The sequence below is a fragment of the Peromyscus maniculatus genome, chromosome 1 (assembly GCF_049852395.1).
Source record: "Peromyscus maniculatus bairdii isolate BWxNUB_F1_BW_parent chromosome 1, HU_Pman_BW_mat_3.1, whole genome shotgun sequence".
Classification (NCBI taxonomy): Eukaryota; Metazoa; Chordata; class Mammalia; order Rodentia; family Cricetidae; genus Peromyscus; species Peromyscus maniculatus.
In genome coordinates this window covers 81,393,638-81,970,353 of record NC_134852.1, presented here as the reverse complement: position 1 = coordinate 81,970,353, position 576,716 = coordinate 81,393,638, and the positions used below count along the sequence as shown (strand labels likewise).

The following is a 576,716-nucleotide window of genomic DNA, read 5'->3' as shown; positions in this document are numbered from 1 at the left end:
ATCTGGTCTAGATTTTTCAGGAGAAAGACACCATGTGCAGGGTCACCAGGTGGAAGCTTCTCGGTTCTTGGAGAATCATCTATAGATTTTTCCCAGCAAACTCAGTTTCTCCTCAGAGACAGCAGGGAGCATGGGAAGAGGATGCAGTGGGTCTAGAGAGTACAGAGCTGTCAGTAGTGTTCACTGGTCCTGGACCTCTAGAATTCCCTGGTTTGATCTCGGTCTCTATACCGCAGCTACAGCATCTCTGTGGTACAACTGGCACTGGGGAAGGAGCAGGTAAGAATGATGGGGTCAGGGAGACTGGAGCTAAGTTTATCTTACTAGGATTATGTGTAAAATGTGACTCCGTTACCAACCATGGCTAGACTTCAATTGTGCCTCAGCTATAAAATAAAGATAATAGGATCAATTTTCAGAGTCATTATTAAAATTTAGAATAATATGCACAAATATCTCATATTAAATTCCTGACCTGTGTCACCTACCGATAATAAGTAGATGATGGTGTTCAATTTCCTGTTCAGAAGACACACACACACCAGAAAGACATACTCACACATACAAACACATACATAACAGAAACACAGGCACATGTACACACATACATACATATATATACATATAAACATATAAATACATACACATATACAGATGTACACACATCTACACATATACACACATGCACACAAATACACATATAAATGCATAACACATATATACTGTACATACATACATAATAAACACACACTTACAAAAACATATATGCAGATGTATATATATATCTATATATATACACACACACACACTTAAACACACATACTCATATACACACATACACATTCATTCATATGCAAACATACACTCCTAGAAATGAACGTAGGTATAAAGATTATAAATTATTTTGCTAAGGCATGTGCCTTCCAGAATGTACTGAGTCCCGCTGTCTGTGCAGCTGGCCCTAACAATAACACCGAAAAGACACTAGAAAGCAATATTCTTCCTGTACTTATCAGGGGACCCAGGTTGAATCTTTAGGTTGTCAATCTGAAAATACTGTCACTCAAAGAAGAAGTGAGTTGTTTTTAAAGTACATCCCAGGGAGTCCTTAGACATCCTTGGACATGGGGCTTAATAATACGTATGTGTTGCCTCATGCAATACAACAATCTCATGAGGCCATAACTGACATGGGCACTCTAGAGTTGAGAAAACAAAATGTAACATGAATCTTAAAGGACCCTTTAAGATTATTAATAAGAACTAACCCAGAGCCAGGTATTGGGTGAACGCTGGAAGATCAGAGAAGCAGAACAGGCCACAGATACCTCACCTTGCCAATTCCTCAGCTGATCCTGTGTGCTCAGACTGGAAGCCTCTGAGTCCTCATCCAGATGGATCTCATCTGAACTGCTGCTAAAAGCCTAAAGGCTTAACCAGCCTCTAGTTCCTGGTCCTCATGCCTTATATACCTTTCTGCTTCCTGCCATCACTCCCTGGGATTAAAGGCATGTGTCACCATGCCTGGCTGTTTCCAGTGTGGCCTTGAACTCACAGAGACCCAAATGGATCTCTGCCTCCAGAATGCTAGGATTAAAGGTGTGTGTGCCACCATTTTCTGGCCTCCTATCTAGTCACTGTTCTGTCCTCTAACCCCAGATAAGTTTATTAGGTTGCACAATATATTGGGGGATACAATATCACCACAACAAAAACACAAGGAAGTAGTTTTCGTTTTCAAAGCCCCCTAACAGCCAAACGGAGCTACAGAGGTTCTTAAACCACAGTCCAAGCACATGCTCTTAACTTCTATGACTGATGAACCCTGGAGCAAAGCAGCAGTCAAGTTGGAGATCAAGACGTGTGCTGACTCCTCAAGGGAAAAAAGAGAGTGCTACATCTCCTTCCCAGAAGTCAAGAGCCACCGAGGGGACCCAGGTAGAACCCAAAGTTACCTCCCAACTCCATGGACACTGGCATCTGGCAGTGTGTAACACATGTTTTGGGGTTAAGTGTAGCCTCTCAAATGACCAGACAGGGCTAGAAAGATGATCACACTTTATATGTAATGTGCACTGTGGAAAAAACACACACAACTTACTGGAAAATATTTTTAAACAGATAATATAAGCAGTCCACAAGCCTCTAGAAGGATGGTCACCCTCATTAACCATGAGAGAAATGCAAATCACGACCATTAGGAGAAGTTACTTCTCACATACAAAGATGACTAGCAAAAGAAATGAGTGATAATCATTGGCAAGGACTGGGAAACTGGAGCCTTAGTGCATTGCTGGTATATAACTGGATATAAAACAGTGTAGTTTTGTGATACTTGAATGAGTCCCTGGAGAATTTACCATATGACTGAGAAACTCCTCTCCACTTAAATTATGCTCCTAAAAATAAAAAGAAGAAAAAAAGTAATTAAGCCAAAAACATGCATATAAACAACAAAAAATGTCCATCAACCCATGGAAGAACTTTTATTCATGACATATCCATACAATGGAATATTACTCACCCATGTAAAGGGGTGGAGTTCTGATCAATGCAGCAATTGTATAAGCTTCCATTTTAAACATTATTGTAAGGGGGAATCAGACACAGAATGCAGATCCACATATAACTATAATTATATAACATATAAAATTCAAAGTTGTAAAGGTAGAAAGCCAAGGGCTAGAGGCCAAGAGAAGGGTAGGAAGTTCTTCAAGGCTATGGATTCCCTTTGGGTATCATGGAGACAGATGTGTTTCCCAGCCACAGCCTAGCTCAGGAAGGAGAACCTCGTTTATTGCTTCCAAAGCCCTTCAGGCATCTTCCGGCATATCTGGTTAATGAGCACATACACCAGGTGGATCAGTCGAGGGGCTGACATTTTACCTAGCTTTATGAACAGACTGGACGTCAGTGCTAGGAGTCTAGACACAAATTTTAAACCTGCTTCCGTCTTCTGGTCCCAATCACATCTTCCCCTTCACCCTTGGAACAGTTGCCTGGAATTGGTGGTGTGGACCCATAGGCTTGTACTTTAACCCAGTGATGGAGGAGATGGGTGAACTCCATTCTTCCTCCTTGAGGAGTGTATTTTCTCAAGCTGGGCTGTGTTATAATGTCATGCTGGAGCTTGTCTTCCTTGTGCCGATTGTGAGCAGGGCCAGAAAGGCACTATCCATACGTTCAATTCAGCTTCAGATACCTTTCTCTGTAGACTGAGGGTTCTTTGAGGTAGAGGATGAAAGGTCATCCTCTCCTGGGCTAGCTCTACTCAACTAATTATAAGACCTCTGCGCATCTACAAAAGGGCTCTTTGAAACCATATCAAAAGATTTTATGTGAACAATTCACAAAAATCATGGTCAAGAAAATGGAGGGACATTTAAGATTGAGGAACAGTCAGCATATTAAAATTTTAATGTAACAGCAGCTAAGGAAGGTTTTTAGAAAAGTAACAAAGAAACCATGAATTACCTGTCCTCCAATAGATTGCATGTATATATTTGTTCTGCGTACTGAAAAACATTAAGATGTGTATACTGTCATTGAAATGCCTGGGCTCCATAGCTCCATTCACAAACACATAAAGGTTGTGTTCACCGGAAAGTCATGGCTGCCTTCGACTCCCAGTAATGCATCACTATTTTCTAAGTTGGAAAATTAAAACTGTCCCCATGAAGATCAGGGTTTTTGTTTTGTTCTTCTTTGCTTCTCTGGGGGTATCGTTCCAATCACACACAATGACATGGGATTTCTCTCACCCTTAAAGGACAGCTGTCAGAGCTGAGCCTCCAGCACAGGGAGATGAGTCAGTGTGCTTCTGTGTCAAAGATTGCGGAGCTAATGGCAGCTGTGAAATGTCCTCAAGCACTGAGGAGGGGGCGTGCTCAGGAAAGCGTTGGCCATGCAAACCAGAAGACTCGAATTTCCATCTCCCGGTACCCACACAAAAGCCCATCAGGAAGGTGCATTATTGTAATCTCAGGGCTGGGGAGTCAGAGACACAAGGATAGCTGGGGTTCATTGCTCGGCCAACCTGGCTGAACTGGTGAGCTCCAGGGTCAGTGAAAAACCCCAACTCCGAAAAGAAAATGAAGAGAGAGAGAAGAAGACACTCAACGTTGACCTCTGCACATACACACACACATGCACACACACATGGGCATTTACACACATACCACAGATACATACAAATATCCATTTTTTTTAAAGAAATCCCTCTTTTGTCCTCAATTAGATCAAAAGTGTAAGTCAACGTCTGGGTCATTATGACAAAGTTCACTCAGAGTAATGCTTGGGGCTCCAAAATTCCTTTAGGATAGTATCTGTGGGTGCGTTTTTGTTATTTGAGATCTGCCCCCCACTTTCAACACAGAATTGATTTTTTTTTTCTTTTTCTTTTTTTTTTTTTTTTTTTTTTTGGCACGCAGGAAAATGTATCCTGTGAAAAGGGAAACTATTTTGGCACAGCGAATTGATTGGCTGTAGAAAATGTGTCCACCCCATCATCTTTGTTTTCTCTAAATATCCAAAACAACCCTCTTCCACAGCCCGCCCTAGCAATGCGCAGGGGACTCCAGGGAACACTGGCCATCTTATCCACTCTGTGGACGTCACTGTGCAAGTCTGGAATATCATGCTGTCGTAGTGGAGTCTACATAAGCACTCGCTTGGTTCACACGTATTCATTGCGAACTTCCTGTGACCTCAGTGGCCTCACAGGCAAGCGGAGAGTTAACAAATCAGCCTAGAAGAAACTATACTGAGCGAAGGACAGGAGGTTACAATTTTAAAAAATGGAAATTAATTTAAATTTTCACATTATTTTAAGTTATATATCCCTAAATGATCAAATTTTATAATACAACTCTATAAAATAACTCCATGGAAAATTTGCAGCATGCAGCCAGTGCACTGGCCGTCCCCAGGACTCAGAAAGACAAAGGTGGATTGGAGCTGGGATGGTCTTCTGCTTCCTTGTGAACTTAACTACTTCAATCCCTTTTTAAAAGGTGAGCTAGCTTGCTTCTGCTGGAGAAACAGCAAGAAAGCCGCCTTTTCTGAGGAAGGGTTTGCGCTGAAGACGAGAGGTAGCTAGCTCAGTCTGCTCCTCATCCAAGCCTTTGGGAGAATAGGGATGGTGGCTAGAAATGTATGTGGCTCAGTATCTGTCAGTATGAGCGTGTCTTTTATAAATGATAAAAAAAAACATAAGCAATAATGATGATTGCATTAATTCACCTTTGCATTCACAAAGTCAGTGTGTAGCTCATGCTTTATACGGTTCCAGGCCACAGACAGACAGAAACAGGACACAGGCACTTCTCCTGGAGTTTACAATCTGCTGAGGAAAGACAGACAACAGCAAACAAACAAACGCCCTTTGGTAGGTCGGATGGTAACACCCAAGGGTATCCAATGGGAAAATAAGTTAGATACTCATGAGAGTGTTGGTAATTTCACCGAAGAGCGGAGAAGAAAGGTTTTGCCAAATATGTGAGACTTGGGAATGTGGGGCGTCCGTGACAAGGTCTAGGGTAGAAAAAAGAATGAAGTAGATGCAAAGACCTCACCCTCTAACTACATGACTGCCCATCCAATCCAGTGAGTATAAGCATGGTAGATAGGCTGAGAGGGTGTGGATCAGAGCGGGGCAAGCAAGGTGGGCTCAGGGAGGTGGAAGGAAAAAACATGGAGCAGATGAAGAGTTGTCAAGACTCCTTTCTCTAACCTAGGTCTAAGACCATCGTACCCTTTAGCAGTCGAGTGACAGGACTCCCACGCTAACAAAAAAGGATGCAGGCATCCAAGGGTAAAATGGTTGTTACACATGGTGATGGCAGCCTGGACCATAAATACAGGAGAACTTCTCCAGACATGCCTGTGGCTTCCTCCTTGTCCATGAAATGCCTTTCGAGAGACCAGAAAGGGCTGCAAAGTGCTAACCAGAAAATTGCAGGCATTTGGAACTCAGCACCATCTTCATAGAACTCCAGCCAAAGGGCCCCCCTCCCCCACCTCAGCCCAGATCGATGACCCCACTCGTAACTGAGGGTGGACAACTGGCTTGGCTCCGGTTTCTCTGTGTGGGAAGATGAATATCGCATGAGTCTGCGGATCTTCGCATCTCAACTTCACCACAAATGAAAGAACTTCCTCTGCCCCCTCACAACATCTGGAAGCTGCCTGCCGGGGCTTCAGATCCAAGTGGAAACATCTGTGCCTCCATGAGCAGGCAGAGCTGGGTGGCATCTAAATATGATTGGGAAAAGTTGCTCGAATTAAAAGATTTTTTTTTTCATAAAACATTTGGCCCCAAAATGAGGATGAAGAAATACAGCTAAGTAACCAGGTAGGTCTTCCTCAGCTCACTTGACCACCAAGTCCTGAACACGAAGCATCAGCTGCCATTGTTCTTTCCACTTAGTGGAGTTAGTTTCTCCTCTGTGGCTCTGACAAGCTGGAATCCGTGGGCAGTTTGGGCTCTGGCCATTCAGAACTCCCAGCTGCATGCTTTCTGCATGACTACCTTTTACTCGGGAGGTTCGAAAAATAGCAGCAGTGTGTTGGAGTGGGAGAGTGTGTGCATTAGTCATTTCGTTCGGTGAATAGTATGCTGTCATCGCTGTCAAACATAATAAAAGTGCAAGGGAAACACTTCCCCACATATTGATCTGCTCCACACCTCCTGTGGTGAGCACAGAGTGAGTGAGCTACCTGTCTCTCACTCACCAACTGTAGGCACAGGGTTCCCACTTCCTGGAAGTGTTTATTTTGGAAACAGTTGAAAGCATCAACCCCAGACTTCCCCATCGTTCCACTTTGGCCATATAATCCCTCGTAGGAACTGAAGTATAATAAATACCCAGATGAACTTGTGTGGTGGCTTTGGCCAAGGCTCATTTATTACCAATTGGATTATTATTATTATTATTATTATTATTATTATTATTAGTGCATTTTAGCTTTTAGTCATAAGTGGTTTTTTCCCCTTAGACTCTACAGTTTGGGCCTTATTAGGAGTAAATGTTTGTTACTACAAGAAAGCACCTTGCTAGGAGTTTTCATATATGTTTCTTTAAATATATGTTGCATGCCTCTAAGGTGCATATTCCTACTAGGGTTTTGCACATAAGGAGCTGATTCACAGGTAAGAAAGGGAAGAGAAGAAGCTCGCCTACACCAGCTCAGAGAGCAACATGAACCCATGTTTGACTCAGTATGCAGTCTGTGTTATGAAACGACTTTCCTAAGTGGTGGGTCCACGTCCAGAATGAGAAAGGTGCATTCCTGCTGAATTAATGAATGAGTAAGACGCAAAGATGGGACATATACACTGGGACCCATGGCCGCCATGGAGGGAGGCAGGACTCACATTCCCAGCCTCTCTTATGTGTCCCACAATGTTGCCTGTGGTGGGATATTTGTACACTGTGAGAAGGTGTATTGGTGTAATCAAAAGCTGAATGGCCAATAGCTAGCTGGGCAGGAGCTATGGGCAGGACTTCCGAGGAGAGATAGGAAGAGAAGGAGGAATCTGGGCATGCAGGAGAAGCCGGAAGACAGAGAGAAGAAATAAGAGGTACAAGATGGATCTGAAATGTCCCCCAAAGTCCCATGTGATGGAAACTATGCCGCAGCCTGTGGTTCTGTGGGGGAGATGGTAGAGCCTTTAGGGATAGGGGTTAGGTGGAAGAAGTTAGGTCATTTGTGGGTGTGCTTATGAATGGTACTTTGGCATTCTACCCCCTTTCCCCCTAAAAGTCAGCGGCTTCGTTCAACCACACACTCTTGCCATGCTTTCCTGCCTCATAACGGGTCCTAAAGCAACTAAGACAACTGACCTCCCCCCACATACACAAACATCCCCCCACCCCCACATAGTCTAGGAAGTGCCTGAGTCCACATTGAAGGAGATGAATCAGTTCTGGGAAAACTATAGCCTACATACCAATATGGCATGGGAGCATAAAACAACATTTTGGGGCTGGAAGGAGCTTTAATATTTGAGCAAAAAGGACCTCAACTTTTTCAATGATGGCATGGTCCAGAATGAATCCAGATCTGCTCTGTAGCAGGCTGGACTGTAGCTAGAGTTTTCTGCCTTGCCCACAGTCAGGACAAATCTTTGTCACCCGCCAGTCCCACAGCCGCTCAGACCCAACCAAGTAAACACAGAGACTTATATTGCTTACAAACTGTATGGCCGTGGCAGGCTTCTTGCTAACTGTGCTTATAGCTTAAATTAGTCCATTTCCATAAATCTATATCTTGCCACGTGGCTGGTGGCTTACCGGCATCTTCACATGCTGCTGGTCATGGCGGCGGCTGGCCGTCTGGCCTTCTGCCTTCCTGTCCTTTTATTTCTCCTCTCTGTTAGTCCCGCCTATCCTTCCTGCCTAGCCACAGCCGATCAGGTTTTATTTATTGATCAATCAGAACAACTTGACATACAGACCATCCCCCAGCACAGCCAAGTGCAGACCATCTCAGACACCTGCACTCAGGCCCATGGTCCTAATCATCCTCTATGCGGACCTGCTGGGTAACGCCACAAAGAACCCAAGAAGGGCTCCCACAGGACATACAGAACATCCCACAGCACTGGACAGCATCTTTCTTCACACTAACGGCCCGTAGTCCCAGGAGGGAACACAGCTGAAGTTGTCTACAATGGTTTTCCATCTCTGGAAAGCTGTGTCTACTTCTCCCCACCGATTCAACACATTTCCAGAGAAAATCAGCCTGTGGTCTACACCATGAAAGCAAAATCTGCCCAAGTACACTGCTATCAAGGACAAAAAGTTTCCACTCCGATGTTACTTTTGTCCAACAACACAGGATTAGGCCCAGAGCTGGAGAGGTGGAACAGGCACTGACCTTGAAGAGGTCCACATGGAAGTCCAAGAGGATGCAACTCAGTGCAGCTCACATCCTGAGGCTCGGGCAGACAGTATAGAGCTTCAAGAAAAGCATCCATCAGGACAGCGAAGAGACCAGTTTGAGGGAATGGGTATGTCAGAGAAAAGACTCAGTTCAATAATGTAACTAGTAGGCCGCTTCAGCACCTCGGAAAACACATGGACAGCCCTCCCCCTCTCACGGTGGAGGAAGTCATGTTGAACACTGTCAAGCATAAAATCAAATGCCCGTGCAAATTCCTATGTCCATGCATTCAGGGAAAAGGCAGGAGAGAGGGTGAGGAGGGCCCTAGAAACTGGCTTGATCCTTTGTGTGCCACCTTTATTCCTGTAGGGCTTATCAATTCTTGCAAAGGTTTGCTATGGTGATGATCGTCTGCTCCTCCTGACCTGAATGCTGGAAACCTGGGCCTGAAGACTTGACCAACAGGAACTCTGCTGTTCCCTTAGGGCAGCTCCAGACCATCATGAGTTTGGGAGGTGCCAGCAGCAATCCCCTCTGCAGCCTTTGTTCTTCCTAAATCCAATCCACAGGAAACAAGGATTTCAGAGACAAGACCATCCAGCATAATCTTCAGCTCTTATAGACAATTTTATAAATGGGCAAACTTTATACACATTAACTAGAATCGTGACAAAATTCCAGTCATTTGGCTTTTCGGTCCTACTCTCCTCCTCCTAACTCATCCATGCTGTAGATGTGTAGTGTTCTGAAGAAAAAAAAAAAAAAAAAAAAACGAAAAATACAAAATCAAAATTATTTGCAGCGATGATATTTTCAGTGACTTGTATTTTCTTCAATAGTTATTATTATATACTTTATTTTATAATATGTACTTTCATGTATATGTATTAAATTATTATATCATAAAACAAAATGTATTCTAGCAGTGTAGAGTATGCTCAGAAATATTACGTAAGATATCAATATAGAATCAAAAAAGTTATTAAATATAACTTATACACAAAGGGAAAAAGTTAAAAATTTAAAAAAACAAAACAAAACAAAACAGCCCTAACCAGACAAAATGTTGCTACTTTGGATCAGATTCACAGAACTGATTCAGTTCTCCAATCATCAAAGGTCACACTTGCGGGAAAGTCACAGGACCAGGGGTGCAGTCCCAGGAAATGGGGGAAGTTGAGAGCTTACAGTAGAGAAGAATCTAAGAGAAAAAATAGTGTGAGATAATTTGCCTGATCTTCTGAGAGTCACTACCAGAAGGCCACAGCAACCTGTCTGCTCTCAGGAGGGCCTACTTCGGGATGAGCTGCAAATGACTCTCTGGGATTCTTGACAAGCTCAGCTCTCAGTTTTCCCCATTGCAATCTATGTCTGGTCGCTGTCTATAAGGATGTCTGTTTAGTTATGGGTCTGTCTCAATTGCTGCTGTATACTTTCTAGCACAGCTGCAACAACAACAACAAATATGAGGAACTGAGTTTTGCCATAAAGAGTATTTGCAATTGTTACTGTCCTAGAAAATCTGATACCTCTGAGGACTGTGTTCCAATAAATGTTATTTGATATGATAAAGAGAACATGGAAGGTGTTGTTGAGGATGGAGATACATGGATCAGCGTTGCTTACCTATACGATGAGGAAATACTATCTATCAGGGGAGAAGACAGTGAGGTGGTTGTAGTTAATAACGTCTGGCAATGCACAACTTTTTAAAGTTCATGCTTCATTGGGGTAGTTAGTATCTTTGTTGCACGATGTTGACAGAAAAGGAAGGAAGTAATCCCAGGACAATGGCCACTGAATTCTGGAGGGCCATCATAACAGCGTATACTTGAGCTAGACTGCTTGAGTTCAAATTTCTTCCTTGTGAAATCTCAGCCAATATATTTAATTCCACCGTGCCTCAGTTTCCCACATGTCCAGTGGCCTTGATAAAAGAGCTCTTAAAACAGCTGTTACAATGCTAATACCAAGCATTCAGGACAAGGCTGGGCAACAGTGATCACTATGTAAACCAAGGTAATGGTTCTGTCCTGACTCGCTCCACTTAACACAGATGAAATTCTGGCAAGACTGTTTGGATGCTCAAGGGGCCAGCCATCCGAGGTCCCTATTCCCACAGTAGGTGTCTTAGTTAGGGTTTCTATTGCTGTGAAGAGACACAATGACCACAGCAGCTCTTATAAGGAAAACATTTAATTGGGGTGGCCTGCTTACAGTTTCAGAGGTTCAGTCCATTATCATCATGGCAGGGAGCATGGCAGCGTTGAGATAGATGTGATGCTGGAGGAGTAACTGAGAGTCTTACATCTTGCAGTCAACAGGAAGTCAACTGAGACACTGGACAATATCCTGAACATAGGAAACCTCAAAGCCAGCCGCCACAGTGACACACTTCCTCTAACAAGGCCATACTTACTACAACAAAGTCAAACCTCCTAAATAGTGCTACTTCCTATGAAATCATTGGGGCCAATTACATTCAAACTACCACAGTGGGTCATGATGGACACATTCATCCCTTAGGTCTTTAAGCAGTCTCTGCCTTGGTGCGTCCTATCCATCCTGTTTCCCCCAAACTGAATGCTCTGGATGTCCAGACAACACTCTTCACATCTTTAGATGTCTTTAGACTACTATACTTACCATACACCTTGACAATGGCGCTTACCAGTATTCAAGTATTTGAGAGGCCCCCCACAAGATATACCCCTTAGGGAAATATCAGGAGAAAGGAAACATTTTACCTCAAGTGCTGACTTATTTTAACTAATTTACTAAAACTGATACAAAGTGGTTAGGAGTCTAGCCAGGAAAACTGGGGGCCAGTGAGATGGCTCAGTGAGTAGGGGAGCTTGACACCCCTGAGCTGAGTGGGGTGCACTGGACACACATGGTAGACTGAAAGAACAGACTCTGACAAGTTGTCTCTGACAAGTTGTCCTCTGAGCTCCACGAATAGTCGCCATGGCACACACACACACACACACACACACACACACACACACACACACACAAATGCACAATAAATAAATTTAATTTTTTAAAGGGCTATATCTCTTACTAGAATTATTTACTTTGCTTGTTTGTAAAGACATTCTCATCGCCCTGTAAGCCGCTAAGAAAGCCACAGTCCTTGGACCTCCTGCTGTGTTTTGTTGTTGGCTTTTCTTTTGTTTTTAGAAAGTTGCAGTCTCTTTGTATTCGGACTGACTGATCAGCTAACTCTCTGTGTAATAAAAACGGGTGGTCTCTAAGCCCTGATCCTCCTGCCTCTGCCTCTGGGCTCCAGAGTACTAGAACCACAAGCGTGCTGGGAAACACTCGGCCGGCAGACTTCCACAGAGAAACAGTGAGGCCCGCCTGAGATGGCTGCACCTAAGGGCCCGGGGACTAGACCCGTGAGGAGGTCATGTCCCTCTCTGGGTCCTACCTCCATGTTTGCTTAGCAATAGGGCTGCCAGCTCTTCCAGAATGTCTCATGCTGCAGCAAAGCAAGACCACGGGGGCAATTTTGCCTTATTGTGGTTAAAAAAAAAAAAAGCCAAAGGGAGAGTGACGTCATGCTGCTAATTAAATGAGTAACTGAAGTGTGTTTTGCTGGAAGTTACTAGATGGAGTTTCTAGAGATTTCTACGGCCAAGCAGTCCGTCTAAATTTTCCTAGACAACTCCAAGCGATTCTTAAAATGTTTTCAGAATGGACCTTGGCAGGCAGAGCCCCCTTGGCTCAGCAAGCCATCCCACTGCCTTCTGTATCAAAGGGAACTTCCTGCTGCGTTTGTTTACACCATTAAATTTCTTCCAAGTAAAGCCAGGAGAATGTTTCCAGGTGTTCACATTCCTAGAGGGTGGGGAAGGGGCTGAGCCCTCTACTAGATCGGTGTTACAGCCACGGAGCAACACAAAGATCCCTTTTACCGCGTGACCTCCTCTGGAGATCTCTGTTTTGGGGGCCGGCCACGGAGCTCTGCAGGACAGTCCTCCGGGCTCTGCAGGCACGCTGTCTCAGGTCACAGTGTGGATCCGGGCCATACACCATGGAAGGATGCTGGGTGCACCTCGTACTTCCAAATAACGTTCTTGTCCCACCAGGCCCGGGACCTAGGGCTGGTGGCCCGCCAGATCCCCCCAGGAGCTTCGTCTGTCGAACAGGGAAGCCGAGGCGATTCCAAGGAGAGCTCTGGTCGTTGACAGGAGAGCTAGAATCGGGTCTAGGGCAGGGCAGGTGAAGCTAGCTGGCAAGGTCACCCATTCAGTCACCAGGTGGTGCATTTAATTTAAAAGGAGTGTTAACCTTGTTTATACAAAATAACACCAATATGGAGGGAAGCCGTAAATCCGTTGTCGTTAAACAGTGGGGAGCCGCTGGCTCTGGCAGCCTGCCCACCAGCGACGTGAACTCGGCTGGCACCGAGCATGCAGGAGCACGCACAGCCCGGGCGGGCCTGCCAGCCTAGCAAGAGAAGGCCGGAGCTGCGCCCTCTCTGCCCACCAGATGACTCTTTGCATTCTTGTCAAATATATTTAGAACAAGAGGTGTCCGCTTAAAGAGAAGCATTTGTTAATCACTTAAATGCAGGCGTTTGGCCGCGAGCCAAGTTCACCTTTATAAATATGTAGGATCGGTTTCCAGCTAGGCAGACAACTCCAGGGCGAGATCTCCTTCCCTCCTCTCTGGGGCCAGCGTCTCCACCAATCGACCTAAGGTGCATGTCCCTAACACCTTATTAATTTTGTAGCCCGGCGGGGGGAGAGGGGGGGGTTCCTGAGCCCATGCCAGTCTTCTATCTGAAAGTTAAGGGAGATAAATACACGATGGCCCGGCACAGAGAGGAGAGCGGTGTTTCTTTAAGTCAGGAGCAGATTAAAGTGAAATTCCTGTTGACTGGGGCGCTGGTGTCCACATCCTTCTGTTTACCAGCAGCTGTCCCTGTTCCTGACACTCAGATAACTCTCGAGCTGCCCTGGTGGGCGGTGGGTGAAGCCGATAAAGAAACCCCTGTTAAACAGTCCAGGCCTCCACTGCTCTCTGTCACCCCGTGACTTAAGAGTCCGTGAAAAGTGTGCAGAAGAGGCAAACCCTGGGTGCCCAGGCGTTTGCTCCCCGGGATTGGGAGTTCAGATCCTAAAAGGCCTTGGGGGTTTCAGGCAGCCCACAGCAAAGCTGATGGAAATTCCAGCAGTGGAGCCTGGGAGGGGAGGGTGGGGGCAGGGAGGGAGAGCAGCTGCTGGGCCGGGTCAGAAGGTCAGCTGTAGGCATCTCGGAGAAATCTCCTCCTCCTGGTTTAGAAGCAGGCACACTTCCCTGCCCCCCAACCGGATAGCTAACTTGTCAGGGGACTCAGCCGCCACCGCAGAACCACAGCTGTCCTAGGATCGTTCACCACGGGGAAATCAGTTTTAATATTTGGAACAATCCACCTCCAAAGATTTTATTGTTGTAGGGGACTTTGCGAGACACCCCAGGTGAATACTCTTGAGTCTGTAGCCAAGAAAGCAGCCAGCCAGGAGATTAAAGAAGGTGCCTAAAGTGACTTGGAAAGGCTAGTGGCAGTATTTGAGCTAGAAGCCAGCAGCTCCCTGTCTGTCATTCTTTCCAGACAGAAAAACAGATATTTAAATGTCCCACTTGAAGCGGGCAGACAGCGGCTCCCTAGCCTCTTCTACATTGGGGAGCATGCCAAGCCCTCACCTGGCTCAGGTCCCAGCCTGCGTGATCCTTGGGCTTCCTAAGACCCACCCCCAGCCTGCTTAATTCCTGAATACAATCCTTCTCAAGATCAACAAAGGCAGAATCCCATAATCTCCTTCATGCTCTAACCAGTGAGGCAGACGTACCTCCACCAAAGCCAGGCCTGGGACAAATTTATTCCTGCTTTTTAGAAAGTGTAAATATTTTGCTTCTTTTCACCCCATTTTTGTCACCCGAAGTATATGCCCCTGATTTACTTCAGGAGATACTGAGGGGGCCAGGGGGGTGAAAGGTTAGTAAAGTAGGGGGAGCTCTTCAGAAGAGAGACGAGCCTGTTTGCAGTCCAGGTGGTTTCCTGAAGAACATCTCTGTGTATTTGCCTGAGACAAACTATTGCGATACACTTTCTAGGACACCCTACGGCTCGTGATTCCGATTTCCAAACTATCACATCTCCACAAATGTCTACACGAAGCATTGTAAAATGATTCCTTCCGCACAATTTGATTAGATTATTGTCTTTGTGTGTGTGTGTGCTTAGGTACTCGGGTGTTCCTGTGGGTGTGTGTGTGTGTGGGGGTGCATACTTGTGGAGGCCACAGGTCAACCTCCAGTTTTGAGAACGGTTTTCTCAATGGCCTGGAGCTCACCAAATGAGCAAAGTCCAGCAAACCTCAGGCATCCAACCCTCTCCACCTCCTCAGCACTAGGGAGTTATGAGCACACACACCATGGCTAGCTTTTATTGCTATATTCTGGGGATAGGATTCAGGGCATCAAGCTCACGCTGCAAACACTTTACTAAGTCGTCTCCTTAGCCCTAGATTATTAACTCTCTACGGAAGGTTTTAAATTAGCAATTGTCAATGAGTGGACTCTTGTCTCCACAGAATGTATAGCTAAAAGTGCCAAACCCTCAGTTCCTCTGAATAATGAATGCTTGGGTAGGCTCCATTTTGAGATAATCGAGTTAAAGTGAATTCATTTTGGTGAGCTCTAATCCAAAATGACTGATATCCTTGTAAAAGGGGAAATTTGCAGAGAAGCCCGAAAGAAGAGCTTCACCAGCAAGCCAAAGACACAGATTGCCCTCCCCTCAGAGCCCGCAGAGGAAATCTATGCTATAGAAACCATGAATTTAGGAGGGCCGCAAAGATGGCTCAGTGGTTCAAGGTGCCTACTGACAAGCCTGCCGATGTGAGTCCTTCTCCAGGACCTGTGTACTCGGAGGGGAAAGCTGATTCCTACGGTGGTTCCCTGGTTACATGCAGACTGTGGTACTTGTATGCCACTGTGTGTGTTTAGGATCATATGTGAGCATGCACACACACACACACACACACACACACACACACACACACACACATGTGGGCACATTCACACAAGGAATAAATAAGAAAAAAGAAAAGGAAGAAAGGAGGGACAAAGGGGAGGGAGAGAGGAAGGAAGGGAGGAAGGGAGGAAGGGAGGAAGGGAGGGAGGGAGGGAAGGAGGGAGGGAGGGAAGGGAGGGAGGGAGGAAGGGAGGAAGGGAGAGAGGGAACCACATCCAGTCTGTGGTGACTGGTTAAAAGAGCCCTAATAAGCTAATACATTGATTTTCACCATCTTGGTTATTTTCAATACCCCCCTAGAACAGTGGGTCTCAATCTTCCTGATACTGTGATCCTTTAATATAGGTCTTTACATTGTGGTGACCCCCCAACCATAAAATTATTTTTATTGATACTTCATAACTGTAATTTTGCTACTGTTATCAATCATAATGTAAATATCTGGTATGCAAGATATCTAATATGTGACCTCTGAGAAGGGGTCATTGGACTCCCAAAAAGGGGTCATGACCCACAGGTTTAGGACCACTGCTCTAGAAACAGAACTTTAAGATTTCATTTATTTGTGTTTATGGGTGTTTCACCTGCTCATATGCCTGCACACCAGAAGGGAGCATCGGACCCCTAAAGACTACAGTTATAGATGCTTTTGAGCTGCCATGGGGGTGCTGGGACTTGACCTCAGAACCTCAGGTAGAGTAGCCAATACTTTTAAATGCTGAGTCATCTCTCTGCCCACCTTACCCCCCAGAATCAAAACTTTAAAACTTATTAAATTAATATAAATGATTTAGAATTACTTTAAATGTTTCATTCAAGAGGATCTAACATTTATTATTTGTGTGGCATGAACTTATTTTGGGAAGTTTATGTATTTTTGCTCATCTCTCATGCATAAAACTACTCTTTCAACATTAAAATGTTCTCTAATCAAGAGAAGTAAATCTTGTACAGTAAAGCATATTTACAGTAAACATGGGCCATTTAAATAAGTACCAATTAAGGGGATTGTACCTTGCTTAGTGTTTTTCATCAAATTACATAGACTAGAATCGTTTCTGTCTAGTGAGCTGTGGTATGTGCCGAATTCTTCTCCATCATTTCACCCACATTTTTGATGCATAATCTAATTGATGGTTGAAAAGTGTATGGGAGGTTTTTGTCAAAGACCTGGGGTTGAACTGAGATTATAAATAATCATAGTCAGTCAGGACGCTTTGTCAAGTAGGGGCTGTGGATAAAGTACAAGGAGGGAAGAAGAATGCAGGAGCCACATATTCACCTTTGGGTTCTCAAAAATATATTTGGTGGGAAGGGAAAGAGGGAGAATTAGAATTACACTTATGGGCAATATAGCAAAAGTCCAAAAGAAAACCAACTCGAGAGAGTGATTATGGATCCCTCTGTGCTAATAGCAGTACTCATTTACAGCTACGGTCTCAGATCAATGGTGGAGCATGCTCACTTTCATGGTCTGTGACATCCAAGATGGACTGAAAGCTGCAGGTCACTTTAGCTCAGCTTTGTCCACCTTGACAATAGTCTGGGCTGGATGATTCACTGTCATACAGGCTGTCCTCTGTGTTGGAAAGTACGTGGCAGTATTCCGGGCCCCTACTTACCACACACCATTAGCCATGCCCCACTCAGTTGAGATGACCAAAAATGTCTTCAGACACTTGAAAACCACTGGACAAGAATGAGGAGAGTCGTGCAAGACCTTTGAAAATGCTAAAGTTCAGCATCTGCAGATGAGGAACCCGAGTCTGTTGAAAGAGAAGGAGATACCGTGCATATAAAAATGATAAACATGGGGCTTGAGAGATGGTTCTGTCACTAAAGTGCTTGCCGATTCAGCTAAGGACCTAAACTCCAACCCAGGACCAATGTAAAAGCCAGGAATTGTGATAAATGCTTGTAATCCCAGTGTTGGGAGGCAGAGAGAGGCAGATCCCTCGGGCTTGCTGACTAGCCAGCCTAGCCTAATGGGCTAGACCCAGATCCCATGGGGATACTCAACAAAAAAGCTCCAGAGAAATGACACCCAAGGTACACACACACACACACACACACACACACACACACACACACACACACACACACACACTGTTGAAAATAGGTGTGGGGGGGCAGCTCAGATTGAAAGTTTAATGTCAGGAGTCCTTGAAAAATCTGCAATCAGAAATATCAGCTGATGCTACATACCTTCACCTGAGGAACACTGAGAACCTGTCACTGAAATCTGACACTGGAGGTCTGTTGTCCTGTTTACATAGCTTAGCTTCTTTACTATGAATAGAGAGCAGGGCAAGACCAGGCCCTCCTTCCTTGCCTGAGAGAAAAGTCATCACGACCAGGATAAGAATGCCTGTTGTTTATTTGATTCCTCCTGAGTCCCAGGTCTCTTACATAGAGCATCTTGATTATTCCCCCTCAAGATCTTTATGAGGCCAATATTAACTTCTCTGTGTCTCAGTTTCCCTGATGTAATATGAGTGAAAGTAGAGGATGTTCTGCCTCAACTGAATGGCAGGATCACGACAACAAAGCCACGTTCAACTGCTGTTCTTCTGAGAAGGGGTGACATTCGGAACACCGCCGGTGTAACTGTGAACTACATCCTAGCAGCCCCAAGTCTCTGGGGTGACTCCTGATCCTACAGTACTGGTTCTCACAAGACCAGAAGAGAGAATTCTCCGTAAGCATAGTTTTTCTGTATACAGAGACTGAAAAGTAAGTGTGGTATCTAATACTGATGGTCAACTTGACAGAATAGAATCACTGAAGAGGCAAGTCTTGCAGTCTCTGGAAACATTTCTAGACTGGGTTACTTCAAGTGAGAAGACTCATCCAAAATGGGGTCAGCCCTATGTTGTGAGCTTAGACACTAAAATAGATTTAAACAACAACAAAAAAAAATCAAAAATGAGATGAGGAGCAGCATTCATTGCTCTCTGCCCCTGACTGTGGTTAGAGGGACAGGTTGTCTCAGGCTCCTGCCTCCACGCTTCCCTGTCGTGTGAGAGACTATCCCCTAACACTGTGAGCCAAAATCAACCCTTTCTTTCTTAAATTGCTAACACAGGAGGTGTGAGGCTAGCTTTGGTCGTTCCTCCTTCGAATGTAGCTCATTGTGGCAGGACTGCTTTATCAAAACGAAGGGCCTTTGGCTCTCTACATCCACCTTCTGGGCAATCATTTAGAATCAGGATTCTCTAGATGGATTGGAGTTTAACAGGAGGATCAAACCGTTCTACACAGCAGCCGCGGTAACTTTCCTTCTAACGTAGACGTGAACTCTTAATGATGTTTCTGACTCTCCCATGTGAGGCGGTTTGCTGTCCCCAGACAGTGTCTCTGCTCATCTTGTGCCATGCTGAGGCCTTGTCCATAGTAAACTGGCTCACACACGGGTGAAGGATGTTACTCAGCGGCGGCATGAGAGACTCGGTGAAGATATGAATGAGATGAGCCCTTGCTGCTTGTCCCTGCCCTCTGCCCCGTTCAACCTCATGAGTAAAGACAAAGGGTTTACAGTTCTAGGCTATTGGGGAGGGGCATCAATTATCCTGAGCTGAAGATGGCAGATCCCTGCAGCTCTCTGGCTAGCCCCTCTAACCAATCAGTGAGCTCCAGGTTCAGTGAGAGACCCTATCTCTAGATAGATGATAGATAGATAGATAGATAGATAGATAGATAGATAGATAGATAGATAGATAGATAGATAGATAGATAGATAATAGACAGACAGACAGATAGATAACATGGAGAGCAACCTGTCAAGGTGATTCACCAGTTGAAGGCATTTGTGGCTGAACTTGAAGTCCTGAGTGCAATTGTAGAAGAGAACCAGTTCCTGGCAGTTGCTCTTTGCCCTCCTATGGGATGTGCAGGTACACACACACACACACACACACACACACACACACACACACACACACACATCAGTCATACACAGTTAGATGTGATTGGTACTACAGAGAATTGGAGATAGATAGCTTCACGCAGACAGGGAGGGTTTCAGCTAAACTAAAAGAACGCTTTTGACTCTCTGCCATGGAGCAGTGCGTTGTTTTCTATCTCCTTCCTGCTTCACTGAGTCAGCCCTAGTGAAGGCTCAAGACAGACTCTAAGCCCTGCGATTTAGGTCAAGAAAGGGCAGACCAGGTAACCCATGACTAGTATCTCCTCGCTGGAAGACACATGGTCTGAGTTGAGATCCAGGTCTAGCTAAACCCATGTTCCATCTTTTTTTTTCCTTTTGCATGGCTAATTCATGAAAAAACAAAAACAAAAACAAAAAACAGCTCTTTAAGATAAGAAAATGGGGACTTCAAATTTTCCACCTACCCAGGAGACGACAGGGTGAAGCCTAGGTCAGAGGAGAGTTACTGAAGGCTCCGGGCCCTGCAACTCTCCGCATCAGCACCCTGCAGCGAGCTAAATGCCACCCCCTCCTAGAAGAGCAGCAATTGAACATTGCCTGGTTGTCTGAAGAACTTAATGAGCCTCCTTCTCCAACCCTCGGGATGCACACGTGGTGATCGACTGTGGCTTTCAATGATGGTTTCCAGCGTGGATGGCAGTGCAGAAGGTTCACGGAGAGGCAGGCAAGTTCACAGAGATGAGAAGAGGCGTTTCCCCTCACTTATCTGGGAGGCCATCAATAGCCCCAAACCTCTCCAGCTAGACACGCTCTTAGGCCTGGATAGGCCGCTTGTCCGTGCCCACAGCAGCCTCACGAAAGCACTCCACGGAGCAAGCTGTGAGGGCGAGAGGAGGCTGGAGGATTCACAGGCTGTGCTCACGTTGCTCATGTTTCCTGTTCATCTAGTGCTGGGTGAAGAAAGAGGAGCCACGGGCTCTTGTTCCTCCAGGAAGAAGTGAGAATGAAGGAGTACCGGGATTCCATTCAGGGAGGCTCGTGAACTCAGAACACAGGAGGCCCTGTGCTCAGGTGCCTAATTATGGGTTACTAATAACATAGGACCACACACGCGCATGCGTACACACACACACACACACACACACACACACACACACACACAGGAACACATACACATACAATCAGTATCACATGAGTACCAAATGCTCTTCTGGGAGATCAGGATACAGTTCGGAGCAAAGAAATATTCTGCCCCATCCGGCTTATATCTTTGTAGGGCAAAGAGAGTACCAGACACAAGTACAGAAGCTCTTGGGATGGTTAGGGGTAGGAAACACCACATTCTCTTGTGTTTTCACACTAGGCCTTTTTATGTGAAAGCAGAAATAAAAATAAGGCTGAAAAAAAAAATGATCCTTGGAAAGTGGTCATGAGGGAGCAAAGAATACAGAGGCCCAGTGCACACCTGGCAGATCTATGCGGCTAGTTTCCACTGCTCTGTGATAATTCTGGTAGGGATATGTCACCCTCATTCATTCATCTACTGATGTACACTTATGTGGTTCCCAGGTATTCCTCATAACCAGCTTTGTGAAATTTTCTCTTGTGCTAATATAAGGAAGTGGGGTGGCCCATGCCATGGGGGGAGCATGCCCATCATTGTTAACTGTTCTCCAGTCACTCTCCAGAATGAGGGTCCCAACTCAGCTATAGTGAGCCGTAATGCTTCTCATAGTACATAAAACGCTCTTTTCCTCATGCTTCCCACATTTGGTGTCATCAGATGCTTTTGACTAACCTGATGGATTGAGAACGAATTGACTTTATTTTAATCTGTATTTCCCAATTCCAAAGAGAGCAGCGCTGTATGTCTTGTTGCTCTTTGGGGACTCTTCTGCAATCAGCCTTCGAGAACTTGCTCGTTTTTTATACTGGCCAAGTTGTCCTTGAGTACTGTGGAATTTTAATGTATACTTGATATGATCTTTAAGTATCAAAATATATTATCTTGGAATGTAGGGTTTTAAAAAGGCCATAGGGTAAATGGAAACAAAGGGGGTTAACAAGAGAGTTTTAACTTGGTTTATTCAAAAAAGTAATATCTGACTGGCACTTTGACATGTCAAAAATATTTCTTATATGGCATTAACCTATTCTCTTCACTTTATGTGAAAGAATTTTATTATTTTTCTTCCAAATTTTAGTATCTGAACATACTTTATTGGGGTGTATGTGTGAGTGTTCATTTATGCTGGGTGCACATGTGTGTAGAGGCCAGAGGACAAATTTAGGTGTCTATCTTAAGGATGCCATCCATCTGCATAGAGACAGGGACTGTCGCTGGCCTAGAGTGTACCAACTAGGTCAGACTGTCTGGCCAGCAAGTCCCTAGGCTTGCAAGTGCTTATCACTTCACAAAGTAATTTTAGGTAGGTTTTGGGGATCATACTCTGATCACTATGTCTGTGATGAAGAAAATTTACAGACTGACCCATCACCCCAGCCCTTAGATTTTTGTATATGTATCTTTATACCTATATCGTCTTTTAAATGGCAAGTGACTCTTTCTCCCACTGACAGATGACTACATTTTTCCCAGGCTCAGCATCTATCTGGGTGTGTCCACTTCTGAGGGCCTTATCCCACCACCCATCTACCACGAAGTCTGCTTTGCATGGCGTTGCTCTATGATATCTCCATCTCCAGCTAGGCACGTGCCTCTCCTTACTCTTCCTTTACAAAATCGCCTCAGCTGTTCTGGACCCTGACTCTTCCAGACAAATTAGTTAGTTCTGAAGAAGGTCAAAACACCAGCTGTGTTAAAGTTTTAATTAAGATTTCAGATTATTTGAGGGATAATTGATCTCTTTAGGAAATGCAGCCTTCTCATTTGTGAAATAAATCCGTCTCTGTAAGTCTTTACTGTGTTCTTTCAAACAGTGACACACTAGTCTCCAACAGGTCATCTACTCCTTAGGTTTATTATCACATACCTCTGCACTGCCTCAGAGTCCTTTAAGGATTATATTTCCTCCTGTGTCACTTCTTGTGTTCAGGGACATAATCACATGAAATACAGATACATATAGACTTGTATTTTTAAAACTTCCAAAAATCATTTGACATTTTTAACTAAAATTTTGTTGTCTGTAATTAACCAAAATTTTGTTTATAATTGTGGTATTATTCTTCTAAGAGTAGCTCACATTTCTTTCTCTTGTACAGCACACTGTGTAAATCCCAGACATAGGATGAAGGGTGTGGCCAGGCTCCTCGAGTTTGGAGACTATTTTTGGCCTTTCAATATTAAATATAATTTTCAAGGTATTTACAAATAGTTTATCAAATGAAGGAAGTTCCTTTTGTTTCCAAATAGACTCTAAAATAGAGTTCGCACAAGACATGCTGGCTAATGCTTCCTCTAAACACTAACATGTGGGCTGTAGGGATGGAGGAATGTAGTATTGTCAATAAAAACAGCCTCACGTGGTTCAAAATGCTCTCTCGAGTAGTGTTGCCAGCATTTTTTTTAGCCTTACCTTCCCAGACTGATAGGATTTCATCTCCTTCTCCACAAAAGAAAAATTATGCTTCACAAAAGCTTACAATACAAAAAATTATATGTAAAAAATTCCAAAGATCTTATAAAAATAAGCAAACTAACAGACTTAGACTAAATTCAGGTTTTTGAATCTCATTTTGAACAGAATTTCAGAAACCATGTGCTGGTTAAAATGACCTGTCAGAGTGACATCCATATTTCTAGAAAATTTACTTCAAATGACTATATTTTTTCAGTAAGTTTGTTGATAGGTACAAAAATATTTTCTAGGCTTTATTTTGTTTGGGTTTTACTCTAATCACACTGATTTCTCTAAGTCTAAAGAATGTAATTTTCAAAAATTAAATGTAACTGCTAAAGAAAAAAATGTTATGTAATAACAGTTAAAGGCTTTTCATAAATGTAACATAAAGTATCGGAAGGAGATGCGAAGACAGAGAGGATAGTTAGAAAGACTGGAAAGACCCCCTGGATGATCCACATTCTCAGCAGTACTCAGGGAAATGAGGTACCACCAGTTAGAGGTGATGCTCTTCTCTCTGACCTACCCCTCTCGCCTTTCATAATCTCTCCACCTCTCATCTCTGCTTCTTTCTCCTAGCCTTCCTACAGAAAGGGAGAAGCAGAGGCCCTCCCTGTATTTCACACAGGTGGTCCCCAGGCCCATCATGGTTCACTAAGGCACTCAAAAGACTTGCGGGGCTTGAACAACACTAATTGTGTTTCTCCCAATGAAAGAAGAGGAAATCAGCAAAAGAGTGACTCGCATGGGAACAGGGTGTCCATAAGAGACTAGGCAAGAGGCCTGGCTAACTGTTCCTAATGAAATACCACGGGTCTAGTGAGCTCCGAGTCCCTAATTACTAGGCTCTGCTTGTAGGTCCACAGGAGGGTTTGGGAGCCCATGAGCTCTTCTTTCCCCACGATAGGAGTGAATCAGCCAGGACTTGTACAGTCTTCTATCAGAAGCCATGAAATCCCAAACGTAACAGCAGAGCCAGATGACAACATTGGAGCTCACTCCACTCTTTCCTCCCACTCTTACGTTCCTTCTGTCTCCTCTTTCCCCGTTTCCTGAGTCTTCTTCCCGTATGGCGAGCCACTCAGCAGTCCATTCTTCCCTTTGATCAGTTGGAAGTCACTGCAGTCACCACTGGCTGTGCACCAAAGAGCTTCTCTGACCACAGCTGGCAGGAGCATTCAGCTGTGGGCATAAACATAGGCAATCTGAGGATCACATTATGTCCATTAGTAAACAACCTCAGGAGCCTCCCCCGTGCGGGTCTATGACCTCCCCAACTACAGACTTTTGAGCCGGTTTACAGTGTCAGATGTGAATTCTCTTCTATGGAGTGAGGCTTAAGTCTGATTTTGCAACACATTTCCTCATCCAGTCATCAGGTAATGGATACTTTGGTTGTTTCCTCTTTTTTGGGTATTGTCAATGGTAACATACATGGGAAAGAATTTTATTTTTTAATGCCTTGACACCTTGTCTGTAACCCAGGCTATTTTTTTTTTTAATTTTAAAGCTCCTCAACAGACACATTTATTTGTAAAATTAATTTGTTATTATTACTGATATAGAAAGTGCTATGTAGCTTCGACAGACCTCAAACTTGCAACCTTCTCGCTTCTGACTTCCAAGGGCTGGGGTTATAAGCATGTACCATCATGACTAGCTCAGAGGAATATTTTAGACTCAACATCAAAAACAGGATGGACACAGAAGAAAGATTCACCATAAAAATAGCAGTGAAAAGAATGTAGTATATCTCCAACAACATCAAAAGCAAAGGAAATACTGTCCCATGAGCCTAGAAAGCTGGCCTGATGGATAAAGTGTTTGTTATGCAAGTACACAGACTCAGGTTCAGATCCCAAACATGCTATGTGGGCAAGGAAGCCTTTTAATCCAACATGCATGAAACAGAGACAAGGGATCCTGGAAGCCACCTGAATAGCTATACTGGCCAGATTGGCACTTTAATTTCAAAAGTGATGTCTTCCATACCCATGAACACATGTTCATACATCAGCACACACATGTACCCACTCATATCCCAAGCACTCACACATGTATAAACACCACACACATATTCAGTTTTTTTTTATATATTAAAGATTCTTCCATGAGGGGAAGGAATTTATTTTATGATCTCAGGAATAATTAAAATTATAAGTATGTAACCAAAACAGAGTTCCAAAAATACATATATCAATTGACATAATTTAAGGAAAAAAGGTAGACAAGTCAAACAATAATGAGATTTCTATGTCCTACTTTTAATAACAGATTAATTAGACAGAAGATTAATAAGGAGATAGAGACTTGAACACTATTGTATGCCATTCTAGACTTAGACATTGATTGGACATTCCATTCAGCTAAGGTGTGGCACACCTTCTCAAGTTCACAGCAAAGTTCTCTAGGTAGGTCATATGCTAAGGGATGAAACAAGCAGGCTGTTTTGAAACTTTTTATTTTTATTTTATAGTTGGTGATTTTGACTTGAGAAGTGATGATTAGTAGGGAAAACTGATATTTCAGTTTTATTATCATAAAAGTACTATGAATTTTAAGAGAGCAGGAAGTTATTAGAAACTGAAATTTTTTGTAAAAGAGGAAAATGTCTGATAATTAAAATGCTATTTTCTAATAGTCATTTAAACTACTACACTGTGGTTGCCTTTGTATGTCTAATGCTTTTGTAAAGAATAAATATTATTATGAAAAAAACTGGATGCTGGAAATTTGGATTGAACTTAAAGAAAATTTCTTTAAAACATACTCTTAAATCCATGTTCTGCAGAAAAACATGGTTCCAGGTCTTCTTTGACGTGATTGCCCAATGAAACTCTTTGTTAAGGATCATTGAAGTTTTTTGTTTTGTGGTTTGTTTGTATTTATGATTTGGAAAAATTGTCCTGGATTTAATAGGGCATCACGGGATACAAATCCAAGGCCCCTGTGATTTTAGTAGAGGTTTATTGGGAAACTACATGCTATATAAATAGTACATAAAGAAAACTCTGATCACAGTAATGGTCTTGACACTACAGACAAAAGGTAATACTAGTTAGAGGTACATCATTAAGCCTCACACAAATCTAACTGCTGAACGGAAAAGACACATGTCAAAACACAGTAGCATGTGATTGTGGAGGGATTTGAATTCAAGTCTGCCTTAATTAGCTTTAACTGTTAACACCATCTCAGTTGCCTGAGAAGGGACTCTCGGTTGAGGGATTGAACAGATCAGATTGGCCTATGGACATGTCTGAGGGGTATTGTCCTGACTGTTGATTCCAGCCCACTGTGGGTGGAACCATTCCTGAGGCATGTAAAATAGTTTGCATAAGAAAGCTAGGTAAGGAGGAGCCTGTGATTTAACTATGAGCCAATCAACAAACAGCATTCTTCCATGGTTTCTGCTTCAAGTTCCTGTCTGAATTCCTGCATCGACTTCTCTCAGAGAAGGACTGTGACTTAAAAGCTGAAATAAGCCCTTTCTGCCCGGAAGTTGCTTTTGGTCAGAGTGTTGTATTTGGTCAGAGGAACAGGGAGGGACTGGAACAATGCCAGAATGTTTTAGCTCTCAGTAGCACATCATGTTCTCTCATGAAGCCAAGGCCAACCTCCCAAATCATGACTCATCTGACCCAGCCCCTTGGTTCTGGTTCAGGACCACTCACCCTCATGAATGCTTTCACAAGTCAGATGAGCTTCCCCATGTTTTCTGGTCTCCCATGATTCTCTGTGGAGTCCTGCCTTCAGGCCTCTAAGCTTCCAGAGAGTGGCGCCGCGGAGGAGATGCACAAGAGGAAAGAATCCTCTGGATGAGGGAGCATTTGCCTCTCTGTGATGGTTCATCTTGGTTGTCAACTTGGCAGAACTGAAAGGCATCCTGAGAAGGAGCAAAGCACTCTCCCGGTGTGTTTCGGGGCAGGTGCTTCAAGAGATGATTGGCATGTAGTCAGCCAACTCACCCTGAATGCAACTGGCGTCTTTCCACAGGCTGCCTGACGACGAGGGAAGCCTACACACAGTTCACAGCTCTTCTTCTTGGGCACACCTTTTACTGCTGTCCTCACTAGGGACATGGGGCTCCAGGTTCTTACACTCACATGAGTGACTCTCCGTGGAACATCAAGGCCTAAGATGTATCACTGGTCCTTCTTGTTTTGAGATTTCCACCTCCTTAGTCTGACCAGCTACTGGCTTTCCTGGCTCTCCAGCCTCTAAACATGACTTTTGTGGAACAACATAGACTCTTATTTTGTAAGCCAACACAAGACAACCCTTTTTAAAATTATATATGCATTCTATTGGTTCTGTCCCTCTAAGGAATCCTTACTAATTTACCATCTACTCATCCCTTAAGGGTATTTTCAGATCTTACCTTCTTACGCCATCCTTATCCTCCCAGAGGATATGCTTTTGGCTTCTTGACAAAGTTCTCCCCGGTTTTAAATAGCAAAAACGTAGGGTCTCTCCATCCGCTGGGCCCAAGAGCCTTGAATGCCTAACCTCACGTACCACAGACTACACAGTGTGGCCACAGCCAGAAATAAATATGATATGCAGCCACTGCCTAACTTAGAACTTATTAATAATAAAGACATTTCTGGCGACATTTTGAAAAAAACACTATCCAGTTATTTCTTCATGAAGTTTTCTATTTGTTTTTCTTGGTCCCTTAAATTTAATTGTTCTCATTTATCTTGAAATAAGACTAAATATTTTAAAATTTAGAATGACAGAGCCGATATGGCCCAAATTCTTTGGCCTATCCAAGTTCCAGTTTTTACAAAGATAGATTTTTGCAAATTTATTTTGGAAAGGCCTGCTGCCTCAGGAAATAATTCTCAAGCAAAGTGAGCTTGTAAAGCCTGTATTATTTTTAGGATATCTAATTCTTTTTCCAAGGCCCTGACAGTTGTATGTATTTTAAAACCCAAAAAAATAAACAGGCCCAAAATATGTCAAAAATCAAATCCAAAGATTGCAGTCCTGAAACTGTCCATCTTCTCACTCATGTTTTAAAGTTTTAATTTCAGAAAGAAAAATAACTTTATCACCAGTGATCATTGAGTTCATAAACAATTTTGTCTATAAAGTACTCAAATACTTTTTCTGCTTAGCTTTAAGAACAAGCAGGTAAATTCCTCATCATCATAATATTAATAATAACAAGAATAATATTCCTCAACCATTTATAATGCATAGAACATCTTAGACATAGTATCTCATTTTATCCTCACAGGATCATCTTAATAAGCTAATTAAAATATTCAGAGTCATGGACTACGTCATTAAAATGACCTAGTGCTGATCATGGTGGGATAGCCTGGTGTGTACCTTGGAGCTAAGTCTCTGTGATTTGCTGATCACATCATAAGAGTTCTGGCAGGAGGAGGCTTCCAGATGCAGCCTGAGGACACAGCCTCAGAATCCCCTTCTACCTGACCTTGCACCTTCGAGGGCTAAAGTTCAACTGACTGAGAGATGATGAGAAGGGGCTGCTGTGGTCTTCATGGGTCTGGGGCTACTGGATATACAAGAGAGAGAGGAGGATGGCTGACCTCACGATCTCTCTCCCAGCTGTTAGAATTAAGGTTTCTCTTTTTCCAGACATTGACATGAAGCACTGCGTCTTGAGGATAAAACTGATTTACTCTTAACAAGGATGACATGGCTCGGCCATAGAATATGGAATATTCTCTTAATTTGCTCTCACAGAATCACAGAGTCTGGAGTTTCGAACCAGAGCTGTGAAACCCATAATGTACGTCCCAGGTAGTTAAAGTTTACTATTCTCTGGAGAAGGCATTTCACTCCAGATTTAAATTGAATTATACTTACCATGGTCTCTATTTATTCGGTGATATTCTGTAGGTAGGGATTCATGCATGTTCATGTGTTTGAAGGTGTGAGGAGTGCATCAACATGTACTCATGGTCATCTAAAGGCCGGAGACCATCCTCAATGGTCCAACTTTCTTTCATCAATGTTATTTGAAAAGGGGATTCTCATTGGCCTGGAGTTCACCAAGAAAGTTAGGCTAGTTAGCCAGGAAGCTCGGGGGATTTGCCCATGCTTTAAAAGGGTACACCCATGCCTGGCTGCGTGGTGTTGTTCTAACATGGGCCTTGGGGAACTGAACTCAGTTCCTCATGCACACAAGGCCAACACTTTACTGACTGAGCCATCACTCCGGGCCTCACATTTACTGTCTATCATCAGTTTTCCTCACATACCCACCACACTCAACAGTGGTGTATGCCTGTCCCAGACAAAGAAAAGTGCCATCACTTAGGTGTGCCGTAACTTAAGTATCTATGTCATGAACTCTCCCAGGCTCATGTGCGTCTCTGGCTTGCGGCAGGAGACATGTTCGGGAGCAATCTTTTCTCTCCGCTCAGTCTTGTAAACAAGTGAGGGAATTATCAGCTTCACCACTAAACACCAGTTTGCAGTTTAAGCTCCCAGACACCACCTGCTCCCTAAATACACGTTTGTTGAAAGGAGGGAAAGCCACCAGTGAATATCAAAATCTGTTGTTTCCAAAACATCTTTGGAATGTAGTATGGTTTTAGTTCAGTAGTAATCAAGTCGAGTCCTAGACTCAATACCCTGTTTTAAGAAATATTCAAGCCATGATAACAGGTATCCAAGACCCACAGCAGAGTCTCATGCCCTGATATGTTTGCTTTGATGTATCTATGTAAAGAGCCATTTAGTCATCAGGAAATCGGCTCCGTTAAATGGGGGTGGCTGTCCATAAGCTGTCTCCCTGCCTGTCCAGGTTGGCAAAGCCTTATAGCCTACTCAGTTCAAGATAAAACGAAAAAAATTTTTTTTTTGCTAAGAAGATCTTACATTCATACCAGGAAAAAAAATCTATTCACTTAGCCAGATATGGTGGTACCCTCCAGTAGTGCAGCGCTTGGGAGGTAGAGGTGAGAGGTTCAGGAGTTCAAAGCTAACAGTAACAGTTTGAAATAAAATGGGACCTGGGCTAAAGAAAGAAAGAAGGAAGAAAGGAAGGAGAGAGGGAGGGAGGGAAGAAAGAAGGGAGGAAAAAAGGGAGGGAGGGAGGGAGGGAGGAAGGAAGGAAGGAAGGAAGGAAGGAAGGAAGGAAGGAAGGAAGGAAGGAAGGAAGGAAGGAAGACCAAAATAGTTCATCTACTGTAGCCAAGGCTACATTGGCATCCACTCCCACATTCTCCAGAGCAAAGATCAAAAGACCCCAGAAGCATTGAGCTTGAACAGCTTCTTCTTTACTTGACCAGAAATAAAAATTCTGACAGCAGCTCCCCCCACTAACTATGATTCTAGGACCCTAGAATTCTTTTTCAAACTTCTGTCATTCATTTCAAAAGCCATCAAAACTGCATCCTCATGGGCCTTCAGCACACCCACCTTGAGCCGAGTAGGTATTAAGGTTAATTTTAACACTCTAAAAAGCTCAAGAAGTCCTGCGTTCTTCCTCAATAAAGCCACACGGTGAACCTAATAAACACAGTGGACAATCTACAACAAAGGGATCATAGAGTCGCAGGGGCCATAACCTTAGGTGCCTTTGATTTCAAAAGTAAATCAGAATCATGCTCCAGCATAAGCAGTGCTCTGAAGAGTCCCAGCAGAGCAGGCAGTTCCGTGCGTGTGTCTGACGTGGCTACGTTGGCAGGTGCTCTTGTGTAGGTGCCAAGGTATGAGTGTCAACAACAATTCAACCTGTAAGTCTGTGTGGCTGGAGCCACTCCCCTCAAAGGAATGTGTGTGCCTGGCTGAAGTAGAAGGCTCCAGGCTCCCCAGCAGCAGAAATGAAAAGGAAAAGAGAGATTGAGAAAGAGGAGAGACACGGAGCGGGGAGTGGAGGTGTAACATTCATTCCAGTACGTGTTCGCTTAACTTCAGCTTCATGACACCAGTTGTCTTCCGATCTAACGTAAGGAAATCTACCATGGGACTGGAGCTTTCCTGCCTGGCGAAGGCAATGAATAGGTAAATAACCATGAGGTGTAGGTGTAAAATGGAGTATTATTCAGTCGTAAACGAGAATGAAAATATAGCATTTTAGGAAAACAGAAATGAAGATCATCGCATTCAACAAAATACGACAGATTCAGAAAGACAAGTACTCTATTTCTTCTTAGGTGAACTCTAAAGATATTTTTAAAGACAAGAAATTAAAAGACTATTCGAGGGACATTAGCAAGATGGCGAAGATAGACAAGAGAGTGTGGAAGTGAATATGATGGATACACATTGTACTGCATACATGAAAATGTCCTAATAAACCCATCGTTCTATACAATCAATATACAGTGATATAGAAAGAAGAAAGCAGCTGTGCTTTTCCCAAATAGGATATAATCAAACTGTATGCCTCCCTAGTCAAACAGGTCTCTATAGAGACTTGTGGTCTCCAGAAGGGAGCTCAGTGGAGGGATGGGACCCATAATCTAGATGTCTTTGCACTCCTCTTTTATCTACCTTACCCACAAATGTGGCCACTTAAAATCAACCAGTTTTCTTGGCACAAAAGAGATCCCAGTACTGATGGCCAGCACCACTGGCTCAGCAGTGAGCCCTGTCCGGTTGTCACGGTATTCCCATATGACAGGCACGCAATCCTCTTGCCAGGAAACTAGTAGGAGAATCACACTAGCACTTTAGGGGTGGCTGGCATGGCATCCCAGAATTCCAGCTGAGAAGTGTAGATCATATACAGTTTTCAGCCTGAAAAATATATGCCTACTTCAACAATTCTCTGCTTTTAATTTTTCTAAGATTTGTTCATGGGTAGGAAGTCTCTCTCTCTCTCTCTCTCTCTCTCTCTCTCTCTCTCTCTCTCTCTCTCTCTCTCTCTGTCTCTCTCTCTCTCTCTCTCTCTCTCACACACACACACACACACACACACGGGGTGGGGAAGCACACACATACTTATGGCATGGAATTGAGAAAAATAATGGATACATAAAACTTGAATGTTTTGACCTAATTTTTCCAGATCCTTTTCTTATTTAATTAAAATCCCACATTTTATGATTTATTTTTATTTTTTAGTATGTGTATGTGTGCATGTCTTGGGTTGGGGTGGCCTTGTGTGTACATGAGGTCAGGGGAAGAAGGGATTAGGTCCTCTGGAGCTAGAGTTACTGGCTGTGGTGAGCTGCATGGTGTGAACACTGGGAATCAAACTCAAGTACACAAGAGGAAGACATGTTCTTGACTGCTGAGCTATCTCTTCAGAAACCTAAAACCCTCAAAAAAAAAAATCTAAAGTGGCAGTACCATGGAGTCTGTCTGATAGTCAAAAGGGATTTGTTCTGGGTTAATTCACAATATGTATAAGGGAGTGGGTCGCAGGATCCAGGAGGAGTGGGGTGTGGGGCAATGCGGTTCTCTGGAGAACTCTGCCTTGGTCCACAGTACCAACATCCAGCATCCAAGACCATGAGGTAGCCAAGAAAGCAAGCACGTATGCATTCCAGGTCTTAAGGGGTGCCCCCTCCACCATGCCCCAGGCCAGGGCAGGTACCTAGCAGTTACCTGCTACCTACTAAAGGCAGTGCTTTGGGGTAAAGCACAGACCACTGTTGCTGGAGAGCTTCTCTCCAGCTTCCACCAAGCCCCACAGTCCCACAATCCACGTATAAAATAATCACTCAGACGCTTATAATACTTATAAACTGAATGGCCGTGGCAGGCTTCTTGCTAACTGTTCTTTTATCTTAAATTAACCCATTTTTGTAAATCTATACCTTGCCACGTGGCTGGTGGCTTACTGGCGTCTTTACATGCTGCTTGTCCTGGCGGTGGCTGCAGTGTCTCGCCTTCCTTCTTCCTGTTTCCCCAATTCTCCTCTCTCTTTGTCCCGCCTATACTTCCTGCCTGGTCACTGGTCATCAGTGTTTTATTTATATAGAACAATATCCACAGCAGACCGCCACCTCTACAAAAGACAGAGCATCCGTGTAAGACAAACAGCTGGAAAGGTTTGCTGAGTCAGCCATGCGTGGAAGGGAGGTGTCTATCTACTATCTCGGTCACCTGATTCAGAGGCCCAGGAGAATGTCTGCAAAATGCTCCAGAAGACCCCAAGCTCTGTCAAAGTGAGAATATCTCCCAAAGGTCATTTCTATTCTTAATAAACATTGACACAGTGGAATAAGGATGTAGGCAGGGAAGCTTCTCCAGTCTATATAAACAACTGGTCCTTGAAGCTGGGTTGGGTCCTCTGGAGAAGAAGAGAAAGAGTAAAAGCAGGTAAACCCTGTTTCCCAAACACGGGGTACAGCTCACTTTTGGGTCCGAAGGCTGTGGGTGAATCTCAGTGACAGTGTGTCTGTAGTATGCAATTGAATCTCTAGTGAGTGTTTTAGTGAACTTGAGGGAGGGATGTACAGTTGAAGCCCAGAGAATCAGTGATGGACTGGTACTGTGCCTTTAGTCTATCTTAACCTAAGACTTCAGGGGCCAATGACATGAAGAGGTAAGTGACCTGTCTGGTAATTGGCCAAAGCCTGGTCTCTTTTCCACATCCTGAATAGAAAATAAAATCCAGAGAGTGTTCACAGAGCCCGAAGAGTGAGCTCAGGAATATCTTGATATCATAGGAACATGTGCATAGAAACCAGTATGTATCATGTAGATGCATTTATTCATACACCTCACATTTTTAAGATCCAGTTTTCATATTTAAAAAGCTCATACACTCTATCAACTGAAGACAATTTTTCCATATCCAATTGTAGACCAGGCCATGGCCACTCTTCAATGTCTACAAAAGGTTTGCCTAACTGAGGCAGTTACAGTAATTACCATTGCGAGGTTTAAACAAAAGTAATTTCAAAATATTCCTGGAAGATGACAAGATGGCTCTGAGGATAAAAGACAGCTTTCCCCTGAGCCTAACTGAATTCAAGCCCCTGGACCTACGTGGTGGAAAGAAAGAACCAACTTGATCAAGTTGTCCTCTGATCTCCATATGTGCACTGTGGCATAAGATCCCCCCCCCCCCAAAAATACATGAATGTAAAAAAATATAAATGAAAATATGTGTACTCCTGACATATAGTAGGGTTACAACTGTAACTAGTATTGTTCATTGGTGTTAGCAGCCAGCAGCAGCCTAAGAGTCTCCAGAGAACCTGTAGTCCACACAGTCTCAGTGCTCTACATGATCTGCATTTCTATGACAGAATACTTTTTCAATTCCACAAGTTGAACTGAGCTTTAGGAAGGGAAATGTGTGCCCCTGTAAGAGATGAAAGCAGGGACCCTGGTCACTGCCAAATTTCTCTGTAGCTCAGCTCAAGCCTAGAGAGAATGGACTTGCTAAGCAATAGACTCTGGCAGGACTTGGTACAGACGAGACATTCCCCGTAGTTACAGAGAAACTACAATAGAGTAGAAAGGCCCAGTGCTACAACCAATGACCAGACTAAACAGTGGGTGTCAAAAACAAATTCAATGTACTCAGTAAGCTACTAGGTGCTAAGAGATATTACGGGGCTGGGAAGATGGCTCCATGGGGGAAGTGTTTGCTACACACACATGAGGATATGAATTAGAATCCCTAGCACCCACGTTACAAAGATAAATACCAGGCATGACCGTGTGTGTCTGAAACCCTAGCAGTGTAGAAGCTGGAGGCCAGAGGATCCTTAGGGCTTCCTAGCTACCAGTCAAATTTCAAGTTCAGTGAGAGGTCTGTCTCAGAGGAATAGGTTGAGAGTGATAGATCAGGGCACACAGTTCTGGTCTCTGGTCTCTACGCATCCATGGGCTTGCATACACACACACACACACACACACACACACACACACACACACACACACACACGTTCACATACACAGTATACACACACACAAATTATAAAGAGTGATGTTCTCATTGCTATGAAGGACACACAGTAATGCCGTGAATGCAATGAAATGTTACCCAACCTGCATGTTTCCAACATAATCTTTGGATGTAAGCAAGGAGGAAACAAAAAGATAAATCTGAACACATAACTATTAAAGATGTGTCTGCACGTCACTGCTTTCTAAAGTCGCCCAGATTGGGCAGTAACTTACAAATGAAGTGCAGATCAATGCTCAGACACTGACATTGTCTGTGTACACATAAATAGTTACCATATTAAATATGGAAGTCGTGAGCAGTGAAAACATAAAGCTAGGCAGAGTGGTTTCCTGTGGACCCTCAGTGTTTGTTCCTAAGAAACTGAGGTGGAGTAGTGGAGCTGCCTAATTAAAGACCAAATATGAAGTGAATTTTCCTAGTATTTTTCCTGTCAGTGGCAAATTCCCCTAAAGAACCAACTGGAAGGCTGGAGGGGAAGGGCAGGGTTAGCCCTAGCTGCAGGGAAGGAGTGACGCGGTGGCGTTGACAGACACTGTGACAAAGAAGTAGGAAAGAGTTCTTAGGATCCTGTGATGTCAATTCCAATTGGATTCAACTTTGCCTCTCTTCCCCATTTCCCCTCGAGTCCAGGTAGGAAGCCTGCTGACCCCTACCCACATACCAACCACCATAACCTTCACCTCACCCAGGGGCTTGCTCTGCTGCCCTTTCTTCCTTGTCCTGAAGCACAGGGGCCGACCTGGGCCTCACAGGTGTTCAAGGGAAGTAACCCACAGTTAAAAGGCCGCTCAACTTAATGAAGCCCCAGGGAAGAACGGTTGCATCAGGAAAGCGAGCCGCCATTCTGTCCGAGCTGTCCTTCCTCTTCTGCCCTAAAAATGAGGTAAAATGGAGGGAAAGACACACCCTCAACGAGCCTCCTGGGCTGTCTTCTGCTGTGGCTCTGAAGAATTTCTCATTTTTCCCAAAAGGGTTCCTGTTTCACTGAGAAAAGTGTGTAGGAGAACTGGATTCTAATAGTGACAAGAGGTCGCTGTTTAAAAGGGATACAAGAACTTGGTTTTTTCTCCAGGTGATCCTAAGGTGTGTCAAGTTGATAGTTACATCTAATGAGGACATCTCCTGTCACCTATAGACTAAGTTTTACACACAAGACACCAAGTCTCTCTTTCTCTACACTTTTCCATTTCCAAAGCTTCCGTCTCTTGTTTTTTATCTCAGCTGTTCCTTCTACTTGAGTTTTCTTTAGGTTGGTATAATCTGCATTTTTTTTTAATCTCTGACTGACAGACAATTATTTGATAGCCCCTGCATGCTGATCCAGAATATATTTTCAACCAGGCATTTTCGTGATGGTGTGGGCAATTGGAGGTTCTTTTAAACAGCAAACAGCTGTGACTGTTACCTCAGTATTCAAGTTTAGTAATAAGTCTCAGTTGGGTAATTGTCTTTGTCAGGTTGGTCTGTAGACAAGTCTGTGAGAGATTTCTTGATTGTTTTGACTGCTGAAGAAGGACCCAGCCCACTGAGGGCAGCACCATCCCTGGGCAGGTTATATAAGGCAAGGCTAGCTGAGCACGAGAGACTGGGTGAGCCAGAGTAGAAGCCAGCACACATCATTACCCTGTGGTTTCTGCTTCAAGGTCAGCATGGCTTAGGTTCCTGTCTTGATTTAACCTAAGTGGTGAATTGTACCCTGGGAGTCGTAAGATAAAATAAACCATCTCCCTGAGTTGCTTTTGGTCTTAACGCTTGTCACAGTAACAAAATGAAACTATAGTAGGAAAGAGAAATGGAGATAAAGATCACTGCATGCAAAGAACTGGAAGAAACTGGCCTTGATGTGAAAGGGTCACTCCTCAATGTTTGCAAGTGCTTTCTGTGTCCTTCATCCCTCCGTCATCACATGATACCCTTGCCCCCCCCACACACACACCTGAGCATCATCATGCTTCCACACATGCACTGACTGTGTTGGTGACCTTAAGAGTGGGAGATGGCCCCTAGGAAAACCACACAGAACTGCTCTTGTGATTGGATCTCATGTCTTCTTATGATTGACTCTCTTGACTATGACTTATACACATAATATTTGGCTACAGTAGAATGCATGTAACACATATGAGTGTATTTTCATAACACAGGACTATGGGCAACTATAGGACTTTTTGGGTTGTTTTCTTTTTTCTTTTTTCTTACTGACAGGATTTGGGGTCAAAGTTCTAGGCATGACTGGCACTAACAGCATGGAACTCCATCTTCCACCTGTATTTAGGTCACTTTCTTATGTATAGGGACTGATTAAGTTCCTCTACCTGGCCATGAACTCATTTAGGGTGGAGCTCATGTTTAAACACACTTTGCCGTCTGACCACTGCTGCTTGTGGAGTTCCCATTGCCTGGAAACAGTCCATCAGGGTGCATCTAGGAGAGGACAAGCTAGATCTGGAAACCTCTGTCACCTTCTCTCAAAACAAAAGGGAAAACAGTAATCCTTGGAATGCTTCTCTGCTCCAAAAGTCTCAAGATGAAATTGTATAATATGAGTCTTCCAAACAGAAGGGAACTATAGACAAGTTGCAGATGAGGTAAAAATTCTTTCCAGCTATGAGGTTACCATTACTGCTGTGGTCATTCTGACCATCACTTTATACACACACACACACACACACACACACACACTGTGTGTGTGTGTGTGTGTGTGTGTGTGTGCATGTAGGTTGTCAATAATGTATGTGTTCTCTTCCATATATATCTATATGTGCATGTACATATATGTGTTTTACTGCATATATTGTGGATGGATGGAGAGGGATAATCTACATTATACATGTTCACACACAAAAATCAAATGACTGAAAGTCTGACTATATCCCTGCCAGTACAATATACACATTTTGAAGTGAGCAGAAAAGACCTGGGTGACAAACCACAGCTCTGTCATAAACGACATGTATGAAAGTACTTTGATCTGCTTGCATCTGCACTCCAGGTGTTGATTATTTACTTACCATAATGTAAATATAAATTAAGCAATATCTTTTACAATGGCCATTTTATAATTATAGAAATGGCGGGTTTTTTGTGCCTCCATGGTTATTTAATGTTATCTGCATTAAAGTTTTTAATAATACGAGAATAATGCTAATAATTTTAAATGTCTATGTTAAGCTAATATAATATATACATGGCTCCAGAAAGTATTAAATCTATTAAAACATGAATTATGTCTGCCAATGAATGGCTCTGGTGACATTTTTAACAATTAAAACATTTGTGGCCTTCAGTTTTATTCTGATTAAGGAAATAAATTTATAGAATTGGAAAGATTTTGCTTTGTCTCTTTTCTTGGTTTATTTATCTCTATAAGGTTTTTGCTTGGTGACTTAGTTATAAGTATGCACCTACTGAATGGGCAACGCTAATGCTCAGAAAGAGCAGACTTGGTTCTCCATGCTGATACCCGTGGGAAACACAATTCAAAAGTCTTCCTTGTATCATTGCCAGAAAATAAATCGCAGCTATCTATGGACAATGGCTGGTCCTGTCTTCTGGTGCCTTCACTACAATGGCAACAAGCAGGTTCCTGTAATTCTTACATGTGTTCACCTGTATTTATCAAATCAAGATGAGCGGCGATCTACTGCTAAGGCATGCAGTAATTTTTGAATTTGCTCTAAGATAAAACTTGCACTAAAGTTTTCATAAATAATTCAACAAAGAAAAGCCTTGTCTCCTTTACATAGCTAAAATTGAGAATTTAGTAGCCTTGGATGAAGTGGGCAGTTAACTTAGGTACCTATGATGCATTCTGGCTATGTCAGTATCATGGCCTTATCATTAAAAAGTAGCGTGGACTTTTACAAAATCATTTACCTTCTCTCTGAGCATCAGAAACTAACACTGAAAGCCTGCCTAAAATCACAATAATTCTATGCTGCACTTGAAAGTTTGAACTGAAGATGGAGGGGGTGGAAGAATTAAGGCTGGTCAATGAGATTAGTGTTTCAAAACTAAGAGAGAGAGAAAGAGGGAGAGACTCCAATTAGAAGTATCCTGGGGTTATTAGCGATAACAGTGCTCATATCCAATTAAGATGAAAACCATTTACCAGCTTAATGTACCACCTCTGGCAGTGTGGGTTTATTAGTTTTATCAGACTTGAGGACTGAAAGTTAAGGGATACGAATTCTGGGTACCAAAGAGAGACTGCAAAGACAGAGATAATTGGCATAACATGTGATGCCTCAAAAGTTGTTGATTAACAAGCATTGCAGATTTTGGAACGGTGAAGAAGTTGCTCATTCCAGACAATATTTGTAAAGAAAGAATTGTCAAGTTGCCCGGCGACATTCTGAAGACAACCAGCTACTGCACCTTTCTTCGATATCCAAAATGCAGTTCTCAGATGGATCCACACAGGACAAGATGACCTTCAGAGGCCCTGATGCAACTTCTCTACAAAACTCAACTAGACACAGGCTTTGTTTATGATTAGCGTGGGGCTTTTTTTGTTTGTTTGTTTGTTTTGTTTTCCCTTCCAGAATAAAAGGATAGTATGAGTAATGACTGACATTTATAATTAGTAGAAAATTTCCCGTGTTATCACTGAAGTTTACAAAACAGGCTACATAACCAATAAACATATTTGTGTTGTTTCAAGTATATTTTAAGTCATAATTTGAACTTTTAAAACTAAATGTATCATTGCCTTTTATAGGATCCATGAATAATTTTTTTAATTGCATATGTAAGCATCCCACGTGGGCAGCAGTAAAGTTACTCTTGCCCTTTTCTGAAGATGTCTTCTGGAAAATTCTGTCACTAACTTCTGAAGTGGCCACCGAAAGCCTTCACTCTACAGGAATGGTCGGCCTTCTGGAAGTTTGTCCATGGTTAAATACTCAGTCTGTGAAGAGGACTAGGTCAGGTGTCCTGATAAAGGTGATTTTCCTAGGAGGCTCAATGGACTCTTTCTTGCTGAAGAATCTGAGCTCTCATACGCAGGCTGCATCTCACAGGACTAAGGAAAAGCTCAAGGGGCTGAGACATGAGAGATTTGTTCTGGGGGTGGAAGAATGGCATGGTCCAGTCAAGAAACACGAGACAGTTTGGCTACATTGTGGGAAAGATGGCACATTCTCTGCCTCAAAAAGCAGGCTCGAAGTGAGCCTTGTGTGGGCTGATGGTTTACGGTTTCCTTGCTGATCGTGTCTGTTGGAAGTGAATCTTCACACACTGTTATTATGCTGGCAAACAGACAGACAAATCATCTTAAGGATAAAATTGGGGTTGGCATGGGTCACATGAAATTCTTCTGAAAATAAAAAGGAAGGATAGACAAAAAGACAAGAAGCTGCTTGGGAGAATATGTGTATTTCCCGGACTTTTTTTTTTGAACAATGGGTTATCAAGTCCAGAGCAACACCTTGCCACTGGTAGTTTTCAAAGGACACTCAAATGTGGTTTGTCTGATAGAATGTGCTGTCACTGTTTTTAAAGGTACAGCATCCAGATTCTGAAATCTTTAGTCTACATAATATGGTTCAATTCACTTCAAAGAAAAATGTGCCTTTAGACTTCCCCTATAAGCACACTTACATTTTCATTTCCAGAAAAATTCTTTGAGTTAGTTGTAGGTTCGACTCTAGTTGAGTTCTAGAAGACATGTTTGGTTTTTTTCAGGTCTCCACATGACAGGAAGGGTCCAGCACAGAGGACAGTGCCTACTGGCTATGCCACATCTGTTGGTACCACTGGACCACTTAAGCTGGAATGACTTATGCTTTCTGCAAATGGGAGCACAGCCCTCTGAGGTCATGGGAGACCCTGGACCTAAGGCAAGAGAGAGGTGTGGTACTTCTGTCTGCTGCCCTGCACTCAAACATGAAAACAGGGAACTAGTCACTGTCAAAGCATGAAAAAGATCATTGGTACACTGCAAACAAGTCACACAATGGCCCTTGAAGGTGGACAGATGGGCCTGGAGTTGGTATGGCTCTACACCTTAAATCTTAGAAATAGTATTCTCTGCTCCTAGCGATGGAGGCAATATGAGTGTTTCAAAAGTCTTGAAAAATCTTTCCAGGCTAGCCTGTTTCACATGGTGAATTTCAAGCCTGCCAACAAACAAACAAACAAACAAACAAACAAAAAACCTTGAAATTTTCATCCAGAGATGTGATCACTGCAGAAGACACATATATCAGATATAGTTCTTTACATTTGTCTTATTTTATTCCATCTAAAGAAGCAAATATCATCCAAATGAGCATCCTTATATATATACAAAGTTCCATATTTTAAAATAATAAGTGTAATTTCATTAACTACTTATTTTGACCATCTTTCTCAGATTCAATAATATATAAAATACATTCAGTAATACATAATGATGTCTTACTCTCTTGAGTGGCTTCTATGTATTCACACTGGACAGAAATACCAGCACTGTTATTCAATTACTCCTCACACTGTTGCAGGGACAAACAACAGTTGCTGAAAAGAAAAATTCTCACATCTTCATTAGATGATTTCCTTAGGAGGAATTCTGATCTTGTTGGCTTGATCTCGTGCCTAACCACTGCTACTCTAAGTTTGTATTGTAATGCCCTTGTCATATCCAGGAAGTAGCCTTTCAGAGGGTTCTTCCAAGCCCTCCAGGTCTTACATTTTTACCATACCTTCTTTCTCAATGTTTCCTGGGCCTCGGGGGAGGCATAAGTGTCCCATTTAGGACTGAACACCTATTCTCAGCACTTTGACCAGTGATGAGTCTCTGTAGTGACTGCTAGACACTGCAGAGAGAAGCTTCTCTGGCCAAGGTTGAGAGCTGAGCTCATCTATGTGTATAAATAAATATTTGGAAGGCAGCTGGACAAGATATCCAGTTAGCAAGAAGGCAGTAATATATCCCCACTTCCAGCCAAAGACCTGTGATCTCTAAGCTATGGACCTATGATCAGGTTTAGAGTACTGGTCATGAATTTCTTCCTCTGGAATGGGCCTCACATCCAACCTAAAAGTGGTTGGTTGTCCTCATAACCTTTGTGCCACCATCACTCCAGTGACCTGTCTTGCCTGGCATGTTGGCACTGTAGCATGCAGGCTTCAATGCTGGGTAATGAGTAACAATGGTGGCTTTTCTCCTCCAGTGACCTGGATAACATTATGAAAGCTAGCAAAGAAGTTTCAGGTCGGTTTCAGCTTGACTTTTCTACATCCTGGAACCAAATTGCCTTGTGTCCAACGCAATAGGGTCATACCATCTCGTTCTGGTGGCTAACCAAGAGCAATGGCAATAGCCTGCATTGTTTGAGCTGGGGGCAGGGAGGGCTCTGGGTCCCACCTCCCAGTAATTCATAGGACTATTCTATGCCTGAACCTGAGCTTTTCATTTAAGAACCCAGGTCTTCTGGGAGAAGCATTGCCCACCTGTGCAGGGTGCCCTTGTTCAATAATTAGATTTTAGACTAGCTTATAAAGTAGTGGGTTTGCACAAAGGTTTTGAAAGAATAATTTTATTCATTTATTTATTATTTTATGTGCATTGGTATTTTCCATGGGTGTCAGGTCCTTTGGAACTGGAATTACGGACAGCTGTGAGCCGTCATGTGGGTGCTGGGAATTGAACCCAGGTTCTCTGGGAGAATAGTCAGCACTCTTAACCACTGAGCCATCTCTCCAACCCACAAAGAGTAATTTTTTAAAAATTTATCTGGTTTGGGTATTTCAAAAATTGTGGGAAAAGTTTTTTCAACTTTGCTTGTTCTTAAAATTGTCCAGCTATCCTTGCTGCTCTTCTTGTTTAGAATTGCATTGCATTCAAAACATTCCAACGGGCAGACAGGTTTGTGTGTATACTCTTAGGCCAATCACACAGGGCATATACATTTTTTACAAGATAAAAAAGTTAACTTTACAATATGATTGTTGTGCTTCTGTTCTAATTTTGAATAGCACTATAGACATAGTGATAGTACTTATGACACATAAATGTGCAATTGTTGATAATGAGTGGTGCTGGGGGGGGAATAACCCTAACATCCATTTCAAGGGCATATTTAAAATCTATGTACAAAATATGCCTGTAAGGAAAAGGACTGACGTCAAAAGCAAAGCGTGTGGCTGATTCCTGGTGCCTATCAATGTCAGCAACTGGTTCTCACTACCTGTGCAGGGGCGTTTTCCTAGTCTGTCCATGACTTCGGTTCTCATTGCTGGAAGTCCATCTTTACTGACCTCTTGACTGCAAATTGTCCTGGAATTGGGATAATCAGGAGATTAGATGATTGGCCCAACTTGGGGGACTGTGTCCCATCTTCCGATCAGCAAGGGCTTCTTCACACGTTAGTTCTTGAGATGATGAGGACAATGCCAACTAAATGAATGAATAAATGAGTGACTTCCGGGTCTTACCCAGAGACCAAACAGTCGGAGAGTACAACGGAATGTGGTGATGAAGGAGGGATAGCTCTGCTCCATTCACTTAAGAGCAAAGTATTTATGTTCCAAATGAAGGATGGAGACCACGGAGCAGCCAGGAGAACGGACTGGGAGGGGCCAACAATGAATCTACACAGCATGATAGATTAAGCCGTGAACTGAAAATTGCTTCCTAACCTAAGAAAACCTTGAGACCCGTAGTTTTGTTTTTTTTTTTTTTTTATGTGGTCCAAAGGATTGAATTCAGTTAGTAGTTATTGGACATTTATCCAATGCAGATAATCTATGAAAATGAAAAAAAAAAAAAAAACCCACTCAGTTTCATCCTTTGACCTGTGTGTCACAAAATGCAGTTCCCCTAAACCAAGGCACTCCTCTGACGCATCACATTCTCCTGAGGCAGAAGCCAAGGCCACACATTTACAGGACACTTCATTCTATCACACACACACACACACACACACACACACACACATGCACGCACGCACGCACGCACGCACACAGTATGTGAAGATCTTTTGCTGGTTTCCTCAGCCTCAGATGGTTAATCAACTAGTAAAACTAACTCGAAGCTCTGACTGTGTAGCCAGTGGGGCAGAACAGTGATAGAAGCCAGGAGACTCCATTCATAAAGCAGCCAAAGAGGTTCCCATCCATGAGCAACTCCTGGACCCATCTGGTTCTGGAAGAATCTAGGGCAGGAACATCTCATGCCGCCTAAGGGCACATGAAGGGGACACCCAGAGCAGGAGCCTGGAGGTTCAAATTCTGGCTTTGCCTGTCTCCCTACCAGCTCCATATCCTTGAGCATATTTTTAAGTCTCTCTTCATCTATTAGGATAAAAGCTAGTAATAATATTTTACCCAAATTTCAGGAGGATTCAGTGAGGCAACAATAAACAGAAAGCAAATTGTATATAAACCCTGCTTTGTGTTCATGATGAATGTGGCTTGGTAAACATAATAATGAATGAACAGAATCCAAAGCAGAGGCAAGTTTTATCCCCGAGTTAGCAGAAGGCCTCTCTTTGAAGTTCCTTAAATTTTCCCAGAGTGAAAATAAAGAGTCTGGATTCTTCCTAAACCCAGAGGAATGAGAGGAAGAGTAAACTATCAAACATCTCCCTTTCTTAAGGCAGTGCTGGGAAGTGAATCCAGCCTCCCAGATGCTAGGCAGGTGTTCTGCAGCTGGGCCACTCTCCAAGCCCTTCACGGTCTACAGGACCCAAACATCGTCTCAAGAACAAGTGCTTACATTAATTCCCAGTGACTCGCTCTCACCAACAGCATAGAAGTAAAACAAATAAAACAAAGACGATAGGTCTATGTGAAGTAGTCTGTTATTTATTTATTTATTATTATTATTATTATTATTATTATTATTATTATTATTAAAATTCACCAAACTCTTTTGTAACAATCTCAGAACATCGGTTATCTCTTCCCTTTTAAAATAATGGAGAGATGGCTCAGTGGTTATGCCAAGAATGAGGACCAGAGTTCAGATCCCCCAAATGCACATGACCCCCAAGTTGGTGAGATGATCCACCTGGAACACCAGCTTTGGAAAGTGAAGGCTGGGGATCCACAGAGTAGACAAGCGCTTGGTTTGATTGACTTTGCCTCATGAGTCATACAAGTAGGCAAACAGAAACCAAGCCACATCCTGGTAAGCACCAAATATCTGACATCAAAGACATTTCCCCTTCCCTGGGTGTCTTGTGGAAATGAGATATTAATAAACCTCTGGTAAACTGCTGGCTTCAAGGCCTCTCCATATAATCCTTTGTCTTTGACTAGGCTCCAAGAACTTGCGTGTTCCTTACTGACTCTTCTACTCTTTCAAGTTATTTGTCTTACCAATGTCCAGATGGTGCCTTCAACCCATCCAAATCAAATCTCATCAATCTGTGCCTCTTTTTCTTCTAAACCATCCCTCTATTTCCTACAGTCAGCCATTACACTAACACATGCCCCCCAAAACCCCCACCATCACCCAAGTCTGCCCATAGTTACAACTATTGGAAAGCTAAAGTCAGAGCTCAGAATTTTGAATCCAGCTACAGAGAACTTTGTAGATGAGGGATGGAGAGCATGAGAGACAAACACCTGCCTGGGAGGCTGAGCTAATTTCTCCAAAATATACTCCTCAAAGCAAATTGCCCTACCTTCATTCAATGCCAATGAAGGTGAAGTTGCTTTAAATCATAATAATAATAAAGTGTGTGTGTGTGTTTGTGTGTGTGTGTGTGTGTGTGTGTGTGTGTGTGTGTGAGAGAGAGAGAGAGAGAGAGAGAGAGAGAGAGAGAGAGAGAGAGGGAGATGGGGGTTGGAGACACTGACCATGACAGACATGTAGAGAGTAGAGATCCAAGGAAACTTTTGTGAAGTCATTTTCTCCTTCCATTTTTAAGCAGGTTCCTGGAGTCAAACTTAGGTTGTCAGGCCTGCATAGAAAGCCCCTTTATCTGCTGAGTTTTCTTGTAGGCCCAGAATGGAGTCTCTCAAAAATAAGCATGGCTTCCCAATGAAAAATGTATTTACAATTTTTATTTAAGAATATGTTCCTGGCTGTGTGTAAGGGCATAGCCTTAAATCCCAGCACTAAGGAGGTAGAAGCCAGAAGAGTTGTGCAAATTGGAGGCCATCCTGGTCTGCACAGTGAGTCCCAAGCCAGGGGGCTATATAGTGAAAGCCTGTCTCAAAATACAAAATAAAGAAATCAACAATTAAATATTTCCAACATGTGCCATCCCATTTACCTTAGATATTGATTTATATTCAAGGTGTTTATATATTTAAAAAATTAAACCTTATAAAAATATTTTTGCAACAGTCAAGTCTTGCACATGGTAAGTTGTATGATCAATACAATGAACTATTCTAGAACAAGATTTGAAAAGAAATAACGTTTTAAAATCTGATGTTTCCAGATTAATTTGACTGTAAACAAAACAGTTGTCTGCTCCCTCATGGGAAATGGTTAAAAGTCTTTGAGAAATAAAGTCTGACCATAAAAATAAAATTTCCACCTTAGTACAGAGCGTTGGTAAAAGTTCCTGGTGAGTTTTATGTTCCTTGAATCTATGTCGAGGGAAGAATAATTCAATACTCTTTAATCAAAAGTTCCCTTCTCTATGAAATCAAGTGATTCCGCATTGTGTGACTACTGAGTCGGAGAATCATTCCTCTCTTTTTTTTGTAATCAAAAAGATTAGCAGCCCCCCCCCCGAAAAAAAAATAACTAATGAGGAGTTTTGTTAATATGGAAGATTTTCCTGCACCCTTCCTTCCTTCTGAGCATGTGACTCAGAGCCAAGTCCTCTCTTTTTCAGCTGGAGTCATAGCAGTTTCTGTTTCTAACCTGGGAAGAATGTGGTGGGGACTGAAAAGCCCATGCCCCATTGTCCCACTCCCCGGCACTGATCCTTGCTTTTAACATCATAATGAAGGATGCTCTTTAGTGGATTATCTTGAGAAGGGATTAACTCCTTCAAGTCTTCTTAGGGGGAAAGGTGTTTTGAGCCTTAAATACACACCAATTGCCTGCTTAACTTTTCATCTTATTTTGAAAACTGCCCAGCTGGAATTCAAATTCTTTTCCATAGAGCTGAATTTTATTAGTAGCAAAGTTGGAGTCGGGCGCAGCAGATGCTAAATATAAGCACTGTTCTTTTAATCTCGTGGGGCCAAATGTTTCAGATATTTCACTGAGACGGGCCCGTCAGGATAAGACTCAATCTAAACTCTGCAAGCGTTTAAATCCTCGCCCTTCTCCCAGGCACAGGACTTAAGCCTGCTGGAAGACCACGCTTTTTACCCCAACGCCTCCTTTAAACTCTGCTCGTCCGGATGGCCCCTGTACCGGGGGGACTTTTAACATTATCAGCTTTGTTTTAAGTCACACTCCAAGTAGATTCTGATGTCTAATAAACACACCCACACTCTTGAAAAGGCGAGTGGCGGCTCTATAATTTATAATCAAGTGGTTACCTCCACCTCTGCATCTTTATCTTCATAACAATTTATTTCTGTCTGCCTGCTGCATTAATGCTGAAATCTTGCCTTTGTTCCTATTTCATCCTCCAACCTGACTTCTATCAACTACACTGTTGTATTAGCGTATAATTTACCAGGAAAACAGATTGTTCTAAAGCTCATACTGTCTCCTTTTCTTTTAACTCAAACTTCTTTTTTAGTAGATTATAACTTTTATTTTGTTCAACCAAAAGATTTTTTTTTTTTGGCCAGAGAAAACATTCATTTTTTTAAGATGGCTGTTAAAAGCAGAAAATTACCTTTACACACACACACACACAGGGGGGGAGGAGAGGGAGGAAGGGAGAGAGAGGGCGAGAGGAGGGAGACAGAAAGACAGAGACAGAGGAGAGAGGAGACATTTTCTTTTTTTGGGTAAGAGAACTTTTTCTTAGAACTCTTTCAGGATCATTTATTTTAATCAAAGAGCAACATACATTACTTGCAGCTTTTGAATAAAAAAAAAGTTATATGCTGAATGCATGTTTTAAAATCCAGATACAAGAAAACTACAATTAAAAAAAAAAAAAGTCAAGACAGTGAGTTTTGGTAATTCGTTTGCACCCTGAAAGCATGCAGGTGCACTTTTCTTCTGAAGCACATGAAATGAAGCCTGCCTCTTTTGAGATCCATCCATGCCTCCTCACTCACTCTCCCAGTGTCGCTGCTTTAATGGTAATACCCCTCCACGTTCTTTCGGGGTAAACTCTTTAAGGAGTCATGAATTTTATTTATACTCCCTCTCTCTTTGAGAGTCTTTTGTTTATTTGCTGTTTCTTTCTTTGTGAAATAACACTCCCAGAAGAAAATCCCCCTCTCTGCTTAAGGAATTAGGCCAGAGACAAAAGCAGAGAATTCTTTAAGCCTTGTTTTGTGCTAAGAGAAATGTTTGACATTTCTGTGGAGAGGTGTTTAGTTTGGATTCATTAGGTCTTAGGGACTCTTTTCTCTCTTTTGGCCTTTCAGTTTCTGCCACTGGTCCCCCCCCCAACTCCACCCCACCCTGTGTTTGGTAGACTGAAGAGAATGTACCAGAGTGTAGAGTGTAATTAGGTTTCCTATGTTCCAAATGCAAGAATCCCGTTGTTTTAAATGAGGTAGACGATGTTTTAAATGAGGTAGGCCCAGAGCTGAGTTCCACTTCCTGATCCCCATCCGGGCTGGAGAAGCAGCTTGCTTTGGTGGCTATTAATACCATCCACAAGCATCTTTAAACAAAGTTACTTGCCCAGCGCTCTCACGAATTCACTGTTCAGCCAACAGTTTCAGTTCTCCTCTGCTTCATCGAGGAACTCAATAAACTTGGTTTTTACATGAATTTTTATCACAAAAGAAGACTTTAAATTATTTTTGTTTTAGATGAGTTGTCTAGCCACAGTTTCTTCCCACAGTCCTTTCATGGCCTTGACTGAGTGTTGAAGTTAGAGATCTTTAGCTTCGACTTGTAATAGAGATGCTGTACTGGATTGTTCATGTGGCTGCCTGGATTTGGACAAACAGATATTTTGTAATTTCTCAAGATCTCAAATGCTCTTCCTTTTCTAGTTGGTTGTGATAGAATCACAAATTAGGTAGGGGAAGTAGGAAATACTTGTTTACACCACACCTCATAGAGTAAAGAGGTTAGTTAATGGGGTGAGAGGAGAGAGCCATTGACCAGAGCCCTTCCCCAGGACATCCTTAAGGTGCCGCAAGCATTCTCTGCCTGGCCTGCAAACCGCTGGCAGATCTGATTGTGAGTGGAGATGTGGAGAAGGATGGGAGGAGGAGAAGGAGGAGAAAGACAAAGAAGGAGAGAAAGAAGGAAAAGGAAGAAGAAAAACAGAGAAGCGGGAGGGAAACGGGAGAAAGAGGAAGAGAAGGAAGAGAAGACAGGAGCGATGAAGAGACAGAGGGTTAGTGTCCATGATTAAACAGGGCGTGGTCAGACAATAAACCCTTCCGTTCCTGGACTGTGTCATGGTGGAGCATGCCTCCCTAGCCTACCTCCATTGTGCCAAAGCTGTGGAGAACCCATGGCCTTCTCCACCCAGCCCTGTCATCAAAGAGGAGTATGGAGATCTGGCTTCCCTGAGCCTGCCATCTCTAGGAGAAAGCTTTTGTCATATGTCCCCATGGAACTTCCTTCAGCCAGTGTTACAGTCCAATTGCCAAATACCCAACCGGATGTTGCTACAGTTCCTTCTAAACTCAACAAACCCCACCAGAATTAACCATCAAGCTACTCTCTTCCCCTTTTTCTTTCTTCCTTCCTTCCTTCCTTTCTTTCTTTCTTTTTTTCCTTTCTTTCTTTCTTTTCTTTTCCTTTTTCTTTTTTTCTTCCTTCTTTCTTTCCCTCTTTCTTTTTTTTGGGGGGTTTTTGAGACAGGGTTTCTCTGTGTAGCTTTGTGCCTTTCCTGGATCTCTCTCTGTAGCCCAGGCTGACCTCAAACTCACAGAGATCCGCCTGCCTCTGCCTCCCAAGTGCTGGGATTAAAGACATACAAGGCCTTTCTATGTAGCACTAGCCGATCTGGAACTCACTCTGGAGACCAGCCTGGCCTTGAACTCATGGCGATCCCACTGTGGCTGCCTCCTGAGTAGGAGAATTAAAGGTGTGGGCCAGCTCTCCCAGCTTCCTCCTCTTTTGAAAACCCTCAGTAGTAAATCGTAGTTGAAGTTCTGCGAGGCTGGGGGTGCACATCATAAATCACTGTTTATATTCCACATTATTTTGAGAACTTTGAGAGAAAACATGAATCAAAAAAATAACTGGTTGAAATCACTGATTTCTTAAAGGTAGTAAGAGATAAACCCACCAGACTTTTTCACTGAAGGATAAATAGGAAAGAACAGTAAGAAAAACTTTGTGGAAATGTATGAATACTAAGACATGCAAGTAATTGTTTAGGGCACACAAAGAAAGATAAGTAACCTAAATTATTAATTTAATAAACCCTAGGGTTAAATTTTTCTGCTTTTTTAATTGAGAATTTCTATTTTTATATTTAACTTACATTTTACTTATTTATTTGTGTGTATGAGTGTGTTGCCTACACGAATGTGTACAGTACCTGCGGAGGCCAAAAGAGGGCGCGAGAATCTCTGGCACTAGAGTTACAGCGCTGTGAGCCGCCACCTCGTGGGTGCAGGGAACCAAACCTGGGTCCTGGGAACCACTCTGGGTAGGGGGAAGAGCAGCAAGCGCTCTTAACTGCTGAGTCATCTCTCCAGCCCTTCTCTTAAAAAAAAAAAAAAGTCCCCGGTAGGAAAGGGGAGCCGAGGGACGGAAGGAAAGAAAGAAACGCAGTGAACTATGTGTGGAGGTCAGATGAGTAAATGGAACGGAGAACTGACCCGCTTATCAGGCCTGAGTTCACCCTCCGGGAGAACAGCCCCGGCCCCGAGGTAAGGGTGGCACACCACAGTCACAGAGCTGGGAGTCTGTGTTTCTGTCTTTCCTTCCCGCAGCACCGCTCCTAAAGGATCCCAAATAACTGTACTGGGCTTTCACCTTCTCTGCCAGGGCAGGGACGAAGGAGGAGGAGCCGCCGTCCTTACAGGAATGCTACTTCGTGCACGATCACAAATGAATAACCTTTTGTGAGAATTCAATTTAGCATTTCATTATACAGAATAAGTTTGGGTAGATTACCAAAATTTAAATACTCTTTTCTCTCTCACAATAAAACTCAGAGACAACAGAAACTCTTCTTGAAGACTCCTCCCCACCCCAAATAAAACAGTTTACTTAAAATATGATTTGACGGATTAATAATTCAGTGGTGAGTAGACTGGACTGTTTGTCACCGGAATGCCATTAAACAGAGGGCCAATAATAAGGACGTAACCATGATGGCTCTGGCTTTGCAACTCTGCATCTATTCATACCATATAAAATCAATTACTGTAAGTCCCACAGGGCTGTTTTCTGTCAATCTACCAGGCAGAATGCATCCTAATGTATGGAGACTGCTACAGAGAAAACTTCCCTCTTAAGCCGGGAAGCCCTTGACCTCACTCCTCAGTGTGAAGATTCCAGGCTTCATAAATTGCAATTATTTAGAAGCAAGCATGTTTCTGTATTTGAAATCTTTGTGTAAATACACTTCTCAAGTCCTAAACAACAACAAAAGCTCCTTTCCCTAAATAGCATCTCTATTATTTGTTCATCACTACACAGATTATAACTTTAAATAAACATGATCACTAAACTTCTTAATAAAGACACATTGCCTTCTTCGCTTCTTACAGAGACATATTTTGAGACCGCACGGGGAGGGCACGCAGTTCTGAGACATTGTGAGATTCTCTATTTCTCTTCATCCGTGGTCTACGCACATCTCACCCTCCCTCGACTTCTTGCAGAATGACTGGAAGCCTTTAGAGGTGACTGGGTCCCAAACTCTCAGATCTCCTCTTGTGCTCTGGGGTGAGGTCTCGGATGCTCAGGTCTGTCTTACAAGATAATGCAGTTGATTTCCAAAGGGAATCATTGAGCTGCATTGGTAGAGCTGTTGCTAGAAAGAAGCAAACATCCTCAGAAAATTGCTCCGAGTACATTATTGTTCTTCACGGGATGAGTTTCATTTAGATCCCTCAGCATTTTGTGTCGTCCTTTAGCAGGAGAGCATGAAGCTAATGGTGCCTTTCTAACAACTGCAGACGAGAAAGCACATTGTCCATAAAATTTTGCAAAGGTTTAAAAAGAAATTTTCTCCTAGATTGCAGCAAAATATTTAAAAACGAATGCTTCTTTATAGGCACTAACAGGAGGTTTGGGTGTAGTATTAACGAAGCGGAACCTAATTCCGGACAATTTTCCATACTGGACGTGGCTATTAAGAGTTCCTCGGCAGATGCCATTTTCGATGTGATGATCACGCTTCCTTTTTTGATTTTCCATCTTCATTGTTACGAAATGAAGACTTTTCGCATAGGTTGCCTGTCACTTTTGAAGCAGGAAGGGGTGATGAATTATGGCGCATTTGCCTCGTCGGGCTTTATCAAGCTCATTAGAGATGATGCATGATTTGAACTTCACAGACGGTAAACGGAGATGCACGAACCCCCTCTTCCTTATCTCCTCTGTTTACCTCTGGCCTCCTTGTGGATTGCTTGTTGCACAGACTGACCACCGGTTAAGGAAAAATTCTTGTCTGCAAAACACAAGGCTTGTCTCTCGAGCAGCCCTAGAGTCCAGTTGTGGATTCTCAGAGCCTGGCGTTGTCTGCAGACTCTCAGCTCTGAATGCTTCCTTCTGCTTTCTATTGCGGCACTATCCAAATAGTCCTTGTGCATATCCTCACAAAGATGTGGCCAGAACGGTTACTTTCAATTGCCCAATGAGACAGAACTGCAGTAAAAGCCCCCAGTAGGAAAACTCCAGTTTCAAATCTTACAATGTTTCAGAGTCGTGTTACATTGGATCCTCATTTTTAAAGAAAAATATTAATAGCTTTAAACTAATTTATGCTAAAGAAGCCTAAACTTAGTTTTAAAAAATCCAAAAACACAGAGTTCAAAAATGCATTTGATCATGACACAGCAAAGGTGACCAGTGTCACCTCAATTACATTTTTGTTAATAAATCTTTCATTTCTGGCACTCAGGACTGATGAGGATTCACAGTAATAGAACATGGAAGCACTCACATTAAAAAGACAACTGAACCGAGCCGGGCATTGGTGGCACACGCCTTTAATCCCAGCACTCAGGAGGCAGAGGAAGGCGGATCACCGTTAGTTTGAGACCAGCTTGGGCTACAGAGTGAGTTCCAGGATAGGCTCCAAAGCTACACAGAGAAACCCTGTCTCAAAATACAACAACAAAAAATAGACAGCCAAATTTCCAGGTGAGGGAGAATAACACATTAACATGATTCCTAAAAGACTCTCCACTACACTAGATGCTGTTTTAAGTGGTATCTACACTTTTGCTATTGTGATCAATTCACACGCATGAAATAAATGCACAAAGAACAGTTATATAGGTGTTGTAGAATATTGTTTTAAGGAGTGTTACTTTTGCATACATTGCATTTGTTTAACTCTGTGAAGCTGTGTTACTTTGCCTGTCTAAAACACCTGATGGTCTAATAAAAAAACTAAATTGCCAATAGTGAGGCAGGAGAAAGAATAGGCAGACTGGCAGGCAGAGAGAATACCTAGGAGAAATCTGGGGAGAGAGAGGAAGTAGCCAGAGAAGGAGGAGGACTCCAGGGGCCAGCCACCCAGCTACACAGCCAGCCACAGAGTAAGATTTATAGAAGTAAGAGAATGGGGAAAGCCCAGAGGCAAAAGATAAACAGGATAATTTAAAGTTAAGGAAAGCCAGCAAGAAACAAGCCAAGCTAAGGCCAGGCATTTATAATTAAGACTAAGCCTCTGTGTGTGATTTATTTGGGAGCTGAGTGATGGGCCCCCCCCCAAAGGAGTAGAAAAAACAACCAACAAATATATGTATCTGTATGCATCCAAACTCAGGATATATCCATGTATGTGTAGAGAGATTTTTTTTTGTATTTCCATCACAGATATGTGATTTACATTACTACTGTATGTGTCCAATATTATTGCAATGCTTTTCTTTCACTTTAGTTACATCTAAGGCAAAAGATATTAAGTGGTTGTAAACTAAAGTATATGAGAAAATTTATTTTCAGATGCTTCCATGTGTACCTCTTGGCTACCTAAGGACTTCTCTAGTAGTAGTAGTAGTAGTAGTAGTAGTAGTAGTAGTAGTAGTTAGTAGTAGTAGTAGTAGTAGTGTTTTTTCAAGACAGGGTTTCTCTGTGTAGTTTTGGTGCCTGTCCTGGATCTCGCTCTGTAGATCAGGCTGGCCTGGAACTCACAGAGATCCGCCTGGCTCTGCCTCCCGAATGCTGGGATTAAAGGCATGTGCCACCACCGCCCGGCTATTATTATTATTATTATTATTATTATTATTATTATTATTATTGCTACTATTACTTGGGATTTTTATTTTGCAAAATTTTATAAGCCTTTGGCTCAAACATTAGAATGGCATAAACTAACAGTAACTTTATCCATTCTAAAACAGATTCCATAATCTATTACAAACACATGCAATTGCCCATATAAAATAACTTTTTATTGCTTGCTAGGTAATTATTACAGGTAGGTTTTCCAAGATTGGAGAAGTATAAATAAGCATGAGATCTGAAGAAAAATGTAGCTTATGATATTCTGCTCAGTTTTGACAAGCCAACAAACCCCACTTGGGAGGTCTCTTAAGACCAAATACAAGTCCCTGGAAAGCAGGCATGTGTGCCCATCACGTCTCTCCCCATTTTATATATTCTCATATTGTGCTCATATGTGCTTTACACATACTTCTTTACCTTGCAACTAGGTTAGGAAATCTCTGACATCAAGAGTATAACTCAATGCTCTTCTGCCCAATGATCCTTTCAAAATAGAAGACAAGCATCAAGGACCATTAGCCTCAACCAAACTGCACCGAAGTATTCCATTACACAGATTGGCTAATCCATTTAGTTCTGTTGCCTGTGTAACCAGCCCATTTCTCAATGCAGGTGAGGGCTATCATTTCTCATTTGTGCTAGGGCAAAGGGGAGGCACCCCAGAGGCACACAAGAGACACCAAGAGATCCACGGGAGGATTCTGAAATTCAGGGTCCCAATGCAATAGAGCAGTCCAGTAAAACTGTCCTTTCCAAGACACAAGGATCAGTCACCACATGTCTGAAAATGTCCTCACAGAGGAGTGCAACCATCTTGCGTGGATAGAAAGGTGCTTTTAGCTGGGTTGATCATTCTGTAAAGCTATACTTACAAGTCTACTTCCGAATCTTGGTTAAGAGGAATCTCGAATGGCTCCCTTCTTTCAGAATCAGAGTTGTTGAAATATATGCTCCTAAGAGCAGACAAAAAAAAAAAATGAAAACTCTGCAAAGCTAAAGAAGTCTATCTCAAGGCATATAATAAGAGAAGTTGGTTATATTTGATCAGTTGGAATGATCTGGTAATACAACCTATTTTTGAAGGCATTATTCTTTAACTTAGTTGAAGAAATTTTGTTTCGGAAATAAGTACATAGATTTCTCTGATTTTACCAAATACTGAGAGAGAGTTAAATTTCATGCCAAGAACATCATATGGTATTATACCCTCTTTTTTTAAAAAAAAAATTAAATAAATGTTTCCAATTTGGAAACAGAACTTGTAAATTTTAGGAAGTTGAACATTGGTTGTGCATCCAGATTCTCACTGGGGCACCTGGTACACTTTTCTGGAGTTTATCATCCTTGGTGTATTGATGCAACTGCTTCTTGCATCAAAACACAGAAGACATGCTGTTTAAACGTGGGTGAAGCATGATTGCTAGGCTTGAAATAAAAAAGCTGAGTTTCACTTTATAAGACGAGTTTGATGGAAGCGTATTAAGCTGGACAGAGAGACGATCTCCTGTAATTGTCGGCAGATTGGCAATCTGACATATCATTCTGCCAAACTTGAACTTAATTGCTAAAATATGACATCCTAGCAACTACAAGTATGTTCTGGCAATGTCAAGTTATCCCAAACCACATGACTTGACTTCTGCCTGAGAATTCAAATTGAAGATTTATCCCAGGTTGAAGCTGGGCCTGGTGCATTCTGTGAGAACTCCATAGACAGGGAAACGGGATATCGTTAAAGCATCGCAGTGCCCCAGGGGTCAATGTCAGATACAATCTAATTTAACATCTTTATTAAGGATCTCGAAGAGGGAGTAAGCCACACATTAATGAAATGTGCAAATGATATTAAGCTGGGAGCTGGTGTAACCACCAGTAAGGACAAAGAAATAATAGAAATGCGCCAAAAGAGGTTAAAACTCCTCACAGAAAATTATTACATGAAAATCACCTTCCTGGGATGGATCATTTGGAAGATGAGCGCTGGGAGTCTGAAGTCTCAAAGTTTGGTGTGTTGCAGCCACCTGGGAACCCAGGAAGGAAAAGAGGGTAACTCTGAGTCAGGATCTAATTTAGACACAAATATTGCATGTTATGTAAATGCATTTAGCCTTAAAAAAAAAAAAACAGAAAGAGTGCCAACACTAAAAATTTACATATGACCCAGCTCAGTGTAGCAGCTTAGCCAGCACAATCCAGGTAACTATTAAGAAGGACTGCTCCATAACGCTGTTGACATAGTAATACACTGGCGTGGAGCAAAACAAAAGGCAGACTGTGAGATGTGTGCAGACTGGTAGCACTTCAGGAAAGAAAGACAGGGAAGTTTCCCCCCAGAAACCTTTTCCCAGATGTACCCTAATTTGGAGAAGCAAATGATGTATGTAAAAGCAAACGGGGTGAAATGATTTAGCAGCCCTGACTGTTTAGTCTCTTCTCTTTCCCAGCATTTCTTAATTCCACCCCTACACCCCAACCAAAACTATGGCATCAACTCGGAAAACTGATTTTGCCCATTAAGATGCCCAAAGGCAGTATCTGAGGCTCTTGCAGGCTATAGATATGAAGAGACTTGTGGCTGCTTTTAACTGCTTGAAATCATTCACTCTTCATCATGTCTATTCTTACTCCAAGGCCAACAACCTCGGCCACCTTTGGACAACCAGTAGTTTGAGGGAGCATTAAACTGGCTGGTTTCTTGCATTCTGGGACTTCTGCCTTTCTGCCTTGGGGTTGCTTAGGAACTGCCGGCAGATGAACCACACTAAGTGCTGGGTACAAAGCACAGCACTTTGAGACCTACCTACAGACAGTGTTCCTGACATGCTTGACTCTGCCCCTTTCTACAGTGACTGGTGACTGCCTAAGATAAAGTAGCTTCCCTGAAGCCAGAGAGATAGCTCAGCAGTTAAGTGCACTTGGTGCTCTTGTAGAGGGCCCAGGTTCGGTTCCCAGCAACAAATTTGGCAGCTTACAACCCTCTGTAACTCCAGTTCTACGGGTTTGAATACCCTCTTTCAGTCTCTGTGGGTACCAGGCATACACGTGGTATACATACAGACATGGAGGTGAAACATTCATACACACAAAATAAAAAGAAAAGTTTAAAGTAGATTCTAGTTACCTACTAATTCTTTTTTTGTTTTTTTGTTTGTTTGTTTGTTTGTTTGGTTTTTTGTTTTGTTTTGGTTTTGTTTTGTTTTTTGAGACAGGGTTCCTCTGTGTAGTTTTGGAGCCTGTCCTGGATCTCACTCTGTAGACCAGGCTGGCCTCGAACTCACAGAGATCCACCTGCCTCTGCCTTCCGAGTGCTGGGATTAAAGGCATGCACCACCACCGCCCGGAGGATTTTTTTTAATTGATCAACCTTTTCGTGGGTTTAGAACTTCCAAATACATTTCAAATTATAGTTCATTGGTGATTCTCAAGAAACAATGAGTTAGAGCATATTCTTCACAGAACATTAGGGTTTCTTATAGTTGGTTAACTGAAGTAAGGTGTAAAATGGAATTTCTGTGGAAATCACCCGCAACATCAAGCACAAGGAACTTCACTCCACCCTCACCCAAGTTCATCCCCAAATTAGAAAAAGCTTTCCAAAATGGCTTTTGATATTTTACTTTTTCTTAACATACAGTTTGGAAAATATACTGGAAGTCCAACTACGGAAAATTTTTAAATATTTTTTAAGTGATAAAAATAGGATTTCCCCCTCTCTTTAGAGAAAAGTAAATTCAGATTTCCTAGTTCTTTTTATGAATGTATATGATGTTAAAATTATTGGAGCAAGCCAGATGGCTTAGTAGGTAAAGGCACTGGCCGTGAAAGCTGATGATCTGAATGTTAGCCCTCAGCTTCCACATGATGGAAGGAGAGAACTGACTCCTTCAAATTGTCTTCGGACCTCCACGCACATGCACACATATGCACAATAAATAAACATATGAAAAAAGAGTGATTGACATCACAATACATGTGAACATTTTAGTACCTGCTGTGTCAGCCCTTCCGTGTGGAAATGAAGGAAGAAGAAAACCCAATTCTGGTACTTAAAAATCTTAGGGTTATGTAAAGGAATACTAGCCAACTAATACTTTCATATTGCAGAGCATATCATGTTAACAACACCAGTATGTCCTCTAGCAACACCCCAGAACACAAATGACTTGCTTTTCAAAATTAAGATGCATGTTTTAGAAGTGGCAATATGTTTTGTTTTGTTTTGTTTTAAATGTTAACTTTCAATAAGCATCATGTTTTAAAGTCTGTGCTGATTCCCCTCCTGTGGACACACAGAATGAGTGTTAATTCCCATCTCTTTAAAATCGGGCATGGATATGTGACCTGTTTGGTTGGTGAAATGTTAATAGAAACCAACAGTCATAGTTGGGGAAAACTTCCACTCGCCACCCCTTGAATTCTCTCTTACTCTATTGTAGCGAGCCATCGCTGAAGTGCATGCTGGGAAGGGGGAGCTCAGACCTGCCATGAGCTCTGCTGGAGTCAGAATTACACCTCCATCATCACAGATGCTGCTACCTAGACATGGTTCACCCGGCAGCCCAACCTTCCCTATCCCAGCTGGTACACTCATTATAAGGAAGGACAAGCAGCACACTCACTTTGTATAGGAAGCGTTGCCCAGAAAACATTAACTTTAAATAAGCCACTCGCTACATGGTCAAGCTGTGGTTCGAACACACCAAATGTACGGAAGGATCCAGTGAGGCAGAGTGTTGGGTGTTCGAGTCACCTGCTGTCAAGCCTCACAGCCTGGGTTTAATCCCTGAGACTTCCATGGCAGAGGGAGAGAGCCAACTCCCACAAGGTGTCCTTTGACCTACACACTCATGAATAAATTAATAAGCAAACAAGTAAATAAATAAATAACATGATTGGTTAAAATACAGACTTCTTTTTAAATGGCCACATGTCCGGATTTAAATTTTGTAGACTATTTTGAATTGATTTCTTTCCTAGCTCAAAAGTCAAGAGCTCCTGTCCAGACAGCTATGATTCCAACACCAAGCGTGCCTTCCTCTTCCATCCCACAAATAGCCTACTGCATTGGTATCCATTCAGACTGGAAAAACTTTTCAGAGCCTCTTACACAGCGAAATGATTCCTCTAATTTTTCCTGACAGACATTTAAAAGAACTTTTGACAAGGAAAAAGCAAAAAAGAAAAAAAGAAAAAAGAAAAAAGCAAAAGAAATACAAGTGATCAGGGACCCATTCTTAAATTTGACTTCATGGTTATAAGCTTGGGTAAAAATAAAAATAAATATGTCTAATCACAGAATGGTTAATCACAGGAAATAAAAAATCAACACTCTTTTGCATTGAAGATCATTCTCTTGTATCTAATTTGAAGAGATACTTAACAAACAGCGTAACAAAGCCTCACTTTCTACTATAATGAGTAATTGATGTAGACTCAACCACTTTGCCTGATGGATCTCAAAGCAGAAGAGTGGCACTCGCTCACTGCGCCATCATTGAAAAGCTGTGTTATAGATCATTTGATTTTAAAAAGACAGTTCTATGCTTCTTGAAATGAGAAAACACAGTAGCCATGAAAGAGCATTGTTACCGCTGTTTTCTTGACATCCCCCTGTAGCATTTCAAAACAACACTGGAGCTCTGAGCCCTAAAACCACATAGGAGAACTGGGCTTGGTGGGACAGGTCTGTAACTCTGCCTCCATAGGAGGGAGAGGCAGTAAGATTGCAAGTTCAAGACCTGCCTGAGCTACAGAGTAAGTTCAAGACCAGCCTGGGCAGCTTACTGAGACTCTGCCTCAAAATAACAAGTTGAAAAGTAGTTCACAGGTAGAACAGTCGCCAAGCATGTTCACGGCCCTGGGATGGAAACCATAGAGACACACACAAAGACGGTAAATCTTACAGAGGAGATGGCCCAGTGACTGGTTAGACTGTGTCAGGGAGCTGTCTTCTTGACATCTGGACTGGCCCCTTCCACGTACAGATTTCCTAATAATCAGCCACCGGAAGACATTTTTCCAAAGGGAATATAATACAAGGCCTGTCCTCCACTTGATGTCTGAAAGCAGGGATCATCCCAGACTCTGTGTACACTGTGTGTACTGTGACAAACATTATTTTATGGAGCAGGCATGACAAGAGATGGACAATAACAACTAAGGTACTATGATGAAGTTATACACATCTGTCTCCTCATTTCACTCTCCTTAACCTTCTGATAATGATACTTAAAGGAAGCACTCTATGGTTCTCTTTAAGGGCTGAAAATTGCCAAGGCCACTACTCTTGTGTTTGAGGCTGTATTAAATAAAAGAAGGATTACTTGAACACAAGTGAGGCAGTCTCATGATAGTTGATCTGATAACTAGGATGACCACTAAGTGATTAATGGGCAGGTAGATACTCCAGGCAAAGCAATGATAAGTGCCCCTTGTGGGACACAGTAGAATGATACACAATTGTCTCAGACTACATAGAAAGGATTCAGCTTAAAACTCACCAGTTGTTCCTGTGTGAGATTTTCCGCTTGCTGTTTTCAGGATGCGTTTGGCTCCAGGTAAGCTGAAACTGTTAAAAGTGCAACTTCAGATAAGAGAACACTCCTTGTCGAGGTGACCTCATTCCTTCTCATTGAGCAGCCTCCAATGCTACTCAGTTGCCTGGTGAATAAAGTTCGGATTGCTTAGGCTGCTTCTCTAACACTCACTTTGCTCCCACCCAGCCAGGAGCATCTCTTGGCCCATGGGGGTTTCCCATGCTCCTTCATGCTCCTGTTTGAGACATGTTTCTTTGGCTTTTTTTTTTTTTTCTGCGAGTGAGCTAGTGAACTCATATGATATCCTTTGTCCACCGGAGTTACTTATTTGGCGTTTTTTGCTTGCTTGCTTGTTTGCTTGCTTGCTTGCTTGTTTTTGTTTGCTTTTTGACTACATTGGATGCATACTGGCTTTAACTACTGTCCTTTGTGATGGACTGGCTACGTGATAATATTTATTTACTAACTCAAGGGTGCAGACTCCATCTCTTTAATAGCAGAGAATGTGTTTAGTTAATTTCCCATAATGCTCTTTGTATTCAATAACCGCAGTGTCTGACTTATAATTGTGGTCAAATATTTGGCAAAGGAATGAATCAATGGGGGAATGGACCAGATCTGTATCCCACTGTTGATTTTACCAGTGACCTGCTGGGTTACCTTAGCCATGTCACCTTACTTCCTGTGTTCCAGATCCCGATAGAAGAACGGGGGATAATAATCACTAGAGGGATGCTGTGAGGATTAATGAAACAATTTGTATCAAGCAGTTGGAGCTCCCTGGAAGAAAGGCGCTATGTAAGAACAAAGTGTGAGCGTAATTGTTGGGGAACACCTTTCATCCTAGCGTCTCAAAGCCCTTCCCCAAACATAACTCAGCAATCTTCTCAACACGCCTCCGAAACACTCCACTATCATCATTTCAGAACAAGGAAAAAAGACAGACAGCAAAAGGTTAACCGCACAGCCCATGGTGCCCTGCTTTCTAAATGCCAAATCCAGCTCGGCCAGCTCAAAGCCCTTTGAACCTGGAGGCACTTACAACTTCCCTGATACGGCCTCACAGAGGCAGCCATTGAAATGCTCCCAGCTAGCTGGCGGAGATCCAGTCGGAAGGAGGGCCCACATTAATACCTTCCACAGAAGAGAGGGTGGGGTGGTTCAGCAAGGGGATGACCACAATCCTCCCCACACTGTAACAGTAAGCAGAAAATGTAAGCAAGCCTGGCCACCCATCACTCACCTTCCTCCAAAGACTTGGGCTCAAATCGGGCTTAGATCTTCGCAGGGTCTCCTTTGAACTTGACACCTCACTGCAACAACTCTCTTCCTAGCCAGAAAATGTCTCATCACCTCTGAATACAAAGATAGCAGTTTTGCAACCAAAGAAATAATCCTAAAATACAGCATTCAGGGGGGCTTTTCCTGCCTAATACTATTTTTCCTGCTGAATCCCATGAATGTTTGCCAAGACAGGTGGTGCTAATCTGCCTTGTACGAGGCAGAGGAAGAATGTCAACTATTCTGCGCACACTCGTGGGGGTGGGGCAGTGTTTGCTTTAAGACAGGGAAACTAGTGAAAGAGGGCCATTTCTATTGATGCCTAACCAGAAAGGCAGCAGCATTGGTGCATTTTCCACAAATGTTAAGGTTATGCTTCCTAGACGTTGTGGCCAAGAGGAAAGGCCTAACGATAAGGATGAATTTGCTGCAAACATCTCCAGCATATATAGAAATAGCCAGGCTGTGGCCAGACACCAAATAAAAGCAGCAAGGGTCACTCTAGCCTCTTTCCTCCCCAAGGGCCACGTCAGAATAAGCATTCCAGTTCATCTTGATTTTAAGTCCAGAAGAGCAGTGTGTGTTCACTAAGACCAGTGTCTTGATGATAAAACCTCTGACCTTAAGAAATATGGTTCCCAACTTCCTGCATCTGTGACCTTTTCTCCACTTTGTCATTCATGAGCCCTTTGCTCTGACTTTAGTCACTCAGGTGAAGATCTTAAGCACCTGACCAATTCTTCCAGACCACAGTCCGCAATACCTTTGTAACTTCCTCATACTTTAGAAGCCATCTGGAGGTAGGGGAAAGAGTGGGATTTGGTACCAAGTCTATGTGACAGTTGAGCCTAACACCTGTCACCTTTTGTCCTGTTCCCAGAGTCCACTGAGCCCTTCTTTGAGGCCAGTAAAGTAAGAATTACAAGTCTAGAGTGAAACTGTTGAGAGGTCATGCCTACACACTGTCGTTTCCAGCAAAGACTGGGGTCCTTGACCCTCAAGGCTTCTTACACACCAAGGAGAAGAATGCAGGTCCATTCATTCTTCAAGTACTAGTAGAAACTGTAACTGTGTGTGCATTCGTGTGTGTGTGTGTGTGTGTGTGTGTGTGTGTGTGTGTGTGTGTGTGTAAGAAAACATTGAGTGTTGTTCCCGAACTCTGTTCACCTTCCTTTTTGAGACAGGGCCTCTCACTGACCTGAAACTTGACAAGTAGGGCTGGCTGGCCAGGCAACAAGCTCCAAGGAGCCTCTTGTCTCTGCCTCCCCAGCACTGAGATTCTGAGTGTCCACAAGGTCTGGCTAGTTCACATGGGTGCTGGCACTGAACTCCGATCTTCAGGCTTGTGACGTGCACTTCCAAAGAAGCTCTCCTCCCAGCCCCAGACTAGAACTTCCGTCTAGGCATTCTCTCTGGTTCTCCCACTGGGCCCAGTGTGCATCAAGTATCTGCATCTTTAGTTTTCGATCCAGCCTCCCTTTCTCTCAGGTGTTTACCTGTGAAGTCTTGCTTTCCAGTTCATTTTCTCCCTCTTACCCCCACTAGCTCAATTCTAAGTGACACTTGGAAATCCACATGGAAAATGCATTTCATCCAGCCACCCAGAGTTGTGGACCAGTCAGTATTATGGAAGCACATTCTGAAAATAGGGAGCTTTAGGGGGGCACCTCATTTCTCAACACAGACATTAGACCAACCCTGGGTGAATCTGGTCCAACCTACCCCTGGTGAGCTGGCCAACAACAGAGTGGTAATAACCACCACTTTGGCACCAATCTTCACACAAGAGGGAAGTCGATGTGGTACACCTCCCCCACCCCACCCCACCCCCCACCCCACCCCACCCCCCACCCCACCCCACCCCCCACCCCACCCCACAGTGGAGAGGTTAACCACACAATGAAGGAGAGGCAGAGCTGGGCTCTAAGAACTGGTCCATCGGCTTCCCAAATGGGGTTACCCCCACACCTATCCCCAGCAAGGGAATATTCACAGCTCCTTCTAACATAACTCCGAGAAGCAGAAAAGAAGCCACCCTTCTTGCCTGGATAGAGGAACCCCATGGAATAAAACCACTTTTAATTTTCACATCAGTATCTCAAGCACAAGTTTTACTCACTAGAATGAACACGTCACAGTAGAGAAGTCGCCACCAGCCCAAATGTGCAGACTCAAAATGTCACTGAAAATTAAGCTGTTGCTCACAGAGGTGACTCCTGTGTTAAGCTATGCCTGAACATGACCGCTGGAATTTCATACCCGACTATAGGGAGATAAAAAATGTAAATGAGTTTTGCCTGGAGGATGGTAGACTGCAGGGTTTTCTGGGGAGTGTGATAGGAAGTTGAACCAGCCATGGTTCATCCCAAGTAAATTAACCTTTCAGTAAGGGCCAAACATCTCATTAATCCAACCCCTCAACCCCCTAAAAAAAGAATGCTCCAAGATGTTCCCATGACTCAGCTCTTTTCAAACAGCATGACTATGATTTTACTTAGGGCAGGAAAAAAAAGTTCTGGAACATTCCCCCTTCAACAAACATAGATAAGTTAGCATATTCAATGTTCTTTTTCAAATAATACATTTCATTTGAAAATTGAAAAAAAGAAACAACTATTTGAACATCCAGAGCCTTTAGCTTTGGTACTAAACTCTTACTGGCCTTTGAAAGTCTCATCTGCACTTAACTGGATCCTCCTCATGCCCTATTCTCTTTCAGAAAGGAGGGTCCAAATCCAGGGGTCTGTATGAAATGGAAGGTCAGCCACCCACCACATCTATGTTTTCCATCCAGATTTCGAGTTACAGCTTTAGGGGCTGGTGAAGTATCTCAGTTGGTAAAGTGTTTGCCTAGCATGCACAATGGGTTTGATCCTCACCACCACATAAAACCAGGCATGGTGGTTCGTACAGTAATCCTGGCATCAGGGAGGTAGAGGCAGAAGAAAACAGAGTTCAATTTAATGCCCAGTAAGTTTGGGGGTAGCCTGTACAGACTGCTACCACAGCCTTTCACTGTGGCTTGCCTTGCTACACAAGGCTAGAATTATGCCAAGGGGTAAGGGCACATGACTCCCACATCAAATAAGACCAGAGAGAGAGACAGAGACAGACAGTACTAGATACAGCAAGATGTGAGGAACAGGCAATGAATTCTGTATTAACAGGAGACATCGAAAAGACAGACGACAACATCATCTGGCATACATTGATTCTGTACAAGACAGAGCCTAGAGATGCTGAGCTTTGGATTTAAGATCATCAGGTGTATGACAATTACTTATCTCTCTATATTCCCTGACAAAATCCAGCATCAGCTCACTCTTCCAGCACAACAGAGTTGTGTTGTTTTCCAACACACCAGAGTTGGCAGGACAAGTAGAATATTTTTATTGTGTGTGTGAATGTGTATGTGTATGTCCTCATGCCACTCCTGGAGAGTAAAGGTCAGAGGACATACTTTTGAGAGTCCAAGGTACTAATCCAGTGCTTAGATACACCGCAAGAACAAAGCAGAGGACTGGCATGTCCTCCTCACCATACCTTCGCAATGGCAGGTCTCTGAACTAGGTCTTTATAAGAAGTGCAGTAGGTTATTGTGAGCCACAGTCTTCTGACTGTGCGACGGAGTACAAGAACTCACTGCTGCTGTCTCACTGTAATTTGCCACCCAGTATCCAGCCTCCTGGCTTCCTTCCATCCATCCTACCATCCAGTAACCTCTATTCTACTGTCGTCTTTAAAGACAATCTTTAGCTCCCACAGATGAGTGAGAGCATGGGGACTGTCCTGTTGAACATCCGCCCCAACCCCCCTCTGTGTGTGTGTGTGTGTGTGTGTGTGTGTGTGTGTGTGTGTGTGTGTGTGTGTGTTTCTGCTCCAGCTGTACCCCTGCTGCAAAGCTTGGACCCCTCTAAGACATAGTAGAAACAAAGCCATCAAGGCAGGTGAATCTTCAGACTCAGTGAGAAGCCAACCATTTCATAATGGGTGGCACCAAAGGTTTCCTTTCTCATTCAACCACGTGGATAATTACTTGGATGTATTTACATGTGCAGATTTCCATCACTGACAAGCTACCTGAGAGAAATCAACTCAAAGGAGGCAATATTTGTGAGGGCTCGTTGGTTAAGGGTATGGGGAGCTGGCCCTATTGCTTCTGCCTTACACATTCTGGTGGAACCCACAGTGGAAGAAAAGCTGCTCCCTTCATGCTGGACAGGAAGCAGCAAGTGACAGAAAGGGGTCCAGAACAACATCCCCTTCAGATCTCTTCAGAGGCACCCTACCAATTATACACACTTACGTGTGTATACACAAATGGTATGGCCTATAGCTCAGACTTATTGCAAGCCAGCTCTTACATCTTAAATTAACCCATTTCCACCAATCTATGTTTTGTCACGTGTTCCATGGCTTTACCAGTCTGCGGGCATCTTGCTCCTTCAGGGGCGGGCTAGAATCTGCTTGGATTTCCCCCCTGCCTCTAAGCTGCTCTGCCATAAGCCAATGCAGCTTTATTTATCAACCAATCAGAGCAACACATATTCACAGCATACAGAAAGACATCCCATAGCAACAGCCTGGCAAGGACCCAACTCTTGTCTACTCAGCTATAAACTCAACACTATAACCTATTGATGCTGCTCACACCCTCCTTATCCAATCTCCTCTACTGAGCCACAGGCTAAAAGCCAAGCCATCAACACTTGAGACTTATGGGTGGAGACAATACATGTTTATTATGATCAATCCACATGAGTCCTTTAAATGGGTAACAGAATGTATTAAGATATAAATTGAGGAAATACATTGATGAGTATAGAATGGAGTAGACAGCAGAAGTTGTCCTCTGATCCGACCAGGAGCCAATCCACCTTGCAAGCAGTAGCAGAGAGAAAGGCCATGTGACCTTTCTCTAACTCCTTCTAAGAGGTCACATACAACGGCAGGAAGCACCGCCTCCTTTGGGCCATGCAGCCCAAGGTCATGGGCAGAGCAAATACCACTACACATATTTGCATGTTTTTAATGAGGTATGTTTTTGTTGTTGTTGTTTGTTTGTTTGTTTGTTTGTTTGTTTTGCAATAAACCATCCTTGAGAGTACTCACAAGCTTGATCCACTGTTTCCTGGGAAGCAGGATTCCTGTGGGAGGCATTCCCTGTGTGTCTGACAGTTTGTTGAGTTTGTGCCCAAACCACGTGTATGGTTTCCCTGTCCTGGCATTGTGAAGATTGCTGCTGTTTCCAGAGTAGCCTCCTGTTCCTCCTCACACTTCTTCCATGGAGTAGAAGTATTTCTGCCTATGACATTTTGGGACTGTCTATCAGAAAAATAGTCTAACTTCTGAGCAAGGTTAAGTCTTAAATGTGTAGCATGAATTTGGTGGTTCTACCCTCAGAATACATATTCCCACAAAAAAATATTGCCCACAATTATTTGGTTTCAAGGATTATACATACTTGGTGATTATCATTGCTCTGGTCAAAGCCTTGCATATGACTTACGTGTGCAGAGAATTGGCTTGGGCAATTGGAAATGAAGACTCATGCCTACCTTCTCTTTCTCTCCCTCTTTCTTACCTGTTTCTGACACACACTTGGGAGGGTTGTGTTCTGCTGCCTCTCAAGACATTCACCAAATAGAGCATGGTAGGGGCTTCTCGTTTGGGGGGAAAGGGGATGGACTGGGAGGAACCATGTTTAATGGAGAGTGTCACCATGAAGGGCTCAGAGGTCAAAGACTTGATGCTCCAATATTGGCTACAAGGTATTATTTTATGCTAGACCAAAACCCAGGACATCGGTTCCCCATTTGGTCCCTCAGCAGCTGAGGAAATGGAACCTTCAGTATTCTGAGGCCCACCAAGAAGTGCCCTGCATCCATCCACTGCCTGTCTCAGGTCTCCCAGCATAAACAGCACACAACTCTTTTAATTTTCTTAGGATTACTGCTCATAAAACAAGAATAATGACAACAGCCATAATGCCTATATACAGTTCTGTAGATGCTAAAGCCTTTTACAGATGTGAAATCCTTTGTCCTAGACACAGAAATGTCATCAATCTTCTCATTTTCCTTGGAGATTTTAGAAATGACACACCATGAGTGTGTGAAATACCATCTTACCGCAGTCCTCTGTGTCCCAGTGTTCGTTTCCACAGAAGCCTGCTTCAGACATGTTCTTTGATATTTTACCTGATAACAAAGCAGTTATAAGGGATGGGGAGGAGACATAAGAACATGGTCCATGGTTTTTAGGGGGGTTGGGTGTGATAGGTGAGATTAAAGAGAGGGGAGACTGGGAGCAGTCTTAATTGGAAACAAAGTCCTACAGAAAGGGATCCATGGGACCCTCTTCGGACAACAACAAGATGGCACAAATATTACGGGAGTACCCAACAACTTCGATTGGATTGAAGGCTCACTCCAGGAGATGGAACCCATATCTGACACTGCTGACATGGCAAAGAACCTGAAACTAGATAGGTCATAGGCCCAGTGGAGCTACTACTATTATTCTGCAAAAGGAATATAGCAATAAAATGACTCCTAATGTCATATTGCTAAACCATATATGGTGGTTTGAATAAGGATGTCCCCCCTAGCTGGGTGGTGGTGGTGCACACCTTTAATCCCAGCACTCGGGAGGCAGAACCAGGTAGATCTCTGTGAGTTCGAGGCCAGCCTGGTCTACAGAGTGAGTTCCAGGACAGGCACGAAAACTACGCAGAGAAACCCTGTCTCGAAAAAACAAAAAACAAAAAAACAAACAACAACAACAAAAAGAATGCCCTCCCCCACACCCCCAACTCATGGATTTAATGTTTGTTCATCAGGGAATGGTATTACTTGAAGGATTAGGTGTGGCCTTGTTAGAGCAGGTGTATCACTGGGGGTGGGCTTTGAGGTTTCAAAAGCCAAGCCTGTACTGAACTCAGAGTATCTCTCTTCCTGCTGCCTGTAGATCAAATATAAAACTCTCAGCTACTTCCCCAGCACCATGCCTACCTGTGCGCCACCATGCTCCCTGCCATGATGACGATTGACTAAACCTCTGAAACCGTAAGCAATCTCTAATTAAAAGCTTTCCTTTATAAGAGTTGCCATGGTCATGATGTCTCTTCACAGCAACAGAATACTGAGTAAGACACCATAGATCAACACATTGCTCAATTCTCATGAGAGAATTTTTTTTTTTTTTTTTGCTTCAGTATATGGATGGGACTTAACACGAAGACCCACAACTGGACAACATGCAGAGAGTATGAGATCTTGAACCACTCAGTCCTAAGTGGGATCAGGATCCATGTGGAAGAGGGCATGGACAGATTGTATGAGCCAGAGGTGGTAGATGACTCTAAGGAAGCCATGTCTTCCCGACACAATAGAACTGAGTCACACATGAATTTACAGAGACTGGCAGCACACACAGGCTCTGCACTGATTCAAGCCCATCAAAATTCCAGCAATGAGAAGGGGAAGTGCATACAAAGTCTCACCCTTGGCCAAAAAGTTCTTTGCAATTGATACCTGCCAGGAAAAGGGAAATCGGCTTCCTCCAGCTGAGTGTCACGAGACATATCAGCCACAGTCCAGGACCAACACAACAGAAACTTCTTGGTTTTCTTTTTCTTTTTGCTTCGTTTTTGTTTATTTCTTTGCTTGCTTTGTTTTGACAATGTTTTTGTCTTACCGATTTATTGTTTATTTTGATTTTTGTTTTTGTTTTCCGAGGACCAGGGTGAAAGGGAAGGGAGCACATGAGCTTGGGTAGGTAGGGAAGGAGGAAGTATCTGGGAGGAGCTGGAGGAAGGCAAAACATGATCAAATGATGTTGTGTGAAAAAACGTCTCAATAAAAAAAAAAAAAAAAAAAAAAAAAAAACTAAATAAAATCTGAGAAGGCAAAAAACACCTAAGATTTTTACAAAGTGTCCTAGACCAATATCTCAAGTTAGAGCCAGGACAGTCTGCAGGACTTGTTAGTGAGCCTTGAGCCTCATCTCAAGCTTTCTGAGTCAGAATCTCTCCAGTGAGGGAATTCAAAACCCAAATTCCTGACAAGCCTCCCCAAATAATTTGAAATGTACCTCAAACTGAAAAATATCTGGAAGAGACACCCTGTCCTCAGCAGAGACACCCCACCTTCTGCCGAGACACCTCATCCTGAGCAGAGATACCCAGTTCTCAGCAAAGAACACAGTCCTCAGCAGAGGCACCATATCCTCAGCCCAAACATCTCATCCTCTGTTGTTCATATGAAGTGTGAGATTGGAGCGGATTATTCCACAAATTATCATGGTTTACTGCTTTTATTGTTTTTTAATTCCACATCTTGAAAAGATATGTTCTTTTGAAGTCTATAATGTAATATCTTTATTCTTTATATTTTAATTATAACTAAATACTTCTATACTAAGCCAAGTGATTTCTACATATTACTATATTGTCTCACTAGGTAAATTAAAATGTGAAATTCTTGTGTACATGGATATCCTCAGCAGTATGCAATGTGTACTTAAAGTTTAAAAGGTGCCAGTATAACATGTTCATATCTAATCACAGCCCTTTAAGCTTTATTAAGAGACCACAAACTTAGACATATATATATATGTATATATTTTTTTCATACATATATATATTTTCATATATAGCTTCTCCAGTGTGTGAGTGGTGGAATAGTGTTCAGCCTTTAAAAGGGAAGGTTCTCCCTTATAACAGCATAGACAAGCCAATGAACATTGTGCTAAAAGAAATAAGCCAGCCACAGAACGCTAAGTACTGCATGTATCACTAATGTGCAGAATCTTCAAAAGCTAGGGTCATAGAAAGGGACAATGAAAAAGAAAGTTTACCAGGAGCTGGTGGGTAAGGAAATGAGGAGATGTGAGACTAATGGTTAAAAGTTTCAGTTCTTTTTTAAAGTATATGCCATACATTGTATGTATATCAATGCAATTTATATATTAAATAATAAATAGAATGATTTAACATAGACATTAAAGATTTCAGATTACTAAATCCCCCTCCTCCAGATTTTTTGAATTACTTTTTCTAAGTGGATCAATGTGACAAATTCCTACAGAGAGAGTTAGATTTAATGCCTATTGGGTTGACTCTAAGATGCATGAACTATGCAGAACCAGCACACAGCCTGTAGATAAGGCATTATCTCCTTGGACTTTGCTAAGAGGATCAACAGAAGTGTCCTCCCCACATACCGAGACAGAAACTATGTGGACTGACAGATATGTTAATTAGTTTGATTACAGTAATCATTTTACTTCACAAATGCATATAAAAACATCATGTTCTGGGCCAGGAGAGATGGCTCAGTGGTTAAGGGGGCTTGTTGCTCTTCTTGCAGAGGACCAGGATTTAGTTCTCACAACCCACATGGTGGTTCACAACCATCTGTAAATCCATTTCTGGGGAAATCTGATGCCCTCTTCTATACTCCATGGGCACAAGTCATGCACATGTTACACATACGTAAATGCAGGCAAACACACACACACACTGGATAGATAGATAGATAGATAGATAGATAGATAGATAGATAGATAGATAGATAGATGGATGGATGGATGGATGGATGGATGGATGGATGGATGGATGGATGGATGGATGGATGGATGGATGGATGGATAGGTAGGTAGGTAGATAGATAGATAGATAGATAGATAGATAGATAGATAGATAGATAGATAGATAGATAGATAGATAGATAAACAAATAATTCTTTAAAACACCATTTCAGGGATGGGGGGTTGGTGGTTCAAAACAGAGTTTCTTTGTGTAGCATTGGCTGTTCTGGAACTAGCTCTGTACACCAGGCTGGCCTCAATTCACAGAGATCCAGTTGCCTCTGCCTCCAGCATTCTGGGATTAAATGTGTGTGCCACCACAATTTTTAAAAAATAATTTTACTTCAATGTACCTGCCCCTCAAAAAAAGAGGGGTTGAATGTAAGTATACTTATTATCATCAAGAATATTGTTTATCTTTTAACTATGAGTAAAAAGAAGAGAAGAAGATTGGGCAGGGAGGAAAGAAGAGAAAGATTGTCCCTATGGTGTCAAGCTCAGAGATGCTAAAAGGCCACCAAAAGTCTTTACTGTCCAGCGGTCCTGTGGCACATTCTCCCTTGGGCTTTAGAAAACAGGGCATCAGTCTGTCATTTCCAGACAGCTCCAAACTTGGCTCCTGGCATAGTCTGTTGTTTTCTTCCATTCTTCCTGAAGGCAGAGCTCCCAAAATATAGCTTTAAAAAGTGACACTAACGATAAGACAGGATTCAAAGCAGATCGGGGCCTCTCCAGCACATCTCTAAGATCCCAATCCAGGGAATGCTGCCCTTTCTTCGCTGGCCTATTAGCCATCAACTGTGTCTTCCAGTCAGGAAGGAAGGAAGGTGAGTACTGCCCTTGTCTGCCAGTTAACAGGAGGTATGACCTTGCCTGATGAAATGTTTTGAAGGCATGGGGCTCCGTCCAGGATGCTAGAATGTTAAAGTCAGATTCTGGGTGAAAGAAAACTGTTACTTGAAAACATGACCCACATCTGACTTGCAAAAGAGCATTTCTTGACGTACTTCCTGAACGCTTGCCTCATGCCCGGCCTGACAGTGTTCTTTATAAACACTATTATTAGAAATTCTTACCATAGCTTGGTTAGTCAGACTCCAGCATGCCAACATTAGAGACCATGGAACCAAGGCCCCTGGTCTGGGGAGAGCACACTTGCGCTTACAGAGCCCGGAAGGGTAGAACCTGGCACTGAAATGTGCCTCCATTTGTCACAAAAGGTTACCAGTGCTCCTCAACAGCTCATTATTTCTTCCAAAAATATTTAGCACTGACATCCGCACCAGCCTGTATTAGCCCACCCCATCCACCCCATTGTGCGCTTGAGGTCCATTTGATCGACTTAACTGCTCATCCACCATGGCCTTTCCATGGCAGCTTCTTTTCCGTTCTTCTCTTCTCTGTTACTTTTTTCATCAACTTTTTATTAAAGCCCCCTTCATGTGCTACCCTGTCCTGCATTGTCTATTTTTTTTTTTTTTTGTCCTTAAGTAGGTTTTTAATCCACCCGGATCACCAATACACATGTTAATGAAGGTTTCTTCTTCGATGAGATATACTTATAAAAATCCAGATAAAGTGGGTGGGTTGCAGAGACAGTTGAGGGGCTGAAGTACTTCCTGTGTGAGCGAAGGGACCTGAGTTTGGCTCCCTGTTAAAATCTGGTCATGGTGGAAGGAATTTGAACCCCAGAGCTGGCTGGTGAGAGTGAGGGTGGAGGTGGGATGGACGGGTGACAGGCAGACCCAGGGAGCTCACCAGGCTGGCAGTCCAGCCACAACAGTCAAGCTCCAGCTTCAGTAAAGCACTGTGTCCCAAAAAATAAAGTGAAGATGTGACTGATGAAGACACCAGTGTGGACTTCTGAACTGACTGGGTGAGCACACCTGTACACACACACACATACACACACACACACACACACATACACAGAGAGAGAGAGAGAGAGAGAGAGAGAGAGAGAGAGAGAGAGAGAGAGAGAGAGAGAGAGAGAAGATCAGGCATAACTAGTAAGTCACTGTTTTGCACACTTGCGTCATGGCTTCCCTTTGGAGATACTAATTTCATGGTTTACAACTACTATCTATTTACTTTTTTAAGTGAAAGACAATGCAATGGAAAAAACAAAAACAAACAAACAAACAAACAAACAAAAAACAGCCTACATTTTCAGTAGTAAAAAAAGCATTGCTTTAGAGACCTTGGTCTCAGTTGTACATAAGGATTTACTTTAATGTGAAACATATTTCTCACTGTAGGCTCCAGTCAATATAGTTTGGAAACCACTTCCCTGAAGTAACAGCCCTTGAGAGTAGAGGTTATCTCTTCCATTTTTTTCTATTATGCGGAGCTGGGGATAGGGCCCAGGGCCTGGCCTGTGTTAGTCAAATGTTCTACCTTGGAGCTACATGGCAGCCCTCAATTGAGGACATTGCTACAGCCCCACAAAGTGAGTTAGTACCCCTAATTCTGAGAAGTCCATTGCTTGTTGATTCTGAATACCAACTTTGAGAATCGCAAATGATGTTCTGGCATTCTTAATGTGATTGTCTATTCCTCCATTTATCAATGCATTATCGGGCAGTAGGCTGCCTGGATAGAGTAATTCAGTGACTTTTTGTAAAGGGAAAAAAATCGTTCATTAGTAATGCACTCATTTATTCCCTTCCAAAACACTTTTCATCATGTGGACATGGTCTCGGCACCTTGAATGTTAATTATCCACTTCAATGGTACTGGATATTCCTGTGGGGAAAATATATGTGATGGGTAAGTCTAGGGTAAAAATTCAGAAATGTACCTTTTCAGTAAGATTTATGCAAGGTCAGTCTTGGAAGATCATGTGAGCTAGAAAGTCCCATTGAAATCTCAGATTTGGGGTCCTAGTTCATTTTACTTGAAGTTGTGTGAGTTTATACTTCTCAGTGGTTAAATGCTTTGTGGAACTGACTCTCTGAGTTATGCCAATTAATAACATGATGACCTAAAAACAAGGATGTGATATAAAACCTAGAAAGTACCCTCAACTTACATAATGTAGATCCAAGGCATTAATTGCTACACTCATGCAGATGTCTGGTGGAAAGCGGTGTGTGGAAATCAGAATTCAGTGGCTAGAATTGAGAATAGTAAAATAAAGATGGAAGCCACAGTTCAAAACAGAAGTCAGGCTAGCCAGCGGGACATCACTATGCCTCGGTGCTGGGGCGAGATGCTAAAGATTCCATAGAGGACAAAGAGCCACATCTCTTCGGGTTGGTGAGACAGCTCCTTGTGCTAGACAGGTTAAAACTGATCCTTGTTTTTGCTTGTTTTTGGTCTCGACTTGGCTTAGTACAGAACACAGCCAAGCAGTGTGAATGGGCAAACAGTCCAGTGGCAGAGAGGTGCTCACTTCAATCTGTTGGCCTCCCATACAGACCAGGCATGCTTAGGCTGGTTATTACCCAATGTTTACTTTTTGATTTGCACATCCTATATGTGCATGTGTACAAAATCCCCATGACACTCACCCTGGAAATGACCATGGATCTCCAAATGCTGGACCTGAATCTGTGATGGGAAAGAGAAATCTGGTTTCTGTGTTCTCGTACTTTCGTGATTATCTGCCCCATCAGATTTTCGATGCTGAGTATGACCAAATTGGTGACAGGAAGGACTTAGAAAATGCAAAGATTTGGCTCCAAATCACCCGGGAATAAATATTTAAAGCAACCTGCTCAAGCATGAAATTTTAAGGTTGAAAATAGACACCATTTTCTAAAAGTCCTGTAACTGTCATGGCTGATGCTCCCTCCACCACCTCTTGGGCATTGATTGATATGGGAAGACACAGGAGGTGGTGACCAGAAGGAGCTACAAGGGATTCTCCTCTCTCTCTTCCCACAGTCCAGATATTTCATCTTCTTAAGGATGACTCTCTTGCCTAGTCACCTGGCTCACTGTATTCCAGCGACAGGATGAGCGTCTTGTCACTTCAGTAATCTCTGAAACACTGTGTGTATTAACATTGTATGTATATTTATATGTATATAAATGCATGCATAGGTATATAGATATAGATATAGATATAGATATAGATATAGATATAGATATATACACACAAGACCTCTGCAATGCGCATGTTATCATTACAATAAGTTGGACTTGAAGAAAAATATTCTTCCTTTTATTAAAGTCCTACTGACAAGCTTCTCCCCCAGAGTACAGACACTGTCAATATTTGAAAAAAAAATGCCCTCTCATTTATTTCCATAACAACATGTTCTCTGATTCTTTACTTGATTCTGTGATCACCATACACACGAGCTCCCCTCAATCCGCCTTTGATTTCCACTGAAGCTTGTCTCACAGAGTTACACCACATCAGATAAACAGCCCCCAACCATCCACTATCCACCTGCCTTGTAGATCCCTTTTAGCCCCAGATAAGATGTCCACCAGGACCTCACATATTTGACAAATTTACTTCATAAAACATTACAAGTATTTAACTCTTTGACATCCACGGAAAAGCAATCAAGTGACTCCTGACCCCGGCTAATCAAAGGACAGTGCCATGTTGTCATGCTCCTGGCACTGACCACGTGAGGAAGGCCACATTTTATAGTCCTTTACAACCGTTTAAGGTTCAGCAGCTACCATGTGTCAACACTAGGAGATGCAGGGCAGGCAGCCTGGTTGGTGGGGTTGGGCATAAGATGAGAAGCAGTGGAGATAAATCCTTATCTAGTTGAAGATCATCGCTTTGGTTTTCAACCATCTTCAAGTTAAGAGGAAGAAACAAAACAGAGAAAAGCCGTTTCCTTGTACATTCCCCTGTGTGGCCTTAGTGTTGGGAAGTGATTGCTTTAAATGTTTGAAGTAGTAGTGAGGTGCCAACTATATGACCTAAACTCCATGTGTCCCTTGAGAAGGTGGTTTCTACTTGTTCCGAAAGCAGCGAGTTGTGAGGGTTTTCTGCTTGCTTGTTGTTTATTTGTTTTTGACCCATAATGTTTTAAAAGGGAAGGCTTTCACTTTGTTCCAGAAACAAAAGAAAAGCTTAAGTATGTTGTTAGACTAGTTTTGTGGAGAAAGGGTGTGTGTGTGTGTGTGTGTGTGTGTGTGTGTGTGTGTGTGTGTGTTACCCCAAGGCTCCCTGCTTGCCCTTGCTTTATCTAAATTGCAGGCAATAGCAACACAATATCCCCACATAATTGCTTTCTGTCTGGAGTCAGTAAGTCTGCTCTTAGTGTTGGGAGAAAACAAGTTCCTTTGGTCACTTCAGAATCACTATGTGTGAAGAGTTTTCAGATATCCTGGCTGCTGCAGAAGGATGTCTGTAGACCTTGAAATTCTACACTTCTATTCTAATTCTAAAATCTTGATTAGATTTTGATTTTTGTTCCGTTTGCACTATCATGAGGGTGAACTCATAAGCAAATTAATTTTGTGCTCCCTTTCTTTCTGTTCTTCAATAGAATAACTTCCATTTTCCTTGAGACAATGGGATGTTTGGGGCAAGCAAGGTGGTACTAGTTTTAGGGAGGGCAGTGGCACGTTGTGTACCAGGGAAGACAGACTCAAAGAGGACTTGAAGATACTCGGGAAACACTTCTACTGTTTAAACATGCATGCATGAATATAACCACTCAGGTGCAGTGTGTGATTCCTGTCCAACCAGCCTGTCAATATTAACTTCACTTTTCCCAAATTCAAAACCCTTCCTAGCTGACATGGGACTGGATAAAAAAATCCCCACACTCAAAAGTCCCCAGTCCCCCAGGTACACTTGATGAAATAATGAATTTAGTTGGGGTTACCTATGGGAGGATGGATGAGAGGTTCCCTATAGAAACAGAAAAGGCTCAAAGACAGCTACATCACCAAAAGCCCAACCAGCATGGATCACAGCTCACCAAATCTGGGACCTTACAGCTCAGTACTTGACTTCTAGACAGCTTAAGGAACTAGAGAGTATCTCTTCTAGGCAGTACAGCTGTCTGGGAGTCTAGCAGTCCTTACTGACTATATAAGCCTGGGAAAGGAGGAAGCAAGAGTATCTAGTCAGTTTCAGGGATTTCCTGAAGTTTTTTGAGTTGTTTCCTTCCTGAATCTTGAGTAGCCTCCCTTCAGAACATCTTGAATCTTAATAAGCTTCCCTCTGTGATGAAATGTTTTGTCTTAGAAAAAATTGCTACCCAGCAGCTCTGGGGCAGAGGGAAAGGAGGAACATTTCAAAACTGATATCCATAGTTTGAATTGACACTTACATGGTAGTCATTACATGGCGGACACCATTTCAAGCAGTTTACATATGGAAAGATATTTAGCCCATCCAAGGTCTTGAAAAGTAGGCACTGGTATTATCAAAGTGTAAATAATTAAACTACTTCCCTAGCTGTGTATGATATACTTAGACTAGAACTCAGGATCCTGGCTCTGAAGTTCACACTAGGACCACATCATGGCAGCTTAAAAAGAAGTGGAATCATCCAAAAGGAGCATAGAAGAAGGGTTCTACTTCATTAGCTGCTTACCTCCCACTTCTTCAATTGGCATTTTGAGATATGCGGAAGGCCCTTGGCAATTGGTCAACTGTTAAAAATACAGACTCGGGGCTGGAGAGAGAGAACAGCTGTTAAGAAAACTGACTTCTCTTCCAGATGACGTGAATTCGAGTCCCAGTACCCACATGGTGGCTAACAAACATCCATAACTCCAGTTCCAGTGGGATTCAACATCTTATTTCTTGCCTATGCTGGAACTGCAACAACATGAGGCAGACATACAGGCAAAAAAACCCCATATATATAAAATAAAAATAAATAAATCTTGGGAACTGGAAAGATGGCTCGGTGGTTAAGAGAACTGGGTGCTCTTTCAGAGCTTCTAAGTTCAATTCCCAGCAATCATACAGCAGGTCCAAACCATCTATAGCAGGATTCAATGTCCTCTTCTGGCATGCAGATATACATACAGACAGAACACTCATATACATAAAATATATAAATAAATACATATTTTAAAAACTTAAAAATAAATCTTTAAAACAATACTGATTCCCAGAACAGGATGATGAGACCCTTCAAGGTCAGCTATGAGCCAATATAAACTTGAGATCCAGAGCCTAAGGTACTTCTATTTAAACTGGATTTCCCCAAAATGGCATTCTCCAGCCATGATTTTGTCCTTCACCACACACCAGTACCTTCCTGGACAAGTATTCTGTCTGAAAAGGACAGAATCCATGACTGCCTCTCAGTTTATTTCCACCATGGTAAAGATGTCAAGGGATTGTAAAATGATCAAAACTTCAGCTCTAAAAACTTATGTAGGCAAGCAACACTGAACAGAATCATCAGATTGTATTTAAATATTTATTCATATGTATATATGGATGTATATCAATAAGAATTAAAAAATAAGAGGCCATGAATTTGAGATGGAGCAGGTGTGGAGACTGTGGGGACCTGGGAGGGCTTGGAGGTAGAAGAGAAAGGGGGGAAGTGATGTAAATATATTTTAATTAAAAACCTGGAAAAAACGTTTTAAATGTCATCAACAGAGGGAAGCAAGGCCTTTGACCTAGAAACTGACATACTAAAAAGTGTCTTCTCTATTGCCAAGAGTTGTTCATTGCCTTTTTTTTTTAAATGCAAAACAATGGAAGGAAGTGTCTCACTGACACTCTGCAGGTTCAGTCAAATGAGTAAGAACTAAACATTTGATGTTGCCATCCTTGTATTTCTTGAATGCCAACATGCAGATACCACTGCAAACACACATTTGAGAGGGCTTCCTGTAATTGATGAGCACTCTATACTGATGCCTCCTTCAAAAACACTTACCATTACAAAAAGTTTCCTTTCTTGTAACATAAGCCCTCTTTCTGTGTGTTCAAAGTACTTGGAAATGAATATTCCCCCATTATGCAGACATTATAATGATAAAAGTAATTAACATTGCTAAGTTCATTTATTCATTCAACAAATATTTATAAAGCTGACATTATGGGTTCAAGATCTTTTTTCTTTCTTCCTTTCATACTGAGGATTGAACGTATGGCCTCATGCATGGCAGGCCAACACTATACCACTGAGTTACCTCCCTATCCTTTTTTAAAAAAAAAAAAACTTTTTATTTTGAGAGACAGTCTCATTAATCTGTGCAGGTGGGGCTAGAATTTGTTCTGTGGCTCAGGTGGGATTTGATGTTCTTCTGCCTCAGCCTCCCTAGTAGCTGGGATTACAGTCTTGTGTCACCATGATAAGTGAGTCCAAACTCATATAGTGCAAGTTTAAGATGCCAAAAATCAATGGGTTTCCTAGCAACTAACAAGCTTACGGAACAGAGTGGGGAAAGGTAGAGCACAAGACCTCCATGATCTCCTGATTGGAAATAATACAATTGTTCTTTTAATAAACATTTTATCTTACCGCTGAACAACAACAGACATGGTTTATCAAATAATTTTATTGGTAACTTATAGGTACGTTCATGTTAGAGAATCAGTGAAATCCACAGGGCCAAAATAATCCTAGATTTGATTAGCACTGAAAAAGGGACAGTCTATAATGTAGCTATCTAGACATCAACATTTCTGCCTTTGAGACAGGCACCCAATTCCTAGCAAGAAATGGAAATTCTTCAACACCTGTGTTGTGTGATATTTTGCTTCTGTTCTGACAAATAAAGCTTGCCTGGAGATCAGAGGGTGGAGTTATCTACTAGTTAACCATAGAGGTCTGGAGGTCTATACAAACAGGAGACAGGAAGTGATAAGGCTGGGCAAAGACAGAATCTTGACCCTTTTGGTGGGAAGATTCAGAGAGGTAAGAAGTCTCTGTTGGCTGCTGCTCTGCGTCTCTGATCTTTCAGTTTTTACCCCATACCTGACTCCTGGTTTTGATTGATAAGCCCAATTAGGATCATGCTTCACACCTACAAAGATTCCTCATTTCTGGGTCAAAATTCTACTTTTAAAGTGTCTAGAATCTTCATGAACCCACGTAACCTTCAGTAGGTTTGTTATTTGAGTTAAAATGAGTGTGCCTCATGAGGAAGCTGAGTACCTGCCACACAAGCACAAAGTCCTACTTTCAATTCCAACCCTCCTGTAAGGATCCTGGTGTGGTGGCACATATCTGCAGCCCTCAGTCCTAGTATCTGGGGACAGAGACAAGAAGAACTCTGGAATCTCACTGACCAGCTAGCCTTGTTAAACTGGGGAACTCTGGGGTTCAGTGAGATACCTCATGTCAAAAAATAGGTGACAAGCAATTGAGGAGGTTACCGAGGTCAACTTTTGGCCTCCATATTCAGGTATCCTCACCTGCACGCACAGGTAGACACACATCTGCAGGTATGTCATACATATACACACCAAAAGTAATGTGTGGTCCTCACTGCAGGGTTAGAAGCAGAATCTATGATGACAAGATCCAGTCATACCATATCTTCAACATAACCGCCAAGCTGCTCAAATTCCCATTTCCTGTCAAGGACCAGCTAACCGGTTAAATTTTATGTTTCCCTTATGAAGCATTACCAAAAAGATTTAAGGCAAATCTCTGCTAAATTAGAGCACTTCCTGGTTTGTGTTATATCTCAAATTACTCCTTTACACGGTAAATGCAGTTTAAAAAATGTTGGGAAAGTTCAAAAAGTGTAATATAATTTCAAGATCAGTGTATTCACTTACCATGTTGGAAAGAGTCATTCTTCAAGATCTGAGTTTGTGGATTATAAAATCAAGCAAATAGAGGACAGGGCAAATGATATGGAGCCATGTAGTAGAGTAGGTCAAGCCAAATAAAACAGTCTTCCACAAGCCCTGTAGCAGAGTCAAATGCACTCATGTAACACCCAAGCGGGTGAGCAGATTCTAAGAGAGATGTTGCTATTTCAGATTTCTTGTTTCCTCTGTGTTAAAATCTTGGAACTTTGTTTTGATTTCCTTATTACAACTTGGATGAAAGAAAATACCATTTTATGAAAGGCCATATTTCCCCTACTGGGCAACTACACATATACTCCATGTATATATAGGAATATGTAGGAACTCTCTGAATATTTTTAGAATGCAAATATCTTCTCATCAAATCTTGCTCATGTCACAGATTATCTATAGTTTGCTTTCTGCTATCTCCCTCCCCTGCAGTCACCAGAAAACCACAGTTGTCTTTAAAAATCAGGCTCCTCTATAGAGTGGAAAGTAGTGATTCCATGAGTTCTCAGGTAGAAGCCTCTCTCAGTTGGGGTTTCTATCGCTGTGAAGAGACACCATGACCACAACAATTCTTATAAGGAAAATGTTTAATTGGAGTGGCTCACTTAGAGTTTCAGAAGTTCAGTCCATTCTCATCATCACAAGCAGCATGGCGTCTTGCAGGCAGACATGGTGCTGGCTACATCTTCATCAGAAGGCAACAGGAAATGGATTCAGACACTGAGAGAAGCTTAAGCATAGGAAATCTCAAAGCCCTCCCCCCACAGACAGTGACACACTTCCTCCAACAAGGCCACACCTACTCCACCAAAGCTTCGCCTCCTAATATTGTCACTCCCTGTGAGATTATGGGGGCCAATTACATTCAAACTACCACAAAGCCATCATAGAAATCTTATGCTTTTGTTAGGTTTTAGAGAGGCTGATAATGACATTCAGGCCAAAGTATGTTGCCCATGTAATGAGCTAAATTCAGCTAAGTAACCTGGTGATGCTTGAGTTGCAACAGAACTCTGATGCAACATGGGACAAGGCCACCATACTTAAGAATGGCAGAGCACAGAAATGGATAGTCCGAATTCTTAATGGTGTCATTTTGATTGACTGAAGAAATCCATTTCAGAGCTATCACCTGTCTTCCTGACTGTTCAACATATCGGATAACAATGCCTTGATCATTTAAGAGAAATCAGTCTTCCCAGTGGCTGTCAGACACACCCTCATCAACATTCCCTACCCAGTTGCACATGTTTCTGTTCTGGGAGGTTTGATTCCCACTTGTTTCTCTTCCACATTTGAATACACATTCCTAGAGAAACCTCAGCTCCCACCACCACAGTTTTTAGGACACTGTGTATATTTAATAAATGCATTTTCTCAGGACTTCTCCTAACTTAGTTTGAGCGAAACTATATTTTAGGTTATAGGTGAGATTGTCGAATATTGAACAAGTATGTCAATCACAAGGATGCCTCCTTGTAGAGGGATGCAAAACACCAGTTAGCTCAAGTCCTGTTGGACTTCAGCAGAAGCAAGTAAAGTGAGAGACTTGGGATTCACTTTCATCCTGATGCCCATTCTTACCATTTTCTGTAACATACTGTTTATTAGTTCCGATGCGTGTTTTGGATTTGATGGAGGCAATTATGAATTCTGTTAATGCAGGCTGTCCGGCAGAGATCTAGAAGAGCAGAACACCTCATAAATTATAGGAGAGTAAGCTGTCAGTCTGAAGCTTTCCCCACTGGGCTGTACTGTCTAGAAGAATGAAAAGAATCATCATTCTTTTATGTGCTTAGAGGGGTTATCATTGATAGAACATGAATTCTTAATAAATGCACTATAAAAGCCTAAAGGTGGATTTAGTTTTTTGTTTCTTGTCTGTTGAGCTCCTGTGTCCCAACAAACATGTTTTCCAATGGAAGGTAGATTGAGTAGGATGTTCTTTGATTGTAAAAATATTTGAATCTCCTGTCAGATTCAAATTCTCAATACTACATATGTAAAAGGAGAAAGGCAGGACCCATGTTAAATATAAACTGCTCACCTCCCCTGTTCTACCAGGACACACACACACACACACACACACACACACAGTCCACATCAACAGTTCTCGACCTGTACGTTGCAACCACTTTGGAGTTGACTGGCTCTTTTAGCACAGTTGCCTAAGACCACTGGAAAACATAGATATTTACATTATGATTCATAACAGTAGCAAAATTACAGTTATGAAGTAGCAATAGAATAATTTTTATGGTTGGGTATCACCAGAGCATGAGGAACAATATTAAAGGCTCAAAGCATTAGGAAGATTGAGAACCACTGATCTACAGTGTCCCTGAAGCAGTATCACACCAGGGGTTCAAGCAATTGGTTCAGGAGTCCTACCTTTAAACCAATCAACTCGTCCTGGGGGTGAGGAGTCGACTATCCAGACACATGGAACAAAACAGTGGTTGCTCAAGTGGGAATGAAGACGAAGCCTACAGAGTCATGCTTATCTTCAGTGCTGGGTTCATAAACTGTAGGACCCAGTGAGGATGGAAGTGAAGAGTCCCTGCTCCTGAAATTTCAGAATCTCAAACATCAGAGGACTGAACCAAATATAAGGCCCTTTTCTGGGCATCTTAAAGAAGCTGGCCCTTAATTCTCTCTCTCTCTCTCTCTCTCTCTCTCTCTCTCTCTCTCTCTCTCTCTCTCTCTCTCTCTCTCTCTCCTCTCTCCTCTCTGTATATGTCTGTGTTACTGAGATCAAATCAAAGGCCTGTGTGCTCTATGTATGTGTTCTATCACTGAGATACCACCAGCCACAGCACTAATACACACTAAACGAGGATCAACTATTTGCTAATTTTTTTTATGATACTATGATATGGGTATTCCCGATCTAGCAATTAATTCCAAATTCTGGTCTTTTGACTTTTGGTAAAGGATCCTACTTTTTATATTTGAGAAATATTAACTTTATCACTGACTTAAATATTAATTTTAGATTTCCACCTCTTCAATTTTTTTTTCCAAATCACTGGCAATTTAAAGAAATGACTGTACCAAATCAATGGTGGAACTGGAGAGTCATTATATAGAAGTTTTTTAGAACCATTATAATACATGAAAATATTTTTGTACTAAACACTAAGGACAAAAATATCAACGGTCTCTACCACCAGAACCAGATGTATTTAATATTATTTAACTATCATAGATTAGACCTATGTTTCAGCTTGGTCAGTTACTTTGTCCAAACTCCAGCTATATAGAGAGTTCAGAAGTTAAATATCTTCCAAAGGCCCGAGTTTTAAAAGCCTGGTCCTCAGAATGACAGGAGTATGAGACGATGGAACCTTATGGAGCTGGGGTCTAGTGATATGTCTAGTCAAGTTAACTGAGGTAATTTTGAAGACCCAGTCTCTTCCCCTTTTTTCCATTGCTTCCTGGACACGAGATAAGCAATTTTACTCAATAAAATGCTGCCCCACAAACATCACTTCCCCATAGGCCCAAAACACTGGAGGCCAATCAACCATACTAGAGCCTTCATAGCTAGCTGTCAGAGAATCAAGTGTTCCCTTGGTAAGCTGAGCAACTCAGTCTTAACTGTTTCTGTAAAGTGTCACACTGACATGACACCAGACAGACAAGCACATTAAACACTGTATTATAAAAAGCTCATTGGTGGTAGGCTAGGGTGAGAACTGAATCAGTAAAGTGTGCCACTTACCGTTATAAGGGCTAGTTGAATCTTCCAGAACCTACCTTTGAAAATCCAGCCAGGCTTAGTGGTATAACCCTGTAAAAACAATGCAGAGAAGATGGAGACAGGCAGATTCCTGGGACAGTCTAGTCTACTAGAAGTATTTCACGTCAATGAGAGCAAAGTGAAGAGTGTTCCTGAGCAATGACATCTGAGGTTACCCTCGGTCTCCACACACATGCACACACCCAAATACATGTGTGCCTGTACATGATGTTCAGTTGCCACGCCACTCGGATGACCCCCCTTTTCAATCTGTCAGAGTGCCCCACAAGACTTGGCCTCTTTCCCTGGGCACTATCTCTTGCTCTTGGATCCCTTTCTCCTACCTTGTTACAGAGAACATTCGTTCTTTGATTTATTTTGCTGGTCTGTCTTTTTCGGTGTTTTTTTTTCCAAGACAAGGTTTCTCTGTGTAGCCGTGGCTGGCTTGTAACCCACTCTGTAGGCCAGGCTGGCCTTGAACTCACAGAGACCCACCTGCCTCTGCCTCCTGAGTGCTGGGATTAAAGGTGGGACCACCCCACCCCTACCCCCCTAGCCCCACCCCCGTCCAGCTGCCGGTCTGTCTTTAGCAATCCAAGCACTCATTCTCACTGATTCCTCTGCTGAACTGTCATTGTGACTTTAACACCACAGAGGTCATTGGCCTGGGTTTTTACATTCAAGACTGTTTTCATCTCCACCTCATCTAACCATCAGCCGCGGTGTCGCCAATAGGAAGGAAATAACAAAAGACTAGATTTTCTGATATCAAACTCACTCCTCACCACAAAGCCACCACACCCCTACCCTGAACCCTGATCTCCACTTCCTGGCTCCCCACACCAACCCCCTGGTCCACAGGAACTTTCCTTTATAAAGTGGGAGGGTTCACAGACAGCTTGGGTCCTAAGCGGAAAAATTTTTACCACAGCGAACAGCCAACAAGTAAAATAAGCTCCTTTATCTGTTTCATAAAACACATTCCATGTTAGCTTATTTTAATCTCAATTTTCTTTTGTTTCTATAGAAACAAAGAAATCAAATCTTAGCATTTAGTGTTCACACATGTGAATTTCAATTTATAAGATGGTCTTTCTCTATTGTTTTAATGTCTAGCAAATTCAAAAGTGCTGTTGAAGCTAAGTTATTTATCATAAAATCCATAATAAAAAAAATAACTCCAACCCCCCCAAGAAAAGTAACAATAAAGAAAATTGAACTATGTTTTATAATGTTCCTGCAACTACTAAGTGCTGTGGACCGGGGCTGACAGTACAATGCACGATGACATTTTGCCTCAGCAACCTGGTTTTATAAGTTGTATTTTTTTTAATGCTAGCTCCTTTATGAAATAATTATTTTGATGTACCTGATGTCTTCCTTTCCAAAGCCTCTTAAAATGAAATGGAAATTACAATTGCACCACTCCCAATGGAAATGTGCTTTAGCCAAAAGCCTAGGAAAATGTTCTGAGATGGGCTGCTGTCACTGGGCACGAGAGAGAGAGAGAGAGAGAGAGAGAGAGAGAGAGAGAGAGAGAGAGAGAGAGAGAGAGAAGAGAGAGAGAGAGAGAGAGAGAGAGAGAGAGAGAGAGAGAGAGGGAGAGAGAGAGAGAGAGAGATTTCTTATAAAGTGAATGTGAAAATAAATAAATAAAAATAAACTAGGAGTGCAGAATAGATGGTTAAGGAGCAGTAGCTACCACTTCCCAGACATTTTACAAGCATGATTCCATTTGGCGCTGCAGAACAAACCTTTAACAGAGGTAATGATGTCCCCCGCTATCTGAAAACTCTGAGGGGTTAACCAACTGGAATTCAGGACGAGAGTCTCCACTTCCAACCCTTATGGTTGAAACTTCTCTCCTCTGCCGCAGCAGGACAGAGGCTCCGACATTTGAAGTTCACTTTGCTTCATTTTTGGAAAGTGGTGTTTCTCCAAACCTTCAGCTTCGCGTCAGGCAGCAAGAGCTGCCAAGCCTGGAAACTTGTTAGAAGAGCCCACTCTTGGGCAGCTCTCCAGGCCCGTGGTAGAAACCCCGAAAACAGTGTTCACATCCTCTCAGGTGATGGTGGGACAAGCTGTCACTCTATAAAGAGCACGAGAGGTGATGTGGCTTTTGGGGGAGGAGAAGAGTCTCAACGAGGCACAGACGCAAGTAACCACGCAACGGATGAAATCCTGATGAACGCAAATCAGAGAGATGGCTACGCTACATGGAGAATTAAGGGGGAGATGAATTCAGAATGAGTATTCTGGGAACTCAAAGGGGGGTTGGAAGAAGGAGTGTGATAAGCAAGAAGGGAGAATAAAATCCGAGGGGCAGGGGTGAGCGGCAAGGAAAAGAGTGTCATAGAGGCGACAGGTTGCCCAAGTGCTGGAGTGTGAGAGATGAAGAGGTTTGAGAGGCATCAGCATGAAGATTTGAGCTGGGGCCTGAGGAGACCTCGTTGCTGTGCTCCGTGAGCAAATAGGAAAGCTTTAAGGAGGCCTTGGAGAGGAAACAGCGACAGCAGTGTAGAGAAGAGTTGGTGAAGACCAGTAGAGGAATGGAGCAGAGCGGACCTCGGTGGACTTGACCTCAGTGTGTGCAAGTCAGACCTGCCAGTGGAGACAGCACTCTTAAAACCCGATGAACAGTTCCTTGGTCTCCTACTACACGGTCTGGTTTTGTTTTCCTTTCAAGATGTCTTTGCTATCCAGATAATGGAGCTCACATTTCTATAAGCAGAAGTTTATAAGATGTAGAGCACTCTAAAGATAATAGAAATCAGCCTGAGAGCACTGTTAGCATTTGAAGACTGTTTTCTTGTCCACATCATAGCCACACTACGTACTTCCTCAGGCCATCAGAACTTATTTAAAGAAACAAATTCTGATGCCTGCAAATTGCTCTAGCCTTGGATACTCTGTATTTGGTTTAATGCCTTGGTAGTAGTCCTTCTCAAGTCTTACTTACATTGTTTTATTTGTGAGATAGGGTCTTGCTACATAACCTGGGCTGGCCTCAAATTCATGGCAATCCTCCTGCCTCAACCTCCTGAACATTGGACTTTACAAGTAGGCATCATCATACTCAACACATAATTTGAACATTTTAATCATCTTCATAGTAGAGTCTTTCAAGTGTGCGTTAGGGCTGTATTGAAAAGCACATCCTGATATCTAATGTTAGGATAACAGCCAGTAAAAATGCTGCATTATATTACTCTAGAGCATGTGAACACATCAATCTTCCCATCACCTCAAAAGCATCAGGCATTATTTATCTTAATGCATGCTTTTTATAACAATGTGTTATGGTTGGGCTGACTCCTTTGCATAGGCTGATAGTGCCATGGCTGACATTTTCAGAATATAAGTAACCCTTCCAAAAAAGTACTTTCTGGTCTAGTTGCCCATCTATGAGCACCAACATATGCTGTCAGTGAGTATCAATAAATGTCCCTAACCTATGAGAAACTGCAGAGTGATGGGTCTCAGAGACCAAAGGAAAATCCCGTAAGAACCCGCAGACAACAAATAAATCTGTTCTCTAGATCTACAGCAGATTCATCTATTAGTTCATTCATTTTAGTAATATGTGAGGTGATAAATTTGAAATAACATACATAAAGGGCTCCATTGATTATGAACAGAACATTGGGTGCAGACACGATTTTCTTAATGCATGAGAGGTTAAGAATGATCGCTTTTGATGTTAATTGGAGGAATTCTCTGTAGGGTAGGCGCACTCCTGACAAATGAGTTCTCAGTTAATTTCAGGGCATGGTGATTGTATGGTACAGTCTTTAAGGCCAGTTTTCCTCTCATTTATCAGTCCTGTGACCCAGAATGTTATATTTTACCTCATTTCACTTATGATTACTTTCTTTAAAAAATTAGATTCCAGCAGAGGTTAAAGATATAACTGTTTTGTTTCTCATTCAGAATAGTTAAGAAACACAGAGAATTTATCATCTAGATGTTTAACATGGTATACTCCTATTCACATAGCTCTGCTGACATCTCCTCCTAAGTGAAGTCTTCCCAGCCATCCCCACAGTGAATTTCTCTGGGCTTGCTCTCAGATTCTATAATTCCTCTTATCCATCTCTATGGTATAGCTTAGTATGTTGCACTGGGAAGACATTCATGCCATGTTGGTCTGCACAACTCAACTAGCAAGTCTCCGAAGACAAAGGTCATGGTTATTTATTTGTGTTGAATGAATAGCTGCACGATGACTACTCATATTTCTAGGGTCCAATGTGCTAACTGGATGTGCATTTTCGATGTGCAATGATCAGATTAAAACAAAGGTCACTGTCATTCATCCATAGCATGCTGCATGGTGTCCATCATCACTGAATTTATGTTAAATAAGTGACTTAATGAACAGGACAAAGTGTAGCAGCAGACAAAGGGAACACTTGTGCCCCTAAGTAAATGGCTATGCTGTTGATGATGATGGTGGTGGTGGTGGTGGTGGTGGTGGTGGTGGTGACGTCAACAAGGATGATGATGACAACAGTGATGGGAAATTCCTCAACTCTGTAGTAGGAGTTCATTAGTTTTTAATATCTTTATATTTATTTACTTTGTGTGCACGCATGCATGTGTGAGCATATGCACGCTGCAGCACCAGAATGGAGGCCAGAGGACAGCTAGGAGTTGATTCTCTTCTTCCTGCCATGTGGGATTCAAGGATAGAACTCAGGTCATCACCAGGCATGGTGGCAGGTACTTTTACTTGCTGGGCAATGTTGCTGGTCTCAGTAAGAGTTTATGTTAAGCAAACATGGGGGAAGAAAGGCGAAGATCTCTGTGGATATTGTTGGTTGCAGATATCACTGTATCATTATTTTCTCCTGGTCACTTGAATGCTTATATTTTGGAGCAGTATTATGTTCAAATTCCTCTGACTGTTTTTCTCCGCCTCCTTGGTAGATCAGGACAGTTGCGCAACACTGCTCTGGTCACCTCTGCATAAGCAGAGGTTTCTGGGTGGAGCGTTTAGAAAAGATCTCCAGGAAGAGTTTCTGACTCAATTGGCATTTGCCAACTGATCTTCCCCCTTCTTCTTTCTTGATGCAAAGAAGCTTCTAGCAACTAACTTGAAAACATGAGATTGGGCATTGCAGTGGAAACACAGACCCTCCCATCAGCCTGGTGAGCTGTGAGGGTGGGCAGATATGTCTAGATAAAGTTAATTGAGCTTACAACGAAACCCAGAAAGGTCCTAGACCTCAGAAAAGACCCCTGCGTTAAGATAAGGCTAAAGTTTTGAGATTGTACCACCAGAAAAAAAAAATTATACTATATAAAAACAAAATGGCTACAAGAAAGAGGACAAGACAGTGGCCTGCAGAGGCCACTATGAACTTTGACTCTTTGCTGAGCCTGAGGAAATCCAGGTGGAGATAGATAAGAGCTTAGGAGAGAAATTATGGCAGCCCAGACCTTTGGGTGGAGAAGATAAGAAACACAGCAAGAATGGATGGGTTTGCTTAGAGATAAAGTATCAAACAAAGAGTGGGGGGTAGAGGGAAGAATCCCCAGAAAGGAACTTCTGGCCAGGGAAAGGGCTCCTTAAACAGGGAGGGAAGCAGTTCACCAGAAGCAGGGGAGGTTTGCAAGGTTAATGTATAATGACAGCGGAGGAAGATCTTTCAAAAGCCATCGCCCGAGGGTCCGGGAGGACTCCTTGGTATCTGGAGACAGTAGCAGCTGGAACTCAAAATCTATGAAAATATCCTTTCAAGAACTAATATGAAGGGAGGAAGAGAGAACACCATTTAACCAAGACCATAGAGAGGTCCTGGGCCAATCATTCCTACAGGGCGACATTTTTGTTTATTTGTTTTTAACTTCTTTGGAGAAACAATATGACATTTTAACATTCTATTATATCCAATGACTACTAAGTTTCCCCATATTTAATATGTATGGGAATACGAGGTAAGATACCAGTCAGTTTGAGCCACCTGGCAGTTTGCCAACAACCGTATGCCTTTAAGACAAAGGCATCCATCTCTAATAGAAGAATACATATCAGAAACAATATGTTGCTACTTTGGATATAAGAGGGCATGAGTTTAGTGTATTTGTCCCACAGAGATTTTATTTTGATCTTTACAAGTATTTGTATCTTCCTCCTTCCTCCTGTTTCTGTTAAAAACTAGATGACAGCACTTTTCAAGGCCAGCAAGACTTCCTATATCCGTCCTTCCTTCCAAGACTTCTTATGTCCGTCCTTCCTTCCTTAACATGGCAAGGGGTTCCTATATCCTCTCTTTTCTTTACATTTTCACTCATCCTGGGATCTTTCCTTTGAGCTAAACTCATATTCTGGTTCTGGCCAAGTTATCCTGGCTTTGCTCTTGTGTCCACCCATCCAAGAAGATTCTGAAGATTACATATTCCTAAATTTACAGAAGAACAGGTCTGAGGTCTCTCAGAGACCGCCTGTATTTTGACTACAAAATATCCATGCTCATGATTGCCGTCATTTTGGAGTTTATTAATAGCCAGTGATTTTCTAGTATTCCCTGTAGGTCAAATGTTTTATATGCTCTCCTGCATTGCCTTCTTCTGGCTAATTTATCTAGCCCCAGTTCACAGATCATGAAATCAAAGGGGGATGAGTTTCCTTGACACGGACAGGCCACAGAGCTAGAAAGGGTGGCAGAGAGTACAATCCAGAGGTGTTCGATGGTGACCATCAAACTACCCATCGGATTCATTCACTTTCATATGTGGGAACTAATTTTTTATACTTTTTGGTTCGTTTTATTTACACTTGTGTGTGCACACACGCACTGATGTGTGCACGCACGTACTTGCTTAGTTGCATGTGCGCCATATGCATGCAGTAGCCATGGAGACCAGAAGAGGGCTTTAGATACCCTGGAAGTGATGTTATAAGCTGCTTGGGATGAGTGCTAAAAACCAAAGGCAGGTCCTCTATAAAAACAGTCAGTGATCTTAACTGTTGGGTCATCTCTCTGGCCCCAGAAAATATAAGTTTTAAATTACTTTTGAAAATACGGGGCTCTTCATAATGACCCTGTTTGAGTATACTTGTTTTTCATTTTCCCTAGTTCACCCATATAGGAGACTGAGCCTCAGAAATACATGCTAGTCATTCAGCTAGGAATGGACCGAGCCAGTTAGGATACTAGAGAAGCAATGCACTGTGAATTTGAAGTTGCTCTTTCAAGTGCTTCACACTGTAGCCTAAAGCACGTTCATAAGGTCTAGCTTTTAGTTATAGTGATTGGATAGCTACATTGCAACTACTTCAAGAGATTGTTTGCTTGGCTTTTTATTTATCTGTTTTTAAAAATTGCTCTCCAACTATTTCTAAATTCTGGGAGCCATCGCTAGAGAGGGATCAAGCAGAGCCAGTCTTGGGTGGGTCCTTTGCAGAACCCGGACCAGAGCCCCTTTTGCTTTACCATTCCGAGGTTCTGCAAGGCTTAGCTGCATTTGTTCCCTCTGGTCTGCAGCCAGGAAAGAGGCATAAGGGCTCAAATACCAAACGAAAGGGTGTTCTCGCAGTGTTTCTAGCCAGGCCCACAGCAGAAATATCGGAACACTCACGAGCAAAGCTGTGCTGAGATTTTTAGAGCAAACCTGCAAAGGCTGTGTGTGTGTGTGTGTGTGTGTGTGTGAGTATTGGAAGCAAATTCTTGTTTAAACTCTGCCCAATCCGACTCCTGGCTTCCACTGGATCCACCCAGCCTCCCCTTGACTTCTCACCTAACCCAACACTATGCATCCACACAGGTCCATCCTCTTCTGCTCAAACGAGGAGACGATTTTCTTACAAACAGACCTCAAGCAGAAATCAAGTTTTTCTTCCCTAGGAGGATTTGCTAGGAGCCAATCTCCCACTCATTCTAAAATGACACTATCACCAATCTGTACAATTATGTTCTGTTTCCCCCTCAAAAGCTCTTAAATTATTGACTTCAGAGCAACAATAAAATTCTCCAACACCTGTTTTTATTTATTCATTTTACTGTATCTGTGTAAATTTCTGTCGAGTTTATTTCTGCCTTGTGTATGAAATTAGCTCCAAGGCTGGCTTACTGTTCTCATTGTATCCCATCAGTTTCAAGGAAGGCTGTGAATTCTCAAAATGTAATTGTATTTCCTTGACCAACTATGAATCTGTGACTTTCTATGGCTTAGTTATGAATTTCATTTCTAAATTGAGAGTTTAATTCCTTTCTAGACTACTTGTAGTCTACCATCATAAGACCGCACAGTTAAAACAGAAACTACAGTCATTAAATAGAATTGTCTATAGGAAGACAGTCTATTTAAATCAGCAGTTCAGAAAGGAACACATTTTTCAAGGTGATCATAAAGTCAGGGTGTTGGTCCAAACCAAGCAGTCAGTTCCCAAAGGGAAATTCTTGAACAGTAGACCATTAGTTAGAAATCATCAAGAGAAGTGTTTCCTAAAATGTGTGATAGTGAACAGCAATTATTAATTATGCCCCAAAGAAAATTAACGCAGTAACTTTGGGAAACACTGGGTTCCACAACTCAGCCAGTTCATTCTCTTTTAGTCCTGTCGGGGACCTTTGGGTTCTAATAATTGTATTAAGAGCCAGGAAGGGAACATAATGTGAGTAGCCCATGTGGCTACTGGTCGTTAGAAAGCACTTTAGGGAGCCCTAACCTAGAACAGCCAAAACTCACTGGAAGACAAAGCAAATGACCCTCATCTGATCATTGTGCCAATGCCAAGAGTTTGCCTTTGCATTGAATCTTCACAACAATCCTGCGCGCTGGGTAGGACATGCTCCTCTCGTTTTACAAGTGAGGGCACTGGAGCACAGTGACTTGCCAGTAGTTATTTACCTTGGCTGCTTGTGAGGACCAATCTTTGACCACCTGAACCAGAACCCCAGGAGACTGTATACAGAGAGATTATGTATGGATGCACAATCTTGATAGATGATTCTGTTGTAAATGGGAGAAGTTATTTATCCCCCCACACCATGGTCATGTGTGAATATCTGAAAGTGTGCATGCAAAATGTGTGTATGCCTACTGCCTTCAGAGACCATAAGAGACATCAAATCTCCTAGAACTGGAGCTGCAAACAGTTTTGAGCCATTTGTTGTGGGTTCTGGGAACTGAACTCAAGTTCTTTGCAAGAGTAGCAAGGCTCTTAACCACTGATCCATCTCTCCAGCATGTATGTATGTGTGTATATACATGGAAAATGGAGGCATTGCACTTTTCTTCATAGTACTCTGACTTGTGAATGTTTGGTGACTTTTCCTTCAAAAATCTAAATGAAACTACATTCTATGAGATAAAATAAGCCCTTTTCTTTGGCCTTTCTAAAAATCTAAGCAATCTTCCTCTTTCCACACACAGCAGTGAGCTCTCCAGACCTGCCTGCCTGCCCTTTCATTCCGATTGTGAATGTTCCGGTTCGGCTCCCATTTTGGCATAAAACTGATTGTCTTTAAAAAAAAAAAAAAGTAGGTAATTATTAACCTTTTCCTTCTCTCTCTGGTAACAGATAGCAACTGGACACCCTCCAAATCTAAACACGGGGTTTGTCAAACTCCAGTGCCTCAGACTTGGCTTGGTGATGGGAGGACCGGGGAGTGTTTTCTCAGGCAGTAATCCCATCCTCAAGACGTTTTTTATATTTTACATTAATCTCCTTGGGCTTTCTTTACATTGCTCTGTGAACACTGTGACTCTTGGAGGTCTTCACCAGTAGAATGACCCTCTCCTGAGCCACTCAACAAGGGACAAAGGCAGTGCTCACTTATGCCCTGAACTTTGGAAAAGAGCAAATGAATGCTTGAACCTTGAGAGAATGCGTCCCTTGGCTCTAAAGTGGCCCAAGAAAATAACTTGGCAAAAAGATCGAGGAATTCAGAGAAAAAAACTGGCTTATCCCATTGTACGCACAGGTCAAATGCCTATGTGGGGATACATTGTGCATATTTGGTAAAGCTCATAATGCTCACTGGGTTGAGCCTAATGGCTTTTTGAAAGCCATTAAGGGGCACTAAGTCAATATATTTTGGGGGGTATGTGTGCCAATTGAAAAACGCATTGTTTTACTTATAATGCATTCTTTCACCTCAGAACCCCCTAGCCCAGAAGTGGCTCACTGTTTATACTGGACAGTGTATGCAGAAGGGAAGTTTTGTGGATTTATGTCACACCTAAGGGGACCTCTGTGGAAGAGATACTGTCCGTTCCAGAAGACATGGTTCAGTGTTGGAACAGGAAATGCTTTGAAGCTACGTCTGTCACCTATGTGTGCCAAGACAGAGCTAAGAATGCTTTAAGACTTAAGAAAAAGGCCCTTTACAGCATCAATTAGCAAATGTCTCAAAAATTAGAAAGGAAAAGCTTGTGAAAATTCTGGAGAAACTTTCTGTTTAGCCTTTTCATGAATGTTTTTTTAAATTTATTTATTAATTTATTTATTTAGTCAATGCTGAACATTGACTCTTGTTTTGTTTTTTTGGTTTTTTTTTTGTTTGTTTTTTTTTGTTTTTTGAGACAGGGTTTCTCTGTGTAGTTTTGGTGCCTATTCTGGAACTCGCTCTGTGGACCAGGCTGGCCTTGAACTCACAGAGATCCACCTGGCACTGCCTCCTGAGTGCTGGGATTAAAGGCGTGAGCTACCGCCCCCGGCCAATGCTTGGCATCGAAACCAGGGTTTTTTCCATATGTGAGGAGAATGAACTACTACTGCTGTGTGTGTTCAACACTCGTGATATGATTTCTAATGAACCAAATTATTAATTGTTTAAATTAGAGATTATTTGCCAAATCTGCTTATTTTCTTAATTAGAAATGGGTAACCTGGAGAGCTGGGATTATAAACCATTATCCCAAAGCCACTGCACTGAACAAGCTTTCTGCCATTGTGACAAAATACCCAAGAAAATCAAGTTATAAAGAGCAAAGTTTCAAGGGAGCTCACAGTTCCAGAAGCTTCAGCCCATGGTTACCTGTCCTATTGCCTTTGGGTCTAGAGCACAACATATCATGATGGGAATGTGAGTTAGGGTGAAGCTCTCTACCCCAGGGAAACAGATGATAGACCAGAAGGAGTTGGGATTTCAGTATCTCTTATAGGGCAAAACTGGAATTACCTAAGCTCCTCCCACTAGGTCTCAACTCCTAAAATTCCCCTGCCTCCCAATACTGTCATGAATCAGGACACATGGCCTTTGGGGGACATTGAAGATCAAAATTATGGCAGGTAGAACACCAAGGCACAGTATGAAAGCTGAGCCATGTCTTAGATCTTCTTAGCCATCTCCAAGATCTGTCTACGGCAGGCCCTCTCCTAAAGTGAGGAATACCTCTCATATCAACAAAAAATTCACTGAGGTCTCAAGACTCACCATTATGGCCCAGTTCTTAAGGAATCCTCCATTTAGACCTAACTTCCCCTGTATCTATGGATTCCCTACCTTGAGTGGTAGCTTTACCTAAAGTATCTGCAGCCACAGCTGGGTAACATTCTGTTATCATCCCTCACTCTTAGGCCTTCTCAAGGCTACCAACTCCTGACATCTTCTACTGCTCCTCATCCCACTAACCTGGAACTAACCCTTAAGGCCCAATCATGAGCTCTTGACCTTAACACCGGTCTCCTGGTGGACTTTACCACCCAACTGCTATTCTTCATGCAGATTTATGCAGAAGCTTTTTAGCGTCTATACAAGACAACTCTTGTTCTCATGCCTAAGGCACCAGCAACTTGGCCTGTGGAAGAAACCTTGCATGCCCTGGTCCCACTTTGCCATCAGTGGTATTATTCTCATCACTATTTGTAGTTCGCTTTGGGGATTCTCTCTCTCTCTCTCTCTCTCTCTCTCTCTCTCTCTCTCTCTCTCTCTCTCTCTCTCTCTCTCTCTCTCTCTCACACACACACACACACACACACACACACACACACACACACACACACACATTGTAGGGTCTTCCTGGAATGTCATCATACCCCAAGCTCTCCCATTTAACCCACCAAGATCTTTTCTACTCCTACTCTAAGGCTTAACATGGACACCAACACCATCGCCTCTCTTGGAGATTGTTTCTTTTCCTCCCATCTCGCCTTAGGCGATGAACTTCCTAGTCCAAGCTCCAGTAAGACACTGCACCCATGTTCCAGCATATAATTCTCTGCATGGGATCTTCACCATGCACTCTGGATCTTTGTAGTTCAGAGTCACATCTAATTTAGCTTTTTCTTTAAAACACCATGCATTTACGAGGTGCTCGGTGTTTATTGAGTGGGGAAATACCACATTCAGAGCACAGATGCGTCCCTTCCTGAAAGAGAGTCACTGGATGGATTCTCATTTTCCCTGAAGTCTAAGAATTTCAACTTTATTTTTTGTTTAGTCTTTGCAAGCACGTAATTTTCACTTGATTGACACATACATATCAAAAGGCTTTAAGCTTCTTAAATGAGACTCTTCAATAATCCGGTAATGGCTCCTAGTTGTATGTTGTCTGCTCCTAATTTGAAAAGCTCCCAGAAGGGAGGGTAGCAGTGAAGGAAAGACCCTCACAGCTGAAATGTCTCCTACTCAAAAGGAACTGTGACCTCTGCTTCACACACTGATGAAATAACTTGCCTAAGGTCACAGGGCTACAGGTATGCAGTAGCCATCAGGGCTAGAGCTCAGCTCCACGCAATGGAGCCCACATCCTTCCCATAGCACCAAGCTACACAAGAATGTCAATCATATCACATGGAGAGGGGACTACATCTAGGCAGACATCTGTGAACAATATAAAAATGTGTAGTATGCATGCATTTCCCAACATCACTCATGAAGCACTGCATTGAAATGAACTTCACCTTTACAAATAGCTTGCACTTGATTTCTTTCAAGAAAAAAAGCAAATAATCAAAATAAAGATATCAAAGTTCTGGGCTTTGAGCATCACTTATCCCTTAAAGGCTATGGATCATGGCCTGTGGCTCAGAGAAAACCCAGATGAATTCTGTTATCCCATCTCCCTCATCCAACAGAGGACAACTCTGCAATCCTCCTTCTATTAACTACCCATTGTTTCTTTTACCAATGCCATCTCATTTTCAAATGCCATTTTTATGAAGGGTAATGTTACATGCTAGGAAAGTGTAAAAAAAAAATTAATGGGTAGGATTGACATGAAGAAAGGGCATTATTTCAACAGTTTTATTTTTTGCCCATTACACATTTATAGGTTTGCTAAGATGGATATGTTTTATAGATGGTTCTATGCAAACATTACTTAATACCAATCAATGAGGAACTTAAATCTACAGTCTTCCTGCTTTTCCACAGGACAGACTCTGAAAGGCTTGCTTGGATTCTTGATAATACCCTATTTGTGAAAATTCTATTAGAAGTTCTTACTGAGGATAGTGTAGAAGATGATCTTAAAGGTTGAATGAATGTCACCAGTCTATTAACTTAGTTCTAGAAATCTCACAGTGCTCGCTGGTCTGACATTTATTCACCTTAATACTTTCTTCTGTTAATCACTGATTAAGGGCTCATAATTGTAGATGGTACTAGGGCATGGTTTTCAAATTACATGTTCCCTGGGAAAATGCTCTCTGTGAATCTGAGTTTAGCTATCTGTTGATATCTTTCTTATGCTTTCATTCACTTTCTCTCCCCCTCCTCTCACCCCTCCCTCCCTCTCCCCTCTTAATGCATGTACGTGTGCGTCCGTGCGTGTGTGTTGTGTGTGTGTGTGTGTGTGTGTGTGTGTGTGTGTGTGTGTGTGTGAATGGATGTATGTAGCAGTCAGATTTTGATGTCATATTTCTCCTTTGATCCCACTACACTTTGTTTTGGGGGACATGATCGTGTTCAGTGATCCTACAGCTCACAGATTCAGCTAGAATGGCTAGGCAGTAAGCTATGGGATTCTCCAGTCTCCACCTCCTCTGCACTGGGACTACTGGTGCCTGGTACTACACCCAGTTATGTGGGGGTTAGGAGTTAAACTTCCAGCCCTCCTGCATATGTGAAAACTCTTGACCCACTGAGCCAACTCCCCAGGCCAGTGGACTTGCATGTCTCATCCACTTCTCAGTCTGCTCCCTAGGTTCTGACTAGGTGAAGCAGAAGGAGCAGGGGGATCATGGCAAGGCTGTAGAGCAGATCGTGGAGCCAAAGTGCTGGGTGCTCAGTGATTATAGGATGACTATGGGAACCAGAGTCTCCAAGCCCCAGGTAAAGACATTCAAAGTGAGCCTCCTCAAAAGACTGCTCACAGGGAGAGACAGTTCCAGACAGTTCCCGCTGTTGCCTCTCCCCCTGTCAAAACAGCTTTCCAGAAGTAAAGACCTCAAGGCAGAGCTTAGGTGCTAGCAGAGATTTGGGGAGTTTAGAGAGAAGACTTAGCAAGCACTTACATCCTGTGGACTGAGACCATCAGGGTTGGCTCCCCAAAGGAAAACTGACATACCCTTCCTGGATGCGAACATGGGTGACAACCAGAACCAACAGATGCCAACCAAGCCTCTGATGGCAAAGGAAACGGCCTCTGATTCTTTCAGTTCCAAGGGGATGGAATTCTTGCATACTAACTTTATATCATGAGGTCTCAAGTTTTATTCCTCAATGAAAAATAGTCCGTAGTAGGGCTAGAGGAACGGCTCGGCAGTTAAAAGCACTTTGCTCTTGCAGAGGACCCGTGTTTGGTTTCCAGCACCTGCACTGCGCCCCATAATGATCTGTGACTCCAGTTTCAGGAGCTCTAATGCCTTCTTCTGACCTCCTCGGGCACTAGGAGTACACATGAGGCACACATATACATGTAGGCAAAACACTCATATGTGTAAAATAAAATAAATAAATCTAAAAAAATGTAAATGGCTAGCCGTTGTATACAATATTTCTAACATGCTTCCTTTCTTGTTTTTTTTTTTCCTGTCGATTTCCATGACGAGTCAAGAAAGAAAGATGGGAGAGGAGAGAGATGTCTCGATTAAAAAAAAATCAAAGAAGGAGTCCATGATAAAGCATCTGAGAAGTTGATTTTGAATAAGCAAAACCTTAAAATTATGACATAATAACCATAAGATAGTTATCAGTCATACTCACCAGTAAATAATGGTGATAATTAGACCTTTGTTAAAATGCTTATGTCCATAAAGAGAATCCAAATAGCAGGCCAGAGGGCCATTTAAACATAAGAATGGGCAAATGGCTTAAAGAACATATAAGATGACATTAAGGGCAAGCAGAAAAACATTAAGGTATATAGGATGCAGAAAGCATCTCTCCCACAGTTTAAAATTTTGTGTAATTTCCCGCCCCCCCAAAAAAAACTCACTCACTTCCAATGGTCAGTTCAAGCGTCATCCATTTTTAAGAACTTCCCTTCAAAATATTCTACTATCTAGTCATCCAAGCCTTCTGCCCTTTACCACTGAACATGCAAGCATCACAGCTTACCTCATTGGCTTTATTTTCCTTTATAATAGTAACTGATTATATTCATACAGTGCCTATCATATACCAGATGTATGTGTATTTAATAATATTAATTAGTAGTGCAACAAGTAAAAATACTATGTTCTTATATATCTATTTTTATAAACGCTGTAAGCATCTTATAAGTACTGGATTATCTTATAGCTCACAAGTATTTTATTGTCATCCTGACGACTCTTTAGCATTGGTCTTCTGATTTTCTCTCCTTCATATATTCATTGTCCTTTGCCATTTGTTCCTATAACATTTCAGGCCACCAGGTTCAGCTAAATGTTTACCACACAGTCGAAGGCTTCAAGGGGTTGGCAGATTCCCGTGTATGAGGGGCGAAAAGGAATGAGCAAAGTTTGTTAAAGAAGGTGTGAGGGTCTGGGTATGGAGTGGGGGAAGAAACAGAGCTGTAGCAGGAAGCTGACAGGCTTGAGGGTTCTGCTCCCAGAAAACTAGATTCATCCTGACAGACAGACACCCAGCAGCAAAATGACCATCATGTCTTCATCACGGTGAAGACATCAAAGAGAAGATCAGGAACCACCTATCAAAAATGGTTCACAGTCTATTCACTAGTGTACTTCGCTCAGCCAGCCTCCCCCTTCTACACAAGTGGCTCACACAACGGCAGAGCAAGTTCATTCCTGAGGCAAAGCATGCTTGCACAGACGGGCCTCCGGAGCACGTTTTCCTAGTGTCCACTGTGATTCTAGACCTTAGGTTACCCCAGGACCCTACCTGTCATCTTGAAATCCTCAGGTTCTTCCTTCCTTGGGCACAAAGAGATGATAAAATATTTTAACAATACTATTTTTAATAATATTTTATTATTTATTTCTTTAATATGACTCTGAAATTGCAGTAATTATCAACTTTCCCAAACCATAAAAGTTTAGGCCAGGGAGATGGCTCAGAGGGGAAACGCACTCACTGCACAAGCCAGAGGGCCTGAGTTTGACTCCCGAGAACCCATGTAAACACCGGGTGCAGTCACATATCTGGAATCTCAGCACTCCCACGGTGAGGTGGGAGGTGGAGAGGGAGCTGGCTAGCCCTGCATACTCATTATCTAACAATAAAGAAAAAAAAGGGGGGATCTTGTTTCAAACAAGGTGGAAGGCAAGAACATACAATGGGGGCTGTGCTCTGACCTCACTCATGCACATGGCAAGCACACACCCACACTCACAAACCTAAACGCACATACACAAAGATGTTTTTAAAAAAATAAACTTTAACAGATGTGACATTCTAGCATCTAGCAGCTGGGAGCCACTGCCCTAGTTGAGCTTCAGAGACCAGCACTAGTCAGGCCTTACCTTGGTGGTAAGGCCCCAGGATCCTCTGTTCTTGTAGTCCTTCCGACAAAGCCATGAGGCCACGTGATATTTTGAGGAGCCAATCAGACAGCATTATTTGAAATTCAACATTTTGTTCCAGATAATGTATCAATTCCCTGGTTTTTGTTAAAATGATGAAGTCATGTGTGACACCATCATCTTCAGGGCCATTCAGATGCCTACCTCTGGCAGACTAGTAGCAACAGCCAGTAATCACCAATTTGCCCGCTTGTTCTTGGCTTTATTGAGTCCGTGATAACTGAGGTTGTATAACTTCATCTTCTTTAGACTATCACACTGTGTCATACTCCCTGTTTCCATGTGTAATCAAGGAATATACTCCATAGATTCCATGGATACAACAAATACACCCTTGAGAAAGCTCTTGAGTCATCAGTGGGATGTGTGGGTGAATAGTACTGTTATGTTTATTCGTAAAACCAGAGCCCAGCTGGGGTACAGCATCCTTCTAAAGCCCTTGCCTAGCGTGTGTGAGACTCTTGATTCAATCCTCAGCCCTGTAGAGAATAAGACATATTTAAACAAAAATAAAGCCACCACCCAAGCTTCCACCCACACAAGCAGTGGAAGGGAGGGACCGTGTTGCAGAGAGTAACCGAGGCATTGCAGATCCACTTGCTCACACACTGTCTTGCTCCCTGGGAAGGGGATAAAGCTTCATTGAGTACAATGGAGGCAGAACCGGCTGCTCTAATTACAGTTTTATATACGTATTTTAACTGGAGGTTTAGATAGGTAAGATAACTGAATTTTCTGAATGAAAGAAACCAGACACATAATCCTAGTATCTAGATAGGATCACGGATCTAACTTCCTCATAACACTTTCAGTCCTCAGTTAAATGGTTAATTCCTGTCATACTTGGAGAAATGTAAATCCCTTTCATAACAAAGTGGTCGAAATAACTAAGCATCCTACAGAGGCATTGTCTGCTCTAATAGGCTTTATTGTTTATCTCTGGCCATACCACACTGAACGTGCCCAATCTTGTCTAATAAATTTCCTTTAATCATTATGGTGTTCCAATGCAAGTTTCTTAACCCTATAAATTCCAAGCAACATGGGAAGTTATTAGAAACATAAAATTGTCCCAAACCAAGTGAAGTGTTAAGACAGAATGAGGATCAGGAATCTAGTAGGGATCAATGATGCCCACTGCATATATTACCTATGATTTTTACTTTTTTTTAAGTGGAGATTTCTGGGTTGGGGATTCAACTCAGTTGTAGAGTATCTGCCTAGCAAGCACAAGGCCCTGAGTTTGGTGCTCACACTTGAAAATTAAAATGAAATAAAATAAAATATAAAATAAAATAAAATAGAGATTTCATATTATGACTGATCCAGCCCCATCTCAGTGTTCCTCACTTAATACATGCTTAATAAATCTATGCCAGATAAAAATTAGATGGATCAGAAGTGTGCTTTCAACTTGATTGCAACTTGAATGGTGAAGTCCACTTATAATCTAGATCGATTAGCAACACATTCCATGAGATTTTTGTTTCCAGAACTGACCAATATTAAGAAGTATCTCAAAGAAGAACTTTGTATCTTAGCCTTTCACAAATGGAGCAAGAAACGTTATTGCCTATTGTAACATACTACACTCACACAAAAAACATTGAATTGTTTGATGTTACCTAACCTCTCACCACAATGACCTCCTACCTTTGCTGTGGTGACAGTGGTACTGCCACTCTCCGGTGACACCTGCTTTCCTCGGAACCAACAGCTCGGTATGTGCCATGCTGCAGCAGATGGCTTGAGGCATGATGTGTTAATGGCAGTGATTACTTTATGAATAGTGACAGCTGATCAGGGACATAATAAAACAATAGTGGCTGCCATCCTGGAAAAGGTGCTAAATAGGGGTGACATGCTTAGTGAGGACGACACTCCTGTCCTGAACCTCATTATCAAATCCGAGGGGACTCACAGCCTAGCCAGGCAGTGGCAGGCTCAAACACAGGAGAAAAAAAAACATCAAGCTCAAAGATCTCCTTCAATGTTAATTGAGGGTGTGTGTGTGTGTGTGTGTGTGTGTGTGTGTGTGTGTGTGTGTGTGTGTGTGTGTGTCTGTGTGTGTCTGTGTGTGTGAGATCTGGGTTCTATTGCAAGAGGCCTTTGGACAACTAGCTGTGAATGTGTCTTACCACTTTTCGGCCTCCAGTACTATCCCTTGAGCATGGTGCCAGGGCCCATGCATTTCTGAAATCTGGTTCCTGCCAGTCTTCATGAATCTCAGCCTCCAGCCAGGGTAGAAATCACCATGGTAAAGCATGAGGAAATCAACTTTTGTATCTAATGGATCTGAGGAGTGGCACTTTCTGAAAAAAAAAAATCTGTATCTAATTTATGTCTCTTAAAAAAAAAAAGCTGCAATGGGAATTCCTCACAGGTCGCTCTTTAGAGTGATTCATCTGCTGCTCGCACTGGATGTGGCAGAGGAAGGCAAACAGGACAATCTTTATCTGCAAGGTTCATGAGGAAGACATAACGAAACAGCCAATCACAGCCTAGGACAATGAGCTAGGGCTATCATCTGGGTGGAGCATAAGATTGGATCAGGACCTGAGAAAACAATGCCATCAATTTAATCATTTGTGTACTTAAAATTCAAATAAAATGAAGTCAATCTTCCAGTGAGTTGAACTTAACCCTCTGATTTACCTTGGATTATCAACAAACCTCCTTAATGTTTTTTTAGAAAACATGCGGTTTTCCCTAGCACGCCTGCTTTTTGAGGCTTTCGTAGCTTTTTGCTCTTGTGTGTAGCTTGTGTTCACCAATCCATGCAAAATAGGACATGCACAAACATATCTGAGTGACCCAACACAAAAAGTGCTACATACGAAATACTGTCTTCTCCCTTTGATGAGGAGAGGCAAGAAGACATATTCAAATAGAGTTCAAGGGTTCAAACCCACCCTCTCAGGGCTGGGGCTGTTGTCAGGTAGAGTGCTTGTTTAGTGTACGTAAGATCCTGGGTTTCAGCCCCAGTGCAGTGGTCATCCTTTCTCTCTCTTTCTCTGTGTGTCTGTGTCTCCCTGAGTCTGTGTGCGTGCGTGTGTGCATGCGTGTGTGTGTGTGTGTGTGTGTGTGTGTGTGTGTGTGTGTGTGTGTGTGTTTGCATCCTTCCCTCCTCCTCCTGGCTCATATAAGGATGTGTGTGTATATATGCACACACATACATAATATCTATATCCAAGTTCTAAGCAGAACAAATGAGTGTGTTACCACCACCTGGGTTCCTCTGAGCTCATGACTCAAATGTCTGCCAAGGCCAGCTAGTGTCATGCAAAATTAATAGGCATCTCTGTTGTGTTCTGTGATCTGCCACCAATATTCTTTTTATACCTCTCAGGACCCAAACTAAGAGAACAGATTATAACGAGTTCATCCCACCCATTACAGGATCTTTCCAGAGTGACTATTAGGGAATTACTGTATTATATCTGCCCCGGAGACAAGAGAAGGTCCTGATGTATTCCAGCAATTTTACTTAACCTGGTAATTAGTTTATGTGGTTTTATAGAGATTTTACTGCTCTGGAGATGACAGGTTTTCTTTGCAAAATTACTTCTGATAGCCAGTCATTTCATTTCATGGTTTACAAAAGAGCTGATATATTGGGTAAAGGTCTTCATTTAAAATTATAGAAAAAGCCCTGCTTCTCAGCATGGGAGAGCTGTTTTTGTACACTAGCTTTTTGTCAAATATATTTTGGGTCCATGTACAGAATAAAATTGTTTACAAGAAGAAGGCAATTTATATGCGGGGCAGAGTCTTAGTAAGATAGGAGCTTTGCATGCAAAATGCACAGACTTGATTCAATAGTTTCCAAGGCTTTAAAGCTGTTAACACTGGGTGTACAAAAACACAACAAAAAATACCACAGCCTTGTTAGTTTTCTGAATCAGGTATTTGTTGATCATCTTCTGCTTTCCTCTCATGGTTCTAGGTTTTGAGGGAGAACAGCAAAAATAAAATTTGATTCCCTTCCTCTTGAAAATTCACATCTAGACAAGAGGAGAGGGAAGTGGGGGGGGAGGTTAGCTAAAAACAAGTAAACAGAAATAGAAACAAGAATGGCAGACTGATAGATCAAGCTTCTGGAGTAGGGACAACTGAAAAGATTTGACCAAAAATATGTGAAAACCAGAGGAAGACTGTTCCAGAAGGCAGAATCAGCATGTTTGAGGGCACTGGGAGAGAGAGAGAGAGAGAGAGAGAGAGAGAGAGAGAGAGAGAGAGAGAGAGAGAGAGAGAGAGAGGAGAGTTCTTGATGGTGTGTTCATAGCATGGTGAACAGATAGCCCAGGATTGCCTCAGGCACTGAGTTTCACTGATTTAATGGTGTTTCATAAGGAAAGCAGTCTAACTGAGTCTCCAACTAGTTATAACTGCTTTGTCACTTCAGCTGGGTATAAAACTGCTGTTGAGACAAAAGGAAAAAGTCATGGTTAGAAAATCTTGTCTTACAACTGGAGAGGTGGCTCAGCGATTAAGAGCATTTGATGCTCTTGCAGAGGACCCAGGTTTGTCCCCAGCAACCACATGGCAACTCACAATCACCCATACCTCCAGTTTCAAGGGATCTGAGCCCTTCTTCTGGCCACCATAGGCACCAGGCAAGCATGAGGTGCACATACATTCTCACAGGCAAAAGAATCCTAGACATGATATAAAACAATTCTTAAAGAAATTTTCTTAAGATTTATCAGACACAGATAAACCAATCTATGCATTAATTACCACCACCACCACTACCACCACCACCTCCACCACCACCAGCCCCTCCCGAGTCATGGTGGGTATGACACAGTCGACTTGTAAGATCCAAGAGGGGAGAAGAGAGTTTGTTATTCAATTTCAGGTAATAAATTCATCACCATTCACTTGGGATTCCTTTTTCCATTTGTTTCTGACTTTAGAAATGGAGAATGACTATTTCCTGCAACACCACACATACATACATACACACCAGAGATAAAGATTCTCTTTGGCCTTCTTAACTACCTTTGCTCTTTTCTCAGCTCCTGAGACAAAACAATTTTGGATGTATTGTATTCCCTAATGTACAAGAAATGTTTATATACATTAACGGAAGGACTTCTTACATATACCCTGGAAAAAATACAACCTTGCAATTTTTTTTAATCAAATGATTATAATGCTTGTATTCCTAAATATGATTATTCCCCCTGTGTGAAATGGCACTAAGAGATGGCCACATTGTTACAAATAGTGGAGACTCTTTAGTTCCCATTGCCCTTCCAGGGGTCACAATATACTGCTGTACTCCCTGGTGATAAATATTAACATTACTTCCAACTTTCTACTATTGCAAAACCAGTTTGGATCATCCTAGTTGTACATGGTTCCCTGTGTACAGGGAATTACTTTTCAGGTCTACACACCTAATTTATCACTTCTTTTGCTAGAATGCCCATCACCTTGCCTTGTCATCTCTTCCACCAAGACAAAAAGGAACACAGCTGCAATAACAATGCCTTGGCTTTCTAACACCCCCTTTTCAACTCTGAGTTCAAGTTCAGTTGCTAGTTAAAAACCACTTGTTACCAGATGCATCCCAGTTTGAGAACAAGAGGGCATCTCCGCTCCACATTTTGACCCCCACTCACACTGTAGATGACTTTACCGGAGAACATCGTCCAAGTAACGTTTCTCAGGGAGCCAAGAGAAAGTTGGCCCTCAAGATGCCTTGTGAAAGGACTGTGTGAGCCATGAACAGAGCAGGATGGTTTCCAAGGAGGCATGGAATTCATAGTTGTAATAGAAAACATTTATTTGGCTACAACTAATCATCCTAACATATGTTAGCGCTTGTTGCCAATGTACTTCCTAATTAAGAACAACATAAAATCATAGGAAATCCTGTATCCTGTCTTCATGGACTCTTCATGTATCTTTAGTGCCCTGGCTTTATTTCTAAAGTTTAACTACAAAAAAAAGAGGGGGAAAAAAGGTTGATTCAAAAGTTCTGTTTTGCCAACCATGAACTGTAGTGTCATTAGCAAGATTAATGTACATTCCAGAAGACACCACCAAGCATTTTTTTCCTCCTTTAAACAAATGTTGCCATTAAAAACTAATTTTAAAAGAAAAAAAAAACTAATAAGCACCCTCCCCCAAAACTGAAAGGTCAATGCCATTTCATTGGTGAGGTATTATCCATAACCAACATAAAGCTGAAATAATTAGGAAAACACTCTTCTCTCTGGAAAAGTCCGGACTATTGGCCACCTTTGCATGTTTGGTCACATTGAGGAGATTTCAGGATGATTGGCAGGTTAGGCTCTAGTTTTCCTCTTAGGTTCTGCTGAAAGCCATGCTAGCTCACCTGAGACTGTTGGAGATGGAGCTGTGAGTCCTGAACCATTGTCCCCTCACAGACGGGCATTGCATAACTACTCCTCAAATAAAGTAGTAGCTGAGACAACTGACGGAAACTACAAGGTGGCCAGTGCAACGGTTCAGTGAGCATCTTAGGTCACTTTCTACGGCTGTGGTAGACACCATGACCAAAAGCAACTTGGGGAGACAAGGGTTTATTTCAGCTTTTGTATCACAGTCCATCACTGACAGCTGGACAGGAACTCAAACAGAGCAGGAACCTGGAGGCAGGAGCTGATGTAGAGGCCATGGAGGAGTGCTATTGACTGGCTTGCTCCTCATGGTTTGCTCATCCTGCTTTCTTATACAACTCAGGACCTCCATCCCAGGGAGTAGCACTGCCCACAGTGAGCAGTGAGCAGGACCCTCCCACATCAATTATCAATCAAAGATGCACAGTCTTGCCGACAGGCCAATCTGGCAGGGGGTGTTTTCTCAACTGAAGTTCCCTCTTCCAAACTGACTCCAGCTTGTGTGAAGTTAACATAAGAACTAGCAGCACAGTGGCTGACAGCCTGACTTTCATCCCTAGGTTGTACATGGTAAAAGGAGAGAATGCATTCCCCAAAGTTGTCCTCTGGCGGTGTGCCACAATACCATTGCAGACATGCGCGCGCGCGCGCGCACACGCGCGCGCGCACACACACACACACACACACACACACACACACACACTTTAAAACTCTAGAAATTGTAGTAAACCCCTAACTTATTGTTTGGATGCAGTTTTCTAACCACGAAGCCAAATTGATCTCTTCCTTCCCACGACCAGGCTGTAATTCCATAGAGTCACTTTATTTTCTCGGAAGAAAGCAGAAAGCAGCCACTCAGAAGTCTGACACATCAAGTTTCCGCCTCTCGTTTCGTTTGGCTTTTGTTAGGTCATGCACTGAGACACACCGACACAAGCTGGGTTTGAAGACCTCTTCAGACGTGTCTGGAGGACTCTCTAATGGCTGCAATGCTCCTGCTCTCTCTGCCCCTTTCCCGAGGAGCCCTGTTTTGCATGCCTCTTGGTCTCTCCTGCTTCCAGGTCTGTTTATTTCCTGTTGTTCTTGGCTCAATCTCACTTTCCATTTTTCACGATTGGCTCTTTATGATGGCGCATTTCCTTTTCTTCTCCCCGTGGTGGCTGCCGGCCCAGTTGTTCACTCTGGGCCCTGGCAGTTCCCCTTTGCTAAAGAAACCAAAGCCACCTCTGTGCCTGGCTGGGGCTATCCAGCTGTTTCCGCTTTAAAATGTAAACTCATCTCTATTCGGTGAAGTTTCTGGATAAACCTGCCGCATTGTCCTAAGGAGTGGGTAAGACCATCAAGAATTAAACTGTTTTCAAGAGAAAGGCGTACCTGAAAAGTTCGAAGTCAAGGAAGGATGATAAACAGAAAACGAAACATTTCTTTTTTTTAAAAAAAAAAAAAAAATAAGTCAACTCCCCAAACACATTTCTCCTGGCTGCCTTAATGCTCCTTGGCAGGTCTGGGTGACATGTTGTTCTGGAATGTTCTATCAAGAAGTCTATCCTTCCTTACAGCCCCCTTTACTTCCCACTTTGCTTGCTCAACATGTCTCGGCCTCCACAAACACAGAGCTGCTAGCTTTGCGAACATGGATGGTGTGTGATTGGGTGTGCAAAAGGTGCCAAGTCAAGGCAGAGCCTGCCCAGTCAAGTTCCCGTGATGCTTTGATGGTGGGAGCTAATGGCAACCCCTCTTTAGTCTCCGGCTGATGTCAGCAGATGAACTCTTCTTCACTCCAAGGGGGTCCCTCAAACAAAGCAACCTCTTCACTCTTAAACTTGCAAATGCCCCCCATATTTCTGGGGGGGGGGAATGAATACGCCCCACAGTTACCATCTTATTAGAACAGAAAGGCGAATTCTTCTTCAGGTATTATAACTGATAAAGCCACAGGTGAATGAGCGCTTATCTCTACCCAATCATTGTTTTAAAGATCTGGTTGATTAGACAAATGTTGGCATACTACATCTGGCAGCTGAGTTAAGTCTGAAAATAACAAAAACCTTCTTTCTCTGAAAAATATTTTCCCCCCATGAAAACTTTCCAGCAAGGGTTAGGGGTATGGCTCCGAGCTACAGTGCTTGCCTAGCATGTGCAAGGCTCTAGGTTCAAGCCCCATAACTAAGTAAATTCATAAACTTCAGCAAAATTCTTTGTCACCATGAACAAGAGAGAGTAACCAATAAAGCACTAAGGAAGCAGAAAAAGATATTTTTTTTTAAAATATAAAGTATCGGATCAAAGAATATCACTTAGAAACAATCTTAAGTAAGACAAAATTCAGTATTTCTACTAGAGAGAAATGGGTGTACAGTGGGTGTCCTTCACTAAAACACACATACAATATATACATGAATATAAATGCGTGTCCGTGAGGGAACAATGTGTAACGTTCCTTGAAATCCACAGTAGCTCATGACAGAGAATTAGGAAATCAGGAGTCTTGGAAGACAAGACTCAAAATGTTCCCAAGTGGATACATTTTCTTAGAGGTGAGCCCCGGATCCCTGGGCCTTGGAGTCTTCCCTCTGCAGAGACACAGCAGAGGATTTTCCAGTCTTAAGAGAGAGCAGAAGAAAGCCTGAGGCGGGAAGAGGGAGGCTGATTTTGCTGATTCCATTTCTTCTGCCATCCTCTCTGAAAAATCATTTCAAGGGCTCGCAAGATGGCTCAGTGGGCAAAGGCACTTGGCGCTCAGAGTGACCACGTTAAGTCAGATCCGTGGGACCCACGTGGTCAAAGGAGACTCCTGCAAGTTGTCCTCTGACCTGTGTACAAGTCCTGTGGTATGCTTGTTACACACACACACACACACACACACACACACACACACACAGTGGGGGAATAAAATCAACATAATATTAAAAATGTTATAATAGCAATAATTTTAAACTCCTCACAGTAGGGAAAGCCACACCGTCTCTTATTACAGATTTTTGAGCCAGTGTCTAGGAGAGCAAGGACGGTGTTACAGACTTGAGACCTATCAGGAAAAGAAAACAAAAACGTCTTGGTTTCTATCTGCCCCACCCTGCCTACGGCCATCAGAGCCCCTCTGTTTGCTTCGAAGCTCTGACTTACAATACGCCTGATGACAACCACTGGACTCTGAGACATTGTCCCTGAAGCAGGCCATGACCTCTGTATTCAGGTTGTCCCTCTGGCCCCCAAAGAAATAATGGTCTGAAGTTCGCCTTGGCCCTAGCTGCCCACAGGTCACTAGGCCGGGGTGGGAAAGACCCTGTTGCCAGGATCTGTGTAGTTTGGGTGGCTGTGCACAAAGATTAAGCTAAGCTTAACCTCTGTCACTACTCCCCAATTCTGTTACCTGGGTCTCCAGGGTAGCAACGTAGGACAAGAGCTCCACAGCTTTGTCGCAAGATCTCCAGCTAGGAGTCTGCAGGGGAAAGAATATTGGATATAGAGGTGTTTTTCAATTGTCTCTGTGTTACTGATGAAAAATACTTACTTTTCTGTGTTTAAGAATTACTCCTTGCCGGGCGGTGGTGGCGCACGCCTTTAATCCCAGCACTCAGGAGGCAGAGCCAGGCGGATCTCTGTGAGTTCGAGGCCAGCCTGGGCTACCAAGTGAGTCCCAGGAAAGGTGCAAAGCTACACAGAGAAAACCTGTCTCAAAAAAACAAACAAACAAAAAAAACAAAAACAAAAACAAGAATTACTCCTAGATGTACTAGCATTAGATGTACTAGCATATACTTAAAGTCATATCCTTAGAAAGAGAGATGCTCCTTTCTATGGCCAGGTTAGGTTCCTTTACTTCTAATAACAAGACAACAGAGAGGTACTTGAGCACAACGGATGTCTAAAGTTCATGAAGCTTGACGTCTAGGACTTCTGTACATAGATTCCTTCCAGGGCTTGCCAACTCTGTTCTCACCATCTTTATTTTCTTTTCATAGAAAGGACCCCCAGGCTCTGGGGAGATGGTTCAATCTGAAAAGTGTTTGCTATACAAACTTGGGGACCTGAGTTTGATCCCCAACACTTAGGTAAAGAGCCAGACACAGTGTCATGTCTTGGACTCTCAGCACTGGGGAGAATCTCTGGGGCTCACTAGTCGGCCACTCCGGCCAATGGGTAAACTTCAGGGTCAGGGAGATCAAAAACTCGAGTGGAGAGAGCCATTGAGGAAGATGCTGTATGTTGACCTCTGGCTTCCACACCACAGATGTATATAAAACCACCTGTGTGAACACACACACACACACACACACACACACACACACACACACAAAGTTAAATAATTATTACAAACCAAATTACACACTTATTAAGTACCTAAGTTATATACCAAACAAAGTTATGTGCTTATTATATTCCAAATTGTATACTTATTAAGCCCCACAAAGCTGTTTTTAGGATAGAAAATGAATTATGAATTCATATCCAGTGATGATGAGAGGATGTGCCAACAGGCTGCATGCACCAAGGCTTTGCAGTAAAGGAAAGGGTGAAAGTTGTCTGGTATATCCCAAGGGTGGCTAGGCATCGCCTTTACAATTCACATGATCTAAAGTCATGAGTGGTGACTGAATGTTAGCAACCTTTCCTGCATCACATTAAATCAACGTTATGAATTGGAATGTCGATTTTGTCATCCTATTTTCACTGAATCTCTAAATTTCTTTCAGATTTGTAGTCGTAGAAGAGCAATAAGCTTAAGAAGTGTTTGCCCACTTGGGAGTTTTCCCATATTTAGAAAACATTAGAATATGAAATCAGTTCAACTTAAAATATATTTACAGGTTTTAGGGGGCACTAAGGAATGGAGGACTGACCTCATAGAGCACTTGCTTAGCAACTAGGAAGCCCTGGGTTTGAGTCTCAGGACTGCATAAACCAGCATGGCCTGTGATCCCAGCGTTTGTGAGGTGATAGCAGGAGGCTCCAGGGCATCCTCAGCTATCTAGTGAGTTGAAGGCCAGCCTGTGCTACATGTAAGACCCTGCCTCAAAACAAAACCCAAAAGAAAATGGAAAGAGGGTTGGAAATGTCGAGAGAAAGCAGGGGTGAGTGCTATCCAGACCCCTTGATGATGCCCTCTTAAGCCTAATAATCTGACTCCTAATTCACCTCTGGCTCAAATACTTCAAAGCTAGCCTGTGCTACTGCCTCAATGCCACACAATGAGATCCCCTAAACGGTAACATTCATTGTATCCCTGACCCCTTTATTTGCAAGGGACTTGCTCTTGAATGTGAGAAATCTGGTTTATTATTTGCTGTAGTTGCAAAGATTGGTGATAACAAGGTCATAAGTACTCAAAGTAAGACTTGCACATATTTAATAACAGAAATGAAATCATTATGTGTTACTTTTTTCATTGCTGAGACTGAATACCTGACCATGAGCAGCTTAAAGGAGGGAGGGTTCCTTCCGCCTCACAGTGGAAGGAAAGGTGCAGGCCACCAAGGTGGCAGGTGGATGAAGCAGCTGGTCACATCACAGCCGCACTCTGGAAGCAGAGACCAGCAGGCAGAAAGTGACACCAGGCTTGAAAAGCTCCAGGCCTGTCCCCAGTGACCCACTTCCTCCAGTGGACTCCACCTCCTAAAGCTTCTACAACCTTCCCACAAAGCGCGAGGAGAGAGAGACCACGTCTGACCACCTGAGCCTCTGATGGAGAGCTCAAGCCTCTGAACGTCATAGACACTGAAAACCCCTCCCACGGGGCGGGAGGCTGGTGAGGTGCTCTTGACTATGCTTCTCTTTTAAGATGAAAATAACTCTGGGATAGTTTTTGCTACGCTAATGCCAGAAACTGTTTCATGTTCCACGTTCCAACTGGCATGCTCCTCAACCAACCCTCTCCTCAGTTTAACTTCCGAGCTCCTCCAGGGAAACCAACTAATTCTTAATATCGGAACAAACAAAGCGTAATTAGGAAGGCAAATTTCTAAGGGGGAAATCACACGGCAGATTCCCAAGCCAGTTTATAGGATTTTTTTTGTCACCACTTCTAGTGTTGGTTTTTTCCACCTCCTCTCTTTCTTTCACGGGTAATCACGAGTGGCCTGTAATTAAATAATCCCAGGTACCCGGCAGCCAGAGAATCCCTTGAGAATTGCTTCCCAGGTGCCTGTAATAAGCCTCGCTTTTAAAATTCACCACGGTTTTTGATGCCCCTCTTCACGTTCTTCAAAGGGCAACAGATCGAAGGACTCTCACCCTTTGATCTGAGGCACGGACTCTGGTTCCTATCCGAAGCCACATCTGGCCTCCGAAGCCCCTTTTGTGCCCTTGACGTTTACCCTGCCCCTCCAGGAACAGGGCCAGAAATGAATGTTTGAGGGTTATGATTCCTCGCGCTGTCACCGAGCCCTGAGAGATGATTTTGTCCAGCGAGGTCCAGTAAGAGTGCCAAGTACCCTTCTCTATTCCTAACAAAACCTTGGTAGGCTCTCCACATCTGCATGGTTATTTCTAAATTTTATTTACCAAATCTCTACTTCATTAAACTAGCGATCACTTCCCTTAAGAAACACACTTCTTCTGTATACACTCAGGGGCTGTTGTTTCAAATAGGATGCTTATTAATCTTCCAAAAGTTTCAAGCCTTGGTCCCAACCTGTCTCATAAAGAGGATAGGCAAGGTGTCGGACATGGTGACAGATCTTTAATCCCAGTAGAAGCAAGCAGATCTCTGTGTGTTTGGGACTAGATAGTGAGTTCCAGCCCAAACCGGGTTACATAGTAAGACCCTGCCACGAAAACAATACAATTAAGTATACAGTAAGTAAGAACAGATAAGATTGCCGTGCACCGACCTGCCCTGAGTGTCTTACATCACATTCGGAAAAGAATAGTTTTACAATTAGATTTGGTCAAATTACTTAACTTTCTGCAAATCAGCAATATCCATTTAGAATCACTGGCCATCAAGTATCTAATCGACCCAGAGTTTACATTCAAAGATGCCACACAGACCTTATTTTCGTTTTATTGTATAGAGTGGGGACCACTTAGTTCCACTCTGCCGTTCCTTTTCCTAACAGGATTGCCACCGTCTCTGTCCCTTCCCCATGCTCCCCTATCTGAAAGGCAACAAACGCAAACATCTATGGGGACCCTAACGAACAGGAGAAGGAAGGGTTTCCAGGCACGAGAATCACAAGCTACAGCTTCAGAAGATCTGGATGCAGATTAAAATGTAAATGAGGCTCTCATTCTTCCTTTTTTAAGAATACTACTCCACTTAAAATGTAGATTTATGTACGAACCTGTGTGTGTGTGTGTGTGTGTGTGTGTGTGTGTGCGCGCGCGCGCGCGCGCGCGCGCGCATGCTCACGTGTGTGGTCTCGGGCTCTTTAGTCAGAGTTCTCTCACATAGGCATTTAAAATCTTGAGGGACAGCATTCGAGGTCAGGTAGAGAAGTAGCTAAAAGCAGAGCCAGTGAACTAGAGCCTCATCTATTTCTATCACTTAGCAGCCACATACTCTGGGCCATACCCTCTCTTTACCTTCTCAGAGCATCGTTGTCCGTACCAAATATTATAACGCACGTAAAGCGCTGTGTTTGGTGTATAGTAACTACTCAATAAGAGGCAGAGAATATGTGATTGTCATTACAAATGTAGAGGGCCTGGAACACAGGTGACAGGCTGACTTGGAGTCAGCACTCAAACCCTGTATACATCACCTCAGAGTAAATGTGTGTGACTTGTGGTCAGTCCGTGGCCTGTTTCATAACATCTACAAGTCCAGGAGAGCTGGATGCAGATTAAAATGTAAATGAGCCTTTCATTCTTCCTTTTTAAGAATACTACTCCACTTCAAATTTGGATTTATGTACAAACCTGTGTGTATGGGACACACATGACGCCCACATGCGATAATTCTGAACTGTCTTGTCCTGAACAGACCTTTTTCAAGGCTTATAGTATCATCACCCACCTTGCCCTCTTCCTGTATACCAGCATTCACACACACACACACACACACACACACACACACACACACCATTTGCTATTTCATTGCCTTGATGTGTTAGTTTCCTAGAAAGATAACTAGAGAGCTTCATATAGTCTTATCCTTCCAACCAGCAGCTCTAGAAAGTACCTCAATTGCCTCGTTTTTGCTCCCTACCAAAACTTGGCTTCCAGCTTTATTTAAGAAAAACAAGAACCATGGGTACCCTATGACAGAATATTTACCAGCCATTACAACTCCTGTAGAGAAATCGGAGTCCTGTACACAAGTTCTTTATTTATTTCTGAGCCAGGCTCCTTCTAAGATAACCACTTTGAAAATTAGGAGAGCAGATTTCCATAGAGTTACCAAGCAGACAGTGTTGAAAGCGGGGGGGGGGGGGGGGGGCGGGCTGTAGTCTTCCTCTTTGGTGACAGGGTTAGGGGAAGGGATTGTGGCTGATCTTGTTAGCAAGAACATTTTGCTCATTAAGTGAATTCTAGAATGAGAACTGAGACTCCATCTTGCCCTCTCCACTATAGCACCATCTCCTTCTCCCAACGTTCTCCCAACGTCATGCCCTTCCATACAGGGGACTCTTGGCTCAGGAAATGCCTCTCAGTCATCAATCATAGAGAACTTCCATGCCAAGGAGCTTCCAGGCCAGAACACACTGCAAAGAACTCATGTCATTCTTGAAAAATCCACCAGCACACATTCATAAGCTGTTTCTCTCCTATTTCTTGGGTGACCTTTAGGGTTCCAAAGTATTCCTTTGTGTTAAAGCAAACACAAACTGCTCTGCCGGCATCATTCAAGAATTGAAAGATTCTATTAATCTCATGTCTTAATTGTTATGAAGAAGGGGAAACAGGGCTGCCTTTGTTTTCTGGATGACCACATGCTTCTCCCCAGTGGCCCACAGTGCTGGCATTTGCCTTTTGAGTTGCAGGCAACTCTGTGTGCCCCAAGACTTCAGTGTAGCTTGTTTCCAGATGTGAAAGGCACAGGATAAAATCGAAGGGTGCTGCCTGGATCCAAACTGAAGGAGTTTTCTGCTGCTGGTCTGAAGGGTTCACCCTGAAGAGCACTTTCGCATAAGCATTAATAAATATGTGTTCTTCCAAACTAAAGGAGTCAAATGGGTGGGCCCATGAGGAAACACACACACACCACAATTCTGAACACTAATATGCAACCAAAAGAGAAAGAAATATGTCTTGCAACTACAATATAGAGGAAGAGGAATAGAGGGAGAAGGGGGGAAATCAACGAAACTGAATGATAGCATTCTGTGTACCTACTGTGTGCATGGCATGAAGAGTCTAGTCATGAAGAAAGAAATTAGATTTAGCTCCTGTCTTCCAAGTGTTTACATTCTACTGGGAAAGAATGAAACCAAGTATAGAAATACCTACAGAACATGCTTAGTGAAGCAAGTACTCAAACAGGGAACTAGATGGATGGAATCAGCAATAACTCCAGGAACCAGGAAGCATTTGAGATGGGCCTTAGAGACCCAGGAAAAGTCCATTTCAGAGGACAGCTGAATAAGCGTCCTGGCTGAAGAACTGAAGGTGAGCTAAGAGCATGGACTGGAGAGGTAAAACAGATTCGGTGGGAAACAACCAATGCAGAGACTCCCAGGTAGATAAAACTGCATTCTAATAAAGCCACGGTAAGTGAAAATATAAGAAATGTATTTAGTAGAGACAGCTTGCTGAATGCCTGTTTATACTCGCCTACCTTAGATATACTACCTAAAAAGCTCCAACTAAGCAAAATAATCTAACACAGAGCCCATTTTATAATGACGCGTTGCCTGGGTCCTGTCGGTAATTTATTGAATGCCTGTATCCAAAATACACTGGCAGCACAGGATACTATAGAGTTTCTCATGGTTTCCATCCAGTAGCCTGTGGCTGGCAGAGGTGTGGCTCACTGTGGCTGCCCAGCGTTCTGAGAGAGACGATACCATAGTCCCTAGCCTGGGGGATTAAGGTTGAGAACTGAAGGCACACCATGGACTGAATGCTATGGTTTTCCCATCCTCATGATGTCAAGAATGTGTGAAGGATGCCAGACCTGGTGACGCATCCCTGGAGTCCCTGCTCCTCAAGAGGCTGAGGCAGAGGGAACAAAACTTCAGGCCTGGCTGGCACTGAAGACATGGTTCAAGGCCAGAGGGGGATCCTACCCACACCGTGTTGAGAAGGTACCGAGACCCCCTAGTGAGCTGATGGCTTTCGAATATTCCAGAAGGTGGTATGAAGGAATAAACATGAAAACATTTTGGATATTAATCATTTAAAGTGAGAATTAAAAAATAAAGCGTGGTGGCGGATACAGCTCAGCTGTCAAATGCTAAAGTCAATCCTCAGTGTAGCAAATAAATAAACAAGAACAAAAGAAAAAATGTATATTAAACCTCTAGTCAAGGACATCTATCTATACAAAGCACAGGCTAGTATTCTAGAATACAAGAAAAATAACTGTAAATTCAATGAAAAAAAAAAGAGTTCACTGGATGCAGGAGAAAACTGAATATTGGACCTTTCTGAACCTTGAAATAACACGATCATAGAAGATATCCAGGAGAGATAACACCTGAAGCAGAGACCCCAAATTACAGGGGGAGGGCACATCCTTTTTCATTTGACAGACATTGACTCATACCATGGCATGGAAGCATCATCCATCCACCGGTATATTCTAGTTCATAGGCTCAGAGGAGACGAAAAAGGAGAATGGAGAGGCCTTGGGAACTGGGGACTTACTGGATGTACAATGGAGGAAAGAAGGTGGACCCAAAGTTTTGGTACGAGAGACAGGGGCGGGGTGGGAATAGAGGGGAGAAGTTGACCACATGGAGGCAAGTAAGGCAGGATGTCCCGGAAGGGAAGGCTAACCCAAGGCAGGCTCACAATGGAGACAAAGAAAGCCAGGGTTGATACAAGTGAGCGCTCTGCCCTGTCCGTCAAAGAATATGGCTTCCAGGTGGCAAGGAATCGGGGCATCAGGGCATCTGATAAGAGGCAAAGCAGAAGGAAAGCCTGAGGTTGGAAAGATCAGATCAAAATAGGCAGGCCTTGGGGAGAGAGGGAAGGCCAACATAAAATGAGAGTTGATGTGTTTAGAATGTTCTAGACGATGTAAAGGGATAAACAATGAGAAATTTTAATGTCCAGACAATCTCTGCTAATTGTGGAAATAGTCCGAAAAGGATTCAGAGCTGGGGAGGTGGCTCAGCTGGGAGAGCACTTGTCTCACCAGTATGCGTCTGAGCCTCAGAACCCATGTGCGAAGCTTGATGTGACAGTGGACACTTGGAATGCTAGCACTGCTGAAGCAGGCATGGGCGGATCCTTGGGGCTCACTGACCACCCCGCTCAGCTTGCTAGGCAAATTCCAGAAAGAGACCTCATCTTGAAAAAAACAAAAGATAGCCCAGGAGATTGTCCTCTGAGCTTCACAAGCACACACATAGGTATGCACTCACAAAGACGTGTGTACCCCCTTACGTATGGGCACGCGCGCACGCGCGTGAGCGCGCGCGCGCGCGCGCGCACACACACACACACACACACATCTAGAAGAGCTCGCAGTGTTACATGTCTATCCGGAAGGACTCACTTCAGCTGATCAATATAAAGAAGAGGCTGGAATTGAGAAAGGGTTTTTTCTCTTTCCAAGTTAGAAGTTGCCAAACTGCAATTCCACCTTTACCCAAAGCTGCTGCAGAAACAGTGTCAGCAGCAGAGGAGGTGAGGTCACAGGGCATCAGCAGCAGAGGAGGTGAGTTCGCAGGGCATCACTTGCTGTGCAGAGGTTCCAAGACTCTCAGGACTGAGGTTGCCACTTGTTCCCTGTTCCTAGATTTGTGAATAACTCAGATTGGTGGATTCTCACTTGATGACCTGTGCGCGCGCACGCGCGCGCGCGTGCGTGTGTGTGTGTGTGTGTGTGTGTGTGTGTGTTTGAGTCTGTGTTTCTCTCTCTGTCTCTCTCCCTGTCTCTGTCTCTCTGTCTCTGTTTCTCTCTCTCTCACACACACACACCACACAAACACACACATCCCTACAATTTCTCTCTCTCTCTGTCTCTCTCTGTCTCTTTCACACACACACACACCCACACACACACACACACACACACACACACACACACCTTCCTACCACCCCCCACCCTTCCAACTGTTAGACTTTGTATCTTTTTGAGGCAGAAGTTTAAATGCGCGTTTTAGTGTGTCCATGAGGACGCACCGCTTTGCACTCACCCCTCGGGGAAGGACGAACATGAAATTCCGAGTGGAAAGAAGACTGCTAACCTGAGTTTGAAATTACAAGACTAAGTGCCCTAGGATTTGCTAAAACAGGCTGTGAGTTAAAAAATGATAACCCAGGTGCCTGGCTTTTTCTGGGCAGGTCCCTCCCCTCCTTCTGCTCCCATGCACTACCGCCTGCAAGCTTATTTACAGAGTCAATTAACAAAAGATAACCTCCCATTGTGTAACCATCAATAAATCAATCGTGTTAATACTATCTTGGAATGTCCCCCACTATTGACGTTCATATTGTTTACATTAGACACTTGAGAAAGCCAGAGCCCTTGAGTTGGCTTGTTCCAAGTTAATGGATTCTGGAGGAGCCATTACTACTTATTACTTTCTTTACAAAATATTTGAAGTTGCTCTGAGGTTCACCTGCCTTACTTACCCACGATGGCAGGGCGCCTGCCTCCCACCCAGCAGGATCCAATCCCTGCAGCAGAGAGCCTGGTGACTGCTTAGGAGGGTAAACCTTTATGAGCAGCCATATAGCAGTCACTTAGGGTACACCTCCTTCTTTGTGGTGCAAACAATGTCTTTCCACCCAGCCCAGCCCCTACTGTCAGCCACCCTCCACAATCTGGGGAATCAAATTAATCTTCAATTACGTGGAAGAATCTTAGCAGCTAGCACAGCTCCAGTTACCAAGTCACTTACAGTTGTGAGCCCTTCAGACAGAGAGCACCCCAAACACAGGGCTTTTCATAATTCCTCTCCCTCCCTGAGTCCCAGCCCCACGATCATTTCTACATGGGGGAAACCTCAAAAATGTTGACTATTAGCTTTTAAAATGAGTGCAAAATAAATCTTGGTGCATAACGCCGATGGACTGAACTTCGCCACTCCGAGCATAAAGTCGGGTCTAATGTTTTGTTTTGTGCTTAGTACTTCCACTCTAATGACACGAGAAATACTTTAGAGAACAGGTTTTTCCCTTAGCTGGGCCACTCCTCTGCTTCGAGGCCCAGGGAGTTTGCTAAGTAAAAAAAAAAAAAAAAGTGCAGGACTGAGAAGGAGGGTGGGGGAGGGAAGCCCCAGTGGTGGAGCTTGTGAAGTTTCAGATTTCAGAGCTGGCTGCAGACCTGGGCAAAGTTCACTGCTCCCTCTTCACGACAGGCTACATACTTTTCAAGTTCCCACTTGCTTCTTAGAGAGGGAAAAATGTGGCCTGGGAGTTCAGGTTGCTAAGGACGAAGGAGCGGAGACAATTTAACCATGCATTCCTTTCCTGAAAGATAGGCTGCCGTCGTGGTTGTTGTTTTTTCTCTGTAAATACCAGAAAGTCTTGATCCTCTCCACTCTAAGCAAATACTCCGGGCTGCAAACTTTGAAGCCATATTTCTTCTAACTGTGGGAAAACAGTTACTTCACTCCTTGGCGTTTTGCTGCCTAAGCCTTGACAAAACGGGATAGTATTCTACCATGTTCTACCATCTTCTTATTAGACACAGGATTCCTTTTTCTCTTGCTAATGATGGGTGGTTATAATACACATGACTACTGGATAATAAAAGAAAGCTCTCGTTGTTCCTACTTCTTTTTTTCCCCCTTTTCTTTTAATCCTCATGATATATATGTCTCCTGAAGGGTGTTTTGAAGAGGGTGAAGGAAATAGACAGGCCTTAGAAAAGAAAAACAGTTATCTAATTACTGTCTCTTCTAGACCCTTCTGTGACCCTGCATTGAAAGCTCCAGTGGACATTCATGACCTTAGGACGTGCACGCCTGTACGTTTATGCCTTCAACTTGTTTGTGCAATAGAACTGTTGAGTCTCCTCAAAAATAAAGAGGATTTTCAGATTTAAAAAAAATGAAACAAGAGGCATTAGTATTTGGGTCTTACACAATAAGGTGAAATAATTTTCCAAATTTATAGATAGAATATTTTGTATATAAATCTAGATCAGTTGAGCATCTAGTCCATATCAGCATATCCCTTTATATCATACTTTAAAAAGCACTTTTGTATGGAGAAAGTACACTTGTGCTCAAAGCAGTACTTATTAAACACAAAATTTAGAAAGTTGGTTATGAGCTCATGCTCTTTACTCAAAATGCCATTGTTTCTATGCAACCTGGGAACTCCCATTTTGGGGTCAAACTAGAAAATGGTGAAGAGTCAGTTCAGATTTGGTCCTTCAAAAAGCACATGGGACATTTGAAGTCTATAAAGTGATGAGTTGTAAAGTGGTTCCCTTACTGGGTTCCTTCGCATGGTTTCCCCCTCCACCTTAACTTCCTGGGAACTGCTGAGGCCTGCCACCACCCATGTGCCCCCCCCCCCACTTCCTCACTTGCCAACACTTGGTTTTCCTTGTATCTTGTCATTTTAGCTTTGTTCGGCTTGCATCTTGCCTCCTGACACCACTTCCATATGTCCCTTGTGATAAACACTCATCCACCATCAGCTCGTGTCTCCCTCCATGTTGCGTCATGCCAAAGCTCTTTCTGGTATCCTACGCTCACACAAACATCCAAGCATTGAAATATTTACATCAATACTGGAGGTCTTCACTCTCTCTCACCACCAGGGCTTTTGAATATAGAAAGCCTGAAACCAGTATTGTTTGAGATTCCTACAGGAAAACAAAGATATCCCAAACGTGATTTCACAAATAGGCGTGGTCTGGCTATCTGATGTTTATTTACATGGTCTGAGAGTGTGTGTCATAACAGTAATATCCCAGCTATTGTATTTGTCCATATGGGAATAGTGCTGAACCACTGCAGTTAGAGCATGAAGGCAGGACTCGTGGTCACCTGGCCCGTCGGACTTCCTTCGCAACACACCCCACATCAGATCCTGCCTCGAGACAAGGACTGGTAAAAAGAGCTCTAGACTGGAAGCATGAGGTTTTATGCCGTCTGTCCCCTTGTCCCCTCATCTGAAAGATGGAAATGATGCTATAAGAGGCCTCCCAGGTCTTCTCTGCTGTTTGGTGACTCTTGTTGCGTTTGCTGCTCCCAGGCATTGGTGCTGCGGTTCCAGCCAGATAACAGAAGGGAAGGTCACATGATCAAAATGGAAATAAAGATGAACAGGCCTGGGGAATGGATGACAGAATAAGCCAGCACAGTAATATAATATACCTGTCATAATGGAGGATTCGGAGAAATGAGAAATGGAGAGCTCCCGGTGTGGACTCTTGACTGGTCTCTTCTCGAGGCTTGGCATGAATTATAATGAGCTTAAAATGGCCATGACATTAGTCACATGACATCTGGATACAATCGCAAACCATTCCTTGGGTCAATTGTGGCCTAATAAGTGACTACAACCCATAGGGATAGTGATAACCATGGTTAGTGCATTTAACTGCACGTATTTCCCTTTACAAAGCAAAAATCACCAGGCATGTCATGTGCTCATGGAGAGACAAAAAGTTAAAGTGGAATCAAAAGCAGGCAGGGCCTGCATAGGGCCCTGTCGTTAATAACGTACCCAAGACAACAGGACAAGACCAAATAGAAACTCTTACCTTATTGCATGAGCCATGCTAATATTCATGGCTAGAAGCATGGTGCTGTTTCTTCTCAAGTTTCAACAACAGTGAGTCTCAGGACTGAAGCACCGGACAGTAACTTAAGGAGAATGAAAGTCACGAGTGAGAGGAAGCATCTAAGTCCATCTATTATTCCAGCCCATGGAAAGCAGAGACCTTTTCAGTAAAATACACATACAGTTCCAGTTTTTATGTAAAGTGTCTTCTTGCCCACAGTTCCTTAAAGGTTTGATCCCCATTTTATAATGCTACTGGGAAGGGTGGTGCCTTTAGGAGGTTGGGCCCGACAGAAAAGAAGCCAGGTCATGGAAAGTATGCCTTGGAATGGGATCCTGGGACTCCCAACTCACTGGTGTGCTCCAAATCCTTCTTACCCTCATCCTGCTCTCCAATGATTAGTCTTTCTCTCCTTCCTGGCCACCAATACATAAGCAGCTTCCTCCACCACATAGCCCTACCGTGATATCCTTCCTCACTGGAGATTATGTGTTGACCCCTCTGAGTCAAGATACATTTCCCTCAGAAGTTAATATCCTCAATTATTTTGTGACAACAGCAGACAACTGACCAACACACGTCTCCATGGCCTCTCAGGGACGAGACCAAGACCGTAATGATGATGAGAGCTGACAAAGATGTCATCGCCTGCTCTCAGGATTTTCTATATAGTCACGTACTGAATTTTGAGGATACCTCTAGATATCTGGTTCTATTGTTTTGGGATGAATTCCTGCACACACAGTGGTACTAACTAATCTGCCCGCGTTCATAGAGTAGACTGAGAGTAGCGGGGGAGGTGAGCTACACAGAGCAGGTGTGGAAACGGCCTTTAACCCTTGTGCTACTAAGGGAAGAGGAAATACAACTAATAATTCCATCGGAATTGCTCTAATGGCTAGAAGGAACTCCAGGATTTTAGTAGAAGCTGCTTCCTTGAATCTTCATATATTGCCCACTAGGCTTAAAGAGAAGAATTATTACCTTCGGGAAGGACAGTTAGTGGAGATATTTACCTCCAAGGCTTATGACGTGAGTTCAGACCCCAGTTACGAGGAGATAACCGACTCCAGCAAGCTGTCCCCAGACTGCCACATGCTTGCTATAGCAGTAGTGTGCCCTCTACTACACATAAATAAATACATAATATATACTTATATATGTGTGTGTAATAAAATTAATAATGATCACCCCTCTTCTGTTTGATAGCCCAATATACATAAAGTATTAGCAAATACAGCTTATCTCTTCATGTGAGTGGTGTGATTAGAATGAATTTCAAACTTCCAAATGGCTGGGAAAAAAAAACAAAAGAAAATACTATGTGACACTTAAAAATATGAAACTCAAGTATGAGCATCCACGAATAAAGTTTTGTTGAAATGTAATCGGACTTCATTTGCATAGTGCTTGTGGCTTGCATTCACTTAACTTCCGGAAGAATTAAGTAATCACAACACAGAATATATGGCCAGTGAAACGTAGAATATTTACCCTCTGGTACACTGTAGAAAATGTTTGCTGACACGTGCTTTAAGCAGTTGTAGGTAATTCTTACTCATCTTCCTTGCTAAAATGTTGTGTGTGTGTGTGTGTGTGTGTGTGTGTGTGTGTGTGTGTGTGTACAGCTATGTGTGTCTGGTAGTTGACAGTGCATGTATGTGCAAGTGTGTGGAAGCCAGAGCTTAAGGCCAGTGTTGTCCTCAATTGCCACCAACCTTGTTTTTTTTTTTTTTTTTTTGAATCAGTGTCTCTCACTAGTTTGGCCAAGCTTGCTGTTAGTAAGCTCTAGCAATCTACATGCCTCCTCTGCCCCAATGCTGAGATGACAAGTGTACACCAGCCATCACCACGTCCAGCTTTTTTTAAACCTGAGTTCTGGAAATTGAACTCGGGTCCTCTTACACTCATGGTAAGCATTTTACCAACTGAGCCATCTATCCATCCCTACAAAGTTCTTTTTATGGTAAAATTTTTTAAGGCATCGAGCATTTTATCATCATTGGAGTGCTCGCTCAGAATTTCCTAGTATTTCTTTTGTATCATACATACTCTATGCCTCTTAAAATGGTGGTAATTCTCAGCAGCATTATGTCTATGATAAAGCCTTACATGGGCTGTTTTTATGTTGTACTTCTAAAATTATAAAATTTCAAAACAGATAAATGAATCTATGACAAGAAAAAAAACAACAAAATTATAATAATTCAGGAAAAAATGGAACAAGGATTGTCTATGATGGGTTTCAGGGGATTCCCTGGGTTGATAGAAACATTCTAGATCCTGAAAGCTGCTTGAGTTCCTCAGTTGTATGCATTTGGCAAAAATCAGTCCAGAATGTATACCTCAGACCATCAAAATGACTCAGTTGATAATATTTGCTGCCAAAGCAGGAAACAAGTTGAGTTTGATCTTCACCCTGCACATGGTTGAAGGAGAGAATCTACCCTGCAAAGTTGTCCTTTGACCTCCACATGTGTGCAATGGGGTACACACTCAGTGTTTGTGCACACAGATGCACAAACACTGGATATGTAAATATAATGCAAGCACTAATAATAAAACTCAAAACAGACACTTACAGCTTATACATTGTACTATTGTCTTCAGGAGAAGAAACTTTGTAAATAAATGCTCTACTCTAATGAGTGATCGGCATAGGAATGTTTTGGAGGTTATCATTCCATCAAGCCTATTCTGAAACGCACCTGGAAGTCCAGATCATTGGAAGGCCTGAGGCTGAGTCAGATGGCAGAGTTTGAGAAGGAGCAAAAAGAGAAATGTTCATTATAGGAAGGGAGTGGTGAACACAAATGTTTACCATCTAAATTCTTAATAACAACTCCGGTGCTTAAATTGTGTCAAGATAAAACTTTTGTGCACATTAGTGGGAACAAGCTAATGAGGTCTATGTCAAAACTTACTAAATCACAGACATTAAATATGCACAGTTTATGTATGCCAGTCATGCCTCAATAAAAATATGTTTTAAAAGGTGAAACCAGGGCTAGAAAGATGGCTCCACAGTTAAAAGCATTGGTTGCTCTCCCAGGGGATCCAGGTTCAATTCCTAGCACCCACATGGTGGCTCACAACCATCTATAACTCCAGTCCCAAGATATCCAACACCCTCTTCCAGCCTTCAAAGGCACTGCATAAACATAATACACAGACATACATGTGGGCAAAATAAAATAAAATAAATAAATTTATTTTAAAAATAAAATAAAAAGCTAACTAGCCGGGCGGTAGTGGCGCACGTCTTTAATCCCAGCACTCGGGAGGCAGAGGCAGGCGGATCTCTGTGAGTTCAAGGCCAGCCTGGTCTCCAAAGCAAGTTCCAGGAAAGGCGCAAAGCTACACAAAGAAACCCTGTCTCGAAAAATCAAAAAAAAAAAAAAAAAAAAGCAGTCTATTTGATAGGAGCTGAGTACCTGGCCTTTTAAACTTCACCTGCAGTTGCTGCGTGTTACCAAGACTTTCATTTGCGCACAGAATACTTAACACTGTGGTAAACATTACTGTGGACTGTGTAACACATGACCAACATTTGAACACAACCCTTGAGGTATACAATGTAATCGTCAGATTAGCTGTTTCTTTAGAGGGTCTTTGCTGTCGACAATCTGCAGGCTGACACTTGCTTTCATGAAACACCAATGTTAGCAGTCATAACATAACTAGGCTTCAACCCAATTGGGAGGTCAAGCCACTAAAAGCCTTTGCCTTCTGAATGGAGGTTGAAAATCAAGAAAGCAGGCAGAAAAATAAATCCTGAGATCTGCCAAAAGGGCTGTGAAAGCATCAGGGTACCAAGCTTATCCACTTGCTCATTGCCAAAACCAACATGTAAAATCCTATGACACTTAATCAGTTGAATCCCAACAAGCCAGGATCTCCAGTTCATACACTGTGGGAGGAGGTGTCACTGTAGACAGAGTGAGAAAATCAAGAATCAAAGGAATCAGTAGCCATGACTCCAATCCACCAAAACTAGATAATTTGAGCAAATGAAATGTGAGACCAAAACATATTGGGTCTACCTATATCTAAATGCCACTGTCATGGTTTATACCCATGAGTTCCCCAAAGGCCAGAGATGATTGGTGGCCAATCTGGTGCTGCAGGGAAGTGATAGAATCTTCAGAAGGTTGGGCCCCATAGAGGGATGGAGGTTTCCCCTTGAGGGGGATGTTGAGACTGGATGCTTTCATCGAAAACACACCCATTTCCTGGCCTCTATGATGTGAACAGTTTCCTGCAATCACACAACCTCCTAGACTTATCCGTGAGGTGCACAGGGTATAGAGATCATGGATTGAAAACTGGAAGACACTGAGACAAAACAACCATTCCTCCTACTAGGAGAATTTTGCCACAAATGGAAAGCTGACTTACTCAGTGACCATTTTATAAACCGTGGTACTAAAGCCATAGTTTTATGAGATAGTACATTACGGTTCCTAAAGCCATAGGACTTGTCATCAGATATATGCAGGAGCTAGTTGCCTTAGATCTAATATGGCAACATTTACGTTGTGATTTTAGCAAGTTATAAAGAGAATACAAGCTTTTTTCTTTTTTCTGCTCTAAGTTTTGATTTGTTTTGCTTTGCTTTGACTAACCGTATAAAGAATGTTTTCTCTTCCCATCATAATGCGATCCTTCAATTGGCCCGAATCTTCTGGTCCGGGGAGTGGCTCTGGTTTTTCCCACACCCTTCTCCATGCAGATGTTTCCTGCCCCGAGCTTTATATTCTTTTTGTTTTGTACAAATTCTCAGGACAACTTCCTAACCATCCACATGCTGCTCTTCCTCCGTTTCCCTCCCCATCTCTTGCCCCATGCCTTTCCTTTTCTGTGGTTCGCTAACTCACTTTGCCTGGACTGGGCTCTGAAATCTTTCCCCTGTTCACTCCTGATGCCACGGTCTCCACAGCTTTTGTTTGCTTGGTTTTTGTTTTTTTTTTTTTTTTTTAATTTTATAATTAATTTAATTTTACATATCAGCCACAGATTCCCCTGTCCTCCACCCCTCTTGCGCCCCCCCAATCCACTGCCCATTCCCATCTCCTCCAGGTTTTTTTGTTTGTTTTGTTTTTTGAGACAGGGTTTCTCTGTGTAGCCCCAGCTGTCCTGAAACTCACTCTGTAGACCAGGCTGGCCTTGAACTCAGAGGTCCTCCTGCCTCTGTCTCCCGAGTGCTGGGATTAGAGGCCTGTGCCACCACTGCCCGGCTTCAGCTTTCATGACTCCCATTTCCCCCTGCCTTGTTTTCTTCCTGTCTCTGGTATCAGATCTCATGCTGAGCTAAGGTGACATTAGCTGAGCATGCCCATTCTGTCTTCATCCACGCAGTCCCTGTCACATTATCTACACTGTGCATTTGCCCTGTGCTTCCCCGCTGGCCTGCATGAGGAAAAAGACACCCCTTCCTGGCCAACCTCTGAGTGTGGGGCAGTGGTAGTCATGGCCCCACCTTCTCACCACTGCCTTCCAAGCCAATGCACCGGTCTTCAGTTTTGAGCTCAGACTTTCTGCACTTGGCTCGGGCGCTTCTTTTCTCTGGCCTTCAGCTTCCCCCAACTTTAAAACGACCATGCCGCTCTCAGCCGACACGGGTCCCGGGGACAGCTGGGCTAACCAGTGCTGCCATGTCTGAACAAGCTCTTCTCTACCTTGAGAACGGGACGGTCTCATTCGTTTCACTTCCAAGCTTTGAAAACGATTGCGCTCCTTGGAGTCGAGCTACAATTTCTTTGATTGGCTCAATTTCTCCAGGTTCTAACAGGCGCTTGCTTGGGCGCCACACCACCACCACCCCCAACTAAGATCACTGCTTCGATCAAAAAAAAAAACAACCATGGCCAGTCAATACGGAGACCGCTGTTAAAGTGGTTTAGATAAATAAAGTCCAACTGCAGCCAAGGCTTCCAAGCCCAGACTCCTTGTCATTTCCTAGGTTAAGACATTGGGAAGGTGCCATTGTGTGTCTGCTGCTGTCACTGCAGCGCCAGTGCGGCCAGGTGCCCCTTGAACCCCAAGCAAAATCGCAGGGGAAAAGTTCAGGCTTTGAAGCTTCCCAAGGGCCTGCCCGGCCCCCGCTGCTGCTGTCTGTGCGGGCTCCTCCCACCTCCTCCAGATTCCTCCCTGGCATGTTCTCCCTGTCTTCCTGATTACAGAGTATGTCAGTGTGGCAGGATAATTTACTGATATATTAATTTGGGTTTTTCTTCTTTTTTTTTTTTTTTTTAATCTCAGTGTTTGCCGGCTCTGGGCTACAAAGGAAGCCAGGTCTCTCTGTGCCCTGCCTCAGGGGAGGTTTGTTTGAAGAGGCCAAAGCCAAGACACCTGGCTTTTGTTTCCCCAAAGCTCAGACTCCCCGAGGGAGCTCAGGCCAGCAGCTGAAAAGGAACTGACGGGAGGAGGCCTTGAGAGCCAGGTGACAGGGACGGGAGCAGCGGGGAGAGAGAGGTTTCCGAGGATGACAAGGGAGGTGGGATGATGGCTATAGGATCAGGCCACCAGCGGGGACACCTGGGAAAGTGTCAGTGCCTCAAAGAAGATGGGCTTTGCTGAGTTAAACCCACCGGCCCCCAGGCCCAGGCCTCCAGACCCAGCCACAGCAGAGCTACAGCGCTCGGGATGCCCACACAGACAGAAAGGGCAGAAAGGAGCGGACACAGACACGGAGTCCAACCGGGAACCTGAACAGTGACATCTGCTACCCACCAAGCCTGGTTCCAGGATCCAAAGGACAGGAAGAGGCACTCCTCGGGACAACCCTGAATTCCCGTGGACATTGGGAGGGAAACTGAGACACACAGTGTGGACGTGAGAGTCAGACAGAATACCGACTAAGCTGTCAACATACTGTAACACGTTCGTTCGGAGTGACATGCAATGTCCTCCCCCAAACTAACAGTACCCACTCTTTTTTTGGGGGGCGGTGGTTTCGAGACAGGGTTTCTCTGTGTAGCTTTGCGCCTTTCCTGGAACTCACTCTGTAGACCAGGCTGGCCTCGAACTCACAGAGATCCACCTGCCTCTGCCTCCCGAGTGCTGGGATTAAAGGCGTGCGCCACCACCGCCCGGCAGTACCCACTCTTGACGTGGGTGCTGTGAAACTGCCACAGGGCCTGGGGTCTTGTGTAGGTCACCAGCCCTGTACCTGCTGCTTCCAGTGAATTGACGATGGGGATGGCCTTCCGCCAAGGAAGCAGCCGTGGACATGTGCAGAGCAAACCACCCAGGAGAGATGGCCTGAGACTCCAGGGTCTTTTTGCAATGTGCTGACTTCCCTTTCATACCTTGTTTTTTGTTTTTTGTTTTTGGTTGGTTGGTTGGGTTTATTTATTTTATTTTATTTTATTTTATTTTATTTTATTTTATTTTATTTTATTTTATTTTATTTTATTTTTGAGACAGGGTTTCTCTGTGTGGACCTGGCTATCCTGGAACTCGCTCTGTAGACCAGGCTGGCCTGGAACTCACAGAGATCCGCCTGCCTCTGCCTTCCCTTTCATACCCCGTTAGCACTGCCTGCCCTTCTTTGTTCAGTCATGCTTTTTCCATCAGTAAAATTGCAATCCATTAAGCACCTACCACAAGAGTCCAGCATTGAATGATGTTAGGAGCACTGTTTCTAGCTACTGGGTGTCTGACATTGCTGAGAACTAAAGCTACCCTTCTCCAATAGCCACAGTCTAGTGGGTGGGAGACAGATCAAAGGGCTTTCAGTGCAATGGAAGAAGTGATATGCATCGTCCCATGTCCTGGGACCTTACTCATACTGCATGAACAAGGAGAGGTTCCTGCAGAAGTTAATGGCCTGAACCTTTGCAAACAACAGTGACCTCTACCTCATGGTGGGATGAAATAGTGACCCCCTTCTGTCCCCTTCCCACCCTTAAGAATGGCTGCGGGGTCCAAGCACACCCTGATCATGACTCCAGCAGTGAATCCGAGAGCACAGAGCAGTGAATAACTTGTATCACCGTGGGCCTCACACCCAACCTACTGAGAAGCCAAGAGTGCTCAGGGCAGCCAGTCATCCCACAACCCAAATTTCCAGCCTTGGCTGGAGTGAGAGGTGTAAAGGGAATTTTCCATGTGTTGATTAAGTTCATTGGCCATGCGACACAGAAAGGAAATGTAAACGTAGGATCCTGGTTGGCCAAGTTCAAAGGCCTCTGGGTGTGATTCCCAGGTAGAGATCTGCAAGTTATTAAAAGCGTGGACCCAATTTCCAAAATACAGAAGTTGTGAAGAAACACCGGCCTGCCATGTCAGGGGTCAGAACACACAGCCACAGGAAAGAGATCCTCACTTCCCAACACTGAACATCCCTGCTCAATGAAAAAGAGGGGACTCTGACCCTTCCTCTTCCCTGGCTCCAACCTCCCCCGCAAGAGATGCTCAGATTTTTCACAGAAATGCTGTGCCATTTGGCTCTGTTCCCACCTAGGTGGAGGAGCCTCAACCTGAGCTGGCAACACCAGCCTTTATTTTCAACCACTTTTTAATTCATGCCACACTAAACTTACCATAGGTCCTCAACTCTTGAGCTTCCTGGAAAAGTGCGTTTTTCCACAAGCACAAAGATTGAGTCCCCTTGTCTAGTCCAAGACACAAGAGGCTCAAGAATCGACCTGCATCAGAACAACCCACATCGACTCCATGTGTTTATTTATTACTGAATTCACTGGTAAAGACAAGCTGAGTTATCATTTCTCTAAGAAAACCTGAGAGGCATTTGTGTTCATGAAGCACAGACACTGGGCAAGCCTAGAGAAAGCGTTTTATGCACACTGCCCAGCAAATCCCCTCACCGCGGCAGCTACCTAGGCTGAGTGAACAGACCAGGCAGAAGACAGCAGCCTTCTAGAAAGCTTACGCCCCGCCCCTAGGCCCAGCCCACTTGCCAACCCTCAAAGATTACAAATACAATCATTTGTGACAGATTGCTCCCTGTCTTCCACCTTAAATTCTCTATGATAAATTCAACACGAACTGACAGTCACAGCGAGTGTTCCCAGCTCTCTCTAAAAAAACTAATTTTACTGAAGTTAGGACTCAATGAACGAGAAAATATGAATGTACACCTAGGGCATATCTCTAAACTTTAATCTCCATGAAAGCCATAACGGTTATTTATGGTCAGGAGGATATTAATATTTTAAAAGATTTCACTAAAAAGCGCTCTGAGACTTTGAAATTGTATTGTTACACAAAGATAATAACATTTCGGTGGATCTTTCTCTGTGCTGCTATGTTAATGGGGCAAGGAGAAGGAAGCTCACTGCTTCAGATACCCCAGTGGTAGCCAGAGGAAACTATGCTTTAAAAAAATAGGAAGGAAAGAAGGTAGGAAGGGAAGGAGGGAGGGAGGGAGGGAGGGAGGGAGGGAGGGAGGGAGGGAGGGAGGGAGGGAGGGAGGGAACGAAAAAGAATCATAATGGGCTGCTATTATCTATTTAAATTAGCAAGTGCTATTAAGGAAGAGTCACCAATACACAGGCTCCAAGGACAGTAAAATTAAGGTTGCCATTTGCTTCTTGGCTACTCTGGGATTTAGTCACTCCAACAGCACGGAAACATGGGGTGAAAAGGGGCTTGTTCGTGTCCTGGTTAACGAGGACCGACTAGGTACCAAGAGGTAACTCCTGCTGGCTCTCCTGACTGGGCAAGCATTGAAGAGAGACGTATTTGAAAAAGGAAAGCTGGGTTCTACTCTGACGATAAGGTCAGGATTCTTTCCTTGTTTTTCAGCCGCCTGAGCCCGTGAACTAAAAGAGTGTTCTTTTCTTGCTGGTGTAGGTACCATTGCTCCACGCCCCATCTCAGAACCCTTGCACAATGGCTCATTCCTGTAATCCCAGTATCGAAGAGTTGGAGGCAGGGGGATTAGGAATTAGAGGCTAGCCCAAGATACCACATGAGACCTCGTCTCAAAACAAACAAAACAACACACACACACACACACACACACACACACACACACACACACACACACACACACACACACACATCTCTAGCTCATTCCCAGCAGGAGAATGCCATTTATGAGTCGTCCGAAAACAGGAGCGATTCTCCCCCAGTGCACATGCGTAAAGGTTATATTTGTGTTGTTTGATACCATTCTACTTTCTTACGGTGTCGTTCCAGGTACTAAATAGATAGGAAGAAAACATTTAACAAATGACAGAAGGGGAGGGGGGTGTGACATTTACAACCAGGGCTAGGTAGGCCATTGCAAAGGTCATCAATGAGTAAACAGGTATTAATGGTTAGCCGATAACTGGCTCATAAGCCACTCACATTAATAATTAACAGCAGCAACAGCCGCACTTTCAAGCACACTTGGGCAACTGCGAGCCTCAGGAACAGGCCCAGAAAAAATGCAGATGACGTGCTTTCTGGTTGTCAGAGGCTGGGACACTCGCTTTTGCATTTATCACGTTGATACCAAAACCCATTTTTAAGACGATCGAGTTAAAAAGCACAAAGAAAAGTGGGTTGCTAGAGCTGACCATTTCTTCAGTGCATAGTACTTAATCCAACATTTAAGAACCACCTTGTTTTCCTTCCATAGGGATGTGTAAAAATCACTCAGAACTTTATCACTACCGTACACACTCTGAAACTCTGAAAATAGAAGCTTCCGTCTCACATGTAAACTTCTAAGTTAAATGTAACTTCTAAGACTGGCATCTCTAGTTCCCTGCTCTGATGTAGCCCAAGGTGGCCTTGAACTCCTGATCCTTTAGCCTATGCCTCTCTGGAGCTGAGATCAGGGTATACATCCCTATCCCTGGCCACTCCGGGGTGTTTGACAGGGGAAAGTGAAGTCCAGAACTCTGGGCGTGAGAGCAAAGGTTCCAGAAGGCAGGAAAGCAGGCGACTAGGACATGTCTCCTAAGGGTGTAAAGGAAACGGGGAACAGAGATGCCGGAGTCCCCACAGAGTGCTGCACTGTGAGCCCAGGCCTGAGACCTGCGCCAGTGTTGAAGGACACTGATGTTCTGTGGACTCTCTAACCGCCGGACTTCTACACGTTCTTACTTCATGGAAACCTGCTAAAGCTGAACAACAGGCATCTTCTGCAGGCCACCTGAGGCCAACTTAAATCTCCTGTTCGCTTTTTTTTTTTTTTTTGAAAAGTGAGTGAATGCACAAATGAAGAAATGAAGTTCCCAAATGGTGGCCAAGAAAAAGCAGGGTGGAAAAAATCTTTAACCATGATTATAGTTTTCTCTCCTCCTCCTCTCCCAGCTCTTTTCCCTCCTCCCCCTCCTCCTCTTGCCATCCTCCCCCCTCCCCACTTACCTTCTTTGAGACTTGTCTTGCTGTATAATCCAGGCTGGCCTGAACCTCACAGCTGTCTTCCTGTCTTAACATCTCAAGTGCTGGAGTTACAGGAATAAGCCACCGAGCCCAGCTTTCTCGTCTTCTTTTTTTAATGTACAACTGTAATAGACTGTAAGAATATTATAAAAACCAAAATGAACAAACTAAGTCAATACATATAATAAGGAAACACATTATCAGCAGAGACCTACAATCCCTCAGCACCATGTGAGTAAAATTCACACTGTGGTATTTTTAACATGGGACTTACAGATGAATGACCAGCACTGCTTTCACATACAATGGGGAGAAACCAGTTGTTTCAATAAACGTATAGCTTAACTATCGAGCCCACAGGAGATACCGTGATGTACCCAACCCGAAAATCAAATTATTTAAGGTTGGTTATACTAATAAAAGCCGCGAACCGTCTTGCTAAGGTGGACTGTAAAACCAAGCAGGCCAAAGGCACAAACGAGAGTGTTTGGAAGGGAGGAGATGAAAGAAGGCACAGGCCTGATTGCCTGGTTGCCAGGGGCACACGGAAGAAAACTAGGGGGATCTGAGCAAAGGAGGGGTGCTCAAGCAGTGTTTCTGAGCCTGCCACTGAAGGGCCAGCAAGGATCTAATGACTTCATAATCTGATTGCCCGCTACTTCACACCCGTAGCTTACCTTGTGAGTTTCTGTCATCATGGACCAGAGGTCCAATGAGAGGGGTTGTCCCATCTGTCTCACAGAGTCTTCTCTGCATCACTCTTGCTTTGGGCATGGGCATCTGTAAAGTTCAGCTGTCTCCACACAGCTCTTCTTCCAGAAAACCTCAACTGAGCCTTCTCCGATGGGTCAAGAGAACTCTCTTTTGTCATTCCCCAAGTGATTTGCTTCCTTCGTGCAGGCGAAGGATACTGTTTGCATCATTTGACCGCATGTGATAGTCCACTTTCTGTTGTTGTAACAGAACTCATGGGGCTGGGTAATTTATAAAGAGCATAGGTATATTTGGGAACAGAGTTTGGGATCCCGAAAAGCTCAAGGTCAGGAGGCCATGTCTGATAAGGACCCATGGTGCTTCACTGTACGGTGGAAAACAGAAGGACAAGGGGACATGGAAAGAAGGGAGGATACGGAGCCAAACTCCCATGACAGCTCAACACACTACTGCCATGGGACCACACCTCAGCATCAGCTTTGATGGGCAGGGACCAGATTTTCTCCAGGATGAGAGTGGTAGTGCCCACCTTTAATCCCCAGCACTCAGGAGGCAGAAGCGGGCAAATCTCTGTGAGTTTGAAGCCAGCCTGATCTACAAAGAGAGTTCTAGGCAAACCAAGACTGCATACTGAGACTATGTCTCAAACAAAACAAAAAACAAGCCAGGACAGGAAAGAAGAAAAAGAGAGCCTGCTGGCAGGCTATCATTTGCTCTGCTCTCTAAATAACTAGTTTTATTTATTTTACTGGGCATTTACTGTATAAGCCTATGAAGTAGCTCACATTGTCCTTTTTCATGCAAGGAATCTGGTATCACTGAGTTGGTTATCATGCAAAGGATACACAGTGCATTATGGGACGAGCCAGTACCCTTACCCAGAATTCCACACTACCTCCCTATGACAAGACCTCCACTCGAAAAGCTAAGTGTCTCCAGCGTCTGTGACAAGACAGCATCAATGGCTTTGATTTTAGCCCAATCCCTAGACCATAGGTGTGGATATACTGGGGTTCAAGGAGAAGGGCATGGTCAAATCCAGAGAAAGAGAGTAAAAAAGTGTGTGTGAGAAAATGGCAGGCTGTCGAAATAGCTCAGTGTTCAAGAGAGCCAAGATAAGGAATTGATGGAGGTGTTCATCAATAGATGGATAAAGTGTGATATAGATATGTGTGTGTCACATATGTATCATATATACCTCAAGTCTCTCTCTCTCTCTCTCTCTCTCTCTCTCTCTCTCTCTCTCTCTCTCTCTCTCTCACACACACACACACACACACACATTAGAGTACTATTCAGGCATTAAAATGTATAAGACATTGTCATTTGTGGCAGCGTGGATGGATCTGGAGAGTGTTGTTTGCAGTAGAATAGCAGGCACTGGAGGACAGGAACCACAAAAATGTCACCCCTGTGGAATCTTAGGGAGGCAGAGAGTAGAAGAGTAGTCACCACAGACTGGGAAGGAAGAAAGGGAGGTAGGGGTAGAGAGTTTGTTAGTGGGTACAAGGGTGCACCTGAAAAGGAGAAATGGCTTCTGGACTTCTGTAGCTTGATAGGATGACAGCTTTAATCAGCTTTCCATCATTAGAAAGAGATACCCAAGACAACTGACTTCTAACAAGGGGTGGCTTCTTTTGAACATTTGGATGATATTTTTGGAGGCCCCACCCTCTGAGCAAGCAAAACCACTGTTTTAAGGCCTCCAGTACGGAGGCCAGATGACCACAGTAAAAGAGCATGGCAGAACAAACTTCATGGCTAGAAGGCTAAAGAGAAAGAAGAAGTGGACATAGTCCTCCAGACCATTCAGCGGCATGCCCCCAAAGACCTAAGAAACCACCCATTCATCCTCACCTTCTAACACACAGTACCACTCTGGTACCAAACCTTTAACATGTGGACTTTAGGGGGCCAGTGAGCCGTGGCATTGTGAAAATAACAATTAATTGTGTATTTTAGAATAGCTAACAGAGAGGATTCTTAATGTTCCTGTACAAAGAAATGGCAAGTGCCCAGGAGGTTGATGTACAGTGAGCTAGTGACTACACATTCAATAGATAGACTGAAACACAACACTGTAACTCCTGATTGTCCACAACTATTTACCAATTGAAATTATTTTTTAAAAATTTTAAGTGGCTCCCATTTATCAACTTCACAAGTTAGTTATATCCCATCTGCAAATCTTCATTCTATTTACAAATATATCTTATGGTTCATAAATATCTGTGTATATGTGGTGTGTGTGTGTGTGTACAATGTATGTAAAGGCCAAAGGTTGAAATCATGTGTCTTCCTCAATCACTTTCTAGCTAATTGAGAGAGATGGGTCTCTCACCCAATCTAGAACATTCCAATTCAGCTAAAGCTAGATGGGCCAGAAAGTCCCAGGGATTTAGTCTCTCTCTTCCCAGTGTTTTGATTACAGCCATGCACCACAGCACCTATTTTATACTTGGGGATTCTAGGGGATGAAACACAGGTCTTAATGCCAGCACGACAAGCTCGCTACTCAAGCTCGCTACTCACTGAGCCATCTCCCTAGCTGCATAATTTGTTTCGATTATTTTTTTTCTGTGTAACATCTAAAATTTTACAAAACTTGCATGTAATTTCAGTTCACATGGAATTATATCTTACATAACTAAGCAAAGTTTTCTCTTCAGAAAACACAGATGACCTTTCTCTTAGGTAAGAGACCAAGACTGTCGACTGAATCCCTGACAGGAAAAGCAGTGTTAGACAAAGAAAATCCTCATAAACAATAATTAGAATAATAATTAAATGCCAGAAAAGGGCAAAGGCATGTGCTCTCTTAAAAACCTTAGGAGAGAATGAACGAGGATAAACCCGCTGTGAAAGCCTCTTGGGCTATCTTTAAAAGCTTTCCCAAATTTCCAATGGCTGTTATTAGCGGTTCTTAATGCATGAGGTCGTCATTTCAGAATAAATCTTTCAGTAATTCCAAACAAGGACTCTTCAGTAAATAGTTGAAATTAAGGGGAGAGTCCGAGTCATCTGGTTTCCATTAGGATGATAAAATAGTTCACTTGAAACCTTTTACAATACTCTTTGTTACAGGGAGGTGTCTGCACAGCTCACTCCATCACTGGCCATTTGACACAACATAAAAAGCTTCAAAAGCCATGTTAGGCCTCTTAATCAAAAACTAATTGTAATAGATACTGGGGAGTGTTAACACGGTGACCGCGAGGTTGTAGCAGTGGTGTGGAAGCGGCAGTGAACATTAAACACAACCCAGGGTGGATAGGGCTTATCTCAATTTCAGAGCTCAGCGCTAAGTACCGCCCGCCAGTATCTCCTGGCTCTTGCTTTGTGCCACTTTTGGAGTTAATTGCCCCGTAAGGCTCCATCTTCTTAATGAAATTTATAACACTGTCAAAGATCTTGGAAGACATGGCTACAGTTTAGGAGACTTTACAGAAAACAGAGATATAAACAGAGGGGAAAAGAAAACACATACTAGGAGCCTAATGCATGCCAGGCTGGACAGAGCTGGTGCAAGGCTCCCAGGCATGGAGGGGGGGGGGGAGCATCCTCAGCACGTTAACTCTTTCAAGCCTGGGATGAGATCCTCTTTGAGGAGTTCTAATGGAAGGCAGTAGCTGGTATTATAGGGCCAATGTTAGGGTTCACTGGTGAGATTTATAAGGCTGGAACTGCCAGCAAGCCAGGAGGCTGGACACACTTTGGTTCCTGCCCCTGTGTCAACAACACAGCCCATGCTCATCAATACTTCCAGGACCGATGATTGAATAAATAATCTTCGTACGTAGGATGGAGTTCTTCATAATTTTCAGGGTCTTTTAATGTTAGCTCCCTACAATCACTGCCTTGACAAAGCCAGGGTTTCATTAATCACCCACCTGGTCACAGATGGCCACTCCATAGCTCCCGTTCCAACCTTCTTCATGCTCACCACCCCTGAAAAAGGAGTGGATTAAAAAGTTAAAGAGTACAGGCAATTCGAGATGGTGGATTAAATCTTAAAACAGAAAAAGGAAGAAGTGGAGAAAAGGGGGAGACAGAAGGAGAAGACAGAAAAGGAGAAGAAAGGGGAGAATGCTGGTGAAATCTCATCAAGACTGGAGCTTAATTAACAGTCCTGCTCTTAATTGTACCTACTTTCTTAGTCTCATGATGTCATAAAAGGCTACCATGGAGGCAAGCTGGAAGAAAGTGTATTGAAAATTTCAGTGGCATTTTGCATTTTTTTCTGTAATTCTAATGCCATCCTAGCATTTAAAAAAAATGAAGATAACTGATTTGCTACGAGAAAGATAAGTATGTCATTGTGCCTAACTGGCACTCAGATTATCTAGGTCTCACCGGTGAGTCCATACAGTCGCATCAGTAAGCCCTGGGTCACAGCCAGAGACTCGGGCTCACAAAAGCAGCTTCTGAAGAACAAAACCTCAGACTAACATATATATACACTTGTACATGCATCTGCACATGTGTGTACCTACATACACATGACCACACATATGCCTGCACAACCACACACAAATGAAATCATTGCCACTGTTTTTCTTACTTATAGAAACACTAACATTAAAGCTAATTTTAAATGGTTTGATTTTTTTACAAAATAAATGATTATTTAAAAAATAGAAAAAGCTGAAGTGCACATGGAGCCTTGGTGTGGGAATCTAATGATGACTGTAGAATAGCCCAGTACTTCAGCTGTCATATCTTTCATGATTTCCAAGTGCAGGCTTCTGGCTTGGACATCTGCCCTGTGCTTCAACCCAAATACCTGCACTCCACACACATCATGCAAATCTCTGCTCTTGTTCTTTACTGCATTTTCTGCTGTTGGTGCATGTGACCAACTTCACCACTGTGCTTTCTAGTCCCAGGAGGAAAGGACTGTGCCCTTAGCTGTTCATCTGAAACCATCTGAGCCTAGATCCAAAGAAAGGAAAAGCTGCATATATTTTTATTGATCATGATGCCCAAGATGTTATTTTATAAATTGAAATGGTTGGACTACTTTAAAGTGCCAATGACTAATGCATGATGGAGAGTTTGGTTTCCCTTGGCATTGGAGAGATTAGGAAATTGGCACTACAGCACAGCCTAGGGTGTGTGGCTCTTGACAGCCTATCCAAAGGTAGCTCAGTACCCCATGTGTGTGCACTTCAGCTTACCTAAAATTGGAGGAGGAGGTAAAGGGCCAGCAATTTCCTTTTATGGTGTTATATAGTGAAGACAAATGGCTACACCTGCCTGCAAGGGCACCTGGGAAATATATTCCAGTGACAAGGTCTTCTAACCATCTAAAAAGGACAGGAAGAAATGGGTATTAGTGGTCAATTTTGAACCCAGCCAGTTATTATGTCTTAGAGAAATTAACCACTTAGAACCTGACACTGTGCCTGTAATCCCTATGTCAACTAGCAGTCCCTAGTTCAATACACATCACTAACCTACTTTCTGACTCTGTCGATTTTCCTGTTCTCCACGTTTCCTATAAATAGAGATGTATACTATGTCTTCTTAAGTGTCTAGCTTCTCTCACTAAGCGGATAACGTTTCAAGGTTCATCTATATATCATGCAAGTACCTCATTTCTTTTTATGACCCAATATGATCCAGTGCATGGATATATCATGCTTTGGTTACGTGATCACCAGTTGAACAGCACTTAGGTGACTTCCACTTTGGACAGCTTGAATAATATGGCTAACAAGACTTTTGAAGCTGTTATTGTGTACATAGGTTTTCAGTTCCCCTAGTCACACGCCTAAGTGTGATATTGCTGTGGCCTATGAAAACTCTGTGTTTTACATTTGGAAAAGCTGACACACTTTCTCCCAAAGTGTCTGTGGTGTTTCTTAATCCCACATCCACAGTGCATGGGGCTGTCAGTTTCTCCCCTCATCAAGTCTTGTTATTGTCTATCTGTTTCTGTTTTCACCATCTTAGTGAATATGTACAGTGGAATGCCTTTGTGGATTTACTTGCATTTTCCTAAAGATTACTGATACTGGACATCTTTTTACGTACTTATTGGTAACTTATACATTTTCTCCAGAGAAACGAATCTACTTAAATCCTAGTATACAAAGCTTCCCCTAGTATGTATGTGGTGGAGTAAGCATGTGTGTAAGTACATGTGCTCATATGTTGACCTCAAGTATTGTTACCCAGGCACCATTCACCTAGTTTTTTTTTTTAATTTTATTTATTTTATTCTACAATACCATTCAGTTCTACATATCAGCCATGGGTTCTCCTATTCTCCCCCCTCCCACCCCCTCCCCTTACCCCCAGTCCACCCCCCATTCCCACCTCCTCCAGGGCAAATCCCTCCCCCAAGGACTTCGATCAACCTGGTAGACTCAGTCCAGGCAGGTCCAGTCCCTTCCTCCCAGACTGAGCCAAGTGTCCCTGCATAAGCTCCAGGTTTCAAACAGCCAACTCATGCAATGAGCACAGGACTTGGTCCCACTGCCTAGTTGCCTCCCAAACTGATCAAGCCAATCAACTGTCTCACCTATTCAGAGGGCCTGATCCAGCTGGGGGCCCCGCAGCCTTTGGTTCATAGTTCATGTGTTTCCATTCATTTGGCTATTTTTTTTCAATAATTGAGTAAAACCGAAATTTATTATAAGCCACAGTCGTCCTAGGGACCTCCATGATATATATATAGCCTCCATGGTTCTATGGGTTGTGGTCTGATTGTTCTTTATTTTATATCTAGAATCCACTTATGAGTGAGTACATACCATGACTGTCTTTCTGGGTTTGGATTACCTCACTCAGGATGATTTTTTCTAGTTCCATCCATTTGCCTGCAAAATTCATGCTTTCATTGTTTTTCTCTGCTAAGTAGTACTCCATTGTGTATATGTACCACATTTTTTTCATCCATTCTTCCGTTGATGGGCATCTAGGTTGTTTCCAGGTTCTAGCTATTACAAATAGTGCTGCTATGAACATAGCTGAGCATGTATCTTTATGGTATGAATCAGTATTCCTTGGGTATATGCCCAAGAGTGGGATGGCTAGGTCTTGAGGTAGTTCGATTCCTAATTTTCTGAGAAACCGCCATACTGATTTCCACAGTGGTTGTACAAGTTTACATTCCCACCAACAGTGGAGGAGTATTCCTTTTGCTCCACATCCTCTCCAACATTGGCTGTCATTGGTGTTTTTGATCGTAGCCATTCTGACAGGTGTAAGGTGGTATCTCAGAGTCGTTTTGATTTGCATTTCTCTGATGATTAAGGATGTTGAACATTTCTTTAAATGTCTTTCAGCCATTTGTATTTCTTGTTTTGTGAGTTCTCTGTTTAGCTCTTTAGCCCAATTTTTAATTGGACTGTTCAGTATTTTGATGTCTAGTTTCTTGAGTTCTTTATATACTGTGGAGATCAATCCTCTGTCAGATGTGGGGTTGGTGAAGATCTTTCCCCATTCTGTTGGCTGTCTTTTTGTCTTATTGACTGTATCTTTTGCCCTGCAAAAGCTTCTCAGTTTTGAGAGGTCCCATTTATTAATTATTGTGCTCAGGGTCTGTGCTGTTGGTGTTTTATTTAGGAAATGGTCCCCGGTGCCAATGCGTTCAAGAGTGCTTCCTACTTTCTTTTCTATTAAGTTTAGTGTAACTGGATTTATGTTCAGGTCTTTGATCCACTTGGACTTGAGTTTTGTGCATGGTGACAGATATGGATCTATTTGTAATCTTTTACATATTGAGATCCAGTTATACCAGCACCATTTGTTGAAGATACTTTCTTTTTTCCATTGTATAGTTTTGGCTCCTTTGTCAAAAACCAGGTGTTCATATGTGCATGGATTAATGTTAGGGTCTTCAATTCTATTTCATTGGTCTGTATGTCGGTTTTTATACCAGTACCAAGCTGTTTTTATTACTGTAGCTCTATAGTAGAGTTTGAGGTCAGGGATTCACCTAGTTTTTTTTTTGTTTGTTTGTTTGTTTTTTTGAGACATGGTCTCTCAAGGGTCCAGAGCTTTTCAGCTAGGCTATGTTGTCTGCCCAGTGAGCTCTAGAGATCTGCCTGTCGGAGCACCCCAAATACTGAGTACCTACCACCAAGCCTGACTTTTTCTGTGGGTTCTGGCAATCAAACTCAGGTCTTCAGCCTGGGGTGGTAGGCATTTTGCTGACTGAACCATCTCCTTAACCCCTCAAAGTCCATTTTTCATTGAATATTTGTGTTTTCATTGTTCAATTTTGAGAGACAATTATACTCTGCCTTCATGTTCCTCATCAGATATATGACTTGAAAATACTCTCTGTCCTGTGACTTATGTTTTCACTTTCTTGATGATATTTTGAAGCATAAAAGTTTCCTACTAACTTTGGTTAAGTCAGATTTACATTAATTTTTCTCTTATTGCTTTTGCTTTTGGTGTCATATTTAGAAAACAATTGTCGAATTTTGTTTTCGTTCCTACATTTAATTCTATGATCCATCTTGAGGTTATTTTGAACATAACATGGGGCAGGTGGTCTAATTTTGTTCTTTTGAAAATAGACATTCATTTGCCTCAGTATTGCATTTTGATAAGATTATATTTTCTTTCATCGACTTGTCTTGAAATCCTTGATCAAAATCAGTTGACTGGTTTAGAAAAGAGTTTATTTCTGGATGCTGAATTTAATTCTATTGAGCCAAGTATTTATCTTGATGCTGAAACCATATTTTATTAATTGTTTTAACTTTAGAGTTAGCCTCAAGTTCCACACACTGAATCCCTTAGATGGCCATTAAATTTTTAGGTTCAGTCTATTAATGCAAGAAAAAATTGACAGGAATTTTGAAAAGATTTACATTGACTCTGTATGTGAATATTGAGTCTTCCAGCTCATGAACACAAGATGTCTTTTCTGCTATCTGGAGCTTTAACTTGTTTCTGTGAGTTTGGTAGTGTTCAGTGTCTGAATATTGCATGCTTTGTTGAACCTAGTTTAAAGTGTTTTATTATTTTTGACATCATTAAATTGAATTGTTTTTAATTGTATTTTCTAATGGCTTATTGCTAATGTATCAAAATAAAAATTATCTTTGTATATTGATCCTGTATTCTGCAACCTTAGTAACTCATCTATTAACGCTAAGAAACTCTGAATTGATTCCTTGAGATTTTCTATGAATGAGATAGCATCATCTTTAAATGGAGACAATTTTATTTCTTTCTTTCCAGTCTGGGTATATATATGATTATAATTACAATGTCTTCCTAGTTGGTCTTTTTCATTATTATAAAGTTTCTTTGTCTGAAAGCCTATAATCTTTGAATTAATAGAGTCACCCTCACTGGCTTTTGGTTACTGTTCATCTAGTAAATTTTTCTGTTTCTGATCATGATCTATTGTTTCTTCGGATGTAAAGTTTGTTGTCTGTTATGGAAAAGACAGATGTGAAGGATCTTCTTTACTGGAGTCAGGAAATAAGCCCAGAACTATGTGGTTGCTAGGCAAGTGTTCTACCACTGAGCTAAATCTCCAACCCACACCTTTCTCTTTGAACCATTTTTAAGACATTGATAATCCCTGCATTTTTGATTAGAGTGGTTAACACATGTTAACTATAAGTTCAAGTTTCCATCTGTCATTTTTACTATAGGTCTTCTATATATTTTACATTGTTTTTGATTTCTTTCTTTCCTAATTTCTCCTTTTGTGAGACAGACTTTACAGTATGACATTTTAATAATCTCATAGTTGGTTTTAGTTATTTTCCTAAGTGTGGCCCTGAGTATTATAATCAACTACTTTCAACAATATAGTTTACATTAATACCAGCTTGATTATAATCATATATAATAGCATTGCTACAATGTGGCTCCATCTCCTTCATCTTCTTTGTGCAATTATAGTCTCTCTCTCTCTCTCTCTATATATATATATATATATATATATATATATATATATATATATATATATATATATATATGCCAGTTGAATAATCCTTGCTTATAAATTAAAAAAAGCAAAGGTTTACCAAGATTCACTAATACTGACTTCTTTCATACTTGCTTATGCAGCCTCACCTACTCATTAGTAAGTTACTTCCTACTGTCCATCCCTTCAGCTCCACATGAGTGCCTCACTTTAGAACTCCTTTCAGAGCAAATCTATTGCCATGATGGGTCTTTTTCTTTTCTTTCCTCCTTCTCCCTCTTTCTCCACCGGCTTTGACCTTATTTCTTGTCTAATTTCTCAGGATAATATTTGCCTGGGATGGAATTCTTTCTACATCATCTTTCTGTCTTCCTGCCTACTATGCGAAGAGTTGCCCTTTTGGTCTCCATGCTTCTGTAGGAAGGCAGCTCTTAATCCTACTGAGGAATCTGTGTTTCCCTTGCTGCTGTCGGCAGTCTGCTCTTTCCTCTGTCTTTCAGCACTTTGGCTATTGCTGAGCGATTCTTCCTTCCCAAAGTAGTTTGTGCTCACACCTTCGTGCAGTGTAGGCTTTGAACCTATGCAGACACACACCTGACATGCAAGATGGAAGTAATAATGTTTACCACTTGGAGTTAGGAAAAGAGATATGACTGTTACATTTTCTGGCTGATAGAAAACAGCTTATATGTCTCTATTTTTCTTAAAGACCCCTTTGGGAGAGCATATTGAAAGAGGGTGCCCCTTGCCTTTCTACTTCTGCAGATATATGCAGGAAGAGCCTTTGCATTGCTCTCACAACTCAAATATGACCTTCCTGGAGAGGCATTCTTTGACATCCTTAAAGACCCCACACACACACTAGTCAGTCTTTCCCATTGCAGATTGAATATCACATGACCAACTGCCCAGAACCAGAAATGTTTCAGATTTTTGCTTTGTTTCTGTTTTGTAATGTTGACTTAATATATAACGGGAGAGCTTTGGGTGAGACCCAGTTGTAAACAAAAAATTCATTTATGTTTCAGATATAATTTATCTTCACAGACTGAAGACAATTTTACAAAATACTTTTAGTGCACATGAATTTTGACTCTACCCCATTATGTGAGGTCAAAATAGAAGATTCTGCTGGTGGTGTCATGACAGCACTCCACAGGTTTCAAATTCTGGACCACTTTGGATGTTAACTATCCAGTGAAAGATGTAGCTGGATGGCAATTGTCCATAATAGGTACACATTCATGTAGGACTGGGGATCTGTTGTGATGTGGTGTTTTCTATCCCAAACCAGGACAGTCTGGAAAACATGGGGACTTCTCACTCAGTGTCTTGCCTTTTCCCCTCCTGGTCTTTATTACTATCCAGTACCATTCAGTTTGCCTTTTGTATGTTTATTTCTCAGTTCTTCAGTCTAGGATGCAAGTTCTGTGAGGGTCCAGACAAGACTTCATGGTTTGACTGTGATGCTGATAATTTTCACTTGAAAATCAACTGAATTTTTATATTAGTTGATTGACTCCTTTTTATTTGTTTACATGTGTATGCATATGTGGTGTACATGTGTGGGGGTGCACATGTGTGTAGGGGTGCATGCGTAGGTGTGTGTACATGTGTGTGGAGGCCCAAAGTTGAAGTTGAATTACTAAGTGAGGTATTCTCCACCTTATTTATTGAAGCAGGGTCTCTCCCTGAACCCAGAGCTCGCTGATTCTAACTCCTCTAGCTAGCCAGCCTGTCCCAGGTAATCTCCTCTCTCTGTCTCCCAAGGGCTGAGATTATAGGCCCTGCCACACCTTCCCGATTTGGGGGGTAGGTGGTAAGGTTTCACCATTGAGACATTTCCCCAGGCCTGATGCCTTTATTTTTAAATGTCCAGTTTTCCAATTTTCAAGTTTAACAACATAATAAGAAACACAAAGCTCTGCAGCACCCCTCCATCGCTGAAAGAACATTTTGTGTAGCAAAAATGCCTAGGAGGTGGTCAAGAATTCAAACAGCTCTGCTGCCTCTCTTCTGATCCCCAACTATGTAATGAGAGAAAGATAGACGTTGCTACCATTTATCCTGGAATGTTGGCTGTAGCCAGCATCACCCGGTGTGTTAAATACAAGATTAGTGTCTGCAGAGGCAAAGCTCTCTCTCTTTCTGTAAAATGCATTCAGGAGGAAATCGCCACCTTTTCTTCCTCTTATTACAGCAAGAACGTTACTTGTAAGGCCCATAATTACTTTAAATATTCCGAGACGAACACAAGAGCTACAAATCTTAAAGCACCGTCTGAAAGTACCCCCGCTCCCCCCCACAACTTTGGACTCTAAAAGAAGCCAGATAAAGATGCTGCCCTTTTCCCCCCTCTATCAGTTTACTATATAAATGAGAAGACATAAAGTAGTTTTAGATTTAATTAAAGTAATTGACTGAATTGCATTTTGTATGGTGATCGTCATTAACACTCCTGACCTTTCTGTCACATAGATATGCCAGAGGATTTTTCCGATGGATATTTATTATGAATATTATCATCAATAAGCACCATCAACATATTAAAATTAATTTTAACTTCTTTATGGGAGACTGAAAGCGCAACCAGCTGTTGGAAGCCATTCGTTCTAAATCATTTTTTATCGATTCAACATGGATAAACCTCAAGTACAACTAATAGGGAATTTTATGTGTGTGTAGGCAAGTTTCTATACATATAAAATATTTCATTTTATTTCATATTTAACTCTGGTTACATTAATTGCATAACCATATTTTTCCGAAGCCCAAGGATCTGATGGCTATTTTAAGTACTAACTGTGCAGTCCCCATGAGGGCTTACTTCTCGCCCATGTGGCTATGTGGGGCATATGGACATTTGGTCTTATTTTGACTGCTTGCTAAGAGCTTAATAAAAGACAGGCTTTGGTGCATCAAAAGAACTTAGTCCACAGGTGTTCTGAGCTGGCCTAACTTGTGTGTAGAACAAACAATTAAGCTGTGGAATTTGAGACCCTAAATTGTATCAGTTGAGCACCTGTCCTGGAGGAGAAGGAGGCAAACACCTTTCATTACATTACCCGAGGGCATGGCGAGCTCTGGGCTGTGTAGAGTTACAGCAGATCCTATTCAAGCGTGCTAGCTGAGATGTGGCTCCCTCTGCTCACACCGCCAAGGGCAGCAACCTGAATGTTTTCTTAACGACTGTCTCCCTATCTATCAGCCCCCACAGCTATGTGTCTCTCTACATCTCTTCCTGCTCTTACCATTTTACCCCGCACCTACTAAAGTCCAAGGTACCGGGCTGAAGATTTTTGAACACAGTATTCATTTAATCCGTCCAACAGTACAATAATGTTTAAAGAGGCTAACTGAGAGGGGAGGAGACAACCCAGTCAGTGAAGCGCTTGCCTTACGAGGATGAGGACCAGAGCTTGATCCTTAGCACCTAGGTAAAAGTTAGTTCCAGATCTGGGTTGTGGGGTGCAAGTGAAGGTAAGCAGAACCTTGAGACTCACTGGCCAACCAACCTAGCTTACTTGACAATAAGACCAGTAAGACCAGTTCCAGGTCAGTGGATATATATATATATATATATATATATATATATATATATATATATATTAAATATATAAATAAATGAACAAATAAAAATTAAAAGCTGGATAATACCTAATAAGACTTGAAGTTGTTCTCTGGCTTTTGCACACACGTACATACATATGGGTACACAGCTCATAATGGTGTACTGCCCACACATATACACCACCACCCCCGAAAAAAAGGAAAGAAAAGGAAAGGAAGGAAGGGAGGGAGGAAGGAAGGAAGAAAGGAAGGGAGGGAGAAAAAGGCTAAACCATATATATGAGGCAAGTACACGTGATAGAATTGAGTTTCAACACCCAGCGCTGTAGATTCCCAAGCCACGCATCTTCATCACTATACTGTCTCATGTGTAGGTCCTTTGGCGGGTCTTCCGGTCTTCTTGCGGTCTCCTCCTTGAGGCTTTAGCTCTTTAGATTGGTTACGCTTCTATCCCCAGTTTTCTTCTCTCCCGTCTTCCTCTCCTAATTGATCCCACTCATCTCCATGGTGACCCCAGTCACCACGCATGGACTGTCAAGGGTCTGTCAAAGCAGCTCTCCCTCCTGTACCCCAGAACTGGAAACTCAATTCTCGCTCCGATCTCCACCGGAGGGGTCTCGTGAGCTGCCCCTGCGAGCACAAGCTTTATAGGCATCTTTCCCACAAGCCTGTCCTTCCTCTACCACCACCCGGTGACTTTCCTGTTGGAAACCCAGCCTCTCATCTCCTTCTTCCTCATCACACTGATCACCTCTTCTCACTGGTTCTCCTTCCTAAGTGTTCAAATCTGTCCTCCATCCCTCTACTAATAAGGCAGTTCAACAGAAGTCCCTGCCACAAAGAATTATCCAGAACCAAATGTTGCAGTGCTAATAAATACTGTTCTGACCCAAGTTACCAGCATCTCCTAGGACCTACCGCTCCCTCTCTCTTTCTTTTTCTCTTTCTCTGTCTCTGTAACACATTCTCTATCCCACATCCCCGGAACAATCCTTTGAAAACACTAACGCAGTCCTCTCCTTAGACTCCACTATGGCTTCCTGATTGTCTTGCAGATAAAATAACTTGTTGACGTGGCCAGAATGCCTAGCATGTTTCTTTAGCTTCCTTCAAGCCGTTCTTTTTCTTTATCTTGGCGTTCTTCTCTTGCCTATGAGGTGACTTCTAACCCACATACCTCCCACATTCCCTTTACACCCCCGCTTGGACACTGTCTTAACAGGGGAGTCTTCCCTGACCCTCCCAACCCTTTCGCCCCTATACCCTCTTCAGCTTTCTATAGCGCTTCCCTCTTTAGCACATACTGCTGTTACTATAGGTTAATTTGTTTCCCGGTTTCCTGTCTCCTCCATCGCCACAGAGATCTGTCTTTCATTCGCTATTAATACTATGTGTCAGTAACTGTCCAGCACAAAATAGGCCCTCAATAAACATTTAGCAAATTAACAGTCCTTTTTTTCCTTAATTGATATTTTTATTATATAAAATATAAGAAGAATCAGTGTTCCCTTTTTCTAGACTATTTTGTTAACCATAGACATCCATGTGGCCTGAAGACTGAGCCACAGGTACGAAGCTGTCTGACCTGGTAGACAGCTGGGTCTTCCCAGCCTCTGAGTCATGACTTGCACATTTGAGACATCCTGGCTATGTACACCAGGTGCACACGCCGGCCACAGCAGGAACCAGGCACCTCTTCACACAAAACCGGACAGTCGCACCGAACAGCAAGTCATGTTGCGTTGGGACTAATTCTTTGATTGTCTGTGGGTTTTGCTGTTACCGTCTGGAAGGGCAGATCCAGCTGACGCACCTCCTGCCTTCTTAAAGCCAAAGGCAGTCTCTTTGTCTGAAGCCAAAAGCACTCCATGGCTGGAGTCACCTCCCCAGCCCTAAGTTCTTCCACAATTCTGTAGTGTGGTTTGAATGGGAAATATCCCCCCAGAGGCTGGAACACTCGGTCCTGGCTGTTGGCCTTGTTTTAGAAGGTTGCGGACCTTTAAGACAATGGCACCTCACTGAACAAAAGGAGTCTCTGAGGGAGGGCGAGCTTTGAGATTTGGATTGCCTGGCCCCACTCCCTGACTGAGGATGCAAAGTGCCCAGCACTCTTCCTACCATGTTTTCCCCGCCAGAATTAATGACACCCCTCCCTCTGGCTGAAGTTCACTAAAGGCTCCGGGAAGTCCTGCAAAATTATCTGCTTAACCCAACACTTCCCTGAAAGGATCTGGAAGCTGTAAACTTTAAGCCGAAGGAAGCCCACCTGCCATAAGTTGTTTCTTGTCAGACACTGGATCACTACAACGAGAAAAGCGATGAGTATGCTCTCCCTTCCACATGGAAGTCCCTTCGAAGGGTTTACAAGCTAAAGCAATCACTGGAAGGCAGAGAGAGTGATATTACAAGCATACATGATGAAAGAGAACAAAGGAGTCCTAAGTAAGCCTTGGATGATAAGCAAATAAGTACCAAGTGATGTAGCTAAAATTTGCCTTCAAAGGCTGGAAAATAGCACCACGAGCGTGAGCTGGGGTAGTGGGCAGCACAGGCTTCGTGAAGGAGGTGACATCAGAGTTGGGTCAACTTGGAGGGAGGGGTCGCAAAGTCATTATGACGTGTCCAAAAGGGAGGCTGGGCATATAATTAATGATGATGGGAGGGCTTCAAAAGGTATGTTTTGGTTAAAGAGACCAGTCTGGCACAAGCTTTGGACTGAGCTCAAGAGGTGTTTCCCAAACTGTTCAACAAGGTGTCCAGCCTGTTACCTGCACAAAGGAGTTTGACCTTAGCCCTGCTTGGGAAGTGTTAGGTGAAGCAAATAATTTTTCTGGACTTCCTGGAGCCTTCAGTGAATTTGAGTGAGGGGAATTTGAGTATAAGACGGATTTGATACACAATGTAGTGAGTAGTGGAGCTGTGAAGAAACAGAAAGAAAATGCATAGCGTTCATCTGACAGGTTCACCCAGCAAGATATTGTCCTCCTCATATTAAAAATAAACCTATAAATACTCAAGGGCCTCTGTCCCCTTTTCTCATATTCCCAGGTGCTAGGCCTCAAGAGTCTCCCTCCTAGAATACCTCATTTGACTGTAATTTCTAGAGGGTCAAGAGTGTAATACCGGCTTTGGTATTAAGCTTTGCAATACCAGCAAAGGGCAAGTAGTAAGATGAGCTCTATGTATGCTTTAGGGAAATGGGTGGATGGACTGACTCCCTCCTGAGACAGATGGGATGTGTTTGGGGGTGCTTTCTAGAGAATTCTATCAACATTGATCCAATTTACCAATATGAACATTAATACATTGCCAAATAGTTTTTCTGTTTGACTTTCTGCCCTACACCGTCATTCCCATGTCTGTGAGTCAGAGCCACAAGCCAGCTAGGTCCTACTTGTAACCAGTAGCGGGAAGAGCCTGGTGTGGTCTTCCTCCTGTTCAGACCACCCGAGGGAGGCTCCATCTATGCCCTCTCCCCTCACTTATTTTGCATCACAGTTGACCTTCCTGACTCCCAAGGCCTATGGGATTAGGAAACAGAGTTAGTTGATTTCCACTCTGGAGTCCTGACTTTCTACTCAGCCAAAACCCCAGATGAAGTTAAATCTGGAGGATCAATTCCTTATTCTCACCCGGTTACCTGAATGAATCGCCATCTCCCTGTGGAGTCATCTATGTCCGTAAAAATATGCTGTCAGATCTCCCTGTCAAAAGAAGATGCGGCGTGTTCAAAGCTCTCTTCCAATCGAGCCGGGCTGCCTTCTCTTCTCAGGCCTCACAGTACCTCTCAGTAAACATGTGGTTCACTTCCTCCAGTTCTAATAGCTTTCTCTATTCAATATCTTTAATTATTTTATATTCATTGTTATTCTCCATTGCCCAAACTCTTCTTCTATGCTGCAAGGGTGTTTCCATGCTATTGGATTCTTTCTCAGGCCCACCACGTCCATGATGCAATCCCAGTAGACCTTTGGCACTGATGTATGTTTTAAGGTGGAGTCGGGTCATTTTATATTTTTAATCTAACATTGATAAGGGCTATTTTTCTAAAATATACTTGCAGAGGAGATGCCAGGACCCTTTGGGATCCCAGGACCCTAATCTTCAATAAGATACTTCTACCTCTTTATTCCAGAGAAGCTAAGGACAAAAGGTTTTAAGGACACATCTGACCCCGTGCTTGGCCTGGAAGCATCTCTGCCTCACTTCCACAGGGCCACCTTGCTTTATGACTCAGCCCCAGGCACACTCTGCAACTGTGGTTAGTGTTCAGGCCAGGTGCAGGAAGAGACCGTCACCAAATACCTCCAGCCAGATGAGCTGTCCTCAAACTTGCCTTGTGGGCTTGTCTTGGAGACTGTCAAAAGGGGAAGGACCTGTCTGGTTGCCCTCTGCTTTCCCTCTGTCCCTCAGAAACTCACAGAAGGTTCTCTGAGACTCTGGGAGGTAACTGTGTGCCACCCGCCAGCACTCAGTCAATATCAGTGCATACCTTCGGACATTACCCAGATAAGTTCTATTTGATCTGGTGACCCAGAGGTGAATTGTAGGTCAGGCTTCATTACATGTTAGCTGAGCTCAACTCAGTACCAAACTTTTCCACTCCATTCTAAAATATCATGAAGCCCCTTCAGGGAGTCCACTGATTATACTGTAGAGGTTTGTGTGAACCAACCAGGGTAAATAATTAGACTGCTCTTTTAATTAAGATTGCAGTGCCTTCTAGCACAGTGATATTTAAGATTGTGACGGGAGTGCGGATAAGTACAGAAACAGTCTCCACTCATAGGAAAGGCAAGAAGAACAAAGGAAGTTGTGTTCCATAAGTGAAAAATACCCTGCGATTTTGGAAATCTCCAGAGCGCGCAAAGGAAATTTTCAATTTAGTACACACGCTGTTTGCCAAAATGGAGATTGGTCTTCAGTACCAAAAATAAATCTGGGAAGAAATGAAAGGAAGGTACTGTGCATTTCTGGTTGGCATAATTGCAAACTTTTCTTAATCACGTGAACTTTATGGTGATAATAACAATTAACACAGATCCCATAATGGGCACTCTTTCAATTTTCTTTCACAGAGCTTCATAAAAATATAAGCTCACGGAGAAAACCAGCTCAATTCAACATGAACTTTCCATTATTTTTAACACATTTTACCTACTTTTAATTGATGAAAGTGTTACATATTTTCTCAACCCAAGAGTTTTTCACACCTCCTTAATTCAAACCAGCTTGATTTTTGCAATTCAAATAGATGATTATTATGTGCCATTAACTGGAAACCAAATAAACTAACAGTAAAATTTATTAAATGGATTACAATGCATACATTATTTCCTAAAGAAGTTTATTTCATACATTCAAAATACAGTACCTTTTTAACCCTAACGAGTCCTTACAACACCCTGTTGATAAAGATACCAATACTGGAAGAAGAATCTTCTCAAGTTATTTTACAAGTGGGAAGGGAGCTCTCAAAAGTTCTCTTTCTTGTCCTGGGTCACACAGCAATGGAAAGAAAGACCAGCTACTCTGGCCACGTGGAAGGTCTCTAGGGAGCTAAGAGAAACAAACTGAGCCAGGCATGGTGGTACACAGCTGTACACTTAGGCAGAGGAGGAGGATGAGCTTGAGGTGAGCTGGGGCCACGCAGTGAGTTCCAGGTTACCTTGAGTTATGCAGAGAAATTTTTGCACCAAAACCCCGAAAAGAAGGTGGGCAGGATGGTTCAGCAGGTAAAGATGTCTGTGGCAAGCCTGATGACCTGCGTTTGGTCTCTGGGACCTACATGGTGGAAGAAGCGAACAGACTCTCACAGGGTGACTTCAGACCTCCACATACTCCCTTTGGTAGGTACACATATATGAAGAGACACACACACAAAGATAGATAGATAGATAGATAGATAGATAGATAGATAGATAGATAGATAGATAGATAGATAGATGCTTACAAATGAAAAGAATTAAAAAGTATAACAAGCAGATTGAGTGAAAGTCATTCTTTTTTTTTGTTTTTGTTCCGTTGGCTGCTCCCTTTGGTGGTTGCTACTGTTGGTGGCTGTACTAGGTACATTTTCTTGGTGTATGGAGCCAATAACTATTGTATATATTGCTTCCATTGAGGCACAGTCACAGTTTTATAAGTTTGTGGTCAAGCAACATTTGATGTGAATTAGGACGATACCTATGATATTGCAAGAGAAGGAGGACCCACTTGACACATCAGAGTGAAATAAAATTAAGATCGTGCGTGCCTGACTACAGCTAAGCATCTCCAGTTGTTGGTTTCTTGTTAACCAGCTGTGATGCTATGTCTTACTGAAGAAACAAAGAGAGTGGAGGAGGGGAAGGAAGGACATGCTCAACATATAATAAATGCACACGGATGAAAATCTCATAGCTAAATGATAACATTTAATTAAATTTCTCACATGCCCAACATTTCACCACTGAAGCCTTTCATCTAGAATCCTAGGGTTCCCTTTAAATTTTTTCCCTCTCTCAAGCTCCCTTACAGCAGTAAGGTACCCACACTGCAGCTCATGGATTCTCCTACCCACCCCTGCTTTCTACTTTCACTGCCTGAAGTGGGGCTCTTGCTCTCCTTTGCTTTGAGGATTGGAAATGCCTAGTTATAGGTTGCCTTGGGCTTCATCTCTCAACATGGTATTCTTCCTCCAGGGCTTAGAGTTGCCAGTCGGAAACAGAACTCACTCTTGGTCTGGAGCCTGCTCCCAGCTGCCTCAACCCTCAAGAGGCAGTTTTCATCAGGGGATCAGAGCCCTTGCCAATTCCTGCTGCTGGTGGCATGTTAAAGGTGCTGAGAAGATCTGCAGGGAAGAACCTGTGTCCCAGGCTCCTACTGTTTTCTCCCATTTTATTTGCTCTTCAAGCTTCCTTCTTCACTGAGCGCCATCTTCCTCAATCAATCATGCCATGTTTGGTGCTTTTCCCCAGGTAGTCATTCTCTCTGTTCAAATCAGGTGTTTTCTTCCCAATAGTGTGCTTCCCTCACCTTCCAGTGTGAACAGCTCTTAGGCAAAGCTGTAAGCCTTGGTTTCAGGGACTCCTGTCCATCTAAAGCTCCCCCTGAGTCGCTCATGTGTGCTTGCTCTGCTGTGGGTTGTCGGATTTCGTGGGCTTTCGTTCCTGAGTCCCCTTTCCCCACAAAACTGTGTGTGCCCTTTGCTCTGTGAATGTGAAGCATACACCACACTTCCCAGCATGCAGTGGGGACTTAACGCATGTCGACAGACAGTGTGTTGCACTGGATTCGAGTTCAATATGTTACAAATTACAGGTATTAATCCAAATTCATATAAAATTTCTCAAGAGTTAGGAATGTATAACTTTAAACATATGTAACCCGTTCCATTGCGGTAACTGAGAGATGTCCAAAGAGAGTTTGAATGAGTCCATCTTTCATAATGGTGAAGTACTTGAAGAAGGCTACTTTGTGGAGAAAATCAGTTTAATTTATCTTACGGATCTGCAGACACAAGGTCTAGGTGCTTTGTCTAGTGCTAGCCTTATTGCAGGCAGAGACCCAAAGCAGCAGTGAACATCATGTGGTGAAAGGCACGGAGTGTGCCTGGGGAGAAGCCATGGTCTCCCTCTTCCTATAAAGCTGCAGGGATTGAATCATGGGATATTTACCCCAATCACTTTATCTGATCCTAAGTGCTTTCCCAAGGACCCACCACTGAACACCACAGCCTAATTCCATTTTGCCATTTTAATCCTTCACCGTGGGAATTACCTTAAGGTGTGAAGCCTTCAGGGATACCCAAGCCAGGTCCACACCAGAGCAGAGACGTATGCGTTCCTGATGCATCTCCAGAGACATCCATTGCCTGTTTATTCCTCCTTCAAGTATATCCCATTCACCCACGCCTCAACCAGGAGAAAGAGAGTTTTCTCAAAACAAAAGGAGAGACATTTCTCACCCAGTCACAAGCTTAAAGACACACTCACAGGTATGGTACTGAGCACCACTGAGTGCCAGTCCCCATCTAAAAACTTGTGGTATCCCCCAAAAGAATATAAACTTTGCTGTTTCTGGCTAGCAGATCAAAGGTCCACAGAGAAGCTGCATGTAGCTCCCAAGAAGTTAGTTTTCAAAGAGTTGCAGAAAGTAATTTTTAGCGGAGGCAAATCTGTGAATGACTCTGCCACTTCCCAGCTGGGTGAGAAACTTCACCTCTTCACACCTCCTTTTGCTTGTCTGTAAGATCAGGATAAATGAGGCAGCATTTGAAAACATTTAACACCTTTCTTGGCACGTAGCAGGCCATCAATAAAAGGGATTGCATGGGATTCTGCTTTCTCTTGAATTTCACAGTTTATAAAAATAAAAAAGGAACCACTTAAATAAAATTAATAACTGACTCAAAAAATCTGTTACCAAATGTATTTTGGATAAATCTATTTATCTCTGCCATTCTGTGTGTTAAATTAAAATTAAAATTGGGCTTCAAAAAGAGCCCTTTCAGTTCAGCAAAACAGCACTTAGAATTACCCATTTGAGCCATACATTTTAGTGCTGACTGATCCCAGGTATTGCCCAAAGCTTAGCAGTCTGAGGACCTGATGTCATGAAGGAAAAGTTGGGAATGAGCCATATATAAGAGGCACAGCTCTGTTGTGGGAGCTTCGGAAATCCTGGGTAGAGGGGAGCAGAGTGCCACTGCTAAGGTTGGAACCTTTCAAATTTTCTATTATTCTGTAAGGGAACAAAACATAGGAGGCAATTTAAACAGGCTGGGCAGAAAACCATGCCTAGATCCCACGGGGGACTGGATCAAGTCACACACAAAGAGGTCTGGGCCATCGTGGAGTAAGGGCACCAACTCCGACAAACACCATTCCCCCACCCCTCGAGTTAATGAGGCCATTGGCTCCCTTATTTTCTTCCCAGAGATTATCATGATCAATTTGTATGATGATTACGGAAAAAAATTAAAAGAGCATTCCCAAAGACGAAGTTAATAAAGGTCTCTGAGACTAGAGCTTCCTGGAGGAGAAGGGCATATTTTCTCCGAAAGAATGAAGGAAACACTTGAGAGAGGGTGCAGTCCCACAATGCAACAGAGAGCTCCTTCCCCTCCCCCACCTTTCTGTTTGTAGTGTCTTACATCTCAATTAAACCCTGGAGAACCTCCCTCCCCTCAGAGCAGGTAATGAATTTAATGCAAATTCATGGGGGAAATAAAAGAACAGGGGGCACAGTGAAGTCAGAGTGAAGGAGAGAAAACAGGAATTTGCACAATACATATGGGACTGCAAAGCCACATGCTCCTCTGCACACCCAGTGGCAAGAGCCCACACTTTCTAAATGCGAACTGGAAAGCTTTCCTTTTTCCATTCTTCCATCCAGCCCGGGAGGTAAACGTCTCCAAGAAGCCACCTCCTTCTGTGGGATGGACAGATCTATCTAGAATCCTATGGAAGCCAACACAGCATCTCCTTGGACTCCCCACTTCCTTATCTTCCCCTTACTTTCCCATAAGTCAAGGCACTTTGCATTCCTGCTCCCTACGGAAAGCATCTGACAATTGGATTGAAGAATAAAACCTGTGGAATCGGCTTACTTATATCTCAGCTCTTCATGGGGCTTGGTGCAGGGAAGCCCAATAGTTCAAAGGGACTGAAATCAAGTAGCCAGGATCTGCCCTATACAGATTTCATTTCATAATTCCACCACCAAAGAAGATCCCAAGCAACAGACTGCGAAGCTCTCCCATTTATAGAGAGCCTTACTGTTAGTAACATACTGTTACTTATATACTGATATATATATATATATATATATATATATATATATATATATATATATATATATATATATATCAAAGGAAGCTGCTAGAATAGTAGGCTTCCATGTAGGCTTTTCAAATGGACTTTAGTGTCCATATGCTCTCCTCTACTCTATGTTCTCATACCATTAGTTCTTCTATTCATCTCCCTTCATTTTGTAGAGCCTTATAAAGTATAAAGACTCTTGAGAAGCTGGGGAGATGGCTCAGTGGAAAGGCACTTGTGAGTTAAGCGTGAAGACCCAAGTTCAAATCCCCCAAACACGTATGAAAACAGGTGTGTTAGCTCAGGTCTGTAATGCCGATTCTCCTTTGGTAAGCTGGGAGGCAGGGACAGGAGAATCTCTCCAAGATCATGGGCCAGCTAGGTGGACTTATGTGACTATAAGTAACAAAAGTCCTGTGCCTCAAAGAAGGTGGAAGGAAAGGACTGACCCTAAAGATTGTCTACACACACACACACACACACACACACACACACACACACACACACACACGAGAGAGAGAGAGAGAGAGAGAGAGAGAGAGAGAGAGAGAGAGAGAGAGAGAGAGAGAATACTCAATGGCTTGTATCTGGCCCACCCAGAAAGAATAAAACGCTCTGTTCTCTTTTGTGATCATCTCACAAGAAGGAACATTTTAAGAGAATTAAAAAATCCAGTTCTGTTGACTTCCTTACATTTCATCTTCATTTGTCTCTTATGCCCTACTAGTGATTTAAGGAATCTCTTCAAAAATATAACACCATCATCAAATACAGAGTAGCAACTGGGATAAATCTGGAAACATCCAATGAGCCTGGGCCTTGAGCCAGACGCTGTATCACAGCACAGACAGGTCAGCACACACTGTAAAGCAGGGCCTGTGTGGTGCCCAGGTGCCTGGTTGAAGGGAGCACCGAGTACCATCATGCTGTCCCATCAAGCATTGCAAACTGCTGCTGCTGACGCATTCCCACAAAGAGGTTGATTCTTCGCGATCCACTTGTTTATCCGTCACACAGAGGGATGAGAGGGGTCAGAATGGAATAGAAGATCATTTTGGTGGAAGATCATCTAAGGGACCCGAATATCAGTATCGTTGAGACAAAAGGCAGACAGTCGGGTGGCCATTGTTTCCTCTTTTACCATGTCTCTTCCCACTTAACTTGTGGGTGGCCTCTTTCTACGCATGGCAGTTCCTTTCTCCACCATCCCCACTTCTGCCTTCTCCATTTCAGTTAGGAACTGGATGACTTCACAGTAGACATACAGTGTGGAACTGCACTACTCTATGGCTTTGTGGATGAGTAACCATGATGGTGGGCACTCACGCAAACCCAGAGGTACAGGTCAGTTAAGATGTGCTACAGAATATGAGATGCGTCAAAGCGTGAGACAAACATGAGATGCTGAAGGGTGTCAGCACCAATGACAGCATCATTTACAGTAAACTATTTTTCACTAAATAGAAGGGGATCCGAGAGGAGATGAGGGTCATTATGTCACATGAAAAAAAATTTATGAAGTGAATTATTACAAATGTATTATTATGAAATTATGGATATATTACATGAAATTTTCATTAAAATGAATAAACAAAAAGAATGTATTCTAAAATAATAAAACATACACTATAAATCAAATTTGGTGGTACACACCTATAATCTCATCATTCAAGAGGCAGAGGGAGGAAGCCTGCAAGTTCGAGGCCAAGCTGGGTGTCCCAGTTTGCTTTCATTAGTGTGATAAACATCACAGCAAAAAGCTACTTAGAGGAAAAAAGATTAATTTCAGCTTACAGTCCATCACGAAGGGAAGTCAGGGCAGGAACTCGTGGCAAGAACTGAAACAGAGGCCATGGAGGAGCTTGCTGACTCACTCTCTAAACTCAAGATCAACTACCTTTCTTATACCACCCAAGTCCAGCTGCCCATGTCCAGCTGCCCAGCTAGCGCTTCCCACCACAGATTGGTCCTTCCTATATAAATCATTAATCAAGAAAATTTCCCCACAGGCTTGTTTACGGGCCAAGCTGATGGAGACATTTTCTCAATTGAGATTCCCTCTTCCCAGATGGTTTTAGTTTGTGTCAAGTTGATTAAGTGGATTTTAGCTGTAAAGTAAAAGATAATCGTGCTATTACCCACAGGCCCAGAGAGGCTAAGTAACAAGGAGGGCTTAAGTGGTTATGAAAAGATCTCCCTAGGAAGGGGAAATAGAATAGATTTCGTGGGTGGGCTGGTGGTAGATGGTATTGGGAACAGGAGGGATCAGGTGGTAGGGGGAGAAATGACTGGAACTGGGGGGCACTTGGGGGGCAAGGAAGAAACCTAGTGCAATGGAAACTCCATGGAATCTATGAGAGTAACCCTAGCAAAGACTCCTAGTAATGAGGGACACAGAGCCTGAACCAGCCATCTTCTGTAACCAGGCAAGGCCTCAAGTGGAGAGTTTGGGACACCAACCCAGCCATAAAACCTTCCATGACCTACAGTGTCTCCTGCCTGTAGAGTGTTCTGGGGCTGGAGTCTAGCAGAATCCTCATCAAAGAGACCAGACAGGCTTCATTCAGCAACAGATGGGAGCAGATGCAGAGTCCCACAGCCAAACATTAGGCTGAGCTAGGGGAGTCCTCCAAAGGACGGGGAGGAAGGATTGGAGGAATCAGAGGGGTCAGGGACACCAGGAGAACATGGCCCATAAAATCAACTGACCAGGTCTCATGGGGGATTGCAGAGATCAGGGATCCTATAGGGGTCTAATCTAGGTCCTACACATATATGTTAGGGCTGAGTAGATGGGTGTTCTTGTGGTATTCCTAACAGAGGGAATGGCGGCAGTCTCTAACTCTTTTGCTTACTCATTGGACCCTTTTCCTCCTACTGGATTGTCCCAACCAGCTTTGATGTGATGATATGTGCTTCTTCCTGTAGCTTGCTATGCTGTGTCTGGTTGATGTCCCTGGGAGGCCTGCTCTTTTTTGAGAGAAAGTGGAGGGGAAGTAGATCTGGAGAAGAAAGGAGGTAGAGGGAGAGACTGGGGGTAGAGGAGGAAGGAGAAACTTTGGTCAGGATGTAATATAGGAGAGTATTTAAAAAAAAAAAACAAAAACCAACTAATCAGTGCACCGGGATATAGGGATAGGGATACTCTGTCACTCTGTCTCACACAAACACACACACACACACACACACACACACACACACACACACACACACACACACAATCAGTAACACGGTCATCAATTAAGTACTATGGGTTGTGCATAACTATGTGTGCTATACTTTTATAGGTCTGGCCATACAGTGGGCTAGTTCAGACCAGCATGCCCACATAGGCAAAGTGATGCTTATGACACTCTGATTTTACTATGACTACAATCCAGTCCAACCAAAAGAAGGTTTCCACTCCATCATGAAGTCATATAGATGGCCTTGGTTGTATATGTGATTCGTCATTGACATAAGGCCATTACACGACTCGTGACTCCTTACTTCCCAGTGTTGTGGGCATCAGCCCGCAGGAGCCATGGGACGCACTGGGTGAGGGACACGCTGACAATGGATGGCTTCCTTTCTCTCACGTCACAAGCCTATTACGCATGAAGCATAAAGATGGTACCATGCTCAGGCCTCACAGCTGTGTGAGCAGGAGTCCTGAGCCTATTTTTCCAGTTAGGAAAATGAGGTGCAGAAAAGTGACCCCCAAGACCTCAAATGCTCTCCAGGGACACAGAATTATCAGGCCCAAGAAGAAGCAGCCTGCAGGCTGGAGCAGGGTAATTGATACATAGTATTCGTCCCCAGTGCCTGGCATGTGTCCGATGCATGGTAGAGGCCCAAGAAATGTTTTGGAGTGGAATTCCAAAAGAAAACCCAGAGAAACGAATTCCTGAGCAGGTCAGGGACTCCCAGGGTATAACATGTGAATCCGTGTCCTCTGTAAAGGGGGACAAAGCTTGCTCCTCCTGGTCCCTATGGCACTCTTCTTCAAGGCACCCTGCTCTCACCTCTACATGCTCCTACCAGCTCTCTGAGGCATGGAGACATTAGTATCGAAATGCCACAATAAGGGACTGTCTCCAGGGTCCACTGTATCTGCTCATTGGCCCTTCTTCAGGGTCACTGCCAAAGCTTCACAGACACGAGGAAGCCCTTGAGGGAAGCTTCCCATTCGTCTTCTCGGTGGGCTTTCATTTCTTTGCCAATAAGGTGATCTGCTTCACAACACATGTCAATGTATTTGACATCTGTCATAAAACCCAGGTCAGGCCGTTCTGGCTTCTGTTAAAACAAGGCATTCGAGAGAGACTTCCTCTGTTGTTCGAGCTCCGACAAAAATAATTATTGACATGTCTGCACATCTAGCCAAGCCTCTTAATGGGAGCCATAAATTGCCAGCCCTGGTCACCTGGACAAGGTGATACTGAGGACCAGGAGGAGACGCTGTGGTATTAGATCCAGAGAGGAACTTATTTCAGATACATATATCTTTAACTTCTTTCTGAAGTTAGTGACTATGGTGAGCCACGGATGTTCTCATAACTGTACCAAGATGAGCTTCAGAGTACACAACATGAGAAGAAATTGATGGCCATTTCAAAAAGTCAGTAGCCCCTCCAGTAGACTTCCAGTAGCATTAGCCTTCTTGGAAGGCTCCACATCAGGGAGAATTCTGAACACTAATCCCCTCAGCACATGCCACACACATGAGAGACAAGCACGGATCACTTCTCATTATTGACACCCTGAGAAGCACCCATGGGAGCGAGGCCTCAGTTCTCCAAGGACCCGCCAGTTGGGAGATTTATCACAAGATGATTGAACTCGCCATCATGTTCAAAGGTGTTACAGTCCCCTTGAGCATCTGTGGACCAAATATAGAAGTCAAAGTATACTTGGCAAAAATACAGAATGTCTCCCCCTTGAGCAGAGAAGGTAGATGTTGTAGCTCTTCCAGCTGCTTGGAAAGGAGAAGCAGAGTAACTCTCTTGTGTTTGATGTTATAAGCAACAAGGACTCCTTTTTTGCTGTTAATTGAAAATATTTTTTCATGCATATATTCTGATCATCATTCCCCTCCCCATCTCCTCCTAGGACCTCCTGTCTCCACACCCATCTAACTCCAAGACTTCCCTCTCTCTCTTTAGAATATAAAAAGGCAAATAAAATAAATCAGAGTAAAAAAGAAAAGCACAAGTCATATATACACAGAGAGAAACAGACAGATAGACAGACACATCAAAACTCATGAAAATACAAAACTAGAAACCATACCATACAAGCAAAAGACTGGTAAGATTTAAAAAAATGCCCAAACAAAGCAATAAGAGACAAAAATATGCAAAATTACCATGGAGTTTGTTTGGTGTTGGTCGTCTAATGCTTGGTATGGAAACTACCTGTAAGTGCGGTTTATATACTCAGTGAGATTCCATTGAACAAACTCATTTTTCCCCTGTAAACCTTAGTGAACTGGAGATAGTTGTTTGGTTAGGGTTGGGAGCTCCTGTTTGCTTCCCCTTCTCAGCTTTGAGACCCTGTCGGGCTTGAGACTGCTCAGGCCACATGTCTGCTGCCACACTTTCTGTGAGTTCCTATGTGCGTCAGTCCCGTGTGTCTGGAAGAATCTGCTTCCTTGGAGTCATCCATCCCCTCTGGCTCTTAATCTTTCTGCCTCCTCTTCCGCATAGCTTCCTGAGCCCTGAGGGGAGGGGTTGGATGTAGACATCTCATTTAGGACTGAGTGCTCCAAAGTCTCTCACTCTCTGCACATTGTCCAGCTGTGGGTCTCTGTGTTAGTTCCCGTCTACTGAAAGAAGAAGTTTCTCTGATGATGACTGAAGATGTTTGCAACTATTTCCACAGTTAAAATGGACCTAGGATGAGATTATAGATCCATGTCCTAGCACTTATCGAAGGAGTGTGAGCCCCTGATTTTTAATCTACATGCACACACATATACACACACACAAACACTACACACGCATACACCCCACACTACACCCACACTACACCACACATACAATATATCACACACTCCCACATACCCCCTACATTACACACACCCCCCACACACCACCCCCACACACACCCTACCACACACACCACACCACACACCCCCATATACCTCTCACATTACACCCACACACCACACACACACACACACACACACACCACCCCCACACACACCACACCACACCACACACCCCCATATACCTCCCCACTACACACACACCACACACACACACATCACACACATACACACCACACACACACCACACCACACACCCCCATATACCCCCCACTACACACACATCACACACATACACACCACACACACACACCACACCACACCCCCCACATACCCCCCTACTACACACACATCACACACACATACCCCACACACCACCCCACAATCATACCACCACCCCACATACCACACACACACACACACACACACACACACACACACACACACACACACACTATCCCATCACCTGTGCAGATCAGAGGACAACTTCCTGGAGTTGGTTCTCTCCTTCCACTGTGGGATTTGGGGTAGAAACTCCTGTTCCCAGAAAGCATCTTCACACACTGAGCCATTTCACTGCCCCTCTTGAACAAAGCATCTTGGCTGAAACAAAGGTTTCACTCCAGCCAAAAGAAAACAAGCCAGAGTAGAATATTTTCTTCTTTTGGGAATACTTTCTAGGTTTGAAACCAACCTGGCCTCACTATAGCTCAGTTAGCTCTTTGGTGGGAGGGGCATTACAAATACAAAGGAAGTAGAGGCGAACCTTCTTGGGGTGACCAGAGTCAACTAAGAATATCCAAAGATCATTGTTCAAAAGCTATGCTGGGGCTGGAGAGATCGTTCAGAAGTTAAGAGCACTGACTGCTTTTCCAGAGGACCAGGGTTCAATTCCCAGCACCCACATGGCAGCTCACAACTGTCTATAACTCCTGTTCCAGGGGGATCTGGCACCCTTACACAGACCTACATGTAGGCAAAACACCAATGCATAAAACAAATAAGTTTTTTTTTTTTTAAAAAGCTATGCCAAATCAGAGTTCAGCAGAGTCAATTCCCTTCCTAAACAGAACCTTTAAGAACAGCAATCTGAACAGAATGATGCGCACTATAAAATAATATTTCTACTATAACATTCTTTCTAGGTCCCCCCCCCCCAATAATTGAAAAGAAGTCAGATGTTTTTGTTTGCAAATAGATAACCTGCCGGTTCTGTGTCTTAGTGAGAAATGGACTGTCTTATTCAAACTGGAATAAATTGTTGCAAGAAATATAAGTGCTTAAGTGTTTGCTTCAGGACGCGGAAATCATCTATCATTTGAGCTGGAACAGTCTAAAGAAGAACTTAGTCCTGACAGTGGTGCTGCTAACCTGGGAGCCGCCGTTGAAAGAGGTGCTTAAGCAGTATCTAGATGAGAGATTAACTCTCCCAGAGACAGGAGGAAATCACCTATTTCCCCCTGTCCAAGCCACTGAACTCAAGCCACCCCAAACTGTCAGGGGATCTAAAATGAGAGGAAGTGGCTAATTTTATGACCAATAACACCAGTGATAGTTAAGGATGTTGAGATAAGGGTAATTTAACTCATGCTTCTAACCATGAGCAGTCCAGGGACAAATCCAAAAGCAGCAGCACGGGCAGCTGACCCCAACCAAGTACTCGGTGTTGGATGTTCTACACCACCCGTTTTCAAGCCAAGAGTGGGGCCTTTCCTCTCACGTGGGGATCCATTTCACGTGAAGTTACAATTCTGCTTCTTTTGTAGAGTCTGAGCTAGCCAGACATGTTAGGGCTGCACAAGTTTTCCCAGCCTTCTAAAAGATAAGGGCCTGTATATCTCAGAACTCAGCATAGGACTGTGGTCTCTTCAGCAATTTGCTGCAGATGTGTGGCAGTGTTTCCCTGTAAACTATTCCAAAATGGGGGAGCTGCTATTAGACAATCTGGGACGTGGAGCTCATATTCCCTTTCACGTGTGAAGGACCCCAACAAGGTGACTGCTGGGAAATCCAGGAAGGTTGTTCATCCCACCTCAATGGCCTTTGGGTGATTGACATGCTGTAGAACAGAAAGTACTCCTCATATTAAGGCTTTGCCACTTTGCTTACGTTAAGGGTAGGGTGTACTTATTCCATTCAAAGTCCTCGACACATTGAAGATGTACTGAGGAAGAATTCAAAGACTTTTTTTTTTTTTGGCAGATTCTAACCTGTGCTTGGGGAATTGGAGACTCTTTTGCTATGACTGAATATAAGACCACATTGTGTTTCTCTTAAAAAAAAAAAAAAAAAAAGGCTCACCTCCGTTACAAGAGCTGCGATCTGAGCCTAGGGATTGCTCTGGTATTTGCTGCCCACATGCAAAGAACAAGGCAATCTCCACCCACAAATTTCAGCGGTATTACCTCTCCATGATTGTCTGTGGAAACCGAGGAATGCCTCTTGGGCATATTCAGTTTTGCTCCTGCCATTTGTCTTCAGAGTATTCGACACAAAGGGCCAAGGATACATGCTGAGGTTTTACACTAACGAAGCCTTTCCCTTTGACGGACGTGCTGCTACTTAAACACTTAAGACCACACACTTCCTCAGGATTGTCTTCATCTGCTTAAGCCTAAATTCTGTGCCTGTAGGTGGGGAAGGACTGGCTCCTGTTACGCCGATAGCTGGTGATAATATTTCGACGTCCATTGTTAAGCTTCTTAAGTTTCTTCTTCACTTCAGGAGCGTTTAGCGTCTCGATCTCTGAAAACCTTACCAACGTGCCTGGTGCCGTAGGGAAAGTCAGATCCGATACCGCGTTTGGGGAGATTATGTAGGACTAAGCTGCTGAGGGAATGTGTGGGCCTCGCTCGGGCAGCCTTTCCGTAAGTGCACCTTTATAAACCTCTCAGGGGCAAACTGGGTCACTTGATATTGTTTCAGAACATCTGGAAAAGAGTAACTGGGGTGGAGAGAGCTGGGAATTCTCTTTGTGCAGAGACTCGGGGCGTAGAAGGAAAACACGGCTGTGACAGCAAACGACTCGAAACCAACTTCTTGTTTACAGATGCCCATGCTACCGATTGTCGGCTTTTGCTCTTAACGTGAGGGGTCTGGTAAGATCGTTGAGTTCAGAGAAGCAGTGAGGTTATGGCTCATGAGGGCTTTCTATCCCTCCTTTTTAAAATTTTATCTTTTTTTTATTTAAAACTTTTTTCTTTCCTTTTACATACCAAACCCTGTTCTGCCTCCCTGCCCTTCTCCAGCTCCCTCCCACCTACCCCCATCCCACCTCCATCTCCTCCTCATAGAGGGTCAGGCCTCCCTTGGGTAGTCAACACAAGCTGGCATAACAAGTTGGGGCCAGACCTAGCCCCTCCTCCTTGCATCAAGGCTGAGTAAGGCATCGCACCATAGGGAATGGGCTCTAAAAAGTCAGTTCCTGTACCTGAGATAAGGCCTGGTCTCATTGCCAGGGGCCCCACAACACACATCAAGCCATGCAACTTTCACCCACATTCAGAGGGCCTAGTGCGGTCCCATGCGGGCTCCCCAGCTATCAGTCCAGAGTCCACAAGCTCCCACTAGCTCGGGTCGGCTGTCTCAGTTGGACACTGTGGAAACTGAGTGCAGAGTGAATGTGTCACCAGGGACAGTTCTGAAAGACCAGAAAGCCACAGAAAAACAGACAGGACAGTGGTGGCTACCAGAGGCTGGAGGAAAGGGGACAGGAGGTGGTGTGGCTGATGGGCAGGAAGCTTCAGCTATCACCATGTTTGGGAGACCAGAAGGCCACCATGGCAACTGTAGCTAGTAATGATGGATCTGTCTGGGGAGACAGTTCAGTGGTAGAGCACTTGCCTAGCATGGGCAACGTCCAAGGTATTCCATCTCCTGCACATCAAAACCCAAAATAATCAGGAACAATGCTGTATTACATACATACTTGAAATTTGCTAAGAGGGCAGATCTTCTTTTAATCAGAAAGTATTTTTATTACTATTGTGTGCGTAGGATATGTACGTGTGGGCATGAGGTACCATTGTGTGTATGTGGAGTCCGTTCTTTCCTTCCCACTTCTAGAGGTTCTGGGAATCAAACTCAGATCCTCACACTTATGTGGAGAGTGGTTTATTCAATGAACTATCCGACTGAACTGATATTGGAGATCCTAAATGTTCTTTTCCCACAGGGAAGATGAGGTAATTAAATAATATGATTTAAAAAACCCTCCACTTTTTGCATTACATATATAAAATGGGCTGGGAGTGGGCTAAAGGGGTTATAATACTGAGCTCTTGAAAGGATCCCCATTGCACAGGACCAGGAAGTACCCACACAGTATGGGTCATGGTGTCTTTTAGTAGCTACTTCCAGATCAACTGGCCAGCACTACATTTCAAAGGCAGAGGGCATGTTCACTGCCTTCCCTGGGCCTCTTCACATATTGGCTACAAGCCCTCTGAGAGGCTGAGATTCAGACTTTTCAAATAAGAAAACTCCTTCCTAACGTGGCTTAAGTTCCAGGTCAGGGAACTTCCAAAGTGCTGCAGTAGTGTGTTCGATGGTTCTTTCTTTTCTTAAAATATTAATTAAGAACACCATTGAGAGCTTTGCCTCTCAATGAAGAAGCATTGCTAGAGAGATGAGCTACTTGGTCCTTGATTCCAGTTATATCAGGTTTCCATCTTTGTTGTTGTTGTTTTGTTTGCTTGTTTGTTGTTTTGTTTTTCGAGACAGGGTTTCTCTGTGTAGCCCTGGCTGTCCTGGAACTCATTCTGTAGACCAGGCTGGCCTCGAACTCAGAGATCTGCCTGCCTCTGCCTCCTGAGGGCTGGACTTAAAGTCGTGAGCCCCCACTGCCAGGCTACCATGCTTCCTTCTGGATTAGCATGGACGTTCCTCCCAATGAAGACAACATGCTTCCCGTGAGGAGGTATCTTGGCCATCCATCTTCTTTTCACGCTGTTTCCTGTAAAGCTGAAATGAAGCCATTTCTTCTGCCTAGGGTTGCATAAACGTGCCCTCCTCTAAAGGATCCTGGTGGTTCTCCATAGCACACGTGTCAGCCAGCGCCTGCGGGCCGTGGCATCTCCTCTTCCATCATAAAATGCAGCAGCTGCTTCAGAGAGGTGGCAGCATGTTATGATCCAGGATATCGCTCTACTCTGACTGGCCACAGCTCACTTGATACGCAAGGCTGCTGTGCCACGGGGAATGAATGGTCCCCGAGGACGTCCAGTCCTCTTCGTGGGTGGGAAGGGCACAAGTTTGGGCAAAGGTCTGTAACTTTGGTAAAAGAGTTCATGGCTCATATTATACAGTGTTCTTTCTACATACACAGGGCAGGGAATGTAAAAAGGGAATCTTTGCAGTAAGATAATCCTTCAATAACTCATTTTTCTTTTTTTTTTTCCTGATTAGTTGTTATTGTCTGTTGTTTTGTTCTGGGTTTTTTTTGTTTGTTTGGTTGGTTGGTTTTTGGTTTTGTTTGTTTGTTTTGTTTTTGGGGGGTTGGTTTTTTTGTTTGTTTATTTGCTTGCTTTTTTGGAAACTTGAAACAAGGTTGAGTCACCTAGAAAGAGGAACTTCAATTGAGAAAATTCTGCCTGTATTCAAGTTTGTAGTGATTGATTGATGAGGGAGGACCCAGCCCACTGTGGACAATGCCATCCCTGGATGGGCAGTCCTGCATGGTCTAAGAAAGCAAGCTGCCCAAGCCATGGAAAGCAGGCCAGGAAGCAGCACTCATCCATGGTCTCTGCTTGGTTCTTACTTCTAGGTTCCTGCCTTGAGTTTCTGCCCTGACTTCCCTCTGTGGTGGAATGTAACCTATGGAGGAAATGAACCATTTCCTCCCTAAGATGCTTTTGGTCATGGTGTGTATCACAGCAACATAAAGCAAACAAGGATGCATTTCTTCACTCAGTGAATATTCGTTGAGTACCAGCTAATCCCTCACAGCAGGGACTGAGCATGGGATGGAGCTGTGTGGCATACCCCTGTGATGGAGGCTGACACTCAGTGGTGCATGAAGTACATTAGCAGAGCTGGCAGGAGTGTCTAATGTGGGAAAGCACTAGGAAAACAAAGCAGAGGCTAAGGTTTGGGGGCATTCAGGGATGACTCCCTGTGGAAAGTGCGGGTAAGCTGAGGCTGGAGGACAAGAAAGTAGAAGATGGAAGACTTTGTTGCTGTTGTTGTTTCAGCTCAAGATAGAGTTTGGCCCTGGGGTGGAAAGGTGACATTTGGCCCATGGGAAGAATGACATGAAGTCGGGGAGAGGGAGATGGGCTAATCTGGGAAAGGTGACACACTTTGACACTCACATGGAGGCCCCACCTCTAGGTGATAGCTGCATCCTGCAGGAAGCTGGGTTGCTGGTTTATAGGTATAAAAGGGAATGGCTGACTATTGCTGAAGAGGTCTCCTTTCACTCACTGGGTGGTGGCCATTTAGTACTTCATTTGCACTGTATGGACGTGTGTGATTCATAGTCTACAGTCTTTCTAATATCACTTCAAGGTAAGCATTTTACTTTTGTGTATGCATGTTGTGCTGGATGGTCTCATGTCAACTTCACAAGCAAACTAGAGTTATCTGAAAGAAGGGAGCCTCAGTTGAGATAACGCCTCCATAAGTTCCAGCTGTAAAGCATTTTCTTAATTAGTGATTGATGGGGGAGGGCCCAGCCCATTGTGGGTGGTTCCACACCTGGCTGGGTGGTCCTCGGTTGCAAGCCATGGGAAGCACGCCAGTAAGCAACACCCCTCCATGGCCTCTGCATCAGCTCCTGCCTCCAGGTTCCTACCCTGTTTCGAGTTCCTGTCCAGACTTCCTTCCCTTGATGATGAACAGTGATATGGAAGTATAAACCCTGTCCTCCCCAACTTGTTTTTGGTCATGATGTTTCATTGCAGCAATAGAAACTCTAAGACACATGTACAAAGTGAGTGGTGTGCATGTGAGGGTGGGGAGAGACAGAATGACAGTACACTGGTGTGTGGACCATGGAGTATGAAGGGCAGAGGGCAACCTTTAGTGTAGGTCTTTACCTTCCACTGTTTTAGACAGAGTCTCTTTGTTCTTATTCCACTGTGTGTGCCAGGCTAGCCAGCCCTGAAGCTTCTATAGATTCTCCTCTCTCCACCTCTGACTTCCCTGTAGGAGCACTGGTAATAAAGACACTCACACTATGAATCCAGCTTCATGTGGGTTCCAGGGATTCAAACTTTAGGTCCTCACACTTATGCTGAATTTGCTGTGACCCACCGCACCATCTCTCTAGCCCAAGGTAGATATTTTTAGCCCACTTTTTACCATAAAGAAACTGGGGCTTCAAGGGTGAAAGGGTAACACTCACACTGCCTGTGGGGCCATGTCTGAACCCAGGTCAGCCACAAGCCTGTGCTGTATTTATTTATTTATTTATTTATTTATTTATTTATTTATTTATTTTGTATCATACCATCTGCCCACTCACAGACCACATTACGAACTTCTAGGCATTTGTGACATTCATGGGACACTTGGCTCTTCCTATCTTCTTGCTGTTTTAGGAGACTTTTCAATATATTAATTGATGATGTTAAAGCGATAAAAGTCGCATTTAAATCCTTATAGAATTAAATATAGATTCACATGCGATATTTATAAGGGCTGGGGAGACAGCTCCGTGGAGAAAGTGGTTGCCACATAGGCATGAGGACCGAGTTCACATTCCCCACACCCCTAATAAAGCCAAGCACAGCGTCATGCATCTGCAACCCCAGGCTTGGGCTGAAGAAGATGGGAGTGAGGACAAGCAGATTTGTGGAGCTCACTGGCCATCCAGTGTAGCCAAAACTGTGAGCTTAGGAGTCAGAGAGAGACCCTGTTCCAAAACAGAAGGTAAAAAACCATAGAGGAAGACACCAATACCTGGCCTCATACACACACGGGAAAATGTACCTACTCAACACACACACACACACACACACACACACACACACACACACACACACACACACATACACACTTAGACACACATACACACACAGATACACACACAAACATACACACACACACACACACACACACACACACACACACACACGAGGGGAGAGGGGTGAATTGAGGAAAGTTCTCTTTTGAAGGTCGTCAAGATTCTACCCTAGTACCAGCCACCGCCATTCTCAGGGTTATTTGTCTTCAAACCAACACAGGAGATCCGCAATAATCATTTATTAAACGAAATCAAGACTCCTCTGTGGGGAGCTTCCCACATATTCAGCCACTGATGGATGTTAGCTGTTGCAACCATACAACACCTTAGGGTTGTAAAAGTTTGGTAAACTACCCGGGTAAACTCCTGGGCTTTGTAGAACATAGTCCCATGAGATCATGGACTTGTACAATATTTCAGAACTACTAAGACTTACCTGCACAGGTATAATGAAGCTCAAGTAGTCTGACATAACCCAAAGGTCCCTGGATGTTTAAGCTACCCCTGACCGTTCATCTTATCAGTATCTAACTGGCATTCCATCCTGCTTGCCTGTCTCTGTTAGGGTGCCTGTTTCTTCTCCCACTCAGATCCCAGCATCAGTACAACCACTAAGCATGTACTGGGTGCTCAATAAAGTGAGTATGGAGTCTCTGAATTGCATGGAAATCAATCAGTTCACACAATGCCAAGAGAGAAGCAGGACTGCTACAATATCCATCCCAGGATTGTGTGTCAGGCTTGAGATGAATGGTAAGGCTCTCACTATGATGCTTAGAGATACATAAGTTATGTATCTCTATGTTTCATCATTATTTTTATCACATAGTGACATGACACCGTAGCACTTGTCCAGGTAGTCAGGTTGGTTGGAGCTGGCCCGTTCTTGAGGCAGGGTCCCACTGACAGAGAGAGCTTGGTCTACAATGAGTCAGACGGGCAGCACTCAGGTAAACATGGTCCAGCAGTTGAAGGGATGATCCAGGATGTGAAGCTGAGACAAACAGGGCCCAGAGATCACCTTCAAGTGCATTTCCACTGTGTACAGTTCCCAGTTCTGCTACGATTCACTCACCATTGTCCTGGGTTTAATCTGATCCCAAAGGGGAGGTGCAAGCAGTGATAAAAAACCAAGCAAGCCAAGCAAACAAATAAATAAAAAAACAAACAAACCCATAGTTCTAATCTCCATGAAGAGGCTTCCATTGACTGTCATTGACCCAGTACATGCATTTGAACATACCATCTGCCAGAAGCCATTTTTTGGCCTGGCTTATAGGGTATCACCCCTTCTAAGCATGAACACCCCCCAACACTAGCATGAAGGAACTAGATGGGGCAAAAGGCACAGAGGAAATAGTAAATGAATCACTTTATCTAAGGCTCAAATTCAGCATCCATAAAAAAAATTACTGTAAGAACTATCCAGTTCACCCCAGAAGACAGTCACTACCAAGATGTCTAAAATGTAAAGTTGATGTCATTGTGAATAGGTGTTTATTTCTTGAGAGCCTGAGCCCTACCTATCAAAGAACTTATAATCTAGTCCACATGTTGAAACCCAGTGAATCAAAAGCACATGGATAGATGGTAGATTGATCAATAGACAGATAAATGATACATACATATATACATAAGTACATACATACATATACATCATATACAGACACAGTCCTGAGATCAAACATCCCTGGAAGACATCTGTGTATAGAACACATTAAGTTACTTAATTTCCAATTTGGGGAGTTGTTTTTGAGTAACCTCAGACCATTTCACCAAAATCATCATATAAAAAATTTTTCATCTTTAGAAAAGAGGAATAGAGTTTATAAGCGGAATCCTCTTACGTGCAATTCTATTCATGCAGAATCACACATTAAGAGCATGTATCATAAAGATGTTCCAATTTCATACCTTCCTCCCACTTCCTGAACAGGATCTGTATTTAGTAAGCTCCCCAAATCAAAAGCTGCATTGACACACGGCTTGCATCTATAATTCAAGGAAAGGAGATGGGTTCATGAAAAGTTATGGTTTTCCTCCATATAAAAAAAGGCATATTTGATATTTTGCCAACACTGCTTTAAGTGGGTTAGGCATGTATTTGACTTTGCTATAGGTGTAAAGGTGAAGGGAAACACCTCTGAAATTTATAACCAGAAGTTTCTTCTTTTTTGCCGAGTTCAAGGCAAAGAACAACTTTTTTCTGACTCTCAGACACATTACAGCTTGACTGTTACAGGAACATAAAATATAGTTATTGTTGCTGGGGCTCAAAATTTCACTCTATTCCACTTAAACACTGATTTGGAGTTCATAAAAATAGCATCAGTAGCAACGCCAAAGACATCCCATAACCTTAACACAAAGTAAATATGAACATAGAACAGAAATGTAACCTTTTCAAAGTTCCCTGCATGCAAATACCATGCAGAAGTCACTGACTACTGAATCTTCCTACGCTTCTTCAATATCGGAACCACCCCCCAGAGAGCAACATGGCAGGCTTGATTTGATATTTAGCAGATCCTTGAGTCCTTACTCCCATTCAGTGATGATACCTAGCCATCATTTCCAGGTAGTCAATTTCTTAAGAATGCCATAAAGTCATTACCGCAAAATTCACAAAAGAAACTTCTTATGAAACTTATGTATCTATTTTATCTTCTAAGACCCATCATCACTTATGCTTAAGCCATTATCCAAATCCATTGAAGGGAAGTGTGTTGGGCTGGGGTTAGCACTCAGTAGGGAAGCATTTGCTTAGTATGCTTGAGGTCCTAGGTTCAATCATCAATCGCTGGAATGACAAAAATAAAAAATGAAACATAGTTTCAAATGTATTGTGAAACAATGTGCTAAGATAGTATCCCCCATCCTGCTATCCTAGAGGCATTTGTTTGTATGATGTGTTTATGTAACATTTCTGGAGTTTTGGTCTGAAAGCTTCTGGGTGGATATATGAAACCAGGGAGCTAGAGGAGGGTTCTTAAGTTTCCCGTGATGCTCTATAAAGAGAGAAACCTGAGGATGAGCTTGGGCAAGTATTAGGGTGAGCATCACTGTAAATCTAGGATCTAGACTGTGCTATGTACAGGCTGGGATGCTGGAAGGTGCACAGAGACCTGTCTGACAATCGTCCAGCACAAAACTCACAGCCACTCAGCCTCTGCCATAAAAACAACAGTGGACAATGACCCTGCCTACAGGAGGCTCAGAGGATGATGGAAGACCGAAGCACAAACAGGATGGGCAAGTCAGCAGGTGGGTCTGTGGAATGAAAAGCATCACCTGGGAGTACTTAGTGCTTGGGGTCTGGTAGTGCTTCCCATTGCACAGTATCTGCTGAATCTACATTTAAAGTCTGAGCTCCACTCTGGAGAACTGCTTCGAACTTAGAAATGTTCTCTGAGAGGTTGGGGCAGTAGCCCAATCTGTGGAATGTTTCCCTAGTATGCACAAAGCCCTGGGTCAGCTTCCCGGCACCACAAATAAACAAGGCACGGTAATGTCGGTTTATAATCCCAGCACTCCAGGAGTGGAGGCAAGAAGATCAAAGTCATCTGTGGGTCTAAGAGCAACTTTGAGGCCAGCCTCCAAGACAAGAGACTCTGTCTTCAAACCAAAAGGGAAAAAAAATCGATTGATTCTAAGGAGCTCAGTGGGGTAGTCTTGCCTGAGGCTCCTTTCTCTGGAACTGCCTGGTCACCAACACTTCACATGTCAACAAATGAGCATTCTAATACACCTTCTATCTGTTTCTGACTTACACAGGACACTTCCTAAACGCTAGCAAAATTGAACTCCTTGTGTTCATTTAAAATCCATGTAACATTTATTTAGAGGGGGTACATATACCATATTGTATATGTGCAGGTCAGGGGACGACCAACTTGCAGGACCTAATTTTCTCATTCCACCATATAGATTCCAGGGAATCTCATACAGATCAGATTATCTCATATGGATCAGGCCTGGTAGTAAACACCTTTATCCACTAAGCCATCTCACCAGCCCCAATACCCCTATCTTTTAAGATGTATTTGATATTTACAAGACTAAAACCCGTGGCTCATGTTGCTTTTAATGCCCGGGTCTATAGTTATGACTGATAAACTATAAATGTAAGCTTTGGCACTTGCCTTAGGGTCCAATGAACAGTGTAGAAATAAATATTCTCAATCTGCCAATGGCGGGGAATAGATTTGTCAGTCAATGGTGTAAAATGAAGAACCTTGTTTGTTTAATGTTAAAACATCAGAAGTCAGTAGCAGAATCCTAAAGCAAAGAGAAAAGTGCTGACCCAGATATTCCTTCCAGATGCTGGCCAGAGCTGTGGAACAGGTGACATGATCTAGGGATCAAGGGAACTTGCTTGGTTTCCTACACCTGGGCTTTGTTTCTGTTTTGTTATGAAAATAAATGGTCATTTGTAAAATTAAAGAAATCTATTCTCCCAATATCGGCCTCATCTCTGGACAGTTGATAAAGGTGCATTTTTCTAGAGTTGGATAATGTAACACCCAGATCTAAAATGCAAAGACACACTGCCAGCTAATCTCGATCAATTGGCAAGTCAACTCCATTTCTGGTTCTACACAAGGTTGAGAGTCACATGTTACTATGAATGACTGTATAGTTGTTAATCCAAAATAATTTTCCTATGCAAGAGAAGATATTACCTATAGGTACATTTTTTAAGCATGGCTTTATGGAAGAAAAGAATGATAAACAAAGAAAACTTTTAGATGTGTCAGATTCAACACATTGTGTGCACGTCAGCAACATGAAACACATTGAGTTTCAAGGAGTCCTACTTTTAAAATGTTTTAAATGCCCAGTGACATAGAAAACTGGATTTGCGTCAGACTTTTTTGAGTTCTAGTGATATGCGCAATAAAGAGAAAGAAGCTTGTCAAAATAACATTCCGTCTCCCGTAATTAGGTCTGCTCACAAGGATAACAGCTGTAACCAGAGTTTGAAATCTCGATGCTTCCCATCTTGATTAAAGGCATTCAAGAGGACCAGACCACATTTATGTTAAAAGCAATTTTTTTTCAGCTCTTCTGCAGAAAGAATGTGCTTCCCAGGCACTCACATGTGCTACTGGATTTGGAGGTTGTTGTTGAAAAGAAATCTTGAAGGGGGTGGGGAGATTCTCAACTCTCATTGGCCTACACATAGTGAGAATGTGACTTGAATAGTTGAGAATGTGTGGTGTAGCTTCATTTCTCACATGTGCAAATGAACACTGTATGCACGCAAGAGTTTCACACTCCTGGTGAGGAGTACTAAGTAGCAAGGTTGATTCCAATGATCACCATTACTTACCTGCCTATTCTAGGTACTGAGCATGTAGTTGCTTATTTATTACTTATTTATTACTTACTAACAATTGGCTGAAGGATTTACTATTATTAGTATTATTAGCTCTATTTTACTGATAAATACTGAAAAGCACAGAGACGTTGAGCAAATTGTCTAAGGTCCCAGAGGTCAACCTATGGTGATGAAAGTTGTTCATGCCCTGAGGCAAATGGAGTCACAAATGAAAACATTGGTAGAGAATTCATTAGTTACTCCTGTCTGGTGATAGTATGAGATACAAGTGACAAAGCACAAGACCACATTAGTTTTAGTCATTGAAGAAAAAAGCAAATTCAGACATTGGGTGCTGCCATTACAGACATCTTACCTTTGTTCCTGCTCTGAGGCCTTCTGTTCTCTCTATTAATCAACTTCCTTCTGGGTCAGGATCACTTCATCATCAGTTATTGACTACATGTAGATAGTCTAGAAATGAGAACTCTTCTTTCCTTATAACAATAACCAACATCCCAAGGAAGCTCTGGATTGTTCTGGCCCTGCATCCTCCCCTCATCCCTGCACCAATCACTGCCTTCACCAAATGAGGCATCCTGTAGATCAACCAAGAAGGAGGAAAGGGAAGGAGGGAGGGGGGGGAGAAAAAGATATACATAGAAAGAGGTATGTGTGTAAATAAAAGAATGAATAAATTTAGTCTTCCTTAGCCCAGAAGTTTCCAAAAGATTTTCATCTTCAATGCTATTCCAAGATTTAGCTTCCAAAGTAAGAAGTGAGTAGATCTCTGTCCGCCTCTTGAAGTTTTGCTCTTTATTTTTGCCTTCTTATTTTATTGTTTTTTCCTTTTTCAACTGGATAAGGTCTTTGTGGATGATGTCATTTGGCAGAAACTTTCCTCTTCACTGTGTTTGATGATAATTATCATCACCATGTGACAAAGACATCATTCCAATAAACCTACATCCGTACTTAAAGCCATAAATTAGCCAGTGGATACAATGGAGTGTTTCCCACTGCACACTGATAATTTCTCAGAGACTCAGAAGTGATGGGAGTCCTCTGTGGGCCTTTCTTACACTGTAGTGTACTCCTGACCTCCTGCACACAAAGTTCCCATTGACTACGAGCATGGCTATACTTCATTGCAAGGCCAAACATCTAGGAATCCAGAAACGTCACAACTGATTGAACAAGAATGAGCATCACAACTTCTGAGGGCTACACTGGGATCAAGACTCGAATAAATAAAGACATAAATAGAAATTTTAAAAAAGGATCTGCTATGAGAAATGAGAAAAACTCCAGAAAAGCCTTCAGAGAACCAGAGTCTGAAAGATTAAGAGTTCAGACCATTCTGCTTCATTCAGTCTTGTGTTGGTCCTAAGACTTCTTCCTACCCAAAGGGGAAAGAGAGAGAGAGAGAGAGAGACAGACAGACAGACAGACAGACAGACAGAGGCATACAGAGAGACGGACAGAGACAGAGAGACAGAGAAGACCGGGAGCCGTACCACAGACAATGGTGCCCAATGTGGTGTCCTGAGCCGGAAGCCCGCACTGCACTACTATAGAGTCTCCTCTCTGGATTCCCCCTTCTCACTAGCATTTCTGTTTTACTTTTTGACCCAGGGACAGCACAGTAAGGACTGAGTACTCAGGGATTCCTTTCCTAGCACACCATCATCAGACAGCCTTCCTTTTATTGGTCCACCCCCACCCCTCCCTTCCCCTTTCTCTCTCAGCCTATGAGCACTAGAGCGATGAGCTACTGAAGGGTGATAAACCGTCAATCCTTATGCATTCTTGACAAACAGGATTTCCTCATCCTGTGTGGACATGCGGCACCGACTTCCTTCTGTTTCCTTTCATTTTCCTCCCACTTAACACAAGTGCCTTGATTTCTTTTCCTGTCACTGTGATAAAAATCCTCTGACGAAAGCAACTTAAGGGAGGAAAAGGCTTATTTCTGCTCTGAGATGACAGGTGCAGCCCCTCATTGTCAGAAGTCACAGCGTCAGGAGCCCTGGGTAGTTGAGTCACACAATAAAGAACAAAGAAGCAGAGGACAACAGAGGGACACATGCTTGGCTCCCTGTCTCCATTTCACACGGTCTAGGACCCCAGCCCAGGGAATGGTGCCTCCCATTCAGATGTGCCCTACTATCTCAACTCATGCACTCAAGATAACACACCATGGGCATACCAAGAGGCCACTCCCAGGTGACTCTAGAGCCTGTCAAGTTGACAGTTAACACCAACCATCACAATAGGTTTTGGGTTTTATGGACACTCCTTCAAACTAATGCATGGCACTTGGTGGTCATCCTCTGTGACATCTCACAATGACATGAGACAATCATGAGTCTCCATCCTCATGGCCACATACAGCCCTGGGAGAGATGTCTTCAGAATCCCGGGGGACCTGAGGAAGAGCTTCTCTTGGCTCTCTTAGTGGCTCAGCTGCACCTGGGGCGCATGGATTGGTCTTTATCTGACTCTCTTCTGGACCAATCTGTGGTACACCCACAGTGCTGTTATAACCAAGGTTACAGCATGATGCAAATGGGGGATACGAAGCTCAAAGAGGTGAAGTGACAGCAACCATCCATCCACCTAGTTACTGTTGACTGTTATGGATGTGCTGAGAGGTGCATATGTGCTGGAAGTCTGGTCCTCAATGGAGTGATGCTGAGCTGTTGTGGGCTTGAAGAAGTGGATCTTAGAGGGACCTCAAGATGATGGTCTCCTCTCCTCATTCTGGCTTCTTGCCTGTCAGGTGATCTCTCAAAAGCACTCCATTACTCTGATGTCTGGTACCATGGGTGATGCAGCCAGGAGCCCTCACTAGAACTGATGCTAAGCTGTCTAGATTCCTCTAAGATCGGCTTTAAAAAAATTCTTTTCTGGATAAATACCCAGCCTCGGGAATTTCATTATAGGAAGAGACAACAAATGACCCCAGTAGTTAACTGGTGGAGTCAGAGTTCAGAGCCATGTTTCCCTGATTCCCATGCTTGCATCTTTGCCCTGTATCATGCTACCATTCAGTGATCTTATTCTCCAATGGCCTGGAGCAGAGGCAGCAAGGACATCATTAAGGTTCCTTTTCATAGGGAGACCAGAGAGTAATTCCTTCCTTTCCCTAGGCATCCATTCCTTCAGAGTCTTTATGCAGGCAGTGGAGAGCAGATACCAGCCCCAAGGCCAGTGTATTAATCAGAGGGGAGAGCGAGCCCCATTGGCTGGGGGCCAGGCAAGCTTACCCCCCCCCACTTGCAGCAAGCAGATTAGCACCTGCCATCTGGCAACCAGAGGCTCCCCATGCAAGCTGCAGCCCCCACCCCAGGAATCACGGGTCTGTCCTGCACCAGTCAGATCCAATGAAAGTTTGATGGCTCTATTAATGAAGATGAAAACTCAAGATATGCCAAACAGAGATTAAATGGCGTCTTGGTAACATGATTATCTCTGAATTACTAGCTGCATAGTGAACCAGCCGAGTAACTAATCCTGGGGAAGGTCGGGTGCTTTGGACAGCAATGGGTGGTGTTTGCTCTCTCAGAGTTGAATTTTACTGATTTGAACACCCAGGAGTGACTTCCTCGGTCCTATAAGTCACTCAGCTACACAGATTTAATTTCTCCTAGTTCACAGGTTCAAAATTCAAAATAATCCAAAATAAGGTGAAGTGGGGGGGGGTGCGGAGTGGGGGAGGGGTGATGAGGAATAGTCACAAGACTCTGGCAACTTTTTATCTGAGGACTCTTGACAAAATTAGCAGAAAGTAAAGGATGAGAGACATAAGAGCAAAATCTAAAGTCCATTGTTACGTCACTATTCAGTGCACTGCTATTTAACAGGCATGTGTTGGTGTGTGCTTAGTGTTTGTCGTATGCCTGTGCATTTGTGTGGGAAGGTACTAGTGTGTATACAGAGTTCAGAAATCAAACTCCAGAGCTTGGCAGTCCCTCGACTTTCCACCTCATGGAGGCGATGGGAATGCCTGTGGATTCTGTGCATCCCATCTCACTGTAGAGACCATGCTCGCGCAGAGGCTTGTACTACTGTGTCAAGCTGTTAGCGGGGCTGCAGGAATCCCAGCACAGGTCAACAGGACTGTGTGAGAATGCTTTTACCCACTCAGCCATCCCCCTCATCCCCAAACCCAGGCTTGGGCTTTCATACATCAGCGTATACCATTTTGCAACCAGTATTGCCCCTGTCCTGAGAAAGTTCGGGCATGGGCTAGCAACAGAGCTCAGCAGGTAAAGGCTCTTGCACTGGAGCCTGAAGACTCAGGACCTGCATGGCAGAAGGAGACAATGTCTCCTGAAAGTTGCCCCCTGACCTCAATACTACACATTGTGGTACACACACACACACACACACACACACACACACACACACACACTATATGTGTATATATATATGTATATAAATACATATATATGTATATATGTGTGTATATATATATATAATTTAAAGAAAGTTCAGGCTTAAATGTGCTAGGAAGTTCTCTGAGGTCAAACACCCAGCAGAGACCAAGCTAAGGACCAACTCCAGGTCTTCCCATTTTCCAGTGTCAGTGAGGACTTAAGAAAATGCCATGTTTTTGAATTAGGTTGAAGGCAGCTACAAAGACGTCTGGGAAAGTTCCAAGGATTAGCTCCTAAATGGTAAACCGGGCCCCAAAAGGAAAATTTTGACAATTTCCTCTTCTTTAAGATAGAAAACGGGATTTTTCAAATCATAATAGTGCTGGAGTTAGTTAGTGTCTGTAATTATTAATTACTTGGTGGGTAAAATGTTTGTAGTGTAGCTGGAGCTGTGTAGGGCAGACTTTACTTGGTAACTGTGAAACGGAACAGGGAAACACTGGAGCCACATTTAGTACCTGAATCTCTGGCTGCCTTGTATAATTTAATCACATGAGGCCAAGGATTTGGTAGCTTGGCACACATGGTTAAAAAGAAAAGAAAAGAAGCAGAGTGTTGTGTGTGTGTGTGTGTGTGTGTGTGTGTGTGTGTGTGTGTGTGTGTGTACTCTAAGTCAAGAGTTCTCAACCTGTGGGTCCTGACCCCTTTGGAAGTCAAATGATCATTTCACAGGTTTGCATATCAGACACCCTGCATATCAGATTCATATTACGATTCATAACAGTAACAAAATTATAGTTGTGAAGTAGCAACAAAAATAATTTTATAGTTGGGGTCACCACAAATAAGGAACTGTATTAAGAGGTCAGAGCACTAAGAAGGTTGAGACCCACTAATCTAAGCACTTGGTGAGGGCGCCCACACACCCTGCTTTCTCTTGAAGTACATTTCCGCCTATGAGACAAGTGAGCAAAATGTGGTGACTTCTGCCATGAGGTCTCTACCTGCTCCAATTAGATGCATCACTGGGGTGTTTTCAGCTCACACCAATGGCAGCTTTGTCAGTAAGGGTCTTGAAACCCTTTCTGGATCAGCAGATGAGATCCCATTCTTCCATTCTCCTAGTTAGCCATATATTATCACCCCAAGACTTGCAAACAATCGCTAAATCCACTGTCCTCCTGAATCCCTTCCCTCCCTTCTGTGACGTTTCCATGAATCCCACAGTCATTTGCCTTCTCAACGGGTGTCTACAAAGGACAGAAAATCATTATGCAGCTTTTTGAAGCGGCATGGAAAGATGAATAGTCTTCCATTTTGTTTTCCTCTTTCCAGAATATTCTTGCGTTCTACATGTTGCTATACATTTTTGTGCCCAGCTTTGGTATCAATCGTTACTGGCCATTTGCCATTTGAAACGTCCTACAAAATGAATTGCTTGTTTTTTAAGTAAGAAAAGAAGGAAGGAAGGGAGGGTTGGAGGGAGGGAGGAAGGGAGGAAGGAAGAAAAGAAGAGAGAGGAAAAAGGGAAAAAAGAACCTTGGTAAGTGTGCAAACTACTGCTTCAAAGCCCTGCTCTGGGTCGCAGCTGTCTGGGAGCGCTTGGTGCAGGGTGACCACGGGGCAAGTTCACTCTCTGGGCAGTGTGTTTCAATCACTCTCCCAGTCATATTTGATGCCTCCTCTTCTTGCAGCCATGGCTTAGAGAATCACAAACGTTCTCTCAGGAAAGAATCACACATTTCCTGGTCCAAACAGCCTTCCTTTTGGGACAAAATTTTCCAACACTACCAGCCAGGCTGAAATCAGGACAAATGTTTGGTCACCGAGGTCATGGCTGGGCGTTAAAGAAGACAACGAATCATCTAAATGAATGCGTCTACCCATTTCATGTACTTCTTCTCTTACCCTTTTACTTTAAGCCCATCATCTATTTCTATTACAGTTGAAATGTCAACCTCTCCTAAAATAAATAAACAAACAAACAAATAAATAAATATTTTTTAAATTAAAAAAAAAAAACTTATTCTGGCAAGGCACCCACTGATCAGCCATGCTATCTCCACACTTTGACTCCCAGCCTGCGTTCCTCAGAAGGATCCTCAAGATGGAACATGGGGACAAACACTGAGTTTGTTAGCTCATTATCCAGCAAGGGTTAGTAGATCCTTAATAATTCCTTGCAAGAGAAATGACTGACAGGATATAATCACATACTCACACTCACACTCATCCTCACATACACACACACACACACACAGTCACAATTCATACTCACACACACATTTGTGAGTTCTAGAGACTCAGGAATTACAGTGTCAGCGTACCGTGGATAGACTTCCAAAGCTCACGTCCTAGAAGGGAGATTGTTTGCTGCTTTTGTCCAATGAAGCCAATTCTATCTGCTCCTGCACAGTACCTCACTACGTGTGCATTACCTCTTCCTGAACATGTTTCTTTCCAATACATGGTTCTCCTTAATCACATATCTTAATAGAATCTCAAAATTATGAGAATAAAAGGCAGATAAACAAACTTACTAAATGATGAAATGCTTAAGGAAGGCTTTGATGGATCTTCTATACTTCTATTCCTGATATAGATTCTGTTCTGTTTGGTTGTTTTGTTTTTTTTTTTTAATAATTTTACTTCAAAAAAATTAGTGGGCATAAGATATATGCCAAGACCCTAAAGCAGGAGATTGCTAGTAGATGCGAACAGGAGGCATCCAGAATGGGAATTTCTATCATTTGAATTCCATCACTGAAAATGCAATCAGTTTGATACTTCAGAGGAAAAAGGACTCAGATATATCTAAAGCTACCATTAAAACCAACTCTCAGGCCACCGATAATGACGGGAACCAAACTAATCAATGAAGGAGATAAAAGCATCAAGCCTTGTTCATTTTGAGTCTCTCTCCCACCAGCTCTTGAATGTAATGTCCTCTTAGAAACATCAGTTTAAATGGCCATCTACATTCAGAGGAAAAACGATCTTAGTTCTCCTCAGATGTATGGAAAGCAGCAGTAAGAGCCACTCAGAGTTGCTGAGGGAAACAATGTAAATGCTCTGAAGCATGCTTGGTCAAGTCACAGCCGAGGACTGAACACAGTGTGGAGAGGAGTCGGCTGAATGAGAGGCTTCAGATCCAAACGTCACATTTCCACACTGTTCCTCTGAAAGCCAGGTTGCATCCTGGGAGAGACTTCATCTTAAAGGCCACCACACAGGGTTACTGACTCTCAGGCTGACGAAGAAGGTGGAGGCAGTTTGAGGTTGTGACTTGTAATTTTTTTTTTTTTTTTTTTTTAGTATTTGAGGGTGAGTGTTTTGCTTTGATTTAGAGAGGGTCTCCTATATCCCAGGCCTGCAGCTCAATGAGTAGTTGAGGATGACCTTGATCTTCTAATTTCCTGCTCCCACCTCATAAGTACTGGAATTACTGGCATGTACAAACATATCAGTTTTATGTGGTGCTGGGGATTGAACCAGGGATTCAAGCGTACTCGGCAAGCACTCTGACAACTGAGCCGTACCCTCAGCCCAAGAGCCCAGTTTCGGTAGAAAGGTTAATTAAACCCACCTTTGTTGATCGCACTATAAGATTATTCGTGTTACACAGATTTTATTACTGCCTCTGTGTGTGTATACATGCATTTGCAGACATGTGTGCTAATACAGTTGTTGTCTACAAATATTCCATTCCACAAAACTCCCCCTTTGGAAGTTGCTGTGTTTTGTCTTGTGTGTGGTACTATACACATTTCTCCAGTTGTGAGCAACTACGTTTGATTAAAAGCTGTCAGATTTATCTTTTCAGCATGAGGGAAGAAATATGTGTTTCTCTAGAAAGGAAATCAATATGTCCATGTGATAGATGTAGACTAGAAGGCTGGATACTGTCTCTTTAAATGATGAAACAGAAATGGCGGGGCAGCTCCCACCGTTGGCTGCTGACATCATTGTTGTGTGAGGCAAAGCTCCTGTTTAAATCTTGTAATCTGTGTTTATAGGATAGACTTACAGTCACTGACCTAATAGCGATCATTCCAACTTGTTAAGTAACAGAGTCCTGCGTCTGAGGTGGCCATGCTTTGCTTTGTTTAAATTTCCTTAGCAGAATCTTTTAGACAGAACCCTGCACTGTTGCTCTCTGGTAGTCAAAGATGACTCTCCAGATGAGAGAAAGGTGTCCGGTTTTCAAAGCTGCAGAAGTGGACTAGAGCTTTCTCAAGGTAAACCAAAGAGAAATCCTTGAAAGTAAGTCTCGGGCGATGCCTGACACAGATGAAGCAGGAAGCATTCTCGGGGAAGGACTGAAGACTGCTTGTAACAAAACCTGACCAAAGGGCAACTCCCTGTTCTGACACCATTGGTGTCCCATGGGATTCCCAGGGATGCAAACGGAGCTGTGCTGACTTGGGAAGGAAATGTCTGCCCTTGGTGAGGTTAGAAGATTCTTCACTCAGAGATGGTGCACCCACAGACAAGTGTCCAGCTAAGACAGCTAAGAAAATCGGGGGTCACAGATATCTTCCCAAAAATTGTATGTGTGCCTCTGCGATTACCACTAGCAAGACTGTTCCAAGGACACGCAAAGCAATGTCTGCAGCTGTAAGCTTACGAGATGACTTAAAAATGCCAGGATGTCTTGTCCCATGGGTGAAATCTGTCAGCATCTGAAGTGGCTATTTGTAAGCAATTTAAAGAATAATATTCTCTAAGTGAGCTTACAGAATTCCCTTTAAATATGTCGCTTTCTACTCTTTGATCGATGATAGACTAGAAGACAGTTTATTGATGAAGGTACAAATGTCTGTCCCTATATTCACCCCCCTGATTAAAACTCTAAGTCACACTGTACTCACCGCACCTATGAAGGTCCTGCTACTTTTTTCTCATTTATCTCTCCTCTCTTCGGTTGCACCTACAAAGTGAAGAAATATAACGGTAAACATTTTTAAAGAATATTTCTCGCCATTTGTCAGCGTGCGCAAGGGCTGTGAAATCTCAAGCCAGACAAAAGCCCAGAATGAAGAGGGAAGGTGAGAGCACCCTCTCACCTCTAACTGAGGAGCTGTTGGCAACTGATAGCTACTGGGAGAGGAAGAGTAGGATTTCTTTAAGGGTGTGGTCTCCGGCAGGTCACCAATGCTGCTCCAATGGGTGGACATACCTGGAAGAACATATAGACAGTAGAAATGGAGCTGAGTGTTGGGGGGTTTTTTGTTGGTGGTGGTTTGTGTGTTTTTCAATGTGGGTAAGGAAGCAGGAGTGGATCTTAGAGGAACTGAAAGACAAACATATTCAAAATATGTTGTATGAAATTCTGAAAACACTTTTTAACAGAAATGTTCTGAAAACCAGAAAAACCAATCTATCAATCCATAAGCACAAGGAACTACTGTCTTGGCCTAATGCTAGATTATTCCATCGCCCCCCTACACACACACCATATCTAATCTTTGACTCTTTCCAATTACCACAGTCTCCAAGCTACCAGAAACTTGAGTTTTAGCACCCACTAACCACCATCACCCATATTACAACTGATCAGAAGACATGCCCATTGCTTATACATTTAATGATTAGCTAAGTTATTACAACTATCGTGATTAGAATATATGCACGCATACCAGTAATACACCTTATCTAGTATTCCTGTTACATGCTTACACATTACATATATTGCTTTGTTTAGTTTGCTAATATGGTCACTTATTGCTTAATAACAAAACATGTCCTTAAAAGTGTGTTGTTAGCATATAAGCTGAACTGGTGCCTAACTAGAAGGTTCACCCCTACTGACTAACATTTACCATACTAGAAGGTACTCTGCATGCTACAAAAGTAGAAAGATCAGCATCAATATGCCCCAGTTACAAACTCTTCTACCTACAACAGCGACCTTCCAGCAAGAGAAACTGGTGCAGTAGTGGTACAAATGTTATGGAAACAACCAACCACTTTCTGACAGGATTTAAGGTCCAACCCCATAATATGGAGCCCATGCCTGACACTGCATGGGTGGCCAAGAACCTGAGACTACGTAGATCATGGGCCTAGAAGAAAACCCAATACTATCATTCTGCTAAAGAACATAGCAATTAAATGGCTCCTAATGACATTTTGCTATACCTATAGATCAATGCCTTTCTCAGCCCACATCAGAGAAGCTGCTTCTTGCAGAATTTAACACAGAGACTCACAACTGGACACTGTGCAGAGAGTGAGGGAGATTGGAGTACTCAGTCCTATCTGGGATGTCTCCATTGAAGCCCCTCCCTTTACGGCTCAGAGATCTATGGAGAGGAGGCAGCAGAGAGATTGTGAGAGCCACAGGTGGTAGATGACTCCAAGGCAACAGTGCTCCTTCCCCGTACAACAGGACTGATGCACATATGGACTCAGATATCACGGCGGCATGCATAAGGCCTGCTCAGGCTAAGCTAGAGGAGGTTCAGCACTGACCGGAAAGGTGGACACGGGCTCCCACTAATGAACTCTCTGCAATTGATATCTGCTGCTCAAGGAAAAATCTGTTTACTCCGGTGGAGTCTCACTGGGTACATTAACCACACCTTAGGGGAGGCACCTTTTCTAAGAGTAGTTATCTAACACAAAGTCTACCCTGGGTTATTGTTGTTTTTGTTGTTGTTGTGGGGCAGCTATTTTCCAATTTTCATTTGTTTGGGCATTTTTTGTCTTATCAGTCTTTGCTTGTTTATTTTGATTTTTTTTGGGGGTCGGGATGGGGTGTGTTCCTTGAGTTTTGTTTAAGTTTTGTCTGGGTGTCTTTTATTTTTTAAGAGAAAGTGAGAAAATTAAGTTGGAGAAGTAGGAGGTAGAAAAGATCTGGAAGGACTAGGGGAATGGAAAAACATGATCAAAATATATTGTATGAATTTTTTTCAATTAAAAGTAGATTGTTAGATGCTATCTGCTCTTAGAAATCAGTGTAATTTTACAGTAACCCGTTTTGGGGGGAGGGGGGTTAAGGAATAAACTTAAACATATGACAAGATGTATAATCTAGTAAATGCATCAACTAGCAACACAGCTGTTTAGTGTCCATATCCCAGTATTATGCCCAGTTTGTAACTGTATTGTTATAATTCACATACCTGGCAGCACAGGTTCACTTACAAGAACATTCCAGCAAACCCATATGCAATGCTTTGTACTACAATTCGAGGACAGCTAGGATGTCAATAGATGGTTGGAATTTTTCAGCTCCGTTTTAACCTTAAGGGACCACGGTCATCTACCTGGTGTGACATCCTTGTGGGACATGTGACTGTCCTCTCTGTGGAGCTCTTTCTGAATTAGTCATCAAGTCTTGCACGCACTTAGAGGCTACAGTCACAAGCAGTGCCGATGCCTTTTATTTTCTGGTGAAACAGAGTTTCTAGGACACTGGAACTGAATTCTTAAAAGACTCCAGCATCATCTGTGAAGTATCTCGGTCTGGTGCCTTTTCACTGAGAGACCTTTTACCTCCCAATTGTTATGTAATAGTGGATCTGCTCATGCTTCCCATCCCTTTTTAATTTATTTTAAGCATTTGTGTTTCTACTAGGAAATCATCCATTGCCTCTTTGTTTTTACATTTATGTCTAGAACAGTTGCACATGCTACCCACCACAAATTCTTTTATTTTCTCTTTACCTGGGATTATATTTTCCATATTAATGTTGTATTTATTTTAGTTTCTCTCTCTCTTTCTCCTTAATCAGTCTTGACAGGATTATATGTAGTTCATTAACACTTTCAAATAGTTTGGTTTTAATTTTGCTTCTTTTTATGCTTGCTTTCTAGTTTTGACTTTTGTTTTTATTAATTTCCTTCACCACATTCCTGCTTTATTTGGTTACTTTTTAGTTTTCATCGGCCATTGTAAAAATTTGTTTTATTTTTAAATTAATTATGTGTACACATTTGTGTCTGTGGGGAGGGTGCATGTCGCCAGGCCCTGGAAAGCCAAAGGCATCAGACACCCTGGAACTGAAGCCATAGCGTGTTGTTGATGGCCTTGAGGGTGCTGAGAATCAAACCCAAGTCTTCCGCAAGAAGTATAGGCAGTGCTCTTAACCCCTAAGCAGATTCCCAGACTCTGGTTTCTAACTTTATTTTTCTTCTTTGATCCAAAGATTTTTTAAAGCACACTTCTTAACTTTACAGAATACTTGTCAGATATTTATATTCATATCTAGTTTTACTAGAGTGTGATCAGAAAAACAACCTACAAAAGTTCTACTCAAATTTTTATTTAGTTTTTTTTTTTTCACATCAAGTACCTATTAACTTCTACAGACACTTCATGAACACAAGGTAAGATTCTTGTGTTCTAAGTTCTAAGTTCTCTGTGTAGAGATGTATATACACAGATTTGTATGAATTTTTGCCTTGTGTGCAGTCCACAAGGTTGACCATTGTTCTCAAATTCCGTGTGTCCATATTCACTAAGGTTTCCTTAATCTATCCTTAGTTCTATCTTAGTTTTCTTAGTTCTGAAATAGTTGATGAAATCATCCCAACATAACTGTAGTCTGCTATCATAGTTCTTGCAATTTAACTTATTGTGCTGGGCTGCCATAGTATTCAGTGTTTTGTGACTACCAAATTTCCTTAATAAGCTATGCCTTTTATCACGACACAGCATCTTTTGTGGAAGTTTTGAAAGAATTCAAATCTGTGTCCAGTTTCTTTTGAATTTGAACTGTTTCTTGCTTTGCTTTTCTTGTCATGCCCAATCACCCAGGCTACCTTTGTCCAGTCCTTCTTCACAGTATTTCACCTTGTCACAGCTATGAGTCTAGTGGATATAGCTAAACTGTTTCCAGCCTGATCTGACAACATTTCATAGAGAATTATATCCATTCACATTACATATAACATCTGGCCTATTTCATTTCTCCAATTTATATTTCTTTTCTTTTATATTTTTCTATTGTTGTTTTGCATTGGTTGTTTGCTTTGTTATTGACTCAAGTTCCTTTTCATTCTTTTATTCTCTCTGGCAGTTTGACTTGCATTTTTTATTGTCTTCCCTCCATTAACTATTAAAGTTAATTTTCACTCCCATTATCAGAATAATAATTAAGGAGTGACTTTTCTTTCACAGTGCTGCTTCCAGATCCCCCTATATTTCCTACATGTCTCAGAGCCTTCAATTCTCAAAGCATCCTTGTGTCCAGTAGCCTACACTTGCTCTAGTTCTATAAATTCTCATTGTGGTTCATGGTTTCCACTCCTGTCAATCACAAGATCTTCATTAATTTAGGTATCACGAGGATGTTTTATAGTGCTTCTATTAGAATGACTGATGGTGCAAGTAGCAATACCATTAGCTCTTACCTACTCCGAATAACTTCCCTTTGAACTAAATAATAAAAATTAAATTTAAAAAATTAAAAGTAACTAAATAAAATTTTACTATTTACATGTTTCTTTGCAGTCAAAACTTTTCTCATGAGATTTTTTTTCATTTCACTGTCTTTCGCTTTCAGTGTGCATAATTTGGCTGCCTTTCAGGTTATAAAGACAAGCATAATACCTATCTAACATGCCTCCATGCTTCATCAAGCCTGTGTCTCTATGAGAAAACACCACAGGTTTAGGGGGCTGCACGGGAAGGTTGGAGCTTTGGTTGGGTTTGGGGATTCTGCATTTAGAAACATAAGTTGGGTCTCCTTGTTCTGAGATGGGAATTTGCCAGCAGGAGTGGCACAGAGTGGTGCTCTTGGGAATGGTGCATGGAAAGGATGAAAGAGCAAGATCATACCAGGAAAGTGCAGGGCTGAGGTGCAGCATTCCCAGATGCCACAGTTGGTCTTGGGAGAGCTGGGTTTGAAATACTTCCAGTCCGTGTCACCCCCACATCAACGAGTGCCATCGAACATGGACTGCAGTAGCTGGGAAAGACGTTGCTGCAATGCAAAGGGGAGACGGGGAAGAAATCCGGGGTCGTCATCGTCATCGCTGAATGTTCAGGAGCTGCCTGGGTGTGTCTGGCTTTGTGCTTTCAGTAGACTTGTAAGTTTGTTCACTTTGCTTTTATCTCGTCTCAGACTCACCTCTTGTTTCCGGAAAACTAACATCCCTTAGTTCAGAGATCTAGACTTTCCCTGAGGCCTTGGTGACTGCTTCTGCTCTTTCTCCTCTTTTCTTCTGGGTCCGCTGTGGGTTTGTTAATTTTCCTGGGTCTGCACTCCCAATCACCTACCTTACACTCCTGGGTCCTGATGGTTGTGCTACATTGTATTTCCATTTATTTCTTCTTCCAGATATATAAATAAATCACTTGCCAGCGTGAATTACATCTTTTCTTCCAATTCACCTGATGGACATATTAATTCAGAAATTGTGATTTAAGGACTCAAGGAGATTCATGGTGTTTTGATGATACGACATTGAGAATACCTATTATCTTCTCATTCTCTTCTCCATCTCTTCTGTGTGTTCTCACTCAGTGACAAGCCCTTTGTCATAGCCTTTGGTGATAGAATCACATTAAAGCAATTGTGATAGCTCCTGAAGTCTCACTTGAGAGTCAGATGTTTGATTTGAGGCATGAAGATGTCAACGTGTTAGAAGGCATGGAAGTACATGCTCCTATCACTATCTACTGATGCACTGGAACAGCAGACAGGACACCTCTCCTACAAGAGGCAGAAGCTCATCTGTTCCTAGCTGCCTCTTCCAGGGCAGTTAGGAGAAGCAGATGGTCCTCACGGGATCCCATTATGGTGAAAACATGTGAAAGCACTTCTGCTGAGTCATAAAATCTATTGCCTCCTCCAAAGCCTTGAGGTGAGATTCATTTTCTCAGTCTCTGATCCTTCAGCTCTCCTTTAACATTCAGGGCCCACCTCACCATCAGATTCACTATGCCATTGGTAACTATGATGACCCAGGCTTGAAGGGTCTGAAAGGCAATAAGTGACAGGGGTAGATATTCAGTCACCACAAGTTCCTCTTCAGAGTGAGTAGTCCTAACTTGATTCTCAAATGGTGAGTTTCTTGCAATCAGCAATCACACCATCTATGATTGTTTTTGTCTTTTTTGGCGATCACCTCTGGTTCAGGACACTGTAACTATTTATTCATAGACTAGGTGCTTGCCTTGGCAACAACCATGTGATCTTAATTTCTATGTTCCATTGACTCCGTGGCTGAAAAATCACATTCTAAATGGCTGGAATTCTTTTTGCAAATCCTATGCAAGTATCTAATTCAGGGAAATACATGTACACCAATCTACTTACCCTCCACAAATTAGATGAATCAACTCCACTGAATGCCTAGTTGAGGATGGACACAAGGACCCAAAGTGTGACACTGAATTTTGTAAAGATGGGTCTGAAACCTGACTCCAGACTTTCCATTCACCAATTAAATGATTCACTTTCTTCACTCCGCATTTCTTCACCTGCAAATTAGGTTTTTAAAACTTTTTATCTTTACAAGATGGCCAACAGTTCTTAAGTGAGATAACACATTGATGTACCTGACACAAAATAAGAGTTCATAGTGTGGTGATGGTGGCACACCCCTTTAATCCCAGAACTCAGGAGGCAGAGGCAGGCAGATCTCTGTGAGTTCCAGGCCAGCCTGGTCTACAGAGTGAGACCCAGGACAGGCACCAAAACTACACAGAGAAACCCTGTCTCGAAAAACCAAAATAATAAATAAATAAATAAATAAATAAATAAATAAATAAATAAATAAGAGTTCATAACTATGAGCTAACAACATTTTTTTAAATTATTTTTTGATTGTCGAATTACTTGTATTTATTTTTTTTAAGTTGTAATTTATAATTCAACAAACTAAAAAAATGTGTGATGATCAAATGAAAGTGATTACCATTTCCCATCTCCTCAAATGTTATCATTTTATATGTCTGACTCCTTTTCTCCTTATCTGGTCACAAGCATTATTGGTATTGCAGATATCTAAAGAACTCACTGCAGAACAGAAGGAAGGAAAGGGAAAAAAGAAGGAAAATCGTAAAAAGACAAGAAACTAGACTCTCAATCCCGAATCTTAATCCAGTGACCTTGAAAACTCTGGGTAATAAAAATTACTGTACTTAATTTATTTTATTTATGTATTTTGGTTTTGAGACAGGTGTAACAGCCTTGGCTGTCCTGGGTCTTGCTCTGTAGCCCAGGCTGGCTTCAAACTCAGAGATCCTCCTGCCTCTGCCTCCCGACTGCTGAGATTAAAGGCACTCATCACCACTGCCAAGCTAAAAGTTATTTTAAATCCTTCCGCAGTAATTCCATTTCCACAGGCTGGGCTTTTAACTGCTTTTCTTTTGCTCAATAGCATTATATAGAACCACTTTGGGAAGTAAATTTCCCATCCAGTCTGAGGAGAGAGGGCTAAAGAGGTGGCATGCATGTGTAGGGGCAGTCGGGAACCAACTGGCGTTCTAGTGTCCTTGATTGGAACTCTTCTGTTCTGAGGGGCATTTGTCCACTCTGGGACATGCCTTTGCAGGTCCAGTCCTGACAAAAGGAACCACAGCTCCCATCCCCTTCCCTCTTGACAACAGATCTCTCAGAGGGAGCATAAGCCCCAGATAACCAGGATATAACCCAATTTCTGAATTGGGTATCTGTTCCATCTATGACCTTGAGGTACCAGCCCCTAGGGCGTGGCCTCGGGGCTACCTTAAGACTTGAGGGGCACATACGCTTCCATCTCTTCTCTCCCTTGTGGGCTTGGAGGATGCTGACTAATTCAGGCAGCAGGAGAAGCTTGGGACCAGACATCAGCCTTCCAGGACTCTGTGACCATTTTGCCTTACTCTGTTCAGTGAGTTGTTGCCCCCAATTTATATTCTAATAAACTTCCTAACACTCCCTAAGCAGACTCCCTTGGATTTCTAGCTACACAGTTCTGCCACCGACAAGCTGTGAGGTCTCAGGCAAACTGTGGAGTTCTCTTTTAGTATTAATTGGGTTTTTGGGTTATTTTTATTATTAATTGTTATTTTATTATTAATGAAAGAGGATATTTGCTTGCAAACATTTATGGAACACAGTTTTGAACACAGCCACAAGAGGTAGATCAGAAGGAGCATAGTGAAGACTGAATGGTTAATGCAGGAATGTGCTGAGAAGCTCCTATTTGCCCTGTAGCTCATGCTGTGCATCTGTGACCTGATGTTTAGCATTATTCTTGCAAATGCCGTGTGTTGGGTGCTACTACCACCATCCTCCCCATCATCTTCCTCATCTTCCTGTGTTCTCTTGTATTGGGGCACTCTGTGGCACTTTTTCTGTGTGTGTTCCATCAAGTAACATTCTTCCATTTCTCAGGCACAGTCATCTTGGCATGTCTAACACGCTTGCCCCTCCCCATGCCTCTGTTTACCCTCCTGTTCTCTGTCACTGTGTCTTCCAGCCAGTTTAATGGGTACCAACTCTCCTCAGGCACACAATGTTCCAAGGACATGGCCAGACACTCCCACTTTCACATCACCTCAGGCCTGGGAGATTAGGACCAGTCCCAACCAAAAGGTTGATTGATCTTCAAGTATCTATCCACTCATCTCCAAAGCCAACATTTATTCTTATGATACCAAACCTTTTAAAATGTGCACCTCAGCATCCAAAAATCTTTTACCCATCTCTCACCAACACTGAACTGACTTGTTTGCAAAGGCCTATCACCTAACATTTAAAATATTTATATAGCTTATGTATTAATATGTTATTCTTAGTTATAAACATAACTGGATTTAAAATAAAAATAGAGTGTGTGAACTTACTTTTAGCATGCAACACGCCTTCTTGAAAAAAGGTACTTGAGTTTTGTACTCAAGCATACAACTCTAAATAGATCTGGTGATAAAGATATACTTAACAATATCTAAAGTGGAAAATGCCTGTTACTGGGGATGTGTAGAATAGGATGTCATTCTTATGTTCCTGTAACCAGAGGCAAGAATTGTCATTGCAATGCTAGGCTCAGCCCATGCTAGCAAAGGTCTTCCTTGTATACCCTGTTAGAAGTTTTGCCTGCAAGACAATTATTGAAATATCACAGGAAGAATGTTTACAGAGAAGTGGTACCATCTTAGTAGCATTTTAAAGGTTAAGCCATCATTCTGGCAACAGTGTAGAGAATATATCTAATAAAGAAATGGTGGTAGATGCTGTCTCCATGTTCCAGCTTTCCTCCCTCAAATGACTAGGAAATAGGCTGTCATCATGGGTTGGGGAAATGAAAGCAGAGCCGGCCAGTAGTAAGCACTTAGCACTGCACAGCGCAGGGATGGCTGTGATGAGGAGGAAAGGGGACACGCATCAGCTTGGCTGACTTTAGGTCCTTGCCTTAACGACTGGACAGATTGTGGCACAATTTCCTAAAACAGAAAGTACAGGAGATAGAGGTGGGTTAGGAGGTTATGTGCGACCCCTGTACAACTATTCAGTTTTATATTTGTAAGGTTTGTGCCCTGTGTAAGAAGCTTAGGAGGAAGTTTTACTTATTAGAATGCAAGAGCCAGAGAGATCGGGGCCTTGTTGGTTTTTTGTCTCCTAGCCAACAATAAACCCAAAGGATTCTGGATGAAGGTGTTTTTATATGAGTTTATGCATCTGAAGTGAGGACTGTGTTCTAGACCTCTATGCGATGCCCTCTAGGATTTAGTGCCCAGAAAGTCTTGGATAGCCTTCAGTATTTCTCATGACCATGTTATTTCCAGAAATATGAATATTCTATTTCATACCAAAAGAGGTGCAACTACAAAAATCCCATTAAGATCCTAATGCTATTATTCTTGTTTTTAGCAAATACAAGCAAGGTAGATTGACTCAGAAAAGAGCAAAAACTGCAAGAATTAATGTTTAAAGGAGTGGGATGAGTAGGACGAGTAAATTCACAATACCAAAGGGAACGTCTACCATACTGTCATTAGATACAGGGCTTTGAAGTGCTTAGGATGTTGGAGCTCATCATTTAGGGAAAACTGTAAACAGTGTCTCTATATGCATACACACATTCATATATATTACATATAACACATACCACATATATAACATTTATAACACATATACACATATATACATATATTACATATATATACTCCAAAGGGGATTGTGGCATAAGAATGAGAGGCAGTGAGAAGAATGGAGACTGCATAGAAACATGGAAAGATCTCCAAGGGAAAAAAAAGAAATCTAATAAACGACTCTGCTACTTGGAGAAGGAAGAAATCTTGCTTGCTCAAAAAGCAAAAGTTACCTGCCTGTCCCTTTAAGCAGTCTCATGTACAAATCAAATACAGATGGCCCGCTACATTTATGACCTCACTGTCAATTACTGTAGATGAAGCATGCATTAATTATTGAAATGCTTTCATAGTATACAAGGTTTTAGTGGTTACGTTGCCACAGATAATTTCAACTTTCTGATTAGAAGCTGTTCTAAGCAATTTTATTTATGAGAATTCATTTCTTGAATGTAATAAAAACTACAAATCCAATGGTATATTTTTCTTTTCTACTTAACAAAGCAAACTACACAGATCTTGGCCTCTATCCTTGGAAGTCACTACTACATTAGCGTGGCACCCAATGCATAAACTCCGTCAAAACCTACTATAGGATGAGAGAGATGACTCAGGTGAGAAACACCTTGGCCAGCAAGTCTGGAGACCTGAGTTCAAGCCCCAGGACTCACATGGTTGAAGGAAAAAACTGCAAGCGCTCTCTCTCTCTCTCTCTCTCTCTCTCTCTCTCTCTCTCTCTCTCTCTCACACACACACACACACACACACACACACACACACACACACAAATGAAAATAATCACAGTAAACTTGGATTATTGGCATTATTTGCTTCTTATGAAAGGAAGGTGCAGGTAATATCAGTAATAGTCTTCTTCTGTTCAATAGGTAAGGGATATCCATAAACTATCTTGTTGTGCAAACAATTGAAAAAAAGACTAGACTTGGCTGAAGCTTCAAATGGTTACATCTGCTTCAGTTCAAGCCTTTAAGTATCATATGAATGACAGTCCGCAGAATTGAGATGTTTAAGCATGCCACTGGGTTTTTGTTGTTGGTAATGGTTGGGGTTGTTTTCCTGGCAGGGTCCATTAACTATTAATGTGAAAGAACAATGGGAACATCCCAATGAAACCATACCTTCCAATAAATGCACAGAGAAACAGTGTAAAGGCCTGAGAAGGCTGGAACATTTCAGTCATTCTGGAGGGGAGCTCTTCACTTAAAAAATACAAAATTAGTGCCTACTAAGTGCCAGGAGCTGTTTCAGGCTTCTGTAGTACTTTAGGTGTAAAAACAAAGGTCTCTATTCCTGCCAAGTATAGATTCTAGCAGACTAACTCCACTAATCCCCTTGTCAAGGCAAAGGAGACCAGGACTCAATAGTGAGGCAATTGGCTGATGATTTCCCAGAGAAGGGAAGAAAGCCAGGTACAAGCTCCAGCCCTCTTGCTCCGGATTCCATGGTCTTAAGTCACTGTATTTCAATTGGTTCACCATTTCTAACTCACTTCCTTCTGACTCGTGTGTCTATTCATCTGGGTCCTCAAGGGTTTATACTGAATTAGCTGGATGGTTCAGTCATTAAGAGCACTAGGTGCTCTCTAATGCAGAGGACCGCGCTTTGGTTCTTAGAGCCCACATGGTAGTCCACAACCATCTATAACTCCAGTTCCAGGGTATTTAAGACCCTCTTCCAGGCTCCGTAGGTAACTGGCATGGCACATACGAGGGGCACATACCTGCATGCAGGCAAAATATTCATACACATAAAATAAACATAAATAAAAGGAGTTTATATGTAAACATAGGCCACTGAACTTTCCTTTTGTTTATTCATTTGTTTAGAGACCAAGATCTCTTGGTCCCATGAATAGCCCAAGCTGGCCTCCAATTCCTTCAGAGTGCCAGCAGTACAGGGGTGTTCTACCATGTCCAAGCAGCTGGACTACTTTTCTGTAGAGGACCTCATCTAGAAAGGTCAATTTTTTGTTGTTGTTGTTGTTGTTTTCGAGACAGGGTTTCTCTGTGCAGTTTTGGTGCCTGTCCTAGATCAGGCTAGCCTCAAACTCACAGAGATCTGCCTGGCTCTGCTGGGATCAAAGGCGTGCGCCACCACCATCAGGCTCAATAGGTCAACTTTTAAATAATAAATAAACAAAAGACTAGTTCTGCTTCTCCTCCCTGAAATTTACTATAGAAAAGAATATTCAAGCAAAGCAAGGCTTGAATGAGACAAGCAGTCAGAGGAACACTGCCTTCCCAGCCCAAAGGATTGAAGTGGTCTACAAGGAGTGGGAAACATCCACATGCAGTCACAGGCTTGTTTCTCTGGCCAAACTGAAAAAGGTATGGGAAGGTACAGTCCCAACAAGGCACACACTGGAAGTGCTGTACTTCACAATGGGCTTGCACAACCCAGAAGGAAAAAAGTCCCGTAGACCTCAGTGGTAACTAGAGCTGGAGAAATGTGATCACTCTCTAACTGGAACCATGCAAGAGAGTGAAAATACAGTCTGTACTTCAAGAGCAAGTGACCTGCCAGAAAAGAAGGCTTATGTACCACACCCTCCAGCAGGCATTTGAAAGACACTCTACTAATAGGGAAAGTCCATGGTTAAATTCATGATGTATTAATTAATTGAATTAACACAAGTAATTTATGATATTAGATTTACTGAATTAAAAAGCTTTTTAAAAGTTGTTTATAGAGCCATTCAATAACAACAAAACATTTGTTTTATGTTTAGCACCTTACACTTTTAGAGGTTTTTTTTAGGGACCACCAAGACAGCCCAACAGGTAAAGCTGCTTGTCAGCAAGTCTCAACACCTAAATTTGATCCCCAGGACCCAGGATTGAAGGAGAGAACAGACTCCTAAAAGGTATCTTTTGACCCCAATATGTACACCATGGCACACATGCACAAGCAGACACACACACACACACACACACACACACACACACACACACACACTGTTGTTATTGTTTGTTTGTTTATTTTTAATCTTTAGAAACTCTTTGGCTATAATATGAGAGTCAGAGACTTTGGATGGCTCATCCAAAGTCAGGTCAAATTTGGCAAAGAACATCTAACTTCCAGGGTGACGTCATGATAAGGCCAATTTCTGACACTCTTTCAAACTGTCTCCTATTCTATTAGATCCCCAATCCAAGCAGACAGAGGTGTTCCCACATCCATAGACGAGATGAGACTCTCAAGCTCAGGAATGCAGAACAAGCCAGGACTCAAGTCCATTCATAAAAGGAAGAAGAAACACACTCTTGGGGCTGGAGGGTTTGCTCAGCAGTTAAGAGCACTTGTTGTTCTTGCAAAGGACCAAAAATCAATTCCCGGCACCTGCAGGGAAGCTCACCACCTCCTCAGGAACGAGGCATGCATAGGGTACACAGACAGATATGCAGGCAAAACACTCATACACACAAAATAACTAAATTTAAAAAAAAAAAGGAAGGCAGGCAGGCAGGAAGGAAGATCTACATTTCATAAAGAAAGCAACACACTGTCGTAACAGGATCAGAGATCTGTTGGTGGGTGCACCTATGAGGAGTTGAGGAGAGGGTACCAGGAGTGAGGGTGAGCATGTCAGAGCAGAAAGGGAAATCTGCAACAGCGTGCAAGGAAAAGTAATTGCTTAGAGGCAGAAGTAATTAATTTTATGTTGGATGGAGAAAACGTCTAACTGCTTACATATAAAACTGACTGTAAAACTAAGTGAAAATGATATTATGGTCAATTATGCAATTTCTTTTAGTGTGAGCGTGTGTGTGTGTGTGTGTGTGTGTGTGTGTGTGTGTGTGTGTGTGTTATGATGTGTGCAAGTGCAAGTCCAAGGTTAATATTGAGTATCTTCCTTGATCACTCTCCATTTTCTATTTAAGACAGTGACTCTGGTTGTACCTGAAGCTCATTGATTTCACTAGATGGGTTAGCCAGTGAGCTGTCTCCTCTTATCCACGCACACCTCAAGCCGTGCTTGGCCTTTTTGTGCAGGTTCAGGAGATCTGAACTCAGATTGTCACATTTGCATAGTGGGCATTTTACTGACTCATCTCTGTGGCCCCAATGATGTAATTTCTAGTTCTGTGGTTTCTGGTGGGTCTATGCAACACTATTACCTTAAATTCTTTAAAAACAAAACAAAACAAAAAGCTATGTTTACTGATTCAGAAACTTATAAAGCTGATTTTTAACAAGTCATTGTCTGAAGTCAACTTGTAGTTTGAGGGCCAAGAGCAGCATCAGAGAGCCTCTTAGAAACGTGGCCTCAGGACCAAGCCCAGACACACTGAATCAGAACTCTAACTAGAATCCCTGATTCCCTCTGCATCTGCAGCCTTAAAAGCCTAGCTTACATCATCTTTTCTCCACTACCCAGTCACCCTAGAAATAAGTGAGTACACAGGGCACCCTTAACAACCGTGAACAATCTGAGCGTTCTATTCCTGTCCACTGCTTCTTCCTCAATCTGTGGCCTGTTATCTCCATCCTCCTAATAAAGAATGGCAAAATATCCTGTTCTGAACAGCTCCTAAATATTGCTGAGGCTCACAATCTAAGTGGGCAATGAAATATTTCATCTGTTTCCCAAGTTTACCTTTAAAACATGTTTGTGAGAAAAACAATGTTTACATACCCCTTATTTTCCAGTAATTTCCCTAGGTCACGTTTCTCTTATGGGGACCTGGAAGATACTTTGGTCATCTCATCTGCTAGTTGTCATCATTCTCTCATTACAAGATCAGTCTGCCAAGGTCAGAACACAGAGACATGTCCAGCAACGGGGAACCCTATGAAGAGCTCTTCTCTACTGTGGAAGACTCAAGCATTCTCACGCTTGCTTAACTCTATCTTCTTAAGTGGGATGGGGTCACCTCTAAGTTTTCTCATCCTGGACTTTTTGTCCGGGAGAGTCATGTGTGTTCTTCCTTAATTAGTGGAAGCCTTTCCAACTTCTCTGGATTAACAAAGTAAATCTTCTTCTGATCAGCTCTCGTTGAACAACCAGGAGCAATCTAGGCAGTTAGTGCTTAGATTCTGCTATCCATTCAATAGAAGATTAAAAAAAACCTCAAAAAATAAATAACTCACAAATTCATGTCTGTGCACATAGAAGCAATGTTCACATACCAGCTTGCTTCTTAACTTTCCTTAAGATGACATCAGATTTTTTTCAGTCTCTCCCCTCCCCTTTTTAAGTTAATTAGAATCTGGAAAGAAGAGAAAGAAGGGGAAAGGTAAAGAGGAGAAGGATGGGGAGCCTTAATGAATGAATGATATATACATATGTGGAAATATCACAGCCAAACCCATTAATCTCTATAGTTAATATGTATTAATAGGTATAGTATAAAGAAATAATTTCTAAAAATGTTTCTCAATATGATCATGGGCTTCATAGCATGTTAACACACATATAATGTTTCAATACTACCTGGATAACTGTGTTATCCCTTACTCTTGGATATATAGTTGGCTTCTGATTTTCATCGCTAGAAATAAATTCTAAAAGTTGAGTTTGAGAGTATCTAGGGATTTGTTTCCAGTACATGACAGTTACCTTCAACAAAGCAATCCTGGTCATGGCAGGATTACATGGTTAACTTCCCCTAAGGTGCTTGTAAAAAGTATCCTGTGAGTCACAAGGGGGAACAGACAAAAATGTGCAAAGGAAATTAGGGAAAACCAATTGTTCTTATCTTAGACATCAACTGACAGTGCATGCTCTCATAATACGCTGGAAGTATCACCTTCAGCTCTGCACTAAGACCACATCATATTCCACAGAGGTCATGGATGTGTTCATGGTTAACTTCCACTGCTCTTACAGGTGATGAGTCACAAAGCCTGGCTCACACATTAGGCCACTTCCTGACCAAGTGACCTCACTCGAGCAGAACAGGACGTAACTGCCGCGCCTAACACGTTACTGAAACGACTGGTAGATTCCACTCTCACATTCCGTTCCAGCCTGCAGATGTGAAAACACGCCCAGTAGTTAGAATCTGTTTAACCTTTATCTAGACTATACTTACACCAACCATTTTGATCATAATCATCAAAACAGCCAACTTCTATGTCTTCCACCCTGTTCTGACTCGTGATTACCAGCCTAGTAAAGGTCTCACTGATTTTGAAGAGCATGAGAAAGACAATAGAAGCCTCATGGAGCAGCCAGACTTAGAGGGGAAGGTCTGTTCTGGATTGACATAGAACACTGCAGAGAAACAAAAAACCGTAAAGGGGTAGGGCCGTTTCATTTTGCTAAAGGAAAATAAAAATAGAGGAAAGGGAGGAAATAAATTGCAAAAGATGAAATTTGGGATGAAATCCTAGAGGATCTTGAATGGCAGTTCAAACAGGCAGGATAAGGAGCAGATATCTTAAACAACTTCAAATCAGAATGAGTGTTGGGCCCCATGAAGGCTTGGCAGGGTAAGATGATGGAAGAGAGAGCCCGGAAAAGCAAGGTAAGTACAGACCTTCCAGCTGTGATGGGTCAGAAGGAAGAGTGAGGAGGGGGACAGAGGGGGACAGAACTTGCACACAGGGGTGATTGAGACAAAAAGTTGTTCTTTGCCAGTAGTTCCCAGGACAATCCTCTTCCTGGGCCCCAAATCCTCACCAGATCATAATTTATCACCAGACTCTCTATCATCAAAATAGTAAAGACACTAGAGCACAGCTAAATACTAGGGTGCATGAGAGCCTGGTTTCAGTTCTTAGCACAAAAAGGAAAAGAGATAGACATAGAGGATAGGAAAGGGGAAAGGAGAGGAGAGGGGAGGGGAGGGGAGGAGGAGAGGGAAGGAGGGGAGGAGGGGAGAAGGGAGGGGAGGAATAAATACATTTCTAGCATTTGTCAGATTGAAGCAGGAGGATCAATATGAGTTTGAGGCCAGCATGATCTATAAAGTGAGTCCTGTCTAAAATAGAGGAGGAGTAAATATAAATACATAGGTCTAGGTATAAACTAGATGGAACAAGAGTTTTGTTTTGTTTTTTGTTTTGTTTTTAATTCTGGCACATATGGCATGATTGAATGAGACATGAGTCAATGATGTCAACAGTATGTAGTGGGTAGCCATCCCAGCTTTGATCTGGAAGTTCCAACCCCCATTGAGGTTTTGGTAACTGTCACGCCTACAAAGCGGGTCCAAGGGAGGACCCTGAAGACCTTACATCCAGATGCACGGGCCCTCTAAGTTCCTGGACCCTGGATGCTGGAGGTAGACTGATCAGAGTTCTGCAGAGAACACTGCCAGACTGTGCTACACCTTTCCCAGACTCTGTAAACTATCCATTTACTTGTAAGTTACCCCACAAAATGAACCTCCCTTTTAACTACGTAGAGTGGCCTTAATAATTTCACCAATAATAGTACATGCTAAAAAGATGAATATACTTTGTTTGTTTGTTGTTTGTTTTTACAGATCTCTCCCCTAATCTCAGAATATGGTCCAGGATAACCCAATTTTTGAGCACCTGGCTGCTTCCCTGTGATAAGTCAGGTCCCTGACCCCAGCTTGTTCTAGAAGATGTAAAACCCAGTACAGAAGGTTTAGGCTATGGTGTCTACCTTTTTAGGAGAGGCTATCAACAGAGGATGAGGGGCTAAACTGACTCGTGAGTTACATGGAGCTGAAAAATGTGTGTGAGGTTATGGAAAGGCTTGCATTTAAAAAGACAACTTCTGAGTAATTGAATAAGCAGTAACACATCACATGTGTATACTTATGACTCAGCAACTTCACTTGGAGTACAATGAGCTAGTATGTGTGACACACAATCACATATGAGAAAACTCAAAGGATGAGCCTATATAGATGCTCATGAAAGTGCTGTTGTGGTAGCCTAAAGGTCGGAGAAACCTGGGCATGCACACAGTATAAGAACAACTGACCCAGCCTAACATGAAGTAGGTAGAGAGGAGCACATCTGCTTCTCCTAACAAGGTGAGGTCGCCAAGACATCAATGAAGGAAGTATCAGCTGCATGGTGATATGATAAAACACTTGTTCTCTAAACTCTCATGCAGGGATGGAGGACAGTCAAGATACACACTATTGATGGGTCACATACCTGGGTTGGAAAGGCAACTGGAATTGGAAGTAATACCAAAGACCTCTGCTCTATCCTATACCACCTTTGTTAGTGAGGTGAATAAAGTTAAGACAATTGTTTTGCCCTTCAAATTTTATTTGGGAATTTTAAATTCCTTGGTTCTAAAATGTCTATTATTACCTCTTTACTTATAAGATTTTATACTATGGAAAAGTTTCCTCTAAAATGATTGATTAGAAAAAAATGTCAAAAAGGTGCTAGTTTAGACCAGAAGTTAAAGGTTAAATAACAATGATATTAGATAATTGATTAATAGGAAAATGACTGATAGATAATAGATACATGATAGACAACTATCTAGGCAGTTTATAGATAGTAGATGATAGATAAATAGGTAGGTAGATAGATAGATAGATAGATAGATAGATAGATAGATAGATAGATAGATAGACAGACAGACAGTAGATTGGCCAAAGAGTACTCAAATACCCTGACCAAAGACCTACAATTTCCATGAAAGACACCATTTTTACAAAGGATTGCCAAGGCAATTTAGTTATTATAGTCATAGGACATCTGCAGCTCAAATGGCATGGAGATGTGTGTGTGTGTGTGTGTGTGTGTGTGTGTGTGTGTGTGTGTGTGTGTGTGTGTGCCACTGAGTTGCCAAGGCTGGGAGATCCTTGAATATGTCAGTTTCCAGGAGTATGAGACATTGGCAGTCTGCAGGAGACCCAAGGATGGGTCACTTAAAACTAGAGCAAAATCATCTCAATTAAAATTATTCACAGAATTATTTTTCATGGCTCCAGAACCAGTAGCAGAAAATCATTTTCTAAATTAGAAATGGTGATGAACATCTTTAATCCCAGCACTTAGGAGGCAGATGCAGGTGGATCTCTGTGAATTTGAAGCCATTCTGTTCTTCACAAAGAGTCATAGAACAGCCAGGATTAGGTAGAGATCCTGTCTCAGAAAGAAAGAGAGACAGAGACAAAGACAGAGAGAGGGAGGGATGGAGGAGGGGAGGGAGGAGAGAGAGGGGGATGGAGTGAAGAAGGGAGAAAAGGAAGAAGGAAGGGAGGAAGGGAGGGAGGGAGGGAGGAGAGAGAGGGGGATGGAGTGAAGGAAGGAAGGAAGGAAGGAAGGAAGGGAGGGAGGGAGGGAGGGAGGGAGGAAGGAAGGAAGGAAGGAAGGAAGGAAGGAAGGAAGGAAGGAAGGAAGGAAGGAAGGAAGGAAGGAAGGAAAATGTACTTTGTATCAGTTCCAGTTTTAGAGTAAAAGATGGATCTATGGCAATTTTAATTGAGTTCAGCCAATAACGATTAACAGCAAAATCACCTTCTGCTCCCTGAGGACATCTTCACTGAAAAACATGATGGTGTTTGGGGTAATGCATCATCAGGGGGATTCTAGCACAGGACATCAAGGAAAATACTAACCCACTATGTTGTCCAAAAGCAGAATTCATTCTTTAAGCAAGTCAGAGGAGCCTCCAAAACATGAACCCTAAATGATAGAAAGTTCTGCAAAGCACTGAGGTAGCCTTGCAGGAGGACCATGGCTCCTGTGTGGGTTTTGGTTACTCTGGACTGTAGTTTTGACTCCCATTCAGAAGTTACCTTGTAAGTCAGGGTGCCCCCCCCCCTCCGCTACCCCCGTGCATCTGAAAGCAATAGCTACTGAAATGGGTTTGCAAAAAAATATTTCTCGGAGCCCAAAGCTGAGTCCAATTTGTATGGCTGAGCATGTGAGAGTCACTCTGGGAAAGGGTGTTTAATGAATAACTTTGCAGTAAAAGGCCTTGAAAACTCCCTCAGAACACTAGATCCCGGCTCCCTGTCTAAAATACATTAACAGCCTCCAGAAGGTTTTGAGACGCTGCTAAGTGCGTCAGGCCAGCTTCAGAAGCCCTGACATTTCCATTCTGCCACAGGAAAAGGTTCCTCCTTGGTCTCCACCCATCCCCCCCCTCAACCATCTAGGCTGTGTTTGGAGATGGAGGGGGCTAGCCGTTCTGCTGGAGAGAAAGATTGATAAAGCCAAGGCATCAGACTTGTTTCCTATGCATGAAATTGATTAAATGCTTCACTAAATGGCTTATAAATTTGCTTCTCATATTTCTATCACCCACTGAAAAGATTACAGAAACTCCGCATATGACCATGTTGTATACAATACCAAATTACAAAAGGTTGTAAAAACTAATGTTTTGTTTAAAGTTTTGAGCAGGACCATATGCCTTCAGTGACCTTGAGTAAGCTATTTTAATTCAAAACATTTCAAAGACTCTAAAGGGGAGAAATATTCAACAACATAACAAACCAGCCTAGCTGGGTAGACTTCGGCTCGGGCTGCTTAGCTTCTTGGTTTTTGCTTAGGGTAGAGCAATACTCCCCGCACAAATGCCTCGGCTTCGAAAGCTGGGACGCACATGTGGTGTCACCAGGGATATATTTACAAAGGAGATGAAACAAAGCCGTGGAGACCTCCCAAAAGCTGAGTCTGTTCTATTATTTTTAGTTCAGACGGGCGCATCCTAGGGCGTAGGCGTCCTGAACATACTTGTAGGACCATGTAGAGAAGATGACAAGTATTAGCAGGAGTGGGTGGGATTGTTTTATTTGGGGGTTTTGTTTTGGTTTTTAATCTTTACACATCTTTCAAATGTCAATTATGTTCCATGTTTTTTTCTTCCACGTGAGAATTCCTTCTAAGGATTATATAACGTTGGGGGCAGGGGGTTAGCCTAGAAGCAATTTACAGGCAAGCAGGTGACCCGCAGATGTTACTTGGGAAACTAACCTTTTGTAACGTGGCCTGAAAAATACCTTCACTTCTATGGGAAAAATGATATTCCTTCATAACATTTATAGGACATCATGTCCTAAGCAAGAATTAACATTTGGCATTAATGCACGGTTCTTGCAGCAATTTCAAGACAAGAAGGTTTACAACCAGCGATGTGGGTAAAACCCCTACTGGTCTGGTGTCTGTGGGGGGTAAGCCCAGCTTCTAGCACATTCAGAAACATTCAGGACACGGGCAAAGATGGCCGCCACAGCTAGAGCAGGTCAGAGCCGAGTGATGCGGGAATTGTTAGTGGAACAGACAGGGAGAAGCTTTTCGACACCAGGCCCAGCCTGCGCCAAGCCTGCTTCCCTGCAGTTTCTAGGCACTTCCAATGACCCTCAACCAGTAATCGCACTAGTAACGCCCATTTGTTTCTTTCTTTCTTTTTTTTAAATCTGGCATCTGTTCATTGTACGTGGTACTACATTAAAGGATATTTTCAAGTATATAGTACTTTGAGTATATTCTCCCCATACCGTTCCCCTTCCTGTCCCCTTCCGGTCCCCTTCCCATCAATTCCTCTTATTGCCATTGACAGTTTCACTTCTCCTTCATATGATGTATGTATGTGGACTTGCACATGTTTCTGAGATGGAGAACATCACGTATGTAAGCATGTGCTTAGGGGGGTGATTGTAGAATAACCTCAGATGTCATTGCTCAGGCACCTTCCTAAGGAGTTTTTGTTTGTATCTGAGACAGTATCTCACTTACCTGGAGTTTGTCCGGGAAGCTAGGCTGGCTGGTCATCAGGTCCAGGGATCTCTCTGTCTCCACTTTCCCAGGTCTGGGAGTACAAGCACGTGCCACCACACCCAGTTTTTTTTTTTTTTTCTTTAATGTGACTTCTGGGGATTGAACTCATGTCCTCCTGCAGTAAGCAAGCACATTACCAACTGAGCAGCTTCCTTAGCCTCCTCACTTTATTTTCATGTCATGTATGCACATATGATTTTATATACAATCTAGGATCCACAAATGGGAGAAAACACACTGCACTTTTTCTTTCTCTTTTTGTTTTCCTTTTTTTAAACAAGTACCTATTCTGGGAAATATGCCAACAATTCAGGGATGATTTAGGCAGACCATCAACAGCTAGACAACTTATTTAACTCTTTGGTGATGGTTACATGACCCTACTTGTGGGCATGGAGCCATCACTTAAGTAATCCTGATGTCATAAGCGGAGAGTTTAATGAATTATCACACTGGTGTTTCTTTCTGCACAATACATAGGCCGAGCTTCTGCCCACAGACATTTGCTGTGGTAGGACTTGAACCCATGACACCGGAAAGTTGATCCTGGCATATTTATTTTATAGGCTCCCCCCTTTTAAAAGGGGTTTTTGATGACCTACACCGGTGGCTGCCACCTCCCCAGTAGAGGGCACATAGTAATGTGTTAGAGGCTTGGAAAAGCCTGATGCATGCAAACAGTCTTATTTAACTCACTTCGCCCCAGAAACTTTTAAATTTTTGTGATGATGCTTGTGACCAAGCCAACTGTGCTTTGAAATATCCTCTGCGGGACATTAATGCCTACAGCACATGAGATACACTAGTCCACCTCTTGTGAAAGTTTAGCACAGTCTAAGCTGCCTTTTCAGAAAAATTCTTAATCAAAATAAAGAGTCAGTAAGTAGGTGATTGTCACCCCCTTCTCCTGAGGACATGTTGACCTCGAGTCACAGTGTTCCTTCTCCTTTCTAAGGCATTCTGTGTGTTCTGTAGCTCCTAAGAAAACAGCAGACTGCATTCACTCCACTACACAAAAGCCTGTGCCCTTCAAACACAGCATTGGGTGCCCAAATGCACATTAGATAGACATCAAATAAATACTCCCTATCTGTTGATTTTTCTTACTATTTCCTTTTCATGAAGGTTATTAGTGAGGTCAGTGAAATGGTCCAGCAGGTAAAGGCATTTGCCACCAAGATTGACAACGTGAGTTCAATCCCTGGGACCCACATGGCAGAAGAAGAGAGGTGACCCCCAAAGGCTATCCTCTGACCTCCACAAGCACACTATGACACACAGCATGCAAACCACACACACACACACACACACACACACACACACACACACACACACACTAAATAGATGTTTAAAAAAAAAACGATGATTTACAAATCCATTTGCTTACGCTACTCCAAATAATAAACAAAAATCTATTCTTCCCTTTCTGCAATTGAGGTCATTCAAACATCAAGCTCATTGAGGAACACCTAGCTGCTGGGGATGTAGCTAGGTTAGAATGCCTACCGCACAGGGAAGCTAGCTCATCCCTAGCTCACCATAAATTGCCTGTGGTAGTACACATCTGTAAGGCCCAATAGTTGAAAGGTGAAGGTAGAAGGGCCAGAAGATCAAGGTCATCATTAAGAATATAGCAGGGAGGTCAAGGTTCACTTGGGATATCTGAGCTCCCCTCTGAACAAACAAAAACTTCTAGCCACTAGTGAGTGTCATTGGTGCTTTTGAAGACAATCTTGGATCTGCTCTAACTTTTTAAGTAAATCATTTGCAAATTTCAACATACTAATTAGTACAAGCAACAAACTGCCCATCTTTGGGGGACCTCAGAGATGATTGATGATGACTGGGCTATGTATATATAGGATGCAGACACGTATTCTACAACCTTGGATCTCGAGATCAAGTATCCTGAAATGTCCTTAGAGAAGGGCCTGGGAACCTGCATTTCTAATACGTTCTCAAGTGACACTCTCATTCTTGGTCAAGGGACAGCCCTGGGAAGATGAGCTGTAGAACAGTTTATTGCTTGCCAGATCAGTACTACCATACCTAATCCTAGGACTGGGAGAAGAGCTCAATTAAGAAATGTCTTGCTTCAAACACATAAGGACCTGAGTTTCAATGTCCAGCACCCCCATAAAATCCTGGTGTGGTAGTACACATCTATAAGTCTAGCACTTGGAGGCAGGAGTGGAAGGCAGGAGGAGGTGAACCCCCAGAGAGTGCTAGCTAGCCAGTCTAGCTATAAAGATCGATCCGTGATTCCATATTCCATCAGAGCTCTGTCTCAGAAAACAAGGTGGAAAGACGTAGAAGAAGACATGTAACATCAACCACTGGCTGCCACACACAAGCAAAAGTGTATGCACAAATATATACACCACACACACACACACACACACACACACACACATACACACACACACAACAAAATAAACACCTAATCCAACCTCCAGAATCCACACACACCCAGATGGAAACTCATAGAAGACGAATGCAATCATGTGGCTTTTCAATCAACTCCTGGAATGACTCAGATCATCCAGGTCTGAACTCAAAGGCTTGGACCCCTGCCTGTCCCTGCGCATAGGGACTCTGCCTTCTAGGGGCCCCTTCAAAGCATGGAGAGGCTGAAGGCATGTGAGTGCCTCCTCCAATAACTTGTCTGGAAATTGGCATAGTGATGGGTAGTGTCATCGTGTCGTAGTATGCATAAACCCTTCGCTCTATTACACAGTCCTCAACAATCCAAAATGTCATTGTTTATTCATTGGGCCTTCCAAACTGGCCCTTGTCAGCTCCTGCTAGAGGGGCTGCTGATAAAGATCAGCAGATGATTGGACGCACACATTCTTAACATGACTGACCCATGACATCTGGAAGGGCAGCCCCAAAAGCCTGATGCTGAACAATACTTTCTTTTCTCCCCCTTATCTAGGCCAGATGATTGTGAGATTTTTTTTTTTTTTATTAACTCATCAATGACTGAAGATGTCATTAGAATCAATGGGAAGTTTTTCTTTCATTTTCTCTGGGAGAATAAATGTACCATTTGCTGGGAAATCATGAATCAGCTCAATAATGAAATGGTTAAGACAAACCAAGTGGAAAGACTTATTTTATTAACATCTGAGATCTCACTAATGATTGCTGGGATTGAAAATCTACAGACAGAAATAGCAACTTGCTTCAGAAATATGTTGGGGAAGAATGCAGCAATTTGATCAAGGAAATAACTGCCCATAAAATTCAGCATGCGATTCTCTCCAGTTGTGGGCCCAATCGTATCAAACTAACAGCTAAATAAAAAGAGAATTCAGCACAAGGCTCCCAAAACCTTTAAATGCTTCCTAACCTACACTGTCATTAAACCAGCTCTTGTTCCTGCATGCCTTTAATTTTCACATCTGCGGGATCACTTTTAAAAATCAAATTAGATCTTTGGAAGGCACTTAAATTGCAACAACCTTATGCTTTTTCATACACTCTTGAGCTTCAGCCTTTTCAATCTGGATTGTGTGGCCAATTAGTGGACTATCTCAAGGAAGCACTAATCATTTTGAGAAGTTGAGACTATAAAAAGCAGGCAGCCTATTTTCATTATAACTGATTGGCTTGAGAACAAGCAAGAGAGGAAACGTCCGATGATTCTGATAACTTTTTCACATGGGCTTGTTCCAGTGCACACTCACACACACAGAAAACTATGGACAGTTATGTACAATGCTGTTCACTGACTCAGAATCTTTCAATTTAAGTTGATTCCTCTTCCGGGTTCAGCTTCGGGCATGTCAGAAGGCAGCTCAGAGAATGGAGTTTACACTGATTTTATCAGCTCAGATCATTCATTTGGCACCGGAGACATCTATTACTAGATGTGTTTCGTATGTTACTAAAGTGTTTACTAAATTTCACTTTTGTCAAAACACATTGTGGGTTCATGGAACCTCATAATACACAGAGAAGCAGTCCCTGGAAGAAAAAAAAATGGCTGAGTACTTCAAATATTTTTGCCCATAGAAACTGAAGTCAGTAAGCTATAATCAAGATTTGAATTCGTTTTAAGTCAAATTTTATCCTTTGTTATTATTATTATTATTATTTTAAGACAAGGTCTCAATGTGTAACTCTGGCTGTCCCAGAACTCACTCTGTAGAACAGACTGGCTTTGAACTCACAGAGCTCTGCCTGCCTCTGCCTCCTGAATGCTGGGATTAAAGGTGTGCACCACCACACCTGACCAAATTTTAATCTTAAATTGAGTGACTGCAAATTTCTGTACTTATTTGCCTGGGAGAGGATTTTATTCATTGCATGATATGTTAAGTGGAATACGTAGTATTAGGAGATTAATTGAATTTGATAATTTCATCATTAAATTCACTAATACTGACAGTAAGTCTGCTCTTTCATCTTTCAATTCACAATACTGCACACGCCTAGTGGGGAAAAAAGAGTTAAAATCCAGATGTTTGTCAGATTCACATGAAAAATGTCAAGTAAACAAAACAGCTAGGTTGTTTTAAACTATTTTTTTCTTTTTTATCTAGACGTTTGGTGTCAGTTAGGCACAGTCTCAAACTGTTCTATCACAACCAATTTTTTTAAATTATCATTTGCTAATATTTGAATTCCTTCTCCACAAAATTATCTTCAAAAACTTTCTAGAATTAACTCTTGGAGAAAATTCAAGGCTATTTTTTTCAATCTTTGTCATGGATGTGTATGCTCCTGTGTGTAAATGTGGTTATGTGTGTGACATGACATGTGTCTAGAAGTCAGAGAACCACCTCACTGAAAATAGAGTCTCTTGTTCATCTCTCTGGATGCCAAGCTGGCCGACCTTTGAGCTTCTGTGGATGCCATATCTCAGTCTCCTGTCTCACAGTAGAAGCACTGTAATTACAGACATACAGAACCATGTCTAGCTTAGGGGATCCAAATTCAAGTCCTCACCCTTACATGGCAAGCAGTTTATCCACTAAGCCACCAGCCAATGGGGCAAGGCCATCTTCTTTAGAAACAAAAAATGCAATATCCAGTAGACTTACAGCATAAAGGAACCAACCAGAAGGTACCATCTTTATATTGAAAACATTGCATATCTGTATTTTTATGTACTTTATTTTGTGTATAGGAGCGTTTTACCTGCCTGTAGGTGTGTGTACTGCATGCATGTTTAGTGCCCACGGAAGTCAGAAGAGGGTGTCAGATCCCCCGGAAATGGAGTTAGAGATGGTTGTGAATGACCACCTGGTGCTGGGAACCAAACAGGTCCTCTGCAAGAACAGAAAATACTCTTAACTGCTGAGCCAGCTCTCCAACACCTATATCTGCCTTTTAAAAAGATAGTTGTTTACATGATTGGAATGGTAACTTAATTTTAATTGAGATGCCTGGGCCAATTTGTACTCTAATAAGTAGCTTTGGAGAACCAAAAGGATCTCAAATTTCAACGATGGCCGTCTTTTCAATGGGTTCCTTTCCCAACTTACTAATTGTTAGATGCCAACATACATTCCCTTAGCCCTTCATATTTATGCATTCTGTATCTGCAGATTCTTCAAACTATGGGTAGAAAAGTATCTGGAAAAAAAACTGTGCCTGTATTGAATGTGTAACGAATGTTTCTTCTTGTCATTTGTCCCTAAACAATGGAGCATAACAACGATTTATCTAGCATTCACATTGTAGTGAATATGATAAGTAATTGTATACCGTACACAGAAGGTTCTGTTCACATTATATGCAGATACCAGACTTTTATACAAGAAACAGGAGTTCACAGATTATTTTTATGTCAGGGAGGGGTGGTAAAGCAGCAGGAAGCAGTCCCCTGTAGGTGCAGATCATGAAGGACAGCTAGCTGCTCTTGACACATACAGAATGATTTCTGCTGTGTAACTTTGGGTACAATAAAGTACCCACCTAAGAATCTACAGATTTAGTGATGGACCCAGCATTTCTATCTCCTGTGTGACCTTGACTCATTCGCTTGACTTCTAAGTCTGGATGTTCTCATCTGAAATGGAGCTGCACTTGCCTAACATGCTTGAAACTCCAGGTTTCATTCTCAGCACCCCACCCCAAATGAGAAGGTAATAATAAGCCTGCTTCAAGCTGACTCAAAAATCTTATGAAGAAACTTTAAATGGCCAAGATACTTTATCGATATAAAATGACCATTGATAAAATGGCTTATTGTCTGTCTTGCATAATTTCTTAAAGATGATCATTGCATAAAGGGTTATTTGCTAATAATACAGAACTAAGGCGGCACAGGAGAGAAAGTCACACTTTTCTGAAAAGACCCGAACAAGTATTTAGCACGCATCAATTGGATACAACCATGACTACAAGCACAGGCTGGGCAGAACAGTGCCAGACGGGAACTCACCTGAGTCTCTCCATGCTTGCTGACCCCAAGAGCTAATTCTTACACCTCTCTCTTCGATGGAGACTGAGTAGGCTAATCATAACGCCCACTGTGTCTCTGATTACACCAGGGCATTCTGCCAGCCTGGGACCGTGTTCTTGGCCAGCCAGTGGCCTGAAATATGACGGCCTCACATGCTCTCCTCCCTCCCTCGCAGCCTTCCTCCTTAGGCATAAACTCAAGCCACTGCAGGCAGCTGTTGTGTGGCTGCAGGGCGGCCCGACCAACCTCTTGGTGTTTGTCCTGGGAGACTGCATTTGTGTTTTGATTTTGCTATTAATAAGTTGTCATCAATGACCAAGCTTTTGGCCAGTCTTTCTCTCTGCTATTAAAAAAAAAAAAAAATCTGTGTGAGAACTAAGCCTAGACACTTGTAAAATGCTGAGAGCTCTAAGCTCTGTCATACATTTTAACCTCAAACTTTGATGTCATAGCTTCTAAATTCTGGGAAAAGTCATCAAAACTCTCCAGTCGTGCCTCTAAGATAGGAAAAGTCTGTGAGCTGCAGAAATAATAAATAAATAAAAGCAATGCGGCCTAGTACATTTCAAATTTTAAAAGTCTGTTGTGTGAAACTGTTGCGGTAAAAAAAAAAAAAAAAAAGTTTTAGGGTTTTGTTTTGTTTTGTTTCGTTTTTACAGGAAAAGCTCATACGTCGGGAAACGCCTCTCCAAGTATAGCCCAACTTTTTTTCTCTGCACGACAACTAGAATGGCGACGGTATAATCAAGTTTTAGCTCTCCAACTTCGAAGTCACAAATCTCTCATTAGGATGTTACTCTATTTGAACACTCGCTTCAGAGCACCAGGAATCAATACAAAAGGAAACAATAAGAGTAAGGGAAGATTTCTAGTGCCATAATAGGGAAAGGTGTGTGAGCTGGAGGAAGAACTGTGCAGGAGCCCATGACAAGTCATGATAAATGGGTCCTTATAAAATTCATGTTTAGGCAGCACCAGGCCGGGGATAATGCCATTCGTCATGGCAACACTAGGCCGCTAATGAGCCCTCATTGCATATTCATGGACGTGGCAGTCCCCCCCCCCTCCCTCCCTGAACTAGTGCCTGGAAATATCCCTACCTCAAGCAGAAGCTGAGCTTCGGCCTTCTTCTTCTTTTCTTTCTTTGGCTTTTTTTTTTTTATTTGTTATGTTGCAGCAATTACACAGGGAAAGTGCTGCCCAAGATTGATTGCTCTGATCTGTAGTTCAATTGTAAATTAGAATACACATCCCCCCAGGGACACACGGCCCCTATTTGTGATTAAGAAAAAAGCTCCATAATAGACTAATAGCCAAAGTTCTCTCTCTTTTACTTTCAGGCAATTAGCTTGATGAAATGGCCTCTTTTTGTATACCCTGGAAGTGTAAACCGATATCATAATGAAGTATATGATGTTTATTCTATTATTTTCACCTTGCCGGGTATGCAAGAATGCATAAGTAATGGCTGCTTTGTCTAGTACATTTACTGATTCACAAGTAAACTATTTCTTAAAGATACAGCGTGTGCTTTCCGAGCCTGAGTTAAGCAACCTCTGTGGGTTAACCTCCATGCAAAGGACTTGTTCTAGCTTCATTTCTGTCACATTCATAAATACATCGACAAAAAGGAACTTAAAGGTGGAAAGGGTCTTCGGGGCTTACAATTCCAGGTTGCAGTCCGTCACTGAGAGGAAGTCAAGGCAAGTATGCAAAGCTGCTAGTCAGTCACATAACATCTACCTTCAAGAGTAAAGACACCCATGCTGCCTGCTGGCTTGTTTGCTGGCATCTAGCTTTTTCCTGTCCTGTGTAGTTCAGGACCCTTCCACCTAGGGAATGGTGCCACCCACAATGGAGCAAATCTTCTTACATTAATTAACAATCAAGACAGTTTCTCACAGACATGCCCACAGGCTAACTTAATTTAGATAATTCCTCAACTCAACTCAGCTCTCCATTCAGGTGACTCCAAATTGTGGCAAGTTGACTTTTAAAAGTAACCATCCATCGTACCATTCAAATAAACTCCCCAGGTGGGGTGGAGGGCAGAATCCTGACATGGGCAAGGCACCCAGTCACTAGGGGTACTATGAGTGAATGCAGACCAGAACAGACATGCCAGCACTCAGATTAACGAAGGCACCAGGCATCAAGGAATGACTGCCGAGCAAGATACCAGTGCACAGTGTTGTGACCTTCATCTCCCCACTTAGCCGTGGGACACCTCCTTAGTCCCTAATCTTAGATGGGCAGAACACTTCCCATGCAATAGTTGAGTTTTTTGGTTTTTTTGTTTTGTTTTGTTTTTTGTTTTTGTTTGTTTTTTTTTGTTTGTTTGTTTTTTTGTGGATGATACCTCCCCACCTCAAAAGAAGTCTTGTCTCTTTCAAAATCCAAAACTATTCTGCAAGCTTCTCATAGCAAGAAAGTGTTGTTCCGTTTCCTACATGCAGCAGCAGGTAGAATTTTCAAGGAGATAGCCAACCCACCAGTCCCTTACAGGAAAGCATGCCCAAGACGGTTTGGAGTTTTCTCTGTATGCAATCCTTTCCTGTTTCTTTTTTACTTTTGAGGAGATTAGAGAGATTAAAGAGGGGAAAAGAACAGCCCTTTGCTGGGTGTGATGTCACACACCTTTGGTCCTAGCACCGTGGCTTCAGAAGCAGGTGGGTTTCTAGGAGTTCAAGACCAGCCTGGTCAGCATAGCCACTTCCATTCCAGGGGTAATATCTAAAAACATGATAATTAAATAAATAAATATATCCATATACATATATGTTTTCAGAGATGCACTGGACCTTCCTGCTTCAGTGGTCCTCCCGTGTTCAGAAATGCCAACATGCCAGACAGCCATGCATAGAGCATCCAAAGAGCAAGATAGAAAAAAGGAGGGAAAAAGTAATTAATAAATGGAGAAAAGATGGTGCTGGAAGGTGTTGGTGTGCTTTCCTCTAAACCCAGCTCTTGGGAGGCAGAGGTATGCGGATCTCTGTGAGTTCGAGGCCAGCCTGGTCTACAGAGTGAGTTCCAGGACAGCCAGGGCTACACAGAGAAGCTCTGTCTCAAAAAAAAAAATCTGTCTTGGTTTCGGTAATTTAGATTTATGGTGAGTCTGTATTTCAAACGTACATTTCAGTTCCCTGTCAGTCAGCAGTGACCCAGTTTGGGTTACTTACTGGGCTGATGTTATATGGGGAAAATAAAATCTAATCCTTGTCTTCACAATATGAATCTTATTTGAACTTCTAGAAAATTATTTTCACAGAAAAATGACCTCAATAATTTTAATGCTGAAATTGATGCACATTATTAAATTTGCTATCTTCTGAGAGCAATTGTTTAGTTTTTTTAACTTTTTATATGCATTTTTCAGACAGCGTCTGACTATATAAAGAGCCTGGCTATGTACAGAGCCTACATGTTCAGGTACATCCTATTTAGCTCAGGCTAGCCTCAGGTTTACTGTAGTCTTCCTGAACCAGACTAGTTTTTTGTTTGTTTGTTTAGACAGAGTTTTACTATGCAACTTCTGATCTCCCTGCTTCAGCATCCTGTGTAGCTGAGATTGTAGGTCTGCATTAGCAAGCCTGACTAATAATTGTGTTATTACTCCAAAGGTAAGAGTAGCAAACTGAACTGCATGCAGAAAGGTGATATGACTTGCCCAAACCCACACACTAATCAACGGAAATGCAAGCCTTGTCCTCAGGGTCCCAAATCTTAGCACTCACTGGTGTACTCTGCTGCCTCCTCCACAGCTAGCTCCTCCCCAGCTGCAGGACTATACAGCTCTCAATGCTTAATAAACCCAGTGATCCTAATTTATATGTGGCCAAGATTAACAAATGAGGTAAAGATGTACCTAGTGTACATGCAAACACAAACGCAAACACTCACATGCACACACAGATACTTCTATAAAAACTAAAAAGTCACAAATCACGCTGCACTGTTACCTACCTACTTATATTTCAGGTGGATAACCTATGGTACATTCTAAACAGACATTTAGAAGGGTTGTACCTCAGCCACAGAACTGAAGCTGTTATACAGACAATTTGTATTTGAGACTCATGGGGATAATCACTCCTCACGGTTCAAGAACTGGATGTCCCAAGTGATGTGAATCTATATGGGCAGAGACCTAACTGAGTCTTGTCACCAAACATCTCTGCCAGACTTGGCATAAGTTTCCTCAGCCTCACCCTATGTCCCATACTCCCCTCTAAGTGACTCAATCCTGGTCGCCAATGAAGTCAGCTCAAAGATCACTTGTTTTCAGAGATGTCTCCTTATCCTTGTCCCAAAGACCTCTTTGATTTTAATCTCCATATATAAGCCTCCTTCATTTCAGCAATGGCCTTTCCCTTTGTGAAGTCATGAAGACATGATTTAGATCTGAAATCCAAAATACATATGTTTTCAGAGATGTACTGGACCTTCCTGCTTCAGTGGCCCTCCCGTGTTCAGGGATGCCAACATGCCAGATAGTCATGCACAGAGCTCTTAGCAAAGCATAGGGTGGTCCTGTCAACTGAATGGTCACAGCTTCCACCAGAGTTGGACACTCAGTAAATGGTTAGTTTCATTTTGAAAGGGTCTTGAGATGATAATGGTATTTAATACTACATCCAAAGCAGAAGCCACTGGAGTAAGCAAAATCAAATCTACCATGATTCCCTAAGAGAAACTACAGCTGCCTGAACAAGCAAGAGAAAACCCCAGAGATGAGCATGAAATGAACGGGCCCAGGAAAGTATATAAACACTTCCTGACCCAGGCAGTGGTGCATACCTTTAATCCCAGCACTTGGAAGGCAGAGGCAGGGAGAATCTCTGTGAGTTCAAGGCCAACCTGGTCTACAAAGCAAGTTGCAGAGCAGCCAAGGCTACACAAAGAGAAACTTTGTCTCGAAAAACAAAACACTTTCTGAACTAATCTGGAACCCTACTGTATCTTACAGTAATAATGAGGCTTGCTTCTTTAGATTTTCATTCATGCATTCAATGGTGTGTTGAAGATTATCTATTGTGATGGTGACTCTTGTTTGTCTACTTGATTACATATGGAATAAACTAAAAACCCAAGTGGCTGGGTACCCCTGGGAGAGACTTTTCCTGATTGAATCATTTGAGGTGGGAGGACCTACCATTAATCTGAGTATTTTGAGGTGTGAAGATCTACTGTAAATCTAGGCCACACTTTCTAATGACAGCCTATATAAAGGATGTGGAAGAAGAAAGCTCTTTCTCTCTTTGCCTGCTTGCCTTCACTCTTGCTGACAAGTTCATGCCTTCACTGGAATTAGAGCATACTTCTTCAGGATTCCAACATATATTGAAGACCACCTGAGACATCCAAGCCTTGTGGAATGTACAACTCCTGGATTCTTGGATTTCCTATTAGTAGACACCGTTGTTTGACTAGCTGGACCACAGCCCATAAATCATCCAACTAAATCCCCATCATATGTATATTCTATCAGTTCTGTTTCTCTAGAGAACCCTGACTAATACATCGATCTTAACAAATAATCAAAAGGTGGACATCATACCCCACTCCATGGAACTTTCAGTTTAATGGTGGATACAACCATTCTATATTCAGACCAGGGAGTGTGAAATAGCTTGCTATAATTTGTGCATGAAATATAGTAAGAATATAGTGGGACTCATGGTGGAGAGTTAATTTAAATAAGTGCTTCCATACAGGAAACTATGAAAGAGAAGTCTGAAGAGTGAGATGAGAGATGGAGGTGTTCTGAAGGGAAAAACATTTCTGAGAACAGAATGTGGGAAGGTCCAGGGGTAGGTAACACCCTGGAAGATTAAAGGAGTATTAGCAGGCCAGCACGACTAGATCTCCAGGACCTGGGAGTATAGAGGACTATGAGGAGGCTGAGGCAAAGATTACTGTAAGGCAGTCCTGTCTCCTGCCATGGCCTGTGTGAGCCCAGGGCCAGGCCTGTCAGCACTGCACGTGATATCAGGTAGAAAATCCACTTGAGTCACTTCTAGGGAACAACAACTGCCCTTGTGACAGAAAGCCATCTGAGGAAATGCAGATGCTCACTCATGCTATAGAAGGTCTTCGGGAATGGACTAGAGGAGTGCTTCTCAACCTTCCTAATGTTGAGATCCTTTACTACAGTTCCTCATGTTGTGGTGACCCCCAACCATAAAATTATTTTTGTTGCTACTTCATAACTATAATTTTGTTACTGTTATGAATTTTAATGTAAAAATTTTGGGAAATAGAAGTTTGCCAACGAGTCACAATGCAAAGATTGGGAACCACTGGACTAGATGGAGCCTAAGATCTCCTAAGTACTCATTCTCAACATCTTTACACACTCACCTTGAGTACATGTCATGCCCCTCAGTCACTTTCCCGTAGCCTTTGATCTGACTAGGAGCTACCCACTCAGAACCATGGCTTCCTATTAGAGTGTGTGGTTGACATTTCTTGTTCATGGTCTTGACCCCTGCATGTGGCAGTGAATCCACAGGGAAGAGGGAAGAGAAGAAGAAAGAAAAGTATGCCTCATCGTACATTCACTGCTCTATCCTGAATGCCTGATGTAGTGCCAAGCACTCATAGGTGCTTGAGGGTTTGATTTATTCTTTATGCTACAATATTTCACACCCTGTTTTAATTGTGGATTCTTCCTATCCCTTCCTGTGAGTTCCTGGAGGGAAACATCCAAATTTTCATCCTTGTATCTCCCATGTATCCAAAGGGTTGTTTCACAATTGGCCTTTGATATAAGTCTGATCAGTTTATTGAGGCAACAAAACATAAAAGACCTTCATTAGTGTGAAAAACTCTACCTCATTGCCAACCACCAGATGTGTAAAACCACATCATCAAAAAGTCCTGCACACTGCCAATATTCACTGGTGAGAGATGCTCTTCAAGGTGGCACATTGAGTCTAAGGAGCAGCATGCACAAGGCCCTGAATCCAATCCACACCATCACTATCAAAAAATAAAATGTGTGTGAGTGTGTGTGTGTGTGTGTGTGTGTGTGTGTGTGTGTGTGTGTGTGTGTGTTCATATGTATGACACAAGTATGCATGGGCCGAGGCACATTGTGGAGATCAGACAACAATCATAGGTGTTGGTCCTTATCTCCCACGTTATTTAAGACAGAGTCTCTTTTTGTTCACCTCTGAGTATACCAGGTTAGCTCACCCATGGGCTTCCAAGAATTCTCCACACACCCATCTCATCATCAGAGCACTAGGATTACAGATGAGATACTATGACCAGATTTATCTGGTTCAAGAGATCCAAACTGGAACCCTCTATCGTGGGATATTTTGATCACCACTCTGACACTCCTGAGACTGTCAATAACGTTTACCTTTAACCAGAGGATAGAGCCAGCTATTAGCTGACTAAAATTAGCCATAAAGGTGTTGGAGGGCCCAGGTCATATAGAGAGATACAGGAAGTAGTAGGGAGGGGCTTAGGAGGAGGCTGAGCCCTTTTGGATCAAGGAATGAGAGAGAGAAGAGGTCACTGGGTCGCTTCACCACCACATCTCAGACCAGGTTTTTAGCCCAATGTCTGACTCCCTACGTTTTATGGAAAGAATAATTAGATAAATGCTTCAGTCCTCACATTTCTTCATCAAGAACTGTACCATGATCCATTTTGCCATCCTCAAGCAAGCAGTGTTTAGACTTACATATTCATGTACTAGTTTCTATGTGAGAAAGGCAATGGCCAGATTCTGGCCACCATTCTTTGTGTTCAGCCAAGTTGGAATTTAAGATATGCTGATTCAAGTATATCCTTAAAATGATGCTTCTATTAACAAAGTGCCAATGGTCACAAGCTTCTTGTTGCCTGCTCTCCTAATCCAGGTCAACAATAAGTATGTCTGCTCCCTTCTGTAGATTTGGGACTCTGAAAGACAGGAAGCAATTATAAGGTATAGGGATCAGTTAACAAAAACTTTATAGAAAAAAAGACAACAACAAAAAATACTTTATAATAAGTCAGACTGCCTTTAAATTTCTTTCTACCAAGTGTTGTCCTTTCAAAATGGATGTTAACTTTTAAAAATAGACCCTTTAAATAAACAAGATTGATGGTTGGGGCTGTAGCTCAGTGGTTGAGCACCTGCCTAGGATGTCTAAGGCCCTCGGTTTATAGCTCAGGACAGCAGTAAGAATAATAAATTTAAAATAAAGTTGATGTACATAGCCTAACAGTTTCACTCGGGTTTTTAATCAATTATGCAAAAGCTTGCTGTTGGCTACTTGGATAGCTATGTGGGTCATCACTTTAAAATTGAGAACTCTATTTTGGCAAAAAAATTTTTCTGTTGTCTGGAATATCTGAAAACCACCAACCAGAAATCTCTATGCATGCAGATGGAGGAAGCATTTCAGCATAGCATAACCTACTTAACCATGGACATCCAACAAGCATGCCCTTGGTGTAAAGACATAAAGTCTACAGTTTCCAATGGCACTCACTTAATAAGCCTTCTGTCTTCAGCAGGATGGAAGCTAACACTAGGAAAGATGAATAAATAAATAGATAGATAGATAATTAATTAATTAAATACCTTAGCCATCATAAACACAGTCACATTTGAAGCTGAATGGCATTCCTTCATTTCTGCACCTTTTCTGAACCCTGTAAACTCTTTAGTAGGTACATCTATGGTATGTGTGTGTGCTCAGCATCCCCACTGTTGGGATAACCTATGCAAATTAGTCTCAGCTCAAGGTGAGCTAGGGTAGCTTCATCTTACAGACCCACCAATGTGGCTCAAAGACACTCTGAAGGATGCGGAGTGACAGCAGAACCTCTCTGCTCCCTGGAAATGCACATCAGGGGCAGGCACCAGGCCTTGCGTCCTCTGCACAACATCCAGGAGCTGTAAACGAAAGGGAGGGCGCATGCGAAGACGCTTCTGCTACTTGGCTTACTGATTGACCGAATCAAAGGAGAAACTATAATTACCTCTGGTTCTATCCGAACGGAGAGCTTCCATCCACACAACCTTTTGTGCGGCAGGCATAAAGCCGTGTTCCAAAGGAAACCCACTTTAAAACATCTCCAAAGAGATAAAATGCCTTCGCTCTTTAACGCTTGCTATGGGCCAAGTCTTGCAATTAGAATCAGTCACGTTAAGTGCTCCAGTCACATAATGCTAATAGATCACTTTATAATGTGAGCAGTTTTTAAAAGTCGTATTTAATTTTCCATTATTACTGTACTGAATGCTGGCTGTATCTGTCTCTCCCATTACGGATGCTGAAGCCCAGCAAGGGGACAGACGGCTGCTGGCTGATACATTGCTCAGTGCCGGCTTTAATTCTCATAGAATGAATTGGGACCCTAAAATAGTCCTCCCTGGTGTGATTATTTTGATTTCCAAACCAAATGATGAAGGCTCTTCTCTTTGTCTCATAATCATTGTAGTTTGAAAATATGGAGACTGAAGCAAAAAAAAAAAAAAAAAGTCACAGCGGCATGTATGTTCCCCTTGTTGTATGTACATAAGCACATGAGTGTGTGGTTTTCTTTAAGAAAATGAAATGAACCAGAAAATAAGCCCTTAACAGTAACCCAAGAAATAAAACAAAATCATTTACAGCACATGGGATTGTTTCAGGATATGTCCAGATTACACGGTTTAAGGGAACTATCCCGAATGTGGAAGCAATTATAAGGAAATTCATGACTCATTAGCAAACATTCCATATTGTGTTTCTCATTTCTGGGTCAATGTTACTAGTAAATATAGACTTAAGACTTTGCTGTTTCCTTGACTTCAGTACTAGATTATAGAGAGTTGGACCATACGAGACAGAAAGCAAAAGGCATCGAGTTTTTGAGGCCCTTTATCCTTCCTAGGTACGTAGTTTGGTCCTAAAGGTAAGCGAGGAAAAAAAGAACTTCAAAACTGTAACAGGAAACATGGAGTCGGTGATAGAAGAGTCATCTGTAAATGTAAAGTAAGAATTACACGGTGCAAATGTGTACTGGTGGATGTCTGTGGGGACTTTGTGTGCACCCTGCTTAGTATGCAAAAGGGCTGGTGAACTCAAGTACCCAATACTGTACGTAATGGGATCCAGATGTCTAACAGAGAGAGAAAAATATTTTATAGCAATAAATGTGACATTGACTCTTAAAAGCTTTGCTGTTTCGAAACAACTTCCCAGTCTTCCTTTTTCTTACATTTCAAAGTAGTTTCAAGTAGATTGTTTAAGGAAATTATTTTCAGATTTTGAAAGAAAAGGTATCCAACTGGCCACTAACTCCCAAACTCCATGCATAAGGAGGAATGAGCTGGCAAAAAATAATTTTGAAACTTATTCACTTACCAAAGCACTTGATTCAATAATGCTATTTATAACATATAGACATACACATATATAAACACACACATATACATATAAACACATATATATCACATACATGTATATACACATACACACGGGCAAATAAAGCATCATTCCTCTTGCCCTAAGGAACTTAAAATACAGTAGGTACAAGACCATGGGTGCAGCTCTTAGAGGGCATAGCACAATCAGGCCCTGGGAAAGAGGCACAAAGTATCCAGGACTTTAAGAAAGGAGGGGAAAACCGTGTGGCTAGACGGCTCCATGGAAAGGCTCTCCCTGGTCCACGGTGCTATGATTCCCACTTGAAGACCCTCCTCCAAAGGAGCTGAGGCTACCTTGGGGGAAAACCACTTGCTCTCTTGCATGGCCATGACGGTTGCCCCTACGCACTCTGCTCTTCCATAGTCCCTCCAGAGGCTCCCAGTTGCTCTAAACGCGCCCTTTAAGCATAGGATCTTCATGGCGAGGTTGTGAACTCTATAGTTAGCAAAGCCTGGCGTTCCCTTCCAGCTGTCTCATTTGATGGTTGTGGGCAGTCTCTGAACCTATTTCTCCACCCTGAACCATCTCATCCACGTCACCTGTGCTGCGGGTCTGGCTTTAGCAAGGTCCTGCACGCATCCATATGTTGTGCAGAATCCGAGTCTTGCGAAAGATTCGTAGCTGTTACCCTACCAGTCATCCAGCAAATGCCCACACTGTCAAGGGCCCTTCTGTGTTTAACCCCATACCTATCAAATTCCTGATCACCCTCCATGCCTCCTCTCTGGCAAAACCTACTGAGCCTTCCTGACACCTTGTCAAAGAACAGGGTCTCCTCTCCTAAGCTCTGGCTGCAGCTCACATACAGCTGGCAGAAATGGGTAAGGCAGTACAGGGTAAGACAACAGAGGTTAGTAGGGGCAATGGATTAAAATAATACAGAAAAACTCCTCTGTTGACTAAAAAGTCAACCCCTCTTCACTACTGATGCTACCTCTGACGGCTACCCGGTTCTCAATATTGCCAATTCTTCCATGTTTCACCTAAAAATTCCCTGTTGGCCATTGTTGGAAAGCACATTAAACAAACAGAAAAACCTGAGCTCTATCACTTTGAAACAAATACAACACTCAGGGGCTGAATGACTAAATGTGTAGACCTTGGCTCTTGATACTTAATGCGAGGCTTCCTTAAAGATGCATGGCCCCATCCTGGTGTGATTCCTGTTCCCTACGGTTCTTTATACCTCTATTTCCCCAATAAACTCTGCTCCTTGAGGACCAGGGCCATGCAGAGAGCCTTTTCCTTCCCCTGAGTGCCCAATGCAGTGTGGGTCTCGAGAATCAGCCCATAAATCAGGAATGGTGGTGCACACTGATAGGCAGAGGCAGGCAGATCTCTTGAGAGTTTGAGGCCAGCCTGGAGTGTACAGCAAGTTCCAGGCCACATGATGAGATGCTGTCTTTTAAAAGCAAGCATAAGCAAATAAAAGCAGCTCACTCAGTCCCATATCCATGTTCTCCCAAGGTCTGCATGTGACTCCAGACACAACAAAGAACAATAATGTCTTGTGTTCCAAATGGTCCTATGTCTCAGAACGTTTTATAAAATCTAAGTAGTTTATAGATATCATCAAAACTCAGTCAATATCTGACTTCCTTAGAACCATCTGGAATTTTTCGCACAATGGCTGCAAAGCCCCCTCTGTGGTTAACCACCTGGGAGTCACCTCCAGATGGAAATCTAATCCATAGGCCCTGTTTATCTCTAAATCTAATCTATACCTGACATAGAAGCGAATGGCTGAATAGTTTTACATTTCACCTGGAAGAGCCCCAAGGGTCAGATGTGACAGTATTTTCATTTTGTTGGAAGTTGAGTATAGATCACACCACAGACACGGAAGGAAATGCACTGTCTCTAAAGCCACAAGAAAGGTAAATATAAGGATGGCAAAGACTAGGGCAGCAGGCATTTCAAGGAGGTCACAGGCAGCAGCGTGACGGTGGCTGTCTTAGCTAGGGTTTCATTATTATAAAGAGACACCATGACTGTGGCAACTCATAAAGGAAAACATTTAATTGGGGCTGGCTTACAGCTGTAGAGGTTTAGTCCATTATCATCATGGCAGGAAGCATGGAGGAGGAGCTGAGTGTTAGACATCTGGATTGACAGAAAGTAAATGTCACACTAGACCTGGTTTGAGCATTTAAGACCTCAAAGCCCGCCTCCTTATGACACACTTCCTCCAACAAAGCCACACTTACTCCAACAAGGCCACACTTCCTAATAGTGACACTCCTTATGGGCCAAACATTCAAATTCATGAGTCAATGGGGGCCATTCCTATTCAAACCACCACAGGGGCCCATGGTTATGCACTTTTCATGCTCATGATCTCTGGTCCAGTATTTCAACGTGGGGACACTTAGTCCAAGGAGCAATAACGCATAAAGCTTCAGCTCTGAAGGCATTCTTACAGTTGTGTTTATCATGTTTGAAATAGTAGGACTGTTGCTAGAGACCTGGTTCATGGTTAGTAATAATGGGCCAGGAACCAGATCACCCAGCACGTGGGCAATGGAAGCAGGAGAATCAGGAATTTGCAGTCATCCTCTGCTATATTTCAAGTTTAAGTCTAGGAACTTTAAGACTCCCTGTATAATTTAGCCTTGTGATTTGCCATTGTACAGATGAAACTACTGAGACAAACAGCGTTTAATACATCCAAATCACACAGCAAAGGAGACAAGGAAGGGTTTGTGAACCCAACACTGTTCTAGCCCAGAGATCAAGATGCTCACATTAAGTGCATCCTCCCACCCCCGCAAAAAAAAAAAAAAAAAAAAAAAAATCAGGAATTCACAGTACCTGTCCCACCACACTCAAAATTATAATCTGGATGAATAAATGATACACAGAAAAATTCTAGTATCTTATTCGTTACAAAGGCAGTTTACAAAAAGCAACCATCTTGGGGAGGTACTGTTAGATGGAAATATCCGAATCCCATAGACACTGCTCAAGGGTAGAGGCAAGGCCACGTGAGAAAATGCATTGCAAACACTGGTGCCAGGTGTAAAGAGACCTTGCTCGTTTAACTTTCCCTTGGAGTCTCACTGTCTCCTCCATTCTCTCCTGCAAACCACCTTCTCCAGCAAAGCTTTGAATTTCCAGGTACAGTGACTAATCCTACCTCTGTGAGATATTACAGGTCCAGTCTCCGATACTAGCTGATTTAATCTCAAGGAAAGAACAGACACACACCCAGCCAGGCCCAGATAGCTAGCCCTATTCCAGTCAGCTGGGGCCTGGCACTGACGTTCCATAGAACTGGTTCTACAAGCCAGCAAGTGGCAGAGAAGAAAGTATTTCTCCTCGAAGTGGTGCCACGTTTTGTCTATAAAAAAAAATCAGCATCATATAGAGAGGGGGATGTTGAAAGGGCCCCACATCAAAGGGTAGTAACAGTGAATATAAATATAATATTTGCTTTTCTGTGTGTCCTAAATTTTCCACAGTAGATATATGTGGCTTTGTACTAAGAGAAAAGAAAAGCAGCCTCCATGAGGATAAAAGGTGAATTCCACCCTGGTTGGTATTTAGAGACTAAAGGTCCAGATAAAAAGTACTTTTAGTGATGACGGAATGGAGGATATGCTTACCAAAGATAGAACAGCGAACCTCACCTGAAAGTCCAGAGATTGGAGTAAGCCCTCCGCAGGAAGATGTCAAAGCTGAACCTGGAGGAGATGCTGGGCACTGTGCATGCCGGGGACTGATGTCTTGTGATTGGCAGACCACTAGCTGCTAGGTTAAGACAGACCAGAGCAGAGAGGAAAAGCATGAGACATGTGGAAAACAAGACAGGATGCTAGAGGACAAGAGACAGGGGCCATTAAAGGGGGGGGGGAAGCAAAATAAAAATAGGTACTGCAAGCAATGAGCTTGAGGAATGAGACTCGAAGGGGCAGTGGGATGCTTACTGGTCTTCAGGAAGTATGGAGAGTGACAGAAGGTTAGTCCTTCATACACATAAGGGACAGAGTCTCCGCTTCAGGACACTCAGGGATGGGGAAGAGTTTTATAGCCAGAGCACAATAATGTAGTTAAAACCAAGAACAGCTGATGGGACCCAGGTGAGGCAGGCAGGAGAAGACCAGTAACAACGGGGAATGTTACTGCAAGCAAGCAGCAGGCCTGAGCAAGAACAGCACTCTAGACCTTAAAGACGCTAGCCACTCTGTCCCTGTGTCCTTCAACTGGCCTTCAAGTCTCTCCAATGGTAGTAAAGTGGCCACCACAGGCTTCCATTTTGGATCTCAGCCTGTGATCTCCAAGGATGCAAAGTTCATAGGGTCGTTTGTTGCTTTTATATTTTGAGTCAGAGTCTTCCTGTAAATGGCCCAGGCTGGCCTCAGACTCAAAGATTCAACTGCCTCAGACACACACACACACACACACACACACACACACACACACACACACACACACACACCATGCTGGGATTGTAGGAGTGCACCACAACACACAGCCCTTCCAGGAATCATCTTGTACGTTGTATTCACTCATCTACAGCCTCACAGCCCTGGCCAGGGGAAATTTTATTCCTTTCCACTGAACACACACTTGATTACTGTTTTTTTTTTCTTTGCAGTACTTGGGCCTCCTGTGTGTTAAGCGAGTGTTGTACTATTGAGCTACGTTTCCAGTCCTTTACTGGACTTTTATAGCTCCAACTACATACGTACTCTGGAGGTCTAGAGTTGGAAGCATTTGACATCATGGTTAGATATCTTAAAGGTATTGAGATGTTTACAAGTGCCATAATACTTTGAAACTTCAGAGAAACATCTCTGTGTCCGCCTCTTGACCCTGAGCTGACCTTGTGACTGGCAAACCAACAGAACATGTGACTCAGCTACACCAAAGGCATGATTAAGTGTCTACCTTGTCTTGTGACATTCACGTTTGGAGCACTGAGCAGCTGTAAGAAGCGTGACAATGAGATGGCAATGAGGCTCAGGCTGTAGAGGATGCTCCTGCTCAGGCATCCCACCAGACAACCCCATCTGGGGGTGCAACAATGGCTGCCCAGCATCAGGCCCCAGAAGCGTGGCAGTGAGCCTTATGAGAGCCAGTCTCAGCCACCTGCCAGCCACAATCTCCTGAAAGCCTCTGGGAATACCCAGCTCATCCCAGTCGACACTCAGAACTGTGACTGCTCCTGATACAGTGATGGCCGTGTTTTTATATTAGTAAGTTTTGGGATGACGTGACGTGCAGAAAGGTAATGGGACCAGACATATTTGGTTCTCAATGAAGATTTATTAAATTTATTTCAATGGCAAACAAAGGAAGGCAGTGTTATCTGTATCTTTTTCTCCTTTTTGGACTTCTATTGTATTTTATTCTATTTGTCTATCTATCTGGGTCTGTCTTCACACATGTATAAAAGATCTATGTTTTCTTGTGTATGTGTGTGCACAAAGAAACTCAATTTTTAAAAAAAATGGTAACTAATCACATTTCCTTATTCTCTGCAGACTTTATTCCTTCTTTCTGTAGTATCTTTGGATCTTCTGTGTACTTTTTAGGTCATAAAACTAGGAACAAGATACTCTACCCCATGATGCTCTTGGCTCTGAGGTCACCTCATCTGGAAGGCACTGTTATTTTTGGCCACCTTCAATCCTTCTGGTCGCTGTTCCACCCATCTGCAGCAGGAGCTCCCACTCCCTTCCTTGGGCTGTCCAGGAGGTCTGCAGATAGCAGCTGCATCAGGAGCCTGGGGAAGACAGCAAGCAGGGTGGTCAGAAGAGCCATCCTGAAAACACAGCTTCCAGCCAGGCAGTGTAGGTGGCGAGGCACAGACCCTGTGGTCTGGAGACCTGCCTGGCTCCAAATGGGAGTGACTCACAGAATGGCGGCCAAGCAGCTGATAAAGAATGGAGACTGAAGGACACACAGAAACCGGACCACCAGTTTTCCTCCATCTTCTACGTGGAGGGGAGTCTGTTCCTTCTGCACCGTCTCCAAAGGGTGTGCTGGAGCGTTATGCTTCCACAAGCCTACGTGGCCCCTGTCAATGGAGTCGCGCCCCTGTACAAGAATACAAGATTCCGGATGAACACAGACCTCAGCAGAGGAATGAAGAAGCCACCCTAGGAAGTACAGACACGCTGCTAAAAGGACACTATGCAGGGTTGGCTGGCTACTCTAGCAACAGGCAAAACTGTGTCACCTCAGGTCAAGGAGAAAGCCCTACAACCCAAAATAGCTGCCCTCTCTGGCTGCCAGAGCATCTAAAATTATACCATTGAAGATTTATTTCTTTGCACACCTCACCTTGGTTGGGGGCAGATCTGGGAAGGGACCCATGAAACGTCTTCACATGAAGGTGCAAAGGGCTTGACAGCCCCTCGGAGTTATTCAGGGCGGGGAAAGGAGGGAAGTGTTGAAAGGCCAGGAACCAGGCAGAGGAAGTGCCAGCGAGGGCCAGCAAAGGGCAACTTCTCCTATTTCAGATTTTCACCCAGAAGGAGCCTGGCCGGCAGCTACATCCTAAAACCAAGGCCCAAGCAATGTGCCAGTAAATTCGAACCATGCATGTAAACAATCCTAATAATTTACTGAGATGCCTTTTAAATACATGATTATGCCAGGCTGAGCATGGCTCTACTTCAAATTGCCTCAGTAGTGTGTGGAGGGGGGAACATATATATTAAGGATCAATTAAAAATAATCCAAGCGGCTACACAAGGAAATGGTATGCGCCACTGTACTGGAATGCAGTGGAGGGGAAGCTAAAGACAGGTAATCAGGTCAAAGTCTGGTTTCCAGGGAAGTGTTCACTCAGAAATTCAGGCAAGGATTCTGCCTTTAAATGTAGAAGTTTGGATAACCTGACCCCAGAAGATTGGGTAGCAAACGATCACTATTTGAAATCTACCTCCAGTCCACTGTGTCAACAAGTGAGAAACTCTTAAGAAGTTGACAAGGACCTCAGGACGGTGAGTCTACCTTGACCGAAGCTGGCTCTGAGAGAGGGCACTGTCAGGATGCTGGGCTTTCAGTAGAGGCAGGAATAAGATAGGGAACTAAGAAGACTAGGAAGAGAGAAAAGGGAGGCTGAAAGGCCACATAGTCACTGCAGCTGTGGATGTGGCTTATGGCACATGCCTGAGGTAAATCCTGTGTAAGAACACCAGTTGCCACAATAACCAGATCTCAGACTTGCAGGATATAGCTTAGTTGGGAAAAGTTGGAAAAGGATGTGCCCAGAATGCGCCAAATCCTGGGTTCAAGCCCCAGCACCGCATACATGAACCTGGTGGCACACACCTATAATTCCAGCACTTGAGAGGCAGATTCATGGGGACCAGAAGTTCAAGGCCATCCCCTGCTGTTTAGTGAATTTAGGCCAGCATGGACCACACAAGACTGTATCAAGAAACGAAATTTAAAATAAAATGAAAACCAACGTTCTAAAATATTTGCACCATTTGGCAGTATATAAAGAACTTCCAGATAACAGTACCTAAATACTCAAATTCCTAAGAAAGAAGAAAACTTGCTTCCTATTTTGATGAAGATGCTTTGGGTGGGAGCAATCAGGTGACCTGCCCAAGGTCATCCAGCTGCCTAGACAGAGCACAGTCAGGTCTTGCACCTGGACTCTCACTGGCCAAATCTATTCCAACACTTGACTTGAAGGATTATTCTTCCCAGGTCTAATGAGTCACTCACTAGGCGATCTTTGTAACTAAGATGACCTTTCTTAACCTTGATTCATTCACATACCTAACAAATAATAAAGGCAGAGCCACAGCTACCTCTGGGCACTAACTCATGTTCATGCAATGCCACACAAATGACTCATAGGTGGCTGCGCCCAACTACCCCCTTTTTCAGAAAAACATTCCCTCCCCCAAGTACCATGAAATCTCATGACGTTCAAGTCCCTTCTCCTGCATGGTATGGAACTTGATATAATGTATGCATATGCTTGCATGCACATTAATCATTTGTAGATCACTTGTAATACTTAATACAATGCAAATGCTATGTAAATAATTATAGTGCTACAGATTTTAGAGAAAAATACTGAAAGAATTTGGATCTGGTTGAAGGGATGTGGAGGGTGGATAGTTCATTTACCCTAAAACTTACCATTTTACTGTCCTTTACTCCCTTTTGAGAAAAATCAGGTCCCTCTGAACAATGGCCTAGTCTTATTCAAAGCCGTGTCTCCAAAATTGAAACAGCTCCTACACAAATAGGTACTGGGTAAATATTTATCTAATAAATCACACTGAGTATCAAGGAAAGCTTTTGGGCCAATGCCTGCTATGTGTCCTGAGTAGCATGAAACCACTTAGTCAAATCACCTCACTTACTATTATAAATGACAAAACAGAAAATGGTGAGAAAAGTCGGGGTTCTCATAACAGTTAAGAAGGTGCTGGGAGAAGGAGAGCTTTGTCTTTATCCTGTGCCACTTAAGGCAAGAGCTCCGGCCACGTCGGGCTGCTAAAAGGCAACAAATTTAAAACGAATAAAGGAAATATTTTTAAAGCAGCGTATAATGCACCTTCGGAATTCACTGCTGCAGGATATTATTGAGGGAAATAGTCTAGCAAGATTCAAGAAAGGATTAGACATTTATATGAACGGGAATAATATTGGCAGTTACACTAACTAGGTTAAAAAGTTACAAGGCATGTCCGTCCTGGGCTCCGGGGCATAACTGTGCACCAGCTGAAGTGCAGAAGGAATTTCCCCTGTTGGGGGAGCATTGTGTAATTGACCAGATGCATGAAGGCTCATATTTTTGCCGTCTTCTATAATGTAGGCAAAGAGCCCTGCTGGGGGTGGGGTGGAGGTTCTGGGGCAGGCGACAACAGCCCAGTGACCCTACACGTGACACAGGAAGAGCACTCAGAGCCTCGAGGGATTTGCACCTGAGATTTTTTTTTTTTCAATTTCAGAAACTGAGAATAGTAAAAATAATTTCCGTCTTCCAGATGATGAAACTATTTCATGAGATGGAGTCATGGGGTGGCCATAATCTCATTAAAGGCCCAGAGAAGAAGAGCCAAGAGGCCGGCAGCAGGCTTCCAAAGCCCTGTGCCTCAGAACCTTCCTCATGGAGCCTGATGCACGGGCATCTGCCCCCTTTTCATGTCATCTAAAACTATTAATTATGCCTTACACAGGGGCGCTTACGGCACAGGTATGGAACAAAGCCGCCTTTCGGTAGGTGTGCCGAGAAAAGCAAGTCTTAATACTGTCCACTCACCCTGATAAGCGTTTGTCTGTCAGTCAGTCTGTCCTGCTGCCAGGCACAGCCTCTGACTGTCGGTACGGTGTGCTGGGTGCTCTGTCACTCTCCTACTGAAAACCTGATGGCGGGTTTGAACTATGCATCAAAATCTGAGCGTCCATATAAACACAGTATCGTATTCAACAAAATGCCGACAGGCCAGAGAGATCGCCCATCAGGGGCTGGCGCTTGCCACAAAGCCTGAAAATCTGAGTTTGACGCCTTGAGCCCGCAGGAGAGAACTGACTCCTGAAAGTTGTCCTCGGACTACCACATGAACACGGTGGCACATACATTTGTGTGTGTGTGTGTGTGTGTGTGTGTGACACATAAATAAAAGAATGGGGATTAAAATTTAAAAGCATGCTATATTTAAAAATACTGAAACTGCATCATTTAGTATCATTACTTTACAACCTTCAGCCATGAAAGAGTCAAATGTTCTCTGAAGAAACTGTCTATGGTTGAGGCATTAGGAAAAAGGCCCCACTAAACTCACTCTCCCCCACCCCTCTCTCTCTCTCTCTCTCTCTCTCTCTCTCTCTCTCTCTCTCTCTCTCTCTCTCTCACACACACACACACACACACACACACACACACACACACACAAACTTGCTGCTGGCAACATCGAAAGGGAATTTTAACTGAAAACCCCCCAACCATCAATGAATCTTAAAGCAAATACATTCACCAAAGAGGTTGTTGATGTATGTGTCTCTCTGGGGGAAAGGGCCACAAATTCCATTAATATTTTCAGATATGTTCTCACACAAAGTAAGTTTTAAAAACCGCTGTGCTAGGCCCCAGTCCAAAAGCAAAGTCTCCAATGGGTCTCGATGCTCTCTTGGTGGAGACCTTTGGACCTGCAATCTAAGAGTTGTTTCTTGGGCCTCCCTTTAAGTGGCAGATTATCAGTTAGATTCTCTTAACTGAAGATCATTCACATAGCGCCTACATCTCACCCAAAGGAAAGGCTTTAAACGCTGAAGCCTTGCTGCTCATAGCTACTGGACATTTTGTTAATTAGTTACAGATAAGCCCTTACAAGTTTGCCTGTTTTCCCTGGGCAGAAGCTTTCCTGTGTGCTTTTTCACGTGATTAGTCTATAATCTTATTATCATAAGATTAGAGGTAGCCTCAAAACCATTTTTTAAAGATTTAAGGGCTCGGGGTGTAGCTCAAGTTTGCAAACTGCTTGTGTAGCACGCAGGAAAATCTTGGGTTCATTCCCCATCCTCGCACAAACGGGGCAGGGCAGTACACTCACGCAATCCTAGCACTCAGTGGTGGAGGCGTGAGAATCCAAAGTTTAGGCTAATCCTTGGCTACATACAGTTTGAGGCCAGCCTAAGACCAAAGAAACCCTGGGGAGAGAAAGAGAGAGACAAAGACAGACAGACAGACAGAGACAGAGACAGAGACAGAGACAGAGAGACAGAGAGGAGGAATGGGATCTATTTGTTTGTTAGCACAGTTCTTGGGTCTTGCCAACGGTCCCTACAACAGCAATATGGGCACATCCATGTCACTACTCTCCATTAAGCAGCGAGAGTTAGTATTAATAAGCGGGGAGTGGGGAGAAAATAGAAAATGACAAAGGAAAAAAAAGGAAAAAGAAAGGGGGGGGGAAATCTACTTTTTTCTAAAGTGCGTGTTGGCTTTTGTATGTTTCCTGTCCACGGGGATGAGCATGTAAATCATACAGAGTCCTGTTCTCAGGCCCTAAGCCAGGGTCCTCCCTGGAGCTTTCTCTCCACACGGCACTACCCCTCTCAGAAACAGCTCAGGGGTGGAGAGGAGGCTCAGTGGATAAGAATGCTGGCTGAGCAAGCATGAGGACTTCAGTTCGGATCCCAGGTCCACATGTAAAACCCCAGGTGTGGCCTTTCCAGCCTGGACTCCTTGCTCAGGGCTGGGAGTGGGAGGGTCAGGAAGATGGCGGCAGCTTTAGATGGAGAGTGTAGAAGAAGAAACTTGACAACCACTTTCTCTGACCTCTGGCTGAAGGGTACTCCCCTTCCTTTCCCTCTCCTTCCCTTCCCTCCCACCCCCTTCCCCTCCCTCTCCCCATCTGTTTCTTCCCCTCTCCCTTGCTCTCTCTCTCTCCCTCCTTCCCCCTCTCTCCATCCCCCCACTCTGGTCCTACAGTTGCTAACTTTATCAATTCTGGCAGAATGAACAGAATGAAGTCAGAGAAGGGAAGAGCCTCCCGGCCTCCTGTCAATCATTCCCACGGAAGTCAGTGGAGTCCACTGTGAGTTAACAGCGAGAAGGTCGAGCAAGCAGGCCCAGTCCTAGGAGAAACGGAACCTGGCGAGACCCACAGTCAAATACTTCCCTGTGAGGTGGAAGAGGCATGGCACTTAAATGACCACAGGCCGCAGAGGGTGAAACCCGGTGAGGCCCCTCACCTGAGCTCCGAAGGGATGATCTGGAGAAGCAGTTGCTTTGTGCAGCATTTCCAGAGCCTTCACTAATACCTGGCTTTGTGGGAAGATGATGGAGAGAGAGGAGAAAGCAAAGGCACTTTGGTCTTCAGTGCTGGATTTATTGTCTGGAAAGGGAGGAAAGCTAGACCATGCAGAAATGGAAACCTTCTGACTTGTGGAAATCAAGAAAACGGCTCCCTTCCTCCTTTGAACACCATTGTCCTGCTAACGTGAGGCCTCACACAAAGTCTACACAGGCACCGTTCTAGAAGAAGCCCAGCCTTCCTGTTCATCGACACCAAAATTCTGATTGGAAGCTCTTCCAAGTTGATATGGGTGACACAGTTCTTGGGTGGCTCTTTTAGGTCCATCACCATGAAGGACTTGCAGAAATGGCCCAAGTCCTCATTAGGTTTCTACCTAATGTGGTGAAAGTCCTAGAATCAGGTGTTGATTATAACTTGTGAGAACTAGCTGCTCCAGCATGGCATTCTGTCGTGGTTCCACTGATCTCTCTACACCTTTCAAAAAGTATGTGTAGAAGCATGCAACTTGGTCATGGTGGAAGAAACAAGGACTCCCATGATTTACTGCCTGGGTAACCCTGTGCAAGTACACAGACTCTCTAGACCTCTGCACCAGATCTGTTAACTAGAGATAGTAACACCTACCTAACACAGTTGTGTGGAGAGAAATACAAGCTCCTCTCCCAGGAGAAGCTGTACCTATCTATATGGGTATGCATTTACATGTGTCTGTACTGAGTATTTCTTAGGATCAATTCCTCCTTTCCGTCTTCGTAGCTCACAAGGTGATTTTTGAAAAAGTCAATCAAGAGAGGAAGGAAAGATACATATTTTCTTCTCCAATAAGTAAAAGCAATTAAACGTCAAATATTAACTGTTCCTGGGAATAAATTTTTTTAATGGGTTAAAGGCTCAGCCATTATAGACCTCCAATATGTAATTTCTAAGAAAGGACCAGGTAATATATTTTTTTTAATTAAGTGGAAGATAAAATGCTAGAGCGATGTATCCCTTCAGAAAGCACTTTTTTATCCATTTCCAGTGGTTTCCAATTGCATCATGCCTCTTAAGAGGACCAATTTGTTTAACATCACTTTATTTTTCAACCTTCACATGTGAGAAGCATTGATTTATGATTCCGCTGATTAAAGCAATGGTGTCTGAAGCAATAATGATTTCAATTATGGAACTTCCACCAGTGTGCATTATTCTGATTTTCCCTCCATTCTCACCACATTTTGATTCACTAAAGAAGGGGGCCTGAGTAGATGATGTAATTTTGAAAAGCCCCTGGACTAATTTAATATCAGAAAAGAATGTATGGACAGATGGACTGATGTTCCATTTTGGATTATGGGGATGTATTGTATTTTAATATGCTCTGACAAACTCTCCAACAGCTCCCCGGTGAGCCCCTACCTGATATCATTAGGGTTATTTAGTGCCTGGAGCCTGCTCAATCCCCACTGGGGCCACAGTGAACTTGTAGGAATGTGCACACTCCATTCACTCCATGTCTAGGGTCATGCTTTCTCTTTATGCTGGGCTGGAAAAAATGATTAAGCTCGTGTGTGGATTTTTAGCTTGTTGAAATCAAGGGACACACTTAGCACTGTCTTCTGATAGCAAGGGCCCCCGTTACTCAGCGTTTCACTACTCTAAAAAATTAATTAAACGAATACATTTTTTAGATATTGAGAAAATTAACTTTGAAGAAAGAATGTTTATTCTGGCTTACAGTGACAGTGGCATCTGTCCATTATGATGTGATCTTGTTGCTTTGGGCTTTCTACAACAGAGAGCATCCTGGCAGGAAGATGAGACAGAGGAAAAAACACATACAGCATCTAAAAACAAAGAGAGATGCGGGGTCTGAGTATCCCCATCCAAGATTCCAAATGACCTAGCTTCCTGACAGTAGACCCCACCCCTTAAGTGCCCCACAACTTCACAATAACCGCATTAGCTGAAGGACAAGCCATCTCCAACATGGGCCTCTGGAGGACACTCGAGATTCAAACAGTAACACAGCATTGTCCCATAGACAAGGCGGGTAAGTAGGACACTGACGCCCAGCCAGAGCCACAAACGAGGAAATGCCCCCGTGCATCAGTGCAGCGTGTGACCTAGTGGTGGGGGTACAATGAAGACGTTCGAAGCCCACCCTTGCCATTTCTTTGGCTGTCAAACTCTTGAGACAGCGCATCCCAAGTAACTGAAAATTCTCCAGGACTCTTATGCTGGGAGAAGAAAAAGGCTACTAATAACCCGGTGTCAACCAGACACGGAGCATGTCTTCCCTGAACATACATAGTACATAGTTCAAACTACTTTGCAGACCACCTTATAGGAGAAACTGGAGCCAAAATAACGACCACGGGCAGGACCACGTCTTGACCAGGACCAGTCGTGCACGACTCCTGCCTTCTATTTAAGCTGAAATGTCATGGCAGGACCTCAAAGATGGAGTTGGGGATATTGCCGCTTTGTTCTTCTCCACACATCTGTTCAGGGTGTGACATTGAACAAATCTCCTTTTAGTGCATTTCACTATTAAATTGTCCCTTCAACTGGCCTATTGAGGATGAGTAGTTAGACTTGGTTTCTTAGGGATTCTAGGACCTGGGATCCGACCCTGACTCTAAGAATAAAGGCAGTCACCATTTTTTAAGACAGAGACTCACTGTATAGTCCAGATTAGCCTCAATGTAACCTAGGCTGGCTTCAATCTCCCAATCCTCTTGCCTCAGCCTTCCTAGTGCTTAGATTATAGGCATGCACCAGTATTCCTGGCCCACCATTTATACTTATTAAAGGTGTCCTCCAGTGAAGATGTGCTATCTGATAAGAGCTGCTACTCCTGTGTCCCAGGGAATTGTTGTCACAGGTGCCTGTGACCCACGGGGCCACACCTTCAGACAGTTCAAAGAGAAAAAGAAATTCATAGTGTTATGTCAAGTTGAAGGTTCTCCATTTTTCAGCATTAGCCTCACACTGGCCAAATGCAGCCTGCCTCTGGAGTGCTTCCTTATTGATGCATAAATGGTCATTCCATGCAGTTATTGGAAGGGTGTACATAGCAAGACATCACGCTCTGTTATAACTCTAACAAAAATTGACAACTTTGAAGCTGGAGCTAGAGCTCAGTGAGTATGAGTACATGCTTCACAAGCATGAAGACCTATAGCCCCAGGGTTGTGGGGGACAGAGAGAGAATGGATGGGGCTTGATGACCATCAGCCTAGCCCCACATTCAGTGAGAGACCCTGTCACAAGGGATAGAACATGGACCCAGTGTCCTCCTTAGGCCTCTACACCTACACACACGTGTGCAATACACCACACATACAAACCACACACACACACACACACACACACACACATGCATGCACGCATGCATACACATTAACAAAGTAGTCTTAGTCTGCTACATACCAAGAAACAGGTGTTAGACATTAAAGATGTAAAATAAAATACAAAACCCATTTTTTACCATCAAGAGGCTGGCATTCATATCTACAAGAATTATTAAGGATTTCAGGTTTAAAAACATTAAAAGAAAATGCCACCTAACATCGAAGCCCAATCTATCATATTTATTTTTAGGTAAGAACCTCCTTTGTTACCCTTCAAGTAAATTAGTTTGTTCCTATGCTCTGATTTGAAACTCCATTTTAATTTGAGAACTAGTCCTGTGATTACCAACATCTGTGTAGGACACACTTCCATGAATGTCTCCAACACCAACTGGGAGGTGAAATTCCCGTCACACCATGATAAAGTTTTTCTTCATCAAATCAATGCTACAAATTTCTTAATTAGACACTGATATTACTAGAATTTCCCATGTTTTAAACATAGTTCTTAATCTCATTGATTCTATGCTGCTATAGTTTTTATGAGAGTTGGCCAGCCAATGCTGTACCCATTCATCTTTCTGGAGAATCATCTTAATAATTTTTTTCAATTGAAGGAAGAGAAGCCCCAAGACACAAATAAAAGCATTCAAGGTCTAGTCACTGAATTTGTAGCTTAGCGCTTGAAATATTATGCCCAAAATTGCTTCTTGGAAGAAAATCGTATCACAGTTAAGATTCCTTCTCATTAAACTTTATGATTGTTTCTCAGACTCTTCCTTGAAATACCTCAAAATACTTCCCCTGAATTTCATATGGGCTCCCTTTTCTCCCTTATAAAACTATTCTTTACTTCCTCTGAGGGCATTACCTAAAGGCAAAGCTCTCAAACATCAGCACCATGTGTAGAACTCAGAAAGAGCCATTGCAGGTGGTATGCTATGCTGGGTAGATTAGAACACAAAATTTCATTCACCTTCTACCTTGATAACAGTCAAGGGCAAGAGATCGATCTTATTTCCCTCTTCACATAACATTGCCAACCACACCTTGGCATGTATCTCCCTATCCTTACTCTTCCTGCTACCCATCCCCATGGCAACCTTGAGAACTTCTCCCCAGAGAAATTCATTCAGGCATCAGTTACATACTGTACCTGATCTGGGTGCTGGAGAGTGTGGAGCATCTACATCTTTTGACTTGATTTACCCTGCTGATCATTCTTATGAGATCGCTGGCTTCCTTAGAAGTAAGTCTCTTTGGCAAATCTTCTCCAGAGCCTTCATGTGAAAAATAGAAGGAAAAAAAGATTGAGAGAGGAGTGACTTGCCCAGGTCTATGGCTCTTCCCTGAATTTGTGGTCCCATGTTCCCCTCTTTTGCTCTTGCAGCCATTACTTACAACAGGTCTTATCTTGGTTAGATTGCTCTTGCTGTGATAAAACACCATGACCAAAAGCAACTCGGGGAGGAAAAGGTTTATTTGGTTACATGTCCCAGTGATGACCCATCACTGAGAGAAACTCAGTGCAGGAACCCAGAGGCAGGAACTGAAGCAAAGGCCATGGAGGAGTGCTGCTTACTAGCTTGCTGCTTTACCTGCATGTATTTATGTACACCATGTACATCCATGGTATCTATGGAGGTTAGCAGAGGGCACTGGATGCCCTGGAACTAGAGTTACAAATGACTGAGCCACCATGTGAGTGATAGAAGTTGAACCTGGGTTCTCTGTAAGACCAGCAAGTTCACTGAACTGATGAGCCACTTCTCCAGCCCTTCATCTTGTAGTTTTATACAGCCCAGGACCATTTGCCTAGATGTGGCCCCACCCACAGTGAGCTAGGCCCTCCCATATCAATCATTAATCAAGAAAATGCCCTGCAGACTTGACTACAGGCCAATATGATGGAAGCAATTTTTTTCCAAATGAAGTTCCTTCTTCCATGATGACCTTAGCTTGTGACAGGTTAACAAATATCTAATCAGTACAATTTTTAAACTAGAATTTTACTTCAACTTTATCTTCAACAGAAAAGACCTCTGTAACACAAAGTCTGGACTGCCCCAAAGCCCAACACTTTTTGAGCATTGACATGAGGTCACAGGTGGAAAATCCTGTACTTAATTTCATGTGACGAGTCACAAACAAAATGCAGCTGCAGTAAACATTTGGTCCAAAGTATACAGAAACCAACGCTCCCTGTAGACTTGAGTCCCATCCCCCAAAAAGCTCATTATGTGTCCACAAATGTTCCAAAAAAAAAAAAAAAAGAAAAGAAAAAAATGCCTGGGATAGTTTTAGTACCCAGCATGTCACACAAAGCCTGCCCAACCACTTTGAAGACTTAATGAAGACTTGCTCCGTGTGAATCCCTAACCATCTCCAGGGACTGAACAGTGTGAACAAGTAGCATCTGATATAGATCCCATCACCTGCCAAGGGTTCCTCCCCGTGGACCACTACACAGAGCAACCATAGCCAGAGATGGCAAATATGCTCATCTGAGCTTCTTGCCATCCAGAGAGTCAGTCTGGCTAGTTTCCACTTCAGGTAGACCTAGAACCCGTGGCGTTAACTTCAGAGACGATTTTATCTAATTCAGGATGAAAGTAACGAGGGAAAGGGGTGCTGATCAATTGCATCCAGGACAAATATTTCCTGAGTTATGCTTCAGGTGAGTTCATTTGTCACTGTGGTCTGCTTTGAAGCTCCATTTACACTTGAGGACTAGTCCTGTAAATATCAACATTCACACAGAGGCCATTCCCATGAAAACTTCTAACACCAGTGGACAGTGGTGTCCTGGGCCCCAGAAATGAGACCCATATGCATATAACTGAATGAGTCCAAGGAACTGATGTGATGCACTGATGTCACTGCGGACATTAGTTGTGACATGCTCCTAGAACATTTAGGTTGATCACAAGATACACATTGAAAATACTAGCTACAGTCTATATGTATTTTCAATAGCCTTGTAGACCAATGGTGCTCAATAACTTGAGCTGGAGCTATAAGTGGTAACCAAACTCATTAAAGAAGAAGTTAGGGGTGGTTTTTTGGGGGAGGGAGTTGTTGTTATTGTTGTTTTTTTAATGTGGTCTTCCAGGAAGCTGCCTCTGGACATAACTACAGAAAATTAACACAATAAGTAAAGCATTATAGAACAGCTATTAACTGATTACACTAATAAAAACCAAATGGGGGCCTCGAGTCTACCCCTCTGGGAAAGGAGGACAGATAAAAATAAACAAGGTAAACTGTAGAGTAAAGGATAATTGATTTTAAACAATAATAATGCAGTTACCTCCCACCACTTTTAAAAAAAATAGATTTCAACACCCGGGGAAAGATATAAGAAAGTTGTTCATATCCTTCCTCCCGAATATTTAAGTTTCACACTAACAGGGATGCTTCCCAAGCTAACAAATTGGAGAAATTAAGAAGTGCTGACAAGTTTCTTAAAGGACGGGCACCTGGGCACAGTGATTTAATATACCACTTATCAGGGGGGAAAAAAAAACTTGGTCTCCACGTGCAAAAGGCTTGCCCCAGCAGCATGGGACAGCAAGTCAGGCTCAAGGAAAACTGACAGGCGGACGAGGGGAAGCAAAACTAACAGTTCCTCCTGTGGTGGGCGGAAGTTTAAGTCCAACCCCATTACGTTGGGGTTGCCTAAATCCTAAAATTCTTCGGCGTAAGTGGGATCGGCTCTAGGAAGAGAAGGGTCTTCATGTTCCGTTTTCTGACACAGCATCCACGTACCTGCCTGACTTCAAATCTAATAGTCCTAATAGTAACCATAGTGAGTGCGTGCTGGGTGACATGTGTCACACTAAATGCTTAATGGGAGTTGTCGCTAATTCTTGCATTATCTCACAATTTGTAGGTGAAGACATGTGGGTGGAGGGTGACACGGTGACATGACCAAGGCCCCACCATCATTAGTTCCCGCCTGCTCCAGAGGCGTCTGCCAGCCTGCCTCAACCCAGGTACCCCAAGCTTCATTAGCAACTGTTGGTGTAGGAGTCTTTTCTTTTTCTCCTGCATCTCTTCTCACTTATTGTTTTAACCGGTCTAAACCCACGGAACCAATTCTTTTTGCATGGCATATGCAGAACTCTGGGTTATTTTTACTTCCCACTGGCAAAAAGTCAGCAAATTCAAATGAAATGATAATTTCCATGTGAGAAAATAGTTTAGCATTTCCTTAAAATGTGAAAATATAAAATCTTATGCAAGACACTAACTTTTCAGTTGGCAGAAAATAGCCTGGTGGTTTCACATGAAATAAAACAAGGGCAGCTCAGATCTTCACTGCCTGAGAATTAAAGGCGAGCTCTACTGCCAGGGAACAATGGGTATTTAGGCACGAAAAGAAGAATCAGTGATATATGCAGGAGGTGTCTGCATACACAGAGAACACTCCGGTATAAAAAGGGTCACACTTATTCAATATTTGGAAAAATGGCCCGGGAGGCATCCAATGTGACAGCCAACGGACAGAAGGCTCAGGAAGGGAGATTTAAAGTTAAATAGGGTGGGGGGGATCCAGACACAAGAGCTGACCAAAAGCGTTGGGGTCTGCATTCTTGCTAGCAAAATGTTAGAGACACTACCAATGAGGATTACTTTAAATAACATGGAGGTTCTTGCCTTGAAGTAAAATAGAAAAAAAAAATTATAGAAATTGCGCTTTTTAGGGAGTATGTGGCACGGAAAACTCATTGTCTATGGGCGATAATATTATCTGTCTATAGAACTCAAAAAGAACCAAAATTAGCTCATTGGTTGAAGAAGAAACCGGTCAAATTTCAAACACAACAGAAAACATACAAACAAATAACTTTTCCCAGAAAACAGTCATATATCATAGAATATCATAGAAATTTTACATGCAGAAAAGCAATGAATGTGAGAACGTTGAAGAAGAAAAAACTCCAAATGTAAAGGACACTTTAAAAAGATAAATGAGAATGCATGAGACAACACAGAATTAGAAACCTTAGATTCCAAATCATTAATGTACAAACGCATCCTCTGACAGTTCAAATTTAGAGATGTCTTTTTGTTGTTTTGTTTTGTTTTTCGAGATAGGGTTTCTCTGTGTAACAGCCCTGGCTGTCCTGGAACTCACTCTGTATACCAGGCTGGCCTCCACCTCAGAGATCCACCTGTCTCTAACTCCTACATGCTGGGATTAAAAGGGTGTGCCATCACCACCTGGAGAGTTTAGTGCAGGCATGATTCTCAGGGAACTCCTCAGTGAGGGAGAGCTTACCAGATAGAAAAGGACACTTAAAATGACAAAAGGGAAAAGGATGGGGGAGACAATGAAATAAAATATAGAGACATAGGGAGAAGGCTATTAGCAGACAGCTCCCAGATCAGTATAGAGAAGTAGTTTTATCAAATGAATTCTTACCACAAGGACCGAAACAGACTCCAGAACACCGAGAGACTTAAATGGTCTCCAAGGTGTTTGTTTGTTTGTTTTTTAAGTTATATTATAAAAGCACTAGAAGAAAAAGCAGGTTCAGGAGACCTCACCCTGAGACACACACAGGCGTAGTCAACCCCAGACGCAGAGCAGAGAGAAGAGCAGGGCCAGGTGACACCTGCATTCATGAATGTACATAGACGTACCAACAGCTAAAAGCTTGCACAGAACAATGTCCCCAGTGTCAGATAGGGAAGGGTATGTTGTTGGTTGTTTTTTACTTTTTGGCTCTTTGCTCTTTTGGGGGCCCTGCCACCAAGCTACAAAATAAATACACACACGGGGGTGGAGGCTTATTATTACTTAGAAGTGCCAGGCCTTAGCTTGGCTTATTTCTAGACAGCTCTTCTTAACTAAAAGTATCTCAACTATCTTTTGCCTCTGGGCTTTTACCTTTCTCTATTTCTGTATACTTTTTACTTCTTACTCCATGGCTTGCTGTGTAGCTGGGCAGCTGGGTGACTGACCCCTGGAGTCCTCCTCCTTCTCTCCCTCCTTGATCTCTCCTCCCAGATTTCTCCTATTTATTCTCTCTGCCTGCCAGCCCCACCTATCCTTTCTCCTGCCTCACTATTGGCCGTTCAGGTCTTTCTTAGACCAATCAGGTGTTTTAGAGAGGCACAGTAACACAGTTTCACAGAGTTAAACAAAAGCAACATAAAAGAAGGCAACACATTGTAGCTGGAGAATTTCTCTCCAGCTCCTGCCAAGCCCCCCAAGTCCCGGAGCCCACTTATAAAATAAACACACCAACTCTTATATTATTTAAACTGTCCAGCCATTAGCTCAGGGCTACCATTGTCTTGCTCTTACTCTTATACTAAGCCCATTTCCGTTAATCTATATGTTGCCACATGTTCCATGGCTTTACCTGTTGCCTCTACATGATGCTCCCTGAACGGCAGCTGGTGTCCCTTTTTTTTCTACCTTCCTCTCCTCTTCCTCTCTCCTCTCTCCTAGTCCTGCCTATACTTCCTGTCTGGCTACTGGCCAATCAGTATTTTATTTATACAGAGCGATATCTGCAGCAACACATCTTTGCATCATTGAATCAAATATTCAACAGCATAAACAAATGTAACACATCATAAAATAATATTCTACGGCAGGGTTAATAAATTTAAGATTAAGTGATTGAAATGATTGATGGATTGATTTTTTTAAGACCTGGAACTGACTGTCTGCCAGGCTGGTCTTGAACCCTGAGCAATCTTCCTAACTCAGCCTCCTGAGCCTTGGGATTACATATTAATGTTAGATATTAATAATAACCCATTATTGCATTTTTAAAAATGTGTAGTTTAAAATCAACAAATCACTCCCTAGAACTGGCATGCACAAGTTAAGTAAAAGCTTCAGAGCATGGAATCACTATGTGCATTAAAAACAAGGCAGACCACCAAGAAAAGCAAAGAAAGCTGGGTGTGGCAGTACATGACTGTAACTCCAGCAACATGAGACTGTTGGAAGAGGGTTGCTGAAAGTTCAAGGCCAGCCTGGGCTATCTACTGATTCCAAGCCAACCTGGGCTACACTTTGAGACTGTCTTTAAAACGATCTTCAATCCCATTAAGTGTGAAACAATTAGAAGGCATATGAGCTTTTGAGGGCTTCTCTGCAAACATTCAGGAAGGAAGGAAGGAAGGCAGGCAGGCTTCACCCAAGAGTCTCACCTATAGCAATGTATCCAGAAAAGTAGAAACACAAGGTTTTACAAAAGCAGCAATTACAAATGCCGTGATAAGACAGGATACTTTCCTAGCATCCATAAATCCCTGGATCCAGTTCCAGCATCACAATCAAATGGCATAACTACCCAGACCAAAGAATTCCAGGACCTACATGTAAAGATATAATGATGATATAAAACATGCTTAAAATAGTATTATCACTACGTGCAAATATTCATTACAGCTTACAAAAAGGAAAAGCATTTATAGATCAATGGACTATATAGAACAGCCTCAATCTCAATTTCTAAAAACATGCAAATTTACTTTTATAAAAAGGAAACTAGAGGTGGTTGGTACACACTGGTAATCCTAGTGTTTGGGAAGTGGAGGCAGGAGGATCAGGAAGTTCAAGGTCACTCCCAGTTATGGAGTGAGTTCAAGGCCAACCTGGCTTACATGAGACCTTGTCTTAAGAAGAAAGAAAAAAATCAGATGGAAAAGGTCAGGATGTATATACCATCGTGTTAGCAATAACTACATCACAGAGGCAGGAGCAGAGGTGACTTGGGGTTGCTTCATCATGCTTTCTATCATTTCTAAATATTCTCCCCCTAGACGCATATTCTTCTGGCTACCCAGAGAACAGTACTTGCTCCTCCTGGCTTGTCTGGAGTATCAGCAGAAGGTAGCAGCCTGGAGTGGGTGCTGGGAAGGATGAAAGGGGACCATGGACCACCACAAGGGTTTTCGTAGTGCTCTGACTCTATGTCTCTCCTTATTCTGATTTATCTTTTCCTTCTTCATCTGTTGTCAGAACGTTTGCAGTCTCCAGCACCATTTCATTGGCTCGTCCTGTGAGTGACAGGTCAGAGTGTCCCAAGAATCCTTAATGTATTTTGTGTCAGGGGCCTGTGGGTCAGTAAGGTTATTAATAAACAGCGCCTCTTGTTCTAATTTTGGTCCCTCCTCTCCACCATGCCTCCCCTGCTGCCCTGCTTTTCCTTTCGTTTCTCTCGTCTGATCCTTTTCCCCTCCTCCCTGACACAAAGCTTTCGGCCTTCATTTGAGCTCAACCTTTGGCACTTTTCCCATAATGCTTTTTGGATGCTGCTGGCCCTGTTATGTTTTCACGGAGAATTTAATTTTTAAGAAAATGCTCGGTGTCCTAAATCAATTTGATGCAGCTCATACACTCCTGTGATATCACATGCAGGGGAGAAGGAAGGGACACCAAAAACTGGGGGCAAAACGTGAACAAAAAAGGGAGGGGGTACCTTGTTTTTCTCAAGGATTTCTCTTAGGTTGGATGTACCCAAAATCAGGCAGAACTTGAGAGTCTACGTAAACATGGGTAGATGTGAGGTGAGAGGTAGAACACAGATTTCTGCCTTAATATTGTTCTACACGGTTGATAAGCTATAAATAACACACTTAGTGTCACGTGTGTGTAGGCTGTGAACTTGGCATTTGTTAGCATTACATGGATAGTCTTAGATTGGATATATGGACATCAACTTTATCTCCCATTCAGAGATTGATTGATATCCTGAATTTATGGTCATAGTAAGCCAGCTTTTTCTTTAAAAAGAAAAAAATTTAGGCACATCTTATTTATTTATTTTGTGAGTGTGGGATGTGAGGAGCACTCTTTCCAAACACATGCAGGGCAAGGTCAGAGGACAATTGGCAGGAGTCTCCTGGCAGGAGTCCCTCCTTCCACCATGTGGATCCTGGGGACAGAGCTCCTGTCATGAGGTGTGGTGGCTTTACTTGCTGAGCCATCACACTGGTCCATGTTGTTCTATTTCTGCTGACGTTATTATACAAATAGAAATTGCCACATTACAAGCATCAATCTCTCTCTCATCTCTTTCTCTCTTTCTCTCTCTCTCTCTCTCTCTCTCTCACACACACACACACACACACACACACACACACACACACACACACTGGAAGTGCCCTCTGCAAACATGCTAATTTGAGCTGTTGCTTTCTTCTTTAAAAGAAATACATGGCGCTGGGCGGTGGTGGTGGTGGTGGTGGTAGTAGTGGTGGTGGTGATGCACGCCTTTCATCCCAGCACTCCGGAGGTAGAGGCAGACAGATCTCTGTGAGTTCGAGGTCAGCCTGGTCTACAGAGCAAGATCCAGGATAGGCTCCAAAGCTACACAGACAAACCCTGTCTCAAAAAAAAAAAAAGAAAGAAAAAGAAAAAAAGAAAAAAAAGAAAAGAAAGAAAGAAACACATGGCTGCATCTATGCAGAGAGCTCTCAGGGAATTACATGTACCAGTTTCCCTTAACAACAATAAAGCAATGCTTTCATACAGGAAAGTATGCAAAAAGCCCATGATTCTATGTTGAATTATTCTTTTTTTTTTTAATTAACCCATTGTACTTTTTTCAGAGTCAAGAACACATCATTTTTTTAAAAAATGTGACTCAATTTCAGCTGCTTCCGGACCCAGCCTGGGATCCACAGGTGGTGGGACCAGAAGAGAGGGTGGTGAGTCTCCAACGACAGTTCTGAATGCTCCGGGGATAAAATTTCTTCTGAAAACTGGCAGCCTTTTTGTTCTTCTTCAGCCTTTCTAACACACAGCCAGGTCCCTCTGTTTAGCTGGGCCCTGCTGTGGTCACGACTGAACTGGACGAAATTTATGCTGCTGAAAACTTCCATTGATGTGCCTCCCCGGCACAGTCAGGGGGAGTTGTGTGTGTGTAAGCGCAGAAGATCTTGGCCTGCCCACTGTAATCGCATCTCTGCCCTTGGAGATTATGGGTATGATACCGGTGAGTGTAATGGATAGGGCCGTCTGTGTACAAATTCCAAATGACTTGCTACACCCCTTTCAGATGGTTGCTGTCAAAAGTATTAGCACGTTACACACACAACAACTGTGTATCATGTTACCTGTGGCCTCTGCTTCCATGGAAAAGCTCCTCCCATACCGGGCAGCAGGTGAGTTCGTTGGGGGTGGGGGGGTGCCTATTGAACACGTACAAAGGAGTTTCACTCCTGGAGCTCCACTGTAGTAATATGGAAATACCCAACCTGTCTCAATTAGCAAGGACGGGAATTCAAAGACAGCTGCCTGTAAAAAGATGTCTCTAAAAGACTGACACTCCGAGCATGACGAGAACTTGATTTAACACGCAGCTGTGAAAGCAACGAGGGAATTGTGCTGCCATGGACTTACTCAGGAACTCCCAGGTCGCAGCTTCAGCTGGTGTTTACAGAAGGGGAGGACGGCGCAGAGACACCCACGCGGTAGATGACACTCTCAACAGTTTTCTTCCAAGCGTGTATTTTTAAGTGCGTCTTCCTATGGCCTAGAAATGTACAAAATTTAAGCAAAATAAAGATCTACAAAAGACTTTTTCTTGTTCAGAAATTCTAGCATTCTTGTTCAGGTCCTTTTCATGTTAAAAATACCTAACTTTTTTTTTTTTTTTTTTTTTTTTTTTTTGCTCAGCCTACTAAAGGCACAGCCTGAACAGAATATATTCTCTGAATTCAGACTGGACTTGCATGCAGGACTTTTCCTCAGCCAAGTAGCAATAGTTTGGCCTTGGTAAAGATACTTGGTTTGGGGCTGGGGATGTAGCTCAATAGCAAAATGCTTGTCTAGCATGTACAAGACTCTACTGGTGTTCTCCCATAGAAAAATATGATCACAATGGAGGGGCCCAATATTCAACATACATGCTTCTCTTTCCATGGCCAAGATTGCCTCTTTTTGTTGTTGTTGTTTTAAAACAGGGTTTCTCTGTGTAACAGAGTCCTGTCCTGGAACTTCCTTTGTAGACCAGGCGAGCCTCAAACTCACAGAGATCCTCCTGCCTCTGCCTCCTGAGTGCTAGGATTAAAGGCATGCACCACCATGCCTGGCTCAACATTACCTCTCTATTATTAGTTTTTTCTTTTATGTGTGAGTGTATCCATGTGCATGAGCCACAGTACATCTGTGGTGCTCCAAAATCAACCCATGGAAGTCTGTTCTCTCCTTCCACCATGTTGGTCCCAGGGAGCAAACTGAGATCATCAGGCCTGGGAGTATACACCATTAACTGCTGAGTCTTCTCTCTAGCCCAAGATTGATTGATTGACTGATTGAATAACATATTGAATATCTGTTAGCATTAGAAACTACAAAGCTGATTAGATTACCTGCTGTAGATGTAATTCTAAACCGTCTTATTAAATAAGAAACACAGAGCCAAATAAAGAGTTAAAAGCCCGGAGATCAGAGCAGTAGCCAAGAGCTAAGACCACCTTATCTTACCACTCACTGCTGTCCTTCCCCTGAGAGAGACCTTCTTCCTGTGTCCTGTCTTTTTATTGCCTTTCTGTTCTGCCTTCTCATTGGTTCTAAACCCAACCACATGACTTCCTCATCACTACCTAGCTATACATACCTCCAGGTCTCAATAAAATATCACCCTAACATTTTGCTACCACTATGGAAATTATTCATTCAAAAGCTCAGAATATTGACAGCAAATACATTTCTTTATCTTTCAGAAGATAGTTACAAACAAGACATTGCCCTCGTTCTTAGAATCCAGTCTCAATTTATCTTATCTTTATAATAAATAATGTATAATAAATAATGCACATCATGTCCCAGGCACTAATGTAAGTGCTTTGTTTATGTTAATTTATTTAATTATTAAAATAAGTGTATAAGGCAGTTCTACCAGTATCTCCATTTTGCAAATGGAGAAACTGAGTCACACATAAATTAAGATGCCAACAGGCATGGCATATTGGCAGGCTCAGGATTTAAATCCAAGCAAATCTCACTTTGGAGACTATTCTGTTAACCACTCCTTAAGAGCTGACAGAATCAACATGCATTCGTTTTTTACCATAAAAACCCTGCAAACTCCAGAAACCCTGATATGCTCAAAATTTAGTTTAGGAATTGAGCAAAATGATGGGTGCAGGGGGATTAGTGTTAGTCAGTCTGTAAAGCAACAAAAGATGAGAGTGATAGATTCTAGAAGCTCCCAAAAATCCAAAGCAAACTGAAATTTAATGGGGATAAACATGAAACATTCTTAAAAGCATTAAATCCCCTGAACATGCCCAAAATGATTGGCATCTGACTCCAGGATGTAGGGGTTCTTTCCCATGAGGGGCTCTGTTTAAAGCCAGTAACAGGACAGACACTGTCTGTAACAGTCACAGAAGTTCTGAGTATTTTGTTTGTTTCGAGACCTCTTAAGATACTCTGGCAATCCAAGCCAACTCCAGAAAGCCATAGGCCTGGTCCTGTGGGGAGCTAGGAGACAGAGCCAGTAAAACAAAAACCGTGGGTTCAGGAGTGTGCCTGTTATTTTTAAGTATGGACAGTTTTCCCCTAGGGAAAAACAGCTCTGCTGCCTCTGAGGACAGACTCCAACCCAGTGTGATTTCTGCTCCCATACACAGCCAAAGCCATCGAAGAACAAACGTTTCTAAGACTGATGGCTGCATGAGTGACCCTCTGTCTCTCTAGTGGCTGTGGTCCAGGCTTCACACATGTATGTTACCTGCTTATTATTTGCAATTCACAAAAATCTACCTTCATTTCCTTGAACAGCTGTCCATCTCCAGAACTCTGGCTTCAACAGGAACCTGAAACAATGTCTCCCAAGCCTCAGCCCACAGGTAGGTGTCCACACCTTCTTGATTCTGTTATAGAACCTTAAATTCAAACAAAAACATTATTTAAAGACTGTCTGTTTCACAGGTAATATCAGCATGCCAACTAATGATGCAGAACTGTAGATGTTATCTCTAGTGTCACACTGCTGTGGGATGGTCTGTATGTCAAATTGCTCTGATTGGTCAATAAATAAAACACTGATTGGCCAGTGGCTAGGCAGGAAGTATAGGCAGGACTAACAGAGAGGAGAAAAGAAAGAACAGGAAGGCAGAAGGAGACACTGCCAGCCGCTGCCATGACGAGAAGCATGTGAAGACACCGGTAAGCCATGAACCACGTGGCAAGGTATAGATTTATGGAAATGGATTAATTTAAGCTATAAGAACAGTTAGCAAGAAGCCTGCCACGGCCATACAGTTTGTAAGCAATATAAGTCTCTGTGTTTACTTGGTTGGGTCTGAGCAGCTGTGGAACTGACAGGTGACAAAGATTTGTCCTGACTGTTGGCAAGGCAGGAAAACTCTAGCTACATCACACAGAATTCCTGCTCACATCACAATAGGCAGGCACTTCGACAGGATCCACCTTAGCATCACCACACAGCTACTTGGTCCTAACCTTATTCTAGGAAATTGGTCTGGTCCCCAGTGGCCACCCTATCATTTAGCTGAGAGCTTACTATCATTTCTAAGTTAATTTGGAAGCTAATTGTGAATGTCAGGGGTTCTGACATTGTAGAGAAAGGTAAAATGTTGAGATAACCCAGGATCAGAAAAACCCACTGTGGATGAAGTTGGGGTTTTGTAACCAGACGGATGTTAAAGTGTGAAGGGCTGGAGCGGTATCGTTTCCTTCAGTGTCACTGAAGGACGGGATCAAAATGTCTCTAAGAGTCCACATCCCAGGTTCAATCTAAGTTCTTCATCTCAGGGTTTGTTTTCATGAATTATGCACATGCATGTGTCTGTGTGAGGCTATGTGCACATGTGTGCAAGTGCCTGTGGAGATCAAAGGCATTGGAGACCACTCCTGCAGCTGGAGTCACAGGCCGTTGTGAGCTACTACTCCACATGGGTGCTGGGAACTGGACTTGGGCTACCTAACCGAGAAAAGAAGCTCTCTTAATTGGTAAACTCTCTCTCCAGTTCCTCATCTGAGTCCTTCTAAAGGATTTTCGAGGACCGAGAAGGTGGTTCAGCAGGTAAGATTTCTAGCAAGCTTAACTAATTTCAATTCCCGTGTAAAAAGCTGTGTGCACACACCTGCAATCCAAGCACTCTTAGAGGGAGATGGGCAACAGAGGAAGGAGATTCACTCAGACATCAGGCCAGTAGTATACAAATACAGTACAGAAACAAGAGAGCCTCTGATTCAATGAGGTAGAAAGTGAGAACCTACCCCAAGGTTTTCTCTAACTTCCCCATGCACCCTATGATTCTTTCTCTCACTCTCTCCTCTCTCCTCCCCCGCCCCTCTCTCTCTCACACATGCATAATATTTGAGACAGAGTCACACTATGTAGTAATGGCTAGCCTGGAACTTGGTAGGTAGACAAGACAGGCTGCGAACTCACAGAGATCTGCCTGTCTCTGCCTCTTGAATGCTGGGATTGAAGGTGTGCACCACCATACCTGGAACACAAAACAAAATTTTAAAATATCAGAAAAGCTACTGCTTTAGAAAGAAAAGAAAGAAAGATTTTTTGTTTTTTGTTTTTAAAGGGGAGAGCGAGAACTTTATAAGGAAGAACCCAGCACCTACCTGTGGTTATTTCCAATTTATCGGTCTACCAGTGGTATTTGGGGTGATCTGGCTTAAAATTATGCACACAGACATTCTGATCACAGGAGAAACTGGGCCTGTCTCCTCAACCCCGCTGCGGTTGGCAGCCAGCTCTTCTGGGAGGGATATTTTCATTCTTTGTGCTTCTTCGCTTCTGTGAACATTTCAACAAGCAAGGTCAAGCCACTAGCCTCAGGATTACATTAAGGAAAGCTAAGTACCTTCAAACAATTTGGAAATTACCAAAGTTCTGAAAAATGAGTATATTTTGTCCTCTGAAGAGGGAGAATCCTGCATCTTAATCTCGTATAGTTTAAACCTTTGTCAACTTCAGAATTAAGACCCAATGTTCTAGACGATTCTATTTTGGTCAAGATGTCTGTATTTGCTAAGCACAGTGGTGCTCACCTTCAGTCTAAGCACTTGGGAGGCAGAGTCAGACAGATTTCTGTGAGTTCAAAGTCTACCTGGTCTACATAGCAAGTTCCAGGCCAGCCAGGGCCACATAATGAGACTTTGTCTCTAATAATAATAGTAATAATAATAATAATAATTAAAATCTCTGTATTTGCCACCATCTTATTCTAAACACACTCTCAATGGCCCTGGTAATAACCTCACTATCTACCCTTGGCCACTAACTAACCTGTAAGGTATTCAAAAACAAAGTTAAATCAAAGTGTTTTGGCAATTAAACAAAAGATGGCAGGGTACCGTTACTCCTAATTTCTTTTGCAAAAATCATTTTTGAGGAGCATCAAGCTGAAAAGCCACACCCTGACACAATACTCCCAGTCAGACTGTGATGAAAACCCATGTCTTCACTACAGGGGAACTCCGTGTCAACTCCTTTCGCTGGAAGACAATGTTCTGTGTCCGACTTGCGGGACATCTCAGGCAAGTGACATCAGGGCCTCTACCTGCTTTTCTCTGGTTCAGACTCACAGGTCAAGAGGGAAGTCAACGTTAGGCTGAAATTCCTGCCCTTTACACTCTCCAGCTTGTGGACCAGTGCCAAAGGGCCCTGGGCTACAAAGTGCAAACAGATCTCTGCGGCCTCCTAATCCAGGTAATTGGTCCCAAATGCTGTTACCCCTTTCCAGATAGAGGCTTTGCATGCTTTTTAAGGAATCTGGAACTTTTCTCCATTGGCAGAGAACAGTTTGGAGTGTTAATTCAGTCTTTTCATCAACACTAAGGTCCCTAGAAACAGCTAGGTTTAGACACAGGAGGTGTGCGAACCTCTTTGTAGAGTTCCACTTTATTTTCTTATGTTCTTCCCCTCTCATTCCATCTCCCATCCCAGTGGGTGGAAGTGTGCTTAATTTACGTGAACAGTTTCGGCTGAGCTGTGCAGACCAAACACCACCTGCAAGACAACAGGCAGATTTCCTATCAAGACCAAACTTCAGCCTAGCCCAGCATATTGTTAACAGCGTGCACTGTCATGACGTTAACCTAAACCAGTTGTTCTGTGACATCATTTTCAGGTTGAAATTGTGCCTCTCACGTTATGTCGGGAAAACAGTGAGGTGTTCAGGAGAAAGACTGGGAAGGACTCTTCAGTGATTTAGGCTGTTTCTTGGAGGACAGGCCATGTAAACTCTCTGAGCCCTCTCCAAAGCAGAGATAATTACATACACCTTGCAAATTCAATGTGACATTCAAAGAGATAAATGGTATGGGCCATAAGAGATATAAGAACACTTCACGTATTACTGTACGGTACAAAGCATTTCCTAGAGCAGATTTGGTAGACCAGCTTTGTGCTGCAGCCTATGCAACACAAGGGATGGAAATTCTTTACACTGGGAAATCTTCAGCTTAGAATTCAATAGGAAAGAAGAAAAAAAAAAGTGCAGCTTTCTTTGTGAGTCTTTCAAGGCAGTGCCAAAATCTCAGAGTGCCTTCAAATTCCCTTCCTTCCTTCCTTCCTTCCTTCCTTCCTTCCTTCCTTCCTTCCTTCCTTCCTTCCTTCCTTCCTTCCTTTCTCCCTCCCTCCCTCCCTCTCTCCCTCCCTCTCTCTCACTCAGTCTCTCTTTCTTTCTTTCTCTTTTCCCTTCAGGCCTGCCTTCTTGCTTCTTCAGATTTTCCCTAGTCACATTTTTCTGCTGACTGTCTACAGTGTGTAGCCAGAGTCTCTGTTAACCATTGCTCAGACAACGACTTCTCATTCTCTCTCTCTCTCTCTTTTTTCTTTCTTTTTTTTTTTTTTGATCTTTGCTTCCAAGTCAATGTCTTGGCAAGACTTGTTCTTTAAATTCCATTCTGTTTCTTAATCCCTCCTCTCTCTCTCTCTCTCTCTCTCTCTCTCTCTCTCTCTCTCTCTCTCTCTCTCTCTCTCTCTCTCTGTGTGTGTGTGTGTGTGTGTGTACACGTGTTTCATCATATATCTAGTCCAACTTGCCTGGTGGAAGATTAGAGAAGATTCATGGGAGGACTATGGAGCCCTTCCTTCTGACCTGAGGGACCAGAAGATGAGAGAGAAGACACACTTTTCTGTTTTGTTTGTTTTGTTTTCCCCAGAAAATGCTTCCTATTGCCTGTAGTTATCCAGAAATGGAAAGTTCCCTCCCATGCATAGTCTATAGCAACTCATTTTGCCAACAACATAATTACATTTTCTCTTCACAAGCAGTCTAGCACTAGACATGTTGGGAGACAAAATGGGACATGCTGGATTGGGTCATCTCTATAAGTAGTGTGACCTTGAGCAACTTGCATAGCATCCCTCGAGCTTCAGCATCCTCCCATGAAGAGTGGAAATAGTAATGTTTTCCTGGCATCTGGGGTAAAAAACCAAGTTACCTTAGTGAACAGTTCAGCACAGGGCCTTGGCTGATTAAGTGTCCTTGAAATGTTAGCTGATAATTTCTCATCCATGTTCTCCTTGCTGAAAAATGTTCTGTGAACTAGAGGTTTTCCTCTATGGCAGAATGATCACCCAATATGTTCAAAGTCCCAGGTTCAAGCCCTAGTATCTCAGAAACAAAAATGACAAGTGTGTTTGCCAACGCAAAGACAAAGACTTTCTCTCCTGTTGTTCCTCTTTGGCTTTTTCCACACACATAACTGGAAGTTCTGTTCATCTACCATTCTTCTCTTCATCTCCAGATGAATTTCAAGAAATGAAAAGTAAGGCAAATACATTCCAAAAACATCTTCCAGTTCCATCTAGCCTAAGCTAACTTCTATTCATTATTCGCTCTTTAGCCTCAGAGTTTCATCCTGAACCCAAACAGGAACTGCAGCTTCCCTCCATGTCAGTGAGTCCAGGTATGGGTAGTTCCAAACTCGTTTGAATTTCAATGGCACTCTTTTCCACTTTCAAATGCTGAAAGGCTAAAGATTTGTGGTTTCACATGAGCACCAACTGAGATTTGATAAGTTAGTCTGAATCTTACTCTGAGTTTGTTATTTGAATGAACTCATGTTTCATGAAGCTAATCCTTACGTTTAGAGCATGCCTACTCTTTCTACCTCTGTTGATTAAAAAATACAATAACTTAAGTAAAATGTGAGAGATGCTTTATGAAAACAAACTATAGTGTACAGAATGCTTGCCTTCCCTTGTCTCGATAGTAAATATAATATCAATTTTACTATTAGGAAAATATTTTTTATAGCATGTGTCTCAGTGGGTAACTACTGCCGCCAAATACCTCTCTTTATTTACAATTGCATTTATTTGTCATGACACTCCAAGTTGACTAGATGATGATTTGTAATTTACCTATTTCTCTCAGCCTTTAAAATTCTGCGGCATGTCATTGCTTATCCAGGTTCTGTTAAACTGTGACTTTAAAATCAAATTTGTATAAGTTAATCTTTCTTCATCTTTTATATCTTATTCCCTTAGAGAGCAGAAGCCCAGTCTTTAAGCTGGCTAATTTCCTCCAATTATATGCTAGAGGTCTGGGAAGATTTAAAGGTAAATCTTTTGTATCCAAATGATAGGTTCACCATCCCCAATTGGTGAGCTCCTGCACATAGATGACACTGACCATTAGATTAAAAAGGACTTCTGCCTTGAAATGATGAGCAAAAGTGAGCTTGGCAAAAAAGAAAAAAAAATCTACCTCTTCAGTCTATAGACAGAGAAGAAGCACACTTTCAATTTTTGTTGTATCGTTTAAGACAAAATAATCTTAAATAACATATGTGAAGCTTAGTACATCAAAGAGCTCTGAAAAGATTATTCCCTTAAGACTGCAAGTTTGGTTCTGACAGTTAGATGGAAGCTTTGCTGTTATATTACACTGAGTAGCTATTTCTTTATTTCAGCAGACAAAGTTATTCTGGGATAATTCTTTTCTTAAGAAATGTACACTATATAAAGATCCTGGCCACCAAAATACTACTGGTGCCTTTTCAGAAACCGACTATATTTCATACTATTTAAAAATTAAAAACTGAAAACACAAAGTCACGGGTTCTTTCTTCTTCTGATCTATAGTCGCAAACTACTGTTCATAAAAATAAACTTTACAATGTCTTTGAGGAGCCCAAAGAACTCGAGTCAAGATTTTTTTTGGCTCAAAAAGAAAGCAGTTTTGATATTCAAAAATGTGACCTCTCTTAGTCAATCCCCAGAAGGGGAAAAAATCAGCTAATCTTAGTGAGACGGTAAATTGAAAGGATTTGGTTTTCTAACTAGATCTTTGGTCAAGTTTTAAAATATGATCAAAACAGTAAAGACTGGGAAAAGACATAGGAAGTCTCAAAAATAACTCAAAATAGAAAAGTTGAGTCTCTCTTTAAGGAACTTTTCTGTGTCCAAATTAGAGGCCGACAAGGATTTTGGTGGAAAATGGCTACAGTGTTTTTCCGTCCTTTTCTTCCCACTGGCGATCAAAAGCATGCACTTAGCATGCTGACCGGGGGACCAGATCATTGAACACGGCATTATATGTCAGATTTTTACTGGTCAAGCACTCAAGGTGTGATTCCGGAGAACAAATCCCCTGAAAGCAGACATAGCTAACAGACACCGGCAAAAGACCCATGCAACATCCAAGCCACATGCACTACCACGCATGCACAAAACCGACGGAGCTCTGCTCTAGGTCCTCGATAACTCAGGCATATTGTGAGCTCTGGAAAGAATTTTAATCTACATGGTTTGAAAATCGAGGCCTTTTAAATATGCTGCATACAATGTGTGATGGTCATCGCTAAGACGCTGCTCCATTATCCTTTTCCATTTGGAATGAATGAGGCTAATTAATTTCAGGCCATACTTGATGAGGTCAGCACCATACGAGGGGTGCGTGCTAGACATTGCTAATCTCTTTCAGCTGAGAGTGATGAATTAAAGATGAAGCATGCCTTTGCAGGCCTAATTTAGAATGTATATCAAAAAAAAACCTACAGCAAATAATACTATCCCCTACAACAAAGGAAAACTTGTTCTCTCAGGCTCCCGGACTTGTGTTGATTTTAAAGACATTTCGGTCCTCTTTGGACTTCCAGCTGTGGATGGGTGAAGCATCTCTAGAAAATCAAGCCATCTCTCACACACAGCCATGGGGACAAAAGGTGGGATTAAAGGGAAGAAAGAAAGAAAATAAAAACAAAATACAACAATCAGGTTTTGATCCTCTGTGTATTAAGATTCCACCTACATATTAGACACATTCCCCCCTCCCTTTTTTTTCCAGAACTACCAGACTAACAAAGATTTCAAATTAGGATACCTGTATTCAAGTCCTGGCCACCCAGCTCTCAGAGCGGGGATGTTTCAAAGCAGTGGGCTAAATGAGACAGCCTGTGTGTGAGTGTGTGTGTGTGTGTGTGTGTGTGTGTGTGTGTGTGTGTGTGTGTGTGTGTGTTGGTTTTTTTTTGTTTTGTTTTGATTTTTTAAATCAGATCTCCTAATGAGGCTTATTAGGTTTTTCCATGTCTCAATTTTGGAAGCCAATAGCGATTGACCAGGTAGATAATATGATACCTTTTATTAAGCCAAGAAAAAATTGTAATACAGATGCCTCCAGGCCAAAATGTTCTTATGAAAGTTAATGCTAAGCCAACTTCTGGAGTTGTGAAAAGGAAGGTACTCCCTTCTGATCGCTAAAGAGAAGAAAGAATTAGTCATGATTTTTCAAAGGTGACTATTACAAGTCCCTAGGGGGAGTAAGGAAGGAGTTTCAGCCCAGAGACTGGCAAGAAAAAAAAAGTGTCTGGGCATAGCTCGAATGTGAATTGCTGACAGGTAACTCCAATGCTTGGGGTTTCTAACTGGTGGCCAGGCCAGCTCCTGACTTTCGATCCCAGTAGCTCTCATTAGGACAAGCCGCTTCAAATTACGTCTAATCTACACGATGAATCAATCTTTCATCCCTTTAATTGCTTCTGAAAATATTTATATTTCTTAATAATGCACATTTTGTCTTGTAACTTCTGATTAAACCCAGACGGGCGTTCCCAAAGCAGGCAATGGCCAAGCAAAGACAGTTTGGGACGGGAAAGGGAAGATTTAAAAGACAGGCTTTTCTTGCTGGGAAACTATCAAAGGAGAGCTGAAATAAATAGCGGTTGGGCAGAGTATCGTTGCGATCTAATAGAAATTAAAGATTTATTTTTACTTGTTTATTTTTGGACACAGGATCTCACATACCCCAGGCTGGCTTGGAGTTTGCTGTATAGCTGAGGATGACCTTGAACTGCTGATCTGTCGGCCTCCACCTCCAGAGGCCTGAGATTGCAGGTGTGTAGTAACATGCCTTGCTGGCAAAACATTCTTACTGTGGGATTCTTTATCAAAGTCCCAGCTACCTAGCTGGGTAGTTTTGTAAATTTCACAAGAAATGATTGTGATAGAGACTTAGAAAAATTTCCACATTGCAGTCGGTATCAACTCACACAAAGTGTCACATCACAGAAACATAACAACAGCCGGGCGGTGGTGGCGCAAGCCTTTCGTCCCAGCACTCCAGAGACAGAGGCAGGTGGATCTCTGTGAGTTGGAGGCCAGCCTGGTCTATGGAGTGAGTTTCAGGACAGCCGGGACTGTTTCACAGTGAAACCCTGTCCCGAGCCCTGCCCCTCAAGAAAAAGAAAAAAAAAAGATTGTAATGCATAAATAAGCAGAGGACCAAAATTACTGGTTGAACAAGAAGCATGGTGGGAGATGACGTTGTCAAAGCGGTTTTGATTCATGGTTTGGGGACCAAAATAAAAGGGACCCCACCTCACCGTTATCACCAGTTAGCTGAGTAAGTCTCCCATGCCTCTACAGACCTGAGTCTTCTTCTAATCTGGAAAAAAAAAAGTTGGGGGGGGGAGATTTTCCTCACAATTTTAAATTATATGATGTTCTAAACAACCTTCCCTACCTCGAGTCCAGTCAGCCTACTCTAGCAGAGAGTTCAAACAACTGACATTCAAATTGTCATTTTATCATATTAAACCTGGTGCATTCAAGAGGCCCAGGGTGGAGGATCAAGAATTTGAGATCAGTCTGAACATGAGAGGAAGAGGAGTATGAGAAGGGAGGGAGGGAGGGAGGGAGGGAAGACATTGTTTCTTTACCAAATGGTTACAGGCTCTTTTTGTTTATTTTCTAAACTATATATATAGTGCATATAGTTTATATGTGTGTGTGTGTATATATATATATATATAAAAAATGGTTTTATATATATATATATATATATATATATATATATATATATATATATATATATAGTGTAACTATCTACAGAGCATATGTTCTAAACAACCTTCTTACATGGATCTTGGTTCAGCCCCATGAGGTAGTGAGAGATGACTATCCCATGCTCTCTAGAGGCAAAGAAAATAAGATAATTTCTTGTAGTGCTGAGCCATCTTAGTGACAGTCTCTAGAAGGGGGAAGCTACCGCTCTTGCCTAGCCATAAATGTGTCTTGTAGACATTGTTTCTTGGTTCCTGTCCTCACTCTCTGGAGTGAGAAAAGTATCCCCAAACATCATAGTTTGGTACATTGAATCTAACCATCCCATTTTTGAGAGGAGGAAAATAAAGACCAGTGAAACAGAGATCATATACTTTGTAACTGGCAAAACCAGGATTTACAGCCAGGATTCATGGCTAGGCAGTGAAGCTCGGTGGTACATGGCTTTCTCTGCATATGTGAGGCCCTAGGGTTTGACCAAAAGCACTGCAAATTGCATAACTAAATAATAAGTAAATACAAAGAGACCAACCCATGAACTATTCTGCACTGCCTCAGAATCTGAAATTTTTTCATATTCAGAAAATAACTGAGATGTCTAGGACTCACCCAGTGCAATTCAATTTTTTTTGCAATTAAAAACTGGGTCCTCGCCGGGCGGTGGTGGCACACGCCTTTAATCCCAGCACTCGGGAGGCAGAGCCAGGCGGATCTCTGTGAGTTCGAGGCCAGCCTGGGCTACCAAGTGAGTCCCAGGAAAGGCGCAAAGCTACACAGAGAAACCCTGTCTCGAAAAACCAAAAAAAAAAAAAAAAAAACTGGGTCCTAGAGTAAGCTACCATCATCATTGGCTTTGCATTCAAAATTCCTTAGTGTCCCCAATTTCCCATCAATGTGAGTTTTGGACAAGTCCCTAAAATCTAGAAACCTTGTTTTGTTTTCTTGGGTTATTGAAACAATACCAGGAGCTATTGAAGAGAGTTATGCAGAGATTACATAGCATGGTACTGCTCACGTTCTAGTATATATTAGATGTTAGCTGCAATTAGCATTGTCACCATTTTTATTCTGCATTTACATAATAACTCTGAGTAAAAGAAAAAAATCCCCAAAGAAAACTAAAGGACATAGTAACATAGTTTCCAGTTGTAACTATGTTTCTATCCGCTCCCTGAGTTCACCTCGGTTCATTAGCAAAATGGAGATTCAAAAAAAATCTGCCTGAAAAGAATTTCAGTAGAAATCAAAGGAATCCTGCACGTGAAGTCACTCTGTAAATAGCAAAGACACTACAAAATACAACAGGTGGTGGTGTTATTAAAACATAATGAATCCAAGGTTGGAAAGACACTAGATGCTCAGAGTTGGTTAATAAATAATAAAAAGAGATAATGACTTTGTCTTGCTTCTCAAATAAATCACCTTGAAAATGAGATGTGAAGGCTGGGCGTGGTGGTTCAGGCCTTTAAACACAGCATTGGAAGGAGAGGGACAGGAGGCTGTCTGAGTTCCAGGCCGTCCAGGACTCCATAGTGACAGAGGTGAGGGAACTGAGTGTAGCTCAGTCATAGACTACATGTCTAGTCCAACAGAGAGGTCTCAACACATCCCCAGAATGAGCTACATGCAGCATCATGAAAACATTAAAAACTGCACATGGTTGCCTTTTTCCACCACCCATTTAATTTTGTTCTTCTGTTATCTACCTGAATTCAAAATTCTCATAACTTTATATTACCAGAGAGCATTATATAACTGTGAGGTCACAAAGTTAAGATAGCAAATCCACTCTCTTTTTGCTTTTCCATTAAGGGAGTGGGGAATCTAAAAGGGAAAATGAACACATTTGCTGAAATATTAAATGATGACTTCCAAGAAGCCTTCATACTCATTAAAATACTGTCAAACTTCACAGTCTGACCAGCTGTCCGTTTGTGTGTGAACTTTAAAAAGATATTCATTACTGAGCTATAATTCAGCATAAGCTGGAGAAGCATCTATGGCTAGGCGATTGTTTTGTGAGTGGGATTATTAAGGAGTTGGGGCCTAAAGGTATATGTCTATTTTAAAAAGAAATTTTCTGATTGCAGATAACTTCTCAATTTGATTTAGTGTCGAACGATAGTGATGGGGTTGATAAGTGAGCATTCATCGGTAATTCATCTTGGGCTGGTGGAAAGTTACAGCCAAGCAGTGCTTTCCCAACAGTGACAAGGCCTATTAATCTTCTTCAGACACATTTCAATAGGTGTTCCCATCTGTGGCCGACATCTAAACGCTCTGGCATCACTGGCGACTCGAAGACACCTTCATTTCAAGTTACACTAGTGAAAATGTGATACTAGATTGTACTCTATTTTTTAACCTAATTCTCTCTCTCCATTCAATTAGCTTTTCTTGCCTGGATTTTCTGCTCATGTGTAACACCATTTCCCAGGGAGAGCTCTCCAAGATTTTGTTTTCTCAGAGATACACAGTCTCTCCCCCGAGGTTAGCAACCAACAACTTTTTTTTTTTTTTTTTTTTTACGAATTAAAATTGCATAGATTCAGTTCTGACAGGCATTGATTGGCCTCTGATTGTGTCTGTCCTTACAAAGTGGAAGCTACACAAATAGAGAGCGGCTGGACTGTGCATTGAGAGGGCTGGGAGAAAGGGGGAAGGCTATACAATCTATTTGTATTCAGATTTCAAATGCAATTTATTATTCTGAACGATGATGCTAAATTTTCATGGAGGGGGTGGTCCTGGAAGGAGGAGAGACCGTTAGGAAAAGAGAGTGGGAACAGTCGTGTGTTCCCAAGATGTGCAGTACTTAGACTGGCACCCCTCTCCTATCTCTCGGAGTCTGCTGAAGGAACGCCCTTTAAACTGAGAATTGAAAGAATCACTTTGGGGTACACCGTTTCCCTGTATTCTTTCCGCAGTATCCTCTAGCTAGCTGTAAGTTTAGTGTAGGTGAGAAGAGGTGTGTGTGTGTGGGGGGGGGGTGCTTGATTTTGGATGGCCCCTAAGTGCTTTCTAGTGCCACTTTCTACTTTATAATAGGTCTGGTCTCGCAGAGTAAGTGAATTTGAATGGTATTTTTTTCCTTGTGCATCTTAGAAATCCTTCAAAAAAATGAAAACTGTTTATATGTTCATTTTTGTAAAGGTTAGATACATCTGCATAATAGATGGAATTTTTTTAGCGTCACTGAAGAATGTGGTCATATGAACTCAGGAGATGTGTGGATACAGGTGCAAACACGCGTGGTGCCTTGTGTTGCTTGCATGTGTGCATGTGTGCATATGTGAAAGACTCATTCTACACAGTCTCCCCTCCCTTCATACAAACTCCTTTCTGCAATGAGCGTGTAAGGTTGTTAGAGATCTCAATCACCCCATCGCAGGTGGTGAGTTTAAATGTGTTATACTAATAACTTGTCCAAGAGAAATTAAATCCTTATATGTCAAAAGCACTCTGCACTGGATTATCTACAAGACACATACTTATTGAGTAAATGTTGGGACCAATTTCATTTTAATGTGACTGACTGTATGTTTCAGAGATAAAAAGACTCAAACCTATAACTGTGTTGCAACAGTACACCCAACTTGTCTATTTCTATTACTGTCTCTCAACTTAAAATATGGAAAGACTCTCTCTCTCTCTCTCTCTCTCTCTCTCTCTCTCTCTCTCTCTCTCTCTCTCTCTCTCTCGTCTCGTTGTTGTTCTGAAGAGCAAGGGGGAGAGATAGAAAACGCCTGGCATTCAGCCTAAAGAGAAATCATTGAAACAAATTAATCCTATGCCGTTTAAATTGACATGGTAATCCATCATCAGAGGAGCCAAACTCTGAAAGCAATCTCGGGTCTGCCCTGCTCTTTCCCTGGCCCTGGAGGCACAAAGACAGATAGTAAAAGAAAGTGGGGGGGGTAGTCATAAAAGTTAGCAATGCTTCAGAAAAAAAATAATAAAATTGGTTCTATCAGCTTCTACTGTCCTGCCTCTTTAAGCCTCCTTTGGAAACTTTCAACAGTTACTTTCTCTCTAAGTTTGCCTCTAGGTGACAGGTCCCTGTTTCCTCCTCCTCCTCCTCCACCAGGCTGTTGGGTTCCTAATTCAGGCTGGCCCTTGCCTGGTCCCCTTGAAAAGCTAGGCAGCTGACAGTACTGAAAGTGATCAGTGTTGGGGGCTACTCTGGGAGGTAGGTGGGAAGTAGGTTTTGTTTGTGGCTTGGGGTTTGAAGAGGTAAAGAATGGAAGAGAATCTCTCTTGTTGCTCTCCTCCCACCGTCACATCCTTCTCGCACTTGGTGAAAAAGATGATACAGTAATTTGACAAAGAAAACTTTTCTGACATCACTAAAACAGAGAGGCATGCCATCCTGCCCTGTCACTTGTCACCTTTTTTTTTTTTTTAAGAAATTTAGTTTTCAAAGCTCCCTTTACTTCAGAAAAGCCTATGATGGTGTGTTGTTAAAATTTGATTTTAAAGTCACAGATTATATAAGCCAGAAGTGTTCCATATTAGTCGGTAGATGAGATTAAACAAAAACCCTTTTATTAAGAACTTAACTGTAAAAACAATGTTACTTGTATTTCCAAGACATTGAATGCTAAGGGTTATTGTTTGTTTATTTGGGGAGAGGTTTTCTTTAGCTAGCATACGTAGTATTGTTTTGTTTGGTTGGTTGGTTGTTTGAAGGAAGGAGATGGGGGAACTATAAACTCTTCATTCCTGACTGGACATACAAATCTAGACAGAAATCTAAATAATATTTAATAATGTTTTCTAGTTCTATAAGCAAGACAGTTGGAAACATTTTTAATTGCAAACATTTACCCTGTTAACGATGAGACAGTAACTGAAAATAAAGGCTGTCCACTTTACAGTCAGGAGCTACAGGGCAGAAGGACGTGGAGATGCCCTGTTTTAATTTATCTAGGATAGAATTGCTTCTAATTTATTAGGAAAACTTTTGTGTGTTGCTGAAACTTCAAAGTAAACATCTTGTCCATCAGTTAGAAATTTTATTTGATAATCTTTAAGGGGCTAGATAATTCTGACCCAAGATCTTTCAAGTACATAAGCGTAAGAGACATTTCCAGAGTAAACATGGGGAGTCAAAGGCTGTCCTACTACATGTCCATCCACATCATATCAGTGTCAGTTTTAAGAGTTGTTAAGAAAGAAGTAAGGGGTGGAAAGATGGCTCCATTGTTAAGAGCACTTGCTGCTCTTACAGAGGACCAGAGTTTGATTCCCAGCACCGATGTTGGGCTGCTCACAACCTCCTGTAATTCTAGTTCCAGGGGACCAGACCCCTCTTACAGCCTCAGTGTGTCCCTACACACATGTGCACATAAATACAAAAAATTTTTTTACAGATTTGAGTGTTCTTTTTTAAATAAAACCCTGGGAATTGATACAGTAGTTCTTCGGTAACTGAAGAACACTGAATTGTACCTCCTTAAAAAGATTAGACATGTTTTATTTTACTTCAATGCATATAGGGAATATAGATTTTTGCAAGATAATACATGATTTTTGAAGGCCATTAAATTAGCCAAAATCACTTGGGAGAAAAAAAAATCAATGGGTAAATAAGCTGAGTGATAACTCAGAGAAGTCTATCAAGGAAAAAAATAACTTTTAAGACACCTCAGTTCTGGAATTTCATGGCACTAGATTCTTTGGGGTGTTTGGAAACATGACCAACAACAATAAGAAAATATGCAACAGAAAATTGCAGCATCTTTGAGAATAAATAAACTAACATACAATATGCAAAGACATGGGCTTCCTTAATTTTTAACTTCTTGTCTTTGACATTTGACATACGATGTGATGTGGTCCTATCAAGAAATACCCAGTGTGACATCTGTCACTGAGATCAATATTTCTTTCCTTTAATAGTTTCAGTTTTACTTTGAATGTTTAAAGGGCATCATCTCAATCAACTTGCCGTAATCATGTATATAAAAATCTCTTAGATATATTAATTAATGTATAATAAATTCTAATAGATGGATAGGGAATTTACAGTTCTCTACCTTATACTCAAAATAACAAGGCTAATGTAATTTGTTTTCAAACATACAGCTTGAAAACCCTCAAGATAATATTTTCTATAACCAATAAACTAAATGTGATGTTTAAAAACAAAAACAAAATCCCTCTTACATTCCGTACAGAATTTCTTCAGTTTTAACATGCACCTACACATTTTCAAGACAGTGGCCTTTGCAGAGAAGTAAAGCTGGTGATGTAAATAGCCAAATGTTCTCTAGATTAACATATAATGTTCCTCTACATGGCGGTATATCAATTGTGGCCACCAACTTATTCTCAAGTCATATCTTTATATAGAAACGGGAGGTGGATAAATGTCCTAAAAAAACCAGTGAATCCTTAATTTCTGTTTCTCCTTCCAAAGTTTGCTTTCAGTGTGTAAAGGAATTTAAGTCAAATGAACCTTCAATTGCTGTGCTGCTGATATTTGCCTGAAGTTCGCTCATGCAGCTAATTAACAGTATTAATTTTCCTGGATATTTTCCTTACTAACACCTTCACATGTAGCACTTGATAGCATCAGTTATTTTTTTTTCCTTTTTTCCTCTTCCATAGTAAAAATTAACTGTCATTTTAAAGATTTCATTACAGGCTCTTAATAATGAAAATATAAATGAATCCAACCATCATTCTTGACTCTGTCCACTTCTAAATAAGAAAGGCTGTTTGCATGGTTTCAGATGACCTTGGAACTTCCTCAGCAGGAGTTAACTTGAAATGTAATATTGAAATCATGGATATCCCATACCGGGCTTGGTAAAATGGACAGAAAGTTTCCTGACGACATCATCTATAGTCCAGTATTTAAGCTTTAATAGATCAATGTGCTGAAAAGTACACACACACACACACACACACACACACACACACACACACACGCAGAGCCTTGAATTTTTGAATAACTGTATCGGGGGAAGATGTTCACTGTGTGCTTAAACACCCTGCCTAAGCTGCCAGCTGCAAGTCTCAAGCTTGTACTTGGAAGTGCCTTGTTGGGATTTTGCAAGCCATAATGGCACTACCCTTGCTGAGTTGCTTCAGCTTACCTTCCAGAACTGGTGGCTCCAGAGAGCTCATTCAGAAGGCGTTCTGCACTGCCTCCTGCCAGCCTCCAGGACTGTCCACATGAGGGACAGCCTCTCTCTAGTGTTCGAGTATATGAACCTTGAATCCATCAAGGCACTTCTAAAACTGAGAGAGAAAGCACCTCTACCATGTACTTGTACCTCCCTGCTCAAGCCCATCATCTCGGGACCCACAGAAATGCCACCACATTTGAAGCCAGCTGAACATAGTTTCCTAATCTCATCCAGATTTTAGGGCTGTGATTCTGCTGCTGACAGGATTCTAAATTAGCTTTTGCTTCAACGAGCGAAGGTAAACCATGTCTTGGAACTGGTTTTTTAAAATCTCTTACAGGATAATCGTGTGTGGTGTGGTGTGGTGTGTGTGTGTGTGTGTGTGTGTGTGTGTGTGTGTGTGTGTGTAGAGAGAGGAGAGGAGAGAGAGAGAGAGAGAGAGAGAGAGAGAGAGAGAGAGAGAGAGAGAAGAAATATTTTTTAAAGTGATTTGGTGGTCAGTTAAACAGGGGAGGAGGAAGTCACTACATTCTATTTTTTTATTCCCTAAAGTCCATCTTCCTGGAGTATGTATGCTGTCTTGATGGATGAGACTGTTGTCTCTGAATAGAAAACCCTGCTTGGGGGGGGGGGTGAAGATAGGGTGGTGTGGAAGTGAAGGGCACAGCACTCTAAACCTTTACAGCTAAAGTGCCCAAAGTGTTCGCTCCCTCTCCCTTTCCCTCCCTCCTTCCCTCCCTCCCTTCCTTTTTTCTTTCCTTATGTCCTTCCTTACATCCCTTTAAAAAGCAATCTTTGGGTGGATTGTGTAGCTAACCTTCATACTGTAGCCAGGACCAATAAGGGTTAATGGAGACCAAGCTGACTGTTCCCTAGGTCAGCGGGGCTACTAGCTTCCTCTAAGGCAGGGATCAGGATTACCAAGGAGGGAGCGAGGCTGATTGCTTCACACCTGAACACACCATTTTAATCCACTGGGATTCATATTTTTTAAAAAAAAATCTCCCTTCTAGAAAACGATGAATTGGGTTTTCAGCTGTTTCCTATTGCACCGAAGCAAGCGCAGAGTGGTCTGAACTGAATACCCCAAGCTGCTAAGAAAATCATGCAATGGGAATGAACACCTTTCTACACACATATGCACATGAAAACGTGTGCACGCATACACACAGTAGGCAGCTATTCATTTCTTTTGAAAGATTTTTTTTTTTTGCCTTTTGAAGAAAAGATCAGAAGCAGGAAAAAGGAAAAGAGATGTTCTCTTTCCTCACCTTCTGCTACAACCCTCTACCTCCAAAAATTAGCGCCTTCTAGGTTATTTAGAGCTGTCTCGAAGGTCAAGGTTTGTTCACAGAAGCGAGACTCGCGCTTCAAGGAGTGAAAATCCATTTTCGAGCCAGAACACTACTGCTTGGCTTTGCGGATAAGGATTTCTACTCCCTTCCAGTAAATTTTATCCGACGCCTCGTGAACCGCAAGACTTTATATCTCGGCAGTTTTGCTCCCAGCGTCCAATCTTGGGACCCCAGACAGGTCTCCAACGGCTGGGGTGGGGCCCGATCCTGCAAAAGCTGATTTCCCTGTGACCCAGAGGAAGAACCCACAGTCCTGCGTCTTCCCCTGGAGCTCCTGGCTTAATCCTCGCTGGCCCTTCACTTCATCTCACCTGCCCAGGAGCCGAGCCGCGAACCTGGAATCCACTGGTCTTGCAGATTCCGGCGGGGTGGGGTGGGGTGGGGGGTGGGGGTTGGTAGTCTCGCCACCCGGTGGCCGTCCTGACCATTGGGCGAGTAGAAGGGAAAGCAGTCGGCGGGGCTTGGTTACTGGGTCCTCTTTAGGGATGCTAAATAAGATGAAAGATGGAGGTTGATCAAGGAGAAAGTTGGGGAAGCTTGAAGTGTCACCTAAAAGGCGTCTCCAAAATGCCAAGCGAAGCATACAATCCTTTGGGGCCACACCTTGGCTACCCAGGATGCCTGGAGACGCTACATATGGGGAAACGTGTCCGTGGTCCCCGCTCCACGCGAGCCATCAACTCCGGTGGCCACCTGGCCACTGCCACTCCCGGTGTAGAGCCGGTGGCTCCCAAGCCCTTGGCCCTGCGGTGGCTCGCTCAGCCCTATCTGCGAAGCCGGGCGGCCGACCCTTATCATTGGCTGCGCTGTCACCTTTCCCGTCGAGGACAGAAGGGCCGAGGCCTGCGCTGGAGATCCTAGGTGGTGGTCCCGCCGTTCCCCTTCGGGGATGGCTTCCTCCCACTCCGCCCCGCCAAATCCCCGCAAGTCAGGTCCCCCTTCGTCACCCCGGGGGCTTCTAATCACTCCGTATCGATTCTCCTAACTCTTTTCATCCCGTTGAAGACACATCTTAAAACACTCCAGCCCGGAGTGTGCTCTGGGCTTTATCCACACTAATAAAATGATTTACCCTGCTCTCTACGCTCTCCTCACAGAGGAAAATCGTTCGAGCCCTGGCTATTCGTGTGTGATCAGTAAATATTTAGTGCGGTGACATCCTCAGCTAGGCTTCGGATCGATACGGGGCCCACCGGGAGGTGTGCGCTCTGCGGGCGGGGCCGCGTCGGGCCCGCCGCCGAGGGGACTCCTGGTGTCCTGGCCACCGGCCGCAGATTTACAGCCCGGGCGGGAGGCCCGAGGAGGAGAGAGAAGTGGGGGGCAAAGCGCGTCTGGAAAATTGCCTTTTCAACCTTTTTACTTTTGACATTCAGCCACTTCCCCCAGGCTGCCACTGTCTCCTCCACTCCCTCCTCCCTCCCCAGGGCTCTCGGTGCACCCCCAGAGCCCTTCCGGAGACCGTGAGACACGCTAGCGTCCCCGTGGCCTAGGACCACCTATCAGAGTCCTGCGTAGCCACGCAGGGAGGCCCCAGCCCTTGCTTTGAGGGTCGTCCCCTTCGGGACACGATGCTCTTCGCCCGCCCATGCCTCCCTCCTAGGGCGGAAAAGAGGTGGAGGAGCTCAGAGCTGCGGCGGCAGTTAGGGACCTGCTTCCCTGCCACCCTTTCTGCAACCCCTGGCCTTTCCGCTCCTCCAACATCTTGTCCTTGTCGCCAGACGGACCGCGGAGGTCGTCTGGTGGGAACTTTACTTTCTTCACCACCAGACGTCCCTTTCCGCAGGAGCAAAAAGGGGGCTTATCTGTGAAGTGTTTGGGGGGTGGGGGGTGGAGCGGGGGAGAGCTACTCTTGGCAGTCCAGGTGGCCCCTGCGGTGTCAGCGCCTACCATGGGCGTGTTCACGCAACTTCATGATTACATAGCCTCACCTTGACCCGGGCACCCCAGGAAGTGGGCCCTGATGCAGAGTGGGCAGTGCACGGCCTCATCTTGTCCTACGAGATTCCTGCCACCTGGGACTGCTAAACTGCGGTGGCTGTAGTCCGTGAGGAATATCCAGCCACTCCTCAGGGAGGCTCCTCTGCTCTTAGACCTGGGGTTTCTCCGGTCTGCAAGTCTTCGACCGCTGCCCGCCCACCTGTTGTTAACCGGCCTGATTTCCTCTCACCTGAGTGAGGCCTGGGCCTTTGCAATTCCCCTGGGGGCCCAGAGAAGACGGTGCAACCCGGCTGTGTCCAAGCACCCCTCCCTACACCCTAATACCCTCGCCTTTGTCATAACCATGGCTTTCTAAAACTCCATATCTGCAGGGTCTATCTTTATACTAATGCATACTTAATTGGTCCGTCTTGACTGTCCATATAAAACAATTTAATTAGGGTGATTTTTTTTTTTTTTTAGCTTTGGAGAGCAAAGAGAAGAAAATCTGCCCGATGCTTATTGTATTTAGCACCAATACAGGCAGAAAATGTAGCACAAGTTTTTGGTTGAAAGAGCACCTCTGTGTCCATTGAAGGGCGTTGATCCGAAAAGGCAGAAAGGACAAGTAAAATCGATTGGAAGCGACCCTCTCTGTCCCTTTCACACCATTCAGAAACTCCATTCCTTCTAAGACAAAGACCAGAGCCTTGGGAAATCTCAGGGAAAAGGAGGACTCCAGTCCCACAAGCCTTGAACACATCTTTTAAAATCTTCAATATTTCACTTTAAACCTGCCCTTGGTGCTGGGTTCCCGCATGTGTGTTTTACAACCCCCTCCCCATCAAGAGCCAGGCAGTTCTACCACGGCCGACCCCCCAGGCCACTGCCCGATTGGCCTTTCGGGCAGGGCGGGCCTTCCTTTTAGGGTTAGTGCGTCTCTCACCTTTGACCCTCAAGATTGGAGTGGCGGCCAGTGTTCTAAATTTGGCTAAAGTTGAAAGAAAATGACCACAAAATAATTACCCCTATACTCCATTCTGGTTCAGCGCCTGAGCCACCTTCCCCAACAGCCACCTCCATCCCTAATTTCCCCCCCTTTCTTCCCTGGCAATGAACAGCACTAGCCACCTCTGAAGGAGGGAGCTGAGGTGGTCAGGACTGCATCTCTGGGTGGCGATGAGTTGCCAGGTCCTAATTGGTCTTTCATTAGGTTATCCCAGGCGCCCAGGCTGGGCAAGGTGGTCATCGATCAGACCTGGCATGAAAAGAAAAGAGAGGGGGAGAGAAGGAGAGAAGAGGGCAAGAGAAGGGGAGGAGAGAGGCCGGACTAAGATCACCTTCACCTGCCCTGAGCGGGGCCTCCCTATTGGAGATCCCTGGACCTTCAGCTAGGAGGAAGGGGGCGGGGCGGAAGGGAGGGGGCACTCCTGAGTCACACACGTGGCCTCCTTCTAAGAGACAGAGTTCACCTCCTCTCGGGAGGAGTCCCACCAGTCATCCATCCACTCGGTGCAACTGATGAGACAAACCGCAAGGAAAAACTTCTGTAGCCCATATTTATGGTATTAATGAATAGTTAAAAAAAGATTTACACTTCTTATGATCAATATTCTGAGTTATTTCCCTCAAAGTATATAATTACAGTGTCTTCAGAGTTTTCATCATTGTTTGAGGTGGCAAAACCATTTGTAATTTTCATTAGCCAGTAAACATGTAATTAACATTCAGCACTGTGTTTAACTTAATTCCTGTTTAAGACAAGGACAAGAAGCAGTGAAGAGCGTTAGTTCCATTTGTCAAGTCTGACATTCATCTTACCATAACAGTTTCCTAAAATAAAAGATCCATGTTTCCCCATTCTTCTTCTCTTAAAACAAAACAACAACAACAACAACAACAAAAATCCATTAGTTAAAACTCTACTGAACTGCAAGCCGCAGTCCAGTCTAGTCTCAATTTTTGCTAGTTATTGTCTTCCTGCTCCCTTTATTCGTTTGGGGGGAAAGATAAAGGGAGGGGATGGATTAAGTATTCATTATTTGCAGGCATGAAATGGGGGACCCCTCCCCCCAAAAGAAATAGATTTCCTCTTCAGGAAAGTTCTAGAATGGACAGCAGAAAGGGGGAGGGAAGCACTAATCCACAGGGGAGAGGGAGAAAAATCATTTGGGTGGGGGCGACTTGAGTTAAAAGTGGAAAATGAGGATTCCAACTGATTCCTAGGGAAAAATGTTGGCCTCCTGTTTCAACTTCTATCTTTGATCCAGGGTGAGAGGACCCTGTCTGCCAGTCTACCAGGCTGCAGCTTCCCCCTCCTCTCCCACCTCTGTTTTTTTTCCCAACTTGCTTTAGGATTAGCCTCCGTCCCTCCCGACCCCAAACCGTGGAATTTGGCTGTGCCTCTGGTTGTCTAGCTTTGCAATATTGCCTATAGTTGTTTGCGGTTTTCTGCTCAGGCTGAGCCGTTTGCTCCAGCCTCCGACTAAACTCATTAAGTTGGGAGATTTTTTTTTTTTTTTTCAATTGGAAGGGTGTTTTTAAAGTCTCCTCTTTCCAGCCCCAAACAAGGTGTAACAACGCACTCTTCCTTCTAAGGCATCAGATGAGAGACAAGGATCACTCCAGACATCTCCTACCTACGGTTTGGGGTTTTTTTTCTTAAAGGCGAGGCTTGCATTCCTCAGCAGCTATGTACAAAGCTCCCTGAAGCCGCGTCTCTCTCTAAAGTTAGTGTGCAGGCTTTTCCAAAGGCTGAGAGCGCCTAGTACACAGGGAAGCACTTCCTTGAGGTGGAAGATCTCTCCCTTCACCTTTCCTCTTTTTCCCTGCAGACTAATGCCTACTTTTTTATCAGTTTGCACAATCGCTTAGATAAACACCGAGGAGGAGAGTCTCTTTAATTATCAAAGACACATCTTTTCAGGGGGCCAACAAAGCGTTTATTTCACCCGCCAAACTAAAGGAGAGTTATTCCAGTTTAGGAAGAAGATGCAAGCGGTTTGGGACCTTGAACAAGGCAAATATGGTTTTGGTATGTTTGCTTTCTGTATTTATTTTTCTCTTTCTCTTCTTTCTCACTTTTCTCCTTATGCTATGTGGGTTTGGGGATGACTTGGGGATTTTCAGAAAATCGGTTTGCTAACGTGTATGCATTGCCTTGGACTGTGGTTGAAGGGGTGGGGGGGCAGTCAATTCAGTGCGTTGCCATATTTTATTACATGTGTGTGGTAGCAGAGGTGGGAGAGGGGGTGGTAAATACAATTGCAAAGCTGCCAAAATATGATTAAACCGAAGCATAAAGACTGCGGTTGCCTCCCATCTCCTCATCCTGTCTTCTCAAACTCATTTCCTTCCATAGAACTGACCGAAAACCAGCCATAGAAGCCTGGCTGTCCGAGCAGTAAGATGACTGGGTTTGTTAGCAAAGGGGCTGCTATGCTGGCTTTAGGTATCAGAATTTCCTGTTCGATTTGCCTCTGCGCTTCATTTTGCAACCTTGTGCAGCTGACAGGCAGGCAGGCAGGCAGGCAGACGGGAGGGCGGGCGGGCGAGCAGGGACCAAAGCCCTTGCCCGGCGCCCTCGGCTGCGGTTCCTGAAGGCGAGCGCTCTGTTAAGCTAGGAGAATCGCAAGGAGAAGGGTACTCACCATCGGGCGGGGTGGTGGAGCTGGCGTGCGGATTTCAGGCAAACGGTTTACCTTTTTGCTGTCTATTGCAACCGCGCCGGGCTGACTTTAGAAGCAATTCTGTGCTGTGTGCAAAATGTTCATGGAACGGTTCCTCATTTTTAAAAAGCCAGTGAGAGAGACGACAGAGGCAGAAAGAAAAAGAGAGGAGGGGTGAGGGGGACGCACATAAACCCAGTTCAAAAAAAAAAAATCACCTCTTCACCAGTGACTCGAGAAACGTAGAGGCGGCGAGATTCCAGTGCAGTCCAACAAAGCCACAGCCAAATAATTTTAAATCCTGAAGAATTATTCAGATTAAAATGTACAGAAGTTTCATTCTCCTATGCCTACGTGAGCCCCAAGTCGTTTCCCTTTAAGGGCTCCTTTTCTTATAAAGTTGGATTTTAGGCAGCGAGGACTCTTACACTAGGGGGCAGACGGATACTGTACTTGCTCCAATCTTAAGCAATTTTTCCCCTCCCAGCATATGCTCTGATTTAGCACTGTAAATTTTTCAGAGGACCCAACTCTGACAGCCCCTGGTGATTTTCAAAGTACCACAAGCCAGTGGTTAAAAATTGCATTGACTTGGAAGTTCAGTGGGACACAATGGAAGCCCCTTCCCTATTCACGGAGCTCCAGTGTGGTGGAAGAGAAAAACACACACGACTAGATTGAGGGGAAGGAGAAATTCAATGGATCCTGGATTCTACTGAACTCAGAGTTAAATTCGGCATTGCTGGGGTCTGTATTCATATTGTGATTTAATCTGTAAAGAATTACAGACCAGCCAACCACTTTCTGCAAGGAAACCATATTCCTGGGAGTTGGGGACTTTTTTTTTTTTCTTCAGATTAAGACAAATGTTTTTTTTCCTAACTTTGACCAGTCAGATAAAGCTTGTCACAATTCTCATTAAAATAAATTTACATTTGTAGTAAAAGACTCAGTTGAGTTTTTTTAAAATAATAATATGCAGATATGTATCTTTTAGTCAGGACATTTAAATCTTAGAGTTAAGACATCCGAGCATCTTTGAAAAGGACATTTAAAAAATATTTTTGCTTTTTTTTTTTTTAACCCCTCAGTCTGGCTGTCCTGTCTCTTCGTCCACTCATTAAATTAACTACAATTCATATGGTGATTTTTCTCTTCTCCTTCTAAACAGCATTTCTTTAGCTAAATCAACCTTAAAATACAAAGTGAAGCGTCCCGGACTTGATAGAAGCTGTGTGGCCATGTGTCTAGCTGGCTGCAGTTTTGCAAGAGGGAAATCCTTCATTTAACTATCTAAAGAAATTACAGCCATCACCCATATATATGTGTGTGTGTGTATATATATATATAGGAAGTTTCTCCTCCTCAGACATCATCTTCGTGTGTGTGCAAAAAGTAAGCTTGCCATGAAAATGGCTGCACTGGAGAGGCAAGATTAACATTTCTCTATAATCAATTATGTTCATCTATTAAGTCGAGATGGGAATACCTATTAGATTTCCTGTGTCAACCTCAGTCTCACTATATGCTGAGCTTGCCTCTATAATCTGATATTTGCAGCATCAAATAATTCCCCAAATCAGAGAAATTAAAAGAAAAAAAAAACCAGACTTCTCTGAAATGATTTATTTTCCATCTTTCCTTCTTGTTCTCTGTAGGAGAAAGTTATGTGGTATCTCTAATCAGCCAGAAATGCTCAGCCTGGCTTTACTCTGTGGCCACCTTATTTAACACACCAGGTTTATGATAGTCAAGTACCTGCTCTACCTTCTTATTTCTTAAAACATTCAAATAATCACAATACCTGCCACTTTGGTGTAACGTGTGATTTCAGTACAGAAGGAGAAGGTTAAGGAGAACTTCTTAAAAATATACATATGATTTTTTTCCTTGCCGAAAAACCAGTTTCTGTCTCCCCCACATCTTCATACGCTCCTCACCTCACACTCTGCCTGTATGTGGCAAAGAAACTGCCCGAAAGTGCAGTCTACCCATGTCAATTACACGTCCAGTTTATTTTATTAAAGTCACTTTATATTGCCAAATTTTTGTGCTGTCAAGGATGCTTTTCAGAAGTTGTCAATTTACTCTTTGTCGTGTCCTCTTTTTTTCCCCCAGTAGCTCAGCATCTTTTGTGTAAAAAATAGTTTCATTGTTGGTAAACCTGTTTGACCTATGGATTTAGTTTTGGCTTGGTGCAAAGTATTCCCTATTAAGCACAAATTTCTCATACAAATGTGGAATCCTCACAATCAACTACCTGGTCCTAATCAAACCAGTGGAATATAATGTGTCCTGGTTCTATATATTTGACGTTTAAAACTCAGGCACACATTCAAAGACACAGCAATGTCCATGGTTTGAGCATCGTGAGCAGAATGTCATGGGCTGTGGGGTTGTTTTTTTCTGCAGCGACTCTTTGGAGGAAGACTATAGCTTGTTTGTGGTTCTTGTGAGTTGTGCTGGTATTATTGCCAATGTGAAGCAGGCTCTCTGGGTGTGTTTTAATGACTACATGGATGTTTAAAGAGAATTTGGACAATGAAGTCCGTATTCAACTGTTCTGTGACCTAGAAGCATCGTCTTGGACGTCTTTGTCTGTGTACATTGACAAATGTGCATCTGATACATGTGCGTTTACATGTGTGTACAGAGGGTGTGCACAGGCGAGGATGAGCGGCTGCCTACGCCTGTCCATCAGCAGACAGAAAGGTCTTTCTCCCTCTTTTCATGACCGGGTGTGTGACAGGTCACTGGCTGGCCAGTTAGCTAAAACCAATGAGAGAGGATAAAGTTGAGGGGAATTTATTTTAATTGCGTGATGACAATGAGGTGAAGTCTACTTGTGCTTCTCAGCATCCGAGATGCTTCATTTGAGCAATTAAAATGTCAGGCCACAAATCTATAAAATATTAACCCTCCAAAGAAAAAGGCAGATATTGAACGGCTTCTTTTCCTATAAAACAAACAAACAAAAAGGAGCTACCAAACGGAGCAAGTGATGAGAGTTCATTAAGCAAAGGATTTGCCACCACACGGATCTAGTCAAATCTTTCTTTTGCAAGCTCAGATCCCGGCACCTTGCCACCTCCGCTGCGTACCCCTCTACAAAGAAGAGGGAAGCGTTATCCATCTTTAGCATCCTGGGCTCTACATAATGCGCCGGGAGTCCCGGGTGGAGCGCGAGCCGCCGCGCATTTAGTGGCAAAGCCAAGTTGCGAGAAGACTTAAGTCTTCGGCTCCATCCTCAACCTCTAGCGGAGCCTTTAAGAGGCGTAGTGTGTGCGCAGCGCGCTCGCCTCGCCGCCGGGGCGGTAACCTCGGGTGCCGGGTGCGGGGCGAGCGGGGTCCGCGCTCCCGGACCCGCCTGGGCCCATCCCCCGCTCGGTGGCCTGGGCGGCGCGGCCACCCGTCCCCGCCCCCCTCCGTCCCCGCGCGCCCCGCGCGGCAGTCGCGAAGCCGCTCGCACTAGGACCGGGCTGCTCCCGCTGCCGCCATGGCGGGGCCGCCGCGCTCCGGCCAATGACGGCGAGGGGGCGGCGCGCGCGCGCCGGGCCAGGCCAACCCCGGCGGCTGCCTTATAAGGCGCGCCGTCGCCATGGTAACGTGCGCTAAGTTGCAGCAGTCGTGTCAAAGTTCACTATATAGAGAGCTCAGTGAGCTGATCGCGGAGAAGCCACTTCTGCCAGCCCCGGCGCCTATAAATCGCATTCCCTCCCGCGCCCCCCTTTTTAGCATATTTGATCACTTTGATTCTGCTCTTTTCTCTCCGCGGTGTGTGCGTGCGTGCGCGCGTGTGTGTTTTCTTCTCCTCCTCCTCTGCCGGAGTTGCCTCCTTTCTCCGGGTGCCGCGCTGCTCTTCCCTCTTTCATTCTTTCTCTCCGTTTCTCCCCCCTCTGCGCACGAAGGATGCGCTTCTAGGTGCTGATCTGCCCTCCTTTCTCTCTTATCATCTCTCCCCCGCCGCTGGCGAGTTGACTCTTTCCCTATGTGTGTGAGGCGGCGGCGGCAGCAGCAGCAGCAGCAGCTCCGGCGGCGGCAGCAGCAGCGGCAGCAGCGACTCCACCGGCGGCGGCGGCGCTAGACGCGGCGGCTCCGGGCCCGACCCGGAGGCTTCGGCGGCAGCGGCGGCGGCGGCGGCCCGGGCGGCCCACGGGGAGCAGCGAGCGGCCTCCAAGAGCGGCGGCGGCGGCGGCGTCCGGAGCGAGCGCGGCGCGCGCCAGGCGCCCGGGGCAGGAGGCGGCGGCGGCCCAGCGCCAGGACGACGCCGCACAGCGCCGGACGCGGACCACTTTCATGCTGATTCCCCCGGACCCGGGCAGAGCTCCGGCCACTCCGCGGGCCGCCGGCCTCCGCCCCGGCCTGCCTGGCTCCCAGGGCGCGCCCGCGCCCGGCGCCTCCGCTCTCCCAGTCCTCCTGATTTCGATGGCTTTCCTGAATGGCTGACTGTGGGCTGCCCTGGACTTGGCCCCCGGACAGTCGCCTTTCCTTCTCCTCTTCCTCCTCCTCCTCCTCTTCCTCCTCCTCCTTCTCCTCCAACTCCTCCGCTGCACACTAGATCTGAGAGCGAGAGAGTGAACGAGAGAGGGAGAGAGGGAGGGAGAGTGAGAGCGAGCGAGATCTTTGGAGAGATTTTTTTTTTTTTGCCTCCTACTTCTGTCTTGAAGCCAGACAATCGACTTGCAGCTCTCTCTCTCCCCTCCCTCTCTCCACGTTCTGCTCCCACTCGCTCTCCCCTGTCCTCTTGCCCTCCCCTCTTGACGGAAAGCCCCCCGAAACCAACAAAGCTGAGCCGAGGGAAACAAACAAAACAAACACACCGGGCCAGACAAGCAATCGACAAAACTTTGCAAAAGCAAAAACAAAAAAGGAAAAACTAACCAACCTCAATCAACTAGCCCTGAGCCACCCGGGGCGCCCTCCCGCGCCCTCTCGCACCCTCGCACACACAAAAGGCGGCGCGCCGGAGCCCGAGACCCGGGAGCCGCCGCCACCCCGCCGCCGCCCGCAGCCAGGGGAGCAGAAGTCCGGACGCGGCCCCCATAGATATGGCAATGGTAGTCAGCACGTGGCGCGACCCCCAGGACGAGGTGCCCGGCTCTCAGGGCAGCCAGGCCTCGCAGGCGCCGCCCGTGCCGGGCCCGCCGCCTGGCGCCCCGCACACGCCACAGACGCCGGGCCAAGGGGGCCCGGCCAGCACGCCGGCCCAGACAGCGGCTGGCGGCCAGGGCGGCCCTGGCGGCCCCGGCAGCGACAAGCAGCAGCAGCAGCAGCACATCGAGTGTGTGGTGTGCGGGGACAAGTCGAGCGGCAAGCACTACGGCCAATTCACGTGCGAGGGCTGCAAGAGCTTCTTCAAGCGCAGCGTGCGGAGGAACCTGAGCTACACGTGCCGCGCCAACCGGAACTGTCCCATCGACCAGCACCACCGCAACCAGTGCCAGTACTGCCGCCTCAAAAAGTGCCTCAAAGTGGGCATGAGACGGGAAGGTATCGGCCTCTCATTTCTCCCCCCTTCGCCCGCGGTCCCGGGGCCCTGGGTGCGTTTGGCTAGCCTGCTCTGGGTAAGGACACAGCAGCCCCAAGCTCCCCGTGTTGCAGCCAAAGGGGGCTTGGTACTAGGAGCAGGGTCTGCAATGCAACCCAGACCACCCCCACCCCCACCCCCCAGTCCGCATGCTTTAGCAGACTTTCCTTCTCCAATCTTTCTTCAGGCTGCTTTTCCTTTCCTTTGCATTGATTGAGAGTTCATTCGAGTTCACCTTTCTGCAAGGGATGGATTGTTGTTTGTTGTTGTTTTAAAGTCCTCTCTTTCTCTCTCTCTCCCCTTGCTTTTCCTGCATGTTCAACATATGTCCCTCCTCCTTACCCCTCTCCCCAACCCCCACCTTCTCAAAAAAAACCCAACCTGAGATTGTACTTTTGTACAGAAGGTTCAAATTACAAATGGCAATTTTATGCACTTCGCCGTATTAACGCTGCCTCCTGGGCAGCGCTCATGTGACCTCTCCATGGATTAACATTCTGCTTTAAAAAAAATACCTCTTGTTTTTCTTTTTCTTTTTTCCTTTCACTTTTGAAACCAAGAGAGCTGTGTAGGGAGTAAGAAAGTGTGGACGAGGGGCCTTGGGCCGCTGCTTTCGCTCTGCACCAGTTGGGTCTTTGTGATATAAAATTCGCCCAGAGCTGGGAACAGTGCTCTACCAATGGCGCGCTCCGCGCCCGGCGCGGGCTCCGGGTTGGGGCGAGCCAAAGCCGGGGTTTCTTTGTGTTTCTGCGAGAGCGACTCTTTCGGTCCAGAGTCGGATAACAGCAGGAGCCTGAGCCTCGCTCGCTTTCCCTGGCCGTCACGGGCCTTAACCGGGGCTCCGCCAGCGCCCGCCGCCGGCTCCCTGCCTCTCTCCGGCTTCATCTCGTCTCTGCCGGCCTCTCTTTCTCTCTCCGCCCTCCTCTCCCTTGTCTCCCCTCCTCCGAGCTCACTGATCAGGCTGAGGCGCCGGACCTAGACTCTTGTCTCTCGCCGGGGTTTCCCTCTTGGGCTGGGGTTGAGGTTACATGGTTTGGGGACAGTCATTCGGGGGTGGCCATAGGCCATCTGGGGTAAACCTTGATGTCTTGTGCAAAAGCGTCTCACCCTCCCCCTACGCTCCGCTACCGTTCCTTCTCCAATCAATAAGAAATATCAGCTGTTTAGCAGAAAAAAAAAAAAAAGAAGAAAGGTGCCCCCAGAATGCTACATCCCTCTCACAGCTCGGGGGACCCCCCAGGCAAAGTGACCAATTCTGGGTTCTCGGCAGACCAGCCCCAGATGGGCCTCGCAGGCAAGTGTTGAGCTCGGGCGGTCAGAACCGGCCTGGGAGGTGATTTGTAAGGAGTGGTTGCCGGGAGCCCGGCTGCAGCAGGCCTGCCTGGTTCTTGGCGCTGTTCTGGGGCCTGGGACAGGTTGGGGTCATAGAGAAGCATGTGGGACCAAGGCTGATCATTAACCGTGGAGTGTCCCCTTTCCTCTCTGCAGCTGTACAGAGGGGCAGGATGCCGCCCACCCAGCCTACCCACGGGCAGTTCGCGCTGACCAACGGGGACCCCCTCAACTGCCACTCGTACCTGTCCGGATATATTTCCCTGCTGCTGCGCGCAGAGCCCTACCCCACGTCTCGCTTCGGCAGCCAGTGCATGCAGCCTAACAACATCATGGGCATCGAGAACATTTGCGAACTGGCCGCGCGGATGCTCTTCAGCGCCGTGGAGTGGGCCCGGAACATCCCCTTCTTCCCTGACCTGCAGATCACGGACCAGGTGGCCCTTCTTCGCCTCACCTGGAGCGAGCTGTTCGTGCTGAATGCAGCCCAGTGCTCCATGCCCCTCCACGTCGCCCCGCTCCTGGCCGCTGCTGGCCTGCACGCTTCACCCATGTCGGCCGACCGGGTGGTCGCCTTTATGGACCACATACGGATCTTCCAAGAGCAAGTGGAGAAGCTCAAGGCACTGCACGTCGATTCCGCCGAGTACAGCTGCCTCAAGGCCATAGTCCTGTTCACCTCAGGTAGGATGGAGACTTGTTCTCAGGTACCCAGGAGCTCCCAGGGCAGAGTGAGGGCCTGGAAAAGTGGCCAGCCCCATTTCCCCTTTTAAAAGGCCAAGCTGTAGAGTGTATTTTAAAGTGGGAACTTGATGTAACTCCTGGCTTGTCCTGCTGTGTGCAGAAGGATGCTCCACACACTGACTCCCAGAGAGGCCCTCTCAGCCCCCTTCCTCTCCTTCAGTATCCAACCTGGAAAATGCACTCTCCTGCTCCCTCACTAAGCCCAGGCCCTCTGGGCCTAGCTGGCCCCCAGGGAATCTCCTCAAGCTCTAGGCTTTTTTTTCTTTGCTTTGCTTTTCTTTTTGGCACCCTGTCTGAGACCTCAGGGAGGTGCCCCTGGACACATTGCAGCCCTGCGCATCACCTCTGTAAGGGAAAGTTTGTCCCTGCAGGGGGAAAGTTTGCATGTGAACTCAGTCGGAGTTGGGGCTCCAGGCAGCCCTAACCCGAGAGCAGCAGTTTTCAAAATCACGTCCTCAGGAAAATAATGCAGACTGCCAGGAGAAGGGGGACCCCTGTCAGAGAAGGGCAGGAAAGGGGCTGAAGGACGGCCATAATTCCAGAGTGTCTGCAGGGGGCTGAAGGCTGGCCTCTGGCTTCTCCTGTTCAGGCACACTTGAAGCAGTTTTCAAGCAACCCAAAGTGGGTGCCAACTTGGGCTGGATCTGAATGTTGCTGGAGATAGAAAACCATCATTGACTGCATTAGGAAATCTAATTAGTTTGCATGTAGTTTAACCTGTGTGAGTAATAGATCTGATATTCATTAACTCTTGAGGCCAAATGATTTTTTGAAAGTGTCTGGTTTTCCATTTGGGGCCACACCTGAGCCTTTTGGCTGCCTCCCGGCTGAGTTCAGGCACGGCCCAGGTGGGTGGAAATCACCCCCACCCTTCAACATTCTTGTACTAAGTTGTCAGCTGATTCCTTTGTCATGGCTGAGAAGGGAACAGGGTTCCTGACTAAGAATAACAAACATCTGGGCATTGGCAGGGCCTGGAACCTAGTCACCCACTCCAGATCTTTAAGCTTACAGTGAGAAAACTAGAAGAGATGTGTGAGTTTATGGGACACACAGACAGGAGTACCACGGGTTTCTTCTTTGTTGTTTAAAGAAGTCTGGGAACCAAGTCATTAGCTGAGTCCATTGCAGGCTCATTCTCAATCTGCTGTCTTGTATGAGTTACTGGTTTTCACATAGAACACCCCCCACCTACCCCAGTCACCCCAAACCCTGCCTTCCAAAGTCCTTAGATAATCAATCAGAGGTCAGCACTCTGGTCAGGCCAGAGCTGTAAAGAGAGGGTTGAATCTGGTTTATTCTTCTCATGAGCCCGTCATGTCTACAGTGTTTGCCTGACACAAATGTAGAGGCACACCAGTCCTGTCCTATAGCCACCTTCACCCTCTTCTCATACCCTGATACCCAGCCCATGTCCCCAGATGATGGGGATGGCTGTGAATTTCTTGATATCATTGTTAGTCCTTTGCCCTCACCCCTGGTCTTTCAAGGAAAGAAATGCCTGGTACTGTCGAAACAGTTTAATTTATTGCTGTTTGCAAGATGTGGAGGCCTGTATGGAGAATGCAGATGGCCTCACAAAGAGATAAAGGTTCCTGTTATCTGATTCAGAGGGAGACACACAGTACCAATAAGGAGGGAAGGAGTCCTAGACAAACAGATCTTTTCATTCCTGACCACAGACACCTAGGCATCTGTAGACACATGGAGTCCTGGACACAGTGGAGGAGGTTGCATGTGTGTTCTGCTGGTAGGGGTGGAGGCGGTGGTGACTGTTTTCGAATATCTGTTTTAATGATTCACAATATGCATGTGTTAACCCCAGTCTTGTCTGGGGAGCCCTGAAAGGTCAGGTCACAACCTGAACCGCCTTCACCGAGAAGCGTCTCATTTCAAAGGCACTTATTGTAATTTCACGTATCAGAAAAAAGAAAAGTGTTTTCCTGAAGATAACAGGGAGGGGGGGATGCTTCTTGGAGAGACCTGGGCTTAAAAAAAATATAATAAAGGGGGGTGGGAGAAAAGGGAGAGAGAAGAAAAGGAGGGGAAAGAAACAGCTCAAATGAACAGAGAGATCACAGTTTGCATGGCTGCCTTTCAATAGGGCTAAACTGACAAGATCAGTTTTAAAGGACCACTTAAATCAGTTTCAAAGACTGGAGAAAAATGAGTCGCTCTCTTTGGGGAGAATCTGAGGCTGGGTCTTGGACGCCATTACTGAAAGCTGGGCCAGGTTGTCACCCTCCTCCCTATACACACTATATAATCAGCCAAATTCAGAGGATGGGGGAAGAAGCCTTGGTGGTTTGGGTTTTGTCTGTCTGAGTACTAAATTGGGCCAGATACACCAATGCACTTTTTCTTGGGCCTCCCAGTGACCCAGGCTGAGGACTGGGGCAATGAAAGCTTGTAGCACCCAAGCGTGTTTTATTTTAAAGTAAACACTCCAGGACCATCTCAAGCTTTGCCGCCTCCTCCCTCCTCCCCCTTGAAGTTTTCAGTGTATAGGCATTTGCTCCAACTCTGGATGGGGCAGTTTGACATTGCAATGTGTGCACACCTCAGGTGACCCATTTCAAGCCTCTTAATCTGATGAATTCTCTCTCTCCCTCTCTCTGCACTTTTTTTTTTTTAAACTTTCTTCCAGATGCCTGTGGTCTGTCTGATGTAGCCCATGTGGAAAGCTTGCAGGAAAAGTCCCAGTGTGCTTTGGAAGAGTACGTTAGGAGCCAGTACCCCAACCAGCCAACGCGGTTCGGAAAGCTTTTGCTTCGCCTCCCTTCCCTCCGCACGGTCTCCTCCTCAGTCATAGAGCAATTGTTTTTCGTCCGTTTGGTAGGTAAAACCCCCATCGAAACCCTCATCCGGGATATGTTACTGTCCGGCAGCAGTTTTAACTGGCCGTATATGGCAATTCAATAAATAAATAAATCAAAATAAGAAGGGGGAGTGAAACAGAGAAAGAAAAGGCAAAAGACTGGTTTTGTTTGCTTAATTTCCTTCTGTTAAGAAAGGATGTTACAAGTTTGCTAAAAGAAGAGGGGGAAGAATTTAATGGACTGTGAATTTCAAAAAGAGAGAGAGAGAGACTGTCAAATGAACTTTTACAGAATGCATTAAAAAAAGAAAACAACTGTGTTGGGCAGAACAGCAACTTGCTACTTATCATTTTTGTATAAAAAGGAAATTAGTCTTTTTTTCTTTTTGGTAAATTTTTGAAAAATATTGCTAAAAGTGCATTTAAGGAGATTGGGAGAAAATTAGCAGAATGGACAAAGTAAGTCTTTTTTTTTTTCCAAATTATTAATTGTCCTGTGTCTATGTACCTCTAGCTGGTTTTTTTTTTTTTTTTTTTGTACTTTTCTGGTTCCAAACCAGTTTATTCTGTGGTTCTATAATAAGTTTTGATATAATCTTGGCTTCTTAAAAACTGTGTATCATTAAAATATATGTTCTGCAAGAATTAAAACTGAGTCCATGAAAATATCATAGGAAGACATAAAACTTTAAAAGGCAACTCAGATGGTGGAAATGCACTTAACCAGTGGTGGCCAAATGTTTTTAGGTGAAGTTGAGCACTCTGATTAGCAAGCTGGAGGGATCACATGCAACACAGCCTCCCTACCCCTCCCCATACCACGACAAACCTAGCTTTTTAAAAATATTTTAAGAAAGAGAAGGAACTGTGGAATTTATTGGCAGCCAAGGAATGTGTCCAAGACACAAGCTGAGGTTTTGAATAAAAAGTGAACTTTTGTAATTTGAATTGGGTCCCCCCCACACCCTTAGTTCTTGAATTGTTATGAATCCTATATCTGTTTGTATATTTGCAAGCCCTTTGTATTATAATTGTTGATATTTCCCCTTTTTAAAAAATACCATTGAAATCAGCATGACAAAATAACACTGTTGGCACTTATAGGTAACGTGATTGATTCAGTATCTTAGAGTTTACAGTTTGTGTTTTTAAAAAAACTGAAGGTTTCTTTTTTTTTTAAGTGCAACATTTCTGTATACTGTAAAAGTTATAATAACTGAACTGTTTGGTCGAGTCTTTGTGTGTTATATTCCAAGGAAAATTGAAAGTATTCAGAAATTAAAATATTATTTGATATCTGAAACCTGCTTGGCTGTCCCCACTCACTGTCTTTCCATCAAGTTGAGACCCTGTGGGCCCTCGCTCAGCCAGCGGGGGCCCCATTTGTTTACTCCCCTCAATCAGTTTGTTCAAAGGTAGACTAGTGTATTTGCCTGTTTAATTTGGGTGTGTGTGGGGGGAGCCGAAGTTAATGGTTTATCTATGGTTTAGGAAGTGCCACACTGATATAGTAAGCCACCCCCATTCACCTAATCCTCCTTTTAATTAAAAATGGATTTTCCAGGAGAAAAAAAAAAGAGGCCCTTATATTTGTCACACTTAAGTGCCTGCTTAGGGAAAGTATTGTGAAAAGTATTAGAAATCTTGAGATCAGTATCTATTTTATGATCAGGAAAAAATGCTCTTTTGTACATTTCTGACAGTTATGCAGAGGATTGTTCGAGCAAGCTAATCACAGCACTGTAAATAGAGGGCAGTTGTTGGCAATGAGTTTTTCCTTAAGTGTGATTTTTTAAAAAAAAGAAATTGTGGTTCTCATCTAGCGTGGCTGTTGAGAGGATTTTGAATACAGTGATGTAGCTGCTAGCGATGAAGGGTCTGGTTTTTCATGTATATATGATAACTTGCAGTTGGCCTGCCTTTCCCCTCCCCCTCCCTCTTCAGTCTGTGAGAGCATGACCACAGGTCAAGGGAAGCTTTTCCATTGGAGTTATGTACATAAAAACCCATGGACATTTGGACATTTCAGATTGTAATTTACAGTCTGCACTGCTCTTGGGATCCTTCATTCTTAGAAGCCAATTTTTAAAGGAGAGAGAGAGAGAGAGAGAGAGAGAGAGAGAGAGAGAGAGAGAGAGAGAGAGAGAGAGAGAGAATATTTAAAAAAAAAAAAAACTTTACAGGGTGTGCTGATCTGGGAAGCCTACTATTTGTTCCAGTCTCCTATTCTCTTTGCCTGGTTTGGAAAAAGCTCAGTGCTGGGAACTTACAATTCGTTCTTACTTAGATTTTCCAAGCTGCCCTCCCTGACAATACTTCTACCATGTTGTGGTTTTAATCTTAAAATGAGGGAGGGGCTGATGAAAGAAGTGAGAGAAAAGGGATCATTCTGCAAAGTGCATTAAACTTTGATGCTCAGTTCTGGTTCATCCATGCAGACCTGAAAACTCTGCCTGACTTAGGCAGAGTTCCCCTTCTGACCCTCACCTTCTCTCTGTAGATATATATATAAATATAAAGTATGTTTTGCAGCAACATCTGACCTTTAGATGGAGGTTTTGTTGGTTGTTTATTTTCCCCTCTTGCAAGTGCTATCCATGTGAGTGTGTGAAGTTTCTCCACCAAGTAAAACATAGGCCCTTTTCCTTGTTTGTTTTGTGTTAGCTTATTGTAAACAGCCATTTGTTGTAAATTATTATTGGCATTAAATTATAATTTATGATTTTCAAAGCAAAAGACAGTCCCCTGTTTTATTATGCTTTTAAGTATGTGTTCTAGGCGTTGAAAAAATCTCTCTCTGGCTCTCTCTAAGTTTCAGCGATGAGCTGGGGGTCTTCGAGGCAGAAAAAAACAGGACTCAAAAATTTTCAACGGGTTAAAACAAAAGCCCTTGTATATGTTTAGAGTGGCCGGAGGAGGATCTGTTTAGAGTCTTGAGTTCGGTTTAAGTTTATTGCATTTAAAGAAAGTTTTTCTTTTCACGCTGAGTTAGAACAAAAGATCTTTGCTGCGACTGAATTAGACAAAAGACGAGGGCTGGGACCCAGCGAGTGCGTTCTGTGTGAAATTGACGAGATCTTAAAAAAAAAAAAAAAAGAAAGAAAGAAAAAAAAAAAGCTGCTAAACATGGCGACTCTTTCCCTTTAAGTGTCTCTTTTTCCTTGCTGGTTTTTTTTTTCCCTCCTCCATCTGATCTGAGCTCGCTTTATTTCTTTTCCCAACCCCACTCCCCCTCCTCCCGGCGCTCGGTGGTGTGAGAGAACCCAGTTAGAGGCGAAATGCAACAATGGTCCGAGGAGAGAGAGAGGGGCGATCGCTCCTTCTGGCCACTTTCAAACAAACCTGGGAGAAGATTGAGCTTCGGGGGAGGAGGGAGGGGGTTGGTTCTAGCCGGTTCTCTCGGCTCGCGGTCGCCCTGCCTCGGCCTTTCACGTAGAGCTTGGCCCGGGCGGACGGGGTTTGGGGGGGCGGGGGAGAGAGGTGGCGGGGAGGAGGGTGGTGGTGGCGAGGGCCTGGGGCTCGAAGTTAGCGGGCGGCGTCCAGGGCTGGGTCCCGGGCGACGGCCTGGTGGTAGCATCGGCAGGCGGCGGGGACCGGGTCGGGAGTTGGCAGCGGCTGCGGGAAAGTGCCTGGCCCCCCGCCCCCCGCCCCCACCGCCAGTGCCGCAGCGTTCCGCCCCGAGCCCGGGAAAATCCGGGGTGCCGAGAGCGCCCAGCTGCTCTCCCGGGACGTGCACCGAGCAGCGACGGGCGGGGGGCGGGGGCGGGGGGCGGTCAGGGGGAGCTCGAGCGTGTGAAAACTCTGCCTGCAAGCTCGCTTTTGACTTGGTCCTATGAGCTGAGCCAACATGGCGTCTCCCATTGCACCGCGAGCGCAGGCTGCCAGGCACCGCACGGCCGGGTAATAGAAAACACATTGGTTACCAAAAAGAAGGAAGAAAAAAGGGGTGGGTGGTGGGAGGGGTGGGGTGGGGGGGAGGACTAAGGGCCATTCGGTCTGCAGGCAGAAATCCCTCTTTTAAACTCGGGCTGGCAAGTGAGAGCAGTCCTCGATTATTCTGTAATTAAAGCAATAGCGTTGGTAGGGGGAAATGTTGGTCACCCACGAACCTATAACCCCTCTCTTTTTTTTTTTGACACCCCCCAGATATTCAGGAGAGTTGATTTCATGCCCCCTCTCCTCCCAGAACCAAATGAGAAGAATAAAAATCGGTATCCACAAACGATCTTAAGTGTTTGAATGGTATAGGGGGAGGGGGAGAAGCCAGTATTTACAGACCTGGGTCAGTTCCCCGCGCTCATTAAAGCAGAGGCTGCTCTGGGCTTCCAGCGGGCCTGGGACCTGCTAAGGGGATGGAGGCGAGCGGCGAACCTCGCCTGCTTGGTACAACTTGCTGCTTGCTCATCAAAGTTCAGGGAAAGGTGGCTTAGCGGATAGAGATTTAACTGGAGAGTAGCACTGAGAAGGGGCCTAGGGCCGCCTCCAGGAGGGTGGTCGCGAGGCCCAGTTATGTGAGAACCCTCGTGGACTGCGCCACTGGCTGAAGCGCATCTTCAGAGGAAGAATCCCTTCCTCCAGTAGGTTTGAGAGCAGGCAAGGGTGGCGGGCAGACAGACAGGCCTCCCAGAAAGTCTCTTCCCAGGCCTCTTGGGAGACTCTAGATAGGGACCCATCCGCTCTGGTTCGATGGGGGAATTGTTTTTTTCTCCTGTCCAGTTCCAAGCCTTAGCATGGGCCTGGGGAACCCTAACAACCACCTGGGAGGGAAGTGAGGTACCCTGAATTCCAGGCCCCGTCAAGATTTATTGAAGTTGGGTTTTAAAAAACGTGCTTCAGATGATTTTTCCCATTTTCTCAGATTTCAAAGGCTCCCTGCAGTGCGGCTGCCTAATTAATGGTGAAATTCAACTAAATCTAATTATGCAGTAATTTTAAAGCAGTTAGTGCTGGGCGTTGGTTTGTAATAGGACCCCGGTTTTTTAAAGTTTGTTGACTGTATTGGTTTAGGGCACAGCTATCTTTTGTATGGTAAAGGAAGATGGGGAAGCGTTTGCTTGCTGGGATGGGGAGGGCTCAGGACTGTCTGCCTTCCCACCCTCATCCCCAAGTCCTACCATTCAGTCTCCTTTCACTCTTGTCTCCTCTTTCATGCTCCGGCTGAAAAGCTGAGCGAGGTGCTCACCCCACAAGCAGCCCCCGTTTCCTGGCGAAACAGGAAAGGGAGAATCTTTCCTTTGGAGACACAAAGGGCCAGGCTGGTGTGGGTCCTCTTGGATGTATCCGTCAAGACTTGGAAACCGGGAAGGGACTCCCTGCCCCTCTAATCCAGAACAGATTTCCTCCCCAGCATCCATTGTCATTAATGCGCAAAGCTGACTCTTGGAGTTATAAATCTTATCGTCCTTCTGATAACACACTTGTAATAAGTTAGCGTCCTATTCAACGTGAATTGTAAAACTGCCTCATTTAATATGGCATAAGTGTCATTAAAACTTTTCCCCCCTTGCTTGGTGGCTCGCTGGTCTGGCCTTGGGGTAGCGGAGGTCCTTTACTCCTGGGCCTCTGGAGTTGGGCAGATGAGAAGAAAGGTGTGAGAGATGAGCTGCTTGGATTCTACCTCTAGATCTTAGGCCAGGGTGAGAGACCCCCAGGCAGAAAGGGCTTATGGGGGTAGTGTCCCTCTCTCCCGCCCCCACCCCAGTAGCCCCTGAAAATGACATTCCTTGAAAGAAACATGCTTGTGATTAGTTAGGCAAACACATGTGCTTTCGGAGTTGGGCCTTCCTTAATTAGCCGAACAAAGGGCCGTTTTGCTTTTTACCTTTTGCTGGGAAGAATGTGTTATTTCAGGAGTGTCGCGGGTTCTCCTCTTTTCAATTGCAGCCACGACGTTAATTTTATTGGGATTACTGATGGGAAATGAGGTGGCGCAGGCTTCCGAGAGGAAAAGCTTGATCATTACTCCCTTTGGAACTATATTTTTCCACCCAACCTCCTGCTCCTGAGGAGGGGGTGGGGGGCGAACTGCACAGCAAGTTCGGAGCAATTGGAATCAGGCTCGCGGTACGCTGATCTCGGGTGACAGAGCGTGTGTTGAAGCTGAACTCTATAATTTGCGCCTCTGTTCCTTTATTAGGCCTGGACAACGAACTAATGAGCTTTGGCCCAGTACAATGTCACTTGTATTTATTTTCTTATGGCAACTTTGAGATAGCGGAAGTGCTCCTTACCAGGAGCCAGGGAGGGCCGAGAGATCGGTTCGCTGCTATCCGGGATGGGGTCGGTGGCTGCGTCCCCAGGGAGTAAGGACAAGCTGAGAGCCATCGCAAGGATGTCCAAGTAGAGGCACTGAGCCATTAGGGCGAGGCCTTTGGGGCTCTCTGGATAGTGTTAGGCCCTTTAATGGCCTAGGCACCCCTTCAGGCTCAGCTCTCAGTGTGTGTGTGTATGGGTGTGTGTGTGTGTGAGCTAGCTCAGGACAAGTTCCCAGTTAAGAGATAGTCCTATGCTCAAAGGGGTCATCGGAGTCCTTTCTGGTACTGGGCAGAGGAGAAATCCTGCTGCATCACTTGCCAGGCCAAAGAGCCCTCTAAGCCAGCGGGGGATACCCTGCTAGGTGGCAGAAACATCTGCTTATATTGCTAAAGGCCTGGCCTAGCTCTGTAGTTATCTTGTTAGGAGGTGTGAGGCAGAGGATGCCCTCAAGGGGTTCTTGGGACTCTGAAGTTCAGAATACCCCTTCTATTTCTTCCTAATTTAGCTGGAGAGACCTGAAATAAAGTGAAGAGAGGGGCGGAGATATCCCAAGCATCCCTTATGCTCTGGCGGAGAGGATAGGAGACCCCCACGCAGGAATTGATGGGGGCAAGGGAAGAGAAACCCCGAGCTGGTAGAGGAGTGGATGCTTCTCTCCACAGCCTGAGACTTCCCGTGGCTCTCGCCTTGCGCCTAGCCTCACCAGGCAAGCCTTGTTAATAACGCCCAGGCTCGATGGCCCCCCCGCCCTCCCCATCTCTCCACGCTTCATCCCTCTGCCTTACCACCCCCTCCCCACCTCTTCCTTCCTTCCTGCAAATGGGTGTTAACGTGGGTCTTTATGTTCTGTCTATAACTAGGATGTAATCAGGCGCCCCATGCCTCTCTCTAAAAGCATTTAATAAATGTCTATTAAAGCGCTACAAATGTAAGATGAATTTAGTGGCGCGCCTGCCTCCCTGAATCCAAACGGTAATGATGGATTTATCAACGGGGATTCGCCTTCAGCACAGCGAGGGAGGTTTACTCAGCAAATATGTCGGCGAGCACCCACCCAAATACAATCATTTGACCCCTGCAGGCGTTCGCCGCTGTGCCCCTTCACAAGCTAGGCAGGCAGGTCAGGGTCGTCCGGGCCAACTCCCGACCGACCGACCGGGAGGACCAGAAGTGGGGGTCGTCTCATCCATCTTCTGGTGTCTCCCCCCTCCTCCTCTGTCAAAGGCCTTCGATCTTTCTCTCTTAGAGACTATGGGGGTACCTGGCTTACAGATTCGCAGGTGGGAAGTGGGAGGGAGCGATTCCACAGGCAGGATGACGTGTCCTGGCTTTGCCCTGAGGCATCTATAGGTGGCCAGCATCCTTTTGGGGTTTGTAGACATCGCAATTGTTCCTGAATCTCCAATTGTGGAGCTTAGATGTCCTGGCTTTGATCAGATTTTAAAGGCCTGGGATCCTGGCTGGACACGATGGGCGCCACTCGATAGAGGCACAGTCTCAGATGATTCTGATCTTCAGGCCCCATACACCTACCTCACCTCGGACCCCCTGATCCCGCCAAGACCAGCCAGTGGTGGCCTTCAAGAGTGGGGCAAAACTTCCAGCGTTCTTCCCCCAAAATGACCCGGTTTCTCTCCCACCTGGCCCTGTCTTGCCCACCTGGTCATTTTAAAGTTTTCTGGACTATGAATTTTCAGAATTCGGTTTGGGTTGTGATCCTTAACACCCATAGCCCCATGGGCTGCTCTCTCTCTCTCTCTCTCTCTCTCTCTCTCTCTCTCTCTCTCTCTCTCTCTCTCTCTCTCTCTCGTCTTTTTCTCTTTTTACTTTCTTTCTGAGGCGGAGGAAGGTGCTGGCCTGTTCCATCCAGCCCAGTTCGCATTTGCTTTGGCCTCTGCTTTCTCTTTCTTCTTTGGAAATTTCATTGAGATGTCTCTGTACTTCGCTTGTCAGTTATCTTTGTTCCTCTTAAATAAAGGGCTTTTAAATGGACTTATTGCTCCCAGCGTGGGTTCCTCTCTCTAAATGTTAGAAAATTGTGCCATCTACCCGCTATGCTGAGTACTGTCACACTCGGAGACCTTGGGGACCTCCGGACCGGCTTCAATGCTGCAGTGTCAGGGGCCGCTGCGGGCAGCAGGAGGAGGGGCAGCTCACGTGGATTTTTACAGCTCTCCGCCTGCAGCCGGCCCTCGTGGCCGCGTCAGGGCACGGCCGCGACGCGCGGAGCCTCCTGCTTGATGGCGGCCAGGAACTTGGCTGCAGCGCTTGATCCTGGACCAAATCGCAGGCGTGGCGCCGGGGCTTTTCCCTTCTTCATGATGTAGCTGCCCGAGGGGGCACCTGGGTTGACTTTAGACTGGAACAGCCACTCCAGGTCGCGAATAACAGAGGACAATGGGGCGGACAGGGGCAGCCCGGGAGGGCAGATGAAGGATGTCGCCGCGCCGCGCACCGTTTAGGAGCTCCGGGCCGGCCGCGTCTTGCAGCCCAGTCGCTGCTCCGAGACTGACTGAGGCCGGAGGAGAGGGAGGCCGGCTGAGTGGCTACGGGCGGCTCTTGGCCGGGTAGTTAGGAAGCAACTTTGAGATCTGTGCCTGCCCTGTTCGAAAGAGCAGAACTTCTTTCTTTAAGTGCGATGCGGTTTAGATGGAATGCATCTAAACAAGTCAGGTGTGTGGTGTGGGGTCTCCTCACCATGACCCCTCTGGAGTAAAATACCACCCACAACCGCAGGTTATTTTGAATGAGTTAAAATGGATTAACAGTTTAAATTTTATTATGTAGTTACCCCATTCGGATCCCTCCCCCCCTTTTTAACCCATTAGGAGAATTAGCTAAGTTTTTTTCCCAAGTGTCAGTTGAGTATTTATGCTTTTGCGGAGGGGGGGGGGAATCTTCGATACGGCTTGTGGCTTTTATTACATGTTTTACACTGTTCAAGAAATGGAGTTTTAAGCAACATACAATTAAATCTATATTGCTGTTTGGAGGAGGGCCAAGGAACTCGGCAATCAATTAGTTTAGATCTTTTGATACTTGTTGCTAAAATACAAATCTAAAACTACAACCTCCCGGGCTAGCTGCCCCCTCCTTTATATATAAAAGAAGGAGCTGGTACTGGATAAGGAATGGCAGTTACTCTGTCCGCCCCCCCCCCCCAGTTTTTCCTCTGAATTCTCCTGCAACACTCAGGAGACCACCCCACCCCCGTGTGCCCGTCTGCACAGCAGGTTCTTGTCTCCTGATTTCACCTGCCTGTTTTAGGTTCTTCTTAATAAATTCACCTGTTAATTTGTACTATTTGCAAATGAATTTTTCCATTCATTACTTTCTCCCCCACCCCTCACCCCTTAGCCTGACACCAAGAAGGAAAATTGTGTAAGATCCACCATAGTACACTGGTTTCCTTACAAAGGCAGAATTTATTCTTGACAACCAAGGCAAAGGGAGGGTCTCTCTTAGTTCTTCCTTGTTCTCTCCCTTTTTCTTTTCTCAAAACAGTTCATGAGTAATCACCTACACTGAGCAGAAACTCCTGCTTCTGTCAGAGTGCCTCCGCTTCCGTCTCCCCGGCTGCCTCGGGGGCAGTCCCTTAGGCTGTGGGTAGTCTCTTTGCCCTTGGTCCTGTTCATGAGGATAGAGGTATGCCTGTCCAGCCCAAAGGACAAAGAGGGGAGGTTATGGGGTTTCCATGGCCCCGTAGGTGGCTGCAGAGGCAGACGGATAGCAAGTTCTGAAAAGAAAGGTGCTGGTGTGTGTGTGTGTGTGTGTGTGTGTGTGTGTGTGTGTGTGTGTGTACATATATATTTATATATATGTATTAAATTGCCTTCCTCTTAGCATCTTCTCCCCTATTGCTCCCCGAGGCTCAAACACCCCTGCCCCCTTCACCAGCTCGCCACTAATTAAAAAGCCCCTTGGCTTCAAGACAAGCCAGCCAATGACTGAACTGTTACCTCCTCCAGGATGAGATGTCTAGAACATCCCTTCCTCTCCAAAAAGGTTCAAAACCAAGTGAAGTGACTGGGCAGAGTAGAGTGTCCTTAATGGCCTTCAGAAGTGTTCCTTTTCTTCCTAGGGAGGGAAGATTCCATGGAAGGTGGGGCCTTTGCTTAGACCTAGGGCATTAGCCTGGCAGGCCACAGCTCCCCCCTCCAGCAGACTTCCTAATTGCTAGAAGGTCTGGGAAACATTTTCTCTGTGCTAATTTTATATTTCCCCTTTCCCCCTTCCAACATTAAACACAATTTTGCGCTGTCACTGTCACTAAGATCGCGGTTTGCTGATGTCTCTACTTGGAAACGCGACCTCCTTGCCTCCAATCAGGAGTTGTCCCTGGCTTAGCCGGTCAGGAACTTCTGGGTTATGGTGACGATGCAGAAAAAGGGGGAGGGAGAAATGGAGGGAGGGAGACAGGGAGGGAGAAAGGGAGAGCATGAACAGGGAGGTGAAGATAGTCAGAGGCCCAGGATTCCAACCCCTCTTAGCCTATTAAAGAAGTAGAAATGTGTTTAGTTGTTGGCTTATTTGTCTCATAACCTCGTCTCCGTGTGTGTGTGTGTGTGTGTGTGTGTGTGTGTGTGTGTGTGTGTGTGTGTGTGTGTGTAAGAAACGGGGAACCACTTTTAAGAATTTCTCTTTGAATTTCAGTTTGTCTCTGTGTCTTTTTTCTTCGTCGGCTCTCTTTACCAACACGGCCCTGGACCCATTACATTCCTTCTGTCCAGAAAGAAATTCTCTGGCCCAGTGGCAGTGTCCCTAGACATAGGATCCACTCGTCTTTTATATGTCCTCACTGAGGCCCAGGTCTCTGGGTTCTTCTGTGGTAAACTAGAGCAAAAAGGACCAAGTGATCTCTCATTACCTTGGCTTTTCAGCCCCTTCCATCCTAGATAGGCTCTGGAGCTGGAACACAGACAGGTTTGCTCTCTGCTCCTGACTGCGGGACTGGTAGCAGTTTTCCTTTTCTTTGCAAGGAGCTGCTAGTTGCTCTCTGCTGTCCATATCAGTAGCTCGGAGCTGGTTTGTACCAAGGCTGGTGGGTTTCAGAGTGATTATCTCATTTCCCTGGTGCAGAGAGAAGCTGCTGGCAGCTTCTGGGTCAGACATTCAGTGGAGGGCCCATGTCAGGGACCCAACCCGAAGGTTAATTTCCTCTCATTAGCATCTCCATAGTCTGCTCCGATTCAGGCTGCTGTTTGCTGTTTTCTCTAAGCTTAGTATTACTGATAGATTCATATTCATATTCTCTCGTTCTCTCTCTCCTTTTCTCCCTCCCCCTCCCCCCAAGTCAACTGCATTTCCTGAAAACCCATTTCATCGGTTACCAACCAATTTGCCTATTTTTATCCTGGAGCCTCCCCTTCATGGTCCCATCTTTCTTCTCCATGCACATTATTTTCAAACATCTTCTGGTTTATCTGAATTAGTTCATTTTCCCCTCTTCTACTTTTCCCACCTCCCTTTATTCTTTCAATAATTTCTAGGAAAAGCAAAAGATACAAAGCAGTGGGGTGGAGATGATCCTAGCTACCTGGAGAGAAGCTGGAGGTTTACAGGGACAGTGGACATGACAAAGGAAGAGATAGATGAATCTGGTTGAACTGAATGAGTGTGCTTATGCATCTCCTCTGTGTGTGTGTGTGTGTGTGTGTGTGTGTGTGTGTGTGTGTGTGTGTGTCTTTAGAAAGCGTCTCTGAACTGCTTTGAAGCTGACTCCACTGAGCCATTTGCTGAAGCTAGTCACAGCGAAGGAACTCAGAGTTAACCTCTTATATCAAATGAATCTTTTCATTTAGAGGCCAATAAATCTCAATTTCTAACTCCCTTTTGTTGACCCAGCCTGGACTTAGTGAGGCAAAACCAGAGCTTATAATCATGACAGGACAAAGTTTTCCAAAGTTGAAATTATTTTTCTTTCCTCTCCTCTAAACAAACAAACAAACAAACAAAACAAAACAAAGAACCTGAATTTGAAAAATTACCCCATCTAACAAATAAAAAAAATATTCAACAAAATAATAGTTCCTCCTTCTGTGTGCAGAAAACTGGGGATTTCTTTTCTTTTTTTTTTTTTTTTTACAACCAGTCTGTTGATTGAAATGGTTTCCCAAACTACAGCGCTGAAAAGATTTATAGTTTTTCAACAAGTCTTTATTTTGGAATGTGGTTTTGGTGGGGCTGAAACCATCCAATAATCAATGTAAAATGAGTGTGTGTGTGTGTTGAGGTCGGGAGGATTGTCTAGGACCTAAAAAGAGCTGATACTAGACACATGAAAAGCCTGTTTGGGTCTCCAGGGATGGAATTTGGGAAAGAGCCTGCACATGTCTGCTCCTGGGCTGTAAAGAAATACATTGTTAAGGACGACAACAACACAGACAATGCACTGAGCTCTGCCTGGAATCCGGGCCTGAATTGGGCTGTGGAGTTATACTGAAGCAGTACTGTCCATTTCGATGGCATTTCTGGGCCATTTGAAACTCAACCTTTAGCCAGCTCATGGTGTATGGTTACAGAATTTATTTTCCCGTTTATTAGCCCTCCCTAGGTATTTTCTTTATTTCCTGATAGCTTCCCATGGGGTTAATCTCCTCCCCCCCTCTTTCTTTTATATTTTCCAGTTTCGTTCTGCCCACAAAGGCAGCGTTTTTTCCTGTTTTTGCTGATCACTCATTTTGTTCCCTTTCTCTTTCCTTCCTTAAGAGACAGAGGGAAATGAGAAGAATAGCAGGGGGATTTCCAAATGGCTCATCTCTGTGTTATTAATTACTCTTACAAGGCAGGTGATTCTTAACTAATAACAAAGTTGTAAATTGCTACTAACTATCAGATATTTCTCATTTGTCAGCTCTGATGGATCTGATTAATATTCCACTCTTTAGAATCATTTCAAGCTGCACTTATCAATCAGCTGCACCCATGATGCAGATGGCAGACTCTCACCCTGGGACAGGAGCCTGCCACTTCATGATACTTTTCAGGACCTTGCTATCTATCCTGAGGCCCATGGTTTTGACTGTGGAACAGTCTGCAAAGGGCACAGGCTAGGGTGCAAGGCTGGAGCTGCCTGGTGTACACACATACGCTGTCCTCTATGTGCAAGTTGGAAAACTTTATTGAGGGATTTAAGTGTATTGAAAGAAACAAAAAATTTTTTTTTTAGATCTCATGAGAATTCTTTAAATTCCATATTGAAGTCTAGAAAGTGAACTGACTCTTTCAGACCTACCCTTAGTCGGTATGGCTGGTGAAGAAAGAGAGATTGGGGGTGGGGGGGTTGGTAATCAAGGCCACAGGAGCTCACGGATGGAACACTGGTAAGACTCCATCTTTTGGAAAGAGGCTATATTTCCCCCAAATCCTATTGCATCCCGCTGTAGTATCCAGAATGCATTTTTTTTCCAGACATCAATAGCTGCTGCTTCAATACCTCTGGAGTTTTAATCTTAATTATATTATTAAGTGAAGTAGCGTTCTGTCGGGGCATTGAACATGATTTATGACGTCTGCCTATTAAAGGATCGATTGCGAATATCGCTACTATCATCTATCAATATTCTCAAGCCTAGGGTATTTCTCACACCGGGTTATTTGTGGTAGCAGAATGACAGACTGCAGGAAAAGACTATTTCTTCTTCTCAGAGCTGGCTTTCCAGGTGCAGCAGGGAGAGAGAGAGGTGTGGAAAGCCAGCAGCCTTGCCCAATTCTTACAGCATCTTTTTTTTTTTTTTTTTTTTTTTTTTTTTTGGTTTTTTCGAGACAGGGTTTCTCTGTGTAGCTTTGCGCCTTTCCTGGAGCTCACTTGGTAGCCCAGGCTGGCCTCGAACTCACAGAGATCCGCCTGGCTCTGCCTCCCGAGTGCTGGGATTAAAGGCGTGCGCCACCACGCCCGGCTTCTTACAGCATCTTACACCTAGAGAGAATGTAAAGATTTTTCCCCTGCTCCTTAATGCTAAAGCCAGTGAATTCTCCCTGGGGGCTAGTAGAGGAAGAGAAGACAAGAACCGTTTTTAGGGAAAGAAGTAACGCCTGCAGGTCGATATCGGGGGCGAACATTTCCTAGCTGCCAGGTGATTTGCTATGAGATATGTAGGGGGAAAACCAGCAGCCCTTTATAGGAGGACGGGTGGCTGGGTGCCGGGGGCAGATTTTATTTTTCTGAAACAGATGCCTGGCCCTGCCTTTGCCCGCGGACTCGGAGGTGTTCAATTTAGGGAATCAATAAAAGTTCTGTGCTCCTTAGCGCCCCTGCTTCCACCTGCTCCTGCTGCCTCCGCAAAGGTGGAGGCGGGTGCGAAAGACGCAGTGTCTGGGCCTGCTGGAGCCAGCCAGCTCAGGTCTTTTGTCTCCAGACAGCGCAGCGCCTGGTGTTTTCCAGCCTCACACTCAGGGGGCATGCCACCAGCCCCGGGTTACCAGCTAGTCTCGGCCCTCGGCTTTAGGGGGATGGGAGAGGAGCATAAAACTCTCTCTTGTGTGCTTCTGTAGCTGGAGGCTAGAGAAGCCCAACGGGGTGGGGCCTGTAAAGACCTGTGTGTGGCAAGGGGCAGCCTGGACAGTGCCTTGTGTCTTGTCCTAGCCCCTTGTCTCTGGGCCCTTGCTTGGGCACGGACCAAGAGGTGAACACTGGAGGCCCCTCTCTGGAGGGTCATGCTCTCTCCCTGGTGCTCAGTCAAGGGTCCCCTGAACACTCACGGTAAGCTCACCTAGCTTGGGGCAGCCCAGAATGTGGACCTGGCCTTTGGGTGACTAGCAGTTGCCACCTGCCCACACATGGACACCGTGCAGCCCTCACCAGTCTCCCCTCTCAGGATTCCAGCACGAAGAAGAAGAAACAAGGATACACCTCTGCCTGGAACCACAGGAGCCACAATTGTCAGCAAGGAATTGGGATTACAGATGGACATCCCTTGGGTCTGGATCTCCTTCGAAGCCTCACAGCACCCTGCTACCCTGTGTTGGGCAGTATGTCAGGCACAGGAACCTTGACCCCCCCCCCCCTCCAGTCATGTATCCTATCTGGCTGCCTTGCTTCAAGGCTTTTTTTTTTTTTTTTTTTTTTTTTTTTTGCCAGGACCATTTGTTGTCACATCTAGAAACTACCCTGGATAAGGGCAGTGATGGCCGCATACTCTCTCAATAAAGGTAGCTGTCCTTCATTCCCAAATTAAGCACATCTACATTCCTTTGTAAGCAACCTCCACTCACATGCATTCGTTACAGACCGACCACCATTCAGGGAGGTCTTCAGGCCTGTCTTTAATCTGTCTTGGGGGAAGAGGAGGCATCAGCTGCCCCTGGTCCTTCAGTCCTAGACTCACAAACTCCAACTGAGACATTTTGGAAGGAAGGTGGAGGCATTTAGACTCTTTCACAGGATGTGGGTGCAGACCTGGGCCACCACAGTGGAGAGCCCAGGAACCTGAAGCAAGGCCTCACCAGGTCCCTAGCATGCCCTCCTTGGGTCAGCCCCAGGGAAGGAGTGTTTTAGTTAAATAAGAACTTTTGGGGAATGGGGCAATGGGATGTCTGTTCAAAAGAGAGTGGGGGTGGGGTGGAAGGGAAATGCTACTCTTGTAGAGTTCCTGCGTAAGAAGAACCAGAACCTAGCTTCCAGTAGTCTAGCCTCCATCATCCAAAGGACCAGTAGCAAAGACCGTGAGAGAGGAGGATGGTCATCAGGAATAATAGAGCCTGAGACCTTAGAAACATTGGGACGAACTTGCTTTCTTGCCTGTCCCTTAGGTAAGCTTGCAGTGGGCCCTACTGGAGAATGAACTATGGGAAACAGGAAACTTAGGCACAGCGTCTATGTTACCAGATTTTAATTCTAGTTCGACCTCAACAAATACAACTCTATCTTACCATTCTTTTTACTGTCACGTATATAATGCCATTATTATTTCAAGCGACATTTCAGCCCATGTGGCTCCTGGGGCAGCTGCAGGAGCCACATCCAGGAGGACAGTCACCATCTGAGCTATGGCTCAAGCTTAACCCGGTTCACACGCTCCTCCCCTCTTCCCTCTTTCTTACTTTTTGCCCAGTTAACGGATATTCTTGGGTCTAGGTTCTTTTAAAAATCACAAATTTGGTTGATACAGTCAATCTTTGCCCTATTGATCTTTAACCATTTTGTGGTGCAAAGAACCCAGGCTTAGGGCTGGTCATGCACGGCACGGCCTGCGTTGTAACTTAATCGCTAAAACCTTGCCCTAATTTTCAGGCAATAGATCTGGAGACAGTCAGGAAGAAACCAGTGGCCCACGGAGCTGGCTGTAGGCTTTAGATGGATCGAAAATCAACGGGTTGGAAGAAGGATGGGATTTGTATTATGCCCTATACTCTCACATGACCACGAGTCTCCTGTACAGATCTTTAAGGACTTCGGCCTTAGGCCTTAGCTCTCTAGAGCGTGCCGGCTGTAGTTCTCTTTGCTCAGTCTCTTTGGACTACCTACCGCGCGCCTAGGCTGCCCTTCCCTGCAATGAGGCATGCTACACACCAGGCTTTTCCCAGCTCCCGGGAGGAGGCGCTGGTGCCCGGGTCGCCTCTCATTCCTCCAAGCCAGAGTGCTGGAGCCCCCATTCACAAAGCCCCTCTTGCAAAGGGGACACACACACACACTCCCACCGCCCCACACGCACTGCTTGGAGGGCAGTTTGATCTTGTCTCATTGGCGTCTCCGGCCTGAAAAGAAAATCATTTGGGTAAACAGCCAAGCTTCCAGGCTTAACGCCCCGCTCCTGCCTCCGCCCCTCTGTCCCCTCCCGCCTCCCCCACTCCCCTTCAACCCCACCCGCCACCCACACTCCGCTCCGCTGCCGGGCCTCCGGCGAGCTCCGCGCCTCCGTCCGGGAGCCAAGGGCTCCCTGGTTCAAAGGGCCGCAGCCCAGGGGATGCCCTCCTCGTGTGTCCCGGGGTGCAGAAGCAGACTGCAGGGCGGTGGGACCAGCCTGGGCCACGGTAGGAACCTCGAAATCTCATGCACCCCTAAATAGCTGGCCCCAAGGGAGGGCATAGGGGATTTCTGAGGCCGGTGGGACATTTCGCCAAGATCTAGCGCAGGCTAAGCAGGCAACCGCTGGCTGCTGCACCTGCGGGCTGCTCCATAGCCTGGATGGGTCATCCTGGTTCCCACCACTTCATCACAACCGTTTGTTCATTTGTGTGCCCTGGTAGGGGAGCGAGCCTTGAGTTTCCTTGGCCGCCCTGCGTTGCATAGACCCCTGGGTTAACGATGACCAGGCCCCCACAGCCTTCAAAAGGCCCGAGTATTGGAGTAGCCTTGAATCTAGTATTAAGCGATTTCTAATGTTTGATCCTTCCCAAAGGAGAGCTCTTCACGTAACTGTAAACATAACTGTTATTAATATGGCAAAAAAGTGGTGCTTAAAAGGATACTGTATTCTCTCTAGCTCACACGTTTAAACAGAGAGAACCTTGAAATCTGCAATACTGATGAGATTATTAGACCTGATTCGCCCCCACCCAGTTCTTTAATGAAAAATGTCCCTTTCCTGTGTAGTTCTCTCTCCCCCCCCCCCCCCCCGCCCCTCACCTCCTCCCAGTCGCAGGCTCACTCTAATCCAGGAGTCATTAGCAACACCCTCTGGCTGCATGTTTTGCGTCGTTGGTGAGACATTGTGGCCTAGTTGTAACACTAACTCTTGTACCGCATCTTGCGGTAAGAAGGGTAATAGCAAGAAAATAATTTTTTCATCCTCAGGCTTTATGTGCACCCCCCCTCTCTCTCTCTCTCTCTCTCTCTCTCTCTCTCTCTCTGTGTGTGTGTGTGTGTGTGTGTGTGTGTGTGTGTGTGTGTGTGTATGTGTGTGTGTGTGGTGTCTCAGAAAATATGAAGGGGGGATGGAAGAGAAAGAAATGGAGAGGACAGGAGAGAAAAGTGAAAGTTTCCAATTTAGAACCCCCTCCAAATTGGAGTGCCTTCTTCTCCGTGACTTCCTTCTGGTTGTGTCTTTGCTCCTCATTGCCACCCCTCAGGGGATGCTAGGGCCCTCTCTGGAATTGCCACATAGCTCCCAGAATCTGTCAGCAGCCATCTTCCCCACAAGTTAGCATTCTCACCTCAAAGCCTGGAACTCCCAAGAACATGGCCACCCCTCTGCAGCTGGCCCCTTGCCCTTGAGGGATGCTCCTTAAGTCTTGCTAGGAATCTGAGACCCCTCTCTAGTATGGTCTCTCAGGAACCTGTTTTAACCTCTTGGAAAAGGGACAAGCCGGCCAGAAAACTAAACTGGCTATTTTCCTGGCGCAGCCCTATAATTTCTGAGCAGGAGCCCTGAGAGCCTTCTAATCTGCCATGTGGAGCAGGGAGGCAGAGCACTCCCTCACTCCATCTCCTGCCTGGCTGCCCAGGGACCACCCTATCAACTCCTAGAAGTGCAAAGTTTCATAAGAGGCTCTCTAAGTTTGATTTGCTCAGAGAAAAAAAATACAGGGGCTTAGATGTCAGCACCTCCTCCTTCTTCATACTCTTCCTCCACCCACTGTCCCCAGAATAGTCATTATTTTACCCATCTAATCTGTTGAACACTCTAAACACACACACATTCAGAGAGAGAGAGAGAGAGAGAGAGAGAGAGAGAGAGAGAGAGAGAGAGAGAGAGAGAGAGAGAACTTAGAGAGGGGTTGAACCAATAAGTAAAAACTATGTTAGGTGGAAGTTCCATGTCCTTTTCAAAACAAATGAACCACACAGCTCTTCACTGGGCCATAAGCAAGACTCTCCACATTCAAAACTATGTTCAAAGTGGAAAAGTACATTGTTTCTTATCACACTTGGCTCTGGGATGAAAAGAAAACGAAACAAAGACTCACCATAGCATATCAGTGAGTTGATTTTCTATATATTTTATAGTCTAGCCCAGTGGATATATTTAAGGGTGGATAAACACCCCAAATGACCAGTTGGTTGAAAAGGAGACAAACAGCCAGTTGCACGTTGGAAGAAAAGAATGTTGTGTGATTCATAATTTCTGGCAGTTGCTACTTCGTTGGTTGAAAGGTGGGGATGCTGAGGACTGCATTTGGTGACTTTTTTTTTTTTTTTTTTTTTTTTTGTAAGGCGGAAAATGGAGAGGAACCAGGCTCCAATGGGGCAGTCACTGGCCTGGCAAAGCCTCTCTGATACCCCACGGGTCAGAATGAATGGATTTCTGGGGAAATCATAATTGGGAGTTTATAACTTCATAGGCACCCGCTTCATGGGAGACATTTGCATTGGCCACAGCTGAACAACTCTAAACACACCGCAGCCCGAACTGGTGGCCTCCTGACAACATGTCTCATTCATTTTATCTTTTCTCTGAAAGCAGCTTTACAGCTTAGGTGACTACCCTTGTTTAGTGAAATTATGCTTCTGTGTTTTTCTTCCATTGTGCAGTTACTTTGAGCTATGTGGGTCACAGATGATTGGGGTGGGGGGCGGCAGTGGGGAAGGAGGCCTAAGCGTTGCGGCTGCTTTAGAGATGTTAATAAAGGAAAAAAAAAAAGAACGGGTGAAAATCAAGTTAGGCTGCCGGAGAGTGAAAGGCTTGGCCGCGTGATTCCAGTTTCCGAAGCGAGGTGGCGCTCCAGGGCACTGCACAGCGCCCGGGCTTCCGCAGCCGAGCGTTCACTCTGGAAAGCCCACAGTCCCGAGCGAAGTAAACGCCGAGTTCCTAAACCTTTGATGCAGAGTCCAAGGGTGCTCAGACCCTCCTAGGCCTAGTGGCCTAAAGGATAAGAGAAGACCCAAGGTCACTACTCGGGGCAAGGTGGTGGCAACAGGGTGGGTAACCTCTCCAAGGCCGGGGCGTGCTCTGTGTTGAGTCTTTCCTGGAATCTGCAAAGTTCCAACTCTTGGTGGGAGTCGAGCAGATCCGAGATGCTGCAGAGGGACCTCAGAGAGTCATCCTCCCCAATTGCTGCTGGTGGCCTAAAACTCACTCCTTTCCACCCTGCTTTAGCTACGTCTTTGGCCTCAGTCTCACACTCCCATTCCCCCACCCACCACACCCCATCCATCAAAAGAAGAAGAAAGAGGAAGGTAGAGGAGGAGAGGAATATGAAGAAGAAAGGGGGATCTGATGTACCCCATTTTGTCTCCCAAACTAGCTGTCCCCCCTCCGGTTTTCCTTTTTCTATTTATTGCCATTTTCTTCCTCTCTCTCTCTCTCTCTCTCTCTCTCTCTCTCTCTCTCTCTCTCTCTCTGTGTGTGTGTGTGTGTGTGTGTGTGTTTTGTTTTTGTACATTTTCTTTCCCTCCCTTCTTTCGTTATTTTTTGCACCCTCATTGGTGACGAGAGAGAGAGAGAGAGAGAGAGAGAGAGAGAGAGAGAGAGAGAGAGAGAGAGAGAGGGTCTGAACACCAAATAAATGGCAGCAAAATTGAAGAAACGATTTCGATTTATTGCATGGATTTCAATCCACGCCTTTTTGTTTCCGCGTCGCTCTTGCATTTCCCGGGGCTCAGGCTCATAAGCTCCAAGTTAAAGGGAGAGGAAATGTTCCTTACTCACCTAGACCCCCTTGGAAACTATGATAGAAATAATAATGGCGGTATTCTCTTGGAGCAGCATTTCTATATTAAGGGAGTGTCACCGTGGTTTTGCTGCAGGGCTTGGAGGACCAAAACGCATGCAGAATCTGTCCTCTTGGTCTGAGGCCCTCTTTTCAGCTCTGGTTCTACTGGGTCCCCTGACTCCTGAGGCACCCCTTCTTCCTTGCCCTTCCATACTGTAGGTAGCCTTCAGGGCTGCCAGGAAACTTTCTCCTTACCCGGTTGCAAGCTTCTTCTAGCCCCCATCTCACCCAGTTTCCTTGAAGTTTTAAAGTAGGAATGGTGGGATTTTTAAACCGAGTTTAGAAGTCTACAGAAACTCGGAGGGTCAGGTCATTAGGAATGTTAACGGACGACCAAGAATTATAAACATGATCTGAAAGTCTCTTCCAATTCATTTCTTCAAGTATTTATTTGTGCTAAGTGATGAAAGGTGACAGTTGTGAAATGGACAGCTTTTAAAAATAATGAAGTCAGATGAGCCTTTAACCTGTCGATTGCTATAAATCAACTTTGAAAAAGACAAATGGGGAATGTTATTTGGGTACCTAACCCCCAGCATTTGCTGTGCCGCAAATTGGCCTGTCAGCAACCCGGATCAGTGAGGCTTTCGTCTGGAGAATGGCAATGGAGTGTGTGTGTGTGTGTGTGTGTGTGTGTGTGTGTGTCCAAGCACCACAAAGATCCAAAGGGGGACGTGTTGGTCAGCTTGTGTCCCCACTTGTATGTGCATACCAGTGGTCTATTGGGCTGTAATGTGTCCAGGCCTGGCAGATGACAGGCCTTAGGACAGTGGGTAATTCAGAGAGGCCAACACTCAAGGGACAGAATGTCACATTATAACGGAGAGCTCCCATCCAGCTCCACTGTCTGTCATGGTTTGGAAGACTGCCTTTAGAAATGGTGGTTGTGGGTTTTTGTTTGTTTTTCTTTTTATTTGTTTTTTTGTTTTGTTTTGTTTTTCTGCTCTCTCTATATCTCTTTCCTATCTATCTGTCTATCTATCTATCTATCTATCTATCTATCTATCTATCTATCTATCATTTATTATCTCTATCTCTCTGTAAGTGCGTGCGTGTGTGTGTGTGTGTGTGTGTGTGTGTGTGTGTGTGTGTAAAACTCAATTTTCTCGACCTCAGGAGGGACATAGTGTTCTCTTTGACACTGGCTGATCTTCACAAGAAAAGGGGGGGGGGCGGTAAGGGCATACAGGTAGGAGATGACAGGTGTCTGCAGGTTTGAGGGGATCGGTGAAAGTTCCCGATTATGACTTCTAAAAAAGCCAAAATGATGTGGTGTTTCAACTTAAAGTTTACGTGAGCTCTTGGAGACATCAGTCCCCCACAACTTCCATATCAGCCACAGCAAGGCCTGGGGTGCTGGGTTGAGAGAGAAAGGAACTTAAGGGATGGAGGCTTTCTTCCCGCCACGGACTTCTACCCTATCCCCGATCCGTGCTTCCCACCTGTGCTGCCCCGGTTTCTAGTTCCGCCCTGAGCCAGAGAGGCTGCCCCAGCTTCGGCCTCAGGGTCTGCTTGTCTTTTTCCCCTCCAAACGCTTCGGGGGCACACACATTCTCTCCGGTTCATCTTGGAGAAAGAACAGAAGGGCTGCCTGAGTGCCAGCAACAGGTCTATGCTTAGATTCCTCTCTGTCCTTCGCCATCACTTTCCTTTCCACCCTCATTACTGGGGTCCACGGAGAAGGGGGAGAACTACGTGCCCCCTTTCTCCTGGGTCGCCCGCAACATCCCTGGAAGACTGAGCTGTACCTTCGGGTAAACGCCTGCCTAAGTGGTTCTAGTAATGGCCTTTCTCTGGACACTCGCTTGGACCGAAGAGAGGATCTCATTGGAGGACGACACTTAAACAGCTAGAAAGTGGAAAGTATCACACCTTTCAGAGGATCCAGACAGACACCGGAGCTTTTGGGTCTGTCCCTCTGCGGGCACCAATATCCCTTTCCTGCCTGGAGATCTGATTTGATCTTCCTGCAAGCGACTCCCGAGTCTTCAGATCTGATGTCCCCTCACTGGGGATATCGGACCGAGGCTCAACCCAGGCTCGGAGGGCTCCGGCTCTATCTGCTTTTAGCCCACCCTTCTGGGCAGTTGAAGCTGGAACCTAGCGACCCTAACGCTTACAAGGGGCTGTTGCTGGGCCACAGTCCGCGTCTTCTTCCCAGGAGCCTAGCCATCCCTGTGCCCTAAGCTAAGGTAGCCAGTGCGAGGGGAGGATCCCGGACCAGGCAGGTCGAAGCAGCGAAACTGCAACTTCCATTTTTTCCCCGGCAGGGAGGAGGGAAATTCGTCGGAGGAGGTCGGTGGAGACTCCTCCTCCGCTCCGCCCGGAGGCAGCCAGAGCTCCGCTAGCGGTGCGTCTCCGCCCGCCCGAGCGTTTCCATAAATCAGGCCGCTGGCAGGCTGCTAATTAGCTCCGGCCGAAAAGAATGAGAGTTCTGTAGCACACGGTGGGTTGGGAGTGGGGGCTCAGTAGGTGGGAGATCAGAATTCCCCAGGATTAACCGGGAGACTCCTTGGGGGCATCTCAGCGTCCCCTGCCCGAGCCATCTCCGATCACCTCCTGCTAGCAAAGGCCTGCTGGCCCGGGCCTCCAGATCCCGCGCCTCCCGCGCAGCGCGCACCTCTGGGTTCGACCTGGCCCGCCCACCCACGCCGAGGCCCCCTCTCCCACTCGCTGAGCAAGCCTGGCGTTAATTAACTCCCCCTTCACCCTGTGCAGTATCGGAAGACTTTCAAAACTCATCCCCAAGTGTTTCCTTCTCAAGCCTGAAGGCTGCGTTTGGAACAACCGGCAGAAAAAGAGGGGGGCTGGATCTGGGGGAAGGGTCGTTTACGTCGGGATTCCAGATAACAAGACTTCCCCAGCGACTGTGTGGGTTGAAGGTTGGGCTGCTGTAACCCTATCCCTCCTCCCCCAGTGAAAAGGCGAGACGGTCAGGCAAGATTAAAAATAACATTAAAGTTGGATTATTGATTTCCATGTAAATTGCCAGCCGCGAGAGCTACTTCTGTTTATTTTCTCTTTTCCTCCCCTACGCTTCGCTCAGACCTCTGGGCTCTGCGCCCCTCGGAGCCATTCCCACCCTCCTCAGGGAAGAGACTCCGAGATGACATCACCAAGGAGAAAGGCAGCCTCCCCGCCCCCGGCCCCAGGACCCCTGAGCGGAGATTGACAGGTGTCTCTGGCAAGGACAATGCCTTCCAGGTGTCAAACGTCCCAGTCCCACCCCTCCCAACCCGCCCTCTTTGCTACCCATCCTAACAGCTCCGCTACCCATCCACTCTTCTTTCCAGGAGGCTCGTTCATACCCCACCCCCTAATGCGTTGCTCTTTGCATCTGGGCACTGGGCTTCAGGTCCCGAGACTCGGGCAGGGAGTCCGAAGGATCCGGTTGGCGTTGGTGGTGTTTGTGCCTGCGGCGAGGCCGAGGCCACTCGGAGCTGCCAAAGGCTCGGGTGAGGGTCCAGCCAGTGGCAGGGCTCAGAGCCGGTTAAGGGAGAACAGGCGAGCATTTTAAAGGAGCCAGAGCAGTCTCTGGACTTCCCTGTCTTCACTCTCTAGTCTCTACCCCGCACCCGTGTACGTACACGTACACACACACACACACACACACACACACACACACACTATAACAGACGCGAAGATAATCCCGCCATCTGGCAAATCTCAAATTTGGCGACCAAGCTAGGAAAGCAACAACGACATTTCATCACGAGACTGGGTGCCTGGTCCTGCCCCACTCCCCAGAGCTGGGGAAAGGGCTCTGGGCTCTGCCCCCACCAGCTTAGATCCCTGCCGCTTCTCTACCCTGACTCGCTGAATCTTGGGAGCTCTCTCCTGCTCTGAGCAACTACTTAGGGATTCAGATGAGGGGAGATGTAGTTAGGAGTCTTCCACCCCAGTACCCCATAAATGAACTAAAACCCAAATTCAGCTTTATTATATATAACCGAATGTAATTCATAGCTGGGCGGCCTGTCGGTGGCGATTTAAATAATTTGGTGATAAGGATCACACTTATTAGATTTCTTCAAAGACGGTGGGGGGTTTCTATCTTTTTCTTTTCTTTTCTTTCTTTTTTTAAGGAGGGCATTTGTGCTAAATTGCCCAGTGCTGGTGTGATAACTGTCAAAAGTTTGACATCAAAGGGGCTAATATTATTCAGTTACCAGAGAAGCCGTCTGTCTAAATAAGAATATCTTAATTACAGCATCACAAAGGTAGAAAAAGGGTCGAAACTGAAAGGGAAGAGGTAGTCAGCCTCTTCTTGGGATGCACTATCTCTATTAGACGGATGCACGTACTCAATCAGGCCTAGTTTGATTTCCTTTCCTCCCCCATCACTTCTCTGAACTTTATAACTATATGTAAACACGGCGTCACTGAGGACACAATCTTCTTGGGTTCTTATTAGAAGAAATCCCCATCCTCTCCCGTTCTAGATTAGGCAGTGGCGTCCGCTCCATCAATGAAGGGACTAAGGTTTCGTGGACAATAATGTGGCAATTGTTGATGGTTTGTGACCCATAAAATGTGGAGGTGACTGTTCTGGCTTTGGTATGTAATTATGCAAAACACTTTCCATAAAGACTTGCCATTCGATCTAATGGCAGTTCCTCTGGTCTATTTCAAAAAGGGAGGGCCTATGTACAGAGAGAGGAAAGTAACATTTGTTTTAACACAGGTTTTATGGGTGTGTGTGGTGTGGGGGGAGATAAATACAAACACGTCCTGTCTCTGCCCAAAGTATTTTTTTCCAGTCAAATTAAAATAATTACGAGGGGGTTTAATAAGTTAATCATAGCAACACAGCATCCAAACACGTAGAAGGGGTGTGAGCCCACCTTCTCTGGACCTGGGGCAGCTTCACATTGGCGATTCATCCCTAGCATCTGTACCAGTGCAGTTTCACCTCCATCGCCTCCTCAACTCATTCACCACGGTGACCTGTTGGTCTCTAAAACTCCTGTCAGAGGCTGAGACTAGGACAAAGGTGGCCAGTGTCTCTACCTCAATGCCTTGTGGGTGGAATATTTATTTGGCAGAGGGCATTTAAATACAGCCGTTCTATCTCAGGAAATATGCCCATCTTCTTTCCCCTCCAGTGCCCTCTAGCCCCAAAGAATAGCAGGGCAGGAATGAATGCCCAGGGCAGGAGTCACAGATTTGGACAGAAATTTTAAACTCAACACACTCAGGGAGGCATTGGCACCAAGCTGGGCATGCTTGGAACGAGGAAGATTTTTCCCAGCACTTCTCAAGCCACCTGAGGTTTTATTTTAAATAATAATAAAAGGAATCTAAAAAGGCCACGAAGAAAATAAAGTGGAATGAAATGGAGGTCCACAGCCAGCACTGACTGTTGGTTAAAAAACAAGCTTGCTTTTTTTTTTTTTTTTTTTTTTTTTCCTGATGTGGAGGTGGCCCCCACCGTGTTTGGAGATGTAGCTCCCTTCCCAGGGCTAGAAGTCAGGCTGTGTGTCCTGGCTGACCGCAGCACTATGATGTGGTATGAGTAAGGCAGGCACTGGAGACAGAAGAATTTTTTTTTTTAAGGGGAAAATGATGATTAAAAAAAAGAGAATCATCTAAATATCAAAGTGACACATGGGGAGACCTGGAAAAATATTTAAGCTAATGAAAAGCAAATAAAGAGGCTGGCACTTAGGCTGAGAAATTAAATATTATGTTTAAGATGGTGCTTTTGTGCGGGCTTGGAGATTTCCGATTCATGTTCACATAATAAACACTCAGGTTTGTCATCTGGAGGTGCAAATCTGAAAGATATTCCAACAAATGAAGTGCTGGCAGCCGGAGGAATAAAGAGATCCGTGCCTGTCAGGGGTCAGGCAGCCTGAGATTGCTTCTAGAGATCTTTTGAAAATTTCACAGGATTGGAGGCTTAGGGGCTTCGCTGCGCTCGCATTTCAAACTCAGATCAGTGGGATCACAATCAAAAATAGAGGTCTGGAAAATTTTGATGCAAAGATGGCCATGGCTGTAGGGTTTCTCTCACTAGCGTTCTCCCCCTCCCTTCCCCCCTCTCCCCCACTCTCTCTCTCTCTCTCTTTTTTTTTCTAGACAGATAGATATCCTGACATGACTGTGATCCTGTGGATGACAGAGTTGTCAGAAAAGAAAGACAAAACTGCATCCTGGTCTCAGAACTTCCTTTTAGTAAAAAGAATTTAGGCTCTTATTTCCAATGAGAGAGAGAGGGAGAGAGAGAGAGAGAGAGAGAGAGAGAGAGAGAGAGAGAGAGAGAGAGAGAGAGAGAACTGATGGTTCATTTCTAGCAAGCAAAGGAAGCTCACAGGAACTTTGGTTTTCATAATTAATGACTAGCTCCTAAATGCTCAGGCTTGCTTCTCCTTTCCCTATACTGGGATGATTTCTCCACTTAAACACAGGTATACACACACACACACACACACACACACACACACACACACACACACACCTTCAATCCCTAAAAGATGGGTCTAGCTGTCTCATTTTTTTTTTTTCAGGGAGTAAATGCTCACTTGAATTTTACCACCTCTCCCCAAGCTATCAGCTCTTCCTGGTTCAGATAAATCAATTGTCCCTGTGATTGGTCCACCAGAGGGAAAACTATAAAAGAATCTGATGAGATGACTTATGTGAAAACAGAATAATGTAAGAAACTCTGAAACTTAGACAGTCTAGGGAGCAGAGAGACATTGCCTTGGGAACAAAAACAAAAGCAAAGAAGCAAAAAATGAGAACCAGAGGGAAAAAAGAATCATATATGATTGTACAAACTTTAGGGGCAGAAAAAGGAACTGATTCAACATTGCTTTGACTGTTTGAACTTTGTCTGGCTCTCTGGGGGGTGGGGGGAACAAGCGGGTATTTTTTGGAAATGGTTTGAATTAGAATTATCTTCTCAACCCCCAAATCAAGACTATTAGATGTGAGATTTCTGAGTTTGCCCCTACAGTGCATATATTAATTGTTGAGAAGTATGTAAGGGAATACCCGGATAATAAAGGTCTCTTGCTTTTTAAACTACAGACTCAAGCCATTAATATTGTAAATGTTTCATAGGTGGGCACAAAAGGAAAAGTGGAGGATTGCTCGATCGATCGGGTTCCTAGATTCACTTTTAAGATTTGAATCTTGTCCGGGCCAAGGCAGACACTCTAGGGTTGGGGTGCAGAGGCTAAACTATTCGGGGTAACTGACAAGCTGATCAGGCCGTGTGTGCTAAGCAGAAGGGAACTCGGTTCTTCGCCCGCAATCCACATCCAGTGCCCACCAACGGCACGCAAGTTGCCCATTAGAGCCACAGAACTTCCTGTTCTGCAAAATTTGAAGGTAGAGGTCGGATATCTGTGGGAGTTACTGCTACCCGTACTCAGGTCATCAAATCCTCAGGAGAGGGATTGAGAGAGGCTCGCAAATATCAGTAAAACACTTGAATAGAGACGCTAAGAAATCGGGGAGGTGTGTAGTGCTGAGGAGGGCCACCTATGAGGCTCCCAGCCCCCTTCGCCCCCCGCTGGGAAGGATGGAGGCATCCAACTAGGCTTTGAAAGAAGGATTTTTGCGCCCTGAATTTGAAGGGACTTTCTGGAGTCCTGAGTGAGTGCTTGAGAGAGAAAATGAGCAAGCAGAATGAAGAAATGCGGAGAGCAGAAAAGGGAGCTTTCTGACCGCTCCTGGACTGTGTCATCTCCTAGCTAGGGAAGACACCGAGTTCCAGAGGAAATTTGCATAGGGTTCTGAAGCCGTAAGCCGGCCCAGCGGTCTTCTGAAACAAGCAGGAGAGATTCTATGAGGAATGAGGGGAATGAGGAGGTATCGGAGGCAACTTCTGCAGTGTTTAGAGCTGGCCCGACTCTCCTTAAAAACCAAAACTCTGCTTAATAAAAACAAAACATCTTAATGCAGAGATCTGGTAGGCTACCCACTTTGTTCACGAAACAGAACTGCTCTCACCACGGCTAGGAATGAGACCCATGCAACCTGGACCTTGTCAAGGACTGGCGCAGGATGTCCCTTCGGCAACTTCATAACCAAGCTCTCCCGGGGCAAAGACCCTCGAAGGCAGCAACCCCGGATCACAGGCAGCCAGTGACCTCTCATGATAGTTAACAAATCTTTTTTTTTAAACCACCACCAGCTCAGGGTAACCCTGTCCCCACGGTTTCAGTCTCTCTTTTAAAAAATATTGAATAGACAAACAACAAACAGGAACTTAGAGAAGGATCGTACACAGTGTAGGTCAGAGGCTTCTCTGAGCTTAGGATGAAACAAAACTGTAGCTAGATTTTAAAGCAAACAAAGCCGAAAGTAACCCAAAACGCCTCTCCTGGTGTGTAGACCTGGGCTCCCTGGTTGCTTTGTGGGTAGAACGAAGGCGGAGCAAAGCTCCGCACTCCAAGACCATCGGGGACTCAAACTCTCAGGCTTGGCCTTGGCGTTGCTCTGGCCTGTGGTTCCGAATCCAGAGACCCTAAGCACGCCCCGCTCACCCTCTGAGTAAGCTGGCTGCCAGAGAAAGGCACAGCCCACAGCAGGGCGCGAGACTGCTGGAGTGGAGAACTAAGTAAAGGGCGCCGAGGCTGAGGCTCGCCAGACAGCCTCGGCCTGGCCTCACCCAAACCCGTGCCCTCCCAAAAGGCAAACACTGAAATCCTTGGCGAGCTGTTGGTTGAAAAGAGAGTATCTCCAAATCACTTGAAGCTCCATCACGCCTCGCTCAGGAAAGCTTCTGCCACCGCAGGCAGTGGATTGTCCCGCCGCTGAATGGGGGACAACATGCTAGGACCCCCGAGTGATCATCGTGGCATTTCTAAAATGTTGTTTTAAAACAAAAAAGTATAAAGAAGCCAAAAACTCCAGGCAACGCCTTTCTTCTTGTTCATTTATTATTTTTTATTTATTTATTTATTCATTCATTTACTATTTTTTGGTGGGTGGGTATGGCACCTACTAAAGAAAATCTTCTTCCAAGCTATCTTCATTTCAACTTCAAAGGAAACAATGCTAATTTTACCTTTTATTCAAAAGCTTACTGTGCCTGACAGGAGCAGGTCTCTTCCTCCTCCTGTCCTCCCCACCCCCCAGTAGCCTCCCCCCATCCTGTTTCATTTTTTGTTGATACTCGGTTCATGGAAATTGCTTAAAATTTAGCACCAGAGAGCCTTGACTCTTGCAGGTGTCCAGGGTGTCTGTGATCTGCAGTGAATCTAGATTTGGAAACACAGCAGGAGCCAACCGGGCCCTTCCTTAGCCGCCTGCAGACCATGCTGGTTGGGTAGAGGACACCATTTCCTTTAAGTTCACACAAATCATCAGGTGAGTGAGTTCAGAGTAGCTTTGCCCCAGGCAACTTTGCCACAGAGGAGACTAAATGTTCTTTTGCCCCTCGGAGGCAAGGAAGAAAATGGGGGAAACTTTTGGAGATCCTTCTGATTCCACGTCCAGTTTTGAGGACTTCGTGCTAATTTCTCAGCGCACTTTTGTTCAGATAGACTAAGCGCTTTGGGGTTAAACTATGGCCTAGCTGCGTTTGCAATCGAGTGGGAAAAAAGGACAGAACCGGGGGAATCAGGAGAAGGGTTTGGGGGTGGGTGGGTGGCTGTCTAGCTGGATTCAGTCGCAGTTAGTTACCGACTTCCCAGCTGTGCGGACGATGCGCGCCATTTACTGTAATTGAATTGCTGTTATAACACCTTTCAGGGGACAGCAATGCCTTTCAAAAAAAAAAAAAAAAAAAAGTTGTGTTTGAGGCCTGAGGCTGCCTGTGCACCTGCCTGAGTCGCAGGCCACACTCCAGGAGAGCTGCCCCACAGGGCTGGGGCACCTCGCGGCAGACCCAGTATGGGAAACCCAGAAGCTGGTCCCAGGAGAAATCATGCTGAGCAAAGAGTATCCCTGCTCTTGCTGATACACCAGGAACTCTCAGGAGGGTGGCAGTTCCTCTTGAACTAGGGTCCAAAGCAGAACTACAAAGTGGCAGACGCGAGATGTGGAACGACAGGCAGAGAGATAAATTATTAGTTTGGCAGGAGTTCCACATCGCCTAGGCTTTTGCCTTCACTTCTCCGTTTAATTTGAACTCCGGAGCTATCTGCTTCAGAGCGCCACACCGTCCTGCCCTTTCTGTGGTCTGGTGGCCCCAGAAAATAAGGTTGGCTGCTACATGGTTAGGGGCCAGAGACACCCCTCCCCACCACCCCTGAGAGTTGAATTATTTGCTTCATTCAGTGCCCTCCACCGTTTCCCCTTCTGGATCCATCTCCCAGACTCCACTTGCCAGTGACTGACCACCTTGATTCCCAACCTCAGCGTGCCCCTCCTCCTGCCCCTCACCGTCCTTCCTTGCCGCCTTTCACACTCTTCCTCACACTTGTCTTCTCTGATGGGAAGGACCAATCCTTTTCTGGGTCACCCCTCACTCTTCATGACTCCCCCACCCTCTGCATTGTAGAGTTTTCTGGGTACAAAACACATCTTAGATCCCCCCCGCCCCCCCCCCCCCCCCCCGTGCGCGCGCTCCTGGCCTACAATCAGAGTCCTCCTCCAGCCTTGGGGTAGCCTTTGGTTCACTGGCCTCAGAGCTGAAGGTACATCTGTCTACCTTGTTGCCTCAGCAGGGTTCTCAGGGCCAATTTTAGTAGGCTCCAAGGAAAAGGAAACAAGTGGGCCCTGGGAACACTTCCTGGGAGAGTGTTCAAGGTGCGGTTGGGCCAATCTAAGGAGCTGGTAGGGTGCAAACCGGCTTCATCATCTCCAGTCTTGCCCCTACACAAACTTTGCAGCCCAGGTGCTGGACTTCAAGCACCTGGTTAGGTGTGGGGGAAGGGCCTCTGTCTCAGAAGTATTCAGGGGGCAAGATTGGAACTGCTACAGGGGAGAAGTATGAGAGCCATGGCAGATTTGGGGCCCCTTCCACAGGCCAGTGTGTGGATCTCCATGCGACCTCTCTTTGCTGGGAGCCCTTCAGTTGTTTTCTCCAGAAACTGCAGGCCCATTGCTCTTGAAGGCATCCCACAGAGTGAGGGTGTACCTCTTACAGAGCATCATGTGCTGTGCAACCCCCCCCCCCCATGTCTCCTCCTGCCCAGGCAGGGGCAAGCTTTCTTTGTATCTACCTTTGTGTCTTCCTGTGTGTCCTGGAGGTGGAGTGAGCTGGTTGCCACCACCACTCCAGACTCCAGAGGAGAAGAACCGGGTAAGATGGTGTTGAAAATGTCTGGAAGGCCTGCAAGACTGGGCTGCTGGGGGCTCTGGTGTTGAGTTCACCTGGGAGGAGCTGTGGTTAAGGGTGAATTTTGGTGAGAAACCACGGGGAAACAACACAGGTCCTCCCTTCTGCAGCGAGGCCAAGAACGTTTGATTTGCACTCCCTCAGCATCCTCAAGACCCGGCAGGTCTGCAAATGCCTTTCTGGGTTTCCTTGCAAGGGTACAGAGGCACTCAAGGGAGAACGGGCTCCAGAGCACCTCAAGGACCCAGGCAAAACACTCTGGGCAGGGCTCAATAAGTCAGGCAGCTCCAGGAAACCCGCTGAAGGAACAGCAGCCAAGCTAGGGAGGTTTTGCCCCTGCTATGGTTTCACTGCACTGGTCTATGTCTGCCCCTGCCACCCATCCTGATAGAACCCACATCCTTGCAGTTTTGACATTCACGTCTCCAGACTTGGCTGCAGCAGTTTTCACAGCATTATTCACAGTGCAACCTTCATGATAAAAGTCATTGCACCAAACTGCAAAGAGTCCATTGGGAAGGCATACAAGAAAACAAAAAGTCGGAGATCTGCACAGAGTTCTGAGTCCTGTGCCACTAAGCACCTTCCCTCTGTCTGCTCCTTCCTCTTCTCCTTGTCCTGCCTTCTTTTTCTCTCCCCTTGCCCCTTTTTGTTTTGTGTGAGATAGGGTAGAAAGTAGCCCAGGCCGACTTCAAACTTACAAGGTAACTGATGATAACCTTGAAGTTCTGACCTCGTGAGGCCTGGGATTACATGCATGCACCACTAAGCCTGATTCTACATGGTGCACTGGCTCAGGGGGGACTCAAACCCAAGACTTTGCAATTGCTAGGCAAACACTCTGTCACCTTAGCTGCCACCACAAGCCCAAATGATTTTTCTCCAACCCTCAGTACTAGGAATTGAACTCACGTCTTCATGCATGCAAGTCAAGCACTCTACCATTAAGTTGCATCTCCAGCCCACATGCGTCAAAGCCCCACAACAACCACAAGTCCTAAGTTGCCTCTCTCTCTTCTTTCTCTTTCTCCCTATCTCTATTATCATTGTTGTTAGGAAAATGACCACAGGAAGGTAAACAATCCTTTATCAAGCTAAACCAGCTAGGATGAAGCTTATCCCAGGTACAGCCATGTTGGCCCTGCCAGCAGCCAACTTTAGTCTCAGGCTGGTTCAGGAGAGAATTCAGTTCTCTTAGATGCTGTGGGATGTGTCTCTCTGGGGACAGAGTCGTACCCATATCTAGAGATATATGCTGTGCTGCAGGGAGCCTAGCAAGGTCTTTGGTATCTTGACTGCTCAACTGTAAAGTAGTAGACAGATGGGCAATGGAGACCCTTCCGTGGCACAGCCTATTGTTCCCAGGGCTGGACCACTATGACCCCATTCTTTTTCATATTTTAGAGATGAACTAGGGGTTGTAATGTTCTGCAAGAAGTCTAGGATAACAGTTCCTTTGTGAAAGCACATTAGATGAACTTTAACATTTATAAGAGAGTGGGGGAAGGAAAGAGAACAACTGTGATATGGGCAACTATGCAGTGCGTTACTCATGGCCAATTAATACAGGCTGGAAGACAGGAAAGCAATGTGATCCACAACACCAGAACATGTGGTATATCATACCATGTGCCCAGTGATGATGGACATGATGCTGAAGGAAATACGAAGAGAATAATAATTGTCCTAACTGTCATATCCTGCATGGGACCACATGTGTGCTCTTAGAGTGGGCCATGGAACCGTCCATTTATGTTACCAGTTCCTGTCTGCCGATGGAGGAACAAGTAGTAGAGTGCTTCTTCCCACATCTTGCTCTTAATCTACCTCTATTATCTGCCCATAGTAGTTTTAGGAGGACCAAAATTGCAAGCAAGTAGACAGTCTGAGATTGATTTTAGCTATCTCTCATAGTCTTTATGATCAAAGCCATAAGCATCATTTGTTGGCTTTTCTCTGAAGAACCTTTTGGGTGTATGAGGAAAAAATATATTGTAATTTCATTCAGTGCTCTTTTTAATTTATCTTTTTCAGAAGCATGTGACACAATGAATTATGATATTTCCATATAGTATATATAGAAAGAGACATTCCAAAGGATAAAGTGACATTCTCAAAGTCAATGGGAGAGGCAAAAGTTGTACCAAAGTCATGTGACTATGAAGTTTCTGTTGATAAAATAAGTACTACAAAGCCATTTTTATTAAGTCTAGTGAATGCCTACTTGCAACAACATTTTTTTGTTTTCATTTTTGTTCTATAATTCCATCTTCATAGTTTCTTGACTTTTTTTAAGAAATGAAAATATCTTTTTCACCTTAGGTATAATCCCACTTGCACAGGTCTTCATAAACATTTAGGAGGTTTTGGGTTTTATTTCCTTTTATATTATGATCTAATTGGGATCATTTTTTTCATCTGCAAGAAGAATCTTTGCTTGTTTTTCATGGGTAGGATGCTATTGCAGAGATAGTCTTTGCTTGAGAAAGGATTCTTGGGAAACAGGATGTACATGGATGCAAAAAAAATGCTAGGCAGTCAATACCTTGTCCACTGGAGAGTCAGCCCCAAGCTGGTTCTACATTCTGAGGTACCAACCAAAATATTAAACCTTGGTTCACCAATTTGGAACAGCTCCAGCCTCCTCTAATTGACCTGCTTGGCTGATCAATGACGGCACTAGAAGCAAACTGAACGGACATGTTCAACCAAACATGAGGGATAACCTAGACAAAGAAGGTGAGTGATTCAGAATCAAATTTGGTTCCTGAACAACACCAGTACACCATCCATCTTAAGATTCTGTTTATAAAGCTATTGTGAAAGAAAACTCAGTGTATCTAGTTATTATACAAAACAAGATAGCATTCAAAGCTTCAAGTTGTAGGAAAGAGCCATCCCTGTATGTATTACTCATTCAAGGAATGGTGAGTCAAGGTCAGGATGTCTCAGGAAAATATTAAAGCCAAGTCTACTGGTACTTCAAGTCTACCCTGAATTTGGACACTGGGAAGGGATGTAAAATGTGACTGAGGCCGAGAGGATGAGAGTCTAGTAGCAGAGAAAGAGTGGTTATCTTACTGCTTTTCACGAGAACACGCTCACTTATACATTCATGTATTTATTGAATAGGTAAGAGATGTCCATCGTGACGCAAGGAAGAGAGGCAAGAAAGCATGCACTCTGATAACAAATGTCAAGAACTTCAGAAACTTGAAAGAGAAGTCCCTTTTGCCAGGGACAACTGTCTGTAGGAAGAAAGCTACATGGTAGAGGTGGTTTTGAGTCGGGACTCAGAAGTTGCGAGCGGAAGGGACAGACAGAAAGGCAAGGATGCCAGAGAGAGTCCCGCTGCTGGGAAGCACAGAGCAAAGGCAGGAGCCAGCCATCTTCTGTTTCCTCTGGGGGATGGTCAAAAATCACTGTTCCTTAGATCCCTGGAATGTGTGTAAAGAAACAACTTCCCACCCAGTTCTAAATCACGGTGTGTCTTCCCTTCTCTCTGTCATTTACGTGCGGGGGGAGAATTAACATGGTGGCCTAGAAGCTGAAGTTTCTAGTTGAGTCCAATTTAGACAGGATCAGTTCAGCTCTTTGTGTCCTGGACGTTGATAGGCGGGATTCAGGCAGGGAGAAGGACACACAAAACTAGATGCAGTTGGAGAAGCAGCTGAGGAGGTTAGCACAGGAAGAGCGGTATCCAAAAACAACACTGCCAGAACGTACTGCAAACTTCGCACAGGTGCCAACCGTGTTGGTACCTTTGGCTTCCTCTTCAGAGCCTGGGCCTCCACCAGAACAGATAAAAAAACACACTGTTTTGGTTAGTTCTCAATGAGTCTCTCCCTCGGGGCTGGAAGCTCCTTGGAGGCTGGGAGTCTGGCTGATTTCACTTATGTTCCCGGCTCCTTGGCACTGGGCCAGGCTCATAATTAAAGCTCAGTATATTCTGAATGAATGAATGATGCATGTTGAAGAAGATAGATTTTTAATTTACGTAAATGATGGTGGGAGCATCTGAATATCTTTTTATGCTTGTCATTTGGGATGTCTAATTAGGATTGCCTAAAACAGTCATTGTCAAATGGTTTATTATTTATGGTAGGGCCAGCATGGTGGAATGGAAGAGTATGGGTGTAGATCTTGAACTGTGCACTCAACCTTGACCTTAGATACTCACTTTAAAAAAACTCAAGTGTAAAAAACACCGTTCAAGAGGCTTCCAATCAATGCTTTCTTATTTGTTGCTTGATGTTAGTGCCCAGCCATGTTCCTCACACTGGTCTTTCTATAACCCAGAGCCATTGTAAACATCTCGCAGAACTAAAACCTGACCTTTGCATGCATATCTATTACTTCATGTATAGCACTGGCAACTCTGAAGGTACTTTCTTAATTGATCTAAAGAGTGAGTGAAGATGACATCTTTTTTCTTTTTGCCAGATAGCTTCCTTATAACTTTGAATGACCTAGAAAAGGGCAGTAACCTGGACTTTTAAGAGCTAATATCTTAACGGCCAGTATGTTGGGCAGAGGGCAAGATCCATACAGGAGAAGATTCATGCACCTAGGAGGGTTTAATGCCTTTCTTTTATAACACTGTGCTGTGTTAACATTTTTCCAACACAGGCATCAATTAGAGCTCAGAAACAAGCATGGAGAAAAGCATTCAATTAAAGCAAAACATGATCAGCTCCCTCTGAATTCTACCTTATGTTTTAGCTCCTCTACTGGCTGGCTGGCTTGGAGTAATTTCAAATTCCCACTGGCTTAGTGGCAAGTCATCTTTTTATTCTTCTCTAGACACATTCCCCCTTTAAAAATTCCTTACACCGCCCCGTTTCTCATATGCATTATCTTTTCAGAATTAAAATCGCAAAGAGCTTCGTGAGCAAAGAACACATTTTTGGATAGTATGCCTTCTGGTGTTCACAGCTCTAGGGAACAGTTGAAATTTTCAATAAAGAAGTTTCTGGCTTTTGTTTGCTTTGAGTCGAAAAGGCTGTGTTAGCCCTAATAATCATCTCTCTTGCCTGTATCTGGGTATTTGGACAATTGAGAAAATATACAAATACCTAGCCACTATCACATGACTCAACAGGCAAAAGTGTGAGACTTACAAGCTCTCCTACAACAGAATCAAACTTTGGCTGTCAACATTACACTGTGGGTCTACACAGCCTGTCCCAAGAGATTCAGGTGGAAGTAGATGACACAGATACCCACTCAGCAAATCATGTTTCAACTCTCTTGTGTTCTGGCTGCTCTGCCCAGGCTATACAATAGAAGCTGGCTTTACTTTTATGATTCTGATATGAACTTCCTGTTGTTGTATCTTAACTGTCCGCCAAAGTCCCTCAATATGATGCATCCTGTTGCAATAGCAGAACCTTTAAGAGATGAGATTTAGCAGACTGCCCCCAAGGGGAATGCTGGCCTAAATCCTTCTCCCAGGTATCTTCCTTCCCAGTCTTGGGATATGTTCTGCCAATACGCTTCCACTCTGGTGTATTGCCTTCCACTGATAGACCAGAACCTTCAAAATTGTGAACCCAATTAGCCTTTTCTGTTTATAAGTTGATTATCTCAGGTATTTTTTTTTTTATAGTCACACAAAGCTGGTAAGCACAGTAGCTGGTACAATTTTTTTCCTACCAGCTTGGAGAAATCTGCTCTCACACAAATGCCTACTACTAGGAATCCAAATAATTTTCCCCCCACAAATTTGTCTGTTTGGTATTCTCAATGCAAGGAGCCCTCATAAACATCAGGGAAGGAAGACCTGTAACTTGGTTACTGAATAATTACAAATATTATTCTTCAATCTTTGATTATATTTACTGGATGCAAAAAAAAATCAGGAAGGAAATTTTAAAAATGCATTAATCATTGAATATAAACTGTAAATACCTAAGTGTTTGGGATTTCCTGTTTAAATAATGGAGTCCAGTTCCTACTTCACAAGCATAGATTTGACCTTGCACATATAGATCCAATCTGTTCTTCATCCAAAGACAAAACAACGAAGTAGCTGGCACTAATTCTATCTCTTGCTGAGAAAGGCAAAGCTGAGAACAAATAGTTAATATTTACCTGTCAGAAAGCAAGCATTGCAGGGCACCGAGCTATTATCTTGGTATAAATCTGAAATTGAAAAAAAAAAAAAAACAGAAATAGAGTGAGTTATAGAGAGAAGATTTTCTCGTATTTACTCTGTCTGGGGAAGATAAAGTACATCCCTGAGCTAGTGTATGTAGAGAAGGGTTGTGGAGGAAGGGACAATTGTTAAAAATAAATGACATTATCAATTTATAAATTCTAAAGTTAAAAATGATTTTCATTTAAAAAAAAATCTAAGATGCAAGGCAATTTCCTTATGTGAATAGTTTGGCTGTTCAAGCAGTCTTGACTTGCGCAAGACCGCCTTTAATAATCGTAGTCAATGAAAAAAATTCCTCCGATGTTGCCAATTTAGTGAGCATAAATTACTGGGAACCTTATATGGAATAAATTATGTTCTTAAGCCTTCTCAGATGCGTAGCCAGTAGAGATTTTTAAAGCAAGAGAACAAAATGCAAAATCTAGCTGGAAGGGGCATTGGTGGCATTTGGAGCCCTCTCTGGATTTGCCTCCTCTCCACCCTGTGAGGGGATTACAGGGCCACATTCCAACCCGAGGCTTCCTTAGCCACATGCAGCTCTTCAGAAACCTGCATGGGGTTTTCTTCTTAGGTCTAAATAGGGTAACAAGGAATATCGAAGTGTTGGTGTGGCAGTGGCAGTGAGGGGAGACAGATGAAGAGCAGGCCCGAGTCACAGAGACGACAAAAACAGACGGTGTCACTGGCTCCAAGCGAACTGTTACCTGACCCCTATGCCCTTGCTGAGAACCATAAACCTGCACCCCTTTCTGTAAAACTATCAACCATCGTAGGTGCAAATCCCAGGTTCTTCTGCATGCAAGGGGAGTTTAACTGATTTGCGGCTTTCCACATTGCTGATGATGAAGTGGTACTTCGGCCGCTGAACTTGATTTCAATTCGGAGATGAGACGCTGTATCCTCTCAAGTGACAGATGGAATTTCTGCTTCAGAATTCATTATAGAAGGCTAAAGACAATGGTGAAGAATTTGAATATACTAGACAAGTCAGCAGATCAAAATATAGTCAGACCACTAAAAGTTAAATAAATTGGAGAATTAAAATTCATTGGGAAGTATATTTTTTTTTTTTTTTTTTTTTTTTTTTTTTTTTTTTTTGGTTTTTCGAGACAGGGTTTCTCTGTGTAGCTTTGCGCCTTTCCTGGAACTCACTTGGTAGCCCAGGCTGGCCTCGAACTCACAAAGATCCGCCTGCCTCTGCCTCCCGAGTGCTGGGATTAAAGGCGTGCGCCACCACCGCCCGGCGGGAAGTATATTTTTATGGAAGTTCCTAGGTTCCCCAATGATCTTAAGTTTCTGTGGGCTGGTGAGATGGCTCAGTGGGTAAGGCATTTGCTTGTCAAGCTGAGTTCAATCCCTGGGACCCACATAGTGGAAGAACAGAACCAACTTCCATTAATTGTCTTCTGACTTTCATAGGTGCCGTGGCATACACACACTGTATAAAGTTCTATGTCATCTTAATTTTCCCTGTCGTCTTTGAGCCACTGAAGTACTCATACCTACTAGAATTCGGCATATGTGCAGCATGCCGACATGTGAATAGAAAATATCATCTCACGGGAAAGATTACGAGCATCTTCAAGAGGGACTGATGCTTCCCACTTTCTTCTACAAGGACTGAGAGAGGTCAGATTTGCCGTTGGCCCAAGTCTAACTATTTCTCATCCTATGCCAAACACATAACAATATATATTGTCTATTGACAGAAAGTCAAGTTTGAAAACAACACACGCTGATTATAATTTGTAAAAATGTGGAATATGAATGAAGAAAATGTTAACATTTCGTCTTTTTATTCAACCTCCTTTATGGTTTAAAGTTGTTTCCATTGGTTCTCTGATAGCCCACCCCGTAGGTGGTGACATCTAGTTTCTGGGAGAGACATTGCCCTACTCTGAAGACTGGGTGGTTAAAGGTCAGTTGTGGCCTCTAGCTAGGATTCTCTCTCTCTCTCTCTCTCTCTCTCTCTCTCTCTCTCTCTCTCTCTCTCTCTCTCTCTCTCTCTCTCTCTCTCTCTCTCATCACTGAGGTGGGGAATGCCTTAAAGGAAGATCGAAGTGGAGAGCAACTTGAGTGTCTTCTGTGGCTAGTGAGGAATAAGGACCCACTGACTGTGAGAATGAACTTTAAAGCCCATCCTACACTTTAGTTAAGTCTCAAAATCATGCCAGCTTGGTGACAGCCTCCTGAGAGATTTTTAAATAGAAACCACTCAGGAAAATTGACTTTACATTTTTGACCTTTAGAAATGATGAGGGAATAAAATGTCTGCTGTTTGAACTTCCTATGTCTTTGGTTAATTTGTAGCAGGAATGGGTAACTAGTAAACCCTTAGGAAGGAACCAATACGGTGCCTGGTACTGATTACAAACGGCACTTACGAAACATTGCTTGAATGTATGAATTAAGACGCATCAGTGCAAAGTTTGATTTACATCCTTCCATAAAGTTCTCTGTTTTGATAGCTGCTTTTAAAGTAGATTCACAAAAGAGTTTTCTGGGGGCAGGATGTCTTTAATTATGAAAAGTTAAGTCAGTTGACACATATTTATTGTTGCCTCTATTTGTCAATGAATCAGTCTCCTCAGCTATGAAATACTTGTGAGCCTAATTGAGCATCTGCCGTGCTTTTGTGAAGGGATATTTATGAGTCTCTCACTTAAGCCTCTCAGACTATAGAGGTTAAAACCCAGATGTTGGATTCAGTAAAGATAGCTGACCAAGGAACGTGGAGAGAATGTTACTTTTAGAGCTGACATGCCCAAGATAGTCCTAGGAATGAAACACTAAAAATATCCATGGCTTATCACAGCACAAGATTGTTCTCATGCACAGAACATATTAAACTTTGGGTGTGCAGGATGATTCTGATCCACATTCCAGCTCAGGGACTGAGGTGAAGGAGATTCAGCCTTCAGTCACTGGACCATTTCATATTACCAATGTTCTCTGTGGTCCTAGCAAGGGAAAACCGCACTGGAGGGTCTCTCTTAGGCAATGACACATGAGCATATCCTGTTGATTCAGACTGCTGCCTGGTCAATCGTAAACTTAAATGGCCTGTGAAAGAGAGTCTAGCTGTGCACGCAGAGAGGTAGGGGAGCTGCATGTCTATGAGCATCAGAGATGGCCACTGTGCTCCACATTGTGTCATGTAATCAACATTGGGCAGATAAGAAAACTGAGGCCTAAAATAAACTGAAAAGTAGTGTATGAAGTAAACCCAAGGTAGAATCTGGGTCTTCTGCTATAAAGTATTACTTCTATTGTTCATTTGAGTTGGGAGGAGTCTCACTATGTAGTATCAGCTGGCCTGGAACTCACGATATAAGCTGTGGTCACCCTCATGCCTCCCAAGTACATTATAGGATTACCAGAGTGCATTATCATGCCTATCTTCTGAGTGTCAATCTGGGGTGATACTTTCTGTTGTTGTTTTGTTGTTGTTGTTTTTACATTCTCAAAAAATGTTAATTTTTGTTGTTGTTGTTGTTATTTTACTTCTTAGTGTGTACAAGTGTGTTTGCCTGGACTGGTGTGTGCAGAAGCCAGAGGTCCATGTCCAATATCTGTCTTTATCATTCTCCATCTTATTTTTGAGGCAAGGTCTCTCACTGAACCCAGAGCTCACTCCCCACTTGGCCGAGACTGGCTGGCCAGCAAGCTCTCAGCATCTCCCTCCCTGTCTCTGCCCCACAGCTTGATACCAAGCTCAGTTTTTACATGGGTGGCAATCTAAACAGAGGTCTTCATGCTCATGCAGCAGGCACTCTATTGTATTCCCAGGCTTTCTACATTCTTATGTTAATAAGAATATAATCCATGTGAATATATGGAAGGTGTGAATTGAGGCTCAACAAATCTCTCCAGTGTTTGGATTCTCTTGGAAACATAGTAAACATTTTGATTTCCTTTGTTGATGAGATGTAGCTAACAATAATACTCAAAACTAGTCATTAGAAGAGTTCCTGTCATACCCTGTGTGCTCTATAGTGCCATCTATCACTAATTATCAAATGACCAAGTAGAGGGAACAACTCTTAAGAATTTGTTATTTCTATTTCCCACTCACAGGAAGCCACTGGGGTGCCAACAGATGATGCAGATAATACATGCAGCATTTCCACAACTGGAAAACCTTTTTAGATTAGCAAGACTAATTTCAGTTGGAGGAAATGGAGCCTCCATAGGGACTGGTACAATAAAAAAAAGAGAGTGAGAGAGAGAACCTGTTAGCTATGTGATACAAAGAACCAGGGGAAGGGCTGTCTGGGCAACTGATGCCACTAGATGTAACTAGAGTTTTCCTGCCTTGCCCACACTCAGGACAAATCTCTGTCACCCACCAGTCCCACAGCTGCTCAGACCCAACCAAGTAAACACAAAGACTTATATTGCTTACAAACTGTATGGCCATGGCAGGCTTCTTGCTAACTGTTCTTATAGCTTAAATTAATCCATTTCCATAAATCTATACTTTGCCACGTGGTTTGTGGCTTACCGGCGTCTTCATACACTGCTTGTCCTGGTGGTGCCTGGCAGTGTCTCCCTTTCACCTTCCTGTTCTTTCTTTTCTCCTCGCTGTTAGTCCCGCCTATACTTCCTGCCTAGCCACTGGCCAATCAGTGTTTTATTTATTGACCAATCAGAGCAACAGATTTGATATACAGACCATCCCACAGCACTTCCCCTGTTTTTTTTTTTTTTTTTTTTCAAAAAGAAAGGTTTTAACTTTTACACATCTCCAAAGCCAGCTTGGTATATTTGGGAATTTGGGCATAGCTTCTCTTACTACTTCCTGCTGGAGGGGGGCGCTGTATCTTATGGGGACATGATTCTGGATATTGGATCATCTGGGTAATGGTGTCATCAGAGACCTTTCAGGTGGTCTTGGCTGGTCAAACCTGATGTATCTTAATCTGGAACAAATCCATAGCCTCTGGCTTTCTGTAGAAACAAAAGCAGAGCCTCTTTTCCAAAGCAACATATCCTTACATCCAAATTTTGAAGTCAAGGTACCTTTAAAATATACATTTTGGCATAACTCAACAGCTTTTGCAATCATGTTTTTCAGTAACAAATATCAAAGAGAACATAATCCAGATTCTCTGTGTGGTATCCATCTTTATGTGGCTTATTTTTTATATTACCTTGAGCCTATTGCTTTAAACTGCAGCCTTTTAAGCCTGAAACGGTGCTGTGGCTGCTGGCTCCACCCACTTCAGCTTCCCAACATGGCCGTGGTATGTTTTCGGCCAGCTCTGGGAGCCATCAATTCTCAGAAATAGTGAGTCTATGCTTCTATCAAAGCAGCGTGTAGCCCAGAAACCTCTTTTTTTGTTTTGTACTAGCAAAGGCTAAATCTACCACACAGCTTAATGTGCCACTTGCAGAGGCCTCATTCCCACCATACTGTAGATCAAGCATGCACACCAGGAACCCGCCATAGTAGCTCAAACTCGCAGGCTGCCACTAACTTGAGAGAAACAACTAGGAACTGTTTTTAGCTCCGTTTTAGAATCTTTTTCTCAGGTTTTAGGTGGAAACTCTTACCAACATGTTGGGCCCCATTTGTAGCTAGAGTTTTCCTGCCTGGCCCACAGTCAGGACAAATCTCTGTCACCCACCAGTCCCACAGCTGCTCAGACCCAACCAAGTAAACACAAAGACTTATATTGCTTACAAACTGTATGGCCATGGCAGGCTTCTTGCTAACTGTTCTTATAGCTTAAATTAATCCATTTCCATAAATCTATGCCTTGCCATGTGGCTCATGGCTTACGGGCATCTTCACATGCTGCTTGTCCTGGTGGTGGCTGGCAGTGTCTCCCTTTCGCCTTCCTGTTCTTTCTTTTCTCCTCTCTGTTAGTCTTGCCTAGCCACTGGCCAATCAGTGTTTTATTTATTGACCAATCAGAGCAACAGATTTGACATACAGACCATCCCACAGCAACTAGGAAATTCCCTTCTTGGTCACCTGTCTCTGTTTTGCTTATGTACTGCCCAATAGTTTCTCCTCAGCTCTCAGTGAAGATGTCTACCAGTATCCCACACAATCTGCCTTCCTTGAAGCTGGAAGGTTTTTCTGGTCCTGCCCAGCCCTGAGGTCCTATAGCCACTTATAAAGTAATTATTTAGAGGCTTAATATTATTTACAAAAGTTAGCTAGCTCTTTCATCTTACATTAGCCCATTTCTATTAATTTATGTTTTGCCATATGGCCATGGGGTTACCGGTCTGTTGGCATCTTGCTTCTCCTTTGGCAGTGGCTGGCACCTGCTCTATGAAGCAGGAACCTGAAGGACCATCTCGCCTTGTTTTATGTATATATAATGGGATGCAGATATATATATATATATATATATATATATATATATATATATATATATATATATAAATCTGATAACTGACATGTGATGATACATAGATTAATAGTTATGGGTTGAGTTAAACTATAAGAGCTAACTCACAAGAGGCCTACCATAGGCCATCCAGTTCGAAATTAATATAAGCCTCTGAGTGATTATTTTATAAACAGCTGCAGGATCATGGGGCTGGGTGGGACCAGGGGGCTGGGCAGGACCAGAGAAACCTTCCGGCTACACTTCCTTGTTTAATATCTTCCTCAATAGCTGCTTCAGACAGTCTACTATTTGCATCTATGGATCTTGATTGCATCACATGCCCAGACTTGGAAAACAACAACAACAACAACAACAACAACAACAACAACAACAACAACTATCATTTTGACTGGTTTGGTTTAGGTCACCTGCCAACAGCTAGAGACAGTAGAATCAACTCCTTTTAAGTCTTTAGGATTGAGAATAGGAAAGGGGGGAAAAGGCTTAAGAGAAAATCAAGGTGATAGTATTACAAACATGGGGGGTGGGTGCTGGATAGGGAAAGATTACAGATGTGTGTTCTAGTACTCAACAACGTGCTTGGCTGCAAAACAAAAACAGGAGTGAAAACAAATTCTTGTAGTCAAGAGCACTCCTTTACGTCATCAAAAGCAGTGAGAGTTCAGATGCTATACACATGTAGAAAAATCTGATAACTGACATTTCTTCAAGTTACCTTGTGACACTACATTTTTCCTATAGCTTTGAACCTGTAATAGAAATAGGTAAAATCTTTTTGTGCTTCAATTTTAAATAGAAAAATAGATGTATAGTCTATAGTCCATAAAGCATAATTTTGTAATATTGTAAATGATCAGTCTTTTTTTTTTCCCTAGGTTTTTCAAGACAGGGTTTTTCTGTGTGATAATTCTGGTTGTCCTAGAACTCACTCTGTATACCACGCTGGCCTCAAACTCACAGAGATCCACCTGCTTCTGCCTCCCGAGTGCTGGGATTAAAGGCATGTGCCACCACCGCCAATCATAATCAGTTTTTTAAAACAAGCAAATATTCAGCTGCTGGCCCATTCTTTAGATGAAAACATTTTTTGCCTGTTTTCTTGTTTGCCTATTTATTTATTTGGTTTTGAACTTGTCAAGTAGCTGAGGATGACATTGAACTGTAGATGCTCCAGCCTCTGCCTCTTGAGTGCTAGGACTATAGGTATGTGCTATGATACTTGAAATAATTTTTAATATCTAGGAAATCCCTGACACTCCTTTCTGCCTAATCTGCAAGCAGATATTATTATAACTACAACTAGGTTTGGGAAGGAAACTTTAGCATGTGTCATATTTTTATGTTGTTGCTAATAACCAGAATGTATGGATATGGGACAGACAACCACATCCTCCACAACAGGCCCATTTGTCTCTGTGGACAAAGTCCACCATTTATATCTCTTAATCATACTGGTTTGGAACTAATCTTTGATTGTTACACAAAAGTGTTCTGTAAATAACAACTAAATTCATGTAATTCCACCAAGAGGCTGTTCTTCTAAATAAATCTTATCAGCTGTTGTTTGTATAGCACATTCCTATTTTCTTACTTCTAGTATGTGAGCTATCTCCCTTGAGTATCTTGAAAACTTTGGAAGGGCAGATAATACTATTTTCTCATATGATAGAAGACAGAATAGAGATTTGGAGAGATGAGGTGACTTCCTCAAACTGGTATGAGCAATAACTAAAGTTGGTCTCTAGGTCCAGATCTCAAATTTTCCTCAAAGTTCCTCAGTGTCTGACTTTGGCAGAGGGCAGTATGGGTGAGCAGAAGATAAGAAAAAGACTTTGCCGTCAAACGACCAAGGCAGGGTTTAGAGCCAGACACTGTTGATTGTTGGCTATGCAGCCTTGGATGGGTTCCTTAATCATTGCACCTCAAATTACTGCTGTGTACTGTTAGAGCATTACGTAGCTCATGAGATTCTAGCATGGTTAAATGAAATCATGCTGGGTTAACCCTCACAGGGGGCTCCAAACAGTGTTCTTGCTTTACATAGGGCACTTATTGCTGCTGTTATCATCATGTATCTGGACATGCAGACTCAACTTGCACTGACAATGAGAAATAAAGAGCTGAATCCCAGGTGTGGATTGTGCTATGCTTCTGTTTCTGCTAATCACATCTTTCAAGCCTGGGTACCATAGGAGGACAGAACACCTTGAGGTGCTGCTTACTTCATTACCTCACCTTCTAATAATGTTTTACCTCATTCTGACCATCCAGCACAAAGACAAGTAGATGCTATATGTACTTTCCTGATTATAGGGTCAAGACTATTTTGCTCATTCTACGAGACAAATAGAAACGCTGCAACTCAATTAACAAAAATTTAAAAAACCCACACAAGTTTATTTGAATCTTTCATTATAAACTAAACACTCCATGGGAATTGTTTCCCTTGTTTTTGCCTAGTTTTGCACTTTTCCTAATTCATACTGCAATTTAGATTTTTCTCAGTTTTAATTTCCCGAAAGACGGAGACTAGTTATTCCCATATAGCTCCAATTTTGGTGCTTTTGTAATGATGGCTTTTAACATAATGGTCAAGACCTCAGTTTCATGTGGCCAGACTCTGATCAGTAGGAGGTCTTGTAGAATAAAAGCAGGCAAACAGGAAAAACACGTCCCAAGGTAGTAGAGCCTGTTCTGGTGATCTTGGTTGTTTCTTTCATTCATGCAGGACCACTGAACAGTACAGAAGTAGAGCTCAATGCAAGAGCAAGGCCAGCTTCCGGACATGGGCAGCTTAAAGTCTCCTGCAGATGCAAAAACGACAACCGAAGATGGCCAGTGAAAGTTGGGTGGCTGTTAGTGGATGCAGGGGAAGTGCCTATCCCAGATTTGGGGAGCTAGCCTTCAAGATGTTGATAGTTAAGCAGAGGATGACTCTATCCAGTTCAGGGTTAGTGGGGAAAGGAAAGAGGCAATTAACCTTAGGCCTAAAAAGGATTCTAGAACAAATGCAGGGAATGACGTTATCTAGGTCATGGAATGGAGTCTTCCATGGCAAACCAGTCAGACAGGAGATCTAAGAAGTGGATGGAGTTGAATTATGAGGCAAATATACAATGAAGACATCTGACTCCTGTGCTCAAATCCATAAAAGCTGGTGTCCCTTTACTGTCCTTGTCTCTCTCGAATAGCCTGGCTTTCTGGAGACTGAGTACAAATCACAATAATGAGGACTTATTATGTGTCAGGCCTGGTGGCAGATGCCTTGTAGTTATTTAAACTTACAATGATTCTATGATGTAGGAGACATGGCTGTGTTCATGCTAACGATGAATGGATGGATGCTGGGTGAGTAAACTGACCGATGTCCTCCATCTCTATAGGAAAATCAAGCTAGTGAGAGCCGGAGCTAGAGCTTGATCATAATGCTCTGGCTCCAGATCGCCCTCTCCATAAAGGTCTTTTGCAGCCAGGAGTCTATTGGTGCTGGAACGACCTCTAGAACTTTCTACACAGTGCTAGGTCGAACATCAAAACTCTCACAGTAGCATTAAGACATCGGACAATATTAGGGCCAGGGAGAAGGCTCAGTGAGCAAAGTGCTTGCTGTGTGAACATGAAGACTTTAGTTTTGATCTTCAGCATCCACATAAAAGCTGGGTGTGGTAGTGCATGTCTGTAAACCCAGTGCCTGGGAGGTGGGACAAGTGGATTTCAGGGGTTCACTCACAAACAAGTCGGGCTGAAATGGTGGCCTTCAAAGTCAGTGACAGAACTCAAATAAGGTGGAGAACTAGCCAAGGAAGGTGCCTAATACTTATCTCTCTGGCTTGTAGACATGTCTTCCAGAACAAGCTCATCAGCACACAAAAGTACACCACACACACACACACACACACACACACACACACACACACCACATGCACACACACACACCACACTACACACACACATTCACCATGCACACATACCACAAGCACACACATACCACAAACACACACCACAATGCAATACCACATACACACACCATACACACATATACCACACACACACCACACAAACACACACACAGAGAAACACACATCACACACACACACCGCATATACACACCACACACACATACCACATACACATATACCCCCCCAACACACACACACACTTATCAGTATCAACTTCTTTTTAGTGGAGATGATCCAGACATTGTTTAAATAAGGCTTACAGAATAAGAATTTATTTCTTTGGGTTTTGAGACAGAGTCTTGTTTTGTAGCCCTGGCTCATCTGGTTACTTGACAATGTAGCTTCAAACTTGTGGCAATCTTTCTTCCTTATCCTTCTGACTGATGAGATTCCAGACATGTGCCATACGCCCAGAGAAAAAAATGTTCTTAAACTCCAAATTTTACTATTACTGAGTCCACATCGTTTGCTCCAAGATGCTTTGAGACATCTTCTGTCTTCTCTTTGACTTTCTCCTCAACATCCATAATAAAACTGGACATGCCATTGTCTCTTAGAGGTGGCAACATTTCCTGGTTCTCAAGAGCTGACAACTTTGCCTTTTCAGAGCTATCATGCTTTTGAGAATTTACTCAAAGACTAGATTTTACCGTGACTTCTTCGGGACTTTATTTTACCGTATTGTAATTTTTAGAGCAAAGTCTCTCTTCTCTGTATACTGTGCACAGTGTTTTACCCCGAATGGAAATGCAGGTGTTGCTTGTGTCTCACGTGCCTTTGCTCTCTCAGAAGTTCATTGGGAGCATGCCTAAGGCACACACAGTGTTGCCTCTCACCCATCTGTAATAGTAGGCAGCGCAGCGGAGCTCTGCAAATGAGTCCCATTTTCAAGAAAGGGAAAAGAGAGAGAGAGAAAGATAAACAGGTGGGAGAAGATAACAGCTTTTTAAAAAAAGGCTGTATCCAAACCTTGATAACTTTATCGGAGGGCTTTCTTACTGACATTCAACATGACAACCTCAAAATTAACGTCGCCTTCCTAATGACATCTGTATTGCACTTGCAGCTTTCTCAGCCTGACTCTACTCTCCCTCGGGAGAGAAATGTCATACTCTGTATTAACTGTTTTCGTATTTGTTAGGTGCACTTCAAGAAGGCTGGCCAGAGAATCAGATTTGAGAAATGCAAATCAGGGCTTGGGATGTGGCTCAGCGGGAGAGGGCTTGTCTTGTACGCACAAGACCCCCGGGCTCAATCCTGAACTCCAACACCGCACAGCAAAACATGAAACACAGCAAAAGATCACCTCTTATCTATATTACCAGGGGATGTTTATGCTACAAAAATGATTTTAGGAAGGTAGTTAATTCCTAGAGTTGATTTTTTTGGTATTGTTTAATTTTTTTGTTTCTGTCAATTAATATTTGGAATCTCGGATCTAGTCATTTGGTACATCCACTGTTCTTCTAGAACTTGTAAGCATGGATCAACAGTCTTTAATTATCCTGATCAACTATGGGGTACATCCTTTTGCTGACCTGCTTATAATCAACTGTGATCTCCTAGAGGCAAGCGAATTGATTGACTCTCTCCTCTCCAATTAGCCACAGGAGTGGATCATACATTATCCTGCCCCATCTGAAAAAAATCCAACTCAGTGATTGATTTTACAGCTGCCTGTGTCTGAAAATTCCTCAGCGTGAATTCCAGCAGGTGAAGAGGTATTTCCTATAACTTGCTTTAAATGTTCTTAGCATTAGTGTCTCCGAGTGGCCTGGTCTCTTATGGGACAACAGAATAAGGATCTGTCAGTTTTATTGCCCAGTACGATTCTTCAATGCCTAAGTAAATCTCCCCTACTGTCTCGTCTGGACTTGGTCATTCTAACTTTTGAAAACTTCTTTCATGGTCTTATCTCTGTGCCATTCATGTCCTGACGCTGTTCTGAGACCAGCCATTCTGAAACCAGTCATCCCTGCACTCTATTCCTTTTTTTTTAAAATTTTTAAATTTTATGTCATTTTATTATTATCATGGATGTGTGTGCATGATCTGTATGTTTGGGTTGGGGAACAACCTTATGGAGTCAGTTCTCTCTGTCTATATTTATTTGGGTTCTGGTGATTGAATTCGCTCCACTATCTCATGGCCCATCCCAAACAGCGAGTTTCTCCAGGGGAGAATGTGAGAGGGAAGACAACATTCCAAATAAACAAGCACCATTTTTCCCTCAGAATGTTTCTGTGTTATGCTTTTTTTGTCTTTATTCTTTTCATTGAAAACAAAGGAAAATATCTCTTTACAAAAATGAGGAAATTCATTGAATGCAAAGGAAAATTTCTTTGAAAGTTTTTTTTTTTTAATTCACTTCATCCTCAGCCAGGTATGGTGGTACACCCCCTAAATCCTGCACTACTGAGACCAAGGCAGATAGATCCCTGAATTGGAGGACACCCTGATCTACAGAATAATTTCCAGGACAGCCAGAACTACATGGAGAAACCTTGTCTCAAAAAACCAAAACAAAACCAAAACTAAATTGCCTTCATCCTCATGTGCAGGGTGACGTGGTCTGTTATAGCATTACATGTCTTAGAATTTCCATGTGTGTGGTGTTGTGAACACAGAAGCCAAGGGCTGGGCCATGTCAAGCAAGTGCCCTAATGCTGATCTGGATTTTCAGCATCTTTCAGGAAATGTGTGTGGGAAATATGCCCAGGGATCTTGGGATTATCTTGGTTTTAATTTCTGCATTCCGTGAGGAGAGTAATAAACCTTCTTTTTAATTAAATAGAATGTTTTTCTATCTTATGAAATAGATGCCTTAGGCATTGCTACTAATGAAGGAATACACACAAATAAAACTTGTAGTCATCCAGAGGCTGCATTTTTTCTACAGGATTTCCCCCAAATAAGTCTTTTCTCTCTTCACCCTCAAATGATATAATTTCTACTGCCTTTCTTTCATTATTTTACATCAGTACCAAGATGGACTCATTATTTACTAGAGAAAACTTTTGTAATATTTTAAACCTTAAATAAAAATTGTGTTTGGACAAAAGCTATTTCACCATTTATTTGATATGTATATGATAGAATCCTGGCACTCTTTCTCTATACACACACATACACACACACACACACACACACACACACACACACACACACATTCACACATATATATGATTTTCTAGTTGTTTTACATATCGGCCACAGATTCCCCTGTCCTCCCTCCTCCAACCCCCCAGCCTTTCCCCCCCAGTCTACCCTCCATTCCCACCTCCTCCAAGGCACGGTCTCCCCTGGAGAGTCATCCCAGCCTGGTAGATTCAGTTGAGGCAGGTCCAAGCCCCTCCTCCCTGCACCAAGGCTGTGGAAAGTGTCTCAGCATAGGCCCTAGGTTTCACAAAGCCAGCTCATGCACCAAGGACAGGTCCTGGTCCCACTGCCTAGTGTCTCCTAAACAGTTCAAGCTCATCAACTGTCTCGCTTACCCAGAGGGCCTGGTCCAGTTCCATGGGGGCTCCTCAGCTATTGGTCCACAGTTCATGTGTTTCCGCTAGCGATTCTTATTTCTTGTTGAGACAATTGGGATTGGAAATACCTGGGACTTTGTGGAGTCAGGGTGTAGAAAAACAACCAATGTACATGTTCACATACAACAAATAAAACCAGAAACGTGGGTCAACCTGAGGGTGTACACTAAGGCAGGGTTGATTTGTGGTTTTACTAATCTTGGAGTTTCTGTGGAGAAAATGGGAAAGAAAGAGAAGGAAGACACTATGTTTAGGGGAAAGACGGCTAGGAAATGGCTCTGTAGTAGCTCTTCCTCTTTCCTCCTTTATTTCCTTTCCTTTTCTTCTTTCCTCCATCCTGTCTGCCTTCCTTTCTTCTTCCAAGAGAGAAGACAGAGAAGATACTACGCATACATATTGGGCTAGACACCAGGACACGTGGGCAGGGCAAGGGTGCTTGAAGAGTAGGACCAGGCAAACAAAAACCAGCTGTGCTTGGTGTTGACCTAGAAAAACGGGAGGAACAGAGAAGGTTTCCTGTGAGAAATAATGTAAGGGCTGTGTGGAAATGAGTCACGGCCACCGGGAGAAGAAAAACAGCAAAAGGAACCCATGCAGAGGAGCTGAAGGAAGTCCAGGAGGTCTGGAGGGCAGGGTTGGAGGTGGAGAGTTCTCCAACAAGGAGAACCAGTTTGTGCTTCAAGGAAAGAAAAAGAACAAAGCCAGCCCCCAGAAAGCCGTGAAGAGCAGAGTGCTGCTCATCCATAGTGGTGGGGTTTTTGCCCTACTTGCTCGAGGGTTGATCCTCAGCACAGGAAATGGGGAGGCTAGGACAAAGAGAGTGTACTTGTTCCTAAATATAATGATTAGAGTGGAAATCATAAAAAAAAAAAAAAACCCTTTTTGAAATAGCTTTAGAATAGAACCTCAAAGGGCATGTTTAAAATTCAGGAACTAAGCTGGAGATGTGGTTCATTTGCCAGAATTCTTCTGTAGTCTGCACAGAACCTTGAGTTCTGTCCCCAGGGCTTCGAGAGACAGGCATGGGAGCATATACCTCTAATGTCAGCACTTGGGAGGTGGACGCTGAAGCTGAGGAGTTGAAGGCCATCCTTCACTACTTAATGAGTTTGAGGTAAGTTCGGGCTACGTGGACCCTGTCTCAATAATTAATTAATTAATTAAGAATTATATGAACTATCTGCATCTGTCTCCTCCTTCCTCAACAAGGACCTAAAAATGTGAGAAGGCAGCCAATGAAAGCAGGCTGCGGCCGGTAGAGGCTGCTGTGCAGTGAACTGGCATGCGAGCCGACCTTACAGGCATGCAGGAGTTGCTCACCGAGGCACCTTCCCTTCAACTTCAACGCTCATCACTTTGAGATCCCACAGAAAACACTTTCCAGATATCCCATGCTTTTGTTTTTAGTACTGGGAGTTGAGCCCAGTGCCTTGTGCATGCTAGGCAAGAGTTCTACCACAAAGATCCTATCTCTAGTTCTCAGCCTTAACACTGTAGCACAGGCTGGTCTTGAACTGGCACTCCCTCTGGCCCCCACACCCAAAGGCTGTAATCATGTGCATGTGACATGTTCCTGGCTCAGACACTTAGCACTTTTAATGTCAGCTCTCAAAAGAAAATCCTTTCTTCCCTTTCTGTTTTCTTTCTTTCTCTTTTTTTTTTTTTGGTGGTGGTAGTAGGGTAAGTAAAAAAAAAAAAAACATACAAATAAAATACTAAGCAATTTGAGATTCCACACCCCACAGAGTCATTCTTTTGACAATAAGAGGGATTTAAAGGTTGAGCTCATATTTCTTCTGCTTGTCTTCCAATTGGCTCAGAATGTTAATTTCAAACTCCTATTGTACTGGAGGTAAAAGCCCCACACTTCTTCCGTGTGTGTGTGTGTGTGTGTGTGTGTGTGTGTGTGTGTGTGTGTGCGCGTGCACATCTGACATCTGCATACACACACACACACACACACACACACACACACACACACACACACAGCAGAGTTGAAACAAGTCCACAGCAACTGGGTCTGTAGTAGGAAACGTCTATTGGAAAATGCCTCCTCAGTCAGGCTGAGATGTGTCAGGCTGAGGTCTGACTCACTGTCCACAAAGAACACAGTGTGAGCCACACCCTCCTCCCAAAGCATTCTGAATCTTGCAGGATCAATTCAACTCCTCACCTTCACACTTTCCTAGGCTTATCTGTTGATGGGATTATCCATGTTCGTTGAACTTCGGTGTATTTATTTATTTATTTATTTTTGGCTTGGCCTAACAGAGGAATGGTTAGGAGAGATACTGAAACATACATACTGTCTTTTTCCAAATGTGTGAATATATTCTCCTACCCCGGCATGATAGCACTGGCCTGTAATCCTAACTCTCAGAAGGTAAGGACTGCAGATTCAAGGCCAGCCTGGCATAGGTAGTGGGACCCTTTTGAAGGGGAGGGCAGAGACAGGTGGATCCCTGGAGCTCATTGGCCAGATAGCCTAGCCATCTCTAGGTCCAGTGAAAAGACCCTGTCTCAGAAAAATGTGGGTTGAAGATGACATCTGCCATTGACCCTTAGCCTTCCCATACATGTGAACACACACCACATGAGTATTTGCATAAAACACACATATTCATTTTTTAAAATGGAAAGAATGAAAAAGAAAAAAAGCATCTATTCTAAAACTTGATAGGGGGAATCAGTGTAAGATCCAGGGTTCTCACACAGATTTTCCAATCTTTTCTTTTAGTTTAACCTATTGGTTTTTAATGGTCTACAGCCATTCCACATCTTTTTAATAGCTCAGGAATCCAATCCAAAGCTCAAGGAACAGATGACTTGTGCCAAGTTACGAAGTAGTCATAGCTCAGCTACATGCGTACAGTGTAGTGACAGACACATGCTCTGGATGCGGAATAGGAAGTGCTATATTCCACCATGTCCTCATGCTTCAGGGAGATATTATCTCCTCATTTCCTTACATCTGCCCTCTGCCTTTGTAACCCTTCCCCCAAATCACAATCAAAAGTAGAACCAAAAATCACCCCCCCCCAAAAAAAATAGAAAAAAAGAAAAAAAAAAGGAATCTTGCTGTGGAAACTGTAGTGTGGCCCATTGAGTTACACAGTGTACCCTTTAGTCTGTTCATATTGACTTGCAAGGGTTCATTGCCACGAGTCATTGGTCTGGCTCAGGACCTCTGGTGTCTGCTACACCACTGATAATGGGCTCTCCCTGGGGCTCCCCTTGGATATCGTGTTGTTATCTTGTGTCTAGAGATCCTGCTGTTTTGGATCTGTAGGCTCGTCTCCTTTACATGCGCCAACAGTTTGTTCATAGATTCAGTGGATGTTGAGCCACTCATAGGCCTGGTTCTGGGCCTGGGTGGTACCTGGGTTGGTCAGCTCGCCAGCTTTCCCTCACCGTCACTACCAAAGGCAAGCTCTCCAGCACTGCCTTGGCTAGGCTAGTTCACTTGCAGCTTACAGCAAGGAGTAGGGACAGTTCCCCTGCTCTCAGGTCTTCAGATCCAGGCCCTGCATACATCATCAGGGCCAGCTCTATTGAAACTGATATTATTTTTTTTTTTTACTAAACTATAATACTATATATTTTAATGAGCACAGGCTCTGGATAAAATGAACATTCTTTTATGTATGTTTTAAGAAGCTAATCTGGGCTGATGAGATGGCTCATTGGGTAAAGGCATGTGCCATATTTGGTGACTTGAGTTTGAACCCCAGAACTCGCAAGGTAGGACCATTAACACCATCAAGTTGTCCTCTCTCCCCACAGGAGTACCCCAGCTCTCACTGTCCTCCCCTCCCAACAGATAGATGTAAAAGGAAGGAGATAATATTCTACACTGAGGGGCTGTTTTGTTTGCAAGGACATTCTACAGGACAACAAATTTAACTGGACAGCTGTGTTTGGGGACTTTCCTTGTATAGGTCTTGTGATTTTGGGGCAGGGAATCCTGTTTACCTACATACTGACACATTCTCCAGAACTCCTCACGGGGTCTCCTCTGGAGAGTTCCTCAACACAGAATTAAATGGATGCTCCAGTGTAGTTGGGGACATCAGAGGATGTAGAAATACCCAGTTATAGCATCTGTGCCTGGACTTTGCTCTGGACCTCTTTTCTGCCTATTTCCTGTTTTAAGATAGAGGAATATTCCATAATGGGACTAGTCAACTTAGAATAGCAACAAAGGCAAGAACCTTCAATAACAAGCCAGACTGAACATTTACTATACTCGAGAAACTCTGATAAGCACTGTTCAGTAACCAATACAGCAGGCATGAGGCATATTCCTGCTAGACTCTCTATTTTAAATAAGGAAATTGTGGCTCAGAGGAACAGAGATCAGAGGGGTAGAGCTTAAGTAAAGGATCTGATTCTAGATTTCATGTTCAAGCTCATCAGGCTGGATCAGACAGTATAAAATTATTTTAGAAAAACAGAGATGTTTCCCTAAGCCCTTGTGCATCCAAAGCACATTTAGAGTATGAGACTTACTTTTCTTTCCGTTCTTTCTTTTGATCTTCATTTCTTTTTTACCAATCACCCATTCCTTTTTTTTTTTTTTTTTTTTTTTTTTTGTAGATTCTGGTCTCACTCCATGGAACTCACTATGTTGCTCAGGTTGACCTCAAACTTGCAGTAATCCTCCCGTCTCTGTCTCCTAAGTGTTGGGATTACAGGCCTATGTCACCTTGCCCAGCCTCACAACACTTTACAAGCCATATACCAGGAAACATCGTGGAGACACCAGTGGGGCAGGGGGGATGAACAAGAGAGAACCGGTTCATTCCAGTTCCCTCTATTCTCCTTCACAGAGGAAGGACATGGGCTGGACAGTTTGGAAACCTGGCTATTGCTATCCTTTTGGTAGAGTTACGTCTCCTGTCAGATTCCGTTTGTCTACAATTCTGTCAGAATTCTGAGCTCTACTGGCAGATTTTAGTCTTATAGTTTCTCAAAAATATTCGGATCTAAATAGGGCCTTAGTCTTGTGTTTTAGTGATCGGGAGAGGATTCTGACAGTGACTGCTGCCTTGTGGCCTTTACCCCACCTAAGCTATTGGGTTTCATTGTTTACTCTTAGTTAAAAAAATTCCATATGTTCTGACCTCGTGACACTTAAACCCTGCTCATGCAGCTAAAACAAGAAGACTGGTTATTTGATATCATGACGCCACATCAGCTGGTACACACTGGAACAGCTCAGTCCCACTGGCACATTAACACTGCAGAGAGAGCCATGGATTATTAATTAGGAATGCACAGGAGAGAATTTGTCTTTCCTTTGCTAATTTCCAATACAAACCTAATCCCGAGAAGCTATAGTTACTGTGTATTTATTTTTCACTGTTAGCATCTTTTGTTATATCATCATGTAATAACTGCCCAAAGAAATTTAAAAGGAAATCACCACATGGATTGCTTACTATGGCTCTCTTCCCGCCTTCCTGCAGAGACATCTGAGGAGAGAAAAGGCAGCAGAGTTACTCAGGCCCTGAGGGTGAGGAGTCTGCTCACATGAGGGAATGCCAGTCAGCCTGCGTGCTAGCAGAGCAGGCTTTGGCAGGCCACCAGAGAGAGGGTATTTCACAACTCAGGCCCTGCCCCAGATGATTCCGAGCCAAGAAGCTACAAGTAAGAACCAGGGCTGAGAGTACAAGAAGGAAGTTTATTTCATGGACCAAAACCTCGAAGGAGGAAGCAATTTCGCTTGACTTCCATTCCCAGTTCGGGTTTCCTTTTATTTATTTATTTTTTTTAGCTGTCTTGTACTTTGATTTTTCCTCATCAGACTTCAACAGCACATTTAATTATCCTGTATTTGCTGTTTCCGAATGCACTGCTGGACAAATTTATCCCTATGGGTTGTGCTGGCTACTTGGTGGGAGAAGGTTATCAGGTAATAAGACACTAAATGACTAACGTTTATTGAGCACTTACTTATACCAAGTCTTTTGCTAGGATCTTCATGGGACTTCTTAGGTAATGCTTGGGATCCTAGTGTTTGGGTGCTAATACCAAGCCTAATCAGAGCCGAGAAAACCTAACGTGGAAAGGTTTGTAATTCTCCAGAGGTCACAGAGTAAGCAGGTCTCAAAGCTGAAGGAGAAGCCCTGTGGCCAATCAAGTCACTCTCTTATCCAAATCCAGGCTGCTCTTGTCTCAGTGTGTTGCAGGGCAGAGGTGTGTGTGTGTGTGTGTGTGTGTGTGTGTGTGTGTGTGTGTGTGTGTGTGTGTGTGTGTGCTGTATCGGCAGGATCTGGTTCTTCACCTTTTGGAAATGCCTGCTGTGTTACTGTGCTTCTTTAAGCCATCCAAAAGGGCACCAGATCAGAAGGCAGTTTGACAATCCAATGCCTAAGTGAACACACTATGAACATATGATCCAGCAGTCACACTCTCGTCCTTTACGACGACAATGTTGAAAACTTACGCTTCCAGGAAATCTTTGTGCTCAAATGATTTACAGTAGCTATCATGGTTTAAGTCTGAAATGTCTCCCACAGGCTCATCGCCCAGCTAGTGGTGCGATCTGGGGTGGGGGAATGGGACATTTGAGAGGTGGGGTCTAACTGGTAGAAGTAGGTCACTAAAGGGTGGACTTGGAAAGTTTTACCCACCCTCAGCCCCCACACCCCTGCTTCCTGTCCCACTGCGGTGGGAACAGCCTCCAGCACCTGATCTCAAAGCTTGGGCTGAACCATCACAGTGGGGACCCCCCCCCCCACCTCACCACAGGGACTGAAGGCTCTGAAACTCTGAACCAGAATAAACCCAAGGAGTTTCTGTCACATATTTGCCACAGTGACGAGAGAGGTAACTGCACCACGATGTTCTCCTTAATTGCTGGAACCCAGACCCAGCTAAAGTGGGTTCAAGCAGGTGAGCGGACAGACTGCGTCAGTCCAGACAGAGGGATGTTCATCAATAAAAAGAAATGAGCCTTCAAGCCATGGGTAGACACAGAGTAAATTTAAAGGCACGGTGCCAAGTGAAAGAAGCCGACCAGAAAAGGCTGCACAGCGTACAACTCCCACACAAAAAGAGAGCAACTGTCGGGATGAGAAAAACACCAGTTATCTCCATGGGTTGGGGGAAAGACAGGTAAACAGGCAGAGAGCACAGGGGACTGACTGGGAAGGACGGAACAACTCTGTATGTTGCAGTAATGACACATATGTGTTATTGAAGCCTTGTGAAAAACCTAGAGATCCTACCACACCAACAGTGAACCCAAATGTAAGTATAGGAATTTCTCACTTTGGGTAGTGGTGCACACCTTTAATCTCAGCACTTGGGAGGCAGAGGCAAGCAGATCTCTGTGAGTTTGAAGTCAGCCTAATTTACAAAGTGAGTTCCAGGACAGGCAGGGCTACACAGAGAAAACCTTTCTTGAAATTTTTTTTTTCCTCAACAACAATATATAATGCCACATAGAAAATATTTGAAATATACTTTCTAACACTTTAGGACTTTGAATTTAGATAATTTGTAAATGTTGTGTGTATAGTACACACTACTTACATATGGAAAAATGAACTTACATGAAAAAAGAATTAAGATTACACTGAATTATGATAATGTATATTTTCCAGTAACCAGTTTGAAATAATATTTAAATTTTGTGACACACACATATGTCATGATGTTGTCATTATAAAAATGTATTATACCAAAGCGAGATATACATATTAAGAGAAGCTGGGAGGGGATATATGCAACCTCTCTATACTTCCCATTCAAGCTTTCTACCTACTTAAAACTGTACACACGCGTGTGCGCGCGCGCACACACACACACACACACACACACACACACACACACACTGGGATGAAACCTATGGGCCTAAGGTCTCAAACATGCTAAGTATACACATTCAGTTCTCATTAATTTTTTGAAATATAGCATTGGTAAGCATGGGATGAGGAGGGGTGAAGAGGTAGGACCAGCAGAATATTTTCTTTTCCCTTTTTACTTTTCTGTGTTTCTACTGCTTATTCAAAACAAATTAGTTTTGAAAAGTAAGTATCTCTATTACATATTCATAGTACACTAAAAATATTAAAGCCATGTGGCTGGGGGTGTGGTTCAGTGGTAGAATACATGTTCAGCATGTGTAAGGTCCTGAGTTCAATATACAGAACCCAAACAAAACAAAGCAAACCACTACAAAAGGAAGAACCCCCAACTTGGGGGATGACCCTGAGGCTGTACTCTCATGTGGGACCTATTTTTAATGGTGAACTCCTGGTGTCCTGTGGTCCTGTTACATTAGGAACACCTTGCTGAGGAATGGCCCACTTGGTTAGGAGGCGGGGGGGGGCCTGCTCAAGTAGGTCAGGTTGTTTTATTCCCATCTCCATGGTGTCTCTCCCTACCATACACAGCATCACATGTTTCCCTTTGTTCCTCCCTCTGAAGTGCCAGCTCTGGATGTCTAGTTTGCATCCAGAGGTCACCGAGTTGAAACAGTGCTTGAGAAGAGGAGCAGACTGGCAGGACACAAAGCAGGGGAGAAGGGGAAAGTGCAGAGGAAGAGAGGAAGAGAGGAGGGAGAGACGATGAAAACAATTGGGATGGATCAAGCGGGAAGCTCGTCCAGCTTCCGGTGAAAAGCCAGGTCTTGGTAAACGGGTCTTGAAAAAGAAAGGTTGCCATCAGGTTTTCCAGCAAAGGACAGAGCTGGAATTTTGCTGGATCTTCTCCATGTCAACCTTGGAAGGAACACTGCACAAAGAGACCAGTTCCTATCAGCCACCATTTTCTGCTTCCCCTCTTACCAGGTCTGGTAGACACATTAATCATTCAGGGTGTCCATCTGCGTTCCTGTCATCTGGGCTGCTCCCTATGGTCAGAAAAGCAGCTGACAGGCAAATGCCAGACACTTGGCTGCTTGGGTCGTGAGTGGTGACTGGAAAGAGGAGTTACTTCTCTTTGCGTACATTTTAATGTTCTCTGAATGCAATTTACTCTCACAGAATGCGACACTTAATGCTCAGAAAGAATGGAGCAAAGTCAATTCCATTTGGCTTTCTTGCTGAACTAATACAGCAGAAGTTTTAAATATCATTGGGCAATATTCACACACACACACACACACACACACACACACACACACACACACACACACACACACATTTGATTCAATTGGTAGTTATTTGAACACTTTGGTTTTCACCTAATCAATTAATGGATATTTGGTTTTAAATACAGAACTTCAGAGTTAGCATGACCAGAGTTCCTCCTGGGTCCTAGCACTTCTCGACTTCATAATAAGCTGCCACCAAACCTTCAACACAAGAGTATTTGAAAGGCACGTATCCAAACCATAGCCAGAGGACAACTGTGAACTTTGATATATGAGGACGTTTACTAAGATTTGGAGTACTAATATCAATGTGAATTTTTGTTTAGGATATATGGAACTTCCCAGACAGTTCCCCACAAAATTGAATTATTGGTTCAATGTGACATTCTTAAAGAACCAGCAGTGCTGGGCTCTTTCCAGATGATGTAAACATTTGCAGGTACTGGAGGCTGGAGGCGGCCGGCTTCAGCATTCCTTCAGCATTTGAGTCTGTGAATGATGCCAACATCTGTCTTTGAAAGCGCACCTAGAAAGTTTTGGTCCCATTTCTAGAAGTGAATCACTGATATCAGAGAGTAAATAATATATTCCAACTTGCTGCATTCCCCCTCAGATTTTAAGACACATCTTTGGGTCAGCATAGCATGTGAAGTTTGTGTGTATATGTGTGTATGGTACATGTGTGTGGTATGTGCAGAGGCTAATGTGTGTATATGTGTGTAAGGTACATGTGTATAGCATGTGCACGTCATGAGGAGGCTAAAGGACGGTCTTGGGTGTTCTGCTCTGTTACTCCCCTCCTTATCCTTTTGTGGGTTTCTCACTGAACCTGGAGCTAGGCCGGCAAGTGCCAGTGTCCTCACTGTAGCTAACTTCTTTGTTTTTCAAATGCTTTGGGACTCAGTACTTCCACTTCACAGAGGAAGATAATGCCATCTAGGGAGGGTCCACCTCCACTGTTTTTACTGTAGCTGTCATGAGCAGCAGCAATAACTATACTTGCTTTGCTTTTGGAAAATGTGACTTCAAGAATCCTTGAATAAATTTATAAATTCAAAACTACCAACATTCTCATGCTAGAGAATTAATTGTGTACTCAAGGTTATAGAGAAGTTCTTATGAAGCACACAAGTTAGCCTTATCAGGCCTTCGGATAAAGGAGAAGACCTATATTTGACTTCTGACTGGAAGACTAATGTTTTTAAATTTTGAACATCTATACTTTTTTTTTTTTTTTGATACAAGGTCTCATCGTGTAGCTCTGGCCCTGAGCTCACTGTTTAGACCAGGATGACTTTGAACTCACAGAGATCCACCTGCCTATTCCTCCCAAGTGCTGGGATTAAAGGTGTGTGCTACAGTGCCCAGCGAACATTCTTAACAACTATAGACAGGTGCTGGCAAGATGGTTCAGTGGATTAAGAGGCCTGTGACTAAGCTTAACAAGTTGTTTGATCCTTGGAAACCTACATGGTGTAAGAGAGAAACAACACCCACAAATTGTCCTCTGACCTACACATGCTTATTGTGACTGTGCACATGTGTGTACACACACACACTCTCTCTCTCTCACACACACACATAAATAAATAAATGTAATAAAAATACTGTGGGCATCCAGAAAAAAAGTGTCAACAATTATGTGCATATATTTCAGGGTCAACACAGGGTTACTTCAGTTCTTTAGTCAATCAAAGCAGTTTATAATATTGTTAACAACACTTTTCAAATTAAAACAGCCTTAACTTATGTGATAGGAGAAGTGTGATAATAAGAGTATGCCGGGGGGCTGGAGAGATTGCTCGGCACTTTGTTCTTGAAGAGGACCTGAGTTTGGTTCCCTGTACCCATATGGCATCTCACAACCACCTGTATTCTAGTTCCTATATTCTGATGCCCTCTTTTGGCCTCTATGGGCACCTGTACACATGTACCACATACACATTACACACAGGCAATGAAACAAATATTTTTATATGGCTATCAAATTAACTGGATGTGGTGGTACATACCTTTAATCTTAGTTCTCAGCTGGTGGAGGCAGGAAGACCAGGAGTTCAAGGCCAGATTCAGCTGTTACAGTGAGGTTGAAACCAGCCAGGGGAGACCCTATCCTAAGCAATATAGCAAAACAAAACATAAACATAAATGAATGATAACAAGATACTGGATCCTGAGGTACGATAGTATTGTTTTCCGTATGCACAACCACCATACTGTGTGTTAACCCCAGAAGCAATTGGATTGCAAGAGTTATGAGCACAAATGATAGGGGACTTGGAAACTTCCCTAAGTCCAGAAGTCACCCTTAGCTAGTATGTGATAATGTAAGATGATAGCCACTGATGACAAAGGGAATCTTCTTACTTGAATCCAGTATTCCCAGGTGTGGTCCTCAGTGGCCATGTTCTCACACTCAATATTTAAACACATCCAGTTCACTCAAGGGGATTAAAAATAAGGACACTGCCTCTGAGAAAGAAAAGATGAGTGGAAATGTGGCTGGCTCACTGAACAAAGCCCGCACGAACCTTTGGCTCGATTAGTTTTATTTGTTGAGGTTGATAGGAGCATCCCGTGGAGGATGCAGTGACTCTCCTCTGTGCACTTAGAGCACAGTGAGCTTCCGGGGACGTGCCACTGCATATGGCGCCTCTTGGAACCAAAGGGCTGCAGCCCCTTTATGCTTCATGGACCTGTATCAATCTTTCTGCCCAGCATCTCCACATCTCCTCCCTACCTACTCACATATGCACTGTCATCATGGGAGAGATGGAAGTTTATTCTGCATAAACAATTTGTCCGTTGGCCGCTCTCTGAGTCTGCCAACCAGGTTGCCAATTCCAGTGTCGACACCTGTCCATTTGGAACAGGAACGAAAACAGCCACTCATTTCCTAGACACCATCAAACACCCTGTCTGCGAACAACAGCTCTCCCTTAACTGCAATATGGGCAAGACATGAATGGGTCACGCAGACAGATAATTGCTGATCAGATCCTCCAAGTCTCACAATGTCCTTGAAATTGAAACTTTCATATGCCCTTGGTACAGTGCAGTTTGGGGAGAGCCACCCTTTTAGGACTGTGTCGTGAGCAGCTGAGACTTCGTCTTTGCTATAGAATGGAACGTCATTACCAAACCTTGCTAATGAGAGGATAAAGCTAATGGGTATTTTCAGGTGGCTTTCGAAAATGACGTTCTCCTTGTGGAGATAGCAAGAAAAATGATGTCCAACCACATTACAGTTGGGTTCTGGAAAATATGCATGCTTTCATATAGGATCAAGGATATCTCTACTCTCTCTCTCTCTCTCTCTCTCTCTCTCTCTCTCTCTCTCTGTGTGTGTGTGTGTGTGTGTGTGTTCGAACATTTGGGATTGTGAGGTCTCTTTGGTACTTCACCTTGCACTATGTTCTTTGTCTTACAGAGCACTGTCCTGGTCTTTGTAATGGGACTTCCTCATGAATCTTAGGTGGCAAATATTTTAGTCACTGTTGCCAATGACTTGCAGATGACATGTCACCACTCAAGTGAACTTTCAGAGCAGCCTGGGCTCTGCCTTTGGGAGCTCCTGCCTGGCAGAGGCTGGGGACTAATGTGGGTTTAATGTTGTTATGAGCCAGGCAGCTGAGCCGGGTAACAATACGAGTCTGTTGGACATGTCTTCTGGGTTGTCACGTTCAATTTGCACATGACCTCCTGGCCAAAAAATGGGAAAGAAGTGGTAGAATGTGGAACTGAAAGCTCATATTATTGCTTTGACAGCTTCACTCATCTAGAAGTAATGCAAAATGCAATTTATATTTATACACTCTGACCTCCTGCCCAGAGAGGGAAAGTATCTAATGATGGGCCGAGGTAGTGGAGGAAGAAACAGATCTCAATACAGCTGGAATTTGTCTACGTTTCTGCTCTTCAACCATTCAATTACAGTCAAGAGACAAATGAAGCAGAGACGGTGTGCCGGGGAGGCAGTGACACAATTATTTTATAGTGACTGGCTTCTGGCTTTGAGTCTTGGCAAAGGAGGCTACAACACGCCTTATTTCACTGGAGACAGATAATCTGCTTGCTCCCACTGGACAAAGGCCCTCTGCTTGTAGGTGTGTCATTATGCCCATCAGAGAGGAGAGGGGACACCAGCCAGTCAGTGACACTCTGGGTATGCACTTGGAAGTTCTTGAGAGGGGCTGACACGTTAATCCTGTTAACCAAGATAAATCAAGTCAGGCCTGGTGGTAACTGGGGCATTATTCACTTTTGAGTGGAAATAGGCACAAGGCAGAAAGCATCATTTTTCTTTTGTGCATCGGGAAATTTACTGGCTTTTACGTGTCCCCAAATAGCTTCATTTTTGAATAGACTCCACCAGCCGACTGGGACAATGAAGTTATCATTGTCCAAATCTTCAGATACGACCTGAGTACCCCGACCAGTGCTTTAAATTAACCGTGGTTTCTGTAAAAGTTGGCCTCCTGGGGCAGGGGAGAGAATTCTGGCTTTTCCTAAGGATGGAAAGGGACAGAAGTGGTCACCTTCACAAAGCTGGAGTGCTGGCCAAAGAATGTCAAACTACCACTTTTGGTCTGCATCAAGAGCGTTGCTAGAGACCCATAGATCAAACTTGAGATGTAAACACAGAACTGAGTGCTGTAAGGGCTTTCCTCACATTGCTATTTTCTTTTTCTTCTTTGGGGGATTAAAAAGCCTCTCATGCTTAAGTTTTCCTAGATAGCACACTTTCCCTGCTGTAGCTCCCCATTGTGATTTCTGATGTTGAATGCTCAAATGTCTTTTTTTTTTTTCAAGTTGAGCACAATGGACTCTCTGTGGAGAAATATTGTAGAACTCTTACTCTCAACAGAGTCCTTTTGGTTTCTCTGTCTTATCAGTTTAGGACACAGAGTTTCCCCGTCTTCTAGAAGGAAATCATCTGCAGAGGTCAGCTGGTCAATTTCTCAGGTTTCCTGGATTTTGACAATATTGATTTTAACTTAGTAACTTCTCAGAGTTAGAAGAAGGTAGTGGGTGGTGTGTATGAAGTCAGAGAGGTACAGGGAATCAGATGTGCATGTGGGGGACAGTGTTTATCCCCTTGGGGACATCCAAGAGAGATGCACTTATGCACATCTTATGTATGGGAGAACAAGGGAATCTGTGGCTGATATGTAAAATTAAATTTAATAAATAAATTTTAAAAAGAAGAGTTGTGCTTATGTACACTGTGTGTGACAAGGTGTAAGGGCTGTCCAGAGAGCCAGGTGGGCTGTTTCCCTGGATGAGAACTGTGTCACCCCCTCCCTTTAGGAACTTGGAAAAAAAAGTTCTAGGACTGAAGTGAGGATCTAGACATGGGGAGGAGACCCATGACGTGGCAACACCTGTGACATTCTCTCCCAGTATGGCCAGTATCTCTTTTACTCCAAAGATAAAATAATAAGGTAGTTTCAGAAACTCTTTGTAGTTCCGCTCCCCTTCCCCAGTCTGAGCTACCCTCACTGACCTGAGCTTCCAGTTCTCCCCCACCCCCAACCAGGTGATATCCCACCTCGCCACTCCCTAAACTCAGCAAGTGTTGAAGACACATACACCATGTCTGAGAGACTGGCATCCACCAACACCCCTACTTAGAGTAGTCTAGAGTGACTTGGGGTTGACCAGGTAAGAAGTGGCTTGGTTTCCTAAATACATCAGATTATGGTGGTCAGGCCACTGTGAATCCAGAGGACAGCCCCAGGGTCACACCAAGTATCTTGTGTGTGCCAACTGGGCATGCAAGCTGTCAGGCTGGACACTTCCCAAGCAGGTGAGACTTAGAGCACTTGACCACATTCTTTTCAGGCACCCAGTGAGCCAGAAAACCAGTGCCTGAGTCTTGCTGTTTTGTTCCCAGGGATATGGAAATAATTTTAGGGCAGTTTCGCTAACTGAGGAAATAGATGAAGCAGTTTGATAACTAACCCAAGTGAAAGCTCCTGGGATTTTGACCTAGGAGTCATCTTAACATCTTGCTTTCCTTCCTTCCCTGCCCCACACTGTTTCTCTTCCGCAAGCCCATTCGGTCCAAAGACAAGAATAGGGTCCTTTATCTGAGGACTGCTTCTCCACCGAGGGAAGTCTGCAGCCTCACAGGTCCAGAACTTTCTCACAACAGAGCTCCTAGGGATGCTAGTCCCCTACCTGAGGCCTCTTAGAGTGCTTGGGACCGTGGAGCAGCTAGCTCTCTGTAGCCAGCCCTGCAGGAGTTAAACCCCCAGACAGACAAAAGCTAGGCCGCGGCGGCTCCTTTTCTCGGCTGTCAGCCGCAAATAGAACCGCTGCCCTCTGGACTTTAACTCCCGACAGAAAGGGCATTTTATTACAGGCTATGACAAGTTGCAGGGAGACCGCGGAGAACTCAATAAGAAGGAGCGGCGAGAGGAATCAAAAACCCTCTGAATGTTTGGAAGACTGAGCGAAGATGGCTCCAAATGATAGGTGTGAGCAGAACTCGAGGTCGCGGCTGCGGGCTGGGCGGGGTGGGAGCCGCAAGGCGACACTACCCGCTGCCGAGGAACAGGACGCATCCCGGACCTTTGATGGCCCTGCAGCAAATGCTCAGAGTCCATGGCCTGCCGCAGCACCCTCTCAGTAGCCCTGGCTGGAGCTGATTGCCCCAGAAAAACGTGGCCCTACCCCTCTCCCCAAATTTGCAACTTTGTGTGTTTTTCATTCGCAGGAGGGAATGGACGCTTCGCTCTCCGGAGCTGGTTTCTTCCAGGTCTTCTGCGAGAAGCCGTCTTCCTACAATCAGCCTTTTGCAAACTTCTCCTAGACTTCATTCGAGTTATTTCCCCCCCCCCTTCCTCCGAGTTCCCCTCTTCTCACGAAGTTAGCACAAGAGGGGGGAAAAAGACACCAAGGAAGAGACATTTTCTGCTTTTTTCTTCTGGGTTTGCTGCTTAGTAACGTGGCATCAGTCTTAGCTGCCCAGGGTCTTTCGGGGAAGTGATGTCTCAGAGCGGGGAGCCTGTCCTTCTCCCCCTTCCCAGCAGTTCTGTAGGAGCTTTTAATAACCTATCTCCCACGAAAAGACAGAGCTAGCGGCGTAGAAACTGTCCAGACCTGTAGAACTTGCTCTGCCCTAAAGTGCACTGTGGAGTGAGCCCGCCCCCCCCCTCGCCCCAACATAAGCACCCCAACTGGATGTGGACCTTGTAGGATTCAGGTTGGCTTGAGGATGCCAGCTCAGTTGGAGAACGCTGGAGAAGGCTCATGGGACTTCTGAGGAACCTTGTAACACAAAGAGTGATATATGTTTATCCCAACTTCATTTTCAGAATCCCTGCCAAGAAAGGCAGAGTTGGTAGTTGTCAAAGCTAGCAGTGCCCTTCCCACCTCCAACTCATTTGCTTGAAGGGTTCAGCTCTACCCAACCCCCAAATTAGAAAGATTTTTGACACTAATACTCAGGGCACTGTGCGAACCATTAAAAAGAAACTGCAGTCCTCTTTCCCCTTCCTTAAAAAAAAAAAAAAGTTTATGCAAGTAAAACGTGAGCAATCTTATCTAATGCCAAAATCAAGGCAGAGAGAGGAGATACGTTGCAAATTCATAGCTTATGGCTCAAATGTTTCCCGCTTCCTGTGTCCTGCTTGATAACAAAACAAAACGTAACTGAGGCTTCTGGGTTCTTGTTTAATTGGAGAAACTGTAAGAATCCAAGGTTTTAAAAGTTTATGGTTTCAAAGAGATCAGATCTCGGACACATTTTGCCAGGTCACCTCCCCTGAGCAACAAAACAGTGCCTTTTAACTTTGTTTTCTCAACCCCACCCAACTTTTATGTTTTTTTTTCTTCTTCTCAGAACTTCATGTTTTTTTCTTTCTGTCAAAGTGTTTCTGATTTTGATAAATACTAATTATCCGTTCTCTCCCTGGAACTCTGTTACATTCTTCTAACCACTTGTATCAGAGTACAAACAGATTTCCATCTCCAGTGTCTGACGAAAGTCGAGGAAAGTTCACGTGGTTAGAACTGAGCCTGAAACAATGCCCTGGGTATCCATTGTGTGCCGAATCACAGCTGCAAAAATGGATATTAAAATTAAATTGCCACAAAAAACAAAGAGGGCTGGGGAAAACACACCACAGAAGAGAACGTTTCCTAACAAGGAAGTTGTAAGATGAATGTAATGGGTGCTGTTTCTTCCTCTGTCATGATATACAACCAGCAATAACTGGACCATGAAGAGAAAACTCCATTTCTCTTCCCTTGTTTTATTTTGTTAAAAATCCTTCAGAACTAAACAAATGTAGAATGCTTGTTCTTCAAAAGGCGTTCTGCTTACTACTGATGGGCGAGTCTTTGTAAAAAGGTGTGTTTCTTCTCATTGATTAAGTAGCATATGAAATAATTTAAAAACCCTGTCCAAAAAAAGTTTCTTCAACATTTTGGTTTTAAAATGGCTGGGAGAGGGTCATTGTAAACGAAATGACTTCCTTGGCATGGTCTGCGTAAATGTGTACCCTTAAATATCTTCGAGGATAATAGGGGCCACAGAGCAATTCGAGCCAGGTTGGGGATTGTACTCCCCAACCGACCCTGTGTATGTCTGGGAAAAGTAAAGGTGCAGCTCAATCTTCATATTTCTTCTTCTCTATTTCAACATGGAACTTTATTTCAATTTATACTCCAGAATAAAACTCGAATGTACTTTAAAGTTCTTCGATTTTTCATTTTCTTCACTCTGTCCTTGCACGATGGATGCACTATGTCCTCTCTCTTCCTGGAAAGGGCAAACTGTTTAAAGAAAGAAGCATACATCTTAAGATTTTCCCCAGATCCTTCTAGAAAGAAAAGGAATAGGTGGCGGGGTTGTGTGTGTGTGGGGGGGGAGTCAAAGTCAGTGGAAACTGTTGTCAGCTATGCCTCTGAAACAAGCAGTAACACCATGAAGAAAGGAACTTTCAGAAAGTCAAAGTAGGACCCATCATTGTAAGTGAAATAGCGCTGGCTGAGGTGGTCTTACTGTGGGAAGAAGATGAGCAGAAATAGCCATTGGGAATTGTACGATGGAAGCAAGAAAGTGGGGTTGAATTTGTGAATTTAAATCAATGAGAATGGGAAAAGTCCCAGGATCCCCCTTTGCAAACTTTTCAAGCACCTTGCTGAAGTCCTGAAAAAATGGCCAGCAAAGGAACACTAGTTGCTCTAGGAAAGCTTTAGGCTGTTTCACTTCCCTTGGTAAAAGAGTTGGGGGCCATTTGTTGTTGCAGTTTTCCTGCCTTCCCTCAAGTGGCTGCCCTCATTGCTGTCTGTCTTCCTTAGCAAACGACATCGTGGAAGAAACATGGCATGTGAATTATTAAAAAGGAGCTGGTTGACTTTTGACCCTGGGTGCATTGCTCAGACCCCATTACCTGTGCATTTATCTGGGAATGAGTTATAAGAATTACAAGGTATGGAAGCCACAAAGAGGAGAGGAGAAAACAGAGGGAAGAGGCTGTAAAAATTCCAGGGAAAGAAGGGTGTATATCTTCCATTTTCCGACACTCAAATAGAAGAGTAATATGTTTCAGAAAACTAACTGTTCCTTTAAGAAGAGGGTGTGTGTCAATTTCTATGTTCAAGGGAAAGAGATGAATTCAAAGAAAGTTCAGCCTCTTCACTGTGACTCCCAGTGTCTTCAGACAGATTTTCTTAGTATTTTAAAACTCTGTTTACTTAAACAAATTCTTAACTTTATAAACAAAAACCATATCAAGGGCTCTTTGTACCTTTTTTTTCCCATTTCAGATACAAAGTATTTCATAAAGTAGATCATTCTACTTTCATTCAGTTACAGGTGCTTCTCAAATGGTGAGAAACATTGTTTGTGTACTATAAAGCATGGTCCATAGACATTTCCTAACTCAGAAGTTTGCAAAACTGGAGAATTCAGAAAGTATTTAATTTGCACAACTGATAAAATGATAAAAATCAGCAGAAATCATTCAGGCTTTCAGGCAAAAGTTTGTGTGTGTGTGTGTGTGTGTGTGTGTGTGTGTGTGTGTGTGTGCTGTATACTAATTAAGCAACCATTATCCTGTGGGGTTGTGTTTCTGGGCAGCTGCTGATGGAACCAAATAGGAAAGGATTCATCAAATATCTAAGATGTTCTTTCAAAATTAACAAGAAAGGGATGTACTGTAAGCTAATAATAAGAACTACTAATAACAACTATCACCATTACTGTTTAGTCCTTTGGGTACCAATTTGTATATCCTGTTGCCAAGGCGAAGGTAATAATTGAATCTATCCTAAATCTGAGTGATGGAGTAGTCAGAAATGACTCCATCTGACAGAAGAGCCAGGAGGCAAGTGATGGATACTATTGTCCAGACGTGACCCTCCATTAACACTACCTATCAGCATCTGGATCCTGTCACTGGTCCCCATCCTAGAGCCAAGCGGACTGCCTGGCACAGTCCAAGCACTTCCAGGGTTTTTATGCTGTACTGAACCCCTCATCAACCGAATAGGTGAAGAGACTAACCTAAATCCTGTTCCCTCCATCTCCATCTGCCTTATTGCCCCCCTCCAGACCCATTGTTTGGCAGGTGCTGGCAATTTACTCTTTATCTTGCCTGTTTATGAGGGATTTTTAAAATTAATAACAAAGGGAGAAGTGGTATTAATATTAATTAACACCATAAAATGGAACAGTTTTGGGATTTCACCCAGTGAATCCTCTCGGTCTCTAATTGGAGCTTTGGAGAAAGGGGAGGAGGAGGAGAGGGGAAGGGGAGGGAGGGAAATGTGTGTGTGGGGGAGATACAGATGACCTACTGGGTGACAGGCACAGGTTGGAAGGGTGACATTTTATTGTAAGCTTCCCAATGAAAGGAAGAAAAGGAAGGGACCAGTCAATTTAATGCAGGGACCAAGAGTGCAAGAGTGTTGCTAAGAGACAGAGATGCTGGTGAAGTTCTATCACAAGCCCCACTCTGACCTTATGCAAATAGAGGCGGCCAACTCTTTGTGGAACGGCTGAAAATTCCACCCCCTGTGTCACCAATACCTGGCATCGAGCCTTTCATTCAAATGTTCTCTAAAAACACACACAGAGGATGTGACAAAGTGCGACACATTTAGGGGCTTTAACACACACGCACAACTCACAAGGATATGAGGGATAGTAATAACAGTAATATTTTTAAAAATGGGGTGGTGGTGGTGGTGTCTATAGCAGATCATCCTGAGGAATTGTCACCCACCCCTACCTTCTGTCACCGTCATTTTCCTTTAGCTGTACAGTAACCTGAAGATTCAGAAATCGCCCTCTCTTTGCAGAAATAGAAGCCTATTAAGACACTGCAGTGGTGTTCAAAGTGCTGCCATTAATTCACACCCGGAGGAGTGTGAGAAGGGATGGTGTGAGGGTGGGTGGATAGAATGAGAAAGCTTGGTGCATACTAGAGCAATCACAGTTTACCCCACCCCCACCCCCAACCAAAAAAGAAAAGGAAGAGAAAAAAAAAACTTTCCTTCCATTCAATTTGCCCACTCTGTAGGATGGTTTTAAAAGAAAGAAAGTTGGGGGAATGAGTGTTGTAGGAAGTTGAATATTCTTAGAGTTCACAGGGAAGGCTGACAGGATACATCCCAATGAGTTGACAACACTGGGTACCAGGGGTAGGAGGGTCTTGGTCTTCTTCACAAAGGGCGGGACATGGGGGGGTTGCCTTTGGGGATTTATCTATTTGCCTTTGTTCAGAGCTCTCCAGCAGAGGGGTATACTCTGCCACCTGGTCCTGGGTGCCAGAAGGTGAGCTATAGATTGGAGCTGCTGTAGCGGACCTGACATTTGGGCTCCATGGAGCAGCCCTTGAAAGGCAGAAGAGCGAATCCTAACCCGGCTGCAGGCTCTGGGTTCCCCACTTTCTGCCTCACTTTCCTTCTTGGGCGGCCTCATTTCCATTGTGTCTCCACTCCGTTTCCCCCTAAGTTTACTATTGGCCTTCCCCTAGGTTGGAGCATAGGAAGCCATTCACCAGCCCAATGCAGCTCCTAAGATAACCCTCTCCCCCAGGGTACCAACCCGGAAAAGTTGAACACCCCACAGAAAAATAGGTTATATCCACGATTTTTCGGGAAGGTGGTTCCCTTGGAGTCACAGACAAGATAAGATGGCAGTTTTGGAATCTTGAGGACCTTGGGGGCTGGCAGGACGGGGACATGATTTGAGGAAGGCAGGGCTTTCTCAATAGCCACACACCTGCCCTTGCACAGCCCCCAGGGACTACCAAGGACTGATGGCAGCTAGAACCCGAGCCAACCTGGAAAGCTTCTGGCTTGTTCCTCACGTAACTTCCTACACAGCAGAAGAACAGAATCATTTCCTCTAAGTGAGGGCAAAGCCCAGCACACACAACTTGGAAAACTCAATTTAGCCAGCCTACTTTTCTACATTCCACTTCCTCCCTCTCTTTTGATTTCAATATTGATAACAAGCCCACTGCTTCGCATCTTTATGATAATAGTTGCAAATGAGTACGACCCCCCCCCCATCCCCCGCCTTCCTTGGGAGCGTTTCAAGCATTCAGTGGCAAGTAACTTCTCAGGGTAACTTCTCCCTGCGATCCTCCCCCACTCCCCTTTTAATGGTGGGACTTTTCATAATGTGCACAATACTATTAAAATTTCATATTAGCACTGTGTATGGTGAACTTTGTAATGGGAAATTCAATAGCTGCTGTAAATATTAATGGAATATGAAATGAAGCCACAGCCTCCACCAGCCCTGACAGTAAAACGGAGTGAGCATGTGGCGGCCCCGGGGCGAGAGAGGCCTTTCCTCTTGTCGCTCTCGCTTTATTACATTAGTGCTGGTCTCCCCACGCCGGAGTGGGCTCAGAAGCCGAGGCGCAGGGTCACCCATGACAAATGTCCCGGTGTCTCGCCAACAGGCCCCGCCTGGCCCTGCCACTCCATCTGCCCAACAGGCCCCCGGAGAGTGCTTGCGGTGTCAGTTTCGGGCACGGAGCTCTGGAGAGCGCCAGGTTTCCAAAAAGGTGGCAGTGGTTCCGGTGCCGCCTCAAGTCAACGCTCCCTGGACCTGGGGGAGGGGAGAACTCCAAACGCGCGTGTTAACGAACCCCAAGCGGCTTTCTGAGGTTGGAAGAGGTACTGGGAAAGCCAGGCTCTCTCACTCTTAACTAGATCCATGGACCCCTTCCCCAAGCCCCAGGCCAGCCCCATTCCTAGCCTGCGGGACCCGTCTCAGAACCCGCCCTAAGCTCTTTAGGGTGACAGCTGCCATCACCTCCAGAGTCCCGGAGCAGTACTTGGGTCGTAAACTGACCCAAGGGCTCCCATCCTCTCCGCTCCCAGCCTGTACCATCCGCTGGGTGAGCTATCAGAGTTTAGGCCTTGGAGCCACTGGCTCAGCCTTTTTTCCAGTCTGGAATATTCCAGAAACCACTAGGGAGGGGGGTGCGTGTAGACTGAGGGAGTCGCAGCACTTCTTACAGGCGTGGAGGAGCAGACCCGGTCTTTTTGGGAGCCAGGGTCGCCGCCAGGGAGGTCCACACGCAGGCAAACGTGGCCATCAACACCTTGAACTGCGAGTTATTTCTCCAGGCTGGGAACGATCCAGATTTGAGTGGCAGGCGACGCGTCTGCCTGCTCCCTGTATTTATGTTGTACGGACAGCACTTAGGAGACCTTAGTTTTTAGATGGGACATTAATCTTCACTTGTTAGGAGCTCGGCTGTCAGCATTGAACAAGGGCCTTCCCGCTTCTGAGGGCCGACGGTGTCCCGAGCTCCACCGCCCGCGCTACCTGGACCGTGAGGACATGCAGGGTGCGGTGCAACACCCGGGGCACGGCTGGCCCTGCCGCGCGGTGCTGGAGATGCCTAGCTGGAGAGGAAGGTTGAGGGAGCTCAGGATCGTAGCGTAGTCTTCCCCTTTCATCTTTGCCTCTTTGCAAGGGGCGAAAGAGGGGCGCTTTCTCGCTGTAAAGATTTTTTTTTTAAAGACACGAAGCTCAGCTCACAAGCGCAGCATGCTCGCCCTTGGATCGCGAGTCCTCCCATTTCACCGCCACTGACTGCCGAGTTAGTCACCACCGCCACCTCCCTCTTACCACCGGCTCGGCTGGGGACACTTCTATTCCAGCTACCCTCTCCCGCTTTAAATTGTTTCCTACCCAGTTTTTCTTCACCCTGGGAATCAATCCAGAGTAGCGCTGCTACCGTTCCCTCATTTAGTCTCCAGGTACCCAAACATTCGGGGACCAAAGGAAGGGAAATAAAAATGGAATTCGCACCAGGGGTTTCCAGGCAGGGATTGCTTCAACAAGCTAACCCTGCATCCAGGACCCGGCCACTGCTTCAGGTGTGGTTTGCAGGTCACGATCCTACGGCCCGGTCCATTCCTCCTACTCAATCGAGCTAAGCCTCAGTGTGTCTTGGGGGCCATTAAATGCACCCCCCACCCTCGCCGTTTTTCGCCTTGCCCCTATAAAAGAGTTACACTTTCGAAGGCTTAAAAAAAAAGGACAAGAAATGGATATAGGTTTTGTAACCGTTAAATAACTTTCCCAGCGTGTATTAAAGAAGATTGTATTTTATCAACAGCTGATTGATGCCCGCGTGATCCTGTCGGTTTGTCTATAGTATCATATTTATTTAACCTGCTGGGGGACTGTGTTCAGGGGCAGCCTGCTCATGCTGACAAGAGCGTGCACATTACACACTACCCCAGGTATTCTGATTGACTGTTCCCACCCCAAAGCCTTTGGTTCATAATTTAGCACAGCGGGTTCTGCATCACAGACTAGGCTAAAAGAAAAAAAAAATCCTGTAAGAGATTTCAATGAACAACTACTGGCAACAAACCTTTCTGTACCTGCAACCGCCAAATATTTTAAATACCTCTCCAGAGGCTTCAGTTTGTAGAATTAACAACCACAGGGCATTCAACAGTTATTTACCCTGTATCCTCCAAGTGCTAGCAGAGAATTCATTTCAAGTCTGTGGCTGGATCAGCATTTTTTGAACTGGGGGGGGGGGTTGTGAAGTGGTGGGGACAAGGATACATAGCATCAACTTCTTTTTTTCTTCTCTTTCTCTTGCAATAGCAGGCTTGGGGTGGAGAAGGCATAGACAGAAAAGAATGGTTCTTTTTCCCACAGATGCTCCTCTGTGTGGCTTTGGAATGTAGTTCATAAGGTCTTTTGCTGGAATTACTACCATTATTTAACTCCAAGAGGGAGAAAAGACTCCTTTTTTCCCCCTCTAGGAGACAAACTCTTCAGTGTACCTAAGAAACATTCAAAATATTTGTGTGCTTTTAAAAAAGAAAACTCTCTCAGCTGTCTGGGTTCATCCTAGCAAAAATGTAACCTGAAGTTAGTAATACCTAGTATAGAACAAAAAAAATAATTTTCTCTTAAGTGATTTCTAAGAGGAAGGAAGCTTACTGGGAAAATTTTTTTGTTTGCATCAGCAAGAGCACATATTTTAACTTGTGTGCTTTTATACAATTGTTTTTACTGTGATAAAAATGGGACACATATTTCTTCTTGTATTACTGGTATCGTGGCTGCAATATCTTTGTAAGGATGCAAAAACCAAGTTTGAAATGTATGCTGTGACCAGTAACAAAATTATTCCTATTGTGCCTTGTGGTTTTACGTTTGTCTTTTAGAGATTCTGGAAGCCTGAAAGGTCATCTTGGCAGTGTAAGACATCTAACAGCCCTCCCCAGAGTTTATTTTGGCATTCTAGGTCCAATGGGATGGTCATTATCAAAATGGTCAAGGATATGAATTTCTAGGGTGTAGATATGTAGACACTAAAAAAAGATGTCAAGGGCATAATTGCCCCCATATATATTGACATAAGTCAGTATAGCTAATGCAGTCCCCTACTTCACTTCTTAGGTTATTATTGAGGCAAAAATATTTTTAAAATTCTATCTACTGACAATAGCAATTGTTAAAACTTCCTCCTTTTTTTTTTCCATTCTTGAACAATAGTCACAGGAGCAATCTTTGGACTTGGTGTTTTTTAAATGAGGACGAAGACATTAACCAAATTTCCTACACTCCTCCCATTTCTAATTAATATTTCTTTTATTAAATGTCCCCTATTAAAGCCTTCCTTCTATCATCTCATACTTGAGGCAGGTTTGGGAGATCCCAACGGCACACTTTCTTTCCCAATAATAAATATCATGTTCACAACTCTTTTTATCCCTAGATGTTGCTATTTATCTTTAGATGATATTCAATGAAAAAGGGAGAAAAAAACTCAGGACATTTGAGAACTCCAGGAAAAGCATCTCTTTGCTGAGAAAACAGCCATGATAAAATGTAAGTGCAGACACAATATCCAGAGAGAAAGAAAGGGCAGGCTGGCAAAGGAAATATTTACCCATGCCTCCATGGCAGCCAGCGGCACTAAGGCAGACCCAATGAGGTGAAGGGAGGGACGATTTGTTTGCAGTGAACAAATTCTATGCATTTTAATCACACATATAAGGAAGTATTGAGATGTCATGTCAATCTATTGATGGTTATTTCCCAAAATGTTTAGAAATCACTGATTTCCATTGAGAGTGAATATTTCTTCCCTCCTCCCTCCCTCCCTCCCTCCCTTGCTTCCTTCCTTTCTTTCTTTCTTCAAGGTTTCATGTAGCCCTGGCTGACCTCTAACTTGCTATGTAGTTGGAGGACGACCTTGAGCTCCTGGTACGTGCCTCTGCCTTGTGAGATGACAGGCAGGTGCTATCATATCTGATTTAAGTGGTGCTGGGATTGAACTCAGGGACTGGTGTATACTCAATGAGTGCGCTAGCAACCAAGCTACATCTCAGCTCTGGGGATGAACTTTTTGAAAAACCATCCACCACCAGTTTTCTTTAATAGAACACCATGTTAATTATCTGCAATAATGAATAAAATAATTTCATATGTTGTTTCCCGGGGAAATCAAATCGAACAAGGTCCCAACTACTTTTGAAGGAATATTTTGATTAATTTTAATGCATGCTGGTACACATAAAAATTAACCTCTTTGAAGTTTGGCTACTTCTTAATTGTATAGCTCTGGGCAGGTTACTCCATTTCTCTGTCTCTGAATTCCTTTATGTAGAGAAATAATAATCATACCTGTTATCATGACTTGTGGAATGGGTTATATGAGCTAACTCCTGAGAGGTTCTTAAAGCAGAGCTGGGCAGGTGTCACTCAGGCATCCAGCAGTTATTGTTATAGCCCATGGTATGCACTGATGTCTTAATACCATTATTGAAAATGATGTTTTTCCTCTAGTCACCTATAATGAATGTGACTACACCCCTAAACTCAAACTAAAGTTGAATTGGTTCTAATAAGACTGCTAAAAAAAAAAAAAATCTATGCTGTAGTGGAGTGTCAGCAAAACTAACAGTCCCCAAGGAGTAAAGCAATCTTTGTTTCCCTTGTGTCCTTATGTTCAAGGCACTCTAAAAGTCCTTATATGTAAAGTCTATACAAACATCCAGCTCCAGAAAGTGGTGAGACTCCTCCCAAAATGTTTGCATGCCAAATCCGAAAACCTAAAGCTCCTGAGGATTCAAATGGGTATGTTCTCAATTTCTAGCTCCTTTACTTCATAATGGATACCGGCATGCTTCTTTCTCATGCTTGCCGTATGCAAGGTACCTACATCCTTCATAGCGTATTTTAACCCCCTCTGTTAATATTTAACATAGTAGGAGCATTTCAGCTTTCTTTGTTAAAAACGTCCATTTGTAATATGTACTTTATGTGTGTACTATCAGGTTTCACAAGTCCAAATTTAATCCTAGGAGAAAGTGATATGTTCTGGTAGCATATTAGACTGTTGATTAAAAACTCGGACATCAATGTGAAAAAATATATAGATTGAAATAACATTTTTCTTTTAGGTTCTGATTGTTTTCTAATCCATATGTTGAGTTTGGGGTTATAGCAGTATCAACCTAAGTGCAAACTGTTGCAACATTACCAGACTGTGGAGTCTCTTTGTTTGTGAACTGGTCTATTGCCACTTCCAGCAGCAACTTGAGAGCTCAAGTGAAAGCAGAGTCCATGAGAGGAGGCTGAGAGAGCCCTCACCTCCTCTGCAACTCACCTTTTGTAGATACAGAACAAGACTTTCAGTTGTCACAGTTAGATTCCCAGCACTCCAAGTGTGAATAGTTTGCATTTTTTCCCTCCCCCCAAGGAACACCTGGGTCAAGCTGGGCAGGAGCTGGTGTTCACAGAAGTGTCACCATCAATCTCACACTTAGAACCACACCTCTTTTCTCTTTCAGTCAGTGTTCCATGTCCTACTCACTTCTTTTCCTTACAATGCCTTTACAGTCAGGAGGAACTCCTTTGCTATTCTGTATATATACCAGAAACACAGGAAGTCCTGAGACTCTGGACTTTGTGGAATGATCTAAACCAGGGATGGACTTTGTGCATCAGATAAAATATTTTTTTTCCAGATGTCATTCTTATTGCTTCTCTTGATCTGAAAATGAATTTTCCTGGATGCAGAAAGTGAGGTTGAAGGAAGTACCATAGCTTGTTTCTAATTCATAAATGAATTCATTTTTAAACATTGTTCCCTTTGAAATTTAGCAAATAGTTAAACTAGTTTACATACTTCTATTCTCTCCCTTTCCTTTTAAGTACAGCTCATGAGTAAGCAGACACCTTAACTGGCTTTCATAGTAGACAGCTTTCTCTTTATTACTTTTTCATAGCAGAGCTATCAAAAATAAGATAATACCCAAAGATCTGGAGCCTAATCAGCTTTCTTGCCGAGTTTAAAGAGTCCCGAGGCTGTTTAAGTTAGCCCTGGTTATGCATGTGGGTGGCTGTGGTGTTTGCTCTGCCCCGTTTTGATGGAGAGGGTAATGTGTTTGCCAGATAAGGGGAAAGGGACCAGCCACAAACGTAAGGCTCTGTTTGATAAACCCTGACATGGTTAGCCATTTTTCACACACATGAAAGGAAGCTTTCAAACCTGAAGGAAAATAGAGGTGTCCATTCAAGCTTACTCATGTTTACCAAGACAAAAAAGGTAAATAAAGAAAATTGGCACCCTGTAGTCTATTTTATTAATTAGCTTCAGAGCTTATCATGAAATTGAAAAGTTGGGTAATGTACAAGTCTGTTTCTTTTAGTTGTGATTTAGTGAGAGAGGTAAGCTTCTCAGGTTCATATACATTGAAAAGACAGTTACTATGCTGGCCCCATGTTGCCCCATTGCAAGGTTTAGGCTCCATGAGAAGGAATTCTTGAATTCAAGTACAGCTTTTATAGGGCTGCCCTGTGTGTTCTTGGAATAAGAGCACCATTTGACATTGATGTTAAAATACATGATAGGTTCCATGCATTGTAAAGGAGGCCTATATCCTGAAAGAGATTGAGAAGCCTGGGAACAAAAGGATCCTGTTGGGAGGACACGTAATAATTTGAGGTTGGTCTGTTCTAGAACTCCAGGTAAGATAAGTACATACATAAAGGTGTTTTAATATAAAATACCTGGGCTTGGAGTTGCACTTTAGTTGGTAGAGAAATGCCTAGCATAAATAAGACTGTGGGGTCAATTCTCAGTGCTGTATGAGGTAGGCATGGTGGTACATATCTATACTCTCAACATTCAGAGGGCAGAGGTGTGTGTGTGTGTGTGTGTGTGTGTGTGTGTGTGTGTGTGTGTGTGTGAGGTTCAAGGCCATCTTCAGTTTCATAGTGAGTTTGGGATCAGCCTAAGATCAGATTATAATAATAAACCAATATTATAATAATAAACCAAATAAAAATAACAACAAATAGCTATTATTTAGAATGACTTTTAAAATGTTGGGGGTTGGGGTAAGAACACTTGTTGCTTTTCCAGAGGACCTGAGTTCAGTTCCTAGCACCTGCATCAGGTGGCTTACAACCACCTGTAACTCCAGGTCCAGGACCTGATGCTCTCTTCTGGCCTCTGAAGGCACACACCACACACACACACACACACACACACACACACACACACACACACACACCACACACACACACACTTTAGAAAATAAAATGCTTAAAAGTAAATGTTGGCGATGAACTGTTTTGCTTTATACAGTTTTTTCTTTTCTAGAAAAAGAAAGAAAATCAAATGTGTTACAAAGTAAAGCCATTTCTTGAAATAAAAATTCAGTTATTTTTATTATTACTGCTGTAGTTTGGGGCTCAACTTTAATAGTTTAATGACTCATGGTTAATTTATAAGGGAATGGAAGCTCTAACTTAATATCTTAGCAACTTTTTCTAATTTTCTTCTTAGAAATAATACTTTTCTGGTCCCTTCTAAATTAAAACTGTTTAATAAACTAAATAAATGACCTTCAATGATTAGCTCATCTATAGAATACTTAAGAATGTGATCACATGAATTTCTAGAACTGTAATTTTTCCATATGTGAATCAATTTAAACATTTTTGTGCTTTGGTGTTAATAATCTATATGAATGTGGAGTTTTAGATGAATTTAATGTCAACCAGGGATTAATGTGCATTAATTAAATTGACAGTATCTTCTTTAATGAGAAAAAAGGATTTAGTTCTAATGCTTATGATCTTAATAAAGCTTCCCTCTACTTGTCTGTATTTTCTCAACATCAGGAATTATTTTTATTAGAAGGTGAAGTAATTTAGTCCTGGCTGAGTGGCAAAACTCAAATAAACCAAGTGATTGCAAACTGACTTTGTTTTGTTATCAGAGCTGTATAACCAAGCCGTGTAACTTTCAATTAAAAAGGAATCAATTTGTATCAGCTATTAAAAATGAAAACACAAATTGAACTCTGCATTTCATTTTCTTTTGAGTATCATGCAAGATGGCTAAGCATTTGGAGGGATTAGACGCAGGCAGTGTCTACCATGTAGTGTTCAACATGCTTGTTGCAATCCTCTTACATAAAAGCCACATTTCCCCAAAAGTCTCCCAAATAAAATCCTCGTCACCAAGAGCACCGTGGTTTGTAATAACATCCCTCCACAAACCTGTGAAGTCTCTGGAATTATTTTATCATCACACTGAGAAGGTGCCACACTACCCCAAACACACGTGGGAGTGCAAAAGTGTCCTGATGTGTTCCCTCCCAGCACATGATCCATGCAACACAATGTGTGCCTTAGCTACATACCAGACATCTTGGGGCTCTTGTGCCACTCCTCATTCTGTAGCTTTCTCTCTCTCTCTCTCTCTCTCTCTCTCTCTCTCTCTCTCTCTCTCTCCCCCCCCCCATAGGGTCTTGTTGTGAAGTTCAGCCCAGGCTGGCTTCAAACTCACAGTCCTTCTGAATCTTTATCTCTCCAAGTGCCCTCACACCTGGCCCAGTTGCTTTCTAAATCATAGCTTTATTATTATTTTGAGATGGAAAATGGAAGAGGGAATGCACAGAGACGAGGAGCTGCCAAAAATAAATTTCTCTTCATGATATACAGTAATTTCACTCCATAAACACTCATTGTGTCTATATACAAATATACATACATACACATACACACATCTTTTTTTGTTGGGGGTGGTTCGAGACAGGGTAATAGTCCTGGTTGTCCTGGAGCTTGCTTTGTAGACCAGGCTGGCTTCAAACTCAAAAAGATTCACCTGCCTCTGCCTCCTGAGTGCTGGGATTAAAGGTGTGTGTCATCACTGCCTGATTTTTTTTTTAAAGACAAGACATCACTATATATCTGTAACACGAATCTTAAAGGGTCTTATTAATAAAAACAAACCCGGGGCCAGATATTTGGGTGAATGCTGGAAGATCAGAGAAGCAGAACAAGCCACAGCCACTTCACCTTACTAGTTCCTCAGCTGATCCTGTTTCCTCAGAATGGAAGCCTCTGAGTCCTCATCCAGAATGAATCTCAGCTGAACTGCTGCTCAAAAGCCTAAAAGCTTAACCAGGCTCTAGTTCCTGGTCCTCATACCTTATATACTTTTCTGCTTCCTGCCATCACTTCCTGGGATTAAAGGCATGTGTCCCCATGCCTGGCTGTTTCCAGTGTGGCTTTGAACTTACAGAGATCCGGATGGATCTCTGCCTCCAGAATGCTAGGATTAAAGGTGTGTGTGCCACCATTTTCTGGCCTCAATGTTTATCTAGTGGCTGTTCTGTCCTCTGACTCCAGATAAGTTTATTAGGATGCACAATATTTTGGGGAACATAATGTTACCACATATCCCTGGCTGACCTGAAACTTAAAACTTAGACCAAAGTGACCTTGAACTCAGCCTCCCAAATGCTGGTATCAAAGGTGTGCACCATCATGCTTAGCAAACCTTTTATGTATATGTATACAGCTGGCAACATGGGTTAGTGGGTGAAGGTTTTGGCCACCAAGCCTGGTGATCAGAGCGCAATCCCCCGTGACTCACGTGGTGGAAGGGGAGAGCTGAGTTCTGGAAGTTGTTCCTTGACCTGCACATTTGCATCATGACATGAATACGCTCGTTCCACTCAAGCACATGCCTGTATGCACACATACATTCACACCTATTCACACACTGAAACACAATAACAAATAAATAAATAATAAAAGAACACATCAGAAGTTCAAAGGAATACACACACACACACACACACACACACACACACACACACACACATGAAAAGTTAAAAAAAAATCAAAATTTTAGCCTTGTTTGCCGCTTTCACATTCCTATATACAGTCTATACTTCATTCATCCATTCATTTGTCTGGTTACTTACTTACCTAGTTATATACTGCTGGGGATTATACTGCCTTGCTCACCCTAGCCAAGCCCTTTGCTACTGAACCAAAGCCCCAGCCCAGTGTTTTTTTTCCCTCCCAACAATATTCAAACCCACATTGAGTTCCTTCACCCAGCCCCTCTGTAGCCTCCTTACAATGAATTTTCACTTGTCTGGCCCGACAACTACTACCCTGCTTGTCAAAGCTCTTGTATTGTGGTGACTTAACAAGACAACTCCACATAGTTAAAAAGGAGGTTTATTTTGGGGTAACTTACAGCCAGTAAAGGGGTTGGTTACAGGATCCAGGAAAGATGAGGTGTAGTGCATCGAGGCTCTCTGGAGAACCCTGACCTCTCTGCCATCCAGCATCCAGGATCACTAGGAAGCAAGAGGGCCAGCACATCCAGATCTCGGGTCTTAAGGGCTCCCATCTGGCCCTGCCCCAGGAGCTCATCACAGGTAGGTGTGGCAGTTACCAGAAACCTCACTAGGGAGAGTACTTCCAGGTCAAAGCTGGAACAGCTACCCACTACACTCTTGTTTTATATTTTAGGGTGTAACAAACTTCTCCCCAAATACACCACACTTCTAGGGATGTATGCTGTAGGACGAGGACAAGTCTAAGGCAAATAAAGATTTAGTTATTAATTTTATGCCTGGAAACAGAGGGATCTGATGGAAGAACCCTACTTCAAAATGGTTATTATACTCATATTCAGCTACCCAATATGCTCGCCTAGCAGAGATTTTTGAAAAAAGTTTTAACTTAATTTTATTATTTTATGTGTATGAGTGTTTTCCTGCATGTATGTCTGTGGACCATGTGTGTGCCTGGTGGTCCCAGAGGCCTGAAGAGTGCCACAGATTCTCTGGAACTTGACTTTTAGACTAGTGTGAGCTGCCATGTGGTTTCTTGGAATTGAACCCAGGTCCGCTGGGAGAATAGCCAAGGCTCTAACCATTTGGCAACCTCTCCAGCCCACATAGCTTTTTATTAAAAGGACTACTTCAGTTCTCAATCTTTGTCAGTTAAAGAATCAAATCCACTTCTCTGCCAAGAAAGGATCCAAAGTTGCCACAGAATACAGTTTCAAAAACAATAACAACAGCAAACCAAACCCAAACCCAACAACTACAACAAACAAACAAACCAACAAAACCCTGTCTTCTGAGCATGGTGAGCATGTTTCTCAGTGCAGTGATCTCAGTATTGAAAGAAGAGTTGCCTGGAGATCAACTAAATCCAAAGAGGATTTTCTTTTCATTTGCATTTAGACCAGGTCTCACTATGTTGCCTTGGTTGGCCTGGAACTTGCTATGTAGATCTGGCTGGCCTTGAGCTCACAGAGGTCAGCTTGCAGATTGCTGGGATTAAAGGTGTGCACTACCACACCTGGCAAAGAGGACTCCCTTATAATTCAGTCTGGGGATAGCGGTAAGACCATGCTGCTCTTGGTCAGGGTGGTAGCAAAAGGACACTTAGGTTGTACCAGAGTTCCTAAAATCATTGTTTTCCAGCAGTGATTGCACAAAATGGAACCACCTGGGAAACTTTTTAAATGTCTGTATTACAATCATCCAAGAAATGCCTTCCCTTGCAGACACAAACATGCCATTTACAAGTGTAATTTCTGGTATTTGTTAGAAATGAGACATCTTAGCCGTGTTATCCTGAGATGAGAGCGGTCACTGGGAGAGCAAAATCACTCTCTGTTTGATTGTGCCTTTGAAACTCAGCAAGCATGATCTCCCTCCTCCTAGCAATGTTCTAACACGTGGAAATGTGAACGAGCGCAGGAGAACCTCGGCACAGAAGTAGTGCAAAATTCACACGCATGTCCAAATTACTTCCCTTTTTATCAGATGATATTACTGTGTCAGGTACTACTTACATAGCAGATTATTAATTCTTTACTTGCTGACTGAATTTGTTTAAATTCTCTATGTTGTTTTCTTTGTGTGTGTGTGTGTGTGTGTGTGTGTGTGTGTGTGTGTGTGTGTGTAGATCATGGTGATGCACATGTGGGAGTCAGAGGACAGCTTGTGCGAGTCCATTACGTCTCACCACCATGAGAGTCCTAAGGATCCAACTCAGGTCATCAAGCTTAGGAAAAGGCAAGCGCCTTTACCATCTCACCAGCTCACAGGCTCATTTTTCCATTTCTGATATTACAAGATATTCAAAATGTGAAAGCAGCCATTTAGGAAATTATTTTGTTGATCCAGATTAATAAGTGTGAGGAGCTGGATCTGGCCCATGGGCCACAGTTTTATTTCACCTGGAGGGATGATAACAATGGAAGACACCTTCTAGGATTACACTCTCTAGTAGTCCTTCTCAAACTCCGACACACATGTGAATCACTAGGTGATGGCTGGGGATAGGGCTCAGCAGCAAAGCTCTTGGAGAGCTTGCTGAGTCATACACCCCAGGGTTTCTGTGGAATATTCTGATTTGTGCTTTGTACATTTCTCACTTGAGCTGAGTCTGACCTGCTAGTAAGCATGAGGGCAAGCAGCCAGCCACCATGCTGCTCCTGATGGCTTGTCAAAGACAGGTATGCGCTTGAGGATTCAAGGAGCTCTTTTCCCTCCCTGTATCAACACCATCCCTGGTAGATGATTAGAGTGCTCACATTTGCCCTGGGAAGTAGTGAGGGGGGGAATCATATTGTTGGACACGACTTCCTTGAAATAATCTTCATCTTGTTGGCAAGACTGACTCATCCCTAAATACGTTGAAGATGACCTGCTTCACGAGAAACTACAGCTAATGATACAGCACAGGTGACTACTTGTTTCAAGTGGATAAAATCTTGTTCCTAACTCACAGACGAAGAAACCAACTCTCTCACAGGGAGAATAGCTCATCCTAGGCTTCCCAGGAACTAGGATGCGAAAGAGAGAGTTGAAGCGGCATGGAAAGCTTGGTGTGGTGGCTCATACCTATAATCCCAGCACTCAGGAGACAGTTGGGAAGATCATGAGTTCAAAGCTAACATGGGCTAAATAGTGAGTTCCATGCCAGGTAGGGTTACACAGCAAGATTCTGTCTCAAACTAATGAATGAACTAACTAATTGACTACCTAACTGACTGACTGACTGACTAACTAACTAACTAACTAATTAACTAACTAACTAAAGCAAAGCGGGATGGAACTGGATGTAGCAGTGAATGCATGTCATCCAGGACTCAGAAAGTTGAGTCTCAGCCTCATGTTTAAGGCTAGCCTGTACATTTTGGAGCAGTCCTTTCTCAAAAACCTTTAAAAAATGAAGCACGATGATGCTATGACTCCAAAGCCCATCCTCTTTATGCAGCACACACACACACACACACACACACACACACACACACACAAACACACTCACACCATGCCACTGATAAAATGTCATATATTGCTTTATAAAAGATTCAAAATGATCAACAAAAATTCAAATGATATTGGCAAATCAAGTAAGTTAGAAGCAAATAAAAAATATGACAACAAGGGAAGGAAGACAGAGTACACATTGTGTCCGCAGAGCTCTATTGTTTTGCCAGTTGTGATGAACTTGACTCTGAATTTCTGAAGAAAAGGCAGGCTTTCAGAGCTCTATGTGGCACCCTGTTCGCAAGGCCAATACAGACAGAGAATGCAAATGGGAATGGAGCGGTGATGCATCCCCAAAGAAGCTTGTCCAGATTTCCAGGTCTACGATGCACTCTTGGGCTTGGGGCTATCGAGGAGGGCTATGCTATGGTGCTGCTCACAGATCTTCCTGCATCTGTGAGGTGGTGAAGACAGGGTACCAATCAGGAACATTTGTTGCTCTAAGACACCATACCTGAGTTGTAAATCTGGACTCAGGGTTCTCTATCATTTAATTCCTTCTGATGCTCTTTGCCATAACACCAAAGGCAGACAAGTTGGGTTTCTTATTAACACAATACCACCAGGCTGATCATAATACTGCAGAAATCTTTTTATTTTTTTTGTATTTATTTTTTACTTGTTTTTACATCCTGACCTCAGTCCCCCCCCCACTTCTCTCCTCTCAGGTCCTCCCCCTTTACCTTCTCCCCATCCACTCCTTCTCCTCCATTTCTCTTCAGAAAAGGACAAACTTCCCATGGATATCAACCAGCCATGATAGATCAATAGCAGTGAGACCAGGCATCTCCTCCCCTATTTAGGCTAGATGAGGCAACCCGGTAGGAGGAAAGGGCCCTAAAAACAGGCAACACAGTCAGAGACAGTCCCTGCCCCACTGTTAGGAGTCCCACAAGAAGACCAAGTCACACAACTGTAACATATGCAGAGGGGCTAGGTCAGTCCCATGCAGGCTCCCTGATGGTCGTTTCATTCTCCGAGAGATTTCTTAAATGAAAGGTAAGATAGAGTCCACTATACCCGTCAACACTTGAAGTCATTCTTTGCTCTTCACACTTTGCTTAGAGGGTCAGTGCGTTTGGTTGGCAGAAACAGAACATGTGTTAAGACAGATGGTTTCAGAAGGAAAAAAATAAAAGGTCTTGGGGGAGTGGTGGGTATAGTTTGGCGGTAGAACTTAGACCTAGCTTGTGAGGGGTCATCAGCTCAACCCTCCGCAAGCAAGAGGAAGCAAAAAAAAAAAAAAAAGTAATGGAGATAAGACAAATACAAAACAAGTTTTCTTGGTAAAGGGCAAAGAAACATCTTTCACTTATTTTTTTTCTTTTTCCCAGAGAGCTAAGAACACAAGTTTTCTTATCTGAAAATGAGCAGGTTGTTGCTCTACCAATCTCTAACGTCCTTTCTGGCTTGAATGCTTGCATTAGTCAGTCAGCATTTTGATGGATTCAGAGATGAGAAAAAGAGGAACAGGGGTAATCCTCAGAGCACCAGAGCCAAGCATCTATCTGAGATGCAGCCAAGCAGCTTCTGAAACAGCCCTATGACTCACGGGATGGAGCCACCGCCGCGTGCTGTGAAAATCAGCTCACCAGTTCCAAGCAGAGGCTCAGCCCAGGCTGGAAGGCAATTCCAAGGAATTCAGATCTTCTGCCAACAGGATCACTTGAGTCATCTTTCAACATCACATTCCAAACGCAATGTTCATGTCGAGTCCTCAGGCATTCATGGGGAGACTAGGCTGGCTTTGGCTCTCTGTGGATTCATTTTGCATTGGAACTTCATCTAGACTTCCAGAAAAACATTAGGTCTTGTCATCCACCAAGAAGAGTTTCTCCATGTCTTTTAAAAACTACTCACGATCTGAAAACATTCCCTTTCCCCCTTTTGCTTACTGTATTGTTTGACTGGTGTAAAAAGTAAACCACCAACAAAACCCAAGAAGGTAAACCAATGCCTGGCATGAGAGTTCCTGAGGCGTTACTGTGGCAGACCAGGCTCTCAGATCTCTGGGCCGCTGTGTCGATTTCTCTTTTGTGTACGGCACTCTGGGTGCCACTGTCTGTATTTCAGGGTCTATACACACTACATAGCTAGAAACGCGTTTTTAAGCCAATGAGTTTTTTCTTTCCCCCTACCAAAATCAGATGGTATCAACACAGACAAATCAAGGCACGCATAAATAAACTGATGTCAGTTTAACTTTAGGGTTATGTTGGTGAGGAGCAGGTATGTGTTGTTTTCCAGAACCACTATCTTCTGGTGTCAGGACTTGGTGTGGTGTTCACGAAAGAATTCAAAATGGAAGTAGAATAAAGAGAGAGATATTTAGCAGTGGTGGTGGCGCACCTTTAATCCCAGCACTTGGGAGGCAGAGGCAGGCGGATCTCTGTGAGTTCGAGGCCAGTCTGGGCTACAGAGTGAGATCCAGGAAAGGCTCCAAAGCTACACCAAGAAACCCTGTCTCAAAACACCGATAGAGATAGAGATAGAGATAGAGAGAGAGATAGAGAGAGATATTTATATTTAATTTGTCCCCCATGGAAAAGTTCAGCTGTCGACTGTTTAGGGCTTACACAGTAAGTATGCCCCTGATATTTTACTTTAAAGAAATTGATGTGTTAATTATGAGATTCGTTATATTATTATTATTATTGTTATTATTATTATTATTTTGGTTTTGGGGGGCAGGGTTTCTCTGTGTAGCCCTGGCTGTCCCGGAACTTCCTCTGTAGACCAGGCTGGCCTCAAATTCAGAAATCTGCCTGCCTCAGCCTTCTGAGTGCTGGAACTAAAGGCATGCACCACCACCGCCTGACATTAAATGCATTTTAAAATGTAAAGACTAGAACAACAACAACAACAAAAAACAAACGTAGATAAATAAGCCATTAAAACCAATAGATTGTAGAAACAGACCTATCTATGTAGAATAAAAGAATAATTTTCTGACAAGAAAGAAAAATTTTCTCTGTAAATGGTCTGTAACAATTGTGTATCCAAGAGAAAAATGTAGCCTTGAGAGTATACCATATCTGAACAATAATTACACATTGACCATGGAAAAATGATATATTGCCAGAAATAAAGAACACATGATAGGCAAGGAGTTCACAGAAAGAAGTACCTAAAAAGGAAATAATTAAATATGAAAAATATAAATTAGACATTGTGAAGAAAATGAATAAGGCTTGATTTTCTCCGTTTCTAAGAAAATTAGTATCATTTGGAATCTAATGTTTAGCAAGGTGTGCCATTTTTTTAACCTTTCTTGAGAGGATACGGCTTAACTTAAGCTTGCTAGAACTTTCTCAGCTTCCTTTTCCATCATGAATCGTAACATTAGTTGGGGACTTTTGCATCTCAATCCCCAGATCTGTTGATTTCAGTTTCCTTGGAATATTATCTGCCTTACTACATGCACGAAGACTTGGAGCCGATTCATTCCGTCTATGCAATTACCTCTCTGTCTCGAAAGACCTCTACAGGGATTTCCTTGGAAATATTTCCATGAAAGCTTCATTCCGCAGACAAAAGAAGCAGAGTGAATAAAACATTTCCTTGGGACTTGACAGTCTTGGCGTTGAGAAGTTAAGCACTGGAACCGTAACAGATGCACACAAGCGAGTCTTCCTAACACCAAAGTCAGGATGTTCCTGGATCCCTGCTTGATGAGTGCCCCAGTGACAACCTTCGTTAGAACTCATTTCCCATGCTTGCACTCGGTCTCTGCTCTACCTGAACACTGCCAATTAGCTCTGGAAGGAAGCTACACCGTGAATAGTTTTATAATGTTGGAGGTGTGTGATTCTATTTTTGCTGATTAAAACATGACACTGTCAAGAGGAAGCAGGTTGGCAGACAGAAGAACACTGGAGAGAGAATGTCTTATCTACAATTAATTTTCTGTAAGTGTGTCTACATTTCCAACAGATATCGGCAGACAATTCTCCCTCTTTATACTCACATGGTGTGATGCAGCTTACTAATGATGCCACATTATTGGTATTGTATTCTTTCATCCTAAAACATGTCACAGTTCTTAAAGTTTGTAAAGTTTGCATCGTGAGAGCTTATACTGACATTTCCCCAGCAAGTGACATTAATGCTTCACTTTTACATTTCATAAAGCACATTGCCTTTCCTTCCCTATAGCAGAGAGTTAGGGTAAGCAGCTTATAAAAAAGTGCTGCCAGTTAGCTCCCAGCATTGGAAGCTCGAGTCTGGGCTTGGGGCAAGGCATCACACCATCCAAAGAGATACGACAGAGCAATGCCATTCACCCTCATGTCTGGGGAGTGAAGAGGAAAATATAGCAAGATCTGGAGTCTCATAATCCTCATGGAGGACATAACCCCCAAGGACACAAGGATTTCCCATGAAGCCCTACCTCTCAAAGTTCCTACTTCCTTCCAGGATAGCATTCAACTTGGAACTAGGATGCAGCAAAGGCGCTCGTATATAGCACAGATTGTTCATGCATTTGAGGGTCTCAGCGCCATGTCCTGGAGTTGCTCAGAATCCATTCCCGTGTCTCAAAGCACTCCCCTGTACAGGTTCAGAACCTGTATTAAAGAGCCATTCAGTGGGCTGGTTGCTTCTTTGCTCTGCTTTTGTGTTGATATGAACACATGTCCTCACCTTGCAACCTCTGGGAGAGGGGGTAGGATTTTATACAGAGGATGTTTCTGATAAGCTCACTTCTGCCTTAGAGTGGCCCGCGTGGACCCCAGGCTTCCCCAGAGAGCTACCTCTGCTTTGGCCTGTTCCTTCCAAGTGTGACATTCCTGTCTTTGTCAGATGTGTTTCTGCCAGCAGAGATTTTTTTCTTTCGCTAGCATAATTTATCTCTTTTCCTTTTTTTTCAGCACCCCCCCCCCTCCAATCATGTACAGAGACTGTTGTTTGAAGCATGGGCCCGTGGCTCGCAGAAGTACTTTGCTGAAGTAGTTTGGGGGTAGGACTGACAGAAACTTTCAGCAATAGTGTCCTGATCCATAAGAGCAGAAAGAAGTAGCGAGTCATAAGAGAGGACTCTTCGGGACTTCAGCCAATGGAAGAATTCTCCGCTCCCGCTGTTAGGTGCTCCACCCCTGCAGTCAGAGATGAACAGGATCAGTTGTGTAAAGGATACTACGGACTCTGATTTCAAGTCAAATGATCCATTTCCCAAACTGGCTAATGATGGTGGGCAGGCGTTTTTGGGCGTCAAGTGTGTGTGGGGGTAGAGTGCTATCTGCACATTGTCTAAAGTCTGACAACAAGCTCTGAGAGGTTAAGCTGTTCACCATAGCAGGCGGAACCGCTGTTCAAACTGAGGAACTCAATGGCGCCAACTACTCCGAACTGATGTAACAATTACGCATTTCACCAAAAAACCTGCTTTCTGATTATGCAGGTTGTGGAAATAGATAATTTTTACTCCTAATGTTTATTCTTTGCTGCAACCACATATTTAATTAATAGATTTTATATTTGTTTCATTTGTTTATAAAATATGCTCTCCTTTTATGATTAGATAGCTAAGTGGCAGGGATTATAACTTTCTTAATTATATATTTCTTAATTATTCCTGTATTAGTTAATTATATGGAATTAATTTTTAAAAATAAGTAATTATATTTTCTAATGTCCATCACATTTCTCTCTTAATTTTGAAAATATGACTCGGGCATGATTACATGTATAGTTAATTTTAGCATAACTTAAACTAAAACTTAAAATTCATATAGGCTTTTTACTAAGACTTCATGCATATTATGTACACATGCATATACAACACAAACAACTCAGACCCCCCAAAATCATTGGTTACAATCATGCAAAATAAGTCAATATTAAGGAAAACATGCAGGAAAGTCCTAAAAGTGAGCCTCAGTTCAGAGACTGCTCACAAATGCTGTTCTTTAAACTGAGCATTTCCTGTCTTTAGATCCAGTTCTATTATTTTGCACTGGAACCGTTCTATGTTGAAAACCTACTGTGAGAAAACGACTTAACTACGCTGTCAGCTTCTTGGGGACAGGGTCAATGTTTTATATTCTGCACATGAAATAGCTTCTGGCACAGTAAGTGTTTGTTGAATTTGAATTTTGAATTTAAGTGAAATGATGCTGAAAATTTTACATTAGCTACAGTCATCCATCTGAGTTTAAGCCAGAGGTTGCTATCTTGTAGAGGGGAATCATTAATAATGCGATTTCCATGGAGGTTATTTTGGTGACAGAAGGAGATGAAAACATTTCTACTCCTTTGAGTTTCCTGTTCCAATCATGCATGAGATCTTTAGACCAGTATTTTTGACTCAAGTGAAAATTATGAGATACATTATCATTAAAGTTTCTGATATCTTGTGGCAAAATAACTTAATAAATTTAACTTCATCTGTTTTTATAAGAAAAAAATAAAGAGAGATACAGAGAGGTTCAGCGATTTGTCAATGTCACCCAGGTATCTGCTGACAGCGAGTGTGATGTTTTTTGCATCTCCGTTCAGTGTTTCTTCTGTTGTGGTTAGTACAGAAACTCTTATATGAATTATTAGACTTCCTCATTGAGATAAACAGTTCTTCATTCATATGTTACTTTTAGACCCTTGTTTGATGTATATGATATGCAGTGGAAACAAAAACCCTGTAGTGTGGTATTGGGATGATAATTTTCCGTAAAATATTTAAGAGATCTTTTTTCCTCTCTCCCTTCCTCCCTCCTTCTTTCCTTCCTTCTTCTCTTCCTGTCTTTCTTATTCTGTGAAAGAACTATGCCTGGAACACTGTAACCTTCTAAGTGCTGGAATTATAAGTGTGCCCCATCATCCAGGAGAATTTAGTTTTCCAGTATACTGCAGTGGAATTTTTCTGGAATATGCTACCACTTCAACAGACTCTTCGACTCTCCCTGCCATTGTAGGATTACATGCACTAAAGTTACACATCTGTTCACATGATAAGAGATTGTACAGGAATTAGAATAATCCCTTACTTTTAGAGGTAATTTTTGTTTTATTATGAGTGTAAATCTTTTACTATTCAAGTATGAAGTTAAAGGTGTATTCAAGTATTTTTTTCTGAAGAAAATTGTAAAGCATTTCAAAGTATAAACTTTTTCGGTCATGTTCCTTCTTCCCATTTCCTGCCTTAGAGAAAAACTAAGAAGATTCAGCATCAATGAAGTCAGCCATCTTTCTGGAGAGTTCTCTTTTGGTTGTATGACCCATTGAACAGATTGCTCCACTTTTACCTCCCCTGTCTCTTACGATCACGGTTTGTGAACTTGCAAACCTCATTGCTTTGGGTTGCTGTTCAGAATCATGGGTCTAAGTGAAAGGGGAACTGGCAGTATTACAGTGGAAAACACAGCCTTAGGGGTAACACCACCTTCCCTACTGACAGTATGAACCGCAGACTCATCAATACCTCCTCTTTCTTCGTCAGCATACTTGCGATGTTCCTTCTTCAAAGACAGTGTCGCATATGGAACCCCACAGGCTCAGGCACTTAGATTTCCTAATAACTGAGCTGACCCCCTTGATGACAAATGAATTTGTGGTTCTAGAAGATTCCCTGTAGGCGGAGCTGAAATAGAAAACATCCAATCAAGCTGCCATGGAGTGTTAAGAGGTACTATATATCACTTCAATGTCAGGGCAGTGATGGGTGGAGACTGGACCACTATTGCAGACCCAGCTCAGAGAACAGTCACATGGAAGCTGCCTGTGAGAACCACAAGGTCCCATGTGCCAGTTGACCATTCTTTCCCTTGTTATCATAAGCAGTGAGTTCTTGCTTTTTTGGATACCAGTTTAACCATTCACGTAAAAGATAAGAATGCAAATTGTTACTTTTTAATGGATTGCATACATTTTAATTAGGCTTTCTTATCTACTAAATAGGACTAGCTCTGCCTACATTGAATACTTGTTTGAACAGTTAGAAGAAACTAAAAATGCCAGTGCCTGGTAACTAACAAACACTTGTTAGGAGAGAAAATTTGTGCTAAAGATCTCATGTGCTTTCTTGTGAATCTAGTGCATAAATTTCTGCCTCCTAGTATAGTGGGCCACAGACAGAACATCACTCGCCAACATTGTTAGGAGTCAGTTGACTAGAGCCTGAAGAAGAAGTCAGGGTCTCTGAACTGCTCTTGAAAACATCAGTTTAATGGCCAACATGATGGAAGGTGCCTGCCTGGGATATTGGTGGGGAAGATCCGTCTTTACCAAGTGACCGCAGGTCCCCTCATGACTAAGTAATAGCATAAGCCAGCATTTTACTAGCCTTGAGATAGTTTGTGAACAGATGTAGTAAAACAAACAAACAAACAAACAAACAAATAAATAAATAAATAAATCTCCACTCCCAAATAATGCAGGAGCTAGAAACAAGTTAGAAAGGGAGGACAAAAATCAATCAGAAGGATGATTTTATGTGATCATTGTATTACATTAAATTGCCTGAAAACAATGTCAGATAAAAGTGAATTGGAAATGACCATTTTTTTGATATTTTAATTTTAACTTTCTTTTTGTGGTATCATGTGTTGAACCTAGAACCTCCATCATTCTAGGCAAGTGCTTTGCTTCTGAGCTACATCTCTAGATGTTTTTACTCATTATTCTGAGTCATTCTCAAATAAACTTACAGTCTTCCTGCCTCAGCCTTTCAAGTAGCTGGAATTACCTGTAACAAGAGGTCTGGATCTCTGATACACACACACACACACACACACACACACACACACACACACACACACACACACACACTTTTTTCCCTTGACAGGGCTTCTTTATGTATCCCTGGCTGTCCTGGAACTTGCTCTGTAGATCAAGCTGGCCTTGAACTCACAGAGATCAACTTGCCTCTGCCTCCACAGTGCTGGGATTAAAGGCATGCACCACCACCACTTGACTATCTCTGATATTTTTAAGTGAATATAAATATAATATGATATAAATAATCAATGATAATATTTGAAAATGAATTGTTTATGTATATCTGAATTCGAACCAGTAATACCATATACCTATAAACAGGAAAAAAATAGACTTTAACTTTGACATAAAAGGAGATAGACTAAACTGGGAGACGGTGGCTCATGCCTTTAATCCCAGCACTCAAGGCAGTGAGTTCGAGGCCAGCCTGGTCTACAGAGCAAGATCCAGGACAGGTACCAAAACTACATAGAGAAACTCTGTCTCAAAAAACAAAACAAAACAAAACAAGGAGATAGTCTATTTAAAAAGATTTTTAAATAATAATTAAAATGTGGAGATATACTCATATATATATAATAAAATTAATAATCATTTAGAATATTATTTCAAATTTGCTAATAATCTGGACATATGAGCTTAGAGAAAAAAATCAGCTTTATGTTGGTCAAGAGTTGAATAGATGCCCCAAATTCTAAGCCTATGCTAATGCTGTTGGTTGCTCCCCATAATTTGATGGTAAGACCATATGACTAAAGATACCACATGCTTATGGCAAAGAACTTGGAGAAATCTAGCTGGCGCCCTGCTGGCAGCTTTACCCTTACTGGTCAGCACTCATAGTGCTAGAATAGGAGAAAAGTAACCATTAATCTCACTCAGCTATGAACCCTGAAAGCTGTAATAATGACCTGCTGGTGTAATAATGATATGGGACAACAATGCCCACTGGTATAACAATGGCACAATGCTAGGGGAGTAACCAACCACTTTTTAATACTGGACTTAAGGGCCGCTGAGTTGGAACCCATACCTGACACTGTTAATCAGGTCAGGAATCTGAGAGTAGGTAAGTCGTAGACCTTAAGGGAAAACCTACTGCTATCATTCTGCCAAATAAACACAGCAATGAAAAGACTCCTAATGACATATTGCTACACTTATAGATCAGTGCAATGGCTCCACTGTCATCAGAGAAGCTTCCTGACACAGTAGGAATTAATACAGAGACCTACAATTGGACAATATTCAGAGAATCAGAGATTTTTTTTTCAGTCCTCAAGCCTGAATGGGATGTCTTTATCACACCCTTCCCCTCAATGCTCAGAAATCTATGTGGAAGAAGGAACAGAAAAGTTCTAAGAGCAGGCAGTGGTAGATGACTTTAAGGAAACAGTTTTCTCTAGACACAACAGGGCTGTTGGGGAATATCGTTTTAAGACGTGTCACTTTTCTTTATGTTGCATTTGTTTAACTCTGTGATGCTGTGCTACTTGCCTGTCTAAAACCGCTGATGGTCTAATTAAGAACTGAATGGCCAATAGCGAGGCAGGTTAAAGGATAGGTGGGACTGGCAGGCAGAGAGAAGAAATAGAAGGAGAAATCTGGGGGGAGGGGGAGAAAGAATGGGAACATAAGGAGGGGAAGACATCAGAGGCCAGCCACTCAGCTACACAGCAAACCACAGAGTAAGAAACGAAGAAAGGTATACAGGAATAGAAAAGGAAAAGCCCAGAGGCAAGAGATAGATGGGGTAAGTTAAGAAAAGCTGGCTAGAAACAATCCAAGCTAAGGCCAGGCATTTATAATTAAGCATAAGCCTCTATGTGTATTTATTTGGGAGCTGGGTGGTGCCCCCCCCCGAAAGAATAAAAAACAACCAACAACACAGGGCAGATAGACACATGAGCTTGCAGAGACGGTGACAGCATGCACAAGCTCGAGCCAATGGCGAAAATCCAAGCAATGGAGAAAGGGAAGTGGAGACAAGGTTGCATCCCTAGCCAAGAAGCTATTCACAAATATTAGCTTCTGGAAGAGAGAAAATAATTTTTATCAATGGAGTGACACTGGATATATGAACCAAACTCCAGGTCAGCCTCTATGATCAGGAGAGTTGGCCATCACAAATTGACTACATGTTTTCTAGTTGCTTTTTTCTTTTCTCAATCTCTTTCCCAAAGGATATACCTATTAATTCTGATGCTTCAAGAATTAATTTTCTGCATTAATTTTGGGAGAGATATCAACATTTAAATCATAGAAATCTTTAAGCCCCATTTCACTTAAAATAAGTGTCTGAGTTTTAAAAATAAAATTGGAAATGAATATTTTCTTTGTGTGTGTGTGTGTGTGTGTGTGTGTGTGTGTGTGTGTGTGAGAGAGAGAGAGAGAGAGAGAGAGAGAGAGAGAGAGAGAGAGAGAGAGACATATGTACTAAGTATATATGTGAGCGTGTATACTAAGGCAAGAAGAGGGGAATGTTCATTGTTTTGTGCTGTAAGTCAATTTCTTTGTAACAAGGTCTCTCACTGAAACTGCAGCTAGGCCAGTAGCTAATAAACCCTGGGGTCCTCCTGTCCAAACTTCCCACAGAGCTGGGGATACAGTTATGAGAAATGCCATGTTAGGATTTTATATACTTTTTTTAATGTGCATGCTATTGTTCAAACTTGGATCCATAGGCTTGTGCAGCAAGCACTCTATCTTCTCATCCATCTTTCCAGAAATGAATAACTCAAAAATGCCATTAAAGTTTCCTCCTGAATTTATATTTATATATATACATATATATGATAACAGTTGCTTTGTAAATTACTCTCTAATAAACCCAAGTCAGCCTAGGAGCATTTTATTGGATAAGATGACTTATTTTCCTCTCTTCTTTTGATGGTACCCAAAATCTGTAGTTATGTGAAGAAAGCTGCTAGGATCACATCCCTGTATCAGGCAAGAGAGCATCAAAGCCTCAATGATTATGAAACTTATGAAAACTTAGAGAAGCCAGCCAAAGACTGGTATTGGTCAATCAAGTTGAGTTAGCTCTGCAATTATTCTAACTAAAATAGCACATGACTTCTATATCACATGAAAAGCTTTCTCATTATTTCTGCATCCTCAAAAGTTATTCCTTAAGTGACTCCTTGACTCCATTCACTTGTTTTATGAGGCTTCAAGCCAGTAAGTGCTGACTTTTGTCATGTTGAAGTGAGGAAGATTATTTTTCCTAAGCAATCTTTCCCTCACATAAAATGTAAATTATACAAGCAAGCCCCACCCCCAGGTTAAAACCATAAGGTTTGAGAATAGTCATCACATGCCTCACTGTAGAGGTTCTTATTTTTGGAGTAGGGAACTTCAAAGGTAGTGTCAGCCATTTCTGAGATGAATTCCTTGGTAGATTGTACTGACTGTAGTACTTTTTCAACTGACTTCTGTGAAAATAATTTTGATTATTCTTAGCTTCCGAAGTTTGAACTGGGGCCTAATTTCCCAACATAATGATGATATGAACTTATTCAAATTGTTTAACTTCCCTGGTTATCCAATGATAAGTTGCTAAATGATCGAAAGGTATTTCATTAAAAACTGCTTAGTATATAGATGTGTCATTTAATGATAATGGGGCATGAATTGCTGATAGATAGCAGTAAGAAATTCTGGTGTGCTATTGTGCAGTAGATGGCCACAGATGTGGAATATGTATTGCCTATCTCAAAAGGCTAGAAGAAAGGATTTTTCATGCTTTCATGATAAAGTGGTGATAAAGGTTTGAGCACTGTAACTCAAATGTTAAATGGTCTTAAAAAAAAAAAACTAGTGCCAGATATAGGGGTAAATGCTGAAAGATCAGAGAGACAAAGGAACAAGCTATAGCCACCACCTCTTACCTCACCAACTCCTCAGCCTGAAAAAGCCTCAGCCAATAGGCCTCTAGCTGAAACTCTTAAAAGTATGTGTGCTTCTCAAGTACTGGGATTAAAGGTGTGTGCTAACACTGCCTGGCTATTTCTCTCCTAGACTGAGTCAATCTCATGTAGTCCAGGGTAGCTTTGAACTCACAGAGATCCAGACAGATCTCTGCCTCCCAAGTGCTAAGATTTAAGGGGTGTGCCACCACTGCCTGGCTTCTATGTTTAATCTAGTGGCTTGTTCTGATCTCTTATCTTCAGGCAAATTTTATTAGGGTACACAATATATCACCACATTTCCACTTTTTTGTATAAAATAATAAAAGAAGGTTATAACTAATATATGAAAAACTATATACAATAAGTATAACAAGTATATACAATATATATGGTCAAGAATTACATTAACTATGTCTAGTCCATTAACATGTGACAGATTCAGAGAAAATAGTCCATTATTTATAATATTTTGGTGAGTCCCAAATGTTGTACCTAATTCACTTTCTATCATAACTCGTATTACCAACCCAAAACTATCTTTTGATGTCTTTCAAACTTAAAAACTTTACACCTCTTTAGTGAGTTTCTTTTCTGAATTTATTAACAAGGAAAACTATAAGTATCACTATTTAATCTTGAATTCCCTCAGAGACCCAAGAAGGAAGTGCAAATAAGCAACTTCTAAAAGATGTGAGAAATGACAGAAATAGCTGGCTGGCTGGACAGTCACCCAAGGTTCCTCTGCAATGTTGAAGCATCCATCTTTGGCCTACAGGCCTAGCATATCTGAAAGATTCATCTGTGAAGCAGGATTTTCTAAAGGGCCTTGCTACCTTGTCTTGGCAAGGTTTTGCAGTCCTTTCTTTTGTGTTCTGCTTGTCCATTTGGACAGCATATGGTCAGCAGTTGAGGCAAGGGCACTTTCTTGCCCAGTGGCTAACTTTTGCCACAAAGAAAGTAAACTCCATATGGAGTTTCTTTGATGCCCATCATCTTCTCTGAAGTAGATTGGTGCTGCCAGGAGCAGACATGTCTCAGAGTCATTAAAAAAAAAAAACCCACAAGAATCTATGTTATTAAAACATCTTAAATGTCATATTCTGTAGATCTCTGAAGTGTTTGAAGATGATTTGTCTATCTAAAATATGTTTCTGTTTGACCTTGAAACATACCTAATATGACTACAAGTTTGATTGTAATGACTAACCATTAACTCGCATTTCTTATATACTTATTAGTTGGTAATCATTTTTAAGGATTAGCAATTTGCATTACATTGTTAAGTGAACTATATAGGTACAATACCTTGAATAAGATTAGAAATATATGTACAATATTTTCTAACAAAATCAATCTCAAATTTGCATCAATATACATACTTTGTATACAATATATAAAAATCCAATCCAATGTAAAATATTTAAAACTAGTAGTCACTTTTTAAAAGTATATTCAATAATCTACCTTTCCATCTTATCATATTTATATCCTCCCCTTTTTCTATTCAGAGTAGATTCAATAATCTACCCTTTTATTTTTGGTTGTGAGCCTAGCCTTTAACGGCTGAGCCATCTCTCCAGCCCTAATCTACCCTTTTATCCTATCATTTTTATATAATACATTTCTATATTATATCCTCCTTTCTTCTTTTAGAAAGAGATTGAATATGACCAATACCAATTTTTAACCAACCACTAAACAAAGACAAACATCCACAATCCATTTTTTGGCAATGTAGGGGTAGTTTTCTAGGCTACTTCCTGATGATTGGGGGCACTGGTAGTCTTATGGGGACACAAAGAAAGTTTAGGATTATGGTCAAGACCTGATTGGAGTAGTCTGTGAGGCCATGCCATCTCAGCTAGCCATCTCAATATTGTGCTGAGCAGTTTGTAATTCAAAGCTGATCTTTGGGTGGCATTTGTTAGCTTAATGGTATTATCATCGTCTTGATGGAATCATCATTGTGGGGTCCCATCATCTTTTTGGAGACTTCAAAGGTTGCATTATGTCAGATTACTCTTTTTCCTGGTAATTTTTTTCTGGGTAATTCTCCCTTCTTCTTTGGATGCTTATTTGTCCAGTGGTCTTTAAATTCTTCAAGATGGTTGTTTTTCTTTTCCTGGAATGACAAAAACAAAACCCTTCCCCAACCCTAACTTTGGGGAGTTTCCAAATCTAATCTTTATCAATTTTGATTTATAATTTCTCCTTAAATTTTTATTTTATTTTCAAAAGCTGTTCTTTTATCCAGAGCTGTATGGTTTCTTACAACAGGCATTGGGTTCTTTAATTGCTCTGGGAAGGAGTTTCTTCCATGATGACTGGAAACAACTGAACTGAATTTGACATGGGGACCTGCAAGAGGCCCCTCAGGGAGTTTCCTGATGGCAAAGGCAAGGGATTACTTTGTTTGTCCCTTGTTGATCTACATTCATTAGTCCAATGTCTGCCTTTACCACACCTTCTGCATAATCCAGAAGGGAGGGACATTTTATTGGGATTATTCCTAGCAAAAACATTGTTTCTAGGAATGTCCTTTTTACAGTCTCTTTCTAGGTGACTTTGTTTACCACAGTTGAAGCATTTGACATTACTATTTTTCTTCAAACCTCTGGAAATCACCTCTCCTATCCAAGCATCGTCATGCAAGTATCATCATGGTCATGAGATTCAACATTAATTGTATCTTGGATCCATTCTTCCAAGGGTACTGATCTTGCCTTTAATGGCCTAATTATCTTTTTTCATTGTGCATTAGCATTTTCAAAAGCCAGAGATTCAATTATTATCCATCTAGCTTCTGAATTTGGTATCATTCTATTTACTGCTCAAGTCAATCTTCGTAAGAAATCAGGGAAAGTTTCTTTTGGGTCCTGTATAACTTTTGTAAATGACTCAATTTTCTTTCCTACTTCTTCAATTTTGTCCCAATCATTCAAGGCTGCTTTGTGGCATAAAGCCAGGGTGTGGTCATCATATAAAGATTGTCTATGTATATCAGTATAATCACTTTTTCCAAGAAGTTGATCTTGGGAGATTTTCATACCTCTAGCCCTAATTCATTGTTCAATGGTCTTAGCCTCACCCTTCCTCCAAGTTCTCCATTGTAATTGTGGACCAGCCTCTAAGATGGCTGTAACCAAATCTCTCCAGTCTTGAGGGATGATTCTATTACAAGTTGATCATAAGTTTAACATCTGTTTCATGAAAGACTAGTGGATGCCATATGAGACTATTGCTTCTTTGAATCTCCTCAAATCTAACATTTGCATAGGAGTCCAGTCAGCCCTTATACAGACTTGAGAATATCTACTACTGGGTAGTTCCTGTAAGGTTACTGGATAGATTAAGGTTAGCTGTTTGAAAGCCTTAGGCTGTTTCTCTCTAACCTTATAATACAATGTTGAGATTGGTTCTCTTTTAAATTCTTCTGTCTGGGTCTGAATATCTCTATGATCTGTTTAAACAAATTTTTCTAAAACTTTTATCTTGACACTCATATTAATCTAATTTTTAAAGGATAAAACAAAAATGATCAAACAAATAATATTTATAATTGACATTACATCTATCCCATCAACATTAATTATCCTCTCATTTAGTTGTTCCATTTTCAGACTGTTTAATATATAGTCAAACAGAGACCAAATGCCTTCCATTGTAAAAATGTTTCCCATTTTTTAATGTGGGAAAAAACTTTCTATTAACTAATTCCTCCCTTTAAGAAATCCCAATTGGCTCACCAAATCTGCAGACAGTGATGATTCAGATGATGGTTTGGCAGCAGCTCGAGGAGGGGGCCTGGAGAAATGCAAAGGGAAGAAACTAAAGAGCCAGCTGTCTGCATGGGAGAACATGTGAAAGCAACTAATCCCCCCCCCCCAAAAAAAAACCCTATGGAGTTTGCTGCAGAGAGGCTGCAACAAAAACTTAGCCAGCAGTTTAGGGAGCCTGGCCAAGGCGGGGTAGAGATTCTAAGCCTGTGGCTTTTCTTTGAATTCATGCCCCACAAGTTGGATGCCAGATCTTGCTCAAATTTCTAAATTTTATTATAACTCCAGTGCCAGATATTGGGGGTAAATGCTGGAAGATCAGAGAGACAGAGGAACAAGCCATAGCTACCACCTCTTACCTCACCAACTCCTCAGCCTGAAAAAGCCTCAGCTGATAGGCCTCTAGCTGAATGAGCTTCCTCAGCTGAAAAGGCTTTAGTTCCTGTCTCCTCACACGTTATATGCCTTTCTCTGCCCAGCCATTAAAGGCGTGTATGCTTCCCAAGTACTGGGATTACAGGTGTGTGCCACCACTGCCTGGTAGTTTCTCTCCTAGACTAATTCAGTCTCATCTAGTCCAGGGTGGCTTTGAACTCACAGAGATCCAGACAGATCTGCCTCCCAAGTGCTAAGATTAAAGGTGTGTGCCACCACTGCCTGGCCTCTATGTTTAATCTAGTGGCTTGTTCTGTCCTTTGATCTTCAGGCAAATTTTATTAGGGTACACAACATATCTCCACACAGCGCCTTCCTAATTTCCCAGTGTACATATATATCAAAATATCCCATGGTAGCCTGTGAGTCTATTAAATATCTGTGTTTAAATGGATTAGTTAAAAACATATTTAATTTCAGGATTCATTAAAAAAATTCATTGTTGAAAAGTAATTTAGCGAAGATGGCGGAGACAAGCAGACGCAGGTAGGCCTGTGGTGGCGGCCCGTGGAGGTTGACGGGCCTGGCGGCGGCCGAAGGGGACATTCAGGCCCGGTGGCAGCTGGCGGAGACATTCAGGCCCAGCGGCGGTCCACAGAGGTGGACAGGCCCTGCGGCAGAGATAAGCAGACGGAGGTGGGCAGGCCCGGCGGTGGCGGCCGACAGAGACATTCGGGCCCAGCGGCGGCCCACAGAGGTGGACGGGCCATGCGGCGGAGACAGGCGGACGCAGGTCGGTGACCTGCGGAGGTGGACGGGCCCAGTGGCGGCAACCGGCAGAGACATACAGGCCCGGTGGCAGCCGGCGGAGACATACAGGCCCGGTGGCAGCCCGCAGAGGTGGATGGGCCCAGCAGCAGTGATAAGCAGAGGTAGGTAGGCCCGCGGTGGCAGCCGGCAGGGACATACAGGCCCGTTGGCGGCCCACAGAGGCAGACAGACCCAGCGGCAGCTGACAGGGACATACAGGCCCGGCGGTTGAGACAAGTGGACACAGGTGGGCCTGTGGCGGCGGCGGGCCGCAGGAGTGGACAGGCCCGGGGACGGAGAGGGGCGGACGCAGCTTGGAGCCGGGACGCCCCTGGCCCCAACACCTGGGGAAGAGGCTATCTCCGTGGGTTGGAACCAGGGCGAGTCTGGGCACTCTGTCTGGGGACAACCCAGGGCCCAACTGCTGATCCTGTGAAACCCAATAACTTGGAGGTGTTGGTGAGACTACCCTGCTCAGCTGAAACCCATCTGGGAGAGGATTCAGATGTCTACAGTTGGAAGTCTGAAGAAACAAGATCAGCTGAGGAGTTGACAAATGAACAAAACGTGACCTGGGAACACAGAAGAAGGCGCTACCCAGCCACTAAACCAGATCACCAGAATCATAAGTATATAATTCACCGACTGAAATCAGCTGTCCCCGAAGAAACAGCCCAATAGCACCAATTTAACCAAGAACCCCTACTAAACCAAGACTAAAAATTAGAACAAGAGAGGCACTCTCAGACACAGACACCACCTGCACCGCACAGAGGAAAAGATGAGTAGACGCCAGCGCAAAAATACAGGCAGTAACATAAAGACCTATATGGCAACATCAGAACCTAGTGATTCTACACCTGCAAGACCTAAACATACCATGACAGAAGAAACAGAAGAAATCAACCCTAAAAATGACTTTAAGAAGATGATAGAGGCCCTTAAAGAAGAAATAAAACATTCCCTCAATGAGGAAATAAAAACTTTCCTTAAAGAGGAAATGAAAAACTACCTTAAAGAGGAAATAAAAATTTTCCTTAAAGAGGAAATGAAAAACTCTCTTAAAGAGGAAATAAAAACTTCCCTTAAAGAGGAAATGAAAAACTCCATTAAAGAGGAAATAAAAAACTCCCTTAAAGAAATGGAAGAAAAAACGAACAAAAAATGGGAAGAAATTAAATCAAGCCAAGAAAAAGCAATTAAACAGATGAAAGAAACATTCCAAGATCTGAAAAATGAATTTGAGACAATAAAGAAAACACATGCTGAGGGAATGCTGGAAATAGAAATTCTGACAAAACGAACAGGAACTACAGAAACAAGCATAACCAACCGATTGCAAGAGATGGAACAGAGAATCTCTGATACTGAAGACATGATAGAGAAAATAGATTCGTCAGTCAAAGAAAACACTAAAGACAAAAAAGTCGTAACACAAAACGTCCAGGAAATTTGGGACACCATGAAAAGACCAAACCTAAGAATAATAGGGATAGAAGAAGGAGAAGAATACCAACTCAAAGGCACAGAAAATATATTCAACAAAATCATAGAAGAAAACTTTCCTAACCTAAAGAAAGAAATACCTATGAAGATACAAGAAGCTTACAGAACACCGAATAGGCTGGATCCAAAAAAAAAGTCCCCTCGCCACATAATAATTAAAACACTAAACACACAGAACAAAGAAAAAATATTAAGAGCCGCAAAGGAAAAAGACCAAGTAACATATAAAGGTAAACCCATCAGAATAACACCAGACTACTCAATAGAGACTATGAAAGCTAGAAGATCATGGACAAATCTCATGCAGACACTAAGAGACCACGGATGCCAACCCAGACTATTATACCCAGCAAAACTCTTAATCACCATAGGCGGAGTAAACAAAATATTCCAGGATAAAACCAGATTTAATCAATACCTGTCTACAAACCCAGCCCTACAGAAAGCACTAGAAGGGAAAATTCAACCCAAAGAAGCTAAACACATCCATGAAAAATCAAGCAATAGATAATCCCACACCAACATACACCACAGAAGGACAACACAACACAACACAACCACAAAAAACAACAGGAATTAACAATCACTGGTCATTAATAGCCATCAATATCAATAGTCTCAACTCACCTATAAAAAGACATAGGCTAACAGAATGGATAAGAAAACAGAACCCATCCATCTGCTGCATACAAGAAACACACTTGAACTTCAAAGATAGACACTACCTCCGAGTAAAGGGCTGGGAAAAGGCTTTCCAAGCAAATGGACCTAAGAAACAAGCTGGTGTAGCTATCCTAATATCTAGAGAAAAAGGATGTTTTTAAAAGAGAAGAAGTCTTGTGGCAATGCCTCAGTGGTCCAGGTAACTACCAGAACTCGGAAATCTGCGACGGAGACTAAGGCAGCAGAGATCTAGAGTGGAGTGCTGAGTTCTGGCAAACAGCTGCATCTTTCTTCCAGTAAGTACCTGAACAGGGCTGATGTGAATTATGTAAAGTCCAGATTTTAAGAATCATACTCTCTCAGGGATCTCCACAAACTAGTGGGTGTCCTCCCTCACTGCCCCTGTGAGACATTCTCTGTACAGGAGAGGCCTCACGTGACTTTGTCTCTGGTGTTCCTCTGGGGACATCTGTGTGAGAAACTGTATGCTCCAGAACCAGCTCTCGTGTCCTTTGGCCAATGCCAGAGTGTGAAATAGTCCAACGTGGGAAACAAAAGATGATCCCAATTGGGAATTGTGACATTTTTTTTTTTTGGATGATGGTTATGTTCTGTTTTGAAATAACCTCTGTGTATTTCATTTATTTTCTTTTACCTGGCGATCTCTGAGCAGGCTTCAGATTTTGACAGTTGATGAAAGATACGACAAGCATTAATGTGTAGGTGAAAAGCTTGGTGAAATTCTGAGTGAAGTTTTAGTTAAAGTTGATTGAACTTGGGATTGACTGGGAGGCCAAAGATTTAAAAAGCAGAAGATTCTCTCAAGACACAAGTTGTGTGATAATAGTGTGTTTTGTGTGTGTGAATGAGAATTTGTAAATGTTGAATTCTAGGCTTCGACAATCATTGTCAGTGCAGATCAAGCTGCAAGTATTTTTTCAAATATCTAAAGTTATATTTTCTTTTTCAGAGCTGCTTCTTATTTGGGGCTACTTTTTTTTTTTAGTTGAGGCGTAATTCATAAAAGGGTATATTGTTTTGATGAGACTTTTTACAACTGTGGCTGGATGTCTTTCTTTAGTCTTCCAAGAAGGGCCATTTTACTTTTTTAGAGTTACTTTTTAAAGTCATGAGGTCAACAACTTGGACTACTATGCATGTAAGTGCTAATGCAAATTAAAACCCAAGTTGACCTCCAGCAGCAGTTCATTCTATGTTGACAGTGAGAGAACACTTTGCCTGTTAGGATACTGTTACTCGTGGACTGAAATGCTGAAGAAACCCCTCCCCCTATTTTGTTTTTTGCAAAAATCAAGGTATATTCTAGGGTTTCCTGGTTGACCTCAACAGATAAACTGAGATGATAGTCTTAGTTCAGAAATGATCTGAATGTAGATTTACAGTCTGCGTGTACAGCTGGCTAAGTGAGATCGCTTTCACAGTTCTGCATGTATCCCATCGGCTCCCCATTAGTCACTGAACTCTTAAAACTGGTATTGTAACATTATCACAATGTTTTGCGTCAATTTTATAAACTTTACAGTGTAATATGTGTTCCTTTTCTGAGGCAAACCAAAGGTATATTTCTCAAGGTTCTGCTGCTAACAGCAGCGTTGATGGAGGATTTTTTATACATTTGTAATAGATAGAAATAAACCAGAAAGAAAGAAGAAAAAAAAGTGGTGGAGGAAAAGGTGAACACTGCAAGAATACTCAAAAGGGCTGAGAGTTGCAAATGCCAAGAATGGCTTTGCATAGTAAATGGAATAGAACAGCTCTGAATTATAGCTTACTTTTCCTGGTTTGGTCTGACAGAATGATTGAATGCTTTTGTACAAAAATCAGAGCCTTAAAAACAAGGATTTGGTGAGATTGTAAAATGGTGTGCCACTTTGGCAAAACAGTTTGGTGGTTGGTCAAAATGCAAAACACTGTTACTCAACAATTCTACCCTTAGGAATAAATCCTCAAACTACTGAAAATGTGCACCTATGAAACATGTACATGAAAGTTTACAGCAGTGTGTTGCTAATAGTAAAAAAGTTAAAACAACTCAAATAGCTATCAAATACTGGAGAGAAATAAAATGTGGCTTATTCATACAATAGAATATTATTAAGACATAAAAATGAATGAGAAACTGACAGATTAAATGACTTTGGTGAACCTTCATAATTTCATTTGTAGATCTTTCCATTTCTAATTTATAAATACATTTGGGGTTATAAATTATAAATGTACTGCCTCCTGTCAACATTGTATACTTCTATTTGATGATTTCTGTGTCAAACATTATATGGAAATGTTTCCAAGTATTTTCTGTATTAACTGTGAATGAATAGAACAAAATAAATTGCCTGTAATGGAAAAAAAAATTCATTGTTTCTATGTGTATCTCTCAGTTGTTCTAATTAGGACAGCTTAGATGACATGTTTCCCAAGTCACACACTCCCAGTCATGTTTTCATGTTTGTTCATATTCTGATATACTTAGGTACACCCCTAGTTCTAGGTGACATGAGTTGCCATTGGATGGAAGGGTGAGCACCTCTGCGAATAAGATGGAAAGACCCTTGGAAACACATAGGAGCTAGCTAATGAGAAATAGCTGGCTTGGCCTGAGTACGCAGAGAAGAGTAAACCCTGCAGGTGTGTGTCAGGCAAGAAAGGCTCTGCTTACTTCTACACCCGCCTGCTTTCTCTGCAGCTGTGTAGATGGCATCAAGGTGACCTTGTAGGACTCTACTCAATGGTGCCAGATGAAAGAGGCAGGGTTCAGAAGGAAACATCCTGCCTGGTTGGTCTTTGTAGGTACCTGCCTCCCCTGTGTGTATGTAGAGTTCAGAGGACAACTTGGGGGAGTCAGTTTTCACTTTCTACCCTGTAAGTACCAGGGATTGAACTCAGGATTAGCAGCCAGTGTCTTTACCCACTGAGCCTCTCACCATCCCAAAGAGCTAAACTTTTGCAGTTAATTTATAGTGAGAGTTTTGATAAATCTCCAAGTTTCAAAATAGTTGATGGCCTACTGTCCCTAGATGGTCTTTGATCAGTGATCATGGTTGCTCCAGTAACCCACAGACTCCTGTGAACTGTAGTTGTCTTTTCTGGTCTTTTCATTTGCTTACCCATAAACTTACTGGTACTTACTTTATACTATCGAGGGTTAAAGACAGCCCTCATCTCTAAAGATTCTGAAAGTGACTCAGATGCAAATTCCATTAATTCTCTATGTTCTGTGAGTGTCCTGAGATGCAATTGGAAGGACTTCTTCTTTCCCTGTGGGCCTACTGTCATTGTTGACTGTCCCTTGGCCCAGTAACTATCTGCCTGTAATCATTTTAGAGGACCCTGGATACACTCTACTTAGGAAACTAGCAAAATTAGGTCAAATAGAAGTCAGGCTAAGGTGGGCCTCAATTCTTCTTCTCATGCATTCCAAATTAAGAGGGAAGGGAAGGGTTAACTGTAAACTGTACTACCTTGAACCCCCGCACTCTCTTTATCTAGCACACCATAATAAAAGATCAAGAGTTCCTGCTTATTATCTTATTTTTCCTGCCTGCTCCGCCAGGCTAAGGCCCAGTCTGGTTATGGATTAACACGGTGATCAATAGTAAGCCTGCTGTCTCTCTCTCGGCAGGGGAAAATGAACTCAAAATGCAGTCAAACTCTTATTGATCAAGGATATAGGTCTCACTTTCATTACCTCTGTCTCCTGATAACCCACAAATAATGTGATGAGTCGCTAATCTCTCTGATTTCCAATGGACCCCTCACCCCTCCTGTCCGCACGTTGCCGCTCTTATTTTTATCTTGATACCCACTCTGTGTAATTCATGTAGCATGAACTCCTACTCTCTTACTGTCAGGCCTGGTCAATCAGAACTAATAATATGGCTCTTCACTGGGGATGGAGGCTCCAGCGAGCCCAGCACACAGTGTCTGCAAACACGACAAGGAGGTGCAAGGTGTCGGTGGTCAGGAGAGAGAGCGTCTCCTCGGTGATGTAGCCCTCCATCTGGCAGCAGTGCTCTGCAGGGTGATCCTTCATAACCTGACCCACTGCTTCCAAAGCGATCCCCAACTTACTAACTTCACCCATCAAGATGCCTTCAGGGTGAGTCACACCAGGGGACCTGCAATGAGGCAATGCTTGACATTTTACTCCGCGCTGTTCTCTAGGTCCCTGGACTTTGGTGCATAAGTCATCTCAGAAAGTTTCTATTAAGCAGTAGAAAAGAGCTTGGAATAAGACCCAAATAAATAACAAGTGCTTTTGAAATAGGATATTGTACTGATTTTTTTTTTTTAAAATTAACAGTTGTGTTGTGTGACATAACATGGCTTTGGGGGCTACAGTCTTACTTCAGAGTACACACATTTATGTGTGTGTGTGTGTGTGTGTGTGTGTGTGTGTGTGTGTGTGTACACATGTATGCTTAAAAATTCTTGTGTGTTTGAGTGCAGATGAATGTGGAGGCCAGCGAACAACCCTAGTTGTCCTTCCTCAGGAACTGTCTGTCTTGTTGTAAGACAGCATTTCTCACCAGCCTGGTCATCACTAAGGTTAGCTTTGCTGGCCTGTAAGCCCAGGGATTGGCTTGTTCTTGCCTCTGGAGTGTTGAGATTGCTGCCATGAGCTACCACACCTGCTTTTCTACCTAGGTTGTGGGAATGGAAGTCAGGTCCTCGGGCTTCAATGGCAAGCATAGACTTAGCCATTCCCCTGGGTCCCGAATCATCCATGTAGGTAGGCAGGAAATTGAGGATGCTGTTCTTAAATGAAAGAACTTCAATTTTGTCCAGAAAATTTCTCTTCTTTAATTTATGATATAAAAATGATTTTAAACTGAAAAGTTAGGAAAATGTTGTTTTTAGGAGCATAGCGCCTCCTTTTTTTTCTTTTATTAAAAGCAGCTTCTGTTCTCATACAATATATCCTAGTGATAGTTTCCCTTCCTTTACTCTTCCTCGTTCCTCCTCCTCATCCCTCTCCCCAAGTTTCACCACCTTCCTGTCTCTCATTAGAAAAGAACAGGCTTCTAAGAGATAACAACCAAATATGACAAAATGCAATATAATAAGATGAAGCAGAAATTATCATATTGAAGTCAGACATGGCAGCCCAACAGGAGGAAGAGTCCCAAGAGCAGGTGAGAGCTAGAGACCCACTCATTCTCAGAGTTTGGAGTCCCATAAAAATACTGAGCTTATAGCTATAATATATACCTGGTGTAGACCCATGTAGACCTTGAGCTTGCTAATTCAGCCTCCGTAAGCTCATATAAGCCTTGCTTAGTTGATTCAGAAGTTGTTGTCTTCCATTCCCGTCTGGCTCTTACAATCTTTCTGCCTCCCTTCCTGCAGGATTCCCTAAGCTCTGAGGGGTGGAATTTGGTGGTGACCTCCAATTTAGACTCTGTCTTCATAATGTCGAGCTGTGGGTCTCTGCATCTGTCCCCACCAGGACCCTATCTTTTTTTAAAAAAATGTTTCTTAATTAATGACTTTATTACCCTTTGGGAGGTTCTACAACTCAATAAATTTTTTTAAAAAAGCAAAACAAAATTCAACTTCTGTAATGTGTGATATTACTTCATTTTTAGGTATCTGGCATATAAGAGAGCTACAAACTGGCTGACATTGAACATCAACTTAGGTTTGAGCAGTGAATTAAAACGTAACAGTTGGCTGAGAACTCTGATTCAAAGTCAGGGAATGCTCACTTACTGGATCCTTTTGTGAGGAAAATTGGTGATATATATGTACATACACACACACAGACACACAAAATATATACACATGTATTTTGAGACAGAGTCTCACGATATAGCCTAGCCATGGCTGACCTGGAACTTGCTATGTAGCCATGTCTGGCCTCAAACTTATAGAGCTCTGCCTGCCTCTGCCTCCTGAGTGCTGGGATTAAAGGCCAAGGGACAGTCAACAATGACAATAGGCCCATAGAAAAGGAGGAAACTGCTCCAAATGCAACTCGGGACAGTCAAAGAACACAGAGAATTAACGGTGTCTGTCTTCGAGTCATCCTTGGCACTTTTAGATGCAAGGGCTATCCTTAATACTTGATAGTCTACTGTTTCAATAGTGAGTCCCAATTAGTTTATGGTTAAGCAAATAAAAAGACAGAAAGGCTGATGTGGATTTTTGTTGTGGTTGTTCAAAGGCGTTGGTGGGTTTACAAAGCAGTCTTTATTGCTGATCAAAGACCATCCTGGACAAATAAATTGCTCTTCCCTGTGAGGATATGTGGAGGTACATGTGTGTAGAGGCCAGAGGTCAATGTCAGATATCTTCCTCAGTCATTTTCCACATTATTATTATTGTCATCATCGTCGTCTTTGTCGTCGTTGTCATCATCATCATCATTTTGTGAGACAGGGTGTTGTGAGTGAACTTGACACTTGTCTGTTTGGTTAGACTGGCTGGCCAGAAAGTCACTTTCCCTTTGAGGTCTGAGATTACAGACACATGCTTCTGTGTCTGGACTTTTTTGTGGATGTTAGGGATAGGCGCTCAGGTCCTCATACTTGTGCACCAAGCACTTTATTGTTAAAGTCATCTTCCCATACCACTTCCCAGGTGGTGGTGCACACCTGGATTCGAGGCCAGCCTGGTCTACAGAGTGAGTTCCAGGACAGCCAGGGCTACACAGAGAAACCCTGTCTTGAACAACAAAACAACAACAAAAAAAAACAGAAACACACACACACACATACACACACTCATGAAAGAAAGAAAGGAAGAATAAAGAAAGAAAGAAAAGAAGAGCAGAAGGAAGGAAGGAAGAAAGAAACAAAGAAATAAAGAAAGAGAGGGTGGACCAGACAGTCAACAGCAACTAGGCAGCTAAGCCCTGGGCTTGCGTTCAGCCCAGAGGGCCTAAATGCTGTCTTCAGTTTCAGTCCAAACAATTTGTACACCTGTTGAACAGAAAATAAAATATGACAGTGGTACAAAGTCCAAGGGATTTAAAAGATTTACACTGAGTCCTAAATCTGAGGTAATTGCAAATCTCCTTTTCTCCTTTTGTTCTGTAGAGCTCTGTATGAAATTTGACAACGAAGATCTCATTCCCACCCCTCCCCACTTCCTTGTATTTATTTATTTATTTATTTATTTATTTATTTATTTATTTATTTATTTATTTTGCAAAGGAATAGGTAAAAAAATTTTTTTTTATCAGTTTCATCCTGGAGTCCGTTTGGAAATGCTCTAGATTTTTGGGGGGTGGAGGGTGGAAGAAAGGCTCCACAGAAAAAGATGAGAAGATTAATCAAGTGTGGACCTTTCTGTTTATTTGGCCAGTGTGGAACGACTGTTACGGACACACTCCTTTAGCTACTCTTTGAAAATCTTGTATTCATCAAGCAGTGGGAAGAGGAAAGGGTGGGAGGTGGGCTGGCTTTATGTGAATGGAAAAGGTAAAAGTCCGTAGCAAGACCTTCTCTGGGCTCTGTGTTCCCATGGAGAATGTGCGGTGACATACACTTTCAGGCTCTGACTGGTATACTTCCCCGGCTGGACATAAGCTCTAGAATACCTTTGATGTTGCCATCACTGTGGGTGAGATCTTTAATCACAGATGGCATCAAATTTTATTAAACTTAATGTAGATAAAACCAAGATGTTATTGATTCGTTCTGCCCTGAGACACTCGGAGGCTTGGTCTTCGAATGGTTTTCCTTGGGGAAGCTGTCTTTATCCTTTCTATCATATGTGTTTCCTTGGAGCCACCACAGCTTCCCGGCTTTCTTTTGAAGCCCACATCAATCACATAATTAAGGGGTCTTCATACAACTCCAGCGATGAGATCCAGCGATCTCACCATATTGGGAGCCATGTTGTCCTGTTCGATGTTGTCCTCTTAATTCACGTTCTTTCATGTGGCCATAATTACTGCTGTGCATTGTTTAGGGTTCTTCGTGGCATATTTGCTCTCCATCCAGATTGAACTAGAGAGATCCTATTTAGATTTAAACTTTCCTGCCTTATCATTAGGATGAATTGGATTCTGACAATGAGGTCAGTTTCTTTCCTCTTAGGTACTTTGCTGTCAGAGTCTCCGCAAGTGAAAAAGCTCGGTAATCATAAGAAACATTAAGAACTCCTACAATCTCCTAGATGCCCCATGTGACCAGATGTTTAATGTCATGTAAGTCAAATAAAGGGTTCAGATTGCTGACTTTCTTTCCATTTGGTCTTAGACAAACATGGGCAGTTTTCAACCTTAAACCCTTCCTCGTCCATTTTTTCCTTCCTCACTACAATCAAATCTTGTTGTCTCTAGTTGACTTCCTACCCTCCGCCCGCTCGCCCGCCTCCCCCCCCCCCCGCCCCCGTATTTAAGTTGTGGGTCTAATCCTAACATGAGACAGGGCAGTGCAGATCGGAAGGCAGGTGGGGGCTGTGAAGGGAAAACAAACTCCAGAAAGACACCTCCAGACATCTCTGCAGGTGGCAGCCCTGACGGGATTTCTAGGTTAGTTCTGCTTCTACAATTGAAGACCTACAGCTTTCTCTATCAACCAGGTATCTGCACAGAAAAGAATGGGACCTAAGTTCAAGTGAAAATAGTCCATTTCCCCAGACAAAAGTCTTTGCTATTGTTGTTTTGCTGGAATGGGGGGAGAGCGCTCCTGATGAATTAAAAGGAAAGCCTTTCAACTTGCTCTTAAAACTCATTTTCACAGATTAATAACCTTTTCCTTCCTCGTGTCTACAGCATATGCTTCTCAGCTTAAATAAGATTGCAAGCTCTCTTTACTCTACGTTCTTAGTCAAGAGTTATTTCATGAGTTCTTGGCAATTCAACATCTGCTAGAGGTTTGCTCAAACATCTAATATACATCGGGAATGTCAGATTGCTTCCGAAGCAGTATTCCTGTGGTAATGCCTTTCTCAGTGGATCAACACAATTGCAAAATATTTGTGCAGATTTTTAAAGAGTGTGCTTGATATCAGCAACTTTTTCCCTAAAGCCTTCGTGCAGAGCCAGTGTCCCACTTTCTGACTTGAATTTACTGGCTAAGAGTTTCGTTACAGGAAACAGTTTCCTTTAGCAGAAAAGGGGAATTGTTCAGTGTGCTTGATTGACCGGAAGTGCTGGAAATGCTTTTCACCAACTACTGATGCTGAGCATCCTTGGGACATAGATTCTCTTTGCTACATCTGGGAAAGTGGTTTGTAACTCCAAATGCACACTAGCAACTGAAAGACAAACAAAAAAAAATATGAACAAAACCTTGAAGCCTGCTATTAACTTTCAGAAATTCTGATTTGATTGCATTCTGGTTTATGGCGCCTTTGACGAGCCATTGTAGAAATTGTTGCAGCAGTTATATAATAAGCAAATTATGCATTAATTAAGACAGGCCTTATGTCAGTACATGAAAGATACCAATAAGCAAGCAAAGCTATTAGAAGTATGGCCCTGACAAGCCACTTAACCTGTCTGGCTTAGCTTCTTCATTGTAATCACCAAGTCCTGTCGCCTGTAGACCAGCCCTGTGATCTGGGGTTCCCTGCCAGCTTTCCTCAGTCCTTGGCCTCTCATCTCTCCAACTGGCCCAATCTTCTGCAGCTCAGATAATCTTTCATGCCTGCTGTTTCCATTCTCCCTTTCCCAAGACCCTCAAATGACTTCCCATTAGCTTCTGGGTCATATTCAAATGGTTACCTATTGGTTTCAAGACCTTTAGTCAGGCAATCCCTTTTTATGTCACTTTCAATCTCTCCCCTTCCTGCTCCCTTTGTGGCTGTCAGAAGCGTCTTCACCAAGCAACCCTTGTTACACCCTCCCTCTTCTGAGCACTGCTCGCTTTTACCTGTCAGATAACACGTTCTTGATTATGCCCACCTGACTCCGGGCTCCTATTGACTGAGTGTTTAAAATCCCAACAAACCTCGGTGCCTTATTGCTGCACACCACTACAGCACCAGAGTCTGTTGACCTGACCAGGCCGAAGTCCCCCGGCAGGCGTTGAGGGACAGTTTTCACACAAACCACGTTCAAGTGACCCAGGAGGAAGAGTCTTGAAAAACAACCAAGGATGTCATTTGTATTCTTTGCACACAACCCAGGTCGCTTAGTGGCTCTCCCAAATCATTAATCAATAAATCAATTGTCTTCTCTTTTTTTCTTCCATACGTATCCTTAGTATTACTAAGTAAGTCCTTAAAATGGAAATCGATTCAATACACTAGATGTGGGGGCTAATGTGATTAATTTCTTTTTGGAAAATATGTCAAGAAGGAACACAAGAGCCACACTGTTATTTTCCACACATTCAGATCTCCTGAGATGGATTCTTCTAGCTACCAAATACAATTTACAATGGGTCGCCAAGTCTTCTGTTTGGAGTTCATTTCCCAATTGTCCCTAGGTAAAAGTGAAAGAAAAAATCAAATTTCCTTATCTTGGAGCATCCAGAATCCCCAGACACTTTCCATTATAAATACTAAATGCTCAAAACACATGTATTTTGGATAAGGTAAAGCAAGCCTTTTAACCTCTCCTTTCTTATTTTACATTGAGAGGCCTATACGGAGGAAACACACACACACACACACACACACACACACACACACACACACACACACACTCTATGCTTCTCTTTATCTCTCTTCCGTGTGTGTGTGTGTGTGTGTGTGTGTGTGTGTGTGTGTATGCATGTGTGCATGTATGTGTGTGTGAAAGGAGTTGCCTGTTAAAATTCATGCTATTCCGAGTAGATTTATCAAAATTTGTCAGGTTCCCAGAGGATTTTCAGGTCAACTACAGTTCGAGAAGCACCGCCTTCTGCTTGGAAACCTTCTCTTCTAAATTTTATTCAGGTTCCAACTGCTCTGGTAAACCAAGTCCCTGATCACGAGGTAAGATGTCACCTGCATCCCCGCCCCTCCACACCAGCTTCCTCCCATCCAAAGTCACTGAGGCTGGAGGGACTCAGTTTTATCCCTAAATATTATTCAGTTACAATCACTCATCAAATTACAGAAATACAATCAAAGTTTGTTTGAGTCTAGTCCATCTTGTGTGTAAGCTTCTTTTTTAGCTAGCTCTCTTTCTTTCAGTCTGGAGACTCTATCCTTGACAATCAAATGAAAGAAATGAAATTTTCTCCATCAAATATTCTAACCTTCTCTAACACATGGAGACTTTACTTTTTAAACACCGACATTTGGAAATGGCAATGCATTCAAAATCATACTGATTCAAAACAGTCATTAACAACTACAATGCAATCTCTCTCCCTCCTTCCTCCCTCCTGCCCCTCCCTCCCTCCCTTCCTCCCCCCTCCTTCTTATGCACCAATCCATCAGTCCATCTCAGCAATGCTACAGAAGTGGTGGGATTATTGTGAAGGTTGGTGAGAACGATGTCTTGCAAAGGGCTTGTAGACATGAATGTTGTCAGTGCCAATACCTCTCAGGAATGTTTAATGTTACTTCTACACTTAGGGGTACCTTCAAGTATAATACATATATTATATGTCATATGTATATGATTAGAAAATCAAGTATTTGGGAATGTGAACCCTAGGACGCAAATGCTGTCATTTCAGAGTATAATAAAGCCCACTCTTCACAGAACTGGTAATATCAGTGGCTTTTTGTAACTGTAGGCAGAGGAGGAGATTTGACAATGTGGCCAGAGAGACATATCTGGGGCTGCATCGACCTGACAGAGGTGAGATTGCCCCTTCGATGAAAGTTCTTCTATCCCAAACTATAGGGCTCAATAAAAAACAAACAAACAAACAAACACACACACAAAACCCACAAAACGTTTTAATTCCAGAGGATCCTTTACCATCTTCTTTTAGTTTTTTCAATGAGTTGCCTTTATTTTTGTCAAGGAACAGTGTCTTTGACCACCATAAGAAAACTCTTGTTCAAGGTCTGTATCAGAGTCTCTACAAATCAGGTTAATTGGTGATCAACAAAGCTTTTCTGCCTTTAATGAGGCTGAGTAGCCCAAGGCAAAGCCTACCTCTTGATAAGGGACTTTTTCTTCTTATTTTAAAGTCTTTGATCACTTAAAAAAAAAACAACAACCCAGGAAGAACAACCACCGAGAATGTCATTGTTTTTTAATTGCCTGATTACTAAACAGTTGCAGATAAAAGATAGATGTTCTCAATTAATAACATTTACATAGATTAGCATCACTAACAAGCCTCATTAGTAGCTGCTGATTTTTGTTTAGACCGTGTCCTGTGTCATTTCCTCTCTCTCTGTCTGTACAATCCAATGCACCCCTAGTACTCCGAAACATCGCTTTCTAATCTATTTCCATTAATCAAACCATAAAGCATTATAAACGCACAGTGAAGTTTTTCATTAAATAAAAGTGCATATCACCTAGTATAGATTTAATGAAAGGTTGAATGTATTAATAACATTTCAAAAACTGTTTTTAAACTTCAGATATACTTTTTTTTTAATTATGATTTTTATTAAATTTGTTCTTGGACAGTTTCACAAATGTATGAACGCCTTCAAGTGACTCTCACCAGAGTTGTGTTTTTATGGAGCCTAAGCATGCTCAGTGAATTAATCATACCACCAACACGCCTCTGGTCATGTTCACATAGACGAGTATCACCGGAATGGTCCCCTACAGATGTCTGTTTTGTTCCTTGAATCTTACAGCCATCATTTATTTTCTCTGCTGTTGGTCCTGTAAGGGAGGCAACACCACCACCATACATGTAAGTGGATGCTCAGAGTTTAAGTAACATGCTTACACTAGCTCTACATGCCAACTCCAAATTGTGTCCCTGAGGTTGGCTGCTGCTTCCATGGACACCTAGAATAAAAATGCATCAAGAGTCAGAGAGGAAGCAAGACTTGGACATAGTCTACAACTAACCATGTATTGTAAGTTAAACCTCACATCCAGTTTTCAACTAAAAACAAATGAAAAAATACAACCACTATAACTATGTAAATATACATCCTGTAAGGAAGAGGATTTGAGATGTTGGAATTTGTAACAATGTGTCTAACAATTTTATAAAAAATAGAACAATTAATGTCAGGGTAAGTTGAAGGCATAGTGTGTGTTTGTTAAGTATGTTGACAAAAACTTAAAATTATAGTCCTTTATCCTTCCTTCCTTCCTTCCTTCCTTCCTTCCTTCCTTCCTTCCTTCCTTCCTTCCTTCCTTCCTTCCTTCCTTTCTTCCTTGCTTTTTTCCTCTCTCTCTCTCTCTCTCTCTCTCTCTCTCTCTCTCTCATCCTTCCTTCCTTCCTTCCTTTCTTTTTTTGAGACAGGGTTTCTCTGTGTAGCCCTGGCTGTCCTGGACCTTGCTTTGTAGACCAGGCTGGCCTTGAACTCACAGAGATCCTCCTGCCTCTGCCTCCTGAGAGTTGGGATTAAAGCCATGTGCCACCATGCCTGGCTATATCTCCATTTCTTAATAGACAAAAATATCTTTAATTTTGTGATAGATCTGTCAGGCAAGAATAAACATTTTAAGAGTCTTTAAGACATCATTTTAAATGTCTTAAAATTATAAATATGGAAGCCACATAATGCATTAAAAACTGCATTATAGGATCATGATTTAAAGAAAGAGATAAATCTCAAAAGCCCCAAGAGAGATAACTTATTCTACCAGATTCCTTTTGTATTTAAACTTATGCCAAACCATTTTTCACTAAATAACACTGAAGCATTTTATTACAAAAATTGGTATTCAAATGCATAGACTAATATGAATTTAAATTCCATTGTACATTTACTTCATTTTTCAGCTTGACCTGATAAGTCTTTAGCTTTGTTGGTTTTTGTTGCCATGAGGAGACACTCTTTGGGGTGATCCAAGAACATTACTTGTTGGTGACTCTTTCTCCTCTTTCCTTGACTGGCAACAGGGTACACCTAGTTCTCAAGCTCCTTCCCATTGTGTCATTTGGGATTCAAGGCCACTGTGTCATAACTCCCACCAAAGGCAGATCTGGGACACTTTCAGAAACTTGTTTTACTTGGGATGTTGCAGGCTTCATGGCTTGTGAAGCTCAATGTGGTCAGTCTGCTCCACAGTACTGGCCACAGCTCCATACTCTCTCTCCCTGTCTCTACTGGGCATAGGTCATCCCACACCCCAGGTTTTGGCCACCAACTCCTTTCTTGTGCCAAAGAAGTAATGTGGCAAGTCCTTGAACCTACCAAATTTTCAAACAAATATCGATCCGCATCTTCTTAACACATCTTTTTTAACCTTGAGTCAGAGTCTTGCCAAGTTTCCCAGGCTGGCTGTAAACTCAAAATTGTTCTGCATGTAGGTATACTGCACCATGCCCAGCTTCTCAACACTATTTTAAAAGTACCATTATACAAACCACCAACTCCACGGAAACAATGCTAGTAAGATTTTAAAAGTAGTTTCGTGCAGTTCAAACTCGGAAGTCAGAAATGGAGGAGGCTCCCCGGAGGCTGGGAAGTTGAAGAGAATGAGAAGAATCAGGGGAAGATAAGGCATACTTTATTTGCTGGCACATAGGCTACGAGGTAGGCAGACACGAGCAGGCACACAGACACACTTCAGCACATGCTGGCCACACCCTGGTGGGCATAGGTATACATGTAGACTCTCACACACCCATTGCAGGGAGGCATGGGCAGGCCTATTCAGGCTGGCTGTCAAAGTAACATTTTACTAGCAATATCTACATCACTGTTGACTTTTGGGTATCCCAGACATCTGGTGTAAGCCACTTTATTTTTGCCGAAAGTCCCCAGATGTCCAGCATCGGCCATTTTTATCTAAGCTTGATATCCATATCATGTCATGCTCTCCAAACATAAACTGTCCTGTTTAGCTTTCTGTTTCCTTTAGGTACATAAAGTAAGTTCCCTAAAATATATGATTTTTTTTACTCACTTTTGAATAATTTGGGGACAGTTATGAGGTTGAATGACAATTCTCAACTCTTATGGCATGTGATTCACAATGGGCATCTGGTCCTTTGTTCCTCACGGTTCATTGAGGTTAGAGTAGTTTAAAATTCATTCTTGTATCTCTGTCTTTCCAGTGCTATTAATGAGCACCCCCAAATAACCTTATATAGTTTTCCTCTTTCCTTTCTCACTTCCCCATAGTTAGCCCATTGACTACTCTTGTTCACTCTACCTGTAAAATACACCCAGAATTGAGCATCAAAGTGCTTGCTGTCAAAGCTGAGCCACGACTGTAGTGGCCCTTTGACCTTGTTTTCCTGGTTTGGCTCTGATGCATCTAATACTTTCTCTACATAAAGGCACGAACCTTTAAGTATGCAAATTGCTTTTAGTGACATCACAGCTTTTTGACCAATGGCAGAATATGCTTTGGGATGAGACTCTATCCCAAGGCAATCCTTCCAGGTTCCTGTTTCAGTGGCTTGCCCAGGGGTGCTGTGTTCTAGATCTCATGACACTCTGTGTCCCACAAAGCAGTGCCAGTGTCTGCTCAGGTGGCAATTCTGCCTCATTTCCTGGAATTCTCTTTCTTACCCTGCAAAACCCAGTTTACTGTTCCCAAGATATTTCTCTAATCCATGTGCCCCTTAGTCCATCCCTTTACTGAAAAAAAAAATACAAAATACAAAAACAAAAACCCAAATAAACCCCAAACCAAACCAAACCAAACCAAACCAAACCAAACCAAACCAAACCAAACTAAACCAAAACCAACAAAACCTAAACTTGAAGCCCTGTTGGAATAAATAAGGAAAAGAACTATATGACAAAACCTTTAGGTCTCTGAAGAAGACACGAATGATGGAAGAATCTCACACACCGCTAGCTAGGTAGGATCAATACTGTAAAAACTGCCCTCTTACAAAAGCAATTTGTAGATTCTCCAACGAAATTCAAATTCAGTGGGGTGGAGACATGGCTCAGCAGTAAAGAGCACATACTGCTCTTTCAGAGGACTCGAGTTCCTATTACCTACATTGGGTGGCTCACAACTCCTGAAACTCCAGCCCGAGGGGATCCCATGCCTCTGGCCTCTATAGGCACCTGCATTTATTTGCAGCCCCCATATATACAGGGTTAGAAAATAATAAAAATGTATCTTACATTTTAATGCAATTCTTCCAGATTGAAAAGCAATTAAGAATCACATGGAAGCACAGAAGATTCAAGATATCCCAAACAATCTTCAACAAGAAGAACACTACTGGGGTTCATCAGCATTCCTGATTGCACGCCTTAGACTGCTAATCATTGCACGTTACTTCTTTTGCTCTTGCATATTCTCCATAACTTGATGGTAAGCCTCTGTTGCTGGAGATATCACATACTTGACTCATGAAACACAGACATTAAGCTAGCATTAACCTGGGAGCCTCATCTCTGTTGGCTATCTCTCATGGTGCTGGGAGGTTCTATTCATGGACTGTGGGTTTTTTTTAAGACATGATTTCCCCCATAACATGATAATATATTTAATATTTAAAAAATATTAAAAGGAAACTCTGTGGAATAACAGTTTGGTCACTTTTACTTTTGTATGTCCAAGATTTATCTCAAGTTTGGCTCAGCATGTGTTTTCTAAAATATGTAAGTCATTCATGAAATAATTTATGAAGTGCTTTCCGTATCATTACTGTCCCTTTTAATGATACAATTAAAATATATTGGTTGTAAAATTTTAACCTGCACAAACATGTTTAACTCAAAAGGCCAAAGTGCATATAAAATTGACTTATCATAAATGCCTTTGTTACAGTTCTTTCATTTTTATTTCCACTAAGTGGTTAGAATATTTGGTACTTGAAACATCTTTTGGTTCTGCCTAAGCCACTGGGTTTCTGCAGCTTCCCAAGTTTATTGGTCAGTCTACTGGCCTTAGTATCCTACCTTAAGGATTTTGAGTAAGAAAGTAGGCTACTATAAAAGCAACAGAGAACTTCTGGTTTCTTTCTGTCATCAATGAGGACCCCACTGGGTTTTTCCTTTTTTTTTTTTTTTAAATATTTTAATTGTACAGTGACTTCTTTCTACTGAAAGGAAAATCTGTTTTTCAATCACTGTGCTTCTCTGAAAGTAACACAATGATTCTAAGAAACATAAAACTCCAATTAGCATAACCACTTACATGGATCCAGGATTTTATATAGGAATGTTAGTTAAATGAAATGAATAGTTCATGTATGTACATAGTCATTGAAGGCAATTAGGGAACTGTTAGGGGAAAGAAAGGGGACCTGTGAGTATAGAGGATGGGGAAGTGTGAATAAAAGTAAAGTCCCATGACACATGTGTACGAACATGTAATAAATTCTTTTGCTAGGCTTTATCCTCATGGCTTTTACCATTATAAAGCATGAAGGTGTATGTTGAACATCCTAACACTTGAAATTAGTTTCTTGCTTAGTTACTTAATAAACTGGAATCCTTACTTTTATGTTACAGTATTGGCGTGAATACAGAACAATGTTGTTTTTCTAATTATTGTCTTATTAAATGGTAATCAGTTGCTGAAAAACTGCTTCATAGAGAAGCTTTCTTCTAGACTATAATGCTACATGATCTAGAGTTCCAAGGCCATCCTTGCTTAAGGTATTCCACTCAAGACTGAATGACTACTAGGACCTACTTCTGGATTCTACACCACTGTGCTCTTGCCTCTATGATTGGATCCTTTGCATTGTAATTGTTGACAATTACTATTTAAAAACTTGTGAATCTTCCATCAAGCTCACTCCTTCAGGGTGTGATCTCCATGTTAAGAAATCTTATGAAACTTTTGTGAGAAGCATTGAGCTGAGTGACAAGTTTCGTACTGTAGAAAGTTTCCTTCCTCTTTTAAAGCACATTCTCAGTCTCTTGCTGTGTCAGTTCTCAACATACTGTACTACTTCTCTCATCATTGCTGATAGTTTATTATTGGTCCATGAGATGAACCTCTGTTTGTAATCCTAGCTCCAGCAAGTCCCTGTATTTAAAATGATGTCTAATATTCAAATGGATGGTGAGGAGAAGCTGCGGCTGGGGCTGGGCCAGGCTACAAACAGTGGCAGTGGGACCATGGAGGTGATGCTTGCTGCTCCTAGTTGCTGGTTGCTTCTCATCCTGTTGTAGAGCACGAGACTCTTAATCTCAGGATCCTGGGGTCATGCCCCACATTGGGCACCAAATGTAACACAAATCTTTAAAAGTCTTATTAATAAAAAACCTGGAGCCAGATATTGGGATAAAATTTGAGAGATCAGAAAAGCAGAAAGAAGCCAGATATGTTCCTACCACTTGGAAATCCTCAGCCAAAGAGTCCTACTTCCTGTATACTTATGTCTATATGCTTTTCAGTTCTATATCTCACTTCCTCTCTCCACCCAGCTATAGCACTTCCTGTCTGTCTGTACCGACCTTCAGATTTCTATGGTTAGTGCTGGGATTAAAGGCGTGTGTCACCATGCCTGGCTCTGTTCCCCATGGTGGCCTTGACTTCACAGAGATCCAAATGGATTTCTGCCTCCCGAATGCTAGGATTAAAGGCGTGTGCCACCATTGCCTGACTTCTATGTTTAATATAGCGGCTGGCTTTTTCCTCTGATTCTCAGATAAGCTTTATTAGGGTTCACAATATTTTGAGGGACACAATATGTCACCACAGGATGGCCTATAACATTCATGAATCTAGAATGGAAGGTTCAAATAAAAGAATCAGCTAAAAAGGAGTATGAGAATTAGGATATAACAAAGCCATCTCTGAGCCAGCTGAACTAGGAGGTGATATGAGTCTTTGTTATGGCTCTTCATTCTTTTAGGTTATAGCTTATGGGAGATACAATTTCTTTTTTAATTAAAAATGTCATTACTTTTAAAAAATTTGTGTATGTGTTAAAGGATTAAGAATAGGAGGAGGCATTTTTCTTTAAAAATTGTATAGCAAGATGGGTCTGATGCTGGGGTTAATAGTCATGGGTCTTCTGTGTTTTTTAAACAGTGCTCATTTTTTATTTTTCTCTATTCTTTATATATATGTATATACTATATTTTGGTCATATTCACTATTTACTCTTTCTCTCTGAACCCATGTCCCCAGGACCTTCCATCATATTTCCCTCCCAATTTTATGGCCTCATTTTATAATTTTTAATTTATCAATTAATATTTTTTAACCCACTGAGTCTAATTATTGACCACATTCCTAGAGAGAGTGATGATTCCTCTCTTAGCATCTATCAGCTGCCAGTAGTTCCTCAGCTTGAGTTGGGGTTTGTGGAGCCTCCTCCCCTTCCTGGAATGTTCCAGTCTCTGACTATGGCTGGCAGAAGCACAAGTCTACAGACATAAACATCATTATTTAGGTGGCAGTTTGACAACACGGTCATTTAGAAAAACGGCATCAACAGATTTGCTCCAAGGGCCTATGACTTCCTAAGCCCTGATCAAAAATATACGCTGGGGAAAAGACAATCCCCATGGCAAATGGTGCTGGGAATCTTGGATTTCAACACAGAGAAAAATGAAAGTGGGTTTTAACTCTCACTGCACACACCTCAACTCCAAGTGTATCAATGATCTTAACATAACACCGGATTCTTTGAAACTGTAGGAGAAAGAGTAGAGAGTACACTTCAACTTCCAGGCCGGGTAAGGACTGTAACAGCTCAGGAAAAAAGAACAAAAAGTGACAAATGGCATCCCAGTAATCAAAGAAGAAAATGGATACTAAAGTGAAGAGGCATCTCGGGGAATGGGAGAAAAATCTTTGTGAGCTATACATTTGATAGAGGAATGGTGTCCATAGTATACAAAGAACTAAAAAACTAAACACCAAGAAAATGAACAACCCATTAAAAATGGGTTATGGAACTTGACAGAATGTCCTCAAAAGAAGAAATATAAATGGTAGTAAGCACTTGAAAAATTGCTAAACATTTTTAGCTATCAGGAAAACGCAGAGTTAGCTTACATCAAGATTCCATCTCACGCTAGTCAGCATACAAGTGACAACAATTGCTGGTGCAGATGTGGGGGAAGGGGAGCCCTTATGCACTGTTGGTGGGAGTGTAAGCCAGAGAGCCATTCCTAAAGTCAATCTGGAGGTTTCTCAAAACACCATAGCATTACCACGTGACTCAGCTCTATCACTCCTGGACATACACCAAAAGGACTTTATATCTTCCTTTAGAGACGCTCACTCTTCCATGTCCATTGCCACTATATTCATAATAACTAGAAAATAAAATAAGCCTAGATGCTAATAAACTGGAGAGTGGATAATGAAAATGATACACAGTGGAATATTATTCAGCCCGAAAGAAAATGAGATCATGAAATTCATGAGTAAGCATGTTGAATTGGAAAAAATCATACTAAGGTTACCCAGGTTCAGAAAGACCAATTTTGCATGTTTTCCTAAAAGGGGCCTCATTTCTTTTGTTTCTTTAACATGGGGTACATGTGAACTGAAGGAAACTAACAATAGGCCATTGGTAGAGGGATGCATTTAGGGAGGGGGGGATCACAAAACATAGCTGTAATGAAAGTAGAGATGATGAACACTGACTCTCCTCTTTTGTCATAAAACCTCCAGAAACCATACAAGCAATAAGATCCATAAGACTAGTCATTATATTTGCTCGATCAATGAGATCTGTATCTATAACTCGGTGTGCATGTGTGTGTTCTTGTGTGTGAGTACATATGTGTGTGTGTTCAGGTGTGCACATATTCATACAGGTCAAGGTTATTGGTCCTCAAGTACTAGTCATCTTCTGTTTGAGAAAGAATCTTTCATTGGGTTGAAATGTTGTCATGTAGGTTGGACTAATAGGCCAAATCTCCAGGGATTGGTCTGTTTTCATCTTGGTTCTTGCCATTGCTAGAATCTCAAGCTTGAGCCACCACACCCAGATTCTTAGGAGGCCTCAGGGAATTGAACTGAGGTCCTTATACTTATGAAGCATGTGCTTTGGCAGACTAGGAGATCCTCAGAATTTCAAAGAAATAACTGATAGTGGCTAATGGCAGCAGACTCGATACAGTCATTAGGTGTGAATGATGTGTTTTCCTACTTTACAAAACACAGTAACTGGAGCAATTGCTACTTGGATACAAATTTTAGCTGAAAAATAAAAACTTTACCTTCCCTGTCCCCTTTTGAGGACTAGTTTCTGCGTTAGTTGGGAGGAATTTGGTTTTCTTATAATAACTAGGACTGGTTCTAGAAGTCTCTGAAAATTTATTTAAAAGTAATGGAACAAAGAAAGACATAGCAGTGCACACCTGCAATCCCAGCAGCCCTTAGAAGGCAGAAGCAAGACTATCAGGAGTTCTAGGTCATTGTTGACTAACAAGTGAGTTGGAGGGCAGCCTGGACTACATACGATCCTGTCTCAAAGCAACAGCAGCAAAACAAAAAAAGTAAAGAAGGATATAAAATAATGGCTGTATTATTTAGGCACCCACTGACCCACTGGAGGGGAGTCAGGAAGCAGTGCCCTGGTTTTAAAACAAAGGTGAGTATAGGAAGGAGGAGAAGGAAGAGGAAGAGGAACTGGAGGGAAAAGGAGGAGGAAGTCAACACTGTATCAAGCACTAACTACATTCCACGCCTAATGCCAGCACTTTTTCTAAATTAATTATTTACAGTCTTCATGTATACCCTGAGAGGGTATGAGATGAAAAACTGAAGACCTAAAAAAGCTAAACAATACTAGGGATACAAGCAAAAGGGGGCTCTGAACTAAGAACACTGCTTTGTTCTATGAACTATATAATTTACAGTGTTGAAGAAGTATATCTTTGACAATATGTATTAGATTCCATTTATAATTACATACCCCCTTCAGCCAACACTGCCGAATTTGAAAGAGTTTCATAATTATTTGTCCTGTAATTTCTGTCCGTTTTTTTTTTTTTACCTTAAAACTTTATATTCTCCAATCCAGTCTAGGTATGAGTGGTTTAATTTACACAGAAATGGGAGATGATAAAGTTTAAAAAAAAATGATGCCTTCATTTGAAGCCTCCAACAGGATTTCAAATTCCCATCTTGTTGTTATGGTGTCCCTTGATTCTTCAAGATTTTTTTTTATCCATTTATAAGATTTACCATGGTTATCTCCTGGGCTTCTTTAAAGTTTCACAACTTTCTTTTTGATAGCTATGCTTAAATTATGGTCTCATTGATTGAAGAAGTCATGACATTAACTAGCACGGACATCATTAAAGAGGAGAAAATGATTATTTAATTAGATGACTACCATTTCTATTGTTACTTTATTTTCAACTTCTGTGGAAATAGGCTCCCTGCTGGTTGTAGTTTCTGGCTATCTTTATCCCCCTCATTACTAATTCCTTTTTACAATTCTGCCTGCTAATCAGCCCATGCCATGTGTTTGGAAGGCTGTTTCATCATTCCTTCATTTTGGGATTCCAGGGTGGCTAGTAGATCCAGGCAAGGACTCAGCCAGTAGCCAAGGTCAAGCGTATACCTTGTGAACAGCACAGCCACATCTTACATACTGTTTGATGCAACTGTTACATTTCAGGGCCAGGGTTCACGGAGAATTTCCATAAATCTGATGGGTAATGTGCCAAGTGAAATTAGAGAGAGCTTTCTGTGATCACAGTCAAATGAAAACATCTTATGTTAATTTCTTAATACAAGCTTGAGGCAGGTAGTTAATCCCTCTTTGGGAAGAGCTGGAAGCACACACAGCAAGGAAACAAACTAATGTCTAAAGAGAAAGATAAAGCAAATGATACTTGGTGTACAGAGGAATGTAGAATTTCCTCTGTGGGTTTGTCCATCTTTTCTGTATTCAGCATTATCTGTTTACTCTTATATGAATCATTACCTTATTTTCTTACTCTAATTGATCAGTTGTACTTGTGTATCTAGATGTTAAAGAATTCTTCAAGTTATTTTGCTGCAAAATAGAGAGCTAAGAAGGGAAGGAAAAACAACAACAATAGCCCATTAGCAAAGGCAGGGTAGTTTACAAATTTCATCTCTATTTGTCCATATACACAGCTTTCTTTTAAGCTTTGACCTGAATCAACTCAAATCAGAAAAGTGCATTTGAAACCACCCATCTTGAAATTGATACAAAAATACTGTACTTGTATTTGAAAGTGAAACAGCATTAACATTTTAAAACAATTGGAGGTTGAGGACTGAAGAAAACCGGCTGGCCTTCTGGTCATTTGACACAGGGGAAAACACGGAATCTCAAGCTTACATTATCTTTCAATATATTGAGAAGTTCCCAGATGTAGATGCAATTGAAAACACATTACAGCAGAGGGTCAAACCACTCATTATTGACTCATTATTATATTTGTTAAAATTGTGGAAATGCGTGCTATTTAACATGGATTTATGAAGCATCTGGCTTGTTCCCCGTGCCATTTCTGGGTTAGACAGTGTTAGGAGGCTCTCAATAAGGATTGGCTATTATCTGAGAAAGCCCATACAAACTTCAGATGGAAACAGAGTCTCTGGTAGGAACCACACCCCCAAAAATGTGAATAGATGGTGAGATAGAAAATTCAGGGAGGTTGATGGAGATGAAAACCAGGAGTTGGAGTTGCATGCAGGACAAAATGCTAGGATGGATTTGTAGGAAGAGGAAGTCCCATTGTGGCTGTGGATCAATTTAGGTAAGAATAGAAATAAAATCAGGATTGTTGAGGCAGGTAGAGCAGCATTAGCGCGAGTGAGGCCTTTGGCCCCTGTTTGAGCAAGGTCATAACCTAAGTAGGCAAAAGATGATGGGATCAGAACTAGAGATTCCATCCTGCTCTGACATTTCCATCCTGCACAACCAGGAAAAATGCAGTTAACCTGCTTCCTCATCAGAAAAACGAGAGCATGGGAGCAAGCTTTTCCAGGTCCTTCCCATCTCCCAAACTCAGGGGTCCTTGAGATAAATTCCGATCATGGCTTCAACTAAATTGAAAGAGCTAGTTTCTCTTGTGTGGGAGTGTGTGTATACCTTTATACATGTGTGTAGAGGCCAGAGGACAATCTTGGGAATTGTTCTGAGTTTTGCTAAGAAAGCGAGGCTGGCCATCCGGGGAACTCCATGGATCTACCAGTCTCCATGTCTCTGTTTCTCACGTTGCATTGCAAGTGTTTCCCCAATCTTGTTATCTCTTCAGCCCTAGTTTCTTGACATTTGAAGGTGACATGCTCTGCTTGAAAGCAATTGTTGAGTATGCTTGGTATATGGTGAGTGCTTAGGACAGGTTAGAGATTTTGCAAATCTTAGACAGTGATTTTTTTTTTTCAACAAAAGAAGCCTGACTGGATGTTTTAAGATTATTTAGTGTCTGTAAGTGAATATAATTACCTACTGACAAATATTAATTGCTCTCAGGCCGAAGCAGTGATTTTGTAAATTATGAAGACCTTGGCTATTAGGATTAGGAATTTGGGCAGGAGACTAGGAATGGGAAGTGAAGACTCCTGATGGGTTAATAGCAAGTGCTTGTTCTGGTTTGGATATAAATATCCTCAAAAACTCATTTGTTGAAGGCTTGGTTCATCACTTGGTGGCTTTATGGAGAGATGAAGTGTTTGGGTCATCAAGCTGCTGACCTCATCAATGGATTTTCCTATTGATGAGGTCAAAGCTGAATGAGTCATTAGATGGGGTTATTGGGAGGATGGATGTTCATGCTTGCAAAGGTTGTCCATGCTTTCTTCTCTTCTCTCCGCTTCCTGACTATCAGGGAATGATCAGCTTTGCTCTGCCACATGTCATGATGTTCTGCCTCTCCGCAGGTCTAACATTAATACAGCCCCCCTACATGGACTGAAAACTTTTGTCACCATGAATAAACATAAATTTTCTTTTCTTTAAACTTTTTTCCCTGCAGATAACATGTCACAGCAGCAGAAAGCTGACTTACATAGAGCTGTTAAACAGAGAATGAACTTTAGGGAGATTGACCTGGAAGCACAGTATTTCTATGTTGATTCATGATGATAAGAGTCTTGGTGAATGCTAGCTGTGCTGTGGGGGTGGCATATGACACTGATTTAATTTGGAAAAATATGAGAAAAGACAATGTGATCACATGGATGGTATTGAGAGAATGTGTAGCCATGATTCAAAGCCTGGTAGAAAGGAGGGTGGTGGGGTGGGTACAGGGATGGAGAAGTTAGGAGATGAATTAAACGACTTGAGAAGAACTGGGAAGAAGTAAGTTCAAGTGTGACAACATTTAATTTTAAGAATGGCTGACCTGGGAATTATTGGCACTGTGAAGAGAAGGGGCACCAAAGATGGAGGTTAGGTCTCCATACACAGACCCTTAGGGCACTGTGCTGAGAAAGCAGAGAGCCTGGATCACCAACATGACTGCACATAGCCGTCATCTAGGTAGTCTTTAAAATACTGATGTCTCAATTCTCTTCCTGGTGACTGTCATATACTTTTCTATGCAGTCTGGATGTTGGAATTTTTTGTTTTGTTTTTGTTATAGAGACAGGGTAGACTATGCTGGCCACAAACTCAAGAACCTCCTGCCTTAGCCTTCCAAGCTGTCACAGGATAAGAGTGTGTCCCCTGCACCTAGACTGGGCATAAGGATTTTTACAATTCTCTCCCTGTATTCCTTCAGAGAGACATCTAGACTACAAGTTCGCCCCCGGCTGTCCTGGAACTCATTTTGTAGACCAGGCTGACCTTGAGATTCACCTGCCTCTGACTCCTGGGTGCTGCGATTAAAGTTGTACACTACCACACCTGGTTCCAACCACTATTTTTAAGGAAATAAACTTAGAGACAGCAGTTTGAGGGGTCTGGAGACATGGCTCAGCAGTTAAGAGCATTTGCTGCTCTTGTAGGGGACCTGAGTTTGGTTCCCACTGTCCATGACTGATAGATCACAACTGCCTGTAAATCCAGCTCCAAGGAATCCTATGTTCTCTTCTGACATCCACAGAAGACAATACATATAACACCCCCACATACATATTAACTAAAGTAAAAATCTATGTTAAAAATTTTTGGCAGGGTGTGGCGATAAATGTAGGGAATCACTGAAGTGAAACCAGCCTGGGTTATACTAACTATGTACTATAGCTGCATATTATAGCTATTTACTATAGCTGCATACGATAGCTATTCACTATAGCTGCATACTATAGCTCTTCACTATAGCTGTATACTATAACTATTTACCATAGCTGTATACTATATTTACTATAGCTGCTTACCATAGCTACATGCTATATTTACAATAGCTGCATACTATAGCTATTTACCATAGCTGCATACTATAGCTATTTACTATAGCTGCATACGATAGCTATTCACTATAGCTACATACTATAGCTATTCACTATAGCTGTATACTATAGCTATTTACCATAGCTGCATACTATATTTACTAGAGCTGCATACTATATTTACTAGAGCTGCATACTATAGCTATTCACTATAGCTGTATACTATAGCTATTCACTATAGCTATATACTATAGCTATTCACTATAGTTGCATACTATATTTACTATAGCTGCATACTATAGCTATTTACCATAGCTGCATACTACATTTACTATAGCTATATACTATAGCTGTATATTATAGCTGTATCCTACAGCTGTATGCTACAGCTATTCACTATAGCTGAATACTATGTTTATTTACTATAGCTGTATACTACAGCTGTGTACTATAGCTAAACTGTCCCCCAAAAATATTGGATGAGAGCAGCTCTTGTGTTTGGAATTTACTAGAAGCACATAATAACTCTCCAAAAACCAAGATTCTAAATTTGGTATCATATAATAGCAAATTTACATATCCTAAGATGTCTTTTTTTCCCCCTTTCATTTGTTCACCTCTTTGTAAATTTTACTTCTCATGGAGAACCTAGCTGTTTTAGTGTATGTACAATTTTAACCAATCTGGTTATCTGGAGTATTACTAGGTTGCTAGTTCTAGTTGATGTTACAGCAGTTTTAGAGGGAGAGTTGTGTATGGGAAGACCTTGTGAGGCAAGGGTTAATGGAAGCCAGTAAGCCAAGAAGAAAGCCGAGGACTGGAGAAGGGGAGTTTTGAGTACTTACTACACACCAGGAACCATGAGAGGTGCTTTGTGTGCCTCCTCATCTGATACACGGTAGACATGTCTGGGTGACATCTGATCCCCTTCTTGGGAGAAGCTGAACCTGCTTTCCAAAAAGAACTCTGACCCATTTTGCTTCCTTTACTCTTTGTCAACCCGGCGGCCTTTCAGTGTGCAATGATACTGCAATGTAGACAGACAAACACCAAATGTTTGCGTTGAAGTCTCATGTGTGTCATGGGTGTGACATCAGCAGTAGTCTGACTGTGGTGCTCCCAGAGACGTCTTCTAACTGAACCCCACTTCTGGGCCCTTTGTGGCCCAACTTCTTGGTTGATTTTACTTTTATTTCCCAGTTTCCCATAATTTATTGAATTCCACGAGTTACCAGGTGTCTTTTCAAACATTTATTTCTAATTAATTTAGCTCGCATCACCTTCTCTGACTTGCAGTTAAAACTCATGACTCATGCCAATGCTTCTGCCAGCACGGGGAGGCATATTTACCCATGTGCATTGCAATAAGCAGGAAAAGGACACTCAGAGAAATTCAAATTACTTCACTCACTCACACACACACACACACACACACACACACACACACACACACACACAGAGTACAGAGTTAGTGGGAAGGCAGAGCCTAGTCCCAGGTTAGACATTTCCTGCAGGGGGTTTCAGAAGGAGAAACAGGTTGAGGACTGCAAAAGTCCTGGAGGAATGTCCTTATACCACTTAATAATAGAAAATGAAGCTCCTTTGACCTTAAGGAAATACTTAACAATCCTCTACTTATTTGAAAGAAAGAGGGAGGTGGGGGACATTAAGTCATGAGCAAAATGCATTTTAAGGAGGTTTTGGGGATCTGGAAACATGGCTCAGCAAAAGGTGTTTGCTGGCAAGCCTGAGTCAAGCCTGCAGGAGGCAGGACCCACACGGTAGAAGGAAAGAACAGACTGGCATGGGCTGTCCTCTGCCCTCCACATGTACCCTGGGACACACAGGTGCCCCCTCCCCAATCCATAAATAGAACATACTAAAAATTAAGTACAAAAAGGTTTGTAAAAAACAAACAAACAAACAAAACAATCAAAGGTGAATTCTTTGAAACCAGAAAGGTAAATTCTTCAGCTATCTGAAAAACAGAATACCTTGGCAGAAGTGAGTGCAAAAAATTCATCCAATAAATAAGAGATGAGGAATCCCTAAATCTGGATGTCTTAGAGACCCGGAGCCCCTTGCCAGTGGGTCTCCATCTGCATTAGTCTCGAAGGTGCCTGGTAGTGTCCTGGCAGTGAGGTGCCAACCCTTGCTCTTTAAGATGAGTATTGTCTTGTTACCGAGCACATCTGCTCTAGCTCGGCCTGGAGAAGCAGCGCACGTCATGTTCCCAGAACCCTCAGACAGTGATTATGACCGATTATACAAGATGCCACAGTCCCTAATCATATCATTTGTGTACCTGCAAACGGTGGTGACAAGGGTTTGAAAGAAGACGATCACAGCTGTCTAATGAGAAGAAATCAGATAAAGCAGACAGTGTCACAGGCAGATCATAGGCTAGACTGCAAAAGGAGGCCCAGTGATGAGGTTTTTCCTGGCTCTCTCACCAGGCTTGACCCTGCCCACTCTCCCTCTTCAAAATCTTAAATCCTTTATACAGGAAGCTGTCAGATGTAATCCATGTATCCAGTAAGCTTTAGGTCTTGCTCTATCTATCTATCTATCTATCTATCTATCTATCTATCTATCTATCTATCTATCTATCTTTCTATCTGCTATGTATGTATGTATGTATGTATGTATGTATGTATGTATGTATGTATGTATGTATCCATCTATGTATCTACCTGTCATTTATCTGTAGCTCATCAATATTTTATCTATATATTTTCCCATACATCTTTCTTTCTGCCTGCCTATTTATCTGTCTGTCTGTCTGTCTGTCTGTCTATCCATCTATTTTTCTATCTATAATCTATCTGTCTTAGGAGTCCTTGTCTCCTCTCTGTGAAGTGCATATCATCACTTAATATATTTGGAACTCATCATGAACAGCGTTGGGCCAGCTCTTGCGAATCAAAGAGAAGCACCGTGCACCCTCACTGACCTACTCTGAAGCAGCTCTAAGCTTCTGATGCTACCTCCCTATTCTGCCACTCCGTGTTTAATCTGTCTTCAAAGGGAGAGGCAACTGTCTTGAATTAAACGCCAGGCAGTTCTTGAAGTCATGTGTGATGAAAGTGATTAAATAATTAATTCATACAAAGGTGATTTCTCAGTCAGGTTGGGGGTTAGAACGGAAAGAAAAAAAGGTCTTGATTCAAAGCAGCATTCCTGGGCGTGCTGTGGAAAACAATGTTTAATGTGATGTGAGCTCAGCATGCTGGAGGTGATGAACCCGCTTTTCTTGCTGCCTCTGCTGCAGGCTCTCTGACCGCTTGCTGCTCCTTGAACAGACAGAAGCTATTTTCCCTACCCCAAGGCCTTCCAACCTCCTGGTTCCTTGCTGGACAACTTCTCTCTGGCTTTTATCAGGGTCACTTCTCAGACCTGGAGTCTCTGTTCACTTGTCAGTTCCCCAGAGGCTTTCCCCCACTCTTCTCACTGTAGCCTTGTGATACGGCCCCTCCTGTCTCCTCTAGTCTGCCATTTCCTGTTCTCTCGGGAGACGTGTCGTCACCCACCACACTTTCACAGATTACTTCTTTCCTTTGCCATTGGTTTTCCCTACCACAGTCTATATAGCCTGAAGAGGACAGCTAACATGTTTCTTCCCCCTGTGGTGTCCCCAGTGTCCACTATTTACTGTTTGCAGCAACAGATGAGCGCTCAGGGGACACATGAATGGATGGATCTCAAAGCTAATTTAAGCTACTTTTTCTAAGACTGGAACTAGCTCTCAAAAGGCTTTGGGCAGGGCTGGGAAAAAGCTCAGTCCGGAAAGTGCTGTCCTCGAAATCATGAGGACCCAAGTTTGATTCCTAGAACTCATGTGAAAAAGTAGAGTGTGGTGGCATGTGCTTGTAATCTCAGTACTGGTGATGCGGAGACAGGTGGCATGGAGCCTAGCAAAGTCAGTGAGCTCCAGGCCAGTGAGAGATGCTCAAAACACAAGACGGATAGCACTTGGTTGTCCTCTGACCTCTACCTGCACATGCATACACACATTTGTACACATTTAAACATGTACACACATGTGTACCTGCTCACACACACATACATAAAGAAATGCTTTCGACAAGGAAAGTGTAATCTTCCAAAAAACCATACATAGAGAAAGATATATTCAGATGCACACACTCACTGAATTCTTAAGAAGCAGAACAAAATGTAAGGATGAATTGCTGTTTGCATTGCTTTGAACAACCCCACTACCAATGCCCTTTGAGATTCGGGTTACTTTTGTATCATAGTCATATCAAAAGAAACGCACAGGGCAGCCAAGCAGGAGCCATTGCCCTGTGTCTTTCTTTTGATGTGACTGGCTTAACGGCAGGTTACCCAAGGTGGACAGATCTTGGGGCAGTATAGTGAGTGGAGGTGGCAGGTGACCCAACAGAGCGCAGATCACACAGGAGGCTGGCCGTGTCAAGCTGTCTGGACACACTGGGCACCAGTGTTTGGTAAGTTCCTAGCCTTGGCTTGTGGAAAGTGCCAACTGTGTAAATGGGCTTTATGGAGGTGATTATTCTGAATGTCTCTACTCTCTTGCCTAATCTCAGCAATCTTTAGACAATTTGTTAATTTATTTTTCAGGCACTCATTCTGGATGATAAGAATCAGTCTCAAAGTTCTCATAAATCAGATTCTCTATTGGGCCAGTCTGAGTTATGGAGATAGCAAGCACTCCTTCCTTTTGTAATGAAGCCATCTGTGGTGGTTCGAAAGAAAATAACCCCAAAGGGAGTGGCAGTATTAAGAGTTGTGGCCTTGTTAAAGTAGCTGTGCCTTTGTTGGAGGAAGCGTATCACTGTGGAGACAGGCTTTGAGGTCTCCTATGCTCAAGATACAGCCCAGTGTCTCAGACCACTTTCTGTTTCCTATGAATCAAGATGTAGGAATCTCAGTTTCCACTCCAGCATCACGTCTGCTTGCACACCACCATGACACACCATGATAATGGACTAAACCTCTGAAAATGTAAGCTACCCCAATTAAATGTATTGCTTTATAAGAGTTGCCATGGTCATGTGTCTTGTCACAGCAATAGAAAGTTGAACTAAAATACTATCAAAGTGACATGTTTTATTTCTAATCCTTTTATGTCATTGTCTGTGTACTGGAGATCAAACTTGAGGCCTTGAATATACTAAGCATGTGGTGTGTCAGAGAACCGAACCTCAACATTAACTGATATTCTATTCATGACACTGAACAGTAAGACAAGTCTCGGAAAAACACACACACACACACACACACACACACACACACACACACACACACACACAAAATGAGGGTGTGCTTGAGAGCAAGTCACTTTGAGAGAACCAGGAATTCGGAGTATACAGGAGCCACAGATGACATGCAAAACAGGGCAAGGATATTGTCCCTGCAGTGTTCAAGTAGGGGATTTCAGACAGAGGAGGCTGGGACCCAAAGGAAGACAAGGCTGATTATTGTCATGACAGGCAAAGTTCAACTGTGACTCTCAATTTTAATTTAATGTTTTATGTGTATGGGTATTAGGCCTGTGTGTATGTCTGTGCACCACATGTATAACTGGTACCCTCAGAGGACAGAAGAGGATCCCCTGGAAGCAGAGTTACAGACAGTTGTAAGCTGTCATGTGGGTGCTGGAATTTGAACCATGGTCTTCTGGAAAACCAACTGGTACTCTTAACCACTGAGCCACCTCTCCAGCTCAGGACTGCCATTCTTGTTCGGAGTCCTAATGTTTAGATCCATGACGAGGAAAACCTGGTGCTGAGCTGAACCCCTAGTTGGCAGGAAAATGTAGAGCAAGGCTATCAGTCTACTCTAGCTTAAATGCAGGCCAAGGAATGTAAGGCCTAGCCATGTAGCGCCATAACTACCATGGGCTGAGGATGGTTGTATGAACTGGCAGTCTCCTCTATGGACTCTCTGGCACTGGGCAGCAGATACTTTTGGTCTGACTGAGGTGTTGGAGCCCCTTTCAGCCAAAGCAATGATAACAGGTATATGGAGAGAAATGTGTTATTCAAGATATCTGTTTAAATTGGATCTACAGGTGATTATTGCCTATGATAACTTAAAATGTTCACTACATATTAATGATTTTAAAATGTAACACATATTAATTAAGTAATTGTATGTAGATATTCTGTCTTAGTTATAACTACAAACACAATCAAGAGAGTAATTAAAACATTCAGAACTGGAGAATGGGCTTTGTTTGAAAGCGTTCTGTCCTCAGGAGAATTTCAGATGGAAATAGTGTGGTTAGAAAGGACCAGAAATCATATGAATGTTATGAAATATAGAGATATAATTGCTGTCAATGTAAGTAATGTGGCTGTGCTGAGTAAAATAAGATGATTGCTTAGGGTTTTCCAAAACCCCTGAAAATTGCTTCTATACCACATGTGGTATAAATAAAATGTAAGTCAAAGGGATGAGGAAAGATAAACATATAATTAAAAGCAGCTCAGTATGTACTCTGGCTCGTTCATTTAGATGATGGCATCTGTAGTTTATGGCGCCGTTATAGACCAGCAATATATCGGAGTTGACTACATGCCATAAAACACATCAATGTAGCTCTGCCCCAAATTATTATACACAAACAATAAATCCACCCCGTTAACAGGATAAATATGATAACCCTTGATAATTTTAGAGAGAGCCAGAATGGGATCCCTGAGTGCACAGTTTTGTGTTCTGAAGGAACAAAGATCACGTTGGCTTGTAGTACCGCCCTGACTTCAATTCCCCCTCTATCTGTAGCTTGAATTAAAAGACAGATTATGGCCTTGAAAACATCTATGCTAATTACTATTTGTGAGTCTAATAAAAGACTCAAGCTCAGACATTTATTTGTTTAATACATGCTTCCTATGTTGAAGGTCAGTTTTAGTTGACGTAATATAATAAGCCCAAGTCAAGGTTCTTTTACCTTTACAATTGCTCATGGAGCGATCTTTGGTATTCTATCCTTAACCTTGAATCTTGTCCAGTATCTTGTAAGAAAAATAGCAAGTGCCTGTTACAATCCAGTGAGGGACCCATCGTGGCTTTGAGGTTTTTCTCTAGGAGACAGTTATTCAAACAGATGGAAAACCTCTTCACACATTGCCAGATGAAATAGTCTGATAAATGGTGTGTGGGTATGGATAGAGGGCTATCTTCTTTCCAACTGTAGCCCAGATTTGTCTTCTAAGAAATGGATCTAAGGAAATGACTACTATGGACAACATCAGGAGGAAGTGTGAATAAGTCTATGGGTGGGTTGTCATAAAAACTCATTTTATATGCTATTACTATAAATAAAATGTACAGCAACCACATGGGTCTGGATACTGTTACTGTATCGAGTGGTGGGCAGTAGATATGCATGTAGATTTTATCAAAGGTTTATTTTCTTAAGTCTATTTTATTATTTGGGGCAATTTACAATTCTTCATGGGTATAAAAGCCTACTTCAAGAAGTCTAAATGTGAGTATATGTGGTCTGTATGTCTAGTGTGCATGGATATGCAGGTATATAATTTGTTTCTTTGAAAGCATCTTAATAAACTTTGTGAAGTATAATTTACACATTTCCACACAACACATGAAACATTTTTAGGAGATAACTTGATGAGTTGTGACAAAGCTTGCATTTGCATGACCACTAGAAGAAAATTAGGACTTAGTGCAATCCCATCACACCAAGAAAATCCCCCCAGGCTCCAATGTCATCAGTCTCCTTGGCACTTAGACAGTGACAATCACTGGTGTGTTTTTAAAACATTGTTGTTTTTTTTTTTAATTTGTATTGCATATAGTTAAGGTATGTAACATGATCTTTTGATATTTGCATGCGTAGTTAAATGAATGCTATGGTTAAACCAGTTCATCTGTCCATCACTTCATGTAGTTACTTGACTTTTTTTTAAAAAAAGGGTGGATCTGGTAAAAGAGCACTCAAGTCTACCTTTGGCAAATTTCCAGTATGCAGTCTAATGTTACAGTTCTTATTTTGCTTATTAGAGCTATAGATCTGTCATCAGTCATAACAGCAGATTGGTGTGCCCTTTGACCTATCTCTTTTGCCACCCCTTTCAATAAACATCATTCTAATTGTGCGTGCGCACGCGCACAGGCCACAACAAGACATTGGGTCTCTTCCTCTTCTGTTCTTCTTATTATTGCCTTGAGCTAGACAGAGTCTCTTACTATTTCCTTCAGAACGGCTGGCCAGCAAGCTCTTGGGATCCTCCTGTGTCTGACCTTCAGTGCTCAAGTTGCAGGCAGACTCTGCCATGCCTCGCTTTTTACCTGGGTGCTCTGGACTTGAACTTAATTCCTATGCTTATAGAGCAAACCTTTCAGTTCCTACTCTACTTTTTTTTTCTTGAGATAGGGTCTCATTACTTAGTTTTGGCTGTTCTGGAACTCACTATGTAGACCAGCCTGGCCTCACCCTCACCAGAGGCAGAGATCCACGTGCCTCTGCCTCCTGAATGCCGGGATTAAAGGTGTGCACCAGCACACCTGGATTCCTATTCCACTCTTTATTTCTGTATATTTGACGTTGAAAGAGACATCACACATAAGAGATATCATTTAGTTATTTCACAGCATGAACTCCCTTAGTTTCCTCAGTGTTTTCGAAAGGCAGAATTTCCCTTATAAAGACAGCCTAGTATTCTGCTACATGTGAATGCCAGTTCCTTGTGTAGTCTTCCGGCAAGGGACACATTGTTTCCATGTCTCTGTTTTGAGATAGTGCTGTAGAGAATGAGGAATGGAGAGGTCAGTCTGTAGTGCAGTCCTTTTCCTTGGGGGTACATGCATAAGCACTGTCTGGCCATATGGTCATTTAACCCCTGTTTGCTTTGGAGGGATCTCCATCCTGTTCTCCACAATGGCTGCACCAAAACGCGTTTCCACCCACACTCTTCCTCCATTCCTTCGCCAGCCCTTCTTATCGCTTATCTTTTTGATGGTCCCTACCATATTGCTACAGCTGTTGCTTCCTGTGTTTTTTCCCCCTTGCATTTCCCCTGCTGGCTAGAACAGTTTCTGTCACTATCATTTTGTTCTTTTTATAATTTCTTCTAACTGGAATGAAGGAGAGTTATTGCTGGCTCGTAAGATTAGTATGTGCGCAAGTCACAAGAAAATGCCACTGCACTCTTCAGTGACAATACTGTTTTATGTTACACCGGCCGCAGTCAGCCTTCCGTGGCCTTTTACCTTCTTGCTAATGCGTGGTATTGTCAGCGTCTTATATTTTCCCCATTTAATTGCACAGTATTGTGGTTTTGACACCCATTTCACTGAGACTTATGATGTTTGACATCTTTTCATGGGCTTATTACACATAGGTCTGCAGTTACGTTTCCAATGTAGTATAGTAACGTTCCTACATCCATTTGGTACAAGTTCTATGTTTCAAATATAGTTTGCAAATATTTTACCCTAGTAAAATAATGGCTCACCTATTTTTAATATTTGGTTTTTCACTTATTTATTCTTTGAAGAACATTTAAACATTTTCCCATGATGTCTAATTTGGTATTTAAAAAATAGTTTCTGCCGGGCGGTGGTGGTGCACGCCTTTAATCCCAGCACTCGGGAGGTAGAGGCAGGCGGATCTCTGTGAGTTCGAGGCCAGCCTGGGCTACCAAGTGAGTCCCAGGAAAGGCGCAAAGCTACACAGAGAAACCCTGTCTCGAAAAATATAAAAAAAAAAAAATAGTTTCTGCCTCTATCCTATTTTTTTATTTAGTCCTAATTGGATCAATTTCAATTAGTTTTTATCATTATTGTTATTTTCACATATGGATGTCCAGTAGTTATAGTACCATTGGTTGAGATTATTTTTAAAAATATTTCCATTATTAATATTTTTGTCATTGTTATTGTTACAGTGTGTGTTCATGTAGCTCAGGCATTTGTGGTTCATTCCACATTGCTGTTCAGTACACGTGTAGTTCAATAGATGTGGAGTGCAGTATATGTGTGCTTCAGTAATGTGTTGTTCAGTCAATACATGTGGAGTTCAGGCTATGTGTGTTCCAGTATCAATACATACCTATGCCAGTATGTGTGTTGTGCAGTATATGTGTAGTTCAGTACATGTGTGTGTCAGTACATATGTGGTTCAGTAGTGTGTGGTTCAGTACATGTAGAATTTAGAATGTGTGTGTTTTAGTATACATGTTGTTCAGTACTGATGTGTCAATATATGTGTGGTTCAGTACATCTGTAGTTCAGTACATGTATGTCAGTGTATGTGCCCTTTAATAATACATGACTCAGTATATATAGCTCAGAATATATACTGTGTGTGGTTCTATCATGTTAGTCTTATGATCCAGATTTTAATCTATTCATTAAATTAGGATTTCCTTCTGACTATGAGGACTTGTCCTGGATTGAGATAAATCAGCACCTTTGGTGTGCTGTCAGTTTACTGGGATGTCAACTGGTCTATCCCAGCGTTGACAGTGTTGAGAGGTGGTTATTTGAATGTAACACAAGACTAGGGGAGAGTCTTAAAGCCCCGGTGTGCAGGTCAGAATAGTGTCCTCGCGGTGTGGTGTCTGGTTTGGATCACAGGACCTCCCTGGTCTATCACCTCATAGTCTTTTTCATCAGAGCACGTTATGTTCAGCGGACTGCTGTCTCCTTTTCTTGTTTCCTTTCAGAGCCAGTGGCTCCCTCTACAACCTCCATGGACCTAATTAATATTGGTTCCCACCAGGTCTTCTCAGTCGGCATCTTTACTTCCACCGCAGTATTTTCAGTGCAGCAGGAAGCAGGCTTTAACATGGCTGTTCAGTGAGCAGGCATCAGAGCAGATAAGATCTAGACTCCCATTCCTGTCCTGCCCTCCACAGCTGCGTCTTTGTGTAGAATTCTTCATGCTGTCTGAGCCTCGGATTCTTCATCTAAAAATGGAGATGTTACTAGCCTCACAGGGTTGTTTCAGGATTGATTGAAATGATAAATACAGAACACTTAAGCTGAGGACTGCCATAGGATTAGCATTTCATAATTCTTTGTTCTGTCCCGGACATTAAACCCAGAGCCTCATGCATGCTAGGCCAGCTCTGCTCCACCATCAAGTCACTGAGCTACCTCCTCAGTCCTCTTTTTCAAATTATGTTTTATTAATTCTTTGAGAACTTCATACTATGTGTTTTGATCGTATTCACACTATACCCCTCCAGGTGACTCCTCCCAGATCAGCTCCTATCTTTCTACCCACTCCTAACTTTATTTCCTCACTGTTTGAAAAATAGCTCGTTAAGTTCAATTTGTGCTACCCACATAGTCCTGAGTGGGAGGCTATCTACCAGAGGCCGAGACCTTCAAGAAACCGGACTTTCCCTATCAACTGTTAATAAACAGTTTCTCGGCTAGGGGGTGGAGACTGATGCTAGAAGGCTGACTGGTTTGATTGTGTACAGAACATCACAGCTGCTATGCGTTCATGAGACCCATGGTCCAGTCCTACCGAGAGGATACTGTTTCATTCTGGCCCTCTCTGACCTCTGGCTCTTATAATCTTTCTTTCCTCTCACTCACAATAATCCCTAAACCTTAATAGTGTGTGTGTGTGTGTGTGTGTGTGTGTGTGTGTGACATAGATGTCCCTTTTGTGGCTGAGCTCTCCACTGACACGTTTTTAAAGATAAAGATTTATTTTATTTATGTGTATGTGTGTTTGCTGGTATGATTTTATAGTCACCACATGTGTGCAGGAGGCTATCAGGTCCGCTAGAATTGGGGTTACAGGCAGTTGTGAACTTCTGTACAGTGCTAGGAATTGAGCCAGAGTCCTCTGCAGGGACAGTAAGTGCTCTTAGCTGATTCGCCACCTCTCTAGTCCTCCACTCATACTTCATTTCGGGACTTTGGCTTGTTACGAGTTTGTGTGTCAACCACCATCTGCTGCAAAACAACAACAACAACAAACCCCCAAACTCTTCTTTGAAGAGGATGGAGAGCAGCACTAATCTACAGTCACTGAGATATAAATTTAGAGGGCAGTTTGGTACTATGTCAGGTTAGCAAAATGACAGGAGGAGCTTCACCTTTGGGGCCTGTGAACTCCACAACCAAGGGTTCCTGCAAGACTTACAGCGCCATGTGTGTTCTCCTTGTGTGGAGCTGGCCTGAAATGCAGCCAGAACGTGGTCAGCCATCCCTGCAACACTGGTGCTGTTATGGTGCGCATGGCCATATTGTTGCCTGGACAATCACTGTTATAGTTCACAGAGCTCACAGTTGGGTAAGACTGTTGTGACTTTTTTATTTGCTGTTTTTTTATTAAATTAATTAATTAATTTACCTAACCTTCTCTTCATACTAGTTTTGACACAGTGTCTTGCTAAGTTACCAGATTGGCCTTGAACTTACTCTATAGTTATGGCTAATATCGAATTTGTGATTCTTTTGTCTCATTTTCCTAAGTACTAGGGATTATAGATCTATACCACTAGGCATGGCTAAATGATTATTATTCATTTTAAACTTAAAATAATCTCAGTGGCATCAAAAGACTGGTAGATTATGCCACCAAACATGATCTGTACTGACCTACCATATATAAGACCGGTGTGTGTCCTACTGTTCCAACAAGGCATCTCCACATTCCACGTGCAAATCTGCATTCACAGACATACACGATAAAGGAATAAACAAAATGTAACAACATTTAGAATAAAGGCCATTGGCGATGAACACAAGTCAGGAGCATCAGGACGAGTGCCCATTGGTACAACCCCTCAGCTTTTCCACTGTACTCTGTACCAGAGACACTACTCTGGTCCAGAGCATTACAGCATGCTCCTAGCAGGTCTGGAGGGGCTTGAGGCATAGGATACAGAACAAAGGGCAGGCTGTGTGGGGCTCTGAGGCTGCTTGAGCAAGATCTTGTTGTTTTATGGACTGAACACACACAGCAGTTCAGGTAAACTTGAAAACCATGGACAGCAAGCTCCACGAGAAGAAGGTTGGAAATGGTCAAGATGAATCATAATACAATTTAAAAAAAATCTTTTTCATTCCCATACAAGCTGTACGACATCACATCAGATAAAATGCAGAAGCAGATATGAGACTCCAGTTGGACTTTATTAAGCCAAACATTAAATGTATTTGTAAAAAGGAAGCATAGTCCCACTCTTCTCATCATCTTTTTTCCTTCAGAAAATATTATTTTTTATAAGCATGTGTCATTTATGTTAACTTATATAATTGTTTATTTTGTTATCTAAATATAAATCAATAAATTGATATTTTAAACACTTTTGAATTTGTTATTTTTATTTCTAATTGTGTATGTATGTATGTATACAGACACAGACACAGACACAGACACAGACACAGACACACACACACACACACACACACACACACACACGAGTGCAATTGCCTGCAGAGCTCAGGGCATTGGATTGCTTGGAGCCGGAGTTAGAGATAGTTGGGAGCCACCCAACATGAGTGTGGGAATTGAACTCAGGTCCTCTGGAAGATCAGCAAGAGCACCTAACCTCTGGGCCATCTCTCTAGCCCTCAATTTCAGTTTTTAATATTATTAACATAGGCAGATAGAATCACATAGAGAAAAACTTGGAATGTTGATTTTTTTTTTCTTTTCTCTTTTGACTGTGAAGGAATCATGAGTTCAGAGAACTTGAAACTTTCCGATCTACTAAAAAGAGATTTATTTTTTAATATTTCCCAATAGATGTCAGTGATGGGAGATTGAGATCCTTTAGCCAACAAGCCCAACTTTGTGTGTCCGCTGTCATGCAGATGTGGACTATGGGATTGGCCCCAAGAAAGATTTGGGATACTAAAGATTGCATCTGAGAAGGAGAACCCTGGGCAATAATTGTAAACTGTGAACAATACAGCAGAATGTATTGTCTGAAGTGGTGGGTCTGAGTGTGCCCTATTTTTCTGGCCCTGTGTCTCGTGGTTGGTGGTAGGGAAGGAATGTCTACTTCTTCCTTTTTACTGGGTACTTATTGCTGGATCAAAAATCCTTTGCCTCATGTTTCCTGTGGATAAAATACAGTCGGTTTTCTTTTTTCTTTCCTAAGGGTTTGTTAGATATGGTGGTGATACTCCCTGAAGCTGGTCAACAGCACTGGATCCCTCTGAACTAGAGGAAAAGAAGACTAATATTGATGGTCAACAGGATCCAGAATCACCTGGTTAATCCTCTGGCCAGGTCTGTGAGGAACTTCTAGATAAGGTTAATTGAGGTTGGAAGACCTAGGTGTGGACACTCCCTTTCCAGGGCTGGTATTCAATAATACATATGTTATCCCTTTAGGGTTCAGTTTGAAGGAAAGCCTTGACCATATTTAGCTAAGGGCTCTTCTTACAGTGGCTGGTCCTCTGAAGGCATTTCCATGGGTCTGCAACCGGGAGCTGTAGCCTTCTCCAGTCCATCTTTCCTCTGGAGCAGTGGTTCTCAACCTTTCCAATGCTGCGACCCTTTAATACAGTTCCTCATGTTGTGGTGGCTCCCAAATATAAAATGATTTCCGTTGCTACTTTGTAACTGCAATGTTGCTACTGCTATGAGTCGTAATGTAAACATCTGTGCTTTCCTATGGTCTTGGGTGACCCCCATGAAAGCATTGTTTGACCTCTCAAAGGTGTCACGACCCACAGGTTGAGAAGCAGAGTCTGGAGCCTTCTTTCTACATACTGCCACAGTGGCTATGATAATTGCAGGCAACTGTTATTCATATGCTTGCTTACAGAGAACAGGGGGGATGATCATCTCTTTGATTTTTCTCTAGAATAACACCTACAGGCAGTTTCACATTATTTGAAAGTTATTATTATGTTGTTGTCATCATAAAACAGAGCCTTTCTGCCATTGCTCATGGTGGTCTTGAACTCCTAGCCTCAAAAATGTCCATCCCTCAGCCTCCTGGGCAGCTGGAACTGTAGGTCTATATGACACTACATTAGGCATTTTTTTTCTCTTTGTAGTACCCCATGTGGAAGACATTGTTGGTTGATGATCAGTCACTGTTTCATCCTCTGAAATATGGGATCCTTACTTTCCTAGGAGTTTCTACACAGGCTGCTCACGGAAACCTCAGGGAAAGGTTGGCTGTTGTTTGGGGCCTGGTGGTCCAGGCATGTAATCCCAGCTGCTTGGAGTATGAGGCAGGAGGAACATATATTCATTCAAGGACAGTGTAAGCAACTCAGTGAGATCCTATTTCAAAAAAAAAAAAAAAAAAAAAAAAAAGGCAAAAAGAGGGCCAGGGATATAGCTCGGAGGTAGAGCATTTGCCCAGCATGCTTGAGGCCCTCAGTTCAATTCCAAGTACTGCCAAAAAAAGGGGTTTCTGCCTTTTCTTCTTTGGCAGAGGCAGAGGGTAGGAAATGGCAGAAGGAGAGATGGGTGTGTTGCATAACTCTTGAGAAAGAATTTTCTTGTATCAGTCAGTGTCCCAGCAGGAAACAGATGGCTCACTCTAACAGGGTAATTAAGGAAGAATTTAATAGAGCGACTATTTACAAAGGTCTGGGTGGGGTTATGGGAGGCCTGCGAAGGCTGGTGAGGGACTCTCTGTGGCAATACCGCTGGTGGGGTGTCACTCTCACGCTGGGACTGGGACTGAGGAGGGGGAGTGGGATTGGGTTCCAGAGCCAGGGGAAACCAGGCTGAGCTGTTGGAGGCACTCCAGTGCAAGCTCTGGCCTTTCCCTGAACGATGCACGCCGCCGGCATGGAGGCAGCCTAGTGCCATTGGAAAGCCGAGGTCCAAGGGAGTCAGCCTCGATCCAGGAAGATGCATCTTCAGGACACAGAGGAGGAGGGACGTTGAAGTAAAAGGACAGTTTGTGAAATTGATGGAGAGAGGGGAGGAAAGAGAAAGGGGAAGAGGGAAAGAGAGGGAAGAAGTGAGGAGAGGAAGAGAGGGAGGGAGAAAGAGAGAGGGAGAGAGAAGGAAAGGGGGAGAAAGAGGCATGCGCGGAGGTACAGGGAGAGAGAAAGGAAGAGGAGGAAGACACTAAGAATCCGCCTTCTCTTCCTTCACCCTTTCGCACTTGAGATTGAGTGGAGCGAGACGATTTTGTAGGGGACGAAGGTGAAGAGAGCGTCTCCCTGGTCCACTTGGGGCTGATGGGCGCTCCTTCCATTTCCTCTGACCTCTCACTGTGGGCAGAAGCGGAAGCTTCTGTTACTTAAACTCTTCCTGTCAGGAGTCCACTTGTGGCCTAAAACATCTTAATGGATATCGTTCACTGAAAGGAAATGGAGAGCCTCAAGTTTTCCTGAGAGCATATTGTAATGCCAGAGCCTCTTCTCACAGGCTGGATTTAGTTTTTCTCACGTGACAGTCAGTGCTACCAGTTCCTTCCCGCGGACCAGGAACCCAGAGACTGAGTGTGAGCACAGTGGAGAAAGCATGCTGGGTGCTATAACAGCCAGTCCAGGACTTCCTCAGGGCTCACACCTTGAGGTTTTTTCCTTTCTTTAGTAGAGGAAGTTACTCCAACATGGACAAGTTTGAGTTTGACCATAGAGAAGTCTATCTGGACCCCCCACCCCACTCCCTCTCAGAACGTTCTCAGAAAGTTCTGGAATCTTCATCGTCCTCATGAGGTATAGATACCTGATGTTACAATATTTGCTTATTCAGTTTTTTATTACATATTTATTTGTGTATGTATGCTGTATATGTGTGTGGGTAAGGTGGAGGTCAGAGAACAACTTGCAGGAATTGGTTCTCTCCTCCCACAATGTGGGTCCCAGGGATCAAACTCAGGCCTTTAGGCTTGGCAACGGGTGCCTTTACCGCACTGAGCCATCTCATTGGCCCTACAATTTTCATCTTATTTTATGGTGATTTTGGACATTCAGTGTCACCCACTGAGTTACCATCCAGACTGCTCATGTCCAGCAGGCTCCAACTCACAAGGAATCCATCTTGTGTTCTATAGTTACTTGTTGAGTGGTGATGATGTCCTGGCAATACTCTGAGCAGCTATGAGACGGGCTGCAGCTGGTGCACTGCTGTCAGGTAAAAGGCAAAAATAGACATAAGGAGACCACTTATTCTATTTGCATATATTTGTGCATGCATTGTGTGTGTGTGTGTATGCATGCATAGGTGCATATCAGGAAACAACCTCCAGATATTCCTCAGACACCATCCACCTTATTTTCAGCACAATGTTTCTCCTCATTGACCTGGAGCTTCTTCAAGTAGCCAGGTTGGTTGGACTGCTAGCCTGGATGATGTTGCTGTCTCTGCCTTCTCAGTGCTGGGATTACAGGCTTATGTAACTACAATCCAATTTTGTTCATGCGAGTGTTTGGTGACTCACCTCAGGTCCTTTGTGTATGTGACAATCCCTTGGCTGACGGGACTGTCTTCCCAGCACCAGGAAGAACATCTCAGTGACAAGAGGTCTGAAACCCTGTGACATAGTGATGGTTGTTGGTAGGACAGGGGTATCCTTAGATAAGACATTCCGGCACATTCTCTGAGGAACTGACATTGGATCCAAAGCTTGAGCATGTAGGAGAATATCTGAAGGAAAAAGGCGGAAAGAAGGTCTCAGAAATAAGCTCAACATGATCAAGGACCAGAGCAGCCCTCTGTGGCTGGGGCACAGTGTGTGGGTAGTGGGGGAACAGAGGACTGAGAAGCCAGAGACCAAATTCTACAGGGTCATGAAGACCATGGATTCGGTTGAGATTATAGGAAGAAAAGAAAGACTTTGGGTTACAATAGCAGGGATGTTAGGATTTTTGTTTTGTAATGGCATTCTTAAAGAAGTCTCTGCTGTGACCTGGTCAGAGGTGGTGAGCATGGGCCAGGGTATTTGCAATGGAGATGGACAGTAGTGGGCAGATTGCGGCTATGTCCTACCAGTTGATTATGGGAAGTAAAAAGAGCACAGAAAAATCAATGAGTCAGTAAGATTCTAGGTTGAATGTTTGGCTGACACTGTGCCTGTGGGCCCTTAACCTCAGGATTCCTTTATAACAACTGGGGCTTACATGCCTGGGCTAGATCCTCCATAGGGCTCTTTCCAATGGGAGCAGGAGTCAGAAACTCAGAAACATTTCCCCCTCTTCATTCTGTTTTCTTTCTTTTTACTCTTCTCCCTCCCCTCCCCAACCCTCCCCTTCCCCAACCCTCCCCTTCCCTAACCCTCCCCTTCCCCAACCCTCCCCTTCCCCAACTTTCCCCTTCCCAACCCTCCCCTTCCCCAACCCTCCCCTTCCCTAACCCTCCCCTTCCCCAACCCTCCCCTTCCCTAACCCTCCCCTTCCCCAACCCTCCCCCTGTTTTTTCTTCCTCCTCCTATCTCCCTTCCCCTTCCCATTTTTCTCCTCTTCTCTCCTCTCCTCTCCTCTTCTCTCCAGTCCCTTCCCCTCCCCTTTCCTCCCCTCCCCAACCCTCCCCTCTCCCTACTTTTTTCTTTCTTCTCTTCCCTCTCTTCCCCGTTTTTTCTTCCTCTTCTCATCTCCCCTCCTGCTTCATCTTTTTTCTCTTCATCTCTCCTCCTCTCCCTTCCTCTCCCCTCTCCTCCTCCCCTCCCCTCCCCTTTCCTTTTCTTTTTCTTCCTTTTTTTGTACATTTTATTTCTAGACAAGGTCTTGATAATAAAGTCTACGTTGGTCTTGAACCTGTAGCCCTCCTGTGTCAGCCTGCCAAGTGCTGGGATTGCTGCCTCACACTGGCACTGCCGTGCTCAGCTAGAACACTTTAGTACGATGAGATTGTGACGATCTAGTCCAGCCTCTTCACAGATGAGGAGAGAGGCACAGGGACTTTAAGAGGCATACCCCTTAGAGAAGTGAAAGAGCCCTGAGCAGGGCACCAGGGATGCCTTTGCCTTCCCAGAAACATTCTACATGGGTTTCTTCTTCTTTTTTCAAACTTAAATTTCCCCAAGCTCACACTTTTCCCAAGCAAACAACACCATAAACAGTTTTAAGTGCAAATAGAAATTTTTCAACCTACAAACAGCAGGTTCTGAGTCCTCGGACGTCTTACCTAATGCTAGCATGCCCTTGTTCACTGTCACTAGCTGATGAAGGGGAAGGAAAGTAGCCTGCTTGTGTGCATCTAGACCAGGTGAGAAAGCAGACATGTTGATTTCACTTGTGTCTGACTATGGCAGTTCTACCCATCTTCCTTGTTAAGTCAGCAGGGTTCTCTACAATCACAGAACTTATGGAATAAATCTTTTTTCTTTCTCTACACACACACACACACACACACACACACACACACACACACACACACACACGAATTTATTGGAATGACTTACAGGCTACAGTCTAACCATGGCTAGTTGTGAATGGAAACTCCAAGACTCTAGTAGCTGCTCAGTCCCATGGGGCTGGGTGTCCCAGCTGGTCTTCTGTAGATGCTGGAATCCTGAAGAAGCACGTTTCAATGCCTGTGAAGGAATGGATGTGCTGACAAGGTGAGGGGAAGCAGGTGAAGGACAAACCAACCCATCCTTCTTCTATTGTCCTTATATAGGCTTCCAGCAGAAGGTGTGGCCCAGATTAAAGGTGTGCCTTCCAGCCTCAAGGTTTGGATCAAAATCATGTTGTCTTCTTGCCTCAAGATCCAGATCACAAGTGTGCCTTCCATATCTGGATTGTAGTTTATTCCAGATATAGTCGAGGGGGCAACCAAGAATAGCAATCACACTCCCCAATCTGTGTCTTCATCACACTCAGGACACTTATGGACTTTAAATAAGCAGTGTACCTCTTTGGCAAAGAATCACTTCTTCCATGGCCACCAAGTGATTGTGATGCTAGTCTCTAAGGGGTGGAGAGCATCAGGGTTGAGAAATACCTTGGTAATTTTAAGGTCACATAATCACATTATTAGAAAATTAGTAATAACTATCATTGAATTTTTTGAGTGTCCACCATGTACTTTTCAAAACAACCCTTTTATTCAATGCTAGGGATCAAACCAAGTCCATATACATAATAGGCAAGTGCTCTACCACTGAACTATAATGCCAGCTCTAACTGGTACTTTATATAGCTTCCACACCACATCTATGCACACATGTGTGCATATACCACATGCATACATTTTACTCACACCCATAGGCACATGCAAAGAAAACCAGCAAAACAGTACTTGTTTTTATATGATGTGGAGACTGGCAAAAAGTGAAGGAAATGTTAAATTACAAGTGGAGGTAAAAGGTTACCTACATATTTTATTCACCATCTCTGCACTCAATTATACTGGGGGCCAGGAATGGAGGACGATCTTTCTGTTTTGTGGAAATATTGAATTTTGCCTTTAAAAATTAGCACAGTATCTATTTATGATATAAAATATCATTCAGAGAGGTGAATATTATTCTCTTCAGTTCATGCAATAAATTAAGACAGATGGGCCATTCACTTACTTCTACTTCATAGCAAGATAATGTATTGATTTTCTTCCCTTTTAAATCTAAAGAAAAACTTCAAATAAAATCTAATTACATCACTCACTTTCTGAACTCTTCTGGAAATTACAGAGCTATCAATATTAAGTACACTTTACACCAATTTGGAAATCTATTTTTCCCAGACATACACCCAATACCACTCTGATTTTTGTGTAATTGAGCTCTAAAAGGTGGTGTGATGTGGATTTTCTCATTAACTTATGCTGAGTTAGTTGGGATTTTAAATGTGAAATGGAAATTGGACCAATTCTTAAAGGCGAAGATATCCACAGAGGAAAATGGAAAGAAAGGCTAAATGCAGTCAGTCTTGCCCAACTAGACCGACTCCTAGGGTGTAATGTTTCAGATAAATTGGGTGATTTTGAAGAATTTTCAACCTTCCACCCATATAGTGACCCTCCAACCTGCAGGCACATTTACTTTGCAACAATAATTAAAAAAAAAAAAAATCAAAAAACAAAACCCAACTTGGTTAACACTGACTATCCAGCAAGCATCCAACTGAGCATGCATCCTGAAGTTCTAGGCCTGGGCTGTGGGTACACAGAAGCTTTATCCCAATACATTCCTCACAAAAGCATGTAATGGGAGAAGAGAAGGGAGCCGATTTCCATAAAGAATGCTTGTGCTAGCCATATACCACAGAGGTTAGGCAGAGAGTAAGGGACTAAGAGGAAGGGATGGGTTCTCCCTCGGAAGGAGAAATAGTAGACAGTTATGGCTGGAGGAAATGTGTGGTGGGGACTGAAATGCCAGGAGGAACAAATAGGGAGGGAGAGGGAGAATGGGGAGGAGGGAATACAGGGAAGGACAGCTAAAACTCAGAGCTATTGATGGTCACACCTAATATAGGAAGCTTCTACTGAAGCTTCCTAAAATATGTACACATTTGAAGGTAATATAAATGAAATCATTCAATAATGGGGGAGATAGAGACTCAGCTGGCCTTCTTATCACCAAATAAAGCTTTCAGTACCACATTTGGGTTACATCTAATTGACTTCTTGACCAAAGGGGACCTATAGGAACCCCCAAACAACCCAGGTTATTGCCAAGACTGTTGGTTCCTCTCCACAAACTGATGGTAAGGCCCTATTGCTGAAGAAAACACCTAAACAACTCATTGAACATTAAGAACTCAAGCTGGTGCCTACCTACAGCTTTCACTTGTACAGACTAGTGCTCATGGTACTGGAAGGTACTTTGTATGCTACCAAAAGAGAAAGACAAACACCAAATCCTGCCACAAACCCTTCCATCTACAAAGGTGGCCTGCTACAAGATAAGCTGGTGCAATAATGGCATAAAACTTGTGAGAACAACTAACCAATGTCTGATTTGACTCTAGACATACTCCGTGAGATGGAATCCATCCCCAGCACTGCTTGGATGGCTAAGAATCTGAGAAGAGATAGGCCATGGACCTAGGGGAAACCAAATACTCCTGTTCTGCTAACCGAACATAGACATAAAATGACTCCTAATGATATTCTGCTATACTCATAGATCATCAGTGCCTTGCTCAGCCATCATCAGAGAAGCTTCCTCCTGCAGCAGATGGGGAGGGAAAAAACAGAGATCCACAGCAAGGCATGCTGAGATACTCACTCCTAAAGGGGATGTCTCCATCTAATCCTGTCTCTCAGGGCTCAGCGAACTCTGCAGAAGAGGAAGCAGAAAAAAATATAAGACAGCAACAATGGAGGACACCAAGGAAACATGGCCTTCTAGATATAACAGAGTTGGCACACATATGAACTCACAGAGACCGTGGTAGTATGCACAGGGCTTGCACAGGTCTGTACCAGATGGAGTCTTAGAATTGAAAGAAGTGGACACATACTCCATCTCGAGTTTTTTTTCCAAGGGAGTCTCACTGGGGAAAGAAACAGCTCTCAAGGGTAGGCCCCATACCCAGCAGTAGATGTCAACACAAAATGAACTCAGTGGTATCTTTGGAGGTTCTTTGTCTCATAGTGTTAAATCAGAACATTGTTTTACCCTTACAGGTACTTTGCATATATATATTATGGCTTCCAGTTTTTTGTTTTTATGGGATTCCTGTGTGTGTGTGAACACGTGTGTCTCTGTGTCTATATTCATTTCTTGTGCTTTTTTTCTTTGGTTGTTTTTCTTGTTCGTGCCTTTTGTCCTATTCTGGTTCGTTCATTTGTGTTCTGTTTATTGTATCGTATTTTCCTTTTTTTTCTTTCTTTTTTTTGAGACAGGGTTTCTCTGTGTAGCTTTGTGCCTTTCCTGGATCTCGCTCTGTAGACCAGGCTGGCCTCAAACTCACAAAAGATCTGCCTGCCTCTGCCTACCGAGTGCTGGGATTAAATGCATGTGCCACCACCACCCGGCAGTATTTTATTTTCTTATAATTCTTTAGATGCCTGTTTGTTTTCTAAGGAGAATCAGAAAGGGTGTGGATCTGGATGGGAGAGGAGGTGGGAGGAACTGGGAAGAATAGGCGGGGGCGGGGGGAGTCATATCAGAATAGATTATATGACAAAGATATATTTTCATAAAAGAAAAAAAGAAAGAAAGAAAGAAAGCTGGTGCTAGGTGGCTTTTGCATTAGCCCTCACCTTACAGAAAAAGTGTGGAGAAAGGATCATGTTCTTACGTAGAGGTGACGAACTGGGCCCTCATGAGGCTGACCCTGAGGCTGACTTTGAGGTCTCATCAGGAGACTCAAGGATAATCCTCCAGTAGTTGGTCCTCAAGAAGGGGAGGAGGTGCTGAGAGATGGGGTCTGACATACACAGCTCTGGCCTTGCAAAGTAGAGAAGGGGAGCTTCACAAAAACACCCCCCAAAATCCCCAACAACCACAACAACACACCAGTGAGCTTAGTGTTGTTCTTAAGTGAAACTGGAGAATACACGATTCACCGGACAGTTTGTGAGCTGTGAAAAAGAGCAGCAGTGGTCTGAGAAGCTAGGATGAACTTACTCAGAATAAACCTTGCTAGATTAAATTACTTCATTTTCTTTTAGTGTATGACGAGGAGTCAGGGAAGTGAAATGTGTATAGATTTCAGAAGGACAGTAATGTAGTGCCTCTGTAAAGGAGACGAAAAAAGACATAAACAAGGTAGTTGTAAGCTGGTTTGGATTTCAGTCGACCTGACACAAGTTGGAGCCATCTCAGAAGGAGGAGCCTCAGGTGAGGAACTGCTTCCATCAGACTGGCCTATAGGCAAGTCTGTAGGGAAATTTCCTTGACTAAGGATTGATGTGGGTGTGCCCAGCCCACTCTGGGAACCACAACTGGGCAGGTGACCCTTTGCAAAAGAAAGCTGACTACGCAAGCCATGGGGAACAAGCCAGAAAACATCATTCCTAAAATCTACGGATTTTACTACAGTTCCTCTACTCTCTGCCCTGAGTTCGCACCCTGACTTCCTTTCATGATGTACTGTGACTGGAAGTAAAGCCAAATAAGCACTTTCCTCCTCAGGTTGCTTTTGCTCAGTGACTTATCATAGCAAGAGAGAAGCAAACTAGGCCAGCAGTGATGGAATTTTATTTATTATCTATCTATCTATCTATCTATCTATCTATCTATCTATCTATCTATCTATCTATCTATCTATCTATCTATGGCTCGTGTGTGTGTGTGTGTGTGTGTGTGTGTGTGTGTGTGTGTGTGCAATCATGTGTGCACCATGGTGGCTGTGTCGAGGTCAGAGGACCATTTGTGGGAGTCAATTCTCTCTTTCCACCATGTTGGTTCTGGGAGGATCAAACTCAAGTCATCAGCTTTAGTGGGCAGGAACCTCTCTACCCACTGATCCACCTGAAAAACCCAGGTTAATTGATACTAAGAGAGTGCTATAGAGAGAACAATGGCTATTCCCTTTGAAGACATAATCTCTGGGAAGGTTGTGCAAAGTACTTTTTAATCCACTGGACTAGTGGGGGGATAGGTCGAGCCTAGCTTGGTTTCTGTTGTGAGGCAGGCTGGACTTGGAGCCTTTTGATCTAGGGTGAAATGCCCTTTTGGATGCTAAAGGAGGACAAGACAAAACTTATGACAAAGGATGCCAGGAAAGGCACAGAGCAGGCTCATCTGTGGGTGTTGAGTACCCTGAAACTAAGTGATAGCAAGCGGCATCTGAGGCTTCAAAGAACACACGCCTTCCTTTCTGGACAAAGCCACTTCCATTTGAAGATTTAATTTATCCCTATTCCACATGCACATGGCTCCAAAGAAGACCCACATCTGGCTTTAGGAAATACCATGTGACCCAGGTGGCCAATCAAAGCATTAAATCTTACTTGGCAGCAATTGGCTCAAGAATGTGCCCTTGATCCATCACATTAATCAGAAGCAACGAGACACCTTTCTGTGAGGTAGGGGAGAACCAGACTGACCCGCCCCCCCTGCCCTAGAAGATGCTTTGTGGAAATGTGAGTCTGGTGCTCTCACTGCCTAGCCGTTGAGGTTGAGGATGCCACCAGCTTTTGTAGAGTTGGAGCTAGTGGTTAGACAGATGACACTGTCTGAGTTGTTGCTGTCCAAACTAAACATACAAGAGAAGTTCGTTGTTCTTGAATGATATTATAAACGTTTTTCTGCTAATTTCTGTGGGCGCACTATCTTTCACTTGGGAAGGGAAATCTTCTGCACTTGGCAGAAATTCAAGAAGAAGCAATTCTAAAGCCTGCAACAAATCAGAAGCAGCAGAAAGAAACGCCAAGACTTTGTCACAGGAGACGGTTTTGTCACTGAGAGAAAGAGGCAATGCAAACTAATAGCTTCGGCAGATACAGTCCTCCAGGATCATGTAGATTCTGTTTCATTCTCCTGTGGAAGGGACACTAGAGGGTTGCAGTGATAACAGAGGAGGACCCCCCACCTCCATTCTAATCACTAATCTGGTGGGAAGTGAAGAGAGATTTCCAGGAGGAATCATGGAAGAGTAAGTGTGAGTTCCCTTGGCCCCCTTTCTCCACATGAGTATGCAATGACCTTGCATGGCTTACTGACTGAGCTCTAGGGACTTGCTTATTCTCCCAGCGAATCCTACCTGAACTGAACAACTGTGAATCTCATGTTACTAATGTACTATACCGGGAGTTAATCAGAGATGGGGTGATGAGAATCGAATGAATTAGGGTGACCTGATGCTCAGGTCCTGAGTACAAAACTCCTTGAGTCTCCTTTGAAGAATCCGGACTGATTCCAAGATGAGGGGCTGAATAGCATCTGCTGGTAGGAATCAAGAGGCCTTCACTTTGTCGGAATGCGCTTGAAAGGGAAATCAGCTGTCGGTGCTCCATGAAAACATGCATAGCTGAGGCAATCATATGCATAAACAATAAGGCCTCGCCTCGAGTGACAGTGATAAAAATCTCCTGGTACTGGAACAAAACAGACATGTAGACCAATGGGACAGCATAAAGAACCAGCAATAAATCCACTACTATGGCCACCTACTTTCTTCATTTCTAGTTGTTTTTTTTTTTTTTTTGACATAGTCTCACTTATGTAGTCTTGGCTGGCCTAGAACTTGCTATGTAGAGCAGAATGGCCTGGAACTCACAGAGATCCATTAGCCCCTGTATCTTCCAGGATGCTTGGGTGGTCTCTGCTTCTGGGCATCTGATCTAGTCTGAGCCTTTTCGGCAGCTCAGCTTGTCTGAGATCAACACTTTTCAGTCTTTACCACTCATATACCTTTGAGGAGGTCGAGTGAATCTGGGTCAGTTTCAGTAACTTCCTGAAGCTGTTTGGACTGAGTCGTTTCTTTCTTCCTGAGCACTGCTGCAGAAAGGTCTGTTTCATCTTCTTACATTGTATTGCTTTACCTCCTTGTAAACAGTCTGTCTTAAAAATATCCCTCTTGTTTCTTGTCCTATTTTCACAACCTAAGCCTCAAGAATTTCCCCTCCAAGATGGAAGGTTTTTATCTCAGTGGCAAGAACTGTACAAAATTAGCTTAATCCTCAGACAGAAGGTTGATCTCCTGAATATAGAAAGATCTAAAAAAAAATTATACACCCAAAATGTAAAACTGGCAGTCAATAAATAGACTAATGGGATGAGCAGGCAGTCCTCAAAAGAAGAAACACAAATGTTCACTAACTGATAAAAAACTGTTCAACACCCTTAGCCATTAGGGAAATGCAAATTGAAACCACTTTGAGATTCCATCTCACCCCGACCAGAATGATCAAGAAAACAAATGATGAAGGTTGAAGGAAAAGAAGGACCCCTTGTCACTGATGGTGACAGTGCAAACTAGTGTAACCACTATGAAAGCCACTATGGAGGGTTCCCCACAGATTAAACACACAACTAACAGATGATTCAATTATACTCCTCCTGGGCACATCACCAAGGGCTCTAAATCCCACCACTGAAATATTTGCACATCTGTGTTTATTGCTGTTCTGGTCATAATAGCAAGGAAATGAAACCAGCCTATACAGCCATCAGCAGAAGAATGGATGATGAAAACATGGTACATATATATGTATAACACACACATATATGTTCTGTGTCATATGGAGATAATAACTTTTAATATTTATATGTATGCCGATAAGGGACTATGAGACTAGGTACAGCCTACGAAACTAGATAGGACACCAGGAGAGGGACAGAAGAGATGGTGAGAAGGGGGAGGGTCACGTGTGACAAGAAAACGGAGAAGAGGGTACAGGGTGTGGGAGGACACAAGAGAGGGAAAGGCAGGGAGAGGAAGGGTGACAGAGAGAAGCAGAAAAATCAAATTTTGTTTTGGAAATGGCAACAATGAAAACTTCATCTTTGTAAGCTAATAAGCTTTAAAAATAATAAAAATTTACAAAAGATCGGGGCTAAGCTCAAGAATTTCCCCAAATTCCATAACAAATTAAATCCAGAAAGCATAACAGCTGTTGTCCACAGTAGGCATCAAGATCCCACAATATCCTCCCAGGCTAGATTGGAGTCTGACCTTGCAATTAGTGGGGCAAAGCCCAGAAATTGTGTCTGAAAACTACTCTTGTAGTGCACCTTGAATTAAGAGCATATACCAAGGCCTAGGAGCGTATTTCCTAGGTTTCTGGGCTAAGTCTGCAAGTGAAGAAGGCCATCAGAATCTGAATGCTCTTCTGTCTGTCACCCAGATGTATCTTAGTGACCTTAAAAGCAAAATCACCCAAGGATTGTGGACTTTATTTTGACTTCACATTCTGTGAAGAATTGGGAAAAGCTACCAAACTTGAAAGACACTCAGGATGTTCAAAGTTTGCTGGTCATGTACATCCCGCAGAATGTACAGAAAACTCACTTTGTGCTAGGTAGGGTACCAGGTCCCAAGGGCAGGATATGAATAAGAAATGGGTCCTGCTCTGGAATAATGTAGCTTCGGAGTATGTCACATCATCACCCACAGGAAATGTCAAGGCATAAGAGGGAAGGGCTCAGAATTTAGCTGAAAGAAAGAGGATTTCCAGAAAGACTTGATGTCTCCAGATGGTTTCCAGGTTTCCCAATGAAAGGCGCATTACCTTTGCTATGGAGGGTCCCAACAGGAAGAATTTTAACCAAAGGGCAACATTTCCATCTATATTATAGGAACTCAAGAGAAACTTTTATCATAGAAATCATTTCTTTGGGTGGTAGGGTGTTCCTTATCACTCTGGAAATATTCAAGTGGACACTGATGTACACTTGGGAGTATTTTAGCCAAGATCCCAGATTCCAGCTCCTCTTGATTTATCATGCATCTGATCTTCTGCTTTCTCACAAATGAAATGGGTTAATGATACCCACGGTACAGAGTTGCAGGAAAGATTAATGTTTCAAGGTGGGCCGAGTACAGTGCCTCCCCAGTGGTGTTCTGATAGTGGTCATGATGCATGGATGCTGCAGCTGAAGTTGTTGGTGATGTGGTAGTGGGATCTAAACCTCTGAGCTGCAAGGAACTAGAAAACATGGCTCCTGGAATCACCTCAAGCCTCACCTAGTAGGGTTTTGAGATTTGGTACTATGCTGTGATTTTCTATGACAAGGAAAGAACCACTGCAACCACATAAACCAAGGTAACCCTAAGTGGGGCTTGCCAGTGTTCACCTCCTGAAAGAGCTGTGCCTTCTACCAAATGATCCCTCAGATGGGAGACCGTGTCTACAAACGGCTTGCTTTGCCTGGTGGATCCGAAGTCTGGCTGCAGAGGTGAACTCACACTAAAATATTTTCATTCTCTGTAATCCCCTTTAAATCGCTGTTAAATATTATGACAGCAAGTGTATCACAGCCCCTACTGGTATGGCCAGAGGCAAGCTTTCTTATAAAATCTCTAAGCTTTGCAGCTGCAGTGGCTGGAGATTTCACGGTGCCGTGTGAGTGGTCACCAGTGGATGAGGAAATTCCTTAAACCTGCTCTTCTCATGAAGCACGACTCTGTCACTCTGTACATGTGCATGTCCAGTAAGTCAGCCTTTGGCATTTGGTTTCCATTCTGGACAACACCCCAGTGGCACTCCCTTCCTCAAATGCTCTTTCTCTTCTTGCAATTAGACACACCATAGTACAGCCAGGAGGAGACTTCCATAACCTGTTGCAACAGAGAGTGGAAGAAAAAAGTTCAAGAAGATAAAAATTCTTTCCCCTCCATGTGTTAAGGTTTTCTTTAGCCAAATGACTGAATCTTTTATTCAAGTCTGGAATAAGCTTGCATGTGATTTTTTTTCCTGGTGAATATTATACAGTATGTTCCTTAAGTAGGAAATATCAGAAAAAATATAGGACCATCAGGACCTAGAGTTAACAATAGATTTTTTTTTTGTGTGAAAAGCTTTTTGTTCAGCAGAGAATCAAACATATATCATGCCATATAGATTTTTTGTCTGTATGAATTACAGTTACGGAGACTCTCCAGGTACAACCACACAATTCTCTTTTCACCAGGCTTTATAATTTTCCAGAGGTGGTTATTAATAGGTGTCGGAACAAGGGTAACTTTTTAAGCTCACAATCCCTGCAACAACACCTCCTGGCCCCTGATTGTTTAGGGCTGCTAATGTAACCACACTGGGAAAATGTTTTAAATGCACTAACGCTTCTAAATGCCATTTTCTCATCAAAATATTTCCCCTTATTTGGTCCACCCAGCTAATGCATTTATGTGACACCTGCATTAACACTGCAGTCTCTTCACACCTTGACCCCTTCCTTGTAGTCAAAGCATACTCTAGTGTCTGAGAGAACAGGCCTCCTAAAAAGAGGCAGGCAATTAGGCCAAAAGCAGTATCTGGGTTTGATGAGCTTGGTGGGTTGATTTTCCACTGAAGGGGCCGCTGAACTCTATGATACACTAACCAGGAAGGCCGTAGATTCCTGGATCCATACCTGGATCTACATCCGATGGGACTGTGTGTTAATCAATTCTCTCTTATGGGTGGGAAGAATTCCTGGGCCCCACTATTTAGAATCTTAATCTCCCAGGAACACCTGGGCACTGGGTTTTTCATCCACAAAGTTTACCTTGTAATTCCAGTAACCTAATTGAGCCAGGAAATAACAATGGGAAACACATGTCTAGAATTAAAATATGATCAGATAGCAGATGTATTGGGAAATCCAAGCCCCTGTCTTTTCCATTTACTTGCTCTTTGGTTTTTATGTGAACCTGTGTTGACATGGGTTGCTGGGATATGCTCAATTTGTCTGCTGTAAGCAACTTGTCAAGATGTCTGAAGGCAGGAGGATGGGGAAGGAGAGAAACAGCTGGGAGGTAGTGGAGGGAGAGGGAAGTGATGCCAGGAACTAGCTCTCCTCCGGTTCCCCAAAGTTTAGGATTGACTGTATCTCAGGGTGCTGGGAATGCAAAGAAAAGTATGACACAGATACAGGACTCAAAGACTTCAGTTCCAAAAAAAAATATATTGACTAAAGTAGGCAGAGAAAAATAGTGTTTGGAAGGAATGGCTAGGACCGAAGCTTGAGGAATTCTGGGCCAGGATTGTCGATTGACTGATGCCTTGGCACCACACAATTGCATTGCTGTGATCTGGTGGAGTGGTTAGGGTGGAGGTTGGGGGAGGGGGGACATGTCATCCATAGAGGAGCAGGCACTGGAACACAGAAGGTTGAATTTGAACTTGGGGAGGACTTCTGGCCCAAGACAACTCTGAGTCGAGAAAGGATTTGGGATGCATAGAAAATGAAAACCTGTAATTGAAGAATCTTGATGTTGTGAACCAGATGAATAGATTTTTCTTTTTTAGTGAATGCAAGTACAAAGGGTCGAGGGAGCTCCTTCTCCCCAACTCTGCTCTGCCGGCAGCACAAAATAAAGGGAAATGAAGTTCATTTCAAGGTGTTAAAACTTAAAAATTCAGGGTAGATACAGCCACTCACTTACGAGGCTTTCTCAGACATTCCTATAAAGTGTAGCCGAGTTTGAGAACAGTCAACATTGTAACCACAAGGACTCTGCCATTCCCAATAGCAGCGTAACCCAGATATAGATGTTATTGTTGTTTAGTGAATGAATGCCTATCTTCTTATGCTGTGTTTGGGGAGATAATTTGTGACCAGAAGGTTGGCAATCTGAGAATAAGTGTCTACACTCAGAGGTCTGCTCTCTGGGTCTCAGCTTCTCTCCTGGAAATTAGAATGACAGGCTTCCCTTTGCTAGAGTATTATAAGGATTATAGGAGACCATGCTTAGCACACAGTAAATTCTCAATTAACATGGCTGCCATATCCTCCTTGTATTTTGTTTACTTTCTTTCTTCCTCCTCATCCTGCCACTTTGTGTCCATCATCCTCTCCTGCCACCCTCTCACCCTCTCATCCTTTCCTGTGCTCTATCACCTGGGTACCCTAATGATGCCTTTGCTCCACTTTACAAATGATGGAGGGTTCTCGGTTTGGGCTTGGGTTGGGCGATCTGTATTCTAGAGAACCCTGGGGGTGATAGAAAGACTTTCCTCAGGACTTGGGTTGTCTTAGGGTGGTGCTTGTGGTTCTCTTTGACCTGGTGCCCCTCTCTCCTGTCCATGATAGTCTTCTTTTTTTATATGTTGAGCAGGGGAGAGGAGGAGACCCAATCAGAAGCTCAGGAAGGAAGCTTCTTTTGGATTCTAGCATCTCTTTTCTGGACCCACACGGAGGCAGTCTAATGACAGCTGTGAGGTTGGAATAAGTAGGGGAAACTCACAACACTTCTTCAGCTTTGAAGTGATGGTTCCATAAAGACATTTCCATGAAAATCTTAGTGGGAATATGTGGTTCTGGTTTTGCCTTAAGCATGATAGTGTATAGCAGTTGGGGAAGAGGAGGTAGCATGTTATTAGAAAAATGAAAAGCTTTCCTTAGTAATTTCTTCAGATAATTTCAATGAGAAAGTATAGAGAGAAGTGACAAGGTGGAAGGGAGTGGACTCTTCTTTCTCAGGCACAGGAAGATGAAATGTGCAGACAGGAGGTTGGCACACCATGGATGCCAGAGCACGCAAGGGAGGCTTTTCCAACTACCATTTTTTTTTTCTGCGACAGGAGGTAGGCTTTTTAGAAGGATGTATAAAAATGATTAGACCGGGGAGTAAGCACCATGATTTTGTAAAAGATAATTTAATCTGGAATATAAATGAGAGAAATGGAGAGCTAGTTACAGTAGAATAAAAGTCAGAATTAGAGCATTTTTTTAACATAAAATCTTTTACTTAAGGTATTTCCTTTGAAGTCTCTAAGCCCAGAACTCCCTCTATTTTCTAAGAACCACGAACCTCATAGCATTTCTATGGCCTATCTAAAACACTGCAGACTAGAACCTTATTCTTATGGAAGAGTTTGGGTAGTGACTTTTTCAATCAAGATGTTTCTTGTCTGCATCCACTAATGTATACACACACACACACACACACACACACACACACACTACAAATCTACAAATCTTTACGTATTTCCATGGGCAGAGAAATGGGTCTCTTCTCTTTTGTGACCCGTTGTCTCGAATATCACATCTGGCTTTGTGCCTCAGGTTGCACATCTGGCAAGTGTGTCCCAAACTGCGGAGAAGCCAAGGTCTTTACCATTGGTAACAGACCACAAGCTGACATTGTCCCCTGCGGACTCTTGGCTGGTCGCAGTCTATATTTTGTGGGCACTAACTCACTTAATTTTTCCAGATGGTGTTATTGTCATCTCAACTTTCCAGAAAGCACAGAGGCTAATGACCAGCGCTGGGGTCATTGTCAGAGCTCAGGGATGGGAGGTGAAGCAAGGAACGTTTAACACCAGGAGGCCATGTTCAGGGCACACAGTCTTCACTGGTGTACCTTTTTCCTGCTACTTCCACAGGCTGGTGAATCCATCTGGCCAGCTGGTTGGTATCATGATTCTGAGAGGAGCGACTGAGACTTGTAACAGTGTGAGCACATCCTGGCAGGGATGCAGCCGGCACATCATCTTGGTTGGAAGACTGGCTAGGGGAATTTGGTAGGCCAATGGCAAAGACTCTCTTCTTGCCTTGGACATCGTTAGGGTGGCCTTGGAGAGAGCAGCTGGGGATTAACATGAGGAGGCTAGAGCCCTTCCCACCTCTCTTTGGGACCTACACTGTATCCACCTGCCGGTATTATTTCACTGTTTTTTTTTTTTTCCTTTTCATAAAATATTCCTGCCTTTGTTGGAAGAATGTAGTTATGCATTGCATATTTTCAATAAAAAAGATTTACTTCCATTACATATGAGTCTTGGAGCCACATTCCATGACCTTGCTCAATCTTCAGCAGCATGGAATCAAGCCCTTTGTGTTAGCTATTTCAGTCTTTAAATTTGGTATTTAGGTTAAATACAAAATATGGTTCTTAGCATTATTCCAAGGTCACTGTTCATGATGGAAAAAAACACGTTAAAAGCACAGAAGTAGTGCAGAGAAAATCCATTATTAGGAGCAGCACCCCCTTATCTACAATAGCAGCTTCTTTCACATGATTTCCTTGCATTGTGGTGACATACTAGTGGCATTGTTGCTAACGCCCCGTTAATGTTGCTATTGTATATCTCTATTCAGCATTTCCACCAGTTTATAATTCAGTGTGTTCCTGGACCAAACTTTGGTTTGCAATAATCTCGGTTTTAAAACTTCGCTGAAGAAAGTAAAAGCACATGAATGAAAATGTGCAGAGCATGGCTTTTGTTGCGCACGGGAGAGCAAGAGACGCCTTGTTTTAGGGGTGATTTGAGTGGGAAATTGATTTTTGTTTTTTAATCAGTTGCCACCAGGATTATAATGCTATTAATGTAAAAGCATGCTGAACTAATTAAGAAGCAGAGACCTGGAAAGTATCCTAGGAGGTCTCCGGTAGGAAGGATGTACCCCAACCCCCCTCCTGACAAGTAAGGAACAATGTCCAAAGAGCCCTGGGCAATCCATTCCACAGTTGTTCTTGCTAATTCATTTCATTGCTGGACCATCCTGGAGTGTCAGGTGTTTTTTTCCTCATGTTGAACTCAAATCCTTGTAGCTTAAACCAGTTTCCCACTGCTTGTGTGGGAAACGGCAAACAGCTGCTCTGTATCATCTGGATGACAACTTCAAGATTTTATCCACGCCACTATTGGACCTTTCCAGGACCAGCCCTTCTGAGATGCAACATGGGCTCCCTGGCTTGTAGACGAATTTCTAAACGGTCTTATTAAATAAGAAACACAGAGCCAAATACAGAGTTAAAGCCTAAGAGATCAGAACAAGAGCCACGACTCCCTTCAGCTTAACACTCACTGAGAGAGACCTTCCTCTTGCGTGTCTTGCATTTTATTGTTTTCCTGTTCTGCATTCTCATTGGCTTTAAGCCCAGCCACATGAGTTCCTCATCACTGCCTGTCTATACAGACCTCCTTGTCTCTATGGTTGATACTTGGATTAAAGACTCAAGGGTCACCAGCTTGGCTATGTCCTTGACCACACAGAGATTCTGCCTGCCATGTGATTGGATTAAGGGCGTGGGCTACCACCACCTGACTTCTATTCCTGGCTCGCTAATGACCTCTGATCTCCAGGCAAACTTTATTTATTAACATGCAAATAAAATCACATTTCAGCACAATTAAAATATCACCACACGAGTTCTGGTTTTAGAACTCTGGATCACCCCAACTCCTTGTTACTGATTAGAAGCCTGTCGTGGGCCCCAAACTGACAATTTCTCAGCATCTGTCTACCTTGCTCATTGGTGCAAATAGTCAGGAGTTTCACATGACTGATTGAAATTACCAGGTGTCTTCTTGACTTGGAGTAGAAAACTGACCTTATCATTGTATTTGATATTAGATGTGAGCACGGGGCCACTCTCTGTCTCATTTTTGAGTGCCTTTAAAATGTGCAGGTCAAAATGCAGAGATATAACTTAAGCCCAGGTCTCCCTGATGGCAAAACTCTTCCCGTTGCTTGGAGTTGACTCCCCAGCTAGCAGGGAATGGAGGCTTGTCTGAAATATGAATTTATTTGGTAAGTATATGGATTTGATACTCACTGAACATCATTTAGGAGGACTCTGGGGAAATTATTAAAATTTTAGGACATATGGGGAAAGGAAGCCATGCTTTCTAAATTTTCTTTCACATCATCATTATTACCCTACAAATTTATGAAAAATGTTACCTCTGCTCTCCCTAGATTAAAGAAATGCCTCCACTGAAGTCTAGGTTGGAGAACCAGTGAGTTATTGGAATTACCTATAGGAGTATTGATGAGGGATTACTTTGGGAGCATGAGTGTTTCAAAGGTATCTGCATCACTGAGAAGCCCAACCATCATGGTCAACCATCATGAAAGCTGCATCCTGGAAGTTCCTTGTAAACATGCAGGCTCACTGAAGAGCCTCCTGTCCCAGCAACTGTTTGCTCCTTTTGAAACCATGGCGCAGGGTATGGGGAGGGGTGGGGGTGTGGGGGTGTGGGGGTGTGGGTTTCTTGTGAGCCTTTTAACATTTGGGAGTTTCCAGAACTTTGTCCTTTTAGTTGAGCCTTGTAAGTTTCATTATGTCCCAAGAGGGAGCATTTCCATGGTAGATTGACAGTAGAGCAAGAGAGAAGAAAACCACAATGTTGGTCATGACGTGCAGCAACAGGAACAGAATGGTTGGAAGGCAGAATGCTTCAGGCAGAGCGGTGCACTGAGGTCTAAATATCAGCCAGGGAACAGGGAATGGCTGCTCTGTGTGGCTACCCTGGGATAGAGTATGTTTTTATAACAAAAGAACAAAAGAATGCCTCAAGGTCCACTCAGTGTCTGGGCATGGGCTTCTGTCTTGGCTCAAATGTCTGCCTTATCACTGGACATACGTGGCTTATCTGGGCTGTATGTGTGCATGCATTCAGGGGTGTGTGTGTGTGTGTGTGTGTGTGTGTGTGTGTGTGTAGTGTGTGTGCATCTGTGATCTAAAGTTTATAAAGTCAAGACAAAAACTGGTCACAAGAAGTATGTGTGGGGGTGATAAGCTCAATTTTCCAAGTCTGTATTCTAGAAGGAAAATGTAAATTTGTAAAAAAAAAATTAAAAATCCAGCTGATAAAGAAGTAGAGGGAGACCATCCAGCAGCAGAAGGGTCTAGAATGAAGCATAGGTTTTAGTTCACTCTAAGTTTAGATGGAGCTATTAATGTTGAGGGTGAGAGACCATGAAATTAAATTTTTGGGATAAAACCTGCAATTTGAATGCATACCTGTTGAAAATCCAAATGGTGAATCTGCACATTCCCACATCTGAGTGACAACATGTGATGCTTGCCTGGTTGTCTGGTTTGTTTCACTAATGACTTCGAGTTCTATCCATGTTCTATCCACAGATGACAATGCCCTACCCTCTTAACTGAGTGCTCTTCTACTGAGTACATTTATTGCGGTTTTTTCTTCAGCAGCTTATCAGTTGATAGACATTCAGTTTGTTTCCATTTTTTGACTATTGTGGAAAGTGCTACAATAAACAGACACTGCACACAAGGCTTTGGAATATTAATTTCACTTCCTTTGGATATACTATCAATTTGAGGATTGCTGCATTATGTAGTAATTTGGTCTTTTGCAGGACTTTCCTGCTTTTCCCCATAGTTTATACTCCCACTACCAGTGTGTGGCAGGTACCTTTCCTCTATATCTTGCCAGCGCTTGTCATCTTTGTTCTGATAGCAGCCATTCTTATTGGGATGACCGTATATCTCTTGTGGTTTTCATTTGCTTTCCGCATTGATTAGTGACCCTGAGCACTTTTGCATATACTGTATATTTTCTTTTGCAAAACATCAATTTAATTCCATTGCATTATATTTCCTGATTATTTTGGCAGACTTCCCATATCTCTGTCCTGTTTGGTGTATCATTTATATACTGAATATAGAATTAAAAAGTTTTATGCTAAACTACTGCTTTCCAGAACCTTCACTTAATATAGTTGTTAAAAATTTTTGGCTAACAAACTAATGGGAACTCATGAAATTTAGACCAACACCTGTGGAGCCTCCATAGGACTGGACTAGGCCTTCTGCATAAGCGAGACAGTTGTGTAGTTTGATCTGCTTAAGGGTTCCCCGGGCAGTAGGATCAGAATCCATCCCTGGTGCGTGAGCTGGCCATTTGGAGCCCACTACTTATGGTGAGACACCTCAGCCTTGAGGTAGGGGCAGGGGCTTGGACCTGCCTCTACTGAATGTACCAGGCTCTGCTGACTCCCCATGGGAGGCCTTACCTTCTTGTAGGAGGGAATGGGGGAGGGGTTGGGGAGGGGAGGCTGGAGGGATGGGAGGAGGGAAGAGAGAGATCTGTGATTGGTATGTAAATTGAAAAAAAAACATTTCTTAATAAAAAAATTTCGGTTAGATCAGGGCCGATGGAGATGGCTCGGTGGATAAAATGCTTTTCCTGAAAGCATGAAGGTTGAAGTCAGTCCCAGGAGGCGTATGAAGGGAGATGGGCATGTGGCCCACCTTTAATTGAGGTGCTTGGCTGCAGAGGCCAGGAATCTTCTGGGCAATCAGGCAAGATAGACTGTCTAGAATCGGCGAGCTCTGGGTTCAACAATAGATTTTGTTCCAGTAAATAGAGTGGGGGATGATCATGGAAAATACCAATGTCAACTTTGGGTCCCTGCAAGCATGCTCACACTTGTGTGCTTACATCCGTGAACACACACACACACACACACACACACACACACACACACACACACGTCAAAAGGTTTTATTTTATTTATTTATTTTTTTAAGTTTGGATGCCGTTCCTTGTTTACCACACAGAGGCCATGCAAACACTTTTTGAAGATGTTCCCATGTGCCACCTAACCCACTTATTTTCTTTTGCTCCTGACTGGCCTCCTTCTGGCCTGGCTACCATGTCCTCTGGGGCTCAGATGTCACCTACAGCTTCCTTGCATTGTGAGTCTGACAGTTTTTATTCTGCTATATTAGATATTGTTTGCTCTGTTCCCTACAGCTTCTTTCTTGGTGTACTTTCTGATTTGGGCATTGTACTGTCTCTAATTACTCCCTGCCTCTCCGTCCCCATCCCATGTATGTGTGTATAATGTGTTTGGAAGGGGCCACATATGCCATAGTGAATGTGTGGGGAATAGAGGACAACTCTGTGAAATCCTTTTTTTTTTTTAAAGTCTTCTCCCAAATCTGCCTCTCCTTTTCTTTCCTTTTCCCTCCCTCCTTTCCCTCCTTCCCTCCCTTCCATCTCCTATATCATTCTCTAACCTGGCATGTCCTAGAGCTCAGTATGTAGCCTGGTCTTGTCTCACTCAAGCCGCCGACAGCAGTCCTTCTGGTTTAGTCTACCAATTGCTGGGATTACAGGCATGAAGTACCGCACCTGCTGTATATTTTTAATTTCTAGAGGACTTTTTTGTATGATGCATTTTAGTTTGTTTTCTAAAAGCAGGTCTCAAAAAGATTTCCCTCTTTTTTTTTCATGCTCTTTATTTATGCTTTTCGTGAATTCTTTCACTTGGGGTTGGGGGGAGGGATAAGTTTATTGGGAGATCTTTGTCTTCACAAATTGCCCTTTCTCCCTGCATTCTCTTTCTGTCTTCATTGTTAGAGACTTCATCAGCTGCTTCATTTTCCTTTGTCAAGGAGTTCACCTCTGTGTGCTGGAAGAGGAGACTCAGGGTCTGACTTCCACTTGCACTCAGCCCTACTTATCTTGGTGTCCCTCTTTCTTAGAGGTTTGCAGACTCAGGGGAACTTCTTGAACCCCTCTGGGGTACATTGGAGCTTTGCCCCCCCCCCATGCAGCAGGGGAGCTCTCTTTCCTTCTGTTCCACGATTCCATCAGCTGTTCAGCTCTGAAAGTTTAGCTTCGAGGGATCTTGTACCCTTGCGGTTTAAGGTCAATAAAGACTCTTTTAAAAATGTATTGTTCATTGCAGGAGACAGACACATGGGCCAAATCCAGCCTCCTTGACCTGAATTCCATGGACATATCTGTTGCCTAGTGAAGACAGCAATTAAAATAGAGGGAATGAAGAAGGGAGGGAGGGAGGAAGGGAGGGAGGGAGGGAGGGAGGGAGGGAGGGAGGGAGGGAGAGAGAGAGAGAGAGAGAGAGAGAGAGAGAGAGAGAGAGAGAGAGAGAACAACAACCACACATTTTAATAGCTCACCCGAGGAACCACAGCAAAGAGAAATTTAAGTGGATATTGCACACAGACCTTCAACTCAGGGAGAAAACACAGTGGCCATGATTTTTCTGGTGGGGAGTTTCTCAAGAAAGAATGAGTTTCCCATTTTACAGGAAGTAAACAAGACTTTCTCCTTCCTTAGGTGACTGTCAGTGTTTGTAACCCTCCATGGTCAGCTCTTAGATGTGTGACCGTTGCAGCTCACTGGCACCCCTTTGCATCGGTTTCTTCCTCTGTGAAGTGTTACTAACAGAACCTATGCCCAGAGTGTTGCAGGAAGATGAAATCAGTGAATAAGGATGCATCATCAGAGCCTAGGACACAGAAAGCACTCCAGAAAGCATTCCAATCAGTATTTAATTTATATTTACAGCTCTGTCTCCAATTTGAATAGGGGAAATTCGGTAGTTGGTAGTTGGGTAAAAGGATGTAAGAAGTGAACAGAATGCCCTGATCTTAGGTGGCCATCCCCGGGATGTGGAGGAGAAGGAAGAAACATGGAAGATCCATGTTTCTGAACATGGATCATTTTGTTGTCAGCTCTCAGGTTGCTTGCCTGTCTGGAGATGCAGGGTAACCAAACCAGCAGCAACCCTGGCCTCTTGCCCTCCCAAAGTGTTGAACACATGTGGAGGTTCCCACTGAAAACCCCCTTCATGCTTCTAGAAAAATCTAAACGCACTAGCACTTGTTGCGTTCAGCCACAGAGAACCCTGGAGCACAGCTGCACACAGAAGCCCCATTCTCAAGTGTCCTTCAGGTTAAACCTCTTCTTCACCCATCAGAAGTCATGGTTTTTCCATCAGCTTCCTTTCTCAAATGCTGGCTCTTTACACTTGCTTTTCCCCACTGGTTAGCATCCCTTTTATGACTTACCACCTACCTTGCCCATGACCCTACAACTCCACCTCTTTATGCTTTTCATATCCAGGCTTGACCATCTGTAGATTAGAAAGCCTCCCATCATAAAGCCACCTCTCGTATTTTGGGGCATGGACTGCGGAGAGGAATTGGATGCACATAGCCTGTGGCTAATCTGGATGAGAAGAATCCCATCTGGGCAGCTCTCCAGGCTAATGCCCACCATCATATTCCTCACCATGGAGCCTTGTAGCCAACATATTGATTTGCCCTCATACTCTGCAAGATCATAATCACAAGACAAAGTTTGCAGAAAAGAGACACACACCCTTCTCAGGAAGAAATGGTCCATGCATTCGGGCTGGCAACTCACGAAGGAGGGAATGCCACTTCCATATGTCTTCTGCAATGCCCCCAGGAAACTCATGCTGCTCACATCAGGACTCCGGATATTATATGATTTGTTGCTCAGTGGGAAGACATTGAAAATTCCTGAAGGGAAGCCCTTGGCATCAGTAATCCTGAGTGTGTGCTCCGTGGAAGGATGGAGAGCAGAGAGCTGTTTTGCACAGGGCTCTTGCTCTGCCTGGTGTGTTTTGTACGACGGGTGCAGCTGCTGTGCACACTCCCACATTTTTGTACAAGAAGACGGCCGTAGTGGTAGGAAGGGGGGGGCAGTGACCATGGAACATTCAGAATCCAAAGCGTTTGCTTTTCGGATGTCACCATAGCACACTCCACGGTGGAAAAGCACCCAGGAGACCATTGCTCATGTTTATTCATTTTTGCTTGACACGGTTATCTGTATGTGGCTTCCAGACATGAGACGCTGCTCCTACAGAAGAAAAGGTTGTGTCTGGGCACACCTCTGAGTCTCAGGAAGATGCTGCAAATGAGCCTTCACCTCTTGTGTGCATCAGTAGTGAAGTACTGGTAGCACAGCTGGACAGTTGGTAATCTTCAGACATGCTATCTGGTGGGGGAAATAAAGACTAACTAACATGGTTCTTATCTTTGCCTTCTTAGGTTCTAGTCAGTGCCATACTCAACTACATAGTTCACTGAAAGGTCCAGCTATCACTCTGTCACTTTGCCAGGCTACCTGATGACAGGCTCACTAACATCTTGGGAGTGTCTGGGTCTAAATGGGTTAAATGTCAGCAAGAGCCAGAGTGGCAATGGCATCATTTTTGTGTTGTGCACACCACTGAACTAGGGTCCCAACCACATGGGTTCTGGTTCCACCTTTGCTAGCCAGAGCTGCTGATTTGGGCAAGCCACTCATGCTTTGGCCACAGTTTGCCAGAGTGAAAAGGACAACCTCTGGGTTGATTCAGCTCACACAGCATGTTAAAGGACTTGGGTTTTCCTGCAGTTTCTGAGGTGAATGTACGTATCTCAGGCTGGACCAGTCCTCAGTCTGCCAGAGCAGAACTAAAAGTAAAGGGTGGTGGGAGTAAACGGACCCGATGGGTACATTTGATGCCACACTTTTGCTCTATGAAGCCAGTCAATGTTCAAGATAATGATGACCACTGCCCTCCCTGCCTTTCCAAGTCAGGAGAGGGATGCAGGCTTCCAACTTCACCTCCAATTGAGCTGGCTTGACTCGCAAGTGGAACCGAAGACTGTTTTCACAATGAATTGGAAGACAACATGCTCATTACTCTCGCCTAGAAGCAGTCAAATGTGGTTCAGAGCTGAGATATGTGAGCCTGAGCCTTCTCAGTGAGAAAATTGTCCTCCCTGGGAGAAGAAACAAACTTTCTTTCTGGACTGCTTCCATCTCCTCCAGCATTCAGCCTAGATGCCCTCCTACACTGGTACCAGAGTTCAAAAAAAAGAGGAAGCCATTTGGGTGTTCACTAACAGACCCACACTACCCACTCCGGTCTGAGAGGAATGCCTGTTCCTTTTTAGGCAATCATTTTGCTCTTGGAGCTAACTTTGTAAATCTCAGTTGTACCAATTAAAGCTCGGCTATGCGAAGGAGTTTGCCATTTCTTCCGGAGGTCCCTTACCAGGTGAAACATACACTTTCTCAAGATTCCTGGCCTTCCTCTGGGCTCTTTCTGTGTCTTTCATCTGCATCTCGTACGTGTTTCGGTGACTGCATGCTTCATTCGGCATTTGAGTGATATGTCCCTTTGACTGTCCAGTCTCTTTCCCGTGGGACAGTGTGTTCCTACCGGCAGGGAGTGAGCCTCATCTGCCCACCCCGAGTGCTTGCTCCTGCTCAGCATGCATTTGTGAAACCTAGTTAATCACCCCCACACTCCCTGAAGTAGTCTTCCATGCTGCACTGGGTCTGCGACATCTTCTATAATCACCCTAGTCTGACGGCACCTCCTAATAATTTATATGTCTGGGTGAAAAAAATAAATGCACAGAGGGAAACAGCCAGGCAAGAGCACTCTTGGAGAGGGAGGAGCTACTGAGAGGAAGACACTACTGGCTTTTGTTGGACCAAGTGGGTTTCGAGTGACATCAGGTGTTCCTGAGTGTAGAAAGTCTCTTAAACATTTGCTTTTTATTTTATTTTATTTTTTTGCCTGAGCTTCATTTCTTTCACTTTTAAGGGATCTTATTACTGCAACCAATTGGAGGTCCCATGTAGGTGATATGCATACATCTCCTTCAGTTACTTTCTGAAAGTCGACATCTGCGATGGACATTTGAAAAAGTGAAACTGAATGGTACTTCATCACACACGTTACCTCCTTTCTCTCCTTCAAAACAGGAAAGGAAACCTATTCCATTAGGCTGGTGAGAGCTGGCACGGCCCACACCTGCCACATCTCAGTGCTCAGGGGAGGTCCATGCAGCCAGTTCGATTGCATCCTCTTGGAAGTGTCTGCTAACCACGTGATGTAGAGGAGATAAAGAGTTAAGTGACCATCACCAATTACAGCCTGGGAGGGGGTGATTAAGAGCAAAATTGCAGGGAGGTTTTTAATTTAGCTGTCTAGAGGAGTCACCCCCAGCCGCACCAGGCTCATCAGATCATACACCTGGCTCCATCCTCTCACCCGGTGCTGCCAGTCAGAGCAAATGTAACAGAAAGGGCGCCAAATGGATTGCGCGGCTCCCTGCCCTTGGCCTGCATGGACAATGGAGCTCCCTTATATTTTATTAGAGACAGCAAGAAGGGGCCAATCAAGTTTAAATTAAGCAAACCAAGAAACTACCCAGGGGGAAGTTTAAAATATGACTATGTGCCATGCATTCAATTTGTACAATTCCATATCGTTGCCAACTTGTATAAAGCTAGCTGTGAACAGGGTTAAAGCAGGTGTGTGTGTGTGTGTGTGTGTGTGTGTGTGTGTGTGTGTGTGTGTGTTTCCTGCTACAAAATAATCTCCTATACATTTTCCATCCATTTCATCTGAAGTTCATTTGCCCTGCACCAATTTCTCCATAATGTTGTGTCTAAACCTTCACGGTAATGCATCTTATAGTGGCAACATGCAAGGCTGAGGTGGAGGGTTCCTTTGAAGATGTGTGCCAGCCAGTGAACTTCCTTTAAACTATAATGACACAGTATGCTATTAGGGAGAGAGATCTGCTAGGAGACTGTGCTAAGCATCTCTGCATGGCTTGTTGAGTGCCCGGCATTGTGCTACATGTTGGATCACATCATCTTGAATGTTCAAAGCATCTGGATGTGGACTCTACAGTTCCTCAGTACATTGAACACAGGTGGAATAAAGCAAGGAGACAATGCCTCTAAATGGCCTCACACATATTGCACATTACCTCTGAAGTACATGTACTAGGAGGCCCACAAATCAGTTATTTATATATACATATACATGGCCAATATAATTGAGATTCATATTAGCATACTCTTGGTATAAATATTTATAAATTACTGTTTAATTAATATGTTGGTTTAAGCAGTTTCTATTGGTAATATGCAGCCAGCAACACTACAGAGTCTCAGAACTATATGCAAAGTGAATGCTTGTAAAGATGCTAAGCCTATATTTTTTGGGGGAAAATTAAAAATCAGATATTGAAATTAGAATTTTGTATACCTTCTTACAGATTTGCTGATAATATGTTCTTGTGGGTGAACGTAGGCTCAGTTAACTGTTCAAGGCCTCCTAATTAAATTAGGAATAATGAAATATTGTCAAGATTCCTATTAACAGTGTTTTCTGATGAGAACAGTTTATTCTTTTTAGATTGTAGTTTGAATTCCACATTCTGATTATATTGCCCTATCTAACAAGGTGGCCTCATAAAATAGGGATAATTCTCAGTTCAGTATTATGAAAACAGTCAACTTTTCTCTACATTTAATGGGCTCCAATATGTAAAGTAAATGAATCAGGAAAGCATTCAGATTGAGTGTGTTTTCAACTCCAGTTTTTACTATGAGAATTGATTTATCCATCATGTGCCAGCAGAGAAGATACAAGACAACAGGGTTGTTTAACTCCAGCCCAACCAAGTGTTGGAAAAGGCTTGCTATTTCATCTAGTTTCTCTTAATTTGCTGAGATGAAAAATAGTCTTACTCTTTTACAAGTAAAGGTGAAATTATCAAACAGTTTAATAACATGTCAGTAAATGATTTTTTAAAAATAACAATAGCATAACCCAAGGAGTTTGTTTTTTATAAGAAAAAAATTCCAGAAAGCTCCCTATAGATATGATTGCCTTATTTTATTTTTGGAAGACTACATTCTATTTTTTTTTTTCATTCTAGAATTTTCTCACTTCTTGTTACACAATCTGATCCTAAGTAAGTAACTCAGACCAGTTTATAGTAAAGAACTCCTAGCATTAAAAATCACCAACTTTAGAAAATGGGTGTTTATTATTTTAAAGAATATGTGTGAGTGTAGATTTTGAACAAGTATATAAGCCAAATTATTGTCCAAATCAATGTTATCTCTATAGAAATCTAAACTTCTTCATGAACCATAATCCATATCCCTGATAATTCTTTCAAAAAGGCTTTGCTGTGAAAGACCTTTCATGTCTTCAGACTGCAGTGTGATAGGTAAATATACAGGGAAAACAGGGAGATAAAACTATGAATTGTTATTTGAGAAGAAGCAAGTCGTGAGCATCCCACACTTTTGGTCACCGCAAACAGAACACTGGTCAATAATTTCATTCCCCTCTACTGCTTGCCACAGTCGAGAAAGCCTGGAGGAGATGGTTTCTGAATGGGTAGCAATGCACCGGAGATCTTGGATGAGGAAAATAGCTTCAAATCTGAATACAGTGGAATCTTATTTAAATTTTGAGCACTTTTTAAAGGACAGCGACATTTTAGGTACAGGCAATAAAATTTGCATCTAAATAAATCAAGAGAAAGAAGGCTAAACACATCAATAGTGTTTTAAAACTAGTTATGTTCTTTAAATCTTCTAAAATTTGAACAGTTCATCTCTGCATTGGGATCTACTGTGTAAATTACTGTTTTTCACAGCTTACTGCTGAAAATGAAAAGATACAATCTATTTTTTTTTTTTAGTTTTTCACCAAAGGCTTTAATTTAGTTAAATTTAAAATGACTATTATAACATTTCAGTAAAAGCGGTCAAAGTTTTATTTCCATGACTTGAATTGCAAGAAGAAATACAATTTGGCTTTGTTCTTTTTATTGTTGTTTTCAAATAACCACCCAATAAATTGAATGTTAAGTAAATATTACACTAATATTTGTTTAAACTTTAAGAACCTTTCACAAAGTTGTATACCTAAATAAAATAGAAGGTATAATATTGTATTTGTAATTAAAAAAGTCTAAGATCTTGTCAGCTGAGTGATTTTATCAAAATTGATTTAATCAAAGCAATGGAGAAGACTTTCAAGATTGTTTTTGTATGATTAGGAGAAATTATTTTCATTTGACAAAAAACAAACAATGATTATTTACCTTAATATAGTTTTAGTTTTTCTTTGAAAATGTAATTTTGAATCAGTTTTGATTTTTAAAGAATGCTGGTTTTACATGCATTTAAATATGTTTCTTACTTGGCTACACCCTATACCTCAATAATGTAAAAATAATTCCATTCAGATCTGCATTTTACCATGGACTATCCAATTAGAGATTTTAAAATGACTATGTACTTTTCTACTATAACTTATAAAAAGGTCTGTAATTACAATTCATTTGTAATAAGATTTAACTATAATACATGTAAGACTAGAAAGGCAATTTGTAATATTTTAAGAAGAGAATTTGTAAGCTTTTTGAAATCACCTTGCTTTTCTCATTGTAAAAGTCAGTTTGAAAGACAATATCAATCAGTGAAGAAAAAATGGTGATTTATGGGCCACATTTTGATTTTATAATTTATTATTTTAAATCTTTTGTGATCATACAGCGTGCTCTCTATTCCAGAATATTATAACAAAACATCAGTTCCTATGGTTCATAATAAATAACAACATGTAGCAAAAGTAATCCAAGATTATCTCGATCCACTTGATTAAAAAGAAGCCAACATTTTGAGTAATGACTTTAATTTACTAATTTACTCAATTTTTATTTGTTGGATTTACTGCTTTGCTTCCCATCACTCGTACAGACCACCCACCCATTGACTATAATAAAATTTCAAGACATTTTCAGAGGAATAATTGTATTAAAATTCTAAGTTAATATCCCAGGCAATAAATAAGGCAGGAAAAAGTTTGGCATCTTAATCTTGCTTATTCTTAGAAACCAATACTGTAGCAGAGAATTTTGCTAGGAGGGAGAAGGCTGAGTGGAATGAAAGAGCGTTCTCTGTTTCTCATTCGTTTGTGTCAATATTGGTCCATGTGTACTCTGTTTGATTCTATTTATTTTTGTCAGGAGAAGTATTTCGTGGAAGTCTACAAGATTTAGTTTAGTTTATTTGTTATTGCTTCCCAAGGCTTATTTAAGCATTTCCAGATAAATAAAGCACAAGAGGCTTTGTTTTTAAACTGGCAGTAAACATTTAATGAAGAATGAATTTTCTTCCCTCTATTTAGAGAATTTCCAGTGTGTGCTGTTTCAAAATATATTTTTTAAAAGCAAGATAAATTTTCACATTTTGGAATATATATTCTTGTTTTTCAGTTTAAATTTCAGAGCATATAAACATCAAATTTTTTTTTCTACAAGAATGTATTTCGTGTGTAAAGACTTTTATTTTCCTTGTTTGTCAATATTGCAAATTTCCAAAGCCCAAACCAGCACAACTGATAAATAACTGGTGTTCTTTGTTACTGTTGTTGCATAAAATAATTTGACAAATTTAGCACTCAGATGCCAGTTTCATCAAATAGAAAGCTAATATTCCAGAGTATTTTAATAGTTTTCATATAAAGTAAACACTGTATGCTGAAGACTAAAAACCATTGACACTCCAGGAGAGTTTTACTTATTTCCACATCGATCTGCGAGCTTCAGTTTATGACTTCAGCCTCAGTCGCTCAAAGAGTCATTTTTTCACTGAGGCAATTAGTATAATTAATTAATTATTCAATAATTGAAATGCAGGTTAACAAACCTCCATATATGAAAGTTAAAAAAAAATGTCCTTCATTCAAACTGTGAACTCTTAAGCCTATAAAACTCTTCAAAGAACCCCAAGATATCAAGCAACCTTTTATTTGGCTAAACCTACCCCCCACCTACACGCTCTTTCATACTCAAATAGTCAGTATGTTCGGAGCTTGCAAAAAAGCTAGGAAAGCCTTAATGGATCACTGATTTTAACTAAAGAGGTAGGTGCGTAGCCCTTATAAATGAATTCAAAACAATTTTTGTTTTAGCATTAATAGTTTTCATCAAATGAAAACAAGCTTCTTAGTGTAGGAGAGTAAAGTGTTCAATAGGGCACTTATTAGCATATCTTTTATTTTAAACTCAAGGACAAACATTCTAAAACAATATCTATTACATAGGGACAATGATGCCGTTTTTTTTTTCCACGTTCTGATATTCCAGCAGTGGACTTCCTTTGAGCCAAGGGTAACATAACCAAAGTACAAAGCGAAGGACACAGCAAAAACAGCAGGAACATGTAAAATCAGTTTAAGAAAAACAATATTTAATCTTGTCCGAGCCGAAAGCTAGTGCAGTGGACATGGTGTAGGCTTTCACTTTGCATGAGACTTCTGTGCCTGCATAGTTTCTGCAGCACTGGAAGTGCATTTATGATTAAGGAAAATGAGGTGTAGATTGGAAGTTTGGTCTGGCCAACATAAGGTTATACATCCTAAAGATGACGCTACATTAGGTTCAGTTATGATCAACAGCAGGAAGAATGCTCTGAGTCACAGAGGTTTTCTTCAGCTTAGAAATAAATAGACAAACCAGGTAACACATCACTTTTCTGTCCCTCACAGTCTCTTTGGCAAGCCACACATGCTACTAAGTTCAGACTTTTTTCCCTGAATGATTCTAAATGGCAAACATTTCTGTTAAATAATTTTCCCTCTATCCTTCAAAAAATGTACGAGAATTTGAAAAAATTGCAATGGAATAAATTAGGTATCCGACAAAAATAGTGAGAAAGATAATTTCTAATTTTAGTTAAAAGAGGAATTAAATCAAAGATGATAAAAATGTCTCTATTTTTATGGTAGCGTTCTTTGTTCCGGTTTTGAATAAGGTACACTCTAAGCCTTCAATTTTGGAAGCCCAGAACCAATCCTAAAGCAGGACCATAGTCATTTAGGCAAGACTGAATTTATATAATTGCCCCTACAAGGATACAAATTTATCTTTTGGTGTGTGAGTGTGAGAAACTGTTCAAAGAAAATCTTTGCAACAAGTGTCAGTCATTTCTAAAAGGCATTTCCATATTAACTATGTGAACTTGATTTTGTTGTGTTGTGAACAAATCACATTTTTTTCATTAAAAATCTGTAACAAGCCCCCTCTCCCCGCCATTTTAAATGAAAGCGTGTATTTCTGAAGCAGTATTATCGACTACACTGATTAAGGTAATTCTTCACCCATTTTTCTCTGCCTTCTTTGTGTTCATGACCTTGTTACCTTTTAGCACTTTGATTTGGAAGTTTTATAATCTTTTATCGCTTTCATTCCTTATCGCTTTAATATATCATCCTGAGGTATTGTCAAGTCCAGCCTGAGTACTGATCACATATCTAGGCAGACAGGTTTCTTTTCTAGCTTGTTCTGTGAAAACAGGTAAGGACATGAACAAGCGCATTCTGGCCCCGCTAGGTCAGCAGCTTCTGCGTTTGACATCTGTCAGACAGAACCAGGGAAGAGATGCTCCTATCAATTACAGGAGATCACTGATAGCACTGGGGAGTTGGAATGAGGACGGAGCCTTCCATTTTGTTTTTCTTTAAATGGATGCCATCTGTGTCTATTAAAAGGTACCGAGAAAAAAAAAAAAAAAAGACTCATGTGGTTACAAGCAAGCAAGCAAGAAGGCAAGCAAGCAAACAAACAAACAAACAACACCCCCAAAACAAGACAAACACCCCCGCAAAAGCAGTGTAAGCAAAGTTTGTAGAAGCATGTAGTCCACTTCTTTAGTAGTTATGTACAGAAAGCTTTTACTAACTTCTAAGACCATACTTAGAAAGAAGTCTAATATGCCATGTCACAGCAAAATCCTCACAGTACCAAGACCCCCTTAAAGATCACCCTGTGCTGATCATTAATTAAATATCAGCCATTGGAATATCAAAGAATATCTAGAGTCAAATAGAATTTATTTTTATATTATTTTTCCAGAATCAAATTATAGTCCCTAACCTCATTAGAGGAAGCAAGGGAGGCGAAGGATGCTGCTCTTCAGGTGTAGAAGTTGTTCTTACGGGAAATGACGTGCTTCTATAATGAAAATGGTAAATTGCATAGTCGCTCTTCCTCTTTAATTTACATGATTTCTCTTAAATAAAATCATTTACTCAGTGACAGCCAACGCAACCAGCAGATGTTTGATTATTTGCTGAGGCAAGACAGTATATTAACTGATGGAAGTATCAATTGCAGTTATTAAAATAGATGCTATTTAGGAGAACCGTGGGATTCAGAAATAATTATTCATATAATTAGAAATTGGAAATGAGTCAACAGGAATTGTTTTGGCATAAAAAAGACATTTGAAATGACTTTAAGTGTGGTCCTAATGAGGTATCCCCAGTGTAGATAATGTAAGCATCGTATTCACTGTCTTATTGCTAAGATCATACTGGAATCTTGGAAGCATCATGGATTTTGGTGCAAATAAAGATTGTGATAAAGTATATGTATCCTATGGCAACAGTTTATTTGAACATCATCAAGGCTGGATATACTTCAAAACTTAATTTTTCTCAATTAATATGTTTTTACTCATTCGGTCAAAATGTTGTCTATTAGCTGACAAGACTAGCAGATAGACAGAATGCATTTAGCATTTGCTTATTATACATGATTATACATGATTATGTAATTCTCCCCCTCGCCTTTAAAATACAGCATAGAATAAAATATCAGCCTAAGTGTCATATGCTAAAGGAACTCAGAATAAATTATTACACAGTGTGAGGCTAGGAACTCCTCTGTGAACATATTGTATCAAGTGGTTACTTGGATCCAACCCATCTGAAAGACTTGAAAACTACTTAGGATGTACTAACTGTAAAAAATGCTGTGCCAACCCCGACACATTTAAACAGTTTTTGTTCACCAAGGATTTCATCTCCACATTAAACCGAGGCCAAACGAGCAGGACTATGATGCTAAAATGCACACACACAAAAAAATTTTGTTAAGCAAAGTCAAAATTAATGACAAACAAAATCAAGTTTTCTTTGTGTTTGATTTTCAGGCAGCCGCATCCAAATATAAAAGAGCCATCAAAGAAAGATATTCATTAATTATTAACTCCCAACAACTTCAGAAGGCAGAACCCTTAAACCTCCATTGACATCATTCTGCCAGGCTCCTAATCTGTGCAAGTCGCTGGTAAGAGTTACATTATACACACAGCATGCCACCAATCCTCCCTTTAACAACTACGGCCACAGAGCTGCTCACTGCAGCCTGGAGGACCACACAAGAGAAAGGAGAATTTCTGCAAAGACATTTTTAAGAAACCATTGCAATCTCACATTCGGAGTCACTTTACCTCTGTCAGCTGCACAATAGTGCATCAATAGTCTAATGAGAACATGTCTGTTGAAGAAACTCATCCCTTTTTTTTCTTTTTTGGTTGAAGTACAGAAAGACTGATGTGTTAAAATGCTGTGCCACTCTGTAGCATGACCAGTTCAATCTATTGATGACCCCCAGGCTTTTCTTTTCAAGGCAGAAAAAGAAAGGCATCAGATAATAAGTGACTTTGATAAAATTTGAACATCTCTAATGTTATGTAAGTGAGTGAGCTAATTTAGGTTTTTCTCAATTATTATTAATATTTCATGGTTTTAAATCAAGGATAACTAGCTTTCTGTTGGCAAGAAGGTTTTTGCCTACACAACAGCCATTAAGTGAAATTTAAGACTGATGTAAATATCCTTTTAATATATGACAATTTTTACGATGGTGAGTTCAAATGTCCACTCTGAACTTATGAAATTCTCTGGTCAAAATACAAGAAAACAAAATGTTTGCTCATCTTGTCTGTTTGTAAATTGGCATGATCACAATCAACTAACTCAGCCCAGTACAATGTACAAAGTAAAAAGTTCCTGTAGCACACCTCCAATCCAAATGGTAACCTTGTAGGAAGAGCAATTAAAGACACCTTAACATGAATGTAAAACTGAATGTCTGTCATCTCAGGTTTTGATTTTTTTGAGATGCCTTTCTGCAGATACATCTGCATAGAAAGAAAAAAAAAGCAAACAGCTGTAGCATATGGTGGGAAGTGCTTTTTTCCCTTCCCATATCCTACCTTCTTTCCCCCTTTTCTCATCCTGTCTTCTAAAACCATAGTAGAGTACAGAGGCACAATGTCTGACCAAAGTAAGTGTGCAAGGATCCTTGCGGCTCCTGGGAAATGCCAGCACACTTGGTTAAAAAAAAAAAATCAAAGGACTCACCAGAAGTGAGAATTGGTAAGAAACATTTATTAGCAGATCAAGTCAATTCAACAAAAATTCTCCAACCTTAGAGTTCCTCCCCATCTGACCTCCTGCAAGGCCTTCAGTTCCGTCTCTGTGTTATGGAACTAGAATCACAAATCAAAATGTTAACTTTCCAAACCAATGCAGAGCGAACGGGCTGGAAAAAAGTGAGTCCGTAGGATGACTCACATTTAAAGGTTTTATCTCTTTACTCTATTTGATTAAAGGCCTTGTATTGAGTTAAGCAGCAAATCCTGCAGAATAATTAATGGCTGTTAGTTTTTTCCCCCTCACCCACCCCACACCCTTTAAATGAAAGCTTAAATGGGGGGAAAATGGAATGTCAGTCACAAGCTGGCTCATACCAATCATAATAATTATAATCTATTAGAATTAAGCCATAATCATTAGAATTTCTTCTTTTCTCCTACCTTTGATGGCCTGTTTCGTCTGTTTCATTAAAAGCTGTGATTTTTATGGATGCTCCTGATATTCCTATGTTTTTCATCAGAGTCTAAGGCATTCTAAAGGGAGAAAATAGCTCTTTGCCTATAGAAATAGATGTTAATACATTAGTTACTTGAAGCAAGCAACTTTTGCAATATGTGTATCTGGTGTCCATAGTCCTCTTTATTTAGGCCTGTCCAGCATTTTGTTGGGCTCTGCTCTTGCCCGGCAGCTGGACCCTGACCTTCAAGTTTTTTTTTTTTTTTTTTTTTTTTTTTTTTTTTTTTTTAGAAAAAGAAAAAAAAAGAATTCTTTTCAGATTGCAAGTTTCCCCCTTCTTACCCTCCCACTGACAGCATCCTATTCAGAACTGGAGATAACTTTATTCATCTACACGTCATTGTATCAAATTCAATAGGCAAACTGCTTCAACAAGCCTCCGAGCTGCTGGGGACAGCGATGTCTTCATCCCTGCACCCTCCCCAACTGGCCCCCAGTGCAATTGGATTTTTACCACTGTCTTTTCAGGCATGAAATGAGCACCGTTACAAAAAAAAAATAATAATTTCAAACAAGTGTTTCATTCCTCCGTTGGGCCCCTCTAGATATATTTTCTGGCAAATTCCTCAATTGGGTGGAATATATTATCACCAGGCTGAATTGCTGGGAATCCTCTCTACCTAATACCTGCTTGAAAGGAAGGAGGGGGGGGGTCTGTTTATTCATCAAGTTTCTTAAACTGCAGGGATTTTGATGAAATGTGTTTGTGTTGCCGGCATCCCAGTAAGTGAGAAATTCAGAGCCTCAAACCTTAGGAAACGATGCTATGGTACCGCTTACACAAAGAAGTGCAAGAGGGATTCTGTGATTCCAGCCACCTAAAGGCAGTATCCTGTTTTCAGAAAACAAAATACCAAGTCTGCCTCTGCCTCTGATGGATTTGGGAAGAGTGAGAGTAGTGAGTTCTCTCTCTCTCTCTCTCTCTCTCTCTCTCTCTCTCTCTCTCTCTCTCTCTCTCTCTCTCTCTTCTCTCCCTCTCTCCCTCTCTCTTTTTGTTCTGCTCTCCTAGATTCTGCAACGTGTTGATTTCACTTTGTGGAGTCTGGGATTCGACAAGCGGAAAAATAGAAGTTGCTTAATGTCAGGAACATCAAATAAGTGTTTGATGTTGGATGCCCTCGCTACAAAAATCAGCCTACTGTCTTCAGCCAGGATGGTTGGGTATCAGATTAGTTTTCTGGGTGGGAATTGGCTTTCGTATGCGGATTCCCAACGAGGTAGTCAGTGAGCTTTAATCAACAATATACTCCTTTTCTTTCCAAGGTGGATTGCTCTTTGAAATCTTAACAAGGATTCTTTTTAAAACAAAAGATCCTTTAGGACTCTGAGGTTTAAAAATCCAGCAAGAAAAATCTGGGCTCCAACAGTTCTAAACTCAGTCACGTATCCTTGTCCGGTCCGGAGGCACTCCCCTCCCCCATATCAGAATGCAAAGCCTGAAAGCAAGTTGAATGATTAAAATTAAATAGAGCATCTAAAGTCCTTAAACCAGCCAGCCATTATAAAACATTTTAGATCCTGGAGATAGAAAGGGAGAAAGATCTTTTAAAACGCAGACTTACATCATTGAGTAGGTGTTTTCTACTCTAGTTTCTATATGTTTATGTAGCAAGTGTTACAGACATTTGGAAGGATTTGAGAGTTTCAAAAGAGAGAAGTTTATACATTAGTGCTGCAAGTTGCAAAACACTGTTGATATTCAAATGTTTATTGTGCAAAATCTGGGATAAGCTTCGGCATGAGGGCCCCTTTAAGTGCCTACAACCCTTGCTAATTCCCCTCAGCATTGAGGCTCGCACAAAGGCCTTAATCCAATTCCACTTTTTTTCAGAAAGCCTATGCTATTTTCCCTCACATAAACTAACAACACTACCCCATCACACTGCAGAGTGGGTCAAAGAAAGAGCGCTCTCTGTTTATACTTCAGCAACACCGTGGTTCTCAGGCAAGCATGGTGTGGGACTTGAAGTGCTTCCCCCGGACCCCACGGCATCTTTGGGGAGGGGGGATGCTTCAGATGAGAAGGTGGTAATTTTTAAGGGCTCAAAAAATGTTCTGGGGGTGTAAAGCATTCACTTACCTATTATCTGTGAAAAGAAATTGATCTCTTTAGCCACATTCCTGAAATTCTGATTTGAATGACGCAAGTCAGGCTTCCTTTGGTAAGAAAACATGCACATTTCGATGGGGGGGGGGTGTCATTATTTTTCTCTAGAATGTTGTTTCTCCCTCTCCTTCTCTTTTTTACCCTCCCCACCTCCATCCACCCCGGTTCTTCCCAATTTCCTGAAGGAATTTCTTACATTACCTGACAATACTCATTACTTTCTCTCAATCACTGGTTCCTTTGAAAAAAAAGGAGAAGTTGATGCAGCACAAATTTTAGGCATCTATCTTTCCTTCCTTTTTTTCTTTCTCTCTCTCTCTTTTTTTTTTCCGCCTATGATTTTGGTGGCAGTTTCTAATTTAGGTAGACATACTGCTACAAAACAGTAACACCTGTGGTTGTCAATGGACCTCCTACATGTGCCTCTGACTGTGAGAAACACAACTGACCAGTTACTTTAGTAATTAACTAACAGAGAGTTGCAATTGAAAATAACCATGATTCTATCCCAGAAGTATGTCACAGGGTAGGAATGGAAATTCTCTGAGTTTGGATTGAGTCAGTTTTGAGCTGGACTTCGGCAGGTGGTGTCAGCAAATACAAAAGCACACGGGACTCTGGGTTCTAGTTGGAGAGAAATATGTCCTAGTCTATTGATTTCTATTCATGATATCGAACTGATGAAACCTGTCTTTGCAACTTTTGAGTGTTTTCCCTTCTCCATGAAGCCTATGAGAAGAGAATGTGGTGGACGGCTCTCAAGGGCATGTTTCAGAACTGAAGCAACAAGTCATTGTCCTGGGAGATTACATTCATCAATACATTTCTAGAAAAGAAAAAAAAATTGATACAGAGTCCAGTATATTTTAAAGATGCCAATCTTTGCAGTGAGAGAAAGCCGCCAAACGTGACGATATTTGATAATTTTTATGGTTTCCAGTATCTATCTGATTTTCTGCTGAAACAGTATCTGGGATCCACTGTCTGTCTGCAGTGTTCCCAGCTAACCTCTGAGAGGTTGCAAGACAGTATTTTCCGTAATTAGTTTGTGTAAGAAGAAAAAAAGTCAATGGTCTCTCAGAATGTAATTACGTTTTTAATGTCTGGTCAGCTGAATGGTGATGCATGGTCGTGATACCTATTGCTTGGCAAGGTAGGAGGGACCATGAATTTGAAGTCAGCCTGGGTTGTAGGACTGAGTCAAAAACAAACAACAGCAACAAAATGTAGGGTCTAGGGACAAGGCCCAGTGGGTATGAGCACCTTGTCTGTAAGCATGAGTTGGAATACCAAGCACCCACACAAAAGGCTATGCATGGCTGTGTAGGCCTGGAGTTCCATCTTGGGCAATGACAAGGAGATGCTGAGGCCTTACTGGCTAACTGGACAACCAGCCTAGCCTAAACATTAAGTTTCTAGTTCAGTGAGAAACTCTGATAGCAAACATTGTAGAAAACAAAACAAAATAAAACAACAACAAAACTACTCTGGTAATAAAATGGAGGACACCTAATGTTTTGCTCTGGCTTCACCATATGCCAGTACAGGAACCCATACCCACATATTTACATAAATGTTCCATAAACAAATACACTGATACCCGCCCCCGAAACCCATGAAAAGTCTGATAAGAATCTCTGTCTTCCACAGTCACATATTTATCATAAAATTTAGCATAAAAACCAAGGTATACTTTTAAGATTTATTGTTTTCCCAGTAAAAATACTATTAATCAGTAAAAACAAAAGTTTGCATGAAAATAGCCTAATGAGGAGTAATTCAGACCCCGGGAAGCAGGGCCAGTCCCACTTGAGTCTGGTCTGATACCTAATGGTCGGCTATTACATTATCAAAATTAAATCACTTATGTAATTAGGGCATTTTCATCCATGTTGGACTTCTCAGTCGACAGGTCAAAGGCTCGAATGAACATAGAAATGGATTTCTCTCTTTGCTCCAGAGGTCACCATGGGAGGTAGATTTGTGTTCGGAGTGGATGGAGTGTTCTCTGGGGCGAAGCAGTGACAAGATCAGTTTCTTTTACGGTGGCAACAATGTAACTTAACTCTAGAAAACAGGAAAGGACATCCCGTTGGCTATTAAGCTGGAAGAGCTTGTTTTGAGCTTGTAACAAACCGCAACATATTCATATTAATGAATAAATACTTTCATATCCAAGGAAACAATGATTACACTTGAACCTGGTTGAGTTCTAGTGTTCATCATGGAATTATTCGCATCATTTACAGAATTTTAAAAAATGACTTACATTAGTTAGAGAAAAGGTCTAAATGAAGCATCTCTTTTCTCAGCAAAGGAAGAAAGGTAGGGAGGGCAACAGGGACAGATTTTGAAGACAGAGCCAAACATTTAGTTGTTGAAAATCTCCTGTAGGGCCAGCAAGATGACTCAGTGTGTAAAGGTGCTTACAGTACATTCCTGGAAACCTTTGTTTGATCCCTAGACCTCACATAAAGGTGGAAGAAGAGAACCAACTCTACAAAACCAACTCCACAAAGTTGTCCTCTGTTCTCTATGTGCATGCTATGGTAAGAATGTCTGCCCAAACAACATCATGTACCCACACACACATCATACACACACCATACCCCCCCCCCCCCCCGCATACATTGGAGAGCATGCACACACCACACATCATATAAAACACACACACACACACACACACACACACACACACACTCACTCACTCACTCACATTGTAGAGATTGTTTGGGAGGCTAGTGGTGGTTTTGAGCTACTTTTTAAATAAACAGTATTTATCTTGGAGATGATCCTCACCGGTTCCATTTACTGAGAAAGGAAAGAAATTGACTTCAGGTTCCTGTTAAACCATGTCAGTATCATGGTATGAGGATAGACTTATGAAAGGAGGTTAGAATGTCTGAAACAGTTAGCTTTTAAACTCTGTCTCTGAAATTCAGACACTTCCATAGTTGGCAGGAATCAACAGATTATAAAGATTCATATTGGACCATTGGTGAACTGGAAAATGGGTGTTCTAATTGTGGTATGTGCATAACTTTAATTTTGTTTTCTACTTCAATAGAGTAAGGCCATTGCTCAGATGGGCCAGTGGTGATCTGGGAGGACATTTAGCACATTGGAGTTTCTAGATTTCCATGTGTAATGTGGTGACCTCTGATGCCCACACTAGAAATGGCATAATCTGGAAAGGAAGCTAAGGCAGGGTGATTGACAGCTCCAGGGCTGCCTGGACCACAGAGTGAGTTTAAGCTCATCTTTGGCAACTTAGTAAGACCCTGTCTAAAAATAAAGCATGACAGGGGGACTAGGGATGTAGCTCAGTGGTAGAGTGCTTGCCTGGCATGTGCAGTCTTCGAATGGGTCCTCAGTACTCAAAGCCAACCAACCAAGCCACCCAAAGCAGCATAGTTACAGTATTCTTTCACTGAAACGCAGTGTTTGTGTTCTTCAATTTAGCATAAAATAGATCATATTGAAAAAGCAATGAGTTGTCTATGATTGACAGTTGAGGAATTCTGAAGGTAATTCTTATGCCTTGTATTATCTTCTACTGATTGATCCTGACCCCTCTTGCTTGGGCGTGATGGGCAGGTATGTTCAGGTTTGTGGGCTCCCTGACTTCTCTGCTATCCATGGTGGCCTGGGATGGGACACTGCATAAAGGCACTGGGAAGGCTGTTGGGTAACAGGGTCATCAGAACCTACTTGAAAGCGGAAACATGCAGGATCCACCCGACTCCATGGGCTCCTTGGCTCCTGTGTAATGTCTGAGACAGAATTGAGTCTGGGAGTCTCTCGCTAAATCTCCCCTCTGAGCCTCTGTCACTAGCCAAGGAGAAGGCTGTTTTCTTCGGCCTGCTTCTGGGCTCTTCAGGCCCAGGGATTCCCTGTTTCAACTCTCCTGTATGGGCCTCCTCTCTAGTCTTCTCTCCATGATGCTTAATACTGTGGATTCATGTGTTTCCAAGACTGATGATGTAAATTCCTCCTGGAAAAACCAGTTAAGAATATGTAAATAAATAAATGAAGGAGGTTAAGAATCAAAGGGGCGGGACTACCATGGGCTGAAGAATAGTTGAATAATTTAAAGGTTTTCAAATTCAACTTAAAACACACAATTCCATTAACTACAAGCCTGCACAGCCACATGTAAGAATCCCAGTTTGGAAGCCTTTGTTTAATATTTTACAAAATATTGGAAGAAACCTTAGTTATCACTTTAATTCTACAAAAATCCCCAAGGAAAGGAAATTGAAAAATCCAAATGACTAGCTGCTTGATTTTTTTTGAGATGAGACCTTGTCGGAGAGATTCACAGAGAAAAATAAAATAAAATGTCAATAAATTGATAGGCAATAAATCATAATGGCTACCTTTTGTGCTAATGTTTTTTTTTAAAAAATTAAGCCAACTGTGGAGTGATAAGATGTTTAAAAATTTTATTCAGCATGCACTTGGACGAGGATTGTTTATTTACCTGATTCCTTTGTAGATAGAAAGGTTACTACACTCAGGTAACCTGGGTCTTGTAAATAACAAGTCTTTGACAGTCAATAGGATCATCACACCCATTTTACAGTATGGAAAACTGAAGCACAAATAAATTTACGTTGTCAGCTGCAGGGCTAATGAAGGCGAGAAGTGGAATTAGTTTATTGGTGGGTCTGACCACAACTGTTAGGGCCTTACAAATTGTTTGCCTCTATTCTAGCAATCCACACCCAATGGCATTTATAGCTAGATTGTGTTCTTTTCCATGCAGGATGATGTCAAAGTCTGTGAATTTATTCACCCAAGTTTATGCCAGAGGAAAGGTAAAAACTTCAACTGCTCAGATTCTGGAATGGACCCACTTGGGGGCTTTGGTGGCTGCCAGGGTAACTCCCTCAGAGATGCTCCCCGAGTCCTCTTGGTCCCCTCCAAGCCACTCTCTCTTTCTAAATGAACCCTACCAGTTCTATTCAAGGTGGATCGACCAGCAAAAGCTCATTTAAGCTCTCCTCTCAACAGCTTTATCCCACCTCCTAAACTCAAAAGGGGCAGGCAGAAAGGGGCTCACAAAAGCCTCTTCTCCCTGTAGCCCTTGTAATAGGCTCATTAAGTGCCCGCCCAGGCTTGTTATAAAATACTGTGGAAGCAGCTCCTAAGTAGCTGGCTGTTTGTAACAGATAATATCAAACTGGAGAAACATGTAAAAGCACATACAAAAACAGTAAAGCAAGATGTACTCTAATGATAACAGCCGAACAGGCAGGGGAATAATTAGTCACTCCATGTATGTGGTGGGGAGTTTGCAGCAGGTTCATTTGAGTTGGATTCCTTGTCAACTCTTAACTTTGGGGTTTTGTGTATGGGGCAAATACAGAAAGAATGCTCAAGGAGGAACGTCTGTACCACAGGAAACCAAATGATGCCGTGGCCTCTTTCACTTGCTATTGATTAATAATATTGCTCTTAAGCCCCACTTAGACGATGCTGGGATATGCTTTGGAGATTTGTTTGTCTTCTCTTCCATCAGATGAAAAAAATTTTTTTTTGCGTAAATTAGTCTAACTCTTCAATATCTATTTTGCTTTATAATAGGCTACTGCCATCAATATTGTGTAATGTTAGTGCTAAAATCAAGTTTTTAAATTTATAATCAGTGCTCAGAAACTGTCATGCTTGCATAGGACAATGACACAGGGACTCAGAAAACCCTTGGCATTGCCCACTGCCTTTTGAGAAATTGCACCTCAATGAGGGGGATTCAGATTTTAAGGAAGAATTTCTAAATTTGGGGAAATAATCATGTCCATTTCATTATTATCTATGAAATAAACCTAGCTTGTGTAAGAGTATTATTATATTCATTTTCACTGATTTTTGCTCAAAAATAATCTCTCAATATCTAGGAGATTGAACATATAACCTCTCTGGCAGTGAAACACTTTCTACATGTAAAAATATAAGAGTCATAAAAATAAATTTTTTTGTGTCTCTTATCAGAGGACCGTGAAATGCTGATATTACTGTTGCTATCATAAATACTTGCCATGAGGTTTAATGTATGCAGGACCTCATTCATTTCTTCAGTATGCTACTTAAATCGACAGGCTTATGAGTTGCAGCCTGTCTCCCACCATGGCCATGCCCCAACACAGTTGGAACTCTTTACAATTCTGCTCATCTAAGTTTCAGCTTGCTTCATCACCCCTGCTATGGTTCTCAGGGAATTCATTTCAAGATTCCAAAATTAGGCAGAAGGCAACCAAATATGAACAGAGGAGCGTGACCCTGGATGAGCACCCCCAAGTTCTAGACCTTTCCTTGCTACTGGTACCACATACGTCCATCAGATATTGGCAAAACCATATATTCCATCTGTTATCAATTGTCAAATAAGAAAAATAATTGCTGGCTGTTTTCCTGCCTCAAATTCTACTTTAATATTTTCAGATAATGAGTAAATACTTGATCTGATTGACATCTAGGTTCAGTAAGTGTAACTCATGATCTCTGTCCTTTTGGAGAGGATAACCTGGTGAAAGTAGCCACAAAAATATTCTAAAACTAATAATACATCTTGTATCAAGAGATATTGAATGGTCACTGGCATTCACTCATCTCACTGCCCCTGTTTCTGATTTCTGCCTTTTTCTTCTCCTCTGCCTGCTTCCACACTGGGCATTGGGACTTGTACTTGTGATGCAAAGGCTTTATACTGTTTCATCCTTAATTCCTTTTCTTTCTTTTATTTTTCTCATTTTTGAAACAGAGCTTCTCTAAGTTCCACAGGGTAGTCTTGAACTCACTCTGTTTATAGCCAAAGCAAGTCTTGTGATCTTTCTGCCTCAGTGTTCTCTGGCTGTACTCCCAGGAACAGCTACAATTTGTTTTTCTATAAAAATTATGACAAGGGATAGTATCTTCTGTTTGTAATATAATCAGCTGGGCACGGTAGATTCTTGTCTGAAGATCTGCTTTGGGACAAATGGATGGTTTTTGTCATGGTTAGTACAAGCCTGTCTTTAATTCGTCACTTGCTGGCATTATTCTTATAGGAAACACATGTGTGCGAACATGTCTGCTTACATTTTCATGACATTGTTTTTGACAAGAAAAAGACTGAAAATGGTCTGCATGGGTGTCAGCAAGGAACTGCTCCACCCGTGATATTTAGTGACCTGTTGTTGATTATTGGGATGAGCAGCGCATCCCTGAAGGGCTGATGTGGAGGTACCTTCAAGTGGACCATTAAGTGAAATAAGCAAACGGCAGAAATTCGTGGAAACTATCCCATCATTTAAAAATGTATCTGCACATATTATATAAGTATAATGTGCCTTGAAGTTTAATTAACTATCTGGTAACTATAAATGCATCAAGGAAAAAATGCACCTGGAAGTACAAGGATCAGCAGTACCTGTGACCTAACTTTTTACTATGTCCTTTTGGAATTTATGCCACATGAATTCCACTGCAAAAGAAATAGTGAGAGCAAACACTTGAATGCTTACTATGTCACAGTATTGTTCTAATGACTACAAGGGCTAGATCACTGAATCTTTTCAATGGCCACATGGGATTAGAAGTATTGCTATGACCCCACTTAGCAGATTAATAGAACGAGCCTGGAGAAAGGGAGAGCACTTGTCTGAGCTCACTGAAGCAATGTGTTCTGGGCTCAGACCCTGTCTCACAGAGGCTGAATGTGATACAGAATTTTAGTGACATGGCTGCCTTTTTGCACTGTAAATGCCTCCCAGTTGAACAATGTTATGGCTTTGTTCACCAAGGAACAGCTGTGGTATATGCCCCCAACCACTCAAGGTATACCAGGCTCTTCAGTCCAACTACAAGCAGTTTAAGTCTCATGGGGATATGCTTGTCCCTGGACCTATTGCATGCTGGGAAACTCCGTGTCTTTTGATGCAAGCAAATGTTGAAATTTTACTTCCCAGCTATATAATGCATGTGGCCCTTTCAATTCTCTGTTTATAAATTTGTGGTCTAAATTTTTCATTGAACGTATTTCCCCCCTATAATATTATCCCAAATGTACATTAGTATAAGCACTAGGCAATCCTATAAATTACCCAGTTTCTTAGAGATAAACACACTTAGTTTAGCCATCAGTACAACTATGTTTACAACTCCACCCTACAGTCAGTATCCACTCATTCTAATAGCCAATACCAAAGAGAACATCTCATTATTTACAGATGTACTGCTTATAGCTTTAATAGATGTTAACATTGATTTTATTAGCTGCTGGAGACAGAACCCAGTGCACTTAACAGCCATGGCGGAAGGAATAGGTAAGTTGTTTAGTGATTAGAAAAGGTGGATTGATTTTCTTCCATTGTTGTTCTTCATGCCTCTAATTTCACAGTCAGCTTGGCAATAGGAAGCCCTTTCTCTGCATATTTCATGACTTCCCAGCCTTTGCCTCAATTTTCAGTTGTCTCTGCAGGCCAACTTCAAGTTCAGAGATTTGCCTCATGCTGCTTCCCTCCACGGGCAGGGGCACTGAGGCTTTTAGATGTCTCACAAGAGTGTCTTTGGAAGTTACTGGGAGCTCAGTTTGACGTTATAATCAAAACCAATCAACCCCGAAACCAGTGCCCCTCGGGCATGAGTTCAGGCACTCCCAGGCAGAGGCACTGAGGGCGGGGGCTGAAAGAATAAGAAGGAGAAACTTCACAGCCAGGAGGTTTGCTTCTCTCTGTGTAGCCCAGCTTGGCATCCAGCCTGCTGTCCTTCTGCCGACAACCTTCTTCAAGGACTGGGAGTATATGTACCACCATGCATGGGTTCGGAAACGAACTATGTAAGTCTTTCACTCACCCTATTAAGTTGAAACCTATTTGCCTGGGAATGTTTTCAAGAGTGGAGCTGGAGTTTGTGTGTTGAACAAACACAGAAACACATTTCTCTTTTCTAAGGATCTGGAAACGCCGCCTTCTCTCGGTCGCTTTCTGATGCGCTAAAAGTAATTCATGAAATGAAGATCTCTCGAAGAGACTTGCTCTTTGACTGGGCTTGGTGTTTGGAAGTTCCTGGAAGGAGCGTCTGAGGTTTTGGATCTCATATCAAAGGGTTTAAAGTTAATGATTTTAAGTGTGGTTGCGTTTTATTGTTCCTCTGGTGGGCTACAAACTTCAGCCACTCTTTGACTTCTGCTCTGTCAACTCAATTCCATCTAATGCTCTGTGACTAATATGGTGGATATTTAATCTACTTTGCTGCTGAAATTACTTTTAAGAGTCACTTCCTCCCCTCCCCCCACTTTGGAAAACTTCCTCTGGAGAGAAATTGCTTATTGTAAGCGTTATTGTAAAATACATTTTCAAAAGCTTTTCTCCCAGGAACAATTAAACCTCATCATCATGTTGCTATCACATTAGAAATGAGACAAGAAAAGTGATATTATTCTAGAAGGAAAAACAGAGCCAAAGGGAAGAATGGATGGGAACCTCTGAACCAGTTATTCATGCAGATGTGGTTAGTAATGGTGTCGTGGCAAATATGTCCTGAAATATAATTGTTGGGAGACAAAAATCGATGGAGCACAGGGCTATGAGGTATAAGTGGGGTCCTTTGGCCCGTTTTCTTGTTAAGAACATGTGACTGACTTATAAGTCTCTGTGTATCCCACAGGCAACACAGTGACTCTCTTGGGCACTCCAGAAGATGCACCCCAAATTCTAGCCAAATATGTGTAGAGACACATGATTCCCCTGAGATCAGAAAAACTAACCCTAATAATTTTTTTGTCCCTAGTTAGTGGCTGGACCCTGGCAAGCCTTTTGAATCTTGGTCCTTGGTGAGAGATATCTTTGTCTCTGTAAAGTACTCCTAGGACTCTGCTACAATTAGCTTGGGCTGAAGCTGTGTTCATATCTGTAGCTGAGCTCTGATGAAGGGCCTTGGCTAGCCATCTAGCACAGGCTTAGTGAGAGGTAGACTGGGTAATTTTTTTTGAAGACACTGAAAGTGCTTACAGCCTCCACTTCCTACTGCCAATCATATAAAGCATGAAAACTGATGAATTACTTTTCTGCTTTTCTCAATAAAACTTCTATTTAGACAGAGATGTGGAAGCTCTAACACTAAGGAGTGGCTATATAAGTGGCTTATATAAAAATAAGGCCCTGGAGTTTTACCGTTAACTCACTTGGTACCTTCACTTTACTGAAATTATGTGTCCTTATCTAATGAGAATGAATGGACTTTTCCCTTACACAGCTGAGATGCTCTCTGTGGAGGCCCTGGTGCCAAGAAGCCAAGGGAATTCTCTGTACAACAGCTCCCTAGTAAGCTCACACCCTGCCCGGCAGAGCAGGAGGAATTCTACTGAGAAGTAGATTCTTCCGGAGTGTAGGTTGAGCTGACCCAACCTCGAACTCAACACTTTGATTATGGACTTGAAAGACACTAGGACCAGAGGACGTGGATAAATCGCACCTGCATTCCTGAGATACCCAAACAATGAAGAAATGAATATTGTTTTAAGTTATTAGGCTTTGAGGTGATTTGCTACTATATTTGCCAGGGTTTATATTGTTGTGGTAAGACACCATAAACAGAAGCATGGGAAGAAAATTTTTATTTCAGCTCACAACTCTCAGGTCATACTCTGTCACTGAAGGAAGTCAGGGTAGGAATTCAAGGCAGGGACTGGTGGCAGGAATTGAAGCAGAGGCCGTGGAGGGACACTGCTTATTGGCTCGCTACTCACGGCTTGTTCAGCCTGATTTCTTGTCCAACTCAGGACCACTTGCCCAGGACTACCATGGCTTCTAACCCCACCATGGGAACTGGACCCACCCACATCAATCTTCAAGCAAGAAATTGCAGTATAGACTTGCTCTCACGCCAATCTGAGGAAGGCATTCTCTCAATTGAGGTTTCTCATCCAGATAACTCTAGCTTGTATCAAGTTGACAAAAATCCAACCAGGACAATTATGTAGCCATCAGTACAAATGCACTGTTATGTCTTGTGTTTGTGTTTCAGAATCCAGGTCCCATGGTATCTAATGTCAAGACATTTGGAGGACTATGTTTAGACATTTCATGAAGAGGTAGGGTCTGAAAGTGGACAGATTACAGGTGAGGGTCAGTGTTAGGGGCAGAGGGCACTACAGATGCTAGGCAAAACAGAGAACAAAATTGCATCCCAACACTGACATAGTATACCTCCTCCCCACACTGTCCCACTCTAGTGACCCAAGAAGCAGTTCTTATTCTTTTTATAGGATGACACACTTGGTTCCATCTACAAAAGCCTCTACTTGGTATACAGTGGCAGCAGCTGTTTGATCATCACACTGTAAGATGTCTGTCAACCTCCTGAGGATGGATCTGATGAGGTCAGAGTGATCAGCATCCCAGGACAGGCTCTACATGGCATCAGCTCGCTGTGTGATCCTGGACAAGTTGCGAAACTTTTTTCTTTGAAACTGGGATAGCATCTTCCTCAAAGGGCTCTTGTTGGAAATAAGGCACAATGCATATTGCCTGGTTATGTATATTCCAGCAATTATGAACACATATTATCAGACATAATAGGCCAAAGTGTTGGTGACTTACTCCTTTCCACTCTGTGCTACAAATATCTCATTAAAAGTAAGACATTTAATTTTACTGTTGCTATCATGAGGAGATGACTCTTGTTTTCAGCATCTGAGTGTGTTTTAGAAATAGAGTTGGGGTCCTATAGAGAAAAACTAAAGAGTTAATTGAATCTAGATGATGATCTATCTGGTGTGGTTTGGGAGCATATTTGTTAAATGGGCTGGATGTTGTAACAAGCAGCTTTGAGGGCTCAGAGGCCCATGAGAGAACACATATTCTCTTCCTCATCTGATAGTCCTGCACACAGGCCAGGGGGGGCTCTGTTCTCATCGCTCTAACCCAGACTTCTTCAGTCTTGGCTCCATGCCCTGTTCTGCGGCATCCTTTATAGCCAGCGAATAGATGGTGGTAAGTGTAGAAGATGCCACTGGGGATGTCAATGGGCCACTCCCATTTTCATTTTACCTTCTAGCATCCAGCCCATGAGGGGAACTCATAAAACTGTTTAAATAAAAGCCCTGAGAATATGGGGAATATAGGGCTATCATAGTGTAAAGGAGGTGAAGGGGATGGTTTAAAACATGTTGCAATATCGGCCATTGCCAGTGTCTCTGTGAGATTTAGGGTTGGGCAGTGTGAAAAGGAATGAAGAGAACTATGGAAGACAAGAGTGGGAACTCCCATTCTAGACAGTCATGGCTATGTGGACATGGGGGCAGGTTTCCAGTCCTTTGCATTAAAAAAATTGAGAATGTGGATTTTATGTGAAAATCTTAAACTATAAATGTGTAAGTCCATTTTTTTGTTTTGTGTGTGTATGTGCCCATATTTGTGTGTGTATGCACATACGTGCCTGTGCATGTGGAGACCAGATGTTGGCACTGGGTCTCTTCCTCTACCAGTCTTCATGTTTTCTTTCCAGATATGGTTTCTCAATGAACTTGGAGCTCACTGATTTGGCAAGACAGGCTGGCAAGCCTCGGGGAGCCTCATGTCTCTTGCACCCCCAGCAGAGAGGTTGTATGTGCTTGCTGTTATGTTTGGCTTTTTAACATGGGCACATGAACATGTACACACATACATAAACACACATACATATACACACAGCAAATTATATGGGACAATATGCAAAGGTTTTGTGCAAATTCTATACCACTCTGTGTAAGTAGATAAATCTGAGACCTGTAGGGTCCTTGGACCCATCATCCCTGTATAACCAGGGCCAACAGAACCAGTAGTTCCTGTCTAGATGTAAATTACCAGCTTGTGATGGGATTTGGGTTCCCTGAACACAAAGAGAAGGTTTATAGTTTCTGATATTGCTGGAGACCACAATACCTCAGAGACACAAGAGCATTTGGTATGTGTGGGAACTAATGAAGGGCTGAGCAGTAAATCATTCCTTTGGTCTGATGCTAACAGTCTTCCTACTAAGGCACAGTATAGGATATGGTGAGTGTTTAGGACTAGGTTATCACATTCCATTCATCTCCATCTGTTATGTTGCCTGGCCTGTAGTGCAAGTACTTGACAAATATTTTGGATTAATGAATGATTAGCTTGAATGGTTCCAATGTGTGAATGCACCTTTCAAACCTTTCAGAGTAGTAGTGAGTGCCAATGAAATCTCTCTCTCTCTCTCTCTCTCTCTCTCTCTCTCTCTCTCTCTCTCTCTCTCTCTCTCTCTCTCACACACACACACACACACACACACACACACACTTTCATTCTGGATTTGATGCAAATTCCTGAGACACTTATAATGCCCCAAGAGAGAAGCAGGGAAACTGTTTTACTGTTGAACATGAAAGTATGAACTGTATTCATCTCTGAAGGTGTACTCCACTGTAAAGCCTTGGTGGACATGGAACAGCTAACCCAAGCTGATAAAGCAGAGGAGGAGGAGAGCAGAGGCATTTGTGAGAGGCACAAATGTGTGGGCACAGCTTTGGATAGAACAAACACAGTTAGCAACATGTGTTTGTCTTGGTAAGTTGGCAAAGAAAGATTTAACACTCTGGCTTCATGGAATGGATAGTTTTTCTTAAAAGCACCATGCTGTCTCTTATGCAAATAAAAGGGGTATACATTTGGTCCACTCATTTGAATGACACTTGCAAATTACTTTGTGCAGTGTGAAGAGTGGTGGGCTCTTTAGTTGGTGATATTCTGACTATTGTTCATGCCGTCCCTCCACCCTACAGGGATTTGGCTCCAGATGGGGAGGGATTTTGTTTGTGCTATACATTACAGTACCTTTAGAACTTAGAAAGTGCTCAGCACATAGCAGCTATTAATAAAACTTACTGGTATGGCAAAAGAACAATCTTTCCAATAAACAATGCTGGAACCACAGGCATCTTCAGGCAGAGGAATGAATTTGATTTGCATCTCACACCATAGATGGAAATAAACAGAAAATGATCAAAGTTCTAAATGTAAAAGCTAAAATTATATAACACTCGAAAATAATAGGCATCAATCATTGTGACATTTGATTGGACATGATTTTATATATGTATATGAAATTTATTGTCATAAATTATATATGACACTAAAGGCATTAAAAACTAGAGAAAAATAATTATACCTTATCAAAACTAAAATCCTTGGTATTTCAAAAGACATTATAAAAAAAGTGTAAAGACAAAACACAGATTGGGTAAAATATTTGTAAGCTGTGGACCCAATAAAGATTTATTATCTAGAATATGTAACATCTCCAGAAAGAACTTTGGCATCCAAACAATGAAGGTATTAAATAATATGATTTTAAAATGGGTAACATTGACATTCCAAAGTATATAGCCAAAGGACTGAAAATTGATGTTTGCACAAGAGCATTGTAGCTAAATTGCTCAAATTGTCCCAAATGGAAACAACTCAACCACCTGCTGAGAGAGTGAACAAAATGTAGCCTATCCATAAAAAGGAATATTAGTCACCTATAAAGAGGATGAACTATTGGAACATACTACCTTATGATTTAATTTTGAGAACATTGTGCTAAGAAATAAGACTCAAAATGGCACAAAGTGTTATTACTCCAATAGCATGAAATGTCCAGAATAGGCAAATCTTAGAATACAGAAACCAACGGAAGAAGGGAGAAGGCAAGAATGGGAAACGAGGATTAATGGATATTAGCTAATGGAAATTACAGGATGTGCTGATGAAAATCGTTTAGAATTAGATAAGAATGATGATCACAAACTTGTGATTATATTAATGTCTCATTATATCATACACTTTGAAAGGCAAGGAGGGAATGCATTCAATATACAGTACATATTCATATTTGTATGAAGATAAAAGTAAGAAAAAAGATGAGTCATTTGGTGGGTAAGTTATCTCAGTTTTGGAAATCTAGTAGTGACCAGCCCTGAATGGGATCTCTCTGTCAAATCCCTACCTTCAGGGCTCAGGGAACCCTGCAGAAGTGAAGACAGAAGAGTGTAAAAGCCAGAGGGGATGGAGGACACCAAAAAACCAAGGCCTTCTAAATCAACATAAGCAAAGCTCATATGAACTCACAGAAACTAAGGCAGCATCCACAGCACCTGCGTGGGTCTGCACTGGCTTCTCTGGGTGTATATTACAGCTGCCAGTTTAGTGTTTTTATGAGATTCCAGAGTGTGTGAATAAATGTTCTTATGCCTTCTCTTGGGCTCTTTTCCCTCTGTTGCTTCATCTTCCCAAACTCTGATGTGATTGTTTTTGTTTATCTTATTATATTTTGTTATATTAAAAAAAATGAAGCCGGGCGGTGGTGGCGCACGCCTTTAATCCCAGCACTCGGGAGGCAGAGCCAGGAGGATCTCTGTGAGTTCGAGGCCAGCCTGGACTACCAAGTGAGTCCCAGGAAAGGCGCAAAGCTACACAGAGAAACCCTGTCTCGAAAAAACCAAAAAAAAAAAAAAAAAAAAAAATGAATGAGTGAATGAAAGAAACCTAGCTACTAGGGTAAATGTTGACAACTAAATGGCCACTCATACCTGCCAGAAGAGGAAAAAAAACCGTTTTCAACAATAGAGTAACGCTGGGTATCTCAACTACCCCAGGACAGGCCTCATATTCAGCATACAATGAACTCCAAAGCTTTTTTGTGTGCTTTTATTTGGTTACAGTTTGGCTTCTTTTCTTTCTGTTTTTGTTTTCCTCTTGGGATATTGTTTTATTTTGTTTTCTTGGTTTTGGGGTGTTTGTTTTTGTATTGGATTTTTGTTTGTTCTTCAAGAAAGAACTTAAAGTTGGGTGAGTAGGGAAGGGAAGGGAAGAGGATCTGAAAGGAGTTGAGGGTGGGGAAGAATACCATCAAAATATATGTAAATTCAAAATTTGTCTTTAAAAATAAAAATATAATAAAAAGAAAATTTGTTTTAAGTAATAAAAACATAATAATAATAATAATAAAAAGAAAATCTTTTAGGGATGATGATAATTGCTTGGCCATTCAAAAATACAACTTTAGAGCAAGAAAGGATACAAGGAGATAAAGATTCAAGAACAGAAAGAATCAAATGACCAGAGGTATGGGTTTGTTTCTCATTCTGACTAAGTCCTCCCTAAAAACCTATGGATCCAGCCTCATTAAGAGGCTTCCAGCTCCTGGGGGAATCAAAGCTTGGCATCTGTTTATTGGATACCTGGGTTGTTTCACAAGGCTGAATGATGCTAAAAGGAGCAAGAAATACTTGTTCATGCTTCAGTCATGAAGACCAAAGATGCCCATGAATGCTCTCGTTATATCAGACCTGTGTATGGAGGAGCATCAGCATTACTGGAAGGTTGGAAAGACCCAGTTCAGATTCTGTTATGGTATAATGCTGGTGACTGTATTTAATTTCATTAAACTTCTCTCTCTCTCTCTCTCTCTCTCTCTCTCTCTCTCTCTCTCTCTCTCTCTCTCTCTCTCAAAATAATATTTGAATTATATTCTCCCATGGAGACAATGCAGTACTGATGGTTTTTAACCATAAGCAACACAAATCCACATCAAACTGGATCAGGAACAAAAGGAGTTTTTGGGTATTGGATATGACTAAAATGTCACAGTATGTCTTAGGCAAGCCTGGATACAGGAGAGCACTTGATGACTCCATTGTCCACTTTTTTTTTTTTCCTGGGTTGGCCATGCCATAAACAGGCTGTACCTTGGTATCCTAATGATGATGCCAACAGCTGTCACAGATTCATCAGCCTCTGGAAAGGGCAAAGCAAAGGCAGAAAAAGACTCCATTTTCCAGCCTTACAAATCCTTGGAAAGCAATGTGCCCTTTTACTTAAAAGGCTGAGCAACTTCCTATCTTCTTTCCTGGGCCAATTCTTTGGCTCTACTGGTGTAATAAACTACTTGTCTGGGCCCAAGCTATAGGCACACCTCCACATATTAAGAATGAGGGATGGTAGTTGTTCCATGAAAATTAAGGAAGATGTTAACTGGAGGAGGGGGATAGGTAACAAGTAGAGGACAATGATAAATGTTCTCTAACGCTCTGTTCTCCCTTCAAATTATTGTCTACAGTAAACAAAAAGACATTGACCTGAAGATTATATGTATTATATGAATTAATGAAATAATTCCAGACTAGAAAATCAAACATAGTGCATGCAATGATTGTTTCTACCCTGCTCTATCCCTTTAAAAATTTTATTAAAATGAATCTTGCTGTCTACTGATTTGATTTAATAATTTATAAAATAAAGATGCTATTCTATAGTGAATGTGTGTGAAAGCAATAAAATATCCCTTATATGGTAACATAGCAATGCAGATAATATTAGTGGTATATGTTCAAGCCATTTGATTTCATACAGTTGTGCCTGTGTCTCCTTGTACTCTGTAAGGTTTTGCACCAGTGACTGTCTGAAGTTAAGATGCTTGGGATGGCCATAACATTGTTGATAGCTGAGTGAAGTGAGACAGCTTAATAAACAATTAATTGATTTATACAATTAAAGAAATTCTAGATAATCAGACACCTACTGTTACTTAGAATAAGGAAAATTTTTCATATGAGAGCAGCCATGGGTTGGTCACAGAGACCTGTAACTACAAGAACAAAAGATGGAAAAATTTGGAAAACTCTAGTTCAAGGTCAAGGACTGGTGTATATCTAGCTTTATGTGTCTAATGCTTTGATTTTGGGCATTTAGATTTGCAGTCAGGTGGATCTTTAGGAATTTGAGACTAGCTTGGTCTACATAGTGGCATAGTAAGTTCTAGGACATCCAGGGCTTTGCTAAGAGATGCTGTCTCAGGAAAAAAAGGAATAGACTGGTAGTTCACTTATAGGTAAATGGGGTCCTAGCAAAAATACCTTATGCAAGATATGGTTTCTTTCTCATATAAAAGATGATAGTCTAGAGGTTATGTGGGATTCTGCTCCATAATATCTTCACAGGAATAGGCTTATTCTTAATGTTGCCTTCCTGGAATTTGTCCCTGGTCTTGTGATCCTGGGTGATGACTGAAGTTCTTCTTCTCACAATGACAGAAAAAGGAGTCAAATGAAGAGAAGTGATGAAGCAGGAGGTTCTTCTAACATAAAAAAAAATCACCGAGATTCTTCCACATTCTTATCTTCACAACCAAACCATGAAAATATAGTTGTAAGTCAGATTTAGCTGCAAGGGAGTCAGGAAAAACGCCTATCTGAAAACCATTGATTATATTTGTTAGCTTTTCTGTGAAACAAATAATTCCAAAATTGAGTGATTGTGATGATATCCATTTCATTTAGAACACAATGATCTGTCAGCTTGGTCATTATTTTTTTTTCATTTAGCATGACAGGTTTTACTAGGCAGGGAATGCTTATGTGGTGTGGTCAGCAGCTAAATATCTTCACACATTTCTGGGTTAATTGACAAGTAGGGTGTTGGGTTTACCCACCTTCACATAAGTTTTCTCCCTCTAGAAAGCTTCTTTAGGGCTCATTGTGATTGCCAGAACAATATAAGAGGTGAGCCTGACTGTTGCAACATCTTAAACCTTTGCTCAAAGCATATTTATTAATGCTACATTGGCTAAAATGGTCAATCCTGATGCAAAGGGTATGTAAACTCTCCTCAGCATTAGGTGAGAAGAGAGAAATTTGGGGCTGTATATTGCACTTTGTTATACAACAGAGTAAAGAGAATGAATCCTGCAGGACAACCAGCAGCCTCACACTTCCCAAGAGCATTCCAGTATTATCACCACTTCTATTGCTACAGACTGGTTGTGACTGACATCTTGCATTCCATCTTGACCTGGGTGTGCCCCAAGATACTTAGAAGTCAACACATTCAAAATATAATTTATAATATTTCCCTCACATAAAACAAAGCTAAACAAAACTCACCTTAAATATATGACACAATGTAACCCTTCTAGTGCCTTGCTTAATCCAAATAGCTGGAAGTCATCCTTGACAACTCCTCTTTCATTGTCCCATCTTCAAATCACAACCACATTCTTAACTTCACCTCTGAAGCATCTCTGGAATCTAATTACATGTCTTCATCTCTGCAATCAGCACATCAGTCCACAGGTTCTGGCATTTATTCTTTGTTCATGTAATCTGCTTCTCATAGTAGAGTTACAGCAATAAAAATATAAATTATATCATACCATCCTCTAGCTCCAAATGTTTCATTGTTGTTCTCTTGTGCTCAAGATGGAGATAAGAATTTTCATAGCCCACAAGATACTGCATGATATATCTTTTGTGATCCTGTCACTCTTCATACTCTGGCAGGATGTAGGAGTCTTAAAACAACACATTCTCACCCAAGTCTAGACCAATATGGCTTGGACCACCAGCATCATCACTCTTCAAGGATTAAGTATGTATGCTTGCATTAGTTAGGAAGCTAGGAATTGATTTACTTCAAACTACACTACTCTTGGGCATATATCCAAGGGATTCGGCATCCCAATACAGAGACACTTGCTCATTCATGTTCATATAGCCATAAATTGGAAACAGGCTGGATGTCCATTAACTGATGAGTGAGTAATGACAATGTTGTACATTCATACATGGAATATCATTTAGCTGCTGAAAATTAAATTCACATATAAATGGGTAGAGGTAGAAAAAAATCATCCCGGGTGAAATAACCCAGACCTTAAAAGAAAAATATTGTATGTTTTCTTTAAAATGTGGACACTAGCTTCTAAACCTTTAAAATGTGTGATACAATTCCAATAACCACAGAGATTAGGTACCTAGTAAAGGACCAGGGTGGAGGAGAGGATCTCTCAAGAAAGGGGAAATAGAATATAGTTTCATGGAGAGATAAAGAGAAGACTAGAATAGAAGAATTAAATTGAGAGGGTGATGAGATAGAAGGGTAAATGAGGGGGTGCTGGGAGGGACAACTAACACTAAAGGGCATTTGAAAAGCATGGAAATCTACTGCTATAGAAGCTCCCTTAAACATATACATCCATGAAAGGGATCTAAATGAAGTCAACAAATAATAGCGCAGACAATCTCCCAACTAGATATCTCATGATACCAAGTGAAAACTCCAGTGCCAGGAATGGGTTACATCTTGTTAAGTTGTTGACCAAAGGGGGCTCATTGGAACCCCCACAACCATCACACACTATTGCCAAGACTATTGGTTCTCCCCACAGTATGATGGTAAATCCCTATGGCTGAACACAACAGCTTTTTATATCATCAAACATGGAGAAGTCAAGCTGGTGCCTAACTAGAAGCTTCACCCCTTCTGACTAGTTGGAAGGTACTCTGCCTACTACCAAGGGAAAAGGTAATCATCAATAGCACCCAGATACAAACTCTGAAACCTTTAACAGTGCCCTTTTTGCAAGATAGACTAAGATGTACTGGTGCAATAATGGTACAAACATTATGGGAGCAGCCAACCACTATTTGATCGGATTTAAGGCTTACTCTGTGAGATGAAACATACCTGACACTGATAATGTGGCCAAGAATCTGAAACTAGGTGGGTGGCATGCTTAGGGAAAAAACTAACACTATAATTCTGCTAAAGGAATTTAGTAGTAGAATGACTCCTAATGACATAGTGCTATACCCAATAGTTCAGCTTGAGGATGGGAAAATATGCTCAAAATATATTGCATGAAAAAATTTAGTAAAAATATAATTAAAGAAAAAAGTGCTGCTTAATAACCATTGGGAAATCATGAACTAAGAGAAAGAGTGGTAAAACTGGGGACAAAGGAAACCTCATGGTCTACAGTGCAGAACGGGAATTTGGCAAGCATGATGCGAGGGGTTGTTGATAACACTGATTATTTATGCAGCAGTGATGAACTGCATCCACAAACCCACAGGTTATCGTAACCCAGGAGATATTAGTTTCAAGTATTATGGAAGTACCATGGCCCTGTACCTCTGAGTTGTAGATTGGAGCACAGGCTGCAGGATTTCATTTTTCTCCTCTAAGGAGAAACAAGGGAGGATGTTCCCAGCCTGAAACAGTCCGGACACAGAAAAGTCGTGAAGATTTTTAATTTTCATTTTGACAGCTCTGACTTAGTATCCCTGATTGTGGAAGAAGAGGAAAAAGTGGCGCTTCTCTTACCAGAATATCCAGATTCATTTTTATATCACATTTTCATTTTCTAAGACTAAATTCACCTGATTTTTTAAAGCATTGATAAATCAATTATCACTCAGTTATCTGTCTATTTCTCTACCAATCATCTATTATCTTTCAATCATAAATCTATCATGCATCTGTCTATCTACCTTTGTATTTACCTATCATTTATCTATTATCTATTATTTATCATCTGTCTCCCCCACCAGAATAACACTGACCAGTATCTGAAATGAATCTTTACCCTTTCAATAATACCTTTATTAATTCACATATCAGTGATTAAAAACAAACAACCACAAAGGGTTGCAAACAGAAAAACCAAAATGGTGCAATATAAGGGATTTAGGACCATCTTTTATTTGCAAAAATGCCAGTTTGCTTTGCCTGACGGGCCTGTTGATCCTCGAACATTGTTTCTCAGAACTTTTGGCTTGACTGTGTTCACTGTGTGTGTGTGTGTGTGTGTGTGTGTGAGGTTTCCTGCCTTGCTGGTGGTATTTGCAGATGAGTTGTTATACCCCAGTGTTCTTGTTTGGTTACAATTGTCTTTATTTTTCTTACCAGTGACTATTAGTTGCCACAGGAAAGTGATTACTGCTAGCTCCTTAGGGCTTCTGTGTAATTCAAAGCCTTTAAAAATATTTACTTTGCAGAATTACATGTATATGTGTGTCAATGTGCTTGTGTTCATGTGTGTGAAAAGAAATTTCCCAAAGCTGGAGTTATAGGCAATTGGGAGCCCTTTATTGTGGCCTGGGAGCTGAATTCCAGTCCTCTAGAAGAGCAACTGTGGGCTTGTAATCACTGAGCTATCTCTCCAGCCTCAATTCACAGCTTTTAAAAAGGCAAAATACTTAGATGGTCTGAATGGAAACCAGATATCACAGTGTATTTTAAAGGCTGTTTTGGATTCTTAATTTGTTTACACATCTCAGACAGTTTAGGAGTCAAGCAGAAAGAGACTGGACAACAAATGGTGCATAAGGTAGGGCTTTGGCTATGAATACATACAAATTTGGCAAGGTAAGCAGGAAGTAGCTGTGTGGGCATGATACCAGGAAGCTTCTGCATCTGTGGATGGCAAAGTAGGCTTTGGAAAGCAGGCAGGAACAATCAGCGCAGCAAAAACAACTGTCTATCAGTCTTGCTGTCCAGTCTCATGATAGAGCAAGGGCCAGCTTGGCCACACTACTGCTTTTGCATGGAGTTGCCCTGAACTCTATAACAGCTATGTAACAGCTTCAGTTTTGGCCCAGCTTTGTTTAGATGCCTACCGTTCAGTTACCAGTAGTCATGGAGAGGGTGTACCAGGTACTTGGCTCCAGAGAGGGTGACTCGGTAAGTTTTCTGCTACAGAGCCACATGCAAGGTAGTCTGTCCCCAAGGTAGGAAGAGAGCAACAGAGCAGAGCTTCCCACAGACAGATTTAGTTCTTTGCATTGATTTTGACGTCTATGGGTATCACAACCAGGACTCGTGACAAACAGGGGTTGCCTTCTGATTGCCTTGAAACTGAAGTTGGCCCTGAGCCTGAGACAGCATGGAAACAGTGATGTAGATCCAATTATGAGAGAAAGTAAGATTTGTGGTTATGTATTTGAGGCACATTTTAGAAAATTGCTTAGTCATATCAAAAATAATCACAACCATTTGCTTTTCCATTTAAGCAGAATGAAATGTTTTTCCTGACTTGTTTTCTGTCCTGTTGGTAGCATGTAGCTTCCAGGTAATAATAATGTCATGATCAACCTACTCCAAAGTCTGAGCATTGTAAGTGTATTAACGAACATCTAATATTTAAGGTTTCATTGACAGATGTATATTGCCAAAGAAGTTTATCTGTATATATTGTAGTTTCAGCACACACACACACACACACACACACACACACACACACACACACACACATATTACTTATGGCAGCTAATTTGATCATTTGTAAGTAAATGAATAGGTTAACAACAAATAGTTGTTAATTTGGAAACTAATCATATTGATAAACATACAAAAGACCAAAAAAAAAAAAAAAAAAAAAAAAGACCAAATAGGACCTAGGTTTTTGCCTATCATAAAACAGAGCTGACATTCCCCAGCCACTGTTGTGCCCATTTCCTAACACCAATTAATCGAGTGTTCAATAAACAACTCTTCCTGTTCACTCTGGATCTCCTCTTGCTCCAAACTTCGAGGAGGCACACTGTTATCATCTCTCTGTCCCGTAACTCAGGTTGTGCCATGATGTAACTTCTGAGCTTTGAAGGGAATGCTGTGCCCTATTATTGTAGTCAAATCTAGAAGAGGTAAGCAGAATGGTGCTGGAAAGATCAATATTTCTATTCTCGGAGTCTCTAAATTTCCTACAGTAACTGTCCCAGGAGACTTGACAAATGTAATTAAAATAAGAAGATTATCCTGAATTCTCTAGATGACCTCAAAAACACCACATGATCCTGTGAAATAAGAGACCTTCCTTTCACCGCTGGAGACAGAAAGCTGCATCATAGTGAGATGTGAGAAATATTCCAAGTGGGAGGTTATGGCTGACTTGGAAAGGAAGGATGTACACTCAGGAACCAGACACAGGTTTCAGTCCTCAGCCAATGGCAAGCAGTGGAATGAAGACCTGTCTTCCAGCTGCAGGGAGTGGCACACTGGAAACTGAGTTCCAGAAATTCTTCCTCAGTGCCCGCCCACTTAATTTTTGCCTGAGAGACATCTCCATGTGGACATCCGACTTACAGCATGTGAGATAAAAATGGTATTGTGTAAGGTGGGATTAATGCTAATTTGTCATGACAAATTAACATAAATCTTTCCTTTGGACTCTTTATCTGTCAGCATCAGAACACAGATTGGACCAGAAGAAATAGGAGAAAGGTCAAGGAAGCACCAGGGCCACGCAGAAATGACTTCTTAAGGACTTTGTGGATCTGGTGCATGACATACATGAGGTCTGAAGTGTACATAGCTCCAGTGGGTGGTGTCACCTTGGGTCACCCATCTCTACTTGACCCCACCAACCTTTCAGTGGTTCCTAGGATGACAGCAGGTACTGAAAACCGAATAACTGATGGGCGACGTTCAAATGCATCACAGAGGGAAGGGGCAAATGCCAGAACTTGGCAAATAGCAGAAAGTCTTTATGAACCATAAATATGTCTGTGGAGCTGCAGTCTACTGAGCTTCTGTCCTGGAAGTTGATTTCAGAGGAAAGTAACAGAAGAGTTAGTCTTGACTTCATGGCAAACACCACAGTGGATTCCCATCTTGACAGACTATAAGATAACAGGATAAGGAATTCTTTCCAGAAATTCCCAAACAGCCAGGCTTAAAGACCGACCACACGTTAAAAAGGTGAAAGCGTGAATAGTCACAGTGACTAGTGCTGACTGCTAAGAACATCAGCACACATTCTCAGCAGAGGCTCAGCAAAGTCCCTTTGCCTGGCACTGAGGCAGCTCCCACATCCTTATAAGGATTTCCTGCCTTAAAAGCAGTAACCTGAAGCATCACCTTGCAGAAGCATCTGGAGTTAAAGTACTTGGAAGTTGAAAAGTTACTCTTTACAATACATCAAATGGTTTTTCCTTAAAAAAATAAAGGGGTAAGGTATGGACTACCTGTAGTCATTTCCATTAGTCAGTTTTTTTTTAAAAAAAAAAAAAAGGAAAAAGAAAGAAAAAGCTTTGAAAACTTTACTCATAGGATCTTTTCATTCTTTCTTTGATGTATTTGGGGTGAGGAGAATACATTAGTGCCTTTTAGCTTGCTAGACAACTCTCTAATGAACACAAATGGAATAAAACCAACGAGAGTGTTGATTTCATTTTCAGAATCTTAATGGCAAGATTGTTCCTACAAAAGACCAAAAAATTGCAAAAACTAGAAACAGCATCAGAGTTTTTTTTTTTAACAATGTCTACTTTTCTGGAGTCGTCAACTGCAATTAAATGGAGGCTATTGCAGAGAATATTTAATAACAAGGAGTATTATCAGTTTTTGGACCACACAGCCAATAGCCAAGGTATCAGTCATGGCAGGCAGCTATATAAAAGACAGAAATTTGCCTCACTTCTATAACCAAGACTACACTGCAGTTTTTAGCCTGTCTCTATCTTGGTGTATTATTAGATAGTCACAAAACCAGCCATACACTTTTTTTCTTTTTACAGAAATAATTACTGGCTGCCACTGGAGTTCCCATTGGAGCTGAGAGATCTTGGCCTCTTTGATGTTTAGGCACAGTCAATGGAGATGAGAGAAACACTTTTGGATCTTGACGTTAAGACAAAGAGATGGGTGCCCTTTTCTTTCTTCCTTTTCTTCAGGGGAAACTACAGACTTTGTTCCCAGGAGTGACCAAATTTCTACTATTTAGATGAAAGTGACATCTGTAGGGATAGTTGGACAAGATGAAGTGATTTGCTATAGTGACTGCCAAAGAGGATAGCTGCCCCACCATGCACACTTTTGGAGTTGTGTGAGGAAGAAATTATGTTGATGGAGTTGCCATTGTCAAGCATCTCCTCATGTGAACACATGAGCCAGGACCCTCTCTTCTGTTACCCAGAACCCTCTGAGGCCCCAGTGACTCCCAATGTAGTGTCGGAACCTGGATCTGCATACTTTTGTCAGGTCAAAGGTGATGAAGCCGATGTTCTGTTTAAGGTACCACATTCTGCCCTAGGACTCATCACAGTAGGGACATCTGAACTCTCAGGTTTATATTGTATTTAAATTTCACTAGATTTATAAAAACTTACTTGTTGACTACTTTTTGGAACAAACCACACTTTTCTTTGACACTGGTTGCCTGGAATTGGAGGTGATGATTTTTTTTTCTATAAAAATCTTTTTAACACCTTGCAGACACATACACCCACACACAATTTTATAGACATTTTGTTCACACAAAAACTCTGCAGTGTCAAATCAGGAGATCAGAAAGGTAGGCATTGGTACTCTGTGGCATGAGAATTCATTAGTTATTGGAATCTGTGCACACTAATTTTAAATTTATTCAGAGGAATACACACTTAATATATACAAACCATTTACACCTTCATGGGCATTAGTAAGTGCCAAGTACTACTATAGACGATGTCCCTTCAGAAGTCAGCTAAACTTACCTCTGTACTAGATTAGTAGGGCTTTATTTTCTTATAAATTGATTATATGACTCAAGCAGGTAGTAGGGTGGGCAAGAGGCAAAGGCGGAGAAAAAGGAGGGGGACATAATGTAACCAGCACTATAGGATCCTGATGCACAGAATGTCAATTCACGACAGTCTTGACTCTATAGCAAAGACTACAATGTCTTCCAAATCTGCCTTCACCTTGGCAAAGTAGTGGTAACCACACCATCATCCATATACTTTTTATAAAACTTGTTAGTACATGAGTTTCCCCTGGAGGTGAGCATCCTCAGCTTCTTTAAGCATTATTTGAAGTCAGTGGCTGTAAGGGACAGTGTTGTGTGCAACTCTCAGGTCTAATCTGTGCACATACCCACATCTTCTGTCTTTCTTCACTGGTTAACTCTAGTCATTTCTCCTCTGTTCTGTCTGCCTCATCACTTTCTTCTCACCGATCTGATAATCCCATCAGTGGATTTTAGTTCTGTAATCTTCATAGATACAGGTTGTCCTGATTTGGAAAAGTATTTCCCCAAATGTTCACGTGCAGAGGTGTACTCCCAGTCTGTGCAATGTGGTAGAATCTTTAAGAGGTAGGGACCAATTCAAGAGAGTTGAATCATTAGGACAGTGCCCTTAAAAGAGATAATGAAACAGCTCCTTCTTCTGTCCTTGTTTCCTGCTCACCATGACATCAAAAAATCACCTCTGCTCCAAACTCAAGCTACGATATAATATAAGCCCAAAAATTTTGAAACCGTGAGCTGAAAGGAACTTTCTTCTCACTCAGGGTGATTATCTCAGGTTTTGTCATAGTGATGGAAAACTGACTAACATGGGTATCTTGGGTTGGTATCATCTTAGTACTTTTGGCTGTTTATCTGAGCTTGGAATCTAAAAGAGTCCTGTAGAAAATCAGTTGATTGGACTGGTCTGTCAGGCCTGGCCTGATTCGTAGGGGCTCAGAGATCACATGTAAGAAGTTTGTAGAGATCAACAGCCTCAACTGGCTCTGATATTTATGAAACCAAGTGTATTTGTTCAGAGACATGACAGAAAGAAAGCCTCAAGGCAAGTTACTTCAGAAAAATACCCAGGTCTAGCAAATGTGGCAGAGTGAAAAATTCCTGTGTGAAGCTAATCAGGAAACAGCAGGTCTCAAATGTTTGCTGAACCCTGCCCTCTGCACCTTGTAGTTCCACATGCCCGGACCATTCTGCGTCCAGCATTGAAATATGCTACTTCCAGGAGGGCTTTAACCCAATCTGTACTATAATTTCAAAGGGACTTACTTGCTAGAATGAGGATGCTTCTTATATTGAATTTGTACAAAGTTGCAGCAAATAAAACCTATATCAGATGAGTTATCACCTTGGGGTTTATATCATGTCAGTAGGTGAAGTTTTACTGATAGAAGTTTCTTGTCAACAATAGGGAAAATAGACAAAAACATTGGCTGTGAGAGTTATCTCTGCACTGACTAGGAGAAGGGACATGTTAAACTCTACATGTATTTTCTTTTGGATGAATTTGTCCTTAATGTATGGAAAGAGTTGAACCAATTTAATGTGAATACCCTACCATCACTTTGGTTTTATATTGCCTGTCTGTTTTTCCTTACCACACATAGCAGCTCACTACTCATCCAATATCTGCTTCCCCCTAACCCCAAGTGATGGGCACATGGCACCTGGAATAAAGATTTCATGTTCAGCCTGTATTGCAGTTGGATATATCTGTTCTACTGATTGTGGGTCATTGAAATATGTGGTGGATCATTATCTGAATACTCAACCCTCAGTTGGTAGTGCTCTTTGGAGAGATAATGGAATCTTTAGGGGTTGGTATAGCAAGAAATCCACCGGAGTCTGCTTAAAGGGTAAAGGAATTTTATTAGGAAAGAAAACTCACTAAACAGGATAGGAGAGTCATTGCAGTGTCCTGAAAGGCTGAGACACTGTCCTCTGCTGCTCCGCCCACCTAAGTCACTTCGCACCATCCATGTGGGAGAGAAGCCCATGTGGGAGAGAAGCCCATGTGGGAGAGAAGAGACCAGCGTAAGCGTGTCTTAGGTCTTAAGGGTAGCTCCCAGGCCATGCCTCAGCTGCAGGTACTTCAAGGTAATAGGGAGGTAGAACAGATATCCACTACCTCCCTAGGGGCTATGCTTCAAGGTCATAGGTAGACAGATATCCACTACATCTCCCCCATTTGTCTAAATAAGAATGTTCTAACCTAATACAAAACTATAAACAATAGGAATTATTATCAAGTATTGTCCAGGAGAGGGGAAAGGTAGTAACATAAACAAAGATAGAACTACAACCAGCAAGAACAACATCAAACAAGAGACACATGCCAAATTCCAGAGATGTCCAGAACACAGGTAAATGGCATGTTACAGAGATTACTCCAATAGCTGTCCTATCCTAAAGAATCTAACTTTAGTATCTGAAATGTTCTTAGATAAGATATGAGAAGATTATAACTGTAGCTATTTAGTCGTCAATGCCATCCAAGACCTGAGAAGGAAAATAATATTACCTGAGAAAACAGGAAGTGCAAGCAAGCAATTTCCGAGAAATTGGGAGAATATACAGAGGCAGCTGACAGCCTGGACAGTCACTTAAAGATTCTCAGCATTTTGGCTACAGGTCTAGAATATGTGACAGACCATTTTCAGAAGCAAGAGTTTTGAAAGACCATTTTACCCTGCCTTGGCAAGGTTCAGTAGTCATTCTTTCTTGTATCCTGCTTGTCTGGAAAGGACAGCATGCATACTGTCAGCAGTCTAGGCAAGGGCAGTTCTTAGCCCAGCAGGCCATTTTGTGCCAAGAAGACAATCTTCCAAACAGTGTCTTAGAAACCCAGCATTCTCTTGGGAGTACATCAGTGCTGCCAGGAGTAATCGTGTCTCATTGTCCAGGAAATCTAAGTTCTTAAACATTTTAAATGCCATATTCTGTAGGTCTTTGAAGTTTTTGAAGATTACCTACCTAACTGAAATATATCTATGTATATCTAGAAAATTTAACTAACATAACTATAAGTTTGATTATCATAGATGACTAATTGATGTGTATTTAACTATATATTACAATTTTAAATGAGTTGCATGAACATAATGCCTTAAACAAGAGTAGAAATATATATACAGTATAAAAAATTAAATTTGTATCAATAAACCAAAATCCATAGTAATGTAAAATTAATAGTTTTTTCTTTTTGTATTAAAGTAGATTTAATAATCTACCCTTTTGTCCTATCATTTCTATATCATATTTCTCTTTTTTCTTTTAAAAACAGATTGACTATGGCAAATAACAATTTGTAACCAACCTCCTAAACAAAGACAAGCATCCATAATCCATTTTTTTGGGAATGTAGGTGTAGTATTCTAGGATACTTCCTGATGGTTTTGGGTACTGTTAATCTGTCCTGAATGGAGTAGTCTGTGAGGTTGGATCATCTCAGCCAGTTACCTTGAAACTGTTCTGGATGTTGGATCATCTGGAGACCTCTCAGGGGGTCTTCCTTAATGGAATCAAATTAACCTGGAAGGAATCCACAGTTTCTCATCTTCTGTGGAAACAAAAGTAGAACCTCTTTTCCAAAACAACATATCCTTAGACCCAAAGTTTGAAGTCAAGATACCTTTAAAAAAAAATATATATATCCAATTAAAAATTCCAAAAACAACATAGTCCAGACTCTTTGTTTAATTTCCATCTTTACATGTCTTATTATATTTTTATATATTATTTTATTTTTAAGACTTTATTTTATTTTTATGACTATATTTATCCTTTCTCTTTTTCTTTCAAGCCGATGCATCTTTTTACATACAATATAAACCATTTAGAGATTTTTTTTCCCATCTGAATCTGTCCTGTTTTGTATGTGTAATCATTTTTTGACCAGGAGCTTTGCTGGAGGAAACACATCACTTAGAGCAGCCTATGAGGATTGACAGCCTTATCCCACTCCTGTTCTCTCTCTGTGCTTTCTGTGTGTGGATAAAATGTGTTCAGACAACTTCTGTTCCTGCCACTGTGACATGCCTACCTGCCTGGACATACCCTGTCCCTTCGGAACCATAAGTTAAAAATCTTTCTTTTTCAAGTTGTTCTTTGTCAAAGTGCTTTACCACAGCTACAGAAAAGTATTTAATATAGGATATAAGCAGACGATATACAGACACTTTGAAAGTGCCCTTGAACCAGGTCTTGTGGCACACTCTATTAATCCCAGCACTGGAGAGGTAGAGGCAGGTGGATATCTGTGAGTATGTAGAATGACCCTGTCTCAAAAATCAAACACAAAACCAAAAGTGCCCTTGAACAAAGAGTTGTGTCCTTTGAAATACAAGGTAGGTGACAGCTATAGAACCATGTTGGCACAAGTCTTAGGCTTTGTGGCAAATCAGTAAGCCGGAATGAAACCCTTGGGACTTTTTAGAGTAGCCATAATGGAATGCAGAACATTGGGTGTATATAGGAGAACAAAGCCCCTGGCTTTAAGGTACTATTAACTGGGGTTTCTTCACATGCACTGGTACTTAATTCTAACTAACATCAAAGTACATTTCTGCATGGACCCCCCACCAGAGGTGTGTCTTCCACTCCCACGGACAAGATCCTAGATAGTTGTACTTTAGTGTATTTGGCTTCTGGCTTATAAACCAGTCTCTTAAGAGTTTGGTCAAAGCTAATTAATTCTTCACACTTCTGCTAATGGAATCACAGATAAGAATCAAGTTTCTGTATTTAAAATATAGTGAAATCCGTGGTCTGAAGCCAAACTTTATTAACCCAACTGCTTTGAAAAACCAGTTTTGAAGTCATTAGGCAAGTCAGACTGTTACTCCAACAAAAATTAATCCAGCTAACATTTGTGTAAATAATTAAAAATCAAAGTGTGACACTTGTTGTCTGCTCAAGCATTACAGGTGTATCTTAGCAAATGTGGAAAATACAGCAAAGTGTAAGTTAAAAAAGTCAACTTTCTAATACTTCAGAAATTAACTGCTGTTGACATTTCTGGTGATTTTGTTGTTGTAATTTTGTGCATGAAGAGTCACACTGTAAGTCACACGCATCCTGGTTTGTGAGTTGGTTGTGATAAGTTAATAATTTTGAACATATCCTCCGAGGAAGTCAATATTTAGTTGGAGCTGATGCTCCCAGAGTGATCTTACACTCATGGCCCTCATTCCTGTCCACTGAGAGCTGAGATCTCGCCAGCTGTGCTCCACCATGCCCCACTGGCAGCTCTTATCTGTTTACCTTCTAGTGCCTTTTCTCTCCAGATGAGTGAGCAGGACATCCACAGGTTTCAAGAGAAGGAATGGAGATATGGAAGGGAAGAAATCCCAGGGGAGTGCACCCTCCATCGGCTGACTCTCAGAGAAGTAGAGAGATCTGGACAATAGTAACTGCTCCTTAAAGCCACCGATTGCTCTGCTGGGCAGCAACATTTAACAATCATATGCAAAGTTCTTTGAGACACTTTTATCTGGGCTGTGGAGATGGCTTGGTAAGGACAGCACTTGCCCTGCACGTGTGAGGACCTAAGTTTGATTCCCTGGAATTCATATAAAAAGCCTAGCATGGTGGCACACACTTGTGATTTCAGTTGTGGATAAACAGAAGGAGACATGTGGATCCCTGGAGTTATTTGCCTAGCTAGTTTAGCCTTCCTGGTGATGTTCCAGGCCAATGAGAGACTCTACATATAACAGAATGGTAGAAGGCAGTGTGGGAATGATACCTGATGTTGCCCTCTGACATCCACACACACATATACAACATGTGTGCATACCCACTCATTCATGAACACACACAAACTCACACAGAAGCATGCAAACATTTTTATTAATTTTCAGTTCCTGAATACTAATTGTATATGTTGGGGTTAATGATATGGTTCAGTAGTGATTCCTACATGAGCATGAGAACTTGAAGCTCCTTGGCCACTCAGTCTAAGCAACCAATGAGCTCTAGGTTCAGTGACGGACCCTGTGTCAAAACAGAAGATGGAAAGTAATAGAGGAAGACATCTGACATTGGTCTCCAGCTTCCCCACACATGAACACACATGCACTCATACTTCACAAACTATATATGTTTACAGTCTTCAATGTGAGAGTTCATTGTTGAATGGCCGGAACATATACATATACATATTTGTGTGTGTCTGGGTGTGTGTGTGTGTGTGTGTGTGTGTGTGTGTGTGTGTGTGTATTATCAGGCTTAATTATCTTTCCTTGATGTTGAAAATGTTTAAACATAGTTACCTCGATGTTTCTAATACATTATAATTATCATAGCATACAGTAAGTTCTTTGAACTTATTATTCTTAACTAAAATCTTCTGTCTTTAGATCAATATAGCCTCACTTTTCCATTCCTACAACCCATAGTAACTCCCGTTCCATACTCGGCTCTGAATTCAATGTGTCCCCCCACCTACCACCTTTTTTTGGTTTAACAATATGCAATATGTTTGAAATTCTATTTTTTTAAAATTGGTGGTGCATGCCTTTAATTCCAGCACTCGGGAGGCAGAGGCAGGTGGATCTCTGTGAGTTTGAGGCCAGCCTGGTGTACAGAGAGAGCTCCAGGACAGGCTCCAAAACTCAAAACTACACAGAGAAACCCTGTCTCTAAAAAAAAAAAAAAAAATTCTTGCACCATCCTCACTTGAAAAGGGTTTACTAGGCTTTCTGTTTTGCTCTGGTTTGTTATGACTGAATCCTTTCCACTTAATTTGTGACCTATTGATCTTTCCCTCTACACTGTGAAATAATACACTACTATCTATTTTCTTTTCTTCAAATCTGTAAGGGGGCAGTTCCTGAAGGAGGGTCTGCTTCCTCAATTAACTTTTTGTTGTTGCCACTTGGTTACAAATTCAATGTCCTTAGCTGGAGTGCACACTAAGGGACATTCTTAGACTCAATTTGTTGTGGGCTTAAGGAATGGAATTCCCTCTTTCAGGAAGGGGTTTTTATTCCTAATGCGCGCGCGAGCGCGCACGCGCACACACACACACACACACACACACACACACATACACACACATTCACCTAGTAATTGTACATATTTATAGATGTGCTGTGACAAATCATTACATGTATCCAATATCTAACTATCAGTTAGTACAGAGTATTTGGCATATGCATCAACCTAAACATATGCTGTGTCCATGTATTGCAACCATTCAAGTCTTCCCACTACCGATTTTTAAACTATTCTAACAAAGGATGTTAACCATAGTTACCTTACTCTGCTATAGTACATCAGAAGATATTTCTCTTCAACCACGGAACTAGTAACCTATTATCTTTCTTCCTCCCTTCCTCCCCTAACCAGACTGATAGCCACTCGGTGACTCTTCAGTGTCATGAGATCAATAGTTTTGCCTCTACATGTCCATGAAAGAGTTTTTCTTTACATTTACAGACATTTTTTCACTCCTGCAATGGGCTTCTCTTTGGATCGTGGTAAACCTGTGTGAGAAATCTAAGGGTTTTGTTGTTCATTGGCCTCCATAGATATAGTTCCTGTCACGTGGGGCCGCATAAGCAACAAGGTGGGGTTATTGTCTGAACTCTACGTTGGTGGCTTTTTGCTTGCTACACATTTGGCTACAGGTTAAGCGATTTCTGTGATTGGATCTCATCTCATTCTTGCACTTGTCTCTTGGCGGAAGTGAGCCTGTAGTCAAAGTGAGACCACATCTGTTTTCCAGACAGGCTAAGGGCTGGCTGGAAGGATAGAATTGCCCATTGTTCTGCTCCCTGGCAGAAGCTGGTGGCTTCATTTAGATCACCAGCCCATCAGGCTCTGGCTCATCACTGCCAACTCAGACACACTCATCACACACATTATGTACTCAGAACTTGGTGAGTACAAATCCTACTTTAGTTTAACCGCATTATTTTGGAATATGGTTTTGCCTGGCCTGGAGTAAAAGTGGATTTGTGAATCTGTTGATTTGAATCTATTGAGTAGAGGAACAATAACCCCCCAATTTCTCATGTTAATTCATGACTCTAATGACTCACATTAACACCTTACACAAATCAAGACAAGCTACGTGATTTTGTTATAAGCTAAACCACGTGTTTTTTGTTACTCCTGTGCACTACATACTTACAATGTGATACATGTGCATATATTAACATATTCCTATAGCCATGGATATAGTTGCTCCTTGTTACTAGTGGGGATCAGTTGCCCCTTTGTGCTGTGGGTACAAAAATTCAAGGATACTCAAGTACCTCACATAGAATAGTCAGTTATTCACACACAATTTATGTAGCATGCTTCATAAAAGCATGTGTTAACGAATCCTCAAGTGTCTTTAAGGCCTAACATATTGTAAAGCTTGTGTACATAGCTGTCATGCTAAGTTGTTAATGGATAAGAGGTGGCACAGATGTAAGTTTTCCCCAATGTGTTCCATTACAGTTGGCTGAATCATCACATATGCAAAATATTGATATAGATATATGAGTATATACATGTATGAGTATATACATGTATGTAATAGTCATCATGCAAATATAAGAAGTTATATCTCATGCTGTTCTGAATTCTCCCAGAAATTAATGCAAAGCTGTAGTCTGTTGGCTAATCATCTAGCTCCCCAAGTTAAAGACTTACAATGTCAATAACAACTTCTCGTCATTCTGTAAGCTAGTCAGGTATCTGTTTGCCCAAAGTCACCCAAGTCACGAGATGGCTGAAAGGAGCCAGTGGCCTCATACATATGGCAGACTGTATAGGACAGTAGTAGCAGCTAGCACTTGCTGAGAGCTCCTCTGTGAGTACTTAATGGGACCATCACTTCTCTATGCACACAAGCAGCCTGCTTGGGCTTCCTTCTGGTATGGTGTCATGAGGACTCAGATTTCCTCCCTAGAATCTGGCTTTTTAGACTGGAAGAGCTTTGGTGACTTTTCAAGTCATCAGTGTGGGACACCATTACTTCTGCCATATTCTTTTTATTTGAAATAGGTCACAGGGCTGCCCCAGTTTTAAAGAAAAGCATTCTGGGATGGGGTGGGGGAATATGCATTCAAGTACATTCACATCTCTAACTCTAGCTGTATCTTTGTAGTTATCACCTATCAGACCCTGCCGTTAATGTGTATTTATTGTGTGTGGTATTTGTGTGGCTATCCATTGACCAGCATATTTATACTTCACATACTGAAATGTAGATTTTCACAAGACAAGCCGATTCTATATACTCTACTTTTGATATTTGATGTTATGTGAGGATGGAAGTTTCTAATATCCACAGATCGCAGTGTTGCAGAGGAAGAGAAAACCTCAGAAGCATCTAGTTGAATGCTCTTCTTTTCTGATGAGACAACTCACCCACAATGCCACCTTGTCTTCATTACAGCCATTGTCTTTATCCCATTGTCAATGGGGCTAAGCAATCAGTTTCTGTTGACTCAGTTGCTCTGGTATGCACACTGCAGTCTGTGATCTTATAGCACACTTGAAATCTCATCACTTCTTTGGAATTTTGCTAGTGATCTAGCACCTGAGCTGGGCTTTCCACGAATGAGAAAGTTCTAACTCTAGAGGCAAGCATCAGGATAAACTCGATGTCCACAGGGGTTTCATGAGAGAATGGAAGGCAACCTGTATTAACAGACAACAATTGTAACTAGGAGAGAGAAGTTTTTTGGGTTTTGTTGTTGTTGAGATATGAATTTGCTTGACTTAACAAAAATATTTCAAAATCCCCCATAGACTGTAAATTACTTAGGAATTTTTGTTTCATTTATAAGAATAGTATCATTTACATAATTCAAATTAGTCCATTTATACCTGGATTCTTTTCATTTGGGGAAACACACTAGACTGTTCATAGAGATAGGGAAAAGAAGGTTGTTTTGTCCAACAATAGAATGTAAGTTAGATGAATTACGATACACCGCATTTACGTTACAGTTACTATAGCATGTGCTATAGAAGAATATTTTAGTGCTCAGAATAAACATTAATATCCAGGGAAGAATGACAACAGACCCATGACAGTACACCCCAGTGTTTGAAGTCAGTCCTTCTGCATAGTGAGACAGGACAGGAATGCCGGCAGATAATGATGCTAATAGAATTCTACATAGTTTCTAGGACTGTGTCATTATTTTTAATTTTCACATTTTCTATATTGAACAGCTACTGCTTATTATCACCAGAACAGAAAGTAAAACTTTGTTTAAAAATTATGAACCCTTTCTGGGTGTTTATGTGCCTCTATTTCTTGTCTGCTTAGACATTAATTGATTATCTTCCAACTTTTCATCGTTTGGTCTTTGCAAGATTCCCTAAGAGGCAGAAGTATCATAAAATTCTAGCCCAGTCATTCATTAAAAGGACCCTGAAAAGAACGTGGATCTCAGTCGTCCGCAGTGAGGTTACAGGCCTGTTCGGAAAGCCTGGTCCTGACCTTGCTAGCGTGTCTATATAATCTTAGTGTAAGGCCATTTGATCCCTAGTCATCTTTGATCAATGTTTAATGATCAGAGTTTATGTAGCAATCAAAGACATCATGAAGCAGCAGATATTTATAGCTTATGGCCAATTGAGGCCCTGCAAAACAGCTTTTCCACGGTGTGATACAGTTCAATTGATGCCATTGGCATTCCGCAGTGCACAGACACATATCAAAGAAATTTGTTATGCTTTGAGCATGAAAGCAAAGTAAAACATAGATAATTTGAGGAACCAGAAAACTTATCAGGGATGGGATCCATGGGCTGCCTGTCAGTTGGCAGACACGGTGCCACCGAGTGCTTGGCAGGACAGTGCATGCATGCAAATGCAGGCCACGCATAGCGACAGCAGGTTTTTCTCCAACTGGAGGATGTTGCTATTCAAGAGGGCCGATGAATGAAACCAGAATTGCATGGACTGTGGTGGAAAGGCGGGCAGGAGCAGGAGACAGCTGCGCGGGTGACCGCTTTACAAGTAGAAGCTGTCAATCAGAATGCGTGAAAGGCCCAAATCCAGGGAAACCAGGATCCCACCCCCTTGATACCAATCCTAATAGAGTGCCAGTCACTGATGCAAATATGGGGCCGAGTAGCATGATGACAGCCCCTGCCGCTCCTGCAGAATTAACTCATCAAAAACTGGCCCTCACTCTTATTTACACACGATGCACACATCCTGTCTCAGGGAATTTTATTTAACAAAGGTTATTGCCACCCTCGCTTAGAGCTGTTTAGTACTGTTTAGGGCTTTCTTTTCTTTCTTTTTTTTCTTTCAGGTGTGGGAGCATGGATTTTTCCGGGATCCTCCCATCAGGCCTTGGGCTCAGGGCTTCCACAGGAAGAAACTGACTTTTGAAGACTAAGAAGCCCGTTTCTTTATTTTTTAAAATACTGATAGATTGATTGTGTATGTGAGCACACGCACACACAAGCATGTGTATGCAAGCACATGACACAGTGTATACATGGAAGTCAAAGGAAAATTTTCAGGAGTAGGTTCTCTTATTCTCCCTTGTGTGTTCTTGAGATTGAACTCAGGTGAACCCTTCAGCCCATAAGACATCTACTGTGCCTTAGACACCTGCTTCTAGAGGAAGAGAAAGCATGAAAGTTCAGACTCGACCTGTCTGTGACTAAGAGTCTCTGTGTACTAAACTTTCTTGTCTAAAATAGGTTAATAACCAGCTACAAAAAAATGCCAAAAATGCTTTTAATCCAAGCACTCAGGAGGCAGAGCCAGGCAGGTCTCAGTGAGTTTGAGGCCATCCTGGTCTACAGAGTGAGATCCAGGACAGGCACCAAAGCTACACAGAGAAACCCTGTCTCAAAAAAAAAAAAAAAAAAAAAAAAAAGCCAAAACTTTTAGAGTAGGGTTGTCTAACAGAAACATCAGAAACATTATGTCAACTCTGTAAGTTTTTGTAACTACATTTTATAAATAAGGAAAAGTACGATTTAAGATTATTTCATTCTTCACAGCATGTCTGGATTATTATTTAAACATGAAATCTTACTAAGACATTTTTAACTATATCACCTGTTTTTGTACTAGACCTTTCAAAATCCAAAGCATATTTCACAGTGAAGATACAAACTCTACTATCCATATTCCAAGTCTGTGAGAGGATAACAGCTATGTTACTCAAAGCCCTAGATGGCAAGAAACCTAACACTATTTGGGAACAACCTTGAATTTTTTGGAAAATAAACAATTTAAAAATGTTCACAATTTTAATTGATCATATTCCCGAGGGGCATGTATTTTTCTGAGACAGTGTTTTTCCTTTCCCAGAAAACAAAACATCACTGTAACTGAGAATAAAACAAAAACCTTCAAAATAAGAGGCAACCTGATATTTATGCACTCTAAAATTCTATCCATTTTGAACAAAATTATATATGTGAGATAATTAGCCAATTATTTTTAGAACTTTTTTAGGTAACTTGGTAGATATAACACTTGGATATATTATCAGGATATACAAAATTAAGCCTGGTCACAGACAAATTATTAATCCATCTAAATGGTTACATTTCAGAGGCTCAAGTAAGAGCTAACAGAAGCAACCACCCTTTCCTTCATGACCCTCAAATTCATCACCACTAGAGGTATTAATAGAGTTAAAAAGAAACACATATATCCTAGAACATTAAGAATAATAATCTCGCCGGGCGGTGGTGGCGCACGCCTTTAATCCCAGCACTCGGGAGGCAGAGGCAGGCGGATCTCTGTGAGTTCGAGGCCAGCCTGGACTACCAAGTGAGTTCCAGGAAAGGCGCAAAGCTACACAGAGAAACCCTGTCTCGAAAAAAACCAAAAAAAAAAAAAAAAAAAAAAAAAAAAAAGAATAATAATCTCACTGTCTTTGAAAATTACAAGGCCAAGTTATATTGCTCAGTAGGAATGCAGATATTACAGAGAAAAATAATTAAAATATTAATCACTGGGGCATCATCTATCCCTGCAATAGTGCTATTACTGTTGTTGCCTATCACTTTATGTCTATGTTGCTTAATTGACCCTGAAACATTACTGCATGATACTTTAGATGCACCAACTCTAAGATTTGGTGATAGGAAACCACATTAACCAAACTTAATATGGACTTGGATATCAATCCGAAATGCTGAGCATGTAGCATGTGTCCTTGAGTAGAAAAAAATACCCAGATGAAACATGTGGAATATAAATTTTAATCACATATGTGTTTACGCTAATTATTGACCAACATTTATATGCATATGGAAAGTACTACAGTCTCAGGAGGTTTTTCACTAGTCTTTCCCATATTCACTGTAGGGCCTCACTTACATTGACTATCATAGATCACTCTAAGCTGCTGTGTTCTAATGGAAAGTTATGATGGAAATATTTTGCTAAATATGGGCCAACTTAATAAAGATTGATGTTCAGTGAGAAGTAAGGAATCACTTTCTGTCCAGTCAAAACTTAATGATTAGATATCAGGAAGATTACAAGGAAACACAGGAAGATTGGAAAGTCATTACCAAAGTCAACATCTCCTGTTGTGGGAGGAACATATCTAGGAGCTTTCATTAGACAACGCCTCTCATGGTGTTGAGGAGATAGTTTAGTCAGTAAAGTACTTGCCATGCAAACATGAACCTCCATCTAGTCTCCAGAACCCATAAAGAAAGTCAGGCATAGACTTGAATATGGACTTGTAATCCCAGCACTGGGAAGACACAAGTAGATCCCTAGGGCTCACTGGCCAGCCAGCTTAGCCTAAGTTTTGAGTTCTAGGTCCCAGTGAGAGATGCTATCTCAAAAATGAAGGTGGACAGCACCCAAGGAATGACATGTAAGACTGACTCTGGTCTCCACCGAAGCTTCCCCATTCACCGCATAGATATAATAAAGGGTGTTGGTACATAAATGGCTTCCAGAAAATACTTTTTGAATGAATGAATGAATATATGAAGAAATGAGGGAATCTCTGAAGCAAGCCCCCTTCCTGTGTAGACAGCATTAGGACACTGGATTAGGGATTGCAGATGATATATGGAATGAAGAGAATCAGAAATTCAAGATCATCTTCAGCTACACAGCCAGTTTAGGCCAGCCTGGATCACATGAGACCCTGTCTCAAATAAAAATAAAAAAGGGGAAAAATCTAAAGAAACCCAACTTTCTTAATTTTAATAGCTCATCAATAGTCATATTGCTTCTTTGAACCCATTTTCTTGTCTCTAGAATGAGGAGTCTGAAATATCTTATGTAAATGGGAGAGGTTTTCTACTATTTTTTTGTTTTCCTTTTTATTGAAAATAGCTTTTGTCCTCACATAATAGATCATGATTATGATCTTCCCTCCCTGTACACCTCCCAGTTCCTCCCCATCTTCCCTTCCCTCTGGATCTACTCCCTTTTTGTCTTTCATTAGAAAAAAGAGTCTTCTAAGGGATAGTAATAAAATATGACAAAATAAAATATAATAAGATAAAACAAAAACAGTCACATAGGAGTTGGACAAGACAAACCAACAGAAAGAAAAAAGCCCAAGAGAAGGCACAGAATCAGAGACCCACTCATTTGCACATTCAGGAATCCTAAAACACTTAAAAGGAAGCCATAATATACACGCAGACCCATGTGGGCCCTGTGCATGCTGCTTCAGTCTCTGTGAGTTCACATGAGTTTTGATCATGTTGATTTAGAGAGTCTTGTTTTCTTGATGTCTTCCATCCCCTCTGGTTTTTTTTATACTCTTTCCACTTCTTCCATGGGGCTCCATGAACCTTGAGGGGAGAGATTTGATGGAGACATTTCATTTAGGGCTGAATGTTAGGAGGGGAGAGGTCTTCTACAATCACAGTGTTTGTAGCTAAGAATTCTGCATAGAAATTTATCTGATTTAATACTCTGAATGTTTATTCCATTATTGCTTAATTTCAGAAGTTGTATTAGAATTAAGTCCATCCAAGTGTTTCTTAAACTTTAACATTAGGCTGAGGGTGTCACAAAGTTGGTAGAGTGTTTGTCTTGCATGCACAAAACCATAGGTTTGATTCCCAGTCCCCCATAAAGCAGGTATGGTGGTACACAACTGCTATCCTAGAACAGAGTAAGTAGAGGCAGGAAAACAAGATGTTCAAGACCATTCTTGGCTGCATGATTCTGAGGCCAGATGAGGCTATATGAGACCAAAAGTGAAATATCAAAATAAAACAACAACAACAACAACAAAACACTTCTCAAATACTAATTTTAATTATAAAATGCTATACTGGAAAGAGTTAATTTTGTTTACCTGATGTTTACATTATCTGAATCTTATTTAATCAACAAACTCTAACCAAATAAATATCTATAGCAAATCATGAAGTCTAGAAATGTCTTTTGAAGCAAATAACAGGAAACTCACATGCCCACATAACTGGGCACTGTCTGTGGGTGGCATCAGTAATACTTGATCTGTGAAAAGTATTTTTCTATATTTGGTCATCAGGCAAGTCTTTATTCATTTCTCTGTTTCAAAGTCAAAACCTCTCTTTTCCTTCTTCTTCATCTTTGACAACTATGGGGCATAACAGGAATTACCAAAAAACCAGGGGAGTAGTTGAGATTCAAGGCAAAGTCTACTCATTTCTGGGATGAATACAGTATTATGAGAACACACAAAGCGAGACGTATTTGTGGTGCTATTTGGGTTTAAATTTTGCCTTTAAAAATATCCCTTTTATTTTAGGAACATAAAAATTTCTGAAAAAAATCCTGAAATAATTTTATTTATTTTCTAAAGACATTTAACAGTCGGAAAGCGATCAGTTTCCCTCAGCAATTCAGGCAGGCTGGTCATCCACTGCAAACACTGTCCCATGAAAATAAAATCTTTGACTCAATTGTCCTGTCAAATGAAGCTCCATCTCTGGCATTCACTTTGCAAATGGCAGAGGTATTCACACCACCTAGGTAGAGCTGTTCTCACTCAGTTTCTGCCTTCCATTAAAATGGCAGATGCATAACTAGAGAGTGTGTCTGAGGTCCCTGAATCCAAAGCCAGGGCATTGTGAGAGCTGGTTCTGATTAACCTGTATAGAGCATCCAATGTAAATGCTATTAAAAACTCATTGAATGGTATAGGAACTGATTACTTACCCAGGGAGTTCTAAGTAAATTGAAGCAAATTGCCCAAGCATTAATTTAACGAACATTGATAACCATCTGCTCTGCTTGAAGCCCTGGGCCGGCAGTGATGGAGGGACAAAAACAGAACAGGCGTTGCCTGCCCTCCAGAGGGGTCTGCTCTCTTCTGCCCGACAAGCCCCAAGACAAGCACACAGCTGAAGCCATAGCTCCAGAACTTTCTACCTACTGATCCAAATGTGGGAACAAACTCTTGAGGATTTGTGGTACAGCTTCAGAGACCTGCTGACCTGCTCAGAAATCTGGAATGAATGCCAGGATGATCTTAGAAGCTGGAGCGAGTCAGTAGGATAGAAAGTTCTGATTGAATGTAAGGGAATGCATTTTGAAAGACTTGGGATGTACAGGACCACAGATCATCAACAGGTAGAGACTGACACATCCCCAGCATGGGAAGAGTGGCTTGAGAAACACAATATCAGAATCAGCAATGACAAGAAGAAGAGCTCACTCTGCCCAAGGAAGCATTGTTTTGCTCACACTCATATGCCCTTTCTCCCATTGACCTGTGAGTAGGTGGGTCTACTTACCCCCATTTTACAGATAAGGATAGCCACACATAGAGAAATTAAATACTATCCTACAGCCCTCCACCTAGGACATAGGAAAGGCAGTGTACCAGCTTTTGACATTATTGGCTGAGTACAGTTTGCAGCAGATAAGCTATGAATGTTGGGGGTGCCAATTACTTGTGTCCTTAATATGTAAGTGACCCATGAGCAAAAAGATTCAGATGTGAGGCAATGGTGACGTGAAAGAGGTCCAGAGACAGACATGATGAAGACAGTGTTAGGACCATGGCAGGAACCTTCGCTTTCCCCACAAAATGTTTCTGTTTATTGACTGGCTGGAGACAAAACTTAGTACCTCCAAGAATGTGACATGTCAGACATGTGACAAGCCGCATGTCCCAGACAAAATGTTTGTTTTAAGACTTAGCCCTTTGCAGCTCAGGCTTAAGCATCTTCCAGAACATTCTATAAACAACACTGAACATTCCATGTGCCATGTGCCTGTATACAAGTATGGTAACTGGCAGTTTAGTACTTTTTAGCTACTTCTGAGTTACAGCTGGTGGCTTTTGAGAGAGAGAGAGAGAGAGAGAGAGAGAGAGAGAGAGAGAGAGAGAGAGAGAGAGAGAGAGAGAGAGAGAGCGAGAGCGCTGGTTTAAGTTAGCAGGTTAAAAATATAAATTTCACAATCCGTAAAGATCTTTGGTAATCCCAAGTTTCCAAACTTGTCGAAATCTTGAGTTTAGATGGGTCTCCAAGCAGGTACAGTCTCAGCCACATGTGCGATTTTACTCAAGATACCTTTCCATAAACATAAAAAAGGCTATTGGATGATGTCTCCCTCTGATTTAGTTTTATTCTTCTCTCAAATTTAAAACACTTAATCAAGCATGAGCAGGAATTTTTAACCCCTCCACATTGAAGGAATGCTTTAGGCCTGCGTGTATTGCTGGGTCGATTGTATTTTTGCTACAATGACATAAAATGGGAAGCTGTTTGGGTAAATTTTGATCTTGTTATTATTCCAATAAGACTTTAGAGTACTATTTCTGAGGCTGTGGCTGCTTGGAGGCACCGCTGGGAGAGAAACGGAGGAGTCCTGGAGAGGGAAAGAGCAGTGTGGACTGGAGAATTCCAAAGTCTCGCACACAGTTGCACAGGAGCAAAGCTGTCATCACGGATCCTGAATTATTCAGACCTGTGCCTGGGAATAACAAGGCTTTAATATGCTGAAGATGTTGTTTAAGGCTTTTGGGGTCACTGCAGATATTAAAAATTGGTTCCAAGACTCTAGACTACTAATCAGGCAGCAGCAGCAGCAGGACTGAGACACCAAGGAATTCTTAATAATTCAAATGGTGTCCAGTCAACGGCATGTTGTAAATACAGAAGCGACACACCCACTTCTAATTAGTGATGCATTTGTAGCAAAAATTCTCCAGCGTCTGAGTTTCCACACACATGCCATGAGGAAAGCGAGCTTTAGTCTGCATGGGAAACACATTCTAACAGCCAGCCATGCTGATGGTATAGTAACCCCTACAGTGAAGTTGTAATTACAATTTTGTCAAGAGAGTAGTGAAGTCAAAGTTTCACAGGGGAAAAAAAACCTATTTACAGAAAAATATTATGCTTTTCATTTGATAGAAAAGTAATTATTGCAGAGGGAGTCGTGGAAGATCTTGGAGACGGTCACCCCCTCTTTAATAAGTCCTTGTGGCAGCTAAGTGGGGATCAGGAGTATTCTTTATCAGGTTTGCATTCAAGTAGCACTAAATCTATGCAGGTAGGAATTAAATAGTATCTGAGTTTAATTAAAATTATAAAAAAGGAGAAGAATGGTTGGTAGACTGCTCGACTGCATTCTAACCAGTAACCTCAGACCCTAATTAGAAATGCTTTTCATATCTTCTCTGCGCAAAGGCTTAATCTGACGTGAGTCTGTGAGCCAGGGCTTGGGGACCGGTGCTAATTCTGCATTCGATCTCAGTTTGTATGGAGGCGGGCTGCGCTGATTGACCGCACCGAAGCTCAGATCCCATGACCTTGTGGGGGATTTTCATGTGAGGTGTTAATTGAGAGGGTGGGTTAATCTTTGAGCATCATTGTCCCCAAGCTCCGGGCAAAGTTTGTGCTTCGCTTCCTTCCTCAACAGTACATTTGATCTCTACCTTGTCCTTCCATGACAGTTTCATAAGCCCAGCACAAACTCCCTCTTGATAAATTCGTTGGGGGGACAGGGAAGCTCTTACCCTCTTGTTTGATTTCATGAGCTTGTTGGTGTGCCCAGCTCAAAGGGGGGAGGAGTGTCTCACTGAATTATATTCAAGTCTGACTTACAGACAGATAAATGCACACAGTAAAGATTCCAGCTTCTCCTTCCGGCCCCTCCCTTTTCTTGTATGGTTCAGTCTCCTGGGAAGAAAAGACTTATGCATCGGGGAAGGCACAGGCCAGCACGAAGCAGGAGGAAGATTACAGCAGTATTCTGCTTAAGGGGTGCAAAATTATATATATAATGTATTAAAAAATTCCTCCAGTGCAGAAAGCCCAAGATAATCAGAAAAAGCAAGCCGTCACTGTAGGGTGTCATGACAATATTTCTGTAACCACACAGACACATATGTACACATGCACATGCACACACACACACACACACACACACACACAATGTTCATACTGTACTTATGCAATATGAAAAGACAGTGCATTCCTTTTGCTTTTAAAAATCAAATCATGAATGACTTTTTTTCATGTGTTATTGTATAGGCCTGTCATCTCTATCTCGGAGAGGAAATCTTTACTCCAGTAGTATTAACGTCTACTGGCTGACCTTAGCAGTGACTCCCCAATGAGCAGGGTGGTAGTTAAAAGAACCAGAAGTAATGGTGTTCACATGGGAAATGCAGGGAAGCAACAACGGTTTTTAAAAAGGATTATACAAAAGCACAAATGTTGGCTGCCCCCAACAAGCAACACATTTCTCTGATTCGTTTCATTACAGCAGCTGTAGACGAGCTTAATTACAATGCTTCAAGATCCTCTTTAGTACCATTGCTGAAATGCACAGGGAATCATGTGCCCATGATGGGCATTAGCAGAGTCCCCGCCTGCCTAAGCAGACTGAAAGAAGAGGCAGGGTGGCTGTCACACCAGGTGCCACTGTGCCTTGCTGGGGGCAGGCTTCCTCTTACGGCAGGGGTGCAGAAAGAGACAGAGGGAAACCAAGGCCACTGGTCCAGAGAACCTGTCAGAGTTTTGGCTGTCACCAGCATAGGATACAGGCTCTAATAATACAGGGATGAACAGCATCCTGTTACCCACAATCCTCTAGCCTGCTCTGGGCTTCTTTTTTTCTTAGTCTGACTTTTAATTATCACAAATCTCCTAGTTAATTAATAGGAGACCCACATCCTCTGTTATTTGAATTGAGTTCACTTCAAATAATATTGATAAAGTAATATTCATCCTCATCTTCACATTAGTAAGTTAATGGCTTTAACATTTGAAGGTGCTTCGTGATTCTGATAATAAAATAACCTTTGGCCAGCACAGTTACAGTCTCTTTGCACACATGCGCTGACGTAATACATTGGATTGTCATTATTTCCTTGACAAAATTCTGGACATTTGGGTTCTTCCAAGTGATACTGCTATACTGGCTGGGGAACCAAGACTCCTTATATTTTGTTTATTTATTATTATTATTTTGCCAAACTAAGATTTCGTGCATTTGTCTGGAAAGGTGAGTCTCCTTTTCTTTAAACCTGATGATTCTTTTTCTAAAAAAAAAATAAAAAATAACTTTTTATTTAAAAATTGTTTTCATACATTTTGATTACATTTGTTCCACTCCCCCAACTCCTCCCAGTTCCTTACAATTCTCCTCTCACCAGATTGTATTTTTTTTTCTTGGTCTTGTTTTTCCTCCTTACCAAGCTTAGAACTTGTATCTAAAATATAGACGTGCCTGTTTAAATCTAGCCAAGGTTTAAATACAGCAGAGCCAAAGTCCCAAGACACTTTCATTTCCGCCATTTGTCATGCATTTGCCTTCAAAGACGCCCAAGCCTTACAGCGTCCTTAGTGTTCCCGTCAGCTTCCTCGCCCCCTCAACCCAGGGTCTGTGGCGTTAGAGTGATGCCACAGGGAAAATCAAAGGCTTTAAACAATGATTTCTATCACCAGTTCCAAGCCCAAGAAGTCAGCCTCCAGGCCCACCCTCCAACACCCTGCTGCTGCTGCTGCTGCAGCGGCGGCGGAGGCGGCAGAGGCGGCGGTTGCTGCCAGCGCTAAATTCTGAGCCCAGATTTCAAATGAAAGTTTTACTCTGCCTTTTCCGAGGAAAAGGTTCAGGAGTCGGGTAAACCGCCTCAGCCTGCACAGAGGGGATTAAGAGGTAGGGCCAAGAGGGGAGGGAAATTGAGGATATGACAGAGGCCGCGGTGAGTTCAAACAAAATTTGGCCTGCAGAATACAGGAAAAATCCCCTGGTGACAGGTGCCATCTTGTGGGTCATTCTGCCACTCTGCCTCCTGCCACTTTTTATAACAAGAACAGATAAAGGAGGACTCGATTCTTACGGGCTTAAAATTGGAAATGTAATTCAAAGGGATGTGAGTGGAGTTGGCTCCAGGCTTTCCATAATACTGGGAGCATCAGTATTCCGTTCCTCCAGTTGGAGCGCTGTTAAGAAATTTGAAGGAATATATGTCAGGAGAAAGAAACAGACATTTAACTCAGAGTTGCTTTTTTGAGTACAAGAAATAAAAAATTCTAAACTCCTGGAACCATTGGCTTCTTGCGAGAGAAATAGAAAAGCAGACTCTTGCTTAGGTACAAACCAGACTTCACAATTCTTCTGTTTAATATGACGATTCCAAGGACTGCCTTGTTATCATCTGTAAGCACAGTCACTCCGTGCAGATGTTCCATCAGCAAGTTTGTTTTAGGTAATTGACTGACTCTCACGCCTCTCACAAGCCTGCCAAAGTAAGGTCTTCCTCACTTGTCTTGAATCGGATGGTCAGTAATGCAGACCAACAGAAATATACCAAGTAGCTAAGCAGTCAGGACTAATGCCCAGGTCCTGGTTCATTTTTTTCAAAGTCATGAAAATGGTACTTGGGTTTTCAAACTTTGGAATGCTTTCATGTTCCACATGCATGAAGAAAGAGGTAAATTTTGTTGGAGGGTATGAGTGGGTGTCCCTAGAACTACAGTTTTAGAAGGGACGTCTTTATGTACATGCGTAAGAAACAGTTTTGATTTATAGTGGCAATGTATTTTCCTTATAGTAAAAATTCCTGAAAAATAGGAGCCTCAGTGTCTGTGCTTTATCAGTCAATCCGATTCGACTAAATCTAACAACTCTACCATTCATACATGGCAAATACTACATTATTTTATAGACAATGGCATTTAGACTGTAAATTCATTGCTAGGTGTTAAAGCATCCAGTAGGGTCTGTGTTTCTTGTTTCTTGGGTTTCAAAGGACAATTAACTTAATAATGAGCTACTGTGAGCCTTTATATTAGCTTAGTTCAGAGGCAAACTGCTAAGTATCTAGGAGGTCGGCTTCACAGGTCCAGCCTTCCTTTTGGTTAGTTCTGAACCCTTTATGGGATTCAGGGACACTCTGGGACTTACACGGCAACTTCTGACAATGGGATTATGCTGATTCATTGTGTCTTCCGCCAACAAAGCATGTTGCCATTTTTCTGGAACCCTAATTTTCTGCTGTTGTGTAATTTTGGAAACCCAGCATGGGTATGATTTTTCAAACGCTTGATGGGAAAATCTGGTATTTTAATAAAGAACCATGGAAACTTTTTTTTTTTAAGGGACCATGAAAACAGGGATCATTGAACACGACTGTCCTCTTCATCTTATTCGCGCTGGCTCGATGTTGATCTTGCTGGCATTATCCTCCCACCCAGGAGAGAAATGTCTAGCAGAGCAAGGAGACTGTGTGTTCCGTTCTGAATCAGCGCTGTGATCCCAGCCCCGGGATTTCATCCCAGCAAGGACCATCTGGCTCTGCGTGGGGTGAGCGTGTCAGCTCTGCCCCAGAATTTCCACGTCAGGCTGGGGGCCGCAGCTCCAGAGCTAGCCCCATGCCCTTTGAACTTAGCACCAGTTCCCCCAAAACAACTCTGCAAAAGACAGGAGTCAACCCCTGAAAAGCATACCAGGCATTTTAAAACACAACCCTGACATTTCTCCAGCATTTCCATAGCGAAGACCCTTCCCGCGCACGCAACCTTCCCCCTACCCTCGCTTCAATCAAATAAGGCACCCGCTCTCTCTCATGCTAGCGCAAAGGAGGAAGAAAAAAAAAGTTGGCAATTTAATTCAAACAAAAGAAGCTTGAAATCTATAAGCACAGCAACTCTGAGGCTTCTGGCAAATAGAATTCTAATTAGTATGCTGCTATTTTTCTTTTAGACAGATGAGCGATGCCCCCTGTTGACTCTAGCAGGCAGGCTGGTAAGGGGGAAAAAGAGGGGGGCGGGGGGGGGTAGCCAGCAAACACTGCAGATTGCAAATTATATTGCAGACCTTGCCAAGTCCTGGCTCTTGGCATCAGATTTTTAATGACACCCTGGAAAAAGGGGAAAGAAGCCCTCTGCTATGGGATAAAAATGAAGGGTTTTACACTGTGATAAGTCTTCGCTTAAAACCCAAATGGCCAAGTGCACATTAGGGTTTTAAAATATTCATAGATAGAAGTGAAAATGAGGCAATGAGGAAGTGCATTTGTTGCCTGGTCAATTGACAACTCATTCTGCATATTAATACACGCCATGATCTAATTTTAAAGGGATAGCCCATTCACTTTTTTTTTTTTTTCAGTTATAACCTGACTTTTGATAACTCTGAAATGAAGGCTAAAACATCACAGGAAAGGCTGGTGATGATGCAGAATGTCACTTTCTTTTGATGTAGACCTGGAACTAACTACTTTGGTCAAGCTTGCTGGGCCTTGTGAAACTTAACTCACCTTCTGTGTCCTCTCTTTTTGATGGATCTTCCCTGAGTACTTTGATTCCACCCCCCTTTCTTCTCCCACTTTTCTGCAATGTATGAGGCCCTTCACAGTTGTAGAATTTTATACAGAAATAGATAAATCATAACAGGCAAGGAGGACATTCCTTTTAATAATTAGTCCACCTTCTGCTGCATGCACACCTTTTTTTTTTTTTTTTTTTTTTTTTTTGGTGTGTGAGTTCTCATGTTGAAGGTCTCAGCTGTAAGAAGCATTGTGGGAGAAAAACATTAGCCCCTATCCAGGTAAAGGCAGCCTCATGGTGCGGATCAGAAGTTTCAGGAAATTGCTGTTTAACTGGTAATTTTGGCTATATAGATTCATCCATGAACTAGAATGCAGCTGTTTGGGGGTGAGTGGCGGGAAGTTATAAATCTATTCTACTTAACCCTTTGTATAAATTATGGTTTGATTTGATCCTTTTGAAATAACACCAGCAGTGTAGAAAAAGCATTTGAAACATTTTAGAACTGTTTTGACTTTTCTGGCTGAATATCATACTCTTCACAGTCTATTTGCACACTTGTGTTCTAAGTGGGCAAAGACATTCATGTTGGTCCTACAAAGCAGAAACATTTTCAGTGCAAACAAAGGTGACTGCTTATAAGACAAGCTGACATGATTAAAAACATAGCCAGCTCAGGACACTATAGAGTGAATCTGGAGACTGGGAGAGGCCCAGTATGTTTGGAGTCATTCGGTGTCCCAGAGAGAACCAATCTCAACGGGAAAGACCAAAGAATGCCAGCCTGTGAGGGAAGCAAAATCAAATTCAACTCCCCAAGAAGAGACACAAGATTTTAAAGGGTAATTTCCAAGCTGAAAATTATAGAAGAAAACAATTTCGCTTCTTCAAGAAGAGAGTGGCATGCTTTGGTCAGGTCTTCCGGTATTACTAGAGTAGAAATGTTTCTTTGGAATCTAATAGAAAGGATGCCGCTGGGCCTCACAATGCAATCCAGCCAAAAACAAAGCTACAAGCTCTTTAGTTGAAAAGTTGGACTTCTCAGTACAGGTAACCTTTTTTTTTTTTTTTTTTTTTTTTTTTGATAGTTCTGGATACAGAAATCAGCCTCACATGCTAAGCTAGCAGTAGAGTAGCTACAGAGTAGCCAGTTCTATCAAGAGACTTTAAACATTCTACCTAAACCAAAGCATTCAAAGGCCATCTAGGGACGGCTTAAAGATATGCAGAAGGAAATGATTCTGTTCCTTCATAGTTTATCTGGAAAGCACTTACTCCCCAAACTTTGTAGTATATGCTGGTACTGCATGGTGACGTACCAGAGCTGGAACCTCTCATGGCTGCTTCACCTCTGGAGGAGGACAGTTTTCACATGCTGCCTGAAAAGCACTCCCTTGATCTCATTCCTCAGTGGCTAAGGATTTTTAAGGGCAGCATTTCATGCATTTGAAAGAGAGAAGTGTGCCTGGTCAAGCTTATGCCATGGGCAACAGGCACAAAGTTTAGAAGCTGTTAACCACAGTGGTAAATGGCAGAGTCAAATGTTGCTTTTGAGACAGATCCCTCCATTTCAAAAAGGGGCAGTGTCCCACCAATTATCAAAACTTGCAATTTCTCCTGACAGAACTGATTTCCACTGAGAAACTTTTTGCACTTCCAACCCCCTCCCCACAACCTCACATCCTGGGTGAATTCTGTTCTCAGGTGAAGGAGGTGACAGGCAATTTCAGCACCCAATGGCTTAAAGGAGTTCAAATGACCACTGAAGTCATATTAACTTGTCAAATTGACCAGTATTTTCTGTCATTGAAACATTAGAATGAATAGCTGCAGACAATAAAATTGTTTCAATTATACTGCATTAGGCCTGGGCGCAAGTAAGTAAGAAATGCAGGAGGCAAAGGGGACGCCCAGGGACGCTAACAGCAGAATCCCATTGGAAAGCACTTAAATGTGTACCTGTGAGGGGACATAAGGCAGTGCTCATCAGTGAATTCCCATTAAGGAAAATGGGCAAATACACCCTACACCGGTCCAAAAGAGAAAAAAAAAAGAATGCAACTGTTTATTGTTGCAATATTGGCTATGGATATGAACTAGATTAAATGAAATTATCCCAAGTTATTAAAGTCACAGCAAATTGGTGCTAATTATACTAATTGAGTATTAATTGAGATTTCTTTTATAAATAGCAAGGAGGTGAGGCAAAAAGGAGCAATTTTCGGAGTCCAAAATAAATACAGTTCTGTTCACCCTTCTGTTGCACCAGAAGAGGTATTGATCCTTTGCAATGCCCCCTACTTTGCTTCCTTGAGGAAGGAAGCTGCCTGCAGCAGAGAAGACATGAGCTGGGGTGGATTCCTGCACTGCTGCAGGCTGCTGCGGACAAGGAAAGCCAATTCAGAGTTTCCCAGCAGGACGAGGGTGGTGCATTTGCACACGGACATGTTTACGGGTGTGTGTGGTTACATGTGCGATTGTGTGGCAGTGCTCAAACATCCAAGCTGTGATTGACAAGATGCCTGAACACAAAGTATGCCAAAACCTAGTCTCTGATACTAGGGCGATGAACTTTTCCAGCCAGATATCTGGGCCTGCAGAACGGGAGGCAGATAGGACAAACAGGGTGGGCACAAGATGTTGAGGGGTGGGTGAGCACTCACCTATATCATCTCCTCTTCTCTAATTATGATTCATCAAGCAAGCACTTGGGAGCTTTATCTAGCTTTATAATGGCTCGTCTTCACTTTGGAGAATAGTAAGATCACCCACAAAAAAATACTGTAAGGAAATATACTCTTACATACACCTAATTTCATTCAGAAGTACTGTTAAGTTTTGTTTCTGTGAGTTTATTATTTTTTAAAATAATATCCAGGGATCCAACCTAATATGGCCAAAGTTCCCAATCCTAGAAATCTATGATGACATTTTCTGATTCCACTGTATTTTACATATCTGTTGACTTTGAAAATATACCTTGAACCCCTGTGAGTTTTAAGACAGTGTGCTGCAGTAGCAAGGGACAGGGAAGTGATAAAGCCACTGTCCCTGCACTTCAGGGAATTGGTAGGTGAGTGTGTCTATTTGCATTTGTGTCTGAATCTGCACAAACACACATGTGAGCTGGGTATAAGGTACAATATAATCAACACACACAGAGGGGAGAGAGAGAGAGAGAGAGAGAGAGAGAGAGAGAGAGAGAGAGAGAGAGAGAGAGAGAGAGACAGAGACAGAGACAGAGACAGAGAGACAGAGACAGAGAAATATTTTGGCTACATATAAGTCTGTGTGTTACATTACCACATGCATGCCTGGTGCCTGAGGATACCAGAAGAGGGCATCAGATCCTTTGGAATTGGAGTCACACAGAATGTTATGAGCCATCATGGGTGCTGGGAATCAAACACAGCTCCTCTGAAGAGCAGCCAGTGCTCTTACCCACCAAGCCATCTCTCCATCTCCAAGTAAAATATAACTCCCCTACTCCGTCTTTTGCTTTAGTGTGATGGAGGGCTATACCGCTTCCAAAAGATACTTATTTTTTGAATTCAAATCAAGAAATTATGTCAGGTGTGAACGGCAGACCATCTTCGCTGCAGTTGCATAGCTCTTCTGCGACACTCATGGTCTGAGATAAATGGTATTTTCTTATGCCTAACAATCACCTGTTTAAAAACCCATCTAAAAAATATAGAGTCCAGACCAAAAGTCATGGAAATGTGTTTAAGTACAGCAGTCTCCAGGCATTTTACATGTCTTTTCCAAACAAATCTACATATATACATTATGCACGATTAAAATAGCCCACACATATAATGATTGACTGCATATTTATGTTGCAATCAAGTCCCAAAGTAATTCTGCAGGCAGGACAGAGCCCGCACTCCTCTCTTGTAACGACTGGCTTGATACAGTACATTCAGAAGAGAGCATTGGGGGTGAGTGGTTGCTACTGAAAGGGAAAGTCGAGAAACAGCAGTCAAGATGCTTTTGTCTTCAGCCTGCTCTTCAAGATGTAAGAGTCTCCAGTGGGTGGGAGACCTACATTCCACCTCCCAATTCTGGTGATAACCCTGCTGCTTGCACTTCACAATTACCTTTTTAAAATGCCAATTAACCCACTCAGCACCATTTGGCATACTGCGAGCAGTCAGAGACAGCCATATTGCACATTGTAGCTAGAAAGTAAAAACACACACATACACACACTTAAACTTACTCATGAGCATTTACACACACACACACACACACACACACACACACACACACACACACATACACACACACAGAAACTATCAGAATTGGAGGGTGGGAGGGGAAGAGGGAGCCCAGTAGGGATCCAGTTGCTACAGCAGCCCTGTGTATATCATTACAGTGCTTGATGTTGTGTGGGAATTAAATAATTTTTCCCATTGATAAAAATCAAGAATAAACAGATGCAATGGGATTTCCATGCCATTGAGAAGTGTAATGAAGACTTGAATGTACAGATATTATGTATAAGAAAACAGTAAATGAGATTTGGCAATAATCCCCATTTTTAATTGTGTCTCACCAGCTTTAACAAGAACCATAGTTAATTTTAACTGTGCTGCTTTGTTGCTGTGTTTAGCTTTTGCTCTGGAGAAAGTAGCATTGATTTAAGCTCGACATTTGCTGCTTCACAGCAATTAATGAAATTACTATTTACTTGTATGACATCTTCTGCCTCCAGCTTAGAAACACTTAACCAACACTTTCTTGTTTCTTTTTACTAATGGGATGTTTTGGTAGCGGACAGGTAAGCTCACTGGATTTCACAAATAAAGAAATGGAGGCATAGACTTTTATCTCCTTGGTTGCTTACAGCATGTAGAGCTGATCATCCCTGGAGACATTCCTGGGGTGAAGTGTGTGCTGTGCCGGACGGGGGTTCACTGACCTTAGAATTCTGGACTTTCGTTGGAGTGTTCAAAATGCACAGGAAATTTGGCAGACTGACCAAAGGGAGGTAAAGTCTGGAGTCAAAGAAGAGGAATAATGTATACTGGGGAGATGGAACTTAAAAGAAAAAACATCCCAATAACTATAATACACCATGAGAAATTTGGCATGTACTTTCTAGAGAGTGACAGGTGCTTAAAAAAAAATACAAGCTTCTCCATTTCTTAGATGTACAGAGTAATATTACTGTCTGAATACATTTATGTCATGGGGTATTTCCACTTCCTGTGGGAAAAGATTACTTATGCCAACATCGTGCATGGTATTTAAATATGGGTGGAATTTCCTGTCTTGGAAAGCTGACCTTGAAGGCCATGTCTTTAGGATTAAGATCTGGCTAATTGGGATGAAAAGCAGGTAATACCAGTTCTATGACCAAATATAAATATCCAGGAGGCAAGTGGCTATATTCAGTGCTAGCATTTTCTGTTAAAGCTTGCTTTTAGATTGAGTGGTAAAAGTAACTTTCCAATAAAATATTGATTTAAAGAATCAGCCCCAAATATACACAAATATAGTTACATCTTCCCCATGGTTAATACATGTTTTATGAGCTGAGTCCAAGCTAGTAACTGCAATGTATGTCTGCATTTGAAACATTTAAGGAACTTCCGAAGTGAACTCTCAGGTGGTAGATACTGAATTTCCTCAAGAAGCTCTGCCAGCTGCATTGGGACTATCCTCTAAACAAACACACATGGCATCAGTCTGAGTTGCAAGTAAACTTTTTAGAGCTCCTATGAGAGTGTGACTTTCCCAAATTTTACTTGTCTTTGATGCAAGAAATAAACTTTAAATTAGATACTGCAATTCACTTTAAACCTAAAGAGGGATGTCTACCTAATTGGCAGATTAATAAATAGGTAGCCAGTCATTAATAGTTGCTTGGGACCCTGTAGTTCTCAAACTAGGGCACTTGTTCCTAAAAATGAAGGAAAATAGCACACAATTTCTTCCTCTCATATGACATCTAGACTTTTAGGGGGAACTGAAGAACAATTTTTGAATCTGTTTTTCAGCCACAACAAATAAAATAGCTAAACTCTAATATCAACTTTCCCACTGGGTCCATATACATATTTAGAAAATACCACAAAACAATTTAACAATGCGGCCGCCAGTATCAGTGCCTTCGGCAGTTTTAGAAAGAACAATATGTATTGTTCCAGATAGTTTTGAAAACTCCATCATTTTAAATTAAGGCTCTCCCTAAGCCTCAGTGCCCCCCACTTGTGTGTGTGTGTGTGTTACTGATATGTGAAGCAGACTGAATCAGGATGAAAGGGTATTTCTCTGCATACTCTGGGAACATCTCTCCATATATGAATATGTGTGTATGTATCTAACATTTTTTTTTCTTGGTAAGAAATCCCAGATAGGAAACAATTAGCCACAGGCAGAGACTATTAAGTATATGGTGCTTACATTATCTTGGTGGTATAAAGTAACCTGGTCCAAGAAAGAGGTGTTAAGTCCCGACTGCCCTGGGTTTGGAATTCCTTTGGACCTTTCCATGCATTAGAGTTAAAAACAAGTAAGGGATAAAGGCTACAACTCATGGTTTTCCTTTAGTTCTTCCATTATCCCCTTTTACACTTTGTAGGGTTGATCATGACTTTTGAAATAATGTTCCATTGTTTTCCAGTATTTCATGTACAAAAGACAAAATGCTTCATAGATTAAAACCACCTGCAAAGTCCCAGTTCAACACTTGTGGTATTTTTCAACTGTTTCTTCTAATAGGAACCACCAGCAACCAGGCAGAGTGAGGGGAGGCTGTCTCATCAGCAGTGATCTGTTGTACTTACTCTATCAAGTGGGAAAAAGAAGAACGGCTAATGTCTGTCCACCAGGGCACCTGGAGCTGTAACAGATGTTCCTTGGGCATTTGAAGGACAGGCAGTTGACATCTTTAGGGTGATGTGCCATAGTGGAAGAAAAGAGCATGAATCAGTGACTCTCTGGTGTTGAGTAATGTCATCGTGATGGGGGAGTCATAAAGGTCAGAAGGACATAGGAATGCACTTTAAATATTGCTTGATAGTCCTTCCCAGGAGTTAAATAATGAAAAATGAAGGTTAATAGGGGTATAGTGTGTAAAAAACAGAGTCAACTTCTCTTCGTCTATGTCTAGAAGTAGACTGTAGCTTTTTGCAGCTTTGTATCTGTTTATCTACCTTTTGAATGTCGACAGTTCTGAAAATGCATCCTCTATACAAATATTCTGAGAAAAGGATAAAAAGATTCACAGGTGAGTTTCTAAGTGAATTGTCTTTTTTTTTTATGTCAACACATACAATTCTAGAATTGCTAGCTAACTATATCATAGATTTCATCAGGCCATCCCACCCACACCTTCTATCTAAAAGATTTATTAATTATCTGTCCCATCCCAGAGAAAGATGGGGGTTGAATGGTGTATGACACTCAGGGTTAGATGTCTCACAACTGTGAACACTGTTCAAATAACTTAAAAAAAGAAATCACTCCTATGATGTCTGGGGGGGCCTGTCAGAGGCATGCTACATTTTTTGACCATAAAAATTGCAATGCTGTTCTCTTCATTTGGGGACAATAGTTCACAGTAGAGTCTTAAAAGACAGTTTGGTGAACACATAAAAAATAAAATAAGACAAAAAAAACCCCTCTAATTAGTGAGAAAACTTGTATTCTCTATCAGCTGGATGTGCATTAGAAATCCACATGTGTAGCACTCCGGTAGAAAACACAGTACATGGACAGATATTTACCCAAGAAAATTTGAGCCCCGGCTTTTCATTTTCAGAGAGCCCCTACCTAATCGGTAGTGGAGCATCAGGACAAAGGGCACCTCATTCCTCTAGCGCCTGGCCTGCGAGCAACCCTTTGTGAACCACCTAAGCGATTAGAATAATGGGCTGGGGGGAAAAAAAGATAAAATACAAATTTCACTCAGATCTGCGTTGGATTACTTCCTCGTGCCCCTGCCTTTATTGAGCGATTTGGAGTTTCATTAGAATTCAGGATTCCTGTGCAAAGAGAAACCACAGTGGCACGGACTTCTCTTTCAAGGGGATTGCAGGCTGACCCATCAAAATGAAAAGGCTCAATGTTGTGCTGACAGGTCCCCAAGCAACCCTGAGTGACAGCTTCATTTCAGGAGTTCTCAGATGAGGGTTGAATTGAAGGGGGGTAGAGATAGTGCTGAAGTACTTTGTTCCCTAAAAGTGTCAGAGCCTACCCTGCAGTCCCCCTACCAGGGGCCGAGGTACAAAAGGGTGCAGAAACTACCATCTGCTTGGCCATCCTCAAATTTATTATTAATGTCTCAAGAATGTTCACTCCATGCAAGATTTCATTTAGGACTTAGCATTCACTGCTCTGAATTTCTTTTTATTACAGCTATATGGAGAAAAATCAAAAGGAGATAGGAAAGAAAGCGCTGTAAAGAGACCACAGCCAAAAGGTAAAACATTCTGTTGAGACAGTTTTTTTTTTTTTTCCTCCCAAAGCATCGTTATTTAAGTAGGGCATTTTCCGAAAAAAATCTCATCAGACGATGGACTAAAGTCCACCCTTGCAAAAAGAAAGTGAGAGCTGCTTCCCGGCTGTACGATCTGACCTGGACCACAGTCACAATGAGTAGCAATAATAGCATAATGGGGCGTTATAATTGCGCATGTACTGCTCCGCATACATTCTGAACATCTCTGGAAACGTCTAATAAGATGAAATGGGCCCCCACGACTCTGTGTTGGATTTTATATTTCCAAGGCAGTCAAGATTCACAGAGTCCCTCTTCCCACCTCCTAGTGCCCCAGGCAGCATTGAAAGGCGGCTTGGAAGAAGCAGACAATAGACAAAATTCAGCTGCCCCACACAGCCCGGCTCTCAGGCTGCTGATCCGTTTGTGTTTTCACCTCAAGGATGATGGTCTCATAAATAGCAGAAGTTACAACATTCATGTAGGTCTTTTTTTTTTTAATTTAACTTTACAACAGCCTTAATTTTGAAAAGCCCTTTAAGAAAGAACAATGAATAATTTATTTATTATGCAAATGAAGAACTCTCCTCCACATACACCCAAAGAAGCCATCATTCTGTCTTATCATATTCCATAAAGAGTATTGCTCTGCCTCCGAGTTGCACAATGAAGGCCCAGTGACCCAGCTCTATCCTTAACGTGTTGGTATTGTTCTTCTGTTTTAAATGGAGCAGTGGAGCCCAAAGAACCAGAAAGGTGTTGGATTGCCCAAGTAAAAGTCAGGGACACACTTTTAAAAAGCTGTCACATATATTTTGCGTTTCTCAGTTTTTTGTATATACATGTTTCTTTAATTAATGTATTTATGATGCACACTAATAGTTTTACAAACTTGGCACTTGATCTAACTATGCAAAACCTTGTCTTAATCTGTGTCCTACAGAATTAGAAGGACTTAGGAATGCATCTTTTCTGTCGGAGCTGTATGTATTTTGAATCAATTCAGGATTTTGGGTTTCTTCTACTTTAGGAAACCCCTATTTATGGTTCATATGAGTGTTAGTGAAGTGCAGAAGGGAGATCCTAGGCACAATTTCTGTTGAATCTCATACAAGTGAATTCTCCACTATTACCTTAATGCATTCTCTTTAGAACTGTGTGGTCTCAGAGCAGGCACTAAATACCAAAGTGGGAAAGAGAATAAAGAATGTATTTAAGCAAAACATGCTTTGAAATGCACTTTTTAGAGTCATCTGCATAATTCTACATAAAGGGTTAAGTGGTTTATATGAGATGAATCAGTCAGAAAAGTAGGCGAGCTTCATTTTTCCAGTGAGAGGCAACTAACTTCTAGTTAGGTTAAAGGTCCCTAACCCTCCATGCTAGTGAGCAGGGATGGATCATTATGGGCTCTCAGGATTCCTGCCTGGCATTAGTACTTCTTATCTCATCCTTTGGAGTCCACAGTCCTTTACTCAGCACTTACTATACCCACATGGCAACCCAGGAGCAAACAGGCTTTGCTGCTCAGGGTGAAACCATACTTTCATTGGTTATATCTGTTTTGTCTTCCTAAAGCAAAGCCTTTCCCCTGGAGCAAAACACTATGCTCATTTTCTTCATTTTTTATTTAGAGCCACTCTGGTAGGGAAGAGCCAAGTTTCCAGATTCATGTTTATCATCTTACTATTTCTGAGTGAATTTTAACACATCATTACATTCTACTAAAAAGATGAGTGCGTGTGTTTCACGTAGATTTAGGAAATAAAGAGGAAACTGATCTAAAAATGAGGTGAGGGAGGTAAACATTTCCAGAAAATATAAAAGGAAAAATGAAACCACTTGTTATAAACCTACTCATGACTTTAACTTCCCCTCAAACCATCTGCTTGCTCTGAATTAGAGCAAGACAGTGAATTATATATAGGGACTCTTAAGTTCCATCTACCTCATTGACTGTGATATATTCTGTCATACTGTGTGCATGTGCATGTATATGTGTGTATATGCATGTGTATTTGCATAAGGATGTATAATTATGTCCACAGATATATTTTCATGAACAGAATACTACATTACATATGATTTACTTTTCACTCCAATGTACATTTAAACACGAGTATACTGAAATATATGTTACTATGTATAGATAAGTTGATTGATAGGTAGTCATGTAAATAAAAATGATCAATTCTGAGATTTTGTAGTTATGTGGTATTCTACCACCGGGCTAGATTGTTACTTATTTAACAAATACATTACTTGTTTCCAAACTTTGGCATCAACAGGATAGCAAATATTGAGGGAACACATTCATTTGGTACAACTTTTCATTCTTCTCCACATTACCCCAAGATAAATTTCAAAAGTAAATTTCTTCCATACAGTAACATGCTCATTTAAAATGTCTTTGTGTGTTGTTAGCTGCCTTCTGGAAAAGTGGGGTGACCTATACCCCAAGGACTCTGTTATTTATTCCCTGTCCTCACCAACTTGGAGTTGTCACCATTTTAATCTTCACATTCTGATATGTGAAAAGTTGAACTATGTGTCCCCTAAGAATCATGTTTCTTTATTTGTGAAGTTCAACATCTTCATGCATTCACTGGTATTTAACTCTTTGGAGTATAAATTATAATATATGCCTTTTGTCATCACCATGTGACTTTGCTGTGTTTCTTAACTTATTTAGACTCCAATATTCACAACGTTATGAAGGAGTTTGACATTTTTGTTGTTTGTTTGTTTGTTTTGAGACAGGTAGCACCGGCTGGCCCCAAACTCACAGTGATCCTCCTGTTTCAGTCTTCCCACTGTTAGGAGAAATTTAACCATTTTAGAGATAGGTAATGCTTTTGGGTTGAACATTTTTTTTTTTTCTGAATTGTCTCCCATGATTTTGTTATTTTTTTTATATTTTATTGCCTTGGCAAATTCTTTACCATACTTTGCCTGTGTGTGCTTAAATTAAAACCTCCATTAAATAGCAATCTAGACGAAGTACTTCAAGATGTTATTGTAATTACCTCCTTCTCTAAAGCACAGAGAGAGACACATAGCTGTGTGACTTGAGAGTAGTTCTACTTTCAGATCCTGGGTCCAAACTGCATGAGTGATCAATATTTATCCAGCAAATGTTGAATAAAATGGAGTGTTGATCGCTTTTAAAACAGACTCTCAGAAAAAGAAAGGGGTCCCAATTTTAGTGTTCAGGATAATAGTTTTAAAGATGGGACAATTTAGAGGAAATGAAATTTAAATCCAATACTCTTAAAGGTCTCGAATGGCCAAAACAAATTCTCTTAAGTGAAGCCCAAGAAAATAAATCACTTAATTGGTTACTTAAAATATTGCTTTAAAAATCTGCTTAAAATTTTATTGTAGAGTTGATACAGTTTGGTAGGACAAAATTAAAATATCTTAATGATTGGTTTTAAAGTCACAAGAAAAAAAGAAAAAAAAAAAAACCAACGAGGACAATAAATCACTGAAATGATTCCCGGCCATGTTTTGACCTTTTACACTAGACACTAATTTTTGAAGACCTTTTGAAAACCGAAACGGAGGGTGATTTAAGCCATCCACATTCCTCCTGACTTGAGCTTTCACAGACCCGAATGCTGATTGGAAAATCCTGCCATGGTTTCCCTGAAGAAAAAGGGTAATAATGACTATATTAATATGACATTTCAGCATGCAGAGTGCTGCGAAGCTGGGCTGAGAACGAAGAAGAGGAAGAGAAAGAAAAAAAAAAAGAAAGAAACCTACCCCCAAGCACCCACTGCTCTGGATGCAATTTTAGCCCAGTGTGGATTTTATTTGCACCCCATTACTCATAAACACCCAAATGTAACTCTTTTACTACGGCCCCTTTTGAGTTCGATGTGATAATGAACGTGAAGGGTCTGTGTGGGGGGAACCGGGAGGGGGCACTTTGTGATTTTGCAGGTTCACACCAGATAGGCATTTTTTATAGCCTGAAAGGGGATGTTTTCTTTTGTTAATGGCTTACAATCAGATGAAAGGACTCATCACTCTATTTTAGTGCTCCACCACATGGTGCGTATCTTTTATAAATTACAGGCTGGCGCTGTGTGCACTTGGGGAGAGAAAGGTTGGTTTTTCTCGCTGTGAGCCATCCTGCCTAATTGTCGTATGCAAATAAAAGCAATTATAAGGCTTTTAGGGTGAAGGGATGACAGCTGAGTTTGGCAGTTGAGAAGGCCTCACCCACCTTGTTGGCATAGCAACAGGGAGGAAAAGGACAAAACGGTGTGTACACACAGGAAATATATATGTTTTGGTTCACGAATTTTAAAATATATACCAATGTTGAAATGAAAATGTCAATATGTGTAATGAATGCCTTTGTTTAAAATATTATTTAAATTAAACTCGATTTATTTCTTGGCCCCCTGAATGATCCTTGTCATCTAACCACCATTTATCCCGCTGTCATTTGCGATTCCAGTTGCTACTTTCAAAGTTGTGTGCAGATCATAACAACACATTCAATAATTAAGAGATTATAAGTTCTTCCTCTTCTTCTTTTTTTTTTTTAACAGTCTTTGGAATCACCACTGGGTGGAAGTTTGGTGAAAGGAAATCCCCGTGGAGGAGGTGATGCAGTGTGGGAAAATGGGCCAAAGGATGTGGCTCTATCAGTGCATAAAGTTCAACATTAAAAAAAAAGAAAATGTTTGTGCTAAAGTGTTAAACAAGTGCAGTAAACAGCGTGCTCGCAGCACACAAAATTAAAACGAGTCACAAATGGGTCTCTTCTACGGCAATTTATTTCACAATTACTCTTGTGGAAGCTTTCATGAATTAAATATGAGTTCTGTCTTGAAATTAGGTGTTATAAGGCTAAATTACAAGAGGCAGGCAGTAATTGAGGTGGTAGCAACACGGGTCTGGTGAACTAATTTCTCGCCATGTCATGTGGCTCACCTTCAGCCAATGGGATGCTGCCCATCACAAAAACGGAGGCAGCTGAGAAAAATTGATTTCTCATCTGAGCCATATTTGATAGCTTTTGAAATCGAAAATTGAAATTAACTAACCTAAGCCCCGTTGTAACAAAAGAGCAAATTAAATATGCAACGTGGCTTCCTATTGGCAGTGAGAGGGCCTGCCAAGGTAAATTTGTAAATAGAGTTTAAGATGCAATTCTGTTTCTCTCTCTCTCTCTCTCTCTCTCATTGTAAAAGTATAAGTGTACAGTGGCTTTATAAATTATTTATATAAAAATCATCAGCTGCAAATGGCCACTGTGGTTAAGGTCTTTCATGGAGAAAAACCTGTGTACCGGGAGGGCTCACTGAGCGAGTCAAAATTAAATATTATCCCTAGTGACAATACTCAATTCTTTAAACAAAAAGTGGGTATATTTTAGACTTCCTTCTCTGTACTTATTTTTTCTTTCTGCTACCCCAATGCAAGAACCAATCTACCATGATTTACCAAAACAAAATAAAACAGAAAGAAGAAACAACTCCAATATAATGGTAACCATCCATTGCCTTGTAGGTAATTATAAAAATTAATTTTGGTATGCTCACTCACTGCTTAAAACAAACCTAGGGCTTCATTGTATTGTGTGTATACACACCTTGAAGAGATTCTCACAGCTGACCAGTGCCAAGAAGGGCTCTTTAAAATATGAATTCTCAAATGGAGCCTGGTACTTCAGCAGGAGTAAGTATTGATTTGAATTTATAAATTCACTAGATAAGATGAAGGAAATAGGTGTCCTTAGAAGCTGTGTCATAGATAACCTGGGAACGATGATTCTTAATTTATTATTTCACTCCTGTCTGTGTGAAAGGCTGGCCACCAGAGTGTTTATATTACCACGCAGAAAGATTTTTTTTCGGTACCCACTTTTCTTTGCCTGAATTTACAAGTGGGCAAATTAACTTTATATGTTTGAGAGATAGATGAATCAAGATAAAAATCATGAATCAGAGCGCAATCCTATCTTCCTTGCTCAGATCTGAACCGTATAGAATCCATTGTCAAATGTAATGGAAGATATTATGCTTAGCCAGCCTGTCAGTCCAAAGATCTCGTAAAATCACTTTCTGTTCTAATTTATTATTTTTGGTGTCAATCAGATGCGGAGGAGATGGGGAACATCATTAAGTACTGGGATCAACTACTCAGCACTTTTAAAATGCAGTTTAAGTACTTGTCATTATCTGTACTAGAAGACATCCTCAAGGTTCAGAAAATTGCTCTTTTACATAGAAATATTTATTGTGAGACAAAAAGCTTTAGGAAGATAAAATCTAGAAGTGCCCTTTTCGTTTCCTGTGTAGGAATCTCAATGAGGTGCCAGAATGCCGGTATCACTCTTCCCCCTGAGTAATCCCGAGATGCCATTTTTCCACTGACCTGCAAACCAGAACTCTTAACACATGGCTGTGGAGAGCCACTTAGGTGTCCTTATTTTTCTTGACTTATTCCTTCTCTCTTAAAGGTTCTGTGGGTGACTAGTGGAAGCCCATGAACTGTGGACTGGTGGCTCTGGGGCCCCCATGGGACTGGACTAGGCCCTCTGGATACAGAAGACAGTTGTTTGGCTCCAACTGTTTGGGGATCACCCAGGCAGAGGGATCAGAATCTGTCTCTGGTCTATGGGCAGGCTTTTGGAACCCGGTGCCTCTGGTGTGACACCTTGCACAGCCTTGGTGCAGTGGGAAGGGGCTTGGACCTGCCTAGGCTCAGTGTTCTGGGCTCTGCTGACTCCCCATGGGAGACCTCAATTTGGGGGATGTGGGGATGTGAGGTGGCTTGGGAAAGAGGGCTGCGGAGTGGGAGGAGGGGGGAATCTGTGGATAGTATGTGGAGTGAGTAGAAAATTTCTTAATGAAGAAAAATGAAAAAAAAAAAGGTACTGTGGGTGAGGAATGCCCCATGGTGAGCAACCCCATAGTGAAGCCAAAGGTGGACCCTGCCTGGGTGGGAGATAATTCCTCTATGGGCATTGTATTCATTGTCTTCAGACTCAACTTCCCAAGGAATGCTTCTGCAAACAGCATATTTTAAATTCTAAATTGTATTTATTCGTTGTATTGTGTGCAGGGGCAGGGTATGCATGTCAAGGTGTGTGTGTGGAGGTCAGCAGACAGCTTAGTGGAGACGCTTCTTTCCTTTTACCACCTGGGTCCCAGGATGAGACTCAGGTCACCAGTCTTGGCTGCATGCACCCTTACCTGCTGAGCCAGCTTACTGGCTCTGTAAACAATATTTTTATTTGTAACAAATTTACTCTAGAAAAGCATGAACTACAGGTCAACCAGTTGCATTATCTGGTCTTGACACAGTCCAGACACTTTGAGCCAAGTGACCTGATTGGTTGTTTGTCTATTCATAGAGGATTAAAATAAAAAAAAATCAACTCAGGAAAAGTGACAGAACTCAAATGTGACTTTCTATGACTCATATTTCTACTATTAAGGCAAGGTACATGACTTTCAATCCCTTTTATTTCCTGAAATTAGAAGTAAATTTTAAAAAGTTCAAGTTCAGGGCTGCAGAGATGGCTCAGAGGATGAGGCCACTTGTTGCAGAAGAATTAGAACTGAGTTTGGAACCCTGCACCCCTGTAAAAAAGCTGAGCATGCTGTGCAACCCCAGCTTTGTTGGGGGCAGGTACAAGAGGAGCACACTATTAACCAGGCTCAAGGGAATAATGCAGAGAGAGACAGAGTTCCCCTCTGGCCTCTCCATGCATGTGTGACCACACACATGTGCTTATATACCATGAACATCCACGATAGTCTCACACACACACACACACACAAATTTGTGTGTAAAAACTCCCATATCTTATTTCATTCATATTTAATATTTGGGCACTGAAGAGAGTAGCTATCAACAGCTGGCATGATGAAGACACTGTAGGCCGAACGTCAGCTCTGCACTCAACCTGTGTTCATTGGATACCTACTATGTATCAGGTTGGTGCTTTGTGATGTCATCCTTCCCCACCTCCAATTTCATATTTGTCTCTTTAGCACTGAAAATGCTCAATGCAGCACAATCCACCCCTTTCCTCTGCCTTCCAAAGAAGCTCTGTTGAAAGACAACAGATAGACTTCCAAAACCTTTCCCAACAGAGATGTTTTGGTGCTTTTAAAGGCTAGAGACTAGTCAGCAGAAGAGCTGGTCTACAGTCCATGTCATAGCCTCTCTGCTCATCTCATGGTCTCCACATCTACCTTTGTTGACTGGGGTTCTGATCCATGTGGTCCCCAGGGGTTGGATGAGACACCAAGGGAGGTAGTGTATCAATGTGCTTGCGCAGTGGCCCTCAATCTGCTCTCAATATGTTCATTTTAGAAATGGCAAGGGCAGCTCAGCTCAAGCAATGATGGAAGCAGGGGATGGGTGGCAGGCATATTTTAGGAGGACTCTTACAAAAGAAAGAAAATATATTAGTATTTTGTGGCTCTGCATTGGCCAGAGCATTTTTGCAGTGATTGAATGTGTTATTGAATCCTCATAAAAGCCATGAACTACTGGATGTAATCTTGAAATGTCCAAATTTATGGACTACGAGGCTAGAACTCTCTGAGATGAAACAGCATTGTAAACAGCATCTCTAAGTCCCGGAGAGGTGCTCTTTACACTAAGAGCCATGTTGCCTAAGTTGCCCGAGATAATATGCTCATATCCAGCTACTCCAAACATGCATCAGTGCCTAAGACTGGCTCCCCTAAAGCACTGTGGACAGATTTCCGTGTGGTTGGTTTGGAGTTTGGGTCAGAGGCCAGACATCCAGGAGGAGCTTGGTGATAGGCAGTGAGCAAAGAGGTACCCCTTCGGCGATGAGGTTGAGGATGGCAAGTCTGAGAAATGGTGAATGATGTGGCTTTGAACTCCCAAGAGAGTTATTTCCAGGAGCCTCCTGGTTGGGAGTAATAGGCATTAGGGCCACCCCAGGCTTAGATGTGTTGGTTTTTGAGGAAATCCTAGATGGTTTTCTGGGGACACAGTCTGAATGAGCATGGTGAGTTGGTGCTGGGCAGATTGGGAGAGCTCTAAAGTGAGGCTCCTGGCCTGTTTAGTAGTATGCGCTATTAGGGCCTTGGAGGATAGGTGTCTGAGTTGATGCAGGGACATAGACAAGCACAGAACCTGCACGTACAAGATAGTTGTAGCCTTCACAAGCTGCTTTCCCCCATACATATGCAAAACACAGCAGGCAGTAGCCAAGTTCACACTTTACAGCATCTTCTACTCATTTGTAATAAGAGGGTAGCGCTACTGCTGTAGCAAATACAAATCTGTGTCAGTTAAAATTTTTTTTTTTTGCTTGCTTGTTCCTTTATTCATCAATTCTCTGTTGGGTACATTTGTAGGTGGTCATCATCAAAATGCTTCCAAGCACTGACCTTCTAAAGGAAACATCCCTGTCTGACTTGGGAGACAAGCTTCCCTCAGGTAGTATGATATGAGACAGTGGGTACCAGCATCCTCTTAGAACTTTATAACATAGAACACTTGCATGCCAGTCTCCCCTCAACAACATGAACAAATAGTGATGGAGTGGTCTAAGTCTCCAGCAACATACAGTAGGGGGCCACCTAGGAGACCTTCCTGCTGTTTGTGGCTATCATCCCGCTTAATGCCCCTGATGTCTGACGAGAGGTCTCAACAGCAAACTTTAGCACCATAATTGTTTTTCTTTTCATACAGATGCATTTATTTTAAAATGGTGAAGTCTCCTTTTGAGGGAAAGTGAGAGAGAGAGAGAGAGAGAGAGAGAGAGAGAGAGAGAGAGAGAGAGAGAGAGAGAGAATTGCTTTTTCTTACTATATCATCTCCCACAAATGAAATAATAAACCAATACACACAGGTGCTTGTTTGGAAGTCCTGTAAACTCAGGGACACTGGCATCCAAGCCCACCCGCACTGTGGCCAGGTCAGCAGTCTCCTGTACCCAGGTGTCCCCTATGTGCCATGCTCTCAGAAAGTGACCAGAGTGGCAGTGGCTGCAGGACGTTTCTAAAACACAGCCAAAAATTTAGAGTGAAGATAGACCCTGTAGTGAATTCAGCCACTGGACGAGGCTGCTGACTTGGAAGGGCCTCAGGGGACTTGATTAAAAAACCCTGCACTTGTAATCTCTGGAACAGGGGTTTTCTCCCTTTCTTAATTCTCAGTGTAGAGATTGCTTGTGGTACAAGTGTTTCAAAAGTAAGTGGGGTAGGCCACCCCAAGTTAATGAAGTGACTTAGTCACCTAAAACTTTTCCTGTGCTACCCATGATTAGGACACCAAAAAATTCTTGAACAAATGCAGATCTTGCTAAAATGCAATTTGATGTGGATTCTTGAATGCAGAGCACAGGTATAGGCAAAATGAAGGGCTATATCAGTTTGCAAATGCTGTGTTTGTTCTTCAGGTCATAACACTGATGCTCTAAAATCCACACACCTTCCGTTCCATTGGCCACCAAAGAATTTCCCATGAAGAAGAAACACAGAGAACCACTCTCAGAATAACAGACCAATGGAACCAGAAATGGGCATCTATTTGGAAGGGCTTGAAAATGCATTGTCTTAGTCACATTTCTATTGTCTTGACAAAACATCACGACCAAGGTGACTGATAAAACAAACCATTTAACTGGATTTCTGGTTTCAGAGGGTGAGACATTGATCTGCAAGTAGAGAAATCGGGCACACCAGTAAAGGCATTTGTCTTCTGAAACCTCAAAGCTTACCCCTGTGACACATTTTCTCCAACATGGCCACATCTTCTAACCCTTCCCCATAGTTCCACCAACTGGGGTCTGAATATTCAAACATATGAGCCTATGAGGCTTTTCTCATCCAAATCATCACACTGATTCAAAAAGTTTTAAAGTGTCCTATTGCACATGGCAGTGGGAGAGATTTGATCTCTTTTGAGTCTGTCTAATCACCAGTGTCCCATCCAAACATGCCTGGCTCTGCCTCACCTCAGCATCACCCTGTCTCAAGACTGTCAGGCTCTTTTATCACCCCAATACCTATAGAGAAACTAAGCGGCAGGCCACAGTCATGTGCTCTCATAGAAAAGGATGAAACATTATTTCACCATCATTACAGCTATTTTAGAAAGGAGATTTATAGCAGTATTAATGAATACAACCAGCTTTATTATCTGCCAGTGACCATGCCCATGCTGTGTGTATGGTAAGGTTAAGCCATTAGAAAAACATCACAAAAGGTAAGTCTTTGGTGGTGGCAGGTGCAGAGAAAAGGACTCATGTGAGCTTGGCACCAAAGCCTTATTCGTGTTGACGGGTTGTTAAGCAAGTCTACCCCAAATATGCCTTACAAGCACCAGGCGCTTGCCTCACCAGGCAGTGTGGAAAGGAAGCTTTGCGGCTTGAGGTTTTACTAGGCCTTTCCCACTCTGTCTGTTCAAAATGACCACAGGCAAAAATGTGAGAGAACCACTCTTTAATGAAACCAACGTTTCCCACCTTTGAGCAATGCCCACATTTTTTTTTAACACATGTTCATTTATTTATTCAGAGATTTTTTACACAGAAGACTGAAGATTCAAAAAGTTAATTCAAATTTTGAAAGCTGCTCAGATTAGGAGAACACGAAACATTATCAACAGACTTTCATTTTATTTTAATGCCTTTAACACTTTATACTTGGTGAGTTGCATAGAATAGATGTATATTATGCATTATGTTATATATATATTATGTGTCTATATGCTACACATGTATTTCATACATGTATATAATAGGCACATAATTATATTGTATGTAGACATAATACAAATAACATATACATCTATAATATATATGTATCTATATACTATATAGACATAATACATATGTTTAATCTGTGTGTCTGCACATGTCTAAATAGTTTATTGGTGTCATGTACATAATACAATATATATAAAGAAGCACAGATACATGCATATATACTACATGTAACATATTATATATACATATATACACATGTATATAATATGTATATACACATATATACATATTATACATATACATATACATACATACACACACACACACACACACACACATATATATATATATATATATATATATATATATATATATATATATATATATATATAAAACACATGTATCAAAATCTGGGGGATCTTGTCTGACTACTGGCAAATTTCAGTCATACAATCTTGGTTGTTATTTCCACTCCCAGTGATATTTTCCGATTCACTCTTGTCATTTAAACTTGAACTAATTTCAGTTAAAGAGGAGAGATGGTTTTGTTGCAGTGCATGTTTTGGTGACCCAGAGCGAATGGGACACACTGCACCTATGAATAAAGTTGGGATGTTCAGATTTTCCAGAAAAGAACAAAGACAGAGGATGGGTGATGATGCTTCTTGATCTCAAGTCTGGAATCTTACTATTTCTTTAAATTTATTTATTTATTTATTTATCTATCTATCTATCTGTCGATCTATCTATCTACCTACCTATTTATTTATTTAATGTGTACTTGTCTCCATATTCCTTATTTATTTATTCATTTATTTATTAATTATTTGTTTGTTTGTTTATTTAATGTGTGCTTGTCTCCATATTCCCTGCTAAATTTGGAGGTCAGAGATTGGTAGTCAGTTCTTTCCTTCTAACACATGGAAATTGGGGATCCTTGCTATTAGATTCTGGATTTAAAATTTTAGAAATTTTCAACTGGTACCTTGGTCAAGCCAAACCCAAATCGGTACCCTGTCTTGTTCTGGGGCCTGGATTCAAGAAGCTGGTATGGCAGACATCAGGGTAAGAACCTGGCTCAGCACCTCTTGGATTCTGGTTTGCTCTGTTTAGGATACTCATGAGAGATGAGGCCCATCTGACGTCAGTGGGTACTGGCAGAGTTTACTGAAATCTGAGCGCATCCTAGAGCCTGTCATTTCCTGTATCTCCCAGTTCCTTATTTCATGGTTTACTGTGATTGTACTTACATATTAGCATGGTTACATGACATCAACCTCCTCCACTAGTTTTGTTCCCCTACTGCACCTCAGAATATGCCAGAACACCTGCCACATAATAGGTGCTCAATATATGTTTATTGAGTAAATGAAGGGTCTTTTAGTAGTTATTTTTTTCCTTTTATACAAATTTTGACATCAGTGAAACATTCACTGACTTCCATATGAGAGGAGAGAGGTCACAGGAAATCTCTAAATGTCTGAAAGCAGGACCTGCCTGATGTCAATGAATTGTTTCCATCAAGCAATAACTCAGTGTGTACATGACGGGACTTGAGTCAGGGGACCTGAAAATCCTTTCTGAGCTGGGTGGATAATATAGATGAAGTAAAAGGCAGGATGCTCTTATGTAAATACAATGGCTTGTTGTTAATTCCTCATTAGATGTTTCTGTAAAAATTTAAATAACGAAACAGCATGTCTCACTGTAAAAATTCTTAGATGAATTAGTTTAGAAAGCACTTGACTCTACTGAATTTCTTTTTTTGCTTTCGTCAAATATTAATGCAATTCCAATTTAAATTAACCAACTTGCTTATAAAGCAAATATTATGTACCACTTAGAAACTGACTTCTGAATACCAACTGCATCATCCTCATCAATTGCATGGCAATCGGCAGAGGACTAAAATTTTATTTTTAGTTAGAGAATTACTCTCATCTCAGGATTTATTGTAAGACAAAATTAATCGTAACCCATGGATTGAAAGAAAACATTTTTTTTTTTTTTTTTTTGATTTTTCGAGACAGGGTTTCTCTGTGTAGCTTTGCGCCTTTCCTGGAACTCGCTTTGGAGACCAGGCTGGCCTCGAACTCACAGAGATCCGCCTGCCTCTGCCTCCCGAGTGCTGGGATTAAAGGCGTGCGCCACCACCGCCCGGCTGAAAGAAAACATTTTAAATAATATTCAAATTTTTATTTTAGATGATTCCATATTGATTTTTTCCTTCCTATGTATTTTATGTGGATTTTTTATGCCTTTCCACTTCATGAACTCTTTTAAGCCTTAGCATAGATTTGTAATTTTTCTTGTTTATCCATTCAAAGATTATTTAAATATTGATGGGCTTTAAATTATAATCATGGATTAGAGAATCTCACATTCTTTAAAGAAGATCTAGAATTGTGAACCATTGTTTTCATAAGATGGCTGGCTTTTCACATAGTAAAACAATCTTTTCTTTGAAAAAAATTATTCACTTATAGCCTTGAGAGTAAGCTGTGCCACCAATTTGCATATATACATCACTTACAAACATTATATCTCAATATTGTGTTAAAGCTAAAATGAAGCTTTGGTATTTTTCAAAGGTTGAAGACTAGAAGAGGCACTTGTAAATAACCTAACCATATTCTACTTGGCCATGGTTGGAGGGTATTCCACGGGGGACGTTGTTAATATGACTGACAAGTCAATTATATCCCATTCACAAATGTTTTGATGTCTGCAATATTAATAATACCGCAGTGCCCATGAGAAGTGCTACCCTCATGCCTGGCACGGAATAGTCACAATAAATGGCAGCAAATGTAATTCTAACCTCTGACTCTCTAACAAACAGCATGGGTACTGTCTGCAGCGTTGCCTTTCATTTCAGTGGCTTCAAAGGAAAACTCAAGCGCCTCGGAAAATAACTCTAGCCCCATGCCTCTGATAAAATAAAATGCTTACCCACAGACACAAATTACCATGGAAATAAAAAGAGGACCAAAAAAAAAATTACACAGTTTCCTAATGCTCTTAAATCAAAGTAGCGGAGCAGGGAAGAGCTTGGAGCTGGGTGCATATATTATGTGGCCTCGCTGCTGGTTGAGCAATCCCTCAGCCTTAAGCCAACAGGTTTGCTCTGAGGATGACCCTGTGGGGCTTCTTATCTACTTTCCTTTCCTTTTGTTCTTCCCTCAGTCTCTCCTGACTCTCCATCCTCCTTTCAAATTTCTTTCTTAACATCACAAGAGAATCCTCATTAAAAACGAACACACAGACAATAGGTGTAAATTTGGAGAGGTTCTTCACACTCCTCTCTTAAAGGTAACCAGTGTACACTGTTTTGGGTGTTCCCAGTAGATGTGCAAGCACACACATGTATGTATGAGAAATAACTTGTTGTATCTTAAACACCAGATGTAATCAAAATAAACAGGCCTTGTACAGTTTTCCCACCTTGGTCTGACCTGAAGAACTTTAAATATCATATCTGCTTAATCCTTTTAACATGCTACATAATATTCCCCAGTACAGACATATCCTAGTTTATTTATCGATTTCTTCCTTGGCCTCGAGCAGGAGCAGTAAGCTTTAAGGACAAGGTAGAAAGCTTGTCCCTGTATGTACAACATGTATCATTGCTAATGCTTTGTCTTTGATGACAGTAGCATTGTGGGCATATGAGGGTTTGTCTTCGGGCACAAGCCTAGTGGGCTTGTTCAGTGTTTGCAGTCACTGTTAGCATGACTGTCACTTTCTAAAGAAATTGTGGCAATTCAAATCCTCTCCCTGTCAATGAGTTTTCTTATTCCCTCTCCCTCTTGGCCAGTGTTGGGATCCTCCTATCCAGTGATTGCTAGATGATATATCATTGTGATTTATTTAATTGCCATGTCTTGATCACCAGCAAAGTTGAGATTATCTGCTGTATTTGTTTAAAGGTGTATATTGAAGAGAATTGTATTCTGATCACCTCCAACATCGACCCCATATATACCGCAGCACCTGCAATTACACTCTGCTAGCGGCCAATTAATCTCTCCATGGGCATTTCATATAAGTAGAATCATTACACAGCCTTCAGTGTCAAGCTTATTTTACTTAATGCACCATCTTCAGTGTTTATGTTGTAGCATGTATTGGGATTTTTTCCCCCCTTTTTATGGCAGAATAACATTCCCTGCATGGATTTCATTTTGCCTATCTTTCACTGGTCGGTGGAGTTTGGGGTTGCTTACCTCAGGTGGGAGTAGCCTTGGTGTTAACATGCATGAGGAATCCTTTGCTAGAGCCTATGTTTTAGGATCCCTTGGGTATATGCATACACACACACACACACACACACACACACACACACACACACACATATATCAGTGGGTTTTTAGTGTCAAATTGTGACTATGCTTAACCACTTGAAGCATTTTCAGATTGCTCTCCGAGGATCATTTTATATTCTTCTCATAATGCATACGATTTTGATTTCCCTACATCTGGTACCCTCTTCAGCTTGGCGACAGTCTTGCTGGGGGATATATCACATAGTGTGCCAGCCCCATTGTGACTTGCATTTCACACATGTAGTGATGCCAGGCACCTTCTCTTTCGTACAGAAGCCATTTGTGTCTTCAGTGGAGAAGTGTCTGTTCAGATCTCTTGCCCAGCTTTAATTGGATTGTCTATTTATTGCTGAGTTTATACTTAGACACAGTCTCCTAGTTAGATACAAGATCTGTACATATTCTCCTCTTCATGGCTCATCTTGCTCTCTAGATGTTTTGAAACACAAACGCTCTCAATTTCCATGATCTCAGTTTATCCAAATTTTCTTTTATCACATTATGTCACATGTGACTGTCACTGGTCCTCAGCTACACAGACATGCTTTTTGCTTAAAACTCAGACATCTAGGTCTTTGGTCAATTTTGAATTTATTTATTCATGTGACATGAGTTAGGAGTTGGACCTTACTCTCCTGTGGGTGAATATTCAGCTGACCCAGAATCCATTCTGGAAAGAATATTCTTGTCTACAGTGCTAGCTGTGTTACCACACTTGTAAAAATCAATTGACCATGTTAAGGTTTTCCTTCCTGCCCTGAATCTTTCATTCTACTGCATTTTGGTATTTGTCTCTCTTCATGCCACTACCATACTGTTTTGATTATTGTAGCTTTGTAGTATATTTTGAAATCAAGAAAGGTGAACTCTCCAAAATATTTCCTCGGTGTTTTATTGTTTTTGACTAAACTGGATACTACATTTTCTATTTGATGGATTTTTTTCAACTTCTTGCCCCAGAGGAATTGTTCTCTATTTTTAGTATTTGTTCTCCATTTAAACTAGCAAGTATTTTCTCTTTTATTTTGTCATTGGGCTTTTAATTTGATAATTTATTCTTAGAATTAATTATATCTATATTGTACTTAATTATGTTATACTAGTCTATTATACATAATTATATATTTAATTATACACAAATTAATTTAATAATTTCATTAGTTTCATTATTATTAATTAATTTTAATGAGTTTACTTTAATTACATTTAAATGTTAACTTTGATTAAATGAGACTATTTAAGTTTCTGTACTTTTAAGTATAGCTGTAATTTATTTTCAAACTTAACATAGTAATTTGATTTTCTTAATTGAAAGTTTTTTATCAACAGCACTTCCTGTAAATTATTTCATTTCTTCACTATATCAAAATCAGTCCATGGTATCTGTATGTGTGTGTGTGTACATGCCAAAACTATTGTTTTGTATTTTCTGCTTTAACTCTTTGGGTTATTCTTATACACTACTTTTCTTTGAGATGAAGATTGGAATTTCCTTGTCCAGTTCCAAAATGAGAATGTTAATGTTTGGGGTTGCATTAAGTTTTCAAATCATGCTTACCTGGGTCTTCTGTTGCCTGTTTCTATGTTGTAGATGTCTTCTCATTGCTTGTACACACCCTCAGTGCAGCCTGTTTCAAATGTATGTCCTATTTCCTGCTCTTTGGAAACTGGAACCTGACTTTCCATAGACATGATGAAGCAATGGGTAGCTTTGGTCTCTATTTTTGGCCACGTGGGCTGCATCTCATACCAGATCTAGACAGTGGACTTAGTGGCCAGGTCCTTGGCACAAATCTCAAGTAATATGGTGGTTTGAATCTCAACTCTGCCTTCTTCTTGCTGTGTGACTTTCACTGTGCTGCTTGCCTTATTTGGGCTCATTTATCTGCACCTGCAGCAGAGTGATGGTATCTCACACAGGGTCATTGTGGACTGAATGATCAGGAGCTATAATCCATTTCTATGAAGGTGTGAGGAGAAAACCAGACTGGGACTTTGCAACACCCCTTCCAACAGGATAGATGACACTGAAGCAGCCTTTGGCCTCCCTTACCCAGTGTCCCCACCTCGTCCTCATTTGCAGCTGTGCACAGGCTTTCAAATCCAGATCTCAGGCTATTGTCATGTGAACGCTGAACTCTCTCTTTTCCAAAATGTCTTCCAAGAAGACCTGGGTTTTAAAAATCTGGCTGCTTTTTCCTTCTCGCATCAAGTATCTGTCTTTTTCATACCTTATCTTGCAATTTTTTAGATTTAAAACAGAGACCATGATCCTCTGAAAATCTTTTCTGTCTCTGGTCTCTCTCCCAATTGGATAACATTTCTTGCATTGTGACTTACATCGTTTCCAGGATTTTGACATCTTGTATACTAGCTTTTCAACATGTTCTCCCATTTGTCCGTAAAGTAACTTAGTAAAATATATCCTGAAACAAAATGTGATGGGTGGATATTCCCTTTTAAAATTTGCATGTGCATGCATGCATGCATGTGTTTCTGTGTATGTAGATGTATGCATACATGCATTTGTGGAGGTTGGAGGCCAACTTGAGATGCCGTCCTCAGGAATGCCACCCACATCTTTGAGACAGGGTCTCTCATTGCCTGAACATCACCAAATAGGTCATGGGGTTCCAGAGATTCTCTTGTCTCTGTCACGCCAGCTTTCTGATCACAAGCATGAGCCACTAAGCCTGATATTTTAATGTAGATTTTGGAGATTAGGTGCAGGTACCAGTGTTTGCAAGGCAAGTGCATTACTAAGTGAGCTATCTGCTCAGTCTGAAATATTCATTCTCTCCCAGATTTTATGATCCTTTGATTACTACACAGAAATATGGTGAAGGTAGAAGGCATAAGTCCTACACAATTTCTGCAGGTTGGTACCGACTTGCTAGCCATTTACATCATGCTAAGTGACGTGAAACAGTTCATGCAGTATTTTTTGAAGCATACATCTTTGCTTGCAAAGAACTCAGAGCTTAAATATTGACCAGAAGGTCAGTGGTTAACCTTGGTGTTTGTCAGTAAGATAGAGATGCCAAGGTAAGTCACAAGACTGATCTGAGCTTATCTGACTACTTCAGAGAAAATACAACCTCCTGACTATAGCCAAGGACTAAGGGGACAGAGTGTTGGCCCCGTTCTAGTGCAAGTGGATCTTTGACCCTGAGTGGATCCAGAGAGCTTCCAAAGTGTCGCTCAGTTACTACCTAGGAACCAGCCAGAGCTTTTCCAATGTGTGCCCAAGTTTTATCTGACCAAAATTTCTCCTCATTCTGTGCCTCTCTCCTGCTGGAGGATCATGGCTATTGTTGCTTTGAGTTTTTTGTTAAGTCCTTGTTGAAAAAGGCTGGACATAAAAGAAACAAAATGTCTGACTCCCATCCCTCTAAAAATGGGAATATATTACAGAATTAAGGAACACATCAAGCATTTACTTTCATTTTATGTTTTGGTGTCTTGAGTTAGGTAATGAGCCTGTTTGTTCAAAATCCAATTATCCATTCTATTTTCTCACCCTCAACTACATACATGAATACCTTCATTACGCACTTCCCCAAAGCCTTCTCCAATACCACAGAACACATAAAGAGAGCTTTGTGCAGGAGGTGGGATTCGAAGCCAGGGGAGGGGCCGGCTTGAAAGGGAGGGCATTCTTCCAGGTCCCAGCATCAGCACGGAGGAAGTGCAAAATAGGACTGGGGAAATCAAACACCCAGAAGTTTAGTTTCGGGAGAACAGAGGGCGCCTTGAGGGCCAGGTCCTCAGGAGAGACAGAGTGGAGAGGGAGGAGTAGAGACTTTTTTCAAGCTAGAATTAAATAATAGCTACAAAAGAAGAGAGACAAAGAGGAGAATTGATCATCAAAAAGAGCAAACTAAGACACAACTTAATAAAGCTGTTAAAATGTCTCCAACTCTCCCTTTTGTTTTCATCAGTTAGAAATAGAACTGGTCCAGGACCAAATATCTACTTCGGACCTGGCCCTGAAGTGAGATATTCAGTAATCAACCAAATATATCAGTACAGTTGTTGGCTGGGCATCTGTTCTCTCATCAAAGCAATATGACATTTAAGACACCAAGTCAAACAGATGGCTGCATTTTGCTGAACTGGACTTTAATGAAAAAAGTCCAGATTCCTTTGTTGCAGAGGAAAGGGATTAGTACCCTAGAGGGTGTTCATCACAAGGGGAAAAGAGAATGCCACATCAAAGAATCAAAACGAGGAAACAAACATTGAGATGATTTCACTTTTCATGGAGGAAGGGATGGAGGAAAGGAGAAATGGAGGAAGGGACAGAGGGAGAGAAGGAAGGAGAGAGAGAGGGCGGGGGCAGGTCTCAGAAAATGTGCAATATTCCAAGACCATAAAAAGAGAAATTGAGAGCCAGGATGCCTTTACAATCCCTTCCCTTTATTGAAATAAAAGCAACTCCAGTCATTTTGGTATAATATTAAAATAAAATAAAACAAGCAAAAATGGAATGTGCACTCCTTCTAGCAAATAAAGAAAATCATGGAGATGGTATTTATGACCAATTGTCACAAGAAAAGGACCACAAAATTTTATTTTCCAAACAACCTCAGCTTCTCTGGTGTCCAGATGACAGCACCACCATCCTCCTTTTCTATAGGTTGTGCAATGCCAGTTTCCTGAAGGGGCCTGTTAAACATCATTGATCTTGGTTGTCCTTTTTTTTTTTTAAGCATGTGGAAGCAACATTCTGTTGTCAACTGTGTGCCATGGAAGTTTATCAGAGTTGGTGGCTCAGGTTTGGTTATCAACCTGCCCCTGAAACAACTTCACAGATTATCTGTTTCTTTAAAATCCAGTCCAAATGATTTTGATACTCATGGTTTCAGGCTTCTCATTTCCTCAACAATTATTTTTGTAGCATTTTGAAAAGGGAAAGAGTAGAAAAGGGTGTGTGGATATGGTTCTTTTCCAAAGCTCATTAATTGAATGCAAATAAATTAAAGGCTCATTACAATGCAGAATGCTTTAATTAGAAATGGGTACATGTGATATAATAAAAAAGAGAAGGCACTTTATTTAGCATTCGATAACCTTTCATAAATACTAGTTCTTAATCAGAGGAAGAGGGGTGTGGAAGATCATTTAGATATTGTTTGTAAATGAAGACTTATTTTTGTCTTATATGAAAAGTCACACAGAGGCCGTCTGCTTGCTAAGATTTAGAATTTGTTGGCTATGCATGAGGGTTGAGGGGCAAAGTGTACCAGTCTAGGACACAGCTACTGTGAAGTCAAGATTCAAGGTTTGCAAAGAGGCTTTTGTTGGTTCACTCAAGATCAACTCAATAGCTCCTGAAGCTATTGTTAATACAGGGTTTGAACATACATTTAATAATTGCAGGCAAATGAACAACCAGTTTTCCTTTCTTTAACTCATTAAAGTAGCACCAGTTGTGAAGAAGATATAGAAGAAAGTGATCAGTGAACCTGGCGTTGACAAATACAAGAGTTTCTTAAGCAGTGTGTATGCGATGGAGAACCCACAGAGCCTTGGATGCGCCATCAATGGAACATTTTTTCTTCTCCATCTTTAAGTTCATTTGCTGTTGAAACACAAAAGAGACATTTGGTGCTTCCATAACAGGAAAAGTAGAAAATCAGTAGCATTATTTAAAACTCTAGTTAGTATGGATAGCTTGTGCATTAACAGAGCCCTTCTCTGTGAATGTACTAGTTTTTAGTAAGATGATGTCATAGCGTACACTACATTCTTGCAATATTCTTTCCTCTACCCAATGGGATGGATGCTTCTATTTCAATAAAGTGTACACAGTGACACTCAAGCTTTGCTGGGGTTATGTCATCTTCTCAAATACTTTTTAGAAGGTGCACAGTAGGACCACACACTGAACCTGACATTCATGCCTGTGAGTCTCATTTCAGCTCTTACTTCCAGTGACTATGATACAGTCATAAGAATGGGCAAGGTTGTCTGCAGAATGTCTTCCTTTTTGAGCCGTCTGCTTAATTTCAATTCTGACATTTTTGGATTCATGGTAGCACGGCTCCTTAGACATTCTACGTGGGAACTTTTTAGCTTTGGAGTGGATTTTCATTGTTTAGAGACTAAATGAAAGAATTAAGTAGCAATTACAACAGTCCATGAGAGAGTACAAACTAAGTTGAAGTTTTCCTGGGACCATAGGTCACTCGGTTGTCATCCTTTCTGATAGAGCTATCAACATTCCCCTTTGGATTGCATAGATTAAAAAGCCAGCTAATACTTCCTTCCCTGTTGCTTGCTTTCAATATCATAGAAATGAATGCAAATTTTCTTCATAACCTTCTTTAATTAAAAAGGGAGGGAGGAATTAAAAGTTGAATTCTAAGTGGTTTACCGTGTTTACAAACAGTGCTTCTGGTAGGGGCCAGCAAGAATCCACGCTAACCTGCCATTATGATGCCACACAGTCCTCTCTCCTATAGGAAGTCATGAGCTGCTCATGTTATATGCCCGATAATCATTCCAACATGATGATAAAAATGGGTTAGTAACCCAGATGTCAATCATTGGATCAGTCTCTGATTTTCACATATTTATTTATTCACACAATTTTAATATTTATGTGAAAATTGAGGAGACTCTTCTGGGGCAAAAAACTAGCATGCTCTTTTCAAAAGTATTATTAACAGCATACAATATATTCCTAATTAGGCAAGATCTTTAACTCTATTTTCAAATTATCTGATCTTTTACAAACTAATGAGAAATCTCTATGTCAACATATTACTGTTTATAGTATTCAGACAAATGTGTTAGTACTCTTTGGAGCTAAGTACTCAGACTCATAACAAAATGGTAACATTTCAAAGCAGAAGACATTTACAAGGGGTTTATGATGGGGTAGGCATGGAAGAAGTACTTTGCAAATATTATTTTATTTCATTCTTAGAAATATTTTTGAAGGTCAGATATTATTATCACATCTATAACTTACATCGAAAACAAAACATTAGAAAACTGAATGTTTTCAATTTTAGAGAGAGATTTAAAATGGAACATTTGTTGGGGCGTGAGGAGATGGCTCAATGGGTAGAATCACTTGTCATGAAAGCCTGACGACCTAAGTTCAGATCCCAGAACATATACCAATTGGATACAGTGGTGCAAAGCTCTGTAATCCCAGGGCTTCTGTGAGGAGATGGGGGGCAGAGAAGGGGAGTCTCCCAAAGTTCGAAGGCCAGCTAGCCTGGTGTATGCAATGGCAAAGAGACCCTGTCTCAAACAAGGCACAAAGTATAGCAACACAACCCAAGGTCACCCTCTGATTTTTATATGCATGCCACAGTGTATGTGCACCCCCACTCAACACACATGAAGAAGCATGTGCACACATGCATACACACAATGACAAAATAAACAAAAATGTAGATTTATTAAAGACTCAAAGGTGGAAATATGCTTAGTGATGTGCTTTCCAGTTGTGTCTAGGAGAAGGCACTTTCTAGGTTCCATTTACAACTACTGCTTCTCTAAGACAAGAGGAGCATTTCCTGTTTTGGACAGGAGGATCCAGAGGTCCCACATAAAATAGATTGTGGTGTGTAAAGCAGGTGAGACATGTGGGTGGCCCTTCTGAGTCTGTGTGATAGAGACAGCCCATTGGTTCATGCTTTTAGATTTGCTTTGTATGTTTACTTTGGTTAATATTAATGGGCTGACTCATTCAAAAAATTGCTTTAAAAACATAGCAAAGAATGGAGGCAATACCCACCGAGCACTTTTTGGTTCAATGTTTCTTTGCTTTCTTTTTTTCTTTTTCTTTTTTTTTTTTTAAGCAGCTTAACCTTGCTACATAAATGTCTTATAGGAAGTTTATTTCAGATATTTGGAAATAAGTAATCTGACTGGAAGGGTATACCCTCATAGCATAGTTTAAACATAACCATGATATTTTAAGTAATGTAAGATTCAATAAAATGAGTACCGAAAATGAATATCTGAGGAGCAAAGTCCAGAAAAATAAACATTTAACTTAAAAAGGTTGATTTACTCTAACTTTATGTATAAGAATGTTTTGCCTGCACGTGTGTCTGTGCACCACTCTCATGCCCATGCTCACAGCGGTCAGAAGAGGGCATCAGGTTCTTTGAAGTTGCAATTACAGATGGTTGCAAGCTACCACGTGGGTGTTGGGAACCAAACTTGGGTTGTTTGCAAGATCAGCAAGTGCTTCTAACCATTGAGCAATCTGTCCAGCTCCATTATTTTTTCCCTTTAAAGATTTATTTTATTTTACATGCATGAGTGCTTTTTGCATGTATGTACATGCACCATGTGTGTGCCTGGTGCCTGTGGATATCTGAAGAAGGCATGGGATCTCCTGGGACTGGAGTTACCTATAGTTGCAAGCCACCATATGGGTGCTGTGAAACAAACCCAGCTCCTCTGCAAGCAGTGAGTGCTTTTAACCACTGGGCCGACTCTCCAGCCTGCAACATATTTAACTTTTTTTTTTTTTTTTTCGAGACAGGGTTTCTCTGTGTAGCTTTGCACCTTTCCTAGAACTCACTTGGTAGCCCAGGCTGGCCTTGAACTCACAGAGATCCACCTGGCTCTGCCTCCAGAGTGCTGGGATCAAAGGCATGCGCCACCATGGCCCGGCCATATTTAACTTTTTAAAGAGAAGATCCTTGGACTATATTATATGTCACTCTATATCATGACCTAGATAAACACTTATATTCCTGGGTGAATGCTAAGCAGAGCCACAGGAGAAGGCAGACAGTTTCCCAGAGCCTGAATTTGAGAATGCAATTTCTAGTGTTCTAGAGCACAGTAGAAAGACTACAACCATTACAGCCTTCATAATAACCCACAGGGGCCAGATTTTCCCAATGTAGAAAAAAAAGTTTGAGGAGATACTAACTAAACTGATAGGATTGTCAATCACTGGACAATGCATCAAATCACTTCACTGGATTCGTAAATAAATACAGACAACATGTGTCCATCCAAGTAAAAAATGTTCAAAGCTAAGAACATTCACTAAACTGATATATATAACACAATGATCTAAAACAATATTGAAAATATCATTTACTAATGATCATAATAGTAGTTACCATGAATTGTACACTCATTGTGTGCTGAAGGTTTTACCTGGATTATTTCGTCCTTGAAATGACTAGTATTTTTCCTTGTTTGTGGTTGAGGAAACCAATGCTTGAGGAGATTAAAGTCATGCCACTTAGCCTCAGGTCTCATACCAGGAATGCTATCCTATATGACAAGACAAGTCTAGCCTATGGTTTCAGTCTTCTCACTTCCAGGTTATAGCGTTCACCACTCTTCAAATTCAGCTCAATTTAATATAAAATTGACAACACATGTTGAAATGTTGAAAGAAGTTATTTAACTAATCAAATGCCACCCAATGCGTAGAAAGTGGTCACAGATAGTGGGCACACTGTATTCTGTGTCCCCCAAAGGCTTCCAAACAGAGGGATGGGAAGACAATTGCTAAAGCCTGATAATTATCTATCCTTATTAAAGGGAGATTTTCTGATTTTGGTTTCCCTTTGTGGAGAGAGTGTGATGATAAGAAGGTATCAAAGTAGCTAGTCTTTCAAGTTGACATAGTAAACATGATGCTTATGAGTAAATTGTGTTCCTGTTCCAGGATGAATAAAAACACAAGATGCATATCAAGAAAAAAATACATACATATCAAGATTTCATGGGCTGGAAAGATAGCTAAGTGATTAAGAACACTTTCTGCTCTTCCAGAGGAAGCTGAGTTTGGTTCCTAGCACCTGCCTCTGGCTGCTTACAGTTACTTGTAACTCCAGCTCTAGGGGATTTGATGCCCTCTTCTGGCCTTTGTAGATACTCACCCAAGTGGCATATACCTGCTGGAGGAAGTCTTGAGTGAATGTGTTCAGAGAAGATGAAGTTCTGAGTGAATGCATGCTGTTGACATGAACACGGCCATGTCAAGGACCCTGATGCCTCAGAACCATGGGATTAATAGAGCCATATATCAAGGTGAGGCTCAGAGGAGAACTGCAAAGGCTTCCCTAGTCAGAGTGTGAGTGCTGAGACAGTATACACAATCAGCAAGATTCCTGCTCTGGGATGACTGCAGCTTGAGACTGCTCCTGTGCAGATATCTGTACCAAGACTAGCTAAATCCACTTCCTTGTTCAGCTGTATACAATAAACCCACCTCCTCTTTCCAGGTATATAAAACAAATGTATCAAGTTTCTGGATTGCTGTTGCTGTTGCCATAATTAGTGCCCTCTATCAGACTAATCAGAGCCCATCCAATGCCACCACCTTCAGATCACTCCCTGAACCTGTGGCAGAGGGCAGCATATGCGAAGACATAGATGAACGCACAAGTAAAAAATATCACACTTTTCCAAAGAGAAAATATTTTGCATAGCCTAAATTCATCATTCTTTTTTGAGTTTCCTCTGTGATTGAATTATTGAATCTGTAATAGTAGCGTGCCTGTGGTTTTCCTAGAGTGTATATCCATCTCTATCCATTATATGGAATATGCTTTTTTGAACATTAAAATACACATTTACGCCTCCATCATGATGATATGTAATTGAACATTTATCAAAATCTAGAGAAAGGGTATTGGGTGTTGTAATTACATTTAAGATGTGACACGTTGTCATTAAAGTTTATAGTTTAATGATGAATCATGGGGAGCACTCAATATGCTCAGTCTGAAATCATTGCTTGGGAAGTACAGACACGCAGGCTCTTCCTATGTTATTCATGTCACTAGTTTTCTTCCTTCTGAAAAGCAATGGCCAAGGTGACTTTTTCCCCCCAGAGTGATAACTTCTACACAGATAAAAATCAAGCACCAAACATTTGATTTCTGCAAAATTTCTTCATTCCTTGAGTTCAGGAACCTTAAGAAGATACTTGCTTATAGGTCTACAATACAAGCCCCAGGGAGTCATCTACACCTGAATGCATTTGTCAAAAGCACCCCATTCAAACCAGTTCTCTAAGTAGTCCGTACTTTCCCTTAACTGAAATTCTGTGCTAATAAATGTCACAGACCCAAAGAGAGTTGGCCTGTAAATCCCAACATCCAACAAGATAACACACAGATGCTCAATCTGTGTGCTAACCAGGTGCTCACCAAATGCTTAAAAAAAAAAAAGATCAAATAGTAAACATTGACAAAGTTATGAAGCTTATCACATGTGTAACAAGTTATTACACACGTAAAACAGTTGCTTGTTTTGTAATACTTCACATGTCCAAAAAGCAAGCAGGCTACAGAAACAGAAAATGTTTTATTTCATGCTCTGGATCATGTACTTGGGAATGCAAGACCAATGATGAATAACAAAGAGTCTAACTTAGGAACCTCTTAACCAAACTGTGTCCAAAGGGCCTTACATTTCAATTGGAGATAGGCTTTGCACTGATATCTGCTTAAGTGTAATGGTAGGGTTTCATCTGGTAGTTTTATGTATGTGGTTGACCAGGTTTCTTTTCTTTTTTCTTTCCTTCCCTTCCTTCCTTCCTTCCTTCCTTCCTTCCTTCCTTCCTTCCTTCCTTCCTTCCTTCCTTCCTTCCTTCCTTCCTTCCTTCCTTCCTTCCTTCCCTCCCTCCCTCCCTCCCTCCCTCTCTCTTTCTCTCTCTCTCTTTCTTTTCTTTTCTTTTCTTTTGGTTTTTTGAGGCAGGGTTTCTCTGCGTAGCTTTGTGCCTTTCCTGGCACTCACTCTGTAGCCCAGGCTGGCCTCACAGAGATCTGCCTGGCTCTGTCTCCTGAGTGCTTGGATTAAAGGCGTGCACCACCACAGCCTGGAAGACCGTGTTTCTTATACATTTTAAACAACTTATAGTCTAGCAGCTGTTAACTCAAGGATTTGCACACAGGGTTAGTGGATCTCTTAATTTTCCACAGTGTGCACTTTAATCCTTTCAGGGTGGTTTTTAACTTGGGTTGCCATCTAATCAGCAAGAGAGCATACAGAGAAGACTCAAGAACACAGAAAAAGAAAGGAAGACTCCATATGTTTTATCTTTTGGTCTCTCAGATTCATGTTCCACTTTGTCTGTAGTTCATCTGCCAAATGATGAAGGGCCATCAATTTGGAGGGAAAAAAGATGCCAGGGCTTTCACCTCTGAGGTCAGGTCTAGGTTAGCACTTGGACCCCACACACTCTTACACACAAAAATCCTGAACTTAGGCTTTTTAATGCCCTGTCTCCTTGTTTTAACTCTGGCATTGGCCTTAGGAATGGTTGATTTCACCATAATTTCTGTATGACAAGACAAAGAAAAAAAAAAGGCACACTTCTAGTAAAACAAACAATTCACCCCACAGGCTTCTACGGGAGCAGCTTAAATGCTCTTTCTCTGAAGATATTTGTACAGTGACAAGCATGTAAGATTGTTGTAAGAACAAGACTTATTTAAACTCAGAGTTTCAGAGAGCTCAGTTTCTCATCAATTGGCCCCATTGCTGTGGGTGTGTGGTAAGAGAGCCCATTGCAGCACAAATGAGTGGTAGAACAACACAGCTCATCCAATGACCAAGACACAAAGAAAGAGAAGATGATTCAAAATCAACAGTTCCCTTTAATGGTCCACCTCCAGTGACAGACATCTCACTCGAAGGCCCAGCTGGTAAAGATTTTATTACCTAGTAACAGCAGCATGGGAGGATGGGGGAAACAAGAGCTTATAGACCTTGGGTACAGAGCAAGACCACTAGGGATTTTTTTGTTTGTTTTTTTAAGGTCCAGCAGAATTTTGTGTTTATTCCTTCTGGCTGAGGGCTGTTTTTAGTTGATAGACTTTCATTACTGATTTTTGTCTCATTGGATGTCCTGGATCTGTTTAAATTGTTTATTTCATTTTGATTTAACAGTGGGAAGCCATATATATACAAATTCATCCATTTTTTTTATATTTTCCATGTTGGTAAAATATAGATTTCTAAATTATGACCTTATAATACTCTAGATTTCTACAGTGTCTGTTGTAATGTTTTCTTTTCATCTCTACTTTTATTAATTATTTATAATTAATTATAAGTACAACTATAATATTATATTTATAATTAATTATAAATATAATAATAATACTAAATAAATTATTCTCTCTCCTCTCTCTTTCTTTTGATTAATTTGCCTAAAGATCTTTTAATCTTTTCAAATATCCAACTCTTGATTCTTTGATTCTTGTGTTTTTTCCCCACTACTATTTCATTAATTTTAGCCATGATTTTTATGTGTGTTAGAACTCTTTTTTTTCTTTTATTGAAAATAGACTTTTCAAAAAAGGAAAAAAATAGACTTTTCATACAATATATTCTGATTATAGCTTCTCTCCTCCAACCCCTCCTGGTTCCTCCCCACTTCCTCTTTTTTGTAGACCCACACCTTTTCTGTGTCTCTTTAGAAAACAAACAAGAAGTAATAATAAAAAATAAAATAAGATAAAACAAAACCAAACAAGTTGGAAGAGGACAAAAGAAAGAGAAGAAAAAAAGCCAAAGGAAAAGCACAAGAAACACATGTGGATACAGAAACACTTCTTTGCACACACAGGAATCCCATAAAAACCCAAACCCGGAAGCCATAATACATACACAAAGGAGCTGTAAAATTTAAAAAAATAATGCCCTGACACAGTTTTACGACAGCAAGAACCTCCAAAGATGCTACTGTGAATCATTTTGTGTTGGTCTTCTACTACTTTTAATGGGACCTGTCTTAGGAGTGGTTTGTTACCTCAGTGAGACTCTCAGAGAAAACTAATTTTTCATTGGCAAATGATTATCAATTGACACTATTCTGCTTTAGAGATTGCGCGTGTGTGTGTGTGTGTGTGTGTGTGTGTGTGTGTGTGTGTGTGTGTGTCCACTTCCTCTCTCAGCTCTAGGATCCCATCTGGTGCAGACTTGTGCAGGCCTAATTTCTGTGCTTATACAGATTGTAGTTTGCTTATGAATGACTTAACATCAACCCTGATTTTAAGTATATCTTCCCATTCACTTTTTTTGTGGTAGTCTGTAGCACAAATATTAAAAGGTCTTATTAATAAAAACAAACCTGAAGCCAGGTATTGGGGTAAACGCTGGAAGATCAGAGAAGCGGAACAAGCCACAGCCACCTCGCCTCGCCAATTCCTCAGCTGATCCAGTTTCCTGAGACTGAAAAGCCTCTGAGTCCTCATCCAAATGGATCTCAGCTGAACTGCTGCTAAAAGCCTAAAAGCTTAACCAGCTCTAGTTCCTGGTTTTCACGCCTTGCCTTATTTACCTTTCTGCTTCCTGCCATCACTTCCTGGGATTAAAGGCGTGTGTCACCATTCCTGGCTGTTTCCAGTGTGGCTTTGAACTCACAGAGATCCAGATGTATCTTTGCCTTCTGAATGCTAGGATTAAAGGTGCGTGTGCCACCATTTTCTGGCCTCTGTATCTAGTGGCTGTTCTGTTCTCTGATCCCAGATAAGTTTATTAGCGTGTACAATATATTGGGGAACACAGTATTATCATAGTGGTCTTTGCTCTGGTTTAGATGAATGACTTTAGATCAAATACTTTTTATTTTATGAAACTGGGTGCCCTTGTGTTTGCTGCATATGTGTTTAGAATTGCAATATCCTGTTGGTGAGCTTTTCCTTTAATGGGTCTGTCATTTGCCTCTTTATCTCTTCTACATTTATTTATGACTTAGTTACATCTATATTTACTCATTTCTTAGTTACATCTCACTGGAATACCAATACAACAAAATTCTTCACAGAAATTTTAAAAATTCTTATAGTGTAATTTAAAAAACCCTAGAGAGTCAAAACAGTCCTGAACTTTGAAAGAATGGCTGTAGGTATCACCACCCTAGATGAATCTGGTATAAGATGAGCAATTGGTCAGTAGAATAGAATTGAAGATCCATATATGAGCACACCCTTCTATGGCCACTTGATTTTTGACAAAGAAGACAACAATACACATTGGAGAAAAGACAGCGTGTTCAATAGATGGTGCTGGGCAAACTGGATAGCTGCATGAAGAAGAATTGAACTAGAGCATTATCTCACCTCTCATAAAACTCAATTACAAATAGATCAAGGACCTCAACACAGAACTGTACTTTGAATCTGATGGAGAAGAAAATAGGGAATACACTCATTGGTATAGGCAAGCCATTTCTGAACCGGATACTAATGGTACAGACATTAAGATCAACCATTGAAAAGTTCGACCTCATGAAACTAAAAGGCTTCTGTACATCAAAGAACACCACCACTTGAATGAAGAGACAGCTTCAAGAATGGGGGGGGTGAGGTTAGTATCTGGAATATACAAAAATCTAAAAAACTAAACCTCAAGAAAACAACTCAATTAAAAATGGGGCAAAGAACTAAACAAAGAGGTCTCACAACATGGAATGCAAAGAGCTGAGAAATATTTCAAAACTGTTCAACATCTTTAGCTAGTAGGGAAATGAAAATCAAGCCTAAATTAAGATTTCACCTTATTCAAATCAGAATGCCTAAGATAAAACAGAGCAAATGTTGACAAATGCTGGGGTAGATGTAGGAGAAAGGAATGCTTATTCACTGCTGGTGGGAGCAAAAAATGGAGAAACCACTGTGGACATCAGTGTGAATGTTCCTAAAAACCTGAAGATAGCTCTATAATATGATGTATACCCTTCTTGGGCATATACATGTGTGTCCTATTATAGACAAATCTGCTCATCCATGTTCATTGCTGCAATATTCACAATACCTAGGAAATAAAAACAGCCGTGTGCATCAACTGATGAGTGGATAATGAAAATGTGGTACATGTACACAGTGGAATATTACTTAGCTATTAAGAAAACAAAAATTATGGAATATGTTAGTAAGTGGACAGAGCTAGAAACAATTATTCCGAGAGTGGTAACCCAGACCCAGAAAGAAAAAGGTTATTTATTTTCTCTCATTTGCGGATGTTAGCTTTGAGTCTTAAGATTTGAGTGTTCCATTTGGAATACATTTAGAGGTCAGGGAACTACTAAGGGGCCATGAGGGTGGGATTTCAAGAGAAGGAAAGAGAATGCAGATGTATAATGGGTTAAAGCATATCATGGAAAAAGAAACACTAAGTAGGCAGGGTGCTGGGAGGTGAAAACAGAGAAGCAATATGGAGAGGAATAATTAACATTAAAGTATTTTTGAAAAATGTATATAGAAACTTACACACACACACACACACACACACACACACACACACACACACACACACAAAATTTAAGTGGTGTTACCCTACAATAGGACAAAGTCCCTACTAAACACCACCGACTAATGAATAAAACTTCCTGTTGTTTGTTTTTGCTCTTTTGGGGGGCCCCCGCCATCCAGCTCACAAGTAAATCACACAGGGAGGCTTATTTTTAATTATAAATGCCCAGTCTTAGCTTGGCTTGTTGCTAGCCAGCTGTTTGTAACTTAAATTATCCCCATCTATCTTTTGCCTCTGGGCTTTTCCTTTTCTATTCCTTCTATAAATCTTACTCTTACTTTGTGGCTTGCTGTAGCCGGGTGGCTGGACCCTGGAGTCCTCCTCCTTCTCTGGCTACTTTCTCTCTGTTCTCCTCCCAGATTTCTCCTCCTATTAATTCTTCCTACCTGACAGCCCGTCCTATCCTTTCTCCTGCCTTGCCACTGGCCATTCAGGTCTTTATTAGATCATCAGGTGTTTTAGACAGGCAAAGTAACACAGCTTCACAGAGTTCAACAAATGCAATATAAAAAAAAGTAACAGTTCTTAAAATAATATTCCCCAACAACTTCCAGTGTCAGGAATGGGTTTTTTGGAGCTGATGGCTAGTGAGGTCCCACAGACCTCTTCAGTCATTACAGGACATTTGCAATATTCTTGGTAACCCTTTTAAAATTTGATGGTAAGACCTTATTGCTGAAGACACCACATACTTGTATCATAGAACCAGGAGACATCAAGCTGGTACTTACCTTAAAGCTTCAACTTTTCAACTTACCAAAAGCTTCTACTGGCCAGCTTTTATAGCACTAGAAGGTGCTATGCATGCCACTGGAGTAGCTGTGAACCTTGTCAGTGATAAAAATATTGGCTTAGCAAGGCATGCTCACTGGGCAACAGTGGCACATATGTCATGGGAATAACCAACTACTTCCTGATTAGATTTGAGACCCACTCTACAAGTTGACATCCTTATCTGGTCCAAGACCCCATGGGTAGACAGTTCACAAACCCTAGGTGGAAAAAAACTATTAGTATTATTTTGCTTAATGGACACAATATTCAACTAACTTCTAATGAATTATGATTATGTCCATAGACAAGCTCATTTTTCAACCCTTATCAGAGAAGTTTTTTTTTTCTCCCAGTAGATGAGATTAACAGAGACTCATGTTGGTGTAGGTACAAGAATAAGGGAGTTTGGAACTCTTAGCTCTAGATGGGGCATCTACCACAACCTTTCCTCCTAAAGCTCAGGAATCATTGCTGAAGAGAGAGAGCAGAAATAACATAAGGGCTGTAGATGACTACTTGGAAACAGTGTTGTCTGCATCCAGCAGAGAGCTGCAGGTATGACTTCACATAAGTTGAGAGAGCATGCACAGGACCTGTGCAAGGTCAAGGCAGATAAAATACAAGCATGGAGAGAGAGAGAGAGAGAGAGAGAGAGAGAGAGAGAGAGAGAGAGAGAGAGAGAGAGAGAGAGATGGACACAAAGTTTAACCCCTAGGTAAGGAGTTATTGATAATTGATAGGAGAGGGAGAGTCCGTTGTCTCTAAGGATGAGGCTCCTGGTAGGTTCACAACACTTCAGGGAAAGGCACACATCCAAGAGTATGTGAGCAGCACAAATTAGACTTGATTCATTTTAAAAAAATGAGGGCACAAAGCTTTATGAGTAGAGAATGAGTGGGTGGATCTGGGAGAAGTGAGGAAGGAGTAACAATGATCAAAATATATTATATGAAATTCTCAAAGAACTAGTATAAATGAGAAGAAAAAGGTGCCATTAGGTCTGGTAATCATATAACAGTCTCCCTCTTATTATAATGAGTCATTCCATAGTAATGGAGGCTCTGTTATTATTGGTTGTCCTGAAACTGGATGGCTGAAATGCTGCTTAGCCCTTATCTGGAGTAGTAACCCAGGTGGTGGGCTTAGTATGGTCCTTTTGTCTTGCAGCAGTTGCTGGCTGCCTCTAACTGCATCACTGCACTAGTTATCCCCTGCCCTTCTCTACTAGACTCCTTCTGTTCTGTCAAAATGATGACAAAAATGAAACACGCCGTATAATCTGGGAGGTGGTTTAACATCTCACAGCTCGTGCCACTCTTGAATAACCCCTGGTACCACGTTATTCTCATCTAAGTCTGAAGAACTGTAGCTGAATACCACTGGTGGATAAATATCCAAAGAAATCAAAGGCAGCACCAACTAGGGATACCTGCACTGCTATGGTTAGTGTGATATCCATGAGAGCCAAGTTATGAAATCAGTGTAAGTCTCAGTCAGAGGGCATGTGGATTAAAAATGCAGCGCACACGCGCAAACACACACTCATATACTCATATCCATATATCTACATACGATGGAGTAGTATCATTGAGCCACAAAGAACAAAATGGTGTCTGTAAGAAAGTGAATGGGGCTAGAAACATTAAGTGAAATAAACCAAATTCAGAAAAACCACATGTAATATAACAAAGCAAAACAAAAAGATATTGCATGGATGTTGATGGGGACATTTAAGGGAAAGAAGAGGATGGGGACTGGGTTGGGAGAAATAAGGAAGGGTAATGGAGGTGGCAAATGAAAACAAGGTGCATCAAATCATATGCATGTATGAAAATCACACACACACACACACACACAAACACACACACACACACACACACATACACACACCAAACCCCCAATCCAAACCCCTGGAACTGAGTGACAGTGGTAAAATCACCCACCAGCTCACTCTGTTGGACTACTGGGTTCTCCACCACACTGCCTTCCATCTTTCATTTCACTTATGTTTTTCTTCTACAACTTTTCTTTCTTTCTTTCTTTCTTTCTTTCTTTCTTTCTTTCTTTCTTTCTTTCTTTCTTTCTTCCTTCCTTCCTTCCTTCCTTCCTTTCTTTTTTTCTTTTTTTACTTTTTGAAAGAAACAGTTTATTCCCCACATTTGGAAACCCAAAAGCATGGTGCAGACACTGGTCCAGGTCTTGGCTATGGCACATTGTGTCAGAGGGACATGTGTGAAAGTGTTTACACCACCAAGGGGGCAGTCAGAGAGGTGCCACCGTGACAGGGGCATGTCCCTGAGACCCTCAAACCTCTAGCCAGACCTCACCCACCCAACATCATCAACCCAGGACCATGCCTCCCATCAGAATGGTCCCCTGGGGGACACCAACTAAACTCACACCACAGCAAGGCCCTGGCTTGTTTCCCGGTAGCGCCAGCTGCAGCACCTCACATGCAAACCAGGCACATGTCCCTTCATGCTATCCCTCCTGGCTTGTATTCTGGTGCTGCTGGCCAAGCCTCTGGCTGCCAAACTTCTGAAGCCACCAAGTACAAAGGTAAGGTAATATTATCAGAAGTGCAGTACAAAAATGAACGAATGAATGAATGAATGAATGAATGAATACAAAGAGAGATGAGGATACCGATGGGAGCTGGAAGGGCTGTCCCTTCCTCTGTGCTCGTGTGAAGAGGGGTCTCAGAGTGCTGCCAGAGCACAGGGCACAGGGTCCAGCTTCTGGGCTCAGCACAGCAGCCTCACTTCTGCAGCTTGATTTCACGGGGAGGTGTAAACTCAGGATAACTGACTTTCAACGGGGGGGGGGGGGGGGGGCAGGGGGAGAGTGCAGAGAGAACATGTCCTCTAGAGTCTAAACACTGATCTCGAGAGCCAGAGACAGACTCAGCCTCGAGCTAAGCAGGCACAACAGCGCCTCCCTCTGAATCTCTAGTCTATGACTCTAGAACCCACAGTTACCAGGTTTTACTCCCACTTTTTTTATTTTTAATTATTTATTTTTTTTTGCATTTCAACCTTCTCAACGTAAAGAACTTCCGTTGAACGGCAGCTAAGAGTCTGCACTTTGGGCCAACATATGTCCTACACACGCCACGACAGAGAGCAAAGTCAAACTCAGACCATTTCCATTTACCTTCCTGAGATTAATCATTGAGAATTAGAGGGCAGTTTTTGAAATCCTTCTGGCTGCCTGAAAGGCTCAAATGGTTAAAAGATAATGGCCATTTTTTTTTCTTCGAAATCCCAAAGCCATGATAAAGAATCGAGGGCTATTTATCTGTTTTCTTTTTTAAAATTTTAAATGCATCCTATAGCTGAAACCTCACCAGTACTGGAAAAGCAGCCAAATCAAACAGCCATGGCTCATTCTTGGCCTTTGATTTTTATATCCATGCATGTTAAAAAAGAGAGAGAGAAAGAGAGAGGGAAAACCAAACATGTGTGCTGCCTTTTAATAAAGATCATATTAAAAATTCAATAAATAGCAATATCTCTGATCTTTTAACAAAAGCTTCTGGTGTACAGGAAATTAAATGAAGAAAAAAAAAACCACCTTGTTAAGCCTTTTTGATTTCTGTACATTGTAGCTGGAAGCAGAATTGTTTAACTTGTAGATTTCTTCATCTTTTTTTTCTTTTTTTTTTTTTTCTTTTTTTTTTTTTTTTTTACATTTTAAAGTCTTTTCTTGCCCACACGTTGTCTGGGCAACACCATACATGCAGCTTGATTCGTAGAAACATTTAAAAATAAAGAGGTAGGGGGTGGGGGTGGGGCGAAGGCGTGTGTCATTGTCTCCTCCTCCGGGTGGCCTGGCTGCGCCAGGGATCCACCCCGAACCAGGTGATAACCCTAAGAGACTTTATCTTGTCTTGCGCTGGCCTCCCCGAAGCCTGCCAACACTTCGGCTGGCTGTTAGGCATTTTAAATATCCCCCCTGAGCCCTAACCTCACCCTCTTTCTCTTCTTGTCAGCTGCAGTGTCTCAGAGCTGTCACCGGCTTGTTGCTTATTGATGTTTCCGTGTGTTTTATGTCTTTTCTGAGATATGACAGGCCCTGACACAGTGCTGATTTCAATCAGCCTGCTTGTGGAGAGGCCTAAGATTTTTTAGTTGCACAATCCACGTCTCAAGCCTCCTTCAGAGCCTCTGTCTAATGAAAATGTTGCGGGGAGGCTGAAATAAAGGCCCTGGGCCCAACAAACAGCAGCTGAGGAATTCATGGGGCTTGAGAAAAAACGTGTGCCTATGGACTCCCCACTCACACACACATACACACTTGCCGCAGCACGCCCCCCGCCCCTCTTTTGTTATAAGAAAAGCAAGAACAGAAAGTGACCCCCTGAGCCAAAGGTTCTGACACTGAATCAAATCCCTTTAGGCCTGAACTGACAGGCTGGGCCTGGCTTTAGATTACGTTATCACATCTTGGAAGGAGGCTGGCATGTACCTCCCGGTTCCCTGTGTGTGAAGAGCTGGCGGTTTTACCCTTGCTGCCTATTAAGTCAAGATCTGATGTCTTGTCGAGAGTGAAACCACATCACACACAGAGGGCTGGGATAAAGGGCAGAAAGAAAAAGCAGCCATGGAAATAAAATGCAGAGCCCAAGAGGAACTCATTTGGGTTGTTTACAAGGCTGGCCAGGAGAAGATTAAAAATATTAGGAAATGGTTTTTGGGTAAATAGTGTGTCATTTCCTGAGACTCACACAGACATCCAAAGCTTACACTGTGTTGACCATATTCAAGACAGAAGGGGCCTGGCGAACTCAAGGCATTTCATTCAGGCTGTGTCAGCTCGTTTTTTTGATGGCCTCCGGGAGAAAAGCATGGTACAATGTGCCTAGTTTTGCGCATGCGTCTGGAAAGACGTGGCATCTCCAGTGACATCATAGCGTTTATTTCATGAGCTTAAAATACTAATGTGGAAGTCTTTGCTTCCTTAGGAGAAGGGTATCTTTTCATTGCTGATCTTCTAAAATGTAAAAAGTCAAGCAATAGACAGGGCTCCTTACATGAAATAAGGGCCTGGTGATGAGGACCACCAGGTTTTCAACATCTCAAACTGGGTTCTCCTTTTTCTAGTTGACAATACCCGCTGCAAATGACCTGAGTTAATAGGCATCACCTGGGATTTTTAGAGAGGAAAAACAAAAGGCATAGTATTATGTGAAGGGCACTTAGAATGAAGATATTTACTGAATGACGAATAAGGGATAGCAGGCATTAATCAGCGTCTCAAAGATAAGTAAATTATCCTAAGCCCAGGAAATAAGCACGAGAAAGTGTCTCTTCCAGGGAAAGTATGGCTGGGAGAAAAGAATAAATCTGGGTGTTCAGCCTGAGAAGTATGTCCTTAGGGACTCATGGACCATGTCCTGATTCAGTTTACCTAACGTTTAAGAAGTGAGATTTCACATTAGAACGTAGCATTCTGGTCCTTTGGGAACGCCCACCCTCTTGGAAGTAGTAACTGTTAGTGACCTTGACTTGCAGTCATTTTGGTGAGATGGACCCAGCTCTCTGCTCAGGCTTCAGCTGCCTCCTTCCTCCCCAGCCCCGCGGCAGGCAGGTCTCCACACTTAGGTAGGAGGTCCTGAAGCCTCAGATCCAGCAGTCCCGATTGGGGGGCAGGCCTGGAGTTTGCACTTTAGTTTTCTGCCCCTTGGCCAGCCCCTGGCTTCACAGAGAACTGACTGGATGGTTCCAGCCCCCCTCAGTTTAGGACTGGGAGATATCCCTCCTTCAGTAGATGTGATGTGGACATTTCACTGAAGTCACAAATACAAGACAACCTCCAATAAATGCCAGCTCTCTCCTGCCCCTTTCTTTTGAGGGACGCACATGTGGACAACCTTTTCAATCCTGTCTCCAAGCCAAGCTCTTCACTGTGCTGAGTTAAAGATTTAGTATTTTTAGTACAAAAAAAGGGGGGGGGATAAATTCTGCCTTTAAGCTACACAGAGTAAAAATTATCTCCAAAAACAGTGTCCCTCCACCCCCATTCCATTTTAAAAATGTTATGATATTTTTAACAATATTAATATAATAACAGTAGCATGTGTTTATTGGGTTAGTCTGTATTTTATGACTCAGTATCGGATTTGTGGCTTGTTTCTACCAGCTCTGTCACTATTAATTTTTGTTCCCATTTTTTTCCGTCCACCAGAACATGCTCATAGAACTATTGCCTGCTTGTGATAAGCAGCTCCTGCTATTATTATTTCAGGCCCGCTTATCAACAGTCAACACATCTCCCCAAATTATAGTTTTTTTTTTCTTAAGCAAAATAAAAATATGTTATCAATTTAACCCCTTGGTCACTGAAGATCGCCTTTTGCGTCTAGCTGGCTCTGAAGGATGCTGGCCTGATAGGCTGTGACAGTGGAGGATTAGGAAAGCATGTGGGGGAGAGTTGGCACTGTGAAATACCGCGGGGGCAAAGAATGCTTTCACAGTGTGACTTTAAGATATGGACTCATACTGCTCCTGACTTGTGACCCAGTCCGTGCAAACTGGGGGCCTGAGTGCCAGGGCGGTCACTGACCCTTGGAAGGGCTGGTGGAGGCAGAAATGCCGGCTGGGAACTCCCAGAGATCACAGACCTGCCAGGCTCCAGGAAAATGACTGCCAATTTGGCCTAGTCTCAGCTGACTGCATGCCCAGGAGGGAGGGTATGGCAGTAATAAAGCAGTTTAGTGGAGAAAGATATTGCCTCAAGCTCCCCAAGCGTCCAGTCTATTTTATGACAGCATTACTCACTCACACTTCCATACAGACACGCACGACTCACAACCCCCACTCCCCACTTCTTCCGACCCTCCTGCACCTTCCCACCTCCCCCAACATGTTCACGGTCACGTGAGTGCTTGAATGTAAACCGGGATCTATATCATCTTTCTCCCAGAGCATGCTTTTTCTCCAAACCAGAAATGTTACTGTTTTAAGCTATATTTCAAATTACCCCCGGAGTGGTAAAAACTTCAGCATTTTTCTTCTCTAATTAAGTGACTAAAAAAAAATCCAGGTTGACCCCAACAGTCTGGATTTGGCCTGAGGACTGGTATTCTGCCAACAGGCTCCCTGTTACTCTGAATGGCCCTCCATGTGCTTCTCACTTTTTAAATGAGAGATTTGACTCCAGAAGATGACTTAAGGACTAAGATGTATAAGTTTCTTTCTTTCTCTTCTTGTGTCTATGTGTGTATGTGTATGATATATGCACATGTAGAGGTCAGCACACAGACTCAAGTGTTGCTTCTTGACTTCCTCATTGTTTGAATCAGGATCTCTTGGTGTTTTGATGCCCAGCTCCCTGGTCCAAGAGTTTGTAGGGTTCTCCTGTCTCCATCTCCCAACTCTCAGCAGGAGGACTGGAGATACAGACATGCAATACTGCATCTGGCTTATGTCAGTTCTTGGGATCCAAACTCAGATCCTCATGGCTATGAACCAAGTTCTTTACCTACTGAGCCAACCCCAAGGATTAGAATTTCAAACATCCCTTTTCACTGTTCAAAAAGGATCCAAATCCGTATTTACATTTGTAATACGTTACCATCTAGAAGTTATCATATATGGTAAGTTTACTATAAGCAGGATGCCATCTTGAAATTATCCTTGAAATAGGCTTTTTTTGTAAGAAGAGAAAATAGGACAATTTTGAAAATTCATAGGTGAGAAACCGGGTGACAGTCAGCAAAAATGAAAACGTATTTTCTATGCTGTCCTTGTATTTGAGGACCAGCTAGCAAAGCTACATTCCAGCACCACGGCGAGAGATGCTCTGCTTCATGAGGAACACACAGAACTGATTTTTGCTTGCTGCGTTAAGATCTGCAAATATTTATCAAGTGTCTCTTGTGTACCTACGCTGTTTGTGCAGTTCTCAAGGCCACCTGGAGAGGTGGCAGAATCATTGTTACTCCTCTACAGAAGAGGGCATGGCAGTGACAGAAGTCAAACCTTGCAGCAAGTTCAAACTGAGCACTCGATGCAGGAGAGGACTGAAGTTAGAGTCAGACTCACATGACCTGTTTTTTGTTTTTTTTTTAAAAAAAACGTTCAAAACTTCATTGTACAATCCATCGCCCTAAGGAATTAGGTTCTTTGTTACAGGTTTTCATATGTAATTACTCTGACTGTTTCATGTAAAACTTCAATGGAAATATAATTTTTTAATTTAAATAATAATTTCAGGTAACAATACACAAACCACAATAAAATTTTATTACAGAGATGTCCCCACAGCCTCTTCCTTTG

The 576,716-nt window shown here is 42.5% G+C and overlaps 2 protein-coding genes and 3 long non-coding RNA genes across 28 annotated transcripts; 3 read left to right on the top strand and 2 right to left on the bottom strand.

Annotated features, from left to right (window-relative positions):
• Positions 1 to 123,372: 123,372 nt before the first annotated feature.
• Positions 123,373 to 142,858, bottom strand: LOC121826114 (uncharacterized). Its single transcript, XR_006068428.2, has 4 exons — positions 136,577 to 142,858; positions 135,882 to 136,032; positions 124,533 to 124,635; positions 123,373 to 124,097 (listed from the first exon to the last, which is right to left on the bottom strand). It is a non-coding gene; the product is annotated as an uncharacterized LOC121826114 (long non-coding RNA).
• Positions 142,859 to 230,781: 87,923 nt separating this feature from the next.
• Positions 230,782 to 282,862, bottom strand: LOC143267368 (uncharacterized). Of its 19 annotated transcripts, none has more exons than XM_076544980.1 (11): positions 278,547 to 278,957; positions 256,814 to 256,988; positions 256,626 to 256,683; positions 254,969 to 255,090; positions 252,599 to 252,731; positions 243,380 to 243,503; positions 241,211 to 241,371; positions 238,824 to 240,714; positions 233,008 to 233,189; positions 232,714 to 232,875; positions 230,782 to 230,894 (listed from the first exon to the last, which is right to left on the bottom strand). In XM_076544980.1, the coding sequence occupies exons 8-10, from the start codon at positions 238,869 to 238,871 to the stop codon at positions 232,776 to 232,778; spliced, it is 330 nt and encodes a 109-aa protein (XP_076401095.1). In that variant the 5' UTR covers positions 238,872 to 240,714; positions 241,211 to 241,371; positions 243,380 to 243,503; positions 252,599 to 252,731; positions 254,969 to 255,090; positions 256,626 to 256,683; positions 256,814 to 256,988; positions 278,547 to 278,957; the 3' UTR covers positions 230,782 to 230,894; positions 232,714 to 232,775. The 19 variants fall into 19 exon arrangements, 9 of the variants coding, with proteins under 9 accessions (XP_076401095.1, XP_076401083.1, XP_076401074.1 ...); XR_013042399.1 differs by lacking the exon at positions 230,782 to 230,894 and adding an exon at positions 235,260 to 235,357 and having other exon boundaries at positions 232,396 to 232,875; positions 240,606 to 240,714; positions 278,547 to 278,956; XM_076544968.1 differs by lacking the exon at positions 230,782 to 230,894 and adding an exon at positions 258,077 to 258,203 and having other exon boundaries at positions 232,396 to 232,875; positions 278,547 to 278,954.
• Positions 259,803 to 262,420, top strand: LOC143267381 (uncharacterized). 2 transcript variants are annotated; one of them, XR_013042407.1, is made up of 3 exons: positions 259,803 to 260,110; positions 260,694 to 260,765; positions 262,253 to 262,420. It is a non-coding gene; the product is annotated as an uncharacterized LOC143267381 (long non-coding RNA). The 2 variants fall into 2 exon arrangements; XR_013042403.1 differs by having other exon boundaries at positions 259,803 to 260,765.
• Nr2f2 (nuclear receptor subfamily 2 group F member 2) lies at positions 277,139 to 291,130 on the top strand. 4 transcript variants are annotated; one of them, XM_076544941.1, is made up of 3 exons: positions 277,139 to 277,930; positions 285,580 to 286,107; positions 288,815 to 291,130. In XM_076544941.1, the coding sequence occupies exons 1-3, from the start codon at positions 277,888 to 277,890 to the stop codon at positions 289,087 to 289,089; spliced, it is 846 nt and encodes a 281-aa protein (XP_076401056.1). In that variant the 5' UTR covers positions 277,139 to 277,887; the 3' UTR covers positions 289,090 to 291,130. The 4 variants fall into 4 exon arrangements, with proteins under 4 accessions (XP_076401056.1, XP_076401043.1, XP_076401063.1 ...); XM_076544928.1 differs by lacking the exon at positions 277,139 to 277,930 and adding an exon at positions 282,915 to 284,054; XM_076544948.1 differs by lacking the exon at positions 277,139 to 277,930 and adding an exon at positions 283,784 to 284,128.
• A 14,927-nt stretch (positions 291,131 to 306,057) lies between these two features.
• On the top strand, positions 306,058 to 540,313 carry LOC121829496 (uncharacterized). 2 transcript variants are annotated; one of them, XR_013042373.1, is made up of 5 exons: positions 306,058 to 306,211; positions 323,706 to 323,810; positions 328,651 to 328,860; positions 339,163 to 339,279; positions 342,057 to 342,955. It is a non-coding gene; the product is annotated as an uncharacterized LOC121829496 (long non-coding RNA). The 2 variants fall into 2 exon arrangements; XR_006072381.2 differs by lacking the exons at positions 323,706 to 323,810; positions 328,651 to 328,860; positions 339,163 to 339,279; positions 342,057 to 342,955 and adding exons at positions 535,266 to 535,329; positions 539,913 to 540,313.
• The last annotated feature ends 36,403 nt before the right edge of the window (positions 540,314 to 576,716 follow it).

What these genes read in the sequence shown, in the direction of transcription:
- LOC143267368 (XM_076544980.1), bottom strand. Translation starts at nt 238,871, where the DNA reads ATGCTGCACAAAGCAACTGCTTCTCCAGATCATCCCTTCGGAGCTCAG. An exon ending in ATCATCCCTTCGGAGCTCAG is followed by an intron (nt 233,190 to 238,823) that starts GTGAGGGGCCTC and finishes ATTCTTGTACAG; the next exon opens with GGGCGCGACTCCATTGACAG. An exon ending in AGCTGCTTGGCCGCCATTCT is followed by an intron (nt 232,876 to 233,007) that starts GTGAGTCACTCC and finishes TGTCTTCCCCAG; the next exon opens with GCTCCTGATGCAGCTGCTAT.
- Nr2f2 (XM_076544928.1), top strand. Translation starts at nt 283,613, where the DNA reads ATGGCAATGGTAGTCAGCACGTGGCGCGACCCCCAGGACGAGGTGCCC. An exon ending in AGTGGGCATGAGACGGGAAG is followed by an intron (nt 284,055 to 285,579) that starts GTATCGGCCTCT and finishes TCCTCTCTGCAG; the next exon opens with CTGTACAGAGGGGCAGGATG. An exon ending in CATAGTCCTGTTCACCTCAG is followed by an intron (nt 286,108 to 288,814) that starts GTAGGATGGAGA and finishes ACTTTCTTCCAG; the next exon opens with ATGCCTGTGGTCTGTCTGAT.